Genomic DNA, 576,716 nt, shown 5'->3' with positions numbered 1-576,716 from the left:
GTTGTCCTATTATGTTTGCAGGTTCCTGAAACTTCTCCCTGGCAGGAGAAATGGGGATGATAAAATAGGATTCTGGCTCCAGCCAGATTGAGTCACGTGAAGGCATGGGTCACAGGAGGAGGGACTTAAGTCTACAAACAGGAGCCAAAGTAGACACAACCAATAGCAATGAAACATCTTAGAGGCAAAAGACTGCTAATAGATTTTTCAACCTTGTGCCAGGTGGCTGAACATTCTCTGCTAAACCTATGATGAAAATTAAGGCTAAGATCCCAGCAACAGAGAGGGGTAAGGGGTGAGAGTGCTAAAACATTATAGTGAGAAGGCAATATAGGAAATAAGAATAGTTCGTTTATTCTGGCAGGTGGTCCATTCCTCATGCTTCTTCTGTGTGTAGATTAGTCAGTTTCCAGGGATGTTGTCCTTGGGGTTGCCTCAGAATGAAGCTCACTTATTTCAGATGGTCAACTTGCATGGTGCAGCTGGATTGGGAATAATTTTCAGTCATGAGAAGCTGGTTTCACTCTGCTGTGGTGAGTCCAGGGGACCAGCTCAAGCCACCCTCACTGCAGTAGGGTTGGATAAAATAAGAGCAAACAGACCCCTCCAAAGGGGCTTTAGGAATTGGATGTTCTATTCTTTTACCCAAATAGCATCTCCTGGTTTAAAGGGATGGGCATTTGTGATCAGGTTTACAGGTAGCCATTCCCTAACCCAATGGTGTATAGTGGTCAGGGTCGAGCAAAGAACCTGCATCCGCTTCCTCAGAGTAATGTTGCCCAATTCCTTTAGATCTCCTTGTATATCACTTACAATCAGAGAAGGTTGTCCATAAAGAATTTAATAAGGGGAGGATCCTATCTCACTAGTAGGGCTAGACCTATTGTTTTTTTATACCAGGAATTTAACCCAGGGGTAATTAATCACTGAGCCACATCCCCAGCTCTTTTTTGTATTTTTTATTAAGAGACTGGGTCTCACTGAGTTGCTTAGGGCCTCACCAAATTGCTGAGGCTGGCTTTGAACTTGATATCCTCCTGCCTCAGCTTCCCGAGCTGCTGGGATTACAGGCACGCGCCACCACACCTGGCTAGACCTAATTCTTTTTAATTTTTTTTTGTACCTTTTTATTTTATTTACATGGTGCTGAGGATCAAACTCAGGGCCTCACACAAGTGCTCTAACACTGAGCCCTAGCCCCAGCCCCAGCTCCTAGACCTAATTCTTAACAAAGCAAATGGCAACACCTGGTCCCAGTGTAGGTGGGTTTACTGGCACAGTTTGCTTTATTGTAACTTCAGAGTTTGGTTCATTTGCTCCACCTTCCTGGAGTTCTGGGGATGGTATGCAGTGTATAACTTCTAGGTGATCTTCAACCCCTTTGCCACCAATTGTACCACCTCAGCCATGAGCCCTGGCCCATTATCCAATCCCATGTTGATTGGGATTCCAGAGGAATGATTTCCATTAGAAGAGATTGGGTTACTTCATGTACCTTTTCTATGTGAGTAGAGAAGGCCTCTACCCAGCCTGAGAAAGTAAATAACAACAACAACAAAAAATTAGTAAATATTTATGCCCCAGACCCAGGGGAGCTCAGTGAAGTCCACAACTATATTTTCAAATGAAGCCCCTCCAACACTTTGTACCCCAGGGGAGGCCTTAAGTCCCTGACACGGGTTACTCCAGGCAATTGTTTGCACACTGTTTGGGATATGCTGGAGAGCAGGGGAATATAGAAATGGTGGTGCAATGTGGTTTTGAGAGCCCTCCGGCCATTGTGGGTTTCTTGGTGGAAATGCTTAATGGAGGCTGGGGTTAAGGCCTCAGGAATTTCTTTTTGGCCATTTTCAAATCTTCACTGTCTGCCTAGGTGTTAACTCTCACTTTCAGTTTTAAACCAGATGCTCTTCTGTTGTAAATGGGGTCCCGTCCTGCCAGTGGTGTAGGGAATAGGGCAGGTGTCAGGGATGCTAGATCTCTTGTCCCCTTGGAGGCCACAAACTTTGCTTCTTGGTCTTCTTTATGATTTCCCCCAAATGACTGTGGTGTTCCCCTTTGATGTCCTCAACACTGCATGACTCCACCGTTTTAGGAGCCCATAAAGCATCTAAGAGTTCAGGATTTCTTTGCCATACGTTATGTCTTTCCCTCCTGAGTTCATTAGGCCCTTTTCTTTATATAGAGCCCTGTGCACATGGAGGGTGGTGAAGGCATATTTAGGGTCCAAATATATTGTCACATATCCCTGCTGCCAGTTGAAGGACTTGGTCAGCAAAATGAGTTCTGCTTTTTGTGCTGAGTTGTTGTTGTTTTTTTTTTTCTCTCTTTCTTTCTTTCTTTTTTTTTTTTTTTCCAGAAGTTTTGTTTTGATGGTGGAATTTAGGGTCACCATGGATAACCCAGCAAGGTCTTCATCTCCCTCTTCCATAAAACTGCTACATCAGTGAAGTACTCAGCATTGGAATCTTTGAGAAGCTGGTCTGTTAAGCCTGGTTGGCTGGAAAATACCTCATCTGTGATTTTGATGAAGTCATGATCTGGTGGACCTGGCCCAATAGGCAGTAGGGTCATAGGGTTTAAGGTCTGCACTATTTCCAAGTAGATGCATGGATTTTCATATAGCATTCCCTGACACCTGACCATCCAGTTATTAGTCAGCCAATTTTGCCCCTTTTACTCCATTAATGTAAGCACTCAGTGTGGCACTCAGACCATTAATTATTGTCCCAGAATCAGTTTATCAGTCTCTGATGCTAACAGGGCCATAGTCAGAAGAGCTTGTAAATAGAGTGGCCAAACTTGGGTGACAGAGTCAAGTTGTTTAGAGGGGTATATCACTGGATGACACTATGACTCCAACATTCAGGTCAGGACCTTGACTACAATGCCAGTATGCTGGTGTCCATATAAGAAGAAAGGCTTGAACTGGTCTGGGAGTCCCAAGGTGGGTGCCTTGGTGAGGGCTAGCTTGATTTTCTCAAAGGCCTTTTGTTGGGCTTATTCCCATAACGAAGGTTCTTATTCTTCCTTTTTGGCTTTATACAGGGGTTTTTGCCAAGATAGAGAAATTGGGAACAGATTCTACAGAAACCTGCAGCTCCAAGGAACTCCCGAACCTGATATCAGGTTGACAAAACAAGAATTGAGCAGATGGTCTGTTTTCTCTCTAGGCCAAATTGACATGGTCCTTGAGATAGGTGAAAACTGAGGTATTTGACTATTTATTTCTTGACAGATTTGGGCATTTTTACTTGAAACCTTGTAGCCAGCTTCCCATAGAAGGGTGAGGAGTTGTCATGTCCCTTTCAAACAATCCTCTTGCATCTCTCTGGCCAGCAGAAGGTTGTCCACATATTGGAGCAGTGTACAGCTATGTTTGTCTGCTGGGAATGCTTTTAAATCAGAGGCCAATGCAGTGCCCCAAATGGCTGGGTAATATTTAAATCCTTGAGGCAGTCTGGTTTATGTCAGATTCTTTCTCATGCCTTCATTCTCAGGATATTCTCACTGGAAGACAAAGATTGGTTGAGTTTGAGGGGACAGGAGGATACAGAAGAAGACTTTCTTAAAGTCCAGACATGTAAGAAAGGCAACTTTAGTGGGAATGAGTCCTAGAAGAGTACAAGGGTTAGAAATAACTGGATGTAGGGTAATGGTGGCCTAGTTTATTGTAGGTCCTGAACTGGCTGATAATCATCTGGTCCCAGCTTTTGGATTTGCAGGAGATATGTGTTCCAGGATGACTAGCAGGGTTTGGAGGATTCCATACTTCAAAAATCTCTCCAGGTGCCCCTGGATCCCAATTTGTGCCTTGCAATGAATGAAATGTTATTTTTGGTGAGCAGGCTCAACCTCTGGCTTTAGTTTTGCTATTATTAGGGGTATGGTTTGGGCCAGTCTAGTACCATTGTCTTCAGCCCATACCTAAGAACCTTGAAAAGAAGCTCAGGTCCCTGTTATGGTCTTTCTGTGAGACTGTAGTGGCTCCACTTTTCTCCTTGGGGAACCTTGAGAGTCAGGATTTTTGCTTCTGGGTTTCCTAGGGTAAGGGCAATTTGGCTGTGAGAGCTGAAAGTTATCTGGGCCTGGAGTTTTCTCCATGGATCCTGACCCATTAAAGCCACAGGGCAGTCAGGGAGGTATAGAAATTTGTGAACAACTTAATGGCTGCCTAAATTGTATCATAAAGGCAGTAAAAAGGCATGATGAACTACAAGGTTGGCTAACTCTGGCTTCCACAATAGTGGCTTGTCTCTGTGAGAGGGCCCCACAGGTTGAGTCACCATGGAATGTTCTGCCCCAGTATTGACCATGAAGTCCATGGGCCAGCCAGCCTCCCACCCCCACACACATGGTCATTTGGACTGCAGACTCCTAGGGGCTTAGCAAAATGGAGCCTGGTCAGTTCTAGCCTTCATCATAGCTTCCCATGATGACCAATTCAACATAATCATCCTCAGGGGCTTCATAAGGTTGATGTAGTGATTGGTACCATACTTAAATCACTTGGCCTCTCTCTTTTCATCCATAGACTGGGCCATAATCCTCTGACTACTGGGGATACTCATTCTTCTAGTGACTTTCTTGATGGCAACAGCAATCACACACATGAGAAGGAGAAAAAGGGAAAGGAGTGAGAAACCATTTTGTCCATCTCTGGCAACTTTCCTTCAGAGGCAAGTCTTAGCATTGGCAAGTCAGTATAAACCCCTGGCTTAGACCAGGCTCATAGAAATTGCACTGAGCCTGGCACTGTCCTAAGCTGTATGTTGATCTCCATGAACCTGCTGATCAGGACTCTGCACTCACTTCAGGCTCAGCCCATCTTGTCTCATTCAGTCACCATTCACTCCCATTCAAAATGGCATCTCCAACCTGCCACCAAGTACCTTAGAGTTACAGTTTCATCTCATGCAATGAAGACTACTTGGGCAACTTTGGTAGGTGATCAGTCTCCCTTTCTGTTACTTATGGGCAGGGTGACCTCTTCAACCTGGGTTTCTACCTGTCTGAGAGGCTGTGTTCCCTGAGCTGGTAACCAGGCCCCACCAGATTCCTTTACGCTCCTGAGGTTTTTGCCCTGGGTGGGCTAATCCCCAGTCAATCAATCAATCTACTGGCACCAGGCAATATCACCTCTCCTGGCATCCCAGGGCTAGCACCCCAGTGACAAGGAAGGTGAGATCACCATCTCTGAATCCTGGACATGAGCCCCACAAAAACATTGTGGGGGCCTGGGGTTGTGGCTCAGCGGTAGAGCGCCCACCTCAAATCTGTGACACCCTGGGTTCCTGGGTTCAATCCTCAGCACCACATAAAAATAAATAAACAAAATAAAGATATTGTGCCCATGTGTAACTAAAAAAAATATTAAAAAAAACATTGTGGGGTTCTTGCACAGATAGGACACTGGGGCATTCGATAGAAAACAGCATTTATTAGTGCCAGCGCTGGCCCAGAAGATTTATATCCAAAGCTGAACCCTGAGCACAGCATGGCATTGCCTTATATACCTTATGTTAGTCCCCCCATTACATGTTAGTTACTTTGTTTTCCCTATATGGGTCACACACATTCCGATTAATATTCTATATTATATAGAATTACAACAGAGTTGCAATGGTGTCGTGTATGTGTTATGGCAGAGTTGTGCATATGCACTGAGTGTGCCCCACAGCCTTCTCTTTGTTCTGGGAGTGGGTGTGCACCTCACTACTGCATGTGTTACTTCACTTTCTGTTCTTGGAGAGCACTGACCACAGAGCTACTTCCAAGCACGTGTGTGATTCCTTGTGGCACTGCAGTATTTCTAACAGTAACTTCCTGGGAAGCAGAGCACAAATAGCAGCTGTGGATTTTTGCTGAGAAACTTACAAAAAGGCTCTTTTTAAAGTAGGACCTATGTGACCTGGAGTCCCTAGGAATTCAGGACATATGTGACTTGGAGTACCTGGTCTCTCCAAAGAAGAAAAAGTGTCTGATCAATATTATGATTGACTAAAATGTGCATGAATACCTCGTGGACACTGAGTGCCTTACCCAGGATTGGGCAGGGTGCTGACCTCCTTTATGTGGCTCCTGTAGAGCCACATAAACCCCTAGACAATAGCCTCATGGGCACCTCTTTCTTGGGACTCTTCTCTCTTTGGAGCTCTGCTTTCTATTACTCTAATAAATCATGTTACTTCACTCTCACTCCTGTGTCCATGGATTCATTCTTCAAATTAATGAGATAACCCACCCTACATCTGTGATCCATGTTATAGCTCTAGTACAGCTTTAGGAAAATGTTGCAGAACAAAGCCTACACACAGACATGGAGGTTGAAGTGAACATGGAGGTTGTTGGACACTAGTTCTTTGTGACCCCACAGGAAGAATTTTCATCAAGTAGCACACAGTCACAGGCAGGAGTTTATTGGACGACAAAAGGAGACTCTCAAAGGAGAAAGGGAAACACTGGGTCCTCTCAGAGAGGACAGGGATGACACTCCTCTGCCCCTTGTCCTCCAGTTTTATTGGAGATCTTAGGGTAGTTTCCAGAGAGTCCTGCCCACGTCCGTTTCTTGACTTTTGACTGAGAGCAGAATTGTATCAAGTCCTCCATTCTCATGGTCTTACCCTACGCAGGGTAGATTTTACAATTATTATGACTTTCTAAGTATCCAAAGACAATTCTGAGTCACTTTGGCCCATACTAACCAGTTCACATTTTACGGTTGGGGGGTTTGCTTCTAATTATTCGGTGTCCCTGAATCTTGGAATCTGGTCTGTTTAAAGGTCACAAAAGTTCCCCCTTCAGTGTACTTTGTCTTTTTCTCATCAGTAGGAAGGAATCTTTGGGACTGCATTTTTCTTGCAGATAACGGGTCGTTTAATGAAAAACCTAGCATATCCTATTGCCTTAAGCCAGGACAGGGCCAGAGTGGCCTACAGTAAATTCCATTTTAAAAGAAAGCTGTGGGAGTCAGTACAGTAGGCCCAGTCCATATAATTATCCCTTAAACCTCATGTTCCCATAGACTACCTATCAGAAAGCACCTAGGTTACAATGCTCACTGCTAGAAATATTTGGGTCAAATTTGTAGGAAAATAGGTTTTTTTCAAAGCCAATTTTGAAGGAAGATAGAATAAACTTATTGTTTCAAAAGTTCTAAAAGATCTCTGAAGGTGAGCAAAACTTTTAAAGGATAAGAAGTAGCAAGTGAGATAAAGAACAAGAAAGGTACCTATGTAGATTCAGCTAGCCTGTGGTAGACAGGCCCAGGGAAGGGGTTATCTTCACTATGAGCCTCCTTGGCCCCTGTCAGGTGGAGGGTGGCTGTCCCTCAGCTTCCATTCTTAGTACAAGGCAGTTGCTCTTAATTTCAGAGCCCCCCCTCCCCCCCCCCGCATTTCAATCTGTTTCACAATAATGACTTGTCTGAAGTTTATAGGAAGCAAATCACCTTTAGCTTGCAGGACTTTGACTAATCCCTGTAGAAGAAGGTGGCAGTGAGACAAATTAGAGTCCCAAATGGGAATTGATGCTGTCATGTCTTAATTTTTAGTGATGCTAAATCAAGAGGTTGCAGAAAATTTGGAAATGTTAATTTGGAGGGTTGGAACCTGAAATTAGCACGACTAGGTAGGTAGGAGAAGAGAGAATTTAATAAGGTCTTCTAAAATGTGCGAGATGGCATAATATAGTCCAGTATACAGTTGAATAATGAAAGTAAAAAATCATGAACAGGAATAGAATCTGAGAACCCACAGAATGTGTTCCAGTTTTCTGTGGCACCAGACAGTCTTTATACTGTTACCTCCTTCTCTGATGAGAGATAAAGTCTCCTCAAATGGGGACTGATTATTTACATGAATGCAGCATAAAAGTCACTAGATTGAAGTTTACTTTGATGGAATTATTATGAGAAATTCAAATTTTTAATATCCTCTTAAGACTAGGAAATCAAAGACCTCACCCATCAGACTTCACCTGTAATACCTACACATTTGGCTGAATTTCTCACTCCTCGGGGTGCTATAAATTTTAAAGTTTCTTTCACCTGTCAGCAAGCGCCTTTTTAATTCTCCTGTAAGTCTGGGAATTCTGTAAGTTGGTTATCAGGCTGGTATTTCTAATAAAGCTTTGGGAATATTAGCTCTATAAAGTCAAGCTTAATTCCATAAAGCTGCCTTCTCATGCCTCATTCTATGCAACTCAGCCAAAATCTTGGTCATATAACTTGGTTGTGGTGGGAGAGTAAAATGCCCCCCCCCCCCAAATGTTTCTTTGACTGACTTTGAGTTAGTTGGTTATTCAGAGAATCTACAGACCTCTACAGATATGGGAATGACTCTGTAAAACTGTCCACTGTAAAAAGAATTCAACATCTAGTTAAGTAAATAACAAATACCAATGGCAGTTTTTCTTCTCTGATTTTTCTTTCCCCTTTTTGCCTAGGAGGAATATTTACACAGGAAAAAGAGATTGGAGTCAGACACAGGAAGGACCAGGAGTTTATATCCTGGGAGACTTGATATGCATAACAAGACAACCCTTGTTTCCTGTGCACACCCTCTCCCCAATTTTCCAGAGCCTGTTCTACTACCCTTTGCTTCAGAAGCCCAAGCCTCTATTCCATTATAAGGGTCAACTATGTTGTCCTTCTTTGAGTCTAATACTACTATGCATGTAACAAAATTTGTGTGTTCTTTTTCTATTTTATGTTCATTGTCAGTTTATTTCATAAACCAAAATTATCAGAAATTTTAGAAGGAAAATTTTCTTTCAGAAGCAAAGACACGAATTCAAAAATTATGGTATTTGCCAGTAAATGGTTGGAGTTGGAGAATATCATACTAAGCAAAATAAGTCAATCCCACACAGCCAAAGGCTGAATGTTTTCTCTACTATGTGGATACTAATTCACAATAAGGCAGCCGGGCACTAGAGAGGAATAGTGTTACCATAGATTAGGTAGAGGGAAGTGATGGGAGAGGAGGGGAGGGGATGTGGGGATAGGAAAGATAGTAGAATGAAGCATACATTATAACTGTATGTATATATGTAACTGCATGACCAATATAATTCTGCAACATGTATACTCAGAAAAATGAGAAATTGTATCCCATCTAAAGTATGATATATCAAAGTGCATAAATGCATTCTATTGTCATGTATAACAAATTAAAACAAATAAAAAATTAAAAAAGAATTGCCTACATCACTATTTTTTTTCTGATTGTGTCCTACTACAATAAAGAGAATTTTTTATTGAATCTATTTAAGTAACTATCTTGCCCATAAAATAAGAATTCTCAATACGTTTCTAAATTCTAGAGAGATCAGGCATCAAGAACTGAAACAACTGTTTCATTCTCATTAATAAAAGTATAATCTACTAAAATTTGCTTGAAATACAAACAGTGTAGGAGAAAAGAGCAATGAGTTCCTTATATCTAGTGATACTAGTGGTGTATCCTGTTGGATTGCAGATTCTTGGAGACCTAAACAAAGACTTGAACAAGACACACAGAATGTAGATTTATAGAAAGTGAAAGTTAACACTCAGTAGAGCAGGAGGGGCCTGAGTGTGAGAGAGTGGCCAAGGCCAGGATGATGTCTGGATGAGTCTTGTCTTTTATGCTGACTTGTGCCTCATTTCCATCCCTGCAGACCTGGTTTGCCCTATTTGTTCCCATTGGTTACTTAATTTTTGCCCAATTAGAATATGGAACTTAAAGCAGTAGTTGCTATGGTAATGGGACATACAGAACTTGTGGCAGCAGTTGCTACGGTGATAAGCCCTCCATGGTGGGAGTTGTCATAGTAATGGGATTTATTGTAAACAGGAACATGATGACTCATCTCCCCATCTTATACTCCAGTCTGCATTTTTCTTGTGCCCTGCCTCTGCCATCTTGACACCCCTAAACTCTTACCTCATTTCCCCCTGAGAGACATGGTACAAAAATTCTTTTTGGGTGGATGAAGGCTGGAGGTCTCCTCTTCTGTAGTTGCTTCAGCCTGGATAGACTCTGTCATTCCTGCTTAACTGGGGATCACGAAACTCTTGCTCAATCCGATGAAGAGGAGAGAACAGGGGACTTGTTTTCATTTGTGGGATCAGTTTAAAACTCTGCTATAGCCCCAGTTAGAGTTTGATAGCCTCTAGACAAGAAGAGATACACTTTGTTAGTAGTTTTAAAAGGTAGCATCTGGACAACAAAGCCAGAAGGAGCATCCAATGGTGTCCTGCCAAGGGTAGAAACCATGACAACCAATCCACATTTTAACCATGATCCCAGACAGCCCTGATCGATGGAAAGTTTGCTGCTAAATCCTGGAGGCATGATCTGTTCATTTCTTTGATGAATATCCAACTCTCCCAGGGTTTTCCATAAAGATGACATTTTGCTTCCGGGAAGAGACACAGTCTCCTCTTTTCAGTGGTTAATAGATCTAATCCTCTGTGGTTTTGGAGAGTGACTGATGCTAATTAATCTATTTGGTTGTGAAGGGTAATTATGTCTTTCACTATTAATTATTTTCTCTGGACTATAAGACAAACTCTGAAAATAGGAGAGGGACAGTTTTACAGAGTCATTCCTACATCTGTATCTAGAGATTGTCTGAATAACCAACTCAAAGTAAGCCAAAGAAACATTTGGGGTGGGGTATTTTACTCTCCCACCATAACCAAGTTATATAACCAAGATTTTGGCTGAATTGTCACTATTTGAGAATAGTCCTTCTAACTCTGTGCTCACCCTAGTGGTTATTTCCAATACCACACCATGAGAGGAATTGTTTATTCCATTCAGCTTTAATGGTGCTCTTAAAAATGTGATTTTGCAGGTCAATATTATGCTCAAATTGACTGAGGACAAACTTGTGACTCTATTAGAGTCCTTTTGTGAGAATTATTATTAGGCACTCCCACTCAAGAACCCTTTCTTTACAACTTTCTGGTTTTACTTACTTTTGGGAGGACTGACACAAGTGTACATCTCGAGTAACATTAAAAGAACCATTGTTTTTTCCTTTTAAATATACATATATGGTTATGCTTTGCTTATACTTTATTGCCAGGTTTTAAGGCCAAGTTGGTTGAAAATAGACATTTTTTTTTGTCTACTATTAATATCAGCTGAGATTCCTCAGTGGTCACTCTTGGGAACCTGTGAGAAGCCTCTTTGCTTCTCTACACTTCCTCTACCAGTTGTGCCATCCACCTGTAAGGATAAGGGTCCTGATGACCACACCTGGCTTCCCTTGGGAACACCAGGGATAGCACCCTCTCCAATGACTGTTCTCCTTGTGGAATTTACACTGGTCAACTTCCTGTTTTGTAGGGTCCTCATACCCCGCCCCCACCGCACACCAGCCACACACACCTAATCAGGAGTTGGATGACTCACTGGAGTTGTAAAGCCCTTAGATGGCTCTTGTGTTCCATGGATACTGGTTGACCTTAGAGAGAAAGGCTCAAATTATTTGTTGCTTTATTCTTGACCCTTTTACTTTGTTGACTTTGGTCTCCAAGTTTTGGTTTTAAACATCTAGCAGGCCAGTTCCACCAGTCTCAAAGTGGGAGTAATGGTTCTTAACTTTAATGAGTATGATTTTACAGTCACCCCTTCCATTTAATTGGACTCAATGTTAGTTCTGGGAGTTGGCATTATATTCTATCTGTCTTGGAGGTGATGGTTTATTATCTCAAATTAGCTCATCTATTTTGTGAGAAGTAGTATTTCTGCTAAATATTAGCAGGCGACAGATATACATGAAATTGACAAAAGCAAAATCATATTTTGTTTATATAATAGCTTTGAACAACAAAATGTTTATAATAATACTAATGTATCCTATGTATTTATTTAGCCTCTATAAAAGACCCATAGGTTTATAAACTCAATGACATATGAAACTATTTGCAAACTTTACTTTCTTTAAAAACTTTATAATTTACCCAAGAGTTTACTTAATTTATTATGCCCCTTTATTTTGAGATCACAGTAATCTTTATAACAAAATCTATATTTTGAATATAACTTTGGATGAGCTTAATTGTAGTCTACTTTGGAACCATCTTAATATGGAGCAGGTGAGAGATAGAGCCTCATCTCAGGTGAGGCTGGCCTTTTGACAAATATTAATTTGTGTCTTACTTTGAAGCAGACTTTTACCTCTTTTAAAAATATCATTCTATGGGCTGGGAATTTAGCTCAGTTGTTAGAATGCTTGCTTCTCATGCACAAAGCCCTGAGTTCAATCTCTAGCACCACACACACACACACACACACACACACACACTATATCCAGCACCACACACACACATACTATACACACACACACACACACACACACACACACACACACACACATATCATTCTACCAAGTTCTCATACATTTCTTTCTGAATATATGTGACTATTAGTTAATACAACATAATTAATGTATAAATTAATACATCAATCCAAAATAAGAATCAAATGGAAAGGCTAAGAGAGCTTATAATTTGCTTTTAGTGGAAAAGAAGGCAAAATATTTTCATATTCCACATTATCAATCTTTAAACACATCAGGCTTTCAATATTATCATCACAAAATACATGTAAATTCCTATCCCAGTGTGAAGAGTTACATAAGAGATTTTACAAACATGTTATTTTATAGAATTTAAAGAGCCACAACAGGGGCTGGGATTGTGGCTCAGTGGTAAAACGCTGCTCACCTAGCACGGGAGGAACCCGGGTTCTACTCTCCGCACTAAATAAAAATGAAGGCATTGTGTTGTGTCCATCTACACCTAAAAAATAAATATTAAAAAAAATAAAGAACCACAACAAAAGTTCAGCTTTCATTTCTTGCATATTTTGTTTTCAGAGTTGTTTCTCTTTACTCGTACTATTTCTCACTGATATATATATATATATATATATATATATATATATATATATATATATATATATAAGCTTTACAGAAGAAATGAAAAGGCAGGCAGTTTTGGAATGTCTGCTGTATACTGGCATTTTGTAGCAGTTCAATACTTGTCATGAATATACCATCCCATTATTTCCAAAGACATGTGCCTCTTTATACTAATAAAGTTTTTTTTTCAAGATGGTATAAAGAGCAGAATTAAATATCTGTAGTTCTTTTTTCTTAAATATTAGAATTCTAAAGTACATAAATTTAAACTTATGTTTAATTATAAATGTGTTTGTAATTTCTTACTTAGAACTGACTTAGATTTTTAATGAATATATATTACTTAACATCACCATAAGGTTGTAAATCACCAAAAAAGATTTTGGAAGGTATTTTTAGGCAGACATATTATAAAATGTAATTATTACTGAGATTGTTGGTCAGAACAATGACTCAATTTGATTAAATTCAAATATGTGTTCTTTTTTTGCCCAGAAGTGTAATTTAACCAATAATGTCAATAACAAATATCTAAGGGCTTATTATGCAGCAGATATGTTCTCAGGGCTTTAAATAAGTTAATTAATTTAATCCTCTCAGCTACTCCATCTTTTTTTTTTTTCTAATCTTTGGGCTGCTAGGAACAGTAATAGCCACTAGCCTCCAACTGTTAAACACAACAGTAATGCCAGATTGACACACCTGCAAAATATAGTTTTAAAGCAAACACATGATGAACTGATGTTCTATGAAGGCTTCAAACTAGAAAGCATGTTTTAAATATCAGTAGTCCCTCAAGTGCCTAGCAGAATCCTATGTGTGATAGAAACAGGGCTTGTTTAATGCTGAAGGATTGGTTTGGAGCAGGTAGTTGGGAAGGCTGCTCTGAAAACTGCTGTTGCAGCCTCAGGAGTTTCCATGGAGTGCAGCCCACAGAAGTTTAGTAATTAGAATAGATAAACTATGGTTAAGTAGCCTTTCAAAGAATCACAAAAGATAGTAAATCCAAGGTCCATCATGACTTGAGCCAGGAGCAAAGACTGCAGATCTAGGGTTTCGTTCAAGTCTAACACTGTGATATCTGTATGTTTCTGTCACCTGTTTCCTTGGGATTTTCACCTTTTATGTCGAATGTGTGGATTGGGGTGTGTTTTTTTATAATCGACTGTTCTTATTGAATGAGTTGTTTATATATTGTTTTAAACAAAAGAATAAAACATTTTTAGTTCCTTCAGGAAGCATTGCCTTAATTCAACCCTGTGTAACTGGGATTTATAATTTATATAAGTTGTATAATCTTAAACATTTAGTAGATATGGTATTAACTTATTCAATTAATAAACCCAGATAGAATAAACATATTTAATATGCTAACATTTTTAAACCAACAATATGAAAAATTTTATTTCCCCAAATTACATGAACTTTAAAGGCATTTGAATTAGTTTCTATAGTTTTAATAGTTTTAAGAATATTTTATTCATATAAGTGCTTATTTTTCTCAAAGTAAATTAAAATAGAACTACTTAGAGGGATTTCCTAAATTAATTTCTCAATTCCATCATCTGAAGGTAGGAAAAATCACACATACATAACATTGTACATACTTAGATAAATATATAGAGGGCTGAAAACAGATTTCATTCTAAAATTTCATATGAGTTTAGCATAAACACAGTAATACAAAACTTGTCAGCTTATATAAAAGTTAGTTTTAATCCTCACTCCACTTTAAATTTTTATCTGAATTGTATTTGTAGCAGATAAAACAAGTTAAAATTATCTGATTTAATAGGAGTGTAAAAGGTTCTCTTTCTTTTTTTTTAAACCAACATTAGTGGAAGAGACTTTTCAGATTTTCAGAAGTCATTATGGTTTAGATATGAGGTATCCTCCCAAAGCTCACATGTGAGACAATGCAAGAACGTTTAGAGGTTAAACGATTATGAGGGCCTCAGCCTAATCAGTGCCTTAATTCTTTGATAGGAATTAACTGAGTGGCAACTGTGGACAGGTAGGGTGTGGCTGAGGCGATGGGGGTGTGCCCTTGGGGTTTATATTTTGTCTGTGGTGAGGGAAGCTGTTGCTCTCTCTCTTTTTGTTACGATGTCCTAAACTGCTTTTCTGAACCACACTCTTCCACCATGATGTCCTGCCTTGCCTCAGGCCCTGAGGAATGGTCTGAGACCTTGAAACCATCAGTGACAAATAAACTTTTCCTCCTCTAAATTGTTCTTGTCATATTTTTGATCATAGCAAAGAAAAATCTGACTAAACCACATGCCCTGATATGTAATCTTATGGAGACTGAGAGCCGAGGAGGCACTGTTACAGGTCTGGGGCCTTCTGGGAAGCGGAGACAGCGTGAGGGCCCTCCTTCAAGCCCTGACTCTTATGATCAGGTTGGAAAGATTTCAGACATGTTGATCAGAGTAACAGGCAATGAGTTTGTTAGAAGGGATAGGAAAGAGGAAAGGAGATAACTTGGAGAGAGAGTGGATCCTTTCAGAAAGGAGAGAGACACCTTGCTTCTCCTGTACTCCAGTTTTATTGGGAATCCCAGAGAAGTTTCCAGAAAGTCCTGCCCAAGTCCATCTCTTGACTTGTGACTGACAGCAAAATGACATCAGATTTTCAAGTACCCACTGTCATGACAACTCTAGGTCACTTTGACACATGCTGACTGGTTCTAATTCTTATAGATTTTATGATTAGGAGGAATTATTCTTATTTCCATGAGTCCCAGGATCTGGTCTGTAAAAAGGGTCACAAATGTCTCTCCCTTTAGAGTAACTTGGGTTTCTCTTATGTACATTATTTTGGGCCTGCAGTTCTCCTGGCAGATAATAGAAGGTCCTTGCTTAGCATCTGGATGGCCATTTTAAGTTATAGCCACCATTTTGGGGAAAAAAGTTTTGCTTTCCTGCCCAAGGGCATTTCTGAGAAAGGCTCACCACTCTCTCATACCAACCCAACCCCTAGCTGCCTGCATTACTTGGCTCTGATTCCTGAGTCTTCCCCATAAAAGGTCTGGAACCCAAGCCTCTTTTGCCTCTCTTGCCTCTCTCTCCTGTGAAAGATGGCCTTTATATGTCAGCTCTGACAAATAAACTCTCATTTGTATCTCTGCCTGTTCTCTGTCTTTCTTGTCAAGCTTACCCATCTCGTTCCTTACTTTCCCTTCATTTTGGTGCGGAAACCCAGATCAGGTTCCCCGGTGTGCCTGCTCCCCTTTTTGAGGGTCATTGAGCATCCCTGGGCCCCCATCTGAATTCCATCATGGGAGAAGACCCTCCATCCTGCCAAATGCCCTCTCTGCATCCACAACTGGATATTTCAGGTAAGACCCCTATCTCCAGTTCACCTAAATGATCTACAGGTCCCGGGAAATGACTGTTGAACATCCAGCATTCCCAGGGTTACTGAATGGTCTGGGGCACTCCCAGCCACAGCTTGTACAGCTACAGCTATTCCCTGTGACCAAGTCTATAGATAGTCTTTTATTTGGGTCCTGGGTTTTGAGCTTTCTCTCACCCTGGACCTATACCCCCCCCCCCCAACTTATCTGCCCCCCCCCCAACTTATCTGCTTGTGCAATCAGATCTGGCCTCAGTATCCTTTGGATAATGACTCTAAATGGCTGCTTACAATCACTCTAGATCCCAATATTATCAGGGATCTTTTCAACTATTCTGAGCATTCAGGAAAATTGAAAGAGAGATCATAGGTTCAGGCCTTCTCCTCTCTCTAAGCCCTCTCTCTGCAACTCTTGCTCTCCTGCACAAGTCCTCTTAGCTCTTACCCCCACTACCCAGCGGATGTGTCCCTGCCATACCACAATGCTCTTTCTAATGAAGCCTCCACAGCAATTGTCCCCTCAGGCCCTCCATCTTCTGTCTTCCTGCCACATGCTCATGGGCTGCAGCTGCCCAACCCACATCTCTGTGTCCTCTACATGAGGTGGCTGGGGTAGATGGTGTAATCTGGGTTCATGTGCCTTTATCTTTGTCAGATCTTTCACAGATAGAAAAGTGGCTTGGGTCCTATACTTCAAGTCCCACCACATATATCAAAGGGTTTTAATATCTGACTCAATCAATCATATGATTTGACCTTCCATGATGTCCATATGACCTTGTCTAACACCCTCTGCCTGAGGAACACAGGTGAGTTTGGGAACAAGCTAGAAATTATACTGATGAGGTACATCAAGGCTTCCCCTACACATCTGATTGGCAATGTAGCAGTCCCTGATCAGGACCCCAATTGGGATTATAATTCACGTAGAGGAGTAACTAGTAGAAACCAATTCATTACTTACCTCATGGGAGGACTTAGAAAGGCAGTCCATGAGGCTATCAATTATGAAAGGCTCCAGAAAATCTTTCAAGATAAGAATGAAAACCCTTCAGCATTTTTAGAACACCTGACCAAGGCTTTATTACAATATACTAATCTGGACCCTGAGATTCCAGATGGGAGACTACTACTATCTACTTTTTCTCACAGAGTTTCCCTGATATTAAGGGAAAACTAAGGTGCCTCAAGAGGGGGCCCCTAATTCCTCAAGCTGAGGTTCTGGAGGTGCCCTTTAAGATATTTAACAAGAGAGATGAGAAGTCCTGGAAGCAGAAATATCAGATGTTTCCTCAAGCTATCCGACCAGCCTCAGCATCTGTCCTTGGTTCCACTGGCCCACGGAAGTGTCCTTTGGGTCTGCTCAGACCCTGTTTTAAATGTGGTCAGATAGGTCACTTGACTTGTACATGTCCCAAGCCTTGTAAGCCCCTGGGTCCTTGTCCTAAATGCCATCAGGAGGGACACTGGGCTGTTGACTGTCCCCAAGCCCATAATGAACTCCAGATATCTGGCCCTTCTGGTTCCCCTTTCCAACTCTTAGGACTGGCTTCAGAGGACTTACAAGGACCAGGTCCCCATCACCCAGTCACTACCATCACTCTACGGGAACCCAGGTAACTCTGCGTATTTAAGGTAGGCCTATCTCCTTCCTCCTAGATATTGGGGCTACATATTCAGTCCTCAAGGAGTTCTTGGGGGGAGTGTTTATTACTCATTCTATGACCTCTATTGTTGGGGTAGAGGGAAAACCTTACCAACCCTTATAGACACCTAGTCTTGTTTGTGCTTTTGGCTCTCTAATTTTTACCCACTCCTTTTTGGTCATTCTACAGTGCCCTGTTTCCCTTATGGGAAGGGATGTTCTCACAAAGTTGGTGGCTACACTTTTCTTCTTTCCTCATATACGCTCCATCCAGACTTGCCTGCCGCTCCCATGATCCTCACCCTTACCTTTAGGACCATCCCCTATTCCATCTGCCAGTGCCTTCCCATTACTCCCTTCCAAGGTGGACCCTACTGTCTGGAATGTTTCAAGTCCTTCTATTGCCTCACACCACAAGCCTGCCGCGTCCGGCCACAGGAGCCAAGCCCGGCGAGGGACGGCGGGGTTAAGAAGTACACAGGACACCAAGGTTCTTCATCCAGGAGTCACCCTTTATTACTAACATCATCTCCTTTTATACCCCAAGCAGCAGAAGTGGAAAGTTACCCAAAAGAGGGAGGGAGAGGGGAGAAATTCGGTTGTCACATCTGCCATTGTTAGATACTGAAACTTCCCTTATCAGGAAGTCCACCAGAGCAGAAAAGGTCAAGACGTTCCCGTGGAGCACACATGTCTCAGGCGGATAAACAGGAAAACCGCAAGTCTGTGTCACGACCCTGTGAGCTGGCCACTTTGACATGCAGGACAAGGAACTGGGGGCTGGGCCCCAGGGGCCAGGGAAGGCCTGCTACCAGCATAAGCCCATTCCCATTTGTCTCAATACCCCCCTCCATTTTCTTGCCCAATCACAATATCTGCTCTCCCTCATTGCTGCTGCTGTCCCTCTCTTTGTACAGAGCAGCCTTGATCATGTTCTCCCATCAGCTTTGTTCTCCCCTCCAGGGATTTGAGCTGCTTTGGGATCCTAGCCTGATTGCCCAGGATAATTACCACACACCTTCATCCATCCATCTAGCACTCTTCTTCTTCATCCACACACTGGCCTCATTAGGGTAAGTGTCTTCACCCTTTCCCTCCTTTCCTCCCTATAAGTCTATTCTCTAGAGACGGCAGTGACAAGTCTCCTTTCTAGAGACAAAAGTTAACTTAGATCTTGGCCCAGCACCTTCTTATCCCTTCCTATGGACCTTCCTATCCCTTCCCCTTGATGAGTTCACTCTTGGGTCTTGGTTCTCAACTCCTCAGCAGAGCTCATGAAAGCCCTGGCCAGGCACCAAGACAAAGCCAGGGACTAGGGAAGTAGCGGATGATGACTCCCTTCTCTCTGTCCCAGAAAGGCTTCATCCCTGGGACCAGTGAATTGTGTGGTCTTTTAATGTCTGTCCCCTTTCTCACTCTGGTTTGCCTTAGAGCTGGGGACACCTGCCTCTAGCCACTCCAGCACTCCAGCTCACCATGGGAAACTTGCAATCTAGAATCCCATCTGTCTCACCTCTTGGCTGCCTCCTCTCCCACTTAGCTCCACTCTGTTTGGCACCTGATCTAAAGGCCCATTGACTAATTCAACTTTCCATTCAGTCATGGCCCTTCTATGACTTGTACAATGGCCACCTAATGGTATCTTTGATCCCAATATTTTATGGAATCTTCATAACTTTTGCGAGTACTCAGGAAAATGGAAGGAAATCCCTTATGTGCAAGCTTTCCTCCTTTCTTCACTCTAAGCCTTCCCCTTGCTCCCCTTGCTCCCCTTCCCAGCTTCTACTTGCCTCTAAAGCTCTGGATTCCTCCAGAGACCTTACTTCTAGACAAACAAGGGACTCAGAAACCTTTTCCTTCTTCTATTGGCATAGTGCATGGTAAAACAATAGGCAGCAATCTCCCTGGCCAAGGCCACGCTGAAGCTAACATTGAAATACAAAGGACAGACACAGCAGCTTGATAAAAGGTCTAATACTTAAAAAAGTCTTAAAAAGTTAAATCTTTTTCCTTGGATATAACACAGAAGAAAACTTTCTCTCTCCATCTCTCTGGTCTCACATGCCCATTTCACCTTTACGTGGCTGAAAAGCAGGGATTTGCTCTAGGGGTCCTAGGACACATGCTGGGGCCAACCTTTGCCCCTGTGGCTTATCTACTAAAGTGTCTTTACCCTACTGTTTGGGGATGGGCCCCTTGACTATCAACATTGGCCACAGCCTCTCTACTCATTAATGAGTCAAAGAAACTCACCTTTGATGCCCCATTCATCATCCTGGCTCCCCATCACCTAAAGGAACTCCTCACCTATAAGGGCTTACTTTCTTACCCCCTCCCCATCACCTTTTATCTCTATGGGGTTTCTCTGGTGTAAGATCCCAGTCTTATTTTCCACATGTCTTCCACTTCTTCTCCTTTTACCCATACATGCATTGAAACTTGGAGGAGCTTCTTTCACATCCTTCCCACATACAAAAAAGTCCCTTTGCTCCAGATAACATACACAAGGTTCTTAGGTGGCCCCTCCTTCTTTAAGGAGGGAGTTCGTTGTGCAGGGAATGCTATAGTCTCTCTGAGAACCTCTGTTATGGAAGCAGCTCCCCTCTCCAATATCAGCAGGCTGAACTTGTTACCCTCACCAGAGCCTTCACTTTGGCAAAGAGAGCCTCCCTCAATGTCTACTATCCCTTGAATTACATTTAGATTGGAGTAAACCCCTTCCCTTAGCTCTTCTTAGGTTACGAGCCCTCCCAAATAAGCCACTCAACATCTCCCCTTTTGAGCTTCTATATGGAAGCCTATCTCCCTGCTCGGGTCGCCACCCTCTGATTCTCCACTACCCCTTGCTCCTGATCTTTTCTGGCCCCTTTTTGCATACATTAGGAACCTTCTTTGGAAATACAGTAATGTTATTCTGGCAAAGCCTCGTTCTGCCTCTTCCTCTTCTCCCACTCTGTTTCCTGGTGACCTGATACCTTTTAAACCCCATCCCCACCCCCCACAATAGGCCTCCCATTCTCCTCTCCACTCTCCACAAAATGGACTGGACCCTATCAGGTCATTCTATTTTATTATTTTTTAGTTGTAAATGGATATTTCATTTTATTTATTTATTTATATGTGGTGAGGATCAAACCCAGGGTCTCACACATGCCAGGCAAGTGCTCTACCACTGAGCCACAACTCCAGCCACTCCCTTTCCCCTCCCTCCCCAATTGGGTCATTTTTACCACTCTTTCAGTGGCCCACCTTGAGGGTATCCATATTGGGTTCATAACTCCTAGTGACACCCATAGGCCCTCTCAAGCTGTGTTACTCCAAGGCCAGAACCTCCAATCTTCCTTTGGTCTCTGAGGACCATGAGTACACTGCAGAACCATGAGTACCATCCTTCCTTTTTAAAAAAATTTATTTTTATTTTTGACCTCCTCCCTCATTCTGCACTCACCTCCCAGGGGTACTACTACTAGGGATTATCATTTCAAGGAGACTTACAGCAACTTGCTCAAACCATACTAACCATACAGTCCCAGCTTGATTCTTGAGCTGCTGTGGTTCTGCAGAATCAAATGGGCCTTAATATTCTTGTGGCCAAAAAAGTCGGACTTTGTACCTACAGGAGGAATATTATTTTTATGTCAATCAATCTGATATAGTAAAGGACAAGATAAAACAACTCCAACAGGACCTTGAACTTTGGAAACAACAGCTCTCCTCTGCTGAAGGAATACCAGTCTCTCACCAAAATCAGGCCTCTGGGTAACATTCCAGCACCACTCAACCTCTCTCATCATTCCTGTAATTCAAACTCCATGCTTTCCCAGCAGGAATAGTTATAGAAGATTGACCTTCCTGTTCCCTAAGGGGCCCAATAAAAAACAAGAAAAGGGGGGGTGGATTTAAAGTTCTTGCTTAGCATCTGGATGGCTATCTTAAGCAACAGCAGCCATTTTAAGGAAAAAAGTTTCCCTTTGCTGCCCAAGGGCATTTCTGAGAGAGACTCACCACTTCCTCCAACACAACCCTGAACCACTGTGTTAGGAACCACCTGGCTCAGATTCCTGATCCTCCCCCATAAAAGTCCCAGAACTCAAGCCTGTTTTGCCTCTCTCTCCTATAGAGAGATGGCCTTTATTTGTCAGCTCTGACAAATAAACTCTAGTGTGTGTCTCTCTGCCGGGTCTCTGTCTTTCATTTCTCGCTGACCTGTCTCTTGTTTCTCATTTTCCCTTCAGATAACAGGTAGTTTACTGAGGAATGTGGCATATCCTGTCCACTTAAGCCAGGAAGGGCTGCAGGTAAATTTTGCTTTTGGAAAATAAACCCTATGCGGGTCAGCACAGTGAGCCCATTTTATAGAATTAACTTTGTGTTCCCACCACTCACATTTGTCTGTCCACTATGATCATCAGCAACCCATCTGGGTGTCTCCAAGTCCACCTAATTTGATAAAATATCCTTCTGTTTCAATTTAAGTCTTCATAGGCTGCTTTTTGGGGTCTCTGGTAACTTGAAATCCCCTGATTGGGTGGAGCCTAAAGCTTGAGCAACTACAAGGAGTTGGGCATTGTTATGGTAAAGGAAAGATCTAAGGAGAGCCAGTCTGGACCTTTTGGACCATTTTCTCAAAGAAACCATTGAAGATATAAATTATTCTCAGTAAATTTATGCTAGTGAGAAAGGAAATGGTCAGAGTAAGCAGCATGGCGATGAAGCATGAGAAGAGGGCAGGGTATTAATTCCTTCATAGCCAGGGAAAAATTTGGGAATGGAGTTCTGGGTGGTAGAATATTTACATCCCAGCACCTAGGGAGGCTGAGACAGTAGGATCATGTGTTCAAAGCCAGCCTCAGCAACAACGAGGCACTAAACAACTCTAAATAAAATGCATAATAGGGCTAGATTGATAAAAATGTGGCTCAGTGACTGAATGGTCCTGAGTTCATTTCCCAGTCTGCCCCCCCACCCCCAAAAAAAGAAGGATAGAAAAAGAAATTACGATTGCAAGTTTTCTTGGAACAGATGGTAGAGAAAATTAGGTGCACCAATATCAATTTAAAAAAGAATTCCACAAATACCTGCATCGTGTACAACCTGAAAAATGAAAAGGTGTGCTCCATTTGTGTACAATGAATCAAAATGCATTCTTCTGTTATATATACCTAATTAGAACAAATATAATAAATAAATGAAAAAGAAAAAAAAAAAAGAATTCCAAGTCCTAGTCTTCCACTTACATTTCAGTGGTGAGTTCTGGGGATTGTTTGAATATACCAAATAGTAGAGATCACAGTTTAAAGTTTGACTATACCAGTGATCACAGAAGGGAAAAAACGGACCTCTGGAGGGTGCTGAGATCTAGAACAATCATTCTTTCTTTATTTTTTCTTATGTACCAGACAGTTCTTTTTCCAATGTCCCAGCTTTTTAACATATTTATAAGTATTCTGAGATGAACAGGGGAGGCTCTGTGATTGCTAAGAAGGATGGGCAGATTCATGTTTTCATTTTTGTAAAGACTTGAACTGTAAGACAAAGACCAGTGTATTAATTCATTAATTAATTTGGGTTACTGGATATTGAACTTGGGGCATTGACCTGCAGGATAAACATGTACTCTGCTAATGAGCTACACTTCCAACCTGGACCTATTTATTTTTTCTTTCTTTCTTTCTTTCTTTCTTTCTTTCTTTCTTTCTTTCTTTCTTTCTTTCTTTCTTTCTTTCTCTCTCTCTCTCTCTCTCTCTCTCTCTCTCTCTCTCTCTCTCTCTCCTGAAAGCTATTTCAAAGAATTGGGTGGCAGCCTAAATAATAACATTAAGGGGATGGCATACTCATCTAGGTACATTATTTTAGTATCATTTCATTATAGCAAGGGCAATATTTCCATATAAGGCAAAGATCTTATTTTCTAGAGCCTTTGGGTTTAGGACTGTGTTCCTTTAGATTATTTGTATAAAGCATTCCACAAAATCTTTAGGATATTCTTCTTTCAGAGTTAACTGTTCCACTTTAGCCCAATTAATCTTTTTTAAAGTTAATTTATTTTATCAGGTATATATAACAGTAGAATGCATTTTGGTTCATTGTACACAATTGTAGCACAACTTTTCTCTGGCTGTATACAATGTCATGTCTCACAATATGCTCAGACACACATAGGCCTAGGGTAATGCTGTCAAGCTCCTTCTGCCATCTTTCCTGCCCCCATGCACCCTCCCCTCCACTCACTCACCTTTTCCCAAAGTTCCTCCATTTTCCCCATGTCCCCCATTATGTATCAGCATCCACTTATCAGAGCAAACATCTGGCCTTTGGTATTTTGGGGATTGGCTTACTTCGCTTAACATGATATTCTCCAACTCCTTCCATTTACCTGCAAATGCCACAATTCTATTCTCTTTTAATGCTGAGTAATATTCCATTGTGTCTATATACCACAGGGAAGATTTCTATAGTAGCCCCTGAAGGTCCTGAATTTTGGACTCCTACTGGTCATGTCCTAATTATGTGTAGGAGGGCAAAGGATAGGGTCTGCCTGTTTCCTTAGTGAGGAGGATTTTCTCCAGGGGAGTTTTTGGGGGACATTTTTGGCTGGCTATGATATTTTGTGTGCTATCCTCCAATCTGGTCTTCTCATAGGTTCTGTTGTTCAATTCCAATTCACAATTTACAAATGTAAAGGAATTTCATTTAGGATCTTAGGAATTGTGGTTTGGGAAATGTGTTTAGTATCTCTGCATCAGTGTTCTGGGGAAGAAAAGAAAAGTGAGAATGAATGTTGGAAAGGAGAATATATGACCAAGAGGATATAAAGGAATGTGTGCACAGAATGGAAGTTCCACAAGTCCAGTTTGTAACCTCTTGCTGTGCACCTTAAGGCTCTGAGCATAATGTAAATGTCCAGTCATTCAGGTTTTTCCAGATGCCTGAGGCTGAGGGTTTGATGTGACCACAGTCACATTCTCAGTATCAGCTGGAATCCTGCCCAAGTCTTTTTCCAAAATGGCCTCCTGACTCCATTTTATAATCTTCCTGTTGCTTTAACTGTAAGTTTTAATTTATTTTCACACTACTAATAAGACATTTGTTTAGAATGAGAGTTCTCTAAAAAAAAAAAAATCCTTTAAAATATAAAAGATTTTCCAAAGGAAAGAATCCGTTATTCATTCATTTGTGATTTAGTGTCTCCAAGGGTGTCTACCTTTTCCACATGTGACTCAAACCTGTAAGCCTCTTGTGCTTTAGCAATGGGCTCAAGGTGCACCCCCAAAGAGGGTGCAGAAGATGCAGCCTGCACACCAAAATAACCCTAAAAGATAGCCAGAAAGAGGGAATTCAGTTGCCACAGACAGTTTAAATAAAGTTTTTTTTCCTCCACAAAATTAGGTGTTTTTAGCATATGCAAAAGAAGCCAACTTTCCCATTTCATGTTGCCTGTTAACTATGAGAGCTCTATGCTTTAGTCATTTGTATATCACTTCATAACTGTAGTGGTTTCTCCTGTTGTATTGACTGATACAGTACCCTGATTACAAGGTTATTTTGTACTTGTCTTAATACCTTGAGTATAATAAAAACTGCTTAAAAATAAAAGTACCATGTGATGTTTTGATGTACACGTATCTTGTATAATGATGATTACTGTAATCAAGCTAATTAATATATCCACCCACGTGTGTGTGTGTGTGTGTGTGTGTGTGTGTGTATCTGTGTGTGTGGTGAGAACACTTAGGAGCAGCACATTCTAAGCATACAACAGAGTGTTACTCACTGTAGGGCTTGGCTGTAGGTTATATGTCCAGAATGTACTCATCCTGCATCACTGAAACTTGTACTCTTTGGGTAACAGCTCCTGTTTTCCTAAACCCCAAGCTCCTGGCAACCACCATCCTGGTCTCTGCTTCCAGAGAGCAATTGGCTTTGATCCCACACTTAATTAAGGTCATATAGCACGACCTTCTACATTTGTTTATTTCACTTAGAACATTGTCTCCTAAGCTCATTAGGGTTTCAAATGACAAGATTTCCTGCATTTTGAAGGCTGAATAATGTTCTGGGTGTAAAATGATTGACATGTTTTTTTTTTTAATTAATTTTTAAATATTTATTGTTTAGTTTTCGGCGGGCACAACATCTTTATTTTTTATTTGTATGTGGTGCTGAGGATCGAACCCAGAGCCCTGCACGCATGCCAGGCGAGCGTGCTACAACTTGAGCCACATCCCCAGCCCTACTCTATTTTTGTCTTGACTTTTCAGCAGCATTTGACAATCAGTGCACTTGAATTTTTTTCCCCACTCTGGTATTTCATGATATCCCAGTTTCCAGTCCTTCTTGATCTTCTGTCCTGTGTTTCACCTTGAAAAAGTGTTCTGGACTTGGTCTGGGTCCTAGTCTTTATTTGCATATTCTCCCTAAATAATTACATTCAGTTTCAAATCTTTAAAAAAAAGCCACCTATTTGCTGTGACTACTGAATGTGTGTTTCTAGGCTCGACTTTTTCCTAGAACACAACACTTTTTAATTTTTTTTTGGCCGTGTTGGGGATCAACCCCTGGGTCTTGTGCATGCTAGTAAGTGATCTACACTGAGAAACACCCCCAGCCCTTTACAGCTTTTTCTTTTTTTTTCTTTTTAATTGGAGACAGGGTCTTGGTGAGTTGGCCTCAAACCTTCATCCTCTTGCCTCAGTTTGATGAATAACTGGGAACACAAGTGGGTGCCATCATGCCCAGCAGAATATGACATTTCTACATCTCAAACTTATCATGTCAGCCCATCCAATGTCACAAAAGAAATTTTGGATTTTCATCTCTCAGATCAGCTCAGTCAATGTACCACCATCCAAAAAAAAAAAAAAAAGAAAAGAAAAAAAATTAGGAGCTCTGTCTTATCTACCACATTCAATCCATCATCAATTTTATATTCCCAAAACACACATACCTGTAGCACATATTGTTTTGTGCTACCCAGGGCCCACTTGAGGACCTGAGTGGCTGGGAGTCCAACCGAACAGCCTCTGACCTTGCTGGAAATTGCCTTGAGTTGAAAAGAGCCTCACTCAAGGTCATACCCCCTTCCTGGGGGCAAGCAGCCCACATACAGTGACTGGGAAATGCTAACGTGTACAGGATGTAACCCTCACCACAAAGCAGGACAATTCTGAAAGGCTCCTCAGCTTCTGTGGCTGCCTGTGGGATCAGCCGAGGCCTGAGGCCCTCCCTGAGATTCCCTTTCTGTCTCTCTTATTTTCTCCGGTTCCCTATCTCAGGTGTTGGTCCTGAGAGCCCTGCATAATAAACATTCTGCACCAGTGTTAATTTCCTATCTTCCTATCATTGTGACAAAATACCTGAGATAATCAACTTAAAGAAGGAAAGATTGGCTTGTGGTTTCAGAGGTTTTATTCCATGGTTACTTAGCATGATGGCACTGTTCACCTAATGGAGTCTGGAAAAAGGAGGGACCTAGGGAAGCAGAGGGGTCCCAGATTCTCCGTTAAGGACATGCCCTCAATGATGTAACTTTTGTTCTTTAGGTTCCTAAACGATTAATATTTTGGTGATATTGGAGATTGAATTCAGGGCCTCACACATGCCAGACAAGTGTTCTACCACTGAGCGATATTCACAGCACTTTCTTTCCTTATTTATTTATTTATTTTTAATTTTTTTATGTTTTGTTTTTAGGTGGACACAATATTTTTATTTTACATTTATGTGGTGCTGAGGATTGAACCCAGTGCCTCACACGTTCTAGGCAACTACACTACCACTGAGTCATAACCCCAGCCCCTCCTCTTTATTTTTTAAATCTTTCAGTACTGGGAATTGAGTCCGGGGTGCTTTACCACTGAGCTCCATCCCTAGCCCTTTTTATTTTTCTTTTTTTTAATTGTATTTTTTTATTGATTATTTAAAGCATTACATAGCTCATGATATATCATCTTTCATACATTTGACTCAAATTGTGTTTTGAACTCCCATTTTCACCCCAAATACAGATTGCAGAATCACATCTGTTACATATTCACATTTTTACATAATGCCATATTAGTGACTGTTGTATTCTGCTACCTTTCCTATCCCCTACTATCCCCCCTCCCCTCCCCTCCCCTCCCATCTTCCCTTTCTACCTCCCCTGCTGTTGTTCAATTCTCTCCCTTTTTTTCCCTCCCCCTTGCCCCTCATAACCTCTTATAATTCTATGTATCATTGAAGGTCTCCTACTATTTCCATGTGCTTTCCCTTCTCTCTCCGTTTCTCTCCCCCCATTCGTCTTTGTTTACTGTAGTCTTTTCCTCATGTTCTTCCTTCCTGTTCTGTTCTTAGTTGTTCTCTTTATATCGAAGCAGACATTTGGCATTTGTTTTTTAGGGCTTGGCTAGCTTCGCTTAGCATGATCTGCTCTAATGCCATCCATTTCCCTCCAAATTCTATGATTTTGTCATTTCTTAGTGCTGCATAATACTCCATTGTGTATAGATGCCACATTTTTTTTATCCATTCATCTATTGAGGGGCATCTAGATTGGTTCCACAGTCTAGCTATTGTGAATTGTGCCACTATAATCATTGATGCAGCCGTATCCCTATAGAGCGCTTTTTTAAGGTCCTCAGGGAATAGTCCGAGAAGTGCGATAGCTGGGTCAAATGGTGGATCCATTCCCAGCTTTCCCAGGAATCTCCATACTGCTTTCCAAATTGGCCTTACCATTTTGCAGCCCCACCAGCAGTGTACAAGTGTACCCTTTTCTCCACATCCCCGCCAACACTTATTGTTGTTTGACTTCATAATGGCTGCCAATCTTACTGGAGTGAGATGGTATCTTAGGGTGGTTTTGATTTGCATTTCTCTGATTGCTAGAGATGGTGAGCATTTTTTCATGTACTTGTTGATTGATTGTATGTCCTCCTCTGAGAAGTGTCTGTTCAGGTCCTTGGCCCATTTGTTAATTGGGTTATTTGTTATCTTATTGTTTAATTTTTTGAGTTCTTTGTACATTCTGGATATTAGGGCTCTATCGGAGGTGTGGGGGGTAAAAATTTGTTCCCAGGATGTAGGCTCTCTATTTACCTCTTTTATTGTTTCTCTTGCTGAGAAAAAACTTTTTAGTTTGTAAGTCCCATTTGTTTATTCTTCTTGTTAACTCTTGTGCTATGGGTGTCCTATTAAGGAATTTGGAGCCCGACCCCACAATATGTAGATCGTAGCCAACTTTTTCTATCAGACGCAGTGTCTCTGATTTGATATCTAGCTCCCTGATCCATTTGGAGTTAATTTTTATGCATGGCGAGAGAAAGGGATTCAATTTCATTTTGTTGCATATGGATTTCCAATTTTCCCAGCACCATTTGTTGAAGATGCTATCCTTCCTCCATTGCATGCTTTTAGCCCCTTTATCAAATATAAGATAGTTGTAACTTTGTGGATTAGTCTCTGTGTCTTCTATTCTGTACCATTGGTCCACCTGCCTGTTTTGGTACCAGTACCATGCTGTTTTTGTTACTATTGCTTTGTAGTACAGTTTGACCTCTGGTATCGCTATACCTCCAGATTCACACTTCCTGCTTAGAATTGCTTTTGCTATTCTGGGTCTTTTGTTTTTCCATATGAATTTCATGATTGCTTTGTCTATTTCTACAAGAAATGCCATTGGGATTTTGATTGGCATCGCATTAAACCTGTAGAGAACTTTGGGTAATATCGCCATTTTGATCATGTTAGTTCTGCCTATCCATGAACAGGGTACATTTTTCCATCTTCTGAGATCTTCTTCTATCTTTCTCTTTAGGGTTCTGTAGTTTTCATTGTATAAATATTTCACCTCTTTTGTTAGGTTGATTCCCAAGTATCTTATTTTCTTTGAGGCTATTGTGAATGGAGTGGTTTTCCTTATTTCCATTTCAGAGGTTTTGTTGCTGATATACAGGAATGCCTTTGATTTATGCGTGTTGATTTTATAACCTGCCACTTTGCTGAATTCATTTATTAACTCTAGCAGCTTCTTTGTAGACTCTTTTTGGTCTGTTAAGTATATTATCATGATTGACATGTTTTTGTATGTGGACATAATCTTGGAAACACCAGTGAAGAAAATTAGTGAGATTTTTTTTTCAGAAGTGATTTATGAAACAACATTATTTTTATTTATTTTAGTATCAGGGGTTGAACTCAGGGTTGGTTACCATTGAGCCATGTCTCAGCCCTTTTTGTTTATTTATTTGTTTTTTTTTTTTTAATTTTGAGACAGGATCTTGCTAAGTTGTTTAGGGCCTTGCTAAATTGCTGAGGCTGGCTTTGAATTTGCAGTCTTCCTGCTTCAACCTCCAGAGCTCTGCAAAGCAGTATAGAAATTCTTCAGAAGACTTGGAATGGAATTATCATTTGACCTAGTTATCCCACTCCTTGGCATATATCCAAAGGACTTAAAATCAGCATATCATAGTGATGCAGCCACATCAATATTTATAGAGCTCAATTCACAATATCTAAGCTTTGTGATATTGTGGTGCCCTTTAGCAGATGAATGGATTAAAAAATGAGGTATATATACACAAAGAAATATTACTCAGCCATAAAGAAAGAAATTATGACATTTACTGGTAAATGGATGGAACTGGAGACTATCATACTAAATAAAATAGACCAATTCCTCAAAAAAACAAAGGTTGAACGTTCTTTGATATGTAGATGCTAATGCATGATAAGGGCGTGGGGAAACAATAGAAGATCATTGGATAAGACAAAGGAGAATGAAGGGAAGGGAAAAGGGATGAGAAAAGGAAAGACTGTAGAATGAACCAGATGTAACTTTCCTATGTTCACATATTCAGGGGTTAGTTCCAAGCAGCAGAGAGCACAAAATATTCCAATTGTTAACTGGTCATAGGAATTCTTCTGGTTTTTCCTTCGTGATTATTTTAAATTTCTACAACAGGTGCTTCTATCAACTCAGTGACAGTGCCATCATCGCTTTTAAACCTGATCACCCTGTAGGTGAATGGGTTACACCTTCAAGTTGCAGATGCACAAAGTAGACTGAGGACAATGATGAAAACTGCAGGTACTGACCCAAACGTCCTGAGAGGTCAACTGACAGTCACTGCTCATTTGTGAATAAGAGCTTTCATGCACTACAGATCCATGCTATGCATCCTGCCAACTCTACAATGGAGGAGTCAAGGTTTCTAGCACCTATGATGCTGGGCAACCTCTGTACAAGACAGGCAGAGTTGGGTGCTACTGTATGTTACAGGCAGAACAGCACGGATCATCAGGCTGAGCAGCACAATCCATGTGCCTCAGTGTTTCTGCACAGAGGTGGTCCACCATTGTTATATTGTTAACAGAGTTCTCTATAATAGGGTAGCCCCACTTATCAGCAAGGTCTCTGCCTTCACTGGAGGACACTTCTTTCTCACTCTCTAAGTTCATTTTGTTCACAGTCAAGACTGCCAATATAGCTCCACTCAAATGATTTGGTCCCGAATGGGCCTGATGTCTTGGAGGTCTTACTGGTTGACCATGCTGTCCAGGAGGACGAAGCCCTTGGTGTATTTGATGTACAGGTCCCCCAGGGATGTGAACTGCTGGGTGCTAGCAGTGTTCAGAATCTGCAGCACCAACGGCGAGGAATCCATCTTAATCTCCTTGTGGTAGAAGTCCTCAATGTTGGGGTCCTATTTCTGGATGAAAATATTGATCCTCACAAACTGCCAGAGGGCAGATTTGCCGACCCCCCAGGAGCTGAGCACCACAACTATTTTCGTTAATAAAGAAAATAATTTTCTTTAACCTCCCTCTGTGTTGTCTCTTTATGAAATCTGGAGTTCACTGTTGGAAGCAGTATATAAATTATGTTTTTTTTGAGTCAACATAAGGCAGGGAGGAACTCCTGAGAAAGCCCAGATCACACTGAAGCGCTGCCTGAGCTACAGCCCCAGGCTCTTGCTACTCTAGTATTCCTTAAAGAAACTTGTTCTTAAAACTAGGAAAGGATATAGGCATGTGTTGGCTAAGGCTGTTAAATAGAAGCAATGGAGTCTGTTATGCTAATAGTATAAGTGTTAAGACTGTTCTTCTGACTCTTGGTCAAGATGGCAGCATGAAGGGAGTGAGCTACCCCGTGCCGCACACAGCCATGCCTGCAGCGTGTGTTGCTGCTTCTTAAAAGAAAAAGTAGAGATCATTAAAGGAGATCTGTCGACAAAGACTAAGCACTGTGTCAAGAAAGGGGCCTAGGTGGAGTGAGGCCGTCATGACTCCAGTGCGAGCGTAAGGCTGCGGTCCCCGAGCCGCCCGGCTCTCTCGGCCCCTTTCCCCCCCCTCCACCTTTCTGCCTCGCTTCTCTCCCGCCGTCTCTCCTCCTGCGCTCGCTCTCTGAATCTCGATCTTAATTTTTTCGCCCGCCCTGCCAGCTCTCTCGCGTGCCCAGTCACCCGGCCGGCGTGGGCCCCGTGGCCCCGCCTCCCCTCCCCCAGCCCGCACCCCCTCCCCGGGCATCCTGAGGGCCGCAGCTGGGCCGCCGCTGCCAACGCTTCCTGCGGAGCTCCTTAGAGCAGACTCTTCACTGCGCGAGTGAGCCGCCAAGCAGCCAAACAAAATGGAACAGCTGATAAGATGAGTGACAATTTAAAATCTAAGGGATCCAACATGGCGGAGGGCGCAGAGAGATCAAGTCTCTGACCCCTTCAGCTGCGTGGGCATAGGGAGACGTAAACTGTCTAAATGCGGTTTGCTCAGGATCACTAGGCATCAGCACTAACGATCCCGCTGAAATAACTGGTCAGCCCTTCTGAACCTACAGAGGTAAAAGCCAACCAAGCCTTCATAGGCAGTGGCCACAGGATTGAAACGGAGCTTGGGAGAGACAGTCAGGACCAACCCGTTGCATTGGTCACCCGGCAAAAGGAACGAACGGTCACCATTTGCATGGGATACCACCATGGCAGAGGAGATAACTTCACGGGCGGAGGAGATAACTTCATTGAAACCAGCAGCTACAGGTGTGTAATCTCCTAGCCATCCCTCTCCACACAGCGGGGAAACCTTAAGGGCCCCTCCCAGCTCTCCCGTGAGCGTGATAGCCAGAACGAGGGAATCAGGAGTGGCGTGGGACTAGCGGCGCGGAACTCCCGGCTACCACTCTCACCAGTGCTGACAACTGAGGTCCCTTGCACCAGCTACCAGGGGAGTGGCTACCAGAGGGCAAGCAAATTCGCTGGGGGTTCTCAGCCCCAAGCTCTACAAACTTAGGGTCTGAGGGAGGCAAACAGGGAGAGTGAGCCCAGGTGTTCATGAAAACAGGGCTCCCAGGAGCACCAGACCTGGCGTGTAGCCAGTATTGTGGTGAGTGTCACAGGTGAGCGGGGCCTGGCTTGAGGAAATACAAGAGAAGGCCCTAGACACTCAGGATTGGAGACCCACACAGTCTGGGAGGAATAGCTGCTGCACAGTGACAGGTTCCCACCTATTGAGAAGAGAAGCTTGGCCCAGTGGGCACAGCACCACTTACTGGAAGAGAAGTTAATCGAGCTCTATGACTGCATTTATTATTATAATTATTGTCTTTTTCTTTAATTTTCATTTTTTTGTTGTTGTTCTTTAACTTTTTTTAAATGTTTTCAATTTTTTTACATTTCTTAAATTTTATTATTATTATTATTATTTCTTTAAAAACTTTAATTTACATTTTTATCATTTTTTTTGGTTTTAAATTTTTTCTTCTTTCTTTATTTTCTATTTTTTTCTTTTGTCTTGTCATTTCTTTTCAATTTTCTTATTCCCCCTTCCTTGAATTCTACCTGCCTACTCTCATTCTCTTTAGTGACTTCTTCCCTTCCCTTCTAATATCTTTCCTGCCAAGCATCAAATAAATTTATAAGAGTAAACAGTAACTCAGCAGTCAAACAGAACAAGAAGTAACATGAACAGCATAAAAAAGCAAGGAAGAAAAGGAGTACAAACAATGAAGGACAGCCTATATATTCAGGAGGACCTGGAGTCATCAGAAAAATGGTCATATAAAGACCTCAAGGAATACCTTAGACATATGGAAAGGAACCTTAAAGAGGATATGAGACAGCAAATTCAAATAGTGAAAGAACACATTGAAAATGAATTACATAAACAGATAAAAGAAGAAGTTAAGCATCTTTATCAGGAGATAGAGATTATAAAAAATATCAAACAATAATTCTAGAAATGAAGGAATCGATAAACCAAATTAAAAACTCAATTGAGAGTATCACTAACAGAGTGGAGCAAGTAGAAGCCAGAACATCAGATAATGAAGACAAAATATATCACCTTGAAAAGAGTCTAGCCAACTCAGAAAGGCTGGTAAAAAATCACGAGAAAAACATCCAAGAGATATGGGATAACATAAAAAAACCAAACTTATGAGTCATTGGAATAGAGGAAGGTACAGAGATTCAAACCAAGGGAATGAGTAACCTGCTGAATGAAATAATTACAGAAAACTTTCCAGAAATAAAAAAGAAAATAGATATACAAATTGTAGATGCATACAGGACACCGAGCACACAAAATCACAGTAGACCAACGCCAAGACACATTGTTATGAAGATATCCAATATACAGAACAAAGAGAAAATATTAAAAGCTACAAGAGAAAGGAGGCAGATTACATTCAGGGGTAAACCAATAAGGTTAACAACGGATTTTTCATAAAAGACGCTGAAAGCCAGAAGATCCTGGAACAACGTATTTCAAACAATGAAAGACAATGGATGCCAACCAAGAATTCTGTATCCAGCAAAATTAAGCTTCAGGTATGACAACGAAATAAAAATCTTTCATGATAAACAAAAGTTAAAAGAATTTGCAGCCAGAAAACCAGCATTGCAAAGCGTCTTGAGCAAAACACTACACGAGGAAGAAATGAAAAACAACAACCAAAACCATCAGTGGGAAGTGCCTCGGTAAAGACAGAGGACGGGGGGAAAGCTAATCATGGAGAAACAAACTAAATTAGAAAAAAAGATAAATAATCAAACATGGCTGGCAGTACAAACCATATATCAATATTAACTCTAAACGTTAATGGCTTAAACTCTCCAATAAAGCGACATAGGCTGGTAACATGGATTAAAAAAACAAATCCAACAATATGTTGCCTCCAGGAGACATATCTGATTGGAAAAGACATACACAGGCTCAAGGTGAAAGGTTGGGAAAAAATACACCACGCACACGGTCCTTGTAAGCAAGCAGGGGTGGCCATCCTCATATCGAATAAAATCGACTTCAAGACTAAGTTAATCAAAAGGGATAAGGAAGGACATTATATACTGTTAAAAGGAACCATTCACCAACAAGACATAACAATTATCAATATTTATGCACCAAATAATGGTGCTGCGACATTCATAAAACAAACTCTCCTCAAGTTCAAGAATCAAATAGACCACAACACAATAATTATGGGTGACTTCAACACACCTCTCTCACCATTGGACAGATCCTCCAAACAAAAGTTGAATAAAGAAACTATTGACCTCAATATCACAATCAATAACCTAGACTTAACTGACATATATAGAATATATCAACCTTCATCAAGTGGATATACTTTTTTCTCAGCAGCACATGGATCTTTCTCAACAATAGACCATATATTATGCCATAGGGCAACCCTCAGTAAATATAAAGGGGTGGAGATAATACCATGCATTTTATCTGATCATAATGGAATGAAACTGGAAATCAATGATAAAAGAAGGAAGGAAAAATCCTACATCACATGGAAAATGAACAATATGTTACTGAATGATCAATGGGTTACAGAAGACATAAAGGAGGAAATCAAAAAATTCTTAGAGATAAATGAAAATACAGACACAACATATCAGAATCTATGGGACACAATGAAAGCAGTTTTAAGAGGGAAATTCATCACCTGGAGGTCATTCCTCAAAAAAAGGAAAAACCAACAAATAAATGAGCTCACACTTCATCTCAAAGCCCTAGAAAAGGAAGAGCAAAACAACAGCAAATGTAGCAGAAGGCAAGAAATAATTAAAATCAGAGTGGAAATCAAGGAAATTGAAACAATAGAAACTATTGAAAAAATTAACAAAACTAAAAGTTGGTTCTTTGAAAAAATAAATAAGATCGACAGACCCTTAGCCATGCTAACGAAGAGAAGAGAGAGAACTCAAATGACTAACATACAGGATGAAAAAGGCAATATCACAACAGATGCTACAGAAATACAGAAGACAATTAGAAATTATTTTGAAAACCTATATTCCAATAAAATAGAAGATAGTGAAGACATGGATAAATTTCTTAGGTCATATGATTTGCCCAGACTGAGTCAGGAGGATACACAATTTAAACAGACCAATATCAATGGATGAAATAGAAGAAGCCATCAAAAGACTACCAACCAAGAAAAGCCCAGGACCGGATGGGTATACAGCGGAGTTTTACAAAACCTTTAAAGAAGAATTAATACCAATACTTTTCAAGTTATTTCAGGAAATAGAAAAAGAGGGAGCTCTTCCAAATTCATTCTATAAGGCCAACATCACCCTGATTCCAAAACCAGACAAAGACACCTCAAAGAAAGAAAACTACAGACCAATATCTCTAATGAACCTAGATGCAAAAATCCTCAATAAAATTCTGGCGAATCGGATACAAAGGCACATCAAAAAAATTGTGCACCATGATCAAGTAGGATTCATCCCTGGGAAGCAAGGCTGGTTCAATATACGGAAATCAATAAATGTTATTCACCACATCAATAGACTTAAAGATAAGAACCATATGATCATCTCGATAGATGCAGAGAAAGCATTTGACAAAGTACAGCAGCCCTTTATGTTCAAAACGTTAGAAAAACTAGGGATAACAGGAACTTACCTCGACATTGTAAAAGCTATCTATGCTAAGCCTCAGGCTAGCATCATTCTGAATGGACAAAAGTTGAAGGCATTCCCTCTAAAATCTGGAACAAGACAGGGATGCCCCCTATCACCACTTCTATTCAATATAGTTCTCGAAACACTGGCCAGAGCAATTAGACAGACGAAAGAAATTAAAGGCATAAAAATAGGAAAAGAAGAACTTAAATTATCACTATTTGCAGATGACATGATTCTATACCTAGAAGACCCAAAAGGGTCTACAAAGAAACTACTAGAACTAATAAATGAATTCAGCAAAGTGGCAGGATATAAAATCAACACGCATAAATCAAAGGCATTTCTGTATATCAGCGACAAAACTTCTGAAACGGAAATGAGGAGCCTACATCCTAGGAACAAATTTTACTCCTCACACTTCAGATAGAGCCCTAATATCCAGAGTATACAAAGAACTCAAAAAATTAGACAATAAGATAACAAATAACCCAATCAACAAATGGGCCAAGGACATGAACAGACACTTCTCAGAGGAGGACATACAATCAATCAACAAGTACATGAAAAAATGCTCACAATCTCTAGCAGTCAGGGAAATGCAAATCAAAACCACCCTAAGATACCATCTCACTCCAGTAAGATTGGCAGCCATTATGAAGTCAAACAACAAGTGCTGGCGAGGATTTGGGCAAAAGGGTACACTTGTACATTGCTGGTGGGACTGCAAACTGGTGCGGCCAATTTGGAAAGCAGTATGGAGATTCCTGGGAAAGCTGGGAATGGAACCACCAGTTGACCCTGCTATCGCCCTTCTGGGACTATTCCCTGAAGACCTTAAAATAGCGTACTACAGGGATACTGCCACATCAATGTTCATAGCAGCACAATTCACAATAGCTAGACTGTGGAACCAACCCAGATGCCCTTCAATGGATGAACGGATTAAAAAATGTGGCATCTATACACCATGGAGTATTACACAGCACTAAAAAATGACAAAATCATCGAATTCGCAGGGAAATGGATGGCACTAGAGCAGATTATGCTTAGTGAAGCTAGCCAATCCCTAGAAAACAAATACCAAATGTCTTCTTTGATATAATGAGAGCAACTAAGAACAGAGCAGGGAGGAAGAGAAGGAAGAAAAGATTAACATTAAACAGAGACATGAGGTGGGAGGGAAAGGGAGAGAAAAGGGAAATTGCATGGAAATGGAGGGAGACCCTCAGTGTTATACAAAATTACATATAAGAGGTTGTGAGGGGAATGGGATAATAATCAAGGAGGGAAATGAATTACAGTAGATGGGGTAGAGAGAGAAGATGGGAGGGGAGGGGAGAAGGGATAGTAGAGGATAGGAAAGGTAGCAGAATACAACAGTTACTAATAGGGCATTATGTAAAATTGTGGATGTGTAACCCATATGATTCTGCAATCTGTATTTGGGGTAAAAATGGGAGTTCATAACCCACTTGAATCTAATGTATTAAATATGATATGTCAAGAGCTTTGCAATGTTTTGAACAACCAATAAAAAAAGAAAAAAAGAAAAAAAGACTGTTCTTCTTTGTTTTCATGATTATGCATATTTAAAGCACTGTATATTACTTGTCCTGTCTCAAGAAAATTTAGAACATGTAAACTAAACCAACTTCCACATTTCAAGTTGTTAACTATGAGAGCTTTATACTTTAGAAATTTATCACTTCATACTGTAGTGCTTTCTCCTTTTGTATTGACTGAGGTAGTAGCCTGATTACAAGGTTTTACAAGTTTTTATTCCATAAATGTTACTTAATACCTTGAGTGTGATAAAAACTGCTTAAGAAAAAAAGCTAAAAGTATCAGGTATGTTTTGATGTACATATATCTTGCACAATGATTACTGTAATCAACCTATCAAGTAATCAAGTATCAGTGATTGAACCCAGAGGTGGTTACCACTGAGCCACATTCCCTAATCCTTTTTGTTTGTTTATTTATTCATATTTTGAGAGAGGGTTTGGATAAGTTGTTTAGGGCCTTGATAAATTGCTAAGGCTGGCATTGACCTTGCAATCCTCTTGCTTCAGTGTCCTGAGCGATGATATTAGGGGCATATGCCACCATGCCTGGCTGAAACAACACTCTTAATTATCACAGGGATAAATATTTGAGGACAATCTTTGGGGAGGTTGTGACTTACCTGAGGCATTGGGGTGAGCCTGCAATCTGTGCCTAAAAACACCATGAGCTGATAGAGTTGTAGATGGACATGACCCTGGACCTACAAGTCTGGGAATCTAAATGTTTCATAGAAGTAGCAGCCATGAACTAACAATAAATTCACACAGCTAAAACCAAATCCCTTTTAAAATAGATATACCTAGAAATAAAAATGTTGGTTATAAAACTCTAAAATCAAGTGACCAAAATATGAATATTAAAACACAAATAATTTTGTGACTAAAATATTTTAGAACAAACGAAATCATTTCATGAGTGGAGTTCTGATAAGTAAAATCAATGATTCAGAGACCATGTAAATTTTGATATGTCTTTGTAAAACTGTAAATATTCTAATTGGTTCTGGAAAAGAATTCTTAGATAAAGGGAATGACAACACATTCTGGACAGTGGCTGCAGTTGTTGCATTCCAAGAGAGGCTTCATATGCAGAAACTCTAATGAGGTGCAGGACCACAATACAGATGAACAAGTGCAATGGAGGTAATGACAAGAGACTCCTCATACTGAATGGTAAAATGCAGAGCCAAGAACTACAGGAAGGAAGGTGTTATTTTAGCAAACATTGCAGAGAAACATCAGAGTGAAGCTCTGTTAGGATCGAAGAGCTTCACTGAATTCTGATGCTCATAAAAAACTAAAACGAAACAAAACAAAACAAATTTTATTTGAAAACCACGCACAGATGATTCCAGTTGCAATGGAGTTGTGGAGGGGAAACAGGAAGAAGCACAGAGTGACGGCAGCTCAGAACCCAGCAGCTCTCAGTGCTGGTGACACCTAGTGAGTGTGCAAGGCAGTTTTCAAAAACGAGGTCAAAGGCATCAAGGAAAATGCTACAGAGAATGCAGAGGAATGAGAGGGACTGAGAAATGAGTGGTCAGGAACTCAGGAGAGAACTAGCAAATAGAAAAAACCCAGGAAGGACTGTTGCTTACACAAGCAGTGGAAAGTGAAAGAGGGGAACAGTTTCACACCCCATTAAGCTGGGGATGGAAAAAGACTTGAGAAATGTCACAAAATCAAGGTTAGCTGAAGAAGAGCTGATATATGTGTAAAAGTAAAAGCACAGCAAAGTCACAAAGCAAATATTAAAATGAGCATTCATTTCTTTGAAATAAAATTATAAACCTCTGGAATGAGTTCTTCAAGAAAATATTGAGCCCTGACTTAGAATGTCTCATAGGACCGGGATTTTCTTGTGAAATCTTGGACTTTGAAGAAAAGAAAAATGCTTTGGGAATCTGGATTAGGAGAGCAAATGCCATGCAAGAGAATAAAGTGTAGTCTCTCCTCAGCATTTTAGAGACAAACATTGTGGTGGAGACAAACAGAGCATCATGTGTAGGACCCTCAAGGACAGAAATGGTGAGCCAGGAGTTGACACCAGTCAGGCTGGCTGTTGCCAATATAGGATCAGGACCCAGGTCTACGTGGAAGACCTCAGGTCCTGAGATTTCTTTCAGAAAAAGAAATGGACTGCAGACAGTAAAGTTCCTAGGGAAAGATGGTCTGCCCTAAATTGTTGGTTACTGTGATCATTTAAAGCAAAAGTATAGGCCTAGGAGAAAGTGAGTGTCATGCTGGTGGGCACCAGGGTGACTGCTTCTCAATCTGGCAAGGTCTCCCTTTGCTTGTGATGTTTTTCTATGATGTGTTTTATTTTACCGAAAAACTTTTAAAATGTAACTGGTCACAGTGACTATCATTCACTATAAAAACATCCCAAACGAACTCATCTCTATACTTTTTGTTGTTGTTGTTGTTGTTCTGGGGATCACCCAAAGGGTGTTAACACACCGAGCCACATCTCAGTCAGGGCAGATTTGCTGACCCCTCAGGGACCCAGCACCACCATGATTTTCATTCACCTTCTTCTGTGTTCTCTTTGTGGGATCTGGAGTCCACTGTTGGAAGCTGTGTATAAATTATGGGTTGTTTGAGCCAACTGAAGGCAGGGAGGAACTCCTGAGTGAGAAAGCCCAGATCACACTGAAGCCCTGCCTGAGCTACAGCCCCAGGCTCTTGCTGTTCTAATATTCCTTAAAAGAAATTGTCCTTAAAACTAGGAAAGGAAATAGGCATGTGTTGGCTAAGGCTGTTAAACAGAAGCAATGGAGTCTGTTATGCTAATAGTGTAAGTGTTAAGACTGCTCTTCTTTGTTTTCATGATTATGCATATTTAGAGCACAGTGTATTACTTGTCCTGTTTCAAGAAAATTGAGCACATGTAAAAGAAACCAACTTCCCCATTTCAAGTTGTCTGTTAACTATGAGAGCTGTATACTTTAGTCATTTGTGTATCACTTCATACTGTAATGGTTTCTCCTTTTGTATTACAAGGTGATTTTGATTACAAGGTTATTTTTGTATTTATCTTTATACCTTGAGGGTAATAAAAACTGCTTAAGAAAAAAAAAGTGAGATGTCTTCAAAGACCCACTGATCCATGATGCCAGATGCCTGACACCAAGATAGGAATTATCAGAAACATGAAATCAATGAAATAAAAGAGGATTTGCATTTAGACAGGTGACAACTGTCAACTTTTGGTAAGAATATTCAGGTCTCCCACCTGATGGTTTCCCAGCTTTAGCCACAGACCCAACACTTTATGTTCTTGGCTGGTGGAAAGCCAATGAGAAGGCTCTGACTTCCAATGTCAAGCTCTCAGGACAAAACACAGAAACAATGGCTATCCTTGGGAAGAACTGATCCAAATCCCAAAGTCACAGTGCCTAAAGAATTAGCTCTAACCAAAATATTTATCCTATAAATTTAGTTTTTAAAAATAAGATAATGTGATTCTTTCACTGCTCTTGCTTGAAAAGATCCTAACCAGAGATCTTGGCGTCAGACTGATAAGAAAACTTTTTTTCTTTGGGTTGGTCAGAGGTTTTAAGATCTCAGCTGCCATCTCTGGAGAAGCAGGGAGACCTGATGAACTCATTCTCATTGTCAGCCATGTTGGGAGAAAACCTTTCCTCATCCACTTCGATTTAACTTGTTGGAGATCTACAAATTAAGTGATAATAGACAGAAGAAAAGCTTATTGCACATGTGTCATTATTCAGTAATGCGTAACTCACTGTAGAACCAGAGTTGAAAGATTGTATACCAACCTAACAAAAATGGGGGTGGTTTTGGGCTTCATTGGGAAAATATAGACAATTTTATTAATCTTTTTGATTGCTAATGAACAACTGAATTTATACCTCTCATTGATAAAGGTCAGTTTTTCTAACAGAAGATTTTTTTTTTTTTTTTTTTTTTTTTTTTACAATGGGATGGGGTGTCAATGGAAGCTGTATTTTTGGAAAGCTCTGCTTAAGTTTGTGTATGCATTCTTGTATGTATGTATTTATTTTTGTGGTGTTGAGGAATGGACCCAGGGTATTCTGTAAAGTGCTTTATCCCTAAGCTACCCCATGCTGAAGTCCTCTGCTTAAGTTTAGATAATATTTCTTTATGGATGTTTATTGTTTACATGTTTTCAGTTTGGAGTAACTTTCATATCACTTTGGTGGATCTTTAATCCCTTTATCTGATATACAATAGGAAGATTAAAATCCCCCTTTCTTTCTCCAGCCACATTGTATTTGTTATTATTTTTATTATTTGATATTTGTGTTATTTAGTTCTTTTTCTGATCAACATTACAACTTTGTATGGTGTGCTTTGATCATTAATTCTTGTTTCAGCAACTTTATACACAGTCTCTTAACTGCTCACTCTTTGTGATTAAGATATCAATATTCTTATCCTTCCCTATCCTCATTTCCACCCCCAAAGTGTTATTTGAACTTAATTCTACCATCTTTAGGTTCTTCATGTTAACTTCTGTCCTGATTCCACAAAGTTGATGCTAAAATTTCAAAGCCAATAATGCCACTACATTTTGGGTCAAGTGATAACTTTCCTTTGAATCTCTAGGAGGGAGATGTGATCCCATCCACAGATCCCATTGTCATTTAAAGGAGAATGTTCCTACTGCAAGATCAATTTTTTCTCATACTTTACTGTTGCCTTAAATTATGCCAAAATTCATTTCCCTTCTTATTTGTATTTATATTTAGATGGTTCTTCCTAAAATTTCTAACATTTTTCTTTTTTGATGTTATCTTCTAAGTTTTTTCTAAGTTCATGGTAATATATTATTTCATTGAATGCCCATCCCCCTTCCTTTTTTTTCTGGAGAACTTCCAGAGCTTTTTCAGAAATGATACATAAGGCATAAGCCTTCTGAGTCCTTGCACATCTTGAGTCACTTTTATTATCTCTTCATAATTGGTCACTTCTTTCTTGGTTGGTAGCACTTTAGAATTAGAATTATTCCCATTAGAAATTGGAAGGCACTGTTGCGTTATCTTCTGGCCCCCAGATTTGCTGATGAACAATCTGATATTCTTCTTTGTAGGTTATTGCTCTTTCCTCAGCTGAAGTCCCCAGAATGTCTTCTTTATGATTGATGTTCTATCATTTCACAGGAAGGGTCTTGGTCTTTTGTTCATTAAAATATGCCCTCAGTAAGTCCTTTCATCTGACGAATTCTTTTCTTCATCTGGATATTTTATTTCTGATGATTTTAAAAATACTTTCTTGGATTCTTCTCTGTACTCTATTTTTTGAACATTTATTGGATGGATTGCGATTTTTGTTTCTCTTCATTCTTATTTTTAAGAACTTTTCCTTTCATGTTTTAGGAATTTTCTTCTACGTTGGTGTCTGGCACTTGTGTTGATTCTTCTCACTATCATTAGTTGTGCTCTAAATCTCTAAATCTCTTATTATATTTTAATTGTAATGACATGTTTCTGTTGTTTGGGAGATATTAAATACTTTTTTAAATAGGCTACCTTTATGAATAGGATGCTTTAAAAGTTTTTATCCATTCCGTGAGTTATTTCTGTGTTTTTTTTTCTGATTCTTTCTTTATTGTAACATTTCTGATTTATTTCTTCGTATCCCCGGTGACCTCTGCTGGTCTGTGGTCTGTTCATATTTAAGGTAGAAGGGGTGTGTAGCCTGGTGGGCTTCCTTTAGGGCTGCATGAGAAGGCTGGTTTTGGTGAGTTCTCTTCTTCCAGAAGGTCTCATCTGGAACTTCATATGGGATCAAGCAAGTTTTTTTTTTTTTTTCAATACTGGGGATTGAACCCAAGGCCTCACTCATGCTAGGCAAATGCTCTAACACTGAACTACATCCCCAGCCCTTTATTAAAATTCTTGTTTTGAGACAGAGTATCATGAAGTCGCACAAACTGGCCTTCGACTCAGGTAAACATTTTTAACTGGCAGGTTTTATAAAACTGAGTGCTAGGCACGTGAGCTAACACAGGAAGGGCTTCTCCCTTCATGTTTGAATGAAGAAACCCTCATTCTGGGTCACCAATGTCCAAACTAAAAACTAACATCCCTTCATATTTTTATGGCTCATCCAGAGAAGATCTGGATAATGCAGAATTGGCAAATTCAGAAGCATCAATTTTTTAGAGATGCGACTTGGGATACAATCACACCAGACAAAGCAAAAAAAAACAAAAAAACAAAAAAACAAAAAAACAAAACCCCTAAACCCCAAATCCTCAAAATAATACATAATTGTTTGAACTATGTATTGCATATTTAAATTTCACCCTCAAGATACACAAAATAAGATTTTAGAAAAGGACATAATTGTAACAGGAATAAACAATTACTATATATATTTAATAAACACAACAATGATGTATATTTGGATATTTTTCTGTTTCTTTGAATTGATTGCAGCTTTTAGGATCTTTTTGTTTCCTTTATGTAGTAGTAAAACTGAATACAATCAAAATAACATTCACTGACTTACAGCCCACGTTTTACTGGTTCCTGGTCTTAGGCTAATGTGATCACATGAACTATATAACCTATCAACAAAGCATTTGACCATGTAATAGTAAGGATTTCACTTTCTAGAAATAGCAGGTTTTAAACTTGTACAAATTAGTTTCCTGGTCTCCAAAACTGTCCATTTACTTTTTATCCACAGGGTTGTTTTGGTAGAATAACTCTTTGTCAATCACATCTTTTGCATCTATGACTTTATGTTCTTGGTTATCCATGGATAAAATGCCCATAAATGTTAGCAATAAAAACCAGTGGGTGTCATTATAGGTTAAATCTCTCTTTCTCAGAGAAAATGGTTTTAAAGTACAGAAGTAATTTGAGCTTGTGAAATCAAAACTGGATTCCCAATGTGCTACACTTTCAGTAAAGAAATGAGAATTCCTATTTAATTTGGCTGCTATTTCCTGGTAACAACTTTTTTTTTGAGTTCCAAAATAATCTTTTTTTTTTCTCCTAATACTTGGCTTTCTATCATGATCTTCACACAATACTGAGGCATTTAGGTATAGTCAGCTTCTCTCTTTTAAAGGATCCTTAGGATCTCCACAGATCATCAAAATGTTTTGGAGAAAACAGCATTTAAGTCTATGTTTACTACTGCCTTTTTCTCCATTCTCATCCTTAAGAAATTTTTCTTGTCTACATTTAGAAAATATATTCTCTGACAGGCTGATATTGTAACATGTTTCATTTGGCCTGCAATGAGAACAACTATCTTGTAAGCAAAAAGATGTCTCTGTTTTTACAACATGAAAAGATTCATTATGTGCCTCTTTACATTTTGGAGAAATTGAAAAATAATCAACAACAACAAAAAAACTACATACAGGCTCAATATGACAGGTAGGCAAATCACACCTTTTTCCAAAGTATTATGTCCAAAGTATGGGGGGGGGTACATTTAACAGGTTTTCTTTGGTAAGAAATTTCTATACTAAGAATTGGCCAAAATTTACATTTGTACAATTTTCTAAATATGCAGATAGATGACCAAAGTCTAATTTATTTTGGACAGTTTATTGATCCAGATGATTTGAAAGTGCATTATTTAAATACCTAAGAGATAAGGGGAATATTGTGTGTGTGTTGCTGCTATTTAGTGCTTCACTTGACATTGTGGAGGGCAGGATGACAGCTGAGATCTAACACGAGTGCTATAGTAAGGGATCTACACACGATTGGTAAAAAAATTTCTCTTTTGTTCAACCATTGGGCATTTTAATTGCATCTTCTGAATCAGGAACTGTAACTTCACTGCTTTATTCAACCTTGTAGAGCAATCAGGGGGCAGATACACTACTTTTTCTAGACACTGAGGTGGCTGATGCAGGAGGCTTTCAAGTTTGAAGCCTGTCTGGGCAACTTAGTGAGAACTTGTTTCAAAACAAAATAAAGAGGGCTGGAGATATAGCTTTGTGGTAGAGCCCAGCTGGATTCAATGCCCAGTACTACAAAAAGAAAAAAACCATCACTTAGCAGTCATGACTTCCAAATGAGCATTGGTGTCTTTGGGAACACAAAAACTTTTGAATGATTTAGAAGTTTTTTTTTTTTTTTTGTCTCATCCCAGACTTTTGAGATTCAGTGTCTATATGTGCTTTTATATCTACTTCCCTAATATTTCAGCCTCAAATTCTTTTTGGCATTTTTACTGTACGCTGTGTTTTGCTTATTTACCTTCCTAATCCAGGTGGATATATCCTTCTACTGTTATTAAAATAATACAGTTTTGTTGCTTTCTTGTTTGGTGATTTCTGGGGAATGCTGTACTAGCATTGTAATCTTTCTTGTTTTGATGACATGAACTTTTAAGTAACATGGTCAAAATACACACAATGTATTAATTCAATTAGCATTATTTAAATACCAAATAAAATAGTTACCCCACAGGCAAAGTAAAAATTACAATGCACTAAAGTCACGGCGCTCAGAGTGAAGCAGCATTTATTGTTGTGGCCATACATTGAGGATTATCAACATCAGTAGGCGGATGAGTGGATAGTGACAGCATCTGTAGAATGGCAAATGATCTTGGCCATGTCTATTTGACACTTAAAATAGTGTTGCTTTCAGCTCCTATGTTTTGGGGCTGATATACGAGTCTAGTACTTTTCTTCCAGTCTTCCAAGTCATGGTGGAAAAGCAAGATTTTCACATTTAAAAGGGATTTCCATGGACATGGAGCTCTAGCAGTGCTAAAAGTAAAACTGTCCTGGGCAAAATAACAGTTGTTTCCTCAGAAAGACCTATGGCCTATGCTCTGTGGTGGGTAGGAATAGGAACCCAGTTATCTCCTATACAGACTTGAAGTTAATCCTCAGCTCTCAGTTCCATTTCTCAGATTTACTCTTTGTTAGTTGACCTTGCCTGAAAATTCTCCTTCTTCTTCTTTTTTTTTGTGGTACTGGGGATTAGAACCCAGGGCCTTGTGCATGCAACTTGCCTGCAAATTCTCTAGGACTCTGCCAAACAGAGAGAGAGAATCTTACTGTCCATGCATGATTTAGGTCAGTGGTTTTTTTAGTGTCTTGGTTTTTGGATCCTTCCCACTCTTAAAAAGCTTTTATTTTTCCCCAGTTACATCTATCAATATTGACTATATTAGAAATTAAAACTGAGAATTTATAAAAATATTTATTATACATTTATTTTAAAATAGCAGTAATAAACTAATTATATATTAAGCGATTTTTCCCCATAAAAAATTAACTATAAAAAACTACATTTTCCCTAACAAAACAATTAATTTAGCAAGAAGAGTAATATTGCTTTACATTTTGCAAATCTCTTTAGAGTCTCGGTTAATAAAATATAACCGAATTATCTCATATATTTCTGCATTCAATCTTCTGTTGGAGTCTACAGAAAAAATTTGGCTTCACATAGACATATAGCTGAAAAAGGGAGTAATATTTCAATAGACTTTTTAAATAATTGTGGCTATTCTTCTGTCCCCAAACTTAAAAGTCAAAAAAAAAATAAAATTAGCAATTTTATTGTTTCAACAAGTAGCAACTGTTATAAGATTCTTATGTGAATTTGATTTTCATGCATAAGAGTTAATAATAGAATAGCTACTAGTAATGTCTGGTACCATTGCCTAGATTCATGTAAGGCATCAGAAGTTTACACAACTTGCTTTTGTACCAAGTGCAATGTCCACAAAGTTAAAAAGATTGATGACATCTTAGAAATTTTAAGATAATGACATGAAGGACCTTTGAAATGATCTGGTGGACTTCCAGAGTTCCATAGCCCACATTTTATTGTTTAGATGTGGTATCCCCCAAAAGCTCACATGTGAGACAATGAAAGAACGTTTAGAGGAGAAATATTTGGGTTATAGCCCTAACCTAATCAGTGCATTAAACCCTGATGGGATTAATTGGGTTGTGACTGGAGGCAGGTGGGATGTGGCTGGAGGAACTTGTTCACTGGCTATGCGGTATATATTTTTTATCTGGAGAGTGAGGTGTCTCTCTCTGTCTCTGTTCCTGATCATCATGTGAGCCGATTCCCTCTGCCACTCTTCTGCTGTGATGTTCACCCTCACCTGGAGCCCAGAGGCATGGTGCCAGACTTCTATGGACTGAAACATAAACTGTTCCTTCTCTATAATTGTGCTGGTTGGGTCCTTTAGTCATAGCAGTGGAAAGTTGACTAAGACAGAAATTGGTATAAGAAGTGGGGTTGTGGTGTGACTAACCTGACCATGTGGCTCAGAAGCTTTTTGAGTTTTTGGATTTGGTAGGAGGAATTTTGAGATGTGTAGCATTGCAAGCTGGAAGTGCTTTTTGTAAGTGGAGCCTAATCACCAATTCTGGTGGGACCTCAGAAGACCAGAATGCCAATAAAACTGTGAACAGTGAAGACAGGACTCAAGAGGAAAAGGAGGACACTATAGGGATCTGGAGTAGAGGCCATTGTGTTATGTTCTGAGAATTTGTCTGTATTTTGTCTGTGTCCTGAGACTTTCTGTGCAGTTGATTTTAAAGGTGATTGACTTCTAAATCTGGAAAAAGAAATGTCTAGGCAGCATAGCATTCAGGCAGTGGCATGGACATTGCTGGTAGATTTTAGTCAAATTTCTTGTGATAATCAGGAATAGAAAGCAGAGCAGTAAGATTTAAAAACTTGGACTTGAAAGGTGGGAATAAAACTGGGGTTAAGGATTTTGAGGTTGTTAAAGATATTAACAGCATAAGGAATTGCTAAAGATTGCCCAGAGACATTAAGAAAAATGACTTGAAGGCATCTCAGGAATTGGCAAGACCATACCCATATCAGACTCAAGGAAGTAAAAGTAAAATTTCTCTTGAGAAGAGACCAGTGGAGCACCCCTCTTGCACGAGGGATGTGGGGATAGGAAATATTTTCAATGTGCTTAGCCACTGAAGTACTTGGAGGATGATGCAGCCAGGGTCCCTGGAGGGGACTTTGGCTACTGCTTGAGGTGGCAGCAGACCTTGGTGTCAACCATGTGCTGGTTCTGCAAGAATGCAGGATCCTGCAGTTAGGGAGTCATGGAATGTTCCACCAAGATTTCAAAAGAAGGGAGGCTAAGCAAAGTGCATCAGGGTAGTAGTTCCTGCAGGCAGCCCCTGAGAGGGCAAAGGATGGAGATGTGAGGAGGAAGCCAAAGCTGCAGTGGAGACCCCAGAGATTAAGAAATGCCAGAAACGTGGGACATCATCCTAGGAAAGCTACAGGAATTGAGCAGAGACAAGCCAACAGAAAGGCCACTTGGGCTGCAATCAACAATCCCATAAGGGTAGAGCTACATAAGACCTTTGAAGAGAGTATCACGATGCCATGTACTCCTGATGCTGGCCATGGAGCTTCAGGACTTATTTGCCCAGCTGGATTTCAGTCTTGCTTAAGTCTTTCTATGCCACTAATTTTGTGAATGGAAATGTTTACTCTGTAGCATAATATATTTGATACTTGTAAACTGCTTTTACTTTTACAAGAACTCATAATGCAAGATTTCCTTTAGCCTCAGAGAAGACTTTGGACTTGAACTTTGAGCAATCTCAGAACTCTTGGGAATGTATTTTGCATTGTCATCTAGATGAGTGTGAGCTTTTGGGGGCCAGGGGCAGAATGTTATGTTTTGGATATGAGGTATCCCTCAAAAGCTCAGGTGTGAGACAATGCAAGAAGGTTCAGAGAAGAAATGGTTGGGTTACAAGAGCCTTAATCCCACCAATAAATTAATCACCTGATGGGATTAGTTGAGTGGTAACTGAAGGAAGGTGGCATGTGGCTGGAGGAGGTGGTGCACTGGGGCCATGGATTTGGAGTATATATTTGTAAATGATAGGTGGGGTCACTCTCTGTTTCTTGATCATCATGTGAGCTGTTTCCCTCTGCCACATTCTTCTGTCATGATGTCCAGCCTCACCTCGAGCCCTGAGAAGTGGAGCCTGCTGTCTATGGATTGAGATCTCTGAAACCATAAGCCTCTAAATAAACTTTTCCTCCCCTAAAATTGTTCTGGTCAGGTCTTTTAGTCACAGAAGCGAAAAAGCTGACTAAAATACCACACTTTGAGAACTATTCATCTAGGTCATGTCTTTCTTGGGTATTTTATCCATCAACTAACTCCATCCACTTTGTTTCAGAGATAATTTTGAATTCCCTTTTTGGTATTGGTATATTTCATTTTATATATCCAATTCTGAATTACAGGGGTGTCCCACTACATTTAGAGAAAGTGATAGAGTCTTTGTTATGTTGAAACATAAGCTTTCACATCTCTTTTTCAAGTTTTTTTCCTGAGAAACATAAAAATCACAAGTAAAAGCATCCACTAAGCTGAAATATATTGTTTTGCAAACATGCTCGCTCCTAAACAGAATGTTTTAAAAGCTTAACACTAGGAAGTTATCTATTCTTATTTTCATGGATCCCATTCTCAGACAGAATTGGTTCTCATTTGTAGGACCTGGTATGGGGTGGTACCTGCCTCAAAAGCTACTATGATTGTCAGTATATCCACTGGTGAAAGAGTTTATCTTTTTTTGATATTGTGCAAAAAGGGTTAACTCAGCAGGTATGGGGTGCTCAAACTCTGCACTTCACAAAGAAAGGGCTAGCCCTTGACCATTCCAGGGAGTTCACCTGTAAGTCCTTGGGATGTCCTAGTGATGAAGATGTCTCTATTTACCTGGAGTCCTGAGCCATGCCAGTGAGCTTACGCTATCAGTGACATCACTGGTGGAGAACATTGGTTGCCACAGTATCTGTTTGACCTCTGTAGTAGCTGGATACTGAGAAACTATGGTAAGTCCTATGGTTAGGACTCCTTGCCTTTGTGACTCCTTGCCTTTAGTGATCCTCACTAAAAGTCCTGGACATCAAAGTTCAGGTGAGCTTTCTATATTTGACCATACTTCATGATGTTGTCACATATCATTGGTGGAAGAATGACAGACCCAGGGAAAAAGGTCATCTAGGATGGGGAGGGGACTTTAGAATTCTTCTTCTTAAACTCTGGTTTGATTTGCCTTTTATCCTTGTTGATCATACTCTGTATTTAATTCCTGTTATAAACTATCACCTGTGTATGATAGATTTTTTGAGTTTTGTGAATCATGGAGAATCACTGAATCACTGAACCGGGTCTTAGGAACCCCCCAAGAGCATACCTTTCTGCCTACTCTTTCACACGTTATCCTGAAGAGAGCAGTTAGGCACAGATAGGTGGTTAATATCGCCAGAGTACAATATAAGGCACTATATTTGCATGTGTGCTCAAGGACTACATAAGACCGATCCACAGGGCTAGATGGCTTAACAAACAGAATACTCTAGCTCAGGTATTTTTATGCAAGGGTGGAGGGGCTAGAGGTATATAAAAACACACAGGATAAAAAAGTTTAAGTTGGATTTGTAAATAGGATCAATTATTAGCAAATGCTTGACTCAATATCCCTTTCTTTCTTTCTTTTTTTATTCTTGCTTGGTTTCTTTGTTGTATGGCTGGCTGTCTATCAAAACAGAAAAATACCTGATATTATTTACACTTTGATGGAAACTCATTCACACCAACTAGTTCTGTCTTCTAGGTATTTGCTCATAACAGACTTTTATCTGTAGCTGAGATCTGAGAATGCTCTGTCTCCAGTTCTAGCCACATCTGGAAATAACAAGATAATATTTTTAGGAAGGTGGAGATAAGATATTCTCTCACTGCTGGCAATGCTGGTTGGGCAGAGTTGGGTTAGAAGGAACAGTAGGATATCAGGCCATTTTCTTTCCTTCTCCATTCCCTAGTTTTAGTTCATCTTATGCTATCAATGACATCACTGGTGGGGAACATTGGTTGCCTAGAATTCTCCTTGCAAAAGAATGTCCTTTGACCTTCATTTTCTCTCCTTGTGTGTGACCACAACCTTGGGGAAGGCTATCCATAGCACTTGCCATCTCCTTGGGCATGTAGCTTGTGGATAGTGAGCTGGAGGCAGCCAACTAGAGGACTGTGTGGGCACATGTGTGTGTTTATGCACATGCATGTGTGCATGTATGCATGAATGCCTATGTGTATGTGTGTATGCAGGTGTAAGCATTTGAGCTTGTATGTGTATGTGTGTATGTGTGTGTGTCTGCATGCTTATATGCATGTGTGAGTACATGTGTGTGCTGTATATGTGTGGATATTTGTGTGTGCATGTTTATGTGTGTGTATGGGTGTATTGATGTTGATGGCAGTACATTATAAAATGATTTTCAGTGACAACTAGAGGCTTAAATAGAGCACCTATGAATTTACAATTCAAGATTATAAGTATTTAATTATATGGAATATGCAGGAAAAAGTGTCCACATTGATGTCACTTATAAATACTATAGAACTAGCAAGAAAACAAAACTAAAATTTGGTTTTTCTGGGGTAAGAACATTATTAATAGAGGTCATTTATGAGAATGATTGAATGCTCTAGCTCATTTACCATTCAATATCATAACAACAATATATATCAGTCAGCATGTCACTTTCTTGCTTACGTTTTACTTGATCAATACACTTTCCATGTATACTCCCTTTTCATTATTTTATCCTTTGATACATTGGTCGTCTACATACTACTCAAAGTAAGTGGAAAGGAATATATCCTGGGAAGACTTGATTGAAGGGATGTGCCATTTTGGTGCTGCTGTGGTTTTTGCCTTTCAGATAGATTGCACATTCCACATTCATTCCGTGAATGCTTGCTATGTGCTGTTCCCTTCTGAGAGAAGTCAGGGAAGGCAGGAGAGAGATGAGGCAAGTATTTAAAGCTCTTGCTGGAGGAAAGCACTTTCAGATGGTGAGAAAGTGGATGCCTGCACCTCCCCACAAGGGAAGCCAAGCAAGCAGTCAGGCGTGGCTGTTAAAGCCAGCTGCAGAGGCTCACAGGGCCAAGCGCAGAAACGCCTGCAGACCCTCCTGGCCTTGCTTTTGTAAGGCAGTTCAGCCCTACCTTGGCTATACCTGCATTTCACTCTGCTCTTTGTTTTATATTAAAAGAAAAAAAATGAAATTTTCTTTTGTTAAAAAAATTCTCTAGGAAACTTTTTAGAGACATTAAGGCAGACTTTATTAAAGAGGGGCCAAGGCGATATAGAGACAAATGAAATGGAGTCTTGCATTGGAAAAGATTGGATTCAACTTTCACTTCAACAAGGTGAATTAGGGATTTATAGCCAAGGAGCAGGGTGAAGGTCTGTGGGTGGAAAACTGCTGTAGAGAAACATTAGGAACAGGGCTGTCTGGCAAAATTGAATTAATAAGATTTTCATTGAAGACAGGTCAAAGTGGTAAAATATTGAAGGTGGTAAGGATCCAAAGGTGCGGGATTTTCACTTAGCAGGATTCTTTCTCAAATGACATTTAACAAGAAGAGAGGGAAGCCCAAGGTCAGTTCTAGTCAAGAAGAGGACTCAAGGGAGCCTGACCAAAGTTTTGGTCAAAGGAGTGAGCCTTTGTCATCTTAAGCATCCTCTATATGTGTCCTCTTCTCATACTTCAGGGAAGCTTCTGGACCCAACCCTACTATTTTAGGATCCCAAATCTACGCTGGTCCCTGGAGGTGGCCGGCCTATGATGCTGGTGCTTTGGAGAGAACATTGTTTGCCAGCCTTCTTAGGTCTGATATTAACTGTATTTTGACCTTGTTTTAACAGAATACTCCCTTGGAGTGACTAATTATGAAAATTAGTATCCTTAGATTCTGTACCTTTCCCCAGAATGCAGTTGATTAAATGTCCTATTTAAAACCTCCTTTTATATGGGCAAAAAAAAAAAAAAAAGAAAAAAGAAAAGGAAACTAATCTTGGTGGGAATAGGCCTCATTAAGGCACCAACCTCTTAGAAGGGCCTCCCTATTTCAGGCTTTAGCATCCTACCCAAATTTATGAACCAGGTCTACCTGGGCCTGCTTAGACCTAACTGGGAACTCTCAATTTCTTGAGACTTTTGACATAACTACAGAGTAGATTGGAATAAAGATTTGGAGAAATAAGACCACATTTTAAATACCAATGGTTCCATTATTTTCTACCTGTATGAACCTGAACAATTTGCGTAATACATTGTATCTTGGTGGTTGCAACTTGACATAGTGCATTAGTTTTCTAGGAGGCTATAACTAAGGGCCAAAACCTGGGTAGGTTAACACAACTGAAATGCATTCTCTCACAGTTGTGGATGCTCAACGTCTGAAATCAAGTCAGCAGGGCCATGCTCCCTTTGAAGGTTCCAGGGAGCAATGCTTCTTTGCCTCTTCTTGTTCCTGGTTGTTGCCAGTCATCCTTGATATTTTTTACTTGTAGGTGCATCATTCCAGTTCATGGTCATCATATCTATTTGTGTCTTCACATTGTCTTCTCTCTGTTTGAATCTGTCTCAGACTCCATATTTCTCCCCTTTATAAGTACCTGACTCATATAGGGTTAGGGTCAACCCTAATTGGAACAAGAGTTTGAGATGGAACTAGATTCTCTGCTTCTGCTGGCAGGTGGGCTCTTCATAAGCTAAAGGCCTCTGTAACCCAGAAATAAGAGAAATAACAAAGCCCAGTGAGCCTGTTGTGGTGTTAGCAGCAAATCAAGGCAGGGGATGCCTGCTGGGTCAGTTCTTAAGGTTGCATCCAGCAAAGCCGAATTATTTACCACTATGATTGAGTGGTGTGTTGCAGCTCCAAATGGCAGGCTATGCCCTGTAGTGTCACAGCAGACCCCAGAATACTCCCTTGGAATGACTAATTATGAAAATTAGTATCCTTAGATTTTGTACCTTTCCGCAGAATGCAGTTGGTCAAATGTCCTATTTAAAACCTCCTTTTATATGGGCAAAATAATGGAAACTAATCCTGGTGGGAATGGGCCTCATTAAGGCACCAATCTCTTAGGAGGGCCTCCCTATTTCAGGCTTCAGCATCCCACCCAAATTTATGAACCAGGTCTACCTGGGCCCGCTTAGATCCAACTGGGAACCATCACTTTCTTGAGACTTTTGACATAACTACAGGGTAGATTAGAATAAAGATTTGGAGAAATAAGACCACATTTCAAATAGAAATGGTTCCATTTATTTTCTACCTGTATGAATAATATTGAAGGTGGTAAGAATTCAAAGGTGGGGGACTTTCACTTAGCAGGATTCTTTTCCAAACATTTTACAAGAACAGAGACGGAAGCCCAAGGTCAGTTCTAGTCATTATTTTCTACCTTCCTTCTCCTGTGTTTCTCTTCCTCAGACCTGTGCTATCATGGTACGCTTCTGGTGGTTTAAGCTCATGCTTGTGGTTCATGCTCCAGTCTTACTGACTGCTGCTTTGCCATTCTGAGACAAGGGCACAGCTTCGCATTGGCTTCATTTTAACATGATGGCCTCATTAAAGACCCTATTTCCCAGTAATGTCACCTTCTGAGGCACTTGGGGTTAAGAAGTCCATGTATCTTTTTGAGGGATTATATTTGTCTTACAGGTTACTATCTATCCCATCACATAAAATCCATCAAAAAGAGATGTTATGATGATGATCACAGAAAGTGTGATTTGAAGTGATTGAATCTGCAACCCTCACTTATTCACTCATGAGTTCAGACATATCTTAGGAGCTTTGATTATGGTTAGGCACCAAGGACTCAGCCTTCCTGTTTGTTTCCACTTGGCTCCTGCTTTGGTCCAGGTGCACACCCAGTTCTTAGTAATGACTCTCTCTTTCTTCTATAGTATCAGTCCAGCTTCTGGTCACAAGTCCTCTTGTGACCAGAACCAATGCAGACATTCTTCCTGTCTAACACCCAAGATTTTACCCATCACCGTGGTTCTGCACTTTGTTCATATCAAGGGAGTGCTTTAGACAGGAGCTGATGAAATCCTTAGCTAGAAATGGCCATGAGAACTTTCCCCAAGTTGTTAAGAGTTTGAGTTGTTTCTCTTCCTTCTCCTCTTATTTCTCCTCCTCCTCTGGCTCCTATTACTTCTTCTTCTTTAGCCTCATCTCCTGCTCTTCTGGCTCTGACCCGAAGCTTTCAACATTCCACATCAACCCACTAATACTAATCCTGGACAGCTTTTCAGGTGATTTAAGAACTGAAGGGAGGAGCTACAGATACAGCCATCTGTTGTAAGTGCCCACTTTCCTCAGTTAGGAGTATTCCTCGTAAAGTAAGTGAGGTGGTTGAGGCAGGAGTGGAGGCAATGTGTCTTGGGTATTTTTCTTGCAGATGCTCTTCTAACAAGATGTGCAGCTGCTGGTGAGACTACTTCTTCAGGAAGGACCCTCCAAAATTGAAAAGACAGGTATATTCTTGCTAAGCTGCTACTCATGTCTGTCTGTCTGTCTTTCTTTCTTCCTTCCTTCCTTCCTTCCTTCCTTTCTCTCTCTCTCTCTCTCTCTCTCTCTCTCTCTCTCTCTCTCTCTCTCTCTCGGCTTACTTTATCTTACCAGAGGACTTCTATTAAGAATCCATACACTTTGATTTAAGTGGTGATTCCCTTTTGTTGCTTGCATATTAGAATCACCTGGAGGTGTAGGTTAATGATCTCTAGAGGGGTAAAGATTTGCTCCCCAGATGTAGGCTCTCTATTCACCTCACAGATTTTTCTTTTAATGAGAAGAAACTTTTAGTTTGGGTCCATCCCATTTATTGATTCTTGATTTTAATTCTTGTGCCACAGGAGTTTTATCAAGGAAGTTGGGGCCTAATCCCATATGATGGAGATTAGGGCCTACTTTTCCTTCTGTTAGAAGCAGCGTCTCTAGTTGTATTCTGAAGTCCTTGATCCATTTTGAGTTGAGTTTTGTGCATGGTGAGAGGTAGGGATTTAATTTCATTTTGTTGCATATGGATTTCTAGTTTTCCCAGCACCATTTGTTGAAGAGGCTATTTTTTTCCTCCAATGCATATTCTTGGCACTTTGTCTAATAAAAGATAATTGTAGTTTTGTGGGTTAGTCTCTGTGCCCTCTATTCTGTACCATTGGTTTACCATGGTGCCAATACCATGCTGTTTTTGTTACTATTGCTCTGTAGTATAGTTTAAGGTCTGGTTTGGTGATGCTACCTGCTTCACTCTTCCTGCTAAGGATTGCTTTTGCTGTTCTGGGTCTCTTATTTTTCCAGATGAATTCCATGATTGCTTTTTCTATTTCTATGAGGAATGCCATTGGAATTTTGGACGGAATTGTATTAAATCTGTATAGTGCTTTCGGAAGTAAGGTCATTTTGATAATATTAATTCTGCCTATCCAAGAGCAAGATAGATCTTTCCATCTTCTAAGGTCTTCTTTGATTTCTTTCTTTAGGGTTCTGTAATTTTCATTATATAGATCTTTCACCTCTTTTGTTAAGTTGTTTCCCAAGTATTTTATTTATTTATTTTTTTGAGGCTATTGAGAATGGGGTAGTTTTCCTCATTTCCCAGAACAATTCACAATAACTAAATTGTGAAACCAACCTAGATGCCCTTTAATAGATGAATGGATAAAAAAATGTGGCATATATACACAATGGAATATTACTCAGCAATAAAAAAATATAAAATCATGGCATTTTCAGGTAAATGAATGGAGTTAGAGAAGATAATTTTAAGTGAAATTAGCCAATCCCAAAAAACCAAAAGCCGAATGTTTTCTTTGATATAAGGAAGCTGATTCATAGTCGGATAGGGAGGGGGAACATGGGAGAAATGGATGAACTCTAGATAGGGCAGAGGGGTGGGAGTGGAAGGGAGAGGGTATGGGGTAATTAATGATGGTGGAATGTGATAGACATTATTATCCAAGTATGAGAACACAAATTGGTGTGAGTATACTATGTATACAACCGGAGATATGAAAAATTGAGCTCTATATATGTAATAAGAGTTGTAATGCATTCTGCTGTTAGATATAAATTTAAAAAGATACACATTTAAAAAAAGATCTCTGGATACCCAACAGATTGTTGACAAATATCAAATACAATTCAATCAAGACAGGAAATCTTTTTAAATAAATGGTTCTAGGACACTTGGAATTCACTGCAAAGAAATGAAGGTAGACACAGACCTCATGCCTTTCACAAAAATTAATTCAAAATAGATCAAAGTCATAAATAAAAATCACAAAATTATAAAATTCCCAGAAGATACCATAGGAGAAAATCCATTCAACCTTGGACTTGGTGATGACTTTTAGATACAGTACCAAAAGCACAATCCATTAAAGAAAAAAAAAAATGGATACACTAATGTATCCTTTTTATTTTAAGTATATTTTAGATATACTTAAAATTAAAAAAGAAAACTTTTGTTCTGCAAAAGGAACTATTCAGAGAATAGATAATATGCCAGATAGAGAAAATATTTGCAAATCACATGTGTGATAAAAGGCCAGTATCCACGATATACAAAGGACTCTTTAAACTCAACAAGATTAAAACAAACAGACCAACTAAAAAATGAGCGTAAGATCTGAACAATTCACTAGAGAATGGCAATAATAGTGACAAATAATGGCAAAGGATAATAATGGCAATAAAAATGGCAAATATGCATAAAAATGCTCAACATTATATGTCATTAGGGAGTTGTAAATTAAGATCATAATGAAATACTGCTATACATACTAGAATGGCAAAAGTCCAAAACACAAATAATGCCAAATACTGTCAGGGATATGGAGCAAGAGGAAATTTTATTGATTACTCTGGGAATAAAAAATGGTACAGTTATTTTGGAAGACAGTCTGACAGTGTCTTATGAAACTAAACATATTCTTAAGCTATAATCCAGAACTCATGTTCCTTGCTCCATGGTATTTACCCAAATGAGCTGACATTGCCAAAACTTGAAGGAACTACCATATTTCATCACATAGTCATCAAAGTTTTATGACTTTTTTTCTTTATTTTTTTTTCAAAAAGTGAGATAGGACCATTATGTGAAGCTTTCAAAAGAAACTGTGCCAGTATTACTAAAAATCATTTATTACTAACCTGTCTTCTGTTAAAATTAGGATGCATAGAATACCTGTGAATATACATTAATGTGATGATGACAATTGTGCAGTGAAATATGGTGAGGTGTCTTTCAGTGGCTGGATAAACAAATTTTCTTATATCCACATGGAATGTCATTCACTGATAAAAATAAATGAGCTACCAACCCATGAAAAGACAGGATTTTTAAGTGCATATTTCTTTATTTTTAAATTTTTTTTTAGTTGTTGCTGAACATTTATTTATTTATATGCAGTTCTGAGAATAGAATCCAGTGCCTTACACATGCTAGGCAAGAACTCTTCCACTGAGAAGAACACTGAGCCACAACCCCAAGTGCAAATTTCTAAGGGGGGAAAAACAATCAGAAAAAAAGCTACATGTTATATAATTCTAACTATATGACATTCTGAAAAAGGAAAACTTATGGAGAAGGATAAAGAAATAGGTGGAGCACAGAGGAGTTTTAGGGCAATGAAATTATCCTATAGGATCTGAAATGATGAATACATATCATGCATTTGTTCAAACCCATAGATCTATGGAATTAGTTAATAATAACATATCAATATTGGTGCATCAATGGTAAAACATGTTACCTCACAAAATATGTTAATAATAGAAAAACAAGGAGAATTAAGATATAAAGACAACATAGAAATGCAAAGTGCAGAATGGTACAGAATACCCTTTCAGTTTATATATAAAGATGTATTACTTCCTATCTGCTTCAAAATGATCTCTAAAAGTAGCTTTCTAGAAGAGAAGCAGGTGACTGAGGCCAGGGATTGGACAAAGTTTGATTATATTATTTTTGTGTCTATTTCTAATTCTATACCATAAACATGTATTACCTATTAAAACACATTAAAAAAAAAAACAATCCAGTCCTCAGGAAAAACACCAGATTGATGATATACATCTCTATGGGGGTGGAGGTCCAGGTAGTAATATTTTCTAAAGCCTTCCAGCTATTTCAGTGGAGACCACTGCTTTAGAGAAATATTCAAATATTGGGCTTCATAGATTTTACACCAAAGTCAGCATCAGAAGGACTAAACTTTATGGGCGAGCAGAAAAAGTAGGTGTGTCGATCTCAGCTCATCTCTGGTTTGTAGTAGTCTGGAGACCCCTTTTCCCAGGAATGCCAACCACAAACCCCTCCCATTAATCTGTCCAAACCCACAGAATATACAACTCAAAGTAAACCCTAATGCAAACTGTGAACTTCAGTTAATAGCAATATTAGTACATAAATTGTAACCATGTATCTCACTAATGCAAGATGTTAGTAACAGGAAAACCATTAAAAACATTTATCAGAGTAATTCTAAAATCAATCCGTTTCCCTGCAGCTAGTATATTAATTTTGGAGAATTCTGAGTCTCTCTGGCTGCAGTTGTCCCATGTTCAGCTCTTTGAGTTTTGTCATCTGTATCTCCGATTTCAATTTCTCCTTTGGCAAGTGCCTAGGATTATAGGTTCCAGCCTTGAAGTGCTGGCAATGAAAATAACACAGCATGACTATTAAGAATAATACTCAGACGGCCTAGAATTTGAGTTCTGGCCACTGCTTACCAGCTTGTTTTGAAAGACTGTCTTTTCCTATGCTTAAGTTGGTAACACCAGAATACTTCTTTGGCAGCATAATAAAAATCAGTAAGAGTTCAAGGGTAGAGTGGGCAATGATCACACTTTGGTTTGGATAAGTGGTCCCCAAAGACCTATGTGTTGAAGGCTTGGTCCTCAGCCTTCTGGGCTACCTGAAAGTAGTGAAAGCTTTAAGGGGTGGGGACTAATTGGAAGAATTTTGGTCACTGGAACTAAGCTGTTGCCAGCTGCCATCAGGTGAACAGGCCTCCCCCACCACCTGCTCTCACCATGATGCACTGTGTCATCACAAGCCCAAAGCAACAGGGACAAATGACCATGGTCTGAAACTTTGTCTGAAACTGTGAGCCAAAATAAATCTTTCCTCCTTATCAGTTGATTACTTCAGGTATTTTATCATATGAAAGAAAGCTGATGAATACAAATTCCTTTTATCATAATCTGATAATGTGTGTGATTAACTTAAAAATTTGCTTTTAAGTAGAAATAATTTAAACTATAACCCTGTGGGACAGGCCCCTGTCACATGCTAAAGGCAAAAAGATAAGATAAATTCCAACCTTTCCTTCCCTCAATGCCCTTCTAGTTAATTAAGTCTCATGGGAAGAGCCAACACAATGTTAGCCAAAGTAAATGTTGTAGTTTGGATCTGAAATGCTTCTCAAAGTGTCATGAAGGCTTGGTCTGCAATACAGCCATGTTCCGAGCCATGTTCAGAGAGGAGGCTTTTGAGAAGTCACTGGATCATAAGGTCCTTGTCTTCATCAATGGATTCATGCTTCGAGGGATTCTTTGCTGAATGGAATGAATCCATTCTATTACTGGGAGGCAATGGAAATTCTGAGAGATGGGGTGTAGTTTAAAGGAGTTGCATACCGTTGGGGACTCCATCTTTTTCCCGGATCATTCTTTTCTCTGTTTCTCTCCTACCTGCCCTGAGGTGAGCTGTTTTACTTTGCCATGCCCTTCCTCCATGATGTGCGGCCTTACCAGAGGCCCAGAAGACATGGAGCCAGCTGATCACAGACTGAAACCTCTGAAACTTTGAGCCCAAATAAACCTTTCCTTCTTTAAATTGTTTTTCTCAGGTATTTTGTCACACCAACAAAAAGTTGACAGTATAGTTAACATTTGAAAAACTTAAGGAATTTTAAGTATTTTGTCTCAGAAAAATTTTGGATAGGTATGAAAAGGGATGTGCCTGTCATCTGCTTCTTTTTCAAGAATTTTGCATCCTTTCTTCTTTACTTTCCCCCGTCCTCTCTCTTCTTTTTCTTCTTTTCTTTACACAAGTGTTTAGTTGTTGGTCTGCCATTCCCTCCCCAGAAGGATGAGGGGAATTGATTTGAAATCTGTTACGCATTCTGTGTACATCTTGTCCCAGACTACTGTGTTGAGAATGCCTGTGCTATTTAATGTAATCTCATTCATCATTGTTGGGAGTGAGAGTGTACTAAGTATATGAAGCAAAATAACAGGCAAATCTATTTAACACAGTTATTATTGTGGCATCCTGGCCTTAGGAAACCCAACTGAAGAAATGCTTGCAGAGCTGCCACCATGTTCCTGGCTCTAACATACAACAATGAGGTAATTGGTCTCTGCTTTCAAGGAACTGATGGTTCAGCAGAGTATGATGGCTGTAAACACCTGCAGTGTGAGGTAATGTAGTGTCACAGCCTTGTCACCTCTGTGATATGACATCACATCCCTTCAGACCTGGAACCCTAACCACATGGACTAGGGAGACATAGACATAAGAGCAGCTGCTCATATCCATGCCTGCTCAGCACATCAGTGGATTCACTTAGAGAATATTCTAGTGTTTTACAGTATTTCTGCCTCTTGGGTAAAGAAAGTACAGTTGAGAATGTCTACAGATTTGTACAATTCATTTTCACATGAGAGGTAGAGGGCATGGGATTGGTCTCCACTGATGAATGTCTATAATAGAAAACATTTAACGATAAATTCTATTTTTTTAATTTTTCAGATACATGTTCAGTAATCACTGTTGTCTGAGGAAAGAGTGAAAATGATGACTTTGGTCCTGGTCTTAGAGAACATTTAGTGCATAGGAAATATTGTTATCTATTGTTCAACAGCTCAGCAATCCATTTTACCTTTGTTGTCTGTTTATTAACAGTTGCAAAGTTTAACTTCAGTTCAGGATAGGGCCTAATGCATATTTGAGATCAGTCAAGTTGGCACTAATTTGTTTCGACTGTAGGTGGTTTGAAACCTGGGTTCATCTTGCCAACAACACCATCCCAATTTCTTGACTTAAGTATCTTCCTCAGGGGGAAAAAAAGGGAATTGTCAACTTCTGCAGAGTCAGACACCTGAACTTCTTGATGCCCCAGGGGCTATGAGTGGATTACAAGACACATGTTATTTTCATTAGTAAAATTCTACTAAAGCATTGTTTCAGGGGAAATGCTTGGAGTAAGAAGATGTTTGTGCAGGATTTGGTACAATGATGTTTTTCTGAAACTTCTGCAGCCAAAAATCACTTTGGACCACCCCCAAGGCCTGAAGAATTCCTCATCCTCTCCCCTCATCCCTCAAACTAGGACTAATGTTCAGGTTTCTCTGTGGGAGCTCCGGAATTGGAGCAGAGCCTCTAGGAAGCCTAGTCTCCATGCTCAAGAAGTTTGATGAGCTCCAAACATCCAACTGAATGGTAAGTTTAACATTTGGAAGGAAGGTTTCTGTTCAGTTCTTTGTTTTGTATTTTTATGACAGAACAGAAAATGTCAACTATTTTGAAGGAAAGCCATGGCTCTGGGGGAATAATACTTAGGGGAAAACAAATCTTCCTGTTTTAACACTGCCTCCTCCCTAAAATACATTTACCTCATCCAAATTGACCTCATATTTTCTGTTGTTTCACCAAAGTCTATCAGTCAGATGAGAAAAACTGGCCCAATGAAAGAAATTTTTAAACAGTGTCTGGGAATTGGTTACTTTCCCCTTTTATTTTTGTTCTAAAGGCCCACAGAAGAATGGACAGTTCTAAAATTTTTTTCCCATTATTTGGATGTTGATGTCTTCTTTGTTTCTTGGCCTTCGTTCACCATCCCCTCCCCTTACACTGAAATTAACTCTCTGAAGTGGAAATCATTCAAGTTTGATAGGAATTAAATACTTTCTGTAGCAAACAAGCAAAACAAAAACAAATCTTCCAAATTTCTGTTATCATATCTGACCCATGTAACCATAATAGAAGATGAATGAAACTCTAGCATCAGAGAAGAACGAAAGAGACATGTGTCTTGTGATTTGCCTGGAATTGAGTTGATTTGTGCTTATTACTTCAGCATTCAGATCACTTTAGCATTTGTTTTAGATTCTTCATTTTTAAGGAAGAAACTATTATTAATAATTCCATTAAAGTAAGTCTAGATGACATCAGTAGGACTTCTTGGTGCTTCCAAATGTTTCCATGGCTTTTTTTTTTTTTGTGGGGAGGGGGAGTATGTGAGGTACATCTGCAGTGATTTAATCTGAAAGATGACAGCAAACAGTCAACTCTTTCCCAACCTTTGTAGAGAAAAAGACTCCAACCTATTTCTATCAGAGTTTGCAAAAAAGCTCACTTGGTGAACTCCTTAGGTTTCAAATGGTGACAGGAAACATCTGCCAGTGTTGCACATACGGGGCTATCATCAGCCTCTTCCACTGAAACTTGTGCCCTGACCGCAATACAGAGGGTCCCCATGTCACCAGTTTGTAGAAAAACATGAAAAATGATGGGTTAACTATATATGAAATATATGTGGGAAAGAGACGCTGAGCAGCCCTGCCATACCATGTCCAATAAGTAGTATGGATACTCTACTTACAACAGTTTTGACATTAATTTTATGGCCTAATTTATCACTAGTTATTCACGTTTTTGCAGTGCCTCTTATTTGGCTCTAAACCCATTTTCAATAATGACCTAAGACAACAAAGACAATTTAGAAATACAAAATTTCTGTTTCTTAAGAAAGTCAATGATGGACATACATTATGTACAAATGTTTGTTGACATTTTCTGCTCACCATGAGAGCTACAAAAGCATCAGTGATCATCCACAAATCTCAAATCTGAAAAAGAAGTATCCAATATTTGGGCTGCAGGAAAGCACTTCTTAACATGTATGAGATCCTGGATTTAATCCCCAGCATCAAAAATAAAATAGAAACAAAAACAAAAAAATAAGAGGGCTGAGGTCGTAGCTCCATGGTAGAGTGCTTGCTTAGCACATGTGAGGCCCTAGGTTTGGACCTCAGCACCAAATATAAATAAAATAAAGGTATCCTGTCCATCTGCAACTAAAAATATTTTTTAAAACCAAGAAGTATCCATATCTACTTTCAAAGTTACTACAGTAGTTGTTTTTAAGACCATACGGGGCTGCAGAAAGTATGCTTTAAAAAATATTCTGAGACATTTGACTTTCATTTATATTAAGCTATTTATGTATATCATCTATTTCTTCTAAATTAATTTCACTCACTTTCAATTCCAAGTTTTTCTCGGCACGTAGCAAAACATGAAGTCATAGCCGCTGATGTGTGGGCTCCATTAGCAGAAGTACTCAGCCTGCAGTTAAGTGAAGCCAGTTTTATAAAGTGTCATCAGATGCTCCGAGTAGAAAAGTCAGTTAATTCCAATAACAGTTTGATTCTTTATCCAATTCATGACATCAAAGAAAAGCTTTTGGAAGTCTTCTCAAAGGCAAAAATCTGGATATTGTTGTGAATTCTGTCGTAAATGTGCTCACCAAGTTCAATATTGAAGATAAAATCATTCTTATTTTTAGTGAAAATATAAACAAAATCTGGTGTTGTGATAAAATGAATGCTTTTACTTAAAAAAAGTATGGAGTGGTAATATATTTGGAAATAGTGCACTGAAAATTCATAATTGAGTCTAAACAAGCTCCAATACTCTACAATGAAAATAGAGATAATAGGTGTCACAATTTACATTTTCAGAGTTACACAGAATAACGAAATTATGAAATTGTTTCAATGAAATTGATCCCAAAGTTAAAGAATAGTTTCACATGGATATCTGTCCTTTTTTGTTGTAGTTGGACTTTAGAAATGTTTGAGCTATTTATTTATTTATTTTTGATACTGGTGATTGAACGCAGGGGCACTTTATCATCTATATCCCCAGTCTCCTTTCTATTTTTTATTTTGAGACAGGGTCTTGGTAAGTGGCTTGAGATTGGCCTAGAATTTATGATCCTCCTGCCTTGGTGAACCAAATTCTGGGTTGATTTTCAGTATTTTGGAAACATGGCCTCAATTTTAATTTACATAATGTGTTCAAAATTTTATGAAACTATCCCATAAACAGAACACCAAGAACCTTTATATTTTGAAACTTTTAGACAATTGCAATGTTTCAATTATTGAAAACAAAGTTGGCAAAGAGGAAAACATTAAAGTTTATCCCTATCAAAGCAGAACATATTAAGCAATGAGTCTAATATTTCAATATTCTATGATCTCAGTTTGGCTCAAATTTTTCAAATTTTGGCTGAACTTTAGTTTTTTTTTTTTTTTTGTTCACTGTGACCAAAGGGCTTTACAAGAACAATGTAGAGGAGAAAAAGTTTATTTTGGTTCATGATTTCAGAGATATCAGTTCATGGTGAACCAACTTCATAGCTCTGGGCCTGAGGTAAGGCAGAACATCATTGTGGGCACTCACAGTGGAGGAAAGCAGCTCAAGACATGGCAACAGGAATGAGAGAACATGCTATGCTCACTAGGGATAAAATATTTACCCCAAAGTCACACCTATAGTGACTTACCTCCTCCAGCCACATCCTACTTGCCTACATTTACCATCCAGTTAATCCATACCAGTGGATTAATCTAGTAGATTAAGAGGTTATAGCTCTTATAATGTAGTAATATTACTTCTGGAAATTCTTGCTATTTTTCATGCATCAGACCTAGGGGAAACTTCATATCTAAATCATAACAGGAAGCTCGTATTTTTAATTGAAAAATACATATTCAGGTCTAGAATAGAATAAGATTGAAAAGATCTATGACATTGTACAAATAAATATACCCAAATGTTCAAAACAATCAAGTAATTTATAGGGTGTTTTGCCTTAAAATATTTATCAAAGAATGGAGGCAAAAATGTATACAAAAATACCAGTGTTGAATTATTTCTATATTTCAGTATGAAAAACTAATCAGAATTGAAGTTATTATAGCAGAATTTGCCCTTAGCACATTTTCTCAAATAAAAATACTATGCTTTTCAGAGAAGAGACAATTGTGTAATCTATTTTATATTCTTAACCATAAAATGCAATTTTGTGAAAGAATTAAAAACAAGATCATTTAAAAAAATGATCAGGGAAACATCAGGGATGCAGTATTTGAGAGAGATACAATTTGCAAACCAAGTGCATGGATATGTACAAAGGATAATAATTCTACTTATGTGATTTTTCAATGTTCAGATAATCAATGTCAATAAGCTTTTTATCTCAACATGTAAATTTCCATTATTTAAATATTTTAGGGATGGTTTTAGTCTTGAAATATTTTGAAAAAAAGAAGTTTGCAATAGAAATATTTTATTTTTGAGATCACTTTTGAAAATTATTTTATCTTCAAATAGAAATATTTTATAAGTCCACCAATATATCAAAGCCATTATTTAATCCATAAATACATATTAAAATACATATAATTTTAACTGCATTTAGTACCCTATCTTACTCTCAAGTGTTTTAGTTTGGATGATAACTGTTCACCCTAAATGTGAAATCTTAAGAGGCTAGGCCACTCAGTAAAACTGGTTTCAGCAAATCCAACTCTCATTAGAAAAAAAAAAAAAAAAAAAACTTACTGGAAAGAGCAACAGTGCTGTGAAGTGAATTCTTTCATTTGTTCATGCATGCATTCATTCAATACCTGTTTACTGAGTGAGCACCTCCTGAAGCACTAGGTGGTAGAGACTGAGATAAATATGGATCTTGCATTGCAAAATGGTATACAGGAATGGCCTCCTTATGGAACTGGTGTTTAAACTGATGGTTGAAAAATTGCTAGAGCATAGGATGAGGGAAAAGGTGGAGTGGGATGAGGTTGGAGAGGTAGGCAGAAGGGGTTGAAATACCTGTAGGTCACAGGTAGGATCTGGACCTGGCCCACCAGTCAGACAAAATAATTAATGGGTTTTAAACAGAAAAATCGACTTTAGTTGATTTATTTTTTAAAATAGAGATCACTTTTCAAGATGGAGAATTAAGTGAAGAAGATCAGAGTGAACACTCTAAAGACCAAAAGACTAGGGAGGAAGATGAAAAGGAGGTTCTCCAGGTAAGGAATGATGAGGACTAGCCTTGTTAGTAATGGAGATAGAGTGAATGAATTCATGCTATTTAGATGTCAGAAGAGAGGATTTGGGGTTGAAGTGGACAGAGTGAGGTAGGAAGGGGAACAAAGGTATCAGGGTATCAAGGATGACTCTCATGTTGTTGATCTGAGCAATGATATTTGGATACTGTTTATCTCCAGGTAGAACAGATTTGGGGGCAAAAAGAAGACAAGCTTGTTTGGGGGTATGCTATGCTAATGGTCAACTGCCCAGATGCAAATGTCCAGCAAACTTTGTGCATGCCATCTGGAGTTCAGGAGAACAGTTTGAGTTGGAGACTATTCTAGTCTAGTTTTTTGAGCCGTTGTTGCAGAACATATGGCAAAATGAGATAAACAAGGAGTGGGAATAGCAGAATGAACAATGGAAAGTTTTGGTGTGGTGGTAAGGTTTGGGGACAAAAAGTGTAGCTTGAGATGACAATAGAGAATAAAAGACTAAAAGGGATTTATAGAGGGGACATGATGGATGAAAACAGAGATATGGGGTTCAGTATTAGGAACTGAGAATTTCCTGAGTATGTTAGTATGTTAGATACTCAGGTCTCTTACAATTCAGTTTTTTTCTAAAAGTGGGCTGTCATGTGGGGTTTGGGGGATTCTTTTTCCTCATGAAAGGTTCATGGCAATGGTCTGTAGGCAGTTACAAGTCTGTATGAAAAAGCATGAAGTTTGGAGAAGTGATACTGGTGACTGGTGGTGACTAGGGTGGCAATATGTGGCAATGGGGACAGAGAGAATCCTGCTACCTGCAATGGCATTTGTAGATACAATGACACTGTGGTTTGGTTAATTTCAGCCGACAGACATTTTCATCTGCCCGGTCCTTCTCCACTATTTGCCATGATGTCCCCTCACTGAGAGCAGGCTGGACTCAATGACACTCTTTCCAGATGGGAAGGAAGGATGGAAGCCTCTGAGCTCTTGACTGTTGCTGGGAAATGGAGGTGCAGTGGTTCCATAGCAAGATTAATGTGTGGTCTGGGATGGTGATCCCTGCTATTGAACTCTTTTCAGCTTACAAATGGTTCCTAGCTATTTTGTACACTATACTCTACATAAGTAGAATGAATAATTGACTCATCTCGGTGTTAAGTGCTTGTAGTATTGTGGTACTAATGTCCACATGTTCAATATTTTAAAACAAATTCTGCCATTTACTGGTGATCAGGATACATGAAGAAGTGATACAGAAACATTCAACTCCCCAGTCTTATTAACTCCATGCCACATTTGTTCTCTTATTCATTTTTGTTCAGATATAGCTTCATTACTTGAGCAAATGGTTAGAGGTTTCCTTATGAGGATTGTCTTGACTATAGTAAAAGACCAGGAGTATCTTGAAACATAGGGTAGTTTCAAACTGAGGAGTATCAGGGGCTTCAGGATAGAAACTCTCTTGCTGTGGGTGGGGATTTTATAGTACAGTACAGCACAGCTAATGCCCCTGGTAGAGGAGGGGCAGATGGGTGACCCTGTTTCTTGGGATGTGAAAAAGTCTCCACTTCACCAAGATCCATGTAAAATGCTCCTCTGGAATCTAAATCACTACATTTACCCACATGAGCTGGGAAAAGCCCTAAACATTCATTTAAGCCTTTTAAGGGTATACTAAACCCAGTTTCAGAGCAATCCAGGAAAGTTTCTGCGTTTGATCAGGGAGAGCAGATACAAGTCAGATGAAACTTAGAATGTGTACATTATGACAGATAAGATATAAAAGAAAATGCTTTTTAAAAAAAATAGCTTGCCATCTATGCCAAACTGATATATTCTTGGCATTGGGGAGGATAATGATTGTTGGTTCAGCTGGGTTAGGAAGACAAGGGTTAATTTTATCTCTTCTTGGAGTTTGTTTGAATGGAGAGCAGACAGCATGCCACCCAACACTCTTGATTTCCAGGTGAGCTGTGGAAAACTGAGAGAGGCAAATCGACTCTCCCAAGGTCCTCCAGTAAAAGAACCGGGATCATATCATAACATGTTGGCACCAAGACCAGTGCCATGTCACTGGGCCATACAGTGTCTCCATTGCAGCATTCTTTTTTTTTTTTAATTTAATTTTTTTTTATTGGCATTCTTTTCTTTAGTTCCAAGAATGCAACTGATGTGGGAGGAGAGGTCGCTCTTGATTCAGGTGTGCCTGGATCCCAGAGCCTCTCGCCTTTGTCTCTGAGAGAGGAAGTGGTACTTGAATGGAAGAAGGCAGCCCTCTTTGAAGCCAAGTCTCTTCTTGGCTCCTGGGTCTCCCTACTCTTTTGATTCTCTAAGTCCCTCTTGTCCTTATTCACTGGTTGTTTTCTGATCTTACTACTAAGTTCCTGATTTGCCCCACACAGCCCTATGTTCTACTCTCTTGGATGGTCTCATACTTTCCATGTCCATCAATCACTTATACCTTAATGATGTCCAAACTCATAGTTCAAGTTAAAACTTCTTCTCTGGGCTTCAGAAGCCCATAGAGCATCCAAGTATATTCTCTCCCAGTATGTGGTTGACAGATCTATATTCACAACACTTAATTTTTTGTAATCTCTCATTGATTCTGAAATACAGGAGAGCCAAGGCACACAAGGCCCTCCATGACTAAGCATCAGTCTAGTTCTCTGATGTTATTTCTTTACAATCTGTGCTTTTCACTGTACACCACACAACCACCAAATGGTCATGTTCCCTTCCGTTTTTGTGTCCACACATGTGTTACAACTTATAGTTCTCATCTCTTTTCTGTGCTGACCTGTAAAGATGCAAAAGACCCTGCTATTCATAATACTTAAGCAAAAAAAGATTCTCACAGGAAAGGGGATATTCTTTGGTGTGAAACGTTCTTGTGTATTGTTCCTATGGAGTCGGATGTACCAGAATCTTGGTGGGAAAGGATGTAGAGTTTGAGAAAGCCCTGTAGTCACCTTGCTTGTCACCCCCTCCCTCAAAAGGGATTTTTCTCATTCACTGAAAACAGCTATTTAAGACAGACATGACCCCCACCCTTTCCCCCTGTGAAACAGAGGCATTCATTGTCCCCAGTGAATTTCCGCTCCTTTAGACAAAATGATCTCTCTCTGTCACCACTGAGACAGAATTCGTTCTGAAGCCTGAAGGTTTCCCCTGCTTAATTGATGAGAAACTAATAAAGCATGCCCTGTTCCTCAGAGTACAGCCTTCTTAATGGCAGGATCCTCATATCGCTTTTGCACACATATTAAATTGCAGTCCAGAAGCCAAATCTACTACTTTTTGCAAACTTAATGGAAAGTTGGGGAGGCAGGCAGCAGCAATGGGTAAATGATGAACAAGAGCCACTGTGTGCCTGGAGTTATTAGATTTTCTCTGAGGCAGTCACAGAAAAATGCTCCTAAACCTTATCTTAGAATAATAGATTTTTGAATCAGATGGGACCTAAAGGTTATCAGAATTTAAAAGTAATCTGCACCCAGGGTAGAAATTCCATCTGAAGTGACCCTGAAAAATGGTCATATTTAGCTATTTTTTTCTTTTTGTGGTCCTGGGGATTAAATCCAAGGATGCTCTGCCTCTAAGCTATATTCTCAGACTTTTTATTTTTTACTTTAAGACACAGTCTCACTGAGTTGACCAGACTGGCTTTGAACTTGTGATCCTCCTGTCTTAGCCTCCCAAGAGGCTGGGATTACAGATATGTGCCACCACTCTTGACAAGTCTTCATAAAATACACTCCCAGAGATGAGAAGCTCACCACAGCACGAGGCAGCCATTCTTTGTTAGAAAACAGAAAGCTTATGTTAGCAAGTACTCACTTGATAGTTGACTAAAATAGGATCTACTCCTAGAATACATTTCTGGATGGGGCCCAAAGTAAATTTTCTCCATATTCATTTCTTGTGGATATACATAGATAGAGCTACATAATTCAAATTGAAAGACTCCTGGAAATGGAGGGACTGTTAATCCAGTGTCCATAATAACCTGGATTTATGTGTAAAGTACCAACCTTGGGCATTCTGTTTCACGGCCAGACAGAAATGTGTTGTGGACTCCAGTGGCTTTGCAGCATGAGGACATCTAGAGAGGTAGTGACACCAATCTCAAATAATGTAGAATGTTGATTGAAATAGATGGAGAATAGATGAAAAGTAACTTCTTCAATGGATTTCTTCTATAAACTGCCATAGCATTTACCTTAATTAAATTAATTTATTATTGTGGTACATATTATTCATTAATTCGTATTGTGTAGATGGATTTTCAGATGTTTTTGGAAAATTCTGAGATCTGATCAGGCATCTGGCTTCTACATATTAAAAACAGATTACTGTGGTTTTTTATTTTTTCCTTCTTTGACCTGAAAATTGAGTCTCTTGACATGGAATACTTATTTGTTTTGTAGGACTATGTTTTTATACTTTTCTTCCTTTTAATAAGTGTCTTAGTTTAGGCTGCTTGTTATAGATGAGGCATCCCCAGAAAGTTCATGTGTGAGACAATGCAAGAATGTTCAGAGGTGAAATGATTATGAGAGCTGTAACCTAATGAGTGGACTAATCCATTTGATGGATTAACAATCTGAATGGATTAATGAGAAAGAGTGTGGCTGGAGGAAGCAGGTCACTGCATGGGTGCCCCTGCACTAAAGCTCTCTCTGTTTCCTGGCAGTCATAAGATGGGCAGCTTTCTGCCACCATATTCTGCTGCCATGATATTGTGCCTCACCTTGAGCAGGGAGTGATACAGTTGGGTGACCATGGACTGAACATTGAAACTAAGCCAAGAAAACTTATCTTCCTCTAAATTGTTCTTGTTGGATATTTTGGTCACAGACACAGAGCTGACTAAAACACTGCTATAATAGAATATCATAAACTGGAGATGTTTAAACAACAAAAATAATTTATAACAGTTCTAGAGGCCAGGATGTCCAAGACCAAGGTTCCAGCAGATCCTGTGCTGGTGAGGCTCTCTTCCTAGTTGCAGATGTCTGTCTTCTTGAATCCTTACATGGAAGAGAAAACAAAGGGAGGAGCAAACTTTCCCCTGTTTTTTCTTCTGGGGGACCAGTCCCATTTATAAGGGCTCTAGTCACTGGTCTATCCCAGAGGTCTTACCTTCTAATGCCATCCTAGAACAGGTTAAGATTTTAACATAGGAATTTTAGAGGCATAAAAATATTCAATACACAATGTTGCCAAGTCTCTCCTTTTCTTTTGCTATTGTCTCCTCTCTATCCATGCAACCTTCTGGTATTGAGAAAGCCACCAGGCTGGGCAAAATCAATCAGGGTTGCAACAAAGAAGAGTCGCAAGACTTCCTTCCTGGAACTTGGATGGTTCTATGGGAAGGTAGGCTGACATGATAATTAGACCTCAGGCACAAGAATTATAAAATTTGGGTTATAACTAAATGCTGCCATTTCTTGTGTGAACTTGGTCATACTGTTTCTCTTCAAGCTTTAGGCTCTTTTGTAAAACAGGGAAAATAATAGTACATATCTCATAGAAGTGGTATGAGTATTAACTGGGGTGATGTATGTGAAAATCAGAGCATAAATCCCAGTGGCTTGGGAAGCTGAGGCAAGAAGATCATGGGTTCAAAGCCAGCCTCAGTAATTTAGTGAGGCTCTAAACAACTGAGCAAGACCTTGTTTCTAAATAAAATACAAAAAAAAAAAAAAAAAAACCCTGGGGATGTGGCTTAGTAGTTAAGTGCCCCTGGGTTCAATGCCTGGTTAAAAAAAAATGCATAGCTTATACTCACAAATCTTGAGTGAAATCTTAATTTTCTTCTCCATTTTCTTCTTCTTCATCTTCTCCTTCATCATCATTATCCTCTTTTTCATCACTCTCATTGTTATTATTAACATCTTCTATATTCATGAATTGATACTTAGGCTGTATTCATGGCAAGCCACTGGCATGGGATCAATTGGAGCAACTAGAGTCTTCTGGAGTCCTCACTTGGTGGAGACTATTCTTTGGGTTCCTTGAAGCTATAATGAGTAGAAGAGTGAGTAGTTTAGATAATAACTAATTAAAGAGGCCTGAAGCTCAAGACTAGATCTCATTTATAAAGCATTGCCCATCATCAACAAGGCCAGAGTTTTGCAAACTTTCTCTGAAAAGGGATAGATGATAAATATTTTTATGGGCCTCTTTTGCAAGCCCTATACTGTCTGTCACAACTACTCAATTCTGTTAGAGAGCAAAACCAGCAGTAGACAATGCAGGAATGAATGTTCCTGTATAATTTTATGTATGGATATAAAATTTTAAATTTCATATATATTTTTTTCATTATAAAATATTCTTTTCCTTTTTTTTCCTTAGGCATTCAAAATTTTCAGCCAATAAAAATAGAAAAACAACTCTTGCTCATGGGGCATATAAAATGATGCAGCTGGTTGGATTTGGCCCACAAGCCAATTGGTCAACTATGGCAACTTAGCACAACTGCTTTCTGCATCTCAAACCTCTAGTGACTTCCTTTTATTGTTCAGGGAGCTTTTGATGTTCTCCAGGAGTGATGTGCTACAGAAGGGAGGAATATTGGTTCTTGCCTTCGTGCTTCTTCAGGAAAGGCTCTTGGCTCAACAGCAAGCACAGAGTGAGCCAGGTCCAACCAGTGCAGTCAGGTGTGTGGAAGTTTCTCTTAGGTTCAGAATGGAAGGAAGAATGTAACCTGACGTCAAATAAGAGGGCATGATGAACTTCAACTGTTTTTCCACAACAGATCTGATACATCCTATTTTGCCTTTCAGCAAAGATGCCCTGAGGAATGCCCTTCTAAAATTACAGCTTGTTACTGAAAGAAAAGGCTTTAAAATGGAGGGTGAGTGAAGAGGGAAAGGAATATTGAGCAGATCTTTGGAGCCATGTAGGCAATTTGATAAGGGATTTTCTAGAGACACACTGCTTAATCTTTTCTACTTGCTTCTTTTCACAGTCTACCAAGAAAGTTTTCCTATCCTGAAAACTTATAGAAGTGAGTTGGAAGCATAGACCTCCTAGACTGCTGGGGCTGCCAGTCGTGCATGCAAAAGATCTGAGGCCAGCCAGCAAGCTGCCTGATGGACTGGAAATGAAGCCAGGTTCTTCCTATGGAGTCTATGTTTTCTTTAAGGGAGGAAATTTCCCTGGCTTCGTCAGCAAGCTGCTGTCGTTCACTGTGGCCAATTCTTGACAGATATGAGCTCAAATGAAGTTTTTCAGCAAAAGAAAATGAAACAGAAAATGAGTTTCAATCATAGCTTATAATACATCCAAAGTTGGTTTGTGCCTTGATATTTTGCCGGAATCTGTTATTTGACTTTGATTGAGACTTTAGAGAGTAGAATAGCTCCATACTGACTTCGGTGTCATTTCTGCTCTCTCTGGATTTGTGTGCAATCAATGATTGTGTGATTGTCTAGGTTAACAAGATATTTAATGTTATTCAGATGCACATGGAATATGCTATGAATTTTTTATTCATATGTGAACATTCACTTTCATAAAAAAGAAAGCATTCAAGATGTAACCTGGAATGAAAAATCTCTTAATGTGTTTATATGTTGAAATTCTATCAACCAAATGCTGAGAGAATTATTTGTTAATGCTGTTCATTTGATACAAACACTATCAAGTACTTTCAAACTTTTGAACAAGCAGGGAAATGGATTGATGGCTATACAAATTTAAGTACTATAGATTAGCTGGATAACATTATGAAGGATTCTTATACATGTTTTGAGGCAGAAAATGCTTATAAACATTTAAATAGTAATACCGCAAAGCAGGATAGTGAAGAGAATATCACATTATACTACAATGTTTATATAATTGATTCATGTTATAACCTTCAAAGCATTTAGAAATCTTAAAACACTTTTTAATTTTTTTGTCATTTAATTACTTTTAGATCATGAAATCTTTTAAGACTAAATACTGTTTGGAATTCTTTCACATTTTGTGAAAAACATTTCAGAGAAGATTGTCATCTTTATAAACACAAAACTTCATGAGATGAAAAACTCTAAAGTCATGTTCTATGATTGCCACAATAGATCTTATTTGATCCAAACATAATAAAAAGTTCTAAAAGTATGTAGAAAAGAATAAAGTGCGACAGCAAAAAGAGATGCTCACAAAAATCTTGCTTCTTTCTTAACTAGTCTTGATTGAAAGTGAACATCAATTAAGCAGCTGCTAAAACATTTAATGATAAAAATGTAATATTTAAAAAATAATATTCCAAATCTCATAAATTCATTATCTGAGAATACTATTTTGACTTTAGTCGTAAGTTGATTTTTTAACACCTGGCCATTTGGTATTGGGCCAAAATACTTGTGGTTTCATTTATGGACTTCAATATTCTCTTCTGTATTTCAGAGGCTGAAAGCCTGAAAACTGTATTTCTAAGACACCCACTGATGGAAAGATGAGAATGTAAAAGAAGGAGAGATTCTGCTTGTTAGATTTTGCTCTTAGCTATCATTACTAATGAGAACATGGGGCGCATGGCCTCTTGATTCTGAAAGCAATAACAGCAACTGGGAGCTGCTGCAACCGTCCACAGTGATGGCAGGAGGTGATCACAGGCTGCAGAAGTGTCCGCAATGAGTCTTGCAGTGTCTGTGCAGAGAGGGTTGGTGGGTGTGGGGCGGGAAAGCAGGGCTGGTTTTTTAATTTCATATAGAAAATGAGTGGAAAATAAGGTTGTAAATTAAGATGGGCTAGACATTAGAGATCCTGTAAACTGTTCCAAAATGTTGGTGTTTCCGCTGTGATGGAGATATTTGTTAGGTCTATGTGGAGGGCCACCTATTATAGATAGCATCTTCACTCGACCTTGAGCCAAGAAGGTCTCGATGTGGCATTGCTCTGTGATTCCTCCCACTTTGCAGCATGCAGAGATCCCTGCCTACCCTAGGCTGGGGAGTCTGCTTTCTTTTTTTATGTAAATTTTTAAAATTTATATATGACAGCAGAATGCATTACAATTCTTATTACATCTATAGAGCACAATTTTTCATATCTCTGGTTGTATACATAGTGTATTCACACCAATTCGTGTCTTCATTCCTGTACTTTGGATAGTAATGATCATCACATTTCACCATCATTAATTACCCTATGCCCCTCCTTCCTCTCCAATCCCTCTGCCCTATCTAAAGTTCATCTATTCCTCCCATGCTCCAGCTCCCTATCCCACTATTGCAGGTAAATGGGTGGAGTTAGAGAAGATAATGCTAAGTGAAGTTAGCCAATCCCAAAAAACCTAATGCCCATGTTTTCTTTGATATAAGGAGGAAGTCTGCTTTCTTATAGCTCTGGACTTGGGCATAACCCATTAGGCTTGGACAACCTACCTCCTACCTTATTTGCCAAAAGAACATTCCATCGAAATCTTTTTGAAGCCTTTTTTTTAATATAAATAAAGAAAACGTGGGTTCTCATTTCTTCTCGGGGCTCTCATTCCTTCCAGTGTAGAAGAAGCAGGACCCCTAAGGTTGCAGAGTGGTCCCGCCCTTGCTTTTCAAAATTATTTCTGTGTTGTGTGATTTTTTGCGATATTTCTCAGTCATCACATTTCACACAAAGGAAACCTAAATTTCATAGCCTGTGTGGAATGCGGGAGAGAAGTATAGGAATCAAGAAGAATAAGAATAGAAGGATTTAGCTGGGTTTTTTTTTTGTTGTTGTTGTTGTTGTTGTTAGATCCAAAACTATTTGACCATCCAGTGGGGTAATTCTTTCCTCCTATGTGACATATTTTTTCACCTTTATTTTTCTTATTCATAGAGAGAAGACAAAATGTTATAAAAGAGGTCACATTCCTAGCATTCCTAGAAAGAACAGATAAGTCTATTTTGAGCTCTTGTTAGAGAACTTGGAAGCACAACTATGAATGCCCCTATTATTGATCTTAACATTTTTATACATTTTAAAAAGCATTATTTAATTTATGCTTCAAGTAGACCAATGAGGTATGTTTAATTGTTATCCTGATTTTATAAATGAAGGAATGAACGATCATTCTGCTAGATGATTTTCTCAGACAAGTTAAGGGAGTGCCAGTATTCAATCTTGGATTATCTGACTTCTGGTTTCTATTTTCTCACTAATTTAGTTTTCTCATGAGGAAGGTGTACTTTTCCTTCTCTAAAGTTTAACATAGATTACTTTCTCTGTCAAGTCTGTTTTGCTACTAAGATTTCACAGATTCATAAATATACATGTTGAAACCAGACATAGGACACTGCTCTTTCTTTGTTTCTTTTTTTTAAATTGGTTCTTTTTAGTCATACATGACATTAGAGTCCATTTTGTTATAATTATACAAGCATGGAATGTATCTTATTCTAATTAGGATCCCAATCTTGTGGATATACACAATGTTGAGATTCACTGTGGTGTCTGTATAAATCTACATAGGAAAGTTATGTCCGATTCATTCCACTGTCTTTCATTTTTCTCTTTCCTCCCTTCCCTTCAGTCCTCTCTGTTCCCTTTCTCTACTCATAGTGGGTTAGCTTCCATATATCGGAGAAAACAGATGACCTTTGGTGGTTTGGGATTGGCTTATTTCATTTTGCATGATAATCTTCAGATCTGTCTACTTAGATAATGCCATAAAGTCATTCTTCATTATGATTGAGTAATATCCCATTGTGTGTATATGCCATATTTTCTTTATTCATTTATCTGTTGAAGGACACCTAGGTTGGCTCCATAGCTTAGCTCTAGTGAATTGTGCTGCTGTAAACATTGATGTGGCTGTGTCACTATAGTATGCTGACTTTAAATCCTGTGTACATACACCGAGGAGTGGGATAACTGGGTCAAATTGTTCCATTTCTAGGTTTTTGAGAAATTTTTGTACTGCTTTCCAGAGTGGTCGCACCAATTTTTAGTCCCCCACCTACAATGAGTGTATCCTTTTCCTCACATCCTTGCCAACATTTATTGTTACTTGTATTCTTGATAATTGCCATTCTGGCTGGAGTGTGCTTAGACCAGAATTCCTGAACCCACTAGAAGAAAATGTAGGCCCAAAACTCCATCATGTCAGCTTAGCAATGGACTCCCTCAAATAAGATCCTAAAGCACAGAATTAAAATAAAAGCATCAATAAGTTGGGTGGCATCAAACTAAAATGCTTCTTCACAATAAACAATCAAGAGCCCGAAGAGTGAGCCTACAGAATGGGAGAAAATCTTTGCCACCTATACCTCAGATAAAGCATTCATCTCTAGGACATAGAAAGAGCACAAAAGACTTAATATCAAAAAAACAAATAATCCATTCAATAAATGGGCAAAGGAACTACACAGACACTTCTTAAAAGAAGAAATGTGTATAGTCAAAAAATAAATGAAAAAAATGTTCAACATCTCTAGCAACTAGAGAAATGCAAACCAAAACTACACTGAAATTTCATTCTCACTCCTCTGTTTCTTTTTGTTTTTCTTTCTTCTTCCTCTTCCCCCGCCCCTCCTCCTTTCCCTCCTCCTCCTCCTCCTCTTCCTACTCCTCCTTCTGGTACTGGCAATTTAAAGCAGGAGCAGTTTATTGATTTTTCTTTCTTTCTTTTTTTTTTTTTTCAAGACAGGATCTTGCTATGGTGCTTAGGGCCTTGCTAAGTTGTTAAGGCTGGCCTCAAACTTGCAATCCTCCTAGCTCTGTCTCCCAAGTAGCTGGGATTACAGGTATGCATTTCTGCACCTGGCTAGTTATTGATTTTTATTCATTAAAATATTTCTTCAAATTAGTTAATTTTAAATAAACATATTAGGGAATATATATATATATATATATATATATATATATATATATATATATGTTTCTGCATATCTAAAAGGTCTTTCACATGTGCAAAACAAAAGGGCTATTTAAAAATTCTTTGCACATAGACTTCTCCCTCAGAAGCTGATACGTGGTTGTACTGTTTTCTGGCATTTATTTTGTTGAGAAATACAAAGTGAACTGGATATTGTTTAATTTTTATATCATTTTTAAAAGTTTATGTTTTTTTCTGGATGGAAGTTTTAAGTGCTATTTTTTAAAACTTTTTGCATAAAGCTAGAAAATGTCTGTCTGCATATTAATGTCTTTTCACTAATCTCTGTTGTGGAGACTTTTTTTTTTTTTAAAGCTGTAGACGAAGACAATACCTTTATTTTGTTTATTTATTTTTACATGGTGCTGAGGATCAAACCCAGTGCCTCACACGTGCAAGGTAAGAGTTCTATTGCTGAGCTACAACCCCGGTCCCTGTCATGTAGACTTCCCTCTGCATGGACATTATGTTTGTCTAGGTTTACTAAAGAACAGTCTGAGACCAAGAGAATACGTTCAGGCTTCATAATCCCAGGAAGGCAAAGTTGAGAGTAAGGCAAAAAGGTGGGCAAATATGGTGTGTGAGTTACTGAGCTGGCCGTAGATTCATAAAATATGTAACTGATTCATCAATTGTGAATATCTCTTCTAGAGAGGTGCTACGGAAGCCCTGTACCTTAGAACTATCCTTCTGGGCAGAAAGAGAGGAACTTGCCTGTTGATCCTTAAAGACTCTTGTCTTTCATAGCTCAATGTTCCCCCTAGTTGGGTGTTTGCTTTCCATCATTTCCAGATTCTGATATTTTGCCTCTTTCAAAAGGCACTGGAAGAACACATTCTGTGCTCTCAAGCAAGGTGCTGGAGATCAGAAAGGAGGGTCAAAACTTTTAGGGTCTATGGGACTTGGGCTGGCTAAGAGCAGCCCTGGCTTCAAGCACAATGGGTCTGATGCCACACTCACCATGAGGGGCCCCTTCAAGGCAAGAGTGGTGTCAGGAGATAAGACCCCAAAGTAAAGGCCCCCATTCAACAAGTGGCCAAAGGACTGAGGGGCCATTGGCACCAAACAGAGGAGAGCATAGACCAGATTGAACATAATTATAAACCATATTTACTTTGGGTTCAAAATTTTTTCTTTACTTTTTATTTACAATCTTAATTAATTTTTTTCTTAGTCCTTTTTGTTTAGAACTTGGGGGCATTCTTTAAATTTGCTTGAATAACTATTTAATTGCTTCCCCAATGGTATTTCTCTTTTTTACTGCCTATGAAGACATCTTAACTCTAATATAGCATTTTTAGTCTCTTTGAAATCTTCATTTCTTCTAGAAAATCCTGTCACTTTTTTGGGTCACAATCTGTTTTCCCCTAAATTAATTTTCTAAAGTCTTTTTTTTTTACTTAGTTCTAATAGTAAACAATTTTTGAAGTAGTTTTTTAATCTAAATTTTTATTTTCATTTTTTTTTCATCTCAGCATTCCCATCCCATAGATTTTCTTTTTTTTTAAATTTTATTGTTGGTTGTTCAAAACATTACATAGTTCTTAATATACCATATTTCACAGATTGATTCAAGTGGGTTATGAACTCCCATTTTTACCCCGTATACAGATTGCTGTGTCACATCAGTTACATTTCCATTGATTTACAAATTGCCTTTCTAGTGACTGATGTATTCTGCTGTCTATCCCATTCTCCACTATCCCCCCTCCCCTCCCCTCCCCTTCTCTCTCTCCACCCCCTCTACTATAAATCGTTTCTTCCACTTATATAATTTTCCTCCTACCCCTCCTTTCCTCTTATATGTAATTGTGTATAACCCTGAGGCTCACCTTCCAATTCCATGCAATTTCCCTTCTCTCTCCCTTTCCCTCCCGCCTATCATCCCTGTTTAATGTTAATCTTCTTCTCAAGCTCTACCCTGTCCTTGGTTACTCCCCTTATATCAAAGAAGACATTTGGCATTTGTTTTTTAAGGCTTGGCTAGCTTCGCTTAGCATAATCTGCTCTAATGCCATCCATTTCCCTCCAAATTCTATGATTTTGTCATTTCTTATTGCAGAGTAATACTCCATTGTGTATAAATGCCACATTTTTTAAATCCATTCATCTATTGAAGGGCTTCTAGGTTGGTTCCACAATCTTGCTATCGTGAATTGTGCTGCTATGAACATCGATGTAGCAGTGTCCCTGTAGCATGCTCTTGTTAGGTCTTTAGGGAATAGACTGAGAAGGGGAATAGCTGGGTCAAATGGTGGTTCCATTCCCAGCTTTCCAAGAAATCTCCATACTGCTTTCCAAATTGGCTGCACCATTTTGCAGTCCCACCAACAATGGACAAGTGTACCCATTTCCCTGCATCCTCACCAGCACTTGTTGTTGTTGGACTTCTTAATGGCTGCCAATCTTACTGGAGTGAGATGGTATCTTAGGGTGGTTTTGATTTGCATTTCTCTGACTGCTAGCGATGTTGAGCATTTTTTCATGTACTTGTTGATTGATTGTATGTCCTCCTCTGAGAAGTGTCTGTTCAGGTCCTTGGCCCATTTGTTGATTGAGTTATTTGTTATCTTATTATCTAATTTTTTGAGTTCTTTGTATACTCTGGATATTAGGGCTCTATCTGAAGTGTGTGGAGTAAAGATTTGTTCCCAGGATGTAGGCTCCCTGTTTATCTCTCTTATTGTTTCTTTTGTTAAGAGAAAACATTTTAGTTTGAGTAAGTCCCATTTGTTGATTCTAGTTGTTAACTCTTGCGCTATGGGTGTCCTATTGAGGAATTTGGAGCCAGACCCCACAGTATGTAGATCATAGCCGACTTTTTCTTCTATCAGACACCGGGTCTCTGATTTAATATCGAGCTCCTTGATCCATTTTGAGTTAACTTTTGTGCATGGCGAGAGAAAGGGATTCAGTTTCATTTTGATGCAAATGGATTTCCAGTTTTCCCAGCACCATTTGTTGAAGATGCTATCCTTCCTCCATTGCATGCTTTTAGCCCCTTTATCAAATATAAGATAGTTGTAGATTTGTGGATTGGTTACTGTGTCTTCTATTCTGTACCATTGGTCCACTCGCCTGTTTTGGTACCAGTACCATGCTGTTTTTGTTACTATTGCTCTGTAGTATAGTTTGAAGTCTGGTATCGCTATACCGCCTGATTCACACTTCCTGCTTAGTATTGTTTTTGCTATTCTGGGTCTTTTATTGTTCCATATGAATTTCCTGATTGTTTTATCCATTTCTACAAGAAATGCTGTTGGGATTTTGATTGGGATAGCATTGAACTTATAGAGAACTTTTGGTAATATCGCCATTTTGATGATGTTAGTTCTGCCTATCCATGAACAGGGTATATTTTTCCATCTTCTGAGGTCTTCTTCTATATCTCTCTTTAGGGTTCTGTAGTTTTCATTGTATAGGCCTTTCACCTCTTTTGTTAGGTTGATTCCCAAGTATTTTATTCTTTTGGGGGATATTGTGAATGGAGTAGTTGTCCTCATTTCCGCTTCAGAGGATTTGTCGCTGATATACAGGAATGCATTTGATTTATGTGTGTTGATTTTATATCCTGCCACTTTGCTGAATTCATTTATTAACTCTAATAGTTTCTTCGTAGACCCTTTTGGGTCTGTTAGGTATAGAATCATATCGTCTGCAAATAGTGATAATTTAAGTTCTTCTTTTCCTATTTTTATGCCTTTAATTTCTTTCGTCTGTCTAATTGCTCTGGCCAGTGTTTCGAGGACTATGTTGAACAGAAGTGGTGAGAGAGGGCATCCCTGTCTTGTACCAGATCTTAGAGGGAATGCCTTCAATTTTTCTCCATTCAGAATGATGCTGGCCTGTGGCTTATCATAGATTGCTTTTACAATGTTGAGGTATGATCCTGTTATCCCTAATTTTTCTAGAGTTTTGAACATAAAGGGATGCTGTACTTTGTCAAATGCTTTTTCTGCATCTATCGAGATGATCATATGGTTCTTATTTTTAAGTCTATTGATGTGGTGAATAACATTTATTGATTTCCATATATTGAACCAGCCTTGCATCCCAGGGATGAATCCTACTTGATCATGTTGTATAATTTTTCTGATATGATTTTGAATCCGATTCGCCAGAATTTTATTGAGGATTTTTGCATCTAGGTTCATTAGAAATATTGGTCTGTAGTTTTCTTTCTTTGAAGTGTCTCTGTCTGGTTTAGGTATCTGGGTGATGTTGGCCTCGTAGAATGTCTTTGGAAGTTCTCCCTCTTTTTCTATTTCCTGAAATAGCTTGAAAAGTATTGGTGTTAGTTCCTCTTTAAAGGTTTTGTAAAACTCTGCTGTATACCCGTCCGGTCCTGGGCTTTTCTTAGTTGGTAGTCTTTTGATGGTTTCTTCTATTTCCTCTATTGTTATTGGTCTGTTTAGGCTGTCTATATCTTCCTGACTCAATCTGGGCAGATCATATGACTTAAGAAATTTATCGATGCCTTCACTATCTTCTATTTTATTGGAGTATAAGGATTCAAAGTAATTTCTGATTATCTTCTGTATTTCTGAAGTGTCTGTTGTGATATTGCCTTTTTCATCCCGTATGCTAGTAATTTGGGTTCTCTCTCTTCTTCTCTTCGTTAGCATGGCTAAGGGTCTGTCGATCTTATTTATTTTTTCAAAGAACCAACTTTTGGTTTTGTCAATTTTTTCAATTGTTTCTTTTGTCTCGATTTCATTAATTTCAGCTCTGATTTTAATTATTTCTTGCCTTCTACTTCTTTTGCTGTTGTTTTGCTCTTCTTTTTCTAGGATTTTGAGATGATATATGAGATCGTTTATTTGTTGGTTTTTTCTTTTTTTAAGGAATGCGCTCCAAGCAATGAATTTTCCTCTTAAAACTGCTTTCAATGTGTCCCATAGATTCCGATATGTTGTGTCTGTGATTTCATTTAACTCTAAGAAGTTTTTAATTTCCTCCTTAATGTCTTCTATAACCCATTGCTCATTCAGTAACCTATTGTTCATTCTCCAAGTGATGCATGATTTTTCCTTCCTTCTCTTATCGTTGATTTTCAGTTTCATTCCATTATGATCAGATAAGATGCATGGTATTATTTCTACTCCTTTATATTGTCTAAGAGTTGCCCTGTGACATAATAAAAGATCTATTTTTGTGAAGGATCCATGTGCTGCTGAGAAAAAAGTGTAACTACTTGATGTTGGGTGGTATATTCTATATATGTCAATTAAGTCTAGGTTGTTAATTGTGTTGTTGAGTTCTATACTTTCCTTATTTAACTTTTGTTTGGAAGATCTGTCCAGTGGTGAGAGAGGTGTATTGAAGTCTCCCATGATTATTGTATGGTGGTCTATTAGACTCTTGTACTTGAGAAGAGTTTGCTTGATGAACGTAGCTGCACCATTGTTTGGGGCATATATATTTATGATTGTTATGTCTTGTTGGTGTATGGTTCCCTTGAGCAGTATGCAGTATCCCTCTTCATCCTTTTTGATTAACTTTGGCTTGAAATCTATTTTGTTTGATATGAGTATGGACACTCCTGCTTGTTTCCGCAGTCCATATGAGTGGAATGATTTTTCCCAGCCTTTCACCTTCAGTCTATGTGTATCTTTTCCTATCAAATGCGTCTCCTGTAGGCAGCATATTGTTGGGTCTTGTTTTGTGATCCATTCGACTAGCCTGTGTCTCTTAATTGGTGAGTTTAAGCCATTAACATTTAGGGTTATTATTGAGATTTGGTTTGTTCCTCCAGTCATATTTGTTTATTTATGTTACTAAACCTGATCAGTTTTCCTCTTTGATTACTTTCTCCCCTTTACTGTCCTACCTCCCACTGATGGTTTTCAATGTTATTTTCAGTTTCCTCTTCCTGTAATGTTTTGCCAAGGATTTTTTGAAGAGATGGTTTTCTAGCTGCGAATTCTTTTAACTTTTGTTTATCGTGAAAGGTTTTAATTTGATCTTCCATCCTGAAGCTTAATTTCGCCGGATACACGATTCTTGGTTGGAACCCATTTCCTTTCAGTGTTTGAGAAATGTTATTCCAGGATCTTCTAGCTTTCAGAGTCTGTGTTGAGAGATCAGCTGTTATCCTGATTGGTTTGCCCCTAAATGTAATCTGTTTCCTTTCTCTTGTAGCTTTTAAAATTCTCTCCTTATTCTGTATGTTGGGCATCTTCATTATAATGTGTCTAGGTGTGGATCTCTTATGATTTTGCACTTTCGGCGTCCTGTAGGCTTCTAGGATATGGGATTCTGTTTCATTCTTCACGTCTGGGAAGTTTTCTCATATTATTTCATTGAATAGATTGTTTATTCCTTTGGTTTGGAGCTCTGTGCCTTCCTGTATCCCAATGACTCTTAAGTTTGGTCTTTTAATGTTATCCCATAATTCTTGAATGTTCTGTTCATGGTTTCTTAGCAGTCTTGCTGAGCTGTCTATGTTCTTTTCAAGTTGAAATACTTTGTCTTCATTGTCTGATGTTCTATCTTCTAAGTGATCAATTCTGCTGGTAGTATTGTCAATTGAGGTTTTAAGTTGGTTTATTGCTTCCTGCATTTCTAGGATTTCTATTTGTTTGTTTTTTATTACTTCTAACTCCCTGTGAAATTGATCTTTTACTTCCTGGATTTGTTTCTGTAGTTCCTTGTCAATGTGATCTTTCATTGTCTGATTTTGCTGTCTCATGTCTTCTTTGAGACTCCAGATCATCTGAAGCATGTATATCCTGAACTCTTTATCTGACATTCCATCTGTTGCAGCTATTACCTCTTCTAGAGTTGAGTTGACCTGCATTGCTTGTGGTTCTTTCTTTCCTTGTCTTTTCATAATGCTTGCATTTCTTTCTGCTTGGTGAAACTGTTGTGTTTTTGAAATTTTCCCCCTATTTATTTATATTGCTCTTGTATAGTTGGGGTACCTCTCTTGTAGGGCGGGTAGTGGCTGTGCTCCTCCTCTAATTAGAGTGATCTATCTACCACGCTGGTTGGTCGTAGGTCTACACACCCTGCGGGCACGGGTGGCTGCTCTACTCTGCCCCCACTCCAATTGTGGTGACGTTCCTACCACGTCCTCGGATTGTTGGTCCTGATCCGGATTTGGGCGGCAGCTCTGCTCCACCCCTACTCCAATTGATGTGACGTGTCTACCACGTTGGTCGGCCTCTAAGCCTGTTCTGCCGGTGGGTCTCAGATCTGCCTACCTTGCGGGCTTGGGCGGCAGTTCTGGTCAGCCCCCACTCCCAGTGGGGGTACCTAACTGCCTCTCCAACGGGTCGCTGGGCCTTTTCCGGACACTGGCGGCGGCTCTGTTCAACCCCCACTCCAACCAGTGTGACGTGACTGCCTCGATGCTACTTGTCCACCACGCTGGCAGGCTGCCGAGCCTGTCCTGCCAGTGGGACGCAGGTCTGCTTACCTTGCAGGATCAGACAGCGGCCCTTCACGGCCTCCACTCCAAGTGGGGTGACTTGGCTACCCTGCCGTCCGGTCGCTGGTCCTGTTCCAGGCGTGGGCGGCTACTCTCCTCGGCCCCAGCTGTAGTTGGGGTGTCCTGATACCACATCAGCGGGTCCCTTAGCCTGCTCTGGGCGCAGGTGGCAGCTCCACTCTGCCCCCCAGGCCCCCGCAGCACCCAGCAGGACCCGGACCAAGAAGCAGTCCCTATAGGATCCCCAACCCTGAGTCAGAGCAGCTTCGGGAGCCGGGAGTCAGGATCCGGCCTCTCCGGTCCCCGCCACATTCTGCTAGGAGCAGGCTCCACAGAGCAACCGCCGCGGGTTCTCCAACTCCAGATCAAAGCAGCCCCGGGAGCCCAAGCCTGGCCGCACCAGACTCTCCCTGCTTGGTGCCCAAGCCTGGGCGCACCAGACTCTCCCTGCTCCGTGCACACTCTGCTGGGAGCAGAGTCAAAGACGCAGTTCCCGCTGGCTCCGAAGCCCCGGGCCAAAACTGTTCCGGGAGTCAGAGTCCCACTGCCCCTCATCGCAAGTTTCACTTGTAGCTGGCCTCAGCTCGCGGTCCCCGCAGGTTCCCCGGCCCTGGGCTCAAGCAGCTACGGGAACCAGAACCCAGCCACTCCGATCCCTGCCACACTCTGCTAGGAGGAGGCTCCACAGAGGTACCCCAGCCTCAGGCCCAGGCAGCCCCGGGAGCCCGAGCCTGGCCGCTCCAACCTCTCCCAGCTCGGTGTATGCTCCGCCAGGGGCAGGGTCAAGGACGCAGTCCCCGCGGGCTCCCTAGCCCCGGGCCAAAACTGTTCCGGGAGTCCGAGCCACGCCACCCCTCAGCGCACAATCCACTTGTAACTGGCCTCAGCCCTGAGTCCCCGAAGGATCCCCCGCCCTGGGCCAAAGCAACCCGGGGAGCTAGAATCTGGCCGCTCAAAGCCCGGCGCCCGCCTTGCCAGGGGTGAGGCCTGAAGAGTATTCTCCTCAGAGTTTCCAATCCCAAGCCTGAGCGATCTGTCTGCGAGACGCAGGCAAATACCAGCCTGGAATCACCTGTTCCGTAGTTGAATGAGCTGAGATCAGCAGAAAACAGGGATGATTGCATCAGCTCTCCAAGATGGAGGCTGCTGTCCTCCTCCGTTTTCCGACCGGTGTCGGGAATCGAACTGGACCGGTTCTCTCCTCTGTCTCAAAACCGGAACTCAGCACTCAGCACGGCCAGTGCGCCGCTGGCAGGAGCCTCCAGAATCCGCTTCACTGTAATCCCACTCTGGTACCTCCGCTAACTAACTAGCGCGCGCCCCAGACTCCATCCGCGGGGCGGTCCGCAGACCAGGTACTGCTACCCTCCGTGCGGAGAAATCGCCCGCGACCAAGCCCCTGCAGCCGAATCCCGCGCGCTGGAAATCTGTCCTCTAGATTCTGGAGCACCTCAATTTCACTGGAAATTCCCACCAAGGTAGCCTTCAGCCGTTTCACCTCGTCTTTCTCCCGTACAGTGACGCGGCGCACTGGGGTGCTGCTCTCCCATCGCCGCCATCTTCTGGTCCCCCATAGATTTTCTTTTTAATTTTTTTTTGTGGTGCTGGGGATTGAACCCAGGGCCTTGTGCATGCAAAGTAAGCACCCTACCAACTGAGCTATATCCCCAGCCTATATTTTTTATTAGAGCAGTATAATTTTACTTAGTATTTGGTTCATTTTGACAAGATCACACATGCAAGGCAATTTGCATTTTCCAACCCCTCTTCTTCCCCTCTTCCCTCCCCCAATTCTTCCTCTACTAAACTTCTTTTCTTCTACATATACATAAAAGTGAAATTCCCTGTGGTATCTTTATATATGAATATAGAAAAGTTTGTTGAATCCATTCCACTTTTCTTCCCCTTCCCCTTCCTTCCTCCTTCATTCTCTTTCTCCTTCTTTGGCTCTTCTGGTCTTCCTTATATCTTTATATAATCTCCTCCAACTGCCTTCTGTTCCTTATTTTGCTCTGGCTTCCACATATGAGAGAAAACATCTAATCCTTGATTTTCTGAGTCTGGCTATAATGATCAATGTTGGTGAATAAGGTACCTTCTTACACTGTTGATGCAAATTAGTAAACCACTCTGGAAGGCAGTATGGAGATTCCTCAAAATCTAGGATTGGAACCACCAATTGACTCAGCTATCTTGCTCCTCAGTATATATCCAAGAATATTTAAACATTGACATACTGCAGTGATGCAGCCACATCATTGATTATAGCAGCACAATTCACAAGTCAAATTACAGAATGAACCCAGATGCCTGTTAATAGATGAATGGATTAAGGAAATGTGGATATATATGTACATGTTTTAGTCATCTTTTTCACCGCTGTGACTAAAGGATCTGACCAGAACATTTATAAATGAGGAAAAGTTTATTTGAGGGCTCACATTTTCAGAGGTCTCAATCCATAGACAGTAGGTTCCATTCCTTGGGGCTCAAGGTGAGGCAGAACATCATGGCAGAAGAGTGTGGCAGAGGGAAGCAGCTCACATGTGATCAGGAAGCAGAAATACTCCACTTGTCAGATAGAAATATATACCCCAAAGACACTCCTCCAATGCCTCAGCTCCTCCAGCCACACTCCACCTGCCTTCAGTTACCACCCAATTAATCTCACCAGGTGATTAATTTACGGAGTGGGTTAAGGCTGTCACCACCCAACTATTTCCCCTCTGAACTCTGGCATTGTCTCACACATGAGCTTTTAGGGGACACCTCACATCCAAATCAGAACAACACACAATGGAGTCCATACATTGATGGTGATTTTTTTATCTTCTTCACTCCAACAAGAGTCAATCCATCCCGATAAGGTTTGTGAATTGTCTTTGGGCCCATTTTATGTCTCTACTATTTTCTGGTTAAACTGTATCTGGGACAACAAATTTCAGTGTTTGCAGGCTTTCCTGAACTGCTGCTTATCTAGACCGATGTAGAATTTCTCCGATTTCTCTGTCCCAGCTGTCACAAAAGCTCCCTGTCTCCCTCATACACAGTTCCTCAAGATGCATGATTAGAAGCATTCCTTAAGTTTCCATCTTCTCCTTTAGTGCTTTACTAGAGCCCATCTCCCCAAGACACCATTCTCAAGTCTCTTCTTCCTCCTGACATGTTTTCTGTATGCTCTAGTCCTTAGTCAGATAGAGAGAGATAAAGGATTCATCCTAAATGTAGGTGCAATAAATAGCTAGGTACCTGGTATTCTTGTGTTTTCTTAGCCAGGGGCCCGAAAACAGGATAGATATGAGGACTCTAACTACCTTCTTTGAAGAGAATAGGATGACCTGGTTTTTGTCAGCATAGTATGGGAAGGGTATTTTTCAGTGACGTTTCATTTGCTTTATAGTAAATGGAAATTTCTACCATGTTCTGGAAATGGATTAACTGTCAGTTCTAGTTTTCATCTTTTTCTATGTTTCTGTGGGCATTTTGGGAAGACATTGTGAGAGGCTGTGTCAGAGGCTGTGGCTCCAGGGCACTTTCAGGTGGATTTCCTTTGAGTCTACCACGAACTCCAGCCAACACCCCCATATCCATGCCCACTCTTACTTAGATTAGATATCTTCTCACCATCGATAAACCCTTTACTCCTGGTTCCTACACAGGTACATTGCCTCAGTCTGGCTGGGCACAAAATCACGAGCCACTCACAGCCTTGTAGATTCAAACAGCAATTCTTTATTCCCAAACTCATACCGGCATTCTACAAGCACCTTCTGGGCAAAACCCACACTTCCACTGGGCTCTGCATCCCAAAATACTCTCTGAATCCCGCAAGAACTCAAGGGGAACTCAAGGAGCCGGAGGGGCGCCTGAGACAGCAGGATACGCCCTATTCCCAGCAGGGTCCACCTTAAACCTGGAACTGCCCTAAACCCAAGGAGCGCCCTAAACCCTGATCTGCCCTAAACCGGATCTGCCCTGGTCCTTGAGCAAGGTCACCTTTCATGCCATGTCACTGCAAATAACCTGGGTCATGCCATGCATCATTCTTACTTAGCTATGGCTCTCAGCAGTACATACATTTTTTAGTTGACTTTTTATCACTGTGACCAAATACCTGACAAGGAAAAGTTTATTTTGGATCATGTTTTCAGAGGTCCAGTTCATGACTGACTCCATAGCTCTGGGACCCAGGTAAGGCAGGACATCATGGCAGAAAGGGCATAGTGGAGGAAAGCAGCTCAGCACACAACAACAAGAAAGCAGGAGAGAGCTCTGCTCATGAGGGACAAAATATAAACCCCAGAGGCAGACCCCAGTGACCCACCTCCTCCAGCCACACCTGACCTATCTACAGTTACTACCCAGTTAATCCATATTAATAGATTAATGCACTGATTAGGTTAAGGCTCTCATAATCCAATCATTTTACCTCTAAACTTTTTTACATTGTCTTATACATGAGCTTGTGGGGAACACCTGATATCTAAACCATAACATACCTCTTCTTCCTGTGCTGTCCCAAATTCAGATCATACTGCAAGTTTCCCTTTTTGTGTGAAGCTCCCCTGACCACAACAGGCTCAGTTGCCCTCTCTTAAATTCCTAGGCTTCTTGGATTTGTACTGTGCATCTTACCAGGTAGTGATGAAGGTTCTAGTCCTGTGAGGGGGGTTGGATTTCTTCCACTATACTATAGACTTTTCCAGGGAAGAGGTTGTGTCTTATTTATCCTACGGTTTTCTTACAGTTCTAGACATGTAGAAGATGAGATCTTATTGTGAAAGTTGCTTATGGGTACTATCTAGAAGCCATCTTGATGCTCACATTTGCTCCAAAACATTCAACATTGCCATGTCAATGATTCTTTGGGGGTAAAGGGAGAGCAAATCATCTGTAGGACAAGTTCCATTGCCTATGAATGGATCAATGCATATGAACTCTTCACTGGAAAACATGTAGCATCGTAATGTGCAGATCAATGTTGTGATTGAGAGCATAGATTCTGGCAATAGGTGATGGGGGTGGAAGCATGTATCTGATATTACCTATCTGTATGATCTTTCTGTGTTTATTTTCTTATTTGCATAGGGGACACATACAATAAATGCTCCATAATGTTTTATAAGGATTGAATAATTTTTGCCATTTATTTGTGAGTATTTAGCAGTGCTGATGAATGATTTGTATTATGTAAGCTTGCTTTTTGTCTTTCAAAAAACACTCATATTTGGATGTTTTCTTCCTACTGCCAAGGGTCTCTAAGAAAACACATAAACTTCCTCCTCTCCCCTCAATGACATGACCATCTTTACCTAGGACTTGCCCCTCCAGGGATTCTCCAGGGATTCTGTCAGTAGGAAGCCTATCCACATTTCATTCAGAGTTCTTTAGATATTTCCTTTAGGCATTCTGACACATGGAACAGGCATAGTGCACCATGGCAAGACTTGGTGGAGGGCTCTCAGGCAATATTTTGTTAGGTAACATCTTTTATTTTTCCACTTGGCAAGAATTCCCCAGGGGGTTAGCCTGCTGTGGGATGGGTTCTGGGCCAAGCCTAGGAGACCTCAGAGACCTCTGACTTTGCTGTGCATGTGGGTTATGGTTTTGGTCTCCCACATCCCCCTTTGCATACATCTGGGAGCAACACCTTCCCTCTAATGTGGATCATTTCTAGAAGGTAGGCAGACATGGCATTAAATTGGATAACATAACCTCTTCATTATTTCTCTGTTAGTTCTTCCAGTTATTTTGGGTAGAAAACCTTAGTCTGATGCTGCCAACATTTCTCTAGCCCTGGCTAATTTTCCTTCTGAAAAATGGAAGAGAAGGCCTGAGGTTTGGCTCATTAGGCAGGTAACTGTATGTAGCTAGCAAATAATAACTTTAGTTCATTTTCATTATGTATACCTTTAAGGGTTATATCCTAATTATGATGAGAGATCCGCAAATAGCTTTCTATTTCTGGAATAAATATGTTGCCTCTAAATTATGATACATATTTATATATGTTAAACACAACTACATCTAAACACATTAATATATAATGCATATGTGTTAAAAAGGGGTCCAGTAGAAAAAGAATATCCAGCGAGTGATAATGCATAGGCAGGCAAAGATGGCAAAACCCCATGAAGGAGTGCTCAAATAACCATTTGGGAAACAATGAGAGGTAGAAGGAACTTTGGAAATGATCTTGGTTTTGTTCTTAATTAACAGTGTGATCTTAGCACATTATTCAATGGACTCTTCCAATGGGAGCTAATGGTATTTCTCTTTCAAAGTTATTGTGAAACTTAAATGGTTTGTTCTACGTTGCAACAACATGGAAATCTTAGTGTTCTCTTCCCTACTTTCCACTTGACCCTGATTCTACGGTGTATACTTCTTTTCTGCCAGTGGTGACCTCTACTCTCTGCTGCTTCCCTCCCTAAGAAGAATCTAGTAAAGTCTTATGTCTAATCAACAGTAAATTATCAGATGTCTTTAAGAAACTTCCTGAGAAAGAATCTCTACTGAGCACAAGGATAAGAGAATCATTCCTGCTCCACAGTCCTGGGTCTGGGTATCTTATCCCTGTTTCCAGTCCAGTTTAAAACTATGAGGTCAGCAGCATATTTCTTCCAGGTTTCAGAGTGATAAGGGGGTCACACTGGCCAAAATATCTACCTGCTGACATTGTTAACATGCAGTTTGGGGAGCTAATTTACTCAGATTAGAGTTGACTGGTTTAGAGTTTAGTCTTGCAGGAGTGTAGGGAGTATTATTGTAAGGAGGCATCCTTATAGACAAAGAAAAATAAGGATGAAGTGACACATCTCTGTGTCCTAGGACAGAAGGAACTGATGACTTCTCATCTCCTCCTTACCTTCCTGATGCAGCTGGTACATGCTCAAATACTCAAAGGGGAGATGGAACTTTTGGTAGGATAGCAGAAAGGTTCTGCGTCTTTCTTGGTTGGAAACTTTGATTCCTGGTTCTCAGTTTCCATCTATCTCTCTCTCCTTTCATCTTTTTTGGGTAAGAATACCTACCACCAAAGAGCATCTTCTCTGGAATTATGAAGCTCAGTGTAGAATGTATGAGCTGGTCTTATTTCCATGATGGTTACAAAATACCTGAGATCATCAACTTATAAAGAGGAAAGATATTTTTTTGGCTTTCAGTTTCAGAGGCTTCAGACTAAGGCCCCATTGCTTTGGACCTGTGGTGGCACATTTCATTATGGTGGAAGTGTGTGGCTGGGAAGCTCTGTTCACCTCATGGTGGCTGGGCAGTAAAGAGAGAGATGAAGGGACTCGGGTCCCCATTATACCTTTTAAGGGCATGCTCCCCAATGACCTGACTTCCTTCTACAAGAATCCACCTCTTAAAGCTTCCATTACCTCCAGTGGTGCCACAGACTGGAGGTGAAAGCCTTCAATACCCGAGCCTTTGGGAGATACATATCCAAACCACAGCCACTTATAAGAGAGAGAAACTGCCTGTCAAATACCTCTTCTGTATTCAAGGGGGAAATGTTAAGAGTATCTCCATGAGTTCTTCTCATTTATCTGACACAACTTTTTCAGGCAGTGGGGACTACCAGTGAGGTTTCAGAATAGAACCTGTGTTGAGGGGTCAAGAGTTGAATTTTACCGATTCATTAATTCACTTACACAGTCACTTTCAAATCAGTCCTCCTATAATGCAGAAGGTATGGTGCTTCATATGGTCCCCTTTGCTAGAGTGAATGCCTGAGGTAGAACTTGTAGCTCCTGAGGTTTTCATGATAGAAGCAAATGCTATCTTGGACTCTTTCCAATGGAATCAGAAAACAAAGAGACTTTTTCTCAGGTTTGGTGTTGACACTCTGCCTCCTGGCAAAGCTCTTGTGACAGTTCAAGCTCACCATGAATGTTACAGTTTATTGGCACTCATGCTTATTTGGAGCACTTGGCATGTGTTGTCATGTGGAGTCTCATATTTTCCATTGCTATTCTTGCTCTTCCATAGTCGTGAAAGTTCCCCAAAGAGAAATGAATTGGCATTTATTGGGTAATTCCAGGTTCCATGCTTTATTCATTAATCTGTATCAGGTAGTTTAATTCATATTCTGAGTCAGAGGTGTGTTTTCTATATTTTTCAGCTGAGAAAATAAAGGCTTTAAGGAATTGTGTTTTCTGAGATCACATTGACATGGACCAAGCCTAGTGGAACAAAGCACCAAGCATGGAATTTTACATACAGAAGAGCTTATTAAAAAAAACCATTGATAGATTTGCCTCTAAAAACAATCCGAAATAAGTTAACTTTTGGATGGGTTGTGGCCACATGGCTGCACACATGTGAGTTTTCTCCCTTTACTTCTAAGTTCAAATCCTCCTTTTCTTTCTTCCTGAGGAAGATGGTAGTTTGGTACAATACTGAGATTACTTGCATCAACATTTCTTTTTCTTTTTTTTTTGAGAAAGGGTCTTGCCAAATTGCTGAGATTTGTCTCAAACTTGTGATCCTCCTGCTGCAGCCTCCCAAGTTGCTGAGATTGTAGGTATGAGCCACCATACAGAAGAGGAAGTAGTATTCTTTGGGGAAACTTTCTAAGGAAGTATAATACTACTCACCTATACATAATGGCACTACTCTCTTCAGGAAGCTCCTACAGATCAGTTATTGGGGACAATTGCCTGTCCATCTGGGCAAATAGTGCACTTGCTGTCTGAGACCATTCAGGCTACATAACAGAATATCATAGATTGGGTGATTTACAAAAAAACAGAGCTTTATTTCTCACAGTTCTGAAAGCTGAAAGTCCAAGATTCAAGTGGTGGTAGATTTAGTGTACGAGGAAGACCTGCTTCTTGGTATTTATATGATACCTTCTGACCATAACCTCCTTGGTGAAGGGTCAAAGCAGCTCTCTCCTGTGTCTTCATGAGGGAGCCATCCTTATAACCTGATCACCTCCCAAGAGCTCCACCTCCTAACACCATCACATTGATAATTAGGTTTATGTTTTAGTTTTTTTAGTTGTAGATGGACACAATACCTTTATTTTATTTATTTATTTTTATGTGGTGCTGAGGATCAAACCCAGGGCCTCACACATACTAGGCAAGTGCTCTACCACTGAGTCATAAAGACAGCCCGATAATTAGGTTTTAACATATGAATTTCAGGGAGACACAAACACATTCAGAACAAAGCACATATCAAATACTTCAGGAGTCTTCATTTGTTATTTTATCCAAAACCTTAATCATTTCCCTGCTAGTGACATTCCAGGAATTAAACATTTCCCCAACTTTTAGATGTTTTTTTTTTTTTTTAAATCTTCAAAGGCATAATAATTTTGGATTGGCTGTGGGGAATACTAGGTTCTGGTACAAACCTTAAGATACTCAAAATGCTGGTGATGACTCCATTTGACTTCATATTCATCAGTTAGGCAAAGGCCACATAGCTTCTTTGTGTCTACCTTTGTAGGTAACAAGGGACTGTGGAGTATAGAACAAGTCAAAGCCATGGATTCTAATTTCTTGGAGTTGAAATATCATATAAGCATTTGTACTCTCAAGGTTGCAATGATGTGGAAATATACTTCATGAATATAGATTCCCATGTATGGAAATTTTAAAGTAGTTGCTAATGTTATTTTTATTATTATATTAGATTTGCATTATTATATTTAGCTTTAGAAACCAAAAATCCTGAATGAACTCTCTTAAATACAGAAAATGTATTCCAATGGATCTGGGTGAGTCAGGTGCCAGGTGTGATATCGGGGCCAGATGCTGCTTCTCAGCAATGCTCTTGGCTCATCTGTCTTCATTGTGTTGGATCATCCTCAGGCTGGGGCATGGTGGCTGGGGCATTTCCAGGTCTTGCTTCTAAACATGACAAAAAGGGGTATTGCTTCCTTCATCTCATTCTTGGGAGTGAGAGATTCCTTCTCAGGGGTGCTCCGGCATACTTTTCATTATGTATTGTTGGCAAAAGTTAAAGTGTGTGTCTTGTATTCAGCCAATCACTAGCAAGAGGATGGAATCAATAAGAATTGGTTTAAACCAGTTGGACTATCCTTGGGAACAGAATCTCTTTCCCCTGAATTACAAGAACATATACTTAATTCAAATAGCAAGAAAACAAAGAGAAATAGATACTGGGTGGGTAACTAATAGTATACAGTCAATATATATTATTCAATCCCTTGGTATCCATAAAACCCCTTACCCAGGGATACCAAAATCCAAGGATGCTCAAGTCCCTTTCATAAAATGAGGTAGTATTAGCATAGAATATACACACATCCTCCAATGTGCTGGGGGGTTTTTTGTTTCTTTTTTTGGTACCAAGGATTGAACCCAGGGTACTTAACCACTGAGCCACATCCCCAACCCTTTTTATTTTTTATTTTTAGACAAGTCTTGCTAAGTTGCTTAGGGCCTTGCTAAGTTGCTGAGTTTGGCCTTGAACTTGTGACCTTCCTGCTTCAGCATCTACATTTGTTTGAATCTGTAGATGCAGAACCCGTAAATAAGAAGGGCTGACTGTATATAGCATACAACACTATATGTATAACACATGGCTATATTGTTATCTGTAAACTGCCTAGGACGATAGCAGAGAAGAGGGTTAATTAAAAGCATCAAGGATATTGAATATGGACATAGTTCCCAGAGGAAATATACCTATGACAATAATAATAATCTGTTAAATTGGATGGTTCCAGAGCTCAAAGATGCTTGGTGGCCCCAGGGACATGTAGAGAGGACAAGGTCGAGGTTTCCGACTGTCACTTTGCATATCAGTTCATAAATAAATGATGGATACAATCCTCAAGCAGCACTCTGAGGCTGAGTGCCGTTTTGACCTTCCTTCTGAGAATTCCATCAAAAGCCACACTAGCTGTTCATTTGTCTCATAGCCTAGAAAAACAAGAACCAGAGAAGAGGCTACAACCTTTTCCAATTCCCATTTTATATTCTCAAGTAAATAAAAATGGGGGCTAGAAGAGATAATAAAATATTTTTAAAGAGGCCAAACAGCTGCCTTTTTTCTCAGTTTGGTCCCCAAATGGCAGAGTACAAAACAGTCTATTGCCTGAGGAAACTACTATAAACCTATTTTAGAGTGTTGTGATTCAAAAGGTGCTCTGAGGTACTTATGAGATACTCCCAAATGATGTTTAAGTCCACAGTGAAGTTAGTGATTTCTTCATTCCCTCACCTCTTTTTTTTTTCCATTGCCAAAGCCTAGAATAATAATTCCTCATTCAGGTGGTTACTAATCTTACTAGAATGGATGATATGATGGGATCTATATGTTTGTCTCTAAATTATGTAAAAATTGTTCATATTTTTATGGCATTTTATACTCTTAAATGAACCTTTTGCAGGTTGGGGTTGTGGCTCAGTGGTAGAGCACTCGCCTTGCACATGTGAGGTGCTAGGTTCAATCCTTAGCACCACGTAAAAATAAATAGATAAAATAAAGGTATTGTGTCTAACTACAACTAAAAAAAAAATTTTAAAAAAGAAACTTTTGTTTCATAAGAGTTTTATAAGGCTATCTGAGGTAAGATAACTATCCCATAGCTGTGCACCACTGCACATGCCTGTAAACCCAGTTACTCATGAGGCTGAAGCAGGTGGATTGCAAGTTCAAGACCAGCCTCAGCAATTGAGCAAGGTCCAAAGCAATTTAACAAGACCCTGTTTCAAGATAAAAAATGAAAAGGGCTGGAGATGTGGCTCTGTGGCAAAACACCCCTGGGTTCAATCCTTAATACCATAAAAAAAGAAAAGAAAACCATTCCAGCTTTCTCTATGAACCACATATATAAAGGTTAGTGAGTTCCTTGTGCTCGATAGCACAGCAGTGAATTCAGGGAGGTAAGTGGCTTCTCAGGGACATGTAACTGGATGGTTGTCAGGGAAAAACAGAGCTGAGTCTAACCTCTGCCCTCGATCTTGATACACTACCCCCCTACAGGGAGCATGTCTCATTTGACCCCCACTGTAAGGAGAATGTGTCCTCCCAGTTTTAATGATGAAGAGGATGATTATTTGGGAGCTGAGGAACAGGAGAGGCTAAGAAAAAGGATATAGAGTTAAAAATTTTTGTGAGTTCTTTGGACCCTCTAAATGGTCTGAGAACAGAAGTTTTCCCTTAACTATCTCTAGGTTAGGGGATGGCTGAATCTAACCATTTTACATAGCTTCTAGTTTGTTTTTTTTTTTTTTAACCATTTGCCACATTTTTATAAGTGGTGCCAAGTTAAGAAATTCCAGTAAGTTTTAAAGGTGTAAAAAGGAGTCTTTAAGAGTGAGTCAAACACTGGGCACCGTGGCGCATGCCTTTAATCCCAGGGGCTAGGGAGGCTGAGACAGGAGGATTGCAAGTTCAAAGCCAGCCTCAGCAAAAGTGAGGTGCTAAGCAACTCCGTGAGACCCTAAATAAATACAAAATAAAATACAATAGGGCTGAGGATGTGGTTTAGTGGACACCCTGAGTTCAATCCCTGGTAATAAAAAAAAAAAAGAGACAAAGGAAATTTGTTTCCTCAAGTGCCGAGTTTGTGGCTCTCTGCAAGAGAATACTAATATACAAAAAATATCTCTTGTATTATCACTATTAATGAACAATCTGAAATTGAAATAAATACAACTATTTAATTTACTAATGCATCAAAAAAATAAGAGAAATAAATTTACAAAAGAAATGTTAATACTTTGACAATGAAAACTACATGACATCCTTGGGAAAATAAAAAAAGAAAGACATCCTGTTTGTCAATTGCAAAACTTAATATTGCTAAAGTGGCAAAAACTCTTAAAATGTCAGGGAAAAACAGAGCTGAGTCTATAGAATTGACACAATGCCTTTAAAAAATATCAGCTGACTTTTTAATGGAAATTGACATGTAATCCTCAGTTTTATATGAATACACAAAGAACCTAGACTATCTAAAAATATTTTTGAAAAATAAGAACAAAATTGGAGGACTCATACTTCCAAATTTCTAACTTAATGGAAAATGACAGTAATCAATAGTGCTGCCCTTGCATAAAGACAGACATGGATAAGTAGAAAATAATTGAGATTCCAGAAATAAACTCATATATTGATAGTAAATTGATTTTTGGCAAGTATGCCAAGGTAATTCAATGGGGGATGAAGAGTGATTTTATCAAAAAGACATCTGGCTATCCACATGCAAAAAAAAAGAATTTAGACCCCTTACTTAAGCCATATACAAAAGTTAACCCAAATGCACAGTAGAACTAAATCTAAGAGCTAAAACTGTAAAATGTGTAGAAGAAAATATATGAGCAAATCCTTTTTTTTTTGAGATAGAGTCTCACTATGTTGCTCAGGCTGGGCTTGAACTTGCCATCCTCCAGTCTTAGCCTCCCAAGTAGCTGGCATTACAGGCATGCAACACTGTGCCTGGAGCAAATCTTGATTGGCTTGAAGGCACTTGTTTCTTAGATATGATACTAAAAACCCAAACAAACAAGATAAATTTGATTTTATCAAAATTAAAAACTTTTGTTCTTTAAAGGACACATTCAAGACAACCCACAAAAAAAGAGAATATATTTGAAAATCATATATCTTGTAAGTGGCTAGTATCCAGAATATATAAAAAACACAACAATAAAAAGAAAAATATCCCAATTAAAAATTGGCAAAGGATCTGAATAGATATTTCTCTAAAAAAAAAAAAAGAATAGCTAATGAACACATAAAAAGATGCTCCACTTCATTAGTCATTATGGAGAGGCTAATCAAAACCATAGTTAGATACCATTTCACACCCACTAGGATGGCTATAACCAAAAAGACAACAATAACACGTTAGTGAGAACATGGAAAAATTGGGACCCTTGTGTATTTCTGTAGGAATATAAAATTACGTAGCCACTTTGGAAAACAGCTGGGCATTTCCTCAATTAGTTAAATAAAGACTTACCATATGGAGCAATAATTCCCCTTCTAAGAATATCCTCAAGAGAATTGAAAACAAGCATTCACACAAAAACTTGTCCACATGTGTCCATATCAGCATTATTAGCTAAAAAGAGGAAGCAATCCAAATGTCCATCAACTGATGAGTAAATAAACAAAATGTGTTATGCAGACAATGGAATATTGTATTCAAACACATTCAAAAGGAATGAAGTACTAATAAATGCTACAAAATGGATGAACCTTTGCATCATTACTTATGTAAGAGAAGCAAGACTTAAAATACATTAACATGATATAATTTTATTTATATTAAATTCCAGAATAGGAAAACATCCTTGATTATGACACTTTGTAAATATATTAAACCATTGGATAGTACCCTTCAAAGTGTGACTTTCACAGTATGTGAATAATGTATCAATATAGATATTAATTAAAATTATCATGAAAACACTATGTATCAGAATTTATAAAATATAATTAAAGTTGTGATCAGAGGCATATTCATCAACTTAGATATTTGTATCTATACAGATGGAATGAATAAATTAAATAGATGAAATTTGTAGCTCAAAAAGCTAGAGAACAAACAGCAAAGTAAATTAAAAGTAAATGGAAAAAAGAAATCATAAAAACAAAGCAAACAGTAATGAGATAGAAAATGGGAAAAGAAAATTGTAGAAAAAATAAATTAAAACTATGTCTTTGAATAGAACAATAAAACATATAACACACGAGTTAACCTAAAAAAGGGAGAGGATGCATTAATATTCAAATAAGAAACAAATAAGAGAAAAATAATCATTGAGAATGGAGGAAGTTTAAAAATATTATAAGGGACTAATTCACTACTTTATGCTAATAGGTTTTACAATGTAGATGTAATGGAAAATTCCCGAGGAAAACTCAACTTCCCCAAACCAATTTCAATAGAGATACAATGTTAAAATGGACTAAATTTCATAAAAAAAATAAAAAATAAAAAATTGTTGGGCATGGTGGTGCACACATATAACCCCAGAGGCTTGGGAGGCTGAGGCAGGAGGATTACAAATTCAAAGTGAGCCTCAGCAATTTAGCTAGGCCCTAAGCAACTTTAGGAAATCCTCTCTCAAAATAAAATATAAAAAAAGCTGTGGATGTGGCTCAGTGGTAAAGCACCTGTGGGTTCAATCCCCAATACCAAAAACAAACCAACCAAAACCAACCCAATAAAACAACATCAAGAACTACTTCATAAAAAAAAAAAATCACCAAGCCCAGACAATTTCAAAGGTGATTGCCTTTAGAGACCAGTTTTAACATTATATCTTTTTTTTTTCCCCAGAGCTTAAAAAGGATTACTTTCAAATTGTTTTTGTGAAGCCATACAATATCACTACTAAATGTATTAAAGATATTACAAAAGGAGGAAACTGTAGACCAATCCCAAAATGAATAGATAGGCAAAAATCCAGAATTCAATACCATGTTAAGGAAAAAATACATCATAACCAGATGGCAGTTATTTTATGAATGCAAAGATGGTTCAATATTTAGAACTGTCTTTATATAATTCACATATTAATTAACATAGGAAAATAATGTTCATGTATGTCCATGGATGGGTATAGGCCTTTGTATTAGTCAGCTTTCTCTTGCTGGGACAAAGTACTTGAGGTAAACAATTTACATAAGGAGGAAGTTTTATTTTGGTTGACAGTTTCAGAGGTTTCAGTTCACAGTTGGTTGCCCTGTTGCTTTTTGGGCCTGTGGAAAGGCAGTACATCATGGCAGGGAGTACATGGTGGAACCAAGCTGCTAACCTTATGGTAGCAGTAAGTAGAGAGAGAGGAAGGTCCAGGCTCCCAATGTCCCCTTCAAGAGTGCACCCCCAGTGACTTCACTTCCTCCCACTGGAACCATCTCAAAGGTTTTACCACCTTGAAACAACACTATAGGCTGGTGGCCAAGCCTTTAGCATAATGGGCTTTGGGGGAAATATTTAAAATCTGAATGATAATACCCTTCAATAAAATCCCAAAGTGCTTCCTTATAAAAATTTATTGTACCTTATTGTTCCTCAAAAGACTTAGAAAAGCAGGAGAGATATTCTGAGTCAGTTTGCCTGCAAATTTTTTACATTAAGGCAAAGATCAAAAACATGTTTAACCACTAGCAATCAAGCCACAGGCCTTAGTTCATGTTTCCTCAACTGTACAAAAGAGCTATTCTCATGAAAAATGTCTAAATAAATTATATTCTGTTCTATTGCTTGGGTAAAAATAAATATATTTGTGTCCAACTGAAAGATAATTGTCATTAAAATAATTTCAAGTGAGCTTGAAGAAAATAATGTGAAAAGCTCTTGCTTGAACATACGTTATGAAACGTTTTTTTCTTAAACTTTGTCATGGTACATTATACCCATTTTCACTTGTATTCCACTGTATACAGTAGAAAATAGTCTTTATTTTTATGTTTGACCTGTTAGTCTTTATTCTTACATTTAATTTCTTACTGCCCAATGAACATGTTTTATGGGGAGAAAACTATTTGAAGCCAGTTGTGTCATGCCTTGCACAATTGTGGTGAAATCTAGAAAAGATTGTGTGTCATCCTTCTGTTTTTTCTTGAACAGAGGGCAAAGAGGGCACTGGGCATTTCTCATGAACTTTCTAGTAAACATAAGATACTTATTCTGTTTTTTTTTTAATAAAGTAAAACAAATATTACTCTTCTATATCCCTTCTGCCTATACTTAGTAATTAATTTTATGAAAAATTCTAATGAAATGTAAATTGTTTCAGCAAAATTCTGCTTTTCTTTTCATCTGTTTGTGTAAAACTGTTAATAATGAGTCCATCACTAATATCCAGTGTAAAGTTTAACACAGTTTGATAGTAAATAATGTGAAATTTTTCAAGTAAAAAAAAGACATTATAAAAAGGAAATTGATGGACACTTGTTTAACACAAGTATATGTGTGTGTGTGTTTGTACATTTATATTATTTGTACACATACATACATATTCCTGAACCTTAAGTAGCATCTTACTATGATAAAACATCAGAGGCTTTTCCACTGAGGTCAGGAACAACCGAAGAATATAAGCATCTCCACTGCTATATAGTATGTACTAAAAATATTTGCCAAGTGAGAGGCAATAATGGAGATTGTCAAATTGTACTACATGAAAAAATCCTGGCAAAATGTGCCATAACTAAAGATAAATTGGGAGAAAATATTTGCAACACATTTTAAAGAAACCAAACTACTCACACTAAGAATTCTTAGAAATCGAACGGGATAAAAGATCCTAAACCTTTTGAAAAAATGAGTCCAATAATGAAGATAATTCACAGAAAAACATATAGAAGTGACTCCTAAACTTATAAAGGTACATAATTTCACTTTAAAAAAGAAGAATGTAAATTAGAACCACATGGATAGAACATTTCTCATGGTTCTGAAAAAAATTCAAAAGTTTCACAGACTATTGATAGCAAGGCTGTGGAGAAACAGGTGTCATATACAGAGCTGGTGCGCATGCGGAAGGGGAGAGCGTCTGGGGATGGGAAATTAGGAGGCAGGAAATAGAAGAGCCTGCATCTAACCCTTGGGCAGCAATCTCACTTCTAGGACTTCTCTCTGGGAAAAAAAAAAAAATCTTCACTCTTTTTAAACTTAAAAGAATATACACAGGAAGTTATTTATTGGTGGCATTTGTCATGATAAAATATTGGAAACAAACTAAATGCTGATCTATAGGAGACTGAATCAACGTTAGTATATCCATGTAATGAGTGGGGTGGGGGGCTGTTGCCTTGGTAGTGCAAAGGAGAAAGATTGCTCTGAATTGACAATAAGTCATTTTCAGAATATATTGTTAACAGAAAAAGGCAAAATGTGGAAGTTATATATATTTAATAAGCATTTATGCAAAAAAGGGAACTCAAAACGTGTGTGTGTTTACATATTTATTTTTGCAAGGAAGAAACAGGAAGGATAAATTTGATCCTTATACAAGAGTGAATTTAAGTGAAGAATATGCTGGTTTTCATTTTTCTGTTTTTCATTTTTGCTTTGCAGGTTTGAAATTTTTAAGAAGTAATGTTGACAACGAAAAGAACAAAATCGCAATAGAACCCAGGCCTAAGGCGGGGACGGGGACGGGGACGGGGATATGTCAGGGGAGAGGAGTTGTCCTCAAGTTTTGCCTTGCTGATTGATGAGAGCAGTGTTGGGTAGACTATTTGTGTGGGTTTAAGGAGAAGGTATTTTTAAAATTAATCACCAGAGGGTCTGCCACCATCCCTGGCTTCTCTGTCCCTCCAGCCTCCCTCTTTCTCTCTCTGGTTTCGTCCAACAAAAATATTTATTGAGCATCTTCCATGTTTCAGGTTCCATGTTAAGCCCCAGAGTTCACAGATGCGAAAGACACAATCCCTGCCTTTAAGGGGATCATAATCTTGGGAGAAAACTGACAAGAAACAAGAGATGTATAATTCTCTCTGGTTGGGCTGTGAGAGATATAATTAAGAGTGTTTCCAGAGAGGAAGCAGGATCCTATGTCCCTCCATTCAGCTTTACCAGGGTGGTCTTTGGGCCATCCCCTGATCCCTTGCATCGTGGGAGGAATGTAATTCACTACCTGAGACGCAAGAGGGTACTCAAGTCAGGCTGGTGAGCAGGAATGTCCAGAAGACCCTACACCTGACCTGACAGGGTGTCTGTCTCTCATTGTGTTGAAGTCTCTTTGAGAACACCTCTCCCGTGGCCTCTTTGGACTTGTGAGGCTCTCTCTGCCACTGCCATGGTGCTGGCCCTTCCTCAACTGCTCAGAGTTGGGGATCTGAATTGCCTGTGGGGCCTCCCTGGCCAATCAAAACTGGGGCCTGGAGGTGATTGATGGCAGTGTGTAGCAAAGAGCCTTCCACCACCTTCTGGGGATGCCACCTCCTATGTCTATTAGCCATGGAGAGGAAGAACCCAGGAGCAAGCAGAGATGAAACCCTAACCGGCCTGCTGCTTCCCCCTTTCAGTTGAATATGAAAAGAAACTTCCCCTTCCTTTCTGCTGGTCTGCAGTTTCTTTCTCAAGAGGAACAGTCTAGGGCAGAGGGAAACAGCCTGGCCCGTGCTTTGCAAACCAAAATACACTGCTATTTCTACTGGAGAGCCCCTTGGTGTTACAAACTGATAGAAAGTCAAATGAGAGTGGATTCCTGCTGATAATCATTTTGAGAAACTTTTAGCTGTGTTTTTAACTCTAAGCTTTGGCTCAAAACATCCTTTGGTTTTCAGTCAGTCTTCCCAGTGGATGTTTTTTTTTTTTTTTCTTGGACAGGTAACTGCAACGCCAGATTATTCCACGCAGTGGCAGACTTTGCCTGGAAAATGAGCTCTTTAGTTACTGCCCACTCCCTGCTCAGAGGCGGAGTTTCTCAGAATTACATTCCTTCACAAATGTAATTTATATTGATTGCTTTTGTTAATGCATCAGAGAGAATGTATGCTCATGACACATTCTTGGTGATGTTTATTGCCTTTTCTATTTAGAAAAAGAAACTAAAACAAATAAGGCTTTCACTGTTTCAATGGTCCCTTATTATGATGGATCAATCAAAATAATGTTAGAATGGGGGGAGGAGGATGTGGAAGGGAGAGATAGGAGAAACAGTTGGACAGATAGCAATAATTGAAGAGCCTTCCACACAATTGTTTCTCTCACTGTGACACAGTTAGTATTTCATTATTGTCTTGTTTTAAGCAATTCAGAAAGTTGGGAATGGCTTTTCTGTCATTGCTTTTTGTTGGTAAAGTGTTGCTCAGTAGTCAGTGTGGCCCTCCCCAAGTTCACACAATTAGAGCTTCTACTGTGGTCAAGTCTCGTTGATGTTTTCACTAGTCTGCTGGCTGGTTCTTTTCCAGTTTCTGATAACTGTTGTTAGCTATGCTTTTTATAAAACAAACAAGCAAACACACACACACACACACACACACACACACTTACCACATTTCATATTTGAGAAGAAATGAGGAAGTAAGGAGATGCTGGGACTCCCTTCTTCTCACCTTTTACTTTCAGCCTAAAATGTATTAGAAACTGCAAAGAAATAAGACACAAATTTGAAAACTGTTATTATCACCATTAAGACATTTTTTTTTGTTGGCACATACTGTATGCCAGATACTTTTCTAACATTTGGTGCTTTAGTTTTTGAAATTATAAGTCCATTTATTTTATTTTGATGATCTGGATTTGAAATCTTATGCAAAGGCAATGGGTTTGCAAATAACAGACAACTAAACCATAAAATGAGAGCTTCCTTATAGATGCTTGTTCCCCACTCTCATATTCTTGGTCCCTAGCATCTGATCACCTGGTCACAACCTAAAGTTGGCTGGCAGGAGCCGAGCAGGAGTGGTTCTATTCCTGGAACTTTGAGCTATGTGACTCAGAGGTACTCTGAGACCAGAGGCAGATATCACCTGAGTGACTCATGGTCAATTATGCAAAGAGGGAAAGATGCAGCTCAGAGTGGAAACTTGTCTGGGAGCCTGTAGCAGGGGCAGGGAGACCTGCAGCTCTCCACAGGCAGAAGGTATCCACCAGAGTTGGGGGTTTGGACTCTGGGCTGGACACAAGCCAGTGGCTCACGGCCCACTTAAAAATCAAGCAGCCCTGCCAAATATTGCTTCTCATAGTCTTTCCCTAGAAAGAATTTCTGCAGAATAAAACTAGTAAATGCCACCTTTTCTCAAACAGTTCTGCCTAAAGATTCAAAAGTACTTCTTTGGATTATAGATATGTTGCTGATAAAAGTTCAACCCTGGAGAACTAATAAGGAGCATTTTAGAGTTGGGGGATGTATGATACTATAGTATCAAGTTTTTCTGGCCCCTAAAACCACCTGGTAGTAGGGCTAAAAAAAAAAATTGACCACTGCAGGCCTAGTGGCCTTGGCTGCTCCTACCTGGGGAGTTGACTCTGGCTGGAGAAAAATATATGCTACACAGACTGGTCCCACCTGACTTTTATGACCTCTGAACTTCAATGGGCCTTAGGCAATCAGGTTATCCATGGCTAGTGAAGTCACTTTTCCATTTCCCTACACATCTAAGAAATTTTCCTCTCTTCTCACATGATCAAACTTCTCTCCCATCCTATTTCACCAAGACTATTGAAGTAGCTGGAAGAGAAATTCCTAAGACTCTGAACCCCACATCAGCCCTTCAGGGCCTCCTGCCTGTTGCCACATATGAGTTATCCATGCGCCTGTGTACACTATCTATGTACACATTTCTCACCATCCAGATTTGGGGCTCCAGAAATCCTCCTTCTTTCTCATAAATTTCTTGTTCTTTTTTTTTTTTGGGATTATTCCAATTGGCACATAAACATGATTATTTCTCTCATTTTAAAAAAAGTCAACAGAAACAAAATTTCTCTTGAGCTCACTTATTCCATAGTTTCCTCTCCAAAGTGGAATTCTTTTTTCAACACTTTCCCTTGGACCTTCTCCAGTCAATCTAATTTGCCTCTACAATTCTACTGAGATGGCTCTTATTATGGTCCCTTTGGCCGCCATGTTTTAAAATCCAATGGTCTAGTCTCAGGTCTCAATTTGTGTGACCATCAGCACCCTTCGGCAAAGCTGGTCACTCCTTCTTCTTGGTAGTTGTACTTTTTTTTCCCAGTTAGTTTCTAGGAGACCCCACTCTTTGGCTTCTTCTATTCCTCATTCATATCTCACTGTCCCTTGTTGCTTCTGCAACACACTCAGCCACTGTTGAGTGATCTTATGAGTGCACTGAATTTAATTACCATGAAAATGTCAACTACTTCCACCTTCTGTTTCCAGACCCCAGATCTCTCTGCTAAACTCCACACTCAGGTACCCACCTGCTTTTCAATGTTCCCCTTTGGCAGCCAATAGACCTGCAAACTCCAAGTTTACTAAACAACTGCCATTTTCCTATTTCCTGCTTGCTCTACTGAAGGCCTTTTCTATCTCTTTATGCAGCTCCATCCTTCCAGTGGCTCAGGATACCAATCAAAGTCATCACGATGCCTCCCAGTCTCTAATCTATCAATCTAATAGGGAATTCTGTTGACCATACCTTCAAATGTATCCAGAGCCCACAACGTCTTGGCATCTGCACTGAAACCAGCCAGGCCCAGGCCATCCTCATTATTCACCCTTGCCCCCTCCAGATCCAAATCTTCTGATGGCCCTATGGTAAAAGGACAAGGTCTGAATAATAGCATACAGGCCCTGTAGGAAAATCTGGCGGTATGTTACATCTCCCCCATTGTGTCCCTCCTGGAACTCACCTCCCTCTGCCCACACTGGCCAGCTGGCTCTTCTTCAAAGTTAAGGGCCTTTGTTCTTTTTCGCCCTCTACTTGGAACACTTTTCCTTTCTCAGATGTCTTCCTAGTTGACTCCTTCTTACCTTCCAAAAATATTTGCTCAGTCCCTACCTTTCCTTGGCTCCCTAATCACCTTGTCAGTGCTGGCCCTGAACCCCAACCTCTTTTGCACCCTCCATCTCCCATATCCTACTTCCCTTTTTTTTTTAAGTATAGCACTTATCACTATTCATGTATGGATTTATCTGTTATGTGTATGGCTTCCTTTCCTCTCCCCACCAGAACAAAGCTCTTCAAGACAAGCATTTTTTGTCTGCTTTATCCAGCAATGCCATCCAGGTGTCCTACAGGAGTCATTAATAACTACTTTTGCTGAGTGAATACGGTTTAGTCAACTTTGTATTACTGTAATAAGACATCTGAAATGATCAACTTAGAAGGAGGAAAGGTTAATTTGGGGTCACAGTTTTGGAGGATTCAGTCCCTGGGTAAATGGCTCTGTTGCTTATCATATAAGCACTTGTATGTGAGGTAATGCTTCATGGCAGAGGTGCAAGGGGAAGTAAAGTCACTCACCTCTGGTGGCCAGCAAGTAAAGAGAGGGAGGAGGAGAACAAGGCGCACAGTCCCCTTCCACGGCATCCCCCAATGACCTAAAACCTCCCAATAGGCACCATCTCTCAAATGTCCCACTACCTTTTAAAAGTGCCTTGCTGGGAACCACACTTTTAACACATGGGCCTTTGGGGAACATTCGAGATCCAAACTATAGTAGGAGGAATACAAGTTGATTGGCTCACGATCAGCTTCATCCCTTCTGGGAGGTAGACAGCCACATACAGTCTCCTGTCTATCTTATATCCTTTCTTCATCAACCTGCTCCTTGTTGTCAGGATGGGGTCTTGCTGGTGACGGATGTCCAGGAGTGCTTCTTACTGGATGAGGGACTGGGCCTGACTGGGCCTGACTGAGCCTGGCTGCCCATTGGCCCTCAGCAGTTGTTTGGGTTGGCTTAGGGGGATAGTGCAGACCCACAGGTCTAGTGGATGGTGGAAATCTATAAACAATAACTGATTCCAAGTGCAGGAGTATTCAGGGACAACAGGAACATAGGGAGAGAGCTGGAGTTCTGATACCAGCTCAGGACTGTGTTTACAAGTGACATGGAGGTGCTGGAGGTCTATTCTGTGAGGGTATCAGGGATGTGAGGCACTGAGCCAGTGACCTTCAGTGCCTCTACCTCCCATGGGTAGTGGTCTACCCCTTGTCCATTCCACACTGGCCTTGTCCTCATTACCAGCTCATTGTGCCTCAGACTAGGTTGACTGCACAATTAAGAACTTCTGGGAGTCTTAAGCAGCAGTCTGGCTCAGTGGCCCTTGTGGTAGAATGGTGAGGATTCATTCATTTGTAGGAGTCAGTTCTACTTGAACGTGTAAATAGCAGCTGTTACTGTATGTTTAAGCCTCTAGATATTTACTCAGTAACTTCAAAAACGTGAGCCTTGACCAGAGTCCTGAAGTGCAAATGAGTTTGGAAAAAGCTTATTGCTGCTAACAGAGTCCAGTGATAGGAAGGGGTAGGGGAAATTAGGAAGCCTAAATTTCCCCTAATCTGTCATTGATTCATCTAATGACTTTGGATAAGTCACCTTCTTTTTTTAGTTCTCAAGGTTTTCAATCTTTTTTTTTAGCAGAATTTTTTAAAAAATAATATTTCATGTGGAAGCCAAATTTGTGTGGAGGGTTGGGTTGGTGTGGAGCCTACCTATTAAGAAACTCCTGTTCATGTCGGAACTTTTGGGGCCTCTCCTTCCTGCTCCTAAGGCTTTGCATAATACAGGGAGAGACCCCTAGAGCAAATGTGTGAGTTTGAGCTGCTGTTGGGATTCTTGGAGCAGCAGTTATGAATGTGGAGTAGGTCTGTAGGAGTGCGGAGAGGGATACAGGAGCTGGAATGGCAGAAGTTCTGAGAGAGCTGATCCTGCATTCTCAGGGAGGCACTCCCACCAGGAGAGCAGCTGTTCCCCTGTTCACATGGCATGTATCTGCCTGGGCTCTCAGCTTAGGACTTCCACCTTGAGGGATCTCTTTCAGCCACCCTGTTCTTCAGATCTCCCTTGGAAGGAGCCGCTGCCCTGTGCCAGTCATTTGCCAGATGGTTTTCAAATCTTTTATTTAGGATTGCTTGATAGCCCAGTTGGTGATGTCAAGATGGATATGACACATCTGTCCTGAGGCACTAGGAGTCCCTGGGAGAATGCCGGAGCCGGACGAATTGTGTGCATGTCTAAGTCCTCTGATGTCCATCTGGGCAAAGTCCACTTTGGTCCAGGGGAGGGTGCCACTCCCTCTGTGGGGGGTGGGGGGAACCAGAAAGATCTCAGATAAAAAGTCTTCTGAGCTGGGAAAGAGAAACAGGTGAGTCCTAATGAACCAGGCAAAGAGTTGGAGGAGAAGGATGGGAGCTGGGAAGAGACCCTGGGCAGAAGGAATTGTGGGTGCAGAGGCATGGCATGCTGAAAGAGCACAGGACTATTTTAGAATAAGTCTGTCTCTGGATGGGGACACATCCATGTCAGTCCAAATTCCCATGTTCCTCCTGGGAGCTGATGCTGCAGCTGGAAAGGACCCTACTATGTAAGCCCTGGATTTAACTCTGGTGAATGGCCAGACAACCTCCATGCAGTGAAAAATGATGTCAACTCATTATTGCCAGGCACGGTGGCGCATGCCTGTAATCCCAGTGGCTTGGGAGGCAGAAACAGGAGGATCGTGAGTTCAAAGCCAGTCGCAGCAAAAGTGAGGTGCTAAACAACTCAGTGAGACCCTGTCTCTAAATAAAATACAAAATAGGACTGGGGATGTGTGTTAGTGGTTGAGTACTCTGAGTTCAATACTCGATACCAAAAAAAAAAAAAAAAAAAAAAATTGAACTGTCTTCACAATGTTCCTGGAATAAGTAATCACATCAGACTTAATCCAAATATTTTGTTTTGGGGCTATATGTGTATTTCTAATGAAACAACTGGTTGACATGATCAAAGCAGAGCTTCAAAGAGATTCTTTTAATGTGCAGTTGGCCCATGGTCCCTGAAGGAAAAGGAAGGGAAAGAGACTGTGGAAGATTCTTAGAGAAATTTGAGAGTAAAAGCAGTTACTTTAGTTCAGCAATTTCTCTCTTTTTATGAGAAACAAATGCCATGGGTAATAATCAGGATCCAGTTAGAAGGTAGCCCTTCCTAAGAGAGGGGGCCTTCCTCACACTGTCGCTGGGCTTGTGCTCACCTCCTTGAATGAATCTTCAGGTGTCTCCTGACCTGTCCCTGGGAAGGGCAGAAGGCTGTCAGATTCTTATTTCTGCAAAACAAACTGATCAACATATATAGCTCAAATGGCACAATAACCCCCCACTCATCCTAACTGCATTTCTGCCACCTAACACAGGGGAGTCTTTCTCCTTCCCCCTCTTACCTATTCCTTCCCCAGTGCTACTTTCACTGGTGTTTCTACTTCATCTCTCTGCCTTATGGGAACCTGCCTGGTGAGTCGATGGTCTGCTCAATTCATAGGAATATTTGTGCCCAAGACTGTGTACCACAACCTCTGGAGCTCTCTTCAGAATTCCTCCCCACAAGTTCTCTTTGGGGATGCTTTAAAGCCCGATGTTTCCCTCTCACCCATAGTATACACATACACGTATATATTATAACATATACATATATAATATATATGTTATATACACATACACACAAACTATATAATTGTGTTAGGGTTCTCTAGAGGAACAGAAATATATATAACTATATATATATAATATAATAATATATTTTATATATATAATATATATATAAAAGGGGGTTATTAGATTGGCTTACATGTCAGAGGCTGGAAAGCCCCACATGGCCCTGGCAGGCTGGAGAGCTGGGGAAGCCAGTGGTTGCTCAGTTCAAGAAGGTGAAGACCAGTTCAAAGCTGATGGCCTGCTAGCTTCCTGGAGAGTGGCTCCTATGAGTTTGTGTTCAAAGCCTAAAGAATCAAGAGTGTCAAATCTGCGAGAGATGGCAAGGGTGAAAAACCACATTCTCTCAGGAGGAACTGAACTTCCTCCTTCATGCCCTTTTAGTTCCATCCAGGCCCCCAGCCTACTGGACAGTGTTGTCCACATTCAGGGTGGGTCTTCCCCTCTCAGTTTGCTGACACATGCCAATCATCTCTGAAAACACCTCTACAGACACACCCAGGATTATGATTTTCCAATTTTCTAGGAGTCTTTCCATCTAGTCAGATTGGCAATCAAGATTAGCCATCATGAGCACTAATCCATCCGGCTGAAACAACTGGTCAGCCCTTCTCATCCTATGGAGGTAAATGCCTACTGAGCCTTCATAGGTAGTGGCCACAGGTTTGAAACGGGGCTTGGGAGAGACAGTAAGGACCCACCCGTTGCATTGGTCGCCCGGCAAAGGGAAACGAACTGTCGCCATTTGCAAAAGATACCACCATGGCAGAGAACTGACGTCATCAGACTGCGGTGGAGGAGATAACTTCATTGAAACCTGCGGCTACAGGTGTGTAATTCCCTAGCCTTCCCTCTCCACACATCGGGGAAACCTTAAGGGCCCCTCCCAGCTCTCCTGTAAGGGCCCCTCCCAGCTCTCCCATGAGCACAATAGCCAGACCAAGGGAATCAGAGGTGACGCGGGACCCGCTGCGCGGAACTACCGCTCCCACCAGTGCTGACAGCTGAGGTCTCTTGCACCAGCTACCGGGGGCGTGGCTACCGGAGGGCAAGTAAAATTCGCTGAGGATTCTCAGCCCCAAGCTCCACAAACTTAGGGTCTGAGGGAATGGCAAACTGGAAGAGTGTGCCCAGTCGTTCATGAAAACAGGGCTTCCGGGAGCAGCAGACCTGGCGTGTAGCCAGTATTGTGGTGGCACCCGTGAGAGGGGCCTGGCTAGAGGAAAAGTGGGAAGTGACTAGACACAAGAGGAGGCCCTAGGCACTCAGGATTGGAGACTCGCCCAGTCTGGGAGGAGCTGCTGCACAGTGATTGGTTCCCGCGTATTGACAGGAGAAACTTGGCCTGGTGGGCACAGCGCCACTTACTGGAAGAGAAGTTAATCAAAATCTAAGACTGCATTTATTAGGTTTTTTTTTTCTTTTCTCTTTTTTTTTATTTTATTGTTGGTTGTTCAAAACATTACATAGTTCTTAATATACCATATTTCACAGATTGATTCAAGTGGGTTATGAACTCCCATTTTTACCCCGTATACAGATTGCTGTGTCACATCAGTTACATTTCCATTGATTTACAAATTGCTTTCTAGTGACTAATGTATTCTGCTGTCTATCCCATTTTCCACTATCCCCCCTCCCCTCCCCTTCCCTCCCCTCCCCTTCTCTCTCTCCACCCCCTCTACTATAAATCGTTTCTTCCACTTATATAATTTTCTCCTACCCCTCCTTTCCTCTTATATGAAATTGTGTATAACCCTGAGGCTCACCTTCCAATTCCATGCAATTTCCCTTCTCTCTCCCTTTCCCTCCCGCCAATCATCCCTGTTTAACGTTAATCTTCTTCTCAAGCTCTTCGTCTCTACCCTGTCCTTGGTTACTCCCCTTATATCAAAGAAGACATTTGGCATTTGTTTTTTAAGGATTGGCTAGCTTCGCTTAGCATAATCTGCTCTAAAGCCATCCATTTCCCTCCAAATTCTATGATTTTGCCATTTCTTATTGCAGAGTAATACTCCATTGTGTATAAATGCCACATTTTTTAATCCATTCATCTATTGAAGGGCTTCTAGGTTGGTTCCACAATCTTGCTATCGTGAATTGTGCTGCTATGAACATCGATGTAGCAGTGTCCCTGTAGCATGCTTTTGTTAGGTCTTTAGGTAATAGACGGAGAAGGGGAATAGCTGGGTCAAATGGTGGTTCCATTCCCAGCTTTCCAAGAAATCTCCATACTGCTTTCCAAATTGGCTGCACCAATTTGCAGTCCCACCAACAATGAACAAGTGTACCCATTTCCCCGCATCCTCGCCAGCACTTGTTGTTGTTGGACTTCACAATGGCTGCCAATCTTACTGGAGTGAGATGGTATCTTAGGGTGGTTTTGATATGCATTTCTCTGACTGCTAGCTATGGTGAGCATTTTTTCAGGTACTTGTTAATTGATTATATGTCCTCCTCTGAGAAGTGTCTGTTCAGGTCCTTGGCCCATTTGTTGATTGGGTTATTTGTTATCTTATTATCTAATTTTTTGAGTTCTTTGAATACTCTGGATATTAGGGCTCTATCTGAAGTGTGTGGAGTAAAGATTTGTTCCCAGGATGTAGGCTCCCTGTTTATCTCTCTTATTGTTTCTTTTGTTGAGAGAAAACTTTTTAGTTTGAGTAAGTCCCATTTGTTGATTCTAGTTGTTAACTCTTGCGCTATGGGTGTCCTATTGAGGAATTTGGAGCCCGATCCCACAGTATGTAGAACATAGCCGACTTTTTCTTCTATCAGACGCCTTGTCTCTGATTTAATATCGAGCTCCTTGATCCATTTTGAGTTAACTTTTGTGCATGGCGAGAGAAAGGGATTCAGTTTCATTTTGATGCAAATGGATTTCCAGTTTTCCCAGCACCATTTGTTGAAGATGCTATCCTTCCTCCATTGCATGCTTTTAGCCCCTTTATCAAATATAAGATAGTTGTAGTTTTGTGGATTGGTTACTGTGTCCTCTATTCTGTACCATTGGTCCACTCGCCTGTTTTGGTACCAATACCATGCTGTTTTTGTTACTATTGCTCTGTAGTATAGTTTGAAGTCTGGTATCGCTATACCACCTGATTCACACTTCCTGCTTAGCATTGTTTTTGCTATTCTGGGTCTTTTATTATTCCATATGAATTTCATGATTGTTTTATCTATTTCTACAAGAAATGCTGTTGGGATTTTGATTGGGATAGCATTGAACTTATAGAGAACATTTGGTAATATCGCCATTTTGATGATGTTAGTTCTGCCTATCCATGAACAGGGTATATTTTTCCATCTTCTGGGGTCTTCTTCTATATCTCTCTTTAGGGTTCTGTAGTTTTCATTGTATAGGTCTTTAACCTCTTTTGTTAGGTTGATTCCCAAGTATTTTATTTTTTGGGGGGATATTGTGAATGGAGTAGTTGTCCTCATTTCCGTTTCAGAGGATTTGTCGCTGATATACAGGAATGCATTTGATTTATGCGTGTTGATTTTATATCCTGCCACTTTGCTGAATTCATTTATTAGTTCTAGTAGTTCCTTTGAAGACCCTTTTGGGTCTTCTAGGTATAGAATCATGTCATCTGCAAATAGTGATAATTTAAGTTCTTCTTTTCCTATTTTTATGCCTTTAATTTCTTTCGTCTGTCTAATTGCTCTGGCCAGTGTTTCGAGGACTATGTTGAACAGAAGTGGTGAGAGAGGGCATCCTTGTCTTGTACCAGATCTTAGAGGGAATGCCTTCAATTTTTCTCCATTCAGAATGATGCTGGCCTGTGGCTTATCATAGATTGCTTTTACAATGTTGAGGTATGATCCTGTTATCCCTAATTTTTCTAGAGTTTTGAACATAAAGGGATGCTGTACTTTGTCGAATGCTTTTTCTGCATCTATCGAGATGATCATATGGTTCTTATTTTTAAGTCTATTGATGTGGTGAATAACATTTGTTGATTTCCGTATATTGAACCAGCCTTGCATCCCAGGGATGAATCCTACTTGATCATGGTGCACAATTTTTTTGATATGATTTTGAATCCGATTCGCCAGAATTTTATTGAGGATTTTTGCATCTAGGTTCATTAGAGATATTGGTCTGTAGTTTTCTTTCTTTGAAGTGTCTCTGTCTGGTTTAGGCATCAGGGTGATGTTGGCCTCGTAGAATTTCTTTGGAAGTTCTCCCTCTTTTTCTATTTCCTGAAATAGCTTGAAAAGTATTGGTGTTAGTTCCTCTTTAATGGTTTTGTAAAACTCTGCTGTATACCCGTCCGGTCCTGGGCTTTTCTTAGTTGGTAGTCTTTTGATGGTTTCTTCTATTTCCTCTATTGTTATTGGTCTGTTAGGCTGTCTATATCTTCCTGACTCAATCTGGGCAGATCATATGACTTAAGAAATTTATCGATGCCTTCACTATCTTCTATTTTATTGGAGTATAAGGATTCAAAGTAATTTCTGATTATCTTCTGTATTTCTGAAGTGTCTGTTGTGATATTGCCTTTTTCATCCCGTATGCTAGTAATTCGGGTTCTCTCTCTTCTTCTCTTCGTTAGCATGGCTAAGGGTCTGTCGATTTTATTTATTTTTTCAAAGAACCAACTTTTGGTTTTGTCAATTTTTTCAATTGTTTCTTTTGTTTCGATTTCATTAATTTCAGCTCTGATGTTAATTATTTCTTGCCTTCTACTTCTTTTGCTGTTGTTTTGCTCTTCTTTTTCTAGGATTTTGAGATGATATATGAGATCATTTATTTGTTGTTTTTTTCTTTTTTTAAGGAATGCGCTCTAAGCAATGAATTTTCCTCTTAAAACTGCTTTCAATGTGTCCCATAGATTCCGATATGTTGGGTCTGTGATTTCATTTAACTCTAAGAAGTTTTTAATTTCCTCCTTAATGTCTTCTATAACCCATTGATCATTCAGTAACCTATTGTTCATTCTCCAAGTGATGCATGATTTTTCCTTCCCTCTTTTATCGTTGATTTTCAGTTTCATTCCATTATGATCAGATAAGATGCATGGTATTATTTCTACTCCTTTATATTGTCTAAGAGTTGCCCTGTGACATAATATATGATCTATTTTTGAGAAGGATCCATGTGCTGCTGAGAAAAAAGTGTAACTACTTGATGTTGGGTGGTATATTCTATATATGTCAATTAAGTCTAGGTTGTTAATTGTGTTGTTGAGTTCTATACTTTCCTTATTTAACTTTTGTTTGGAAGATCTGTCCAGTGGTGAGAGAGGTGTGTTGAAGTCTCCCATGCTTATTGTATGGTGGTCTATTAGACTCTTGTACTTGAGAAGAGTTTGCTTGATGAACGTAGCTGCACCATTGTTTGGGGCATATATATTTATGATTGTTATGTCTTGTTGGTGTATGGTTCCCTTGAGCAGTATGCAGTATCCCTCTTCATCCTTTTTGATTAACTTTGGCTTGAAATCTATTTTGTTTGATATGAGTATGGACACTCCTGCTTGTTTCCGCAGTCCATATGAGTGGAATGATTTTTCCCAGCCTTTCACCTTTAGTCTATGTATATCTTTTCCTATCAAATGCGTCTCCTGTAGGCAGCATATTGTTGGGTCTTGTTTTGTGATCCATTCGACTAGCCTGTGTCTCTTAATTGGTGAGTTTAAGCCATTAACATTTAGGGTTATTATTGAGATTTGGTTTGTTCCTCCAGTCATATTTGTTTATTTATGTTACTAAACCTGATTAGTTTTCCTCTTTGGTTACTTTCCCCCCTTTACTGTCCTATCTCCCACTGATGGTTTTCAATGTTGTATTCGATTTCCTCTTCCTGTAATGTTTTGCCAAGGATTTTTTGAAGAGATGGTTTTCTAGCTGTGAATTCTTTTAACTTTTGTTTATCATGAAAGGTTTTAATTTCATCTTCCATCCTGAAGCTTAATTTCGCCGGATACACAATTCTTGGTTGGGACCCATTTTCTTTCAGTGTTTGAAAAATGTTATTCCAGGATCTTCTAGCTTTCAGAGTCTGTGTTGAGAGATCAGCTGTTATCCTGATTGGTTTGCCCCTAAATGTAATCTGTTTCCTTTCTCTTGTAGCTTTTAAAATTCTCTCCTTATTCTGTATGTTGGGCATCTTCATTATAATGTGTCTAGGTGTGGATCTCTTATGATTTTGCACTTTCGGCGTCCTGTAGGCTTCTAGGATATGGGATTCTGTTTCATTCTTCACGTCTGGGAAGGTTTTTCATATTATTTCATTGAATAGATTGTTTATTCCTTTGGTTTGGAGCTCTGTGCCTTCCTGTATCCCAATGACTCTTAAGTTTGGTCTTTTAATGTTATCCCATAATTCTTGAATGTTCTGTTCATGGTTTCTTAGCAGTCTTGCTGAGCTGTCTATGTTCTTTTCAAGTTGAAATACTTTGTCTTCATTGTCTGATGTTCTATCTTCTAAGTGATCAATTCTGCTGGTAGTATTGTCAATTGAGGTTTTAAGTTGGTTTATTGCTTCCTGCATTTCTAGGATTTCTATTTGTTTGTTTTTTATTACTTCTAACTCCCTGTGAAATTGATCTTTTACTTCCTGGATTTGTTTCTGTAGTTCCTTGTCAATGTGATCTTTCATTGTCTGATTTTGCTGTCTCATGTCTTCCTTGAGACTCCAGATCATCTGAGCATGTATATCCTGAACTCTTTATCTGACATTCCATCTGTTGCAGCTATTACTGCTTCTAGAGTTGAGTTGACCTGCATTGCTTGTGGTCCTTTCTTTCCTTGTCTTTTCATATGCTTGCGTTTTTTTCTGCTTGGTGAAACTGTTGTGTTTTTGAAATTTTCCCCATATTTATTTATATTGCTCTTGTATAGTTGGGAGATCTCTCTTGTAGGGCGGGTAGTGGCTGTGCTCCTCCTCTAATTAGGGTGATCTATCTACCACGCTGGTTGGTCGTAGGTTTACCCACCCTGCGGGCGTGAGTGGCTGCTCTACTCTGCCCCCACTCCAGTTGTGGTGACGTACCTACCACGTCCTCGGATCATTGGTCCTGATCCGGATGTGGGTGGCAGCTCTGCTCCACCCCTACTCCAATTGGTGTGACGTGTCTACCATGCTGGTCGGCCTCTAAGCCTGTTCCGCCGGTGGGTCTCAGATCTGCCTACCTTGCGGGCTTGGGCGGCAGTTCTGCTCAGCCCCCACTCCCAGTTGGGGTACCTAACTGCCTCTCCAACGTGTTGCTGGGCCTTTTCCGGACACTGGCGGCGGCTCTGTTCAACCCCCACTCCAACCAGTGTGACGTGACTGCCTCGATGCTACTTGTCCACCACACTGGCAGGCTGCCGAGCCTGTCCTGCCAGTGGGACACAGGTCTGCCTACCTTGCATGATCAGACGGCGGCTCTTCACCGCCTCCACTCCAAATGGAGTGACTTGGCTACCCTGCCGTCGGGTCGCTGGTCCTGTTCTAGGCGTGGGCGGCTACTCTCCTCGGCCCCAGCTGCAGTTGGGGTGTCATGATACCACACCGGTGGGTCCCTTAGCCTGCTCTGGGCGCAGGTGGCAGCTCCACTCTGCCCCCCAGGGCCCCACAGCACCCAGCATGACCCGGACCAAGAAGCAGTACCTGTAGGATCCCCAACCCTGGGCCAAAGAAGCTTCAGGAGCCAGGAGCCGGCCTCTCCGATCCCAGCCACGTTCTGCTAGGAGCAGGCTCCACAGAGCAACCGCCATGGGTTCCCCAACCCCAGGCCACAGCAGCCCGGGAGCCCAAGCCTGGCTGCACCAGACTCTCCCTGCTCGGTGCACGCTCCGCTAGGAGCAGAGTCAAAGACACAGTTCCCGCGGGCTCCCCAGCCCTGGGCCAAAACTGTTCCGGGAGTCAGAGCCCCACTGCCCCTCGGCGCACGTTTCACTTGTAGCTGGCCTCAGCTCGCGGTCCCCGCAGGTTCCCCAGCCCTGGGCTCAAGCAGCTACGGGAGCCAGAACCCAGCCTCTCCGATCCCTGCCACACTCTGCTAGGAGCAGGCTCCACAGAGGTACCCCAGCCTCAGGCCCAAGCAGCCCCGAGGGCCCGAGCCTGGCAGCTCCAACCTCTCCCAGCTCAGTGTATGCTCCGTCAGGGGCAGGGTCAAAGACGCCGTCGCCGTGGGCTCCCCAGCCCCGGGCCAAAACTGTTCTGTGTGTCAGAGCCACGCCGCCCCTCAGCGCACAATCCACTTGTAACTGGCCTCAGCCCGGAGTCCCCGAAGGATCCCCTGCCCTGGGCCAAAGCAACCCGGGGAGCTAGAATTTGGCTGCTCAAAGTCTGGCGCCCGCCTTGCCAGGGGCAAGCCCCGAAGAGTATTCTCCTCAGGTTCTCCAGTCCCGAGCCTGAGCGATCTGTCTGCGAGACGCAGGCAAATACCAGCCTGGAATCACCTGTTCCGTAGTTGAATGAGCTGAGATCAGTAGAAAACAGGGATGATTGCATCAGCTCTCCAAGATGGCAGCTGCTGTCCTCCTCTGTGTTCCGACCGGTGTCGGGAATCGAACTGGACCAGTTCTCTCCTCTGTCTCAAAGCCGGAACTCAGCACTAAGCGCGGCCAGTGCGCCGCTGGCAGGAGCCTCCAGAATCCGCTTCGCTGTAATCCCGCTCTGGTACCTCGCCGCTAACTAACTAGCGCGCGCCCTAGACTCCATCCGCGGGGCCGTCCGCCGACCAGGTACTGCTACCCTCCGTGCGGAGAAATCGCCCGCGACTGAGCCCCCGCAGCCGAATCCCACTGGCTGGAAACCTGTCCTCTAGATTCTGGAGCACCTCAATTTCACTGGAAATTCCCAACAAGGTAGCCTTCAGCCGTTTCACCTCGTCTTTCTCCCACACAGTGACGCGGCGCACTGGGGTGCTGCACTCCCATCGCCGTCATCTTCCCCCCGCTCTCTTTTTTTTTTTGATTTGGCTTTTTCTTTCATTTTCATTTTTCTTTCTTGTTTTTTTTTACAATTTTTTTTAATTTTTTTTCTTCTAATTTTAATTTTAATTTTTTTTATTATTTAAATTTTTTTTTCTTTTTTTATTTCCTATTTTTTTCTTCTTTTGTCTTTTCATTTCTTTTCAATTATCTTATCCCCCCTTCCTTGAATTCTACCTGCTTACTCTCATTCTCTTTAGTGACTTCTTCCCTTCCCTTCTAATACCTTTTCTCCCAAGCATCGAATAAATTTATAGGAGTAAACAGTAACTCAGCAGTCAAACAGAACAAGAAGTAACATGAGCAGCTTCAAAAAGCAAGGAAGAAAAGGAGAAGAAACAATGCAGGACAGCCTAAATATTCAGGAGGACCTAGAGTCATCAGAAAAATGGACATATAAAGAACTCAAGGAACACCTTAGACAGATGGAATGGAACCTTAAAGAGGATACAAGACAGCAAATTCAAGCAGCAAAAGAACACATTGAGAATGAATTACATAAACAGATAAAGGAAGAAGTTAAGCATCTTTATCAGGAGATAGAGATTATAAAAAATAATCAAACAATAATTCTAGAAATGAAGGAAACGATAAACCAAATTAAAAACTCAATCGAGAGTATCACTAACAGAGTGGAGCAAGTAGAAGCCAGAACGTCAGATAATGAAGACAAAATATATCATCTTGAAAAGAGTCTAGCCAACTCAGAAAGGCTGGTAAAAAATCATGAGAAAAACATCCAAGAGATTTGGGATAACTTAAAAAAAACCAAAATTACGAGTCATTGGGATAGAAGAAAGTACAGAGATTCAAACCCAGGGAATGAGTAACCTGCTGAATGAAATAATTACAGAAAACTTTCCAGAAATAAAAAAGGAAACAGATATACCAATTGAAGATGCATACAGGACACCAAGCACACAAAATCACACTAGACCAACACCAAGACACATTGTTATGAAGATATCCAATATACAGAACAAAGAGAAAATATTAAAAGCTACAAGAGAAAGGAGACAGATTACATTCAGGGGTAAACCAATAAGGTTAACACGGATTTTTCATCACGGACACTGAAAGCAAGAAGGTCATGGAACAATGTATTTCAAACTCTGAAAGACAATGGATGCCAACCAAGAATTCTGTATCCAGCAAAATTAAGCTTCAAGTATGACAACAAAATAAAAATCTTTCATGATAAACAAAAGTTAAAAGAATTTGCAGCCACAAAACCAGCATTGCAAAGCATTTCGAGCAAAACACTACACGAGGAAGAAATGAAAAACAATAACCAAAACCATCAGTAGGAAGTGCCTCGGTAAAGACAGAGGGTGAGGGGAAATATAATCATGGAGAAACAAACTAAATTTTTTAACAAAAGGATAAATAATCAAACATGGATGGAAGTACAAACCATATATCAATAGTAACTCTGAATGTTAATGGCTTAAACTCTCCAATAAAGCGACATAGGCTGGTATCATGGATTAAAAAAACAAATCCAACAATATGCTGCCTCCAGGAGACACATCTGATTGGCAAAGACATACACAGGCTGAAGGTGAAAGGATGGGAAAAAATATACCATGCACACGGTCCTCGTAAGCAAGCAGGGGTGGTCATCCTCATATCGAATAAAATCGACTTCAAGACTAAGTTAATCAAAAGGGATAAAGAGGACATTATATACTGTTAAAAGGAACCATTCACCAATAAGACATAACAATTATCAATATTTATGTACCAAATAATGGTGCTGCGACATTCATAAATCAAATTCTCCTCAAGTTCGAGAATCAAATAGACTACAACACAATAATTATGGGTGACTTCAACACACCTCTCTCACCATTGGACAGATCCTCCAAACAAAAGTTGAATAAAGAAACTATAGAACTCAATATCACAATCAATAACCTAGACTTAACTGACATATATAGAATATATCAACCATCATCAAATGGATATACTTTTTTCTCAGCAGCACATGTATCCTTCTCAAAAATAGACCATATATTATGCCATAGGGCAACCCTCAGTAAATATAAAGTGGTTGAGATAATACCTTGCATTTTATCTGATCATAATGGAATGAAACTGGAAATCAATGATAAAAGAAGGAAGGAAATATCCTACATCACATGGAAAATGAACAATATGTTACTGAATGATCAATGGGTTACAGAAGACATAAAGGAGGAAATCAAAAAATTCTTAGAGATAAATGAAAATACAGACCCAACATATCGGAATCTATGGGACACAATGAAAGCAGTTTTAAGAGGGAAATTCATTGCCTGGTGGTCATTCCTCAAAAAAAGAAAAAAAAAAAAACAACCAAAAAATGAGCTCACACTTCATCTCAAAGCCCTAGAAAAGGAAGAGCAAAACAATAGCAAAAGTAGCAGAAGGCAAGAAATAATTAAAATCAGAGCGGAAATCAATGAAATTGAAACAAAAGAAACTATTGAAAAAATTAACAAAACTAAAAGTTGGTTCTTTGAAAAAATAAATAAGATCGACAGACCTTTAGCCAATGCTAAGGAAGAGAAGAAGAGAGAGAACTCAAATTACTAACATATGGGATGAAAAAGGCAATATCACAACAGATGCTACAGAAATACAGAAGACAATTAGGAATTATTTTGAAAACCTATATTCCAATAAAATAGAAGATAGTGAAGACATGGATAAATTTCTTAAGTCATATGATTTGCCCAGACTGAGTCAGGAGGATACACACAATTTGAACAGACCAATATCAATGGATGAAATTGAAGAAGCCATCAAAAGACTACCAACCAAGAAAAGCCCAGGACCGGATGGGTATACAGTGGAGTTTTACAAAACCTTTAAAGAAGAATTAATACCAATACTTTTCAAGTTATTTCAGGAAATAGAAAAAGAGGGAGCTCTTCCAAATTCATTCTATGAGGCCAACATCACCCTGATTTTGAAATCAGACAAAGACACCTCAAAGAAAGAAAACTACAGACCAATATCTCTAATGAACCTAGATGCAAAAATCCTCAATAAAATTCTGGCAAATCGAATACAAAAACACATCAAAAAAATTGTGCACCATGATCAAGTAGGATTCATCCCTGGGATGCAAGGATGGTTCAATATACGGAAATCAATAAATGTTATTCACCACATCAATAGACTTAAAGATAAGAACCATATGATCATCTCGATAGATGCAGAAAAAGCATTTGACAAAGTACAGCATCCCTTTATGTTCAAAACATTAGAAAAACTAGGGAGAACAGGAACTTACCTTGACATTGTAAAAGCTATCTATGCTAAGCCTCAGGCTAGCATCCTTCTGAATGGACAAAAGTTAAAGGCATTCCCTCTAAAATCTGGAACAAGACAGGGATGCCCCCTATCACCACTTCTATTCAATATAGTTCTCGAAACACTGGCCAGAACAATTAGACCGATGAAAGAAATTAAAGGCATAAAAATAGGAAAAGAAGAACTTAAATTATCACTATTTGCAGTTGACATGATTCTATACCTAGAAGACCCAAAAGGGTCTTCAAAGAAACTACTAGAACTAATAAATGAATTCAGCAAAGTGGCAGGATATAAAATCAACACGCATAAATCAAAGGCATTTCTGTATATCAGCGACAAAACTTCTGAAACGGAAATGAGGAAAAACACTCCATTCACAATATCCTAAAAAAAATAAAATAGTTGGGAATCAACCTAACAAAAGAGGTGAAAGATTTATACAATGAAAACTACAGAACCCTAAAGAGAGAAGTAGAAGAAGATCTTAGAAGATGGAAAATTATACCCTGTTCATGGATAGGCAGAACTAACATTATCAATATGGCGATATTACCCAAAATTCTCTATAGATTTAATGCAATGCCAATCAAAATCCCAATGGCATTTCTTGTAGAAATAGATAAAGCAATCATGAAATTCATATGGAAAAATAAATGACCCAGAATAGCAAAAGCAATTCTAAACAGGAAGTGTGAATCAGGCGGTATAGCAATACCAGATTTCAAACTATATTACAGAGCAATAGTGACAAAAACAGCATGGTACTATACCAAAACAGGCGGGTGGACCAATGGTATAGAATAGAGGACACAGAGACTAATCCACAAAGCTACAACTATCTTATATTTGATAAAGGGGCTAAAAGCATGCAATGGAGGAAGGATAGCATCTTCAACAAATGGTGTTGGGAAAACTGGAAATCCATATGCAACAAAATGAAACTGAATCCCTTTCTCTCGCCATGCACAAAAGTTAACTCAAAATGGATCAAGGAGCTTGATATCAAATCAGAGACTCTCCGTCTGATAGAAGAAATATTTGGCTCCGATCCACATATTGTGGGGTCGGGCTCCAAATTCCTTAATAGGACACCCATAGCACAACAGTTAATAACAAGAATCAACAAATGGGACTTACTTAAACTAAAAAGTTTTTTCTCAGCAAGAGAAACAATAAGAGAGGTAAATAGGGAGCCTACATCCTGGGAACAAATTTTTACTCCTCACACTTCAGATAGAGCCCTAATAGCCAGAGTATACAAAGAATTCAAAAAATTGGACAATAAGATAACAAATAACCCAATCAACAAATGGGCCAAGGACCTGAACAGACACTTCTCAGCGGAGGATATACAATCAATCAACAAGTACATGAAAAAATGCTCACCATCGCTAGCAGTCAGAGAAATGCAAATCAAAACCACCCTAATATACCATCTCACTCCAGTAAGATTGGCAGCCATTGTGAAGTCCAACAACAACAAGTGCTGGCTAGGATGTGGAGAAAAGGGTATACTTGTACATTGCTGGTGGGACTGCAAATTGGTGCGGCCAATTTGGAAAGCAGTTTGGAGATTCCTGGGAAAGCTGGGAATGGAATCACCATTTGACCCTGCTATTGCCCTTCTCGGACTATTCCCTGAAGACCTTAAAAGAGCATGCTACAGGGATACTGCCACATCGATGTTCATAGCAGCACAATTCACAATAGCTAGACTGTGGAACCAACCCAGATGCCCCTCAATAGATGAATGGATAAAAAAAATGTGGCATCTATACACAATGGAGTACCATGCAGCAATAAAAAATGACAAAATCATAGAATTTGCAGGGAAATGGATGGCACTAGAGCAGATTATGCTTAGTGAAGCTAGCCAATCCCTAAAAAACAAATACCAAATGTCTTCTTTGATATAATGAGAGCAACTATGAACAGAGTAGGGAGGAAGAGCAGGAAGAAAAGATTAACATTAAACAGAGACATGAGATGGGAGGGAAAGGGAGAGAAAGGGAAATTGCATGGAAATGAAGGGAGACCCTCATTGCTATACAAAATTACAAATAAGAGGTTGTGAGGGGAATGGAAAAATAAACAAGGAGATAAATGAATTACAGTAGATGGGGTGGAGAGAGAAGATGGGAGGGGAGGGGAGGGGGGATAGTAGAGGATAGAAAAGGTAGCAGAATACAACAATTACTAATAGGGCATTATGTAAAATTGTGGATGTGTAACCGACGTGATTCTGCAATCTGCATTTGGGGTAAAATTGGGGGTTCATAACCCACTTCAATCTAATGTATGAAATATGATATGTCAAGAGCTTTGTAATGTTGTGAACAACCAATAAAAAAAAAGATTAGCCATCACAATATTTAATTTCTTTCTCAACAGTTCTACTCTAGTTCTACTTTTAAGTCTTTGGGGAAATTGGCTGGTTGTTAATTACAAATCATAAATACATTTCATGATCCTGGGAACAGAGATTTCCACCACTCCTGTTTGCCACAGGACACTTGAAGAGGGGGGCAGGACAGTGGACAGCGAACAGCAGATTTGAGTGGGGGCCAGAGAACAATCATATTTTTCTTTCCTTAGTTCTGAGCATAGTGCCTGGCACATGGTGGGTGCTCAGTGGCCATTTGGCAAATGGATGAACCAATGATTTTTTTTTTGACAATTTAAATCCCTGTGCTGATCAAACAAGATAAAGGTTTAACAAAATTCCTGTCTCAGGGAAGTGAAGTACCCAGTATTGCATCAAAGCATGTGGTGGCCTCTGAAAGGAGGCCCTTGTGGTCATGCAAGTGCCCTTCTGCTCAGGCCTGGGTAGCAGTGGGAACAATGGGAGTGACTCATAAAGGAAAGGGAGGAATTCTCCCACGTAAACAGAGAGGGGAGGAGCTTCCCAAGAACCCATTTCCGTTGCTTTGTCCTTCACCATCATCTGTCTGGTCTGTATATAAAACCAGCAGAGGGAAGGGCCATACTCTTCATTTCCAAGGGTTGGGGACATAAGGCCCTTACTCGTCCTTTGCCTGGGACTTACCCTGAAAAAGGCACTGCCTACAGGTTGAGGAGGGAAACAAGGAGGGTCAGCTATGCCTGCAGAGTGCATACTCAAATCCTTGGGCGGGCAAGCTTTTTCTGTGAAGGTTCAGGTTGTAAACACTTCAAGGTTCGGGGGCCTTATTGCAGCTACTTGGTTCAGCTGTTTCTGTGCAAAAGCAACTGTGGGGACAATCTGTGAATGTACAGTGGTAGGTGTGTTCTAATAAAATGATCTTTGTAAAGTATGCAGTGAACTGGATTTGGCCTATGGGCTGTACTTTGCTGACCCCTTCTCTAAATTCATGGCTCTGACTTGACAACCTGATTTTGATCTCTGTGCTCCTGACCTTGTTTTCTATCTGCTGAATCCCACAGATCCTGACTTCAACCAGCCCCAGTCACGGTCTTCTGCTTGGGTTGGACTTTAGCTGAGTGACCCTGCCATACACACACATACCGAGGCAGGGAAGAGGGACCAGGGGAAGTGGCTGAGAGCAATGTCAGGGGAGATAGAACTGCTCAAGAGAAAACTGCAAGTTCAGATCTCTGGGGTTGATCAGGGATGCTTCTGCAGCCAGCTGGTTTTCTGAATTGAGTTGGGAATGCTGTTTAGGGTCTTCCTGGCACAAAGCCAACTTTAGATGCTTGATTTCTCCTGAGAGAAATTTGAAGGTTTCTGGTCTAACCTGGTTTATGTTTCTTTGGAAGTCTAGGGCAAGAGACCTTTTAATTTCATCTCCACATTACCTAAAGTCACTGGCAATCACCAGCAAAGTATCTGTTGCTCTGTCCTCCCAGAGTGGGGCCCCTCTCCCTGCCTCCCACGTGACTTCCTGGTATCACACTTTCTTCTCTCTCTCTCAGCCTACTGGAGTTGGGTGGGGCCCTTAGGGTCACTGGAACTAATTTTATTGTTTTTTACTGACATGGAAACAGCAACTCAGAGAGAGAGAAACAAATTACTCAACACCATGCAGCTAGTGAGTAGCAGAGCTTGATGTGGACCCAAGTCTCCTGATTAACGCCTGAACTTGGCCTCACAGGCATTTCCCCACCTGGTTCCCTTCTGGGTGCCTCGCTGCTGAATCTCTCAACTCCTTCCCATTTTAACTCCAAGGGAAAAAAGAAATTGGACACATGCAAAAGACACCCACATGAAATCTCTTCTCACGCCAGTTCCCTGTGGTCCAATTTCTGTCCACCATTGTCCTGACCCATCCCCTTCCTGCCCAGGAGGTTACCTGAGTTCAAGTGACCAAAGACAACTTGCTAACAACTTGAGAAGGAGAGTTCAATTAGGAAAAGCCACCATTCCCATGCCACTGGCATCAGGAATCCTACAGTCTCCTCACTCCACCCTCTGTGAGCCGAAAAGCACAGAGCCTCATCATCTGTATTCACTCCATAAAATACGCACTCCATAGTGGGAGATTATGGCTCTTTTTCCTTTATTTTTTTAAAAAAGGAAAACATGAAATAAAAACAAGAGGACCGAGGAGATCTAATTAAGACTCCATAAAACTGGGGATGGTATCTCCATTATCTGGCTGGAGTAAGATTGCTGTTTTCTTTCTACCCTGTCACTGATATAAATGAGTTTTTAATTCCTCCTTTTGTGAAGAACAGGTTATCAGGCTTCTATTCATTAAGTGACTTCAGGGTCCTGCAGCAGAGCTTAATGGTAGTTTAAATTAGCAGCCTCTGCCTCTGGCAGCATCAACGGGTCAGGAATAGGGAGTCCTGGGGAAGGTAATAAATTTACCATGCACCTATTATTTCCGTATTTGGGTGCTGAGGGACACAGAGGTATATGAATGACCTTGGAGCTACTTGAAGGACATGCTCATCAATCCCTCCTCACTGTCTGCAGGATAAATTTCAGACAGCTTTCCATGAATTAAAGAATCTCTGCAGTTTCCCTCTTATATCTTAACTGGTGCTTTCGTTTCATGTCCGTTCCCAGCACATGCACACTGTGACCTCAGTGGATCTCTGGGTATCTCCTGCTGTCTCGCGTTTCCAGCATTTGCTCTTACTATGCCCCATGGAAATGCCTCTCTCTCCTTACTGCATCTACCCAGTACTTTTAAAACCTCACCTTCTCTAATAGGACATTTCTGACTCTTGTGACATAACCATCAGACTTGTCTCTTATAATTGTCATTGACTTTGTAAACACCATGGATAAAATGCCATTGTATACCCTTGTTTGTCCTGCCTGGACCCTGTGGCCAGGGTCTTCTTTATAATCACTGGGCTTTGATAGGCATTTGACTCATAAACATTCATGCTTGTCCAAGAGGACAGGAAGGAACTAGAAGAAGGGATAGAGTGGGAGTTCATGTGGAAGAGGCCTTTTGATATTCAATACATCTCGGGGCCTGGGCATTTGGCTCAGAAATGAGATAATATTCTGACATAGCCATTTAAAAAAAAATTTTAAAAATCTGTTCTAATCAGTTACACATGATAGCAGAATGCATTTTGAGTCATTGCACATAAATGGAGTACAACTTTTCATTTCTTTGGTTGTGTATGATGCAGAGTTGCACCACATGTGCAGTCACACATGTACCTAGGGTAATGATATTCATCTCATTCCACCATCTTTCCTACCCCTAGGCCCCCTCCCTTTCCCTTTCTCCTGTTTGCCCAAAGTTCCGCCATTCTCCCCATGCCCCTCCCCCCACATTATGGGTCAGCATCCACTTATAAGAGAGAACATTTGGCCTTTGGTTTTGGGGGATTGGCATACTTTTCCTAGCATGATATTCTCCAACCCCATCCATTTACCTGCAAATGCCATAATTTTATTCTCTTTTAATGCTGAGTAATATTTCATTGTGTGTATATACCACAGTTTCTTAATCCAGAAGAAATAAAATCAAGAATCAATAAATGGGATTGATTCAAACTACTTGGTAAAAAAACAAAACAAAACAAAAAAAAAAAAACAATCCATGAGGTGAATAGAGAGCCTACATTTTGGGAGCAAATTTTTGCCACACACGTCAGATAGAACACTAATCTCCAGGATATATAAAGAACTCAAAAAACTTAACACCAAACAAACAAACAAATAAACAACCCAATCAATAAATGGGCTAAGGAGCTGAACAGACACTTCTCAGAAGAAGATATACAATCGATCAACAAATTTATAAAACAATGTTCAACATCTCTAGTAATTAGATAAATGCAAATCAAAACTACTCTGAGATTTCATCTCATTCCAGTCAGAATGGCAGTTATCAAGAATACAAACAACAATAAATGTTGGCGAGGATGTGGGGGAAAAGGCACACTCATACATTGCTGGTGGGACTGTGAATTGGTGCGGCCAATCTGGAAAGCAGTATGGAGATTCCTTAGAAAACTTGGAACGGAAACACCATTTGATCCAGCTAGCCCACTATTTGGTCTATATCCTAAAGACTTATAAAACATCATATTACAGTAATGAAGCCACATCAATGTTTATAGCAGCACAATTCACAATTGCTAAACTGTGAAAACAACCTAGATGCCCTTCAATAAATGACACAGCCATTTATCCATGCAACCAACATTGACCATTGAATTTGAGCTCTGCTGTTTTCTCTGCAGTTTCTCGATCAACCATTGGACTTCATCTCCCACACATTGTGTCTTACCACCACTGCTATTTGTTGGATTACCAAGTTCAGGGCACACAGATACCTCTTCAGGACCACTTTAAAACTGAAGTTTAAAAATGCAATCAGATTCTTCACATTTCCTTATCTAACAGTCATAGAGATCCAGAGACCCTTAGGTGTCCTTGGTCTATGTATTCCAGGTGAAGATCTCTTTCATATTCAGTAATGGAGTACAGATGCAGAGCGCTCTTTCATATTATTACCATTATTTTCCTCAGCCAGGTAAATGTTCATTGTAAGTCAGGTTTCTTAGAAGCAGATTAAGGATTTGTATGCAAATAATTTGCTAAGAAAATGCACCTCGGGGCTGGGGATGTGGCTCAAGCGGTAGCGCGCTCGCCTGGCATGCGTGCGGCCCGGGTTCGATCCTCAGCACCACATACCAACAAAGATGTTGTGTCCGCCGAGAACTAAAAAATAAATATTAAAAATTCTCTCTCTCTCTCTCTCTCTCTCTCTCTCTCTCTCTCTCTCTCTCCTCTCTCACTCTCTCTTTAAAAAAAAAAAAAGAAAAGAAAAGAAAATGCACCTCAAGAGAAACTGGGGAGGGGAGGACAGAGTTAGATAAGAATGGGGAGGGCCGGTGTTTTCCTGGACTCAGACAAGGGGTTTCATACCCAAATTGCTTGTTGGCTAAGGGAGGGGGGAGGTAAACTCTAAGGCACTTCAGTTCTCTGGGTCCAAGGACAAACTGTTTCAGAAATTCAAGGGCAATCCTGAGTAGCAGTAGGCTGTTGGAGCCAGGAACACAGATGCAGAGGTGTGCACTTGTAGACATTGAAGGGACACAGGTGCATGGGAGAGGACTCTCAGCAGAGTTCTACAGTGTGCACTCCAAGTTGGCATCACTGAAGACCTAGAGAGCCCAGCCCTGCTAGCCCACATATGGGGAAAAACAAGGTCAGGGGAAGAGAAGTGACTCCTTCAAGACTGCACAGCTTGTAAGTAGCAGAGCTGGGACTTGCCGGCAACCCTATGCACCTTGGTCCAGACTTCTTTCTGACATACAGCCATCTGTTACTCATGGGACAAAAGCAAACCATATTCACTTGGACAAAACTCAATATATTGGTTCTAAATTTATTAGCCATTATTTTCAAAGTAATAATGATGTAAAGAGAATACTCTTTAAAAAGTATTTACAGATCTCCACTAAAATTGTAAAGTCCTCTAGTGTCTGCAAGGTCAGATATGTGTTTTATAAGATATGGAAACAGCTAAAAAACTGAACACATTTTGAATTCCAGTTCCCTATCTCTCTCTACCTCACTATCCTCTGTCATCTAACTCTAGGCCATTGGATCATTCAAGCAGGTGACCAATGGGATGAAATGGGAAGAAAATCCAGATCCCATCTTAAACACAGTCCCTGAGATCAAACTGGGAATTGAACTCAGGGTACTCAACCACTGAGTCACATCCCCAGCCCAACTTTGTATTTTTTTTTTTTTTTGTAAAGTATCTGGAGGTCTTTTTTTTTTTTTTTTTTTTTTATTGGTTGTTCACAACATTAGTGACTCTGCCAACTTTGTATTTTTATTTAGAGACAGGGTTGCACTAAATTGCTTATTGCCTAGATAAGTTAGTGAGGCTGGCTTTGAACTTGCAAGCCTCCTGTCTCAGCCACCCAAGCTGCTGGAATTACAGGTGTGCACCACTGAGTCCGGCTTACTTGCATATTTTAAAGCAAAACCTTCATGAAAGTACCATGTGGGGCTTGTAGATTTGGCATCATCAAGAGTGAACTGTTCGGCTGATTGTCAAGAAACGGGTCTCATGTTTGGAAATTTATCGTACATGTCATCTACATAAACTCGAAACTCCTTTCTCCAAGTCCTGCCAAATTTTGAACACCAGCAAAACACTCCTTCTCCATTGTTCTCAATTCTTTTGTAAAGTTTCTCAAGCCAATTACCCAGCTTCTGCAATCTTCCCACACAACTCAGGGAGGGCTTTTCAGAGGATAGAGAATGGGAGTTAGCACAAAGAGCTGTACTGGACTCCACACTGCAACCGCATCTTTCTGCATCATTCATAAACAGTAAAACTTAAAATGCAAAAGGCAGTTGGAGTGTTATTCCCCGCAAGCATTGACAGTGCTACATTCCTGCTAATAGCATTTCAAAAATTAGGGGGTTTTTTTGCCATTGAAATTCTTCTGAGCACTATTAGCAAGTAATATGGAAAAGCAATATAGACATTTGACAAAGAACAATTAGAATTTACAGCTCCTGTGAGTGAGGAGGATCCCTGCAAGCTGGCAGAAGGCAAGGTAGAAGGCAGATTGGTTGAGAAAGTGCACAAAGAACAATTCCTATCCTTCAGTGTAAAATGAAGCTGTGTTGTCTGGGGGTGAGGGTAGAGTGGAGGAGCCTGTGTAATAGAGTGTAACTGAAACCCTAACAAAAGAAACTAGTGACTGGCAGGACCAAGTAAACCTTCTTGGAGAGAATTTCATTCCCTGTGCAGCCAGAAAGTGCTGTCCTGCGCGGGGTGCCAGGCAATGATCCTACCAAGGATAATATCCATCAGGACTAGGGATTTATTTGATAGAGGTGCTCTGAAGGGATTGCTGAGTTTTCAGGCAGTGGCACTTGGATTTCTTTGAAGTGAAATCGAATGTGTGTCACATTGAGGTTTGCTCTCAATCCACTCACAGGCTTAAGATGCCTTGGACATGTGGCTTGAGACCCAGGACTTGACAGTCTTGCCTTTGCTGAAGCACAAGCGAGGCCTGCTGTTGAGATCACTTCAGGGAGAGAGCATCCCATTAGGAAAGTTGATAACTTAGACTTCATCTTACTTTAAACTTAAGTGAGAGTTACGGAATTCTTACTAGTGCAAAGTGTGTAGTGTTCCTAGTTTGCTGAGTGTAAAAGGAGAATGTGGTTCAGGTCACCCTGGAATCATGTTATAGGTTAATTTGAGGGGATTTTCTGTGTTTTAATAGTTATGGCTGTATTACAAAGCAAAATTCTGCAATTAAATTGTAGAATTTACCGGGGGCCTTGTGGGAATAGCCAAGGGAGGTGGCAAAATTGTCTGTAATCTTTAGGAATGTTTAGTTTCTGGCTCTAAGCAGGAGAAAGAATTAGGTCACCTCTTAAAACAACCCAGCCTTTAGATATGATGCTGTGAAGTTCATATTTTACATCACATGTGTGAAAAACCTCCCTCCCAGCTTCTGAACCTATTTTCTCATCTGTCAATGGGAATAATAACAGAACCTCCCTCATTGGGTTGTTTTCGATGCTCAGTGTTAGACAGGATGGTGCATGTGAAGGTAGAGAGCCTTATACGCAGTAGGTGTCCACTACTGTTAACTATTATTATTCTTATTTCTAAAGGTAAGGTCACCTGACTTGGAATTGAGAAATAAACATAAGAAAGAAAAAAATAATATAAGAAACCCTCACTGTTCCTATTCACATAATAGAATTAGAACTCCTGCTTGGCTTACTTTACAGAGTTGCTTTGAGAATAAAAATGAGATTAATGTGTGTGAAAACACAGATAATTAGGTGCGATGCACACCTATAAAATCAGCGTAAAACCTCTTTCAACATCCTCTCATCTACCTACAGAGTCACACAAACACATGGCCCTTTTCCTTTTCAATTTCTTGTATGAGACTTAAGGAACCCTCCCTGTTTCTACTATCTGAACCTTCTACACCTCCATTTTTGTAAACAGAAGACAATTGGTGCTTTTACCAAGAGAAACTGGTGAGGAGAGGGAGGGAGTGGTGCTCCTGAGTGAGAAGACCATGGCCTTTGTGTGTGGGGGGCTGTGTGTCTTTGTTCCTGAACCCACTCAGGCTGCCATGTCCTGTGTCCCTCTAGGTCCTGAAGGGCTCGGGCATTTTTAGAAAATAAAAACAGCCAAATTTCTCATCAAATGACTATGAAAACCTCCGCTCTAGAAACTCAAGGAGACTTTTGGATCACTGTGTCTCTAGGACTTAGGGCCAGCCTGGGGAGGGCCATATTCAGAGGGGCTTATGCATATATTACCCTCAAGAACCATTTGGACACTTTTCCAAAGAGACTGTCCCTAAGGGAGGACCTTAGCTGTCCTGGCAGTTCCTGGGGGTTCAGGTGTGAGCAGTGGGGCCTCAGTAACCCCTGGTTCCTCACACTGCCCACTCTGCATAGAGGATGGGGCCAATTTGACAAGCCCCTGGCCTGGAATAGTCTTCCACCTGGCAGGGGCATGCCTTCCTGCCTGGGTCTACATCTCCCAAACCAGCCCTTTCTCATGGGTCAGACTCTCACCAGCCTTCAAGAGTCTGGAAGAACTCGATAAACCTAAGGATTCTTGTCTGGCCCCAGATGGATTAGAATTAGTCTCTGCTGACACCACCATATTCCTCCAGCCCCAGGGGTAGAAATGCTAGCCCCCAAACTATAGAGGCATTCTAAAGGATGGATCATTCAGTAAACTAATTAATCAGGAGTATAAGACATCTATTGTCAATTAAGTCCCTTTGGATTGTAAGCTATAGAGGTGGACTCCCACTAGTTGGTGGGAGGAGGAGAGGTTTATAAGAAATTTCTGATGACTGAAAACTGCTGTGTCCACATAATCTCCTGTTTCATAGTAAGAGCAGAAGCAGGATACTGCTTCTCAGCGAAGGACATTTCCCAGTCCCATCCTTACCTCTAGGTGTGACTCTATGTACAAGTTACTGCTAATGAATGAAAAATTTCACGTGCTGCTTCAAGGCCTGTCTTAGAACTACAGGTTCACTTCTTCACCTTTTCTTCTCCTTCCTTCTGGCTGCAAGATAGCTTTCACTGGAGTAAATTTACAAAGCATACAGTGTTGGAGGGCAGAACTGCCCACAACCAGGACCAGGGCCCATCAATGACTGCATGGAGCAGATTCTCCATGAACTGTTACTTTTCAAGAAATGAACTTCTACTTTGTTTGAGCCATTGCATTTGGAGTGCTTTCTCTCTCTCTCTCTCTCTCTCTCTCTCTCTCTCTCTCTCTCTCTCTCTGTCTCTTTCTTTCTTTCTTTCTTTCTTTCTTTCTTTCTTTCTTTCTTTCTTTCTTTTTAGCAGGTTAACACATCACCTTAACAAATTCAGGAGCGTGAACTGAAAGAACTGCTGAATATCAGCTTTGGGAAGACAGGCATGGGGCAGCTTTTTACATTTCAAAAAGTGGGATTTGCAGGTCTTCCCTCTCACACACTACCATTAAGCAGAGTCATTGTTGCTATTTGTCACAATTATGTCCTTTTTATTAAACATAATTTTAAAAAAAATTATTATTATTTTTTTTAGTTGTTGGACCTTTATTTTATTTTATATGCAATCCTGAGAATCGAACCCAGTGCCTCACAAATCCTAGGCAAGCACTCTACCACTGTGCCCCAACCCCAGCCCACAATTGTGAATTTCAAATCCTCATGAGATGATCCAAGCTCCAAGTCTGGGCCATTGTGTACCCCGAGATCAATAAGGTATGGCAGAGAGTTAAGGAGTTCTTGAAAATGGGAACACTGAAGTCCCACACATCTTCATAGCAGTCTTTCCTGGAAAGAGGGCCAATGAGAAGCTGTTGCTTTGACCACATGTGTGCCAGAATCAGATGAGACAATGAACACAGAGGAGGATCAGGATTTGGGTGTGGAGGCAAGTAATAGACCATTGCAACATGAAGAGGTGAGGGCTAGGGCTGAGTTCTTCATGGGTTGCGATGTGAGGTCAAAGGAGGGGCAACTAACATCAATTTGAGGAAAGGGCTTAGGAAATTTGTATTATGTTGATAGCAGGTTTACTATTGTAGAAGGAATCAGATTGAATTGAGTTAAAATACCAGCATCATTGAGTGACCTGGAGCAAGTTATTCAAATTACTTAACCATCCGGAACACCATCCTCATTTGTAAAACTGAGATGATCATGGTACAACCTATGGGATAGGATACAGCTTTAGGCATCCTGGGGACAAGATGGGGAGTTTGGACAGAAGAAGGAAGAGGAAGTGATAGTGTTCTAGTAGGGTTCCCTTGGACCTCAATTATCAATGCCTATTCCCATCCTATCAGAATACCATTTGTTATGGTTATTTTTATGTGTCAAATTCTGTAGTCCATAGTACCTAGTTATTCAATGAAGTACTAATCTAGAAGTTATTTTGAAGGTAATTTGACAGATGGAATTACCATCTACAAATCCGTTGACTTTAGGTAAAGGACATCCTCATAATATGAGCAGACCTCATCCTTTAAAAGCAAAAAGAAGTTTGCTGAAGACAGAAGAAATTCTGCCACAAGACGGCAGCACCAACTCCCCCTGAGCGTTTCCAGATGCTCCAGCCCCCACAATCGCATGTGCCAATTCCTTGACTATATCTGGTTCTTTCCCTCTAAATATAGATAAGACCTCTTTCTCCCTTTCACTCTGTATATAAATAGACACATAGCTACCTTTTTCTTTACATATATATATATATATATATATATATATATATATATATATATATATAATGTGCATACACATGTTCTCATATCCATACATGACACATACCTCTATTACATATGTATGAATGTGTGTGTGTGTGCGTGTGTGTGTGTATGTGTATCTCCTGCTGTTTCTATTTCTCTAGAGAACACAAGCATACTGGCTAATAGAGAACAGAACACTGACTAATCTGCCATCTCTCCCTCCTTTTCTCCAGCTACATGTGTGCCAGACCCTATGAAAATTTTGACAGCTTTTCATTGAAAAGTGGACAGTGGTGGAGAATCAGAGGTCATGCCAGGGGTGCTCTTGCTCCTCCCCACTGTAGACCTGTGGGTGAGGCCCTCAACCAGGCATTTAGCCCTAGGCTGTCAAGTTACAATTTTTAAACTTTTGCTCCCTATTTATTATTATTCCCCCCTGCCTGTCTTCTTTAAGTGCAGAAGATTTATTTAATTGAGGTTCTTGTCTCGGGTCGTCTTACCATTTTTTTTCTGCAAGGCTATTTTCTAGCTGCTTTGCGTTATTATTTCTTCCCATTTCCTTTTTTTTTTCCTTTCCTTAGGAGACCTTTCCAAGGCATTTCATATGCATTCTTTCATTTTGGTTTGTGGTATTGTAGAATATGTGTCAAATATATAATATGCAAGTATTTCAATGTGTGTAGATGGAATTTTTAAGAATTCAGCATTATGTTTATAACATCCCATGTTGGTCTGTGTATTTCTGGTTGGTAGCTGCTAGCTGTTTCAGAGTATGATGTCATGTACATCTAGTGCATTTATTCTATTCCTTTTCCCTGTGAATGGATATATAGATTGCTTCTAGCTTCCCCTGTCCTGTGGTCAATACCACAATTAAACAGTCTCATATGAATCCCTTTGGGAAGATCCTTCCCTTGATGCATATCCAGGAACAAAGTTGTTGGTCATACAGTAGCTGAATGCTCCATCCAACTCCTTGGGGAGCGATCCCCAGAATGGCTGCACCTGTAGACACCTCACCAGCACTGCTTAAGGGGCTCATATCCTTACATCTCCAAAACTCACTGGCATCACCCAGCTTTCTAATTTTTTTCAGAGCTGACAGATGTTAAGTGGTAAAGCACTGTTTAATTTGCTTCTTGCTAAGTACTGGTCAATCAGAGCATCTCTTCATGTGCTGTTTGTGCATTTGAAATTTCTTGTCTGTGAACCGCCTGATCACAGTTATTGATCACTTTCTTTTGGACTTCTTTTTATTTTTTGATTCTTTTTGACTTGTTGGAGCTCCTTGAAGATTCCCAGTACTAGCCGCTTGTTAGTTTTAGACATTTTAAATATATTCTTCCATTCTGCTATTTGCCAATTAATTTTCATTGCAAAAAACCCACTTTCTTTTGTTGTTATCAAATTCATAATATTTTTTTGTGTGTGGTTTGTGCTTCATGGATTTTAAGAAGTTCTTATCTAGTCCTAGGTCATGAAATATTTTATTTGGCTGTCACCAATTTTTTTTTATTGGTTGTTCACAACATTACAAAGCGCTTGACATATCATATTTCATACATTAGAATCAAGTGGGTTATGAACTCCCATTTTTACCCCAAATACAGATTGCAGAATCACATCGGTTACACATCACATTTTTACATACTGCCACATTAGTGACTGTTGTATTCTGCTACCTTTCCTATCCTCTACTATCCCCCCTCCCCTCCCCTCCCATCTTCTCTCTCTACCCCATCTACTGTAATTCATTTCCCTCCATGTTTGTTATCCCATTCCCCTCATAACCTCTTATATGTAATTTTGTATAACAATGAGGGTCTCCCTCCATTTCCATGTGATTTCCCTTTTTCTCTCCCTTTCCCTTCCACCTCATGTCTCTGTTTAATGTTAATCTTTTCTTCCTGCCCTTCCTCCCTGCTCTGTTCATAGTTGCTCTCATTATATCAAAGAAGACATTTGGTATTTGTTTTTTAGGGATTGGCTAGCTTCACTAAGCATAATCTGCTCTAGTGCCATCCATTTCCCTGCAAATTCCGTGATTTTGTCATTTTTTAGTGCTGCGTAATACTCCATGGTGTATAAATGCCACATTTTTTAATCCATTCATCTATGAAGGGCATCTGGGTTGATTCCACAGTCTGGCAATTGTGAATTGTGCTGCTATGAACATCGATGTGGCAGTATCCCTGTAGTGCGCTCTTTAAGGTCTTCAGGAAATAGTCCGAGAAGGGCAATAGCTGGGTCAAATGGTGGTTCCATTCCCAGCTTTCCCAGGAATCTCCATACTGCTTTCCAAATTGGCCGCACCCATTTGCAGTCCCACCAGCAGTGTACAAGAGTACCCTTTTCCCCACATCCTCACCAGCACTCATTGTTGTTTGACTTCATCATGGCTGCCAATCTTACTGGGGTGAGGTGGTATCTTAGGGTGGTTTTGATTTGCATTTCCTTGACTGCTAGAGATGGTGAGCATTTTTTCATGTACTTGTTGATTGATTGTATGTCCTCCTCTGTGAAGTGTTTGTTCATGTCCTTGGCCCATTTGTTGATTGGGTTATTTGTTTTCTTATTGTCTAATTTTTTGAGTTCTTTGTATACTCTGGATATTAGGGCTCTATCTGAAGTGTGAGGAGTAAAAATTTGTTCCCAGGATGTAGGCTCCCTATTTACCTCTCTTATTGTTTCTCTTGCTGAGAAAAAACTTTTCAGTTTAAGAAAGTCCCATTTGTCGATTCTTGTTATTTACTCTTGTGCTATGGGTGTCCTATTAAGGAATTTTGAGCCCGACCCCACATTATGTAGATTGGAGCCAACTTTTTCTTCTATCAGACAGAGAGTCTCTGATTTGATATCTAGCTCCTTGATCCACATTGAGTTGACTTTTGTGCATGGCAAGAGGAGGGGATTCAGTTTCATTTTGTTGCATATGGACTTCCAGTTTTCCCAACACCATTTGTTGAAGATGCTATCCTTTCTCCATTGCATGTTTTTAGCTCCTTTATCAAATATAAGATAGTTGTAGCTTTGTGGATTAGTCTCTGTGTCCTCTATTCTATACCATTGATCCATCCGCCTGTTCTGGTACCAGTACCATGCTGTTTTTATTACTATTGCTCTGTAGTATAGTTTGAAATCTGGTATCGCTATACCACCTGATTCACACTTCCTGCTTAGAATTGTATTTGCTATTCTGGGTCTTTTATTTTTCCATATGAATTTCACGATTGCTTTCTCTATTTCTACAAGAAATGCCATTGGGATTTTGATTGGCATCGCATTAAACCTGTAGAGAACTTTGGGTAATATCGCCATTTTGATGATGTTAGTTCTGCCTATCCATGAACAAGGTATATTTTTCTATCTTCTAAGATCCTCTTCTATTTCTCTCTTTAGGGTTCTGTAGTTTTCATTGTATAGGTCTTTCACCTCTTTTGTTAGGTTGATTCCCAAGTATTTTATTTTTTTTTAGGATATTGTGAATGGAGTGTTTTTCCTCATTTCTGTTTCAGAAGTTTTGTCGCTGATATACAGAAATGCCTTTGATTTATGTGTGTTGATTTTATATCCTGCCATTTTGCTGAATTCATTTATTAATTCTAGTAGTTTTTTTGTAGACCCTTTTGGGTCTTCTAGATATAGAATCATGTCATCCGCAAATAGTGATAATTTAAGTTCTTCTTTTCCTATTTTTATGCCTTTAATTTCTTTCGTCTAATTGCTCTGGCCAGTGTTTCGAGAACTTTATTGAATAGAAGTGGTGATAGGGGGCATCCCTGTCTTGTTCCAGATTTTAGAGGGAATGCCTTTAACTTTTGTCCATTCAGAATGCTGCTAGCCTGAGGCTTAGCATAGATAGCTTTTACAATGTCGAGGTAAGTTCCTGTTATCCCTAGTTTTTCTAATGTTTTGAACATAAAGGGATGCTGTACTTTGTCGAATGCTTTTTCTGCGTCTATTGAGATGATCATATGGTTCTTATCTTTAAGTCTATTGATGTGGTGAATAACATTTATTGATTTCCGTATATTGAACCAGCCTTGCATCCCAGGGATGAATCCTACTTGATCATGGTGCACAATTTTTTTGATGTGCCTTTGTATCCAATTCGCCAGAATTTTATTGAGGATTTTTGCATCTAGGTTCATTAGAGATATTGGTCTGTAGTTTTCTTTCTTTGAAGTATCTTTGTCTGGTTTCAGAATCAGGGTGATGTTGGCCTCATAGAATGAATTTGGAAGAGCTCCCTCTTTTTCTATTTCCTGAAATAACTTGAAAAGTATTGGTATTAATTCTTCTTTAAAGGTTTTGTAAAACTCCGCTGTATACCCATCCGGTCCTGGGCTTTTCTTGGTTGGTAGTCTTTTGATGGCCTCTTCAATTTCATCCATTGATATTGGTCTGTTCAAATTGTGTGTATCCTCCTGACTCAGTCTGGGCAAATCATATGACTTAAGAAATTTATCGATGCCTTCACTATCTTCTATTTTATTGGAATATAGGTTTTCTTTTTTTTTTCTTTTTTTTATTGATTATTTAAAGCATTACATAGCTCATGATATACCATCTTTCATACATTTGACTCAAATTGTGTTTTGAACTCCCATTTTCACCCCAAATACAGATTGCAGAATCACATCTGTTACATATTCACATTTTTACATAATGCCATATTAGTGACTGCTGTATTCTGCTACCTTTCCTATCCCCTAGTATCCCCCTTCCCCTCCCCTCCCCTCCCATCTTCCCTCTCTACCGCCCCTGCTGTTGTTCAATTCTCTCCCTTTTTTTCCTTTCCCCTTGCCCCTCATAACCTCTTATAATTCTATGTATCATTGAAGGTCTCCTACTATTTCCATGTGCTTTCCCTTCTGTCTCCGTTTCTCTCCCCCCATTCGTCTTTGTTTACTGTAGTCTTTTCCTCATGTTCTTCCTTCCTGTTCTGTTCTTAGTTGTTCTCTTTATAACAAAGCAGACATTTGGCATTTGTTTTTTAGGGCTTGGCTAGCTTCGCTTAGCATAATCTGCTCTAATGCCATCCATTTCCCTGCAAATTCTATGATTTTGTCATTTCTTAGTGCTGCATAATACTCCATTGTGTATAGATGCCACATTTTTTTTATCCATTCATCTATTGAGGGGCATCTAGATTGGTTCCACAGTCTAGCTATTGTGAATTGTGCCACTATAATCATTGATGCAGCCGTATCCCTATAGAGCGCTTTTTTAAGTTCCTCAGGGAATAGTCCGAGAAGTGCGATAGCTGGGTCAAATGGTGGATCCATTCCCAGCTTTCCCAGGAATCTCCATACTGCTTTCCAAATTGGCCTCACCATTTTGCAGCCCCACCAGCAGTGTACAAGTGTACCCTTTTCCCCACATCCCCGCCAACACTTATTGTTGTTTGACTTCATAATGGCTGCCAATCTTACTGGAGTGAGATGGTATCCTAGGGTGGTTTTGATTTGCATTTCTCTGATTGCTAGAGATGGTGAGCATTTTTTCATGTACTTGTTGATTGATTGTATGTCCTCCTCTGAGAAGTGTCTGTTCAGGTCCTTGGCCCATTTGTTAATTGGGTTATTTGTTATCTTACTGTTTAATTTTTTGAGTTCTTTGTACATTCTGGATATTAGGGCTCTATCGGGGGTGTGGGGGGTAAAAATTTGTTCCCAGGATGTAGGCTCTCTATTTACCTCTTTTATTGTTTCTCTTGCTGAGAAAAAACTTTTTAGTTTAAGTAAGTCCCATTTGTTTATTCTTGTTGTTAACTCTTGGGCTATGGGTGTCCTATTAAGGAATTTGGAGCCCGACCCCACAATATGTAGATCGTAGCCAACTTTTTCTTCTATCAGACGCAGTGTCTCTGATTTGATATCTAGCTCCCTGATCCATTTGGAGTTAATTTTTGTGGATGGCGAGAGAAAGGGATTCAATTTCATTTTGTTGCATATGGATTTCCAATTTTCCCAGCACCATTTGTTGAAGATGCTATCCTTCCTCCATTGCATACTTTTAGCCCCTTTATCAAATATAAGATAGTTGTAACTTTGTGGATTAGTCTCTGTGTCTTCTATTCTGTACCATTGGTCCACCTGCCTGTTTTGGTACCAGTACCATGCTGTTTGTGTTACTATTGCTTTGTAGTACAGTTTGACCTCTGGTATCGCTATACCTCCAGATTCACACTTCCTGCTTAGAATTGCTTTTGCTATTCTGGGTCTTTTGTTTTTCCATATGAATTTCATGATTGCTTTGTCTATTTCTACAAGAAATGCCGTTGGGATTTTGATTGGCATCGCATTAAACCTGTAGAGAACTTTGGGTAATATCGCCATTTTGATGATGTTAGTTCTGCCTATCCATGAACAGGGTACATTTTTCCATCTTCTGAGATCTTCTTCTATCTCTCTCTTTAGGGTTCTGTAGTTTTCATTGTATAAATCTTTCACCTCTTTTGTTAGGTTGATTCCCAAGTATCTTATTTTCTTTGAGGCTATTGTGAATGGAGTGGTTTTCCTTATTTCCATTTCAGAGGTTTTGTTGCTGATATACAGGAATGCCTTTGATTTATGCGTGTTGATTTTATAACCTGCCACTTTGCTGAATTCATTTATTAACTCTAGCAGCTTCTTTGTAGACTCTTTTGGGTCTGTTAAGTATATTATCATGTCATCTGCAAATAGCGATAGTTCAATTTCTTCTTTTCCTATTTTTATGCCTTTAATTTCTTTTGTCTGTCTAATTGCTCTGGCTAGTACTTCGAGAACTAAATTGAATAGAAGTGGTGATAGAGGGCATCCCTGTCTTGTTCCAGATTTTAGAGGAAATGCCTTCAGTTTTTCTCCTTTTAGTATGATGCTAGCCTGAGGTTTAGCATATATAGCTTTTACAATGTTGAGGTAAGTTCCTGTTATCCCTAGTTTTTCTAATGTTTTGAACATAAAGGGATGCTGTACTTTGTCAAATGCTTTTTCTGCATCCATCGAGATGATCATGTGGTTTTTGTCTTTCAGTCTATTGATGTGGTGAATAGCATTTATTGATTTCCGTATATTGAACCATCCTTGCATCCCAGGAATGAATCCTACTTGATCATGGTGCACAAGTTTTCTGATATGTTTTCGTATTCGATTCGCCAGAATTTTATTGAGAATTTTTGCATCCAAGTTCATTAGAGATATTGGTCTGTAGTTTTCTTTCTTTGAAGTATCTTTGTCTGGTTTTGGGATCAAAGTGATGTTGGCCTCATAGAATGAATTTGGAAGAGCTCCTTCTTTTTCTATTTCTTGAAATAGCTTGAAATGTATTGGTATTAATTCTTCTTTGAAGGTTTTGTAGAACTCCGCTGTATACCCATCCGGTCCTGGTCTTTTCTTGGTTGGTAGTCTTTTGATGGCTTCTTCTATTTCTTCTTTTGTTATTGGTCTGTTTAAATTGTGTGTGTCTTCCTGTGTCAATCTGGGCAAATCATATGCCTTAAGAAATTTATTGATATCTTCATTATCTTCTATTTTATTGGAATATAGGGTTTCAAAATACTTTCTAATTATCTTCTGTATTTCTGTAGTGTCTGTTGTGATATTGCCTTTTTCATCCCGTATGTTAGTAATTTGAGCTCTCTCTCTTCTTCTTTTCGTTAGCATGGCTAAGGGCTTGTCTATCTTATTTATTTTTTCAAAGAACCAACTTTTAGTTTTATCAATTTTTTCAATGGTTTCTTTTGTTTCAATTTCATTGATTTCTGCTCTAATTTTAATTATTTCTTGTCTTCTACTACATTTGCTGTTGTTTTGCTCTTCCTTTTCTAGGTTTTTGAGGTGTTGCGTGAGTTCATTTATTTGTTGGTTTTTTCTTTTTTTGAGGTAAGAACTCCAAGAAATGAATTTCCCTCTTAAAACTGCTTTCATTGTGTCCCATAGATTCCGGTATGTTGTGTCTGTGTTATCATTTGATTCTAAGAATTTTTTCATCTCCTCCTTTATGTCTTCTATAACCCATTGATCATTCAATAACATATTGTTCATTTTCCATGTGATGTAGGATTTTTCCTTCCTTCTTTTATCATTTATTTCCAATTTCATTCCATTATGATCAGATATGGTGCATGGTATTATCTCCACACCTTTATATTTACTAAGAGTTGCCTTATGGCATAATATATGGTCTATCTTTGAGTAGGATCCATGTGCTGCTGAGAAGAACGTGTATCCACTTGATGATGGTTGATATATTCTATATATGTCAGTTAAGTCTAGGTTATTGATTGTGCTGTTGAGTTCTATAGTTTCTTTATTCAGCTTTTGTCTAGAGGATCTGTCTAATGGCGAGAGCGGTGTGTTGAAGTCACCCATAATTATCGTGTTGTGGTCTATTTGACTCTTGAACTTGAAGAGAGTTTGTTTTATGAACGTTGCAGCTCCATTGTTTGGTGCATACAAATTGATGATTGTTATGTCTTGTTGGTGTATGGTTCCTTTTAACAGTATATAGTGACCTTCTTTATCCTTCTTGATTAACTTAGGTTTGAAGTTGATTTTATTCGATATGAGTATGGCCACTCCTGCTTGCTTCCAAGGGCCATGTGAGTGGTATGATTTTTCCCAACCTTTTACCTTCATCCTGTGTATGTCTTTTCCTATCATATGAGTCTCCTGAAGGCAGCATATTGTTGGATTTTTTTTTTGATCCAGGTTACTAGGCTATGTCTCTTGATTGGTGAGTTTAGGCCATTAACATTTAAGGTTACAATTGAGATATGATTTGTACTTCCAGTCATGCTTCTTTATTTATTTATTTTAGTTTGGCTAGTTTTGCTTTTTGGTTATTTCCCCCCCCCCCTTTACTGAGATACCTCCTGCTGTTAGTTTTGGGCACTATTTTTCAATTCCTCTTCTTGTGGTGTTTTGTTCAAAATGCTTTGCAGAGCTGGTTTTCTTGCTGCAAATTCTTTTAGCTTTCGTTTTTCGTGAAAGATTTTAATTTCATTGTCAAATTTGAAGCTCAATTTTGCTGGATATAGTATTCTTGGTTGGAATCCATTATTTTTCAGCATTTGAAATACATTATTCCAGGATCTTCTCTCTTTCAAAGTTTGTGATGAGAAATCGGTCGTTAACCTAATTGGTTTACCCCTGAATGTAATCTGCCTCTTTTCTCGCATAGCTTTTAGTATTCTCTCCTTGTTCTGTACGTTGGCTATCTTCATAATTATATGTCTTGGAGTTGGTCTATTATGGTTTTGAATGTTTGGGGTCCTGTAGGCTTCCAGGATTTGGCATTCCATTCCATCTTTCATCTCTGGGAAGTTTTCTAGAATTATTTCATTTAATATGCTGTCCATTCCTTTGGTTTGAATCTCTGTGCCTTCTTCTATCCCTATGACTCTCATATTTGGTTTTTTTTATGACATCCCATATCTCTTGAATAGATTGCTCGTGGAATTTAAGCATCTTTTCTCTGTTGACTATATTCTTTTCAAGTTGATAAACCTTGTCTTCATTATCTGATGTTCTGACTTCTACTTGATCAAGTCTATTTGTTTTTTTTATTGATTATTTAAAGCATAACATAGCTCATGATATATCATCTTTCATACATTTGACTCAAATTGTGTTTTGAACTCCCATTTTCATCCCAAATACAGATTGCAGAATCACATCTGTTACATATTCACATTTTTACATAATGCCATATTAGTGACTGTTGTATTCTGCTACCTTTCCTATCCCCTAGTATCCCCCCTCCCCTCCCCTCTCCTCCCATCTTCCCTTTCTACCTCCCCTGCTGTTGTTCAATTCTCTCCCTTTTTTTCCTTTCCCCTTGCCCCTCATAACCTCTTATAATTTTATGTATCATTGAAGGTCTCCTACCATTTCCATGTGCTTTCCCTTCTCTCCCCGTTTCTCTCCCCCCATTCGTCTTTGTTTACTGTAGTCTTTTCCTCATGTTCTTCCTTCCTGTTCTGTTCTTAGTTGTTCTCATTATATCAAAGCAGACATTTGGCATTTGTTTTTTAGGGCTTGGCTAGCTTCACTTAGCATAATCTGTTCTAATGCCATCCATTTCCCTGCAAATTCTATGATTTTGTCATTTCTTAGTGCTGCATAATACTCCATTGTGTATATATGCCACATTTTTTTAATCCATTCATCTATTGAGGGGCATCTAGGTTGGTTCCACAGTCTAGCTATTGTGAATTGTGCTATCACCCTTCTCGGACTATTCCCTGAGGACCTTAAAAGAGCGCTCTATAGGGATACGGCTGCATCAATGATTATGGCGGCACAATTCACGATCAAGTCTATTTGTAATATTCTCGTTTGAGTTTTTAATTTGGTTTATAGTTTCCTGCAATTCTAGGATTATTGTTTGATTTTTTTTAAGATCTCTATCTCCTGGTAGAGCTCGTTCTTTGCCATTTGAATTTGTTTGTTTAATTCATTTTCAAAATATACTTTTATTTCTTGGACTTGCTGTCTCATGTCTTCTCTAATATTCCTTTCCATTCAAGTTAGGTATGCCTTGAGTTCTTTCCCTATCCCTGTTTCTGATGTTTCTATGTCCTCCTGTAGAATTGAGTTGTCTTGCATTGTTTGTAATCCTTTTTTCCCTTGTTTTCTCATGTTGTCCACGTTACTTTCCAGCTCTTTTTGATTGTCGTGTTTCTGCTCTCTTCTATAGATTTGTTTTGTTTCTGTATTACTCTGATGTCTCTCCTTTGTGTTGTTAAACTATGCCTGCTAACGTGGATTCCGCTGGGAAGGAATTCCGACGTCCGAGCTCCAGTGACGACACTACTCTGCTATGACAGGCCCCAGTCTCCTTGCCGGGGTGCCCTAATGGGGGGGTGTGACTGGACTGTCTCTGTTTGGTTTCAGCTCCCGGTCATGGCAGGCGGGCAGTCTCCAGCCACCCAGTATCAGAGGCCGCGGGCAGGTGATCAGTAGCCAGCGGGTGGGCGTTCTCCTACCGCCCAGTTACGCGGGCAGTGGGTGAACTGTCGCCGGCGGGCCTGCAGTTTACAGCTGCCCAGTCGCAAGGGCCTTGCCTCTAGTCTCCTAGTTTCTCCTGCTAGTCTTGGTTTCTCCTGTTTTGTTGTTGCAATCTGTTGGAGAGTGGCGGTGGATACTTCAGCTCTCCAAGATGGTGGCCGCTGGTTGCCTTAGTGGAGTGTCCCTTGTGGGGGATGGGGCTGTACCGCTTCCTTCCCCCTCTGCAATCCCGAACTCAGCCCGGGGTCAGTGCGGGCTTGTCTGGTGGGATACCACCATGTGGCAGCCACTTATCTCTTGCTTACCAGCTGATCCCTTCTCTACAGCGCCACGCCTTCTGTAGCCGCGGGGCAGGCCGTGAGAATCAGACAGCCTGGATCCCCAGGGTCACACTGTTGGCTTTTGGGATCCCTGGCACTCTGTGGTTTTGATTTTTTCTGCTTGCCCCTCCCCCAGCGCTGGCTAGACAGGTTTTGTTTTGGCTGCTGATGGGAGGGGGGTTTGAAGGTCAGGTTCCTCTAGTTCTCCTTTAGTCTTTATGCAAGCTCACTGTGATACTCCCTTCCCCTGAAAGTCTAGGAGAGATTGTATGCGAAATCCCCCTATGTATGGGGGCTGAACTGAGTGACACACACCTGTTTTCTTGTTGCAATCTGTCTGAGAGTGGCGGTGGATACTTCAGCTCTCCAAGATGGTGGCCGCTGGTTGCCTTAGTGGAATATAGGTTTTCAAAATAATTTCTAATTGTCTTCTGTATTTCTGTAGCATCTGTTGTGATATTGCCTTTTTCATCCCGTATGTTAGTAATTTGAGTTCTCTCTCTTTTTCTCTTCGTTAGCATTGGCTAAAGGTCTGTCTATCTTATTTATTTTTTTGAAGAACCAACTTTTAGTTTTGTTAATTTTTTCAATAGTTTCTTTTGTTTCAATCTCATTGATTTCCGCTCTGATTTTAATTATTTCTTGCCTTCTGCTACCTTTGCTGTTGTTTTGCTCTTCCTTTTCTAGGGCTTTGAGATGAAGTGTGAGCTCATTTATTTGTTGTTTTTTTTCTTTTTTTGAGGAATGACCACCAGGCAATGAATTTTCCTCTTAAAACTGCTTTCATTGTGTCCCATAGATTCCGATATGTTGGGTCTGTATTTTCATTTATCTCTAAGAATTTTTTGATTTCCTCCTTTATGTCTTCTGTAAACCATTGATCATTCAGTAACATATTGTTCATTTTCCATGTGATGTAGGATTTTTCATTCCTTCTTTTATCATTGATTTCCAGTTTCATTCCATTATGATCAGATAAAATGCATGGTATTATCTCCACCCCTTTATATTTACTGAGGGTTGCCCTATGGCATAATATATGGTCTAATTTTGAGAAGGATCCATGTGCTGCTGAGAAAAAAGTATATCCATTTGATGATGGTTGATATATTCTATATATGTCAGTTAAGTCTAGGTTATTGATTGTGATATTGAGTTCTATAGTTTCTTTATTCAACTTTTGTTTGGAGGATCTGTCCAATGGTGAGAGAGGTGTGTTGAAGTCACCCATGATTATTGTGTTGTGGTCTATTTGATTCTTGAACTTGCAGAGAATTTGTTTTATGAACGTCGCAGCACCATTATTTGGTGCATAAATATTGATAATTGTTATGTCTTGTTGGTGAATGCTTCCTTTTAACAGTATATAATGTCCTTTTTATCCCTTTTGATTAACTTAGTCTTGAAGTCGATTTTATTCGATATGAGGATGACCACCCCTGCTTGCTTACGAGGACCGTGTGCATGGTATATTTTTTCCCATCCTTTCACCTTCAGCCTGTGTATGTCTTTTCCAATCAGATGTGTCTCCTGGAGGCAGCATATTGTTGGATTTGTTTTTTTAATCCATGTTACCAGCCTATGTCGCTTTATTGGAGAGTTTAAGCCATTAACATTCAGAGTTACTATTGATATATGGTTTGTACTTCCATCCATGTTTGATTATTTATCCTTTTTTAAAAAAATTTAGTTTGTTTCTCCATGATTATCTTTCCCCTCGCCCTCTGTCTTTACCGAGGCACTTCCTACTGATGGTTTTGGTTATTGTTTTTCATTTCTTCCTCGTGTTGTGTTTTGCTCGAAATGCTTTGCAATGCTGGTTTTCTGGCTGCAAATTCTTTTAACTTTTGTTTATCATGAAAGATTTTTATTTCGTTGTCATACCTGAAGCTTAATTTTGCTGGATACAGAATTCTTGGTTGGCATCCATTGTCTTTCAGTGTTTGAAATACATTGTTCCATGACCTTCTTGCTTTCAGTGTCTGTGATGAAAAATCCGTTGTTAACCTTATTGGTTTACCCCTGAATGTAATCTGTCTCCTTTCTCTTGTAGCTTTTAATATTTTCTCTTTGTTCTGTATATTGGATATCTTCATAACAATGTGTCTTGGCGTTGGTCTACTGTGATTTTGTGTGCTCGGTGTCCTGTATGCATCTACAATTTGTATATCTGTTTCCTTTTTTATTTCTGGAAAGTTTTCTGTAATTATTTCATTCAGCAAGTTACTCATTCCCTTGGCATGAATCTCTGTGCCTTCCTCTATCCCGATGACTCGTAAGTTTGTTTTTTTTAAGTTATCCCAAATCTCTTGGATGTTTTTCTCGTGATTTTTTACCCGTCTATCTGAGTTGGCTAGACTCTTTTCAAGATGATATATTTTGTCTTCATTATCTGACGTTCTTGCTTCTACTTGCTCCACTCTGTTAGTGATACTCTCGATTGAGTTTTTAATTTGGTTTATCGTTTCCTTCATTTCTAGAATTAGTGTTTGATTTTTTTTTATATTCTCTATCTCCTGATAAAGATGCTTAACTTCTTCTTTTATCTGTTTATGTAATTCATTTTCAATGTGATCTTTAAGGCTCCTTTCCATCTGTCTAATGTGTTCCTTGAGTTCTTTATATGGCCATTTTTCTGATGACTCCAGGTCTTCCTGAATATTTAGGCTGTCCTTCATTGTTTGTACTCTTTTTCTTCCTTGCTTGTTTATGCTCATGATACTTCTTGTTCTGTTTGACTGCTGAGTTACTGTTTACTCTTATAAATTTATTTGATGCTTGGGAGGAGAGGTATTAGAAGGGAAGGGAAGAAGTCACCAAAGAGAGTGAGTGTAGGCAGGTAGAATTCAAGAAAGGGGGAATAAGAAAATTGAAAAGAAATGAAAAGACAAAAGAAAAAAGTGAAAAGAAAGAAAGAAAAAACGAAAAAATAAAAATTTAAAACCAAAAAAAATTATAATGATAATAAACAAATGGAAATTAAAGTTCAAAAAAATAATAGTAATAATAATAGAATAAAAAGAATTAAAAAAATTGAAACCTTTAATAAGAAAGTTGAAGAACAACAACAACATCAACAACAAAAAGTGAAAATAAAATTTAAAAAAATACCAATAATAATCATTAAAAAAATAATAAATGCAGTCATAGAGCTCAATTAACTTCTCTTCCAGTAGGTGGGAACTGAGCCAGGCTTCTCTTCTTGATGGGTGGGAACCAATCACTGTGCCTCAGCTCTTCTTCCCAGACTGTGTGGGTCTCCAATCCTGAGTGCCTAGGGCCTTCTCTTGTGGTTCCTCAAGCTAGTCCCCGCTCACCTGTGATGCTCGCCACAATACTGGCTACACACCGGGTCTGCTGCTTCTGGGATCCCTGTTTCCATGGATGCCTGGGCACACCCTTTCTGTTTGCCTCCCTCAGACCCTAAGTTTGTAGGGCTTGGGGCTGAGGACCCCCAGCGAATTTGTTTGCCCTCAGGTAGCAACTCCCCTGGTAGCTGGTGCAAGGGACCTCTGTTGTCAGCAGAGGGATACCCTGGGTCTGACTATTGTGCTCAGTTGGCTTTTACCTCTGTGAGTTCAGGTGGGCCGACTAGTTATTTCAGCGGGATCATTAGTGCTTAGTCACGAGAAGCAGGCGAACCAGAACTACAATGCAGCCCAATCCGGACTCGGTGTGTTCTGAGAGGGGCAGACTGTTCGCCCGGGATCCCCTTCAGCTCAACAGTGCCTAGTGGTCCTGAGTGAACAGTATTTTGACAGTTTACTTCTCCCTATGCTCGTGCAGCTGAAGGGGTTAGAGACTTGATCTCTCCGCGTCCGCCGCCATGTTGAATAACTTAGATTTTAAATTGTCACTTATCTTATCAGCTGTTCCATTTAACTTGGCAGCTCACTCGCGCGGTGAAGAGTCTGCTCTATGGTGCTCCGCGGGAAGCGGCGGCGGCGGCGGCGCGGTGGCGGCCCAGCTGTGGCCTTCGGGACCCCCGGGGAGGGGGTGCAGGCTGGGGGAGGGGAGGCAGCGCCTCGGGGCCCGTGCGGGCCGGGTACTGGACATGCGGGAGAGCGGGCAGGGTGGGGGAAAGAAATTGAGATCTAGATTTAGGGACTGAGCGTGGGAGGAGAGACGGCAGGGGATAAGCAAAGCGGAAAGGCGGAGAGGAGAAGGGGAAGGGCCCGAGGGAGCCGGGCAACTCGGGGGCTGCAGCCTTACTGCTTGCGCTGAAGTCATGATGGACTCACTCCACCTTGGCTGGAGTCGTGGCGGATTCACTCCACCTAGGCCCCTTTCTTGACACGGTGCTGAGTCTTTGTCGACAGATCTCCTTTAATGATCTTTACTTCATCTTTTAAGACTCGGCAACATACGCTGCGGGCGCGGCGGCGCGGAGCACGAAGCGGCTTACTCACTTCCCGCCGCCATCTTCCCCCGCCAGCTTCATTTTCTGCTGTCACCAATTTTATATTGTAGTTTTGTCTTCACATTTAGATATTTAATCCATCTGTAGTACCTTGAGATGCTGGAGTACCTGAGGATCTAGTTCTATTTTTCCTTAACCCAGTGAGTGAATTTCTCTGACATTCAAAACCCATACATCTGACAAAGTGTTAGTATGAAAAATATATAAGGAACTCAAACAACTCAATAACAAGAAAATTAGCACCCCAATTAAAGTATAGGTGAAGGATTTGAATAGATATTCTCAAAAGCACATTTACAAATGGCCAAGAGGCATATGAAAAAATGCTCAATGACTCTAATCATCAGAGAAATGCAAATTAAAATCATAATAAAATGTTACTTCATACCTGTTAGAATGTCTGTTATCAAAAAGATGAAAAATAAGTACTGGTGGGAAGGTGGAGAAAAGGGAGCCCTTGCATATCATTGGTACAAATGTAAATTATGGGATATTATGGAGATTCCTAAAAAAATTAAAAATAGAACTACCATATGATCCAGCAATCCTGCCACTGGGTATATAAGCAAAGGAAGGAAAATCAATATTTATTTATTTATTTTATTTATTTACTTTTGCTCTCGGGGATTGAACTTGGGGCTTGTAACCTTGGGCCATATCCCCAGCTCTTTTTATTATTTTTTGAGACAGAGTCTTGCTTGCTAAGTTGCTTATGGCCTTGCTAACTTGCTGATGCTGGCTTTGAACTTGTGATCCTCCTGCCTCAGCCTCCTGAGTCGCTGGGATAACAGGCATCCACCACCGTGCCTGGCAGAAATCAATATTTTGAAGAGGCATTCACTTAATGTTTATTGTAGCAATAATTACAATAGCCAAGATATGGGATCAACCTAAGTGTCTACCAATGGATGAATGGGTAAAGCAAATGTGGTATTTACACATTTTGATTTACAGTGGGATTACCTCCCGATAAACTCTTCTAAGTCGATAATACCTTCAGTTGAAAAATGCATTTAACACACACAACCTGCCACATCACAGCTTTCCAACACAGTATAGTCTACAAAATAGGATTTTTTACTCTCCTGATTGAGTGGCTGATTTGGGAGCTGTGACTGGATGCTGCTGCCAGCATTACAAAACAGTATTGTATGGAATATTGATATCACGGGAAAAGATCAAAGTTCAAAATTCAAAGTATAGTTTCTACTGAATGCATATCACTTTCACACCTTCATAAATTCAAAAACCTGTTAAGTTGAACCACTGTAAGTCAGGAACTGTCTGTATACACAATGGAATACTTTTTTGGTCTCTTTTTAAAAAAGAAAGAAATCTTGTCATTTGAGATGTCATGGAGAAACCAGGAGGTATGTTAAGCATAGTCAGCCAGGCACTGAAAGGTGAATGTCACATGATCTCACTTAACTGTGCAATAGGAAAAGTTGAACTCATAGAAGTAGAAAGTAGAACAGTGGTCACTAGAGTCTGGTGGGGAATGGTGGTTAAGAAAATGCTGGTTAAAGGGTACAAAGTTGCAGTTCAAGAAATCTGTTTTACAACGTGGGAACTACAGTTTATGTCAATGTGTTGTGTTTTTAAAAATTGCTTAGAGAAGTGTTCTCACCACAAGAAATGATAAGTATGTGAGATAATATATGTTAATTAGCTCTTTTAGCCATTCTACAATGTATACATACTTCAAAACATCATGTGCATATAATAAATGTATACAAGTCATATTTGCTAATTAAAAATAAAATTGTAATTAACAGTTATAAGCTTCCCATATGTTGACAAAACATTTCTTTCATAAAAGAACTATTTTATAAGATAGGAAAAAAAGAGAGACATTATTTTAAAGGTTTAAAATCTCTTTTACTAGAAGAAAGCTAGAGCCTCATATCTTCTTATATATTTAATCTATTGTGAATTGTTATTTTGGTTGAAGTATGTGAAGAAAATATGTCCTCACTTGGATATATTGTTGGAAAAGTAGTAGTAGTTTAATAGTCTTTTCAGATAATTGTGGATATTGTTCTTTGATATTATACCAGTTTGACGAATGGCAATTTCTTAAAGGTTAGTAGCTGTATGGAATCTGAAACCATATCAATGACCTTTTCATACTCTGTTACATTAAAATTTATTAGTTTATCTTGCACTTTGAGAGGATCTTTTACTCATGCATGATTTTGTAACATGAATGGTCATTTAGATACCAGTTTACTGAGTTTCACAGGTATTAAAAACATTGGCATATTTTGTTATAAGATATCAAAGGTCATATTCATTAATATCACTACTGATCTCATCAGAAAAGTCTATATGTAGGGGGAAGTTTTTCAAAGTTTCATTTTTTAGCTTGAAATGTTAAGTGTTATCATTGGCAATAAATAGTAACAAATAATATCAGTTTCCCCAAAGGTGACTTCATTCATTTTGAGAGAATGCCTCCAATCAAATATTCAAGTCTGAATAATGACGATTTTTTGGGAGGTACTATTTGTTTTACATAAACATGGTATTATGCAAAAAGGGGTTAGTCCACCTCACAACTGTAACATTTGCACGAGGGCTGTAGTGTTTTAGGGATAAATCTAATTTTATCATATACGATACTTAAAGAATCCTTATCAAAGAATGCCTTTTACTGCTTCAAGGACATTCTTTGGTAATACTGATAATTCTTGTATATTAAATTTTACTGAGAGTACAGGATAGTGAATATATGGTATAATGTTAACAGTGAAAAAAAGGAAATTATGTTTAAATATCATAATGAAAATAGTTTTGACATTGTGGAATCCCTGAAAGGGCCTCAGGGACCCCGAAGAGTTTGTAGGATACACATTGAACACCACTGTTCTACATACCTAGAATAGAATTGCTAGTTTTTGGTATTCAGGGCTTCAGATTTCCTAGAAAATGTCAAAATCTTTTCCAAATAATTGTAATGATTTCCACTCCTACCATAGATATAAATGTTTTCTCATTACATTTTCACTGACACTTAATAGGTGCAGGTTCTATATTATGGTAGGTGCACATCAACACCTCACTGTGGTTTTAATTTGCATTGTCCTGCTAGCTTATTTTCATATCTTTTTATCTATTTTTCTCTGCAATTATGTATTGAAGTATTTTGTGCATTTTTTCTCATTTCTTTGCTTTTTGTTGTTGTTCCCAGGCACTCTTTTCATAATATATATTTTTTCTTTCTAGAATGCTTTCCCTCTAATTTCTTCTTTTTATCCTGTTGTCTATTACCCTTCTCTAGAAATTATACATTTTTGAAAATTTGTTTCCAGTAACTTCTTATGTCTTGCAATTTCTGAGGCCACTGTCTTGCTGGGCAGTTCACATTTTTTATCCTTCTCTCAGATACTGCTGCAATGAGCTCTGGTTTCAAAAATGACTGACAGGTCTCCAGAGAAGGGAGGGAATAATGGACTCTGGATCTTAAACATTTCCCACTAAGATTTTGCTCCAGGCTTTTGTTTTCTCCAAGGCCTGAGTTCATTGCATAGACTATCTTAATAGATGGGGAATAGAGAGAAAGAAACGATTTTGATGGAGAGGATAGGAAAGAAGAGATTTCCTGTGATTGCGGGAGGGGGAGGGTTGGAGGACCTGTAGTGGTGGAAACCTGCAGTTCTGACTGTGACAGCTCTCTGGAGGTGGCCACATCCCAGAGGGTATAGGGATCTTCAGCCTCAAGCAAGTTTCTCATGCCTAAGGACAGTGGGAGAGGAAGACTCCAATCCACAAGGTCTACAGTAGGTGTGGACAATGTAGATTCCAGCACACTCCCTGACTAAGTGGGAATTGGTAGCCCTTTTACTGTTTCCTGGCATTTTGTAAATCTGAGCTCTCTGAAGCAATTCTGGGGATGGGGTAGGGGTAAAATAGAGTGACTTTCTTGCTACCCTGGCGGGCTTTAAAGAGGGATTTAAAAGCAGATTAAAGAGAATAAAGAAATTGGTATTTCTGGCACACAAGTTTGGGGCCTGATATTTATGCCTGCTAAAATAATAACTTTGGTTTTATTTCTTATGAATGAACAAGGCTGGCCTTATAATACTGAGAACACTCACTTTTTTATCTGGCCCTGAGTTCAAATTTCCAAACTTCCTACATTGACATTAAATAATAACAGGTCCACAACCACTAAAAAGGTAGATGTGTGTAGGGGTCAAATGTTAAGACCTGTGTTTTATTTGCTCTGCTTCTCCTGGGTGTTTGGTGAGTAGTGAAGTTCCATTCTGTCTTCTTTCAATCCCTGTCATGCAAAGCTGTTGCCAGCATTGAAGATAATGTTTGCAATGTGCCCAACATAATGTCAGGGATCAGTTCATGGTAGGCTCTACTGTGACAGTTATTAGGAGTTATGGTTTAGATATGAGATGTCCCCTAAAAGCTCGTGTATCAATGCAGGAATATTCAGAGGTGAAATGATTGGATTGATTGTGAGAGTTATAATCAGTCCATTTCTCTCTCTCTCTGCTTCCTGGTTGCCATGAATGAACAACCTCCTCCACCATGGCCTTCTACCATGATGTTCTGCCTCATCTGCCCAGAACTATGGAATTGGCCCACCATGGACTGAACTTCTGAAATTGTGAAACTAAAATAAACTTTTCCTTGTTGAATAATAAACAACAAGAAGTTGTTCTTGTTTTGGTCAAAGCAATGCAAAGCTGACTAACATACTAGGGGAGGTGATTCTGGGATTTATTCTGAAAGGTTAAGTAGAAGTTGACCAAATAATGGTGAAAAGAAGTGTTTTAGACAAGGATCATGAGGGAGCATAGCACCTACAGAGGAGGACAGCTTACTCCATGTAGACAGACTATACAGTGTTAGAAGATGTTCATGAGGGGTGCTTCTGGAAATGATTAGGTCTTATATGAAAGGGTTTTTAAATGGGAAATCATGTGTTTGGCAAATGAATTACAAGGGAGAGAGATTGGAGCTATGGACACAGTGAGGGGTTGTTCTAATAATACAGCCTCACCTACTTACCAGTGCAACATTGCACACGACAATCTTTGAATGCTCCTTGAACTTTTGGATCTGTGCTTTAGTTCTTGGCTTCTTTAAGATATGCCCAGGGATGTCACTTTAGTAATTATAACAATTAGTTATAATTGCACAGACAGCATTCAATGAAAGAGAGTCCATTAGACTCCATGACTGGAAATTCAAAGAAAGAAGGCTGGCGTGTATTATAAAGCCAAAAGAATGGTTCATGTACACAGTATCCCCATGGACTGTGGAACCCAAGGCCATACCAATGACATTGAAGGAAACAAGTTACTCTCTGTTTCTCTCTTAAGTAGGTGACTGTAGGGTAAATGAAGCATTATTGACTCGGGGAGCAACCATCTAATCACAGGAATCTTGCTCAAGATAAATCTATTACTTTGTTCAGAAAATAACCTATAAAATACTTCAGGGAAAAACATAGCTAAAGCAGGACTCAGCTGCCTAAATCTACTATTTACTTACCTTAGCAACTTCTTGTGATTTTTCTGTGGATTTCTCACCCTATCCTCCCTTTAAAAAAATTGAAACATAGCAGTTGCACTTATTATTGAGTTCAAGTGATATTTCCATATGTACATATTTGTGTACAGGCCAAATCCAACCACTTTTTGTCCACCCCCCACTTTCCAGTATTCATTAATCACTATTCTACTTTGAGGCCAATTGTTGTTGCTGTTTTTAGTTTCCACATATGAGAGAGAACCTATGGTACTTGTCTGTTTCTGGCTTATTTCACTTAACATAATGTCCTCCAGTTCCATCCATTTCATTCTTCTGTGTGTCTGAATAGTATTCCATTGTGTGTGTGTGTGTGTGTGTGTGTGTGTGTGTATCACATTTCCTTTATCCATTTATCTATTGATGAGCACCTAGGTCGATCCTATAATGCTACGATAAACATGGACAGTTATCTCTTTGATAAGCTGATTTCATTTCCTTTGGATATATACCCAGAATTGAGACTGCAGCATTGTATGTACAGATCTATATTTAGGTTTAAAAGAATCTTCCATTACTGTTTTCTAAAGTGGCTATACTAATGTACACACCCACCAACAGTGTATAAAAGTCCCATTTTCTCTACATCCTGGGGTGAGATGGTTTCTCATTGTAGCTTTGAGTTACTTTCCCTGAACGCTAATGATATTGAGCAGCGTTTCATGCATTCGTTGACCATTGTATTTCCTCTTTTGAGAAGTGTCGATGCTAGTCATTTGTTCATTTTAAATTAGATGACTTTACTTTTTATTAAATGTTTTTTTTTAATTCTTAGGTATTTTGTATATCAATCCTTTTTCAGATGAATAGCTAGAAAATATTTTCTTCCACTCTGTAGGTCTTCTCTTCACTCTATTGATTGTTTCCTTGGCTGTTCTAGTGTGATATAATCCCATTTGTCAATTTTTTGCTTTGTTTCCTGTGCTAAAGCTCCTGTTTGCCACCTTGCTTCTAGCCTCTGATTTTTTGTTCTCTTCTTCTTTACGGCTATCCCCAGAATCTAGAATATTCCTGACGCATCTTTGACACTGAATTATTTGTTGAATGAATGAGCAGCCTCAGTGAAAGGTCTACACTCTCTGCTGCAGGCTTATCCCTCGGTGTGTTCCCCGTTCACCTTGTTTTTCTCTCTTTCTTCTGTACCTCATTCCCGCTTTCAATTGGCTACCTCCCACAGCTTACAAAGGGACTCAAATCTCCCTCGTGTAAAAATAGAAACACTCTCCTCTGACCCTCTCGCTAATATTCTGATTACCTTGTCTCATTTTCCATTTATTTCTCAAACTCAAATCACCTCTGCCTCTCTGCTCCACAGGAAGAAGCCTCCCCAAGGTCATGAGTGACTACTACCTACTCCACTGCTTGCTTTTTATGCATTACCTTAACTTTTGTAGAAGGGTTGCTTTCTTCTCAAAGCCTTTCTCTTGAGAGAGGAAACAACCTTTAGTGATTTTTATCCTAATTTTTAGTGCCTTATTCTAGCCCCATCACCAATTTCTTCTGTCTTCTCCCAAAACTTTGGGACTCCTTTGGTCTCCATTCCTTTGCTTCTGGAGGGACTAACTATGACCCACATGATGATAATGTAGAAGTGTTCATCACCAGCATCATTTATCTTCCAAACTACAAATCAGCCCTTATCTAGTCATCGCCATCAGATGCTTCCCGGGACACTCAGAGATGTGATCGATCCAACCCCAGAATCCCAACTTTTGGTGATTCTATTTTCTGAGACTACCTGGGTACCAACGACTGTACCAGTTGGAATCTGGTACATTTTTTTGAAGTGAATTTAATGTAGAAAATTGGATAAAGGGCACTAGAATACTGAAAAAGCAGAGTAAGCACTCAGACAACTAGGAGAAGCAGCTCTCCCCATCAAGGCAGAAGGGTTGGTGTTGAGGAGCGTTGGGCGGAGCTGACGCTCAGACCAGGAAGAGGGCACACCCCTTCTAGTGCTGAAACCTTAGGGAGAGTGAGGCAGAAACCACAGAGCAGAGACTCATGGCTGAGGAGGTGCACAGCCTGGAGTTTGCTGCTGTGTCTGGGGGGTACTTGACACTCATTCTAGGAGGTGGAAATTATCATTACTGTGTGACCAGAATAAAGATCCTTTCTCACTGAGGAGACAAGATTGGCCTGTCCCTCCTCCAGCCCCTCTGTCTCCATCTGGTGGCCCCTGATGGTAGAACAGGGACTTATTCAGAATCCAGGAGGACGAATTTGGAGCCGAGTTGAAGATTAGCATCCCCATCATTCACTTCCAAGCTGGTTCCTTTTACTCTGCATCTTGTCTTATGTCTGATTTATCTGCTCATGCTCCAAGCCAGAAAGTGGACTCACCAGGAACTGTGCCTTCTCTTCTATCCTTCTGCCAATCTATTTATCATCTAAGTTATATTTTGAAGTTGTGCTTTGCTTTCTGTCTCGAATGCATCAACACAATATTTGATCATTGTCATCATCACACAAAGCAAGCACTGCAATTGCCCTTTACCTGGTATCTTGGACTTTTTTTTTTTCAGATATACATGACAGTAGAGTATATTTTGACATATTACACATACATAGAGTATAACTTACTCTAATTAGGATTCAACTCTTGTGGTTGTAGGTGATGTGGAGTTTCACAGGTAGTAGATTCATATATGACAAGGGAAAATTATTTCCTATTCATTCTACTAACTTTCCTATTCCCCTCCCCTCTCCTTTCTCTTCATTCCCCTTTGTCTAACCATGAACTACTGAGCCCACCCCCATAACTGTGTGTCATCATCTGCATATCAGAAAGAACATTTAGCCTTCAGTTTGCTGAGATTGGCTTATTTCACTTAACATGATATTCTCCAGTTCCATCCATTTACCAGCGAATGCCATAATTTAATTCTTCTTTATGGCTGAGTAATATTCCATTGTGTATGTATACCACATTTTTTTTTATCCATTCATCTGTTGAAGGGCATCTAGGTTGGCTCCATAGCTTGGCTATTATGGATTGAGCTGCTATAAATATTGATATGGCTATATTGGACCTTTTGTTGTTTTCATTCTTTTCAAGCTATCCACAGACCTTAGCCAAAGTGATCTTTTGAACTTGGTGATATCGCTCCCTGATAATGTAGCACACCCATTTATGATTCTTCTTTGTGACCTGATAAGGTGCAAGCACACAGGATGACAATCTGAGTTTTTCATCACTGTGTCTCTCTCTTCAGTCTCTTCATTGCCTGCTTGAACCCCACACCTCAGCCATGTAGAACTACAAATGGTTCCACAGATTTGTTTTCTTCCCACCATCCCCATCTGTAAATTGTGTCCCTCTCTGAAATACCTCTCTGCCATCCTGGTAAACTCCTCTGTGCTCTCACACCCAGCTGCCACTGCTTTTTCTGAGAAACCATCCCCGATCCCTCCAGGTTAATCATTCATTCCTTACATTAGTTACCATTGAATTTTGAGTCTGGCTCCAGATAGGATTTGGGATTAGATTTAGCAGCAAGTGACAGGAAATCTAAAAGGACAGTAGCATAAACCATGTCAGTGTGAATCTCCATACGTGTCACATACATGAGTTAGCAGTTCCAGTCCAGTTCCAGGACTGCTCTGAGCCAGGGAGCTCGGGGCTCTACCCTGATGGGTCACTTCCCTCAATGCATAGCTTCCATATGGGCCATGATATGGGCCTGCTGGGTTCCCAACTCAGCCAGCAGGATGGAGAAGTGGGAGGTCAAGGGCACACCTCCTCAGACCAGGGCCACAAACCTGTGGGATCAGAGTCGTATTACTTTCCTAGGGCTGCCGTGGTGCATTACCCCAGGTGGTGGCTTCTAACAACAGAAACTCATTCTCTCGTGCCTTTCTAGTCTTGATGACTATTCTTGGTGTTCCCTGGCTTGTCAATTCCTCACTCCAGTCTCCGCTTCTGTCTTTATATGGTTTCCCTCTGTGTGTCTTCACATGGCCTTTTTCAGGACACTAGTCATTGGATTTAAGGGCCATTCTAGTCCATTATGACTTCATCTTAACAAATGATACCTGCAAAGACACTATTTCCTAATAATGCCATATTCTGAGGTTCTAGGTAGACATTTTTTTTTGGGGGGGGAGTACTATTCAATCCTACACCTGTGTTTTACCTCTTCTATGTGCAACGTGAGACAGTGTCAGGCACAGAGTAGAAGCCTAATTTTTTTTTTCAGAATTGGATACAACTGATTTCTGGCTTCCAGTGTGTTTGACTTCAGTTCTCTTCAGTTAATATTCACAGATTTCCTTTTTTCTTCAGACTGGCTAATCATTTTGTGACATTTTTCCCATGAAAAATTACAATTGCATCAGTGTGGGATGACTTCCTGGTGATATTCATATTCATTTTGGATTTTTTTTTCAAAATAAGACATGGTCATTGTTTAAAAGTGAAATAATACTCTGCAAATTAGAAAAAGTTATAACAAAATGTAGTCACTGTTTCCCAGTTCTGCTCTGCAGATGCTATGCTTCTGAACTCCTCCAGCAAGGTCTCGTGGTGTTTAGCTCTGGGTTTCCAAGCATACTGTGCACATTGCCATTCCTTGGATCATCAGTTTTAGACATTGTGCCTGACTTGTCAGTGCCACAGCCAGTCCTGTGGCCTTACCCTTCAGTTCACTGTCAATATCTGCATTTCTTTGCCCAAGGACTTTTCTCAAAGTCTGTTCTACCAGTGAATAGAGTTGTCCAGAAGGGCTGGGAATAAGGCTTTTAAATTTTTTTTTCTTTTCCTTAATTCTGCTCTCAGTCTGCTTCTTGGGGAAACCCAAGCTAAGACATTCATTATTAATTCCCTGCCACAGAAATTCATTCATTACTTTATACAATCAATATTTATTAAGGATCGTCTATGTGACAAGAAATGCTCTGTAAGTTTATATTACTTATGGTTAGAAAATATTATGAGTCAAAATAAAGCAGAATAGGGTGATAGTCCTGTAGGTTGGGGGCACAGGTGTAGTTAAGTGTAACTCTTTTTTTTTTTCCAGGCTTCTATGAAAATTTATCTACCTATCTATTTATTTTTTAAATATTGATTTTATTTTTTAAATACATGACAACAGAATGCATTTCAATTCTTATTTCACATATAGAGCACAATTTTTCATATCTCTGTATGTAAAGTATGTTCACACCAGTCATGTCTTCATACATGTACTTTGGATAATGATGTCCATCACCTTCCACCATCATTGCTAACCCCTGTCCCCTCCCTTCCCCTCCCACCCCTCTGCCCTATCTAAAGTTCGTCTATTTCTCCCGTGCTCCCCCTCCCTACCCCACTATGAGTCAGTCACCTTATATCAGAGAAAACTTTCGGCATTTGTCTTTTTGGGATTGGCTAACTTCACTTAGCATTATCTTCCCCAACTCCATCCGTTTACCTGCAAATGCCATGATTTTATTCTCTTTTATTGCTGAGTAAAATTCCATTGTGTATATATGCCACATTTAAGTGTGACTCTTAAGTAGAGACTTGAGTGAGATAGGGGAGCAGAACTTGCTCTGTCTGAGAAGGGAGTTCTGGGCAGAGGTAACTGTAGTCTAGAGGTGAAGAGGGTGAGGCATTAGCATTCTGATGCCAACTACCTACTGGTGTAACCTTCTCAATCACAGCACACATTTAGGATAAATTGATAGTTGGTTATTACATTATTAGTCTCATGAAAATATTGTTTAATTCAAAGCCACCCAGTGTAGCACGGTTATATTTTTGCTTTTGTACCAAAAAAAAAAATTGTTTTACTTTTCCTAGAGTTAGAATTTTTTTCACTTGCTTAATTTATTATTGAGCAGGATTTAACCAGAGAAGCAGAACCACTAGGGTCTTTTGTTTTCATTTACTTTATTTTTGTTTTTAGTTCTATTTTTTTTCTTGAATATTTTCCTCCTGAAACTGTCTGGTATTTTTTACTCCCTTCTCTCTTAGGATTTTACTTCACTTTTCCTTCCATTTATTCTGGTTTCCTCTTCCTAGTCCTACTTTCCTTTCCTTTTCCCCCTTATTTTTGTGTATGCCTGTATGTATATGTGTCTGTGTGTATTGTGTGTATGTGTATGCATAAGTGCATGAATGCATGTATATATGATATATAAATGTGTATATATTTGTGTGTATATGTATAATTCATGCACGTTTGTGCCTCTGCATAATGTATGTGTGTATGACTAAGTATATATGCATATGAATGTGTGTATGTATCTGTGTATTAACTATGCATGCACAGTACATATTCATTATGTCTATAATGTCTCTCTGTATGTGTGTATTCTGCATGTGTATGCACATATGTGTGTCAGTATGTGTGTAATTACATGCATGTATATATGTATGCATGGAAGTATATATTTATTGCTAAAGCTCATCTTCTAATAGTTCCTAGGAATGAGGGCATGAGAAATATATCATTGTGTTCTTCTGTATCTTAAAACATCTTGCTCTACCCTCAAATTTTCTTGATGGATAATCTCAATACTTAATTTTAGATTGACAGTCAATTTTTCCCCCCTCAGAACTTTGGAAGCATTGTTTTACTGCCTTCTAACTTCTGGTGGTGGTGTTGAGAAATCCAGTGTATTCACATCCCTAGTGGATTTCATGTAACTTTTTTCTCCCTCTCTCTTTCTTCCTCTTCTTCCTCCTTCCTTCTTTCATTTTTACCCTCATATTGTAAAATTTTATAATTAGGACTCCTGGCTATAGACAATTTTTTATACATTGCGTTGATTATTAAGTGGACCTTTTTAATCTGCCTATTGGGATTATCCTAGTTTATTTCTTTGTTAATATCTTGCTATTTTTCTCAGTTCTTCTCTCTTCATGTCACCTCTATTAGTTAAGCATTGGATTTCCTGCATTTGTTATTGAATTTTTCTATCTGCCAATCAGTAGCTCATGTCTTTTTCTTCTTCTTCTTCTCTTTCTTCTCTCTTCTCCTTCTCCATTCCTGGAATATTTCTTTTTTTATTGAATCTTCTATAGATTTCAATTTTTTTATGTTTTATTTTGATAATTCTGTTTTATTTTCTTTTTAGAGAGCTTTCTTATTCTCTAATTCCTCCAGTTTGGTATTCGTATTCTGTTCTCGTTTCCTGGATGTTATTTGCATTTCCTATCTAAAGATATTGACATTCTTTAGAAATTTTCTTCTGTTTTCCATATTGTCTCTATTTCCTGATTTAAAAAATTATATATTTTGCTTTGATGTTGGTGGTAGATTCTTTCCTTAATATCTATTGCTACATTGCTCTCTGTGCATATTTTGGGGTGAGGACTTAATTGCTGGTCTGAAGCTATCTGATGGTGACAGGGCACCGACTGACTCCCAGCTTGGCTCCTGGGGAGTGGGGCTGCAAGTTGGATTTTTCAAAGACATCCTCAAATCTATCTATATCCATCTCTTAGACACATGTTGGTTAATATAGAATCCTGCTTTCCTGAGGGAAGATTTCCCTCCTTCCAGCCTTGAAGGAGTAGCAGGAAGTGAGGAGGGATGAAGCTTTCTTTTTCTGCATGTAAACACCATTTATTTCCTTTCTTCAGCTCCCTTGTGGTTGCCAACACACCCTAAGTGTCCTTTTCTGAAGTCCATCCTGCATGATGAGGAGGGGCCATTCCTTGGCTGTGCAGGGATGGGGAAGGGGTTTGAGAGCCTGACTCTTTCTTATAAGGCTTTTAGACAGTCCCACTCACAGTCGTTCCTTTTGCTCACCTTCCCCAGAATCCATCACCTTCCTCCCCAGGACCCCCAGTGTTCTTCAGGGGAACAGGTAGGCTGCTCAGTTTCCTCTGTCCTGCCAATGACAGACCATTTCCCACCCCAGTCTGAAATCTAGCATTTTGTCAGTATTTTTCTTCTGCTGTAGATTCTCCTTCTCATCTTTGTGGATTGACTCCTGTTTCATTTTTATTACTTTACATTACTGCTTCAGAGTGGAGAGTACATAAATTCTTATGCTCATTGCACATATTTAACTGAAGATTCTGCCAGGCTGACCTGCACTGACCATCAGTGGCCTCTACAAGTTAATGCCCTTCAGCTTACCCTTCTGTAGAAAGTATGCAGGGATGCTAGTGATAGCAGGAACAAGGAAATTTTTAAGACATCAGCTCTGGACTGAAATCCTGCATTTCAATGTTTGCTCTACAACTTATTAGCTGTATGTCCTTGGAGGAGTTACACACTCTTTGTGCTTTAGTTTCCTCATGTGCAAAATGGAGATTATAATAAATTTTACCCTAGAGGTAAATATGATCATATTTGCAAACAACTTCACTGTTTTGAGCTCAGAATAAGTGCTCAATAAATTGGAACAATTATTATTGTTAATATAGTTATTATATTTATTTCCCAGTGATAAGGATATCTTTACAAGTATTACCATTATTACATTTGAGATTAGGCCCAGTAAGAAACAATGTATAATAAAAAAAAGAGTCCCCAATGATTTCACATAACCACATAGGTTATTTATTAAGCATCCACTACATACACAGTGTTATGCTAAGCTCTGTGGGGGAACACTGAAATATTAAGATGCAGACTCTATCTTTAGAGAGATATACTACAGCCAGAAATACTATTAAAGAAGAGCTGAATACTAAACCATGGAGTGAAATAAAGACTGGAAAGAGAAAGATGTAAGGGCTAGGTTAGGGAAAACATGGCTAAATGGAAATGTGGAATCTGGGTCTGAGTTTGGAGGAAGAAGCAGTCACACATGACTGGAGGATGCAGAGGCAGCAGGAGCCCACCCCGGAGGGAAGTAGAAGACTTGTGATTGCAGAGCCCTGTGGGAGGAAGGGCGAGATGCAGGGAAAGAGGCTACACCAAAGAGCAGCAAGTAAAGGTGGAAGAAAGTATGAGGGAAGAGCTTAGAAAGTGAAACGCAGAAAGCTGGCAGTCTGCATAACAGGGAGACTCTGGCTCTCCAACCAGGAGACCGGCACAATGAGTTTGGTACAGGGGCTACCTGGTGCTTTTTCTCCAGTTTCCATCTGTGCTAAGGAGGATGAGATCTCAAAGACGACAAAGCTTCCGAACTTGCCTAAGAAGCTGAGTGATGGGACGGATAAAAAATTGATGTGAGTCATAAATATAAATATTGTAGGAGTGAATGTACCGGGTACACTAAAGACGAAGTGCAAGGAGTTTTTCCCACTGTCTCAGAAGAAAGGGAGCTCCTGCTGGGGAGATGGTGGCTCTGTGGTGCCACTCCATGGTTTAGGAATGGTGCTCCTAAATTCCAGGTGGACACTGTCCACTTGGTGGTGCTGGGCGAGCTCCACCTCTAGCCCCAGGTTGTGGCTCTGTCTTGCCTTCAGCTGCAGGGATGGGAAATACAGGTTTGGCGTGTGCTGGGCTCACTGAGCCTTTGGTGACACTAGATCTTTTCCCCTTTCCTTCTGTCAGCTCCACAGGCTCTTCCTCAGGGACCCTCTCTATACAAAGACTTTTGTTCTGTGCTTTGGGATGATGTCAGAATTCCCTGTGAGCCTGTGGAGTTCCCCTGGAGGAATGCTCTGAGCAGTTGTTTTCTTTCCTTGTTTGATCCACCTGCACCTCAGAGAACTGGAGCAGCAATCTGTCTCCACGACCAGGCAGCAATGAGATTGCTTTCAAATACCTGAGGACTAACTTCCTTCCAAGAGGGAAACCAGAGCTAGAGTCTGAGCATTAGAGATTCTGTGAGGAGCACACTGTCTGCAGCTCAAGCGGTTTCTCATCTGCCTGCCTCTGGTACTTTATTTCTGAACCACCTAAGATTTAGCTATTTGGAAGTGAGGTATCCAGGGTGAGGGAAATGGTTAAAACAGGGGAGAGACTGAGAAAGTTCCCTCCTGGTGATGTGCTGAAAAATGACAGCCAGGTCTTCGGGGTACGGGGTGGGAGGTGGGGTGAGGGGAACCTTGATTTGTGAAGTTGTTGATTTCTGTGGTGCCAACAGTTCCTCTGTGGCTGCTAAGTGGCTGGCAGAATTTCTAGAAATTTAACAAAAGACTCACATAAGCTGTTAGGAGCTTCTCTAACTTTACTGGTCTAGTTGCTTCTGAAAGTTTAGAAACTTGAGTGGTGAACATGCCTTTTACTCTCAACCACAGTGAGTTTCACATCTCTCTGTGCCTTGTGTGGCTGAGAGCCTGGATTATGTTGGCTGCAGGTCACCAACACAGAAATTGCAAACTGGAAAGTAATGTGACATACCAGAGTTTCCGTGGGCTCCCTGCCTGCTGTGTGGCACGACTACCTAATATCATGGCACAGTCAGATGCAAGAAGGGAGAGACAGGGAGAAAACCACTGCAGTCAGCTTAGAAACAAAGGGGAGGAGGTCACCTTGCAGGTGACTGACTGACTTCTACTTGTACCAGGGATAGACTGCAGCTCTTCTCGACGGCTGGGAGGTTTCTGATTTCACCTGAGGATGCCTGCAGAGGCATACGGTGATGTTGGCTATCATCATGGCAGGGGAAACCTGTGCTGTACATTGTCACTGGTTAGTCTCCACAATAGTCCTAGGTATTAAGCATGATCTTTATTTTTCCTTTAAATAGAAGGAAACTTAGGCTTGAAAGACATTACATGTCAATGCTGCATAGTTGGTAAGAGCTAGACCTTGAACTTGAAGTCGATTCTGACACAGATCTAGTCCTTTCTGGAACTCTGGGTAATCAGGTAAAGTGAACATGTCCTTTTCCATGTCTTATTTCTGGTTGTGTATGACTAGGGCTATGAGATGACTCCAGGAGCCAGACTGCTGTGATCAGTTTGCCCAACGCCCATTTCTATTTCCAGACCCACTGCAGACAGCAGCTGTTTGGAAATCCAGGTAGGGTGGACTTCAAGGATGGAAGAAACTCAGGCAATGCCACATTTTGCTATGAAAATAAATTCAATTCTGTCAAAGATGGAGGAGATCAACTATGTGAGAAAGGAAACCATCCTAAGGAGCAATTTGTTTCTGCAGTGCTGATAAAAGCAGAGGGTCCCTTGGCTTCCACCAGGGACATAGGGGGTTGTGTAGAATGGTGTCAGGAAGACACTGATGCACAGAGGAGTAATACAAGGTAAGTTACAATCAAGTGAGCTATCTGACATCCATCACCAAGTCCTGTTGCAATGGTAGAAGACATAATGACTGGTAAAAACGAAGGGACCCAACAGAAGATACTATGGCATGTCAGGATCTTTCCCACAATACTTGGAAGTTGAAAATTTTAAGTAGCCAGAAAGGATTGCGTAGATAGAAGGCTCTTTTCTGTGCCCTGGAAAACACAGCTTCATCAAGATTTTCTTGCTTGATTGAAACGTCCCTTAAGAGCTCTCTGCTGTATTTGTTCTGTGACTCCCAGACATAATCTGGTACCTCCTTTTCTTTGTAACATCCCTCCCCTTTGCTGCATCACAGTGTTTCACTCATTTCCCATCTCTTGTGTCTTTGATCAGCTACTGCTCTCTTTGGAATGGCCACTCACCACCCACTCAGTGCTTGCTTCTGACTCTCTCTCTACATAGTACTTGCTGGAAGGATCTTTCCTCCCCCTGCACTCTGTTAGCAATTTTTCTGCATTTTTTTATTGTATGTCTCATCTGCATTGTATTTATGTGCATGAAATCTTCTCAATTGTGTGACCTATGTTTAAGTTATCACTGGACCTACCATGGCATCCTCCTGTGCCTTGTGGATACATAAATACTCAGAAGACATTTGCTGAGCAAAATTTTTAATTTTATTTTGGGGTTGAACCTACTTACCAAAAATTAAACCTGGGTAATGACTTGAATGGGTCATCCATCTGGGCAAGCCTTTCTCAATGCAAGGATTTTCTTTCATTGCTTTGTGAATTTAATGATTATGCATTCATCCTTACGTTTGCATTCATTCTTAGATGAACCAATACAATGTTATGTATTAGTCTGCAAAATGGAGACCCAGACAGACCCTAGACTTTGGTAAGCCCACCACATAAACACACAGACAAGGCGCAGCCTAAAACAATAATGCCTGTAGCTAACCTTCTGAACTGCAATCTTCCCCAGAGCTTTTGCACTAAATGCAAGCACCACAATTTGATGGGGAAAGTCTGTGATAATGTGTTCAATGCTACACTTCAAAATGATTAAGTGCAGAGTCTAGCTAGGCAGGGGATCCCAGACATATAAATGTGGCTTTGCATCAAATATCAGGTACCTTTTCTCAGTCTTGCTATAATATTTGCTCTGTTGGCTTCAATTTCCACTCTGCTCAGGAATAGAGAGAGTGAGGGATGAACAGGCAAAGTTTCAAAGGAGAGTATCTGCCATTTAAGGAGAAATGCAGTCTGTCCCCCTGCAAAGAGGTGCATCAACTCATTGCTCAAAAGAGTGATGGGAGAAATTTAGGAAAGAGAGAAGCAAATTACCCCACCTCCTTCTTGGAAACTGTGGCAACACCAGAACATCTCCATCAACAAGCCTGGCAGGGCCTCCAGCTTTGATTGCTGAGTCTGCTCCAGCCTCTAACCCACACAGCCCAGGGGCCCAGCGCACGATGTTAGCATCTTGAAGACTGGCTGATCTTTGCAGTGCTTGGAAAGGAGGGACTCAGTCTGTATCTTCCCTTGCTTGAACTTGAATTTGAACCTCTAGGTTTAAAGGTGGTCTCAGGATGGGAAAGGAAGCTGTTGGTGCTCTGTTTCCCTTCAATCCACCCCAAAGTTCCCCTGCAGCTTTGGTAGACACGTCTTCTATGTGCTGATAACTTCCATATTCATTTCTCATTGGTGCAGAGCAGATTACCAAGGATGCAGCAATTTAAATAAATCCATGTTAATTGTATCCTAGTTGCTGTGTATCGATCAGTTTCTATGGTACACTGCTTAGTGGGGTCTTCTGTTTAGGATCACAGACTGAAGTCACAGTGTTAACTGGGATTGTGATCTTATCTGAGGCTTGTGGTCTTCCAAATTTTCTGGTTGTTGACAGATGCCAGTTTCCTGCTGTAAGACTGAGGTCCTCATATTCTTGCTGGTGGTTGGCTGCACTTAGGACCTTGAATGTGGTCTTTCTGCATCACGCCTATAGAAGGGCATCTGTTATTGCTACTTTGAAGGGCTCATCTGATTAGGATGACACCACCCAGAATAATCTCTTTTTGATAAACTCTAAGTCAACTGATTAGGAACCTTAATTACATCTATAAGGTCTCTTTAATCACATAGTAATATATATTTTTCAAAATTATATCCTATCACATTCACAGTCTAGGCCATACTCAAGGGACAGTATTTACACTAAGAAGTGGTGATCTTGGATGCTATCTTAGAATTCTGATTACCAGAATTTCTTACCTTAAACTTGAGGTATCTGCTTGAAGGACGTATGGGATCACATACTGATTGCAGACTTTAATATTAGAAGTTTAATGCCACTGGGGCACTCTCACCCAATGAGGGAAGGAATTGGTGCATAACTTCCTGGTCCTTTCCTGAGACACTTAAGGTGTTTTACTCTGTCTAACAAAGGGTGCTTAGAAGTATTGGATTTGAGTTCCTAAAGCAGGAACCTACCCATTAAGGTCTTTTATTAGCTTTTCTCCCTCACCTCTTAAGTTCTCCCTTCCACACCACACTTCCTAGGATCACTTCCTAAATACTACATGCACCCAAATCATTACCTCAGGATCTGCTATTGGAGAATCCCATATCAAGTTGATCTTGAACTTCATTCCATGGATCCATTTTGCCTTTCTAACAGCAACCTTGCTAAAACATTTTCATTCTCTTCAGCCTCAGATACTTTACCCCATCCTGGCCCTCTTGGGAAAATGACCCAACCTGTTGACCAAACCCAGAAGATGGAGGCAACTTCCACATCCCTGCTTCTCCCTTATTTTCTTCCTTACCCATTACTTGTATTTCCTTTTCCTGGTGTGCAGACAGAAGAGGGCTCCTTTCTCAGACAAGTTTTAGATTCCATCCCTTTTGTCTTCTGTAGGATCTTCTCCTGGTTGCCTTTCAAACTATTAGCTCTTCTTCTTACTAGCAATACAAAGGCTCAGGTCTTCTCTAAAGTAGTTCTTTATTTAAATTTTTTTTTATCAGTGTATAATACATACTAATAAATAATAGTGTGGTTCATTTTACCATAGACATTATTGTGGATTGGATGTGAGGTAGTCCACAAAAAGCTCATGTGTGAGACAATATAAGAAGGTTTAGAGGAGAAATGATTGGGTTATGAGAGCCTTAGTACAATCAATGAATCAATCACCTAATGGGATTAGTTGAATGGTAATTGAAGGCAGGTGAAGTGTGGCTGGAGGAGGTGGGGAATTGGGGCCATGGCTTTGGGGTATAGATTTATATTTGGCAAGTGGAGATTCTCTCTGCTTTCTGATCATCATGTGAGCTACTTCCTTCTGCCACATGCCCTGAGAAATGGAGCCTGCTGTCTATGGATTTAAGATCTCTGAAACTGTGAGCCCCCAAATAAACTTTTCCTCCCCTACAATTGTGTTGGTCAGTTCTTTTAGTCACAGCAGCAAAAAAGCTGACCAAGACAGAGATACATGCATATATAATGCAATTTGTTCCATTTCAATCCCCAGTACTTCCCCTTTCCTTCTCCCTGATCTGCTTCTTCTACTCTGTTGGTGTTTTCTTCATTAACTGTTTTTAAATTGGTGCATTATAGATATACATAGAAGTGGAATTTATTGTGATATATATTCATGCATGCACATAGTATAATTTGGTCAATTTCATTCAGTTCCTCCTTTTCCATCCCTCCTTTCTCCCCCTCAACCCCCTTCTTCTATCCCCCCAATCTTCCTTCTATTTTCATCAGATTCCCCATTTTATAAAATTCCTTATATCTCCCCAGATTTCATATGTGAGAGAAAACATTTGACCTTTGACTTCTGAGTCTGGCTTATTTCACTTAGCGTAACATTCTGCAGTTCAATCACTAACCAGCAAAGGAAAGTTTCATTTTTTATGGCTGAGTAAAACTCCATCATGTATATAAGCTACATTTTCTTTATCAGCATTCATATATTGGTGGGCACCTGGGCTAGTACCCTAACTCTATTATGAATTGAGCTGCTAAAAATATTGGTATGCATGTATCACTATAGTATACTGATTTTACTTCTTTTGGATAAATACCAAGGAGTGGGATAGCTGGGTCATATTGTGGTTCTATTCCTATTCCTAGTCTTCTGAGGAGTCTCTGTGCTGCTTTCCAAAGTGGTTGCACTAATTTGAGCAATGTTTGAGTGCACTTTTTCTCCACATCCTTGCTGGCATTTATTATTACTTGTATTTTTGGTAATTTCCATTCTAAATGGAGTGAGATAATAAGAGAGTGAGGAGGGGAGAGAGACAGAGAGAGAGAGAGCACAAAATCACAAAATTAAGATATGAAAAAAGAGATATCACCACAAGTATTTCTGAAATTCAGAGGATTATATTATATATAATATATAATATATATTATATTAGGAGCTATTTTGAAAACTTACATTTAGAAGATATTGATGATTTTTAGACCCATATGACCTACTAGATGGAAGAGATATAGAAAGAAAGCAATGTTGTTGAGCAACAACATTGAAGGACTGGATGAATTCTCAGCTGAGTTCTACCAAATCTTTAAAGATGAATTAATGTCATTTTTTCTCAACTTATTCCATGAAATAGAAAGGGAAGGAACACTCTCAAATTCATTCTATGAAGCCAATATCACCCTGATATCAAAGCCAGGCAAAGACACATCATGGAAAGAAAACTACAGCCAATATCCCTGATGAACATAGATGAAAAATCCTTAATAAAATATTAACAACCCACATTTAAAGACACATTAAGAAGATTATATACTAGGATTAAGTTGGTTTCATCGCAGGGATATAAAGTTGTTAAACATCCACAAATCAAAAAAAAAAAAATGTAAGTCATCACAGGAATAGAATTAAGGACAAAAATCACATGATCATCTCAATAGATGCAGAGAAATCTCCAATTAAATCAAGTACCCATTCATGTTAAAAACAATGAAGAAACCAGGGATAAAAGGAACTTACTTCAACATCCTAAAGGCTATATATGACAATCCCAAAGCCAACATCATATTGAATAGAGAAAAATGGAAAGTATTTCCTCTAAAATTTAGAACAAGACAAGGATGCCCAATTTTACCACTCCTATTTAATATAGTTCTTGAAACTCTAACCAGAGCAACCAGGCAAGAGAAGAAAATTAAAGGGATTCAAGTAGGAAAATAAGAGGTAAAATTATCTCTGTTTGCTGATGACATGATCCTTATTTGTATAAGACCCAAAAATCTCTACCAGAAGACTTCTACAACTGATAAACCAATTCAGCAAAGTGGCAGGACACAAGATTAGCATACGAAAATCAATGGATTTCCTATACTCTAATAAAGAAATCTACTTACAAAGAAACAAGTAAAAATATTCCACTTACAATAGTGTTTTAAAAAAGGCTTGGAAAATAAATCTATCCAAGAAAGTGAAAGACCTTTATAATGAAAATTACAAAACACTGAAGAAAGAAATTTAAGAGGACCTCAGAAGATGGAAAGACCTCCCATTTCTTTGAAGAAATTCTTTCTTTTGTTCAGCAACACCTAAACCACTTTCCCATAAAGTGAGGTCAGCATACTACCCATTTTCAGCATACTTCGAGTTCCACTGATGCCATAACCATGGACTTCCCAAGTCCACATGGGTTTGCTTCTGTCTCCCTACCCCACCTCCTTGGTGGGCACCAATGAAACTGGATTGCAATCTCCGTGGCCTCTCAATTTGGTTGTCCTTCTTTCTGCTGTCTATATAGGATTTAAAATTTCTGTTTCTTATTGAAACTCTCTCCTCTTGCTTTTTATTAAAGTTCTTTCTTTCTTTCTTTCTTTCTTTCTTTCTTTCTTTCTTTCTTTCTTTCTTTCTTTCTTTCTTCTGACAACTCTTTAACTCCCTTGTCTTCCTCTTTATTTTTGTTTTAAATATTTTTTAGTTGTAGTTAGACACAATACCTTTATTTTATTTATTTATTTTTAATGTGGTGCTGAGGATTGAACCCAGGGACTCCTCACATGCTAGGCGAGTACTCTACCGCTGAGCCACAACCCCAGCCCATCTTCGTCTTTCTTCTTCATCCCCAGTGCTGACATTCCCAAAGTCTCTCCTTCTCCTCCCTGCTCTCCTCGAGTCCCTGAGAGTCATGCCATTATAATAATCTACTTGGCCCTCTGCTCCCACTTTCCTGGGCTTTGCATAATTGAAACTGCTTTGTGCTCTCCTTCCACCTTCAGACTCAATTCTTTCCTGCATTAGAAATGATTTAATTAGTGTGAATCCATAATTTGAGAAATGTGGCATCCAGGCAAACCCCGGCTGTCAACAAACTTTGATGTTTCCTTCATCTGAGATGAGATTGCAGTTTGTCCATGTGACCAGCCCTCCACCCTATCCCTCCAGGACCAGTGGCAGCAGTAAGGTCTGACCTCTAGAACATAGCTGCCAGCCCAGGCTGGGGGCTTTTGACCAATCATTTTATTGCATCCTTAGGTTGGTCATGTTCAGTAAAAACTATTTCCCCCACATTTTACAAATGAGCGAACAATGGCCTAGAAGTATTTCCAGCCCCCTCAGCCTTCTCTTTTTGTTCCTTACATCACCTTACTTCTATCCCTCTGCCCCATTTCCAATTCTTCTCCTCAGTTGCATCCTATTTCTCCATTGCCTGGCACACAGATGTGCCACAGGTTTCCAGATAGTTCAAAACTAGGCTCCTGATCTGCCTGCTCCAGTGGGCTCCGCCCTGTTTGACCCATCCTCCATGCGGACACTGCAGTCTTTCTTAGTACCCTCTTGTGCCTCTGCACTCTGATGGTGTGGCCAGCTGCCTTCCCAGCAGCCCTGGGCCCAGCCTGTCCTCATCGCCCTCCCAGCCCCACTGTCTCTGCTCACTATGTGGTCCCTGCAGAAACCTGAGTGCGTCAGACACCTCACTCTACCATGAACACATCGTGCACTTCTGTGCCTTTGAATTTTTCACAAGCTTTTCTCTCTACAGAAAATGCTCTGCCTCTGCTCACCCCATCCCCCAGATTCCTTTTAACTCCTCAAATTCCAGCATCTTTGCTTCCTCTTTGGATAGTCTTCCTTTGTGCTTCCCCACTTCCACCATGTTCCCCCTGTTCGCCCAGCACTTCTGAATGCATATGTTATTCCTACCCTGTTGTGAGCTTCTTGCAAGTGGTGACTCTGCCTTACCCACTGTTTAATCTCCGTGCTCAGCAAAATGCCACGGTAATGTTAGAGATGCTTGCGTAAAATTCATTCAGAGTTTGTTCACAGAGATTATTTTATTTGATCTCAACAATAAGACTGGAGAAAAGGAGGGTTCTAAATGATAGAAGGGACATGAATACAGGAAAAAAAAAAAAGACAGTGTGCCCCACCAGGGAAAGCTAGGACAATTGTCCTGTATCAGTTTGCTTAGTCAGTTGTAACAAAGCACTATAGTTTGGGTTTAAACAATAGAAATTTATCTTCTCATGGACCTGGTGGAATTTTTCCTGTGTATGTCTGTGTCCTAATCTTTTATAAGGAGCCAAGTTGTGTTTGATTAGATAAACTCATTTTCATTAAAATCACTCTTCTTTAGATTTCATCTCCAGATAAAATTTTGTTCCAAGGTACGGGGGGGGGGGGGTTAGGACTTTAATATATGAATTTTAGAGATGACAAGAATCATCCTAAAATGTTTCCATTTGGCAGAAGTGGAAGTCATGGAGGTCCAGTGGGTGACCAGGCCACTTCTGTGAGCTTTCATCCGGGTGGAGCCCTCACCATTCCCACCACTTTGCTTTTATAATAGGCCCAAGGGGACCCAGAAAGGGATGTGGCCTTAGTCATCACCATCCCTCCAGCCTCCTCAGAAGGCCCAAGACTACCCACCCAGTTATGCCCAGGTCCCTCTCTGACTGCCCTTGCTTGGGTGAATATCCTGCCCTCCTCTAAAGATCTTCTAAGTGAAACTCCTCCCTCCAATGTGCTCTTCACCTTGCCAGGGATGCGGCCCTTCCCCTTCCTGATCACCCTGTTGAGCCTCCCTCCTCCATTTTGTTCTTACGAGTCTCCTCTAGTTCCCTAAAGGTTTGCCATGTGTGGTCTTGTCATTCCAGGGACACTGCCAGCTCCATAGAAGCAGTCACCAGATCTCACAGTTTTTATTCCTCATAGACCTTGACTCAGAGCTGGGCCCACTGAGATCCTCAATGAATACAGAAATGAACCGGAAAGCAGAAAGGCCTCTATTCCTAGACTTACTCTACAGAATTAAGGGGAAAAAGCATACTCAACTTGGGGATTAAGTCCTCAATCTTTTCCTCCTGCCCTTCTCAGAATTCCTCCCTCTCTCCTGTCCTACAGGACTGAGAGTGTGTGGGGATGGTTTCAGGCACAGCTCAGAAGGGGCTCTCCCCCTCTGCCATTTCTCCGGCTTACCCACCTTCTTTTGCCACCCCTCTTCTCTCTGTACCCACCTCATATACGTAGCTTCATGAGTGGTGTACACCCTGTCTCTCTCCCCTGTTCTTCCTAGTCACATGGTAGCTCTTTCCAGGGCAGGGCCATGGTGACAGGGATTCCATAAAGACCAGGAGTCTTTTTCTTTTTTATTGATTTTTTTAAAAAGTAAATGACAGGTGTCTTGCCTCTTTGAAAGCAAGATTCTCTGTCCTAAACAGGCTGTGGCATTACCTAACTTTGCCCCAATTCTTTGCCATGTCATATGCCAATTTTTGTGCTATTGGTTGCCATCTAATGCCTCAGATGCCATTTCATAAAAGATGCCATTTCATAAAACCCTTGTCCAGAGGAGTGCCTTGAAAAACGCATCTCTGGGAAAACAAGTTAGGAGGACATCCTTGCTCTGTTTTCCTCTTGAGAAGTCATAATTGAAACACATATATTAAAGACACCGAGAAAGCCCACAACAGAGAAATCTGTTTACTTTCCTTAATTCAGTCTCCTCTGTTTCTGATGGTATTCCACGCTTTCCCTTCAAATCCCTCCTCCTCCACAGCACAAATTTGAGTACCCTGGGGAATCATCTGGGACTCATGGGTGACTAGCAGGGCAACAAGTAGAATGCGGCTAAGTGAGGAGAGGGGAAATATCAGAAGGGACTCTGTGACACCATCCACAGCAACTGTGGCCACAGTACTGCATGGCAGGGCCCAGGCTAGGGTTCCTTGGAGTGTGGAATGCTGAGACCTGGGGAGGAGTGGTCCTGGCAGTGCAGCAACAGCTGGGCTGCGGGTGGCATCTGCTGTCCTCCCTGCCCTTCTCCTGTCTCCCCATCTCTCTCACCCCACACACAGCCCTCTCCACCAAGTAGAGGCCTGAAATCTTACAGCTCAGCTCAGAGCTGAGCTCAATGCAATCAAAGAAACAAGAGCCCCCCAGGGCAGCACTGAGGGTGACGTAGAATGCAGTGGGCCACAGACAGGAAGCCGGGGCTTTGGTATTCTGTCAGAAATGCTGTCGGGACCCATATCAATAGATTGATATTCTTCTGATGAAATTTCCTCCCGTGGCCTCAAGGAAGAGCCCAGGAGGTGGAGAAAAGCAAACAGCTTGAGTCCTCAGCTGCTGGCAGACTACCTGTCCCCCCCCCCCCCGCCCCCATATGCACAGTGTGTCGGCTGTGGCTCTTGGGAGAGAATGGGGGAAAGCCTGGGTTCCACTAGGAGAGGGCACAAGGCTCCCTGCATGCTGCCCTCTTGCCTCCCAGCCCCCATCCTGGTGGGCAGCCAGAGGGGACAGTGTGGCCAGCCGTTGGGGTGGTCTTGGTGCAGATCTCAATCAGGGAAACCCTGCTGGCTCTCCACCTGCAGCCGCAGCAGCACTGTTGTCATGGGAGGCCAGGTATCCTTTGCTCCCCCGTGGGACTGCAGTGCTGGCAAAGCAGGGATCGCATTGCCGAGGTGGAAAAGGTCATCAGGAATCCAGCTGAGTTGCAATTAGGGAGATAGATTTCCTGCTCTTTCCTTTATCTCATAATTAATACAGAAGCCCTGAACAGTGTGCATGGTGAGCAGGTCCAAAGGAGACACAGAGAAGCCACTGTGGGAAGCCCAGGCTCCTTTGAATTCCTTGCTAGTCCTCTCAGGTAGGTGCTTTGGAATTTGTGCCAGCTGCAGACATTTCAGTTGCTTGATTACGGGAGACAGAAGAGGCAGGGTGCATGGCACAAATAAAACCTTAAACAATCAGTGTCTCTCTCCCCTGCCTGTTGCACCTGCTTCTGACTTTCCCCACAGCGGCCCCTGATAGTTAGTTGTCTGTTTCCCAAGGGCAGGAGAAGGGAGACCCGTGACAAAGAAATGCCTTATTGCTGTGAACATGAGACATGTGAAGACCCAGTAGAAGACTGGATCCCAGGCAAAAGGACATAGTGGAAACTAATGTTGGCTTCAGAGCCTGATAGGTTAGGTTCAAATCTTAGGTCTACCATGTACCAGTTTTTAGCAGGTTATTAACTACTATGAATTTTTGTTTTTTAAACTGTAAAATTGGATGCTGATACTTGCACTCATTGAACAAATAACATGAATATATTTAAATGCATACCAAGGTGTATTCTACGTGCCAGAATTAAAGCAGTGAACGAGACACAAAATCTCTTCTTAGGATGTTTACATGCTAATGCAGGAGGATGGAAAACTCAACAAATAAATATACAGTCGGTCTTGTGTATCCATGGGTTCTGCAGTATAGCAACTATTTACATAGTATTTACATTGTACTAGGTATTACAAGTACTTCAGAGATACTTTAAAACACATGGGAGGATGTGCATAGGTTATATGCAAATACTATGCCATTCTACATAAGGGACTTGAACAACCATAAATTTTAGTGTCTGTAGGAAGTCCTGGAACAAGTATCTTGCAGATTTGTGGGGAAACTGCACAATACGTCAGGAAATAGTAATACTATGAAAAATTAAGCCAGGATAAGTGGATAGGGAGTGGCAGTGCATGAGTGTGTGGGTGAGCCAGGCATGGTGGCACAGGCTTGTAATCTCAGTGGCTGAGGATAATCTGAGAGGCTGAGGCAGGGGGGTTGCAAATTTGAGGGCAGCCTCAATAACTAAGTAAAGCCCTCAGAAACTTGGAGAGACCCTGTCTCAAAAATAAAATATTAAAAAGGCTGGAGATGTGATTTAGTAGTTAAGTGCACCTGGGTTCAATCTTAGTAACCCCCCCCCCCAAAAAAAAAAAAATGTGTGTGTGTGGGTTTATTTTTTTCTTAAAGGATGTTCAAGGATGGAATATTCCATAGGTGACAGAAAAGGAGATCTCATATAGAGATTTGAAAACAGGCAAGAGCAAGTTCAAAGGTATGCGGGGGGGGGGGGGGGAGGGGGGAGCGTCCGGCACCGGAGGGGGGGCAGTGCCTGAAAGTTCAACTAAACACAATGGTACTCTTTGTGATGGGCTGAGGAATTATGTCGTCTCAAAAGTTATGTTGAAGTCAAAATTTTCAAGGTGATTGTAGGAGGTGGGACCTTGGGGGGTGATTAAGAATGGGATTAATACCCATATGAAACAGATCCCAGAGAGATCCCTATCCCCTTCTGCCATTCGAGATTACAGTGGACAGCTGGCTATGGCCTTAGGAAGGGGACCCTCTCCGAGTACTGAACCAGCATAGGCCTTAATATTGGACTTCCCAGCATCTAGAACTATGAGGAATACATTTCTGTTACTTATAAGCCATCCAGTCTATGCAATTCTGATGCAGCAGCCCAAACACATTAAGATACTCAGTGTGTCTAGATTGGTGAGAATGAAGGGAAAGTGGAGGAGAAGAAGGTAAAAAGATTATGTGTCTGCATGAGTGTGTGTTTAGGGATGGTCAGATCATGTGGGCATCAAAGAGAGGAGGAAAACCATCGGAGGCTTTCATCAGAGAATGACATGGCCTGACCTGCATTTCAGAAGGATTACCTTGACTTCTGGGTAGAAAATAGACTTTAAGATGCTGGAGGAGAAGTACAAAGACCTGTTGGGAAGTCTTCTGGTAAGAGATGGTGATAGCTTGGATTAAGGCAGTGGTATCCTGGTAAGAAGTAGTCAGGACCTGTAGGATTTGCTGATGGATGGGTGTGGTCTATGAATACTGAGGCACAAAGAATGCCTTTAAAACCTGTCCTTAGCAACCAGCAAAATGGAGCTGCCAGGGACTAAAATAGAGAACATGGTGGGAGGAGGGAGTTTTGGTTGTGACAGGGGCTGAAATCAATAAAGAGTGTGGCTTCAGATGCACTACGTAGCAGCTGTCTACTGGATGCACACACAGAATGTTTAGCAGTCAGTTGGATGTGAGAGCCTGGGGCCCCCAGGGAGAGGCTGAGGCTAGGAGACAAAGTTAGGACTCATCAGCTAGCAGACAACTTTTTAAATCTTGGGACAGCATGAGATCCTCAAGGAGAGAGTGAGGTTAGAGAAGATAAAAAATCTGTAGGATAAAATATCTATCTCATGACTGTTTAAGAAAAGCCAGTGTCTTTGAGAAGTTGGTAGAGTAATCCCAGAGTAGGATGATAACCGGGAGGGTCAGCAGGGCCGGGTGTGGCTTCCACTCCTTACCAGTTCCCGGTGTGACCTCAGGCAGGTTATTTAAAGCCTTGAGGAGAACGGACCCTGCCATTGAGGTGAGAATACTTACCACAGTACCCACGTGACATTTCTGCCATTTGTTTTTCTGGCTTCTAAAACATCTGGAGCCTATCTTCATGTATGGAGTGAATAGTAGTTAAATAAGTATTAGGTATTGTATGGAGTGAATATTAACTTTAGGTAAACATGTTTTGTTGTTGTGCTACAAGTGTGCAGCATGTTAGGTATAGATAATATTAACTTTAGGTAAACATGTTTTGATGTTGTGCTACAAGTGCGCAGTGTGTTAGGTATAGATAAGATAGTGATGAGTGCGAAGTGTGTTAGGTATGGATAAGGTAGTGAAAAACAAATGATGTAAGGGAAAAACCCCAATAAGATGTAAACAAATTAGGTAATGGTTTAAGCTTAGTATAAATATAAGGCACAGAGGACAGGCAGCACCTCTCAGGTCAGGCACTGACACCAGCCGCCTGATTGGTCCGTCCGGTCTCTGCTCCGCTGCTGCTGTGTGAGGACTGCTGTGAGAATAAACGAAGCATTGGAAAGACATCTCCGTGAGTCGGTGTGGTGTGTTCGTGTCGCCGGGGATTCTGGTCCGGGTAGGACACGGCCGGGGACCCGCCTGCGGTTGACCTCCGAGACCAAGGCCGGCTCCAGCTTCGGGAGCTGCTTGCGACACTTCATAATTGGTGTAAGCTAATAATTCTCTTGCTTTTCCTCTGAGTGTCTAGCCTGGTAATGTTGTCCACGTTTGTTACCGGAGTATATTGGGAGAAGTGCCAGTCCCAGGTCCCACACCCTATCTATTCCATAGGCACTGTGAAACCTATGATCTCATCGAACCACCAGAAGAGCAATTTCTTGAACCATATTCATTTATTCCCTTACATAATTACCTTCATTGGATTGCATTTAAGAATCATGCCCTTGGCTTTAATTAAACATCCTTGAAATAGTCATGGGAAGTTCGCTGCTACATTAGCAGAACTATTGTTGTAGGCACCATTCTGTACCAGTCTCAAAAAGCCTTTTTCAAGTGTGTTTTGTGGAGCACAAGTCTGCAGAATATGAGTTAAAATTTCATTATGGCGAAATACTATTAAGTTTGGGGAAAAAATGTCTTTCCTGAAGATTGTCTGAGGCTTTACCAACAACAACAACAACAAATTATTGCGAATCCCTAGAAAAGGAATAAACTTCGCAGATTTCTCACTCCATTTCATTGGCTAAAAAATCTTACTTGGGTTCCATCTCTTGGGGTTAGTCTTCTATGTACCCAGCAGAAGAGTCATGCTCAGGCTTCATGCTCAGTCGGACCAGCACCATGGGTTGGGGAATGGCCAGACACAGAGAGGAGGGGTATGCGGGCCTTAACAGAGCCAGGGCTGTGGGGCTCATCAGGGCAGGGTGGTTGTTGAGTACTTGAATTCTTTCTGTATCAGATATTAATTTCAAACACATCATTCAGGACCTTCCATCAAAAACATACAAAGTTAAAATCTTAATAAATAATGTAGTACTAAGAAAAGAAGATGGTAGTAGGTTTGCTAAATTAACGCTTTGTGGTAGCAGTGGGAGTCATGCCAATTGTTATGGGAGCTTGTGACCTAGGACAGGTACTGAGTTGCCCTTTCTTCTCCCCCATAGGAAGAATCTCCTCCTTTCACTTCCAAATGCATATGCCCTATCAATCCCCAAATTTCAGTCTCTGAGGCTCTAAGAAAGTCCTGTAGAAACAGTTTGCTTATCTCTTCACTGGGCCTATTGACCAGTATAGGTGTGTGTGTGTGCAGACTGCTTGCCTTCTTATTGATGCAAGGTTAATTATTTAGAAGCTAATGGTTTTACCTTAAAGTGGAAATTGAAATATGTTTTGCTAAAGCTTCCAAAGTGGGGAGGAAGAAGGGAAGAAGATGGTAGGTCAATGGGTAAATACGATTGACTGATGATCTGGGTTTCACCTTATTCTTAAAGCTACATCTCTCGCCAGGCAGTCATAGCTCAAGAACACTTAAGAGAACCAAAGGGGTCTGCCTAAGTTAGTCCGAGGGGTTTTTAGATGGGCATATGTTCATGTGGTGAGATAAGGGAATGCTTAACCAGTTCTGTAGCTCTAAATATTTACCAGACTATGTATAATTTTACCACTAGAGCTAAACTCTTTTGACCCTTAAAGATTTTTCTGTATTTGGGAGCCTTTGGAAGTGAAAATACCTAGAACAACTCATTCTCTCCTATCAGATGACACTGTAATTTGAGAACAGAAATGAGGGTGATGGGAATGGGGAAAATGTATTCTGAGGGTTCACACTAAGTGGCTATTTAAGAAAATCCTTCAGGACCATGTTATCTTTGGGGGTGGGAGATTAAGCATCTTTGGTAAAGTTCGTACATATCTATTTCTCATCTTTGGTGGACTTGAGAAAATAGGTATCATGAGATTAGCTGCTGAATCATGGCCTTAGCCCCACAACCTTAGGGACAGGAAGACATAGAGGAAAGTGCTTGGATTCTGGCAGAGCCCCTCTCTCCAGTTCATGCCCCAGAGGAAGGTTTAATCTGTATCTTCAGAGGGGACAGGAGAGGTAGTTCTCTAGACAGGTGGCTGAAGGCAGATGAGATAGAAAGATTATTGATTCCCTGCACTGATAGAGCAAGCTATAGGGAGTATAAAACATAGGGGCATCTTCTGCCCTCTTCTCTCCAGAGGCAGAACCCTGTATTGGTGAGAGTTCTCAATCTATAAGATTATCTATCTATGTATCTTCTATCTATCTATCTATCTGTCTATCTATCTATCTATCTATCTATCCATCTATCTATCTCCTATTTATCATCTCTCTATCATGGGAATTGACTAGCATAATTATGGACCATAGGAAGTCTCACAGTCTGCTCTCTGCAAGCTAGAGAACCAGGAAAACCAGTGATAGAATTCAGCATGAGTCCAAAGGCCTGAGAACAGTGAAACCTCTGGTATAAGTCCCAGTCTGACTCTGAAGGCCTGAGTACCAGGTGGTGATGGTATACACAGTTGTCACTGGTGTAAGTCCTGGAATCAAAGGCCTGAAAACCAGAAATTCCAGTGCTCCAAGAAGAAGAGAGATGTCCCAATTCATCAAGAGAGAAAATTTGCCTTTCTTCTACATTTTGTTCAGTGGATCCCTCAAGGAAATGGCTACTTCAGGAGATTAAATCTTCTTGACTGTTTCATATGCAAATATCTTCTGTAAACACTCTCCATACATACATCTAGAAATAATGTTTTTACCAGCTATCTGGGCATGCCTTAGCTCAGTCAAGTTAGTCTTTACACTCAGACAAGGAGAACTGCTGGGAATCCTTTCGTGTGTGTGGGGGGTCTTGTTAGCTCCTTGAGTGGGAAGCAGACAAGAGTATTAGGACTCTCTGATGAAGTGGAGCTTAGAGCGGTGACCTCCTGTCTCTCGAAACACAAGCCTCCTTTGTGAGCGACCGTGTTCACCTTCCATGGCAGTGTTCTCTCGGCACAGGGAGAGTTATGTGGGACACAGTGGGAGAACCCAGAGTGAGAGGCAAGCAGGTGGCCAGGCTGCTAGCCAAACGTTATGGCCCTGGCAAGGGAAGAAGCCACTGTGGGCTGACTTAGAACCTGGGAGAGGATGGTCAGTTGTGGGAGTGGAAACTGCACAGGGCTGTCCTGCTGTGGATGAGTAGTGGGCAGGTTCTGCCCTGAAAGTAGCAGGGCAGTAAGGCACAGCCCCTTTCAACAGTTCTTTGGAGGCTCTTTCTGGGGGAAACAAATAAGTGTGTGAAGAGAGATTCTGTAGTTTAGATGTGGAAAATCCCCCTTGTGTTAAAGGGTTGGTTCCCAAGCCTTGGCACTATGGGGAGGTTATAGAACCTTTAAGCGGTGGGGCCAACTGGGAAGTCTTAGGACATTGGGAGTGTGCCCTTGAGTGGATAGTGGGACTCAGCCTTGTTATCTTCCCTTCCTGGCTGCCATGAGAGGAGCCACTTCCTCTGTCACCTGCTCTTCCCATGATGTGCTCCCTTACTGCAGGCCTCAAAGCAACCGGGCCAACCAACCACATGCTGGAACTTCCAACATTGTGAGCCAAAGTAAACCTTTGCACTTTTAAAGTTGATTGTTTGAAGTATTTTCGTACAGTATCACAAAGCTAACAGGGTATGAATGGAGTTAGTGGAAATGCTAGATATTTACAGAGTACATTCAGAGTCGTACAGAGTTGTCCTACTCTGAGTGCTGAGACAGGCCTAAGTGACAGTCATTGGAGAATAGGTGGGTCTGCAAGTCCTCCTGAGGTTGATGAGTCTGTGGAGGAGTCACCATCAAAACACCTGAGGGAAGTAGATGGAGGGGCCTGAGACATGGGGGTTCACTGAGGCTTCTCACCACAGCAGGGATCAACCAGCTGCAGGTGGGCCCAGGAGAGAAATCAAGTACCCTGTCTTCCCACACCCTGCTTCACTATCTCTCTTTTTGGTAAGAACCACAAAACTTCACTCACTTAGTAACTTCTCACAAATCAGACAGGTACTGAGTAGAAAAGAAAAGGGACCTGGACAAGAATATAGAGGAGGAAGGGTGCAAACTTTTACCCTTTGTCCAAGCTGTCCCTAAAGCAGCGGACATTGGCTTTACATTGTCCAAGGGGTGAGCTATGTGACCCTATACAACCCAGGAATCTGAAATATTTAGAAGCACTATGTTTGTTTGAGGACAGAGCAGAACCTATTTTGAATGGGAGTTGAATTATTCAGGAAAGTGAGAGCTCTCTATTGTCCAGGAAAACACAACAGAGAGAGGCCAACTTTTCTTAAGGTAATGAAGCCCCAGGGAGTCGGCCTGAGGGATTTGCCAACTCAGCTCTGTCATTTGCTCTGTTGGGCAGGTGACTCAAGGTTCTTCCCAGAGCTTTGAGGTGCTTCCCTGCCCCAACCCTGAAAATACTTGTAATTAAAATTCAACAACCACAGCCAGGTTCTGTGGAGCACGCCTGTAGTCCCATACCTTGGGAGGTTGAGACAGGAGGATCACAAGTTCAAAGATAGCCTTAGCAATGATGAGGTGCTAAGCAACTCAGTGAGACCCTATCTCTAAATAAAATACAAAACAGGGCTGGGGTGGCTCAGTGGTCGAGTCTCCTGAGTTCAATCCCTGGTTGCCCACACCCCCTGCCCCCGGCCCAAATGCAACAACCACCTATTTCTTCCTACAGATGTATGTCTGATCAGCCCAGGGTTTGGTTTGAGGAAGGTGCCTATTGCAAACATTCTTTTCAACTGCCTTCAGAGTCTGGTACTATGAGTTCTGTGAATTTCAGGTGGTTTTTGTTCCAACAGAGCTCATCATTATCTTCACACCTAAACAAATGTGTACACAGGTATATTGGTTGGATCTTTCTCTTTCTCGGGCAAGTGTGGTTTTCAGTAGCATCAGGCTGGGGAGACACATTTCATTATTTGGAGAGTCCTGTAGGGACAGCTGTCACACAGCATTACTCCAGCTGCCCAAGGCCAGCACAGAACAATGCGATCTGAACGGTCCATCTAACACGAGTGACAATAGGGATCGGTTGAGAATCCTGCCACATTTTCTATGACTCCTAAGGAAAGACCTTCTAAAAAGATGAGCTCAAGTAGGAGTTGGGTTATTGTGGTTGAAATGTGGTGTGATTCATTCATTCCTTCAATGTGCATCGATCCTACTATGTGCCAGGCCTATAAGGAAGGAGAAAAATGTCTTCAGAGGGTCTGCGGTTGTGTGGCTAGAGCAGCTGTATAAAATATTTTAAAATATCATGAAAATGCTAGAAATAATTACTTTGTTTCTTAATTCAGTCTTTTATTTGTTTGTTGGTTGGTTTGTTTATTTATTTTCCTTTTTAAGAAATGGGATCTCACTATGTTGCCCTGGCTGCCTGGACTCCTGGGCTTAAGCCTTCCTCCTGCCTCAGCCTCCTGGGTAGCTGAGACAATAGGTGCATGTCCTGCCTGGCCTCATCCATTTATATTCACTCATTCTTCACCAGAAACAACAACAAAGGGTTTAACCTGTCTTAAGTACTAGATGCCCCAAACCTGGTCCACTGATCATCACGTGGAAAAATTGTTTACCAATGGAAATGGACCACAGGGCAAGATAGTGCTAGGGCACCTGAGAAAAGGGGATTCCCATCTCTGAGATCAAGTTCACAACAAGTAGCCATGTACTTTATGTTTATCCCTGCAGGGACTGCCTCATCTTTTTGGACAGAACTTCTCCCTCTCCAGAGTGTGAAGATAGCTGCCCTTCCTTCCCCTTCTGTGTCTCAGGGTCACTCAGAGGGTATCTCCGCCATCTGTAGGGCTGTCTGCTGCATGCTGGTCTTTCAGCTTTACTCCTGGGAGGATAGAGCTGCAGCTGTGCCTCTGTAGCAACTTGGCCTGATTCAGTCACTGACTGAAGGTAGGGAGAAGGTCAAGTTCCGGAGAAGTTGCACATTGCAGAGTTCTTTAGTCTTAAAGTTCCAGTCCTGGTTCCTAATGAGTTTCTAAATCCAGATACTTGATGATACCTATGGAACTATGGTGATTACATCGAGTAGGTATTACCTCCAGTCCCCTGGCCAGATTCTGGCGGAGATAAACATTTGATAAATATCAAGAAACAGCCATGTTTGGTGTGAAAAGACTCTGCCTCATCACAAGCAGAACTGCACTAAGTGCTGAAATGGTCTGGTGCAACCTCCGTGGGCTTCTGAACACAAGCATCCTCAAATATAATGATAGAGAAATGGGGACTAGATGTGGTGGAAACTCATGGTGGAACAGAACCTTATGTCCAATAAATGCAGAAAGATGTTTAACCACTCTGGCCATCAAGGAAATGCAAAATGTAAATCTGTATTTTGTTTGCTTATCCAATTGATAGAAAGTTTAAAAAAATGCCCCGGAGAAAAGGATGTTCTCATCCATTGTTGCTGGAGAGAATATAAATTGGTGCACACTTTTTGTAGACTAATTTGTCAATTTGTGTAAGAACAATCTTAAAATGTTCATACACTTTGAGTCAGTAATTTTAGTTTTAGGGCTTTATCCTAAGGCAATAATCAAATTTATGTACAAGATTTATGTTCAAGAATATTCATCTCAGCCATTAGTGTAATAGAAAAAAATATTAGAAACTACCTAAAAGTCCCACAACAGGAGGCTGGATAAATAATTAATGGTATAAATGAAGAATGGAAAACAGTTCATTCCTGAAAAATGATTTTTTTTCAAAGAATATTTGATGATAGGAAGACATAGTGAAAAAACAGGGCACAAAATGCTAGATGGAGTATTTCAATTTTGTTAAAATTTTTATAATACAAATACAGAAAAAAAGTTATTAAAAAGCAGCAGGAATGTGATTATGGGAGCATTTTCCCCCTTATATTTTTATTATTTGGTGTTTACAACAGTGAATCTCTTCTCCTCTCTGAGTTCCAGTTTACTCTTCTGTTAAAGGGGCCTCATGATGCCTGCATACATGATGTTGGGCAGAACAGTCCCAATATTTGTAAAGTAACTTGTGCAGAGAACAACACATTATAATATTCAATGAATGATTTATAATATCATTACTCACAGTTACCAACGAAGCACAGCTCATCCAGATATTGGCTGATAACAATTATTAAAGTTGTCCCACACCTGTCTTAGTCCATTTTGGTGTTGCTATAACAAAGTTCCTGAGTTAGGTCCTTTATAAAGGAAGGAGGTTTAATGTACCTCACTGTTTTGGAAAGTCTAAGGTTGGGCGGCTCCATCTAGTTGGCCTTTTGTGAGGGCCTTCTGGCTGTATCATATGATGACGAAAGGCACCATGTGGCAGGAGTGCAAGAGAGTGAGGTGGCAAGATGAGAGATTCAGAAAGAGAGTGGGGAGGGCCGCACTCAATCTTTTATAACAACTTGCTCTTGCAGGACCTACCCTCCTGTGAGACACAATCCATTTCAAGAGACAGCATTAATTTACTCATAACAGTGGAAACTCTATGACCTAACTACCTTGAAGTCAGCCCCACTTCCAAGTTCCACCATTTTGACACACCACCACACTGGGAACTGAGTTTCTAGCACATGAAATTTTGGGGGACAAATTGCATTTTAAAACCATAATAAATCCCACCTGGCTTTATTTTAAGATAACAAAAGGAATGACTGAAAAAAGTTCTCTTTACTGAAGTTCTAATATTAATTTTATGTTCTTCCTCACAAGGATTGAGAAACAGCTTTCTGTTACTGTGACAGAATATCTGAGGAAAACAACTTAAGAGAGTAAATGTTTATGTTGGCTTATGGTTTCAAAGGTTTCAGTTCATGGTTGCAGGTTCCATTGCTTTTATGCCTCTGGGGAGGCAGAAACATTATAGTGGAAGGGTGTGGTTGAGGAAAGCTGCTTGTCTCCTGGAAGCCAGGAAACAGAAGGAAAGTGAAACAAGTTCCTAAGGGCCTCTTAGAACTCACTCCCTTCAACTAGGTTCCCCTTCCTAAAGTTCCCACCGCCTCCCAGTATTGCCACCAACTGGGAACCAAGCCTTTAACACATGAAACTTTGAGGGACAAAACTATAAAACCCACCTTTTTGTGTGTCTAGAGCAATCATCTCCATTTTTGCCATTTTAGAATTTTTCTCATTCAAAATCCAGGTTCTGTATATCTCCAGTACCTTATCACTCTATTTCTTTTGTGTCAGGATGATGAAAGTGTTACAATTACTAATTGCAGAGACTTCTAGTCCCCACAGCTGCAGTAGCTCAAAGTTCTGTTTTAAGTAGAGTCACCTTCAATGATATTGAAACACCGTCTTTCTCTTAATCCTCGCTGCAAAATGCCTGTTGCTTTCCTCTCTAGGAGGAAGTTTTTCAGCTCTCTTCTTTCTCTCTTATGTCTCTCTGTGTCTGCTCTGGTGCCCAAGTTCTCTTGAGGCTGAGATTTATATTCTGAACACTTAGATAGGAAAAAATGAATTCCAGATGAGGTCAGAGTTAAAAGGATACTCTTCATATAAAAATAAGAAACAAGCAAAATACATGTCCTTTGAGACACTATTAACTACCCTCTCGGGTTAACATAGCCTAGAGATGTGTTAGTTAACTAATTCTCACCTATTAACTATGAAGGCTAAGCTAATGGGATCATTTTAGAGCTCTGAATTTGTGCCCAGAACAGCTGGTAAGGCTGAGAGAACTGGCACTCTGCCTTGTACATGTATGAAGGCATCTTCTTTCCAAAGTGACACATTCCCAGCCCATCCAGCTCATTTAGAGGGGAAAAAAAATTATTTTCACCTGCCAAAGTGATTAGAAAAATGTGGAGGCTGCAGAGGAAGAAAACTATAGTGGGAGTCATTTTACTATTTATCGATATGCGAATATGAGCTCCTGATTTTACAAGGCATGCTGTCTTTTAAAAATGTCGTGCCACTAATATAATGAAACAGCTAATGGGCAAGGTGGCTCATTCAGGGCCTCTGGCACTGACCATCCCAAGATGAGATAGCTCTGGTTCTACTACCTACCTCATTTACCCCTCATGGAAAGGAAACAAGAGGAGGCAGAGAGGGGTGTGAATATCATGGTTGGGGATGCCGATCCCCTCTTTACTCCTGTGTCAGTCCAGATTCAGGTGGGAGTAGGAAGCTCTGGGTTTCTGCACACAAGAATTTGTGGGCATGTGTGCAAGTTGGGGATGCTTCCTCACTTCATACCCCCAGGATGTTCTGAAACTGAAGCTCCAAGCTGGTCCTCTGGGTTCCAAGTTGTGGCCCTTTCACTGAAAGATGAGGTGTTCTTCTGACCCCACTCATTCTTTTCAGAAAGGGGATGATTCGTCAACTCCTGCCATACAGAGATGCTGTGTAGTCTCATGGAGGTAAGGGATATGGGCAGCTTTATGAATCGGTGGTATCCACAAGCAGCATTGTTATGCTTTGGCACCAAACTCTGTTCTTCTTAATTTATTTGAGGGAAAAATAAAATAAAAAAAAAACAACAACAAAAATCCTTCTTCTTAATGCCATCTGCTCAGGAGGTGTGCACTTTCAATAGTGATTACAGGGCTCTTATTTAATGGAGTTATTTTTTTCCTGTTAATTATTTATTCTCAACATAGGGAATTTGGAAAATAGCAAAAATATAAAAAGAAAATAAATCCCCCCCATATTCTAGTCATACAGAGGTAAATACTGACAATATATTTTTTTTGTGTGTGTGTGTGAGTTTGCTCTTTTAGCTAGCTAGATAACCAGGAAAATGAAACACACATACACAACCTTATTGAGCCAAGGCGGTTCCCTTTCTGTCCCATAGGGTGTGTCTGTAACTACCCACTGGGAAACTCGAAAGGGTGGGTTTCTTTAGTTGAATGGGTTGTTTTCCAGAAAATAGTTCTTGCTATACAGAATTCAAGACAAAGAGGTTACTATTTTTTTGAGGGGAGGGGGTCCTGAAGATCAGGCCTATGTCTTCACCGAGTGCTAAGGGCATGCTCTACCATTGAACTACACCCCAAGCCCAAGATGAACATTTTCTGCCAATGAATACAAACCAGTTTCCATTTTCCCAAACCCAAGTACATGAGACCCAATGAAAGTTAATGCCATTCTTTACTAAAAGAGTTTAGGTGGTTGGCCCTAAACTCTTTAATTAAGGAGTATTGTGCCCTGATTAAACTATTTTACTCTCCTTGAATCAACCAACATTATCTAAACATATTTTCCTTTTCTTTCTTTCTTTTTTTTCCTTTGGTGATAAAGGGTATGCTGTTTTCTGAACGTTTTTCTTACTCTCTCACTTTCCAAACTCATTTTCTCTGACCTTTCCCCTTCCCTGCAAAATAACTCAGTCATTCCTCAAGTCCTCTCTTGTGTCCTTACAAGTTTAAGCTGTCTATTAAGCAATATATGATTCTTCCACTTATTGCTGATCGAGAGGCTGGAATAGCCCAAGCCCAGGGTACCCTCCCACAGGAGGTAGGAGAGATTATAGTTCCATGGGTTGGGAAATAGGGTGCCTGGATGTGGTGCTGGGAGAGAAACCCAATCCAGGTGGTAGTTAATTTTCTTTTATGGTATCAGAAATAAAAACTAGCTTGTCACCATGAAAAATATTTTTCTCTCTAGGACAACTCTGACTTTCAGTTTAATAGAAGTTTAATCCCTTTCATTTCCATCTCATGACTCAGGCCTTTATTAGACCACACATTCTTCTCCCTGCATGCAATGCATTGAAAAAACACCCATCTTTCTCTGGAAATGGAGAACTCCTTAGTTTTTCTCTGATAACAAAATTTCCCTTGACTCTGGGGCAGAGGTGAGCAAGGTTCTGATGGCAAAAAGATGTAGAAAAATGAAGTTCCTTCTGCCATAAGTGTGGCAATGTCTGCAAGTTGCCGATGGAGGACTCTTAGCATCTTTGCCCTCCTCCTGCAAATTCTTCCTTTAGGTTTTGAGGGCAAGACTGGGGCAAGAGGCAGAGAGGAAGACTAGTGGCAAGTGATTGACAATTTGTGCAAGAATTTTGAAAAGCATGGGAATAGTTACTTTGGTAAAAAGAAATGGACAGAATACAGAAGGGCCTTTAAAAAAACAATTCTGTGATTTATAAATCTTCTTCAAAGATGTAAGTAAAAACACATGAGTTATTTTATAATTACTTTTTGGCTGCTAGACTCTGCAGCCAAAAAAACTTGTTTATTTAACTTTATATCATATATTTGTGTCATTTTAATGGATATATCAGGTGCCATAATTTATTTACCCAATTCTCTACTTTTGGACAGTTAATTTTCAATTATTTTGTTGTCGATAAATATTTCTATTGGGAGTGCTTTGGTCTATAAGTCTGATGATGTCGTTTTTTTTTTTTTTCAGTTAGGTAATTGATCATTGCTGCTTTAACAATCTAAAATCTCAGTGGTTTAGCATGTCTAGGGTTTATTTGTGGTTTGATTTACTGCCTGGTGTTGGGGGGTGGGGGCTGTTCTTTGCAGGCATCAGAGACCCAGGCTCCTTTCTCTACTGTGACTCCACTCTTCTTAGGTCCTCTGTTAACCTTTCCCTGGGTTTTCAGATCTAGAGAGGGAAAAAGAGAGCATGAGAGCCCACACCTGCTCCTGGCTACTCCTGCCTGTGGGCAGCACACATTCTTCTGCACACATGCCATTGGCAAGAACTAGTCACATGGCTCCACCCAGCTAAGAGGGGGCTGTGGACCAGAGTTGTCTAGCACATGTAAAGTGGGAAGGGACAATGCTTATCCATTCATAATTAGTCAAAGTGCGACCAATTTTCTCTCAGTTCTTCAGAATATGAAGGGTTACATCCCTAAAACTACTTGTCAATCCCAGATAATTACCATTTTATATTTTCTTTTGCTTATTAAATTTAAATCCTTCTACAACCTCTTTCCAGCCTCTTCCCTTGTTAGCCCTGTTGTCTTCTCTGGTGGAATGCAGGCTGAATAGAGAGGAGATAGTCTGGGAGAAGAAGCTCTCACACATTGTGTTGCCAGCTTCACAACCCGTCCTGTATCTCTAATGTTGACTTGTTTTTCCAAGGACAGTGTGTAGCTAGAGTGGACTCCATGGGTCCTTTGAGGTTTATGATTCTAAGACTGCAGGATAATTCCCTGCCCTTGTGAAATGTTCCTAAATATCATGGCTTCAGATGGGGAGGGACTGTGTGGAGGGGGACCACAGTGTCATATGAAATGCATTGACATTTCAAACACACTGACTGCTCTAGCCCTCTGGTAATGGCTTTAGTAACTTCACCACTGATCCTGAGATTAAACATCAGGGTTGTTAAATGCTAATTGAGTTGAAAACCTTCCTCCAGATGCTTTAAAAGTTTCAGGCAATAAAGGGCTCCTGGTTGGGTACTGGGGACAGCTTGGTAAGCTTCCTCTGTCCGCCCTCGCTACCATCCATCTCCCTCTTCTGGACAGGGTGCGATTGTATACACAGACTTTTTTCTTTTTAAGTAGAATGTCCATTCCTGTGGGTGTTGAATCGATGCTTTGGAGTGAGCTGTTTGTCTTCAAAAGTGGGGCCATTGTTTGTCATGAAGCTTGCAGATTCTAGCATGAGCCCTGAGGTCCATTCCTGGAATTTTTCAGGTATATCATGCAGCAATACTGCAGTCTGAAGTTTTCCTGCAGGGAAATTCAAGGAATTTTCTCCAGGACTGATATAATTCTCTTCTTGAGACCCAGAAGAAAGATCCTCTGTGAAGGTCTCATTTCCATAGTCCCCTATCTTATTCTCTATTTTCTTTATTCTTCCTTCCTCCATCTCCATTTTCAGGACCTGTGAATCAGACCTAAAGGTGAGACTTTCGGAGAACAATTGTACTTTATCATTGTTCTGGAAGTAGATAAGTCCTCATTAAACAGGTGAGGGGGCAGAGAGTGAGGCATTGGTGGAGTACAAAAACTGTTTCTCTCCCAGTCCAACACCCTCATCACCCTATAGCACCACTGCCTCCTTTTCTCTGAAGAAGGTTTGTGCTATCTTTGAAAATAAAAAGCTGAGCATTGAGAGAATCTCAGTTGAGAGAGCAGATGGCAGTAACACTTCTGCCATCCTTCATGAGCCCCTGCTGTATGGGTGCATTGCACCAGATCCATTCTTGTGACACCCTGAAATTCCACCAAACACCTGCATCTGCACTTCCTGTAAGAAATGAACAACAGGATGCCTATCACTTATTGAAAACCGTTGTTGTGAAGGGGACCTAGCTATATAGTGATACTAGACAGCATTTGTCGAGCTCTTACTTTAGCCAGTGTGTGTGTGTGTGTGTGTGTGTGTGTGTGTGTGTGTGTGTGTGTTTTCACTTTTTAACCCTTCCAGGAACACCGTGGGGGTTAGAACTTACTGTTATGCCCATTTTACTGCAGTGGCAACTGAGATTCAGAGTGGTTCACTAACAAAAGTTTATACTGTTAATCCCTACATAAATATATATCATATAATATATAATGTATAATATCATATAATATGTAATGTATCATATTACATATGATACATTACACCTGACACATAGCATATGTATTGTATATTTTAAAAAATATTTATAAAAATCTTTCAAGGTAGTTGTTGTCACTGGTGTTTTATGGTTAAGCAAGCAGAAGCTACAACAGCCTGAGAAATTTATACAATGCCACTGAGTCACTACTCACAAGTTATTGAGCAGGATTTGACTCAGGGACCCTTTTCTTTTTTGGGGGAAAAAAAGAAAAGGTCTATGCTTTTTCCATTTCCATGGTCTCAAACATATTATTTTGTTAAAGTGACCCAAGCAGGTCACTAAGCATATGATAAGACACATGATAAGATACAATTTGTTATTGGAAGTTATCAAAGGCAGCATCCACAAAAAGGGCTGGGGAGTTAGGTAATAGACCTACTGGCTAATAACATTCTGAAAACTGAATCATTGTTCAGAAGTCTTCCTTTGGGGCTGGGGATGTGGCTCAAGTGGAAGCGTGCTCGCCTGGCATGCGTGCGGCCCGGGTTCGATCCTCAGCACCACATACAAACAAAGATGATGTGTCTGCCGAAAAAAAAAAAAACCACTAAAATATAAATATTAAAAATTCTCTCTCTCTCTCTCTCTCTCTCTCTCTCTCTCTCTTAAAAAAAAAAGTCTCCCTGGTGAGGGATGGGCCTGGTGCCTTGCAGAAAAACAGAACAAAGAATTGACTCTTCCTCAAACCACTTAAGTTAGCAGGAAGTGGGACATTTCTTTCCTGAACACTGCATTGCCTTAAAATGCCTTATACCTATAGTTTAGACATAAATGTTATGTTTTAAATTTTAGCTTGGAATAGTTTGAATCAGAAAAGACACTTTCAGAAAACCACAAATGCTACAAATTGAGATGTATATAAATCCAAACCTTTTTTCTTTCTTTCTTCCTTTTTTTTTTTAATGAAAAAAAAGGGATACATAGAGAGTCTGTTCATATCATAAACTTGGCTTTAACAGAAAGGTTGATAAGGGAACCATTTTGTTTAAATGAAGAAGAAGCTTCAAGCAATAGTTAGCAGCTGGTAATCCCTAATTTGTGGGCTAATGTTGAAGCAAGTTAATAAAATGACCTTAGAGAAATATCAAAGTAATGTTTTACAGAATTCTGGAGCTAGAGGCACCTTGGAGAGCATCTAGTCCAATGATCACATTAAGAAAATGCAGGAACTAAGGCTGGCAGAGGAGGGATGACTTCCCCAACAGTTGCAAAGATTCAGTTGTTAGGCATAAAATCCACTGAAATACTATTTTTTTTATATATAGTTGTGTGGATGAGAAGCAGAAAAGTTGAGAAAGATTGTTTTTCTAGTCTTGGCTATTTCTCCCTAATACTGTTTTGCATTCTAAATCTTGTTTTCTCCCTCTATTGAGCTTTTATAAACAATGAGTTCTCATTAAGAAATTAATACAGTCCAGAACTTTAAGCAATATTTTGTTTAATTTTAAACAATACATGCACCTAAAACAAAATAAAAGAGTTGTAACAGGTATATTTAGAAAACCATCTAGCTCCCACTGCTGCCTCCTGGAGGGGCCCCTCACTGGTAACAGATTCGGAGTGTTCTTCCAGAACATCTCATGCATGCACAAGCACCTAGACAGATATGTACTCCTCTTTTCCTTTCCATTTCTACACAGCTGTTAGTACAATCTTCACACTGTTCTTCATCTTGCTTTTATTAGTACCTTGGGGACTGCTGACATAACAGGTCCTATCTAGTGGCCTCTTTCCTTTTAAATGGCTATGTACTATTGCATTGTCTTGAAGTTCTATAATTTATTTAACACATTTGGGTCAAGTCCTCTTTTTTGCCATTTCAAACAATGTTGTGATGAATATCTTTGTACATACATCATTTCACACACGTGGGAATATCACTGTAGTGTAAATTCCTGGAAACAAAATTACAAGGACCAAGGGAATGCATCTTACATTGTGGTTGATATTGCCAACTTTCTATAACACAAGCAAGGAATGGAATGCCTATTTCCCCCACAGTATGGCTAACACATCGTGTCTCACTAAGTTGCTTAGGGCCTTGCTCAGTTCATGAGGCTGAACTTGGGATCCTCCTGCCTCAGCCTTTTAAGTGGCTGGGATTACAGGAGTGCATCCATATTATATATTTTTCTTTCTTTTGCTCATTTTCCCACTAATTACTGGTCTAAATATTATTGACTTATAAGAAAACTTTATATGGCAGAAAACTAGTTAGATTATCATCAAATATTAGCAGATGTATAGATTATTGCAAATATTGTCTCCATTTTGTTACTTGTCCTTGTTTTTTTAAAAAAATATTTATTTATTCATTGTAGTTTTAGGTGGACACAATATCTTCATCTTAGTTTTATGTGATGCTGAGGATCGAACCCAGTGCTTCACGCATGCTGGGCAAGTACTTTACCACTGAGCCACAACCACAGCCCCTTGTTTTTTTTTTTTTTTTTTTTTTTTTAATCCTAGCGACTATGCAGAATTTATTTATTTATTTTTTTAGGGTGCAATCAGATATTTGGATATTTCTCTTTATTTGCTTTTGGGTTGTACTAGCATTTCTCTATTAAAGACTATAGTACAAAATATCCTTATAATATACTCCATGTACTTTTAATATTCCCTTTACTGGACTTAAATTTTCGATGCATCTAAAGTTTATTTTATGTAAAATATGAACTAAAGAGTATAGCTTTATTTTTTTTCAGACAGTTATTCAGCTCTTCCAATACCATGTATGAAATAATCAAAGTTTTCCCCACTTATTTGAAATACTACCTTTATTACATGAATTTTTTTTTTAAAGAGAGAGTGAGAGAGAGAGAGAATTTTTAATATTTATTTTTTAGTTCTCGGCGGACACAACATCTTTGTTGGTATGTGGTGCTGAGGTTCGAACCCGGGCCGCACGCATACCAGGCGAGCGCGCTACCGCTTGAGCCACATCCCCAGCCCTATTACATGAATTTGAATGTCCTTCTGTCCTGTTCATTGGAAACTTTCATTATGTCTGTGAATTCAAAAAACAGCACAATTTGAATTCTCATACTTTGCAATGTATTTTAATAGCTGATGAGGCTCTAATTAAAAAAAAAAAATTCCTGGCCACTCTTGACTTGTTTGTTTTTTATTATGAATCACAGAATCAGTGTGTCTGTTTTTTCCTCTCCCTCTCAAAATATTGTAGGTTGCATTATTTTATAGATTGCCTTAGGGAAAATTGATGTCTTTATGATGTTGCATATTTTTGTTCAAGAACATGGTATTTTATTCATTAATATTGTTTTTTAATCTTCCTCAATTGCATTTTATATTTTTCATCACATAATGCCATGTGTTTCTTTAATGTCTCTTCCTAAGTATATTAGTTTATTGTTACTATTATTTCATTATATAGTCCAACGACTTTTTATTTGTGTAAAATTATGTAACTTGGTATGTTAATTATATGACAAACTGTCTTTATCAATTCTTATTTGTACTCCCTAAACTTTGTTATTTTACATTTTCAAATATATAGTAAAATCAAATGCAGACAATAACACTTGTACTTCTTTTCACTGAAAACACATACTTCTTTTTTCTTTCATATAATTATATAGCCAGCATCCCCAAAACAACATTTAATAAAAATGGTTATAGTAGACATAGTAGCTTTTTTCTGACTTTGTCAGGATTTCTTGTTGTATTTCTATATTACACTCAATACTAGTTTCTTTGGTGTTCACTATATGTGAATATACATAAATATAAACATACAAATTTTATTGATTATTAAGTTTATGTTATTCCTATTTCTTTTAAAATTTTTTTAAAAATCAAGAATCAATGTTTGAAGGTTGTGAAGCAGAGGATACCAAATTTTGGTTAGACATGGAATAAGTTTCAGAGGTCTGTTGCACAACCTGGTGATTATGATTAATGACAATACATAATGTATTTGAAAAACCACTGAGAGAAGATTGTGTGTGTTCTTACCACAAAGAGATATGTGAGGTAATGTATGTACTAATTAGCTGAAATATAGAAATCCCTCAATGCAGACTTATTTCAAAATATCATGTATTTGAGGTTATATTCTCTTTAGTTTCTTAATTTAAATAATTGTGCATCTCTTTTTTACTTCATTGAGTTAGCTATTTATTAATTTCAGTCTTTGCATTTGACAAAGAACCATTTAACTCATGTTAATCCTTCCATTTTTAGAGTTCTAGTTTATTAATTTTTGATTTTATTTTAATTAAAGTTTGTTTTGGTTTACTTCAGGTACATATTGGTTATATCTAATATATTTGCATAAATGTTATTTAATTTTTTTTTCCTTTTGTTAACTGGGGATTGAACCCAGGGGTGCTTAACCACTAAGCCATATCTCCATCCCTTTATTCCCTCTTTAATTTTTAATTTTTAATTTTGAGACAGAGTCTCATTAAGTTGCTTACAGCCTCAATAAATTGCTGAGGCTGGCTTTGAACTTGTGATTCTCCTGCCTTAGCCTCCTAAACTGCTGGAATTACAGGCCTGTGCCTCTGAACTCAGTTTTCATTCTTGTTAATTGTTAATCAAAGTACTTGGGTGAGCATAGAGGTGCAGGCCTGTAATCCCAGTGACTTGGAAAGCTGAGATGGGAAGATCACAAGTTCACGTCCAGCCTCAGCAATTTAGCAAGGCCCTAAGCAGCTTAGTAAGACTCTGTCTCAAAAAAAGTAACAAATGAAAAGAGCTGCAGATGTAGCTCAGTAGTAAATCATCCCTGTGTTAAATCCCTGGTACTGGACAAACAATTAAGTGATTCCTTTTATTAATTCATTCTTAAGAAATTTTCTTCAAAGCACTGCTTAAGTTTTATCCAGTAGCTTCTGTTAAGTAGTGCTTAGGACTATCAATGCTAGATACATGTACCTGTAATGCCATAGTTAATATCATGATTAAAAGAACAAAGATTTAGACTCATAAATTTATTTGGAAGAATATTATATCAAATATTTAGGGGAGGAAATCAGGTCAAATTAAAATAAGTTGGGTAAGTGTTTTAAAAAGTACCACATTGTATGTATTGTTTGATTTTTTCAACACATTGTTTCTGAACACCGTCTTTTGAACTAATAGCTATGCTTAAAAGGATTGATGTAACCTTTTACCACAAGTTATTCCTAAAAAAAGAAAAAAGAAAATCACTGTTATCTTTGGCCTCCAAAAGTCCTTTCAACAGCAATTTTAAGAGGAGCTGACTATTTTAACATTCATAAGGAAGAAACCATAGTTTACTTTGTGGCAATGTATTTCAACTGAGCATTTACCTGATAGGCATTAAATAGTTTGGCAAATGTTTGAAGATACATTAATAAGAAGTAGTGCATTGTTCTCATGTATTGTTATTCAAGTTCAAAATACATTTATAGAGAACAGTTACATATCCAGCCCTGTGCTAATTCATCTACATTAGCTCATATGGTAATACTCCTAACAATGGCTAAGATAGGTGTTGACTGGCCTTCTAAATTTGTGGAAGTTGAACCTCAAAGGAGTTAATGTCCTTCTTCTAGGTAAAAAGGGACATAGATGAGAATCAATACCAGAGCCACTGACGCCTACTCCGGCTCTTGCTAAATGAAAAGAATGCACTGAATATTGGCCCATTACGTCTATCCTGCTTTTGAATTGACAATTAGGTCAGACTTACCGAAGTGCCATTCTTTCTGTATGTATTTAATCAAGCACCTACTTTCTACATACCTCTCTTCCCACTGAGCTCTCCCAGTGCGGCAGGTGCTCTGCCTCTGCAGTGGGTCTGCTCACTTGACAAGAGGGCAGGTGATAGGGCTTAGAGCAGCAGAGCACCCCAGGAATCAGGAAAAAGTCACTTGAGAAACATCTAACCTAGGATTCTGGAGGGTTCTCCAAACACTGAAGATGTAGTTGGAGGTTACGAAAGGCAGTGGTAGCAGGCAGTGGGAGAGATGGTGAATGGTTCAGGATATCGACAATTGTACATATAATGGGGGTTTTGTTTTACTATGTTATACTTTAATATTTTGTAATTGAAAACTAGTGGACTTAATGGCAACGCTGCTGAGAAGGAAAGACAGAGGCAAAATTAAAGGAAAGGAAAGGAAGGTAGTTTCCAGAAGCCACAAACATTTACTATTAGGGAATATGAGATATTGGGGTATTATCCCATTCACTCTACTTCTTCATCCCTAGGGAGAATAATCCTCAAACTATTCTAATAAGATAAAATACCACTGCTATGGGTGTAATTATGTCTTCTCACCACCCACAATTTCATATATTGATGCCCTAACCCCCGATGTGACTGTATTGGAAGACAGGGATGTAACTAAGGTTAATCGAGGTCATAGGATAAACTACATCCTGATTCTATAGAACTAATGTCCTCATATGTAGAGATATCAGTGATCCTACTCTCACTCCACCAACTGAGGACACCATGAGAAAACCAATATCTGCAAGCTAGGAAAAGCATGAACCTGACATGGACAGACCTTGATCTGGGACTTCCAGTCTCCAGAACTGTGGGAACACATTTCCTTTGCTTAGGGTACTCCATTTGCAGTATATTGTGGTGGCAGTTTGAGCTGACTGATGCAAACACTTCATATTTTAGAATAGTTTCATAAAACTAATCAGAACAAAAAATTAAAATATAATAACAATAATAACAACCAGTTCATAGATTATATAAATCACATGAATAAATAATCCTAAAAAAATTAGAATAGTTTCCTAAAATTAGAATTACTCACTAATCCCTCCTAAGCACCAGTGGCCTTGGATGTGACCAGCTATAAACAAAGGAAAGGTGAGCAATGAGGTGAGGAGGTCTTTCAGAGAGTCTCACTAAATCAGTAAGCAAGCTCTTTATTAATCTCATGTACCCATTGTTCAGAGTGCAGTTTTAGTCAGTGTTAAGGAACCTCTGGAAATTTAATGAAGATATTTGACAAGATAGATTAAAAGATAAATTGAGGATAGCTTTGTGTGGAGTTGTATGTGTGCATACAGACTTACAAAGATGTGATGGTTAGGAGACATTAGCCATCTTTAAATGTGATGTCAAGAAAGAAAATCCTTCCTACACACATATCATCCTGAAAACACAAGGTCATAAGTAGGCCAAAGGTTTAGGGCCATAATAAAATTCATTCATTCATTCATTCATCCATCCATCCATTTAGGACTCCCCAAATATTTATGAAGCCCTAGTGTGTGCCAGGCCTTGGGCTCTGGTTAGGTCAGGAAGCTGATCATTTAGATTCTCTAACTTACATCATCTTTACCTCTTAAATAGCAAACCTTTTGGTTGATCTTCTTGTGTTTTTGATTATCTTGGGTTGTATTGGCCAGAGCTCTTTGATAAAATCTTGTTTATGGTGCCCCTTAAGATCTTCACTATCAAGGTGAGGGGCCCAGCAGTAGTCTCCAAAAAGATTCACCTCTGCTTCATAACCTCAGGAAATATTTTTGTAACCAGTCAGGATGGAGAATCCCAGCTGGGTCTCTCTGTGCCACTGATTATAAGGTTTATTAAAACTTCCCTTTATGACTCTGTAACATTTGTGCCAATCAGGTATTCCACTGTGCTCATTACAAGGGTAGAAGGACCATATTTTCTTACACAAATGCTGCTCTCATTGGAGCTGAGAGGGAAGAATCATGAAAGGAATACCAGTTCATAGATGCTATAAATCATAAAAGCCCAACAGTGCCTTGAAAATTGGAGAAAAGATTAAAGGCCACCCCCCAATAATGGCAGTGGCATTGCTATAAATACATTGGCAGATCTGTCCTTTTCCAGCTCTTCAGTGTCTTGGGCTATGGAGACTGTCTTAAGGCGCTTGTGTCAATTTCAAAGCTTTCCTCTGGAAGCTTAAGCCCTTCTTAACAGTTCTTTAATAGCTGGAAAGCGGAGTTGGATTCCGAAACTCCATCACTCAGACATTTTGTAAAACTGATGTTAAGAAGATTTAAGCCAAAATGTTGGCACCGCCATTCTTTTCTTCTTCATCTGCCACCCTGCTTGATTCTCTAGCCCCCTCAGACACTCATGTCACAATCCAGAATGGGACTGATCTGAATGAATCTCAGCACCGTGGAGTCATTTGTTGAGATTACCTGAGAATAATCTCCCAACTCAACTCTTGAGAAAAATCGATAAAAAGCTCAATAAAACCATTATGCTATGACTTGATGTCACTCTGCCCTCATAAACACCTTTTAGCTTAAAATCTTTAAAAAACTACTTGCGGTTCTGTATTTTCCTCCCTAACCAATCTGGACAAATAAGTGAGATTTTATTCCCTCTATTTAGTTAGATTTTTCCTTTTCCTCCAACTGGCTCACTAATCAGCATATTTGACTTACAAGAGAAAGATGTTAATTTGGGGAATATTTATCATGAAGGTCTAATATTGTGAACCGAAAAGGAAAGCCAGAGTCATAAAAAAGGGAAGCGATGAGAGAAAGGGACATGAGGAAAAGGAAGGTGGGATCATCAGAGATCAACTGCTAGATGTAGAGGAAAGAGGAAACCCAATGGGGAGTCTTCAGGAAGACTCTCCTTTCAACTATTCCAATAAGAAAGGAGGGTCTTCTTGTTGCCTGAGATCACTACAAAAACTGACACTGTCCTTCAGTGTAGGATCCAGGATGTTTCTTCATAGAAGCAGCACCAAACCAACACTCCCCACTAACGTCGCCCCCCCCCCCAACCCTGTCTCTATGGGAATTGCTAATAATGGGTCATTCCCTACCCTTCACATATGTGAAGAGACCTAGTTCAAATAAATCCTGTTTTTCTTACGATCATAAAATGAAGTTCGAAGAGAAAGTGTCTGGCTCTTTAATAAAGTAGGTGTTAAAATAGAAGCCTCTGTCACTAAGCAGGAGGGAGGTTTTGTTAGTGGGGAGAGGGTGGCTAAGGAGCATCTGATGGGATCTTATCAGCTCTCTTTTAGGAAGAGCAGTTCAGAGCCTTTGGCAAAGACAGAGGATCAAAGACTCAGAGCTCTACCAGCAAGGAAAGGGCCTTTGTGGGGAAAAGTCAAGGGAAACTGGAGTTCTGGAGTTGTTATGGAGGAAACCCCACCTTGAAAATCACATGCCCAGAAGAGATGACCCAGGTACTGAGTCGTGGTCCTTGCATGAATCTGAGCCAGGGGAAGTAAGTGTCCTCTAAAGGCAAACCCAGCTAACCATTTAGATAATCAAAGCATGTGATGATCATGTGTAGTTAATTTCTACTTAGGTTTTTTTTTTTTTAGCTAGCTTTTGAAATACACAGATTATTGAGGTAGCTTCTAAGACAAAATCCTTGGGGGATGTTATTCTTGAGAGCTCTTTTCTAGACACTTGATGCTGCCTTAAAAGAGAGTATACTTAAGCATAATCTCATCTTTCCTTAATAATTTCAGAGTATCACTGTAACATCTACTATTTGCTCCTGTTGCATTATAATGTAATTTATTGGTTGCACCACAGTGATGGGAAAGATGCACAGTTAATTACAAACCTGAAGACACTCACTATTAGCCAATCCTGAGTATAGTAGAGTGCAGAGGATTATATAAAAGGGTTGGTTATCTTTTTCCATCAATCACATTTAAACTTAACAGCGACTGCTCAGAGGAGCACTTAGGAACTCTTCCTCCTTTACCTTCCTCTTCAATTCATCTCTCACCTCCCTCCAGCTTTTCTACCTCTGGTCTCCCTACAGGACCCTCTCATTCTGTTTTTTGTTGTTGTTAATTTTTTTAAAAATTGTTCTTTTTAGATATACATGACAGTAGAGTATATTTTGACATAATAGTATAACTTATTCTAATTAGGATCCCTTTCTTGTGGTTGTACATGATGTAGAGTTACACTGGTCATGGATTCATATATGAACGTAGAAAAGTGATGTCTGATTTATTCTACTGTCCCATCCTCCTTCCCTTCCCTTCATTCTCCTTTGTCTAATCCACTGAACTTCTATTCCCTCCCTGCTTATTGTGTGTTAGCATCTGCATATCAGAGAGAATATTCAGCTTTTGGTTTTTCTCTTATCCTTTCAAAGGGGGCAAATATACTAGCTCTGAAACACTAAGATAGAAAGGACTTTCTGCAAATACATCTTCTAGACAGATCAATGTTTCTTTGCTTATATTTATCACTTTCCTAGGTAACTTAAACACAGTCTTTTGCTGAAAAACAAATCTCTAAGGCCCTGCTAAGACTCCTTCCCTGCTGGAGAAAGATTGAGGGAGTAGAAAGGAGGGAAAATTCGGTGCTGCCACCATTGTGATGTTTCCGGGCTTCCTGATGCTGAGATATTTGTGTATGGATAACCAAAGATGCAAAGATGGGTCACTTCATTCTCCCCTAAACATCCTGAACAGGCCAGGGCGACCTGATATCCTTCCTTTTGTGAAAGTAGTCCATTGCCTTTGGCCATGAAGGAAGTAGATCCTTCTCCTTTGTCCTGAGCTTTTCATTTCTGTTGTTTCTAAATGTGTGTCCAACATGGTGCTGGCTGCTGTCAGCATTGTTGATTGGGGGGTAATGTGGGTTATTATGAAAAAAATAATGAAAATTCAAACAGGAATATAATTAATTTTAACTTGAGTGGGTAAAATTAAAATGGCCTGGCAGACAGAAATGGTGAGAAAGGAAGAGGTGTGGGTTGAGCCTTGAAGAATGAGTGTAATTGCACTAGGAGAAGATGGAGGTGGGGCAAGCAAAACCTGGGGAAGCCATGGGAAAGTCAGGCAGTTGGACAGTATGTGACCATGGGAGGACTGTAATGGATGGGAGCAGAGGAGATGAGAGTGGAATGAAGTTGGGTAGTTGGGATGGGGTCCGATTTCAGCTATCTCTGGAAGTCAGATAGAAGGGCAGTGTAGAGGTATTAACCTTGTGCTGCTCAAACCTCATGCTCCACAAATTTGGGGCATCTTCCTGAAAAGTTAGTATTACAAAAATATTTGGGGCAAATTATTTTTTAAGTCATGCCCTAAAACAAACATTCATGTAGTTTATAGTTTGCATGATTCGAGTAATAAAATATGTATATCTGAAGAAATTTGGGCTGAAATTTGACACCTTCACACACCCAGATCCTTTTTTCCAGCCTGGTGTGTACTGATGGAAGAATTTGCCTATTCATTAGGCAACAAGAAGTGAGGCCTCATTGCCCTAAGCTGTAGCCCTTTGAGTGGAGCATCTTTCTGGTGCTCTGAGTATCTTTAGGTATCACTCTGAAAGCTGATCTGACATCTGGTCTAATAGATCCAGATGGTTATGCATCACATTTATATTGGCCCATGCCAAGACATTATTGCTTTATCACTAGGCTTAATATCCCATGATAGGGCATTTGTGTAGTCCTTTGTAGGTTGATTTGCCATCATTCTCTTAATAGCCTTAGAAATAGTATTATCACCTGTTTTTATAAATGCAATGACATGTGGCAGGCGTTGTAAATATGTTTGATGAGTTCTTTAAAGAAAGTGTCTCTGTTAGAACATGGGTCCTGGCTGGCAGGAGTTCCAACAGCCACAATCATGTGTGCAGCCCTTTGTCTTGGAAGAGTGCTTCATGTCACACGTGATCTGCCAGCCTCACGGAAGGCATGCTGACCTTCTTAATTCAATTCTCCAACTCCTGTCAATTGGTGCATTGCTGGACAATATTTCATGACAGCTTTCAGCTCTGTATTTCTTATGAAGAATTTAACTGAAGCAAAACAGAATTTAGATGGGCAATTTAGCCTTGCAAATCTCTTTCTGTCTCTCAGTCTCTGTCTTTCTCTTTCAGGTTATTTACAATGCTGGCTCACTAATAAACACAATCATGATTTGAATGAACAGAATCACATGTTTTTATTTAACAGAGTGTTTTATATAATAAAATATTCCTTACAGTCTTGAAACTTCATGAAGCCCTGTCTATCTCACACCAACTTCCTGGAAGACTCATTAGTAATTAATGAAATCATTAAGAATGGTCCATGGTGACTGACACCCTCCTGGCAGCCGAGTCTCCTCTTACACTTTGTTGAAATGCTATTGGCTCCATAGGTTTGATTCGGGGGAATGGGTTGGGGAGGTGGAGAGGGAGGGAGTTTGATTACATAAAGTTTTACAACAACCCTCAGTGAGAAGGGAAAGCTGTGAGTATATTCCTCCAAGTTTCTTTACTTAGGAAACTGCTGGGAGAAGTTTTCTGAAAATTCTTTCATATATCCAATGCTAATAAGAAGATTTTTTAAAAAAGAAATGCTGCTAATGTCGTGGTTCTACTTAAATGATATTGGGTGGCTCAAGTCAATAAGCAAAGATGTAGTGTTGAAAATCACCCTCTTTTTTTTTCTCCCGTTTTCACACATTTCTTTCTTTCTTGGCATTGCCTAGATTTATTCTCCTCTTCTCCCTTTTAGGAACAGAATTTGGTATAAATAAATGATAACTGAGAAAATGGTATAAGCTGACGAGTAAATGCCAGTTTCTCTAGTCTCCTACCGTAGGATAGGAGATAACTTGTTATAACAAGTAGTTACCCACAAGAAAGATGGTGGTTTTGATGGATGTTATTCAATTTGAATTTAATAATAAAAAACACTTCATTTTGTTTCTTTAATTATGTCACTAAAAAAGGAACGAGAACCCCCCAAATCCTTTCAGACTACTAGTGCACTCAAACTGTTAACTCAAAATAGGCTACTTTGTCAGAGTACTGCCCACAAAATGGAATTCTGTACATTTCATAGCCCAATGAATTTAAATTGTATGGAGCTAATATTTAATACAAATGCAAGTACCAGTGGAATCTGCATACTTAATATGCATCCTCTAACTCTCAGAATTAAACAGTTGATCTATGGGACACAAAGGGATCATCCTTCTCTCAAAGAGAATATTTTATGACCAGGCAGTTAAAAAGGCACTGACATAAACAACTGTTTGCAACTCTCTCTCTCTTTCCTCTCTCTCTCTCTCTCTCTTTCTCTTTCCTCTCTCTCATCTTCAAAAAGAAAAAGGTACACATAAGGACATGCTGTTTCAGACAAAGCATTTTAGAAAATCATTTGATATGTTTTCCTTTTTCTTTAGGGACAACCAAACCTTTGATAGTTGCTCAAGGGCGTTTCTATAATTTATTTATTTATTTATTTTGGCATGAGGGAGGGCCAGTATGAACAAAACTCCTCTTGGAATTGGAAATAATACTACTTACATTATAGAAATGTAATTTATGATTTTTATGCCATGACTAAATGGACCAATTTTTCTGGGACTATGTCAATTTTCAATGTTTCATTTAAATTTAAATTGTTAAAATTCTATCATTGTACATTTGTAGGAAGTTTACCTAGATAAAGTAGTAAGGTACATTCCTTGTCCTAGTTTTTGATTCCTAATATACTGTCACTCTCTGTCAGGCCGTGATTTAGAAAGACACTTTGGAAGTAACAATGTTTGAGGTGAGACCTCTCAAGAAAAGCATGTATCCCCATTCTTTCCTTTCCTTCAAACGCCTGAGGGAGAAGAAAGACATGGAGTGAAGAGTTGCCTCATTTTCCTGAGAGAAAACAGTGGTGCTGAGAGCCTGGTGTGACTTCCGTACCTGCAGCATTTCTTAGTGTTCAGTGTTGAATCTCTGGCTCCCAGACTCGAGGGTGGACCCCCTCCCCACTCCACCCAGTTGGGTGAGCATCATAGTGAGATCATGATTCCATGAAGCTCAGAGTTGTGCACACTTTATGTTTTGAATTACGTTTTATCAGTCAGCCTGCTTATTGAGAGCTAGGTGCTGTCTGTGGAGTTATAAAGATATACACGATACTATCTCTGTCCTTCCAGAGCTTGAAATGTACTTAGACAAGCCAGGAACTTGATTTTCTATTTTTGTGGTGCCAGGGGATGAACTCTAGGGCCTCATACATTCTAGTCAAGGGCTTTGCCACTGAGCTACACCTTCAGCCCCAGAACTTGATTACCTAACAGCTTTATTTCAAAGACCCTTTCTAAATTATTATTTTTTTCTCTTAAGTTCAGCTGCTAAATAATGTCCTTTCTATGTAGTGAACAAATATATTTAAAGGGGGGAGATCAAAACGTGGGCTTTATGGTTCTCTGATGAATAAGGAAAAGCTGTTTCCACTGATTGGTAGGTTGGTTCTCCACTCTTTTCTTGCTTTGACTGATAATGTGAGTTTAAGCAATTAACTGAAGCCAAATCAGAATAAGCAAAACCAAGAGTCCCAGCAGAATGATTAGATCAAGGATGCCTGACCCTTGGACATTTCCGTGAGGACAGTGAAAAACTCCAGACTTTTATAGACTTTAAGAACAGCTCTTTGGAGATTCTTTGAATAGGGTGCAAAGGGAAATTGCCTCCTTATGTTGGGGTGTTGAGTGGACTTGCAGGGAAAGAACTGACAGGTAAACTCTAGTTTAAGTACATAATATGTTCCCCCAAACGATCTAAAATGACCTTCACATGCCCTCCAGGATGTAAAAATATCACTATATTCCTTCAGCCCTCAACCTTGCTCTGCTTTCCAAAGCTCGACTGACACCAGCAGAAACCCCAGGGTTATAATTCTCTCTGCCCTCAGGAACATTTACCAGTAAGGGGGAAAATAAGGCCAGAAAATTGTTGCTATGAGCTCTGTTTTGTGGAAGTTAAAATGCTAGAGCGAGAATCTGATTGCTTGATAGCTCCATCTCTCTCCCTCCCTCTCTGTCTCTCTCCCCCTCTCTCTCTCCCCAATCCACCCCCCTTCTCCGTTCTCTCTCTCCCCCAACCCCCACCTTTTCCTACTCTCCTCCCATCCCTCCAGGGGACTCCCAGTTCTGCCCCCACACCGGGCCGGAGAGAGCCTTACAGGTTGTCAATGAAACATGGAATTATTTCCTTTGATGGCTTAGATAATAGTAGGAGCCAAAGCAATGAGTGAGGTCGGCTGAGACCAATGCAGTCCTGCCCGGGACTGGAGAGCCAATCGCAAGAGCAGAGGGCGGGGCGTCGGTACCAGCAGATAATTGCTAAGTGCATCGCTAGCACAGTTGGTCCGAGCTGCTGAAAGGTCTGGCCGCAGAGACAGGAACGCGTAATCCTCAGCGTGCTCCATCCCGACAGCATCCTTCCACCGCTCGGCAGGGCAGCAAGCCTCTAGGCAGCAGCCCCTCTGCTCCGCGGAAAAGGTACCTCTGCCTGCGTCCCGGGGGGTGCCGCTCCTGCATGTCCGTTCTCAGTGGCTTGCAGTTTAGCAGAGGCGCAGGGATTGCAGAAAGAAAAGTTTAGGGGAGGAAATGTGACAAAGGTAGGAATCCACTGTCTTTTGTTGGGAGGAAAACAAGCTGACAATTTGGAAAACTTCTGCGCTGTCAAGAACTGGGCTTGTTTACTACTCTTAATTAGCTGCACTCAGATCTGTGGGAATCGGTCTGATCTTGGGCTAGGGGGCCTACAGGGTTCAGGTGTAGACTCCGGTTCTCTGGGTGAAGGAAGCTAGACCCCAGGATGTGCAGTTTTCTGACCCCCCCCCCCACCACCACGGACGATTCTGTGACATATCATTGGAAGGATGGTTCTGAAAAATGTGATTGGCTGGTTGGGTGTTCTGCCATAGGGTCTGCCCCGTCTACATTACCTTGACCTGCCTTCCCCAAACTATTGTGACCTTCAAGTCCAGTCTTTTCTCAAACTTCTGTCTCCTTCTCACTTCTGCCCCTTGCCCACTCCGTCTCCATTCATTTTATTCCATGAGAAGATACATTTCCTGGGGTCTGGGGACCTGTCTTGTTTGACCTGGTGAGCATCTGCGTATCACACAACTTGGTGAGAAACCAACACAATCTTTGTCAGAGGAGGAGAATCACTTCATTGATTAGCTCCTGGAAACTCTGACAGACTTTCCAGGTTTGGTGTGTCCCCCCAAAATGGGGATGGAGCTAAATTTTATCCCATGCATGGCTTACACCCTTACCAGAGAAGTGTCCATCCTTGAGCATCCTGACAGCTCTGTGAGCTGAGGCTGGTGGGAGGGACAAGTGGTTCAGGGCTGCCTCTTTATAGGTGCGCAGGTTGTTTAGGTACGCAGGTGCAGAAAGATGGTGCTGAAGTCACCATCCATCCTGCTGCTAATAACTGCTCTTCGAGTAGAAAAGCTCACCATGGCAGGTAGCTGGTTCAGTCCAACATCATCTCTGAGCATTCTACATTGTAGGACCATAAGGGCCTCCCTTGCTCTGAGACCTACTTTGGGTCCTGTGGAAAACTCTTTTTCTCCAGCTTCTGCCAGTGGGAGATGTTAGGAAAGTGAACCTTTAGGAAGTGGTGTCCCTGTGAGGGAGAAGGTGATGCACTTGGATTTGAACTTCTTTCCTGCCTTTGCTCACACAGCTCCTGTTTTCATGCCGCACAGTACTTTACCAGGTATGTCCTCCATCATACCTGATGTGTACTCTGAAGTGGACAGCCTCTGGTTAATATTACAAGTCCGCAAGCCTTTGAAGGGGAGGGTTCAGTTGAATTTTCTTCCTTTGATTTCTGTCGTGGACCTAAAGTTGGGGAGCCCTGGAAAGAGAATGTTCTGGGGTGGGGGACTCTCAAGCAACACTTCTCCCTTATGATACCCGTCTAGCCGAGGTGCAAATGACGGTATCAGGTATCAGTTCTCTAGCTTCACAAATCACTTTCACCTTTTAAATTCTTATTTTCTTTCATCACCTGCACACAACAGGTTCTCCTCCGCCTTTCTTAGGCAGCTATTCTGGGTGGGAACTGTTAGTATGCAAGCTCTACTCACAATGGTTTGAAAAAATAGCTGTCTGACTTTTTGTTGTGGGTCAGGATGCAGTCAGCTTTCTCTTCTGCACATGCTGTCTGACAGTAAACAAAACCAACTTGCAGCCCTGCACAGTGTTATTCCTTTGTGTTCTGGGGACCTGGAGTGGAAACTAACATTTGGTCAAGGACTTCATCCTCTGTGGTCTTTCTAGGGCATGCGACCCCCAGGGAGCCCAGAAGAGGCAACACTAGCCCACGGTGGTCTTGATGGCAGACCCCTTGGTTTTCATGAAGACAGTAATAAATTAGAAAATGCTTTTGAGTTTGAGGGGTGTCTAGGACCAGGAAGCAGGAGCAGAACCGGTGACCCCTTCAACTGATGCTGATCTGCTGGATTTCTACAGTGATAGAGAACATTAAAAGTAAGGCATTTAAAACAGCTTCTGAGCGGTGACTCATGCACAGAGGAAAAAGGCTGGGCTGGGGGGAGGGAGCAGAGGGAGCTTTGAAAAGTACAAGTGGGACACGCTGGAGCACTTGCTTTTTCTCCCTCTCCTCCTCCTCATTCCTTTTCCTTATATTTCCCCATTTGGAACAGAGATCATTAAAATAACAACTTACGCTAAAAACACACACACACACACATATATATATAGGAGCTGAAGAATAACTGACAAAACATAAAACACCATCATCGCCATTTCACCTTGGGTGGGTTGGGGTGTGAAAAACCAGGATCCTGTGTCTCTGCTGTGATCCAGTTTGGAGAATTTAATTGCTGGTGTCAGGCTGATTAACTCCTTGTGAAGCTGAGTGCCTGTCTGTGTATGAAGGGACCGAATGATGTTCAGGAAATTAAATTTGTTACTTCTCATTTTATCAAACATGATAGCTTTAGCCAGGACCCTGTATATAAGCACCATTCAGAAATCTAGCATTTTTTTTTTTTTCCTTTCCCCAACTAGCCCAACTGGGATTTCTCTCATTTGACCACTGTGGTGTAGGTAGAGAGGTTGCATCTCCTGCTTTTCCAAGCCCAGTGCAATTTACCTGGCAAGTAAAAGTCTGATCTACTTTCCCGACCTTCTATCTTCATCATCCTCTCTGTCATGTCTTTTTGTCCTACACACATCAATAAATAACCTCTTTGCCAACCTGATTTGCTCTTGTCATTTTGTGCCAATTTTGCTGTTAAAGAAAACTGTCCCCTGAATAATATGGAAAACATATTGTAATTTTTATCAGAAAAGTGCCTTTTTGTCTTCTCTTTTAAAATCTAATTTTGTGGTTTTGGGTAAATCAAATAAGCACATTGATTGGGTTAGGTGTTTTGGTAAATGCTGTCACAGTGTTTCCTTTTTCTCTTGTGGATGTCTGACTCCCCCAGTGATCCTCAGGGAGGGTGTGTCTGGAGGTTTGAAGCAGTCTGGAACATCCCTGAAAGTTGATGAGATTGGAGCACAATGTGCTCCTACTTATTCAAAGTGGGAAAAAGGCTGTTTTGAAATCTAGGCTCTGCAATGTATTCAACACACTCTGTTATTGTCCCCCTCTATTCTTCACTTAGGAAAATTTTATGGGCAGAGTTTTAAGCAAATAGCTCATCTGACTCATGCTTCCTTATACTCACGTGCCCCTCCCTTCCTCTGCCCCTTCCTTTCACCTTGATGCAGGTATCTGAATAATTGTATTCATTCTTACACCTCTCGCTCCTCCTTCCCTCTGGTTCTTCTTTCCTGTCATGTAAGGGCACCATCAGGTTGAGATTTGCTTTTAGGTGCCCTGCTCACCTTACTTGGGAAAAGAGTTCAGCAGAATACTTTAGGAATTGTGGAATATTCATGGGATCTAGCCCTGTGGGAGCAATGAGATAATCCTTTCACCAAGTTCTGTTCTACTGCAGACCTTGCAAGAGCACCTGGGGCCTTGCAGGTGACCTGTGTGAGGCAGACAGGGCAGATATATCAAAGCCTGGGGGATTCCTACCAGCACAAGGCTCTGCTGCTCCACCCTCCTGAGGCCTATGTCCTCCCACAGCCCCACACCCAGCCCCGACTGACCTTGGAAACATTAGCAAGCAGCTCCACTGGTCTGTCATTCTCCCAGGTTCTTTGTTCTCTGTTTTCTTGTCACCCTTAAATCTATCAATAGTTGGAAAAGATTAAATCCACTCATTCATACTAAGGTGTGAACAGTGAAACGTATTGCCAATTAGAGAGGTATTTGAAATCTTTTAAATATTTAATTTTTTTTACAATTTTTTGATGCTGGGGATTAAAACAAGGGCCCACTCATGCTGAGCAGGTGTTCTACCACTGAGCTACACCCCAAGTCCAGTATTTGAATTTTTCATGGAAATCAAAGATGTGCGTAGTAGAAATTCAGACATCTGCTAGTGGGACTGGGAGGATGGTTTGGATAGACAGCACACTGGGAGACCGTGGCTCTTTGCTTTTCAATTAAAGGTAGTTCTGCTTTTACCCGCATTGAAGACACACTGTGGCCACTCAGGGCTTTGTGGCAGTATTTGATGTCTCGTGCCTGGAGCCTGATCCCTGAGACTTGACCTTGGACACTGAATTTACTTACCTTTTTTGACCTTCAGTTTCCCTCTATGGATAAAGCCAGGGGCTTAGACTATGTTCTCATTGTACTCTGACCTTCTCTCTCAATCTTGCTACAGAGCCCTACAGCTCTCTGTGGATGCCATAGCTTTAGAAAGATGTGGAGCTTGCAGAGCTACCTTCAGTGTGGGCCACAGTGACCGGCAATGCTTTCAGAGTTAGAATCCATGAAGGCAGGTCGGAAGGAATGGTGTATGTTATGCCAGAAGAAAAACAGGCTGAGGGGTGATGTCATAACTGATTTTGGTTTAGGAGGGGATGTTATATGGAGGATGGCGACCAGCTGTTCTCCATCTCCAGTAAGGATTGAACGAGAGAAAATAGACAGAAATTGCAGCAGATGGACTTAGATTAGGTATGAGGAAGAATTTTCCATCAGCAAGAGTATTTAAAAAGGGAAGGTTGTGGAGCCTCTGTGATGATCTTTAGGAAGTGGATAAGCTGGAGGTTTTAGCTGGAGGAGTCAAAGGTACATGAGGAGGCCAGGGCTGCACAGTCTAGGGATCCATGCCCTCTCCCAAAGAGCTTTTCTCCAAAACCTTGCCCTTGCTCTGGGCCTATTGAAGTTGCTGAAAATCAAAGCCGCCCCCCCCCCCCCCCCCCCCCCGTGAGTAAGAAGGGAATACAGCCAACCTGTGCTTCTCCCACTCCCAGGTATGGAAACTCCTCAGTCTTGCTGCCATTGTGATGAGCAGATCCTGTCTATTGCTCTATTGCTCGGGGGAGGTCCCATCAAATCTAATCATTAATTTCCAGATGTGGCAAGTAAGGCCCAGAGAAGAGGCTTTGAAATTGCCACACAGTGATCTGGTGGCCAAACCAGGACCAGAATCAAGGTTCTCCATCTCCCAAGTCAGTGTTATTTGCTTCATAGCTCATTTCCTTTTTGCTTCCAAATTGAATAAACCATTTGCTTTTTTTGGGCTCCTAATTTCTTTCTAACCAAATGGCAGAGATAGGGACACCTGCAGTTAAGCAGTATTTATTGAGTGCCCATTGCTAACGCTGAGTATTCTAAATTCTCTGATATTTCCAGCAAACTCTTCAGTCTCCAATCAGTGGTTGGGAGGGGGCTGCTGAGCCATAAAATATATTTAATCTGTATCTTTAAGCATTGAATAGATGAAATGAGAGAGGCCCATGGCATGGGCTATGCCCTGGTTAAGACACTTCACCTATTACCCTTAATAAAAAGAATTAATGATGAGGGGAGGGTAGAGGGACAGTCCAGGAAAAGGTATATCCTGCAGCTCCTTGAGGTGGGCTATGGAATGCCTCACAGTCTGACTCTGGGAGGGATCTGGGAGGAAACTTACACCCCTCAGAATGAGGCTTCACCTCCCTGTGGGCTAAGCTACACAGAAAGAAAGAAGAATTTTGATATGAGCACCACAAAATAAATCTGGAATTAGCATGCATGTAGTTGCTGAGCTAGGGCAGCATGGGGTGGGCAGCAAGTGCCTAGCAGGGCAGGCATCGCCCTTTGATACCCACAGCCTGCTGGCATCTCTTTACACTAAGAAAGGCATCTGGGGCCTTTGAGCTGAGCACTGAGGTAGGCATGAGGGGGTCTTCCATAAAGAAGACATGGCAACACCCTCATCCTTAGGAGCAGCAGGGCAGGGTGTCTGTCCAGAGAATGACCAAGATGGAAAATGTGGCAGATCCAAAAGGATAAAAGGTCCATTGAACACTAAGTGCTGGGCTGACTGGCCAGCCTGCCTGGCTGCCCAGAATATGAGATGGGCTGGAAGAAAAGAGAGAGGTTAAGAAGATGGAGGGGAAGGAGGAGGGATGGCAAGAAAAGGCAAGAAACCATGGGATGTAAAGGCTGGCTGCAGAAGGTCAAGTAGCCCACCATCCATGGAGAGCACCTTCAGTAACACATCAGATAGGCAGGTCAGGGCACCAGTTCAGGGTGCTTCCACCATATGTCCTTCAGAATGATGTTCAGTTGAGTTCACACTTGTGTCCTCAATTTTGATGCCACGTACAATACTCAAACACAATAAGCAGTATTAATGGAATAGAGATGTGACCTGGATGCAGGGTTCAGGGTGAGTGCCCTTATTTGGGGTGGTCAGAGGAGGCCTCCTGGAGAAAGAAATGCCTGAGCAGAAATGATTGGGGCAACAGGAGGTGGGTAGGGTGGGGCAGGAAAGAGAGGAGTCATGTTTGCAAGACTCAGAAGCACGAGACCAGATGATGTATCAGTAATACTTGCGTTGCTGAATCTGGATGTATGACATGTTCAGGGATAAGGGTTAGGTGGGGGTGCTTGCTGTAGGTTTTGGGGTGGGGTATATATTTGTATGCAGCTGGCCAAATCAAGGTGTGGAAAACATTTAGGCAGAAAATGACATGGTCACCTTTGCATTTGGGAACAACAATCTGAGTTGTTTCTAAATGAAGAGCAGGGGTGAGGTTTGGGGGGAGCACAAAGGGAGCGCCCCGCTGGACAGAGAGGCCTGTTCAGAAGTAATTTACTGCTGTGCAGATGAGAAATGATGAGGGCCTGAAGGAAGACCACAGCAACAGGGAGGAAAAAGGGGCAGCATCAAAGGGCGAGACTCTGACTTCTTAAGTTACACTAGATCAGGCAAAAATAAAGAGGAATTATTCATCCTTGGGAGGAGAAGCTGACAGGTGACAAAGGAAGGTCACAATGTTATATAAGAGAGCAGCATGCCCAATGAAGATGGGATGAGAGGAAATGGGATTAAACTACAGGAAAAGGATATAAGAGAGACATTTGAATTAATGCTTTAATGGAAGGGATTGTTAAACAGGGGGACAGGGTCATCAAAGGAGCTGGTGAAGTAATTTTCTTTTTCTGCCGTCTTAAAAAAGTCAGTCTTTCCTCTGATTAAAAAAAAAAAAATGAAAAAAAAAGGTGGCAAAGAATGTGAATAGGTAGTCCAAACACATATACAAGAAATAAGTGGCCAGAACATTATGTAAAAGTGTCCAGCCTCGCTTCTAGCTAACATGTAAAATTAAAACCAAGATATCATTATCCACCCAGCCAAAATGAAAAATGATAATATCCTACCCAGAGTTGTTAAGAGTGTTGTTGGGAGTGGACGTTTTTAGACTTAGCTGGTGGGAAGATAATTTGCAAACATGGGAGACGTGTCTCAAAAAATATATCCTTTGAACCAGTAAGCAATTCTTCTTCTAGGAATTTATCCTAAGGAAATAATCAGAGATGTGCAAAACAGTTCTAATCAAGGGTACTCCTTTCAGCATTATTCATTATAACAAAACATTGCAAGGGGGGGAGGATTAATTAAATCTAATATGGTTCATCCATAAAATGGAAATCAAGGAAGCTATTAAAATTACATTGAATAATATATAAGACTATGGGAACATGCTAATAATATATATTAAGTAAAGATTTAAAAGTAAATAGAGTGTAATTGCAATTAAAGTAAAAGGTATATGAATTCCTGAAAAAAAAATGGAATGGAATACAACATATCAAAATCTTAACAGTGGCCACCACTGGGATTTGAGGAAACACATGATTTTTAATTCTTTTATACATTTTTTTCATCCTCCAGATTTCCTACAGGAAACATGTTATTTTGCAAATCAGAAAGCATGCTTTTAAATCAGCCATTCCAAGTACAAATGTTCAAGTGGTGACTATATGTGACAATGTGTTAGGTTTTGATGTTTTTCAGTAAAGTGAGTATGTCTGGCCCTATGTCCGGAGTCCATTTGGTGAGATGAGAAAAATTTGCTCATGAAATCCGGCAAGTTCTGCCCTGCATCATCAGAGAATGCTAGACATCTGCATCTCTGAACAGAGAATGGTCACTATGGCCTGGGGTATCCTCATTCCTTCCTCCCCTCCCCAGCCACACACCCCTCCCACAAGCCCTCTCACTTACCATGGTCAGTCTGATCTTAGCATTTCAAGTGGTGTGTTTCCATGCTCATTTCACAGACAGAGAAGCTGAGGCTCAGAGAGACCGTGACTTGAACAAGTCACGAAGCTAGAGAGTGGCATTGCTAGGTAGAAAACCAAGGATCATTGGTACCAGATGCCCTGCTCTTTGCATAGTTGGCTGTTCTGTGGGCCTCCATGTGCCCCTGGGGTGGGGAGAGCTTACAGATTTCCACAGGAAGACATGGAGCCATTCTGTCTTTCTCATTAAGACCGAATCAATGTGCTGACAGCTATCACATTTAGAGCAGGGGTTTGGGCGCTGAGGGCTCTCCAGAGGCCACCCAATGGCTCTGGCTCCTCCTGACTGTCTCATTTGTGACTGCTTTTCTGGAATGTGTGTTGCTTCCCTCTGTGGTTTCCTTCATTGCATAAACTCCGGGTATCCTGAGACAGCCTTCCCAGGCTGGAAGTCACAGCTGGCTGGCTCCATGATGTGTGCTGGGGCCACATGGGGGTTCTGGGGCACCTTACTGCAGCAGGGCAGGTGTTGGCTCTGATGGGTGCACCCTCGGGGCTTTCACAGGCTTAAATGGGAAAAGTGGACAGCCTGCTGGAAGGTGGTGCAGGATGAGGAGGGGTGTGATGATTTGCACAGATGATCTGTCGCTCTATTTATTTTAATAATAACTCAAATTTGTTTAGTACTTTATTTTCACAAGCTTCAGAGGTGGGTGGGAAAAGGGTTGCTATCCCCATTTTGCAGAGGAGGAAGTTGCTACCAGAAAGGCAAAAGGTACTCGTCTTAGTTTGAAAGGGCAGTAGGTACAAGCGCCAGGTATGGAAAGAGCTGGATTTTCTGCCTGCAGATGTCACTCCACCTCATAATCAGCAAGGATCTCGCTGGCCCCTGTGTTCTAGATGAAGGAGGGCAGTGGAATAGTGCCTTGTATGGCTTTGGCCACTACTTGGGAATTAACAGCAGCACATTTGTGATGCCTGAATCCTACAACTGGAGGCTGAGAGAGTGAATGTCAGTGAGGGTGACAGTAGTCTCAGAAAGCTCATAGAGGCAGAGGGTCCTGAGTCCTGAGCACTGAAGAGTGAGCATTATCAGAGTGAGTGGAGGTCTGGAGCGAAGAGCACTGGACATCTTTGGCAGCTGAGGTGCTGAGGGATGCCATCAGGGTGATGGTGAGAGGTGTCGTGAGCGTCCCATCATTCCAGGCTTCACTCCATTCTCAGAAATTCCTTCTTTTCAATAGACTCAGGAGAATGTGGCTATGAGAGGAGTGAAGTGGGGAGAGACCAGAGGCAGGGGAGATGGACCTGTGGGTTCCTTTCGGCTGTCTCTTTGCATTTCTGTTGAAAATGCAGTTGCCCTGCAGAAGTCCAGGAAACAGCAAGGAAATGGTTGCGATTCAGCCAGCCCTCCTTTCCCTGTCTGGATTTCCCAAAATGTGGGGCAAGGAAGGAAAATCTATGAGACAATAGTAGAAAGGGAAAAACTAATGGGAATAGAGTGGACAGTAAGTGGGGGACCCCAAAGGGAGGGTTAGACATGAGAGAAATCCACAGAACATGGAAAACCCGACATGTCACCTCTTTTAAAGATATATGTTGTAGTTTCTAAGTGCGATAATACACAAATAAAAAAGAAAGAAAAAGAGCCCCAGGTTGCCCTTTGATTTTAGGTTTTTAAACATTTGGTCATGGCTCTCAGGAAACTGAGACATAGAGTGGGTAACTGGCGGATTCATAGCCCCTGTTGTGCATCCCCAGCCAGCTTCCTGTCCTAAGTCTGTGACCAGATTCCAATCTTGGTGACTACGGGGCCCTGGAAGGACGTGGGAATGAGGTAGGACCAGGGGCATTGCTCCATCTGCCTCCAGAGGGGCTGTTTTTTTGTTCTGCCTCACCTGATCACCAGGAGGCTCTGCTGAGCTTATGATCCCTTTGTCACCCGACACTGGTTTGCCTCAATCCATTCCCAGGGACAGGTCAGCAAGGGAGATCATGGGTTCCAGGGCCATGTGAATCTTGGGATGTGGCCCTATTCTCTGATTTCTTCTTAATGCAAACAGCGTGCTTCCCTTCCACATCCTTCAGTTTCCTTAATAGGAGACACAAGCTTCTGACAGTTTATGAATTCATTTATTCACTGCTAGAAATTGAGAATCAGTAGGCATGCTTCCAAGGCTTGAGAATCCAGCATTGGGCAAAACTGACCCAGGTCCCATTCTCTCTGATCTTAGATTCTATTGGGGGAGACAGGTGGCAAACACATAAGAAAGCATGTCAGAGGGCCTATTCATGCAATGGACAAAAATGAAGCTGAGCAGAGAGATAGAAATTGTGCATGGGGAATCGTGTGTCCCGAAGGGCCTTGCTTAGGAATAACACTGCAGTAGAGACTTGAAGGCTATGGAGGGTGGTCCATAGGGATATTTGGGGAACCAGTGGTCCAGGTCAGGAAAGGCCCTAAAGCTGGAGACACTGTGTTTTCTTAAATCCCTGGAAAATTTAGAGGCACAGAGTAATAGTGTATGATGTGGAAGAATTCCTCTGGCTGACACATTGAGAGCACACTGGAGGAGGGTCACATGCAGACAAGACCAGCCAGGAGATGAGGATCCTGCTGCGGGAGGCGGGAGGGTGGGGGCTTAAATTAAAGTGCAGAGGGTGGCTGTCAAATTCTGTATATGTTTTGAAGGGGGAGCTGAAAGGATTTGCTGATGGGTAAATGCTGGCTTGGAGAGAAAGAGTTCAAGGATGTTTGGTGTGAGATGGTAAAGACTGTAGAAGGAGCAAATGGGTGTGTGGTGGGGAGGAACAGGAAATGAGGAGTTTGTTTTTGGAGGTGTAAAACAACTAAGTTAAATGTCCACTGGACAGTGGAGCTATGCGTCTGGAGTTCAGAGAAGATGTCAAGGCTAGAGAAGAACTTTGGGGTCACTGATACATCAAAGATAAAGTCATGAAGTCAAATGAAATTACTCCCTAGAGCGAGTATAGGCACAGAGGAGTTAGAAAGGCAGAGTCCTGAGATATGCATTATTTATAGATTTAGGAGAGGGGTTGGCAAACCTTTTCTTAAAGAGCCAGATAATAAATATTTTAGATTTTGAAGGCCATATGGTGTTTGCTGCAGCTGCTCAACTTTGCTATTGTAGCACAAAAGCAGCCAGAGATAATATCCAAAAGAATGAGCATGGCTGTGTTCCAATAAAACTTTATTCACAAACCAGGCAAGTGGGAGATAGATGCCCCTGGCCCAACTCAGAAGGACAGAAACAGAGACATGACGAAAGACTATTCTGACTCCTGAAATCAAAATTAAAATGTTTCTTCCAATGCTATCTCTTGAGCTTTTCATAGAAAGTGGGGCTCCATAAATTCTGGAGAGTTATGACTGAATTAATAAGGCCAAGATGAGGTTGTGAATGGAGAGTCCTCAAAAAAAAAAAAAAAGTCTGGTAGATTCCTGCAGACCTGGAGCTGCCTATTAAGAGGGCTTTTGTATTATTGCATTCTAAAGAAATGAAATATGGGGCTGGAGATGTAACTCAGTGGTACAGCACTTGTCTAGGATGTGGGAGTCCTGGGTTCCATCCCCAATACTGCAGGAAAAAAAAGCCAGTAATTATTGTCTTCAGAAATCACACAGGTGGGAGAACCACAGAGCCCACTGGTGGCCTGGAGTGTCTGGGGAGTTCAAGGGGAGCCTCTGTACTTTTTTCTCTCCCTACCCTCATAAAGCCCTTTTTTAAAAAAATTGGAATTTGAAAGAAAATATTTTTTCTATTTATATTAGTGGGGAGTGAGGTGAAGATCACCTTTACTAAACTTAAGAAATTGTCCTGAAGAGAGAAGGGAATTACCCAAGGTAAGGGTGAAACTCAAGAGGTGAAGCTGGGTCCTCTTCTCTCTTTCTTGCTGATTTTTAGAAGGAGAGGTCAAGAAGAGGTTTTGGTTCTACATTTCAGGCAATCGGAAGAGGGAAATGCTGGTATGACCTGTGAAGAAGTTCTATGTCTCTTTGTTTTATGTCCATAGGGAAAGAAAAAGGAAAACAGTGGGAACAAGTGGGATCGGAGGGAAGGGAGATGACTTGGGGCTTTAGGAAGAGCATGTCACTGTGCTGTCGCTGAGGGAGGAACCGCAGCTGCCCCTGAGTGGTGGGTTCCTCAGGGAGCTTCTAAAGAGGGCCAAGTGATCTGCTTAAGTCAATGTACGTCAGTACAGCTCCAGAGGAGGGGTGGCTGGGACCCATGATTGATGCTGGGTTTAAGTTTTTTGGAGAGAGATCTCTTCTTGGATTTCAAGGGGTCTAACACATTGTGCACACTTTTCAGTTGAGATTGTCACAGGAGTGATAAAGGCAATGAGGAGGACTGATCAAGGTGGAAGACTTCCTCATCTTTTCTCCAAATCTTATTCCTGTGGGGTCTTTTTGAGATAAAATGCAGAATGGGGAAGCACAGAGAGGCGGGTACCCAGAGTTTATTTAATCCAAGGTCATGCCACAGACATGGCTCAAATAGTCAGGTGGCTTCTCCAAACCCTAGTTTCCCCAGCTCAAAAATACCTGGTAGTGGCTGAATGAAAGGTTTGTTTTAGAGGTTAAATTGGGTGTTAGGTGCAAAGTATTTAGCATAGGGTAAGTCAAAAAAATGATGGGGTGATGGGAAGTGGTTTCTGTGCCGTTCTGCTCGTGGAGATCCTGGAATGTTAGTAAAAAAAAAAAAAAAAAAAAAAAAAAAAGACTGAAATACCTGTTTTCATGATTCAAAGCTCAAGCTGGTCAAGGTTTTTGCATTCTTTGGAAGAAAGACACCAGAGAGGAACAAAGTAGAGCTGCCAAATAGTGTAGCACCTTCAAAAAATAAATCCTGGGGAGGAAACTCTGAAAGCTGCGAGAACCGTAATATTGAGAGAGATTTAAAGGGAACCAGGAATCCCTGCAATGCTTAGAACAGCAGGAACATAGATTTTTCATACTAATCAAATGATTTGTGGGAAAATCCTATCCATCTCCCTAACCTGAGCTGAATCAAGCAAATGATCGGCTGTGAGTTGCAGAGTGAGCTCTGAAACAGGCGCAAGACTGGTTTATGATCCTGCGGAACTTTTCTGCGGCAGGATTTCCTGGGCAAGCAGGTGACTTCAAAGCAAAGAAATGCCCTCAGTCCTGGCCTCCCTTTGGCTCTCAGTGCAGGGCTCTGACCAGGACCAGAGGAGGGCTTCCAGGGCTCTCATCCTTTGAGATGATTCCACCTCTGGGGGTGAGAAGGGGCCCATTTCCTCAGGCTTCCCAGGAGTGGTTGTGATGGACAGTGGCTGGCCTGGTGATGCACTTAATCGTTATGTTGCCATAGAGCTGTCTGGTCATGAGCAGTTCCCATCTGTGTTTGAAGAGAGCACACTGACTTCCAGTTCTACCTTCTACAAGGAAAGGGATGGATGTTCCCGTAGAACAGGTCCTTGCAGGAACTGTGTTTTCAAACTGGCATGTTATTGGATCCCATGTAGCTGTTACTAAGGATCACTTTTTTTGACTTAACTGATATTTCTAAATCAAGGTTTCTATAGATTCCAGGATACATTTAGTATTCTCAGGAAAGATTAGGTGAAGCTCTTTTAAATTCTTTTCTACAGATAGAGAAGCCACTGTGGGGTCATACTTATCCCTTGTGGGGAGATCTGTGGTTGTTGGGTTGAACTGAGCCAAAGAGGAGAGTCAGGGGTGATGTCTGGATATTGGTACTGATTAGAGTGTCAAACTATTCCAAATGCTAAGCGGGTGCCACTGCCTACACCTGTAATCCAGCAACTCAGGAAGCGAGGCAGAAGGATCACAAGTTCAAGCCCAGCCTAGGGTACTTAGTGAGACTCTTGTCAAAATAGAAATTAAAAGAGTTGGGGATGTGACTCAGTGGTTAAGGGCATCTGGGTTCTCTCTCTACCCCAAAACAAAAACTAAAATATTCCAAATGCTGAGGGTTGTTTTTCTACGCAGATACATAAATTAACTGTAACTGAGAGAAATACAGTGACATAAAATCTAGAAAAATGGTTGCTTTCATGAGTATAGTACCAGAGTTGGATGGAGTCAGGCTTGGAGTCCTGGCCCTGAAGGTTAGTTGTTTGACCTTGGACAAGTCACTTTACTGGCTTCAGTTCTTCCTCTGCAGAGTGAGGATGAGAGGGGGCAGCCTCACGGGGATGCTGTGTGGTGGTGAAGTGAGGTAATTCTAGTCAAGCACTTATCACCGACTACTATTCCAATAATAACAATAATAAAGACGCTAATTAAAATGGAAATGAGATGCTATTTTTCTAGCTATAAAATTATTGAAGGTTAAAAATGACATTGCTTGGTGTCACAGAGATACAGAATGCTATACTGCCTTATTCGTGGAATTGGTGCAATCTTTCTGGGAAGCATGACTTTCGAGGATTTCTGTAACTTTTGATTTACTTCTAGGATACTGTTCTAAGGAAATAATCAGACATATGTGTGCACAATATCATTCACTTGTCTTCCTGAAAAACTGGATTCAACCTCCCCCCACGGTAGGAAATAACTAGTTAAATAAATTATGGTACATCCATACAATGGAGTGGTAGGCCTCTGTATAAATTTATTTGAAGAATGTTAATGGCATGAGACAATGCTCATAAAGCTGTAAGTGACATATCTTCTAAACTGACTAATGGAATATGTATGTGTGCAAAAAACGTGAACAAAATACACCAAAATGCAAATAGAGTTTTCTTTGGATGGTGAGAGCAGGATGTTTTTTGCTTTCTTTTAATTTTTTTTCTTGCAGCTTTCAAATATTTTATGGGCAGCCTTTATTGATTTTTATAACACAAAATAATAAAAATTATAGAAAGGAAATGAGATCCAGTAACCCCTGAGTGGATTATGTTCTTGCCCTGTTTAGGAAAGTGACTGTTCTTTTTTTGTCGATCAGGCCTGGCATGGATTCCCTGCAAGACTGGCTTTGTGTGGACTCACCTCTTACCCCTCTGTGACCCATATGGAAGAAACAGATGTTTTGGGAATAGACTCAAACAATTTGAACTGAAGAGATAGAAATGGGTGTGTTGTGGAGACAGCACTGAGCCCCTTGCTCTCTGCCTTGAAATCCATTTGCTTCCAGCAGCCCCAGACAGGATAGACTCCCAGCATGTTAGTCACTAACAAAGCCACAGCAGACTGGGAACCGCTGCTCCCTCTTCTTTAGTTGTCACTGGGAAGCCAGGAAGAGGTTTTGTAAAACAAAAAAGCAGGCCTGCTTACGTGATGCTAATAGAACATGGGGGCTGGAGATACAGGATAAAGTAGGAAAACACTTAGCAAAGAAGATGGGCCAGAGATGGGTGTCTCCCAGGAAACAGGCCTCCTCAGCCAGCTTGCATCACTGATGTGTCCTTCATGACCTGTGTGAGAGGGAATGGCCCAGGAAGTCAATGCTTGTAAATTCTATAGTGTGTACCTTAGTGTACCAATGGAAGTGGCTATCCCACAGAGAAATTTTATTTTATTTTATTTTATTTATTGCAACACATTTCTTTTGAGGATGTATAGCCTGTCTGGTCTTAGGCTATGTGTTGGACATCCCTGTTGAATAAGACAAAGGCCTTGGTCTTTGCGTAGTAGTTTACTCTTCAAAGTTGAACAACTTAGTTCTGATGAGTCTGTTTTTGAAATCTGGATTTTTTAAAAAAGATATTGGTTTTTCTGAAAGTAGGGCACACTCGCTTTAGGTCTGCAAAATATTGTAGAAAATAGTAAATTTTTTTCTTTCTTTTTAGTGTAGATGTCCCAAGAGTTTTATAAGTTTAAATATTTTTCTTTAATTCATTCTTACAATATCTCTGTGAGACGGGACAAGGAGGAGGCACTATCTGCCTTCACATGAGGATTTGGGGAGCAGCTTGGCCCTGTCAAAATGCTCCAGTTTTAAGGAGACCCCACTCTTTCCATTGACCACTGATTGGCCATGGTCCACAAGGAAACCCTTCACCTAGGAGCTCTTGTGTGTTTTCTGCCATCTAACAAACTCTTCATTCACTTTAGAACTTGCTTTAAACTTGAAAATACAATGGCTATTGTATTATTCTTTCATTATACTGGGTGCCAGAATGAGGTTCCCAGAGAGTCTCTAAGGCACAGGATTATGTTTAGCAAATGTAAATTGCAACTTTTGTAAAGATGCAGCTTTGCACTGTGGAATATGTTGTGACTTGGGCTCTTCCTTTCTGCTTTGGAATGCACCCAGATGTTTTGCCTCTTTTAAAGCTCTGACATGACCGTGGCCAGCTCTATAAATAGCACCCCACATCAGCTATCATGCTGGCATGATGCTTTTTTTTTTCTTTCCTGCCACCCACTGAAAGTCTTGGGAGAAAATTCTCTCGCTCTCTCTCCTGCAGTTCCCCCGCCCCCACTTCCCGTTTCTCTCTCTCTCCCTCTGTTTCTTTGTCTGTCTCTCTCCACACATACTATACACACATACACACACACACATTTATAGTTATATGTCCAAACATAAGTAAAATTCTTGAATGTACTTCAATCTATCTGTGTTTTTGTTTGTTTTGATTTTTTTCTTCCTTTTTTCTTTTTGGAAGTGGGTAAAAAGAAGTGAAAGAGCTTTCAACAACAAGAGAAAACAAAATGACTTTCCTAAGAGTCTACTCTGTCCAGGCACAATGCTAAATTAAATTAGTCCCCATCACCATGACTCATAGTCCACTAAGAGAGAAGCTTCATTAGCAGCTAATCATGCTAGGCTTCCTGGGATAAAGTAACTTTTGTGAGTTCCTGGGGTTTCTCCCGTTTTTTAACCTGGAGGATCTTCAATGGCTGTGTCAGTTGCCAAGACACTGGTGACGCAGCCCCAGGCTGGGCAATTGACTAAAGGAACAGGAAGTCACTGTCTCAGCTTTGAAGACTAGGAGTCCAAGATGAAGGTGTCTGCAGGACTGTGGGTGGCCTTCTTTTGTGTCTTCATATCATATTCCCTCTGTGTCTTTATCACAGTGTCCCAATTTCCCTTTTTTATAAGGACAATAATCATAATGGATTACAGCCTACCTGACCCAAAGATCCATCTCATTTTAATATGATGCTTCTGTTAAGAACTGATCTCCAAATAAGGTCACATTCCAGCATCCTTAGGGTTAGGGCTTCAACCTATGGATTCCAAGAGGACACAATTCAATCTAGAACCATCTGTTAGGTAATACTTCTAGCTTTGGGAATAACTTTTCTTAAACCATCCAGATTGCCAAATTAGTAACATTTATCTCCCTCTCCCCTCACTAAGGAATGAGTTTCCAGGATCCACATTACTGTCCAATTTACTTCTGCTTACCTCACCCCCTCACTGTAGCCAAACTCATGCTGCCTTCTATGGACCAAATGGGGAACAGTCAGTCGACACCCTTGGTCTGGGACTCACAGACATAACCTTTTTTCCTACTCATTTATCTCTGCCTGCCTGTAATAGAGAACTTCCCCCATTCATCAACTTTCCCCATGTGTAAGGCACTGGGTTTGATCCTCAGCACCATTAAAAATAAACAGATAAAATAAAGGCATTCTGTCCATCTACAACTACAAAAAAATGATTGTGTTTTAAGGTAGGCATGCTTAGCTGCTCTGGGAAGGGTACAGAGGAACACAGTCCCAATGTCAAGTGGAACTTTGGCCATTTTCACCTTGGGGTCAGAGGGAGAGAACACATGGGAAAAAAATGCTGTGTAGCTTAGGGGGCCAGTCTCCCCTGAGGTGTCAGCCACTGCTGTGAACTGTGTGGTAAGATTTCACGTGGGTGTATCCTTCTAACTGCAAAGTAGGAAACTATTACAGTGAATTCAGATATTCACTCCCACTCTGGGGATCTGCCAAGTATGCATTTTATCCATTAGTTAGCAAACCAATGAAAATATTTTATTCAATATTTACCAAGTACCCACCTCCCCACCTATCTTTAGGTGAGACAAGAATTTAACTCTTGCTCTCCCAGAGGATTCTTTTCTTCAGAAGAATCCCCAGCTGTGTTGGTATCAGCAGCTGGAAGTGCTGGATGTGGTCACTTGGGATGCTGCACTGGACCAGCTCAGGTCTGCCCCTGGAAGAGCACCTGGACAAAGACCTTCAAAGGGATACTTTGTGATGCTCAGATTGTGCTGAAGTTACAAAAGAGCTCCGTGGTATTGATTGGCTTGGCCCACAAGTAGCATATCATGTGGATAAGGAGGCAGAATACATGTTAATGACCTGGGAGCAAAGAAGGACTCCATGAGGTGCAGAGGGTGCATTCTTTCTTTTTTTAAATCTTTTTTGGTTTTGGTATTGAAGAATGAACTCAGGGACACTTAACCATTAAGTGACAATTTCAGCCTTTTTTATTTCCTATTTTGAGACAGGGTCTCGTTAAGTTGCTTAGGTCCTCTCTAAGTTGCTGATGCTGGCTTTGAACTTGCAATCCTCCTGCCTCAGCCTCATGAACCACTGGCATTATAGGTGTCACCACGCCCTGTGGCAGTGAGCATTCTGAGAAAGGGTGGTCCATGGGTGGGTAGGCTGAAGGTTGCAACTGCAAGAAGGATTTAAGCTAAGGTTTTAGTCTTCATCAAGGAAGAGATGGGAAGGAGTAAGGGCCCAGGAAGGAGATATGAGGATCCTAGGCCTCTAGGGCCTGAGTATGGAAAATGGTCTTAGCCTCTTGGCCAACATTCTAAAAAGGTCTAACCACAAACAGTCCCAGTTTGTGTTTTTTTAGAACAGAAGTGCCTGAACGGAAGCCAGTACCTCCAACTCATCATACTGCATCAGCCACTGCCATCCAAGTCCTTTCCTTGTCCCTTGAGGCTTCAGCTCTAATCTATTTACCTAACCCAGTTCTTCACTACCCACCTGCCTATCATCCATACTGTGCCTAATAGAGCCACCCTACTCTTCTTTGCCACACCTTTATTGTCCCAAGAGATACTGTTACCCTCCTTTTGAATGCCCTTCCCTAATAGTCCATGTTCACACCCTACCCATCCTTCAGGGTTTGGTTCACTTGTTATGTCCTCTGTGCATCCATTGCTGATCTTCTCTTCCTTCCTGTCCCTGACTATAAGAATGTCCCTTGTCATTTATATGAACCTCTATTACTTGTTCTTACTAGTAAAAGGTCAAACGCCTACTATGTACCAGGTACTATTGTCTGTGCTTTTGATAAACCAATAAACAAATCAAAGACTTCTGCTCTCACTGTTTAGCTGGGCAAAACAGATTGTGCATAATAGAAATAACACACCAGTAAGTTGCATAAAAAGTTAGAAAGTAAGAACTATTATGGCAGAAAGAAAAAAAAAAAAGAGCCAAAGAATGAGTCTGGGAATGCTGAGATAAGGGAATGGCATTGGATTTTCATTTTAAATAGGGTGGTCTTTAAACTGGCCTCCTGAAGAGCGTGATGTGTATGCTAAGGCCTGAGATGGAAGTGTGGCCCCTGTGTTGCAGGAGCAAGGAAGCCAGAATTGTTATGGGAGAGTGAAAAGTGGGCAGGGGGGAGAAGAAGTGGGAAACAGTAAAAGAAGTGATGAGAGGGAATAATCACATAGAGGCTTTAGGCCATCTTTAAGGACCCAGATAGACGCCAAGCCATTGTAGGATTTTGAGAGCAAGAGTAACATGTTATGATTTCTTTTAAAAGAATTGCTCTGGGTGCTGTGTTTTGAATAGATTGAACAAGGAAGGCAGGAAGCAGGAGACCAGTCAAGAGGCCTCTGCAGTAGTCTAGGTGGGTGAAGTTGGGAGAAGGCAGTCAGATTCTCCATGTACTATGACTTTTACTGTTAATGAATAGATTATGATATATAGAGGAAGGAAGGAATTGAGAATAACTGCGGGGGTTTTGGACTGAACCACTGGAAAGCTGGAGTTGCCAGAGATGGTGATGGACGCCTCTGAGCAGGGCAGCTGGCAGATGAAGAGTTTTGAACTGGTGCCCACTGGACTGGAAACTACGTAGGAATAGGTTTGCCATGTGATTCATCTTTGCTGCCTCCTTAGGGACTCAGGAATTATAACTGATGGATGCACCAGGCTGTTATGGTTACAGAGAATCCCTGCTATGGGAGGATGTCAATTAATTTCCTGATGGTTTAGGTCAAGTCTCTATGTCTTGCTGATTCTCCAGCTGGAGATTTTTGCTTCTTTGACACCATCCAGAGGGTCAGTGACAGGTTGCCAATGGAGCAGGGTTGATTTGATGAGGATTGGATCTGAAGTGGGATAATCCCATGAGCCTCCAGAACCCTCGATGTGGGCACAGAATATTTTGATGGCAAAATCTTTTTCTGATCTTTTCCTCCCAGTCGTTATCACACCTAACGGAGATGATTAATTGGTGTTAATTGGTATGACAACAGAGTGTGAGTACTGTTAAAAATTAAATTTTCCTTTTGGAATTTGGGGAGAATGAAGTGGGGGTTACGAGGACGAGGAGAAGGGTACATCTGGCTTTACATATGACCTCTGATTTCAGAGGTTTCTGGTCATATTGCTGCTTTGGTTGGAGAGATTTGGCTGAAAACATACCCAGGCTGAGGCGGGGGCAACTTACTTGAAATATTCCCAGTGGGGTTATACCAGTCATGAGAATTGGTTGACATTATACCTGCTTATGTCTATGTCTATGTCACTCCACAGGAACTTAAGGAATATTTGCTTAGTGCCTGCTATTATGTCAGGCACAGGAGAATTCACCAATGCCTGAAAACCCCATTCCTATCTTTAGCATTTTGTCTGTTGCAAGAGGAAGGTGCATGAACAATAATGGGTAGAATTGGGCTCTAGAAAAGGAAGAGGTGAGTTACCCAGCTAGACCTGGAGGAGCTTTCTAGAGGAGATGGTGGTTGAGTTGTGGGGAAGAGGATGTGGGGTGTGGTTCCTGCAGATAAAAGGGGAAGGGGTTCCTGGGAGATGGGAATACATAGTGGAAGGTGAATCCTTGCAGGCCGGGCCTTGTCATGAAGAACCCGGTAGACCTTAACAAGGAATTTGATCTTCATCCAATATGTACCAGATAGATATTAAAGCCTTTAAAGAGAAACAATGATATATTGGTCCCTAGGATTTGAAAGGTGGAATCTGAAGTCATAGACACTAAAGTTTTTTGTTTGTTTTTTTTTTTTTTTTTTGCTGTAGTCCAGGCAAAGGTGATAATACCCCAGATTAGTATGTTAATGTTATGGGCCAATTAGAAAGGCATGCTGCCTTTTTCCACCTGGCTTCTTTTGATTGTTAAAACTACACTATCGTCATAACGATAATTTACTCAGAGTGAGGTAATTTTCTCACTCAATCTTCTCATCCACTCTGTGGGTTGGGACTGTTATGGGCACATTCTATGCATGACGGGTATTAAAGCATAGTTTTGATTAAGCAGCCCAAGATCTCACATAACCAGAGTACTGATTTTGTGGTTCATGCCCTTATCTACACCATCCCATGATTATCGCCTCCCAGAGAGGCAAGACCATCCTGATGCATGGAGAAAAGGACTGAAGGGAGAAAAGTGTCTTTGGGAAGTATGGAAGAGGGCAGGGTCTGGAATGGGGAGTCTCACCTATGGGGAAATGGGAACATGCTGCTGACAGGCCCAAGTCTTCCCTCAGGGGTGGAAGTACCTACCCTGCAGAGTAGTTGAGAAGATTAAGTGAAGAAAGTGCCCACTGATAATAGATTCCACCTGGGGTGGAGATGGATGAGTTCCTGAAGGGAACAACCTTCAATTTGAGAAAATACGGGTCAAATCCCATGCGGTCTTTTTCTTCCCCTGATGTGAGAAGGGAATAGTAGGTTGTGGTGATTTCAAAACTCTCTTGCAAGCCTGGCTCACTCTGATCCTATCAAGCTTCCTTACTCCTTCTCACTAGCATTGCACAGGGCTATGTTTTAGATAAATGACCACATAAGGTCCATGTATTGAAGGCTTGTTTACCAGATTATGGCACCATAAGGTGGTGGAGCCTTGAAGAAATAAAGCCCCGTGGGAGGAAGTTAGGTTCCTATGGGTGTGCCTGCTCAGCCCCTTCTTCTTCTTTTCACTTCCTGATGCCATGAAGTGACAGCTTCCTCTGTCACAGGTTCCCACTGTGATGTGCTGCCTCACCATAGGCCCAAACAACAAGATAGTCAACCTCTCATTCTGTGAGCCAAAATAAACCTTTTGTATTTTTAGGTTGATTTATCTTAGGTGCTTTATCATAGTGATGGACAACTGACTAATACAGAGGTGAAAGTCGGGTTGTCAGAGTGGAATTTACATCACCCCAAACAACAAAAGTTGAAAACAGTAAGGAGGACTGATGGTCTCATAAAGACCACATTCCTTAATTCCCAATAAAGTAGAACTGTTTTGAGACTTTCTAGGATTCGTCATTGGAGCAACCTTGTCTGCCTGGGTGCTGTATATTCGTGTCTTTCAAAGGCTGCAGGGCAGGGGCAGGCTCTCTCTATGTGGGTCTTCCTCTGTGGCTAGACCACTAGGCTTTCTCATTAGATGCTGGGAGTCTGCAGAGACAACTTTGGAGGGAGATAACTTTTGTCTAGGAAGGCTACAAGGATTTCTCTATAAAAAGAGAGTGGCCCTTTAGGGACCTTTGTACCATTCTGGGATCTGTCACTCCCCAGAGCAAAAGTGAGGGGTGGACATTTTTCTACTAAGTCAGGGGATCTATGCTCTGAGTTAGGCCATTGGGAAAGTCTGGTGTTGATTTGGAAACATTTCCACAGCAACGGGGAAAGGTCATAGCAACAGCTTTCAGTGATTCATTTGCATCTTGGATAATGTTTTAAAATAGCTTTATTTCAGAGAGCCATTAAATCCTGATAAGTGGGCATTTTTGTAGACAGAAAAACAAATAAGGAGCGACATTAACATTATCTTTTCTGAGCACATGTGCCGGTGCATCCAAGGAAGGCTGATTTGGGGCTTGGGTTGCCAGTCAGGTGACGCTGGGGGTTTCTCAGATGGGCCGAAGGCAACCCATCTCTCAAAGCTGCAGCTGCCCCCTTTGTTCCTCTGAAGGATTCTTCATCTAAATCTCTTTGTCACCTTGCATGGAGGATTTTTTTTAACCTCTTGGGGCTTCAGAGACAGAGGCTTATTGGTACTGACAAGCCCTGATTATTTAAAATCCTGGAGGCCACAATTTCTACTGTGCCGGTCCACAGAGAGTTCAGCTGGCTGGCCCCTGCTGATTGCTCTAGTGGTCTGTGCTTTGTTAAGAGCTGCGAGCCCCCTTTTAATCCTCAGACAGCTACCCCCAACTAAAAACTCATGAAATCCCCTTAATTCCTCCCCTACCCTTCACTCCAAGCAGCACCAACCCTCTCCCCAAATTTAAATCTGACAATTGTCTTATAATTTTAAGCACCCCAAATGTTACAGACATCAGGTGTTATCCAAGGGGACATGGAGTGAGGGATTGCAGGAGGTGCTACATGGTCACAACCATTCCTGACCCACCTTGCTGCTCTCTGCCCCCCCAGCCCTATGACCACTCCTCACACAGCTCACTATGGCGGAGGGACAGATACCCACCTTCCTGGGAGCAGAGCTTTGAAGGTATGTTGGAGGCAGATACCAGGTTGTTTACTCTTCGTCTCCAGGGTGGGGGGACCTGGGGACTGGGAGGCAAGAAGGGAGGGGGAATCACTGTTACCTAGCAACAGCCACATTCTGTGACACGACTTGTGTCTGAAGGAAAGATGTTTCCACTGGCACCTGGAGAGCCTCTCTGTGCCTCTTCCCCAGCTGCTGAGCTTTTGGTGGCTCTTTGGGTTGCCCCGTTGAGATCCCCCCTGTGGGATGCCTCTGCTGCATTGCATAGAGGTTTCCCTGCTGAATGTGCGTGTGCACATATGTATGTGACTGTGCATGCGTGAGGGTGAGGGAGGTGAGAGGGAGTGGAGACGCAGCAGGAGCAGCTTCACCATCCATATGTGATTTAAGAGGTCTTGGAAGTTGCCTGCTACATACACATAGAAACTTCTCCCCTGAGGCTGGTGGCTTGCAACAACCAGAACTCCTGAACTTGCCAAAGTTGGCCTCGATTTCAAATATTCTATTCTGTTTTGAAATCATGTCACACATATATTATTTTCTCCCCTGAAAGTCCAGAATTTGAGATGAATTTCTTTTACATTAGGCTTTCATCTGAACTGAAAATCCAATATATATAGGAGGGGTAACTCAAAAGTCCTTATTATCATTTTAGAGTCATCAGGAGGTAGTTTATTAAATCTTGTCCAGAGAAGACATTTTTATGGAGGCAGAAAGAGCACAAGACAATGGAGTCCTGCAATGGAAGGGGCAGCCCTGCATGGCAGAACAAGATAATTGCTAAGAGCAAGACAGTGCTGTTGCTGAGGATGGTTTAGTCCACACATTAGCAATGCCACTGGCTTCTGGGGGTGTTCTCATTTATCCATGGGCAGACTGAATCCCCTATTGCTGATGTTATCCTTCATTGCCCCTCATCCTGCCTGGGAATGTTTTCCCCATCCTCATGCCATTATTTTCTTGCCTCCACTCCTCTTCAACTTCTCTGCAGCTCAGTGGAGGTTTTGAGGATGCCCTGAATATTGTGACTTAATGCTTATGATAATTCTGGAGAAAGATGGGGTCTTTTCTCTGGAGCATCTAGCTCCCCATAATTGAGTCCATTTTCTCTCCAGCCCATGGGAAATGAGAGTAGGCGGGAAGAAAAGAGACAAGAGGCACTTTGGTTCTCCATGAAGAGAAGGGGGAAGTGGAATAATAAAAAGTGAGAGGGACTTTTTAGAAGTTTGGACCTTCATAGAAGAGGGTGGAGTAAGCATTTCAAAAGTTCTTTCTTTCTTTCTTTCTTTCTTTTTTGGTACTGGGGATTGAACCCAGGGTTGCTTAACCACTGAGCCACATCTCAGCCCTTTTTTATTTTTTATTTTGTGACAGAGTCTTACTAAGTTGCTGAGGCTGACCTTGAATTTTCAATGCTTCTGCCTCTTGAGCTGCTGGGATTACAGGTGTGCAACATGGCAGCACCTGGCTCAAGTTCTTTCTCTTTTTCATCCTCTTTATCTGCAATATAATACCTTGAATCAAATGTTATAGCTACTAGTGTGAAATAGGAATACTTTCCTGGTGTCTCCTTGGTACGGGAAGACACACGTCCCATTTTTAAAACTTTTTCCAATTAGTTATACATAACAGTAGAACACATTTACATAACAGTAGAACACATTTTGAAACATCATACATAAATGGAGTATAAATTCTCATTATTCTGTTCGTACATGATGTAGACTCACACTGGTCGTGTAGTCATATATGCATATAGGGTAATAATGTCCAACTCATTCTACAGTCTTTCCCACTCCCACACCCCGACTCCTTTCACTCCCCTCTCACTAGACCAAAGTACCTCCTCACTTATTGTGAATTAGCATCCACATATCAGAGAAAACATTTGGCCTTTGGTTTTTTGGCATTGGCTTATTTCGCTTAGCATGATATTCTCCAGTTCTATCCATTTATTGACAAATGCCATAATTTCATTCTTATTAAAGGATGATTAATATTCCATTGTGTATCTATACTGCATTTTCTTTATCCATTACATCTGTTGAAGTGCACTTGGGTCTGTTCTGTAGTTTAGCTAGTGTGAGTTGAGCTGTTATAAACATCGATGAGGATATGTCACTGTAGTATGCTGACTTTAATTGTGACCTTTGTGTATAAACTGTGGAGTGGAATAGCTGGGTCAAATGGCATTTCCACTCCATGTTTTTTTTTTTTTTAATTATTATTAGTTTTTAGTTGTAGTTGGACACAATACCTTTATTTTATTGATTATTTTATGTGTTGCTGAGGATCGAACTCAGGGCCTTGCATGTGCTAGGCGAGTGCTCTACCACTGAGCCACAACCCCAGCCCCCCCGACTCCATGTTTTTTGAGGAATCTCCATGCTGCTTTTCATATGGTTGCACCAATTTGCAGCTCCACCAGCAAACATACAAATGTACCTTTTCCCCCCATCCATGCCAACATTTATTGTTGCTTGCATTCTTAATAACTGCTATTCTGACTGGAATGAGATGAAATCTAAGAGTAGTTTTAATTTACATTTCTCTAATCGCTAGAGATTTTGAACATTGTTTCATATATTTGTTGATTGAAAATAATCACATAAGTTCCATTTTTTTCCCTTTATGAATGGATAGTGGTGTCATAATCACTTCCTTTTAGTAACCCTTTTCCCTTGGGAGTGGAGAATGTCTCCTGGGAACTCTCTCATTCATCAGCCAATCTCCTCGGGTGGTCAATGGAAAAGTCAAGGGTCTTGCTTATAAATAGGGTGAGGGAAAGGTGACATACATGGCCTCTGGACCACTGTACAAAATGGCAGGTAGCTTTGGAAGGTGGCAGCTCCTTCCCAAAGAGAAGTGGTTCTTAAGACTGTGACTGGTCTCAGCCTGCTTTCCTTAGCCTGGGAAGGAAATCTTTTAATTTGCTAGACTACAATCCAGGCCTATGTATGTCACAAAGTTCTAAGATCCACAGTTGTAAAAGCAGTGTTATGTAATCAGCCTTTTCATTCATTACTCATCAATTCTTTTATTTATTTTTTTTCCCCTAGCATCCATTTTCTACCAGGTATCTGAGGGATAAATAAACACAGAAATTTTCTGTGGCCCTATGAATCCATTCTCAGTTTGGAGGACACATGGCATATAATGTAAGAAGAGTACAGAGGACTTTAGTAACATCATAGAGATATAAATGAAATAAAATACTAAGGAAGAATGATCTTCCCTTTCAGAATTAACCAGACTTCTCAGTATGTTGGGCGTGAAGGGAGGGAAACATGGCTTCACTCCACCCTCTGGGGTTCTTTGGCGGGGTTATGAATTAAACTGACCTATGACAGATGAACAGGAGATAAGCCATGTTAATTATGTACATATGCACAGGAGTCTTACACAAATGAGACTTGAAGAAGGGCAAGATGATCGGAGCTTATATAAGTGTCCAGAGCTACAGACCTAGGGCTTCCTGGGGTGGGGTGGTGGCCACAAAAGTTAGGAAAGGTGAGGGAAAGAAGTAGCTGGTGAGTGGAGATTGATTAAAAAGTCTCTCAGGTAATAAAAGATGCCTGAAGTAGCCCTCTTCCTAATCCAGATATTTTAGTAAGGTAGCTTTTCTTTGGAGACATAAATCTCTTTTACAAAAGCATAGCTCTTCAGAGCTACTCCAGTGCCTGCAGTTTTTCAGAAAAAAAAAAAAGTGTGCCAGAGAAGTACATTTTGGGGTGGCACATTCTGTCTCTTATTGTCATATTTCAGTGTGGTATGTCTTGAGCCCCAACATGTGGCACTTTGAAAAATCTTCAAGGAGGCCTATGAGAAGGTTAGGGAATAGGCTTGAGAAAGGGCTGAAGGGCCTGCTGGGAGCAGAGCAGGTGGAGGGCACCCTGCCAATGCCAAGCGTGTGCAGCAGAGTGGTTGTGCATTCATCTTCAGTTTGCCTAAGACAAGACTGTCAGTCGTAGTTGAATTTTTGATGATTTGCCACATGTTCGTCATTGTACAAGGAATTTTCTGCACATAACTTACTCATCTTTCTTATTTTTGATGGTGATGTGTCCGTTATTGTCCCAGGCACCAAGGTGAGACTGATAAAAGCTGAGTTGTTTAGTCAAATTCAGATATAGTAAGTGGCAAGTTGGAGCCTTAAATCCAGGTATGTCTGGCTATCAAAGCCCAACGCTGTTTCTTTTTCATAGGCAAAATAAAAACAAAACCCAAACAAAATAACCTCCCCGCAAACATATCAGTATAAGGGAAGTAGACACCTATCAAATAGTATCACTGGAGAGCTTCCATATGGACACTCGGTAACATATGAGTCCAGTGCTGTTATACAGACTGAAGGTATTGAAAAGTTTCATAAGAGGACTTGGATTTCTCAGTGGAGGTGAAAGTTGGGCTGCATCTTATAGAAGCATGGCTAGTGCTTGAGAGGCAAGAGGTTGGGCTTCCTGTTAAAGGGAATGACAGGAACATAAAGAATGAGAGGTGAGAAAAAGCATGCTCATGTTGTCACAGGTGAGGTGTGATGAGTACTGCAAAAGAGGTAGCCAGGCAGAGCCCAGCCCATCTCTGCAGAACTGGAGATCAGGAAGCACTGCTTCAGTTTGGTGAATGGCTAATTCTGCAGGTTTTCTAATAGGGCAGCTGCCTAAGTGTGATGGAGTCTAAAGATCAAGTCCTGGCACTGGTGTGCAGTATGGATTGGACAAACAGAGCCTGAAGTCTGCTTTTAGTGGCAGCATAGACAATGGAGAGGAATAAACAGGTATTTCCCAAAAGCTTGTGAAGAATTCAGTCTTAGATCTCATGGGCAAGTTTTAGGGACCAGAGGGGTTTGTGATGAACTTCTGGTGATTTTGAAAAGGAGGCAAAGAGGGTGGAGGGGTACAAATCATGCAGGAAGGATCTGGCAGTCACTGGAAAGACTTGGCTTTAATTTAGATAAAAATGAGAAGTCACCTGTAATCCCAGTGGTTTGGGAGGCTAAGGCAGGAGGATCAAGAGTTTAAAGCCAGCCTCCCCAAAAGTGAGGTGCAAAGCAACTCAGTGAGAGTCTGTCTCTAAATAAAAATACAAAATATGGATGAGGATGTGGCTCAGTGATTGAGTGGCCCTGAGTTCAATCCCTGGTATCCACCCACTGCCAAAAAAATAAAAAATAAAAATAAATAAAAATAAATAAATGATGTCAGTGGGAAGGCCTGAGCACAGAAGTCACATGATCTAATTTGTAAACACAGCAGCATCCCTTTAGATGCTCATATGAGAACAAACTGAAGGGGGTCAGAAGAGGACATGATGTCCAAGGAGAAAGCTGTCATAATAATATGGGTAGAGGCAATGGTGTCTTCTAACAACAGTGGTGGCTGCAGTGTTTTTGAAGTGATAGTAGAAGAAGAGAAGAGTTAGGGCGATTTGTTAGAACATCTAATCTGAAACCACAAATACATAATCTGTGAGTAATCATTAAGTTTACTGTGCCCTGAGGGTGCTGCCTAAATGCAGCACAGGTGGACAAAATATAATGTTATTTTTCCAATGTGTGCCATATGGACATATATAAATAGGTTCATATGTGACTCATATGTGTATGTGTGCGTGCATGGGTATGCGTGCGCATGTGTGTTTTTGTATGCTAATCCACATAGTGCCTTTCCGGTCAGATACCTACAACCACAACATCAAATCCACTAATTGAGGCCATTATATCTGGACTCTCCAGGCACTCGCCAGCAACTTATACACCAAAGAGAAGAAAAAAAAAACCCTTTGCATTTTGGTTGCACATTTGCAGGTGTTGACCTCCTCTTAATTATTCATCAACTTCCTTTCCTAACCCCCTTCTTTCTGGAACTCGTGAGAGAGAGAGAGAGAGAGAGAGAGAGAGAGAGAGAGAGAGAGAGAGAGAGAGAGAGAACAGCCAGATGTGAGCCCAGTCTCATCAGTAATCTATAAAACACCAAGCACACCCCACTCATCTCTCATGCTTTATGAAAAGTTAAAATTAAATCAGGGCAGCGTTATTAAGCTAAGTGATTTTTGCTGGGTTCAGATGAATTCCTGTGTGTGCCACATTGTTGGGTGGAAATGTGCCTGGGGTGCCAGCGGGCTCAGAATGCACATCCACCAGCTATTAGTGGAAATGGATTTGCTCAGAATGGGGCACTTGAGGTTTCTAGTCCTGGGACTGTGCATGGTAGGCAGAACCCTTGTACCCGTAGCCCTGGATGCTCTGATGCCCACCAACCATTAAAAAGCAGGAAGGCAAGACTAAAGCTAAGCAGCTCAGACAAAATCCTGGTGTAGTAATAGACTAAAATTCAAGAGGGAGAACTATAAAGGATCACCTTCTTTTGGGTGCCCCTGAAAAGTCAGGGTTAACAGTGCTATATTTTGGGACATGCTGAGAATCAAAATTGTTGATCCATACTTTCATCCATGAGACTCTGAGAAGCAGGGATCTGGTTAGCAGCTGAGATTTTCTTGTACCCATTTGCTTGCTTCAAGGCTCTCCTGTTTTCTGAGCAGCTGGAAAGTGTGTTGGTTTAACATTGTAGGGTCTAAAAAGTTGTAGGGACAATCAGAAACATGTTTAGCAAATGGGTAGAAATAAGGGATGTCTCTTAGGGCCCAGGTGTTCCCTCACTCTACCTGATTGGGGACGTGAAAAAAGAGGATGGAGTCAAAAGACAGGTGCATCCTAGCTCTGTAAACTGAGGTTGGAGGTGACAAACTTTCTGAGTTCCAGTTTTGTCCTGAGTCCCAGGAAAATAATAAAGGAAAGTCACAATCTCTCCTAGAAATGTCCTTGGGGAGAGTATTTAAACATGTATTTAAATCACCCCGCTGGGTGTTCAGCATGGAAAAGATGCTGGACCATACTAGGCATACCAGGGTTACTCTGGGGGGCTGAATTTGTGTCCTGCCTGGAGGCCTTTCTGCCACCAATCATTCCCTGTCACTCAACACCCGCCCCCTCCTAACCCCCTAGTTCTACATGTACTGCAGTAGGGATGAAGGTGAAATCATTGGAAAAAATATTATTTTTTTTGAAGGGGATATTTTCTAAGGAATATCAGACTTGGCTTGTACATGCACATTGGAGCCTGCATTCATGACTTCTTTTTGCCATGGACTTTGTACCTCAAAACATTGTGTAAAACTTAGAAGTGGGAGAAAATGGCATTTGTCACTCTTGCTACCACTCGTTGAGGATGTGTGATCTCAGCAAAAGGTTGATTTTTTTGATTTTTTTTTCAGCCCTTGCTTTTGCTGAGCGCTATCTATGCAAAAAGAGAGAGAGAGAGAGAGAGAGAGAGAGAGAGAGAGAGAGAGAGAGAGCGCGCGAGAGAGATAGACATTTTAAAAGGGAACTTTGAATGAAAATTTGCCAATATGATTTAATTTCATATTTTCCCCTGACCCTGTTCAGAATTCATTCAGTAAAATTCTGTGCTTTGCACAATGTCGCTCTTTTATTTAAAGACCCAACATCCTAAATAGAGAAAGAATTTCAATAAGCATTTCAATAAAAGTGTTCAAGATTTTATATTTTTATGAACCCCATACCTCATAAATGTTGGAATTTCATATCCAAATCAGCTTCAGTGCATTTTCAATTTTTGATATGTTGTGACACAAAGTTCAGTTTTTGAGAAATATTATTTGCTAGACTTTTTTACAGTCATCTCCTAACATGCTGGATAGAGGCTCCGTCTTTATAATTATAAAAATTTCAGTCCTTTGGGTAAGTCATGACCACAACTATAATCACAGAGACAAAGAATTTAAAATTGAGACATTCTACCACCTGTATTACCTGGGGTCATGATGACATCGCCAGCACACAGCTGCCACAAACTGAGGTGGGTCCCCAGGTAAGCGTGACTCTTGACCTCTTTTATCTCTGCCAGCATGGTGCCTTAGCCATCAGAATCACCCTTGCCCACCTATATGGAGAGGATCTTGGATGCACTAGCCTGGTCATCCATCCCAGGGCCACCTTGTCTGGCACTCTAGCATTAGATGTCCATTTTCTCAATTTCTCTGCAGTCTGTTTTGAAATAGAAACTCTCATTTTTTGCAAAGCTTTTGCAAAGCTCAGAGACAAATGTATGGGCATATATCCAGTGTAGTAAGGGGAGAAGGGTGAACTCTCAAAGGAAAGAGGAATTCCAACCTGGATCATTCATGCTGACTTTCTCCTCATTGGCAGATGGGCAAAGGCTTTTCTTTCTGCTTCAGTGTGATATGGCCAGATTTCCTGGGCTTGGGACAATAGAAAACTGGTTTATGTTCATCTCTGCAAAAGTCAAATGCATCCATTGTTTTGGAAGGGAATTAAGAAAGTTATTTATTCAAGGAATTCCTTTCCATGCACTGCATGATCATTAACTGAATCATGTTCTATAGATTGGACATTGTGCAAGGCACAAGTTACAAAATGAGTGAAATACAAAGATATATCCCTGTTTTCTAGGACTTTATGATCAAATTGACAATGTAATCATATTTTTTTAAAGAGAGAGTGAGAGTGAGAGAGAGAGAGAGAGAGAGAGAGAGAGAGAGAATTTTTAATATTTATTTTTTAGTTCTTGGCGGACACAACATCTTTGTTTTTTGTATGTGGTGCTGAGGATCGAACCCGGGCCGCACGCATGCCAGGCGAGCGCGCTACCACTTGAGCCACATCCCCAGCCCCATGTAATCATATTTGATAATTATTTTATTTAGGTAAGTTTTATAATAAAAATACAAGTGGAGGGAAATAATCTTATATAAATACTAGATCATGAGAATTGGTGATGGATAGCTTTACTTTGATTTCTGACAAGAATTAATGATTTTCACAAGGTCTTCTATAATTGGTGTCTTGGGAAAGTATATTATACTGATTGATTGGGGGGAGTTTCATATATTTCTCTATTTCAATGACTGCCATTTTATGAATTTTCCTCAAATCTATATTTCCTGTCTAAATCTTGTTCTATACATTTTTTGCTCAGTTAACTGTTAGGTATTTCTATCACTTCTTTTTGGGTTGTTCTCTGCCATAGTGATAGTAATTGCCAGGGTATGGCTCTTGACTCATTTTTTAGCAAGGGATGCCCAAAGCATGCAGATTCTACTTTGTACTGATTTCTGTGTTTTTTCCACTTTCTCCAAACTCTCTTCCAATTTCAGAGCCGCCCACAATAATCTTTTTCATGGTTTCATACCTATACTCCTAGTCAACTTTCCAATTTTCAGTCTTTTTAAAATTCCTTTTTTCAAATTAACACATATTAATTGTACATATTAATGGGTTGAGTGTGATACTTCCATACATGCATGAAGTGTACACTGATCAAATCCTACCTCCCCTTTTCTATCTTTCTCATTCTCCACACTGTTCTCAATCTCTAATAATCACTATTTTACTTTCAGGTAGATATTTTTTTTTAAGCTTCTACACATGAGAGAGAACACATAGTATTTGTCTTTCTGTGTCTGGCTTATTTCACTTAACATAATGTCCTCCAATTCCATCCATTTTGCTACAAATGAAAGTATTTTATTCTTCTTTATGGTTGAATAATACCTGTGTGTGTGTGTGTGTGTGTGTGTGTGTGTGTGTGTGTGTGTACAAATGAGATCATTTCTTCATCTTTCTGGGCATATGGTCTGATTTCATGTCTTAGTTATTGTAAACACTGCTGCAATAAACATGGGTGTGCGGGTTTCTCTTTGGTTTGCTGATTTCATTTCCTCTGGAGATGTGCTCAGAAATCGCACTTCCAGTCGTAATTTTTTCTAAACAGTTTCCACACTGTAGAAAGAGCGATATAAACCAAATCATCTCACTTCCCTCCTAAAGGTTTTCAGAGGTCCACACTGTTCTCCAGAATTCTCCCACACTCTTCCAAGATGCTTACATGGTGCTGTCTTTTTCCTTTCCTGCTTTCTTTTCCAGACTCAGCTCTTGCTGCTATCTTGGCCCCCTGATGATCTCTCTTCACCTGAATGACTTCCTGTTCCTTGATTGCATCCTCTGCTTCTAATCCTCAATCTCTCTTTGCACAGTCTATTCTCTTAGCCTGAAACAGTCTTCTCAGGCATAAGTCACCCAGTGCATACATACTGAGCACTAAGCAAGTGCTGGGTACTAGACTAACTGTTGGTAAGCAAACTAGTGTCCCTTCCCTTATAGAGTCTTAGTTGAGGGTGAGTATACACTCCGAATATGTGAATACAAATGGGAATAAGTAAGGGAAAATACAGGGGTGACAAGAGAGTATCTGAAGGACCTAATGTAGATATGGAGGGGTCGTCAAGGAGGGTTTCCTTGAGGAATTGATGTTGAACCTGCAACCTGCTCTTCATTCCGATCTTTCTCCCATAGTGTCTTCCAGGAAGTTTCTCTTGCCTTTCTAGCTTTTGGTTCAAATGGTCTCCTTGCGGCTCACATAGAACCAGGTAATTCCCCTATCAGATTATTTGCCCTATTACATTGCAGCTATCTTTCCATCTGCAGACTTCTCTTTTGAAGCACACAAGTAGTTGCTCATAAATATCTCTTGACAGCTTTGGGTAATACTGGAAACCCTTCCTAGCAAAGGGAGACACACTGCAGTATATAGTCTGCCATTTCTGCCCAAACTCTTCATGAAATGAAAAGATTTGGGAGTTATTATCCTAATTCCAAAGATGTGAGCCCACATTTCTAAGGCAGTGCTACTACTCTGAATCTGAGGCTCTTCAGAGAGACTCGTGTGGCCCTGGAAGCAAGTAGGAAGAAGTTGTTGCCATTGTGAAATGTAACAATGTCCTAATGCCAAAGAATACGTATACTTTGAAGAACCTAAAGTGATATTAGCTATTGTAATAAAGTGAAAATATGTCTGTTCTAATTGATAAATTAATTATACATATAAATTCTGGAGGAAAAAGTGCAACAATGACCCTGGTCATTGAGGGATAACTTGCCTTGCTTCAGGCTGTACTGAAACTGTGCCAATGGCCGTGATTTTTTTTTTTTTTTTTTGGTTTGGAACACCTTCATGAAAAAGGTTTTTATAGCAGGTGTCACACACTTCCAAAGACTGGTGTGTGTGTGTGTGTGTGTGTGAGTATATGTGCGCGCACACGCGCGTATACTGTTATACATATTTCCAGATGTGTAAACTGAGGCTGAAAAGATCTGTGACTTACTCCAGGCACAGGTCTCAGACTTGGGGTTAGTCTTTGATCGATTTCTACACACAAAAGTCTTTTCTGTGATAAAGTTCATAGAAGTTTATGATTATTTCTCAGTAAATAGAGTTAACAGCCTCTTCCTTCAGACTAACCTCAACATCTTTCTTGGTATTTTATTTTTTGGTGCTGAGGGTTGTTGAGGGTCTTGTACATGCTAAGCCCATGCTGAACTCCATCTGCATTTTAAAGTGGTTTGAGTAGTGAGACTGGAAAGTCAATCTGGAAGAGCTTGTATGACATCACCACAGGGATCACCACACGGCTGTGGTCCCTCCTATTCTGGTCCTTCATTTAATCCTCATGACTAAACTGGGCTTCTCATAGTTACAAGGCTTGGTTTTATACCAGGGTAATTTATGTCCTCCACCAGGTTGCAATTGGTGCATCTCTCATGTATAGGTGCAGCTTTTGCTTTGACATCTGATGTAACTCATTTAAACCCGTAGTAGAGTCATTGTATCTTATCTTGAGCTTCTATTCTTTTTTTAAAAAATCATTTATTTATTTATTCTAATTAGGTATATATGACAGCAGGATACATTTTTTAAAAATATTTTTTGTAGTTGTAGCTGGACAGAATACCTTTATTTTATTTGAGCTTCTATTCTTAATCAGGGTTGTTTTACTTCTATTAAAAGCACGTTTGTAGTTCTTGTCTGACAATAAACTCAGAATCTTTAAGGTGTGGGTCTATATGTGCCTGTGCATGTTCTGACATGGATTGTGAGGGATTGAAGACTTGGGTATGAGTGTACTGCTTGTGGTAGGGCAGGAAGTGGAGAGGTAAAGAAACCCGTATTGTCTTTCTTTCTGTGGATTTGTGTCACCTGAGTAAGCCTCTTTATCCTTTGATGTGGGGAGCTTCCCTGCTGTGTGAGAGAACCACCTGGAAGTTTCTAAGGCAAGAGAAAAGCAGAGAGGTCATGAAGGCAGTCATGTGACTTTATGGGTATTTTGCATAAATCTAATTTCTCTGGGGAAAACACAATCCTTCTGAAGTTGCTGAGGTCAGGACCAGTAAGGCGGGCTCCAGCAGCCCTGGCCCAGCTGGGGAGGAAACAGCATTTACGTCGCGTTTATTCTCTCCTCAAGGATAATTTCAAAGGCTTTCTCTGGGCCTTTGGAGTCTCCCCAGTTTAGTTAGGAGCAAGTGAAGTACATTTTAATGATGAGAAGATGATAAGACATGCTTTGCCATTGATCATAAATGAGGCTGTCCTGAAGGGCCCCTATTGATTCCCAGGGCAGGTGAATGGCAGGGACCTGTGTATAATGAGTCCAGACAGATGTCCTATGTTTAATCATGTTGACAAGAAGGCCAAGGGGCAGGAAGATGAACATGGAGGAGAAGCAGAGAGGAGGAGAATCAAGAAGGGAATTCTGATGTGAGGAGTTGGCTAGTACCTTGGAGACTGAGACAAGTCTTTATTGATGGACTAGATAATATGGGCTGAGGGGTGTGGGAAACCCTTCTCATACCATCTCTTGATACTGGCCTTCCACAGAGCCTAAACTCCTCCAATTAGTTCTGGCATGTCTATGGGTCATGGCATTCAATCTCTTAAAGAATTACAGAGCTGGAGGTAGCACTTTCACCTGTCAGCATTCATTATGCATCTACATTTGCTTATTAAACCTGTCAATCTTAAGATCCAGAGGGAAGAGAAGAAATTACCTCCCAATCTCAGTTGCAAGGCAGCACCCACTTACTGATAATCTGCTTTGCACAAGAACTTGCACTTAAGGAGACTCCAGGGAGCTAATGATCTAATTGGAGGCCAAAGACACAAACAAGTATTACAAAGTACAAAGACTCAGTTTCAGAAGAAATGAAAAATGAGTTACTCCATCTCTTCATCCATTTCTCTGTGTTATTACTGACCAATTTCTTCTTATTTGTCTAGTTAAATTCTTGAGTCACTTGTGACTTGCCTTTCCCTTGATTTCCTTAGATGAAAAAATTATGGAAACATATTTTGAGGCATGCAGTGAAATACATAGATCTGAAGCACAGAGTTAAATGAGTTATGATAAATGTTACATTAGGAAACCTGCATCCAGATAAATATACATCTTCTTAATACTTCTAACAGGTGGCCTGTACCCTTTCCTGTCAATAACTCTTTCCAAGAGGCAACTGTTCCAATTTCTCTTTGAAGAGTAGTCTTGCCTGGTCTTCAATGTTATATACACGGGGTAGGTAGTATGCATCTTCTGTGTTTGGCTTCTTTTGCTTCACATGGTATCATCTAAGATCATTCCTTCTATTAGTAGTTCATTCCTTCTAATTGCTAATGTTTTTATTGCCCCATTGCATAAATATGCCAAAATGTGGTTATTCATATTCCTGTTGATGAGCATATGTGATATTTCTATTTTTTTTTTCTTTTTAACATCATTGCTATGTTTATTACTACATGGTTCTTTTTTGGGGGGACATGTGTCTTTATTTCCTTCAGTAAATATCTAGGAGTGAAATAGTTGAGTCATGATAGACATATGTTTAATGTTAATTAAACACTATTATACATATTAAATAAAATTATCATACAGTTTTCATCCATTTCTCTTCATCCATTTCTCTGTGTTATTACTGACCAATTTCTTCTTATTTGTCTAGTTAAATTCTTGAGTCATTTGTGACTTGCCTTTCCCTTGATTTCCTTTTGTACTATTTGTAGAGGAGATGTACTATTTTTCATTCCCATCAGCAATGCATGAGAGTTCAAGAGATTCTACCTTTTCCTCCCCAACTGTTAGTATTGTCAGCCTTTTTAACTACAATTATTGTAGTAGATTTATAGTTGAATCTCATTGTGGTTCTTCGTGCAAAATTAACCATCAGATCCCAGTGAATCCTTTCTTGATGTTTTCTCTTGGATCCGCTCCTCCTCATTTTCTATAGTTTTGCAGTCATAACCCAGTTTTGATTAATTCATCTGAACCAGGCCATGGTCTTTTCAGGAAACCAGGCTACCAGGACTGACTGGATAGCTTCCTCATTCCCTTGGTCCTTTGCTGCTGAAAACTAGTAATAGCTAACACCAATATAAGGATTTTCCCAATTTTTAATTATTTATGATTAAAGAAACTAAAAAAAATATGTTCTTTCTTTAGAGCAGAGCTCATCTGTCTGATGGGAAATGGAACCCAGCTCACTCACCACTCCAATTTGCCCCCTGCCCTTCCAGTTGCAGTCCTTGAAGTTCTTCTGTGAAACTCCTAGTGCTTTGAGGAGCATATGTTGAAAACCACCTACTGACCAGACCCTCCCTGACTGGGTACCTGTCCACATCAGGAGTAACAGCTCCCACATCTCTCTCATCTTTCCTTCCAGTTCCATATTAATGATAAATTCTCCTGAACACAAAATCTATTCCAAGCCTTAGGTTCTGCTCATGCTGTCCTTGTCCTTGGGAAGGGCATCTTTGCTCATCTCCTAGTGTCCGCCTGGGAAATATGGTGTCCTTTAGGCCAAGATGCTGAAGCATCTGTCCTTCATAAAGTCTTCAGGGTTGGTATCTCACTACCACCATCTTTGTATACACCCTTGCTGGTTCTACCTTTTATATACCCTTGCTGCAATACTTGTAATCATCTTCGTTTTCACTGTGTCCTGCAGTCTGTCATTCAATTTCCTTTATATTATGGCCTCAACCTACTTTACTTACATTAGCTCCACTAATCTGCATGCTTCACCTTGTTCTCCTGCCACAGTGTTACACACACTACACTATCCAAGGGACTCTCTCCACATCTCTGTCCAGAATGTCCTCCCTCACCTAGAATACCCTCTTCCCTTTTTTTAATCCAATCTTTTCCAACTTACATTGGAACCCGAATTCTGCCTCCTCTGTGAAACCACTTGCTCTTTCTCTTCTGAATCACACTTAGTGTCTCTAAATTCCTTTGAAACTCATGCCCTTGCTAAAATCCCACCTCTAAGAAGCTTGCCATCTATGTAGAGAGTTAAGACAAATACAAATGAAGAGATCGGTGACAACATGATTTGGGCCCCATTGTCCATCCCGTCTCCATGTCCCACTTGGCCTGTGCAGACAGAGATTTACTGGCTCCTATATCACTCCATGCATGGGGACTTGCAGAAAGGACAACTGTGGTGGAGTGGGGTGAGGGTTCTCCTTGAGAATTGGTTCTATCAGGGTCCACTGGCTATCTGCTGGAGGCCTATGGGTTCCCCACCCCTACTGAGCCTGTGGACTTTTGGGGGGAGGGAAAGTTTTCATCTCTGCTAGAGTTATCTTGGGCCCTCTGCTTGGAATCATCTGAGCCTAACAACAGAGAGCCTGAGGGGTTTTGAGTCATTTGGCATCGGAGCCAAAAGCAGCCAGCAGAAAAGCCTATAACCACCTCTGATGGGCTCCAGTGGGCTCCATTAGGATTCAGGACATCCTGGCTCCGCAGGGTAAAATACCACAGCTTGTCAGAAAAATAATACAGGCTCAAACGGCTTGTGGTCTGGACAAACCATTTACAAAGAGCCCAAGTTAAGTGGGCAGGTGGCCAAGTTTTGAAGTTTAGTGTCATTTGAAATGAACACAAACAGCGGGGGATGGCAGAAAACCGTGAATGCCAATGTGTTCAAATTAGCTGTGGGAGTTTCAGATAGAGTTGGTGTATAGTAGTCATCGGGCATGAACTTCATCTCCAAAATGTCCTACCTGTCCTTGGATTTTGATCTTCTGTCGAATCAACTTTACATATTTAGGTGCAGTGTGTGTGTGTGTATGTATGTGTGCATATGCATGGGTATGTGTTAATGAATAGCCCTTCTTTTAAGGAAAATTAGCCTTTTAAAAGAATCATTTACCCTTCAATTATTAATAATTGGCCTTTAAAAATTTTAACTCCTTAAGAAATAACTAGTCCTTTAATATTTAACCCTGTAGAGCATCCTACACTGTTTCCTCTCCTTCTTTCTTTCTCTCTCTTACCCAAATGTATGAATTGTCCACCTCGGGTGTGTAGCCAGGGCCTTTCACCTGGCCCTTCTGTCCTGCTTGAACTTTCAGAATCATTTGCACATACTTTTGACATCCCTTTTCCCTATCTGTTCTGAACCCTCTGAAGTCTTCAGAGTCCTCATGAGGAGGAAGTACCTGGGAGTGAGGTGAGAGGAGAAATCTAGAGGCCTGAGCTAATTCTGCCAGAGGACTGACCTTCTCGATTCCCTGCCTTCCTAGTTCACCTGACTCCCTGAGGACCACAGTCTGCATTCTCTCACCACTTTGAATTCTCATTGTAGTCTCCTCTGTTATCACTGATGTGTGCCCTTATATTATTCAGAGTTATTTTTTGGCATCTGTTATCTACATGACTATATAGGGCAGGAACTTTTTCTTTTGTGCTGTTCGAGCTTCATCATTCATAGGAATTTAGAATTGTGTTTACATATGGTTGGTGTTCAATATGTGTTTGCATTTTAGAGTATATTACCGGTAAATCATTCAAAACAGTGGTTCACACAGTGTGACCTGCAGACCGCTGAGGTTTCCTAAGACCCTTACAAGGGGTCTCTGAGGTCAAATTCGTTTTCATAATAGTGTTAAAATGCTATTTGACTTTTCCAATATGTTCACATTTTCCTTGATGAGGAAAAAGCAAGGATGGTTAAAATTGTTGGTATTTTAAACCAAATCAAGTCAGTGTTACCAGGCTGGTTAAAAACTAAAAGCTAACTTCCTCTGAAAATGCATCTTCCACTTTCAATTAAGAATGTCTTTACTGGGCTGGGAATGTAGCTCACTGGTAGAGTCCTTGCCTAGAAAACACAAGAACCCCCTGGGTTCCATACACAGCACTGAGAGAGAAAGAGATGGAGAGAGATGGAGAGACAGAGAGAGAGAGAGAGAGAGAGAGAGAGAGAGAAGAGAAGAGAAGAGAAGAGGAGAGGAGAGGAGAGGAGAGGAGAGGAGAGGAGAGGAGAGGAGAGGAGAGGAGAAGGGGGGAGGGGAGGGGAAGGGAGAGGGTGGGGGAGAGAGAGAGATTTCCTTGCTAAAGTTGCAGAAATTATTGCTTTGTATGTCAACCCTTCAGTAAATACATGTCTTTTTAATATTCTGAGTGGCAAATTGGAGGCACACATAAAGGACTTTGACTTCATACCAAATTACAAAATATATTTTCAGAAAATGTACTTGTGCAGTTGTTGAGTTGTGAAGTAACCTAGGACTTTTCTCATGGGACACCATTTTTACTTGTAGATAAACTATGGCTACTCAGACTTACAAAGTCGGGAGATATTTTTTAAAAGTCAAGGAAATGAGCCTCCCATTTAAAGGAACACAGTTGACTGCTGTATATGTATGTATGTATATATATATATGTATATATATATATACATATATATTACTTAATATATTATATTAATATCTATATATCTATATGTATCTATTTCAGCATTCAAGCAAAAATTAGAATTTTAGAAAATCTGTATCCACCAGTTTTCCCACCAGTAATGAATGTACTTTTTAAATATAAAAATGTGTCAACATTTAGAAGATCTATATGACTCAGTGAACAGTTTCCTACATGATCAGTATATAATGGTACAAAATTGTGTATAGGTAAAAAATCCATTCAAAGTGCAAGATGGGCCAACAAAAATTAATTTATCAGAGTGTAGTAAGTTTGCTAGTATGGTTTCAGATAGCATGTAACAGCTAACTTTTAAGAAGAAATCTATTTAAATTTTGGTTTTGTAGAAAAGAAAAAATATTCATAATTATCTGATAAACCTATTAAATATTCTCTTTTCCAACTATTTTTCTATGTGGGGATGGATTTTCTTCATTTACTTCAACTAAAACATGACAGCTCAACAGATTGAATGAGGACATAAATATGAAAATCCAGCTATTGTTTACTAAGCCAGGCAGAGAAGAGACTTATAAATCTAAAAAAAAAAAGTCATTCTTCTTACTATTTAAAAAATATACTCTTAAAAATAAAGCTTTTATTTTAAGATAGTTTGCATTTAAAGAAAAGTCGCAAACGTAGTACAATATAGGAATCACCGTTTTCCCTAAGTGTCTTATATGACAATGACATGTTTTTCAAACCTAAGACACCAGCGTTAGCACACAACTATTAACTGATTTCACCAGTTTTATACTAATGTCACCACTGTCTTTGTTCTATTCTAGGGTACCAAATTATATTTAGAATGTATCTCATTTTTGTGTAAATGTATTATAAATATTAAGGTGCAGTGATTTATAATTGCTATTTTCAATAGTTTAAAAAATTCTTAGTTTTAATTTTGAGCACAGTAAATTCAGATAGTTGGGACATATATTAACAAAATCTTTTTGGGAATCTAAACAATTTTTAAGTGTGTTAAAGGGTCCTGAATACAAAAAAAGTTTGAGAACTGCTGACCTAGAATATTCTATGAGAAGAGAATATTTGTATTTGCAAACTTCTAGGCTGTAAAGATAGCTATAAGGTGAGGTTTTACATAATGTCTCTGGAGAATTTTATTCCCTCCTCCTCCTTCAATGTGATCTATAAATATACACAAGTGTGCACAACTAAACTCACTGAGAAAGAACTTGGGCATTGGTGATGGCACTACATTTAGCAGGTGAATTTCATCAGCCCACAGATGTTTATTGGGGACCTAGTCTGTACCTGACAGCATTCCTGGCACCAGAGATACAGTTCCCTGTAAAACAGACAGAGCGTCTGCCCCTGAAGATTTAGATTCTTTGGGGGAGAAATTAGACAACAAATACATAAGCAAATTACATAAGTTTATGTATTGATGTGGGCTCTGGGGAAGAGCTAATAGGTGAGAGAGCCTTGTGGGCAGAGAGGGGTGGATGGTGCCTGTGTGGGGCTTGGTTGAAGGAGCATTCCAAGGATGAGGTTGGTGCTCTGGGGATGAGAGTGCAGCTAGAAGATGGAGATCGAGGAGGGAGCAGGGGAAGGTGTGCTTGGAGAGGCAGACAGAGAACAGGTAGTGTAGGGCTCCTGGGCCAAGCCAGGGGTCTGCTGTGTATGCTTAAGCTTAGGAAGTTTTTCCAAACTTTAAAGAGGTGAGGGATAGGATCTCATTGACAATTAAATTCACCTGGCTACATGAGAATGGATTGATTTTAAGGTGGCAAGATGAGGCAGGGGGAACAGTGAGGTACTTTGTAGTAGTTCACATGAAAGCAGGTGACAGTTTAGGCTCCTGGTGTTCTGCTGACACCTATAAGATCCTAATAGAGTCAGGGTCTACACTGGATGTAGAAGCAACAATCCAGGAGGGTTCCTAGGTTTCTGTTCTGAGCAGTTAGGTGAATGGTTGGACCAGTTAACTGCAGGGAAACCTGCAGGGTCAGTGAACTTGAGAATGTCAGTAGTTCTGCTTGGGTTCCCAACAGATTTGAGCCCCATCAATTGTCCAGGAACAAAAATTTAATGGAGCAGATACTGGGCAAGCACCTACTCTGTGCAAGAAGCTGATCTAGATGTTGAATGAGATTCCTGTAACCAAGACGCATATAATGAAAAATCATGTTTATCCTTCTCTACTGTCATGGTGCTGACAGAGAAGGCAGTGAATAATGCCATCTGGGAGAATTATCTTCTCTGCCCACACTGTTTTGGGGCTCTGTTGAGGGGGGCCCAGGTATAGGAAAACATCAAACAATCAGGGTAGTTGTGTGTTCTTAGGGGACAGGTGGTATAATTCCATAACCATTTTGCAAGATTTGGGAACCCAAGAGACATAAAAATAACATCTTTTATCTTTTTCTCTTGGGAAGCTTAGAGCATTTTATCTTACTCCTCCTTCCTGTATCTGTGGGAGAGATGTGGGTGGAGAAATGTCATTACTTATAAATATATTACAAGTAAATAATGAAAGTACTCAGGAAAAGCAGAAGGGAAGACTGTTCCTTGTGGAGTGACTGGCCATGTTTGTTTGGTTTAAAGATGATGAAAACAGGACTGGGGGGTGTAGCTTAGTACTACAATGCTTGCCCAGCACGAGGGAGGTGCTGGTTCCACCCTTAGCATTGCAAGCAAGCAAACAAAACAAAATTGAGGATGAGTAAAAGCAGAGCAGTTATGAGTTAGAGTGGCCTAGGGCCAGGAGTGGCCATTGCAGATCAGGGATGAGGCTGACAGGCTTCACTTCTTCCTCCCACACACCTCCCACCCCTACCTTATTTGTACTTAGATTTGCAGACTTGGCTGCTTCTAGACAGCTGTGCAGTCCTGACCTGGCCACTGTGATGCCAGCATGGGGTAGTGCCACCAGCCTGACAGCAGCTTGTCAGGATCCCTGCATGACTTGCCATCTGCCAGGAACAGAGCACAGTGACCTGCAGAAGACCTCTGAGGTCTCCTTGATGGTGCGGAGTCTGCAGTCCCTTCCGAAGCAGGTTCTTTGAGGTGGATTGGAATAATATAGTTCCCGACTTCATTTTTTTTATGAGACCAGAAATCATAATGAAGGGATTTGTGAATTGAGGAAGGAGATGGATGAATACAGTAGACCCCTCTCCCTCACCAAGATGTAATAGCATTGGTAGGAATAAAGGTAATAGTAATTACCATTTATTTAATCCTTACTCCACACCAGTAACTCCTGGGCAATTTATATTATATTTTCTTCTCACAACAATGTTGTGATGTGGTCATTATTCTCTCTATTTTACAGATGAGTCACCTGAGACTCAGAGATTAAATGACTTCCCTAAAGTTATATAACTAGCAAATGAAAAAAAAATCAACATTCACACCTTGATGTGTGTGTCCCCAAAGCCAGGGCATTTTCCTACCCTATTTTATACTGCTGCCTGACTCATGCCAGCTTACGTCTCATTTTTCTCCAAAAGGAGCACATCCTTCCAAACAATGGAAAATAATCAGTCTTATTTGGTGATGATACTGGGGGGTGGATGACTTTATTTAAATATTTTCTGGGAATACCTAGTATGTCTGACAGATCTTCCCTGGACACAAGTCAGAGAGTAGAAAGTATGACATCCAGATAGAGAAGAGGGGACATGTTACTATTAGGGCTGCATTCTTCTTTGTGGCCCATTGTTGCTTTGGGACAGATTTTTTTTTTAAAGAGTTATTTTCTACCACCTGAAATTCTTTCTCCTGGTTTCTCTAGTCCTTTGGATTTCATTTTCTTCTATTAGGATTACTAGCTTGTACCCAGAAGAGCTAATGGCACAAGCAGGTAGACAGAGAGGAAACTAAATCCAGAGTTCCAGTGGAGTTCCTCTCATCATTTTCAAAATTATCCACTACTGGAATGATGCCTGGTCCCCGTGGGTCTGAGACAAAGACTGAGGCTTAAAATTAGAGGCCGCATCATTCTGAAACGATTTCACATAATCCACGGGTATGTGAGCACTACTCTCTGGAGGCAGAGGAGGGCTGACCTCAGTTTTCCTGTCAGAGCCCTGCAGGCATGGCTTGAATGAAGCACGTTCAGCCCACATTCAGTGCATGGGCTGGAGTTGCCACACAGGAATTCAGAGAAAACTCCTCCGACAGAGGTCACTTCTGCAGGTGTCTTCCTGTCCCTCACAGCCCAGGTAGAGGGAACACATCAGATAAGGGGAGGGCATTTCACTTACACTTGCTAATGAGGAGAGACCCTTGGGAAGGCTTGTCCATGGCCTGAGGCCTTCAGGAGCATCTTGTATGCTGGAGAGGAAGGTGTGGAAATTTCCCTCTAACACCCTTTACCCTTCCATGTCCTCCTCTTCCCTGTCCTTCCTCAGTGTTCCTTGCTTTAACTGGAGAGACCAAAGTGCTTTGGGAACCAGCCAAGCTTGCTATTTCTGCAGTCTTAGGAGGCAGGGAGGGCAAAACATGCCAGCTACTGACGGACAGCCTACACTCTGTTGCAGATAGAGGGGAATCTTCATGTAAAACACATTAACTGTCATAACAACTTAGTATGACAAGTAGAGCACGTATCCCATTTTACAGATGGAGAGACTGAAACAGAGAGGCTGTTTTCTCCAAGGGGAGTTCATTGTCCCCACTTCTTTGTCACAGGACTTGGAAGGACACTTCGTCTTTAAAGGACAAATAGAACCGCCAGAACTTAACACTTTCAGTTTTTCCTGTAAAACCAAGATCTGCCTGGACCTCTTCTGTCCTGGAATAGTTGAGAGCACAGTGCCAGGTCTCCCTGGGAGGTCATCGTCCAACAGAGCTCTTTGGGTGAGTGATGCCAAATCTCCACCCTCCCTCTGTGCCGCCCCTACATATGCATTTCTTGATTCAGTCAACAAGGCTGGTTTGGCTCCTTAATGGTTTTCGCCATTTATCAAAGGAAATGAAAAACAAACAGTACAGAAATTTTAATTATTCTGCATCAAGGAGGTGATCAAACATCCAGACTTTAATTATGGAATCCAGAGCCAGGCAGCTCAGAGGTGCCTCCAGGAGCTGAGTGGTGGCTGCCACCTGGCTCAGGGTGTCCTCACCCTCAGTGGAGCAGGGTTCCACTGTCCCTATGTACCAGTTCCAGGACCTGTGTTCTCCTTGCATGTTCCAGGATACATGGAAAGAGGGGAAAGCTGTGTCTTTCTCCAGGGCTGGTGTTGAGTTGAGGAAGCAATGGTGGAATGGATGGGGTGGGGGGGAGAAATACATAAAAAAGGTATAAGAAAAGAAAAACATTAAGTGTTAGTTTGGGAGTTCCATTTGGAGCAACCTCATATGTAATTACTAGCTGACTGGTCTGCAGACTATTTAGTGAAATGTTGACAGATCTGGCTGCTCTTTCTCCTAATGCCTCAGGAAGGCTATTGTGGAGTTGGTCTTCATGGGGTTTGAAAGAGGCTCAAGTCCAAACCCCTGAATTCCAGGATTCACAGACCGGGAAAAGTCTTGCTTCCTCCCTGCTTGGAGCCCATCTGTTAGTTGGCTGGTCCTTCTCTTGACATCTTGCTGTCTTTTTGGGCTGGTCCTAATTGATGCTTGGCTCTATGTTTGTTAAATACATTTTTACCCTCAATGCCTCCTCCAACTGTAGTTGTTTTTCTCCCTCCTCCTTCTCCTCCTCCTCCTCCTCCTCCTCCTCTTCCTCTTCTTCCTCTTCTTCCTCCTCCTCCTCCTCCTCTTCCTCTTCTTCTTCTTTTTAAACTAGCAGGTGCATTTAGCTTGTGAGGTTGAAACATTTCATAACAGGCTCTTTGTGATTCATTGGGACAGTGAACACAGGTCTTCACCATGTACTCCCAGCGGTCTCCTGGGGTTCTCACTGTGTTAGGACTATCTTGCCTGAACATAAGCAACTGTCTTGCCTGCAGTCAAATTACAGGACACCGCTGTATTTTTTTTAGAAGGCTGCCACAACCTGCCAGTTGATAGACCATTTCATCAACTGCACTGAAGCCTACATTATCTTTCAGAAGCAGAAAAGCCATCAATTGGCATGCAGAGTCTGAGGGAGACCAGATACCTGAGGGCAGTGTATTTTTAATTGCCTGGAGATGCCCATTAATAACTTTTAACTTTTTGTCCTATTCTGTGGACAATCAACAAGGTGTCAAATCTCAATATGAGAATATTTTCTCTGGAGAAGCAAAGCTGTGGGAAATGATAATGAAGATGCTTAGAATTTTCTTTTTAGAGTTGTTTAGACATATTGATATGAGAACACACCCAGGGCATGGACACACTTCTTTCAGGAGAAAATCCAAGTCCCATGGAAATAGAGGAACTAAGCTAATTGAAACGTGAGGCCGTAAGGATTTTCAATGCCTGATTTATTGGTGATTGATATTCTGCTTGGAGGCTCACTGGGCCCCTGCAGTCATGTTAACCCAGACTGAATCTCCCAAGAGACAGAGGACCGAGTGTCTGCTTTCATCTCAGTGATGTTTGAGTGTGTATAGCCTTTGGCACTGAGGTCACCTTCCTTCCTGGAAGAACCGTGTGGTTGCCACCCACATCAATACTATGGGTGCCCTAGTCCTTACCCTGACTCTGCCATAGACTGTGACATTTGGCAGGTCACTTCATTTTCCTAGGCCTCCGTTTCTTCATCTGTTTAATGTGACATAAGAGAACCAAAACATATATACATGTACATAGGTATAAATACATAAATATACACATATAAAACCCACAAACAACATATATGGAGATATGTATATGTACATATATTGTACATAACTGGGCATGGTGGTGCTTGTGTATAATCCAAGCTACTTGGGAGGCTGAGGCAGGAGGGTGACAAGTTCAAGGCTAGCCTAGGCAATTTAGTGAGAACTTGTCTAAAAACAAAAACAAAAATAAAAACAAACAAAAAGGGATGGGGATGTAACTTGTTCAGAATGCCCCAGTTTCAATCCCCTGTAGCACAAAATAAATTCCAAACATATACTTTACATATATAGGGAGATTTATTTCAGTAATTGGCTTTTGAGATTATGGAGTCCAAGAGAAGGCCTACAATCTTCCCTTTTCACACTGGAGAACAGGAAGGTAGTGGTGTCATTCAGTTTAAATCTAAAGGCCTGAAAATTTAAAGTGCCAGCATGCCAGGGTAGGAGAAGATAGATGTCCCAGTTCCAGGAGAAAAAAAAAGAAATTCACCCTTTCTCTGCTTTTTTTATTCTATTACATCCCACCCACATTGGTGATTAGAAGATCTGTTGTACTCAGTTTACAAATACAAATGCTAATCTCTTCTGGAAACACTAAAAATAATGTTTGACCAGCTATCTGGGTATCCCTTAAACCAGTTAATTTGACACATAAAATTAATCATCACACACAATAAACTGTTACTTCATTTAGCTCCTTTAACCCTCTTCTATCATTCTTCAGTTTTTAGGTCTGCTGATGGAATCCTTGGGCACTTTTCAGAGTCCCCCAGACAAGGCTAATGAAGATGTTCAGAATCGATTGGTTGGACTTTTGCTAAATTGTTCCATTTCTAACTATATGAGTTCAGGTTTTCCGGATGTACTCTGTACTCAGCTTGCAAACTGTAAGGGAAAGAAGAAAGGTTCAAACCATAAAAACTAGTGCATTGCTCTGCTGGATTTATTTATTTTCTCATCATGCCCTAAATTGTCCAACCAACCAAAAATCAAAGTTAGTCTCAAACCCATTTAGCCAGTCTTCATTTCTCTGACAGTTCTTGGGGTGGTCTCCATGTGAGCCTCTCATGTTGCCAGGATGTGTTGATGACTTACAGACACAAATTTCCCAGCAAATAGACAAGGAGCAGTCTCTGGTGTGACACTTGAGTACCTAGAGCCATCCATCACCTGTTGAATAAATAATGCCCTTCTATGGAATAACAATTGTGGGTGATGATGGCTGGGAGCATGTCAAGGACTTGGAGATAAGGGCCTGAAATATTTAGAGCTTGCAGCTGCTGCTTGGAAAAGATCAGAGGAGAGATTAGTTCAGCAGGTAGAGGGAGAGTGCATCTCCTTGGTAAGCCTTTTGCTCCCTGGAAAAGCAAGATCTCACTGTCTCCAGTACCTTCCTAGTACTGTTCTATTTCCCAGCATACAAATTCCACCTTGAAGTGAGCTGGACACAGGGTCCAGGAGATATCACCTCTGATCCAGCCAGCACTTGGTCAATTGTGCATTGGGACCTCAGTCAAGGAGTCTGGTCCTGAGCAGTAACTGGAGGGTCACAAAACATGAACTGGGATAAAATAAAGGGCCTGGTTTGCATTTAGAATCAAGGTCCTAGCAATGACCCATGTTGGAACTATTCAACTTAATGCAGAAGGGAGACAGAGAAAGAAACTTAAAGTGTTTCCTGGTCTTGTCTCTGCCCAGGGCTTGAATTTTGGGTCTACACATACTTTGGAGGAGGTTTATAATATTCTGTAGGACTGTGGTTGATTGAAGATCAGCCAAGGACTAGTCAGAGTGGTACTCCATAATTATTATCTTCTTCTTGCACAGATTTAAAGTGGAATTAAGTGATTATAAGTGTCTAATTGCTATGGAATCCCTTTATGACACTGGCAGGTGAAGACTGCTTTTAAAGACTGCTTTTGTCTGACCCCAAAATCAGGTGCAGCAACTCCAACCAGCTCTGAGACTAGGCTGGGCAGGCTGCAGCTGCAACTGACTTTGACTTTCATGACTGGGTGATCTGGGATTTTGTCAGAATTGTAAATTATAGAAAGAAGATAGCTTAATTTTTTTTTGTACCAGAGATTGAACTCAGGGGCACTCAACCACTGAGCCACATCCCCAGCCCTATTTTCTACTTTATTTAGAGACAGGGTGTCACTGAGTTGCTTAGTGCCTCACTGTTGCTGAGGCTGGCCTTGAACTCATGATCTTCCTGCCTCAGCCTCCCAAGCTGCTGGGATTATAGGCATGCGCCACTGTGCCTGGCAACTTACATGTTTTAATAAGGATTAGAAGACCCTTAAACCAAATGCTGAAACAACAATTTGACTTTAAAACTCTGGAAAAACTGTTGGAGACACTGGGGTTTGAATCCCTGACCTATTTATGCTAGTCACATGGGCCTTACCCTGACATTTCTTTGGCCATGTCACATAGACCTCCATGGCTACAAGAACTACTTTTCAGGATAGTTGTGAGGATTGAATAAAATCATTATGTGGAACTCTAGAAAGTGGCATAAAATGGTTGGTTGGTGTATTAGTGTCATACCTGGGTTACTTTGGCCTAACATCAATAAATTCTCTGAAAGGTTTGGAAGTGAGTTGTCCAAAATCGAGGTGATGACAGGGCCGAGATTTCTCTGAAAGCTGTTAGGAAAGGATCCTTCCTTGTCTCTTACAGCTAGCTCTTCCTGCTGGCTGGCAGTCCTCAGCATTCCTTGGCTAATTGATTCATCACTCCTGTCATGGCCTCTGTCATCACTTGGCTTTCTCCCCCATGTATTAGTGCTCACATTTCCCTTTCCTTATGAGGGTATCCACAAGGACCCTATTTCCATTACATTTACAAATTTTAGGAGGTAGGATTCAACTTGATGTTTTCTTTTCTTCTCTTTTTTTTTTATTTTTAGAAAACACAATTAACTTTTAAGAGTTGGTAAAAATGTCAACCATGAAGATGAGCATCTAGTAGCATCTTCCCAGGACCACAGGTGTGGTCTAAATGGTGGGTGTGGTTAAGCTAAGGCCATGGAGTAGTGTATCTCAGAGCAGAAGTACTCTTGGTGGGAAGAGTTGGTGAGATCACTCCATGTCCCAGATGTTGCTGCCGCTGCTACCCATCAGAGAATCCATTTGCTTCTTTCCCTTAATGATACATCCAGTTCCAGCTAAGACCCAGTAAGACCCTCTCGTGGTAGGGGAAGGAAGACCTTACACTGACCTCTCCTCCAATCCTGCTCCTGGTCACAGAGACATCCTTTTCTAACTAGACCAGACCCCTTACTTTGACTCTGGGCACTGGCATGTGTCTGTATGCAGGTGAATTCTGCTGGGCTCTCCCAGGGAAGGCCCTGCATCAGAGAGCCCAGAGATATGCCCTCTTGTGCCTTTGGAGTTATTCTCTTTAGGACTGCCTTCTGGGCTCTTTTTTAAACATTTTTCAGGACAAAACTCAAAGAATAGAAAATATTATTAGGCATAGTTGACCTGACCAGTGCATTTTATTTTTCCTTTTATTATTTTTATTAGGTTTTATTTTATTTTTATTTTTATCATTTATTATTCTCCAGCTAAAGTGTTTAGAATGGTGCCAGATACTGGCTACAGAGAGGAGAGAGAGAGTTCCTGCCTCTAAGGAACTCACAGTTAATAAGTGAAGCAGGAACTGACTACACCCTTACAAGATATAAGTGTACACACAGAGCTAGGCACCTAGAAAAGGGTCCTGACCCAGCCTTCGGGAGATTAGAGGAAAAACTCCCCTGGGAAAGGCTCCCTAACCTGTGGATTGCTGAGTAACCAAGACAGAAACACAGTCTCATGTTTTAGAAGACTTGGAGGAGAGAGAGAGAGAGAAGGGCACATCTTTAGGGTCGGCAGTGCAACCCCGCAGAATGCATTTCCATTCAGTAGGAGTTAGCAGTAGTTCAGCATTCAAACTGGTCCTTACCAGAAACTGTAAGAGCCCTCAAAGTCCCAGGGGAAAGTCAATCAGCAAGTGGGGCCAGCTCCTCTCTTGCTGTATTCACTGAAAAACACATTATACTGTACTAAGTTTCACTGTAGGGTCCAGCTGACTGTGGATCAAATGACATCTCTCAGGGACACCTCTTCCTTTAGGACAAGATAACCTGTGAGGTTGCTCTTTTGGCCTCCTGACACCAGCTTCCAGGAGGGTTCTATTATGTACAGTTTCTATTTCATGGGGATCCATAGAAAATTAGCCAAGGAACTCCCCCGGGTGCCAGGTGGCTTGAAATATCTCATTAGGAATAGTTGTGTGGGAAGAAACAATATTTTTAGCAGTGGGTAGGAAGTGTTACTGAAATATGACTTATTTGACATTATGGAACTTAGAAGCATCAGTTGGAGTCAGATGGTATGATAGTAACTGTAACTCCACTGGGGACTCAGATCAAAAGAATGGGAATTAGGATTCAGTGCTGGCATATTCTTCTCTCCCTCCTCTCTCTTTTGCATGTTATTAAATAGTACAGAACCTGTCTCAGGATACAGCATCACCCCAAACAATTCTTTACCTCGTATTGAATAAATGCTACTCCAAGAACAAGTGTGTGAACTCCTGGAGGAGTTCTGGGGCTTGGGAATTGATCTCGTCTCTGGCTAAAGGGTTTAGCATATTGTTAATTTCTAATATGATGGGGTCTGCTGTGGGAATGCCATGTGAAGTCCGTTCCATAAGAAGGGAGGCAAGAAGTCATACCACAGTTGGGCTTTCCAGGAAATGGATTCTGCAGAGTGTGATGAGCGTTCTTGGAGGGATGCAAGTCACAGCTCATTGAATTGAGAGAATGGCCTCCTATGTTTGGTTGGTGAGGAACAGGGATTACTGCTTACAATAAGAATTCATTGCTTGTGCTCTGTTTTAGATGGAATCAGTACGTAAATTTACTTCCTCCTCTCAAGCTGACATCTTCGCATGTCAGAGGTACCTGGGCTTTACTCTTCCAGACAAATACCACACACCCCAGCCCAGATGCTCCTCCTGCTCTCAGCCCCTCCCCAGCTTCTCTGGATCTGATCTGGAAGATGGTCTTCGGTAGGCATCTCTGTATCACTGTCCTCTACTGGTCAGAGTTCCATGGGTCTTATTTTCCCAAAGCTAAAAATGTTACACTCTGTTTCTCTAAGCCCCAAATGATCCCTAAAACGCAAGGAGTAAATATTTTGGACTAGGCAGTAAGTTGTAAGGAAGGAATGTTGTTTTAAGAGTTAGGTCTTCCTATTTTCCCTTTTACCTACAGGGAGAATGTGGATAAGTCCCATCCTCCTCGGAGTGTTTTTTTTTTCTTTTTTTTCTGCACACTGTGTGAATGTAAAAGGATTAGGCTGGACAAATCCGAAGGCCCTGTCTGGTGTTGTGATGTTTTTAATTTCTGTCTCTGTTGTGGGATGTGACCTCATTCTCTCTCCACTCTGTTCCGCTCCAACTTGCCAGGGTCTCCTTTTCTTTTGCCCTGCTTCACCTTTCATTCCTTCTTCCCCTGCCAACCCACATGTTCTCCGTTTCCTTGCCAGCTCTTCCATGACGCTGGTCTTTTCTTCCTCAGAGAAGCTCCACCTTCCCTCCTAGCAAGTGCAGACAGGGCAAGAGGCCAGCAGGATTGGCAGCTTTGACTGAAGATCAGTCTGGCATTGGTAGATGGGCAGGATGGGTTGGGGGTGCTGGCTATTCCCTGTCCAGGAGGAGGCCAGTGTAGAACCAGAGCACAATGACGGGGAGGATGAACAGGGGCAGGGGAAGGGCATTGCCTAGCCCATATCTATGTGCCCATTCTTTCCCCCCAACCTAAAACCTGCACAGCCAGATGATAATCCACATGAATACAATCTCATTTCCTGGAAACATTTCCCCACCACGGCCCACCTCCGCTGAAAAGCAGAGAATAATTGACTTGGGGAAAGAACTTGAAAGTGTAACTACATTAAGAACAGGATGGTGAGACGCGTGCCTCCTCCCCAACATCAGGGCTGTTGCCAGACGGCCGAGCTGTCACTTCTGGCTGGGTGACAAGACCCGGATACTCTGATGTGAGGCACTTGCTCATTACCTGGCATCCCGGTGGTCACGACCATCTGCTTCATTTGCCCCCTCACAAGATGGCAAAGCAGATTTCACAAGACACCAGCACCATCATGCCAGGGGCTGAGTAGGACCAATCTGTTCAAAACAAGAGAGAAAGAGAGCAGCCTTCCTGGAAGGTACCATGGGTACCTAGAAACTTACTCCTAGTCAATTCACCATTATGCAGGTCTGTCCTAAAATAACGCCTCCATCTATTTTCATAAATTATTTCATTTTAGACCCCATAACTTATACTGTGTTCAAATGAAGAGTAGATTGCTTCTGCCTGAATAAACAGTTTCTGTGAGGTCTGGGCTGTTTAGTGCTATTTCCCAGAGCACAGAGTTAAAGAGGCAAGTGTAGGAGTCTAATCTCTGGAGTTGAAGACCCTTGAAAGTCTCTGGCTTTCTCCAACTCCCCCATAAAGCACATAAGAGGTTTAACTAGGTAAAAAGTGCACTTCTGTGTAATTTTCTCCAGTCATGTCAAGCTACTTATATTCAAATTGAGTTAGTTAAGATAATGCTTGGTAAAATATGGAATCAGAGTGGCTTGGTATTGAGTTTATTTCTCAGTCATAGAAAGTTAGTGGACACCAAGAGTGGGGACATAGGACTCTCCTCCATGTTCAGGGATTGAGATTTTCAGAGAGTATGACAGCTTCAACATTTTGGCTTCCAAGTTTGACTAGTTTCAGTGGTGTCCAGCCTGCAGAAGGGAGAGAGCAGTCAAGATCATGCAGCAGATTTTAAGGGCTAGGCCTGTATTCTATTGGCCAAAAGCCAGTTATATGCAACACCAACTGCTAGGGAGGTTGAGACATCCAGTCTACTCTTTTGTGATAGGGGGAAAGAAAATAAATTAACAAAACCCAGTATCCTGCATTTCTGAGATAGAGAGGGTGAAGGATTCATTTCTCGAAAATCATCTCTCGTGATTGGTACCTGTGTGGTGTGAAGGTCAGCTTTTCGTCTCTGTGACCAGAATACCTGGCAAGAACAACTTAGAGGAGGAGAAGTTTATTTTGGACCCAAGGTTTCAAAGGCTCAGGTCCATGGTGGGCTGACTCTATTATTCTGAACCCGAGGAGAAGCAGAACTTTACAGCAGAAGGGCATGGTGAGAGAAAGCTGCTCAGCGTGTAGCATTCAGGAGAGAGAGAGAGAGAGAGAGAGAGAGAGAGAGAGAGAGAGAGAGAGAGAGAGAGAGAGAGAGAGAAGGTGGAGAGAAAAGAGAGATGTACTAGGATCAAACTATAAACTCCAAAGGCCCTCAGTGACCTTCATCCAGCCACACCGTACCTGCCTACAGTTACCATCCAGTATAGTAGTCTTTTCAAATTAATCCATCAAATGGATTAGTCCACTGATTAGGCCACAGCTCTCATAATCCAATCATTTCATCTCTGAACATTCCTGCATTGTCACATACATGAGCTCTTAGGGGATACTTCCTGTTCAAACCATGACAAACAGTGTCTCTCTGTCATCTATCAATCAATCATCTCTCATCATTTACCATCTTTAATAACACAGTGAGCAGCAACTTACTTCTAGACATGGGGTTCTCTCTCATCCTTCTGCTTTCCCCACCCGAGATAGTCATCACCCTGAATTCTGTCCTTACAGTTTGACAGTTTTACAGTTGTATTTTATCTGTTTCCCCAAGATGTATATATTTTTTATTGTAATTGTTCTGACTTTATAACAAAGACTTATATACATGCTATTTGCACTTGCTTTTCTCACGTGAATATTAGTTTTCTGTGATCAGTCACACTCCGGTGTGTTGTTGTGCTTCATTCATGTTGTGACTTTACCTCAATTTATTCATTCACTCTCCTGTAGCTGTGGATGCAGGCTGATTGCAGGTTTTTCTATTTGAATAATGCTACCATTATCTTCCTTTACATGCCTCATGTTGTGCATGAACAAGAGTTTTTTTTTTTTTTTTCATGCCTGCAACTAGGAATGTGGTTGCTGGGTTGTTCATTTTGGTAAGATTATGGTTCACTTTTAACTTATTGTCCTCTCAAAAATTTATAAAAGATCTTGTGTCCAGACCTTCCCCAACACTTAAATAGCCAGAAATTCTAATTGTCACTAATCTCCTCATTGCTGACTAATAAGCATAATATGTATACAATAAACTTCGCAGTCTTATTATTCCATGGTAGCTGAAGTCCTTCATTACTTTTGCCACTTCTTGCTGTACCCCCAAGCAGGAAGTGTCACAAGATCTCAAACCAAATGAGGTTCAGGTTGAAGGATTTCAGGGAAACAAAAACTTGCAAACAATCATTTTTCAATTCATTAATAGGTAGTCCCTTCCCTTACACTTGCAATGTTTTGATTCCTGAATCTTGCACTTTGGCCACTCCAGGATGCCACTCCAAGTTTTCTGATTTTAGGAAGGTCAGTAGACAAATTAGAACCCAGCAGTTTGGATTCTCTGGAGAAGCCATGTCAAATTAGTGTGTGGTAATAAAGAAGGGAACTGGAAATGTCTGCTGGTTGACTGACAGCCCATGCAACAGCCTCAGAGTGTAGATTCAAATAAAACTAATAGTTTTCCCTGCAGCAGCTTGGTCTGTCTTTTCTGTGCCTCCCTCTGCATTGGACACAGGTGTAGAACTGTGCCTACCCAAGCCCTGGATGTGATAGCTGCATTTAAATCTGCCCTCAATCTGTCTGGTTCAGTAGGGGCAGTCTTGTGAAGATAAATCATGTAAACAAGTTACAGTAATGGAATACTTATTTATAAACTGCATTTTTGAAGGCTTGCATCCACTGTTAAAAAGAAGATTGTATGGTCTTTCAGCTTGTTAGGAAGCTCTACCTATCTTGAGCATACACTTGCTCTATTCAGGTGGCTAATGCATTGCAAAGTGAGGAATCCACGTTAGTTTTCTGCTTCTGACTGGGGGAGAGTGGGAGCCTATTCCGTAAACTGTGAGTGGCTTTTCCGCCTGGGTGCACAGCCCTTTTAGTTTGATGAAATGAGAGACAGAAAACATAAGAAGCATGTTTTACTCCCTCATATTTTTTCCTTCCCTCCCTTCTTTCTCTTTGTGGGTTAGTGATTTTTTGTTGTTGTTGTTGTTGTTGTTGTTGTTGTTTTGTTTTGTTTTGTTTTTCTCTGCCTCTGGCTTTCTTCCTGTAATGTGGGCTCTGTTTTGCTCTGACTCCAAGTGGTAACCCAATTGAAAATTCAAGCTCTCCATCCCCCACCTTCATTCCCTCCCTGAAACTGCAGAAAGAGATAGCTAGTGCTTCTTCTCCACTGTGATTGGCGAAGGTGCTTGAGTTTATCCAGTAGTGTCCTATAGATGCGAAGGGTGCTTTCCCTGAGACAGCAGCCCGTCACTCTGCCTAGACCCAAACAGCTGGGTGCTGTCAGGCTTGTTACTGTCAGACCCCTCAGGATCTCCCCAAAGCTGATGCTGAAAAGACTTTTAGGAAATTCAGATGGAATGTTTTTCATCTTTTGGATTTTCTGCTAGCCCTGCTTGCCTTTGGGACTTGCATCCCCAGTCTTACTTATAGGGGAAGGCAAAGATCCAGTATTGGAATCTTAGCCAGGACCTAGGGAGCAAGAAGAGATTCTGGAATGATGTGACTGACTTTTATGGGAGTGCCAAAGCCACGTGTTCCAGTTGGTGTGAATATTTTATTTATGTGAAGGAGAGGGGAAGCCTGTTCGTGTTTATGTAGAACGGAGTTTACTGGATCCCAGTATATGAACCTCCTCCATGAGATCAGGACTTTGTAAGTTTATTAACAGCTGTACATCCCATGCTCAGATCAGCACCAGGCACATAGTAATCACTTGATAAAAATCCATTTAATGAATAAAGCAGGAATCAAAGTGAGGATGTGTAATTTCTTAGGCAGAGGCCTTTTGGTGAGTGCTATTGAATATCAGAGGAATCTATACAGAATTACATAGAAAGTCTGAAGCCTTGGGCTGGGCTGGTCAGTACCATCTCTATTCATGCCATCTGGGATCTATGATTCAGAGTTGCTCATTCAGACAAAGGACAAGAGACCAGAGAGTGGAGAGGTGGCAAGGAACCAGGCACATATGTATGCCCAAAGAGGTTGGCCCAGAGTATCCTCCTGTGAGCTGGCGCTATGTTTGCTGCCCTCCTTTCCAGATGCCACCAGGCCAGCCTGTGCCATATGTGAGCAAGACTGACAGATATGATTCCCCTACCCTGGGGCTGAGGGTGATGTGTGTGTGCCCAGCAGTGGCAAATGTTTCTGAGTCAGGAATCACAGGCCTGGTTTTACAAGTGAAAAAAATGGTGCCATTAAAAGGCAATTATTCAAGTGGTGTGAGTCAGCTCTGCAGCTCCTGGCAATGCCAAGCAAGGGAAGGGAGTGGTGTGGGGAGTGTCTTTCTCTCTTTCTCTTTAAACAAAGCTCAGGCTAGAAAGCAGAGCTTGCACCTGCATCTGGATGATGTATGGTGAGGGGCCTGCACTGCCAAATTCCTTCATCTGAGCAACTTCAGGAATAGGGGAGGCAGAACCAGACCAGAATAAAGGCTCCCATCCCGAGAAATGGAAACAAATAGGTTCTTTAAGCTGGTCATGTACTTACCCCTCACTCTGCTTTCAGCCACTGCATGGAGGATTCCCCTGTTTGTTGACCTGTGTGTGTGCTGGTATCCACAGCACTGAGATCAGGGTCCAGACATCCTTATGTGTACTTGCCCCCTTTCTCTGGCCTGATTTTAAAGAAGACCAATATGCTTTCATTTCTTGAGTACTTTTCATAGTTATTTTTTTCCTGCTTGGTCTGCTGCCATGGCAACCAGCTTGTTTTACCCACCTTTACTTGGAGGGAGTTGTGAAGGGGCCTGAGCAGGTCCTGTTTCCGGCCCATCTACTCAGGCGGTTGGGCATGAGTGGAGGCTGTAGGTGGGCAGTGCAGAGATGTATTCTGAAGCCACCTGTTTGCCTCCCAAATCTTCCTCTTTTTGTTGTGTGGGAGCAAGGAAGAATTTTTGTTCTGAGCAAGGAAGAATTTTTTACTTGCCTTGAAAAGATAGTGGCAGGAACCCAAAAGGGGAAAGGAGCAAAAATTAGGCCATAATCATGAAAGCACTAAAAGATGCTCCAGGGTTCAGGGAATAAAAAGCTCAAAAGGAAGACAAAGGAGCAGACTAAGGCTTATTTGTTAGGTGCTAAAGATGGACCAGCCCTCTTTCTATGTTTATCTCCTTTCCAAGCAGTTTTATCCTCTCCAGTAAATCAAAGTGGAAATTATTTCAAAAGCCTTTTGGATATTAATAATTTTAAGATATGGCTAAATTTAAAGAGCAGTGAAATGCTTCACATCTATTTCTCATTTATAATCGGGGTAGTTCATTTAAATTAGTGGTATTTTTAGTCTACCTTTTTTTAAATTTTATTGTTGGTTGTTCAAAACATTACATAGTTCTTGATATATCATATTTCACACTTTGTCTACCTTTTTATGTGTCAATGATGAGGAGGGTTCTGGGACAACTGTTTGGTGTTGGGCATGTGGTATGTAGTGGAAGGTCCCAGATGGGACAAGAGGCGAGCTGGCCTGATCAGGGAGTGCAGAGACTTCTTGGAGTGTTGGCCCATGTGGAAGGGTAGCAGTAAGTATCTAATATGAGAGTGGTCACCTTGCAGAAGTCCAATCTTTATGGAAATGCAAGCAGAAGCAGAATGTTTAGGAAGATGTTGGTGGGTTCCAGCTTGGTTCAGTCACACACAGAGAGGGTAATCTGGGCACTGAGATCAGAAGCCAAGGGTTCACCTGGAGAGACAGGCTTTTCTGGCCCCAGCCTATTCTATGTAGGATGTCTACTCTTGACTTTCATTTTAAGTAGTTTTTAGTGTCCCTAGATGGAGGTAGTAGAAAACAGACTGATGGCCTGCCTGTCACTGAGAAAGGCAGCCCAGGGCAGAGGTTAAACTTGTGTGCATACAACTCAGCCCTGGCTTTAAAAACTGACAACCACATAGAAGTTGAATGACCTTTGGGCAAATAACTCGGCTCTTACACCTTAGTCTTGTCATGTAGAGAATGAGATTGGTGTTTCTATACACTTCATTGAGGGAATTAAACCAGGTGATGTATATAATAAGGCCCTTAACACAGAGACTGGCTCAGGCAGCACTTAACAAAAGTCTTCATGCCTTGCAGGTCAGGAATTTTTGCTTCTGAGCCCATCTTGAGAGGATACACAAACCTGATACTGAAGAGCTCACATTGTCACAATGAGTGGTAGTTGGGAAATTCAGAAAACCTGTTCTAATGGCAAAAGGAACTCTGGTTGAGGATAACATGAGTTTTAAATCCTATCCCTAAAGGGATAATGAGGGGAGAGAATGGGTGGAAGGCAGGTTATTAGAGCTCCTGGATGAACTTCCAAGTGAAAAAATGTTGTCCCAGCCTATGACAAAGGCCCACTCAGCAGGGTCCCTAAGCCAGGGTCTTCTCCCCACTAGGGACAGGGATAGTGGAGATTCTACTCGGGAAGCATGAGTGACTGTGTGCTCACATTGCTATAATGCATGGGCCTCTGTCAAACTTGGATGACATGTGCTTCTCCTGTGTGCCCTTGGGGTGCAGGTCTCAGGGATATGAGCACTAATGGCGGGGGGTAGAGGGTGGGACAAAGGTTTTTGTCAAACTCTGCTCATATAAGCACCTTCTGAAAACAAAAATAGATTTTAAGCATTTTATGAAGTGCTGGGTCTTCACAGGCACAAGGCATGCGTATCAGCTGGCAGGAGGCATTGCCAGCTGCATTTCAGTGGAAACAGGCCGCTTCTGAGGATTACATTGTTAATACAAAAGACTATAATAGCAATAAAAGCTATGATTTCAGTACACAGGCTCTGTTATCTTCTCTCTTAGCCTCCAATATGGTTCTATTTATTTCTCTTCTTAAATATTTACAGCATCCTTCTGAAAATAAGAATGATAAAGTGAAATTAATAATATTACTAATAATGGTGGAATGGTTGTAATATTGGCTTCTTGAGTATCTGCCATATGCCACCGTCTGTTTGATGCTTCACGCACATCACGTCTAATCCTCACAATGACCTTGTGAGGACTTTTAACCCATTTCACAAACCAGGGAACCAAAACTCAGAGAGGGAATGGGATTTGCCGAACCACCTAGTTGGTAAGCAACCAGACCTGGATGGGAATTAATGTGTTTGTCCTCTGAAGAGCCCGGCATGGGTTTTGAGATTCTCTGGTTCAAAGTTATTTTCACACCAGAAATGGAAAAGAATGAAGAACATTACTCTTTTCGATCAAGCCCCAGGTTTCTCTTGAGGAGCTAAGAGGAAAGTGATAACCCTGAAAAAGGCCATGGGTTATGTATTAGAATCATTTCGGATCTGGCTCTTTTCCCCTAGTCTCTCCTTCCTCCATATTGGTCTTGTGATTTTTTTCATTCTCTCTCCCCCTTAGGTTGTATTTTATCCCAAACTAGCTCTCCCACTGCCCTTCTTGTATGGCTTCTTATGCTTACTGGTAGTAAGATTTTTTTTTTCTGTGCCATTTCCCTCCCTTCTAATCTTACCTACCCTCAAATCTTCAACTCTTCTACAACAGACAGGAAGAGTCCTTAATAATCCCTTCCTTCTCCAATTTTCTAGCACTTTTCACCTGTTAAATTACACTAGCTATTATGGTTTAGATGTGGTGTCCCCCAAAAGCTCACTTGTGAGACAATGCAAGAAGGTTTGGAGGAGAAATGATTGGGTTATAGTCTTAATCTAATCAGTGAATTAATCCCTGGTGGGACTAACTGCGTGGTATTGGAGGCAGGTGGGGTGTAGCTGGAGGAAATGGTTCATGGGGTGGGAGTATGGGGTATGTTTTTTGTACCTGGAGAGTGAAGTCTCTATTTTCTTATCATCATGTGAGCTGCTTCCCTCCACCACACTATTCTGCCATGATGTTCTGCCTCACCTCAAGCCCCCCAAAACAGAGCCTGCTGTCTATGGATTGAGACCTCCGAAACCATGAGCCCTTAAACATAATCTGTTCCTCCTCTACAGTTGTTCTGTTTGGGTCCTTTAGTCACAGCAATGGAAAGCTCACGAAAACACTGTATCTTAGGGGTGTGTGTGTGTGTGTGTGTGTGTGTGTGTGTGTGTGTGATTTACAAGCCCATGAAAAGTTGGAGTCCAGCTGTGCCTTCTATTATCCCTGTACCTTAATCACAATAGATTCTTAGTAACCATTATGGAATAAATAGTTCTCATCCTCTATATTTCCTTTATTTATTGTATCTAGGTGCACATTTGACTTTTACACTGTCACTGCTACTCACATAAATGGATCTATTGAAGTATAAACCCCTGGGACAGAAAAAGAGAATCTGATCAGACTCTAATATAGTCTCCACTCTGTTCTAGACCTCCTAACTAAATTACAGGTGGCACTGTCCTCTGTGAATTCTGAAGAGCACCATAGGGGTTACTCAAGTCCTCCACAGTTGCTTTTTTTTGTGTGTGGTGCTGGGGATTGAATTTAGGGCCTTGTACATGCAAGACAAGCACTCTGCCAACTGAGGTATATCCCCAGCCCATCCACGGTTGCTTTCGAATGCACTTTTGGAATGTTCTGGAGTTGGACAACAATGAGGAAGCATTTTTTGCATATCAAGTTCAGACTCAAGAAATTAGACTCCTTCCTTTTGCCACTCTTGTCTCCATGTGCATGTCCCAAGACCTTATGGCATTACACAGTAAGCATGTTCCCAAGGTGAAGGTTACCACACATTGGTCGTGATGGAACAGTGTAGACTGACCAGCTGCTGGTGAAGACATAGACTCGTCAGGACCACAGACAGAAGCACTGTGTGTTTTGCTTTCCTTTTTCTTACCAGTTTTCCTATGCTGAAGACCAGAGAGGTTGAGAATCCTATTCCAAACAAACCACAGGAGGGGAGCCAGTGGCAACCTTCCCTGGAGAACTCCAGGCTTTGAGTCATAAATCGGACTCTGGTTTTCTAAAACGACCTACATGCAGAGAGTTCTCTTCCTTGAGGAAGGTCTCACGCACAAACCAGGCTGACACTTGTCCACTAATTGCCTCCCACTAGAATTCAACTTACTCAAGTATTTCATTCATGTCTCAGGTTTCAGAAGGGCCTTTATTGCCTTTTTTTATTACATATAGACTTGTTCAAATCAATATTCTTTTATAAAACTGTGGAAAAAGCCATGATATTTTTCTCTGCCTTTGAATTTTTTTTTTTTTAGTATACACATTTTATATTCTGCCTTTAAAGCTATTTCTGCAGCACAGCTGCTTTACCGAGACACAGACTCCTACGGGCCTCACTCGGCCCATTGCGTACCTTGAATATCCTTTCACAGTGTTTGATTTCTGCAGTTGGTTGTATAATGAGGAAGGAGTGTACAGGGAGTTTGGAGATTCCTATTAACCAGGTCACCCATGAATTTATCTTCGTGCTCCTCTTTATTACAAATAGCAGGGAACATGATCATATTTAAACACAACCACTTATAGAAACTTGGTTTTAAAAATACACCTTACTAAGTTTTCTTTTCCCATTTGACATTTCAAAATGTTGTACTATATTTTCCCATCATCAAAACTCCTCTTCTCCATTTTCATTCTGGTATGTGAATAGAGACCATAACAAATGGCAATTGATGTTTCGCCGGTCATTTGGATCTGTGCTCTTCTGCCCCCGGTAGTCCCTCTCTGGAGTCTTCTAGATACTGCTTTTGAAGATGAGCCATGGACAAATAGAGACCAAGATGATGAAACAGAGCAGGACTTGGGAATAGATAGAAACTTGAGAGAAGATATCTCATGAAAAAGGGAGAATAGAATCATTCTGTGATGAATCTAAGATGAATTCATGAAAGCTACAGTGGGAAATATTTTGACTCAACCTAAGAAAAAACTAACAGCTAGAACTTCCAGCCTCTCTGGAACAGGTTGCCTTGTGAGGGAGTAGTGACCCTCAGGCATGGCAGGTGCTGGACTCTAGGCCAGCTGAGCCATCTGCCAACAATGATGCTTCCAGAAATAACAGGCCCACATTAGCTGTGAGACTCAGTGGTTCTAAGTATCTGGCATGATTATTGGTTGCTCTGAGTATTGAAAAAAACAGAAGTACTTACTATTGTCTTTCAGGAGCAGAAACTAAATTTTTTTGACTTTTGGAAAACAAAAGCCCTCTGCATGGAACATTATAATGAAGTCATAGAAAGAAAGAGAGTTTTCAGTTGTTGAGGAAAACAGCCTTTTATTGCAGATAGATACTGAACTTACATGGCTTAGCTATTTAGAGGGTTTTAAAAATCACTTTAACTGGACCACAGTTCTTCATTGGGTTGCATTGCTTAGGTCTTCGTCGATATTTTACCAACATTATGATTGTCATTAAAAATGTGATAATGATTTCTTACAAATGCAGAGAACTTTAGAATTTATATAGTGCTTTCTTACATATTTCTGTCTTTGATCTTCACTGCAATTTCTAAGGAGGCATGGAAACTATTATTATATTGATTTTTGGGTTGGAAAACTGAGGCATGGACAGTTGAGTGACTCACGAAACATCACCTTGTAGCATTAGACCTGGAATGAAGTTGATGTATGGAAAGTGGAATCATGCAAGAGAGGCAGTGTTTCCTCCCATTCCAGTAGCCAGCAATGCAATCTTGGACAGTCCTATAGGTGTGACAAAGCACTGGAATGAGAATGCCAGTGTGCATGCCACATTACTGCTGTCTAGGGTTCTCTTGCCTCTCTATACAAGATGCTGTCTGGCACAGACCTTATTTTTTGCCTGGCAGATAGGAGGTGAAATGAGGTGGAGTTTGTGGCCACTCTGATGCACTGGTGTATGTTTCTGTGTGGTAATATGACCCTTCACTGCTATAAGACAGTTCTGACAGATCACTTTCACAAGCATGGGATCCTTGGCTGCATTTTGATTGTAATTGGAGGATATGTTTATTTACCCATGTGGGTTCAGTTGTGGTATGGATTACTAGTAAAGGTGGCTTTGATAGCATTCAACATCCCTAAATGTGTAAGTCAGCATAAATCAGTCTCCTAATGTAACAAGGTACGAAGCTGCAAGGAAAGGTATAGTTAGTCTGTAATTTTTAATTTCATAAATGCAGTTATTGAACTCAAAATTAAATATTGTGTTACTTATAAAGGTGTTGACTAAGAAACAAAGTGTTTCTCAACTAAAAAGCAAGAAGTGTGCATTGTAGAAATGTTTAAAATAAAGACAATTTCAAAAGCATTTTCATCTATAATCTCTGAAATATAACTAATATTAAAATTTTGTTAGAACTTCTTAGAATGTTTTTCATGCACCTATATTTAAAAACAAATTCAGCATAATGCTGTTCACACTTATTGTAAATCTTTTTTGTTATTTATGATAAACCTTTTTCTATATTAGTTAATATTATCTTAAAGAGGGATTTAACTTGAATTTGGATTTGGGAGTCATATCTTGTTTTAGTGTGTGGATATAACAAAATTCCTTTGAGCTATTTCCTGTTGTTGCTTATGTTGGATGATTTATAATATTTTCTTAATATACCTCACATATATAAATACCCTCTCACATAAATCCTTGACTAAGCATTAAATACATTTCCAGTGTGTTTGAACAGGAAAACTAAAACTAGATTATTATTTTTTAAGGTACCAGCAACCCTATTGGGAATTTATGAAACGAGTATAAACTGTACTCTTATTATAGTTCTTCCATAAGATAATTTCAAGGTGTGGAGAAACCCATACTACACATGTAGAATGTCCTGCATAAACATCAAAGCAGTGAACTCACTTTTCTTCTCTTTTCTATTGATTTCCTTTAGCCTGATGAAGTCCTCCGATATCGATCAGGATTTATTTACAGACAGTTACTGCAAGGTGTGCAGTGCACAACTGATATCCGAATCTCAGCGCGTGGCCCATTACGAGGTAAGGACAGCTTTACCCACTCAGGCCTCAGAGTCATATTCCCTTCTGCACTTGAGGTGGATTTTCAGAACCACAGCGTGTGAGCCTATAAGGTCAGGCTGTGGTGGACCAAACTTGTCTATATGGGGTGGGGAGTAAGGGGTTAGGGACATCATTCTCAGACCATAGCTGCTTTCTTGATTGATTGATTTCCTTCTCTCTCTCTCTCTCTCTTTCATGGTCATATCATCTCCTAGAGATTCTGTGGGCTTTCTCTACTTGTTTTATCTGTCATTGCTCATCCTTGATGTTCTGTCCAGGGATATGCAGCAGGGTGCATTAGTTCCAGCTCCTCTTTCCACTAGTGACCCTGAAGATAAGCTCAAAGGCTTTTGTTAATCACTAGAGGGAAGCAGGGCAGAGGAAGGTGTTAGTGGGAGTGAAGCCCACTTCATGCCCTCAAATTTCTTCCACTTGGTAACTAATGTCCTAAATATGTGGCTCAAAATGAAGACATCTCCTGCAGGTTTATAACAAAGTTGGAAAGCCCAGATACTCTTAAAAGGCATAATACAGGGGCTTTGGCTCTTTAGGATGGCTGCTTTTTGATCCTTTATTGGGAAAAGAAGAGAGATTGTTTGTGTCTCAGGCAGGAATGAGGTACTATGGGTGGAGAATCTGGGGGGTCTCAGGATGCTGAGCGCTGCAGGGTGTATTCTGTCTTTCAGAGTCCATATACAATGGGAACGTGAGTTTTCAAGTGTAACAGCTTGTAAGTAATTTTAGATTGGAGGGCAATTTTCTTTTTGTGTGATGATTCTGTCAAATGCTGGTTGTCACTGTCATTCACAAGACTCCTATGGATCTCAGATTCTTCTGTGTACCATGAAAACAACAATAACACACACACACACACACACACACACACACACATAAACACAGAGAGAGAAAGATAATAACTGTGCTTTCTCCTCAGGGTTTTGTGGTGACTAAATGAGACCTATTGAAATAGAAATTTTTAGAAGGTGGAAAGTGTTCTAAATATGCAAATTATGTTATTAGCCATTATTAACTCCTTTGCAGAACCATTTTGATGAAGCCAAATAAAACTTGCTCTTTGGAGAAAACTTTTAAAGTCAGCATGAACAAACATTAATACAGTTTCCCTCAGTGTCCACGGGAGATTGTTTTACAGGGCCCCCTGTGGATACCAGAACCTGCCAAAGCTCAAGTTCCTTATATAAAATAGTGTAATACTTGCAATAAAATGTATACATTGGCTCCTGTATGCTTCTTTAAGTAATCACTAGATTGATTCCAGTACTTCATAAAATACCTGTATATCTCATTGTTTGTATGGATTTAACATTGTTTCATCTTGTAGCAAATTCAAATTTTGCTTTTTGGAAATTCCTGGCTTCCCCCACCCCCAAGTTCTTTTGACCTGTGATTAGTTGAATCTATTCAATATATTCGGAAACAACAGGTCCAGAGGGCTGACTATATTCTTTGGTCTAGAGGGAAGCGAGTATTGGAAGAAGTAAATGTGAACTTAATTATCTAAGAGGGAATCAGTCCATCTATTTTGAAATTAAGAAGTTTCTAATTTTGGTGGATATTGCTTTATAAACACATAAGGTTTTATTAAATATGAAATCCCTAGTTGAAAATTGGGGGAATTCATCCCTGCTCTGAAAATATATACACCTCTATTAGTCCTTTTCTAGGCGTTTCATGTTTGTTTTTAATCATCTTTCTAGATTTAAGCAATCACTTAAGGACAAAATTCTTAAGGACCTAAATTCCTAAGGGCCAAAACAAATTCTTAATTCCTAAGGACCAAAACAAAGTTTTATTCATTTACTCTTTTGTAATTCCTAATGAAATAGTGCTTGCACATTATAGGTGTTCAGTTAGCATTTGTAGAGTGAATGGCTGTGTTACAAAAATATACTAATGGTATTTTCCAGTACTTGGTTGTTATATGAACTAGAATAGTAATGTCAGAATACTGAAAGCAATGACAAACATTTCTAAAGAAAAAAAATATCTTATTTGCTCAATTAAGATTTTAGTTATTTGATTTCAAATTTTCAAGATACATTCTGTATCCTTGTAGCATAATCCAATAATTTAGAGAATGTGTTAGTATTTGTTGAATGTACCATAGATGGAATAAAGAATTTATTTTCTTTATGGAAATTACAACGGATCTGCAATTAATACATCATCCAGCAACATTAAATGGATTCCCCTTAAATGTAGCAAGAACTCTGAGTGATGCTTCCTTTCCCATTTCCCAGCAGAGGTGGGGCTCTTCCTTCCCTAAGAAATAGCTTGCTTGTGTGTTCTTGCTGCAAAGGTTGTGGAAACAGCACAGTCAGGACTGAGGAGACTTATGCCTGACCCATGTCTTCTAGTTCAGTTGGGACACTTCCCTCAGTGTCACTTCCTCATCTCTAAGAGAATGACTTATAATTTTATGCTACCAGATGCAATCAGATTCTCCCTAAGACCATTTGAAAACTGATATTTGGATTCTGTCTTCCTTCTGCACCCATCCTTTGCTGAAATTGCATATAAAGTGAGTCTCTATTCACATTAAAATCCCACTCAATTCACTGAGAATGTTGTCACACTTACTCTCAGTGCCCTAGGACTGATTTATTGTTTCAGCCTGACTTCACTCTCCAGTTCAACTTGATCATACTCTCAGTTTCCCTAGGGGGCAAATTAGTGAGAATCCACTGTGAATTTTCTGAATGTCCAACAATATTAGTGTTAGTGATTGTGGGGGATTCTGAACCTATATGAGAAATAGTCTCTGTCCTTAATAAGTCCATCAACTTCATTAAGAGGAAAAAAATGCAGATGTGACACAAATACCTGTGTGAATACTGTATACGTGATCTGTAGAATTCTGCAGCCTGCTTCTGTGGAGCTGCTGATTTCATTTGATACAAACAAAGTGTTAATTCTTTTGGCCTTTTGGCTTCCTGATGTATGCTTCATCATGCAGCTAACTTTTTAGATCTTTGCATATTCCAAGTCCCAAAGAGTGAGTTATCACGAAGAGATAGTATGGTCAAGAAAGACTTGTTGGGGACTGTCATGATTTATCTAGGCTTCAATAAATGGGTTAGTTTAGGGATTGCTGGAACGAGAAACCTCTGGTCTCCAAGGAGTATTGAAGAGGCTCACCTGGAAAGTGTGTTAGGGAAGGGGCAGGCGGCAGCATGTATAGAACGGAGTGGTTAGTGTTTGAAGAAAAGGGGAGTTTGGACTCTTGTTAGCCTCTTTAGCATCTGGGAGCGTAAAACTATAAGTCAGCATTTCTAAATGACAATCAGCTGGTGGTGGTCAAGGTGTGTTGTTGAGGAAAAGAATAGCTTTTGATACAACTTTAGCCATGAAACTACTGTGCTAGTACTCCAAAGTAGGAGAAAAAATCAAATGGGTTAATGCCTAATAGCTGCATGCCCTATTTAACAGGCTGAATCTTCATACAAGAGGACAGAAAAGCCTAATATATTTCTAATTGATCGAACCCTTCCATGCTATACTTTAAAAATATCTCTCTCTCTCTCTTTCTCTCTTTTTTTTTCTTCGCATATGAAGTCCCGATGTGAAAAAATCCTGGAAAATATAAGGACATTATTATTTTTCTTACTTGCTAAGCATTAATAGCATGCTAATGTTTCAGTGGAAAATATAATTAGATGTTGTCCCTGCTTACTGGATGAATAGTCTGGAATCAATAGAACGAGTAGACACAGACACAGAAGGAAAGAGAAAGCTTTCAAATGAGAGTGCCTGAATGTTTTGGAGATTGGAAATAGTTTCCTGGGGAGGCCACTTGAGTACTTTGCTGTAGATTCAAGTGGCTAAAGAACAATTTCCTGTGAAGGGAAAGAGCTGCTTGCATGAGTGAAGGGGTGGCTTCCTGGCATGAGGAATGAAAAGAAATCATATGCAGCAGATCATATGAATAATGAAGAGAAATCATACAGGGCAGATCATAAGAAATGGAACCAAAAGGACAGAGAGACTGTCTATATATCATATGCTAATATATGATATAAAGAGTTAGTGTGTGTATAATGCAGACATATGCATATGTGTGTGTATGTGTGTGTATATATATGCAGGTATATACATATGTGTGTGTATATATACATACTATATATATATACACACTCTTTCTCTCTCTCTCTCTCTCTCTCTCTCTCTATATATATATATATATATATATATATATATATATATATATATAATGAGTATGTATGTGTTAGTAAAGCCTAGGGGAGGAAATAGATGAACAAATCTGAAAGGAGAGTGAGATGGAATTCTTGTTGGATAGATCCCATAATTTCATATAATACCAGCCATAAGTATGGCAGCTCCTATTTCTTGTCCATTCCTGTGTTCTCTAATACCCCTATGTTGACATGTCACATATCTAATTAATTACTCCTTGCAAATTTGGTGCCTTAGATATCCTGGTGCATCCAAACAAGATTGTAAGTTTCCTGAGACAGGCAGAAGTCATGTATTGAGCATTTATTCTCATAGTGCCTCACCCAGAATTTTGCTCCCTGGCACTTATAGGTCAATAAACAGGCAGTGTGAGGAGAGGTGCTTGGAGGAGGGAATAGTGTGGTCTCAGAGTCTGCACCATAAGAAGCATTGTAATGTATTCTAATTCCATCTCTATTCAGGATCTGGGCTGCAAGGTGGTGGTTTTGCTTTTGCAGTTATGGGAAAGACAATTCTGCAACCCCTTGGGAAACACTTTATCTAACTCTTGATGCAATGTCAGTCCTGGAGAACAGAGTCTATTAGCCCATCTGGGAATTGTAGACTCCGCTATTGTTTTTTCACCAGTGCAGTAGCAGTCACATTGGACCTACAGAGACATGTTGAAACAGATTGTTCCTGTTTCAGCTATTCTGATTGCCTTCCAACAGAACTTTGGCTGTCTCTAGCTTCTATTTAATCCAGGGAACAGCCAAAAGGACACTTTCTAGCTTCTGTAGGTCCATTCAGAGATGAGATGTAGGTGTTGTGTGGGCAGCAGTGACAATGAGGTGAAAGTCCCTAACATGTGCAATGGAAGTTTCATGACTTCAAGAAATGACTAATGCCTTTATTTCCTTCTCTCACATTCTCTCCCATCTTCTTCTCAACTTTGCTTAATCTTTTGTCTCATTGCCTGAATAAGCATACAAGTTGAACAACCACTTTCTGATGCATTAAGTGTTGTGAGCCTTATATCAAGATGCGCTTCTGTAGCTTATCGGTCCTGCTAGGCACTACACTAACTGGACTGTAGTACAATTAGGACTCACTGGGTCCACATCTACCCTAAGGTTTTCAGCTAAGGTGCTCCTTCAGATGCATTGCTAACTAGGTGAAAACAATGCCAGTTATTCATAGCAGAATTCCTGGGGAGATGTCTTCTTTTCACTGTACCTTGGGAATCATTGTTTCAGTCTCTTCAAATCTGTTGACATGCCTATTTACTCCTAGATATTGTTAGTATAATTGTTGGTGCATTTACTAGACTAAAATAAATGTTGTTCTCTTTAAAAGTTTCAAATAATGTCAACCTATCTATCTCTGACTGATTGCTAGTCTATACCTCTGTTTCTTTGACTATTTCATTGAGGACTCTATCAAAATTTATAAGTATTTTTATATTTTTATTTTGTTTTATTCCAGCAACTCCAGCATGGTCATCTTACCTTTCATTAGTGACAGTTAGTCAAAATGGTTCACTAGAACACAAAATGAGTTACAAGTGGAGAAGCTCTAATGAAGGAGGGCTGAAGAACACACACATTGGCATACCACAGTTGCTCATTGGAATATGTAGTGTGCTCTACAGCATACTCTCTCACTTGCCAAGCATACATGATATGACAGCTATAACCTCATCAGTGAATTACTCCACTTTGTGGATTAATAATTTGAATGGATAAATGGTCGCAGTAGTCAGGTGGAGTGTGGCTGGAGAAAGTAGGTCCTGGGGAGCATGACCTTGGAGACTGTATCTTGTCCCTGACTTCTCATTTTCTTTCTCTGCTTTCTGGTTGCCATAATCTGAGCAGCTTTCTTCCACAATACCCTTCTGCCAAGATGTTTGCCTTACTTCAGGCCCAGAGCAATGGAATCAGTCAACTGCCAACTGAGCTCCCTGAAACTGTGAGCCCCAAATAAACATTTTCTCCTCTAGGTTGCTCCTGTTAGGTATTTTGGTCATTTCAATAAAAATCTGACTAACATAAGATCATAATATCTTTATGATTCTCTCAATAATATGTGAAGCTTATGACTTATTTTCTTTCAGAAAACTCCTTTTGTCAGTAACCATACAATCCTCTCCTAGAAACAATTTCAAGTCTATGTATTTAATGCTTCCTAACCTTGAAGTTATGTTAAAAAAATTTTTAAGATGGAAAGTCCACACCCTTAATCTTACTAAGATCCTGAGTCACAATGTTCAACTGAAAAGTCTTACTAGGTCCCCAACACTTAATGTCTTCTAAAATGCCATTTATCACTGTTTGGTGTCTAGAAACAATTGTCAAATGACTTTTCCAACTCTCTAAGTCCAGAATTTTTGGATTAACTCTGTCCTGTCTGCTAATGAGTCAATTACACTCTCTCTTTTTTTTCTATGAAAAAATCTGAACAAATACCAATGATAAGTAATTAGTAACAAATGACATACATTCAAGTATTTTACTCTTCTTCCTTTACTGGTTCTTCTAGAACTATCTCCACCTCCTACAATAGAAGTATATGCTCAAGTGGCAGGTAGTGTTTTTTACAAGGTTCGTGAGCAGTAAGTAGTTTTGCCAATATTTTGCCACTGTACTGTATAACCTAGATCTGCAATATCTGTTCTCTTCCCATTTACCATTCATCTACTAAGCTGATGTCATACATTTATGCTTTTTTTTGTGCTAAGCATCTCAGCTCTTAGATATAAAACCTTATTTCTTGCTTATATTATAGCCCATTGTATGTCAGTAGAGGAAGATTCTGTGCCACAAAATTATTTAGAACTCAAGGAGCCACCATCTTTGCTTCTGACATTGCCCTGAGTATCTGAATTCAGCTGACATCTAATGGACTGATGGGGAGTGTGGAGTGGTGCACAGGACTTTTTAGGGGGCAGGACTGGTAGTGGTAGTACCATATCTACCCACATTTCACTGACCAGAACTCAGTCCAGTGTTTTCTAATGGTAAGAGAGGCTGGGAAATAAGGATTCTCTGGGTGATCAGGAGAAAGTCGAAACTGGTTTGGTGAACACACAGCATTGTCTGTGTGAGATGTTGCAGGGGTCCTAGGGATTAGGATCTGCCTTGGGGATGCTGGGGTGAAGAGTGGGGTTGGAGAAAAAGAAAAGAGATTAAAGGCTGTGACTCTCAACAGGAGTGGTTTTGGCAAACAAATAAACTAGAAATTGAGTGTCTGGGGGCTGCCATTTAGTTGATGCCCATTTCATTAGCGTGCCAAGTGGGAAACAGAAGCAAATGTCATGCTGTTTGTATGAAAGACAAAGAAATATCCTGTTATCAAATTAGGATTTTTTCCTGCATTTCCCTTGAATTAATTAAACACAAGAGATTTTTCAGTTGTGACTTGGAGCCTGTGGGCTGAGCGGTATGCCTGAGTAGTGCGATTCCTCCTTGTTCCCACTTTGCCAGACTCAGCAGTCTCCCTAGCTTTGAGCTCTGTGGCTTTCCAGTGGTGTTCATACCACACCATACCAATCACTGTTCTGGGGTGTATGACAGCCACCTCTCCAATTGCATGCTGTGTTTGAGGGCACCTTGGGTGGGTTCTTAATGACTTCTTTAGGTGGATGTTTGAGAGAAATGTTAAAAGCTGTCCTTCTTCTTATTGGCTGGCTTATTATAAATACATAACTCTGTGCTCATGTTTCACATTTTGCTTTTGACATCAAATTCATGGCCAATCTAGCAACTAGACAGAAATCTTGTTCTCATTTTATTTCTAGATATTTTTTTCTTTCCCTTATTTTATTTTTATAACCACATCTCTCAATTATTTATCCTTTTGTATTAGATTCAGGTATATTTTAATGTGTTTCAAAGTCTTTGAGGAAAAGAGTAAATAAAATTGAATTAAAAGGATGTAGAATGTGAAAAATCTCCCATTTCTTCCTGTTTGTTAATTACTCAGGTTTTCTCAGATGAAATCAGTGTCACCAGTTTTCTATGAAATATTCTATGCATTTGGATGCAACTTAATTTTTCCTTTCATGTGTCTTCTACAAATGGAGACGTGCCATATTCTTTTTAAAAAAATGTTATAATGTGTTTTAATTGCAGCACATATTTTCATTATATGGTCATATGATAATAATATCATAACTTATTGACTGATAACTCCTTGGTAGACTTGATAAAAGTCTTGTTTAATGAACTGCATATCAGTTGCTTCTCAGATTTCAGCCCATACAAATTGGTTATTGTCATTGATAACTTTTCTCCTGATTTTTCATCCTAAGCATTCATTCAGAAACATATGCATTTCTGATCTCTAAGTAACCAAGCCATCTGGGATTGTTATTTTTTTCAAAAAAGATATTAGCAGGATTTTCTGCTAATAATGCCTTATGGCCTAAGTAGGTGGGGTTGAGTGTTGATCTAAACCCTGTATCTTTGCTTAAATTTCTTCTGATGCTCAGAGGTGTTGAAACAGTGTGCTCTTCTTATTTTCTCTGATTTCAGAATTTAATTAATTTTCTTAGTAGAAGATGGTTTAATTCTGAGTAGAATTTTTTCTAACTTTGAATTGCATCACTTTATCTCAAGATCTTGTAAATGTGTGAATGCACCTGGTCAGGCAGTACTTGGTCAAGGTCCTTCCTTCTGTACCTGTTGCCCTGCCCTCTCTACCCATTACCCTCACTTTTCTTTGGCCTTTCAGACAGTCTTTACTACCCCTGGCTAGCTGTTGGAAAGGCTCTTGCATCTTTTTGAAAGATTGTAGGTTTTACCAAGGAAACAGAAAAATAGAACAAAACTTTTCTGTGCCACAATATTCCTCCTTTGAGACTTTAAAGGATCTGTTCTAACCTTGGAGTTATAACATTTGCCCCCTGACTTGGGATGTCTTCCTGGCTTCTGGCCCCAAAACTCCTACCCATTCACGCTTTTCAGTATTTCCATGGAGCTATGGACACATGTCAACAATTCTGTCTTTTGTAAACTCAGCTTCTCCCAGATCTGCCCAAACAATGCCTCTTCTCTTACTGACCAATTTGGCCCTATACTCAGCTCCCATCTTCAGCTCCAGGAAACCATTCAGGATGCTGTCACTTGCTTTAAGACTCAAAGTAACACTTTCTTCTTTTTCCACTTTATGGAAAGCTCCATGCTTCCTTTGGACTCACCTGCTGAATTCCCTATTTACTACCTGTAGAAATCTCAGTTGTCCTCAGAGCAGGCCGAGCAGGCCTCAGTTATAAAGAGAACCTTTGGCACACTCAAGGTCAGAAGGCCTGTGCTCTGAGTGTAGTCTTAGCTAAATCCCCTAAGCCTTCCTGATTTTAGATCCTTCACCTGTAACCTGGGAAAGCTAGGGGTCTTCTTTCTTTTTATCCCCTCTCCTCCTGCCCATCCCCTCTCTGCATTCCCATGGATAGCCATTTTATTAGATTTTTTTTTTAGTTGTACACAATACCTTTATTTTGTTTATTTATTTTTATGTGGTGCTGAGGATTGAACCCAGGGCCTCGAATGTGTTAGGTAACACTCTACCGCTGAGCCATAACCCCAGCCCATTTTATTAGATTTGATATGTCTTTTATTTGCACATTGTCTTTAATATGTGCAAATAGCTTTGGAGGCATGGAATTTTTTTAAACATAATCTTAAAATTTTAGACCAGTTTTAGATTTATAGAAAAGTTGCAAACTAAGCATGGAAATTTCTGTATATCCTTGACCCAGTTTCTCCTCATGTTAACATCTTACATTATTATGGTAAATTTGTCAGCTAATGAGGCATTATTGATGGATTATTATTACATAACATGCATTCTGAAATATTAAGTCCAAACTTTATTCTGATTTCCTTAGTTTTTCCCCACTGTCATTTTTCTGTCTCAGGATCTCATGTAGGCTTTCACATTACACTTGACTATTTGTCTCCTTAAGCTCATCTAGACCAGGACAATTTCTCAGACCTTGATGATTTCTGATGATCTTGACAATTTTGAGAATTAGTGGTTCAGGTGTATAGTCAAATGACCCTTGACTGTGATTTGTTTGGAGTTTTTCTCATGATTAGATTGGATTATTGCTTTGGGGAGAGAAGAACACAGAGATACAGTGCCCTTCTTACCACATCATATTAAGGGTACCAGCTATCAACATACTTATTATTGCTGATGTTGATCTTAATACCCTGGCTGAGGGGGTGTTTGTCAGATTTCTCTTTTGTACCATTACTCTTTTCCTCCCTTTCCATAGTATACTCTTTGGAAGGATACCATGATGCTCAGTGTAAGCACATATTTTTAATGTACACAAATGGCATTTGATGTGAGATTCATTCTTCCTATTTCATCATCAGAGCATTTCTAAGAACCATCCCTATTCCTACACATACATCCAATGTTATGCTTCTAATTGCTGCATGACACTCCAGATTGAGCACTTATTAAATTTTGATTTCTCCTATTATTTTAGGGATGCATACCTAGATTGCTTCCATGCCTCAATAACACAAACAGCGCTGTGACTAACATCCTGAACAGGTTCCCTAGAGAACCTGTGTGAGGATTTACTTGAAAAGGATACAACAGAGAGTGGAAGTTCTGTGTCATCAGGGATACTGTTTTTTTAGTTTGACTAACTAAGCCTTGCTCTCTGTCCTACTAAAGATACTTGAAATCAACAATTTAGCTTTCTGATTTTCTCCTAATGTAGTTGATATTTGATATCTTGCTATTTTAGATTTCATTTCTCTAATATAAAGTTCAAACATCCTTTTGTATACTTATTAGCACATATGTCATCTTTTTTGTGTGTGTGATTTCTACTCATATCTTTTTGGTAAGTTTTCTATTGGTGTTTTTTCTTTTTTCTTTTTGATTTTTTCATGTATTCCTTGTGGGATTTAGACATTTTGTAAATATATTCTCCCATTTGTCATTTTCCTGTGTATCTGTTTATAGTGAGAGTCCTTTGTTAATTTTAAGCTTCTAGATTCATATGTGATAAATTTAATAAGCTCTTTGCCTTACAGCTTACAAAGTCTTTTCCATTAATAGATCACAAAAATATTTCATATACTCTGTTTGACTATTTTGACACTCTGCTTTTGCATTGTTATCTCTACCTGTATTTGGAGCCTGAATTTCCGTATTTGATAAGGTAGGAATCTGCTCTCATTTTCTTTCATATAGTGAATCTCTTTTCTTACCACCATCAAAAATTCATTATTTCCCTATTATTTGTGGTTTCATCTTTGGCATATGTTATTTTTTCACATGTGCATGAGTCCAAATTTAAACCTTTCTGTTTTATTCCTTGCTTCTGTTAATCTTGATCTGATCCAGTCCATACTGTATTTCATTATTACACCCTAGTATTATGTCTTGATATCTAAGAGGAAAGAATCATATATCTTTTTTCTTCTGTTGACTTATTAGTGTGATGTATATTTTTTGGTGCATATAAATTCTTGAATAAGTTCACAAATCTTTAAGCTGAAATCTTTAAGTTTTATCAAGTTCAAGAATTAAGTTTAAATGAATTGATACCTTTATAGTGTTAAGTCATCTTGAAGCAGCAACATCTATCCTTGTATTCAATTTTAAAGAAATGTGTACATTAACATTCCAGAGAATGGTGACTTAATAAGCATATAAACCAGGAGAACACATATCATCATTGTTTAATTTGATTCTTAATGATATCTTTATTCTCTTCTACTCTTTTTTTCAAAATTTAATCATTATGCTTCAAGTAAAGTGTAATCATGTTGAGGAAAGGGTCATGTCTTTAATTTCTTTTCTTTCATCAGCTGTGTCGCAACAAAGAGAAGCCTTTGTAAATCCCAGATTTTTTTTTTTTAAATTAATTGACTTGTAGGAGAAACATCCTAATGGAAGCTAATTTTTCTGGCCTTATTTTTTTTCCCCTTCACATTTCTTTCTTCTCCCTTCTTGCTGATTTGCCTGCTCCTTCCACCTCCTTCTTTTTTTGTCTCCCCTAGGTGAAGACTCCTAATGTGACTGTGTAACTAGTAGCTCACACCTACCTCCGCTGATCAAGTGAGGCTCAGCACTTTTATTTTTATTTTTATTTTTTGCAGTGTGGTGCATTTGCTCTGGGGTCGAGCAATGTAACTTAAAACTCAGTTGTGTCAATAAGTCAAGGTGAATTTTTAGCTTTATATGACTGCATTCCCAACTGTTAGAAAGATGTTAGCATTTATTGCCAAGCTGTCTTTTAAATATCCTGTAATAAAAATTCAAAATATGCTGCCTTTTTTCCCCCTGTTTCACCCATAAGCAGCATTTTCATTACCATATTTTCTTTGCAATATGCTATAATAATCTTTATTGAAAATTTCATTGTTGCGGGTGTTCCCATACTAGTCTCCTTTGGTCTAGAGAAGAAATAAGCTTTATTCTTTCAAAAGAAAGACAAGTGTTGTAGTGTATCCTGTTTATTTTGCTGGTGGCAAGTCTAACTCCTGCCTGGTTAGCTATTATTGCCTTACGTCTCCTTTTCAATCTGTATTGTTAGGATGATCCAGAGACATAATTTGACTTTTACCCTACCCAAATCTGTATAATAATAAACTTTATGATAATGAGGGTTTCCTGCATTAAAGGATATTTTAATTTGATTTTATCACTATGCAAGAATTAGTCATCAGTTTTCTCTAACAGTATGTGTAGTGGGAAGACAAGACCATGCTTGAAAGAAATCATTGTAAAAGTCTAATGCTGAATTCACTGAAGGCACTAAGAAGTGTGGTACTCTGTGTTTCTAGTACTTTAAGAAGCCAAGGGTTTTTGTAATGCCTGGCATGCTGGAGATAAGCAATCCTGGTGATAGTATTGGTGGACTAATCAATATTCTGATCCTGTCAAGGAGGAAAAAAAGTTTTGAAGTTAATCTGATGTCACTGGGTCTCTATGGAATTTCATTTTTTTTTTCATGAAATGCTTTCTGAGCAAAGGGATATGAAATCATGTTTATTGCACTAGCACTTTAAAAGCCACATACAGAAGGACACATTGATTAGGGAGAGTTTTTATATTTAGGTCAACCAAGGAGCATAGGCTCCTAAGAGCTGGGTCACTCAAAGCTATTTCTGAGCAGTTTTTTTCTTCTGAGTTAGGAGCTTGGTGATGAACAGCTCTGATGTGTCTCTGCATTTTTTCTCTCAACATATTTTTCGAACATCTACATTGTGTAATAGCACCATAATCGATACCATTTTCCTACTCTACAGGGATCCGTAGGTGAAAAAGACAAAAATCCTACATTCATTTCTGGTTGGGAGTTTTGACAGCAGCAGAAATGACAACCATACAAATGAGTAGTGTGCATGTAGCGTGAGAGAGGCACAGGTATGTGTTATCGGTCCCAGAGAGAGACAATGACTTGTTGAGAAAGAAAATGCAATTTGACTTGTTCTCTATTTAATAAAATGTGAAAATAATCTAAAGCTTTGTGTCTTTTCTGTCGATTAAATTTGTATATGCAGTATCTTTAATACTTAAAAGGGGAAATGCAATTGCTTCACACACAGAACAAAGCCCATCTTATGGCAGCACATTTCTGAGAATTAAGGCTGCTCAAATTCAGACTTAGGAAGCCTTGCTTTTCTGTTGTTTTGACATTTGTCATTTGTGAGATCATGAGGAACTTGGTATCCATGTCATTAAGAAATAAAGCCATTTTGAATGCCCTGGATTATAGAAAAAGAAAGAAACAAAACAAAATTCTGATAGCGATGATTTTTGTGTTTGCTACCATGCAGGTTTGGAAGTTTGAAACTCCAGGTGCTCCAGTGTACATTCATACACTGGGTGCTGGGCAGTCCAGATGCAAAGCATTTAGAATAGTGTTGCTTGAACCTGGGTGCATGAACACAATCTTGAGAGTTTGCACATTCCTTTAGACTTTTAATTTTTTGTTTTTACTGAACTAATTTAATGCATATATTTTGCTAGATATAAGGATAAATTGTTCCCATTCGAACAATATTTTTAGAAAGCTGGAGATTATTAACTTTTTTTCCTCTGATGAGGTTCTTCAGATTCTTGAGAATTTTGTTCATGTGAACACTTTGAGAATTTCTTCTTTTACTTAATGTTTGAAAAATATTGGTTTAAACTATGCACATTATAGCATACCTGAGCCACCTCTCAATCACCTCTTTTTGGTCTTAATATTTTAAAATTGCTTTTGTGTAAATAATTTCCAGAGTTATTCAACCAACAATTTAGTTTATCAAGATAATCATTAGAGTGATTGATTTATTGATTGATGTATCCATTTTCAAGATACATTGATATTGATTTTTTATAGACTGTATTTTTTGAGCAATTTTAGTTCACAGCAAAATTGTATGAAAGGTACAGAAATTTCTTATGTAGTTCCTATTCCCACCTATGTGTAGCCACCCCATTAGTTGCATTCCCATTTGTTAAAATTAATAAACCTACATTCTCACATGATCGATATCTAAAGTCCATAGTTTATGTTATTTAGGCTTCACTTCACTGTAGTGAGTGTTATGTATTATGTGGGTTTGGAAAGTTATAATGATGTGTGTCCAGCATTATAGTGTCATCTGGGGTAATCTCACTTCCCTACAAATCCTCTGTGCTTTGCTAATTTATTCCTTGATCCCTTCTGCCTCTTGTTTTTTAACTTTTTTTAAATTTTTTTATTTTTTTTTATTGTTGGTCGTTCAAAACATTACATAGTTCTTAATATATCATATTTCACAGTTTGATTCAAGTGGGTTATGAACTCCCATTTTTACCCGTATACAGATTGCTGTATCACATCAGTTACACTTCCACTGATTTACATATTGCCATTCTAGTGACTGATGTATTCTGCTGTCTATCCTATTCTCTACGATCCCCCTTCCCTTCCCCTCCCCTCCCCTCCCCTTTTCTCTCTCTACCCCCTCTACTGTAAATCATTTCTTCCACTTGTATTATTTTTCTCTTTTTTTTTAATTTTTTATTGATTATTTAAAGCATTACATAGCTCATGATATATCATCTTTCATACATTAGACTCAAATTGTGTTTTGAACTCCCATTTTCACCCCAAATATAGATTGCAGAATCACATCTGTTACATATTCACATTTTTACATAATGCCATATTAGTGTCTGTTGTATTCTGCTACCTTTCCTAACCCCTACTATCCCCCCTCCCCTCCCCTCCCCTCCCATCTGTATTATTTTTCTCTTACCCCTCCTTTCCTCTTATATGTAATTTTGTATAACCCTGAGGATCACCTTCCATTTCCATGCGATTTCCCTTCTCACTCCCTTTCCCTCCCACCTCTCATCCCTGTTTAATGTTAATCTTCTTCTCAAGCTCTTCGTCCCTACCCTGACCTTGGTTACTCCCCTTATATCAAAGCAGTCATTTGGCATTTGTTTTTTAAGGATTGGCTAGCTTCACTTAGCATAATCTGCTCTAATGCCATCCATTTCCCTCCAAATTCTATGATTTTGTCATTTTTTAAAGCAGAGTAATACTCCATTGTGTATAAATGCCACATTTTTTTTATCCATTCATCTATTGAAGGGCATCTAGGTTGGTTCCACAATCTTGCTATCGTGAATTGTGCTGCTATGAACATCGATGTAGCAGTGTCCCTGTAGCATGCTCTTATTAGGTCTTGAAATCGAAACAAAAGAAACAACTGAAAAAATTGACAAAACTAAAAGTTGGTTCTTTGAAAAAATAAATAAAATCGACAGACCCTTAGCCATGCTAACGAAGAGAAGAAGAGAGAGAACCCAAATTACTAGCATACGGGATGAAAAAGGCAATATCACAACAGACACTTCAGAAATACAGAAGATAATCAGAAATTATTTTGAATCCTTATACTCCAATAAAATAGAAGATAGTGAAGGCATCGATAAATTTCTTAAGTCATATGATCTGCCCAGATTGAGTCAGGAAGATATAGACAACCTAAACAGACCAATAACAATAGAGGAAATAGAAGAAACCATCAAAAGACTACCAACTAAGAAAAGCCCAGGACCGGATGGGTATACAGCAGAGTTTTACAAAACCTTTAAAGAGGAACTAACACCAATACTTTTCAAGCTATTTCAGGAAATAGAAAAAGAGGGAGAACCTCTAAATACATTCTACGAGGCCAACATCACCCTGATGCCTAAACCAGACAGAGACACTTCAAAGAAAGAAAACTACAGACCAATATCTCTAATGAACCTAGATGCAAAAATCCTCAATAAAATTCTGGCAAATCGGATTCAAAAACATATCAAAAAAATTATACACCATTATCAAGTAGGATTCATCCCTGGGATGCAAGGCTGGTTCAATATACGGAAATCAATAAATGTTATTCACCACATCAATAGACTTAAAAATAAGAACCATATGATCATCTCGATAGATGCAGAAAAAGCATTCGACAAAGTACAGCATCCCTTTTTGTTCAAAACTCTAGAAAAATTAGGGATAACAGGATCATACCTCAACATTGTAAAAGCAATCTATGATAAGCCACAGGCCAGCATCATTCTGAATGGAGAAAAATTGAAGGCATTCCCTCTAAGATCTGGAACAAGACAGGGATGCCCTCTCTCACCACTTCTGTTCAACATAGTCCTTAACTTTTTTTTTTTTAAAAAACTGTCTCCTGAGTTTTGCCTGTTTTAGCATGCCAGATGCCTTTCTGGGTTGACTTCTTACATTTAATAATACGTATTTAAGGTTTACCTTAGGTCTTTTCATGACTTGATATCTCATTTCTTTTTTATCATTGAACAGTGTTCCATCGTTTGGGTATTACCACAGTTTATCCATTGACCTACTGAAAGGCATCTTAGTGGCTTCTAAATTTTGGCAAAAATGAATACAGCTTTGATAAACATCTGCATACAGGCTTTTGTGTGGAAATAAGTTTTCTGCTCCTTTGGCTAAATATCAAGGTGACCAGTGGCTGGATCATATGGGAAGAGTATATTCATTTTGTAAGAAACCACCAAATTGCCTTCCAAAGTGGTTCTGCCATTTTCCATTCCCACCAACAATGAATGAGAGTTTCCTTGCTTCACTTCCTCACTAGCTTTTGGTGTTGTCAATGTTCTGTGTTTTTGCTGTTTTACACTATAGGTGTCTAGTGATCTAACTGTTATTTTAATTTGTATTTCCCTGATGATATGTGCCTTTGTCCATTTAGTACTACTACAACTGAACTTCAAAAAAAAATGGGTAACTTATAAGAAATAGAGATTTATTTCTTATTAGTTCTAGAGGGAGAGAAATCCAAGACCAAGGGACTATGTCTGGTGAAGGACTTTTTACTTTGCTCTTACACAGTAAGAGAAAGTTAGAGTGGGTTGAACTTGATTTTATAACAAACCCACTCTTGTGATAACAAACCAATCCCTGTGATAATGACATTAATCCATTTATGAGGCCAGAGCCTCATGACCTAATCACTTCTTAGACGTTCTATCTGTCAGCACTGTTGCATTGACTAAGTTTCTAACACATGAACTTTAGGGTTTTACATTCAGATCATGCTGCTATGATTTGACGTGGAATGTCTTTTCATATGCTTATTTGCCATCTGTATTCCGTCTTTGGAGAGACATCTTCCAGGTCTTGGGACCATTTTTTAATCAGGTTGTTTTAATTCTTATTGTTGAGTTTCTAGAGATCTTTGTATAATTTGGAAAAGAGTTCTTTACCTGATAAGGTTTATTCATATATTTTCTTCCAGCCTGTGGCTTGTCTTTTCATGACAATTTCTACTATGGAACAGAAACTTTTAATTTGAATAAATTCCAGCTTATTTTATTTTGCTTTTTCTTTCATAGACCATAGCTATGGTGTTGCAACTAAAAAGTCATCACCAAAGTCATCTGAATTTTTTGTTATCTTCTAGGCACTGCATATTTAGTATTTAAATTTAGCTCTATGATTCATTTTAAGTCAATTTTTGGGAAGGGTTAAGGTAAATTCTGTATCTGGGTTCTTTCTTTCCTTTTCTTTTGTTTGTTTTTGCTTGTTGATGTCCACTTGTTCCATTTTTTGAAAAGATTGTCTGATTGTCTTTTCTCCATTATATTGCCTTTGCTTGGTTGTTAAAGATCAGTCAACTCTGTTTATATGGGTCGATTTTAGGCTCTCTATTCTGTTCCACTGATCTATTTGCCTATTCTTTCACCAATATCACACAGTTTTGATTACTGTAGCTTTGTAGTTTATCTTAAAGTCAGGTAATGTCAGCCTTCTGACTTTGTTCTTCTCTTTGAATATTGAGTTGGCTATTTGGGGTCTTTTCCTTTTCCATATAAACTTTAGAATTAGTTTGTTTATACATACTTCAAAATAACTTGCTTGGATTTTGATCGGGATTGCATTGAATCTATAGATTAAGTTAGGGAGAACTGACATCTTGACAATATTGAGCCTTCTCATCAATTAAAATAGGGACATTTCTCCATTTATTTAGTTCTTTGATTTCATTCATTAGAGTTTTATAGTTCTTCTTATATAGATTTTACACATCTTTTGTTAGATTTACACCTAAGCATTTTGGGGATGCTAATATAAGTGGTATTTTGTGTTCAAATCCTGTTTGTTCATGGTATACAAAAAAGCAGTTCACTTTCATGTGTTAATCTTTTATCCCATAACCCTGTTTTAATTGCCTATGAGCTCCAGGAGTATTTTTTGACAGTTCTTTTGGAATTTTCTATATACACTATCATGTCATTTGTGATCAAAGACACTTTTATTTCTTCATTCTCAATCTATATATTTTGTAGTTCCTTTTCTTGGCAGGCTTCCAGTACAATGTTGAAAGAAGAGATGGGAGGGGACATCTTGCCTTGTTTCAGACCATAGCAGGAAAGCATTGAGTTTCTCATAGTTAATCATGATGTTAACTATAGGTTTTTCTTGGTAGTTATTTTTTATTAAGTTTAGAAAGTTCCACTCTATTCCTAGTTTAACTGAGAGGTTTTGTCGTGAATGAGGTGTTGAATTTTGTCTAGAGATTCTTATTTCTCTATGTGGGATTGTTCTTCAGTTGTGTGTTAATGTAATAGAAAACAATTGATTTGAAAGTTGAACTAGCCTTTCATATCTGGGATAAATTCCACCTGGTCATGGTATATAACTTTTTTTATTTTTAAACATTATTGGATTCAATTTGCTAGTTATTTTGGCTGGTGATTTTTGTGTCTATGCTCATGAGACATTGTTCTATGAATTTCTTTTCTTGTAATTCTTTGGCTTGTTTTGGAATTAGGATAATACTGTCCTCATAAAATGAATTAGAAGTATCTGCTGGAAGAGTTCATAGAGAATTGGTATAATTCTTCCTAAGGTGTTTGGTTAAAGTTGCTAATGAAACAAAACTGGGTTTGGTGCTTTATGTTTTGGAATAAAATTATTAATTCAATAATTGTCTAAGTGAGTAATTTCTTTAATAGACAAAAGCCTATTCACATTGTCTACGTTGTCTATTTCTTCTTGTGTGACTTTTGTCAGATTGTATCTTTCAAGGAGTTGGTACATTTCATCTAGGTCATAAAATTTGTAGACACAGTTCTTCATACTTCCTGGGTTTGCAACATACATTTAAACCAAATCCAAGTTCACTTTCAAATAACCCTGTGCTGCTTCATGGGTAGTGTGTGTGTGTCCTCTGATAACAAAATTGTCCTAATTTCTCCCACCCTTCCCTTGTACCTTCTTGTCATTCATATATACAGAATCAAATAAGCTATTGCTATTATCAATATGTACAAACTGTTATCTCTTAGAACAATTAGAAAAATAAAACTTTAAATTTATCTTCTTCATATTCTTGATTTTGTGTACATTTGGGTTTCTGGCCTTTATCATTTTTCTTTAAATTTTGTTTCTTATAGTTTCACATTTTTGAATAGCCGCTGTCTCTTGTGTATGTGATTCACAAACCCTTCAGAGAGTCCTAAGAGCTCTCAGAAGAAAGCTTTATTGGTGAAAGAGGACAAATCTGTAAATTTGGAGTAAAGAAAAAAACAGTTCTTTGCTTCTCTGTTTTTCTGTCGAGTCTGTATTTTGGGAGGAGGGTTATAGAGAATGAAAGATCAGAAACACTGTTTCTTATATCTAAACATCATTTGACATTTTAAATGTAGTATCTGTATAACTATCTAGATAGAAACAGATGAAGAGATAACCTAGATTAGATGCTAAAAGTAAGGTGAGCTAGTAACATGTCCCACTCACCATCCACTGAGGTGATTGTCCTGAAAACCCTTGAGCTACATCCTAAGGCCTTTTTTTGTATTTTATTTAGAGACAGGATCTCACTGAGTTGCTTAGGGCCTCACCACTGCTGAGGCTGGCTTTGAACTCATGATCATCCTGCCGTAGGCTCAGGAGTCGGTAAGATTACAGGCATGTGCCACCGCACCCGGCATAAAAACCTGGAGTGGAAAAGTTGGGGTGAAGAAAAGTCTGTTTGCTGCGACCAGTGCCTAAAGTTTTGCCATTATTTTGCACACTGATAAAACACTGCCTTGGCCTGGGTTGAAGCCCTGGGAAGTAATGTTGAGAAATAGCAGGAGGAGCGGCAAAGGTAAGGGAAGATTAATCTCAGTTGAGTGCTGCTCTGGGAAAGCAGGGAAGAATTATCTACTTTGTCAGGGAAGTTTTCCTCTGTCAGAGCCACCAGGAGTTGGAAGTGATTGGGACTATCAGGAGTGCGGACAGGGAGTTCTGCAGCTCTAAAGTGGGGTGGATTTATGCAGCACATGGAAACTCAAGGCAGCTTTTCAAGGTAGAATCAGTCAGACAGTAGAGATGTTTATTGGTTTCTAAGTGTTTTTTTTTTTTTTTCCGCCCTACTTTTCATAAAAAAATAAGATGTCTTGCCCACTGAGGATTGTCATACGTTAACAGCCTGGTATTAGGACCTTGTAACAGAGCCAGGCGGGTTGGCAAGAACACTTTCCACTGTGGGGGTTGATAAATATTTGCCAGGGAAGAGGGAAGAGAACATTGGAAAGTTCTTCCTGAGACATGTGTGAGTCATTAACTTACAGATCAAGTCTCGGAGCACATCTGCCCTGGTTCATGGTTGTATTCAAGTTCTTGGAAGATTTTCACAGACCAGGGAGAAAAAGTAAAGAGCTTAAAGCAGAAATTTCCACGCAGGATTTTTGGGGTATGTTGTGCCATTTTGCTTCCTCTGCTGTGAGGCTAGGCTGTGCTGTACCTAGGAAGCAGTCAGGATTCTGGAGAAGAGTGGAAGGCCTGGCCCCCTGTCCCTGGCCCCCTTAGGAACTTGCCTCAGAGTGACCAGCACACTGGTCATCCTGGCCTGTTTCCCAGCTTGCTCTTTGGAGAGTTTCACCTGGAATTCAGGGTCCTGCCCCATGTTCCAAAGCTGTTTGATCTAGTATATGCTCCAAGAAATCAGCCTCACACTCTGTAACTAAGGAGAGTGTGACTCGTCTGGTGACTCCCTGTCTGACGGGCTTCTCTGCTAAAATCTTATCTGTGGCAACATCTGCATGTCCTAAGGACATTGCCGATCTTAATCTTTATATGAATCATATAATTTTATCCTTTTTAAAAATTTTATTGATTTAGCCAGGCACTGTGGCACACGCCTGTAATCCTAGCAGCTCGGGAGGCAGGCAGATCAAGAGTTCAAAGCCAGCATGAGCAATTTAGTGAGGCGCTAAGCAATTCAGTGAGACCCTGTCTCTAAATAAAATACAAAATAGGGCAGAGGATGTGGCTCAGTGGTTGAGTGACCCTGAATTCAACGCTTGGTACACAAAATTTTTTTTAAAAAATTATTTATTTAATGTTTAAGTGCTGTGGATGGAACCCAGGGCCTCACATATACTAGGCAAGTGCTCTACCACTGAGCTACATACTCAGGCCCATTTCATTCTTTTGATAACCCTGCAAATGGTAGATACTCTGATTTTGTACTTTTCTTTTGAGGAAATTGGGGTGTAGAGAACTTATACTACTTTTTTTTTGTCCAGCTGCAATATCTGAACCCTGTTAATTGGGAGGTTCCTCAAATAATACTCCTCTTTTCTTCTATCCCCCGGCCCCCCTCCCCCAACTTCTCTGTCTGAGGAGAAGACAGGTGATAATTCCATTGAGTTCAGTTGTGTTCAATTAAATAGTGATTGTGGTCTTAGACTCTTAAAAAAAAGAAAAGTTGGGGTGAAGAAAAGTCTGTTTGCTGCTACCAGTGCCTAAAGTTTTGTTCAATTAAATAGTGATTGTGGTCTTAGACTCTGCCAGGATGGCTGGGTGGCTGCATCCTCAAGGGTAGGAACTAATATATCCACAACTGTTACCCAAACCAGAGGGACTCAAGTGCTATGGAGGAGTTACACTGACTGCCTCACCAGGGGCTGGTGCTGGTTTTGTAGTCATAGGGCAGCAGCCTGTGGAGTATGGTGAGTAGGGAGACATGAGTGGACCTCTGAAAAATGGTGTTTTCCATAGACAAGGGGAAAGAAAATTGACAGTAGATAGTACAAAAGCTCACATTTCAGGGTGTATGAAGTCACCTGTAGACTTTCAGAGGGAAGGAAGTGAGGCTGGGAAGCAGGTCAGGCCCATGTACCTGTCTGTGGCCTCTGAAGGTAAAGATCAGGCTCAGGGGCTGACTGTAGGTGTGGGGCTTTGTGCTGAGGGATTTCTGCCTGGGGGGTTGGAAGGTTCTCTGAGCACCATCTTCGACTTCAGGCAACCTCTCTGACACCCAAAGGAAGAGAGAAAACAAAGTGACCCTTGCCTAAAACGAGAAAGAATTCTAGATTGGATTTGATGCAGAAGCAAAAAGGCAATTCTGTGAAAAATGCTTCAGGCTTGCAGATCTAGACACCTTTGCCTCTCCCATGTCCATAGCAACTGTTGGGGCGGCGCCGGGTGGGAAGGAGATACCCTTCTAATTAGTGCATTTAAGGTAGAACTGTAGGTCTGCAGTTTTGAAAGTTTTTTTTCCTTCTTCTTCTAAATACCACTGTGACAGTGATAAAAGGGTGGGTGAAATGCCAGAGTTCTGGCAAGCAGACCATCACTTTTCGACTTGCTGACTTAAGCACTTGTTCTTTCCCTTCCTCGAGTGCTTTCTCCTCCCATGCTAAACAGTACAAAAAGAAACATCCTGAGACGGAATATCAATGATCTTTGTTTCATTTTTCATACTGACCTGAATAAACCTACAGTGACCATTTACCTGGGGGGAAAAGGGTGGTGATGGGGTAGAGAAGGTCATGACTTGAGGTGGGGTTAATGTTGGGACAGGACCAACAGCAGTAGGGTCTGTCATGATTAGACAGACATAAGGTAAGTTTAGAGCTGAAATTATTGGGTTAGGAAAACCTTAATATAATCAGTGCATTAATCCACTGATACGGGTTTACTGCGTGGTAACTATAGGCAGGTAGGTGTGGTTGGAGGAAGTAGGTCACTGGGGGTGTGTCTATGAGGTTTATATTCTGTCTCTGTTGAGCAGAGCGCTCTCTGCTTTCTGATTGTCATGTCCTGAGCTGTTTTTCTTCTCCACACCCATCCACCATGGTGTTCTGCCCTACCTCATGTTCAAAACAATAGAGGCAGCCGTCTATAGATGGAGACTTCTGAAACTACGCATGCCAAATAAACTTTCCCTCAAAATTATGGCATTTGCAAGTAAATGGTTGGAGTTGGAGAATATCATGCTAAGCAAAGTAAGCCAATCTCCAAAACCAAAGGCTGAATGTTTTGTCTGATAAGTGGATGCTAATCCATAATTGGGGGGGGGCATGGGATGAGTAGAGGAACTTTGGATGGGGCAAAGGGGGGAGATGCATGGGAGTAGGAAATATGTTGAAATGAGATGGACATCATTACCCTAGGTACTTGTATGATTGCACAACTGGTGTGACCCTACTTTGGGTACAACCAAAATTGTGCTACATTTGTATATAATGAATCAAAGAACATTCTGCTGTCATGTATAACTGATTAGAACAAACAAATAAATTAAAATAAAAATTTTAAAAATTGTTTTTGTCAGAAGTGCATACCTGTAATCCCAGCCGCTTAGGAGGCTGAGGCAGGAGGATCATGAGTTCAAAGCCAGCCTCAGCCTCAGTGAGGCCCTAAGCAACTCAGTGAGACCCTGTCTCTAAATAAAATACAAAAAATAGGGCTGGGGATGTGGCTTGGTGGTTGAATGCCCTGAATTCATTCCCCAGTACTGCCCACCCCCCAAAAAATAAATTATTGTCACGATTTTGGTCATAGCAATGCAAAATCTGACTAACACAGTGTCTGATGTCTCTCCACGGTGCATCTTGCTTCTTGGAGCCTGCTGTTAGTGTATGTACTCTGGTACAGATGCACTCAGTCTGTTGACACCCAGACTCATAAGGCAGTTTAAACATGAAATGGAAGCTCCCTGATTTCTTTATAGCTTCTCTTGCCCTTGACAGGCAGTCAAAGGGGGAGCCTGAAATTGTTCTGGTAGAAAGAAATCACAATATAAACTTCCCTATCTCTTCACACATCAAAGTTGGCTACTTAAGACTGAGTGAAAAGACAGAGGGAGTATTGGGGGTACACAAAGAAAAAGAAATTGCAGAAAATTTTAAAAAAAGCATGCTAATATATTTTTAAAGAACTTTTTTGTTTTTCAGGTTTATTTTATAATAGAAGGAGACCAAAATCCATCTAGGCAATCTTGTCTAAACTGTACGATATTTGTGATAGTGAATGGAATCTAAAATTCTGTGCTAGATGTTTGAGAATGTCATAGGTTTGCATTTTGTAGAACAGAAAATGTTTATTGTAAAGTATGAGGAAGTTTTTATATGCAACATGAATGCAGCAGATTGTATCAAATAAATCTGGGGAGAAAGTTTATATCCCAAGCCCCAGAGTCTCAGACCTTTAAATCAATACTCCACTCCACTGATGAGGACAGTTTCCCAATTGATGTATCAGTGTAGCCAGTCAAAACATAAAAGGAGCCCCCAGGGAGGAAGCAGGTGTGACACTAAATTCTCTTCTCAGTTTAGGGATGGCCTGGGCTCTGAATCGAATTTCTGTAACTGTAAATTCTACAGTTAACTATGTTGGCTAGAAATTGCTCTAAAAAGCAGTCTTACGGTCTAGTGATCATGGTATTTCATGAGGATACCTTGCAGTCTTTAATTCTTGCCCTTGAATGCCTGATGGGCAGACTTGGTGAGTTTGTGTCTTCAGGAGTCAGTTGCAAAGGCCCTCTTTGCAGGAGCACATTGTGGCTTTCAAATCATTGGCCATGATTGCTCATGGAGTTTGTCACCAGGTCTGCTGGAGTGATGGAAACAAGGCTGCTATCATGGGTAAAGGTCAGTGCTTTCAAGGCCAGGACTAAGTTCAGAGTAGTTCTGAATAGACAAGGGACTGGAGATAGTGACCATTATGGTAGGACCACAAAATAAAATACTGATGAGTTTTTATTGAACGGAGGAGGAAACAGAGTCCCAGTGAGGACTTCTGAGCTATGCTGTGGGTTTCTAACCTGAGGCAAAGAATTTTTGCACCTGTTCTCCTCCCTCTTCTGAGCTTCTGGGGCTATCTGCTCCTTCTCTGTTGTCAGGAGTCTGAGGTTCCATTTGCTATTATTACCCATCTATAGGTTCTTATCCTCACATAGTACAATGGCACAAAATCTCAGTGATGACAACTGGCTTACTGGCCATCTGAGTATGGAGCTGAGATAGAGACACAAAGAAGAGAAAATGGAGTTATTGGGGAGATATATGTCTGGGCTGGGAACACTGAATCCATCAAGGAAGAGAGAGTTGCAAGGGCAAGAGACCAGTGTGTTATAGCATCAGTGAGCCAAGATCTGTACCATGTCACAACATGGTTTCTTGCTCCAAAAAATAATTTCTTGCTATGGCTGTGTTCTTTCTTCTCTTCTTCTTTATTTGTCTCTCTCCCCTCCCTAGGCTCCAAGAAACTCCCCAGGAATAAGCTTGGTGTAGACACATGCGATTTTTTTTTTTTTTTTTTTTTTGTCGCAGAGGTTGAACCCAGGGACACTTAACCAGAGCCACATCCCCAGACCTTTTTTTTTTTTTTTTTAAATAGCTTATTTATTTAAAGACAGGTCTTGCTGAGTTACTTAGGACCCACTAAGTTGATGAGACTGGCTTTAAACTTGCAATCCTCCTGGTTCAACCTCCTGAGCTGCTGGGGTTATAGGCATGCGCCATAATGCCCAGTGAAGCAGCATGACTATTGATTACCCTATAAATAATACCTGAGATCTTTTGACTAGAAAAACACTTCATGAGATGCTATAAAGTGGGTCTTTCCTTTCCAGGTGCCCAAATTCCAGTTAATAATGGAGATGGATAGTACTACATTGTTGTTGTTTGACAGTGCATTGAGTAAAAGCATTGCATTGCTGGAACACTTGATGTCTAAGTTGGGTCAGGTCCCAATGCTCAAAATGCCACAAGAGTCTCTTCACCTATCTCCCATCCATGCCAATGAGTGCAGTTCTGCCCTGAATGTATCTCAACTTGCTGATAAAGCTAGTAAGGCTCATTTTCCTGTACTGTACCATGATATGTGCCAACACTAAGGATCAATGGATTTTATTAAATTATAGTTGGGTTTTAGTCCAAATGTTTCCATTAAAGGTTTTAAAAAGAAGCCTTTGAATCTCTCATGAATCAGCTGCAGGATAATTCTAATTCTAGGGGAACTTCTCTTTAGTGGAAGTGGGCACTCTGCTTAACTGAGTAAGAGTACAGAGGAGGAGGAAAAAATAAACATGTTTAGCTGGGCATAGTGGCACAAGCCTGAAATCCCAGCAACTCAGAGGTGGAGGCAAGAGGATCACAAGTTCAAAGCCAGCCTCAGCAATTTAGTGAAGCCCCAAACAACTTAGACCCTGTCTCTAAATAAAAATATAAAAAGGGCTGGGGATGTGGCTGATTGGTTAAGTGCCCCTGGGTTGATTCCCTGGTACCAATAAACAAACAAACAAACATGTTTTGCTTTCCACAGATGAAAGCATACAATTGTCCTTGAAGAGGGTACAGATCTGGGGAAGAAAACACATAAATCTATGCTTCTACCAAGATAGCAACAAGAGGGGCAAGTTTGTGACCCTTTTTCTAAAGAAGGTGACAAGAGCGATCCAGATCTATTATAATTACAGATGTCATGTATCCCTCCACCTTGAGAACCCTCAAGGCTAGAAAAATGACGTAGATAAAAAGGAGTGACTCTAGTCCTCAGACCACCAGGTCTTAAAACATTGGGGACTCTGCTTGTCATGAGCGGTTCATTTTACTTGTAAATGTTTTAAGTGTTAGACTTTTAGGCATGGTTTTGGAGATGAGATTAAAGGTCACCAAGGGCTTTAGAAACACCCCAAATGGAAAATTTGGTATGCTTGAAAAGAAGCAGCAAATTCACTAAAGGATTTCAAGGCTATTGTTAAGTCATGCTATTAGGAAAGAAAGGTCAGCCTTAGGCCGATTGGAAAATTGATGGAGCCTGTCTCAGGGACATACCTGTGCTCCTGGAGGGCCCTGTGTGGATGCCAGAGACTGCACCCCTTCCACATACATAGCCTTCTGTACTTTCTCCCTCACAGCTCTTGCCTGTCCTTCTGTCTTTCCACCTGGCAATAAAAGGCTAGGTGCTTTCACCATGCTAGCAGATTCACATGGTTCAATATAACAGGCTCTCAGTGTGTAGCACAAATTCAGAATGGTAAAAAATTCAAAGGAAAACATAGGTGTTTATTATAGGTAGAGTAATACAAAGAATGCTTTATGCTTCAGGGCATAAAACTAGACTTGTTTGCTCTATAACGAGTCCCAGACTGAACTTTTTCTTTAATCTGAGAAGAGGCCGACTGCACACCTTAGATGGCTTCTTCGCAGTGAGGCCCCCACCTTGGCCTGGAGGCATGGCTTCTCAGCAGTGCAGTGAACAATAAACTATCTTTTCAGTTTGGAAAATTATATCTTGATTTGCCGGCCTCATTGCACCTAACTGTTCTACATATACACTGTATTTTAGAGTACACACAATGAAAATGGTCTTGCCTGACTTAGCCAAAGGTCAGAGGGCAACAAAATTGATTGAGGAAGTTCAGAAAGATCACCATTTGAGGACTGAGAATTACAGTACATGGGGTTAGGAAAATGGCTTTGGTGGGGTGAAATACATTCAACACATACCTTATCTTTCCTAATAAAGTGTCATGAATTGGTATTCCTTTAATACAGGATCTGAACGTTTTTCATGTTATTTTACTAGTAATCACTAGAGAACAATTAGGGTAAATATGTCATTTTTTGCCTGATATGGGAGTCATTTTTCTTAATATCTTTAATAAAGTATAATTGACATAAGAGTATATACTGAATATTTTAAAAATTCACATTTTGGTCAGGTCTGGTACATGTATACACCTGGGAAACATCACTAAAATTAAGGTAGGGAGTATACCTTTTCATCACAAAAGTATTCCTTTTCCCTTTGCACTTCGTCCTTCCTGACTCTCTTCACTCTCAACTTCCTCTGGTAGCAATTGGTCTGCTTCGTTACTATATATTTGTTTACATGTTTTGAAAATGTATACACATGGAATTACAGAGTATATAGTCTTTTTTTCTGATTTCTTTCACTTCAGATTCATACATATTTGTGCCAGTCAGTTTTCTGTCACTATGATGAAATACTTGAGATAATTTACTTATAAGGAGAAAAGATTTATTATGGCTCACAGGTTTGGAGCAAGATTGGTCCCCATGGGCCTATGGCAAAGCAGCATAGCATGGCAGGAGTACATGGTGGGGCAAAATTTCTCACCTCCTAAATGGGAAGTAAAAGAGCAAGAGGGAAGGGCTGTGGTCCATTATCCTCTTTGAAGTCACACCTCTAATGACTTAAGGACCTCCTCCTAGACTCCACCTTTTAAAAGTTTTATCACCTCCCAATAGTGCCCTCTTTGAGATGAAGCCTTTAACACATAGGTCTTTGAGAGAGATTTAAAATCCAAACTACAGCAATAATATATATTATGCTTATTATATATTATTACTATAGCAATTATATATATATATATATCTTATTCTTTTTAATGATGAGAAAGTATTCTATTGTATGGATATATTACAAAGTATTTGTCCATTCATCTTTGATGGACCTGTTTGTGTTTTCCAATTTTCTTTGAGAAATAAAGCTATTCTGAACTTTATGTAGAAGTCTCTGAGGGGACATATGCTTCATTTCTATTGGAAAAATTCCTAGGCGTGGAATGATCAAATTACATGATAGGATATATGCTCTGAATTGTTCCCCATGCAAGTACATTTCAGTTCCTTAGAATGTGGCTGTGTTTGGAGATGGGGCCTTTGAAGAGGTAATTTAAGTTAAAATGAGGCTATTAGGGTGGGTCTCATGCAACATAATTGGTCTTTTTAAAAGAGGAGATTAGCATATAGATACACACAGAAGGAAGACCTTGGTAGGACCATTTTCAAGTCCAGGAAAAGGGTCTCAGAGGAAACCAAACCTGCAGACACCTTGATCTTGGATTTCTAGCCACATGAACTATGAGACAATTCATTTCTGTTGGCCATCCAGTCAGTGGTGTTTCTTATGACAGAATTAAAAAATTAATTTAGTAGCGATGTGTTTAACTTTTTAATAAATTGCAAAACTGTTATTAACCTATATACATGTATGACTACACTACTGGAGTGACTTTGCACCATGCACAGCCAGAGAACTGAGAAGTTGTGCTCCATTTGTATACAATGTTGCAAAATGCATTCTACTGTCATGCATAACTAATTAGAACAAATAGAAAAAAAAAGAAATTGCAAAACTGGTTTCCAAAGTTTTTGTACCATTTTTACAGTCTTAACAGCAATCAATGAAAGTTTTAGCTGCCCCAAACTCTTGTCAATTCTTTTATGGCCAATTATTGTAGTTTTAATATTTTAATAAGTATATAATGAGATCTCTTTGTGGTTTTAATAAGCATTTTCTTAACAACAAATGACGCTGAGCATCTTCCCCTGTGCGTCTTCAACATTTAGAGGTATTAAATTTGGTGGTATATAAATCTGTGGATTTTCTTTAAAAAATCAGGTATTTATAATTGAAATTTGGCAATTCTTTATCTATTAGCATGAAAATACTCTATCACATGTGATATGCAAAATATTCTCTCAGGTAGTGGCTTATTTTTAATCCTCTTAGTCATGTCTTTTAGATAGCAGAAATTCTTAATTTTAACCAAATCCAAATAGTGGATTTGTTTTTAAATGGATTATGTATGTTGTGTCATATCCATAAAATCTGCCTAACCCATGGCTTTGAAAATTTTATTCTTTTTTTTTCCCAGACTTTTTATTATCTTAGGTTTCACAATTAGGTCTATGATTCATTTTGAGTAACTTTTAAAATATGGGTTCAGTACCATTGATTGAAAACATATTCTTTATCCACTGAATTACCTTTGGCAAAAATCACTTGACTGTATAAATGTGAGTCTATTTGTGGCCATTGTTCTGTTTTGTTCATCTGTTTTTTTATATTGATTCCAATATCATACTCTATTGATTACTGTAGCTTTATAATAAGTATTGAAATAGGTAGTGTAAGTCCTTTTACCTTGTTTTTGGTTTCAAAGTTTTTCTGGTTTTTCTAAGTCCTCTGTAAACTCATATGCATTTTAGAATCAACTTGTCAATTTCTACAAATAAAAGGTGGTAGAGATCTTGATTGAAATTGCCCTCTACCTATAAGTAATATGTATAAGAATTGATAGTTGAACAATGATGAATTTTGTAATTCATGAATGTGGTTTATCTTTTCAGTTATTTGGATCTTCTTTAATTTGTCTCAGCAATGTTTTCATTTTTGGTGTATAGGTCTGATACTTTATCATAGTTATCCCAAAGTATTTCATATTGTTCATGCTCTTATAAATGTCATTAAAAATAAATTTCTGATTGTTGCCATCCAATTACACTGAAATATTGCTAACTCACTATAGATCTAGAAATTTTTAAAATACTTTCTAGGATATTTTCCACTCATGCAAGCCTAGTGTTTGTGAATAAAAGCAGTTTTTTCTCTTTATTCCACGAAAATAAGTGAACTACCCAAATGAGAGGAAGCAAAGCACATGTATTTAGAGTGTCCTATAGCAAGGAAGTCAACCACCATCACTTGTGCTTGGCGGAGACTCACAGGCAATCAGAAGTGTGGGAAAGCTTTTCAGTAGATAAAAGGGAGAAGGTTTTTTTTTTTTTCTTTTTAGCAGCATCATTTTTATTGGTGCATTATAATTATACATAATAGTAGGTTTCATTGTTACATATTCATACATGCACATAATAAAACAATACTTATTTGGTCAATTTTATTTCCTAGTATTTCCCCTTTCCCAAATCTAAGTATGCGCTGTCTGGAGGCTGTTGGCATGGGGAAGTTGTTGGTGGATTAAGTAGAAGTGAGGCATCTATGTGATTGATTTGGGGGGATATTTGGCTTTTTCCAATTGATCCCAATTGAGAAATGAGGACAATATGAATCATGTTCTGGTGGTTTGGGGTTGACTGCTACAAGTATTGTTTGGCTTCTTTGTTTGGTATAGATAGTAGTTTGCCTATCTGGACTGGTTACTACACATCAGGTTGATTTCTTGGACTAGATGCTGCAGGTTATTGGTCAGAGTTCTGTTTTTAATATATGGTCTGACCATTGTCCATCTGTTTATTAATTTTTTTGCTTTACACTTTGAATACACTTTATTTCTTTTTCCTGCCTTGTTGCATTGGTTAGAACCTTCTGTAGAACATTACATAGAAGAGGTGAGAGTGGATACCCTTATGTGTTTGGGGCATTTAATCCAGGGAAATCATTCAATTTTTCACCATTAAGTGTTAGCTCTGTTTGTTTGTTCTATAGATGCCTTTTATCAAGTTCAGGATTTTACTTCTACTCATACTTTTGATGAAAAGTTATTTTAAAAAAACGAGGAATTTATGTTGGATTTTCTCAGATGCATTTTTTTACATCAATGTTGATATGAATTCATTTCTTTCCTTCCCCATTTCATGCTAGCTGTTTTTCTGTAGAGAATTTCATTGATTGATTTAAAAATTACCATGTATTCCCAGAATAAATCCCATTATGTCATGATTTTTAGACATTGTTACATTTGATTGACTAAAAATTTGTTAAGAATTCTTACATGTATATTTATAAAGAGTTTCACTTCATGGTTTTCTTTCTCATGGCATCTCTTTTTTATTAGAATAATGCTGGTATTAAAATGATTTGAAAAAAATGTTCCTCCCCTTCCATCTTCTTTAAGAGTCTGTATGATGCATACTGTTTCTTAAATGTTTGGTAGAATTTCCAAGTGAAACTACCCATGTGTGATGTTCCTTTTATAGAAAGATTGTTTTAACTACAAATTCAATTCCCTTAATAGATACACTAGTTGGGTTATTTGTTTATTCTCCAATGAGTGGTAGTTTTTTTTTCCCCAAGTAATTGGTTCATCTTATCTAAATTGTAGAATTAATTGGCAGGAAGCTATTTATAAAATTGTAATCTGTAATGTTGTTATTTCTCTCATTGGTGATTTGTGTCTTCTCTATTTTTTTCCAGTCAGTTAGACCAGAGATTTTTACCAATTTTACTGATCTTCTCAAAGAACTGGTTTTTGCTTTCATTATGTTCTTTATCATTCCTCTGTTCTTTTTACTTTCTTGATTTCCACTCTGATACTTACTTTTTTTCTTCTACTCTGATTAGGATTAATTTAGACTTCTTTTTCTATTTTTTGAAGGTAGAAACAGATTTGAGATTGATTTGAGATTTTTCTTCTTTCCTACTCTAAGCACTCAGTACTAAAAATGTACGGTGTATTGTCAAAATCTCTATAGGGTAAGCACAGACAGTTAAAATTGATAGAAATTAGAAATTTTATGCTCTACCTTTATATTTTGTAGTTATGGAAATATATATTAGTATCTTAAAATTAATTCATGTGACTCCAATGATGCTTTATTAAACATTTCTTTTGAAATCAGTTTGAGGATGTTATATGTATTTGTACTCAGACTAATATTCTGTACTGTTTTCTTTGTAACTGATTTCAAAATTACATTCTATCTACTCATTATTGGACCTAAAAAAGCCTTTGTGCAATGCAATCCTAATTTTCTTCTGTTACCACAGCCTGTGTTTGTGTATATGTATCTCGGAGGTCACAACCCAAGGGGAGTGCTATTAAAAGCCAAAAGAAGATGTTAGAATGAGTTGCCATGAATTCTGGCTAATAAGTCAAAGGTATAAGAACTGAATGAGGAGGGCAAATGAATGGGTGTTCATGTAAGGAATGTTGAGATTTAAAAAAAAAAAAAAACCTAGAAAGTCCATTTTGGCTATTCTTTCTTTTGGTGGCACTAACTCAACCCAAATAATCCCCAGTCCAGATGACTTATGCTGGTGTTTTTCAGTTTATACCTGCACATACTATGCATCAAGGCTTTGGAGAATAAATGATTGCATGACATGAAATTCTATGTACTATTACTTGCTGTAGTTCATGGCTATAGAATTGCTCTCATAGCTAACATATGTATGGCAGGATTTTTTTCTTTTTTGTAGAGTTACTTTAGTAAAAAGAAGCCAAGAATATTAAAAGGCTCCAACAATTGTTAATTTCCTCTCTTACTTTGGCCCAATTTCATAAATTCACTCTCAGCTGAGAGAAATAAGATTAGAAATACCAGGGATTGGATTGAAATATGACTTAAAATCAACATATCACCCCTTCTTGAAGTCCAGAAGAAAGGACTGTGTAGAGAAGAACAGATGGTTGTGTTTAAGGCACTAATTTCTGCTGGATTCCTAATTCAGCAAAGAAGAAAGGAACCAGCAGCCGCAGCCTCCCCTTGGCTGCTGTGTTTTGTCATGTAAGTCAGAAACAACTGCAGTGGGCTGTCGAGGAGCTGAAGACAGCTAAACCCTCTATCTTTTTTTTTTTCTTAAATAATAGTCATAATTTTTCCACCCTTATTCATCAGTTTTCAAAAATTTAGTGCATTTATATGGAATAGCAAATCAGTCAGCAGGTGAAAAGAAGTGGGACAGGCTCACTTGAAATCTAGTTAAGAGCAGGTGGCAGGAGGGGAAGGGCTGTGCATGGTGCTGCATAATCATGTGATGCCCATTGAGGGTTGGAGGAAGATGTTATTATTTTCCTTGGATGAGAAAATGTCCAGCCTGAATATATGATTATACTGGTTAAACATTTCTCAGGAGTCTTGGGCTAACTTTACATGTGCATATTTATCTGTGGGCTGACTTTTGAGAAGAGACTGAATCAAAATTAGATTGTTCAGAATGATGAGGGTAAGGGAGAAATTATAGAATACTGACCATGTTTTTGAGAAAAACAAGTGGAAGTGAGTTTGACAGACAGCTCTGTTTCCTTTGCTTTAATATCAGTCTCAACACAGTAAGACTCATTGATATATTATGTGTGATCAATTGAATTGAAATCAAAAGGTGTTTTTTTGGACACCTACAGTGTATTCTGCCTTATTTGGATATAGGTGATTGACTCAAACATTGTTTTTGTTACAAAGGGGGCTGTGTTTAGAGGCAACATGCGATCAACTGGGGGGTTATTAGGCTGTAAGACTGTATTTGATGAATTGCTTAAATAAAAATAATAAAGGGACTAGAATGAGACTTATGAGGAGCTAGATCAGAATGAAGTCAGTGTTCTGGACCTACTAGAGAAGTTTTTGTTGTGAGGAATAAGTTTTGGAATCAACATCAAAGGGTTGGTACAGTCAAGCAGGTAAATGAGAGGCACACACGTATCTCTGGAATTGGGGCAAGAATTAACAAACAAAAAGAGACAGGGATATGTATTCTGTCACCTTCGGATGTTGAGGGGAAACTATCCTGTGGTACAGCATTGTAGTTAAGACATTGCCTCTTAATGCAGAAAATCTGGGTGCAAATTCTTGCTCTATACAATCTCCTTGTTGTGCAGTCTTGTAAATTAAGTATTAGTCTCAGATGCAGAGGATTAAATTAACCATACTCAAAGTTCATGACACATTCTCAAAACTGGTCTAAACAAATATCCTTGTTACTTACTGATGCACTTTTATCACTGTATTCTGGCAAGAACTTGACCTTGGATAAGGAAGCTCTTCCTAGGTGAGGGATCCCTACAGGGTTAACAGTTGAAGATTGTTTAATGACAGTACTCCCAGTAGCAGGACAACAGATTCTCCCTTGAAGGGGAATTGGCCTGTGCATCTTTGTTTCTATCAAGATGACTGAATTCTCTATGCATTCCAAAAGTCTCTCTATTGATTGTCAATTTTTCTAGATATATTTGAATTATTTGCAAACAATGAGTTGAATTTTTTTTTCTTTATAGAGTTATTGATAAATTCTAGCACTGTTCAGCAGCAATGGGGATGGTGGTCCAATTCTTGTTTCTTTTCTTAAAAAGAATGCAATAAAAATTTCTCAGCTAAGTGTAATGATTGTTGTAGATTTTCAAAACAATCTGTAAGGACAGAAGAATATTTTTCTCTTTTTCTAGTTTACTAAATTAATATATATATATATATATATATATATATAAAATAGGTGCTAGGTTTTTATCAATACATTTTTCTGTATTGGTTGAGATATGACTTTTTTTCTTCCTTCAGTCTATCAATATGGTGAATAACAATTATTTAATGTTGTGTAATGTTTGTATTTCTTAGATATTCTGTCAATCTCAATGATCTGAGCCTCTACACCTTTTGTTGGTGATGGTAGTTGTGATGGTGGTAGCCCCTATTGCTAATCTTTTTGCAATAGATTGATTGGATATTTCATTTACATGAAATCACATGACATGTGGTCTTTCGTGTTTAGCTTCTATCACATAGAATAATGTTTTAAAGTTTTATCCTTGTTGTAATGTGTATCAAAATGTCATTTTTTTATGACTGAATGATATTCTCGCAGGATATACTGCATTTTGTTTATTCAATCACCAGTTGGTGGACATATGGATTGTTTCCACATTTTGGCTATTAGGAATAATGTCACTATAAACAAGCATGTACAAGTGTTTGTGTGGACATATGCTTTTAAGTTCTCATGAGTGTCTATCTGGAATAGAATTTTTGGGTCATATGGTACTCTATCTTTTTCTGCAATTGCCAGACTGTTTTCAAAGTGGCTTTACTATTTTACACTCTCACCAGGAATGCATGAGATCTCAATTTCTCCACATTTGAGTACACTTACTATTGTCTATCTTTTTGATAGCTATCTTGTTGTGTGTGAAGTGATATCCCATTGGGACTTCTCTTTGCATTATCACGAGCATGTTCTCATGAACTTATTGACCATTTGTGCATCTTTTATGGAGAACCAACATCCCACTGCAACCCCCACCACATCTACAACTTGCTCCTTGGCTGCAAATTCCTACTTGTTCTGGAATCAAACCCATTCTATCTTGAAGTATCTCTTTCCCTTCTACAATAGTGTTTTTTGAATAAAATCCATAGTCAGTGTTTTAACACCTGATTGGCTCTGGTTTTCTTTAATGAAGTCCTTTGCTCATTATTTTAATTGAGATACTTGTCTTTTTATTTTTATGTTGTCCAAGTTTTTAATATGTTTTGGATTAAAATAGTCCTTCAACAGACATATAATTTGCAAATATTTTCTCCCATTCTATTGGTTGTCTTTTTACTTTCTTGTTAGCATCCTTAAGCATAAAATTTTAAGGTTTTATTAAACCCAGTTTGTCTTTTTTTTTTTTTTCTTGTCACATGTGCTTTTGGTGCCACATCTAAGAAGTGATCTAAGATTACAAACATTTACTTGTATATTTTCTACAAAGGGATTTGTAGTTTTAACTAGTTACTACATCAATGTCTGCTAAGAGCCACAGCAAAGTAATATGATGCATGGCACTTTTGGTTGTAAGGTGAAGCCAGCTAGCCATTGAGATGATATGATTATGTTAAGATTTGCATTCATATGGATATTGGACTCCTGCTGTCCACCTTGGCCTGCTAGGGACTCCTGGAGAATTCCCATTGGTTGGGGAAGTACAGTAGGAGGGAATTCCGGGGCAGGAAGTTCTTCTGGGGTTCCGGTAGAACACCACCTCGTGGGTGGACCGGCTTCTTTCCGGACGTGTATGGGGTATTGGCGACATTTTCAAAAATAAAGTTTTGTTCCTGCTTGAGTGGCTCGTGATTCTGTGCCCAGCCAGACTGCGGCAATGTCCATAATAAATTTTGAGTTAATGTTTGTGTATGAAATGAGATAGGAATACAACTTTATTCTTTGCTTATGGATCATTCAGTTAACACATCACCATTTGTTAAAATTGTCTGGGCACTCTTGTCAAAAATCAATTAACTCTAAATGTAAGGCTCTATTTATAGATTCTCCATTTTGTTCCATTGATCTATCCTTGTCTTGATTATCATAGTTTTGTTGCAAGTTTTGAATTGGGAAATATGAGCTTCCCTATTATGTTCTTTTCAGATTGTTTTGGCTAATAAGAGTCCATCTGGTTTTTACAATCAGCTTATCCCAAGTATTTTTTTCTACCTTTTTAATGCTATTATAAATGTAATTGTTTTGTTAATTTCCTTTTTGGGTTGTTCATTGTTAGCAATTTGAAATGCAACTGACTTTTGAATATTAATCTTGGATTTAGAAAGCTGGATAAACTTATTTATTAATTATAATTTTAATAGGTTCATTAGTGTCATACCATCCGAAAATAGAGATAGTTTTGTTTCTTTCACTGTATTGATAGTAAAATGTTGAATAGAAGTGGTGAAAAGGGACATTCTCCTTATCTTAGGAGAAAATCTTCTGACCTTTCACCATTAAAAATGCTTTAGGATGCCTGGGGATGTAGCTCAGTAGAGGAGTGCTTGCTTAGCATTTACAAGGACCTGAGTTCAGTTCTCCGCACCATATGTGTATTCAAAATGCTATTAGGAAAAAAAAAAATTCTGTTAGGATTTTCCCCTGATGCCTTTATTAGATGGAAGAACTTTACTTATCTTGCTAGTTCTTGAGTGGTTTTCTCATCAGAGGGTGTCAGATTTTGTTTAGAGCTGTTTTTGACAATATTTAGATGATCATGGAATTTTTATCTTTCATTGTATTGATGTGGTATATTACATTGATGGATTTTCATCTGTTAAACCCATAAACCTCACTTGGTCATGATTTTTAAAAATTTTCTATGATTTCATGTTGTTTCATATTGGTAATAGCTCTTTGACCCTTAAAATATAATTATCTTCCTTCTTTAAAAATTTTGGTTCATATGTTCATTGTTTTTGCTCTACTTGGTTTTGTGCCTGCTGCCTGTGAGAATGCTGGTGTCCCAGATGAAGACAGTGTCCAAAAGGCTATTAGATTTAGGTGGGGATATGATCACTTCTCTTTGGAAGTATTGAGGGGAAATGTTCTGAGGGCTGTTAGGAAGAGGCAAATGGAAGTGTGGGGCGTGGGAAAGAGAAAATCCTCAGAAATGAAAACTGGCAGTCTCCGAGAGTTTGAGAGCTGGAGGGTGTTAAGTGGCGCCTCTCCCAAAACCTGGCACTTTCAAGCTCTGTGCTTTCCACCTTCCCTTTGCAGGTCTCTGGGAGCCTGGCCTCGACACTAGTTCTTCCTGATTTTGCCTCTTGCACTGAAGTGCCATCCAGCTGAAGCTGGGAGATAACTCTCCGTCTATTTTCTTTCCCTGCCAATCCAGGCTTGGCAGCCATAGAAAGAAGAGAAGATGGGAGGATTAGAAAGGGTGAAAAGTCAAGCCACGCTTTATAAAAATCCACTTTGCTAGGAACTGCAAGGGAGCTGGTGACAACCTAATTTCCAGGTCTCCACCCTAGTAAATGTCATTGTGAGATTTGAAACCTGCCTTTTTGAAAACTCCCTATGATGCTGAATCATGTGCTACAGGGACCAAACTTAAGGAAGAATGGGAAGGAAGGAACTTCACAGGCATGATCTGCCTGAGGGCCCAGTGATGAAGTGGGACCTGAAAAATCTCTGCAGGTGTCTCCCCCATCCTCCCCAAGAGAGTGTGCTTGCACTCACTCCCTGGAAGTACACACTCTGCCTGTGTTTCTCTCTTGTCCCTCTAGTTGAGGTACAAGAGTGACATAGAGACTCTGAGTACATTTTGGGGAGTGGGATATTGTTTGAGTAAAAACATCTTCTGCTCAACCACCACCTGTCTAGAGAAGATGGATTATTTCAGAAATTCCCTATCTTTCTTTAATCATTCCATCAGTTGAGAGCAACCTGCAAACAGACTAAAATCTGGGACTTGAGTAGGCAAATAGATAAATTGAAAAGCAGGTGGCAATTGAGCTGCTGGTGATAGCAGAGTTGCAGCTGTCAGTGTGTGCAGGTTTCCCCTTAAGGTCTGTAAAATAGTATTAAAACAAACATCGCTAGAAAAATAAAACATGCTTCTGAATACTTAACTCTGCTTGGGGATGCTATAGAGTGCTCCTCAAAAGAAAAAAAAAAGCAATTTGTTTCCCCATCATTAGGTGAAACAAAGCTACTAACCTAATTTTCTAGTTGGCATCATTGCTAAACCCTATAGTATTGGTGAGAGGTGATCGCCACCCCTGACACATTTCAGCTAGGTAATTTTATATGCAAAAACCTAGCTAAAATCTATATGTGGTATAGGGCTTATGGGGTTGGGCAGGACAAAGGGGAGAGATGGATATGCTAATTTGTATATGTTATTTTACACTGAATGAGAAATGTTCTTCATAAAATTTTCTGATCACTTTGTTTTGGATAAAAATGTTTTATATACCTGGAAGTATTTTTGAAATCAACTTGGATATAAAATCTTTGAAAATAACGTTGCACTTCAAGTATACCTAAGGAACTTCAAAACTATGATTTGCTGAGAGATGGAGAATCCTTTTGTTAAGCAAAATTTTTTTCTTTGCATACTGAGGATTGAACCCAGGGGTGTTTTACAACTGAACTATACCCAGACCTTTTTATTTTATTTTATTTTATTTTAGGCAGGGTCTTGCTTAGTTGCTAAGACTGACTTCAAACTTGAGATCTTCCTTTTTCAGCCTCTTGAGGCATGTGCCACCACACCTAGCTAAATATTTCCTTTTATCAGTTCACATTTAACAAAAAACAAACAAACAAACAAAAAACAATAACATTGCTTTGTTTATAGTAGGGCCCAGTTAAGTTATGTTCTGTAATCTGATTTACATGACTTCTTGAACAGTTGATGGGTATTATAGAGGAACTGCTCTATGCAGAAGGTTTAAAAATGCATTGTGGGGATAGATCAGGACTCTAAAAATAATAGGAGACTGAGGATTCAGTCTTAAGAACAGAGTTCAGTTTAGGAATAATTAAATACCAAGGATCATAAAATAATAGGGTAAAAAAGAATCTAATGTGAAAATGTTATGAAGAGAGGATCAAAGCATATTGGGGCAGCACAGGTGAGCCCAGGTGCTGCTGACCTCATTCTGGTTGCTGGGGTGATTATCCTACCTTGCCCAGCTCATCATGCATCTCACAAGAACAGAGACTTTATTATTCTGTTTTCTTTCTCAAACTAAATTTCACTTAAAACAAATAGGAGGTGATTGCACTAATGTTTGCCCATGGCAATGGTGGGGTTAATCTTGGAAGATATCACACAGTGGTATCTTTATAAAATGCTCAAGTTTTTCTTAGTCCAGCTGCGAACTTCATAGGAGAAACCAAGAGACCTTGGGAAATTATAGCCTAGGATTGGCTCATGTTGTTTAAGCTTTCACATTTCAGGAGGATTTGATAGCTTTGTTACTTCAAATCGCTCAGTCTTCTCTGACTTTAATCACTGATCTCATTGCCTTATTTTCCCCCCTCATCTCAAACATTAACTTCTTGACAAGGGGTTTATGGGGGAATAGGACTTTTAGTTATTTTTTTCCCAAAACAGAAAAAAAGGATGAGATGAGCCCATGTTCTTTTATTTCTCATGTGACTGCTTAAAATGCACAGACATCATGGAGACATATTTAGCTCTGTACTCACACCACAGAAAAACTCTTCCTCCACGCTTTGGTGGTAATTTAATTTTTTGAGTTGCAAGACTTTGATTTAAAATTGTAATGCATTGATGTAGTCACTTGTGTAGGCAGACAGCAATATAGATTTTGTACAAACATGTTTACAAAATCATGGTAATACTCCACCATGCATGTTTTTCTCCAACAAAAAATTATTTTTTCCTAATACACTCTTCATCTAGGATTTTCTCATTTTAAATGATCTTTTAAAAATATATGAGAAAAACAAAGTGATCTAATTCTAGAAACTTTGAGACTACTCTTTGTGCTTTGGAAAAATGGGCTGATTGCTGTGTGCAAGAAAGACTCCAAGAGAACATTTAGTTGAGAAAGATGACATATGTATTTGTCAGCTCCAGCTGCCAAAATGAGATACCACAAACTGGGGGCTTAGATAACGTTTATTTTCTTATGGTTCTGGAGGCTAGAAATACAAGGTCAAGTGCCACTGGCTTGTAGATGGCCGCTTTCTTGTCCTATCCTGATATGGCCTTTCTGCTGGGCACAAGGAAGAAGGTGGAGAGAGGGGTGGAGAGAGTGAGGAAAGAAAGGAGGTGGGGCAGGGTGAGATCTACTGTTTCTTTCCCTTTTTATTAAAACACCAGTCCTATTGGGCTTTTATGACCTTATTTAACCTTAATAACCTCCTTAAAGGACCTTTCTACAAATGCAGTCACACTGGAGATTAGGGCTTTGACATAGGAACTTGCAGGGACTCTATTGGGTCCATAACAGCACAACTATCAGAATGGTATGATCAAAAACTAAAAGACACATGACCCTTGGCCAAAGCAGCCAACATGTCTGAGGGCAAGTTAAGGGAGACTTCTCCAATCTAGTGTCTGTTCATTCTGGCTTCTTGGAAACAGTGGAGGAATTAACTTGGCCTTGTCCAAAATCTCTCTTCCTCCGCAGGCTAGATCCATATGTGCCACAGTGTCTGTAGCCGTGGATCCGCCACCTTGAATCTCCACTTTTGCACCAGTTGCAACAATTCCTTAATTTCTCCAGAGCTTTTGCTTCAAATATAGTCTACATCAGTTCACCTGCTGTGAGGTTTCCCTCCAAGGTGCACACGCTGCAAAGTGCCTGCAGGTGTTGTTGCTTAGAACTCCGGACTGCAGGCTCCCTCTCCCCTCTGACCTGCACTGCAGCAGTTTAGAAATGGAAACAGTAGGGTGATAGTCTTGGTTTCATTTTTAGAATGCCAGGAAATCTGCACAATGATGACTGGAAATGCACTTTTCTTCATGGAGGGTCTAGGGCTCTTTGGGGATTGCCCTATACTTTTATCCTGTGTTCAGTCACTCACTAGACAAATTCTTACTGAGCACTGGCTACGTGTCAGGCATTGCGATAGCTTATGGGGACACAGCAATGACCTAAACAGATATAATCCCTGTTCCTTGAGAATTTATAAATTGTGGAATGTGGGACATTTCTTTCTTTCTTTATTTCTTTTTTTTTTTTTTTTTTTTGGTCTGAGACTAACATTTCTCATCTCAAGGTAAGGCTATTAGGAGGAAGAATTTTTAGTGTTGGAATGAATCTCTAAGACTGATATTTTTCCCTTTTGATTACTGAAATGATCTGATCTTTTAAAAAGCTTGGAAAATTCAAAAAGACATATATATAATTAAAAATCACTCATAATATACATAGGCAATGTTAATCCTTTGGTATACTTAGACTTTTGCTGTTATTTATGTATACATACAGATAAGCGCACATGCACATACATTCTGTTAAAACAATTTTGTGTCCTTTATATTCTGACTTGGAATTGCATTTTTTTCTTAATAATATTACTTCAAAAAATTTATATTTTTCATGTCATTGAATAATATTCTGCCTCCTAATGGCTGCTTGGTAATCTATCATATAGATACATCATACTATGTATCCCTCTTGTTGCAAAGCCTCTAACTATTTTTCCATTTTCATTATTATAAATCAGTGGAAATGCATGTTTCTAATTGCTTCCTTGAAATAAATTCATAGATGCAGAATTGTTGGATCAAGTAAGTGCCTTTTGGATATATTTTGCAAAATTTCCATCTAGGAAGCTTGTGTCAATTTACATGCCTGTTAGCTCTGTACATGAGGAGTAGTTTTTCTGAATCTTCACTGATATGGATATGCATATTTTTATAAATCCTTGCCAATTTCATGGGTGTAAATTTATGTTTCTTTAATTAAAAATCGTAAGCATTTGATGAACTTCTTTGTAAGTGTCCTTTAGCTATTTGGGTGCCTCAAGTCTTATTTACAATTTTTTAAATTTTTATATTATTTTTTTCTATATAAGTTTGTCAGAGCATTAGATCTCAAAGGTATTCAAGCATTCTTTTACATGTTGCAAAGACCTTTCCTACTTTGTTTGGTGCCTCTTATATACATATATTACAGATTAAAAATATAGACTTTTTTTTTGGGGGGGGGTACTAGGGATTGAACTCAGGGGCACTAGACCACTGAGCAACATCCCCAGCTATTTTGTATTTTATTTAGAGACAGGATCTCACTGAGTTGCTTAGAGCCTTGCTTTTGCTGAGGCTGGCTTTGAACTCTCAATCCTCCTGCTTCAGCCTCCCTAGCTGCTGGGATTATAGTCAGACACCGCTGCACCAGCTTATATGGGGAACTTTTAATCCTTTTTCACTTGTTTGCTTATTCATTCTGCCATTAAAGCCACAGTATCTGTCTTCTGGTTTTTCTTGTATTAGTTCTAGTTTCATTTTCCCTCTACTTCTTTATTCTGTTCCTCTGCATTCTAAAAATTGTCTTGGTCTTGACTTCTATACAGATCTGCGGTGTTGATTCTGGTATTGAACTGCAGTCAACGACCTTCAGAATTAGACTATGATATTTTTAATTTCCTTATTGTGTGAACTTGGACAGTGGACAATCTCATCTCATCTCAATCAATCCTCTCATTTTTTAAAAGACCCTCATTAATCATCTCATTGTTTAGCTTTTACCTTCAATTCATGTTTTTCTGAATTAAATGATTGAAAAGAAATGCACCATTTGTAATTTACTTCTGTTTATTGTAGCAAATGTTTTGTGAAGTGGCTTTGTCAATCCTCTGAGGGTTTTTCAAAAATTATCATTGGATTGAGACTCTAGCTCAGTGGTGGAGCCCTTGCTTAGCATGTGCAAGGTCCTGGATTCTACCCCCAGCACTGCTATAATATAAATAAATAAATAAATAAACAAACAAACAAACAAACAAACAAATAAATAAATAAATAAATTCTCCTTTATATGGAGTGATGTTTTTAAATAGGTGCCACTCATTCCTGGCAGAATAGACATTTATTATGGCCTGCCTCATGTCCCTGCTTCATGTGGATTGGCCTTGCATGCTTTCATGGTTCATCTGATTCCTTTTTAGGGTCTTGAGGTGCAGTTTCAACTCCAGGACTGGATTACAGACAATTTCAGTAGTCCAGCACCCCTAGTAGGAGACCAGCAACCTGGGGCCTTGGGCAGTTCAGCAGAGCTGTTTTATCTTTCTCTGTGGGTGAAGCCTTCCTCCAGGGACTGGTTTTCTCTTCCTACTTTTCTCATTAGCCTATCTTTCCTACTAGGTACATGGTAGGATACACCCAGCATCCTTCTGGTGATAATAAGGGACGATGCATCACCAGGGTAAGATTCCCCCCTCACTAGAGGGAATCTAACACATGTATTTTTCTCTTTGGTTTGTCTGCATTTAACTGTGACTTCATAACACAGCTGTGCTGCAGCTTTTCCAGGGCTTGGTCCAGAGCCTTCAATAATGGAATCTTAAAGGGGATCTGCCAGGACATCCTCCCCTTCCATTCCATGAGAAGAAGCCCCTCTTTTCTCTACAGCCAGTCACTTTGTGGACATCCCAGGGAGTTAAACCCTTGGTACTTGTTGTCCTTTCCCTGATTGGCTCCTCTTTACCCTGAACGAGTAGAAATACCTCAAAGTGGTGGCCTGTGGAAATCACTCTTCTATAATTATCAGTCTGCTCCAGGTTTTCCCTTTTTCTTGAAGTCCTTGGCTTGTTTTAGCTGGTTTCTGGAAGAGGTATAATTAGATGCCTATAATGAAATAAGATGGTGGAAGACTTATCTAGGAAATCAGGAATGGATCCTAAAGCTTATTTGAGATAACACCTCTCCTGCCAGCCTCACAACTGTGATTTGAGGATGAAACGAGATGATAAATGTGAAAGGACTTTGAAGACTGCTTGAAGCATTATGCAAATATAAACTTGCTTTGTTATCTCTACATTTTATAATACCAGAAATCAGTAGCCTTGTTGGAAGCAAATTTGAGTTGCGAATTGTTTTTTGAGGAATGTGTGATAATGGAAGATGGTTATTTAGGTGAAGCACAAAGCCATTCTATTTTTATGTGTTTCGCCCCCTTCTTTCACAGAACTACATCTGAAATAGAGGTTTGTCTTGTTCTTTATCCCCCCAAAGAGAAGGCTGGCCTGAATTTCTACTTTAGACAATTCCTTTGAGTGCCAAGAGATTGTTTCAACAAAAGAAACTAATCTTCAAATAGGTCTGACCCTGTGCAATGCCTAGGATGGGGGCAAAGGCTTTAATTAAAATGGAAGAGTTGGTAATTTCTGGCCTATCTGGGCAGCTTAAAGTTGATGTGGTTTGAGTGAAAGTAATGACTTTTGCTTAAAATGCAAATATTAATGCAGGAAAGAGCCTGGGATCGACTCTCTGTGCAATTGGGAGAGAATGTTATTTCTTTTTCATGCTTCTTCCTTAAAGTAATGGTCCTTTTTCTTTCTTGAAACTTTGTAATTCATACATTTAACATGTGAGGTCCTTTTTCTCCTCAAATTTCTCTTTATGTGATAATTTGTTTATCTTTTTGAATTTTGGAAAGCAGTGCAAATTTTAAGTATTAATAAATCTTTGAAAAAGTAATAAGGATTTGTTATTTTTCTTGTCTGTGTGAATGACACAGAGCCAGTTTTGAATGCATGTCTTCCTCCAGCCTTTCTGGGTTTATTCTGGGAGAGCAGTGGCTTCCGTGTCCTGGTGTCTCTGTACATACACAGAAGCCAAAAGTGACCACATGGTGACAGCACAGATATTTACCGTGGCATTTGTAGGTACCAAACTGCAGTTTTAAAGGTTGAATTTGAATATATTGCCCTTGGGTTATGAAGGCTCATCTAATACTAACTATTGCAATGAGAAAAATATGTATTTTTTTTAATAAGCTATTAACAAGAGTAGATGGAAATGTCGTCAATTATGCCAGTACATATTAAAAACATTCCAGATCAGTGATGCTTTTTAGTAATTATAATAATTGTGAGAAAAAGTGTACTTAATGTGGAAAAAATCATGACTTGAGCATTGTAAAGGTATCATTATTATGCTTATATTACAGGCAAATTTGTTATAGAAATAAAATATGAAAACCATGCTCCCTCTAACCTAATAAATCTTTTTTCTTTTCCTTTTCCACTTCTTATTGATATATTTACAGTTATACATAATTATAATCATAATATATGCACAGTGTGAGTATAACATTTTAACATTTATTATGTAGAAAGTGTTTTTCCCCCATTTCTTTGCTTACCATAAGGACATTCTATGGTCACTTTAATAAGTCTGTTATTCCACACGCAGATGTCCCCCAAGTTTTTTTTTTTTTTTTCCTTCAGGTTTAGGTAATGCTACAGTGAACATCTTTGCTCCAATTTAAATTTAGGTTTCTTTTTTTTTTTTGGTAGGGAATATTTTGTTTGTTTTTTTTAGAATGAATTGAAAGTAGTGAGATTATTGTGCCAAATTTCAAGGAATTTCTGGTAGACAAGGGGTAGAGAAGAGCCAGTTGGAGGCAGACATTGGAAGTGACTTGGAGATTCTTCTAGGGAAAATGTGATGCCAAAAGAAGGGAGTAGACTCAATAGTAGTGCTGTAGGTTCATGTTGACAGCCCCAGGCTGGAGTGTGCTCAAGAACAATCTGATGGGAATTTCTTTCCCTTTGTCAATCAATACAATTTGGAAGCAGCTTTAGATTGGGATTAGTCTACCTGAGCAGGTGACTTCTAACTTTCAGCTCTGAGTGGTGGGCTAGCCATAGGATTTGTTCTTCTTGTTGGAAGTCAGGGTTGCCTTCTGCACAGAGAAGGCATTGCATTTGGCTCAGGCAACCTGGAGGAAGGAATGAGGGGGGAAAAGATGCCCAAGCAGAGGAGATACTCTAATGACTGTAGAGTCAGGAGGTATTTGCCAAAGCTCTGTCACTCTTCATCTATAACCTGAGGCAGTATTCCCAACTGTATAGTGATTAGACCTTCTTTCACCAACATCAGAGGTGGGGAGCTAAAGGAGTAAAACAGTCCCCAAGTGATGGAAATTGCTAATAAGCCTCACATCCCAACCTCTCTTATCACTAATGGCTTCACAGAAGAACATGCCATTTATTTGCCTTTTCTTTTCAGCTAATGGGCTTTTACGAGTTTTTTTAAAACTGGAATTAAATAACTCTGTGAATTTTGCCTTTGCTGGAAAGTCTTTTGAAAAGAAAGAGAATACTTTAGAAAAGCGAAAAATACCAGTCACAAAACAGGTTGCATTATTTCCCATTTTGCCATAATTTTATTCCCTAGAAATCCAGGGCTTTTAGTAGATTGATGATACAGGAACTGCAATGAGAGGTTTTTCAGTGATAACAAATGCAAAATTGAAAATCTACTTTGGCCACGTTTGAGCTCACACACTTACCACTTTATCTTTTCACCAATTACCATCTGTGTGCACTTTTTCACCACCCGAGGCTGTGTCCATATTCAGCATTTTTCAGGTTTTTTAAATATTTCTTTTCATTCTTTTGAATGCAGCAGCATTTCTAGTATTGCTTCAACCTCCAAAAAACCCAACAAAATGGTAGAAAACATACAAATTTTAATAATCAGCATGTTCTTTTTTTTAAAGCTAGTCTGTACTGTGTCAAACTCCAAACTTGCAGAAGATGAGAAATAATGTTGAATCCTCTGACATCCATCCACACAGATCTTATTTCTCTGTCCTATCAATTTTTTTTCAGGCAAAAAAGAAAGACTCCAAATAATCTGGATTACAACCTACTAGGAATGTTGAAATGGCCACAAGTGTTGACAACATATTTCAAATCACACTTTAGTACTTTTATACATCTCTAAAAACTTCTCATTCGATTAGCCCTTTTAAACCCATATAAAGGCATTAAAAGTGTCCAGGGACTGTTTAGAGAAGCCTTCTTGCTTAAAGCAGAATAAAGGAATTAAAAAAGTGATGAATGAGGAAAGCCAGGCACAAAGGATTTACAATGTATCCTGTAAACAAGATGCAACTTGCTGTGTGTTCTCTAAAAATCACTCTGCCTTTGTGGCTAATCCATAAAAGTAAACCATCATGCCAGAGATTGGATAGAACTCAAGTGTAAATAAAGGCAAAGTGGAACAAAGACCTTGAAAAGAAGAACATAAAGAAAAGGGAAAGGGGATTGGAATTAGCTAGAAATGGATTCAATGTTTGGAACTGATGTAGTCAAGAGTAAGAAATGATTAGCATAATGCAAATCACAATTTTCAGATATACTGTCTGATTTGGTTCTCATAGCAACCCTAAAAGTATTATTGTATTCATTTTGTACCTGGAAAAAGTCTCTTTGGATTATAAACACTTTCCAGTCAATGAATGGTCCAGCATTACACAGCTAGAGAGTGGTAGAGCTGAAACTGGGATTTTGAACTTCTGGAGTACTTTTTTATTGCTATTTCACTCTGCCATCCTGCCTCAGGAAGAATTTTCAAGTGAGAACTGCAGTGTTCTTCAAAATGATGAAAGGTGGACTCTCAGTTAAGCAAAGGAATAGAGGAAAGATGAAGCTGAGCAAGGATTAGTTTCTCCATGACAATCTTGGACCAGTTAGCACAGCCAGAAATCCACAATCCCATGAGTCCCTGAGAGGTGGGTGTTCACTGGTTCACCTGCTTCTTCTTGCTCCCAGGAATCTTGGGCTCTGATCAGTTCCCAGATATGCATACAATATCTTTTATTTGCTCATGATAGGCCTCAAAGGGTTATTCTTGATAGCTGGTTAATGAGATAAGACTCTGGTTTGGGAGAACCAGAAGAAAGGGCTTTTGGGGGTGGGGGCATTGCTGTGCCTATCAGGCACCCATGGAAGCCTCAGCCCTGATCCCTTAGGGTAGGACAGCTAGAGTGAGTGAGAAAATCCCCTTGCCTCTTTTCATTACAATTAATCCTTGTTATTTTTCCTCTGCTTACCTGTTTTACTTTTGAAGAAAATTAAATACATTATTCACTCGAGGCTAAACAATCTCAATGCTTTTACCTTTCTTCCTTAGTGTGTTTTTAGTTATCCTGAAATTATATTTGTTTTATGACTTCAGGCAAGTCACTTAATCTATCTGAAACTGTATCCTACATAACTCACAAGAGGATGCCTAAGTGTTCTCTGCTGAAAGTACCTCTTTGCATTTGTGGTCACTGGCTATGTTTCAAAGAATTTAAAATTCCTTCTCTTTTATAATATCTCTTTCTCCCTTTACTTGCCAGAGTCGAAAACATGCAAGCAAAGTCCGACTGTATTACATGCTTCACCCCAGGGACGGTGGGTGTCCTGCCAAGAGGCTCCGGTCAGAAAATGTGAGTATCTGGTACCACTTGATATCCTTAGATGATTTGTTATGTTTGCTAAGGACTTTGCAAGTATAGGAATTATAGTCATATCCAGATTAGTAGCAAAGCTAAGTAGAAATAGTTCTTATTAAATATTACACAAAATAATGCATATAAGCCAGTCTTGTTTGCTTGTTTTTGCTTTCCTATAAGGACTTGCCAACTTTGGAGGACTTTCTGATGACATTGCACTAAGTCCACAGAGAGGCAAAAGGTGCAGAGGTCCTGGGACAGACCAAGGCTTCGTGATGAGAGACAGGGCATTGAAGTTCAAAGTGTTGGGAAAACAAGACCTAAGGGGCAAACCTGTCAGAAATATTAGATGCTTGCTTTTTACATGTTTTGTTTTCCTCTACTGTGTAGAACAGAATGTCAGTTTGTTAATTTATAATGAAGACTGTACATATCTTGCAAATAAAATACTCAGGCTTTGACAAATGACAATTAGAAAGTTGCTTTGAGGGTATAAAGTCAGAGCAAAGGGTTTATTTCAGCAAGGCTAAGGCAAAGACTGATGAAATAAACATTCCTTCCTCCCAGGGGTTATTTTTCCTAATGAGTGGAATATTCATATGCACCAGCTGCAGAGGCCCTTCATGATAAACACTGTGGATTAAACACAAAAATTCCTTACTCTTTGAGTGTGGAGGAGGCTGCAGCCAAAGAACTGTTATCCCTTGCTATCAATTGCATTTGTGATCCTGTTTCATAGATGCACGTCCTCTTTTCCCATTAAGAATTAATATAGGATCATTGAAGAAAGTTTACAAAACATGGACTTGAGGATTTTTGAGAGGAGAAAATAAAATTTAAAAAAGAAGGAGAAGGAGAAGGAGAAGGAGAAGGAGAAGGAGAAGGAGAAGGAGAAGGAGAGAATTGTATATAACCAAAGGTCAGGAGATGAACATCAGGGCTGGTGTTTTTAACAAATTCCAAGCACGCCTGCCTCTCAGTGTCACAAAATGAGCTGTTCATACACAGACTCATCTGGAACACTGTGAAGCTGCTTTTAGCGTCAGGGTGAAATAGCATTTAGAGCTCACTGGAGGCAGTGATGTCGTGAAAACTCCTCAGCTGCTGAGTTAGGACTGAATCTCACTCCACTCTTAGCTTGGGCGCCTTGGGCAAATAATTGATCCTTGGAGCCTTTAGTTTCCTCAATCTGCCTATAATAATCATACTTTCCTCACTGGGCTTTTATGTCTTTAAATGAAATGGTAAATGTGAGGTGCACTATGCAATGAAGAAACAGGTAAATAAGACACAGAGTTGCCTTAAAGAAATTCATAGTCTAGGGAAGGAGATTAACATTGTATCAAAAGAAACTATGATCCCACAGTGTAAGTACTAATTAACAGTCTGCACAAAGAGCCATGGAGACAAAAGGCAAGTGAATAATCATGCTAAGCCTGTAGGGTGGGGATGTAGCACAGCAGTAAGCGCTTACCTATCACGTGCTAGGTCTTGAGTTCAATCCCCAACACTGCAATGCTGAAGAATTGACAGTTGCTGCCAACCTTGGGTGTGGATGGGTTTTACCAGATGGAGGAGGGCAGTAAGGATGAGGAGGAAGGTTACTGATTTCTCAGGTGTGTTTCTAAAAACAAACAAAAAACCACCAAACCAAACCAAACCAAACCAAACCAAAAAGCTTGATAAACTGCAAGAGAGTAGATACACCAGCTTTCCTGAAATCTCCGAATCCTGTCTCTGTGGTAGGATCATGCTTTCCATTAAAAGAGGATTTATTAGAAGGTAGAAAAAAATGAGTTTTTTCCTCTTCAAAGTTATCTGACAATCAGTGGCACCTGGATCCTTTCATTCAATAACTATTTAGTGTCTAATCATAATGTTCAGCAAATGATGCAATTCTGGGCTACTTGACAATATAGGTTCAGACACAGGTTATTTTCTGACCACTCACATTCTAATCTGAAATGTGTTGCTTATAGTTGAGCTTCCAGGAAGGACTCCAAATAGAAAGGAGTCACAGGGCCTCCACCTGGTATTTTATAGACTTGAGGACACTGTCTTTGCCACTATTGGCACATCTAGATTAATTGACCCCTTGGGCTTGGTTCCTGCCTATAACCCTGGACCTGTTTGTGGAAGAGGAGATGCTTAGATTTGGGAGTAAAGAAGCTTTCGTAAGTACTCCTTACCAAAGAGCCCTTTGAAAACTTTTCCCTTTGATGTATCCTGGGTTTTGAAAACTTTTATTTACCCATGATTTATTTATTAAATCATTTTCCTAACTTATTAATCATAGTATGAAAGCAAATCAGTTGACAGAAAAAGCAGTAAGATAATCTTTTTGAAAGATATGGTTGATGTTTTTGTTACACTGTTTACGTTTCCCAGGTGAATATATCATTTCTATTATGCATTTTGATATATTGGATACAGTTCAGGAACTGTTTCCAGTCCCTCTCCAGTGCTGTGAGGTTATGCATTGTAATTATTTGGACCAACTTTGTTTTGTACAGACTCATATTGAAGAATTGACATTCTGACTGTATAAATGGACCACGGCTAGACCATTTACAAATAGAACTCTGATTCCCGATCTGCCATAACCAGTCCAGGAAACCAACCCATTTGCTAGGGCAACCAGTGCAGGAAGGCAGCCTGCTCTAAGTCAGACCACCATCTCTAGTAATAAACCAGGATGCTAAGCAATAACCCCTGTGACAATAGGTTCCAAACAGATAGGATTTAATTAATGATGGCAACTTTAATTTTTGTCCCTGCTTCCAACGTAGGACCAACTGGAGAAAATCAAGTATGCACCCTTGAACAATAACACAGGATACCTTGCTTCTACTTACTCCTCCTGTAGCTTCCCCATGCTGACAGGGTCTGATCAGACCCTTCCTGAAGGTGTCCCTGTTTACTGCTACAAAGCTTTTCCACTCTCTTTGCCCTTGAGTCTCCTACAAATTCATGTGCTGGCAGCTGACATCTTCAACATAGGAAGCTCCAAAGAGATATCCTCTGCTTCTTCTCACTGGGTGGTCCTTGTTCAGTTCCACAGGGCTGCAAGATGAGACTAATAATAACATCCAACATACAGGTTTATCATAAGGCTCATCTAAAATCACTCACAGATTGCTGTGTCACATCAATACGGGGTAAAAATGGGAGTTCATAACCCACTTGAATCAATCTGTGAAATATGGTATATTAAGAACTATGTAATGTTTTGAACAACCAACAATAAAATAATTAAAAAAAATAAAATAAAATAAAATCACTCACATTGTTTAGTCCTTTGCTTTCATAGCACTTCACACGTGCATTTTATTGCTGTGCTCTTTTTACCAGCCCCAGGTTCTCCAAAGAATGCAAGAGTTTCTTCTGCTTGCTTTTCTATTCCTACTTATCCTCCTGCTTCCAGGAGCTGTGGCAGGTTTGCACCCCAGTGTGATTTCAATGAGAATAGCTTCCACATCTGCCCTGAATTCCCAACAAAGTGAGTGTTTTCTGAAAACAGAGAAAACTTGTTTCTGATTTTCTACAGGCTGACCATACCTGAGCCAGCCCACCCATCATTCATAGGCCTCTGGGAGTACCCAGGAACTCCAAATTTACTCAGAATGGAAGAGAGGTGGCTATTATTGTTCCCATGGTCTATTGGGCCAATTCCATTTCTACTTCAGATCCTTTGGCCATTTTTTTTTTTTTTTATTGTTGGTGTCATTTTCTTCTTCAAAATGAAAATAATTTACATCTCCTGTTTTGGCATTTCCAGTTTTTAAATGCTGCCTCCATTTAGAACCCTCATTTGGATCTTTAATTTTTTTTTCCCTGAAACTTTAGAGCAAGACAATTTCCCCTTGAGGCCCCAGAGTAAAATTAAATGTGAAATAAATTGTTATAGTTGATTGCCTTAGAGAAATTTTCAGTAATCCCCTGAGCGGTAGAGCTGAAAAGGACTTTAGAGATCATCTTGTCCCCTGCAATCCTCAGTTTTTCACCAATGACCCCTTTTAATAACTTCTTCTCTGTGGATCACAAATTTTGGGGAAAAAATTACCTGTTTGGTAAATAACACTTTCAAGTAAAAAGGTGATTTAGCTTTACATTTTTTTTTAAAATTCTGGTAAGACATAATTAACTGCCAATCAGAATTGCTAGTCACTATTGAGTAAATGGTGTTTCTACATGGAGTTAATATAATTCTCTTTAAAAGTGGAGAAACTTAACATTTTTTAGCATGATTAGGTATATTGCTCCTAATGTTTGTATGCTTTTCTTTAGATCTGAAACATTCAGCATAGTTTCTGGCTCCTAACCGTCTTAGATTCCAGGATGGGAAGAATCAGTCTCATTTAGACCCCTCTTATTATAAAAATAAAAATAAGGACCAAAGAAATACTTTGACTTGTTCAAATTGCTCAGCTCTGAGATTAGGAATCTGCTTCTTTAAGTTCTATTCCTAAATTTCCCCATATAGCTTGAAGTTACATCTTATCTTTGGGCATTGATGTGTTGCTAGGTCCAGAGCCAGGGAACACTGCTGTTCTGGGCAGAGTCAAAATAGGAACTGGCACTCCTTTGGCTTTTTCCATGTGCTTTACATGGTTAATCCTCATAGTTAATCCTCACAACTCCTGGATAAGGTAGGAACTGCCACTGTGCCCACTCTACAGAGAGACAAGCTGAAACAGAGATCAAGTAGTTTAAGTAGATTAGGTAGCTTTGGTCACACAGCTTGTAAGTGGCTGCAACAAGGCCAGGAAGATAAAACTAAACTAAAAGGAGAGACCAGAGTAGGAGAAAGGGACAGGGGTGGGGGAAGAAGGAAGAATTGGGATATGAAATTGACCAAATTGTATTATGAGTATGTATGAATATGTAACAAAAATGCATAATTCCACTATTATGCATAATTATTATGTACAAATAAAAATGAAAACAAGAAAAAAGAAAACAAAAGACAGTTTTCTCTGGGATCGCAACCAAACTCTACCATGTGATTCTATGAGACAGGTTGGAAGTGTCTGGTAAGAGCTGGGGGACATGGAAACCCTCCCCAACAGAAGTTAGGGTCTAGCAAGAAGTCAGTTGCATAAGCCATGTACCTTAATTCAGTGTGGTTGGTGCTCCCATAGGCATATACCTGGGCAAAGGGGAGGAGTCCCCAATCGCACTTGGTGTGATGAGGCAGGAAGATTTCTTGGAGAGAGAGTGACACTGAACTGATTCTTCTAGGAGGAATATGGCTGTGCCAGGTGAAGAAGGATGGAAAGAAGCTCTTCAGCATGAGCCATGCCTGTAAAGAAACAAGTCTAAAGTATCTGTAGAATTGTTATGGTGTGATTACGGGGTATCTCCCCCAAAGCTCATGTGTGAGACAATGACGGGATTTTCGGAGGTGAAATGATTAGATTACAAGAGAGTCTTAGCCTAATCAGTGGGTGGCAACTGTAGGTACCTATGGTGTGGCTGGAGGAGGTAGGCCATGGGGCGTGTGTCTGAGAGATTTACATTTTGTCCTTAATGAGCAGAGGCTCTGCTCACTGGTTGCCATGTCCTGAGCTGCTTTCCTCTGCCATGGTGTTTTTCCTCATCTTGGGCCAGAGCTATAGAATCGGCCAATGTGGATGGAACCTCTGAAACTGTGAGCCAAAATGAACTTTTCCTCCTCTACATTGTTCTCATGGGGTCTTTGCTCACAGTGACAAAAAATAAGCTGATTAGAACAAGATTATGAAGTGTTTATGGCCAGGTGTCTGTTTGTTAGGCATGCTGCAAAGGAAATGGCTTTAAACAGCAGACATTTATTCTCTCAGGCTTCTGGACCCCATCAGTCTGCACTATGGTGGAGACAGGGCTGTCCTTTGAACATGCTGAGTGTGAACCTGCTGCATTAGAGTGTCTCTATAACTTACGTTAACCCAGTATGATCTCTTCTTAGCCAATTACATTGCACAGACCCCATTTCCAAGTAAGATTCCCAGATCTTAGATGGATGTAAATTTGGGGGATTATTGTTCACCAGTCCAGTGACAGAAACAAAAATTGAGTTTGGAATGGTGGATGAGGGCTCCCACTTACACGCTGCCGTGCAATTTTCTGCATTGCCTGTCTCAGTTGTTAATGAGCTCAAATAAAATCTTGTTTCTGAAGAAGCAGGGTAAATTGTAATGTGTATGTAATGTGTGAACTTGGGGGATTTTGTTTTTCTTTTTTGTTGTTGGATTACTCATGATCTCTGATGCCGCCCACAATTAATCAATTAATCAGCCTGTTTCTATTGAGCATCTATAGAAGTACAGGGGTTTATACTGCAGAAGACAGAAAAAGTATGAAACATGGAGCTTATCAGATAGCTGGAGAGAAAAGACATACATAAAGCAATTTAAAAACAATTAAGGGCTAATTGTGTCATCCTGGTGTTAATGAAACAGGTGATCAGAGAAGTGATTGGTGGGAGCTGGAGTGTTGAACAATGGCTTTCCCAAAGTAGATCTTTGACAAAATCCTGGAAGACAGAGCAGGATTTGTATGAGTGCTGGGCTCTTGGTGAGGTCCCTGCTGTGCATAGCCTCCAGGGAAGAATGAGGAGGGCCTGGGGAGGCCTCCTTCAAAGTCCCCTTTATACTGACTTTTATTCCTTATTTATTTAGAATGGCCCTTTGAAGAAATACCAGTAAGGAGTTCTTTTATATTCAAAGTAAGGAATCAAACCCACAACCCAATTATAACATTAAAATTTGTTTAGTATTGGATCTGTTGTGGATAGCTATAGTTACATGCATTTGGTGAAGATACAAATGATTTTCATGGATACATTATGAAGTGTTATTTGAAATATGTCTCAAATTTCTCTTTACTGTCTTTAATTATGACAAATTGTTCCCTTCCTTCTTTCTTCCTTCTATCATTCTTTTACTAACTTCTGAACAAACAACTACTTGGGAAGCCAATTAAAGGTGGATAATTTAGGTAATAATATAAACCCCTCATCTTTTCAGTGTGCAGGGGATTGAGCCCAAGCCCTCGCATATGCCATGTCTGAGTTTTACCACTCAGGGCTGTACCTGCAGCCCCTAAATCTCACATTTTTAGGAAACCACATGCATTGTTGGATTCAGAATTTTAGCTGACTGTGTCAATTCCAGATTGTCCTGGCCACAGGGTCAGTGCTGAAGCCTGAAGTAGCTCTGTACAACTTACTCATGCTTAGGGGAAGAGAGAGAGGGAGAGAGACAGACAGACAGATACAGAGACACTGACTTTGTGAACAGTGTTTCCTTGACCATGAACCAAGTCAGCGTTGTTAGGAACAAGAGCTATTTAGATTTGCTCAGTGGAATCTTGGCTTTACAAACATTTCTCCTCCTCCTCCCCTTTATTCTTCTTTCCTGTGGCCCCAAGCCACTACTCAGCTCACCCACCACTGTGAGTAGGGTCTTGTGAAGCTGGGTTGGGAGCCTTGAGTGCCTTTGGGGAATGGAGGCAACTGTATTAGCCAGTAAGGTTAGAAAAAGTATCTGAAGGTGAACAGAAGCAAGAGCTGGCTGATTTATAGATATTTAAAAAATACGTGTCAAATAACTAAATATCTGGACTTGGGTAAGAATGGATTTTATAAGAAAGTTTATTGCAATTGACCACATAATCCAGGAGTATCTCAGAGTAAAGGCTCAGCTTTGTTCTGTAGGGAGAAGTACAGGGCTAGAAAGAAGTAAGAGGAAATAGGTTCTGGGATGGAGCAAAACATTTTCTAAGTGATAAATAAACTATCATTTTTCATCAGTGCATTATTGGGAGGAGCTGCTGGTGGTGTTGAGATGGGGGCTTCTATATTCTAATGCTAACATAGCTCTGGATGCTTGCTTCTGCTTAAGGGTGGGACAGAGTTCATGGGCCTTGGAGAAAGGTGGGGAGACTAACTACAGATTGGTCAAGTCAAGTTAGCACACATTTTGTCCAGGTTGATTTTTAGTGACCACAAATAGTTCAACTAATTATTTGTGAGACAAAGAATGGGAATTTGAGGGACTGTGTCTAGCCTAGGCCTAGATGAAAAAAGCAGTTATTCATGATCCTTATCTTAGTCTTATAGAGAAGGATGGGTTTTTGCAGTGATCCCTTTTCTTGAGGGATTTCTTGTTCTCCAGGAGTGCAGAGCACAGACAAAGCTCAACATTGTCACCTGGGTGGGACATAACCCAGGGATGACCTTGCTTGGACAGTTTTAGTAAAGAGAGAACAGCCCAGATGACTTCAAGACAGAAATTTATTTCTCACAGTTCTGGGGCATCTAAGATGAAGGTGCCAATTTGATTCTTGATGAGGTCTCTCTGCTTAGTTTACTGATGGACCCCTTATTTCTGTATCCTCACAGGGCAGTCTGGGTTGTGGGGGGAAGTTGAGATCTCTATCTTTTTCTAATGAGGACTCCAATCCTAATCAGGAGGGTTCTACCCTCAAAAATCTCTATGATTTTTCTAATGAGGACTCCAATCCTAATCAGGAGGGTTCTACCCTCAAGACCAAATTACCTCCCAAAGACCAGGCTCCAAATACCATCACATCAAAGACTAAGGCTTCAATATATGAACTTTGGAGGGACACAAACATTCAGTTCATATCAATGTAGACAGTGGGCTGGCTTTTATTAGATACCATCCCAAAGGCTAATTTAATATAATTATAATGACTGTGATAAGGTTCTAGAAAGTTCTTTTTCTACTGTCCAATAGATTATTAGAAGGCATTGCTGACTCTTTTCATTTTAGTCCACTGAATATGCAATATCTTTCTAGTGTTTTGTCTTGAACCAATATAGCCAGTTCTCTCTGTAACACTGAGTCTGTTTTCCTCCTTTGTCATAGAATCGTATAAGGGACTAATGACATTGAGATTCACCAAGCAATTTGTAAGGGTCCAGATCTTATTTTTTTCTCAAAACACATTTTTATTTGCTCCCTTCTAGAGGTCTTCAGGTGTTCAGCCTTTCTTCTTCTCACTATTTAGAAATTTTTTTAAAATTAGTGTGTATTTTTCATTGTCCATACAAATGGAAAATAAGGCCCCAGACAAAATTTTAAATCAGTCATTGTCATGTATTGAGAGTCTACATTCAGGGAAGAAAGGATGGAAGTCCCTAACTGAAAACTGGTGACCACCACATCACTGTCCCATCATCACAGTGAGTTTTGTTTTACTTATTTTTTGAAAGAGGTATTGATGATACACTTTTGAAAAGAGTCATGGTGACTAATGAAAAAAAATTATATATTGTCATTTTCTTGAGATGATTAACGCCTTTACTACTGACACAGAGTATTTTCTTACTATGGAGAGATTGATTTCATGATCAGAAGAGAAAGGAGATACAAAAAAATATCAGCTTCCCTACTCCGTCCCTCAGTCACTCAGAGGTAAAAAGTTATCCTCCTAGAGATACTTCATGTGTAAATAAGTAAATATATTCATTTCCTATATTTTACACATATTTTGGTATAATGTGTACACGGTTCTGCTTTTGCTTTTTTTTAACCTAATGAAGATACATATTGTGGAGATACTAAAACAAAGTAAAAGTGTGTGTGTGTGTATGTGTGTACACAGGCACACAATGGATCCTCTTTATTCACAGATCATGAAATTGCAAATGTTCCCACTTACTAAAAGTTGTTTGTAAGCCCCAACCAATACTTGCATATTTTTGTGGTCATTCACAGACATGCCTCTAGAAGTAAAGAATTCAAGTCATTCAACATGCATGTTCCCAGATGAAGTCAAACAAGATGATGCTCTGCCTTCTTGTATCAGTGCATACTGTAAACAAGTGTCCTTCTTGAAATCTATTTAGTGTATTTTTCACATTTCTTTGCCTTTTGATGATTTCACTATTTAAAATATTCCCAAGCACAGGGCTGAAAAGCTGTCCAATATTCCTAGGTGCTGGAAGCCTATGATATATCTTAGAGAGAAAATACCTGTGCTAAATAAGCATGAGTTATAGTTCCATTGGCCATTAGTTCAATGTTGAAGAATCAATAATAAATATTAAATAATGTGTTGTTAAGCAAAACATGCATAAAACAGGTTATGTATTAACTGATTAGTATAAATGTGATCAGAGGCTTGCAGGAATCTTGTGTTTCTCCTGGGAACAATGATTCGGTATTTGCTAATCTAATATTCACAGTGATTTCATAGTATCTAACTACCACAAATAGTGGGGAATCTTCTGTAAGAGTATCTTAACACATTTACATAAATGCATACATGTATATGTGTGGTTGAATCTATCTATTCAATAATATTCCATTGTATAGATAGCCCATAATTTATACAGTCTCTTCCTGATAGATATTTGGGGTTTTGTTATCACTTGCTAATAAAAAGAATGCCATGATGAATAAATATGCATGCCCTTTTCCCAATATATACACAAAAATAAATAGTAAATAAATATATGTAGTCATATATTTTCATATACATATATGTAAGTATATACACACACACTCATCTATCTATCTATCTATCTATCTATCTATCTATCTATCTATCTATCTATCTATCATCTATCCATCCCCTAGGTGTGGGTCTCCTAGAAGTGTAATTGCTAGGTCAAAACATATGTGTCTTTGTAATTTTGATAGCTACTACTCAACTGTCTTTGTAGAGACCACACTCATGTACACTGCCTGGAACTGCCAGTACCTACCATCTCTTGGAACACCTTTGTCCACAAGCCAGGCAGCAGCATGGTACACATGTGGCTTTTCTTCATGTTTTCTAAGACAAACTCACAGAGCCTTATTTCTGAGGTTGTGCTATACCCCAGGGACATGAGAGTAACTTTAAACAAATAGATATTTTCAGTTTCTTCTCCTCAAAGAACACTTATGTAAAGAAAAATGAAGTGGCACTGTGCAGAGGTCCCTGTAGGAGAAGCAGGGGTAAAAGATGTATGCGTATGGGTCCCACTCTTTGGGTCTCTTCAGTGCAATATAGAGCTTCTACAGTCTGGTTAGAGACAGACCTGCTGTTCCCATCAAGAAGACCTGAAGAACAACTGGAAAATCAATAGGCATGAATTAGTATTCATTCATGTACCCTCCAGTCTTTAGTCAGGAGTCAGAAATTAACCACTGGCCAAATTCAGCCACTTCCTGTTTTTGCAAAGTCTGCAAGCTAAGAATGGTTTTTACACTTCAAGTGTTCAGAAAAAAAATCTAAAAGGAGGATAACATACATTGTGACACATACAAATTACATGAATTTCAAATTTTAATGTCCATAAATAAAGTGTTATTGGAATACAGCCACCCTCATTCCTTTATGTTATATCTATAGCTGCTTTTTTGCCACAGTGGCACAGTTGAACGGTTGTGACAAAGACCATATGTCCCAAAAGCCTGAAATATTTACTCTTTGGCCTTTTACAGAAACTGATTGCTCATAACTATCTGAAGTGGATCAATCCTGGGGAGGAAAATGGGGTTGCCATTCCTCTAGGTGTGGGTCTCCTTACTCTCAGAGCACAGCAGACTTCAATGTGGCTTCACCAGCTATCCTTTTGCAGAATGTTAATTTTTAATTGGCCAGGAAGTTGAAGGTTTGGCCAAATGGGAAGCATCATTTCAACCCCTGATATAGCATCTGCATTGTTGCTACTTTGCTTTATTTTTCTATTGGTGCAGATAATTTGAAATCCATGATCAGGTTATGTGGTAAGAATTTGAAGCTTGAAACACTACAGATGCAATAAGGATAATTTGTGTCTTATGTCAGGGATATACCAAAGCTAATTTATGGCAACCAAGATTCCTGAATTTTCCAGGGTAGTCCTATTTAAATATTGTTTCTTGTTATTAAAAGTCATCTTTCCAAACTACACCCAAAAACAGAATGAAAAACTTTTGTCATATGGATACAAATATACAGATAATACAGTCATGCAAAATTGACATTTTGATCAATGTTGCACTGCATATACAATGGTGATCCCATAAGAATATAGCACTTAGTGATGTAGCCATTTTCATTTGTGTAAGTACATGATATGATGTTTGCACAGAGACCAAATAGTATCCCTGGTTTAAGCGATGCATGAATTTAAATGGGAAAAATATATATAGCAGCACTTTTCACTGATGCAAGAGTTCAGTCTCTGCTTTAGCTAAGCTTGATTTTCTAGGTGAGACTGATTCTTTAGCTTGGGATTCTAGTTTGAAACTCCTTTATGCTAACATACATAGTTATTATTTCTGTTTAGAATTTGACACAGAGGTGAGGAAAGAAGGATTCTCTGAAAAGACAGCTGTGAAAGTTATTTTTTAACCTGTAGAGATATTTTAATGGGTTTTTTGATATCTATAAAGTCTTGTGCCTGAATCTCCTTCCCCCATATCTGTAACTCCATTATTATTTTCTGGACATATTGTTGTATACATTCTCTTGTTAGCATGCTACTTATTAAGCCTTCTTTATATGTCAGGCCCTATAGAAAATACTTGATAAATGTTTCATTTGAAGTTCACAAATATTGTATGAGTAAAGATCTTTATTGCCCTTGTTTAAAAGGTATGAAGACTCAATCTCTTTTTGTTAACTTTTTTTAATATTTATTTTTTGGTTGTAACTGGACACAATATCTTTATTTTATTTATTTATTTTTACGTGGTGCTGAGGATTGAACCCAGGGCTTCCCATGTGCTAGGCGAGCGCTCTACCACTGAGTCACAATCCCAGCCCCAAGACTCAATCTTAACTCAAGTATTTTGTTCAAAATCACATACTCTATAAGCAATACTACCTAGATTCAAACTCAATACAGTTTGGCTTTAGAGCCTGACATCACTATTACTATGTATGTATCTTTACACATTTATTCTTTCATTTAAGAGATATTAATCAACTATATACCAAGAGTAGATACTATGTTAATTTCTGAGGAGTTAATGGTGGATGAAATAGATATAGTTACAGTTTATAGTATTTTCAGGAATAATGGAGAAAGTAGATATTAATTTAAAAAAATATACAAACATATCAATAAAGAAAAGTAATGAAAAACCTTGGGACAGAAAATCCACAAGGTCTTTGGGATAAGGAGAGACATTTATGAACAGATGATATTTAAATTGAATTTGGAAGATAACTAGTTCATAAATAAGTAAAGAAGTGAGGGGTGGGGAGGACAATTCCCGATAGAAGGAGCAGTCTAGGCCTGCTTCCTGCAGTTAGAGAAAGCATTGTATACTTAGCAGTGGAAAAAGAAAGCCAGTGTGGCTGGTGTTTGAGGTAGAAGTTGGCAGTGATATGAGATTCAGAGAATGGATTGATGGAAAGAAGAGTCAAGGTGAGCTGTCAAGTGTCAGGCTCACAATAGTCCACTGAGACAGTGTGTCCTTGGAGAAGAGTAACGGCAGCAGTGAAAAATGAGAAAGAAAGGGAATAATTAGGTAGGTAAAATTTGATGAATTGGATAATACGTGTGAAGGAGAAAGAGGTTTCTCAATGACTTTTAGGTTCAGAACTTGTTCAACTGGAAGGATGCTGCCCTGTCCTGCAGCCACAGTAGCTTTGATCTTCAAGGTCATAACTGCAGACAGCAGAAAGACCCAAGAAGCCAGGAGGAGGCAAGGAAAACCCTCTCTTCAGGTTGTTCCAGGCCGATCCAGACTCAGTGGGACTGAACTTTGATAACGGTACAGTGTGTCTCCAGCCAAGGGGATAGAAGGGACAGAGAGAAGGAACTAGGTGAACTTTTGTCCTTAGAGCTTTTTCTCAGTTGAGGCTTTCTACTTCTCTGATGGAGGGGGAACCAAGGCAGGGCAAATCTTGTCGGAGTTAGTGGGGGTCCCACAGAGGTACACTGTAGAGGCACACACTACAGGTGGACTTGTACCCAAAGCTTGGGAGTACTTATTGAGTGAGTTCTAACCAGACAGGTAGTGGGGAATGTAGGAGAATAGTACCAACAATCTGGGATCACAAATAAGGCCAAGAGGAAATTGTCTGGTGGCTTCTGAGAGGGATGTAGAAGTCAGCAGTGGTTTGCTAAGTGCTTTCTGCAGAGGACTGGAATTATGTGAAGGGTTATCGCAGCTTGGGAGTGGTACTGGAACCTCAGCCCCCATGAAGGTCCATTCTGTTCTTCTTTTGTTTCAAAGTAGAGATGCTCAGTGGGGCTGGGATTGTGGCTCAGTGGTAGAGCACTCGCCTGGCACCTGCAAGGCCCTGGGTTCGATTCTCAGCACCACATAAAAGTAAATAAATAAACTAGAGATATAAAAAAAAAGATAGAGATGCTGGAAAGGGTTAGTGTTAGACCTTATGAGAAAAAGGCCTTACCTTATTCATCCTTAGAATTTCATGCAGAGGGGGAGTCCCTACATGATTGCATATTGCCATAAGATATTGTACTAATTTTTTTCTTGAAAACAATTATAATTTAAAAAGTAATTTTACCTAAAAATATCATTTGTACAGAAAATATTACAGAGTAATAACTTTGAATCAGATTTTAGTTATGCACCTGTATAGGTACCTTTGTTAAAAAGAGTGTTTTGTGAAATTGTGTTTGTTCAGGAAAACCCGAGGGTGATGGACACTGTTCCCACAAGAACTTCATGTTCTTAATTTCATGTGGTTCACCTGTAAATAGGGAAGTTGGAGGAAAGGGAGGGGCAAGTGTTTGAAGGATGTACTCTTGGAACACAAGCTCTTCCTCCAGCAGTTGCTTCTGACCTGGGGGAACTCTATGCTCTGGCCCCATCTGCCCCTTCCATAACTGGTTCTCTCTATTGGTCAATGCTTTCCTCTCCTGCCTGCCACCAGGCTTGACCTTCAATGACCACAAACAGTGCAGGGTTAGATCTGCAGCTCCCTGAAGTACATGTCCTTCCCAAATCCAACCCATATTTCAGTCACGAGGGAAAAGGAACATGTTCCGAAGCACTTCTCTGGAGGAAGTTATGGCCTTCGTTGGGGTAAAGAGATGGATCTACCTATACAGAGTAAAAGTCACATTCCTTAGCATGGATCTTTGCCTTTGTGTGTGAAAAGTGCCCTTGAAAAATGAATCAAAATCTATTTTTATTTAGGGCAGTTTGAATAAAATAATTCTGGTGACAGCAGACTGGAAAATTGCTGTTTGTCACGCGGCAATTGCTCTCTTACTGCTGTTCTGAAATGTCACTTTTATATGCTAGCTTTTCTTTGGGGAGGGGGCAGGCTGGGGCACACAGGATTCTTTAGCCCCAGTTTGATGATTCACTTGTGTAAGGCAGCTAGCTGGCTTCTTCAGCCTTCTCCTTTCTGCTCTGTTTTCTTTTGTTTTGTTTTGTTTTAGGTGTTTGAATCTTAAACCTGTCTTTCCTGTCTCAATTTTCCCCCTGATGGATAGATTTCTTTGGTTAGTATGCTAGAATCCCACAAAATGTTAAGTTTATTTTTCTCTTAAATCTCACATCTTTCCCCAAAACTGCTTATCATTCACTTTTAAACACATTTCTTTCCTTCTCTGTCTGAATCCATTTATCTTTATCTTTTGCCCAGCTATAGGGAGGGGTTTGAGGGGATTTTACCTGTTTGCCTTTCTTTGTCCTACATAGCACAGTGAGTCTTTCCTTTCAGAAAGCTGTGTCATAAATCATGCTTGCTGTCTTCTCATTAGGTGACCCCATGTGACTATTCTATTTCTCTTTAGTAACCTCTGGGCATCCCTCACGCTCAGAATATTATTCTTGCAGAATGAGGAAGTCCATTTCCTTCACTACATTCTGGCTTGTGACTGTTTGGCTTTGTATAGGTTAATGCATTATATATGCCTGTGGGGCAGGTCTCTCTCTCTCTCTCTCTCTCTGTGTATTAAAACACATGTATATTGTATATACACACATACATATACATATATTCTCTCTATATACATATATATTATATATGTGTGTGTACATGTTTTTTTTCTTTTTTTTCTTAGAATCAGTCAGAGGTTGTGTACTAGAATACAAGATGTATTTATAACTTCATGTGACCTGGATTTGGTACAGGTAATGCCAAGACAATGATGAATGTTTCCTGATAAACATCCAGAAACTTTACAGAAAATACATTTTAAAAATATGAATCTTGTACTGAGTTCTACTAACTTGTGGTTAAGCATCTTTTTGGACTTGGATCCAGAAAACCTTTCTTGTACACCTGCCCTGTATCACAGACTGCACTGGGAACTCTGCATATGTTACCTTACATAATTTTTAGAAAATTGTATCATGTGACCATTCCTGTGCTGGTTTTATACATAAGATAAAGAAGGTTGGAAAGGCAGTAGAAGCAGAGATAGGATCATCAAAACTGAAGTCTGTCATTCTAGTACCTAGTACCTTTTTTCATCCTGCCACTTCCTGTGGCCACCTTTAATGTGTTGTGTTTCTTTATTTTGAAGAACAAAGACATCCACTCATTCCTGGCTCAGCCATTTCACATTTGATGACATGAGGAGTTCCAGGGTACTGTAGAATACTTTTTCATGGGCGTGGCTTATGAATTTTCCCACTACAGGTCTGTGGTGTGCTGGAGCAGATGTCACGGGGTCATCCTAATCATGTTCTTCTTTTTCCTTGCTGGGAGTTGATGGTCTTGCACACCTGTTTAAAATACGGTGAATACTGTAATGCCATCCAGCTCAGTGTCGTATGAGGGAAAGGACATTAGCCCTGGGGTGTAAGCTGGCTTCCAGTTCCTTCTAGCTGAGTGGATTCTGTCAAGTTCCTCCATATTTCTTAAGCTTAGTTTCCTCATCTGAAGATTATGAAGAACAGATATAGTAATGAAAACATAAAGTAGGGAATAAAGGTCTGGTCTGGTGAAACAGATGTGCTCAGCAGTTGCTACTGTCCCTCTTTTCTAATAGACTGGATGATGGGAAATCTCTTTCCTATCCTATTCTTGATAGGGAGAAAAGCAACAACAACAAAAGACTGATTCGGATGAGCTAGTGGGGAAATTCAGTGGTCTAGATTCCAGGACTAAATGCTATTCAGAGATACTTTTTTTTTTTTTTTCAGAAGTCATAAGTAATTGTCACGGAATTGAGAAACTGAAGGAAATATTACTGGGTTCAATGCCATTCTTGTTTTAAAGAACTTCAACTAATACAAAGAGTGAAAAATATGGTGTTGGCATTTACACATTGGAGCTTTGCTTGGAGGAACATGTACATCTTGTCATTACTTGGCTGTTATCCAGCCCTAATATTTAAGTCTAGCCAGAAGAGAGCTACGATATTTAGAGCAGCTCTGGATGAGTGTGCACAGCCCTCAGCCACGTGCTCAAGCAGTTGGTTGTATTCCCCTCCCTTCTGCTCAAGGGTAGCATTATTCAGTCTTGGCACAGTGACTTTAATAGATATTAAAAATGCGACTGTTTAAGCATGTGTCATTCTCGAAGCCCCATTGCAACTCTCTCTGGAAGCATATGTGACCGAACATGGTACAGGACCATTACCTGCTCTCAACAAGAACCATTCCTTTTGATCTGTGACACCATCTAGCAAAATGCTCTTGTAATCATGTATAATTCGTCTATTAGCTTTGTCTTGGTGCCAAGCATAGATAAAGGAAAAAATGCACGAAAAAGGAGATTATTGTTATTGTGAGTTCATGATGGAAAAACGCATTTCCCTTCAAAGTTATTAACTTGGTTTTACAGCTGACCTTTAAAGGAATGTCTATAACTTCAGCTACTCAAGAGCTCAGCAAATATTATCCTCCATATCATTTAAATAGTCATTATAGCTTTGGCTATAAGCACAGCATACGTATCATAAGACACAATGTTGGGTTTTTAAATTTTTTTTTTGTAAAGAAAAAAATCTTGTTTTGTTGGTGCATTGAGTGATGGTTGACCTTTTCTTATTAAATTTCCTCTTTGCATTTCAGCTGTACGTAATCCTAGAAGGTCACTGGCTGGCATTAGCAACCCCAGGAATGAATGGCTATGATGTCATATCCTAGAACTGACAAATTAGTTTGTTTGATCTCTCATTATACATTATATCCATTGTGGTAATGGACAACAGGAGAATGCAAGAATGAATTATGGGCTAAAATGTCTTGAACACCAAGATATAAGGATCAGTAGTATGTCTCTCCTTGCACCTGTCTTGTCATATAGACATTACATATTTATGGTTTTATTGTGTGTTGAGACATTCTCCCCTGGGCATCAATTCTTTGCTTTCCTGGCTAATGATGCAAGAAGAAGGGAAAAAGAAAGGGGAAAAACAGAGTGTTATCAAGGGAAAAGTAAATCTAAATCATAACAAGGAATATCTGAACCTGGAGGGGATTTTGTCTTCTTAATGGAGTTTTGTCAATGACAAATAAAACCAAAACCTGTAGACCTGTCTACGTTTCATTTGGGCTTTCAAGAAAGGCTGAGAAAGAAATCTTGGATGAGTCATTTAACTTTCTTAGATTGATTCTTTCTGTGGGCTAAATGATCACTTGTTCCATTCCAATTTTGTTAACGTCTGATTTAAATAGTCTCTGGAAACCAATACTGTGATTCACAAATAAAAGGACTTGGTAGATTGCTTATAATTTCAAGTGTTTTTTTCCTAATGTGATAATTATTCATCCATATAGTCTGTTACCAGAGTGTAGTGGCTATTCTAGAAACAGAGGAAAAGGTGAAAGTAACCAGACAGGGGACCAGCCTTTCATTGAAAATGTTGGCTCCAATAAGTGCTGTGGCGGAGTAGGCATGGTGCCTGGAGAGGGGAGCCTTATCTGGGAACTTAGGAGTGGTTTCCCCTAAGAGTGGTTCCTACTGGCATTTGAAGGGTACATAGGCATTAACTGGGCAAGGAGGTAAGGGAAGAACATTTTAGGCAGAGGCAACAGCATGTGGACGTTCTGGGAGGGATAGAAAGGCAGGGATGGCTAGGGCAAAACAAAGCCAGGTGTAGTGGCAGAAGAGACTACAGAGAGCAGTAAGTAGGAGGCAGACAAGTGAGGTTTTTAGGGGAAAGGTCATAATATAACTTAATTTACAAGCCTGGACACCTCTGAAAGTGAAAGGGCATTAATAATAATGAAACTGGAAGAATATGGATAGCCTGATATGTATGATTTAGGACCCTATTTAAAAGCTAGTTTAAAAAGTTTTTGTCTTAAACTTAAGTGCAATGATAAGACCATGGGAAAACTTTAAGCTAGTGGACTGAAATGAGCAAATTTGGCCTTTTAAAAGTGGTGTGTTGTAGGGTAGAGATGAGACTGGAGATGGTCCTCGGTGGGGAGTGAATGATTCTGTTCAGAGTCTATTCTAGAAGTCCAGGGCAGATACAACTGGAGTGTCAACCAGGGCAGAAGAAGTAGATATTAAGGGAACAAATGGAGAACTTGAAGTTGATATCTCCAGGGATTACATGAAAGGCCCCAATCTGTTTCTATTTTCTTAAATCCAAGCCCTTGGAAATTATTCTCCAACCTGATTTAGGGCTGGACTAGGTGGTTTGCTTTGTCCAGTGGAACAGTCGTCTGTGCACCCCAGGAGAGATGTGAAGAACATGTGTACTACTCTCAGACTCTTCTTGCTTCTGACCTCTGGCAACCAATTGGTGTTGGCCTACGGGGAGATGAGAGAACATGTGGAAAGAGGCCTGGGATTCCAGGTAGAGGCCATCATAAATCTCAGAACCACCATTACCAGCTAACCAGATAGATGACTGTAAACCCAGAGAGCAGCTGAGCCTGGCTCAGACCAGGAGAACCCCTGAATGGAGCCCAGTCCACATGCCCACCTTTTGTTTTAAAATCCTTAAGTTTTGGTTGCTTTTGTTATTTGGAGGTAGATACAGCAGCTGTTTGTTGGAAGCAAGCTGGAGAAGAGGACCTGGGTTGGTCTAAACTAGTGAGTTCAGATGTTGACTTTGAGGAGTGATCAGCACATTTAAAAAACAAAAAAACAAAGAGGTGATATCAAACAGGAGTGGACATTCCTGTCTAGGCCTGGGGCTCAGAGGAGTGATTAGGGTGGAAGATGTAAACTTGTGTGTTATGGGTGTGGCTAAGAGACTCTCTTTAGGAAGACAGTGTAAGGAAAGCAGGAAAAGGTTTCAAGAAACTCACTATGAGGCTGCAGAGGAGACCTGGAGCAAACAGGCAGAAAGTAGGAGAACAGTAGGAGTGTGCTGTCTAGGAGAGCCGAGAGAAGCTTAGCTGATTCCTAATTAATGATAGAGGATAAAATCAGCTATCAAACACAATTTTGGTGCATTTTACTACTACAAGTCCAATAAAATATATACCAAGTGGCCCATTTATGTTTACCCAAAAGGCGAGTCGAGTGACAAGCTGTATAAAATGCCAAATGTCCCTCTTATTTTCTTAACTTCTGGCATTGGTTTTAATGACCAGTGTAGAAACTGGCATAGGATAAACACGCCCTCTGGCTGGAAATGAGCACCATCCTACAGTAAGGGACATGCTGCTGCTGGCCCTCCTCCTTCTGCACCTTCTCAGAGTCGCCACACCTGTCTCTCAGACCTTCCCTTCACCTCACTTCTAGAATTTTGGCTGGGGAACAAATCTCCCTAGCTCATTTATACTAAGAAGCAAATGACTGATGACCTCTCTTGTTTTCATCAGAGCACTGAGAAACACCAAGGCATTGCTCTTTGTTCTGGAAAAGCCTGTTTTATACATGTGGGAATAATGTTACAACATGCCTCTTATTTGGATGGTGGATTATCTCCTTCCAGGTTTTTTTTATTTCCTTCTCCCTTTTCTTTCTTTCTTTCTTTGCTTTTTTTAAACACAAAGGGAACAGAACCTCTTATTCACAGAATCATAGACTTTTGGATGCTTTCAGTCTAGAAAAAAAAAAAAAACACATCTCCTTGGACTTATCTTTTGTTTCACCCCCCAAACCTTCTTCCCCTTCTGTGTTTTCTGTAATGATTTGATTAATAACACTAAACTTCTTTTGCTATCCAGGCCAAAAACGAATGAACCTGCCACATTCAGGTCCTGTATTTCTGCCCCATCTGACACTGTTCACCTCACCTCCATTCCTTCCCGCTGTTCCAGAAGATCAAGCCTTTATCAACTCCCACTTGTTATGGTGCCTCTGCCTTTTGACCCTTGTTCTAAGTCTGCTTTTTCTTCTATACAGCTTAGAAATCTTGCTGTCAGAATTGTTTTTCTTGTGTAAACTTCTGGTCTTGTTCATATCCTATTAGCCTCTGCTATGGTTTACATCTTGACTGTCTAAAGGCCCATGTGTTAATGGCTTGGTCCTCTGGTTGGCTTTATTGGGAAGTGGGGGACTTGTAGGAGGTGGTGACTTTTGGGAGATTCTTACTTCCTTGGGGCATGCCCTCCAAAGGGATTATGGGAACTCAGAACATTCTCAGTTCATCTTTGCTTCCTGACTGCTGAGGCATGTTTTCTCTGCCTTGTTCTTCCTACCAATGTCATTTGGCAACCCTCTAAGAGGCCCAAAGCAATGAATCTGCCAAATCTTGGATTAGAGCCTCCAAAACTGTGAATCAAAATAAACTTTTTCTCTTTTTGAATTAATTAGCTCAGGTATTTTGTTATAGAAACACAAAACTGACTAACATATGCACCTTTGATGGTACTTTTTTTTTTTTTTATAAAACTTAAATGTCTTGAGAGAACAGCCATGGTCTCTAAGGGCTGACAATCTGGGTTTTGCTTCATTATTATTTTTGTTTGAAATTAGAAGAAAATTGGAAGAAAATAAGGATGAAGACCTGCTGAAAGATTTTACCCTCCCTTCATTCTCAGTCAAATGGGGCATCTGTAGTTTTATGCCTCTGTGTGAAGATGCAGACATAAACCAGGGAGGGTGTTGCTGAATCGTTTAGTGGGAAGGAATACTTGTGAGTAACAGCTGAGTAGAACGAGGTTACTCTACTAAGGAGGGATGCTGGAAGTAGGGAGAGAGATCATCCCTGTGTATTCTTTTACTTAGGATAGTAATAGTGGCCCTGGGATGTCTTATCACATTTCTCTTTCCTTATTTGGACACTGAAGACCAGGGTGTTCCAAATATATATACATATATTTAGAGAGAGAGAGAGAGAGAGAGAGAGAGAATTTTTTTTTAATATTTATTTTTTAGTTTTCGGCAGACACAACATCTTTGTTTGTATGTGGTGCTGAGGATCAAACCCGGGCCGCATGCATGCCAGGCGAGCGTGCTACTGCTTGAGCCACATCCCCAGCCCTGTTCCTAATATTTATATGGAAATGTAAAGGGGAGGGAGGTTGATGTCCAAACCAACTGGGAACCCACAGACAGATAATGCTCCTTCATTTCCACCCCAACCTTGGGCAGGCTGGTTCTCCTATTTCTACTGGTTAGGATCAGACTCCTTGGATTAACCTCATTTAAGAACCCAAGAGGGTGGTAGCAACCTGTAAAATAGACCCTTATTCTTCCCAGAAGAAATCAGCATTTTAACTTGTAGTATTAGAAAATCGTAAGTCCCACACAGGGGATTTTCTCCAAAGACTCCCTTACCAGGTCTTATCACATCTGTTGTGGTTTGGGTATGAGGTCACCCCAAAAAGCTCAGATGTGAGACAATGCAAGAAGGTTCAAAGGCAAAATGATTGGATTGTGAGAGTCTTGACCCAATCAGTGAATTAATCCCTGGTGGGATTAATTGAGTGGTAACTAGAGGCAGGTGGGGTGTGGTGGGAAGAAGTGGTTAATTGGGGGCGTGACTTTGGGTATATGTTTGTATCTGGAGAGTGGGATTTCTGTTTCTGCTTCCTGAGGTGAGCTGCTTCCCTCTGTTATGCTCTCCCGCCATGATGTTCAGCCTCATCTTGAGCCCCGAGGAATGGAGCCAGCTATCTATGGGCTAAGACCTCTGAAACTGTGAGCCCTCAAATAAACTTTTCCTCCTTACAGTTGTTCTGGTCAAATCCTTTAGTCACAGCAGGGAAAAAGACAGGGCTGTTGTTTTAGTCAGCTATCTTGTTGGACTCAAGCAAGGAATTCACCCAGGTGAACCCCAACCATTCTAGATCAGATATTCCTCATTCCTAGAAGCATGTGCCACCAGCCTTCTGTTTTATTTCCTTTTTTTTTTTTTTAAGTCATTTGCTCTTCGGGAAATGAATTCCCATTCTTCCCTTCTTTATTTGGAGAATTCCATTCCTCATTCATGGACTAGCACGAACAGTACCTGCATCCTAAAGACTATCATGATCTGTGACCCCCCAGTGAGAGGTCTCTGTGTTCCTTCTCAAGGTTCTCTTCTGTGACCTATGAGTTGTGTTTCCTATAAGTGGAGGGGATCTCTTGCTCCTTGATGAGGTCTGGGAGGTAGGAATTATATTAGCCAGCATGGTCCTTCTACAGCACTCATTCTACAAGTCCTTCATATGGTAGGTTCTTAGTACCATGGGATGAAAGAATAAATGAGAGAATGACCCTGGGGCTTTAGCTAGACCTGCCAGCATAGAATATCACTTGTACAGCTGACCTTGTACAATGCTTATGACCTTTGGACAATGCTTAGTGCACGATCTTAATCAGGACAACCTCAAATCAGCTGTCTGAGGCCTCTCCTGACATTTGCACCATTGGGCAGTGATCAGAAAGGAAGCTCCTTGTTCAGCTGATGTCCCAAGCTGTGCTTTCAGGTGTGACTTGAAATTACCCAATTAAATGTATGTTTTAAAGTTCTGAGTTCTTGTTGGATAAAGAAAAATCTCACTTATTCAAAAGCTCCTTTCAAAGAAGTTGACCTTTGGCTGACACAGAAATCACATTGCTTTTCTCCAACAGGCATATCATTATTTTCTTTTCTAATTTTAAAATGGTCTATAATGATTATTATTTTATGTCTTTTTAAATTTATTTATTTTGAAAATTAAAATCTCATCTTTAAGAGACATCACTGTTACAGTACGGTATAGATTGATCCTTTCAGTCCTTTTTATGTTTATGAATTTGAAAATCTGTCTACACAATACTTGTATATAAGCAATATATACTAGTACATAAATTAAATATGAATATTCATACATAAACTATACATTATAGAAATGATATTTATAAACTATATATTTTCAGCAGAAGTAGGGTCATGCTGTCAATGCTCTAGTCCATTTTAATTCACTAAAATACTTTAGTCAAATTCCTATTTCAATACTTGTAGATATATATTTTTAATGCTTTGTTGAGTAGCTTTATATTGAATGGATACTCTATAATTTATGTAACCAATTTCTTATAATGAAAATTTGTCCTCAAAATTACACTGTATTTTGTCCACTTGTGGCGGGTATTTATATACTCATATAAGTTGAATTGGGGTGTGGTAATACATGCACATTTTATTGACTTTAAAAAACATTTTTCTAATTAGTAATATATTACAGTAGAATGCATTTTGACATATCAATACATAAATGAGTATAACTTCTCATTCTGAGAAGAATATATAGAATCACACTAGTTGTGTAATCATATATGCACATAGGGTAATAATGTTGTATAATTAGCCGAATTACCATCTGAAAGATGGTATGGATTTATATTCCCATGAGGAATGTATGAAAGTCTCCATTTTACCTCAACCACACAAATACTAGACATTATTAATTTTTTTCAACTTTGCCAATTAGGTAGGCAAAAATGCATTTTCCTTACTTATTTAATACAGTTGGTTATTAACAAGAAATAATACCATTTCATATGCTATGTTTCTTTTCTAAATCTTCATAGCCTTTTCCAGATTTTCTGTCCTGTTACTTATGTTTGATTATTAATTTTTACATTTTGTTCTTTGTGTTTTTTCCTCATTAGTGAAATTGTCCTCTAAGTTGGGAAGTGGTTTGTGTATGTATTGTATATACATATGTATTTATCAAAGGTCAGTATTGTGCAAATGAAGTTTCACTAAAGGAGATAGAGTTGACTGAAGCAGATTCTCCCAGAATGTATGTAAGAGTGAATTAGAGAGGAAATGGAATTGGGAGGAGCATCTTGAATCTGAGGTCCCTATAAATTAGCATATTTCTGCCTCAGATTTTCAGTTCTTCAACAATGGGTCCCTGAAGTTCTGTGGGCAGAATTCTAGAGGTCTGGGAGGTAGGAATTATATTAGCCAGCATGGTCCTTCTACAGCACTATATGAACTTGGGTGGGAATAAAAATCACATCTTTCTATGCACTAGTGTATTCAAAGATGGTCTTTCTTTCTTTTTTTTTCTATCTTCCTCCTCCTCCCCCTCCTCTTCCTCCTCCTCCTTCTATTTAGTGGTTTAAACTGATAGATTCACTTACAACATAAATGATTTCTAACGGAAATTTCTTACACTAGCCTGTTTTTTTGTTCTTATTAATAAAATAAAAATTTGTATTGCTTGTTGCAAAGTCTATGTGTTGTATCATTTCTTTACTTTTTTTTTCTTTTATTTTTAGTGGTACTGAGGATTGAACCCAAGGCTTCAAGTATTTTTTTTTTTAATTATAAATAAGACCTTAGCAACTTAGTGAGACCATGTCTCAAAATAAAATATAAAAGAGGTGGATATGTTGCTCAGTGGACAAGCACCCCTGGGTTCAATTATAGGTACAATCAATCAATCAATAAAACATAGGTATATGAATAGTTTTTGACACAAAGAAGAACTGATATTTTATGGATGCTGAAGATGTTTTGAACTATCACTACCTATGACATCCAACTAGATTTTTATTGTACAGAGATGTATATATGTTCTCCTACCTTTTTTATCACAACACATTAAATATTTTGATAGCTGCATTTCAAAATAATTGGTTTCTTTTGTGATCCTGTGCATTTTGCTTTCTGCACTTGAAAGCATTATTTTGAAAAGGGGTCTTGGGGTTTCATCAGACTGTTAAGAGCATCTGAGGCACTCAGGTGAAGAATTCCTCGGAATGAGGAGGTGCTAAAGCCTCTGTACATTTTTAACTTGCTCCTTGTTAAAATATTGGGGTTTCTTCCATGTCTCGATTCCCTTCACTGTGACCTTCCTCCTTAGTCCTATGCGCTCTGCTTCTTGAGATCTCTGTTTCATGTAATTGCTTTAAGACTTTTTCACAGATTCCTGGAAGCTTTCCAAATGCTATACCAAAGGTACTAGCATCCACTCACATTCCCCATTAAAAATATTTTATTATAACATTTGAAAGAATTATCATAATTTTATTTTTTAAATTCTTGGTTATGAGAAACTCATATAATTTACAACTGACTGCGATTTCTTGAAAACCATAGTGCTTACTCAGGGATTCTTGCAGAGTGGGGAAATCTAACATACAAATTGTTTTCTAAATGTAATGAAATTTTTATGAGCACTAAATTTAACAATTAATGAAATTGACATAATGATACGTTTTGGGTATGTTTTGTGTACATTTAATTAAACATTTAGAAATAGTAATTTTTGTAGGTTTCCTTTTATATTTTGGAGCCATTTTGATTAAAGTCTGTTTTGTAGGTTCTAGAAAGCATCTAGGGCTTAGGCACTGTCCCTGTATTGCCTAATGCAGTAAGTGTTCTCAGAGGCAGATTAACAGCCTTTATTTGTCTTTATTTATTTGATAAAGACAATATTTGTATCTACTTATTAAGTATAGTATAACAATTTGATATATACATATACAATGTGTAATGATCAAATCAGAATAATAAGCACTTCTATCTTCTCAAACATGAATCATCTCTATGTGTAGGAAATTTTCATATTGTTTTCTAGTTATTTTGAAATATAACATAAATTATCATAGACAGTTGTTACCCTACTGTTCCATGGAAATGCAGAAAGAATTCCTCCTGTGTTTTGATGTCCCTTAGCTAACTCTTTCTGCACCCCTTCCTTTCTTCCTTCCTAGTCTCTAGTGATCACCATTTCATGCCACTCTTTAGGAGAGAGCAACTTTTAGTTTCTACAAATGAATGCGAATATATGGTGTTTGTATTTCTATACCTCCCTTCATTTACATTTTCCTTATCCATTCACCTGCAGTAGGTGATTCCATAGTTTGGCTGCATAAACATGGGAGTATAGGTATCTTTTTGATATAATGATTCCATTTTCTTTGCATATGGAAGTGAGATAGTTGGATTGTAGGGTAGTTCTGCTTTTAGCTTTTAAAGGAATCTTCATTCAGTTTTTATATGGTTTTACTAATTTATGTTCCTGCCAATAGTGTCTAAGAATTCTCCTTTCAATACATTTTTGCTATCAGTTGTTATCATATACATTTATATTTATAAATCATAACCATTCTTATGGGTAAGATGACATTTCATTGTGGTTTTGATTTACATTTCCATGGTAATTGGTAATAATACACATTTATTTCATATGCTTGCTGACCATTTGAATGGCTTCTTTTGAGAAATGTCTATTCAGATCTTTAGCCTGTTTTTAAATTGGCTCTTTTGGGGTTTTATTGTTGTTGTTGCTAAGTGTTTTGAACAGCCTTTTATGTCCATTCTTTTCACAAAACACATCCTGTATCTGCTCCTCATAACTGAAAATATGGTTACCTCTTCCTATGGCCATGGGGCCCTCAGGAAGTGGAACACATTCCTCTTTCCTCCTCCCTGCATCCAATTTTCAACCTTTATGCAAAACTCTCCTGCCTCAAGTTTCTCTGCATCCACAGATACCATCTTCTAAGTCTCCATTTGCTGTAATTCATGGTCTTACTCTTTATGCTCTTGGATCTCAGAGTCAGTGGTCTCCTTGATGCCATCTGCTCACCACCTTGAACAAATTTCACATCTCTGGGGACAAGCTAAGCATCTTCTAACCTCAACATTTTGTGGCAAGGTCAAAACTTTGTTCAAGGTATATCTCCAGCTTCTCCAAGAAGCCATTTCTCAAGAAATATTTGCCACTTGAGAATGAATGAATGGTCTTTATTTTCATTCCAATTCAGCTCCATTTCCACAGTCCTACTCCTCTTTTATTTCCTGGCATTACACCTTTTCTGCAGTATTAAACTTCTACTCACGACTTTCTACTCATTTGGATCTCCAACTTGTAACTCCGGGGTTGCTTTTTCTTTACCTCATTCATGTCTCTAATCCCTTAAATGCTTTTCTTTTCAACCCACTCCTCAATAACTCCTTTGCTTTACCTTCCTCAGCCCTCTCCTAGACCACTATTTTGCCAGAACCTTCAATGTCTTAGCTGAAGTAGCAACAATGGTTGTCATATTAATAACTAACATTACTGAGGGCACTCAGTGTTAAATTTAATCCTATTATGTGGGTATTATTATTCTCTCCATTAAAAAATTAAACAGAGGGCAAGACAAATTAAATAACTTGCCTAATATAGTTTGAAAATTGTTGAGTGGATATTTTGTGTCATCTTCCACAATTTATATATACAAGAGGTGTCCAATCTATAATGATTTGACTTAGATTTTTTTTGTCTTTATGATGGTACAAAACTGATAACATTTAGTAGAAACTGTATTTTGAATTTTAATCTAGGCTAGCAATATGCAGTATGATACTATCTTGTAATGTGGGGCAACAGCAATGGTAGGCAGCCCCTAGGTCAAGTGGGGAAAAAAAACAATATTCTGTGTTTTTAAGCTGTGATGCTCAATAGATGTATTAAATACATTTTCAACTTAAAACATTTTTAATTTGTGATGCATTTATCAGTATGTAACTCCATTGTGAATCTAGGAATATCTCTCTATATAAACTCCTCCTCCTCTCAACTTCACTTCCTTGGACAAGTGTATGCTGACTTCTCATCTCTTCATCTTCTACCCACATGGCCATCTGGATCTCTTGAAATATTAGAGAGGTTACTAATGACCACTGCCAGTGGGACTTCTTAATTCTTTTTTTCTTTACCTGATATAAGAACATGACACCAATAATTATGCCTATGTTATTAATAAATAAATGTTGTTTCCTCTCTTGGATTCTATGACTCTTCTTTCTCCTCTTTGTTCTATTTCTGACTACTTCTTTTCATTCTCCATGCCTTCTGTTGTTGTCTATCTCTGAAATTCTTACTTGGAGGTTGTATCCTTGCCTCCCATCCCTTCTGTCTAAATGTTTTTTCTGCATTCGTTCATTTAGTGAAAAGAACTCACTTACCACCCTTTGTATTCACAGTCAGATCTCCCTTCTACGTCTATACAAATGCCTTAAGGATCTCTCCATGTGAAAGACCCACAGGCACTATTTATGTCCAATAAGAACTAAATCCATTTCCAGTCTTGGTAAATGAGCATGCTTGCTGGACCCAGGAGTCATTCTTGCTTTCATTGCCTATTTTCAGTTCACAGGCAAGTCCTATCTGTTGTGCCCGCCTAGCACAACCTCCAAGGACACATCCACCTCTCTAGGGTGTTCAGATCCTGTCCACTGCACTCATCTCTCACAGGCTGGCAGAGATTTGGCTAATTTGCAACACCTGTGGCTTTGTGATCTGTGCATTTCCTTACCTCTTATCACTCCCTGTTCTTGTGGAATGACTGCTTTTACTCCTCCATAACTTGCTATGTACTCGCACAATGCTTCCGCCAGTCTTTTGTGACTCCTTGTTTTCCTCTAACTTGATTTTTCAGTCCTCCTAGGCAACCATTGTGCCTTTTCCCTTTGTATTTCCTGTGGTCCTACTGTAGCTTTATCATAGTAGTTTTTCAATCAATATCCACAGTATGAGAATAATAGAGGGCTAAAACTTACAATTGAAAGATTCAAATATGGCAGTTCCAGAAAAACAGAGGTTCTAAGTCATATCCATTTGGAGGGAATGTGTTTATCATTTGACAGAAGCCAGTCCTATCATCACTGATATTGATCCTTGGTGGTGATATAACATAGTCAACAGGGCTTCCTGCCCCCCCCCTTTTCCCTGTGCATTTACACTGTGGGTCATTTGCAGTAGATTGGCAAAGTTAAAGGAGTTGTGATCCTTTTTTCTAGCCTTATATATATGTTTGGACTTGAACATTCAGCTAGCACAATAGATCCCCTTGTGACTTTCATTCTCTATGCTCCTGAAGCCTGTGGTGGGAGCTCAGGTGAGCTTAGTCAGCCTCTTCCCAATTTCACCTGGTGGGCTACAAGCCTGATCAGTTTCGAGGTAGACTTTTTATAGGGTTTCTGCTATGTATGCTTGCTTCACTATGTCTGCTGATATATTTACTTATCTATTCATGGCCCTAAATAATTCAGCTTGGATTCTCAGCATTTGAGGAGACTGAATTTAAGCGATCTAATTTTCAGTCTCATCTTGGCTATGAACTTGCATTGTACCCTGGGACACACAACTCAGACTCACCGTGCCTGTTTCTTTTTCTGTAAAAGAAATATACTTTCCCAGCTCCCTTCCAGGCATGCTATTCTGGGACTCTTGAGCATTGTGGCGGTTCCTATAGTTAAACATCCATATGCTTTTGTTCATAGTATCTTGATAGAGGGACATGGAGCTCACTGCTTTACAGAGGACTGTTGCATGCACTGAGCCTCATGCTCAGGAACTATGGGCTGTGTAAATGTCTGTTCTCTATGAAGAGAGTTTGAAAGAGTGGCTGTAACATAAAACATTTCCTCAGGCTTTCCAGTCATTGAATTCCTGAAACTATCTCTCAAGACTTTTTTTTTTTAAATCAAGGTTTTAACTCATATATTGTATTTTAGTATTCTTTTTTAAATCTGACACTATCTGAAAACAGAGAAGGATGTTTTTCAAATAATTGGCTATTATTCTTGTGAGCACCAAACATGAATATTGAACTATTTTGATGGAAATCCCTGTAAAATATATGGGACATTATTTTGCTCTCTATAAACCTAAAATATTGAGAATAATCTAAATTTCCTTTCTGACTGAGATTATCTCTTTTATTCCTTTATTCAACAAATATGTATTAAATGGCAAATATTTGCCAACTCCTGTATTAAACATTGGGTATTTAGTATTTTAATTTGCAGATTTATTAGCACCAAAGATTTCTTTTGTTAGCTCCAGGTATAAAACTTGACAGTTTTGCTGTTATATATTAAATTTGGAATTTTGAACAATGATAAGGTAGAGTTTCTGCCGACGGCATCAAATTTGGTAAGCAATTCAGATTGTCACATGCTCAGATAAAAGCTGAGTCAGCTATGTCTCAGGCTGGCCTTTTTAGTCATCTAGACATGGCCATTATCCCAAGAAAGAGAAATAGTTTATGTTCTTCAAACATCAAACTCAACAAGCTCTGTAATCTTTAGGTCAAAATAGTTACTGATTTTACTGTACAATCTGCAATAAAAAAATTGATCTAGAGCCCATATGTTATGCTTAGGAAATATCCTAAAAAAGCAATCAATATTTGTTGAAAAATTCAAACAAGAGCATTATTGCAAAAAATGTGATTTCTATGTTAATGTCAGTTAGCATATTAATTTGGACAGTTCATATTTCTTTTGGTGGCAGATTATCAAGGCTTGCCACTGTTAGAGTTGAATACAGCTCTATAGACTAGCTGTGCTCTGGAAAAGTTGCTGTATAGTCTAATGTGATTCCTACTTTCCCTTTCACTTCCATTATAAACTTGGAGATAGTTTTCATAGAGGACTGATAGATTAAACTTGCTGTTTCTCATAAGGTACATGTGACTACCATTATCTTTATGAGTAATAGGGGATTCCATCTCCTGCATCCACTTTCCTCTGGGACACTGGGCACTTTCTTCAAAGTGAACATTTTTTCCTTCATATATGGAATCATCCAAGTCTATATTCAAATCTTCCAGACTTATGAACTTTGATTCTGCTGAGTCTCATGAAGCTAGTTGTGGTTCATCTGCAGATACCAATAATATATTATGCATTTTCACATACTGGGTCCTAAAACTGTTGCCAGCTGGGCATGGTGGTGCAGGCCTGTAATCCCAGAGGCTCCAGAGGCTGAGGAAGGAAGATTGCAAATTTGAAGCCAGCCTCAGCAATTTAGCAAGGTCCTAAGAAACTTAGTGATAGATATCCTGGCTCAAAACAAAACAGAAACAAAAACAAATGAAAAGGGCTGGAGATGTGGCTCAGATGTTAAATACCCCTGGGTCCAATTCCTGGTAAGATAAAAAAAAAAAAAGCAATAAAACAACAACAACAAAACCCCAAACCAAAAAACTTTAATTCCTCTTAGGGACCATTGAAAATGAGGATGTTTTTGGTTGTTCAAATTGGATGCTATTGGCCTTTAGCTGGAATCTTAGATGTCTTGAAATGTGCAGGACAATTTTACAAGAATACTCCAGTATAAAAGGCCAAAATAGGTCTGTTGAGGAATAACAATTTCGCTTTGATGCTTATTGATCAAAATTGACTCAGAAAATGTTTACTGACTACCTACTGCATGCCAGACACCATTCTAGTCATTGAGGATGCAGTGACAGGCAAGATTCCCTGCTCTTGTGAAGCTTATGTTTGAGTGATTTGTGGACTAATACTACTTTTTGTTTGTTTTAGAGTTGGTTTAGTTTTTTTGTTTGTTTGTTGTAAGTGTGCAGTTGGAAAACAATTACACAAATGATCTTCTATACAAGGGAACTGGGGTCTGTCTTGAAGTATGAACTTGCCTTACGAAAAATCTTGTGTTTGAGAGTTACTTGAACTTATGCAGTCCAACTGCCTGTACATGTGAGGGATAATAAGGAAGAAAAACCCAGAAGACTGGGACGTAAAACACGTGTTGACTTCTGAATTTATGATTTAATGGTGGATTCCTAAAAAATGAACACCAGTAATGTTTTGTAAATTTGGCTCTTAATTTATAATTAAAAACATACCTGAAGCTCAGAATGTTTTAAATCTGAATATCCAGTATCCAGTACTTTTATTAAACATCAAATTATTAGCAATTATCATATCATCAACTTTTGATGATAATATTAATTCAGTAAGTGAGTTAACTGAACTAAAAATGAGGGATGTAGCAAAACTTTACAGTTCCTTAATTAGAGTTAAATCCATCCACTGTATAATAATAGTTCACCATTTCACTTGACCTGCCAACAAACACATTCTCTGGACACAAGAATCTTAACTTTAAATTCCTAAAGAGTGCTCTTAATTCACTAATTAATAATATATTCTTATCCCTAAATAAGAATATATTATTAATTATAATAATAATATATTATTATTATAATTAATAAGAGGAATGCTTTGTGAATGATCAAATCCACATTCTAATCGGAGCGATATTTGACTTCCTAAACAACCTTAGGTGTAACTACACACATGAATACAGATGGATTTTCATACAAGTCTGCAGTCCCTCCCTACTAAAGTATTGATGAGAAACTTACCAGAAACCTCATGGGGAATTGATTCTGAACTGATCTTGTCTGGATCTTCTTCTCTGACATTTCCATTGCTCTTCCCCAGAAGAGTCTGGATCATTCTGGAATGTCCTTTACTTGTTCTAGACCCTATCAATGAGAGGGCTTGGTTTTATCCTGTACTTCATCCTGGACTGGGCTCACAGTGCCACCATTCTGTACCTCTATCATACACCTTCATGTTCCCTAACAACAGTGACGGTGGGGCCATTGAAAAGCTTTTCTGGGAGGAAGAGCTCCTCCTTGGGGACCAAATCTAAAGTGCATTGTGTGTTTAGGCTGCACCATGGCATTCCTTGTGTATTATAAGTAAACCTTCCCTGAGCCACAGCGACTTGTGGTGTTACAGCTTAAAAGCTTATACACACAGGTGAGATCAGGTCACCATAAATTCTCTACCAAACGGTGGTGGTGCATTTTTATCTGATATTGATCTCCATCCTTTTTTTTTTTCTCCCTAGAAGATCCTCAGTGTTTCAAAAACAAGTGCTATTCTCATTCAATAAACATCAATCCTGTTCTTTCTCTTTGCAGAAAGCTTTGGACCTCCTCATTGCCTAACAAATCCATCAGGAATTTCTTATTCTAGCATTTATGGCTCTCCTTGATTTGGCTCCAGATGATCTCTACAATTCTTTTCTAAACCTCACTCTTACTCAAAGTCTACACCTGGGCAAGTTGATCCCTTTGCCATGTCCCACACATGCCTTATGATTTTCTGTCCTCATTCTTTGCTCACTCGTCTGTATGTGTCTGGTTAACTCACCTTTTCTGCTTGTAGTCCCTATCTGTTCAAATCCTATTCCTGTTGAGGCTCAGCTAGACTAACAATTTCTTTTTGAAGTTTTCCTTGAATTTCCTGCTTAAAAAAAAAGATGTTGTCTCTATCATTTTTATTGTTCATGGGTTAGCTGTTACCTCCTGGACGTAACTAATTGCTAACATGTACCTTCAGGGATATCAGCTTCTTTAGGGGAATGATCATATCTTAGTCAACCATAGTATCTTAGAGTAACCCTGAAATTCTATGGGAACTCTGAGAAGGCTCAGGAAGCATTTGTTGCATAAATGAATGACAATTGTTAAGTAAAAAAAATTCTTTATTAAAGCGAATAATTTCCTGCTCATTTAGATATGTACTAAGATTACCTTTCACAACTAATATTTCTCAAACTGGAGCCCACCTATTATAGTTGTCTGGAATTCATGTATATGTCATTCTTAATGAAATCTGAAAGCAGTGCCTAAGGCTTCACCAAGAGCAGCAATTCTCTTTTGCCTGTCCCTGAAATTGCCTTGACACAACCTGTAATAGGCTACGACTGCCCAACAGATCCAAAAGCTTCTGCATTTCAGCAACTTGTTAACAGGCCCCCAAACAACTCTAGTTAATTCTGTAGAATGCACAGGATTTGCTTTGAAGTGTATAAAATTATTAACACAAGTCCTGTGAATCAACATTATAACTAGGCATGCGTTGCAAATTAGATGCAGTTACCCTTTCTCTGCCTATGACTTTCTAAAATGTAGAACATAATAGAGTTTCAAGGCATTTTAAGCTCAAAATGGAATATACTAGAATTTTGAGGTTTCAAAGACAATGGCAACCTAATGACGGACAAAGGAATGAAAGTATTCTGCCCTCTTGAATCCCCTGTAATAATTTTCTCCCTGAAAAAATGGATTCAGGATTCAGGACCTTTATAAAAGAATGCCAATTTATTTCATCTACGTTATTTTTTGTTTGTTTGTTTTGTTTTTTGGTTAACAGCATGGAAAACATTTTGAGCCCATACCTGCCAGGTGTCCTTGGTTCCCAGTATCTGCATTCTTTCTTTTCCTGTAGCTAAGGACATTAGGGTATCCAGTCCTCAGGAACTTTTTTGGGAAGGGATAATGAAGGCCTTTCCAACAATTCTGGAAACCGGCCTCGTAATGCTTGCTTCAAAGTCATGCTGCCCATATGGACCTGTAGATACTTTGAAGCTCTAAAATTGTCCTTTCCCTTCTTAGTCCTGTGCTGGCAGTTAGCAGCCACTCTGAGGGCTGGGACTGTTCTCGCATGGCGTAAGAGTTCTGACATGAATCCTGGCTTCCTGCTGCCTGGCTGTACCAAAGCCAAATGCTTGTTTTCTGCTTGGACCTCTGTGGGTTGCAGGTCCCTCGATTGTTCCTATCCATTTTCTAGATCTTTCCAGTATCAAATGTGTGTCTGAGCTGGCTGTTTCTCATTTGCTAGACCCATTTCTATATCTAACTTTCCCATTATAGGTACTCTTACCAGGACCTTTTGTGTATTTTTCCCCCAGTTTGTTTTATTGGCAAAAAATATGCATAATATAGAATTCACCATCTTAATCATTCTGAAGTTTGTGTCTCACTGGTATTAAGTGTATTTACATTGTTCTGCAGTCGTCACCATCCATCTCCAGAACTCTTCATCTTATGAAACTGAAACTCTGTTCTCTCTTAAAAATATTTTTAGTTGTAGATGGACACAAAACTCTTATTTTATTAATTTTTATGTAGTGCTGGGGATTGAACCTAGTGCCTCCCATGAGCAAGGCAAGTGCTCTATCACTGAGCCACAACTGAAGCCCCTGAAACTCTGTTCTTATTAAACAATATCTCTATTCTAGCTTCTCCCAGCTTCTGGAAGCTATAATTCTACTTTGTGTCTCTAGGGTTTTGTCTACTTTTTTTCTACTAGTCTATTTGTACCTCATACAAGTGGAACATCCCGTCTTTGTCTTTTTTATGATTGACTTGTATGACTTATCAAACTGTCTATAATGTCCTCAAGGCTTTCCCATGTTGTAGCATGTGTATCAGAATTTCCTTTTGAAGACTAAATAATATTTCACATTATGTATCCGCTATATATTTGTACTATTCATGTATCAAGAGACACTTGGGTTACTTTCATATTTCAGTTAGTATGAATAAAGCTGCTATGTACACAAGCCCACAAATCTCTCTTAAATACCCTGCTTTCAATTCTTTTGTATATATACCTGGAAGTGGTATTTCTGGATCAAATGGTAATTCTGTTTTTAATTTTTTGAGGAACTGCCATACCATGCTGTTTTTTACAGTAGTTGTACTGATTTTACATTCCCACCAACAATGCATAAGGATTCTAATTTCTCTACATCTCCACAAACACTTGTTATTTTCCATTGTTTTCCTAGTAGCTATGCTAATAGATTTGTAGTTTTGACTTCCACTTCCCTAATGATGAGCAATGTTGAAAATTTAAAATTATTCTTATAGGTCTTTTGTATAACTTCTTTCCCTTATCAGATATATGATGGGTAAATATTTTCAACCATTCTATGGGTTGCCTTTTTACTCTCTTGGAAATGTATTTTGATGCATATTTTTAAAATATATTTTTAAGGGTGAGCATGGTGGTGCATGCCTATAATCCCAGTGTCTTGGGAGGGTGAGGCAAGAGGATGGCTAGTTCAAAGCCAGCCTCAGCAACAGTGAGGAACTAAGCAACTCAATGAGACCCTATTTCTAAATAAAAGACAAACTAGGGCTGAGGATGTGGACAAGAATAATAAATAAAATTCATCAAAAGTGGAAAGAGCATAGTAAGACTATTTCTGTTTGAGTTGTTCCTGAGTTCAATCCCTGGTACCCACCAGGTACCATAAATATTTTCACGAAGTTCAATATGTCTTTTTATTTTGTATGTATGGGTGTTTGTATGTGTATATGTCAGTTTGTGCTTTAGAGTCATATCAAGAAATCAATGTCACAATCAAAGTTGTGAAGATTTTGCCTTGAGTTTTCTTTTAAAATTTTTTTCTTGTCTTTTCTTTTTAAAAGACGAGAATTTTTTTCTTGTCTTTTCTTTTAAAAGACAAGAATTTTTTTCTTGTCTTTTCTTTTAAAATTATTTTTCTTGTTCCAGATATATGATTTGAAAATTTTATACTTGAAGAATTTTTTTGCATCAGTATTTATTTATAAGGGATATTGGTTTGCAGTTTCCTTTTCTTGCAGTGTCTGGCTTTGATATCTAAGTAATGCTAGCTGAAGCATTTTTAGCATTTTCCAGTTGGAAATGATCCCTCTTTTTGATTATTACTGTTAAATTTTAAGTTTGAGAGAGTTTGGTGTTAATTTGTTTTAAATGTTTAGTAGAATTCACCAGTGATTACATTATATCCAGGGCTTTTCTTAATTCAGAGATTTTTGATAACTGATTCACTCTCCCAAATATCCATAGTTGTATTTAGACAATATTAATTCTGCCTATCCAAGGACAAGGTAGATCTTTCCATCTTCTAAGGTCTTCTTTAATTTCTTTATTTAGCATTCTGTAGTTTTCATTGTAGAGGTTTTTCACTCTTTTGTTAAGTTGATTTCCAAGTATTTTATTTTTTTGAGGCTATTGAAAATGATGTAGTTTTCCTCATTTCCCTTTCAAAGGATTTATCACTGATATGCAGAAATGCCTTTGACTTATGGATTTTATATCCTGCTACTTTGCTGAATTCATTTATTAGTTCTAGAAGTTTTTTGGTGAAATTTTTTGGGTCTTCTAGTTATAGAATTATATCATCAGCAAATAGTGCTAATTTGAGTTCTTCTTTTCCTATCTGTGTCCCTTTAATTTCTTTCGTCTGTCTAATTGCTCTGGCCAGTGTTTCAAGAACTATGTTAAATAGAAGTGGTGAAAGAGGGCATCTCTGTCTTATTTCAATTTTTAGAGGGAATGCTTTTAATTTTGATTCATTTAGAATGATGTTGGACTGGGGTTTAGCATAGACAGCTTTTACGATGTTGAGATTTGTTTCTTTCATCCCTAGTTTTTCTAGTGCTTGGAACATGAAGGGGTACTGTATTTTTTCAATTTTTTTTGCATCTATTGGGATGATCATATGATTCTTATCTTTAAGTCTACTGATGTGATGAATTACATTTATTGATTACTGTATGTTGAACCAACCTTGCATCCCTGGAATGAACCCCACTTGATCATGGTTATCTTTTTGACATGTTTTGGTATTTGATTTGCCAGAAGTTTATTGAGAATTTTTGCATATATGTTTATTAGATATATTGGTCTGAAATTTCCTTTCTTTGATGTGTCTTTGCCTAGTTTTGGAATCAGGGTAATATTGGCCTCATAGAATGAGTTTGGAAGGGTTCCCTCTTTTTTTTATTTCATGAAATAATTTGAGGAGTATTGGTGTAAATTCTTCTTTAAAGGTCTTGTAGAACTCAGCTGTGTTTCCATCCAGTTCTGGGCTTTTCTTGGTTGGTAGGCTTCTGATGGCATCTTCTATTTCATTGTTTGAAATTGATCAGATTTTCTGTTTCTTTATAATTCAGTCTTGGTAGATTTTGTGTTTCTATACACTTTTCCTTTTCATCAATTCCAATTTGTTGGTGTACTGTTGATCATTGTACTCTCATAATTTTTTTATTTCTGTTGAATCTGTATTAATATCTCCACTTTTATTTATGACTCTAGTACTTTGAGTCTCTTGTCTCTCTTTTCCTTTAATTCATATAGGAAAGTTGGTCAAGTTTGTTGCTCTTTTCTGAGAATCATTTTTTTATGTCATTTATTTTTCTATTCTGTTTCTCTTTTCTATTTCATGTATCTTTGTTCTAATCTTTAGTATTCCTTCTGCTCCTGCTAGCTTTGGGCTTAGTTTGTTTGTTTTAGTTCCTTAAGTAGTAAAGGTAGGTTGTTGACTTGAGACCTTTCAGGGCTTTTTAAAATATAAGCACTTGTAGGTATAAGTTTTCTCATACCACTACTTTGGCTGCATCTCATAAGTTTTCGTATGTTTTTCATTTTCATTTACCTTCAAATATTTTCTAATGATTTACTTTTTGATTCACTGGTTATTTATTTTCCACAGTTTTGAGAAAGTTCTAGTTTTAATTTTGTTTTTGATTTATAATTTTATTCTGTTCTGGTGAGAAAAGATATTTCTTTTTTTAAAAAAAGTGTGCTGAGAATTTAGGTCCTAAAATATTGTCTATCCTGGAAAATGTCTCATATATATACTGTTATTTTTGAGTAGAATGTTCTGTATATAACTGATAGATATGTAAATTTGTTTTATTGTGTTGTTCTTTGTTTGGTTACAGTGTTCCATTATTGACAGTGGGGTTTTGAAGTCTCCAACTTTTATTATAAATTTGACTATTTCTCCTTAAGTTCTGTTAAATTTTGCTTCATATATTTTAATAGTCTGTTATTATACAGATATTTATAAATTGTTATATTTTCTATTTTATATTTTTAAATTAATTTATATTATCTTTGTTTATTATATCACTTTATATTTAAAGTGTGTTTTGCCTGATATTAGACTAGCCAATACTTTTCTGTTTTGGTTATGAGTTTCATTTTCTTATTTTTTCAATTTCAATCTATTTGTATCCACAATCTATTTGGGTCCACACTGAAGCTCTTTGAGACAACTTTATCAAAGGATTTTTAAAAAATCTATTTTGCCAGTCTGCCTTGATTCGATATTTTAATCCATTTACACTTAAGGTAATCACTAATAAGGAGGAGATTATTTCTGTCATTTTGCTATTTGTTTTCCAGATATCTTGTTTTGTGCCTCAGTTCCTGAATTATTATCTTCCTTGGTATTTAGTTGTTTTCATTTTTGTGCTGAAATATTTAAAATCATTTCTCATTTCCTATTGTATATATTCTATAGCTATTTTCATTGCTGCTACCATGGTGATTATATTTAACATCTTAAAATTATAGCACTAATTTGAATTTATACCATCTTAACTTCAATAACATACAAAACTGTGATACTTTAACAGCTCTGTCCTTACCCTTTTCCTTTGTTACTGAATTTTATCTTTATACATTGTGTGACTAGAAGCATCACCTTATAATCCTTTGGAATGCATTGTTCTCCTAAATATAGAAAACAAAAGTGCAACTACAATCATTGTAATAATACTAGCTTTTCTTATTGCCTGTGTTACCATTATTGAGATCTTTATTCCTTCTTATAGCTTCAAGTTAATGTCTGATTTAGCCCTTTCATTGTACCCTGCTGGATTTCCTGAAGCATTTCTTTATTTTATTTTCTTTCTTTTTCTTTTCTTTTCTTTTTTTTTTTTGTACCAGAGATTGAACCAAGGGACACTTGACCACCTGTCCACATCCCTATCCCATTTTTATACTTTTTTGGAGACAGAGTTTGTATTATATTTTATTAGAGACAGGATCTTGCTCAGAGCCTCAATAAGTAGCTGAGGCTGGGTTTGAACTTGCAATTCTCCTGCCTCAGCCTCGTGAGTCACTGGGATTACAGGCGTGCACCACCACACCTGGCTTCCTGGAACATTTCTTGCTGAGAAAGTCTAGTGCTAACAAACTTGCTCAGCTTTTGTTTATTTGAGATGTCTTAATTTTTCCCTCTGTTTTTTTTCAGGGCCAAGGACCAAACACAGGGCCTTGTGCATGCCAGGCAAGCACTCTGCCACTGAGCTAAATCCCCAACCCCAAATTTCCCCTCATTTTAAAAAGACAGGTATACTAGATGAAACACTCTTGGTTATCATTTTTTTCCCTATGCTTTGAATTCATCAGGTACAGTGTTCTGGTTTCTGAAGTTTCTCGCAATAAATTTACACATAAATTTGTTGAGGATTCCTTATATGTGATGAGTTATTTTTCTCTTGCTGCTTCCCAAGTTTTCTTTGTCCTTTGAAATTATGGTCATAATCACTTGATGGTCTTGATGTGAATGTCCTTGAGTTCACTTTATTTGGAGTTCATTAAGCTTCTTGGATATTTGTTTTCATATCTTTTTATTAAAGGTTTTCAGTCTTTATCTACTGAAGTGTTCAGTCAGTATTTTTTCAAATGTTCTGTCTCCTCTTTCCCCCTCTGATTGATCTAGAATTCCCACAATGCTTAGGTATTCTGCTGGATGATGTTCCATATAAACTTTAGGCTCTTTTCACTTTTCTTCTTTTTTCTTTCCATTCCTCAGATGTAATAATTTTCATTGTCCTATCTCAAATCCAATGACTGTGTGCTCAAATCCTTCTTTGAATACTCCTAGGGAAATCTTCTTTTCAGTTATTGTACTTTTCATCTACTGGTTTTCTTTAATATTTATTTAGGTTTTTCTACCTCTTTATTGAAATTTTCATTTTGTTTATACATTGTTTTTTGAAAGTTTTCATATATACCATTCTCTATGTATTGTGTGACTAGAAGCATCACCTAATAATTTTAGAACTGGTTTCACAGACAAACAGTAAAACAAGGAAACAGTAAAACCACAAGGTAGTTGTTTTAGTGTTTGTCCAGTAAATCTGTCAGCAGGTATTTTTTCAGGGACATTTTCTGTTGTTTGATTTGCTTTTCCTTTAAGTGGTCATACTGTTTTGTTCCTTTGTGTGCCTTTTGATTTGATTTTTGTTGTTCAAAACTGAGTATTTGAATCTAATAATATAGTGGTTCTGGAAATCGGGTTCTCCTCCTTCCCTAAGGTTTGCTGGTCTTTTTTATTTGTTTGTTCGTTTGTTTCTGAAATTCTTATAGACCGTCTCTGTGCCAAGGATCAATCTAAGTGTAAAGTCTTCTAGGGGGCCTCCTGAGCCTGTGATGGTCACTGGGCATGTATATTTTCTTATGTATGCTACTGCTTTTGAATGTCCTAGTTTTTGTCTGTATCCAAGGGAAAAGAAAAAAAAAAAAACAGGGAGAGGGAAAGGGAACCAACCCATAAGTTTCATAGAAGCCACTTCAGCCAAATGAAGAGGGGCTTGCAACAATGGGGAAGGAAGTTTAACAACAATGTCGTTACCTGTGATCAGACACAGCAACCACTGATTAGGCATAGATTTTTTATATATGGAGGAAAGGTCCTCTTCTAGTTGCCTGACTTCCACAAGTTATGTGCTTTTTTTTTCTCCTCCAGGAATATAGTTGCCTGTCATGGGCGACAGGTGGGGGATTAGTTTGTGTTACTCTGCTAAGAGCAGAAATTGACTGAAATGAACCTCAATTTATAGTCCAGCCCTTTCCCTGGAAGTTGCAAGCTTAAGTAGGTTTCTGAGTTCCAAAATAATTATGTCAGACAGATTCTGCCACTGAAATATTGTTCAGGTGGAAAGACAGATGAATGATGCTTCCTACTATGCCATCTTCTCAGAACCTTCTCTTTTTATAGCCATATTTGCATTCCCTTCTTGCAGGGGAAGATATTTCTCTGGGGTTTCACTTAGATACTTATGAGACCCTTACCATATCTGTGTCAATCAGAGCCCCTGTATACATATTGAGTTCCAAATTATTTCAGGGAACACCAGTTGGAAACACTTTTAAGAACACACATAGACAGAAATGTTTGAGTACTAATAAAATATTTTAGGAAGAACAAATTAAAGAGTAAGGCATGGTGAATTAAAAGTTAGGCAAATCAAAAAAGATCAGCATATGACACATTCAAAATTTATTTTTTATGAAGCAATCCTGATAGCTATGCTCATCTTTCTAAATAAGCTATATATTTATATCAATTCATCTTCAATCACAGTTTTGGTTTTCTGTATTTTAATTAGTTTCGGTATATCTTAAGGCATTAGTAAAAATAAATCAGGGAATGTGGTATATTTAATCTTTTAGCATTATTCCAGCAGAAAATAGTATTTTTTTTTTGAGGAGGGTGCTGAGCTCCAACCAGGGTCTTGCATATGCAACGGACACACTCTACCATTGAGCTATTCCTAGTCATAGACTACTGTATATTTGCAGTATGTTTTAAGGAACCAGCCCTTTAGGTCTGGGAAATATTTTACTTTGAACATATTCATGAATTCGTGAATATGAGCTTCCATTCATGGGTAAGTGTGATAAATGTTCAATTTACATTTCTATTATTATAGATTATCTTTTTTCTTTTTAGTTCATGTTAAAACATAATGTACTCACATCATGTGAAATTAAAGTTGAGCCTTCTGTGAATTGCAAGTCTGAAGATTTTAAACATAATTATGGTTATTCAAACATATTACTATTTATACATGGTCAATCATGTTCTAACGAATTGCAAATAATTTATTTTAAAGTATTGAACTTTCAAGAAAGAAATGTACAAAGAAAACTCTAATGTGCATTAGCTAAAAGTTCTTTGCTTCTCTGAATATTTGCTAATTGTTTAGTATTTAGTTAGTATATGTGAATAATGAATTAGAATATGTTTGTTTTCTCATTTAGTGTGATTAACAGTAAATGTTTAAATGGATGATAATTTTCAGACTGTTTTTCAAAACTTACTGCCATATAACACAAGTATTTCCAGCAGCTGTTACTTCTTCTAGTCTAAAGGTCTAAGCAATACAAAGGTTTCCTATTTGGGTACTAGAGATGACAGAGACCATTTAATGCCCTCCATAAGATTTATGCCCCACCTCCCATAGTACAAAATTGTCACTGCAAGAGTCTACCCAGTTAAGGACATCATTTCTAAGCTCTCCTTAAATTTAGGTGAATCATGAAATTAGTTCTTCTATTGATTAAAAAGAGAACAGATAAACAAATTGTGTAGTATCTTCATTCAGTGGAAGACTGTTTGGCAATAGTATGGAAGGATCCATGGATTTGTGTAACACATGAGTGTACTTCAAAACATTGTGTGGAGTAAAATAACCCGAATACTAAACAGGCCATATTGTACACAATTCCACCTATACAAAATCCAAGAATAAACAGAACTAATCTATCGTGATAGAAATCAGAAAATGGTTGCCAGGGAGAGAATAGGCATGGATTGGACAAAAGTATTGAGGAGTATCTGGATAATGGAAATGGTTGGCATCTTGTTTCAAATAGTGATTAAACAGGTGGAATAATTGTCAAAACTCATTTAATTCAGCAATTAGATCTGACTCTTCTCTCTCTTGCTCGCTCACTCTCACCCTTGCTTTCTCTCCCTCTCTCTCCCCACTCCCTTTTCTCTCTCTCTCTGAATTACGCCACTCCTTTAACTTATTATTATTAACCAGAAGCAATTTTCTGCCCCAGGAGACACTGGTGGAGACATTTTTGATAGTCACATTTCTAGCATTCAGTTGGTACAGGCCAGTAATGTTTCTAAACATCCCACAATATACAAGATAGTTCCTTATAGCAAAACATTGCTCTGAAATGCCAACGATATTCAGGTGGAGAAACCCTGCTTCACCTGGTTGCAAAGAACTCTCAGTCCCTAGAGAAGAATGGACCCACAAGTTGGAAAGATTGTAGCTACCAGCATTGGCTGTTATGTGAGCAAGAAGTAAATTTCTATTGTGTTGAGGCACTGAGATATTAGGGTTTGTTTGTTTCAGTGGTTAGTATCACTTTAACTAACATAAGAGACTTTAAAGTGTTGAAAATAAGAATAATATTTATTGCAGTGTCCTCCTCCCTAGAAGACATGAGTGAAATTTATTTTAACCATTAATATCAAGCAAAGCTGTGCTTTCTCTAAACCATTATTGTGATTTTATCTCATGGACATTGTCAGTTTTATAACTTAATGTTTTCCCTTTTTTCTTTTAAATCATAGAGTGCTCAGAACTCAATTTTTAGGTGGTTCTTATAAGCAGCTCTTCAGGAACACATGGTTTGCATTCTCTGCATACTCCCTTTACCCCAGTCTTCATCTTTTCCTATCCTTATTTTCCCCTTAGCACCAATGCATGGCTACTTATCTTCTCTTTTCTTATTTAGTTTAGTGTTTTTTTTAAAGCCTAGCCTGAATTCTTTGTGTAAAAATGCTGCTTATAAATAAAAAAGCATAAATAAAATATTTATTCAAATACCCAGTGTTCCTTTATTCAGGTTTTGAATTAATAATGATTTTTGCATCTCAGATGTTGACAGGATTTTCATCTTATCTTACCTTTTAAGGTTGAGAGAGATAAAATGATGTACCTAAGTTCATAGTGATAATTCATATAAGCATTTTACTTTAGAAACAAAGTGTTTATTGTATGTGTGAGCACTTACGTCTATTGTACTATACTTTACATACATAGTACAACTTGCTCATCCATTGGATACCTTGTGCTGCATGATTGTGGATTGTTCTTCTAGTGGTGAAATGGGATTCATGCCAATCTACAGCAGACCTTGTTGATGGCCTACCTGACAATCATCCTCTCTTCTTTTTTCTCCTGTCATAGTCCAAGTTTTGTTCAAGTGTCCACCCTTTTCAGCTAAGGTGTAAGTGTCAGGGGAGAAAGACATCTGCCCCAGGTCCACACCATTCTGGTTAGTGAGATACAGTACCCTGCCAAAGGTGGGCTTGGAGAATGGTTTTCTGAATCTTAAAAACAGACGAAGAGGAGATGATTGTTCTACTACTGCACAAGTCATATGTGCATAAGATGACTAGAAATGCCATCACAGGGCCATAAGGAAAGGTAGCCTGAAGCACAAATCTAACAGGCCAAGGCTGGCAGGCCAGAGAGACATAAAGAGCCAGGGTAGTTGTTAAACTCCCAAACCACTAACAAAAATAACCCTGTATCTAAATTACCTTTCCACTTACTATATGAGAAAATAAATTCCTAAAGCCAGTTGATATGGTGGATTTTTTCTTTGTTGTTATTTTTGTGGGGGCAGGTACTGGGGATTGGACTCAAGGGCACTAGACCACTGAGCCACATCCCAAGCCCTATTTTGTATTTTATTTAGAGATAAGGTCTCACTAAGTTGCTTAGTGCCTTGCTTTTGCTGAGGCTGGCTTTGAACTTGAGATCTTTCTGCCTCAGCCTCTCAAGCTACTGAAATTACAGATTGATATGGTGTTTTTACTTGCAGTTGTGAGTTTCCTTCCAAAATATCTTCCTCTACTTCTCTGACCTGCGGTGGCTTTAAATAAATACTGTTCTCTATTGTGGCTAGTTCATAAACTGGAGAAGGAAGGATTTCTCTTTAGTCATTGTATGCTCTAAGAAGCCAAGTCCACAAGGCCAAGCCCTGGGGGCTAGGGTTAACACCCCTTTTCCTTTAAGGCACTTAAAAGTATTTTAGACTTTACCACTCATGTTGCCACTGTAAGCAGGCACAGACACTGTATAAGTGAATGAGCATCACTGTGCTCCAATAAGACTTTGGTTACAAAGAGCAGGCAGTGGGCTGGGTTTGGGTTGTGGGCTGTAGTTTGCTGACCTCTCATCTAGAATATATTCTAGACGACTCTAATAATGGACACCAAGCAGCTACGAGGCCACTTGCCTGGATCCCTTTCTCTTCCACTTACATTATTTGCCCTCTGAAAAAAACCATTTTGCAATAAGATAGTAGAAAGGCTGAAATCCAGGAGAGAAAATTGAGAAACAAGAGATTTATATAATTGGCATTTTACTTAATCAGTTACTGAGGAACTGATGTCTGGCTACATTTTTTGGAAACCATTTGTTTACAAATGATGCCATTGAATGAATGAGAAAAATACATCTGGACCAGGTTTAATCTGGCCCATCTGTCTTTGACCAAATAAAAGGCAACATGATTAGCCTTCAGAATTTGCATAAAGGCAGGTACATCTGGGCAGTCTGTTCAAGAATGGTATTCTAGTTAGGGAAATAGGAAAGACTTTATTTCTGAAAGTGCTATTCTGTTGCATTTAGCCAGCATACTACGTGGGATAATAATGAATTCCATCAAAAGCAACATGGGGTGAGGGAAATCAGATAAAAGTGATCCAGGAAAGTATAAATGATGAGGATATGTTGAGGGAAAAGTGAAGATAGGAACAACAGAATGAGAATTGGTATAAGTGACAAAAAATTGTACAAGTATGTTCAATACTTATTTAGCACAGTGTTTATCAATTTTACTGTCTTTTATATCTTATTTGCTCTTAAATGCAACATTTGCTCTGAAAGTAGGTTGCAATGAAGTCATGGTTTTAAAGTAGTTCCTTAGTGTACATAAGCCCCAGTGTGAGAATATCCCAGTGGATCACTTGATTCCTCTGTGACAGCTGCTCAGGATCAGCCAAGTGTGTGCATCTTTGACTAAGCATTTTCCTTTCCAGCTACTGCTCTTTAAAGCCCATTTAGAGTAGAAGTGTGCATCATATTGTGTTACTACATGCTACCCTAACACACTCCTGTCCAGCACCTAATCGGATTCTAATTAATATAAACACACAAAACTGAAATAGAACAAAAGAAACTCTCATTTAAGAAGGCACCTCAAGAAAGCCATCACATTAATTTCATTTCTAATTATGTCCTCTCTTCCTTTTGGGGGAAGGAGTGAGCACAGCATCTACAGAGACCTGAATCCCTTCTGCTCTTCCATATCACTGCTTCCTAGGGCCTGATTGCCACTTTACAATTAATTGAAAAACCTATCCTTTGAAGTCGATGCCAGGTGACTTAGCAGGAATAAACACACTTACAGGTGTCTCAGGAAGCACAGCTATAATGCCTGGTAATTCTTAAATGACTTTGCTACTGATTGTGCCCCCTGTGGTTTGGCTCCTAACTCGGTAGGCATTCTATAGCAAAGTGGTTTGCTTGCAAGTCATTTAATGATGAAAAAGGGACTCATTATTCCAGAGTGATTAGTGGAAAATATAGACAGATTAAACAAGAAGCATAATCCTGACTTCTGCTTCTTTGGTTAATAATAGCAAAAAATTGTAGCATTGGGTACTTCAAGACTCATCCGAGGTCTTCAGTGTCTTTTAAGTCTGGTTCCTGCCTACATGTCTATTTCACTCCTCTCTCATGCACCCTGCTCTATACTTCTTCCTTTTCCAGATTGCACTATTTTCTTTTTCATCCCCACATTTTGCCTACTCTTGATCATGCCTACCCATCCTTCAAGACTCAATTTAAATATTTCTTTCTCTGTGATGATTCCCAGGTCTTTGAGGGTCAGTCATTCTCTCTTCTGAGCTTCCCCTTGTCTATTATAGGACATATCACAGTGTATTCAAATGGACTGATTCAAATGCTTGCCATTCTCTTCCTTTAAACCAAAGATCATGATGATCAAAGGCTTTAACGTACCTTTGTCTCCCTGTGCCTGGCATATATAGCTGATCAATAAATATCCTTGACTGTGAGACAAATGAAGAGCTAGATGTCATTGTCAAGCATTGTCCACAAAACAGGTCAGAACAAAATCAAACTTTTTTAGGAAGGCTGTCAGAACACATCATGTCCATGCAAGCCAAGAAGCTCCACATCTTACTAAAAGTGTAGAGAATGCTTTTCCATCTGGGCTTCATATGAGCTCTGGGCCCACCAAAGGCACCACATCTTGCTTCATGAATTATTTTGTCATCCTTTCCTTTCCATTCTGTTTGGATCATATTCCCCAGTGAAGTTCTAGAGTGGCCAACCTGACTTGTTTTCACATCGCTCTCATCCCAAGGTGGCTCTGCTGGGCAGAGATTTGAGAACAATAAGCACGTTGGGGAATGGCTTCTGTATAGGGAAATTAAAAAGCAAAGGGATGATAAAGCTCAGGGGATAGGAAAAAAAAAAAAACTAAGAAGGAGAGCTTACCTTGATCTCTGGGGAAGTCTTAATGGATGCAAGAAGAGGAATACTTACTGGAGGAGGACTTCAGAAGGAAGCTTTGCTCATGGACTTGGAGGAGTGAAACTAGAGTACATTTTAGGTGTGACATTCTCTGAATGTTCCAGATTTCAATTGACTTTTTTCTGCCACTGGGAGCACAGTCCTCATCACTAGCAGCATCTTTCTCCAACACAAGGAACAAAAATCTACCTCCAGACCTTCTCATTAGTCACCAAAGTTCAAATGTATTTTGTTTCAGTGATTCATTTATACATATATTACCTGGATTATGCAACCTTCCTACCCACTCCCCCATGGGGACAATATAAAATCTGATTGGATTTCCATTTGGTCTACTGATTCTCATTAGCCTGTAATGTACTTGAGGTAGAGAATTACCATAACCTTTTCATCTGACTTACCCAATCTTTGTAACATTATTTCTACGAGGTGGTCTTTGGTGTATTTTGGGCCCCCAATACAGATGTTAACTCTTCCTCTTTCTCTGCCATGACTGAGGAAGTTTCTGGGTCCTTGGTATCCAGAAAGCTTTGTGATTCAGTTTCTCACTTTTTAAATAGGTTACATCTCTGTTATTGCTTTAAGAAAAGATATTTCTATAGCTCCATCCTCTCCAGGTATGAAGATGTACTTCCTGGGGCAATTAGGTGAAGAAGAAATGGCATTGTCCCAGTGTGTGGGGGCTTCAGGCTCTCTGAAAAAAAAAAAAAAAAAAAACCTTTTCTCATATGTGGGCTATTTTTCCTTTGAGAGTTTTATGTTGGGGACTGTGAGAACAAATGTATGTGCATGTGTTTTGGTGTGTTTGTGGAGATGTGTGGATGTTCATAGGAAGCGATGCATAATCTCCCTCAGCATCTGATTCCACCTGTCAATCTTCTTCTGCACTTAGAGCACATCTTTCTGTAGGTGTTTTTAGCCTTCTACCTGTTCCCTTGGTGTTCTCCTCCAGCTTATGTGCAAGGAGGGTTGCTTTTTGGTATTATAAGTTTGACTTTTCCCCTTGGGATTACATCAGAGCTTTATTTTGTGCATCATAGAAAAAAGAGAAAGGTTATTAAATTTCTTAAGAATAATTTCAATGTCAATTTATCATATTTGATGCCAATGTAATCAAGGAAACATTTAGGCCTCCTTATTAAGAGATGCAGAGTCTACAAAAAAATCTTTCCAAGCATGACAAAGCAAGAGGTGGGGGAAGTGGCTTTGAGATATTTGTGACCCGATTATGTACTTATCTGGTTATAAATACAAATTCCCTGCCATTGAAGATGCTTCTAGATAATAGAGCTAATATACAGTCACATGATTTGGCTATAAGACAAAGAAGCAAACCTCTGCCCTCAGTGTCACCTTAGGGCTTAAAAATAGCTTTCTCAAGACATTTGCTACTCTGCCTCTAATTCTGTCTTTCCAGTCCCCTTTACCCTTACTCAGATTGTGCTATGGGGAGATGGGGACATTTCAGAGTCTGCTCAGTGATTCTGAAATTTTATCTGGCTTGTGACCTGGATGGCCTTCCCTGTCTTCCTTGTCCTGTAACTCAAGTGGACAATGTCAGCAGGGAGGAGGAGGATAACTCACGTCCTTCTGACCTCAGACTCATATTTGCATTTACCCAAAGCCATAGAAAAGCTTTCTAGATAATTAAACATAGATTTTATTAAGAAAAGCTGGAGACATGTACCCTGAATGGCCTTATAATCCCCATTCCATTCATATCAATAATAGTGCTGGTTAATATGATCAATGGTGACAACAATCACTGAATGAGATTGCTTTTTCTGGGAGGGGGAGAGATCATTAAATAATCCAAATAGGCTGATGTTTCCAAACAAATTACTGAGGCCAAATAGCGTGCCCAAGCAGTGGCTCAGTATGTTCAGATTTCAGCATTCATTATTGCTTTGGAATGAGGGAGATGCAAGTCCCTTGCTGATCTGGGTTTGTGGGAAGCAGAAGACTATACAGAGTTGTTACTGTTCCTATTGTGGAGGGCACACCAGAGCCACCTGCAGGTCTTCATGTCTGTACAGACTAGCCTTGGGAAAGGACAGATGCTCCTGACGGGCTTCTGGAGGAGTTTAGGTTTCATGTCTTCTGCCTCGTGCAAGAGCAGGCATATCAAGTCTTTGAGGACCTTCTCTGTGTGACTTGCTTTTGGTGGCTGTTGTATAGCTGCAATATTTCCTATGGTTTTCTCCACTGTGTTTTCATTAAAATCTTAATGCTCACAACAACTTCTTAGTTTAAAAATTTCAAAAAGGGAAAACATTAATTTCACATAGTGTATTTAAGGGGAGCTGCCAGGTATACTCATGGGTCTGACCCATTTCTCATCCCAGTGATCAATAATGTTAAAGTGCCTCCAACAATCAGACTCTATTATTTGTTTCTCCCACATTGAAGGATTCTTGGGATTCCAGGTTCATGACACAGTTGATACATAGGAAGTGTACTTCAGAGATTTATAGAAAGAATATCATCAGCTATGGGAACGTGAATACACAAGTGTGTGAGATGTAATTGCTTTCACCCAGAAAGCCATATTCTTGTCTTCCCAGATAACTCATGTATACAGCAGGCCTGGAAATGATGGTGTAGATGAGCTGTTCAAAAATTTCACATTCTTTCTAAAGTTTTTTTTTTCGGTGCCCCCCCCCCCAATTGGTATAAAGATAGGTGAGGAAATTCAGTGGAAATCTGAATGAGCAGGTGATTTTCACTATGGTTATTGTCAAGAGAATGGGTCATGATTCTCTCTTTTTTCCACCATTGTCTGGACCTCTCTATTATTATTATTATTATTATTATTATTATTATTATTATTATTATTATTTAGTAAACTGGAATTTTTTACTTAAAATTTTCAAAAATTTATTTTCACATACAATGTGTTGTTTTGATTCATATAGACATTTGGTATTAATTAGCCCAGGGTAATTAGCATATCAGTCACCTTAAACCCTTATCATTTCTTTGTGGTGTGTGCATTTCTCTCTTCTGACACCTGCACTCCCATGTTTATTGCAACAGTATTAGCAATAGCCAGTGGATATGGAATCAACATAAATATCCATCAGTGGACAAATGGATAAAGGAAATGTGGTCTATAAAAATAAATAACTGCATTTTTATAAAAATTTGTTATTCCAGCCATTTTGAGAGTGTTGTTACAAAGAATTTTCCCTAGAACAAACCAGCTTACATAAATTAATCTTCAGGACTAGGAATTAGTAAAACTTGGTTAAGTTGTTGATTTCATTTGGGGCCAAAATATTTTGATTTCTTCTTCGCTTACCTAGGAGGGTGTCAAAGTCTGGGGAAGGCCATCCTAACCAGCAGTAGCCACACTGCTGACTTAGACCAGCCTCTGCACAATGGATTGTTCTGTGTTTGGAGCAGAATGGCTGCCAGCTATGAAACGTGGGATGCTGTGTTAGTTAATTAACAGTTATTTATAAGTGGTATTCTATAGGAAGTTTTAATCCAGAAGTTGGCAGGAAGAACCAAAAAAGAACTACAAAACAAAATGTTAAATGCAGTGTAGTATCTGGTATGGGTCCTGGAATAGAAAAAGAACATTAGTGAAATAAAATGAAAACTAGTGAAATCTGAATAAATCTGGGGCTATAATAGTCATGTACCCATGTTCGTTTCTCAGTTTTGTTGAATGGATCATAGTCACGTAAGACGGTAACATTAGAGGAAGCTGAGTGAAGGGTATATGGGAGCTTTTTATACTAGCTTTGAAACTTTCCTACAAATTTATAGTTTTTCTAAAGCAAACAGTTTATTTAAGGAAATAATAAAAAGAAACATACCATCCAGGTCCACAGTTACCTTACTTTGGTAAAGTTGATTCCTGATGAGAGATTCTCTGAAGTTTAAACTCTGTGGAATTTTTTCTTCAAGAAATATACATTTTGCCAAATGTCTTATTTTACATATTTAATATTAGAGGATATTTCTTAGTTGAACTGATGTGGAAAAACTAATCAATAGGTGATTTGTTTTAACCTTTTGTACCATCTGTACCAGAGACCAAATACAAATTAAATGGTAAATGGGGATCTTCAGAATACACTTCATCTCGGCCCTTCAAATTGGGACTTAAGAGCCTTCAGTGTGTGCCAAGTTTAATAGCAAAAGGATGAGTCCACCCTACTGGGAAAAGATGGTATTACTGAGCAATCAAAGATAAAAATCACAGGATTATAAAAGTGTTACAACATGTCTCAGCTATTCTCCTTGTTGAAAGAACTTTTCATAGGAGGACAGTGTTTAATATCCAGAGAGATTAGCTTACCCCTGAAGCAATTTCATGATGACAGGTTGCTGCTGACGGAACAAGAAGCAAAAAGAGAGTTGCATGTGTTCTTCCAAGGCTGCTGGTAATGACCTAATCAAACCACCTCTCCCTTAAATAAAGGGAGAAAAAGGAAATGGCCTTGGCAGGGGTTTCATGGCATTCTTTAGCATAGGGCAGAATGGCCCATAGAACTTGGTCCCCAACTCAGTTCCTGACACAGCATGTGTGGCACAGGGCTCTGGGCATTTACGTTTCCAGCAAGTTCTCAGGTGCTTCTGTTCATCTTGAGGATCTAGTCTTTCTTTTTGGAGTATGCACAGTGAACCTATTTGAGATTTAAAAGTTTTGGCTTTGAAACTCTCCATTAATGTTATATATTTTCTGTAGGTCTGGTTTTTCTATCTTCCCACCTCCATGCTGTAGAGATAAAGATAGCAGTGGAAATTGGATTAGGAAATGTCATAATTCTGACTGACAGCTCTATACACAACAGAAAACTGAAAGAGGCCGTTGGGGTGGTAAAAACAGAAAGCCACAAGTATTTGTAATCTTGGACAGAAAACATCCATCTTGATGCCTTGGAGGTTTTTCTTCATGACTTTAGGTTCCAGGTGTTTCCAAGTTATGGCTTGTTGGGAAGTCTGCAGGGCACATAAATGGAGTCACACAGAAAACTGCTGGACAAGGGGACCTAGATCATTAAGGTGGGTTGCCAGGGCAGGGAGGTGGGGGAGACCCCCGTAGATCTGCCTCAGGCATTGCCAGGCTTCTTCACATAAAACTGGGAGGAAACCTTATCTAAAAAGCCATGATCTCTCACTTTTTACCTGTTGACTTTGCAAGATAGTAGGAAGAGGGATTTTTCAAAATTTGGCATGTTTTAAAATAAAAAAGTAACACACAGAGTATGGAACGTTTAGCAGTCCAAAAAAGAGGAAAGTAATTTTGTAGAATAATATATGCATCACCTTTTAATATTTAGAGATACATTGTTCAGTTTTTGTTTTCAGCTTGTTCTCTCCTCCACTCTCTCATGTACATATAAATAAATAAAATGCATGCATATAAATGCCAAAAAACATTTGTATGAGATAGTCTACAGATCTGGTTGTTGTTTCCTGTATTTGACTTCGCATCTCATTCAGAATAAGAGCTGATGTCCTTGCTATGACCTACAAGGTCCTGCTTGATATGCATCATTCCCCCATCATCTCTATGTCCTCATTCTTTTTCACTCTGGTCCAGCTTCATCTATCTTCCTGATAATCTGTAAACATATTGAATATCTCATTTATCCTTAACTTTGACAATACTAGATATGATTTTTCAAAAATATTCCCAGTTTTGTGAATGAAAAATGGTAACAAAAAAGTTGTTTCTTACATTAGTAGTAAGAGTGATAATTTTTCAAATTTTGTTGGATATTGACAATTGCTCTTATACAATTTTAGTTTATATTCTTTGCTTAATTTGGGGAGAAAGTTGACTATCTTTCTTTTAGTTCTTTGCAAGAATTCTTTATATAGGTTTGCACTTTAAAAATATGTATTATTAATATTGTTTGCCATTTCTTATAAATGTCTTCATGGTATTTTTGGTAAACAGAGCACTGTATTGTTTTCAGTGTGATATACGCATCTTCCTCTTTTGGTATGATGTTTAAAAGGCTTAATTTATCCTAAGATTGCATATGTGTATTTATTTATTCTAGGCATTTTATGGTTTTATTATTTTCCCCAAATTGTCATTGGATCTTCCAATTCCATTTATTGAATAATGTACTATCCTCACTGACTTGACTTTTTCTTTTATCACATATCAATTTGCGTGTGTTCTTTGGTTGCTTCTGTTCTCGTTTTGTTAACCTGTGACTTTTGCAACAGAAAGTTAAAAATTATTATCTTTTTGTTTTTCATATTAGAGGCTGCAACAGCTTCTCATTTTCTGTAATTTTCAAACTTATCTTAGATATTGAGTATCTGTTGTTTTCTCAAAGAAGAAATCCAGAGTCATTTTCTTTCAGCCTCCAGTGAGTTAACTTGCGACAACTCTGTAAATACATTTGAAAAGAAATTACTCCTGTTGATGTTCAATTGGCTAGTCCTCTAATCCCTTTCTTAGAACTATTATTAGATATGGCTTGATGGGAAGCAGCTCCTGGGCCAATTTCCATTTTTTTGGAAATTCTTCAACTCATAAAGCTCTGTTCCTCCGGGGGGCATCTTTTTCTACCCTTGCTGCCTGGCTTTCCAAAATTAGGAGAAAGTGTCTAGCATGAAAATTACAATTCCCAGGATGATGAGATAGTGGAACTTTTCCCATTTTTGCCCCTGTAGCATCTTTTTTTTATTATTAGTGATATGGGAAGCTAAATCCACAAGAATACAATGTATGAGCTATTTTCCTTACCTGTCTGATAACCAAGAATGGATGTTCAGAATGGATGCAGAAAGATGACGACAATATGTGTTTTGTCAGTGCAAGAAGGCACATGGTATGGGATAGCTTCTTATTTATTTTGTTGGTATAAATCTGAATGTGGAGGAAGGATAGTGGGAGATGTGTACAGTGTCTCAGAGGTCTCTCTTTTATGAGACAACCCAGATAGGTTTATAATAAAACAACAGCTAATTATACACAATGGTGGGATTCATTACATATTTATACAGGCATACAATATAACAATATAATTTGATCACTTTCATTCCCTAGCACCTCCCCTCCAACAATAGCTTATTCTTAACTATTGTTCTTTCTCTTGGTCAGGAATCATACTAAGTACTTTCTACATATAAACTCTCATAATTCTCACTTTTACCCATGAGGGAATCCTGTGCTTATTCTACTTTTATAGCTTATCTCAATTGAACTGCTTATGCCTTTCAGCAGGTAGAAATTCACTTTAACTTCTGGCATTACATGGTCTATCAAATTAATTTTTAGAGTGCATTTCATTCTTTTCTGTCTTTATTAATATTTTAGAGTTTTATATATAGGAAGATAGGTCTGCTAGCCAGGTGCATTTTATGCTGGAATTCATTTTTTTAAAATAAATTTTATTAGTAAATGAAACATATACAATTTTTAAAAAAGATGCACCACTTAATGAGTTCTAAGGTAAACACCTTTATAAACACATCCAGTTGGAGAAATAGACATTGTCCATTCCTGGACTCCAACTTGACCCTTTCTGTTCTACCAAAAGTAACCAATATTCTTCTTTCTTTTTCTGTGTAGTTTTACCACCAGTATACATTTCTCTAATAACCATAGTTTAGTGTTGTCCAATATTTCAAACTTCAATGTAATTTTTATGCATATTTTAGTCTGTAGATTCCATTCCCCAGAATTTACTGATGAAAGAACTAGGGACATTTAACTTGTAGAGTTTCTCAAGTGTAGGTTTTGCTGAGTGTGTTTTTGTGATCCCATTTATCATTCTCCTCTGTTCTTTCTGTTCCCTGAAAATTGGCAGATGGATCCAGAAACTTGATCATATTCCGGGTTGATTCATTTGGCAAGACTATGAATGTTGTTGAGTACTTTGAACAAGAGGCGTGTGATATCTGATTGTCTCTCTTTTTGTGATGTTAGCAGCTGTTGGTGCTCGATGCCTAGATCCATTAATTTGCTGGAGGTTGCAAAATTGTTTTATTCTATCATTTTTTTCATTGATTAATTGGCATAATTTTAGAACAAGCAGTTTTCCTCATTTACAACTCGGGAACTCTGTGCTATAGTTCTTTTAGGAAAGGCAGAGAAATGGCTTCATCTTTTCCTTTCATCGATTTTTCAATTAAAGTACTGGTTTTCTATCATTCTACACAGGTGACCAAATAGGTGTTCAGGAAAGATTTTTATGCACATTTAATGAGTTTTGATCAATTGCAATTACCATTCTTTTGAAGATCAAATTGTCTATTTTTTTTCCCAGTGGAAGCCCCTTCAAATTTGCCCCCATGTCCTTGTGTCATGAGTATAGCTGCCATTCATAGCTTTATTATTATTACCTACTATGGTGTGATGTTCCACTTTCATCTTTACACATCCTAGAATAAGCCATTTGCTCTTCCCGAAAATATATTTCTTTTCTTTGTAATGGTATTTCAGGTTTGCTAGGATTTCTGAATGCTAGGAATGTTGGATTAAGTTTGTAATGGGTTTAAGGCTCATTAGTGGCTCTAATTAAGAAATTAATACATATATAAATTTCTATATATGTGTGTATATATAATAAGTTCATACTGACATTTCTAATTCAAATAATTATAAAGCTTTATACCTACCTTTCTATACTTCATTAGTTTATTTTTTTCCACATCTAGTGTTTTGGTTTACAAAAGCATAGGAAATGGAATCATAATATCCCATAATTATTCATTTACTGAATTTAATATCATGTATATATCCTGTAAATGACAATATTACTGTTATACCACTAATCTAATTGAGATACTGTATCTTTTTTGCAGCATGTATTTGCCGCACGTATCTCTTTTTTCTCATGTTTTTCTTTCATCTACCTTCTATTTTTGGTTGATTTTTTTTTTTAAGGGAGCAAAGGTTTTTTGGCTCATGTTTCAGAATTTCACTCCATGGTCATTTGGCTCTATTGCTCTGGACTTGCGGTGAGGCAGAGCATCATGGCAGAAGGACATGGTGGATCAAAGCTGCTCACTTCTTCTCCATTTTTAAATAGCTATACTATATCCACATTGTTTTAGCAGAGCCATTAAATAATATATTTCTCCTACTACTTCTCACTTAATTTTACAAGTGAGTGTGCACACTCGCACACACAAACACACATTTTGTTAGTTCTTATATTGATGTCTTCCTCACTATTTGATTGACTCAGACTGATACTCTAGCAGACGCATCAGGGATAGATAGTTCATGAGATCAAGACCCCCTGAAGTCGTGTTATCACTTTGGACTCTTTTTAGTTCAATATCAGTTTTTATGGATATAAAAAAAGCCACACCTTTTTTTTTTTGGTTTGTGGTTTTGAGACTAAAATGTGTTATTCCATTAAAACATAAATAAACTCTTGCACTTAAAATGTCTGATAATAAACTAATTTTGTTTTGCTTAGAAGTAAGTTATTTTGAACTCTGGTATCACTATACCTCCAGATTCACATTTCCTTCTTAGAATTGCTTTTGCTATTCTGGGTCTTTTGTTTTTCCATATGAATTTCATGATTGCTACATCCTGGGAACAAATTTTTACCCCTCACACCTCAGATAGAGCCCTAATATCCAGAATGTACAAAGAACTCAAAAAATTAAACAATAAGATAGCAAATAACCCAATCAACAAATGGGCCAAGGACCTGAACAGACACTTCTCAGAGGAGGACATACAATCAATCAACAAGTACATGAAAAAATGCTCACCATCTCTAGCAATCAGAGAAATGCAAATCAAAACCACCCTAAGATACCATCTCACTCCAGTAAGATTGGCAGCCATTATGAAGTCAAACAACAATAAGTGTTGGCAGGGATGTGGGAAAAAGGGTACACTTGTACACTGCTGGTGGGACTGCAAAATGGTGAGGCCAATTTGGAAAGCAGTTATGGAGATTCCTGGGAAAGCTGGGAATGGATCCACCATTTGACCCAGCTATTGCCCTTCTCGGACTATTCCCTGAGGACCTTAAAAGAGTGCACTATAGGGATACGGCCACATCAATGATTATAGCGGCACAATTCACAATAGCTAGACTGTGGAACCAACCTAGATGCCCTTCAATAAATGAATGGATAAAAAAAAAATGTGGCATCTATACACAATGGAGTATTATGCAGCACTAAGAAATGACAAAATCATAGAATTTGCAGGGAAATGGATGGCATTAGAGCAGATTATGCTAAGTGAAGCTAGCCAAGCCCTAAAAAACAAATGCCAAATGTCTTCTTTGATATAAAGAGAGCAAGTAAGAACAGAACAGGAAGGAAGAGCATGAGGAAAAGACTACAGTAAACAAAGACAAATGGGGGGAGAGAAAGGGAGAGAGAAGGGAAAGCATATGGAAATGGTAGGAGACCTTCAATGATACACAAAATTATAAGAGGTTATGAGGGGCAAGGGGGAGGGGGGAAAAGGGGGGGGGAGAATTGAACAACAGCAGAGGAGGTAGAGAGGGAAGATGGGAGGGGAGGGGGGGGAGGGGGATAGTAGGAGATAGGAAAGGTAGCAGAATACAACAGTCACTAATATGCCATTATGTAATAATGTGAGTATGTAACAGTTGTGATTCTGCAATCTGTATTTGGGGTAAAAAATGGGAGTTCAAAACCCAATTGAGTCTAATGTATGAAAGATGATATATCATGAGCTCTGTAATGTTTTGAACAATCAATAAAAAAAAAGAAAGAAGTTATTTTATTAGAGGCTCACTTAGTTTAAAAAAAATCTGTAATCTTAATATTTTTTCATGTTGGTTGCTCTGGATTGACATTTGGAAGAATACAGTATATTCTTCCCATGTATTCTTCCCATGTTCTTTAATTTTAATGTTAAGAGAATTTTCTCAATTTATAATTTTCGGTACTTGTTTCTTTTCTCTGGTTTTGTTTTTCAAAATCTTCAGACATTTATATATTGTGTCATTTTTATGTTTCACCAGTTTGTCACTAGCTATTGAATCTCTTTGTAGCTTTTTATTTCCTTGACATTTTTAGATGTTTTCCTTAATTTTACCTTCTATTTCTCTTAGAAAATTATTCATGTTTATTGGTTTTATTTTTGTTCTAGTTTAGTCTTCAATTCTGAAGTGAATTGTTTATACATTTATTTTTGAACTTTTTCCACCTAATTTGTAAATTTTCTAGTTCTTATTTATATTGTTCTTTCATGCCCTGTATCATTTTCTTACAGTCTCTTAGTTTGTTCGAAATAGAAGGTTAGTGTTTTACTCTTTTTTAAAAGCATATGTTTTTGACATGCTTTCATGATTTGCAAGCATTATATTTTGTTCATTCCAAAAAGAAAGCTTTTTTATTAGAGATTTGATTTTGATATTTTTCTCTTGCTGTTGTTATGGGTTGAACTTTTAGAAGCAGGTAAGTTTCCAGGTTGTGTCTCTAACTTAATAGGACTTTCTTTCTTTTCATGTTTTTGTGTGTGTATGTGTGTGCGTGTGCATGTCTGTGTGATGTTTTTAAGATATGATGGTTTGTTTACTGAAGTTCATTATCTCCTTCTGCCGCTTCCATATTGAATGAACCCTCCATTGACCTATCCTCATCTACTTTGTTTCTACTTTTAGCAGTTTCTCCCAGTATGAAGCTTTGTACTGGAAGGAAATTCTGTTGGGCTATATTCAAAGCACACGGAGGCTAGACTGTACCTGTTCCTTAAAATCCTACCTAGATCTCTTTCCTCAATGTGATATTGGGATAGGATAATCCCTTCCAGGGTCAGCTGCTATTCTTTTGTAGGTCTGTCATGCTTTCCCATGAGCACTTATAGGTTCTTCTTGGTTCTTCTGCTCTGAGGTCTAAATAGTCCATCTTTCCTTCACTCTACTTTCCTGCACAGATGCTGATACCATGCAGATTGTGTGGTTTTTATTGATTTACTTTCATTCACTTATATTTTCAGATTCATGGGAATACCTTGACAGATTTTCTTATCATAAATATTGTCTGTGAGGGTTTTTTTTCACTAAAAATAATAGTGAAAAATAGTGACTTTTTATTTTTATTTGAGAGCTGAGAAATTAAAAATCTATGTCACTCTGCTAATATGTTCCAGTATTCTCATTTTATTTTGTATGTTTTTCGTCAATCAACAGTACTTATTGAATGCCTATAACAGGTCCTTTTATAGATAGTAGGGTTATAGCTATGAACAAAATGGAGTTTTACCCTCAAGGAGCATATATTGTAGTGGAATATGACCAATATTGAGCATGTAGACCAGTGAATGTGTGAGAAAAATTTAGTATAAGTAAATTCTATGAATAAAATAAAAAAAGTTAATAGGCATCCATTGTTTAGAGCATTTGATTTGGTGTGTGGTGTGTGTGTGTGTGTGTGTGTGTGTGTGTGTTTATGTATCCTGATTTCTTTTATATCATGAATATTCAGAAAGAGTGGGACTTATTCCCCATTTCACAGGAGAGAAATTGTTTGTTTAAATTTCATTATAGATGTCATCCCATTAATTTAAAGCCAAAACCTAAATAAGCATCCTTTGAATCAAAAACTTCTCTTTTTAAATTTAATATTGCTTTTTTTTCATACCACATTACACAAAAGACTTTGGTTTCTCTCACATTTCCATCCCTCCTCCCTTCCCTTCATTCCCCTTTGTCTAATCTAATGAACTTCTATTCTTCCCCACCCTACCTTCCCTCATTGTAGGTTAGCATCCACATACCAGATAGAGCATTTAGCCTTTGGATTTCTGAGATTGGATTATTTCACTTAGCATGATATTCTCCAGTTCTATTTATTTACCAGCAAATGCATAATTTTATTCTTATTTATGGCTAAGTAATATTCCATGGTGTATATATATACCACAGTTGCTTTATTTATTATCTATTGAAGAGCGCTAGGTTGATGCTATAGGTTGGCTATTGTGAATTGAGCTACTATAAACATTGATGTGGTTGTATCATTCTAGTATGCTGATTTGAAGTCCTTTGGGTATAAACCAAGGAGCGGGATAACTGGGTCAAATTGTGCTTCCATCCCAAGTTTTCTAAGGAATCTGATTTCCATAGTAGAATGAATCAGACATTACTTTCCTTTGCTCATATATAAATACATGAACAGTGTAACTCCACATTATGTACAAGTACAAGAATGGGATCCCCATTGGAATGGGTTATACTCCATATATGTATAATATGTCAAAATACACTCTACTTTCAGGTTTATCTAAAACCAATAAATAAAAAAAGACTTTGGTGGATGGTGTGATATATTTTCAAACCAAAGAATTAATCTTTAATTGCAGATGGTAAGATGTGTTTAATGGTGTTATGTTTGCAGGGCATACCTCAATGAATTCTGTGAATTTCGGCAGACTGTAACTGTTATGATAAAGAATTTATTTGTGGATAGTAGAGAGTCATTGAAAGCATTTGATGAGAAGACTGACATAAGATGCCAATACGCTACAACAGAAACAGTACCGCCTTGTATTAGACCAGACAAGGGGTACAAATCAGTTCCACCCTTTTCTAAAACTATGGCACATTGGAGAAGTTACTTATACTCTCGGAGGTTCATTTTTCTGATTTGTTGTCCACTGATTGTTTCATATATTTGTTTATTAATTTTTTTTTGTTTTCTGTCTTTTTTTGTAGTACTTTAGATGGAATGCAGGGTCATACATATGACATATGCTGGGCATGCGTGGGAGTGAGGGAAGGAGTACTGGGAAAGCTCTGATGAAGGAGATAACACTTGAGTGATCCCTGCATGTAGACAGACTGGAGGATTACTTCTTGGGGTGGACCGTGTGAATAAAGGCATATAGGGATCTACTCATGTCATTGGAGGATTGGGAGAGTCAAGTATCTATTAAGTCTTTCCTTCATACACTCATCATTCAACATCTTTTAAGCTACTGTGTGCCAGGCACTGTGCTGGGGCAGAGATAAAAACAGATAAGGAAGGAGTAGAGTGTAGTGGGGGAGACTTCTTCTCTCCATCCTGATCTGAAAATGAGGCCTACTGGACCATATCTTCACTAATCTCCAGCATCCAACAAGGACAAGCAGCCAGCAGATGAGGAACAAAAAATTTAGAATTGAGATTTTGAGCCACTTTCTTGGCATACTCCTTGATGTTCCTAACTTTGAAGAAATCAGTTTGCTTGGAGCATTTTATTCATGAAAAGCAGTGATGGGGAAAAAGACTAGGACAATATGTTGAGAGTTAAATTTCATCAGACTTTAACTGTCATGATAAGGAATTTATTTGTGGACAGTGGAAAGCCATTGAAAGCATTTTATGAGAAGACTGACTTAAGATGCCAGTACGCTATCACAGAAACAGTGCCACCTTGTATTAGACCAGACAAGGGGTTAAAAATCAGTTCCACCCTTTTCTAAAACTATGGCACATTGGGGAATTTACTTATACTCTCTGAGGTTCATTTTTCTGATCTGTTACCCAGTGACTGTTTCATATATTTGTTTATTCATTTTTTTGTTTGTTTGCTGGTCTTTTTTTTTGTGGTACTGGAGATTTAATGCAGGGTCACACATACGACATATGCTGAGCAAGAGATTTATCACTGAGCTGTACCTCTAGCTATTTATTAATTTAAAATTCAATTGATATCTATGGTTACTCACTGTGTTCTAGAGCTACACTGTCCAGTACAGTAGCCATGAACCACCTGGAGCCAGAAAACACTTGAAACCCATATAGTCTGAATTGAGAGTGATGTATGAAATATACTCCTTATCTGAAAGTCTGTGTGTGAGGAAAAAAACCATAAATTGTCTCATTAGTATTTTTTATATTGAGCACATGTTGAAATGAAGATTGTTTGGATGTATTGGGTTAAATAAAATGTGTTTTAGAACTAAATTCATAGTAGATTTTTGTAAAAAAAAATAAAATGGCCATTAGAAAATTTAAATATGACCTCATTTGTGGTTTGCACTTTATAGGACAGTTTTCTAGATACTGGACATTGAAAACAATGTTTTAGAAGTAGAAGATAATGAAAGGTAAATATATATATATATATATATATATATATATATATATATATAAATCACTTAATTTAAATTAATTTAGTTTATTCATTTTTTGCTTTTGTGAGGATGGGTATTGAACCCAGAGCATGGTACATGCTAGGCAAGTGCTCTACGACTGAGCTACATCCCCAGCTACCACAAAATTTTATAATATGAAATAAGAGCTTTGAAGAAAGTAAACGAGAGGCATTCAACAGAGAGGGACATAGGCTTGCACCAGCAAACGGGGGAGGCATATAAATTAGGGGAGAGAAAAAAATGGACAGTTTGAGGTTATAATTTGGAAGACAAAGGTGTGAGGATTTGCTAATGGATTGGATTTAGGGGATAGTGGTAAAGGAAGTGGGGATAAGTCCTGAGGATATATGAAGTTATGATAAAAAGTGGATATTACATAGTAGAGAAGACACCTAAAAAGTGTTAGGCACCTGGAGCTCTGAAAAGAAGGAAGCATGCTGACGCTGTGGAAGAGGATCATGGTGAAGTTTTCTCAGGGAATCTTCTAATTGTACAGCTGAACCGTACCTAGCCAGTCTTGAACTTATGTCTCAACATGAAGTATAACTTTCCATTTGGTAATTTTGGAAATTTTCAGAGCTTTTAGACATTTCCCACCTGCCTTTACACCGTCTTTGTACTCTCTGGTACATCTAGTCATTTGCTGCATTTTTATTAGCTAATCCTCTTGGTTAGTGGGGCTTATCTAGCATAAGTATTTGTCCTCTCAGGAATCCTGGCTAATTTCTCCCTTTTGGTGGTGTTGTAACTATGTGACCATCTGTTTAAATATTTCTTCACTGACTACAAAAACAAACAAATGCCTTCCAAATATCAAAGGGACACAGAGAACTCTTCATATCTCCTGAGCAGAAATCTTCTCTTTCTCTTTCCTTTATTGTCTAAAATGACCACTTTTACCAATGCTATGGATATTGAGGGTTTTCATCCACATAGTGGGTGGTTTCTATCCAAGTATCAGGGCATGTGTCTCTCCAGTTGTCAGACAAACACAAGGCTTCATGTCAACTTTAATGGGGACTCTGCAGAGGTAGGCACTGCATCATCTCCATGGGGGCTCTGAACACCACCCACCTTCCTAGACAGCAGAACACAGCCTTCTTAAATGGCCACAATCACAGGCCATTGCCACCACATTAATTTTAGTATTGGAAATGGACTTTTTGCCAATTTGCCTTTTCCTGAGACAGAGCAAAAATGTTGGTGAAAGCAAGAGAGAAATTATTTTATATAGAAAATAGACTGTTTTAGTCAGCTTTTGCATAACTGTGACAAAATTTCCTGACAAAAACCACTTGGAGAAGGAAAAGCTTATTTGTGGCTCACAGTTTCAGAGGTCTCAGTCCATGGATGGTTGACTCCATTGCTCTGGGAAGAAGGTGAGGCAGCACATCTTGGGGCAAAGAGTCAAGCAAAAGAAAACTGTTCCGCTCATCATGGGGTCAGGAAGCAGAGAAAGGGAGCGGGGAAGAAGCTACAGAAAAAAGAATGCATCCTTCTAGGTCATGCCCACATTGACCCACCTCCTCTAGATATTCCTCACCCGTCTACAGTTACCACTAGGTAAAGTGAGTCCATTCAAACTAGGATGGCCTGATTAGGTTACAGCTCTCATCTAACATTTTCACCTCCAAATATTCCTGAATGAACAGGTGCTTTTGGAGGACACCTTATATCTAAATCATAACACAGACTTAGCTGACCAAGTTAGAAAGGGTCAATGAATGGCCATTTAAAGTCACTCATTCCAGGACTATTTCATGTGTACTATTATATGTATCCAGACCTGGGGCAGACATTGGAGGTGTGGGAAAAATAATTCCTAAAGTTCTCTTATAATTGTTGCCATTGCGATGGTTCTGGAGTGACAATATTAGAAAGGAATGAAAAGAGAAAGAAAAGAAAGAAATTAAAATCAGAATTTATGGCAAGGTCGTTAAAGCGTGAGAGAGGTCACAAGGAAGATGAAGTTGGCAGGGAGAACAGCAAGACCTCAGTGGAATGGAACAGCATGCATGAAAGGGAACAGTGGAAGACCTCGTGGCTGAGGGTCCTGCATGAAGCATGGCTTCTAGGTATTGTGGTCCTAGTAAGTGGGAGAGTAGGAGGAGAGTGATTCTTTCCTGATTTCTGCCTCTCTCCAAAGTTTAATACCAGATCATAAGCAAAAACATATGTAACATCAGAAATAGTTGCATTTGTTAGATATTTCATATTACTATAGTGTATGGGCTGAGAGTTAAAAATATTTCTGCATCTAGAAGAGGATATCAGATGACTATTGCTTTTAGGTATAACTTAGGAGCAGCTGCATGCTCATTATAGCCACAGAATGTCTTTAGCCACAATGGAGACAGTGATCAGATTCTCTGCCAGTGCGCAGAGAAATTCCATATGCTATAAGGGAGTCTGCAGGAACACAATAATTTTCACTATACTTTTTGAATGGATTTGGTCTCCAAGCAGAAGTTGCCCAGAAAAGAAAAGAAAACGTATGTGTTGAATTTCAATTTTTTTAAAGGAGTTTGAAATAATTTATATGGATCCCTTGGACTTTTTATATGGAACAGATTCATTCAGATATAATTCATATGTCACAAAATTTACCTATTTAAAGTCTACAATCCCTGGTTTCAAGTATATCCATAGAGCTGTACAACTACCAGATGCATGATAACTTTAAGACTCTGCATCTATTAGCATTCTCTGTCATTTCCCCTGACCTTCCCTTCTTGCTTACCCTGCCTCACTTCCAGAAAATTGCTAATTTATTCTCTGCCTTTACACATTTTCCCATTCTGGAAATTTTAATTAAATGGAGTCTTACCATAAATGGCCTCTAGTGATAAAAGTTTTTATGTGGACATATATCTTACAGTCCTTGAAACATCTATATCTATGTCTGTCTATCTATCAAGTTTTGTTCTATAGACTGGCCACCAATGCTGGATTAACAAATACTTAACCAGTTGTCCTAGATAAAACACAGGTTAGGTTCTTTTGAGCCTCTGATTACAAAAGTTTTGTCAACTGATCAATGCATAATTTTGTTTTATATGTGTTTCTGTCTAAAGACACGTTGATTAATATATATTTCTTTATCAACAATTGGTTATATGTAGTATTTCTTTATAATGAAATACTGAGGAAAGTTTAACATTTATCTGACTCTAAACAATGTGACTCTAACTGTCTCTAAGCATCTCAACAGTGTTTTCCACTCTACTTTTGTCAGTAATTGACTTGGGGATTTACAACTGTAGAAACTTTTCTGTCTTTTCTATATCTTCATTACACAGATAGAAACTACTTTAATATTTTTTGGAGTGTTCCTACATACAGATCGGTGAATGTCTTTTTTCTATTTTGGATGGACATTATTACTGACGGATTTATATTGAACTCCATTGCCATCATCACTATGTTACAGCTCAATAAAGTTTAACACATTTGTTTTCTTCATAAGGACTATCACAAATTCTTGTGCTTTAGATCACTAGAAACCACTTCATTATGATCGCCAACAAAAAGCAAAAAAAAAAAATGCAAAAAACATTGCACTCAATAGTCTACAAAGAGAACACTTATTTTCAGTAGGAGAGTTGAATCAAGGAGTTGAGTGTCACCATTTTTGGCCTCAGATGGGGCTGTGCATCTCAAGTGACTAGCTGTTTTTCATGATTCACAAACATGAATCTGGAAATAATGAGGATTGCCTATACCTGAAAATGGGGTTGTTGGGTCCTGAGGGTGTTTAAGAACTGTCAGATGATTTTGCAAAGTGTTGGCACCATTTCACATTCTCACCAGTGGCTTATGGGGGTTCCTATTTCTCCATATCCTTGCCCACACTTCTTATTACCCATTTTTTTTTATTCTAGACACCCTACAGATTGTGAAGTGGTATTTTTTTGTGGTTTGATTGTGATTTACTGATGGCTAGTGATGTCAAATATCTTCACATGTTTACTATAGTCTCCCTTTATCTGGGGGCGATACATTCTAAGACCTTCAGTAGAAGTCTGAAACCAACCGATGGTACCAGCCCAATGTATACTGTTTTTTCTATATACATGCATAACTATAATAAAGCTTAATTCATAAATTAGGGATAGTACAATATTACCAAACACAAAATACAGAACAATTATAACAATATACCAATAAAAGTTAGTACTATATGAAATAAGATATTAAATATTGTGCATTCATTTTCACTTAAAGGAACTACTTTATGGCTTCTCTTTGGCATATCTAAATTGCTGGCATTACTATGATTGGACTTTGGGGCTCATATTAAGTAAAATAAGGGTTGCTTGAACCCTGGCACGATGATTCCATGACTGTTGATCTGATAACTGAGAAGGGTACCAAGTGACAATGAGTACTTGACATCTACAGGGTGGACATGTCCCTGGCCAGATGGACCAGTTCAGTAGGAAGTTTCATCATGCTAATAAGAATAGTACAAAATTTAAACCTCATTTTAAATTTATTTAAAATAAATTTTATTTATTTATTTGATTTATTTCTGTATTTTTCACTTAATATTTTAAGACTACAATTGACTGAACATAACTACAACTGTAGAAAATGAAAGAGCATGTAAGCTGGGAGAACTGTTAGACTGGCCATTCTTATATCTTCTTTGTAGGAATGTCTGTTCAGATCCTTTTTCCCTTTTAAATTTGAGTAATTCTTAATAACAACAGCTACTATTGTGTAGATCTCTTCTCTCTTCCCAAGTTCTGTGCTGTTCTTGTTATACATATCACAACTGCATAGGTTGCAGTTTTGCTCCCATCTACCTCGTTTGTGCTATTATTTTCAAGTATATTATATTTCTATATGAGGTGGGACCTTACTAAACAATTGTATGAGTACAATTTTGTACACATACTTTTAAAATAAAGAGAAGAAAACCACAAGAAGTATTCAATTATATATCTTCTACCATTAGATAATCAACTTTACTAGTGATTTGCTTTATTTATCTACACCAGTATGTTAGAGGGTTAACACTGTTTTCTTCTATCAGTTGCAAAGTTTCTGGTCAAATTCCTAGGTCTTTGATTCACTCTGAGTTGATTTTTGTGTGGGGTAAGATATAGGAATGTAGTTTTATTCTTCTCCATATGACTATCCATTTTTCAGAAACATCTTTTTAAAAGGCTATTTTTCTCCAACATGTTTTTGACACCTCTATTGAGTGTCAAATGACTATTTATACAGATTTATTTCTATGTCCTCTCTTTCATTCCAGTGGTCTTCAGGTCTGGATGTTAATATCATGCTGTTTTTGTTACTATAGCCCTATAGTATAATTTGAAATCAGATACTCTAACGCCTTCAGCATTACTTTTCTTGCTCAGTATTTCTTTGTCTATTCTCTGTTTTATTTTTCCATATGAATTTTAGGAATGCTTTTTCATAATCTGTGAAGAATGTGATTGGTGTATCAATGGGAATTGCATTAAATCTGTATATCGATTTTGGTAATATGGCCATTTTGACAATGTTAATTCTGTGTATCCAAGAACAAGGGAAGTCTTTCCATCATTTAAGGTCTTCAGTTTCTTTCTTCAATGATCTATAGGTTTCATTGTAGAGATCTGTCATCTTCATAGTTAGATTCATTCCAAAGTATTTTAGTTATTTATATCATTATGAATGGAATAATTTTCCTTAATTCTTTCTCTGCAGATTTCTTTTTGAAATATAGAAAAGCAATTGATTTTTGTATGTTAATTTTGTAACCTGCTACTTTGTTAAATTTATCAGATCAATAAGTCTTTTGGTAGAGTTTTTTATGTCTTCTACCTATAGGATCATGTCATCAGCAAAAAGAAATAACTGAATTTCTTCTTTTCCTCTTTGTGTTACTTTACTGTCCTTGCTTGATTTCTCTGGCTAGAGAACTATATTCAGTAGAACTGGTGTGTGTAGACAACCTTAACTTGTTCCTGATTTTAGAGACAGTGCTTTGAATTTTTCTCCATTAAGTATGATGTTGATGTTGGGTTTGTCATATACAGCATTTATAATGTTGAGGTAAGTTTCATCTATTCTTAGCTTTTCATCATTAGTTTTTTAATATTTATTTTTTAGTTGTAGTTGGACACAATACCTTTATTTTTTTTATTTTTATCTGGTGCTGAGGATCAAATCCAGGGCCTCCCATGTACTAGGTGAGCGCTCTACTGCTGAGCCACAACCCCAGCCCATCTCCAGCATTATTAATAGTTTTTGTCAAGCAATTTTTCTGCATTTATTGAGATAATCATGTAATTTTGTTCTTATTTCTATTTATGTGATTAATTACATTATTGATTGGCATACATTGAACCTGACTTGCATCCTGTGTTGAAACTACCTAGATTAGAGTGTTCAATCTTCTTTATGTGTTTTTGAGTGTGGTTTGCTAATGTTTCATTAAAGATTTTTCCATCTGTGTTCATCAGGGATATTGATCTGTAGTTTCCTTTCTTTCCTTTTTTTTTCTTTTTCCTTTTTTGGGATTGAACCCAGGGGGACTTAATCACTGGCAGATTTCCTGGCCATTTATCTATCTATCTATTTCTTTAATTAATTTTCTTCAGACAGGTTCTCACCAAGTTGCTCAGGGACTTGCTAAGTTGCTGAGGCTGCTTTGAACTTATCCTCCTGCCTCAGCCTCTTGAGCCACTGGGATTACAGGCAAGCACCACCATGAACAGCTGTAGTTCCTTTCTTTTTTTTTTTTTTTTTTGGTATGTCTTTGCCTGGTTTTGGTGTCAGGCTGACACCCCTTCATAGGATAAGTTAGGGAGTATTCTCTACGTTTCTTTTCATGGAAAAATTAGAGGAAGATTGACATTAATTCATCCTTAAAGATCTATTAAATCTCAGCTGACAATTTATATCCATCCGATTCTGGGTTTGTTTTTGTCTGTTTTTAGAAAGATTTTAATTGCTGCTACTTCAATTTCATGGCTTGAAATTTGTCTTTCTAGCTTTTTAATATCCTTTTGGTTTAATTTGGTCAACTCATATGCATCCAAAAATTTGTCAACATTTTTTTTTAACATTCAGGAAGTTTATTTATATATTTATTTTCTCTCAACACTTTAAATACTTCACTCCATTCCCTTCTTGCTTTTATGGGTTCCAAGAAGAAATTGGATTTCATATCTTTGCTTCTTTTTTGTTATTTTTTGGAAGTAATTCTATTTCTTTAACTTTTTTTAAATTAATTTTTTTTTAAAATTTATATATGACAGCAGAATGCATTACAATTCATATTACTATCTTCTATATCTTCTAAACTTTTGGTGATACTTCCAACTGAATCTTTTATTTGATTTATTGAATCTATTTTCTGGGATATCTGTTTGGTTCTTTGTAAGAATCTCTATTTTCTTGTTGAAATGTTCTTAGTTCATTCAATTGAATTGTGTAGAGCACAATTTTTTATATCTCTGTTTGTATACAAAGTATATGCAGACCAATTCATGCCTTCATACATGTACTTTGGATAATGATGCCATCACATTCCACCATCATTTCTAATCCAATGCCCCCTCCTTTCCCCTCACACCCCTCTGCTCTATCTAGAGTTCATCTATTCCCCCATGCTCCCTCTCCATACCCCACTATGAATCAGCCAACTTATGTCAGAGAAAACATTTGGCATTTGTTTTTTTGTTAACCCAATCAATAAGTGGGCCAAGGACCTGAACAAATATTTCTCAGAAGATAATATACAATCAATCAACAAAAATGTTCATTGTTGCTAGCAATTAGAGAAACACAAATCAAAACTACTCTCTCTCCAGTCAGAATGGCAGCTATTATGAATACAAACAATAAGTGCTGGCGAGGATGAGGGGAGAAAGGTACACTCATACACTGCTGGTCGGACTGCAAATTGATTTAGCCAATATGGAAAGCATATGGAGATTCCTTGGAAATCTAGGAATGAAACCACCATTTGACCCAGCTATCCCTCTCCTTGGTCTATACCCAAAGGACTTTAAAAAAAGCACACTACAGGGACACAGCCCCATCAATGTTTATATCAATTCACAATAGCTAAACTGTGGAACCAACCTAGATGCCCTTCAGTAGATGAATGGATTAACAAATGTGGCATTTATACAAAATGAAATATTACTCAGCAATAAAAGAGAATAAAATCGTCACATTTGCAGGTAAATGGATGGAGATGGAGGAGATAATGTTAAGTGGAGTTAGCCAATTCCAAAAAAACCAAATGCCAAATGTTTTGTCAATGACTTCTAAATTTTCCGGTTTATTGAAATATAACTCTATAAAATAGTTTCTAATGACTGTCTGGATTTCAGAGGTATCTGATGTGATATCTCTTTTTCATATCTAATTTCATTGACTTGATCTTCTTTCTTTTGATTAGTTTGTCTAAGAGTTTATTAATTTTTTTAATCTTTTCAATGAACTGATATTTTGTCTCTGATTTTTTGTAATTTTTATTCTTGATTTCATTAGTTTTGGCTCTCATCTTAATTATTTCCTGACTTATACTGATTTTGGAATTAGTTTGTCCTTTCTTTTCTAGGGTCTTGATATATAACATTAGATTATTTATTTGGGACATTTTTGTTTTGTTTTTATGTAGGCATCTAGTGATATAATGTCTTTCTTTTAGAACTGCTTTCATATTTTCCTAGAGATTCTAATATGTTTTATCTATTTTTATTTGTTTATAAAAATGTTATTTCTCCCTGATTTATACTATGACCCATTACTCACTCAATAGTCTGTTATTCAATATCCCCTTGTTGAAATGGTGTGTTCTTCTCTTGTTATTGATTTCTAATTTCATTTCATATGATCTAATAGGATATAAAAAATTAACTCTATTTTTTGCATTTAACTATTTCTTGCATTCTGTTCTAAAATAGGTTCTCTTTTAGAGAAAGTTTCATGTGTAGCCAAGAAGGAATTGAATTTAATTGTTGGTGAATGAAGTATTCCATATGTGTGTGTTAGTTCCATAATATTTTTAGTTCTGATAGGTCTTTACTTACTTTACATCTGGATGGTCTATATATTGTTGAGGGAGGTATGTTGAAATTATATAATATTATTGTATTGAAGTTTATTTTGAGTCTTTTGATTAAATAGGGTGCATTTTATGTATGGATGTTATTTTAGTCAGCTTTTCGCTGCTGTGACTTAAAGGCCAATCAGAACAATTTTAGAGGAGAAAAAGTTAATTTGAGGGCTCACAGTTGCAGATGTCTCAGCCTATAGACAGCTGCTCCATTCCTCAGGGCTCAAGGTGAGGCAGAACATCATGGCTGCAAAGAGTGGCAGAGTGAAGTAGCTCACATAATAATCAGAATGCAGAGAGACTCCACTCTCCAGGTACAAAATATATATGCCAGAGCCATGCTGCCAATGACCGACCTCCTCCAGCCATACTCTACCCACCTTCAGTTACCACCCAGTTAATCCTGTCAAGGGATTAATCCACTGATTGGGTTAAGGCTTTCAAAACACAATCATTTCTCTTCTAAACCTTCTTATATTCTGTCACACATGAGATTTTGGGGTTGTATCACATCCAAACCATAACATATGGGCACCAACATTTGCTGTATAAATGTAACAATCCTTATATCTTATTATTAGATGATTCTCTTATCCTGTAAAAAGTGACATTCTTTTCTGATTAATTTGGACTGGAAGTCTGCTTTTTCATATATGAGAGTAGCTACTCCTACTAGCTTTTGTTCTCCACTTGCATATCTTTTTTCCATCCTTTTACTTAGTGCCTGTGGATATCTTTGCATGTAGGGAGAGTCAAGACAATTTTTATATACTGCCATTTTGATTTATTTTAATGTATAATTCAGATTTGATTTTTCTTTAATTGAATATAATTATAATTGGATTAATTCATGTGCCAGCTCTGATTTATTTTTCACTTCTTCTAAATGTAGTATTTCATTAAGTATGTTTTGTAGTGCTTACTAAGTAGATATGAATTCCTTTAGTTTCTTCTTCTTATGTAAAGTTCTCATTTTTATCTTAAATTCTGAAGGATAAATTTTCTGGATATAGTTATCTTGGTTGGCAAGCATTATCTTTTAAGACTTGGTATATATTATCCTAAGCACTCCTACCATTTGGGGTCTGGGCAGAAAGATAACAGAAAGTCTAATTGACTTCTAAATGTAACCTACTGTTTTTTTTTTTTCTAATGCCTTTAAAAACTATGTCCTTGTTCCGTATATTAGTCATTTTACTTTTAATGTGTCTTAGAGGGGATCTTTTAAATTATTGTCTATTTGGAGTTCTAAATCTTGTATTTGGATTTTCATTTCATTCCTATGCTTTAAATTTTTTTTGAAATCATTTTATTTAAGATATTCTTCATTCATTTAGTTTTAGTCTCAGTGCCTTATTATATGCCAATGACTCTTATATGTGGTCTCTTAATATTCTACAATTTTGAATATTCGAGTCATGGTCTTTTATTTATTTTGGATTATTATTTTTGGCTTTGAGACCTGAAAAAAAATCTGTCTTCAATGTCTTCTTAACTTTTGGTGATACTTCCAACTGAATCTTTTATGTGATTTATTGAATCTATTTTCTGGGATATCTGTTTGGTTTCTTTTTAGAATCTTTAGCTCCTTATTGAAATGTTCTTTTACTTCTTGCATTTTCTCTCTTAGTTCATTCAATAAATCTTTTAAATGATTGAACATTTCAACTATCAACTTTCTATATTCTTTAACATTTTCTTCACCGTGGTGCCAATGGGATCAGTTGTTTAAATGTTGTGGGCTCTATGAGCTGGCTTGTTTCCTTGGTTTTCATAGTGTTTGCATTTCTGCCCATCTGCCAAATGATAATGTCTTCTACTTTTAGGGTGAAAATTTAAGTATTGATACTTCCACTTAGTGTGTATCCACTGCTATGCCCACTATATAGCCCTATTTTGAGAGAAGATAGTAAATCATATTATCTGCAATCACTTCAGAGAAAAGTCATGCAACAATAAAACTTAGGGGGGAATTTATTGGAAATATTTTCCAAAATTACCCTAATGCACATATAAAATTATAGGAATGTTCTTGAATAGGTTGAGGAAGTAATTATTAAAAATATAAAATTATTATTAAACTACATGGAGGTTAAAAAGGGAAAAGAGAAAATATGGGACAAAAACAACAACAACAAAAAGAAACAAGAGAAAAATAATACAAGCTATGATAAGATAAAAGGAAAAAAAATGGAGAAACTCAAGGCAGCAACAGTTATAGTAGAGCAAAAAGGAAAACTAAGAGGAACAAGTATAAATCGGAGCTAGGAAAACAAAAATAGAATGATTGTAGTTAATGCTTTAAAACATTAGAATAAATACTATCAATTGAGTTGAAGACTTCAATATTAAATAAGGAGGGAATATTTATCAATTCAATTAAAAATAATATCTGTAAGATCAAAACTTAAGTTACAGCCATTTATGATATTCCCCAGTGAGCTATTTGAGGTAGGGAGACTTCTTATTGAGTCTTCCTTATTCGGATTTTGTCAGGATTTGAGATCTTTAGAGAATTCCTACCAGTCCTTGGTTTTACCTTTAAGTTTCCCTGAGTATGGAGGAAGTGATCACACCATCTTACCTTTTATACAATTCTAGGATACCCATTCCCAGGTATCTGCTAGTTTTCTGGTGGATTAGAGGAGACTTGAAGTCAGGTTTCTCTTGTTAGGGGGTTTGTACTTGTGTGTCTTCCTGAAGAATAATTTTGTGTATCCAGCATTGTCAAATTACTGTGATCTCTCCTTTTTGTATTTCAGAATGTGTATATGTGTATATATACCCTGTGCGTATTCTAGAAGGGTGTGACAGTCTGTGATCTGGTTGAAGTGGTGCTTGGTGGCCTATGGGAGGTGTAGGGCTGCTGTCCCTTCTGGAATTAACAGATTCCAGGTTGGTGTGGTTGTATCTGTGCTCACTGGGTAGTGGTTGGTGTCTGTGGGATACTTCTCTGTGAGCACCTTTGTTGGGTATACTGTATTGCATATGTGTGAGATTATCCTGTGGCTGCTTGGCATTATCCTCAGGAAATTTCTTCTATTGGTCTGTATGCCTGAAGGAGAACTGAGATAACTGGCAACTCTGGGACTCACAGCTGTGGATCATCCAAGAAATGATGGGGCACAGGGCTCTGGTCCTGATTGCTATGATTTTTTTAATCAGTCAGTGATAGTCAATCTAGAGGCCAAAGTCTGTGTGTTTGGAGGGTCCTTCATCTTCTGGCTATTTTTGTTGGTTGCAGAGACATAGGTCTTTCACTGTCTGCTGTGGTACCTGAGTACCTGTTCCCCTCTGTCAAGGCTTGTTTGTGGAAGTGTAAGAGCTTGGAATTGCCTGCAACTGGGGGACCTGTAAATAAAGATTATCTGTGGGCAATCCATGGCACATAAACCTCCACTATAGCTGCTGCCGATTACCAGGATTTACCTATATACTCATGAGTAAGGTAAGAAGTCAGTTGGTTTGTCTTCACCTGAACTCCTCCAGAGACTATGGGGAGTCTCTGGGTTGGGGCTAGCACTACTTGGACATGATTTGCTTTCAGTCAGCTCACCCTACTTCCCTTGTTCAAGGTAATGAGAAGGGATTATTGTAACCTTCTGTTAGCAGTCATTCCTATAAGTTCCTTCTAGATGGGTTATTGAGACAACCCATTTCAGAGGCTTTCCCTATGGTTTTCTTTGTTACTATCTGTAGATGGGAAGAAGCTGTATTGATTTAATTTTTCTAGGGAGGCAGGCCAACTGTGAATTCTATAAAATGTCTTCCCTGCCTGGCATGGCTTTCTGCCAACAAATTTGGACTGAATTGTGTGATCTTCTTCACTGTCTCTGTTGTTCCTGTCAAGTTTTAATGTGGTTTGCCTTTCCAAATGTTGTTAAGGAAGTAAACTTGTGGGCTTTTCTCTTCCTCTCTCTTTATTATCTCTTACCCCAATCCTGCTTGAGGTTTGGGGTCAAGGAAATATTTTATTATTTCCAGCTCTTGTAACCAAATTTTAGATCCCTCCAAGTCTCAAGCGTCCGATATTGAATTTTAGGCTGTTTGCTCTGTCACCCATCTCTCTGGTCAGCTGTTCTTTCACTTCTTCATTTCTTGGCTATGGAGGAGAGGAGTGGACAGTTGCTGCCTAGATCCATTCTTCCACCTTCAATGTCTCCATCTCCAATTTTTAATAGTGATTTGATTTCTTATTCAGTTCAGTTCCATAATTACCCGTGATCACTCTGCCTAGGTCAGTGTGATATCCTTGATAAGCATCACTGTGGGAAAGAACCTTGCAGATGTACTAATTTTCTTTGTTCTTGGAGACATGTAAGGAACTTTGGGATTACAGATTTACAAAGTGTGATGCTCTTCGATGCATCATTTAACATCATAGTATGTCTCAATTATAAGTACATTAATTGGGCTCCTTATAATTCATGCTGCCACGGAGAAGATCATCAATGTGCAAATTGGTTCTTTTAAAAGACTAATGACAGTCAGGTATGGTGGCACATGCCTGTAATCCCAGGAACTCAGGAGGCTGAGGTAGGAGGATCACAAGTTCAATGCTAACCTCAGAAACTTAGTGAGACCCTGGCACTTCTGGCTTCGGTGGTATCCAGGGTCCTCCCTAGGAATTCTCCCAGCGTCTGCAGCTGATAGAAACAGAAGCTGTGGCACCCTGATATTATCACAAAAACTTGGAATACAACCTCCAATTCAATCCCCAGCACTTCTATCCTGCCCACACCCTGCTCTCCTCCCACTCTTCAACCGTTTATAGTTTACTTTTTTTTAAAATTAGTTTCTTATGGATACATCCAGTGCCTAGACCCACTCTGCTACATCTATGCATGCACATACAAATGTTTTGTTAGATTCATTCCACTGCTTTTCCCTTTTCCCTCCTTTTCTTCCTTCTTCTCAATCCCCTTCATGTAATCTACCAATCTTTTCTCTTTTGATGAAATTACCTTTCCCTTATTTCCCCCTTTTCTCTCTGTTTCTTTGTTATTTTTTATCCGCCCTCCATTTTGGATTAGCTTCTGCATATCAGGGAAAATAGTCAACATTTGACTTTTTGGGACTAGCTTATTCTACTTTACAGGATAGTCTCAGTTCCATCCATTTATCAGCAAATGCCATAATAGCATTTTTATTTATGGTTGAGTAATACTCCATTTTCAATATATACACATTATGTATACACACTTTCTTTATTCATTCATCTATTGAAGGACACCATGTTGGTTCCATAGTTTCATAGCTATTGTGAATTGTGTTGCTGTAAACATTGATGTGGCTGCATCACTCTAGTATACTGATTTTAAAACTTTGGATATATACAGAGTAGTGGAATAGCTGGGTCATATATTTGTCCCATTCCTAGTTTCTTTGAGGAATCTTTATACTGCTTTCCAGAGTGATTGCACTAATTTGCATACCCACCAACTAAATATGAGAATACTTCCTCCCCCATGTCCTCCCCAGGATTTATTGTTATTTCTATTCTTGATAATTGCCATTCTTGCTGGAGTAAGATGAAATCTCAATGCAGTTTTCATTTGTGGGGTTTTAGTTGGCTATTTTGCTGCTGCAACTAAAAGATCTGACCAGAATGTTTTAGGGGAGGAAAAGTTTGTTTGAGGACTCACAGTTTCCGAAGTCTTAGTCCATAGAAAGATGGCTCTATTCCTCAGGGTTTGAGGTGAGGCAGAACATCATGGTGGAAGAGTGTGGTAGAGGGAGCCCCTTACATGGAGATCGGGAAGCAGAGAAAAAGACTCCATTCACCAGATACAAATATATATACCCCAAGCCATGGTCCAATTCCCGCCTCCTCTAGCCACATCCAACTACTTCAGTTACCACTCAATTAATCCCTATCAGGGGATTAATTCACTGATTGGGTTCAGACTCTCACAACCCAGTAATTTTTCCTCTGAACCTTCTCGCATTGTTTCACAAAGGAGCTTTTGAAGGACATCTCACATCCAAACCATAACAATTTGCATTTCCCTAGTTGCTAGAGATGATCATTTTTTCATATATTTCTTGACCATTTGTATTTCTTCTTTTGAGAAGTATATAATTGGGTTATTTGTTTTTTTGTTTTGTTTTGTTGGTGATAATTTTTTTTTGAGTTCTTTGTATATTCTGGATACTAATGCCCTGAGGAGCAGGTGGCAAAGATCTTCTTCCATTCTCTAAGCTCTCTATTTACACTTATTTGTTTCTATTGCTAGGTAGAAACTGTTAAGTTTGATGCCATCCTGCTTGTGTTTTTTTTTTTTGTTTGTTTGTTTGTTTTACTGGATTTCTTGTGCTTTAATAGTCTTGTTAAAGAATCAGTTCCTCTGCTGACATGTTGGACAGTTGGACCTATACTTTCCTCTAACAGCTGTATGGTTTCTGGTATACTTCCTGGGTCTTTACTCCATTTTGAGTTGTATTTTGTGCAGGGTGAGAGATAGGGGTTAGATTTTATTCTTCTACATATGGATTTCAATTTGCCAGCACCATTTGTTTAAAAAGCTGTCATTTCTTCAACATGTTTTTGGCACCTTTTTCCAGTATCAGATAACTATATTTATGTGGGTTTGTCTCTATAAATTCTAGTCTATTCCATAGTTCCTTATGCCAGTTTCAGTGCAAGTACTATGCTGCGACTGTTACTATAGCTCTGTAATATAATTTGAGGTGCAGTATTGAGATGCCACTTGCTTCACTTTTCTTGTTAAGGATAGCTTTAGATATATTGGGTTTCTTATTTTCCCAAATGAATTCCAGAGCTTCATTTTTTAGTTTTTTTGTTCTTAGTTCATTAGAATTTTGATGGGGGTTGTGTTGAATCTGTATAGCACTTTTGGTAGTATGGCCATTTTATCAATATTAATTCTGCCTCTTCAAGAACATGGGAGGTCTTTCTATCTTCTAAGGTGTCCTTTGATTTCTTTCTTTAGTGTTCTACAGTTTTCATTGAAGAGGTCCTCCACCTTTTTTGTTAGATTGATTCCCATTTTTTGAGGCTGTTGCAGATGTGATGATTTTCCTAATTTCTTTATGCAAGTTTACTTTAGTCATTTGAATACAATCAGAAATTATTTGAAGTTTTTGATGTGCAAAGATTCTACTTTGATGTCTTTTGAACCCTCTTTATTTTCTCCCTTGGTATGGATTGAACTTCCCTGTATTTGTGTTTGCTTATTTGTTTTTATTTTTGTTTCATTATGGTTTGTTTTGTGTGTTTGTTTTTTGCATCTTGGGTAAATTTTGCTGTTGAAACGTGGATATTTTTGGTAATATCTTGTAGCAATGCTAGATGCTGATCCCTCTCCTGGGATTGTTTTTTTGCTAGTGTTTGCCTATTTATTTGCCCAGTGTGTTGGCTAGACTTTTTTTTAGTAACATCTGTTTGTAAATGTGCAGCCACTACTGTCACTGCTCAAAGGCACAGACTTAAAAATGTGCCATCACTCTGGGATGACAGTGGTATTTGCAGGGCTCTTTTGACTGTTTCTTTCTCTGATCTTCTTTTTTAAGCTATCTGCCTCTCCTGGAATTACCTAGCTTTTAGGGTCTTTTAAGTGTTTTTAGTTGTTTATTTTCTCACCTCTCTCTGGTAGATCATTGCCACATGGTTTGGCTAGTTGCTGTACTGGGTTATCAGATTTCTTTTAATTGATTATCCCTAGAATTTCCATTGTCTTTTAAAGTACCCTTAGACCTAAAGTTCTCTACACACTATTTCAAATAGGTCCTTTGAAAGCAGTTTATGAATCATCTCTTCTTATGGACTCTGCATTTCCTCCTCTGTTCTCATGGAAAGAACTGTGAACCACTGCTCCAGAGAGGGGGACAGAATAGTGATCTGCTTCTCTGTCTGACAGTCTTTCTTATTAGCTGGGAAGGGATGTTAGTCTCTGGTCTTCTCAGGTTGTCAGCCCTACAAATGAGTTGAGGCAAATGCAATCAGGACCTCTATGTTCATAGGATATTATGCCTGGTATAGAGCTTCAGTCCTATGAGTGCATTGAGGAAGGGTGTGCTTTATGTCTCAGTCACATTGCCAGAAATTTAGCTTCTGCAGCTGGAAGCCATGAGGGATAAAGCTGGTAGCTTACCTTTCCTTGTATCCTGTCATTGGGTGCTGATGGGAGAGGGTGACATGTGTGTGTGTGTGTGTGTGTGTGTGTGTGTGTGTGTGTGTGTGTGAGAGAGAGAGAGAGAGAGAGAGAGAGAGAGAGAGAGACAGACAGACAGACAGACATGGGAGAGGGTGACCTGTGTGTGTGTGGGGGGGGAGAGACAGAGAGAGAGAGAGACAGAGAGACAGAGAGACAGAGAGACATGGGAGAGGGTGACCTGTGTGTGTGTGTGTGTGTGTGTGTGTGTGTGTGTGTGTGTGGAGAGAGAGAGAGAGAGAGAGAGAGAGAGAGAGAGAGAGAGAGAGAGAGAGAGATTCCATCATGCTGATTAGGTGATTGATGCAGGAGAGAGAGGGTTGTAGCCAAAGTACCTAACCCTCTTCTTGAGATTTAGTAAATTTTCTTCAATGAACATCTCTTAATGTGCTACTTGCTTTTAAGACAATTTCTAGAGGTATTAGATAATTTTTAAAAAAATATTTTTTAGCAGTTATGATTGTTTTCCTAGAAACAAGTTTCACAAAACTCCTCACTCCACCCTTTTGAAAGTAATTGTCCCTCTCAGATTTGTTTACATAAAGTTAGAGCCAATTGTAGGAATCAAGAAGAAAAAAATAACCTTATTTTAAAAAAGGATTAGATTCATAACTTGCCAGACTCAGCTAGGGTTTTACACCCTCAATGAATTCTATTGAAAACTTCTTAACTTTTCAAAATTCTTTGACTAAGTAGCCTTAGGATATTTCACAAACTTTCCCCCCTTTTCTTTTAGCATTGTGCACACTGCATTTAAATTTTTTTTTTGCCTCCAGTTCAAAACCCTTATTTTAAGATAATCTTAGCTTCCCTCTTCATTTACATGATAGCTTGGGGCCATTCTCAAGTTTTAAACCAGAAATTTAAAATGTATTTCTTGAGGTCAGTTCATCAAAATTTATGGTGTTTCCACCCTGGGCCATATATCAACTTTGTTCTGGGCGCAGTGAGAGACTAGTAAAGATGATATGATATGAAGAGCCATTAAATTGGGATTTAGATAGCTAAGAAAACACAATTATATTCTTGCACCTTGTAGGTGTGTGATTAATATTGAGATTCTTTTGGGGTAGTTGTATCTCCATCAGAGTCATTAAAGCAGTAGAAGTTGGTGGCATTTACAATTGCATCATGTGAGTTACACTGGACCCCTCAATAAATTCCCATACAGCCTGTCTTTTACTGCCTAATTTCTCAGGACATCACAGCCCCTTTGTTATGTTATTTATACTTTCTTGGTCTCTTCTCTATAGTGATGTCATAACCATATTTCATTGCACTACCATTGGTTCTCCTCTTACATTAGTCTTTGATTTTTCTATATGTGAGATGAATACCATTTCCTAGGAGAGCAGAAATGAAATCTAGGACGGTGTATTCAAAATACCATCATGAAACTAACATACACAGTAGGAATCTGTATGCCTACTTGAACCCTCAGGTTAGTTCATGAATTGTTGAAACCTCTGATTCTTTTCTTGGCCATCTTCTTCACACTCCTGAAAAATTTCTGGTTTGCAACTAGACCTCCTTGCAGGACTTGTCTCTTCTTTTAACTTTTATATCATGTAGATTATTAACTCCACAATCCAATCCTCCCCTCTATTCATTCCATTGGAAGGTCTCTGTGTGTGGTAGGTTCTGGGTCTTCTCGATTACTGAAATCATTTCCTTGACTTAAGGGAATTTTGAAGTCTCATGAAAGGGAAAAATATGAAAACAAACAAATGTAATAATTTAGTGTTACACTTAAATTAAAAAAAATATGTAGAATGCCCAGAGGATTCAAAGACTGATTTTCATCTCTGCAAGGCAGTAGAAAAAGTCAGAAGAAACTTTATGATAAAGAAGTGACAATTAATCTAAGCTATGCATATACATTATTGTGAGACTGGATTGGACAAGAATTGAAGAGGAAAGGCATGCTGGGTACAGTGAAGATCCACACAAACAGACTCGGTTTCCATTGTTGGTCTTTTACCTTCCTTTGTGAAGAGTCAAAAAAGAAACTATATTTTCCTCAATTATTATATTCTCCCATATTTTCTGTCTGCCCTCTTCAATTCTCCTGGTGCCAACCTCTTTGATAACAATGAGTAGAATAACATGCAGCTAGAACAGCATCTAGCACACTTACTAGGCCCTTAAAAATAAGTTGAATGCATGAATGATAAATCCGTAGATCATTATCCAGTTTAAGAGCAGTTTTTTACTCTGGAAACTAGTGCCGAGTATCCTTGGTATAATGACACCAGCCACTGTGTCTGGGCTTCTAGCTTTTCTTTTAAAAATTCTTATGTTAAAACCCTAGAGAGAAAGGCCAGGCTTGACTGAAACTTTCACTGGAAGCAACAAAAGAGATGTACAGATTCTTAAGAGGTAAATTGTGAACTAAAATTTGGCCTATGATTTTATTGTGCTTAATTTTTATTTTATTTAATTGATTTTTTTAAAAAATACATGACAGTGGAATGCATTACAATTCTTATTATACATATAGTGCACAATATCTCATATATTTGTATATAAAGTATGTTCCTACCAATTCATGTCTTTATATATGTACTTTTTTTTGTATTATATAAAGTAGGTTGACACCCAATTCGTGTTTTCATACATGAACTTTGGATAATGATGTCCATCATATTGTGCTTAATTTTAAAAAATTACATTCTTCGATCTATATCATTCATAAGTAGGTGAACATAGAATAGTTCAAGTATCCACATTCACCTCGACAATCTTTCTGTTTTTAAAAAAATAGAGGATATTACTTACTCCTACTTCAACAAACAGTGAAAAAGTACCAGATTTGGTCCTTCATTTCCTCTCAACTATCAACTTCTCATTTAATGAGTTAGAATCTTCCAGTCATTCTGTGATGTGCCTTCCCCTGGTTTATCCCTTTAATAGTATTCTGTGCCATTTCCTAGGCTTGGCGGAAGAGGTGGGTGAGAGACCAGAAATTCTGCAGCTCCGTTCCCCGCTCCCACCCTCTGCTTTACTCTGCCTGGTCCATTTGGTCTCCAGTAGTGTACCACACAAAGGTGTACAAGTGATTATTCCCTAGGTCAAAACTCAAATCACCTTTGCTGTAAACCCTCCACCAGGAATGCCCCTAGCAGGCACAGCCTTAGTGCCTACCAGGAGAGGACCTTTTGGGAAAGCTCTTCCTGTCTTCATGGGATCCACTACTTCTCACTGACCACCTGCTCCTGAGCCAACATATTTAGCCCAGTGTTGTTCCCTTTATGCCCAACTCTCAACTGCAGGTCTCCTGGGACACACACGGCTGTCCTCCCAGGGACCAAAAGCTAATTATCAGAAATATTACAGACTAACACCTTAAGGAGGAAGGAGTTAATTTTCTAACTACCACATAATTTGCAAGGCAAGGCTCTCTCAGTCAGTCTGGGCATCCTATTAGTATGCAAAAAAAAAAAAAATATATATATATATAATTCTCTTCCTCCCTGCTGTCCCCACCTTTTTCCTCCTCCCCATCCAATTTTAAATTACATTCTCTAAGCATTCTGGGAATCAGAGAGGGGGCTATTGTGGGCTTATACTCATCTCTGGCTCTTTAACAATGAGATGCTTTGCTATTTCGGTTCCATTAAGAAATAGATTAACTCCTTATCTAAGAGTCCGCTTTACCCTCAATTTCCAACTAGGTGGGAGGGGAGGCAATGGATTAATCTTCCCCTCACATAAGTATAGGTAATTGACGACCTGGGTGCTCAATGGTCAGGTCACATGGTCTGACAAATGATATATTTTTTTTTCTGAGTCATGATTCATTTTCATTAAGTCTTACAAAAGTATGAAAATCAAACTGGATTTAAGCATTTTGTGCAGCATGTAACGAATCACCTTTCTTAAAGAAAAGGAAAAAAAATTACACAAATTCTGTCTAGAAAATTCAGCCAGCACGGTCATCGTGGCTTTCTGATCTATACTCGAGTTAATTATGAAAAATGTTCAAGTACTTAAAGAAATCTTAAAAAGAAAAATCTTGAACATCTCAGCCATGTATCCTGGTGAGGCTAAAATTGGGCAAAGGCAGAGCTGAATGCCAAATGATAATTTCTGCTAAATAATTCAGGCCATGTGAACTCTGATATTTTACTTACTTTAATGAGTATAATGGGTGCAATTAGAGACTGCTTTTCCTCATGGTGCCAGACACAATGTGCTTTTGCCTAATTGTGGGCTCCATCCTCCACCCTGTTTTTCCAGGTAACTCACACCTGCAAAGTTTTCCTGTAATCCCAGCATCTGGCTTTAGTAGTCACAAAATAAATGTATTTCGAAATCATAAGTTTTAATGATAATTATCATGGAGAACGAAAGAAGCTTCAGACTAAAAAGTAGATTTATTCCATAAGGTAGTCTGTGATCAATCTCATTTGCAGGAAAAAGAGATGGTGGAATGTGGGTTTCTTCTGACATTGTTCTTTTTCTCCTCCCCACACAGGGAAGTGATGCTGATATGGTGGATAAGAATAAGTGCTGCACACTGTGTAACATGTCTTTTACCTCAGCAGTGGTGGCTGACTCCCATTATCAAGGCAAAATCCACGCCAAGAGGTTAAAACTATTGCTAGGAGAGAAAACACCATTGAAGACTACAGGTATGTGTTTGGACAACCATTCTGGGGAGACACTGATGACCAAGCACCACATCGGTGATGTGAATCATGTTCCCTCTTTAGAGGCAGCTGCCACCTTCAGGGTCCTAATGGTAGATGCCATTCAAAACCCAAAATGATAGGTGGATGGCCCCAACAGACCTTGTCCTAAGACCATTTAAGGTGCTCATTCTACCAACCTGGTTCCTTCAGATTGGTTATTTGGCCACTCACATCTACCAAAAAGCTGCTTATATTCTGCAAGATATACTATATAATATATAAAATTTTGTAGCTATTTTCTTCAGTCTGCAGTCAGCATGGATAATACATGGTGTATAGTGTATAATAAGTAGAACCCCTACCAATAGCTGTATGAAGAATATAATGCTGTTTTTACTTTATGGGGAAAGTGGTAGAGAGGAAAACCAGTCTCTTTAAAACCACTTTAGTTTGCAGAGAACTGAATCTTTGTATGGCATTCCAATATCTTGGTAGGAGATCCTGTGACTCAAGCCTATTAGCTTTCACAAATAAAAGCTTAAATATTGGTAATACATTACTTGATCTCATTGCTTCACTAAAAACAATTTCTTCAGAGGTCTATCAAATTATGGAGCTAAAATATTGTTATAAATTAATAAACTTAGACTCTTTGAACAAGATTTATGTTGTGATGAAAATGTTACTAGACTGGGTTATAATCCCAAGAAGTTGGGAGTATTTTTCATGGTGTCGACTCTTTCAATGCAATTAAAATTCAGCAGTGCATTTTATCTTGCTGTCTAATGAATCGTGCATAAATCGTGGGTGTAATTATTTTTTAAATGGTATTTTGGAAATTGGAGAGAGTCTAAAACAATGCTGGGCTTTTATCTTCACCAGTGTTTTTCTTAAGAAAATGTCTTCTTTTACCAAGAGAATAGCAAAGGAACCTTTCTCAATATTTTTCTACTTAGTTTAACTAAAGAACATTGTTTTCATAGAGGTGGCTGTGACATTCAGGAATAGGATGGGGTTGTAAAACACGTGAAATCTGGAGACAAGCTCAGCTTGTTTTGGAATACGCTGTGTGGTTTGGCATTTGATGAGCAGCCACTCAGTTGAAACTCCTGATTCTTGCTCTCTGAAAGGTTGGATATTCACCTTGTAACCTACTCCTCATGAAATTTCTTAAAATAGACATCTCAAAGAAACACTTGCTGGAAAATTTTTACCTGTTTTCCATGAAAAAGTAACTATCTCATTTGTTCTCTCTGCCTAAGCAGAGTACTGCTGTTAAATTTAATTCTGGAGGTAGCCATGGAAGAAGAGAGGCTGTATCTTTGTTTATCACATTGATTAGCAAAAGGGAGAGTTATTATTTCTGTAAAAAAATATCTCAAGCAAAAATAGCTCATTGTGAATTTACATACATCCTCAAGACAACTAAGCACAAGATTGTTTCCCCTGAATTCAAATACCCTTAGAGCTGGTACATATAAATCAGGGGTAATTTATTAATTGCCATAGTGGGTGCCGAAGAAAAAAGCAGGAACATTTCAAGGACAGCCTTAACTTAATGGTTTAGTCCTAGCTGTCCATGGTGCTGACCTAGTCCTCACTGTTGCAAAAATCAGGGTCTGATTAGGCAAGAGGGGAATGGGGCAGGGAGTGGGTATGTAGTATCAACATCTTATAACTTGGGTCGGGGGAAAAAGACTATTTGTCATGTTCTGGAATCTCTCTTTCTCATCTAGCTCACATCCCCTTTTTCAGTATGTCCTCTCATTTATTCCCCTCTGAAGCTGCTTTGAGCAGAAAGAATTATGGAAAATAGCAACCTCAGATAGAATTGGAGATACTTGGAAGCAATACTGATCCCTAGGCTTGGGTTGGTGTCAACCCACCTGCTAACAGGGAGTCAAGAAAGCCATTCATTCTGCTAGAGGGCAGTCAGCCATTAGAAACAAGGGTAAACAGAGGCAGACATTGGGAGGTATGGCACAGGTTAAAGCCATGAGGACTAATAGGAGTGTAGAACCTAAGAATTGAGTGTATGAGTACAGAGAACATGCTTACTGGCATGAAGGAAGTCTGGGAGGTGGTAGCAGGAACTTGGATGCTGTCCTAGAGTCCTGAGAAAAGGAAAAAGTGAAGGCTATAAAGAATATAGCAGAATATCATCACTTAAGAGAAAGGCATTGTGCTGAAAACCAGGTATAGGGAACAAATCAGAAACCTGGGTCCCAGATGTGGCAAGATTGAAATGTGATATCAAGCATAAATTCAGTTATTACAAGTATAGAACAAGGACTAAGAGGCACCAGAAAAGAATATCCAAGCTATGGGCTCCTTGAGCTGCCAAGTGTAGCTCATTTAACTCCTTGGATGGAGTAAATATTGCCTTATTTCCTTTTTTGGTGCAGTCAAACCCAGCAACAGCCACTGAAGGATGTCATACTTCAGTCTTTGGCTGCCCTGTGCACATCTAGGAAATGCTCTGCCTAATCAAGTAGGTTGGTTTGAAATTGCCTCTGTAATAGAGACATAGGGTGAAAAATAACATAAAACCCAGCTCAATCAAGATTCCAGTAAGAAGTCAGTCCCTTGCTCAGGATGCTGCTTAAGCTGCTTTTCCATGGATGACAGGCTCTGGAACTATAGTGATTTCTGGATAGGAATCATTGAAGCACAACTTAGTGTTTCTTCTAACTACTCCATCTGATGAAGTGAGCCACTGGGACCTGTGAATCACTACCTTTACTCCACCTCAAGCTGGACTAGCACATTGACCACGTGTCAACTGAATGTCCTGCAGGATCAATTGGAATTTGAGTTGCCTCTCAGGATGGGTGCATATTTACTAATATTTCTGAAATGTTTGGCAGGGCCACTGATACACAAACCTGTTTCAGTTCTTCTTGGCTAGTGTTTCAGAATCTCCAACCTATTTCATGTTTTCCTGGATCCTGTAGTGAAGATGAAAGCACTAGACCTAACATGAGCTCCCAGGGGCAACTGACCTCATGGTGGAGATCCTGCCCCAGACAAGCAGTGAGGCTGAGGATGCTGTAGTCTTATTATGTGCAGTAGAAATTAGGGAAGCCACTCTGTGAGATGGATCTAGGGGAGACTCAGAGGATAGAGGCCAAAACAAGTATGTATTAGTTTTCTGACACTATAACAAATAAGTAAGATAATCAACCTGTAAATAGAAAAGGTTTATTTTGGCTCACAGTTCTGGAAATTCCAGTCCGTGACCAGGCAGACACAGTGTGTTTAGACCTTTAATGGTGGGAGGTGGGGAACAGAACATCATGGCAGCAATAGAGTAGAACTACTCTTCTCATCCTTGGGAAGCAAAAGAGAGGAAGAGAAAGGAACTGGAGTCCCACTCTGCCCTTCAAGGGCTCACATCCAGTGGTCCAAAGACTTCTCCCTAAACCTCACTTTAAAAAAGTCCCACCACCTTCCTAGTGGCATGGGCTGAGAATCAACAATTTAACACATGGGTCTTTGGGGGATATTGAAGATCCAAACTTCAAAAGAACAATATGAAAATTCTCTTATTAGAGGAAGAATAAAGGAAACAGCCTGTTTAGCATGGAAGAGATCATTTGGGGCAAGTGTTTGGAGAGTTGTCATAAGAAGAGAGATAATCAGTGTGTGTGTGTGTGTGTGTGTGTGTGTGTGTGTGTGTGTGAATATGTTTGTACACATACATGTGTGCTTAGATGCAACAGATGTAACTAGTGAGTTGGTAATATGAAGATGGGTTGGTAAAATAAATTCAGGGAATTAGATAAGAGCTTAAAATAGAGTAGAGTTTACTAATGTTGATATGCTTCTATTGGGAGGTGTTGCTGCACAGGCTGGCTGGCCACTCAGCAGGGCATTTTCAGCTAGGACTCTAGCATCAGTCAGTGTCTAGCATAGATGACATTTAAAGTCCTTCAAGACTGGGATTCTCAGCCAGATATTATCTATAAGCCAGACTCACTGACACAATATAGCAGATGAGAATACTGGCCTGGGAGTCAGGAAATGTGAACTCAGGCCCAGCTCTACCCATATTAGTTGTGTACTCCTTGGTAGGTCCATTATCCTTTTCAATTTCTGTTTCCTTATATGTCATTTCCTTTTAATGCTTTGTATGTGTCTCAGAGGCTCCCATATATAGTTGACATGAGGGAGTGGCCTCCCTCCGTTCTTCTATCAGAGCATCTGATTTCCTGTTAAAATGTTTGGGTTTGCTCACATCCTACCTTGACTATACCACAGGGGAAGATAGGAATCTAGTGCTACATGGCAGAGATGGGAAATGGGTGGTATACAAATAGAAATGGGCAGGAAACCAGATGTGAGTAGAGGGTAAGTTGGAGGGTAGGAGAAATGGGCCAAGCCTCCAAGAGGCAGGACATGAGGCTATGCATTGTGCCTGGGGCTTTGTTCAAGGGCCAAGGAAGAAGCCATTAAATATGTTGGCCTGGTTTGGATGTCCAGGGTGTGGACTAGCTGATGCCAGAGATTCAAGGGGGAGGAGCCATAGTCAGTGCAGAGTCTGTGGGGTTGGTGAAAAAGATGAGTCATGACATTGGAAGAACAAAGTAAGAAAAGGGTGAGAGTAAATCTGGAGTCTGGGGAGGCAAGCTGAGTTGGGAATACAGAGGGTATCAAGTGTGGAAGATGGGAGTGGGACAGGGCAAACACAGAGCTGGGCTATTCTTCCAAACCTATTTTTTTAAGTGGCCGCAGTTGCCCTAGTCTCATGTGATGTTGAGCAGCTCTTGCACCAAGCTCCATAAATGCTCATGGCTTCATGATTGATGCTTCTAGGAGTGGCTGCAAGAAGGAGTCATATCTGGCTCTGGATGGAGCTCCTCGCTGATTGCAGCATCAACCAGCTCTGGTCCCACAAGATTTTCTGGTCAAAGATAGTACATGCTGCATTCAGCCTGGGACCTTGTATTGGCAACTGACCCACCCAGCATGCTAGAATAGAAAATTCCCACTCTAAAGGATAGATTCAGCTGCTCTATGAAAGTTGAATTTTTTTTAATCTAGTGCCTGCCTTCAGAGAGTTCATACTTTAGAGATTCCATTTCATAATGTTCTTAGTCTAGTTTCTCCCAGCAAACACCCTGTTTCCTATAAGGAATGAAAAAGGTGAATAAGATGATCCTTGCCACCAGTGTCCTGGGAATATAAAGTTGAATAAGATGTCCCTCCCCTCCCCATGTAATAGAAGGGGACTTATGCATCCAATGATTATAAATACTGAACCAGGAAGATCTATAAATACAATAGGATAGTGAGGATGGGCAACATAATTGCAGTTGGAGAGTTTGGATTAGAATTTATGAAGGGGCCAATTTAAATAAGACCTTAACAAATGGGAGATTTGTTGGGACGTCTCCTTTTCTAAGTAATTTTATATCTAGATATAATAGGTATAGTAATCCTTTATCTAGATCAGGGTTTCCAACCCTAGTAACATAGACTGGACACTTTGTTGGGTAGAATGGGAGGCTGCTCTGTGCATTATAGGGTGTTTAGCAGTATCCCTAGCCTCTACCCAGTAGATGTCAGAAGCACACCTCCAATTATGACAATAAATATATCTCTAGACATTGACAAATATTTCTTGGTGGAAAATTTGGCACCAGTTGAGAACAATTGATCTAGATGAAGGGTTAATAAACTTTGGCCTGAGGACCACACTTGGTCTGCTGCCTGTTTTTTACAGTTTGCAAGACAATAAAGGTTTTTAAGCAATCAAATAAAAATAAGAATATTTGGTGACATGGGCATTGGAAGTGAAATTCAAATTTCAGTATGTATAAAGTCTTATTGAAAGATTTCCACGCTCATTTCTGAACACAATACTATGGCGGCTTTTGTGTGTCTGGCAAAGTTGAATGACTATGACAGGTGGAATAAAGACCACAAGATGTGAAACATTTGCTATAGATCCTTTACATAAAGCGTTTGCTGATGCCAGATCTAAATAATGAAATGGTGTGGAGTGAGATGGTTGAGGAGAGAGTGGTGGCAATAAAAGTCTGTGTATCAAAGTAGAAGCAGCCTCCAGGCCACACATGATCAAGAAGCTTGGACTATCAAGTAGTGAATAAGATGTGAAAGAGGAATGTCCCCTGGGGAAAGAACAGAGAATGAGGGGATGCCAGCGGCTTCCCCTTGTAAGGAGGAAGGAAGTTCTGCTGAGATGCTACAAAAGCTCAGTGATAGCAAATCCACTAAGTCTAAAATTCAGATATTCCTGACAACTGAAAAGATAAAATCATAACCAGATTTTGCCAAAACCTCTATTATGCTTATACCTCCTGACTTTTAAATCTTATTTAAAATCTAAGGTCCAATTTGTTTAGTGTCCTGGGGCTGCTGCAAAAGATTACCCAAGAATTTCAAATAAACTGATAAACAAGATGCTTAAAATAACATAAATTCACTCTGTCATAGGTTTGAAGGCTGGAAGTCTGAAATCAAGGTATGCACAGGGCTGTGCTCCATCTGTAGTCTTGGGGAGAGATCCTTCCTTGACTCCTCCTGCCTTCTGGTGGCTCCTTGGCATCCCTAGGGGTTTTAGCTGTGTCACTCCATTTTCTGCTGTCAGGAATTATCACATAGTCTTCTTCACCGAGTCTGTGTCCTCTCCTTTTAGAAAGATACCAGGAACTTCATTTGGGTCTCACTCCAATCCAATAGGATCCATCCTAGTTTAACTAATGACATCTGTAGAGACTCAATTCCAAATAAGCTCACACTCTTAGATTCTGAGAAGACATGAAATTGGGGCTGGGGGAGGGGCAGGCAGTATTTAATCCAGTACACAAGTCAATTCCACTTAATTGATGGCAGCTGACACGATCATAGGCCCTTGATATTACATTTGATGACTATGACCCCCCAATTTTTATAATAAACTCATAAGCAAGATAATTAGAATAAGAATGAAACTTAATATTCACTCAAAATCTGGAAGAAAATATTTTTTGAAGAGAATATGATTGAGGAAATCTGAAGCATAGAAAAAATATCTATTATGTATTCCCTATGTTCTACCATTAATCACAGTGAAAATTTAAGGTTATGCATAACCAGGATGATTGGGTATCCTTATAGGACTAATAAGAAAATCCACTTGTGTTTGTGGCAAGACATTACTTATCTGAAACCCATTTGCTTCCTACCCCATACATTCACCTGATTTTGAGTAGATGCAATGTGTATTACTTTAAGAACAGACTACAAGATGGAAGAGGACTGTTCAACCTACATTAGACTTTGTAAGAACAAGAAATAAGCCTTTATGGTGGTACTGTGGGGTTGTATGTTATTATTACAGAAAAGCCTAATCTATCCTGGTTGATACATTGTCCCTTAAAGTTCCTGTTTCACCTGTAAGCTTTTATTAAATACATCTATCATTCATAGCAAAAATGGATGTTGTGCACAATCATTTATATAATCCCCAGACATCATTAGCTTGACAAGTAATGGCATTAAAGTTAGCAATAACCTATCTTTAATTTGTGACCCTTCCATGTTTGAAGTTGCTGTAGCTATATATCTGTTTTAACAAAGCTAGAAGATATATGAAGAGCTGTCCTGAGGGGTGCAGGGACCCTGGTATTATCTCTTCCATTCATGGCTGCACTTCTTGGCACAGAGTAGGCATTTAATACATATTTGTTAGATGAATTAAAAATTAGAAGCATAAACAAGCATTTAAATGTCTATGGCTTTTTTTTTCAACTGAATAACCTTGGTTATTTAAATTTCATAGTCAAAGATAGTGATTTTCCAATATGGCACAAAGTACCCTGTTTGTCCACTTGTTTGATTTGACCATTATCCTCTTATGGTAAAATAGGTGTCATACAGAATAATGTGGAGCACAAACATAGCCTCTTAAATCAGATCCAGCTTTAAAATCTGATTATACCCATGTGACCTTGCACAAGTTGTTTTCAATTTCTTATTGGTAAGGTTATAGAAATACACTATAATAAAAAGGTATATAATGCTTATATATGTGTGTAATGCTTAATCTAATGCCTATCACACAATTAGTATAGAATGAATATATTATCATATGTAAATATGGGTGTATATACACATATACACTGTCAATCTTCATTATTTGAGGATTTTATGTTTGTAAATTTACCTGCTCACTGAAATAGAAGTCTGTAACTTCCAAAGCAATACTCACAGCACTTTTGCAGTCATACTCACATATGTACAAAATTGTGAAAAACTAGTCATACCCTTGAGCACAGTCCCAACTGAGGCTGAACAAGGCAACTCTCTGCCTTTTTATTTCTGCTGTCATGTTGTAAATGAGTGTCCTTTTTGCAGTCTGTGTAGTGCCATGATTTTTTGCAATGTTTATGATTTTGTTGGTAATTTTAAATGTCAAAGTCACCCGCAAGGGTTGTGCTGAAGTGCTATCTAGTGTCACTGAATGCAAGAAAGCTGTGGTATACCTTATGCCTAAAAGACATGTAATAGTTGAGCATCTTTTAGGCATAAGTTATATAGTGCCACTACCATGAGTTCAATGTTAATGAATTGACCATTCATATTAAGCAAAGTACCTTTAAAGAGAAACACACATGAAACAAGATTATAAATTGATGAATTGATCAAAATGTTGTGACCACAGCCTCCTAGGAACCTATCCCTGTGTTTGCCCTGTTAGCTGTTATTCACTATTCACAAATCCAGCATTTCTAGCAACTTTACAGAACATAAATACAAAGAATAATGAGAATTGGCTGTGTATAGCAAAAATTATATTAATTGCTTTAAAAATTAAGCTTCAAAAATTTTCTGTTCATGACTCAGTAATGAAATTAAAATACATGATATTTTAAATATCCTGGTGCTAAAACTATATGCACTTGAGTGTATCATATCTAGCTTAATAATAAAACCAATAACCCAAACTGATAATTGTAAAGATATTGCATCAGAAACATCATGCTTTTGTTTCATTTAAATCTTCATAAAAAGCATGAAGGATGAAATATTATTATATCCATTTTACTGATGAAGAAATGAGACCCTGTGGAGTAAGTAACTTTCCTGATGATGCACAGTAAAATACATAATTGGAAATCAATATCAGGACCTATGATTGCTGATTCCAGGACTTTTCTTTGATCTCTTGTTATAAATGATGTTTCAGGTAGTTTTTGCTCACTTCTAACAGAGTAATTCAAACTCCAATGCTCTCACCCAGATGATTGGGAGCAAGAAAGCAGCAAAAACAGGTATTTATAATTTTTAAATCAAATATTTTTGATTGGTAGGGATTATGAACAATTTGGGAACCGGAACAAATACGCAATGATCTTCTCCATTCTCCTTGTGTTGTGCGTAAGTGTGTTTACCACATATTCCTCCTCGGAAACCTTGTTGGTTATCTTTTTCTTTATTTATTTCCTGTTGAAAAGGAGAGAGACAGAGCTTCAGAACTTTTCCATAAATTTCCATGCCAGACACAGACTTGCTTATTGAGTTCTCTGTTGAATGAATAAAGATCAGGGTATTCTAGATCTATTTGAAAGTTACATAAATTCAAATTTTGAATAATGTATGCACTCCAGGTTCAATCAGCACCTCCTATTTGCATATAAGAACATAACCATAGCACTTCTATCATCAGAATCAGGTTATTTGGTTTGCCTGGTGTAATCTGTCTAGATACTTGTTTTAATAGATGCAAACAATAGTTTGTCAAACAGGCAACTGTTCATTGCAGTGCATTTTTTCTTAAATTAGGAAAGCTGGTAGGTTCTGAGGTATCATCTCTAGATCAATGCATTACTTCTAAGGATGGCATTGGCCTTTTTGTACTTATAAATACAAGAAATAGATGTGTAGAATTGCAGACCTGGAAGCAGCTTAACGATCTTCATTTCAACCATCTTATTTTCCCTCAGAAGGAACTGATGCTCAGAGGGGTGAAATCATTTGCCCAAGGTGATGCAATTGCTTAATGGCAATCACATTTCTCTTCCCTTGCAGTAACTTTTTCATGGTGTTACTTGGGCTGGAGAAATTCTGCCTGATGTGTCCATTGTCTACTCTATAGTGAATAGGGCTTGTGTGGATTGGCATGTAAGATGGGCTGAATTCTTTTGGTCATGACTTTTGTGCACTGGGTCATAGGGAGCTTAGAACAAAGATTAAATCAAGACTTCTGTGTTCTTGTTTTATGTTTTGTGATTAATGAAATGAAATCAATGACCAGATAGGATTTAGAATGTTACCAGTGAGTCTACTGCCTAGGTAATCTTCACAAATCCTTTTAGGTACTATTAAGTCACTTTCTTTCTTGGGGATCTCACATTGGTATATGACATTGATGGTTTCAGCAGCATGTAGAATGCGGTTTTACTTGTATTCCAAAAGGTATTCTTTAACACAATTTTATGAGGGAATATAATAGAACAGCCATCAATTTCTTGTGTTATTCTGACACTGTCAACAGGAGACAAGGTTAAGACTTGGAAGTCACACAAAATACATTTCTATTCAGAGGAAACTGGGAGTGAGTTTCTGGTAAGAAATCATAAATCATCTAGTAAAAATAAGAACCATAAAAGTGTTGTATCTATGAAATTGAGAAGACACTCAGAAGGAAGCATTATACCTGAAATAATTGGTAGTAAATGTCCCAAACTGTATTCTCACCCTTTAACTATATCTATATATTTTATCTATCAGCTTCAAAATTCTTAATACTAAGTTTGGTTTCATAATCAGATAATATTCATTGCTGGTTACTACACGGGTCTTGAGTGCAATAAATATCACATTTCTTTATATTTTAAAAATGAATTGAAATTGTCCTCTGATCATAAAAGTCACTGAGAAAGCCAACCCCATTCCTTTACTGGGATTCTCTCTCCCTTTTTAGAGCCACACAGGAATTAAGGGTGTGTGGGTATCCTCAAGGAGGTCCCTTTGCCTTGCGGCTCTGGCTACCTTGTGATCACCAATAATGCCATTGTGTACTGGGCCTCTGCAGGCTGATGTTCAAGCTTTGAGTCTTCCTCAGAAGTGGGTCTCACTCACCTGATTTCCTATGAAGACTGATATGGTCCAGTCCTTGCAGATCAGTGATTTCCACAGATGTTGTCATACCTTCTGCAACAAGCTAGCTTATGGGAAAATAGACCAAGGCCCCATTGAAAGCATTCCTGGGGAGGTACTACCACCTGAGACACACTGTTTTCATGCTGTCTGAATCTCTATCCATACTTGCAATCCTATTTTTTCCTGGTCCTGAAGAAGCCAATTGCTTTTCTGACATCAGGCATCACCCCTCCCCCCCACATACCCCACTGTTTGACATTCAGATCCCTCTGCCTTTCAAACAACCCAGAGCAAATGCATCTGTTCACTCTCTCCTGGGGACAGGGAAGACCAGACCTCAGGCTTAGCTATCATTTAGCAATGCAATGGAAGAACACCTCTCATTTTTATGAAGTGAGTCTACAAAAAAAATGACAATTCATTTCTCAACAGGCTACACTGCTACATAAATTGTCATGCAACAGACACCTCCCAAGTTTACTTAACTGAAACCAGGAAGATGAAATTTCATGCTCTTTTTTACTCAAATGTCAGCCTTTAAAGAAGTTGCTTCTCTGGTGGAGGATTTCCTGCTAAGTGATTTTCAATTGTCTGTTGAGCACACAGGAGTTGCTGGCTCTAAATGAAAATTTACCTATTTTTCAAGAGTGGTTTTGGCCACCTTGAAGGACTATGAATTACAAAGTAGAGATTAAAGGGACCCAACTAAGCCTCTGCAATCCCTTTTGGAGGCAATAAATCTTATTGTTAGTGATAGGAGCTAAGATGGGATCTGGAAATGCTAAGCACAGTTCTCAAACCTGGGAAGATAGGAGGTCTTGGGAAGCCCAGTGCTCTGTCATTTGAAGGAGTGGTTGCTAATCTATTGCCACCTGTTGAGATCACTTAACTGAGAAGCAGGAGACTGGGGTTAACAGGCTACACATGAAATCTCCCTAAGAGTAGATCTTGATTAGCACAAACTAATTATTAGCATCTTCATGTTGCTTTTCAGCCAGTAGGGCAGATGAAATCTGCATGCCTAGAAGTTTCATTTGCAGATAGTAAAACTGACATATTTAGAGAGCTGATGAGTGGGGAAGGCAAGAATTAATTCTGGAATATAAAGGAATATTTTACTCATTGATTCTTCTTAAAACAAATGAAGGTTTTTAATTTTTTTCAAAGAGAAAGATGTTTATGTATTTGAGGAATCCTGATTGTAATATTCAAGCATTTTGCTCTCTCTTTCTCTCTTTTTTTATACTGGGAAATGAACAGGGGGTGGAGTGGGGGCTCTACCACTGAATTACATCCCCTGCCCTTATTTGGTTCTAATTTGAGATGGGGTCTTGCTAAGGTTCTCATGTTGGCCTCAAACTTGCCATCCTTCTGCCCCAACCTCCTGAGTTGCTGAATTACACACATGCATCACTGCACCCAGCTTCCCCAATAATTTTTTCTATATGAATGTTTATATTTCATCCAGACACTGTAGAATGATATTTATTTAGAAATTCATAGAATCTTGAGTTACCATTTTATCTGACTTTGCTTCAGTAAGATTCCATTTCATTCTAAGTCTTACTGTCTAGCATTAGTAGCATTTAAATGCCCTTATCCTCCCTCCTGTGGGTATAAATAATGCTGAATAATCCCAGTCTCCCTCAGTTACCCATCTTGCAGGCAGTCAGCATGCCCAAACATCAGGGATCCTTACGCTTCCTCTCTTCCGAAGGCCTCCTATTCCAGCCTCACCCTAACTCCCCCTTTTTGGTAGTTTTGGAAAACAGCTGTATATCAAGCCAAATTCCATCATCTTCTGTGAGTCTCAAGTATTATCAAGTTGTACTTTAGCTGCTCTTCTTTTAGCTAAGTAATTCTGAATCCTTTAACCTTTACTCACATGCCTTTCCTCCTTAAGCCATCTCTCTGGCTCTCTATACCTCCTATTATTCTACAAGACATCCTATAAGACTTTGAAAGAGTCTAAGATTTCTGTACTGATGACAAATGACCAGCTAAATGGAAACCTCACTACCAGTATACCAGCTTTTATGACTTACTTTTTTACCAACCCCCGCACACCAACCCCAGAATTTCCTATCTTTGCTAGTTCAGCCTCTGTTTCAGGATGGATGGATGACAGTGTGGGACTGTGGAAAGGACATGGAGGAGGAATTAGGAGATGTGGGTTCTGGTCTTAATATTCGCAGTGCCTAGGATGATTACAAACCAACTTTTATCAGTACTTTGAATACTCACAAAAAGGATATGAGATTGGACCACTGATCATATTTTATTTAAAAAAAAAAATCTCAGTGGAAAGTAACCTCATCTAGAGTTGTGCTTTGAATCTAGTTTGATTTTGTTTCCAAACCCATATTATATTCTCTGTGTCTATTGGTCTCATGATTGTTTTGAGGAACCACATAGACTTCTGTAGAATTCATGCCTCTTAATACTATAGTTTTGTGAGATTTAGATGAATATGTCCATTTGAAGATTTCAAGCTCTGTGAGGGCCAGGGTGGGTTGATGCAGAACACAGTTCCAGAACATATTGTTGAATGAATGAAACATCACAACTCAAATGCTTGGTAATGTCAAGGTGAAAGTGAGCCCATTCCAGATGCTGGTCCTCTGAGGGGATGGTTCCCAGCTGAAGCTACATAGGAGAAGCAACTGCAAAATTTTAAAATCTATCATTGCTTGCCCTGTCCCAAATGATTCACAGTTAATTAGCATGAGGTGAGACAGAAGTCATCAGTGTTTAAACCTCTCCAGCTGATTCTAATCCTGAACCAGGATTGAGAACTACTGAGTCCTCACCTAAAGCTTTCCAAATTTAGTTCACTTATGAGTCACCGAGGCTCTTATAAAATGCAAATTCTCATCCAGTGGTTGGGATGGGGCTGAGATTGGCATCCTTGATAAACTGGCAGGTGATGTGATGTTCTTAGTCACACATAGGTAGCAGATTTTAAGCGGCTTCACTCTCACTGGCTGTTAATGGCACTCTTGTCCTAAAAATTCTTCAAAAGAAATCATCCCTATTCTCTCTCATGCACTCACTTTTGTCTGTGTCTGCATGGCAACAATGAAGTGTGTAATGTGTGACCAAGCCATAGTTAAATTAATGATTATGGGTGATACACCTGAATAATTTAGGTGCCGTGTAGGCTTCTGTTCCCCCAGGGACCGAATTAACCTAATGATTTTCCAACATTCATCTGCAGAGTCTGATCTAGCCTGAAACCTACTTCCTTATTTGCAATTATCCTTTGCTCACCAACCTTATTGTTCAATTTGAGAAGCAGTGTTATGAGGCTCTGAGCTTAAAATTTTTAAGGGCTTGAGAACTTTCTTGCTTTAGCATTTAAGACTCTGGATTTTCTTGATCCAAGTGTTGGGAGGGACCTGTTACAATGGGGGAAAGAAAGCAGCTCAATTCATCTCACAATCTGACCTCTGGAATTTTTGGAGTTGTTTTGAGGTTTCATGGAGCTGACTCAGAATAGCATCAAACCTTCACTTTTATCACTATTCAAGTGGCAGTTATGTACTTAATCTTTAGATTAACTCCAGATAGATATATGCAAAATATGTGCATAGTCAATTTTCAAAGCTTTAAATACAATACACAGCTGATTTTCATAACTTGCAAACAAAGGGTTATTAAGGCCAGTGTTCCTTTTAGGGGTATATGTTTAATGAAATGCAATGTTGAGGTTAAATAGAAAAAACCAGGAAATGTATTGGGGGAGGGATGTTGGCAAGGGTGGAGAAAGAGTAGGTGTACATGTGCATGAACTACTCAGAGAACTATGCCAGAAGGAACTTCCCTCAACTAATTCCAAGACTTCTGCTTCCTTCCCAGCTCAGGCCAAAAGGCTACCCTCTCACTCCCTTTCTTTCTTCAAACTTAGCTCATAATTTATCTCTGCTACACTTCTGGCACTGATCACTTTTTTCATCTTTGAGTCCTCTATAAATATTCATAGGCAATAAGAAATGATCCAGGAAGCTGACTCTCTAGTTGAATAGCTAATGCTGCTGGATAAGTAAATTGTTCCCAATCCTGAACACAGGGTACACATTAGGTGAAATAGGAATGCTGGCAGAATTAAAAGAACTGAATCTCCTCTGAGCACCAGGTGTCAGTTCTCTGTCTTGCGGCTCTTACCATAGTACCTGCAATCTAGTGATGCCTCCAGTGTAGTTCTCAAGGGAAAGATGGCAGTTTTAGGGAGTGGGTGTTGGGATGAGCCAACCAGTTCCTATCACTGTCACTCTGCCCACATGGGATACTGTCTCTTACCATGTTAAATATGGGGCCTGAGGTTTAGGAGGAAAGGTTAATAGCATTTCCAGCTAATTAGAAGGTTGTTGATTCTTGCCCAAGCAATTAGAAAAATATATACAATTTATCCACAAATTAATTAATTTAATTAATTTAATTAAATTAATTAATTTAATCCACAAATTCACCTTTTTAAATTACCCGTGGTCAACTATGGTCCCCAAATACTAAATATTAAATAGAAATTTCCAGAATTAAAGAATGTGTCAGTTTTAAATTGTGCATCATTCTGAGTGGGATAATGAAATTTCATATCATATCATCCTGCCCAGCTCAGTGTATACATAATCCCTTGGTTCAGTGTGTACATACTGTATATATTACCTGCCTGTTAGTTACTTAGTAAATGGTTCTCTGATTGAATATTTTAGTATCATAGTGCTTATGTTCATGTAAGCCTTATTTTACTCAATAATGACCAATGTGCAAGGTAGTGATGCTGACAATTTATATACATCAGAGAAATGCCTTTAATAATGAAAGAAAGAAAAACAACTTTGTGTGATAAATTTACTGCAATCTACAGTAGGAGTGAAGAGATAAAAGCATAACATGTACAAGTTTGGTACTATCCAAAGTTTAAGACATCCTCTGAGGATTATGGACTACAATCCTCATGAAGAATTGTGTCATAATTTTTAGTGTTCTCAAAATATTACTGAGGTCTAGTGTCTCCATATTTTTTTCACTCTGCCCTTAGGTCAAAAGAAATACTTAAGTTTATGAATAGTTAGGTTCTAACAACTTAGTGTGTCCTAGTAACTCAATAGCCATCTGAAAACATAGTATATAAAAATTGAGAGAACTTGATATTTTATATTCAAATGACCACACTGATTAGTGATGTTACCACATAACTTCTCATAACTGAGAGTCAAATTGGACATCAATACCTTGATTTTCTATTCCTCTTTGTTTAGTTGAATTGACTGGAAGTAGTGTCCAAATATCCAGGTTCCCAGAAATATGAAATGTTTGAAAGGTTTGTAGCGTTTGATGTTGAAATTGTGAGTTAGTCATTCCTGAAGCATTCAACAGACATTTCTACGTCTTTAGAATTTTAAAATACATTACAGAATTTTTATGAGTTCATCGCATAATTCCAGGCTACCTCTGACTAAAGTTTAGGAACTATGACCATAACCAGAGGTTTTGCCATTGAACTTAGAGGGAGTGCATAAGTGGATAGTATTTGAAGACCAAATGTCATGGATGCATCCTATCCATAGAGAAACAGCTGTTTTTTAGATCAGTCTGAACAGACAGAATGTGATCACTGATTCCAATATCAATCCTTACATCAAACAACAGAATGTCCTAAACTAAGGCCATGATTGCTTCTCTCACATGTAAGTTACTTTAGAGAGTACATTGCTCCCCTTAGTCAATAAGAAGTTGTTTAACATATACTGTGTCCAGGCCCAGTTCTGGATACCTGAGATAGAACAGTGAACAAAACAAGTAATACTCCTCCGGGCTTCCATTCTAGTCTCCTGCCTTTCGTGCATGAAAGAATGGAGAATCTCACAGCATTTGGGTTCGTTTGTCAAAAAAACATGAGAAAATTATAAAAGGACTTGTATCTCCTCTAAAGTCCTATGTATTGGCTTATTTCCAAAGATCAGAATTCTGCAGAAAACAGGCATTTCTAAAATATTTAGAGGCTAATCAGTGACTGAAACTAGAGGGAATTATTCTATATTAATGAAAATCAATGATCTATGAATACTATCTTAATGAAGACTGATGATATATGAACGTGGGGAGGGTGAGGAAGCAATTCCAGTTAATAGACTGATTATACTAAGAATGTTGATACACAATTGAATTAGAATGATGGTTCTGTTAAGCCATCCTCATCTTTGTTTATTCTCAGGAAATGTAAAATGGCATGTACTTTGAAACATTAGATTTATTATAATGCTCTTTAAATTCCTTCATGGTACAGAAGAAATAATGTGTGGATTTTTCTGTCTTGAAGAGCAGAATTCACTTCCAACCCCCATCTTATGAAAAGGAAAAGAGGTACTTCATTTAATCTAAACAATTAATGCTGTGTTTTTGATCTGCTAAAACAATAAGAAACCCATTTTCTCTTGATCTTTTGGAGAAACCAGAGAGACTGATACATTTATATTATATTCTGGCTGAACAAATTTTCTTCCATCCCATTTCCCAGAAAAAATCAACAATAAATTAATAAATAAATCACTGCAAATGTAATCTTCTGGGATTTAATTTAATACCCAGTTCTGGCATCGCAAGTCCCCTAAGCAGTGTTTTTCAAACTTTGCACTAAAGCAAGTTAGCATGAAATGTGGCCTATATATAAATTGTAAAATAAAAATGTTTTCCTTCTGCATCAAGGAGTATATATATGTATGAATATAAAACAAATCACTCATAATTCACAACAGAAACAACCATGGCTAAGATTTTGATTTATAGCTTAAGTTTTTATATATGGTTTGATGTGGTATGTGCACCACATTTACTATAATAAGTAATTTGGTTTACATCCTATATATAAACCACATCTTTAAGTTGGTATTCTATCTTGAATATTTCCCCATGTCACTAGTATTTTTCTAAAACATGTTTATGGTTTTTTTTCCTATTGCTTCATGGTATTTCAGAGCATAGATGCTCACAGTTTTTTTAATTAAAAAATACTTTTTATTTAGTTGTTAATAGGCTTTTACATTATTTATTTATATGTGGAGCTGAAAATTGAACCCAATGTCTCACACAGGCCAGGCAAGTACTCTACCACTGAGCCACAGACCCAGCTCCCCACAGTTTTTTTTAATGCAACACTTATGATGAATCTAACTTGTTTTATTTAATCATATAAGAATTTATGAAAACTGCCAAAGACTTAGCTATCATAAGATATTTATTAAAACATAACAATTCCCCAAATTGATATTAACTAAGAATTTCTGTTCCTTTCCTTCTTTTACTCATTACATGTACCTTTGAGCATCTACTACCTACACAGGAGGCAATAGTTTTTTGTATCTGTAAGATGCAAAAGAAATCTAAGAATGAACGCTGACTTTGCACAGTTGGCATTGAGTTGAGGCACTTACCTGCCAAAGAGACTGGACTGTCTGGAGACTGAGCTGCAGATCTGCCTGATAACTGCCTCCTCAGCTAGGTACTGAATGATCCAGTGAAATTTAGCTCTTGGCAGTGTTTGCAAAAAAAACAGTGATATGTGCTGAATAACTTCTACTATCATTAATTACTTTTAGGATAAGAAAAAGAAAAGGAAAGAAAAAAAAGAGTTTATTCTAAGAACTAGAAATCAGGCTTTTTTTTTTTTTAAAGCACATTTCCAAATATCCACACCATCACCACCACCCGCCCCCAGCCCCAAGAATAAGTGTTGAAGCCTAGGAAATGTGTTTGGACTTTACAGTTAATCTGTTTATTTGGCCTATTGCTCCCTAGGCATCACTGGAAACTAGTTGACATGAAATACTGTGTTTGTCTTAAGAGTCGGGAGATCTGGTCTTTGCCATTTCCTCTGCTGCTTATTAATCCAGGGGTTATGAGCTCAATGATTCACCCCCTGAGCTTCAAGCTGTTGCACTGGTCAAACAGGAGATTAGGGCAACTAGATAAGCAAATACATAGAACAGATGAAATTAACTGCACAATAGCACACAACTGGAGAGAATCAGTATTATGAATAAGAATGCCTTAAGTGAAAAAAACCCCACAGACTTTGAGTAAATAACTGGCTTTTTATTTCTATGTCAGGAGCTCCGAGGTGGGCACAGTGGCATACCCCCTGTAATCCCAGCTGCTTAGGAGGCTGAGGCCAAAGGATCATGAGTTCAAAATCAGCTTCAGCAACTGAGTGAGGCCCAAAGCAACTCAGCAAGATCCTGTCTCTAAATAAAATATACAAAAAAGAGCTAAAGATGTGGCTCAGTGGTTAAGTGCCTCTGGGTACCAAATACCAACTACAAATAAACAAACAACTCCCAAATTCCTTTTGTGAATGGACTAAATTTTGTTTTTATTATTCTAAATCCTAGAAATCATTAAGAATGAACAAAAGAGTAGACAAGGAGGGAGAAAGAAAATAAGGAGCATGCATTATAGGAGAGTGAGAAAGAGAAAGAAGAGGGAGGAAGAGATAAAGAAAGGGAGACTGAGAGAGAGATTAAAAGTGAGGATAGGGGCAGACAGAAGAAAATTGGGAAAGAGAGGGATAGAGAGAGAGAGAGGGGAGAGAAGAGAGTGGGAAAAGTGTGAGGGAGCTCAGCATAGGAGCTGTGCCTGTGAGGTTGCAGAGCACCCTGGGGCCATGGTCAGAAAGAAGACAGGCGAGACCCTCTGCTCCCCTCTTTCTCTACTATGGACACCCAGTTGGTGATCTGAAAAAGATTTGAGATCTAGTAGTGGATCCTATCTACTTGATTGAAACACCCACTCTAGATTCCTGAACATCTATTCCCAAAGCATTCAAAATTTCTATTTCCCTTGTGCAATGTTAAATCAGGTTTGTCCCCAGCAAGCACCTCATTCCCCCGTTTGCCCAGAACATTTCCCTGTTTCTGTCCTTGGAGCTCCATGTCCTAGGAACCTCTCGGTCCTGGGAAATCTGTGATGGCTGGTACTAGACCACAAGCTATAGTGAGGGTTTCAATGCCAGGATAAATGATCCAGAGTAAACAGCTTCCAGTCTGAAAGTGAAGTATTCAGAATGATGTGTATAATTGGTTCCCTCTGAAACTCATGGCAATAGGCCACCCCCAGAAAGTGCAAAGAAGTTTGAGAGAATAGTGAGTTTCAAGATATCTAGCCGAGATGGGCGTGGTGGCACATGTCTATAATCCGAATTACTTGGAAGGCTGAGGCAGGAGGATTGCTATAGTTCGAGGTTAGCCTGGGCAACATGACAAGACCCCATCTTAAACAAATGACAACAACAACAAAAAAAGCATGTCTAATTAAATCCAAAAGAAGGAGGGAGACTGGAGTAAGTGCCCACAAATTGACATATTGCCCTCTCATAATTTAGCTTTCACCCTACTTATTTTCTTGTATGTATATAGACTGGCAAATCACCCAACTTTCCTATACCTTGATGTTACAATTTAAAAGAAAAAAGGAAAACTTTTGTTATCATCTCCCTTTCTCATTTATTATGAGGTGGGCCTTCCTTCCTTCAACAAAAGGCATTGGATGAAGGCCATGCCCCTGTCACCTTTCAGAGTGAGGCAGTATCTGGTGGCAACACCCACAGGGTGCTCAGGAAACCCTTTTATCCATAAATCAGCCATGGGTCTCTTGCCAGAAAAAACAAAACAAAACATGGGACAAGGATGCATATTATTTTAGACTATTATTCAATATAGTTAGATTATCTAACAGTCCACAAATAGCTTTTGATAACCTGCTATCTGAAAACTGTGTATGAGGCAGGGGAAAGTATATTGAAATGTCTTTCACGATCATGTGGTTCTTAGAAGTTTTATTTTGTATTGTTTTATTGTTCTCACATAGAGTAGAAGGGGTTGAGAAGCATCCTGTAGCACAGGTGAGAAACTGTAGAAGAATGATGGCCCTGAATCCAGGTCTTGCTGTCATGGGAGCAGCCAAAGGTTGATGGTATGACAGCTCAGTGTGTTCTTGAGTTTCTTCAAGGTGACAAAAATCAGAACTGTTATCTAACTTTATCAGTATTCATTTTGATATTAGCTATCTTGGCAAACTTTTTAGATTTTGAAAAATGAAAAAAATTGTAATTTCCAAAGAAGCAAATAATTGTTATTCCTCTGTGTCTCATGGATAAAGATGTGACCTTTTTTTTTCTATTGCCTATGGAAAAACTAGCTCCATTGCCACTTTATTTTATAGTAATTTTCAAAGAAAACATGGCAATATTTATATGGCTGTTCTCAGTATCAGCTGTGACTTGGGAGGAGTGTAGCTTTAAAAACATCTTAGTGCTTGGCTCTCCCTCTAGACTCAAATCTGATTGGTCTGAGGTACAGCCTGGGCATAGAGATTTTAAAGTTGGGTAAGTCTAATGTTGAAAACTACTGATTTTAGGGCAAGGGCACTTTAGTGCATGCCTGTAATCCCAGCAGTTTAGGAGGCCGAGGCAGGAGGATCACAAGTTGAAAGCCAGCCTCAGTAACTTAGTGAGGCCTAAGCAACTCAGCGAGATCCTGTCTCTAAATTAAATGTACAAAAAAGGGCTAGTGGGGCTGGAGTTGTGGCTCAGTGGTAGAGTACTCACCTAGCATACATAAGGCACTGGGTTCAATCCTCAGCCTCACATAAAAATGAAATAAAGATATTGTTTCCACCTAAAACTAAAAAATAAATATTAAAAAAAAGAGGGCTGGGGATGTGGCTCAGTTATTAAGTACCCCTGGGTTCAATACCTGTACCAAAAAAAAAAAAAAAAAAAAAAAAAGAAAAATGGAGACAGAGAGAAAAAAAAAACCACTGTTTTTGATTAATTGACTATTGGATTAATATTTTATAAAAGATAGATAAAATCAATATTCAGTTTAATTTTTTTACAATTGGAATGAAAATATGAAGTATGAAATAAAAATAAAAATTAAACACATATTAACCAAAAATGTGTTTATTAAAAGGATATTTTTTAAGCCAAATATAATCTTTACCCCATTTGTACTAATTTCATTAGCCAAAGATTATGAGAGTTATGAGCCATGTACACACATGGATTTATCATTAAAACCTGGAAACTGCACTCCTCCCATGCAATTTCCATATTTGGCATTGAGTCAAAACCACAAAAGGGAGAGAGCTTCTAAAATGTGTTCCATTCTCATTTTGTGAGTTAGCAGCAAAGACTATTAGCTTTAAAAGGCTTGGTGATCCTAAAATTTAACCTTGTGGAAACGAGGGACATCACAGGTTGGCTGAAGGTCATGTAGCTCAGTGATGCTGAAGCCCAAGTCAACCCTGATTTCTGACTTTGATGCAAGGCTATTCCTACCCCCTGTCTTTGCCTTTATAAGTATTTGGAAAATATAAACTGGGTTGAGATTGGAGTAGACAGTTAGAAAATGAAACAAAAGAAATATTTAAATCTTAGACTTTATCTGATAATATACTAGAATTATTCAGAAATAGACACTACAATACAAAAGTAGCCTCACTCTACTTTCCTATTTGCTAGATAAGGTTATCTTATTTGATGACTGTTCTGCTGTGCATCACTCCTGCCAGGCTGCGGTATATCAGGTATTAATTGAGAAAAATAAAAAATTGATGAAGTGACTGAGTGTTTTTTAGGGTCCAGTTTAGACAAAAATAGGTTATGCTTCAAGAGTCAGGATTCATTATAAAAAGCAATATGCAGCTATAAATGCTCAGAAATTGATAAAGATGCAGGAAATTTTGAGGCAAGACCAAATTTTCTTGAAAGAATGGATAGTTCTTTCATATCCAGGTGAACCATAGATTTGTAGCCTTTATTAGATTTCCCAAGTCATAGAAGAATGACCCTTGGTGGGATGTATGGCACACAGTTAAGATTTATTTCTATATAGTTATATATAATCAAATCTAGCTATGAGGCATTTAAGAAGCATATTGTTTATCAGAGTACCTTTAGAAATAACACTGTTAAATTTAACCTAACTAAAACTACCTGATCTGATAAATTCTCTGGATAAGAGGAAAAAAGGCTTCCTGATATGTTGTCATGGTGTGGATATTCTTTGAATTAAAATGTCATTAGGCAAGTATGTATTTCCATATCCGTTATTTTATCTAAAATCTAAAAGTCCACACAGAAGTTAATTTGAAAGCTTGGGGAGTTGATTAATTGGTTTCTTAACTCGTCATTGATGTCCCAGGTTTCTGCTTTTCCTTGGAACAATGACCCTTATGTTCATAGTTTTGTCAACTACATTTCCCATCTTGGAGACAAGGAACACACAGAAGGTGCTGCTAAATTGCATATGAGTAATGAGCCATGGGAGAATTTAAATATTGTTTTTGTTTTGAAAATATTTGGATCAGAATATTTTTCCAAGATGAATTGTAATCCCGTGTTTACAAAAAGAAAAAGATGACAGATAGTTTCAGGGGAAAAATATCTCTTTACTTATTTAATTTAAAGAGTCCTTGGGGGCATTGAAAGGAACATTGGCCATGGAAATTAAGCATTTGGTTTTGAGTCTCCTCTTTATTATAACTAGATATCTCATCTTTAGAAAGTCACTTGGCATCTCTGAAGTCAATCATCTGAGAAACAGGACAATAACCTGAGGCATAGTCATTGTAGGGATGGTAGCAACTTATATGTTGTAATGCATGCCAAAGTTATTTTTACTTTCCATTAGTAAACTCCTTCAATTTTTTTCTAGTCCAGAAATAACTGTAAGTTCACAATGGAAATGTATTAATAGCTGGGACTGTGCGATCTCAAAATAGTGATATGTGATATATGCCTTTCAGTTTGGACAAGCAACATCTGCTGTATATTGTTTTTTTTTTTCTTTTAGAAAAAGAAAAAAATAACCACTGTACTTTCAACATCAACTTTAGCAGGTATAGGTTGAGAACTTATCCTAATAAACAGAAATAACTGACAAAATTAACATGATTTTCTCAATTGGTACAATTCAAGTCACTGAAAGTTGTGTGTGTATCACTTAGGAAAATCCATTATTTTTAGCACACAAATGTCAATTCATCCATTCAAAATCGTTCAAGTCATGATTGTGCAATGTTTAAGTATTGGCTTCATTTTGACTTAAAGATCACTTCTTTACCTTTAAGAGTTTATTTTTACAACCTCTTTTTCCCCTAAGAGATGACCTCTTGAGCTATCACATTTCAGCATAAAAATATACAAATTCAGTCAATTAAGAATTTTCATTTGTATAACAACTCAAAAGTGAAGGTTGACAAAGAAAATTTTCCTGCTCTCAGTAAACTCTCTTGGATTTTAAAATTCTGGAGTGAATATGAGACTCTTTAATCTTTGGGCAGTGAGTAAAGGTGCACTCAGAGATGGACTAACCTGGCCCATGCTTCTCTGGTTGTTGTCTTTCCAGCAACACCCCTGAGCTCACTCAAGCCCCCACGGGTGGAAGCTGCTCCGGTGGTTGCATCTCCCTATCAAAGAAGAGATTCAGACAGATACTGTGGGCTCTGTGCGGCCTGGTTTAATAACCCTCTGATGGCCCAGCAGCATTATGATGGCAAGAAACACAAAAAGAATGCAGCAAGGGTTGCTTTACTAGAACAACTTGGGACCACCCTGGATATGGGGGAACTAAGAGGTAAGAGCAACTTTTCTAGCTTCTGCCAGAAACCTGAGCTTTCCAAGAAAGGATTGTGTTTTCACAAATTGAGATCATTGTTCTTACTGCTTTAAGAACAATGTAAGGAGAACATGAAGGTCACCGAAAAGAGACAGAAGAAAAAGAAAATGAGTAGCAAACTAGATTTAGCCCAAACTTTGTAATCTCCTTTGTTTCAGTGTTTCTTTCCATATTTTGATTGACCTTCAGATCAAAGGCACCCATCCATGAATCAGACTTTTTTTTCCTTCTGCTTTATTCCTAACCCATTTTATCCTGTTGTCCCAGATGAGGAACATCTGTAAAAACTTAAATATAGTACATACTATATAATATAAATAGGTGCTATATCATAATTTATAATACTATGAATATAATTATAATATACAGTGATATTATAATCATAATGTAATAGTTATAATATTAATATAATAATATATAAGATCTAGATTATGATTTCCCACCTATTTTAGTATACCTGTGTCAATTTCATTAAAATATGCACAGAATTGAAAACTTAGGATTTAATGGGTTAACTATGTTCTCTAGTGAATGCTTTTGCAGATGAGCAGTATGAGAGAAGATGCTAAAAAGGCCAAAAAGCATTCTCTTATTTTAAACTTGTATGCTTTTATGAATTCAAACCAAACAATGGTGCTGTGTGGCACTATATAGCTATTTCCTCCTTGCTTTACCACAGCCTCTAACAGGTGTTTGAGGGCTACTGGAAACCACAACTCACTTGCAGTTTATGTGAGGAGTTTCAGAAGGTTGTGAGCAGACTTGGAAACTTCCTGTGGATGCCCTAGGAAACCACAACCAATTTATGGGACTTCATGGACTATTTCCACATCAGCTACCATTAAAGCTTTCTTTGATCACCTGAACATTTTTGATCAGCTTGGTGTTGGCAGTGCAGAAGCAGAACAAAACTAACTGCATACTACATTTTAAAATGTGTTTTCCCAGAAAAAAATAATTCTGCAAAAAAATCCTGTTGATCCCATACCTCAGATTTGGTCTTTAAAATATCAGATATTGCTTTATTTTCTTGCCAGAGCACCATCATTTATAACAGCTGTTATGACAAAATTTACAAATTGATTTCGAGAATATAACCTGCATTTAAATTGGATTCTGCCTGTGAAATCTATTGTTCTTATTTCATCTGGATCAGGAACTCTAAGAGGAATAATTATTATAAGAATTGAAATGTCTGATCCTTAACTAAATAAGTGGGATACAAGATCTTGCTACCTGAACTGAGAGGAAGGACAGGTCAATTACAAATATATTGCTTGAGAAAGACTACCAAAGAAAAGGACTTCAGCTGAAACTGAAAGAGTAGGTGTAGTTTTAACAGGCAAGAAGGCATGCCACCTGAGTAGAATCATAAATGTATGGGCAATTGGGAAGGAAGCATAAGCCATAGGCAGTTAATAAATACATTATCCTTAAAGAATCCTTTATTACTATATAGATTTGAGATTAGGGGTCTGTGAGTGCACCTGTAGAATTTAGTTAAAGACATTTTTCCCAAGATAAATGATTAAAATAATAACTAAGAGTAAACTTTAAAAGTAATTTTTGTGTTTGCATTCTAGTATAGAAAAATGATTGGGGTTTAATATTTCACTATGTCAGATAATCTCATTGTGGAGGTTTTGAGTTGTGGCATTTTAGCTTTTTGTTGGGGATTTCTTATTTTTCAGTCTATGTCTTGTTAAAAAATATAAGACAAGTCTCTCTATAGCTGAAGGCCTACCCCCAACTCAGCTGTTACTGGCAGATAACAAGTTGGCTCAGTGACTCCTTCACGGCAGAGCACTGAAGGAGAAAAATAGGGCTTTATTTATGTTTTGTGCCAGATATTATGACTTGAAGAATTATTCCTAGAGCACATTCTTCCTGTCTATTTTGAATTATCTATGCTGCATCTTTTATGTACCACCACATCTTAATGACTTGGGCATCTGAATTCTGTAACATTTGAGCAGCTTGTCTTTCATACAGAAGACAATAAGGCTGCTCTTTGACTTGATAACTCAATGTGACTATGACTCAGTAGCACATGAAATGTGATTAGCATTGAACGCAATGTCCTTGAATCCAACCCTTTTTACCCACCAAGGGTGACATTCTGATACATATTTATTCAAGTATTAAATGTTGCAAAAGCTTGAGGAATGAAGCAACTATGGCAACCCAGCACTTCTGAAAACACACACACATACCTGCACACTTATTTCTAGAATGATTCTAAAGCATTAGAATCATTTGTCATTAATAAAGGCAAAAATGTTAATCAGTAAAGACAGGTATATCCAGAACCTTCAAAAAAAAAATGTCATCAGGCAGCCAGAGCATGATATGTCAGAGTGGTGGCAGGCTAGACGTTTTCTTTCTTTCTCCCCTAGCACATCTCATGGTTTTAAACACTATTATTTACTTATTTATGCTGTTTTTCTGTCTTCCTCCCTGCTCTCCAAGTAGATTGCCAGCAACTTGAAGAAGACATCTATGTTTATGTTGTTCATTGATATCAGTGTTCAAAACACCTCCAACAGTGCCAGACTCCTAGTAGGTGTTCAATAATTGGAAAAAAAAAAAAAAGAAAATAGAGAAACCAAAAATGAAAAAAAATAGTTAATAAAACTGACTTAAAATTCTATAGCTCTAACACGACAATCATTTTTACTTCTAAATGATCCTAATTGAATATTTTATAATAAATTTTTATGGATCTGTTTTATAAATGCTTTAATACAATAAAAATGTTAAGTGATATAGTTTTATGAGTTTTGACAATGCAAATATTGGTGGGACTGACATCCATATTAAGATATGTAATTTTTATATCATGGGAAAGATTCAATGTTACCTTTTCCAATCAACCCCAATCCTCTGATCCAGGGGATCACTTTCTGATTTTTTTTTTTACAAACAATTAGTTTGTTCTGAAATTTCATATAAATGGAATCAAGAAGCATATATTTTTGTATATGTTTCTAGCTACTTTTGCATATTGTTTAGGGCAAAGTATTTGTATTACTGAGTAGTATTTTACTAACAGGAATCCCACAATTTATCCATTCACCTCTTGATGACTTTTGGATTGTTTTGGTGCTAGTTTGAATACAGCTTCCATGAATATTTATGTTCAACTCTTTCATTTCTATTTTGGTCAACACATGTTTCACTTCTCTTGGTAAATATGTAGGAGTAGAATTTATGGATCCTGAGTTGTATATTTTTAACCATAAGAAACTCTACTCAAATCCAAAGTAACTGTGTTTGTTTGCATTCCCAAAAATAACATATAAGAATTCTTAAGCCTCACTAACATTTTCTTCTGTCCTTTGTTTTTGCATTTGATTTTATTTTTAGTTAGTTTAAAAAGGTGGTTTTAGTTTGCCTTTCATTAGTCATTAATAATGTCAAAAACTTTTTTCACATGTTTATTGATCATTTCTGTGTCTTCCTTTGTATGTCTTTTGTATATATTTTAAAAATTTGGTTGTTGATCTTTGTATTAATGAGTATTAGGAAACATGTCCTTAAGTACATATATCCTTTGTGAATATTTTCTCCTAATTTGACACTCATTTTCATAATTAAATCTTTTGATGAGTAAACAATTGGAAAGCAGGTAAGTCTAATTAATTTGTTTCTGTATTTTATAATAATTTATATATATATATATATATATATATATATATATATATATATCCATTATGCAAGACAATTTTGTGTGTTTTCTTCCACAAGTGTCATAGTTTTAACTATGTCAATTTTTGTGTGTGGTGTGAAGTAGGGTATTGAAACTCATTTTGCTTCTGTTCATTTGCACTATTGTTAGAGAAAATTTGTTGAAAATATTTACTTTTATTCATTGAATTGCTTTGAATCACTTATTTAAAATCTATTGATAGTGTACGAGTCTATTTCTGGAAAACTTATTTGTCTCCATGGCTCTTTGTCTTGTATACCACTGCCACACTGCACTGATTATTTTGGTACTACCAGAGTCTTGAAATGAGGTAGTGCATGTTCATTTTGTTGGGATCGTTTGAAATCCTTTTCATCTTTGTATACATTTTAGAATCAACTTGTCAAATCTCTCTACAAAAAAAGCTGGTTGGAATATTAAATGGGATTTAATTCAATTTATAGGTCAATTTGGGGGAAAATAAAATTTTTCAAAATGTTGATTTTTTTTTTAGTCCAGGGGCATCCTATATTTATATATTTTTTATTCTTTAAGTTGTTTTATTCTTTAAGTTTTATAGTTTTCAGTGCAAATGTTTTTCATATCATTTAATGAATTTGTCCTCAAGTATTTTATATTTTTTATCTTTAGTGTAATTAGAGTTTTTGAAATTTCATTTTCGTGTATTTGTTAATGAAACAAACTGGATTCCTGTGATTTACACCTTTCTATGTATTATTTGTATGTAAATTAATATTTTAAATAATTTGCACATTTTTTGGATATAATTTTAAATAATTTGCACATTTAAATAATTTGCACATTATGTAGTCTTGGAAACTCTTTAGAACCATGTTATTCTTTTTCTTTTTTTGCTTCAAGTAGTAGATCAAATTTTAAAAAGGAAATTATTCTTATAAACTAACAAAGAATTATAAATGCTATTGCCCTAAACAGTTATTAAAATGAATAACTTGGTATTGACTCAATTTTATTATTATTTGTTCCAGAAAACAGTTTCTGTGTCTACTTCTTAATTTTAATTTAATAATAAAAATATTTCTTCTCTTCCTGAATATGTAATATCATGTAGAATACAAAGGGAGTTATTGAATTATGAAATTATACAATTCAATGGTCAGAAAATACTTATAAGGTTTTCTTTGTAGTTCAAAAACTTCCTGCCAGCATAAAACATAGATAGGAGGCAGTTTCTTATTTAGAAACAGGGGTTTAAAGTTATAAAATTATGGCTAGTTGCAGATAGAATATTCATTTTACAGACCTTTATAATTTATTCTTTTAAAAGATTTAGAATGGAAAATGCACAGTTATTTCATTGTTTCAGGGGAAACGAGACTCTTCTGTTGTAATTCTCATCTGAAGACACAGAGCAAAAGAACTCATTTGAAAATTTAATAATGCTTCCAAGAATCACAAGATGAATAGTGCTGGAAAAAAACATTAAGTATCATTGAATTCTATTCTTATTTTATAGAGCAGATTTTGAGGCTCAGAGAGATGAAGTGACAGCTTTTTTCTGAGTCAGGAGTAGACTCAGATTCCTGATTGCAGTGTGCCAATTGACAGTGACTCATCATTGGTTAACTACAACTCTGAACAATTAACTCTTGTTTAGAAACAGTTACGGGGACTTACTATTTTTAAATGTTTTTAAAACTCGTTCTGAACTCAGATATAGAATGGGCACAGTCAATCCTCAGTTTTCTGGAAATGGATTGTTTGCAAAATGCATTATGCGTATCTTCAATAGAGCAGTTTACCCACATGCATGAGTCCATATCAGATGGAGTGAATATAGAAGTGCAAAGCAATCATATTCACTCTTTGTGGGGGCCTGAGTTTGATGGAGAAGCCTGGGTTTACTCTGTGAAGAGCAATCATACTCCTGGAGAGGCCACTGAGATTCACAGCTCCCTCAGCAAGGCATTTGCTGCCTGTATTAGGAATAGGGATTAATTTCAAGGGAATACAAGCAGCTTATCTAAGACTTCAAATCATAAAAGTAGTGTGTGATTCAGAGGAGCAGATTTACCTCGAAATTAGCAGAACATAAGAGTGAGAGATTTCCACTTTTGAATTATTTCTGCTGCAAGCTTTCAGGTTAGATAGTAAGTTGGCTACCTCATATATTGTCCCACTTAGTCTTGGCTTGGCCTTTGCCCACTCATCAGCAGTGGACAGCTCAATCTTTAATGCTGTGACACTCCTCTGCTTTCAGTTACCCACAGATCTACTCCAAGCCCAATGAAAAAAGGCATCTTAGATAAAAATAACAAAAATTTTCAAAGGTGACCAGAACAACCATTTCCTCAAAACTTAAGTGACTTAATACAACAAAAAATAGATATTTATTGTGTCTCCCAGTTTCCATGGAGAGACTTGAGAGTAACTGGCTGAGTGATTCTGGCTTGAGGATTCTCATAAGATTGCCGCAGAGTTATCAGTTAGGGCTCCTGTCATCTGCAGGCTTGAATTGACCTGTAAGATATGCTTTTAAGGATGGCTTATTCTGTTCTGGAAAACAGGCTAGTGATTGCTGGGTATTGGGCTGGAGGGAGAGGACAAGACAACAATGGAGCAGCAAGAGGGAAATTGTACCTTGATCATGGTAGGAATACTTGGCTTTATGCCTTCATCGAAATTTGTATAACTACATATTAGGGAAAGAGTGGCATGTGAATTTAAAAAGCTGAGTAAATGAAGAAAGGAAAGGTGTTTTACTCGTATGACTGGCTTGTTGGTAGGAAGCCTTCATTTTTCTCCTCAGGAGCCTCTCTCAGGAGTTTTGAGTATGTTCATGCTGTGGCGGAAGGTGTCCCACAGAGCAAGCTCTCCGGAGCATCCAGTGGAACCTGTCTTTTTTAATGATGCTTGAAGGTCACGGAGCATCTCTTCCACTCCCTTCTTAGTTAGAACTGAGTCACTAAGTTCTGCTGTATTCAAGAAGTAGAGGGGGAGATTTAAACTAAGCCTCTTTTAAAAAGAAAAGTCTATTAGAAAGCATGGAGACACTTAAAATCATTATGATCAGTCAGAAGGCAGGTGGTCAACTGACCTGTGTGCAAGCACTATGCTCTCACATCCTTGTGGACTTTGGAGTGAAAGCATCTCATCAACAAGGGGAATTCACATTTATAATAAACACATGGAGTCAAGAGGTTTGTTATTTCAGCTAAAATCCAACAGAGATTTTTCTGCTCATTCTCATGAGAACCAAACCAACAGAAAATATTCCCAATTTCTCTGAGATCCTTTGCCCAAGATCTGGGCCTGCCAAGTGGATATTAGGCCTGGAATTGGTAGAAAGAAGGTGTATTTCCCATCTGAATGTCTATTTCTCCATTCATTCTACTCATATTTACTGAACTCCTACCATATGCCAAGCACAATGTGCTGAAGATGCTAATAGTGAACCAGAGGAGAAGATGAGAGGAAATAAACATTTTTAGCCTGAGATAGTGCTAAAGGGAAAGAAGTAAGAGTGATAGGATAAATAATAAGATGAGAGGTAGGTTTCCTTAAATAGGATAGTTAGTGACAGCCTTTCAGAAATAATGAGAAGTTGAACTGCAATTTGAAGGGCGGGAAGAATCCGGAAAGGAAGTAGAGGGACCAGCTCCTTCACAGGGCCCTGTGTGGGGAAAGGATTAGGTGTGTTTGAGAGTTGATGACAAGCAGAATATCTGGAGCTAATGAGAGACATAAAAACTGAAGTTGGGGATTGATTGATTGGTTTGCATTTTGTAGGTTCTAACGGGCCATTGTAAGAATTTATGATTTTCTTCCATGTGCACAGAGGTGTTTGCTTATCAGTTTACTTGTGAACGTAAATGCTCTATAATTTTATCTTTAAGAGATGGGTTCATTTTTATTCTAGGTCAACTGCTCTTTATTCTGTCCAAGATCGGTCCCTGCTTGTGTCCTTTCAGTGAATACAACTGTTACCTTCTTTCTTTGCATAAGGCCACATTTGCCAAACCATTAGTAGATTTGCATGATAGTAAACATTTCTGGCAAGAGGTACAGAATTCATTCATTTGTGGTTGGCAGGGCTAATGCAAAGACTTGAACTTCCTTTGGTATTGGAGGATGAGAAGAATTGATGCAGGTTTTTTTGTTTTGTTTTGTTTTTAAATACTGTTGGCAGTGGGCAATTGAGCAATTGGGTAGAGAACAGAAATTTCCTGGTAATCCTGGAGTTGAGGAGGAAAACTGGTTTAGGAACAGCATCTTGGCTCCTGCAGAACAGCAACAGTTTTAAAAGAGAATGCACTGGGTGTACTCAGGGACAGTTTATTAACAGAAAATGTAATGGACCTGATAAGTATCTAACTCAAGTTTTCATTTCCAAAATGGGGCACTCTTTTTACTGATTAAGAATTTTTATCTCACTGGGCAAGAGCCATAGTGCTGAAAGAAGAGGAACTTTCAGAATTGGAGATTCAGAGGCATCAGGAAAGCTTTGAAGGACTATTGGAAGGTATGCCAGTCAGGTGGCTGAGCAGGAAGGATGGGATTGGCAGGAAGCAGACAGGGTCTGTGCAAAGGCATGGCAGCAGGGAAGAACATGGCCCTGTGAGGGACCTTGTGGTATGGCTGGAGCCTACAGCTGTGTTTGGGAAAAACAGGAGGAGAGGCTAGAGAAATAAGGATTAAGGTCGTGATGGGAGTAAAATCCTTCTACTTACAACTGAAGGCAACGGTGAGTGATCTAAAGATTTTTGGCAGGAAAATCACATGCTGATATTTGTATTTTTGAAATAAGTCTCTGTAGAGAACCATGGGGGTGCAGAGTTAGAAGGCAGATATAGACGGGAGGCAGAGAGTTGTGAAGGCTATTGTTTTAATGACCATTTCCAGTGAGAAATTAGACCAGCCTGAACTAAATAAAGCAGCAGCAGTGAGGAAACCAATAAAGAGAACAACATGAGAAATAAGTTGAATGTCGCTGTAGTTTGGATCTGCAATGTTCGCCAAAGGCCTTTGCTTGTTAAGCCTTATTTCCCAGCTTGGTGCTATTAAAAGGTGGTGGAAATCTTTAGGAGGTGAGGTCTAATGGGAGGTCTTCAGTCTTTGAGTGCCTGGCCTTGAAGGCGGTTGTGGACTCCATCCCCTTTTTGCTTGCTGGCCTTCATATAAATGGTTGTGCTCTGTCATGTGCTCACACCATAATGCACCACCCTAGGCTCAAAGCAATTGGGCCACCCAGACATGGACTGATGAGCCAAAATAAACCTTTTCTCCTTATAAATTGATTATCTCATATATTTAATATACTTGTTATAGTAACAGAAAGCTGATAAATACAAATGTAAATTCAACAAGATTTGGTAGAAAATTGGCCAGTGATTTACTCAACCCGTCCTGCCACATCCTGGATACCCTCAGAGCCTTCTTCTGGAGTGTGAATCCTAGTGTTGGGCATCTTTTAACTCAATATTAACTCTATTTAACTCAATATTATTTTTGTCTAAAGTTTCTTGAGGGGAGAGCACATGTCTTACTCTACATCACCAAAGTATTCAAAATAATATACTGTTGGTAGAAGTTCTTTTTAGTCTCTCCCCACTACCCAACTGAAAGACCATAGTCCACCTTACTTAATTTCTCTGATGCAGTCAGAATCATGAGTCTCAAGCAGATGATTATTCATTACTCAGTGCTATATGCTTGACAAAAAAAATACTGTATCAATAAAGGTGCACTTTTATTACTTTTAATCAGTTACAAGAAAAGCATTAATTTCTTCCTTATACTAATATCTTCAATCCCTGAAAGCTGTATTTTAACTAGTTAAGAATCAGCAGAAAATAAGACCTTTAAATAGATGCGATAATTATAGAACACAATTCTAAATTGAATGGTAGGGGAAGAGGTGCCAGAAAAAAAATACTCAGCTTATATTACACCTGGTTATTTTTGCATTATTATTTTTAATGTGTTTTGACACCTCAGCTGTTGCATGTAGACTCGCTCTGATCTTCAGAGCCCACATTTTGGGTTAGATAATTAAACTGCTTAAATGGCTCATGTTCCTGTCATATTCTTGGGATGGAAATGAGATAGGGAAATGGTATTATACAAAAGAGATAATTTCTCTCATTCATTCATTCATTCGTTCGTTCACTCATTCATTCAAACATTCTAAGTTCCTATTATATAAAAGTTTCTGATGTTATAGGGGACTATTAAATTTTGTGTGACTCATCCTCTAACCTAAATGGATTTAAAGTCTGGGGTGAAAGATGAGAAGATTGTATTTATTGAAGAAAATATAACACAAAATTTGAAAAAAAAAAAGGGAACTTAGGAGCCTTCCAAACACAATGTTTTTGGGAACAAGAATAGGAAAAAAAAATTACTTCCAATTGGGACATGTTTCCCATGATAAGATTTCTTGGAGCAGTGGTCATCATGACGAAGGGCATGGAAAGGCAGGGAAGGAATAGTTAGAAATCAAGACAGTTGAGGTGGGAGAATCCATGAAGTACGTGGGTAAGGTAGATTAGAACCAAAGTGTAACTAGCCTTTCAAGTCAGGCAAAGCTCAACTTTGTCTGACGGCCACTGACAATTTTTTGAATAGGGAGATGATTGGCCTCATCTGTGCTTTAGGACTATTACTTGGCAGTAATGGATTGGAGTGGGGAGATTCCAAAGGCCAGGAAACCAGATAGAATCAATGCATAAACCTGTTGAGGCCTAGAGGGGACTGAAGTAGAGTAGCGGAGGAGGGATGATATATTGCTCTGTGCACAATTTAGCATGTTCTCCCCCTTAGCTAACTGAAAATGAGCCAGAGCATTAGAATTCTCAATGACACCTTAGCAAGGCCTTGGGAACACTAATAGGAAAAATATAAATTTAATGAATAATATGAGTAATAACTTAAATTTCTGTTCAATCTCAAATCCAACAAGAAATCTAGCTGATGAACATTCACAGTAGTCTATTTACATCCTGTAGGGCAATTCTTTCTTCAGCTGGGACAGGTTTTTGCCTATTATTGTTATTAATGATGCTAATAAATGGAACGCTGTCTAAGAAAGCTTGGTGAACTCTTCATCATCACTGACTAGGTTCCAAAAAAGAAGAGCTTGGATTTTTAAATGGAATCATTTATGCACAGCTATCTCCATGTATGCATCATGTCCAAACCCATTAAATAGGGAATTGGAAGCTACTTGGTTTTCTGATTTCAGAGGGAGGACTACATTGGAAATAGTCATTAATTTGATAGAGGGAATCACTGTCTTCTGCTGTGAGATGTTGACTAAGTAAAGGACAAAATCAAAAACAGAACACATCCACCCAAATCCAAGCCATTCCACTGTTCTTTAGTTGCCAATTTTCCCTACACTGACAAAGGGACCATGCTGTGTGAAGCTGTTAAACAATTTATTGTTGTTACAAGGTCCTTCTTAGGTGTTGACTGAAGGTCTCTATTGTTTGGTTTAAGCTCAAGAACTAAAATAGTATTTTGCAGGAGCTCAGCACAGTGTTTTCTAGTATCCATTATTCTGGCACCTAAGTAGCTGTGGGCTTTATTGGTGGCAAGCATTCTTTTGACAAAATAAGGACACTTTCAAAAAGATGCAAAAATCAGGGAAAACTGGTGTTTTAACAAATGGGAAAGTATTTTGTTTGTTTCTAAAATTATACTACTCTTGATAGGGCAGAGGGGTGGGAGAGGAAGGGTGGGGGCAGGGGGTTAGCAATGTATGTACAAAGACATGAATTGGTGTGAATAAACTTTGTATACAAGCAGAGATATGAAAAATTGTGCTCTATATGTGTAATAAGAATTGTAATGCATTCTGCTGTCATATATAAATAAAAATAAATTCTTTCTTTTTTTAAAAAATAAATGAGATTATAACTAATACCATGCAAGAAATTAATCTTAAGTATTTTTATGTTAAAGCTACTACAGAAGGAACTAATTTTCTTTGGTAGATGTGATTCTAAAATGTTGATTGTGAGCTGAGATTTAGAGCACAAAAACCAAGTGTCAGATTTATTTAAATTAGAACATATCTATTAATATAATTGTTTACTGTATTATCTTGACCTATATTCAAAGATTACCTACCATGTAGCAGGTATTGTGATAAACTCTGGAAAAAAATGATGACATCATCCTGGTATATAAAGAAGGTTATTCTCTCTTCCTTCAAGATGTCTATAGCATTGTGATTTCTATGGAATATCTAATCCTATACATGCTTTTCCATAATGGAGTCACTTGAAACAGACATCTTCATGTATTAATCCACTGGCCATTCAAAAAATAGGTCTCTATTGCTTAGTTTGCTAATAATTACAATGTTTGTTTGTTTGTTTATTACTCTAATTGGTCATACATGACAGTAGAATGCACTTTGATATATCATATATACATGAAGTATAATTTCTTATTCTTCTGGTTGTACATGATGTATAATCCCACTGGACATATAGTTATATATGTACATAGTGCAATAATGTCTGATTCATTCTGCTATCCTTCCTACCTCCAACAACTCCTCTCTTCAGTTTTCGACACCATGCTCAGTGTAGGGGATGCAATAATGAATGTCATGGTCTTTGCCTTCAGGAAACTTCTAAACTAGTAGGTTAAAAAAAGGCATTTTGGCCTTATTTAAAGGATGTTTCCAAATATCCAAATGATTTTTATGTCTTTATTGTAAGCTATGGGAACATTTCTCCTAAGATTTGGGAAAATCCACTTTAATTTAAAAAATACACAGCAATCCAACTAAGGATTTCTTTAGAGATATGGAGGCTGCTGGTGTGCTGCCAATATAGATATTATTTACCAAAACAGATTATGGTTTTTTTAATTTGGAAGGTAAGTATGATCCCTACATTATCTAAATGGTTTTTAGACCTGAATCATGAACAAAAATATGCAATAACTTGAATTTGGAGTCTATTTTTATAAAGTATGGCAGATAATGATAAACACATACTGAAATAGCTAATGGACCAGTCAAGTGGTAGCATAGCTTTTCACAGCTACCAGCTGGCAAACTATTAAATGAGTTGAAATGAGTTATCATGTATTGCTGTTTTATAAATAAAATTCTTGATTTCTTTTGCAGTTATATGTGAAAGAAAGACATCTATCTCTCAGCATAAACCCTTCTTAGGGTAGCTATGTTTTCAAAAGTCCTGCTGAAGCATTTAGGTTCCATGTAGTGAACTTAGACTCACAAACTCTAAGTTTCAGTCCTGTCTCTGTCGCTGAGTAGCTGTGAGATCTTAATAAGCTACCTCTTCTTTCTGGGTTTCAGTTTCCTCTCTGTAAAATGAAGATGTTGGGATAATACCTTCTAGCATAGCATCATTTTCTATCTAGTTTACTCTGGAACACAGCAAAGTTATTTACTGTGAGTCCATGTGCTTGGGTTGTGGATAGTTGTTCATCCAGAATATGATTTAGGCTGCCCAAGCCCAGTTTTAGTGAACTAACTCTACCTTAGGTTCATAAGAAAAAATTTTATTTTGTCCCCTCACTCTTATTTTTGACCATTCATGGGTTTCTGTAGTCCATGGGCAATGTATGTATGAATATATGTATGTGATCATAGAAAAATCTTTTATTACTATTTGGCTTGAGTCTGGATAAACTATGTCAACTTGCTGCCCAATCCAACAGACACAAGGAACTCTAAAGTCAACTTACTCCCCTCATGCCTGAGATTGGACCTTGTTTCCCAAGGATTAGTGTACACTTGATCCTTTACTCCTGGCCTCATCTCCCTTTTGTTCCATAACAGGCCCCCCCCCCCTTAATTTTAAGTGTATATCTATAAGTTTCCTATTTTCAGCCCTCAGACATAAAAATTCTTTAGTGGAGTCAGTGGTCATTGTTTCTGCAATGCATGTACATGCATATGTGGACCCATTTGTACCCATTTGTGTTTCCTGGTCTTATATGTTATTCCTAATTGTCACTCATTTTCTCCAATGAGTGACAATTAGGAATAACACAGTGATTACCATGTGAATGGAATTTATCCTTGCTTAAATCCAATCATGAGGATTGATTTCTACTAATAGTGGAATAACCCCTATCAGAAAATATACAAAATCATCTACTTGAAGGCAAGGCACAACAACCAAAAACAGGCCAAAACTGGAGAGAAGTGAACACCTGTGAAATAAAATTGAGCATTTCCCAATTTTTATGACTTTTTCCCTCAGGATTAACCCCTGTCAGATCAATCTGACTGACTGAAACTCAGGTAAGAACCAAGAGAAAGAACAGAGGAGAGACTTTGGGAGGACTCATTTCTCTGAAAAGTGAAAGGAAACTTCAAGAGAGGAGAAAGTCAGTCACGGGAGAAAGCTCAATGTGTTATATTCACTCTGCCCATCCCTGTCCCTGACATCTAAATAATATATCCATAAGACCAACTCCAAACAGCCCATCTCAGCCTAAATAAACTGAGAAGAAATTTGAGCTTCTGTCTACTCCACCCCACTGCACATATGGCAGGAGAAAGAGGTTAGAGTTTGAGTTCAGCTGAGTTTATTGCCTGCCTAAAAAAGGAACATAACACAATCCAGAGTTAATACTATGTATCATTCATAATGCTCTTAATCTGCATACATATGAAGAATTAAGAAAATATGATCCATACTCAAAGAGAGTAAGGAACAAATGGAGACTAATACTGAAAATGATTCCCAAAAGTAGATTTTGGAATTACTCTCAAGGATGTAAAGGGAAATATACTCATGAGTTATGAAATAGAAAATTAATCAGAGTTTGGGGATGTAGCCTAGTGTTAGAGATCTTCTTATAATGTACAAGGTTCTGGGTTCCTTCCCCAGCACCATACCACACACACACACACACCACGCACACACACACACACACAAACACACACACACACAAACACACACACATACACACCACTGAGTCTGCAATAGAAACTAAAAGAACAAAGTGCTTATTTTAGGGTCTTAAAAATAAAATATTTAAAATTCAAAATTCCATGGAAGGATTTATAACAAGAACTAACTAGATTCGACACAAAAAAGTAGTCAGTGAACTTGAAAATTATAACAATAGAAATTGCCAAATCCTAAGAACAAATAGAAAAAATGTTCTAAAAAATCCAAACAGTAGTGTGTGGAAAAATGTCAAAAAGTCTATTATATGTTAAAACAAGACAAATTTACACATTTGAGAAGTTCATGAATCTTAAGTAGAATAAATATGAAGAAAATAATACCTGTAATTATCAGGTACATTATAGTCCAAATGCTGAAGACCAGAGAAAGAGAGGATATGTTGAAAGCAGCCAGAGAAAAATAACACATTATAGTGAGTATAGCAACAATATGATTTATAGCCAATTTCTCATGAAGTAAAAACTAAATAAATTCAGAAGTCAATGGAACTTTTCAAAGTGCCGAAAGGAAGGAAGACGGTAAGAAAAACAAAAACAAAGAAACCAAGCAAACTTGTCAACCAGTGAAAATATTCTTCATGAATAAAGGTGTAATCAAGATATTTCATATAAACAAAAACAAATGAATTTGCTGCCAGCAGATTTGTACTACTAGAAAGTGCTGAAAGAAGTTTTTCAGGCTATCCAGAAATACCAGATGGAAAATCAGATCTTCGAGAAGGTATGAAAATCATCAGAAATGATAAACATGTGTACAGGTATCATAGGTTTCTTTTTGATTACTTTAAAATTTATATGATTTTTATGCTTCTTCTTTTTTTAAAAAAAGGAAAGATAATTCACACACCATAAAATTTATCATTTCAAAGGATACAGTTCAGTGAATTTAATATATTCCCAAAGTTATGCAATCATGAACACAATCATTTTTAGAATGCTTTATCATCACAACAAAGCTCTGTACCATTAGCAGTCATTCCCTGTTCCCCCCTCCACCAGAGTCCCTGGAACACACTAGACTCTTATCAGATACATGATTTGTAATTTTTTGTGTAAATTCTGTCTCCATGGATTTGTCTGTTCTGGATATTTCATATAAATAAAACTATGGCTAAGTGCAGTGGTGCATGCCTGTAATCCCAGCAGCTGGGGAAGCTGAGCAGGAGGATTATGAGTTCAAAGCCAGCCTTAGCAAAAGTGAGGCACTATGCAACTGAATGAGACCCTGTCTCTAAATAAAATATAAAATAGGGCTAGGAATGTGGCTTAGTAGTCAAGTTCCCCTGAATTTAAAACCAAGTATTCCCCCCCAAAATCCCTAAAATAGATAAATAAATGAATAAATAAAGCTGTGTAATATGTTCCTTGAGTCCTGTTATTTCATGTAGTGTGATATGTTTAAGTTTCAACCATGTTGAAGCATATATTGGCACATCATTCACTTTTATTACTGAATGATATTCCATTGAATAGATATAACTTTTGCTTATTCTTCAGTTGATGGGTATTTGAGTTGTTGCCTCATTTTGACTATTATTAATAATGATGTTTTTCAATATTTGAGTAAAATTTTTTTGCATGAACATGTCACCAGTTCTTTTGGGTTACGTATTTCTAAGAGTAGAAATGATGGTATGGCATAGTAACTGTATGTATATGTAAGTGATATGGTAGCTATATGTATAACTGTAGAACTGTTTTCAAAAGTGATGCATCATTTTAAAATCCCACAAGTAGTGGGTGAGTATCCCAGTTTCTATGTTTCCTTTCTAACACTTATTATCTTCTTGATTACAAATATCTGAATGTATAAAGTGGTATCTCATTGTGGTTTTGATTTGCTTTTTTCTGATGGCTAATGATAGTAAGCATCTTTTCATGTGTTTATTGAACATTTGCATGGCTTCTTGGTGAAATACCTATTCATATCCTTTGATGAGGTTTAAATAGAGTTATTTATCATTTTTATTGTTGGATTGTAAGAGTTCTTGATGAAGTATGGATAGTAAACTCTCAGACTAGTTTTAATTTTTCCCATTCTATGGGTTTTGTTTTCAATTCATTAATAGTTTCTACCTTTCAAAATACAAAGATTTTAAATTATGATTTATCTATATTTTCATGTTTATTATTTGTGTTTGCATTTTTCATAATCAGGCAACTTTTATGATTTATTTTATATATACGTACATTTTATCATATCTAAGAAAACATTGCTTAATATAATTGTCATAAAGTTTTGTAGCAAATATTTTTCTAAAAGTTTTATAGTTTTAAATCTTACATTTAGTATTTGATTCATTTTGAATTGAGTTTTGTATGTAATTTGAGTAAAGAGTCCAATTTAATTCTTTTGAATGTAACTATTCAGTTATACCATAACATTCATTGAAAAGACTATTTCCTTATTGAATTTTCTTGGCATCTTTGCTGAAAATCAATTTACCATAAATGTATGGTTTTATTTCTGGACTATCAATTGTATTCCATTGATCTCTTTGTTTATCTTTATGCCAGTACCATATGATCCTGGTTACTATAGCATGTGGCTAATTTTTGAAATCAGAAGTGTCAGTCCTCCAATTTTGTCCTACATTTTCAAGATCACTTTGGCTATTCTGGATTCCTTCTATTTCCATGTAACTTTTAGCATCACTTTTCTACTTTATCAAAAGAAAAAAAGACAATTAGGATCTGATAAGTATTAGGTAAAGTATATATATCACTTTGATAAATATTTCTATCAACAATATCAAGTCTTTTAATTCATAAATATAAGATGGCATTTCAACAATTTGGATTTTCTATATTTTTTTGATAATATTTTTAGGTTTTAGTGTACAAGTCTTGTAATATGTTAAGCTTATTTTTAATACACTATTCTTTTTATACAGTTTCAAATGGAAATACTTTCTTAATTTTAATTTTGGATTATTTATTGTAAATGTATAGAAATGTTTGATTTGATTTTATCAACAATATCATGAAACCTAGCAGAACATATTTCCTAGCTCTAAGAAATTGTGTGTCTGTGAGTGTTCTTTGTGATTGTCTATATACCAAGTCATGTTATATGCAAATAGAGTTTTATCAATATGATGCTTTTTATTAAATGCTTTTTTCTAGTATCTTTGGCTAGAAATAGCAGTACAACGTTGATGAGAAGTGGCAAAAGTAGACATACATGATTTATTCCTGATTTTAGAAAACAAATGCTTTCAGTTGTATACCATTAAGTATGATGTTAGTTGTGGGTTCATTATCAAGTTGAAAAATTTCTATTTATCATGGAAGGGTTTTGGTATTTGCCATACCTCTTCTTTATCTGTAGAGATAATCAGGCAACTTTTTATCATTTATTTTCTATATACATACATTGATTACATGCAAATTACAAACACTGATTTTCATACGTTGAATCAACCTTGCATTCCTGGTATTCTAGTTTCATAGTGTAGAACCCTTTTTATATCTCTGGATTCAGTTTGCTGGCATTTCGTTAAGGAATTTTAAAGGATATTGTAGTTTTCTTCTCATGGGATGACTCTCTCTTATTTTGGCCTCAGTAATATAGGTGAGTTTGAGATATGTAGGTAATTAAGAAAAAAAGATATGACCACAGGTAACAGTAGCACACCTGAAAGTTGCTGAGTGGATGCTTTGATACCTTTATATGCCGGGGAAGTCCTTCATAGCATGAGACCATCCAGAGGCTCAGTGGGGACTATTGATCTGAAGAGGAGAAAGTCCAGGGAACTCCTGAGGAAAGGAAGGGTCAGAGAGTGAGCTCAAGTGTATAGTGATGCTACTCAATAGGATGGCTGGGAGACTTCTTGGTCAGGGATTTCTGAAGGTAGCAGTGACAGGGGTTTATCACAACTACAGGATTTATTCTAATCTTTGTCTATTTGATGCTGAGTGCAGCTTCATGAGGTATTCCCAGCAAGCTGACACGACTGAGCAAAAAAAAATCTGCTTATTTAGGCTCCATTTCAAAGAATTGCTTGTGTAAAAATTTGAACTTGATTCTGGAAGGCTTTGACTTAGCAGATCTCAGCCTGCTGTGAAGAAGGAGACAACCTTGCACCAATATGCAGGGACCATCTTGGCCTCACTTATATAACTGAGGTTTATAGAGTGAATTGGAAGTGCCTCTTTCTTTTTCTGTTTCTAGGAAGGATTTGTCAATGATTGGTGTTAATTTTTAAAATAGTAGAATTCACCAACAAAGTCATCTGGTCTTAGACATTTCTCTAGGTGGACATTTTTATTCTTTTTACTAATTCAATGTCTTGTTATACGTCTATTCCTATATTTTTCAAAAATCAGTTTTTTTGGTATGAATTTATCTATTTTAGCTTGGTTGTCTTATTTGTTGGCATATAGTTATCCATAGTGTTCATTTCTAATTCTTTATATTTCTGGAAGGTCATTAGTGATGCCTCTCTTTTACTACTGATTTCAGCAATTTTTGAGTTACTGTCTTTTTCTTGTTCAATATAGCTGAAGTTTTATCAATTTTGTTGATCTTTTCAGAGATGATTTTGTTTATGTTTTTTATTGTCTTTCTATACTCTGTTTCATTTATTTCCAACCCGATGTTTACTGTTTTCTCCCTTCTGCTTTCTTTGGGTTTATTTTGATCTTCTTTATCTAGTTTCTAGGATGAAAGTGTGGGTTATTGATTTGAGATATTTTTTTCAGTGATTGTGTGTATAGCTATACTTTTTTCTCCAAGTACTGCTTTTGTTACATTTCATAAATTTTCATTGTATTCACCTAAATTTATTCTCCATTGTGCTTTTAGATGTCTTCTTTGTCCCATTTACCGTTTCAGTTTTATTTCCACAGATCTATGAATTTCTCAATTCTTTCCATTATTAATTTTAATTACATTTTATTGTAAACATACAGTCTACATGCATTGTCACTCAAATGTGCTTTGCTCTCCTCTCATGAATAAATCTCTGCTCAGTGTTGGAACTCATACTGCCAAAGATGAAGCATTCTAATCAGACATCAATCAGACATTTCCTTCAAGCTCCTTTATCTTAAGGTGCTCCATGCCTCCAAATACCGGACTAAAGAGAGATTTCCCTCAATCAACAGTATAGCTGAATGTCAAGTTTCCTTCCTAATCACACTTTCTTACCCATTTGTACAAGTATTTTTCCAAATGAAGACTCCTACTCAACGGACATAAATCTCCTCCTTGTTCTATTTGACTCTATACATTCTTATCTCTGATCCATCAAAGCTTCTTTAAACACAGTTTCATTATGTTATAGTTCTTGAAACTTTCCCTCCTCACATACCGTTTGCTTGGGAAACTTAGGTTATTTTCTTTTTAAGAGAGAGAGAGAGAATTTTAATATTTATTTTTAAAATTTTCGGTGGACACAACATCTTTGTTGGTATGTGGTGCTGAGGATCGAACCTGAGCCGCATGCATGCCAGGCGAGCGCAATATCGCTTGAGCCACATCCCCAGCCCAAAAAACTTAGGTTCTTAACGTAGTAACTCATGGCTTCCATTTCTATCTCAATTGATATTTACTTTTTAAAATGTGCATTTTATTTTTTTAGAATAGATTAACAGAAAAATTGTAAAGATAGTACAAAGTATTTTGATATACTTTGCCCCATCTTCTCCTATTATAAACATTTTACATTTGTTTATTAATTCTTCACAAATTGTTCAGTCAAAAATTTTACATAAGTATCATCTGAAGTCCACATTTTATCTAGATATTATTGATTTTTATCTATTCTTTTTTTCCTGTGTCAGAATTCCATTTAAAATATTATATTTACCTTTAATGTCTCCTTAGACTTCTCTTGGATGTGATAGTTTCAACTTTTTTTTGTTTTTGATAATCTTAATAGTTTTGATCATACTGTTTAGATATTTTGAAGATTGCTCCTCAATTAGAGTTTTTTGACACTTTCCTTATTAGATTGGACGACCATGGTGGTTAAATGTCATTGTTATTACATCATATTAAGTGTAGGCACTATCAGTGTGACTGTTGATGTTGACCTTGACCATCTGGCTTACATAATCTTGGACAATCACAGTTACCTGAACTCTTTGGAAGAAAGTCATTATGCACAGCCCACACTCAAGGAGTGGGGAGTTATCTTCCAGCGCCTCTAGGGTGGTGCATTTACATTACTTATTTGGAATTCTTCTGCAGGGAGGATTTGGCTATTCTCCCTGTTTATTTATTCAATCATTTATTTATAGCAGCATGGGTACGTGAACATATTCGTTTTAGGATTATAATCCAATTCAACACTACTTGTTTTCTTGTTCGAATTCTTCTAGGTTCTGTTATTGGGAACTCTTAGTTGGTTGCTGTGTCCCTTTGATATACCATCCTCACTGTCACAAGAGAGGGGAAGTAAGTGAAGTTATTTCATTTTTGCATTTTTTTACTTTCTGGTATGATAAGATGCTCAAGTCTCATCTTGTAAATTTCCTGCCTGAGTCCTAGAATCAGCTATTTCTGGAAGGAATCCTAGTTTCATTATTTTTCCCCTCCTTCTTCTGGGATAATAATATTAGAAACCAAGATTTGGGCACTAGTTACTTGCTTACTTGAGTGATTCCCTCTCTTATTTCATCTAGTCAAATTCTTTTCCTTTGAGGCCTTTTCCTCATCTTTTTACATTCAATCTGTGCCTTTAAATTCATCATTCCTCTACTAGGAGAGTCTCCTAAATGGTCTCTCTCTTAATCTAATTCCCACTTGGCAATCAGAGAGATTTTTAAAATACAAATCTCATTATGCCATTACCCTGGTTAAAAAATCTTCATAAGCTCAAGATTGCCTTCCGGAGAAAGATTAAGCTTAATATCGTTGGAATGTTTTTTGGAATCTGGTTCCTATTCTCTTCTCCAACTGCACCTCTAAAACCTCTCAAACTCGGTTTGCATTCTATCCTTAGTAAAATGGTTTTAGTTCTTGGAAGCCTTTGCATAGTTTTATTCCTGGAAGACTGCCCTAATCCTTTTTTCCCCCTTTGCCAACACACACACACACACACACACACACACACACACACACTTCACTAGATAGAATTTTACTCAGATTTTAGACCTTAGATTCTTAGATGAGCATCTTTTTTTTTTAATTTTTTATTGATTATTTAAAGCATTACATAGCTCATGATATATCATTAGATGAGCATCTTCCGGGAAACTTTTTCCAGAATTCTTTCCTACTGGGCTCCCTTCCTATACCACCTGCCAGATCTTACTCTGTGGTTTACAGTTGCAACACTGTCATAATGGTGAGCAACCACCTTCCATTAGAACTGGGAGCACTGATGGCAATGACCTTGAACATTTGCTTCATCACTGTATTCTTAACACTTTAGCACAAATTATGGCCTTTGACATATACTTCAGAAGTGTTTGTTTAGTGAATCAATAAGTGACCCGTTGGATATTCCACTTCATACAATTCTAAGGATATGGTGGTCATGGACATATTTCTAAAGGAATATCATTTGCCACATGTGTGTGACACATCTCTTCCATGACAGGAAGAAGTAAACAGTTAAGGTAAACCATCCATTGTTATTCATAACATGGCAGAAAAACTTATTGACCTTCTTTGTTCTTTATTTCCAAAATGAAAGCAAAAGAGAGAGTACAGACTTTGGGCTGTTTGGGATCATTCTATTCTAGTGTGTGGGCATGCCCTTGGTGACACTTACTGGGAAACCAGCCATGGAGCAATGGACAAGAATTCTAAAGCTGCCAAAAAAATTTATACCTGCACCTGGGAGCTCAGAATAGAGCATGGTCTCGAAGGTATTTCCAAAACAATTTCAAAACTTCTATACTTCCACTCTTGTTAATTATGGACTCACCAAGATTCTAACACAAGAACAAATAGATAAGACCTGACATTGTTCATCTATAATCTTTTTTACTTGGAGAAAACTTTAATATCTTTTAAATATCTTCCCTAGGGAAACTGGGACAGTCACTTTGCTCTTATGAAAAATGATTGCATGTGAAGCTTCCAGAACTGCTAGAATGGAAATGATTTCTGCTCCTTCTGAACATATGCACACCAATAGTCCTCCTCTAAATCTCATAGCATATTATAAACATTCCTAGTATCTTAGCCCAGATATCTCTTGGATGGGAAATAGAATATTAATAGACTTCTCTAGCAAATAGTTTTTTAGGTAGGAGTCTTAAGATACCACAATTTTGCCATTTTTTTCTTTTGAAGAAACAACATGCTTGTGTGTCAGGTTTGGAAAGAAAATCTTTTACCATGATATTAAATAGAGTTTAACTAGATATGTTTGTCTTTTAAAAAAATCCCTGTTTAGTGAAGAAATTAGGAGAGCTGAATACAGTAGTCATCTCTTACCTACGGGATGAATGCATTTTAAGACCGTCAAGACCTCTAAGGGATGCTTGAAACTATGGATAATATAAAGCCCTATGAGTGCTGTTTTTTTCTATATGCATAGATATCAATTTAATGCCTTTATATCTTAAGTAAGCACTTGTCATGCATTGTGGCTGTAACTTTACACTTTGAGTGAAACTGCAAAACTAGCACAAAATTTCCTTTTGCTTTTTTACAATTTTGTTGATAAGACATCATTCTTACTATTGATCCTAGCAACCTCAGCATACGATTTTCTTCATTCATTATTAATTTAATTAATTTAATTTTTCTCTTTTAAAGGAAACACTTAACAACTTCTCTTTGCCAGCCTCACTAATCTTGTGGTTTGAGGGCCATTAATAAGTAAAACAAGGGTCACTTAAACACAGGTATGGAGATATCATGATGGTTGATCTGATAACTGAGATGACTCAGATGTGATTAAGAGGCAGGTAGCATATGCAACCTATGCAACTGCCACTGGATAATGTGAGATTGTAGCATGGTACTTAGAAGGGAAGGCAATTGAAAATGTATGAATTATTTATTTGTGCAAGTTTCCTTTTAATACTTAAAAATTTTAATTTAGTATTTTGGGGCCATGATTGACCATAGGCAACTGAAACTGTAGAAATCAAATCTGTAGATCAGAAGAGAACACTGTACACTAAAGTATTTGACTTCTCTAACCACCTGTGAGCTATGTTGACTCTATTTGTAATGTCTCTCTTAGATACACTGAATAGGAATACTAACAGCTTCTTTATTCTTACTTTTTGTTCTTAATAGCCCATTATAATTATTTTAAATACCCTCTATTATTTCATGTCCATCCATTAAAATAATATTTCCAGTGGTGCATATATGAGCTTTTTTATGACCTTCAGGCTTATAAGATATATTATAAGGTGTCCAGTTAAAATTGCTTTTTTTAATGTTCATATGTTTTTATGGTCACTCAACTTTTATTTAATATATCAAGTTTAATGTATAGAATTGAAATTCTTATTAATAAATCTATCAGTCTTTTCCCTGATAATTGTATTTGCTTCTTACTTAAGTTTATTATGAGGTATAAAGTAATAGCATGATTTTTTAATTCAATGAGGAATAAGCAAATCAAGCCAGTTAACATACCCATTATCTCAAATAGTTAACTTTTTTCATGGTAAGAGCATTTGAAATTTACTTTCTTAGAAATTTTGAAATACTACTAGTTGTATTCACCATGCTGTACAACAGAACTAAAAACCGTTTATTCTGTTTAAGATTTTATAGCCTTTAAGCATAATCTCCCCATTTCTCCTAAACTTCATCCTCTATCACCAGTATTCTAATCCTTTCTTCTGAGAGTTTGGTTGTTATAGATTCTACATATACTTGGGAACACACAGTATCATCCTTCTGAGCCTGGAGTATTTTACTTAGAATAATATCCTACAATTTCATCCATGTTGCCACAAATGACAGAATCTCCTTCTTTTCAAGGCTGAATAGTATTCTGTCATGTATATATGCTACATTTTCTTTACCCACTCATCTGGTGGTGACATTAAATTGTTGCCAAAACTTGCCTATTGTGAATAGTGCTTCAGTGAATATGGATATCAGCATCCTTTTGACAAACATTTCATATCTTTTGGGTAAACACACAGAAATGAGATAGTAGGATTATATGGTAATTGATTTTTAGTGTTTTGAGGAAGCTCCACATAGTTTTTTGTAAAGGTTGTGCTAATTTACATCCCCCCAAACAATGCACAAATACTCCTTTTCCTCTGTGTCCTTGCCATCCCTTGTTATTTTTTATCTTTTTGATAATAGCTATTCTCACAGGTTTGTGATTTTAATTTGGATTTCCCTAATGATTAGACATGTTTAGCATTTTTTTCATACACTTATTGGCAATTTGTATGTCTTCTTTTGAAAAATAACTACTAAGGTCCTTTGACAATTTTAAATACTTTTGTTTATTTGTTTTGTTTCTCTGCTATAGAGTTAATTGAGATCCTTATATATTTAGATATCAAATATTAAATGTATGGATTACAAATATTTTCTCTCAATGCATAAGTTATTTCTGCACCCTAATTTTCTTGCAAAAGTATACAAGAAGTACACAATGTTTAGTACATATGGATACTAAAAGAATAATTTGTTGCTTTATTCAAAATTCAAAAGCAATTATATCCTTTGACTTACATGTTCTAGAAGTCTATTATATAGTTTAGTGCCGACAGGTAACAATATATATATATTGTAAATTTAAACATTTGCTAAGAATGTATATCTTATGTTTCTTATCACAATCAAAATAATACTAATAAATAAAGGGAGGAGGGAAGACTTTTGAAGGTGATGGATTGATTTATTACATAGATTTTGTGATAATTTTATGGGTATTCATATTTCTCTAAATTCATCAGGTTGTATATATTAGTCTCAGGTTTTTTTAATGACACTTATAGCTCAATAAAGTGGGTTGTAATTAAAAAGAATAAGTACACAAAACATTGATTTTTTTAAGTAATTCATTTCTTCACAAATAATTGAGACATTAAAAGTATGTGAAATTTTGAGCTTTTCTCCCATTTCTGTTCTTCTAGTAAGATTTGAAAAGTTACCTAACCAAAACAAATGTAAAGTGTTTTTTCTTCACATAAGTTTTATTACTTTTCCATTATATGGTGACATCAAAGCCTCAATCATCTTCTCTGTTCTTTTGAAGAATTGTTATTTTTGTTTATTACTAACCTTTACCACATTTTTCTCCTCATAGATTATTTTATGTGCTACAGTGACACAGATCTTTAGTGATATTGGAAATATTTAACATATATATACACAGAATAACTTTTAATGTGATTGAACTTACAATAGTCACTCTTAACTATTTAGAAATTTTGATTAATAAAGTCAAAGAACTCTCACACATATCATGTGTAGTTAGTTGCTGGCATAGTGAGATATGCTTTCTAGAACTATCAAAATAAGCCTCCAATATATCTTAAAAATTACTTGGCAAATCAAAGTTAGATATCAAAACAATGTTTTTGTTGTTGTTGTTTGTTTGGGGCTCATTAGCAGGCACTGATTGTTCTGTATTTGTGATAAGAACCATACAAAGAAGAAAAGCAACTTAGAATAATGATGTTGCCTTCCTGTGCAATCAAGATGAAGCTGTTGCCGGATCACTTCATAACTGAATCTTATAAATATCACTAGATACACTCATGTGCTGGAATCTGTGGCATCACCCCCTTAACCTTCACCTCCTCTGTAAAGAGGATCAAGGTTGAGATAGGAGTAAGGGAAAGAGAGAAGGTATGGGCAGGGAGCATTTGTGTTAGGCTAATCCCCTGACCCTTTTAACTACTTTTTCATGCTGTGTTCTGTCTAGGCCTCTCTACTGTGTAATAAGGTATAACCGAGTATATAGAGAGAATATGTGTGTGTGTGTGTGTGTGTGTGTGTGTGTGTGTGTGTGTGTATAGAACAAAAGGACTTATTTTGTTAGGTGGTGGGGAGGCATATCTTAAGCTGTCTGTGAGGGATAGAACCAAACAGGCAGGAATTCAGATACAGGCTCTGGGTAATTCATCATTTTGTACGTGTATATCCTTTCTTGACATCTCTTACTCACTTTCCTTTCTGTGCTCCTTAACATTCCACAGAAAAAAAACTTTCTGGAAAAAATCCAACTTCACCTTGGTTGACTACAAGAAAAGTGGGATTTTTGTCTTTCCATTCCATCTCAGTGAGAGTGTTAGGAGAAACCCCATGGTCAAAAATAGTAGTTATTTCAGAGTTCAAGAACTGCTGCCAAGCTGGGTCCCTAGATAGGCTTAGGGACTCAGAACCTCCCAGGGTACTTAGTCTCAGGCAGTCCTTGTCATGTAAACTGTCTCCACTGCCATTCATAATCCCATGGGAACATTTAATAGAGTACAATATTTAAGTTGCAAATTTTCACAACTAAATCAAAGAGTCTAGTGATTGATAATCAATAAGGATAAGAGAATAGTTAAGCTGAATACAGCTAATGTTTCTTCATGTTCCTGTCTGTGGCCCGAGTCCCTACAACTCCCCAGTTCTGCTTAGCCTAAGAAGTCAGAGCTCTCAGCACCTAGCCATACACCAAGGAGAAGGATGGCTGAAGGGGACACCCTACAGTGAGCCAGCATGGAGTGCACTGTGGAAGTGGAGTGAGGTCACTGTGACTAAGAGTATTTTTTCCACTACGAAGAGAATAACTTAACTGATCATAACTGTGTATCAACCAAACTTATAAAAGCTTTTCTGTTGCACTTGATATTTTGCACATGCTATTCATTTTCCCTTTTTATTTCTCTACTTTATGCATTTACTCAGTGGTTCTCTATTTAAAAGAAATCCAAACAGTGGATAAAACCATCACTGAGCCTCTTGGGTATGTTCTGTTTTCTTTAAAGCACTAGAAGATTTTTTTTTCTGGGGATTTCACACAGGCACAGCTTTGACAAACACAAAATTGAGAAGTGGGCGAAGTGTATCTTTAATACTTCCTCTTGTTTTTTTCTGATGCCTCTTTTACTCTCAAAGAGGCTCCCCTACTTTCCCGGTTCCTGTGCCCCACTTCATTCCTCATAACACATATTCTCAGATTCAGATAAGTAGTTACTTTCTTTAGAAAGGCCTCAAGGGATTTGCTCTCCTAACAGACATGGCTTTTAACCCTTATATCAGTTGTGCAAGGAAAGACAGAAACTTTGTCCCTATTGACTCACCAACGTGTCCCCTGTCCCCATCCACCTTTCGCTCCAGCCTCTGCTAACTCCCATTCTACTCTCTATGTCTATGGATTTTTAGATTTCACATTAAGTCACACCATGAAATATTTGTCATTCCGTACCTGAATTATTTTCCTTAGTGAAATATCTTCTATATTCATCCATGTGGTTGCAAAATAACATATTTTTCTTCCTTTGTGCGTATCTTCCATTGTGGATCTTTTCATTAAAGTCTTCCTGACACTTCTCTAATTATTACACCATGGTATGTTCTGTTTTACTCACTGGCCTTGTAGGTCTTGGTACATGGTATTATGGTGAATCCAGAAATGACCCCTTTACCTGAAAGTCACATCAGAGCTTTTATTAGATGTTCCTTTTGTATTTGTGGTGCTAGGGATTAAACCCAAGTTCCCCCTCATGCAAGGCAAGTGCTCTATCACCTACAATTGCAGCAAACTGCCCACCTAGTAGTTAGTATTTATTAGCAATTTATTAATTTTAGAAATTTAAATTAAATTAATTTTAATGAATACCTACAAATTGTGTGGTACCAGGTGATATTTCCATACATGTATACATTGTATGATATTTAAATCAGATTAAACACATCTATCTCTCTAACATTTATCATTCTTGATGGTGGAAATATTTAAAACTCTTCCTAGGCCTGGGGTTGTGGTTCAGTGGTAGAGCACTTGCCTAGCATATGTGAGGCACTGGGTTTGATTCTCAGCACCACATATAAATAAATGAATAAAAGTCCATTCACATCTAAAACAATTTAAAAAATCTTTTTACTAGCTTTTTGAAATGTACGATACATAATTGTTATCTTTATCCACCTTACTGTATAATAGCATATCACAACATCTTCTTAACTGTAACTTAGTACTCGTTTGTATGAGAGGTAGATCAATGCGTACCACTAAACAATTATTTTAACATGACATCGAAAGGATTTATATTTCTAACACTGAATTTTAGTAATTCTCTGATCATGTCACCTTTATTTCTCTCAGGGAATTCAGGAGGGGAGGGTGCAGAGGTAGGAATTACCTTGGTTGATTCAGAGACTTGACTTTAGAAATCATCCATTTAGAGGGGACTGCAGCCTCTTCAAATCTGAGTCAGTCTCACCATCATTAATTCTGATGTGGTGCTCAGCAATTCCCATGATAACTGTTGACTTTTATTGTCTCTCTAAAATTGGTTCCATTCTGAGAATAATCTGAAAATAATTTCATGTTATTTTATTTCCATCATATTCCTGTAGCATTCCCTTTGACCTCTTCTCCAACACTTGCAATTTGGCTGAGAAATGTAATTTTGAGACAGAGCAGACATTTGAGAATTTCTGTGCTTTCACATGGGACTTGCAAAGGGATTTTAAAAATTTATTTCAGTTTTTTATACATAAGACTCAGACTATCTTCTTCTTTTGGAAACTTTTGAAGGTGATTATGTTTTTTTAGGAACTACACATACTCATCTTAGCTAAAGAAGTAATTCATTTTAAAGGATCCCTAGTTCTGCATTCTGTAGCTCTCAGATCAGAAAAAGGTACTGTGCCTCCCTCTGGAGGGAGGTGTTTGTTAAAAAGATGAAAAGTTTTCATTTAAAAATTTGGCAATTGTGTTTCATGAATTCAGTGAAATCAAAATTGATCCTAGGGCTCTCATCTCTCAGAAAAGATTCCTCAATGCCCACAAATGTCCTGTTATATTCTTACCTGATTGTTTCAGACGCAAACTTTTTCCAGGGTTGGTCCTTTGTCAGTGGTTTCCAGTTGTCACTCACAACTGCACTATTTAATTAAGAGCTCCTCTAAGCTATGTCACTTGAGACTGTCCTCCTCATTTTGTTTTTGTTTTTTCCTTTTACAGTCCCCACAGCTTTAACAGGCACACAGTATTATCCTCCATTTCTAAATTGTAATTCATTTTCTTGAAAGAATAATAGAAAGCAGCTGAATAAATGTGAAGCATTTAAAGCTGACTTTTGAACACCAAAGAAACCCCCTTGTAAGGTAATTTTGATGGTGTTTGTCAGAATGAATTGCACTCTGCCTTAAAAAAGTAATGGATACGCACAGGACTTGAGGCAACAGTTTGGCTTTATGTCAGAGATGCTGGCTTTTCCAAAACTGAAAGATTTTATGAACCAGACTTCAACCCCTGATGCTTAGTGGAGTCAGTTTTTCAATTACAATCATTTCAATGAGTGCAAGCGTGGTTCTGAAAAAGAACAGGCAGGCAAAATGTGTGTGTGTGTGTGTGTGTGTGTGTGTGTGTGTGTGTTGGGGTTGTGGTGTCCTCTAAAGAAAAAGCAGTGACAAGTAACACATGAGGTGTCTTAGGAAGCAATGGAGGATCATGAGGGGAAAGGTAAGGTGGCAGAGAGTAAGATAGAAGGAAGCAGTGGTCCCATTTCCCTTGGTCATCCTGACCACTTATGTTCAGGTCCCTGGTAGAAACAATGGCCAAGATTTAATGAAAATTATTCCCCAAGCCATTTTTTTTTTTTTTGGTGTTGGTTCCTTAGTTCAGTGGGCCTCTCAGAAATCTCCCAAATGGAAATGCTTTGTACAGTTTTGGAGAGAAAATCTGGGAACACCATCTGTTGTCGATGGGATTTTTTGGAATTCAGTTATCTGTTTTTGTAGTTGAATAGTTTACTCATGGATCCCCAGGGAAATTGTTGCCCTTGCCCTTTGAGAAGATTCCCCAACCATCTGACACAGAATAGAGACACAGGCTAGACTCCAGGAATATAACTCTGAACCCCAGGAAAACATACAAATTGGTATTCTGTAAATGATGTGCAAGGTGCTAAAGGGCTCTGGGTAATGGTCTCATCAAAGTCTGCAGAAAGCTATTCTGAAAAATAAATCACATGTCAATATATTTTCTATTAATGTATGGAATGCTCCCTTCTTTAGGAGCTTCTACACATGAGTGAATTATATGAGATGATTGATGCCTGAGTTTGTTTTGGGAAATGGTCAGGAGGTATTCTGACTTGCTATAAGGTAATTGGGCTTAAGTTCACTGCACTTGATAATTCCTCAAGAAAGGACTCCTTTATCCACAAATGGTACACCTTCCTTGCCCAAGTCCTCACATGTAGAATTATAAGTTTAGGAGACTCAATCAAGAGGTAATTACATATGCAGAACATCTCCATGGTGCATAATATTACTGTCTTGGCTTTTTTTAACTTCTAGGTGAAATTAAAGATGTAGAAACTACCTTTCTCTAGGGTGAGTGTTATAAGTAATATTTCTGAGCTGTGAAAAATAGTCTCTCAGAAGTGAGAGCCAATACCAACTATTTCTCTGTGGCTATTTTAAATTGGGAAAACTTGGGTAATAAAAGTCACAGATTCATTTGTACTGTGCTTAGATGCATAAAAGAACACAATTACCTTTTTTGGATATATATATATATATATATATATATATATATATATATATATATACATACATACATATTCATGAACTTCTACTTGATGGTGGGCCAAAAAGAAATTAACTTTATTTAACCCGTGGTGTTTCTAGCTTAATTGTATCTGGTCTATTGAAACAATTCCTTTAGATAATGTCCATCTATAAGATACTTGCTTATACCTCTTCTTTTACCCCTGATCACAGCTACTTTTTTTCTTTAGAAGATAATGTTTTAGCCTTGTTACTTCTGAGTTATTGCTACCTTCCCATCCACCTCTTCAAGGGAACATTTAAATGTTTGTGGACAGTAGTGGCTTCTGTAAGCCCATGGTCAAGGCTGTGCATGGAGCCTCCTGGCGCTCCTGGCTTATGTAGACATCTGTAGCTCTTGTAGATGCTACAGACTTTGAGACTCTGACTGCGAGTCTCATTTATCATTAGGTGAGCTATCCTGCAGCTATTCCTATAATATCATTCTTAGCCATCCCCCAGGGACACTCATAGCCAGACTCAGACATTTTTCAGCCCCCTCTAGGCACCAGGGACATGAAGGAAGCTCAGGAAAGCTAAATCCCACGACTTTGTAGCCTGTTCATGGCATGCCTCTAGTTATGTGTGTGTGTGTGTGTGTGTGTGTGTGTGTGTGTGTGTGTTTGTAATTTTATTTAGTTGTAGATAGACCCAATACCTTTATTTTATTTATTTATTTTTATGTGGTGCTGAGGATCGAACCCAATGCCTCACACATGCGAGATGAGCACTCTACTACTGAGCCACAACCCCAGCCCCCTCTAGTCATGTTGACATGGTGGCATTCTAGAGTGATTTGGGATAGCTCAAGATGAACACGGAGATAGAGAGCCCTTTTCTGTCACTCTTAAGACACTTCTGCTCAATTATGTATCTGCTTTTTGCTCACTAACTGCCTGCTTCTCCAGGCCCTCCTGTTTGAATATTTATTTGTGCTACTTCATTTCTTCTCTCTGTCTTCCACAGCATGTTTCACTGATGAAGCCTGCACTCTCAGAGGCAGAAGGGGTATTTCTTCCCCTGGAAGAATTCAGTGAATTGAAAGTTGTCATAATCTCGGGGTAGGGGTGCCAGCATATTCTCAGGTTCAGAAGCTCTTTAAGGAGAAGCTCCTTATCTTTTCATTCAGCATCTTTGAACAACTTGCAGTGGTCAGAATGATGCTATGCACACTCAAGGAAATACAGATATGTAGAACTCAGGTCTTACTCTGTACTTACTCTTTAGAATACCCAAAGACTTACAATATGAAAATATGATATAAATATACTTTAGGGGTTGAGTACAAGTGGACCTCACAATGCTTATGTGTGATTCCTGGATCCTATGCTATTTGATTGTGTGAGCTTAGTTGAAGCTCAGTTTCTTCATCTATAAAGCAGAACTAATAGCAGCTATCTTATACATAGGATGTGGATGAAGTTGAGCAAGGCTAATTCACTGAAAGGTGTCAATTCTAAGTCTGGTGGGGTATATGTTCCCAGTAAATGTGAGCTATTACTTTGTTATTTCAATTATGAACATTGCTGCAAAACACAGGACAGGCATTTTTAACAGGTACCATATACTTCTGTTTGATGAAGGAACAAAAACTTCATGTAGAAAGTGGAATTTGGTCCAGGCAAGAGGGAATTTTGATAAGTATATTTGCAAATTGGACATTGCAGGGTTAGGAATCAGTGTGAGGAATGGGGAAACTTTTCCTACGGAGCAGCAACTTGAAAATAAGGGTTGAAAATGAGTTTTGTCTAAGGGGAAGGAGAGAGAACTAAGATTGAAAAAGAAGAGTGGCAAACTTCTCAAGTAAGTGTTATAATATACCTACACATGATCTTTCATAGAAACAGCATGGACTTGTATGGAGTTTATGCATGTAACTATATTGTAAGTAGTAGCGATGCTATGTAGTTTGGGCTTGTGGTGGCATGTTTTCTAGAGTACCTTATTTTCCTTCTAAGTTTTGAAGAATACGGATATAATGGTGACATCCTCCTACTTCATTTATGCCACTCCCCAATTTACAACTCTTTAGTACAAATTAGTCCTCATGTTCTTTTGAGTCGCATACCATCTAGCTTCCAATCTTTGGATATTCTTGTCACCTGCTGCAGCTATTCCTCTTTTCCATTCAAAGTCTCATGCCTAGACCACAGCTTTCCTCACTTCAAACAGTTTCTTTGTCCAAAATCTCTGTGCTCCATGTGATCCTGTAGAATAAAGCATTAGGGTCTCAGGTGTCTTATCCCCACCATTTATTAGCTGTTTGACGTTGGGTGATTTATTTAGCCTCTTTGAGCCTAGAATAATAGACAAAAACTTACTATATATTTCCTAAGGTTATTATGAAGCATAAATGAAGTGTGTATATTAAATGTTTAGTAAAATACTTGTTGTACAATAAGTCTTCCAAAAATGTTACTATCAGTGTTAACAACTTTTAGTTTTTGATGTATGTGTTACTATCATATCAATTCTTTCCTGTCTTTGTTTCATTTCTTATTTATTCTGTACCTCAACATATTCTTCTATTTTCAACACCTTTGTGTTAGTGTCCTGGGGCCCCTTGCCATCTTGAGTATTAGACCCTACCCTCACAGACTATCATGGAACTAGCCAGTGGTCTTTATATCTGTTCCTACATCAGTATGTTTAGATCCCAGTGGAGAAAGTCACCTAAAGCTTTGGCTGTGATAAATTAACAAAATCTTTATTTAGGCCTTAGCTATGTGTATCTCTGTATAACATTTTCCCCCTATTTCTTATGAACAAACAATTTAAGGTTATTTGAAGTCCTTTCTTAACCTTCCCTCTCTCAGCAGTGGCTCCCTTCTACTTCAGGGACAAAAGTCAGACCTTCAGGCTTTTCTCTGCTGCATCTAAGGACTTAGCTTAACCTCCTCCCTTCTCCCTTCAAAGCATTCTCTAAGAAGTAGGGCTGTTTCAGCCAGATGAGGTTGTGCTCTCCCATAGTTCCAGCAACTCAGGAGGCTGAGGCAGGTGCATCATGTATCTGAGCCCCTTCTGGGCAACTTAGCAAGACCCTGTCTCAAACAAAATATAGAAAAGTTGGGATATAGCCAAGGGGAAGAGAGTCCTTGGATTCAATCCCAAATATCACCCCCCTAACCCTGCAAGAAAGAAAATAAATAGTACTCTCTCAATTATAAAGCCTGTGATTTATTAAACACAGAGAATATTTACTGTTATATAACCACCACCACCCCCCAAAAAAAAACACATTCTCTAAAACAAGAGGAAATAATTCAAATATGAAAAAAAAAATCTAGAAAGTATTTAAATAAGATGTGTTTAAGATATTTCAATTATACATAGTTGAAACATTTTAAGTGGTAGAAAATTAAATAATAAGTAATTCAAGTATACTGAACTATAATATTGTTAATATAATATTGAAGACTGATTTTAGCAGTATATTTGTTTTTCTGATCTATGTAGACAGTATAATATTGGCTATTCTATGTGTGTGTATAAACACAAATGCACATGTTCACACACATGCCTATATACATGTATATGTGTGTGTGTGTGTGTGTATATATATATATATATATATATATATATATATATTTGTATGTCTTTTATTTAAGCATTAAATTCTAATGCCTGAATAGGCTACAATATATCTGGCTCTAAAATGTTTTAGTTATGTAATGTGATGATACATTCTGAATATGTTTAATGTCCTTGAAAATCTCAGCCACTCTAATAGAATGTTCCAAAGCGATTTTCTTGCAGTGAATGCAAATCTCAGATTTTCAGGGACTACCCAAATTTCAAATATCCTGACCCCATTAGTTGTTTGAACATTGATTGGTGCAATAATCATTTGTTGAATATCTGCTAGACCAGGCAAATCTTAGTGAGGGAAGGGAGGTGCAAAGGCAGATAATGACAAAGCAATTTTACAAACATAATTATTTGGGAGGAATGAAGAATGAGCAAATAATTCAGAGTGGGGTTATCAGGAGAACCTTCACAACATCACGTGTCCTACATTTAGGTTGGGACATTATTTCTCTAAATGTGTAATCCCATAGCTCCTCATTCTATCCTCCTTTTATCCAAATTCTAAATTCAATGAACTGTAGCCTTTCCTATACAGAAAGCTGCAGTATAAAAGACTCTCTATAGCCTACCTCACACCATCTCTGGACTTTCTTTATCCCCCAGTTGAATCCTAATTGGTGCCACATTAGCAATCTGCAGTTTTTCTCTCTCTTAGCTCTGAAAAGATTGGCACCTTCCTTCAGTCACAGAGGACTGAATTCATACCACTAGATAAAGATCTGGCCTGTTTTCTCAAACAATGTGCTGGATACAAGGTAAATTGCAAATAGCTCCTATTCCAACCAGCTTTGCCGAGTCTCCAGACATCCTGTCTGTACACAAGGTGGCAGGTAGGATGAGACTAGATGGTTCATAGGTGGGAGAAGGAAAGGTCCAGAACCCAGCAGTCTCCTTCACTCTTGGAGACTTGTCTTGGTCCTAGGCACAGATGTATGTATATATTTAGAGATTCTTTTTCCTATTTTCTTATTTGAGGATAAAGTGTAAACTCTCCTCTAAATTCTTCTCTTTCTAGAAAGCAGCTACAGGAATTTTTACTTCTTCAGTGTCCTCATCTTATTTAGGTAACTCACATTTAATTTTGTATTGGTTTCTGAGATACCACATTTAACCTGGTTTCTTCCTGGATAAGATGTGCCTTCTAAAGCTCCTTGGCTGGCTTCTTAAAGTATCCTGGGACTTTATCTTTAGTCATCTCCTCTTTTCCGTTTATAGAATCTCCTAGATGCATTTACCTGGCTCTATGGCTTCAAATGCCATCCTTATGCTGATCACCTGGAGATTTATTCGTCTATCTTGACCTCACCCCTAAATTCTAGACTGATGTATCCACCTGCTTGTTTTACTTCTGCACTTGGCATCTACTAAGTATTTCAACCTTGGCATTTCTCAAGCAGAACCAAGAATTTCCTCATCCCTTTCCCATTTTTCCTAAGCTTAGCATGCTTGAGCATACAGGAAATGAAGAACCACCAGTCACAGCAAGTGTCTACTGCTAAAATCAGATAGCTCAGCACTACAGTTGTTTGGAGCAGGTAAAGATTTTGTTTTTTCTGTGGAGTAGGAAATGGTTATTATTTCATCTTAGGACCTCTGTGATACAGGGATCCCTGTATTTTTTTTTTTTTAAGAGAGAGTGAGAGAGGAGAGAGAGAGAGAGAGAGAGAGAGAGAGAGAGAGAGAGAGAGAGAGAGAGAGAGAGAGAATGAGAGAATTTTTAATATTTATTTTTTAGTTCTCGGCGGACACAACATCTTCGTTGGTATGTGGTGCTGAGGATCGAACCCGGGCCGCACGCATGCCAGGCGAGCGTGCTACCGCTTGAGCCACATCCCCAGCCCAATCCCTGTGTTTTTAAAGATAGCTTCGTATCTCATGCCCTTGCCTAATGGAGTTTCAACCAACAAGAATGCCTCTACTTTCCAGTTGCTGGAATTAGATGTAGTCCCTTGTGTCCATCATGATCCCTGGTAGTCAAAGAACAACTAGTGGAGATAACCACGTCTATCAGTGAGACTAGGCAAGGTCAAGCTGAGGCAAAATTGCTAAGTTTATCTTCTCAGCTTCTTGGCTCCTTTTTTGAGTCATGTGAATGTTAGAAAAAATGAATATAGCTAATATAGTTATATTAGGCATTTGCTTATATTTTCTCATGCATTCTTCCATGTTAATCCTCCTACCCACCCTGCAAGGAACATAATTAGTCTTGTTTTTCTGATTTAAAGAGAAAGGCTTAAGTAGTTACTCTATTTGTCTATAGGAGGCTCCAGAACCTGCTTTATTCCCACCATGTCACATTGCTCTAGTGCCTGCCATGAAGACAAGTGCACAGAGGACCATGCTGAATTATGGCTGGCTTCTATTATTATCCAATAACTTTTCTTCTGTCCTTATAGCATCCATTGCTGCCATCTTCTTGTCATCATTATGCTTAGTGGTCAGCAACATCCTTGTTAGTCCCTCAGGTAGACAGAAATCAACTGATATGGTTTGGGGTTTGAAGGGCCATTCATTAAAGGCTTGGTTCCCAAGGTGGCACTATTGGGAGAGGATGTGGAACCTTGGAGAGATGGGGCCTAGCAGAAGATGTTTAGGTCATTGGGGTTGTTCCCTTGCAGAAGATATTAGGACCTCAGACCTTCTTGTTCTCTTTTGCTTCCTTGCTGATGAGGGAAGAAGTTTTGCTCTGCTGTGTATTCCCACCACAGTGTCCTGTCTTACCACAGGTCCAAAGCAATGGGCCTGGAAACTCCCAAATGGTAAGCTGAAGTAAAACTCTTTTCTTTATAAGTTTATTATCTCAAGTATTTTGTTATAGTCAAGGGAAAATGAGTACCACACTTCCCTAAGGTCTGGGGTGCTATTTTATTCATTATGGGATGTAGAATAATTATTACAGAATCTAACATGTATAAATAAGGCAATAAATGTTTGTCAAAGGAAGCATTAACACTGTGTAATCTTTTTGAATCAAAATAGTTAAGTTGGCTTTAAATCTACCTTTTAGTAAATGAGGCATGTTAGGGTTTGCATGTGAGGTGTCTCCCAAAAGCTCATGTGTGAGACAGTAAGAGAAGGTTCAGAGGAGAAATGATTGGGTTTCCAGAGTCTTAACCCAATCAGTGAGTTAATCCCCTGATAAGGGAGTGGTAACTGAAGTGGTAGGGTGTGGCTGGAGGTGGGAATTGGGGCGTGGCTTGGGTGTATATTTGGATGTGGGGAGTGGGCTCACTCTCTCTGCTTTCCGATCTCCATATGAGCTGCTTCCCTCTGCCATACTCTTCCACCATGATGTTCAGCCTCGCCTTGAACCCGAAGGAATGCAGTCAGCCTTCTGTAGACTAAGACCTCTGAAACCGTGAGCCTTCAAATAAACCTTTCTTCCCTAAAATTATCCTGGTCAGATCTTTTCGTCACAGCAGTGAAAAAAATGACTGAAACAAGGCCCAAAGCCAAGAGGAAAGAACTGTGCAATTTTACCCAATTGGTGGCATTTTTAGAATAAACTTGTTCTTGACCCAGTGATCTTTCTTCTCCATAACTCTGCATCACCCATGCCAGGCTCTTGAAAATGTAGAACCTCATCCCCAGAAAGTCCTCTCCTTCAGTGGTTGAGAAGACAGGTATTTAGAGTAAGGGTCCTTCCCAGTGTCATGAGACCCAAGCACAATTGTTTCCCTTCATTATTTCACCCTGAATGATGGATATAAACTCTCTTGTTCCTTAGTGTTCCATATTTTAAATTATAAGCCCCAGTAATTGGTTGCTGAAAAGAATTACCAGATCATTTATCAATTATAGATGCACCTGAATGTTTTGTTGTGTTTTTCAAGTATTGCTAATGTGTAGTCTAAGCATGTTAAACAGTTAGAACTGACTACTACTACTATGGTTATGATATTTATTTTGGTAAATGGGAGTAGAGTTTCTACTTTTAAAAACTAAATGAAAGATTCAATATTTATTGCATCTTTTTAATAAATTCCCAAACTCTATGACTCTGTAGGCTCTGACATGCCTGAGAAAGAAAATACTTGATTGAGCTTTTTCAAAATATGATTTCACCTGCCTTGAACAATTCATAGATGGTGTCAAAGGATCATTACAATAATTAAATCTTAGACCCTGAGTGATCTTAGAGACCTGATTCAAGTTATTTATTTTACAGAGAGGGAAATCCAAAGAGAAAAGTGTAATATTTTCTTGATCACCAACCCCATTTCCCAATGACCTTCAAAGGCAAGGCCTCCACTTACAGATTGTGGTACTAAACCTGCCTGAGGCAGGGTCTAAGGAGTCAAAGCTATTAGCTTAATGATGTTAAATCAGTATTGTTGGTTGTTCCCTAGACTCTAACTTTGGTATGTGAAATTCTCAGCCCTGTTTGCTACCACATTTTTATCTCTCTCTCTGCTTTTACCTTCCCTTATTATCTGCTCCAATTTCTGGACTCCTGAATCTTTGCAGATTATCAGCTGCTCAGACTGATCATTTTAGATTCACTTTGGAGTGCCACCTAGTGGTCCTATTGTGTCCTGCTTCTACCATTTTTTTCCTTCAGATTTGAGTCTTAGTTTGGGATTATCTCCAGTCTCTTATGTCCGTAGTTATCTCTCAATGAACTAAGTTTTAGCATCACATGAGTATTTCGATATCTTAGCATTTCCTCATAGGATGGCTCTCTGTGGAAGGGGGTCCTAGTGTGTGCTGGCCTGTCTCACGTGCACAAATTGTGTGCCTAGCACATAATCACATTCCTGGTAAGACTAGAGCCACAAGGACAGTGTTCAGTCTCCTGATCTTTGCATCATCTATCCTTATTACACTAGGAGGATACAGACCAGACATGGTGGATGTCACTTCTCTAATAAAATCAATTCAGGCCTCAATTTTGTGGAATAGAACATTGCTAATATTAGAATAGAAATACTTTTGTCAATACTTTACTAGAAGTCTTCTTGGAAATGAATGTGCAGCAGGGGACATATAATCAAATGCCTCAGCTGAAAAACAAATGTGCAGCACAGGCTCATAAGGAACTTGAACCACAGGCTCGCCTGAGAATACCACCAAAGATATCAACAGATCTTCCAAAACATTTTTGTGCTAGTTTCACAGACAGATTGTATTAAGGACTGTAATTGAAAATTTATACACTACCAGGGCCATTTGTTGAGGAACAACTTGAGTAGAAGCAGCAGCAGGAAGTCGAGTTGCCAGATCAGGAACTTTGTAAGATTCTTTTAAACAAGAGATGGGAGTGGAGAATTATTTGCTGGAGAGTTTGAGCTCTAATAATATACAATAGGCTTTACACTGATAGCATTTCAAAATTTGAAAATTTTCTCTCTGCCTTTTGAACCAAGGCTTCTCTGTTAAATGCTTTGTCCTCAGGTGATGCTATTGGGAGACAGTGGAGCCTCTTGAGGAGATGAACCCTGTTTGGAGGTCTTTATGTATTTAGGTATGTACACTTGAACAAGATTTGGGACCCTGATCTCTTTCTCTTTCTTTTGCTTCCTGGCCATAGGGTGAGCAGTTTTGCTCTTCCACGTATACCCACCATGATGTACCACTACAGAGCCAAAGAAATGGGACCAACCAGTCATGGACTGAAAACTTCAAAACTGTGAACCATAGTTAATAGATAAGTTAATTATCTCAGGTATTTGGTTATAGTGATGGAATCCCGACTAACACATTGAGTTATAAAAGAAATGCTCTTTTACAGAAGAATTAAAGTAAAAGCCCTCAAGATCCTCTAGCTCTGGGCAAGATATACCTCCCTGGATTCTAGTCCTGTGTCCTGAACTCTGCCATGCTCTGGGATAGGAAGGAGGAAGGAGTCCCCTAACATGTTTCCCATATCACTCCTTGCTTCAGCATTGACTTTCTTATTACTCTCAATATCCGGACTTTTATTTTTTATTTTACAGTTTGCCTCTGTTATGATTCTTCAGATTGCAGAGTGGCAGGGTTGAAATTATTACAAAAATAAACTAAGAGTCACGTGCTCTAGCAATTTTTAGCCTACTGCATTCCTAAATAAGCCAAGGCACTTTATATCTAGAGATCACCAGAAATCTTAGACAGCAAGTGAGAAAAATCTAGATTTGTATTTCATGCCAAACACTCTCCAAACACTAGGGTTTTGTTTGGCTGGTCGCCGAACATTTTTCAGGCTGAATGTTTCTACTCCATTTTGAGAGTGATTCATTCAAAGAAACTAGGCTGAAGTATCTTGGGCCACTGGTAATGAGCTGTGCTTTGAATCTGAAAAAGACATTATTGACCCACAGTTAAAAGGCACACTCTTCAGCTGTTTAATAGAACATGATGTCTATCAATCCTCTCTTTCTATTCAGACCTTACTTCTCTCTCAGGGGAGCATCGAAAGGCCCAATTCATCTGCAGTGTCTGTGTTATTCAGCTTTCCATTTTTGTAACACAATACCTGAGATAATCAATTGAGGGAGAGGAAGGTTTACTTTGGCTCACAGTTTTGGAGGTTTCATTTCATGATCAGATGGACCCATTATTTGGGGGTTTGGCATGAGGCAGCACATCATAGCAGGATGACATACAGGGGTGAGGTTTGTTCTCCCCATGGCTGGAAGGAAAGAGTGGGAAAGGAAGGGGCTAGTGTTCTAATATCCTTAATATTCAAGGACACACCCCATTGACCTAAAGACCTCCCCGTAGACCCTACCTATCAAATGTTCCACCATTTTCCAATAGCACCACCAACTGGAAACCAAGATTTCAACCCATAGGCTTTTGGGGGGACATTTCAGATTCAAACTCTAGCAGTGCCTCTGATTGAAATGCCATCAGTACATAGTCGATGCTAAGATATGCAAGGTGAGAGAAAATTGTTGATTGGCATGAGCTCTCCATTTAACATTGCTGCCTTGGTCCTTGCTCCTGCTCAGTTCTCCTTTCTCACTTCCTGTTACCTAGCGTCTGAGGAAAGGCTTCTGTCACTGCTCGTCTCCCTGCTTGCCAGCAGTGCAATGCCAAGCCCTTTCTTGCTGTCCACATGGATGCAGCAGCATCCACATCATAGTCTACCTGTATCCCATGAAGTTCCAAGTTTTTAATTCCCCAAATATTTCAGTGACAGATGCATTAAAATAGATTGATATTCATAATAATAATCTGCAATTTATATATCCTTTATTATCAGTGAAAGCAAAAATATAGGTAGTCCTCTACATAGGGCACTGGATCTATATGGTACTTTGTGTGTGTATATATGTGTATATATATATATATATATATATATATATATATATATATATATATGCCATCATATAAATAGGACATTGAACACTCACTTACAAAGAAGTGCCTTCATGACCTATTCAACAATGATCTTTGGTAGAAGGGAGCAAAACACATTAAACAAAGAATTACATTACATTTTTGACAGTATGTTGTCCATTTCTCATGATGGCTTGTTTTGACATCATTGTTCATGCAGGACACTGCACATTATCGTGCAATCAGCATACCCTGTTCCAGGATCCTATTTATAGAACAGTTATTTTCCACTATTGATGATTTGAAACACAGTGAATTCCTCAAAATAAAATGGCAACCTAGTTCTAGAAAATGCTTTCATAATACATTTCTTATGTTACATATCAGTTATCTATAGAATATTTTGTTCACTTGAATGTTTAGTAGAAATATCTTTTTTTTTGTGTAGATGGACACAATATTTTTATTTTTTATGTGGTACTAAGAATTGAACCCAGTGCCTCATCTGTGCTAGGCAAGCATTCTACCACCGAGTCACAACCCGAGCCCATAGTAGAAGTATCTTTTGCAGCAAAGTTTATTCCATTTTTACAACGAATTTAAAATTATTTTTAAAATCTGTAATCGTTCACCTATTACTTTTCTTGTAAAAAACAGACCTCTAAAAATATAATAATTGCTTCAGAGTTATCATAAGCAGTATACTTGTTGCCAATTTAAGTTTTTGTAGGTGTTCTACATCTGGGGTGATGAATAATGGGGGTTAAAGACAAGTCTAAGGACTCCTGCCTGACCCCAGCCCAGTCCCAACACCGGCATATCACAGGGACTGAGACTGACAGGTGTGCTCAACCTGTGCATACGAATCTAAAGAAGTTGTACTGTATTATTTTCCTTAAACCTCTCCCCCGAAGCATCTTTTTAAGGTAAAAAGGCTGCCACATCCCTTTGAGGCTGATTCCAATATGTCTTCTTCCTACACTCTTTGGTACACATTGACTATACCAACTGTGGTCACCAGTTTTTGTCTGAGGTCTTTCTCTGTTCACAGCATCCACTCTGCTGTTCTTATGGTCGACGGACAGTATCAGAGAATAAAATGGCTTGACCTTCCCTCAATATCCTCCTACTAGTGACTGACTGGGGGTGGGTATCACAACCCTGGCTCTCTTCCCTCCCAGGTGGGATTGCTCTATGATGCTATGTACCTTACACTCATTCCAGGAGTCCTGAGTAGGATTCAGCCTTATTCATAGAACTAATTTACTGGACAAGAAACCCTATTGATCACTTGTCCTTGTCTTTCTAGTCTCCCCTCTCCCTTCTTAGTGTTTCTTGGAATTGTCTGTTTCTCAAACTAATCACTTCTGGCAAAACCCAGACCAACACACCATTACAGTACCAAGTCTGGACATGAGACAGGATCCTGTGTTTTCAGGCAAATATAGGTTTGTCCTGAATGATTCAGACCCTTGCTTCTCTTAGACTTTCCATCTGACCTCTGACAGTACTCATTCCTTATGTCTTTTTCTACCTACAGGGGGAAAAAAGTAATATGCAAAATTAAAAATAACCACCTAGTTTCAACTCTTATTAAATAAAATGAGTATCAAAAGATGATTAAAACCCTTGTACTAAGTAGTACTTGCTTTTCTGTCAAGGCAAATGGCATCCTCTTAAAAGATATTTAGACCTTGTTTTCATTTTTTTTTATATCTGGAGCATCAACTGGACATTATGAAATATATCTGGTGTCAAGGAGTATTATTTATACTTGTTTTTCCCCAGACCCTGTGACAGAATTGTTTGTGAGCATTTAGTCTCTTGGAGCTGTGATGTAGAAGATAAATACCAGGGGCTCCCGTGGGACTCTCGGTTACAAGTAAAAACATTGCCTCCTGCTGCCTTCGTCCTGAAAACCTCAGGACAGAGGCTGTTTCCCTCTTGTTACAATTGGACTGATAATTTTCAAACCCCTCTAAGTACTGAATCTGAAAAGTCCTATTAACGTGACATTATTCCTAATATTTGTCAAGCTTGCTAAAACATGCATATTGACAGCAGAACACCAGGACCTCGGATGTGCAGAAAGCAAGTGAGTTCCATTCTGAGCATTCAGCCAGCTTCCATCAGACCTTCTCAAGGTTGAGTGGGGTAGAATCCTGGAGACTGTTCTGGTGGTCTGGTCTGTGCAGTGTGCGTTCTTGTGTTACTTCTAATCTCACAGCAGTCGTCTGTGGCATAGCTATATGTAGAAGGCGAACTTCCTTTAGAAAAGCCAAAGCATTTGGCTGATGGTGGGCCTCCCCTGGGTGGAGGGCAGATTCCATGCAGCTTGTATCTGTGGGCACGGTTTATAGTACAGCGTCTTGCCCTTATTGAGAGAATCCTTTGTTATATCCATGTGTGTGTGTGTGTGTGTGTGTGTGTGTGTGTGTGTGTATGTATGTGTGTTTCCCCCCTCTGAAATATGCTGTGAACTTTGGTGCCGGATGATGCTTGCATTTTTAAGCATTCTGCATTCCATATGCTCCACTGTTCACTTAACTAGAGCACTGTGGGCATTGAGGGTGTTCTTGGTTATTTCCTGAAAGACCATTCAACAGATCATCATGTTCCATTTCATTTTACCTCTCTATACATTTTGTAAGTCCTAAAATCCAAAGCATGCTGTCCATTTGTGTAGTGATGCAGAATTCCATAATGTTTAGAATGTTCTTTTAGAATCTGCCTCTGCTACTAAAATTGTAACCATTTTCTGAATAATATTTAGGTTGAACTGTTAGAATAGGCAAACATTCCAAGTTTGTTGTGCAGTAGATTCACCCTGTCCTAAAGAAACCTGCCAAGACCCTGGCCTTGGGGCTCTGACTCATGAGCCTGGAATGGGCCTCTGGGAGATGATTTCTAAGAAACTTCATGAGTACATCAGATATTACAGCCTATACTCTTAATGTACTTCTGTTGTCTTCCCCTAAAATCTAGTATAAGAAAAAGCCAAGAGGGAAACTGTGTTTGTTAACTCCTATTTAAAATGTATTTGTGAGTGTATGTGTGTGTGTGTGTGTGTGTGTGTGTGTGTGTGTGAAAGAGAGAGAGAGAGAGAGAGAGAGAGAGAGAGAGAGAGAGAGAGAAATATAAAAGATGCAATTCTTTAATTTTTAAAGAACCTTGTGTTAATGGCATCATGAGATCATGACAAATTGTTCATAAAACTAGAGCCAAGTGCACAGCTCAGTGGTAGAACACTTGCTTAGCATGCATGGGGTAATCTCCAGCACTACACAAATTAATTAATTAAAATAAAAAAATAATAAAATGGCCCAAACTCAAGGTCTAGTAATAGTTGAGATTTTTTCATTAATAAATTAATTTAAGTTGTTATTCACTTGTGAGTCTTTTATGTTTCCCTTTTTATTCTGGATACCAGAAAATCTAGAGCCAAAGATTGTAAAATGACTGCAGTTTTCCTCCAATAAGGTTTTCAGCTACAAATATTTCTTTTCCTTTTCCTTTAGTACTTGATCTAGAAATGGGGAAATGAGCCAAGGGTTCTTAATGTAAAGAGTCTTCTATTTAAAGTTGCATCAAATCCTCTTTAGAAGTATACTTAGTCCTGGATTCCCTAGACAACAGAGCTTGGGGCAAGGATTTAAATGCAGACGTTTTGTTTGCAAGATGCAAACCCAGGGCAGTAAAAGTGAGGGAAAAAAGCAGAGAGAGATGCAAAGAAGGATGCGAAGTAATAAGAAGTGATACATTATATCACATGGTGGCTGCTGCTTCATGGTGTGTTACAAAAAGACACAGACGGTTACCCTGGCAGGGCTGTCACTCAGTATCTGTGATACTCCTGGGCTGTCATATTAAAGAAACTTGCTTTAAAGCAACATATACAAGGAAGGAACAAATGGGGGATATCTTTGTCCAGATACATCCAATCTCTGATCCTCTTTGGATCCAAATTGGCCTCATAGAAAGCTTACAGACCCATACTTCCAAGTTGGATCATCCAGACTCTTTGGAGGCTGGCTGGGATGCTCTATCCCACACTCTGCAGTGTAGTGTTTTGTTAATGCTCAGAAGCATCAAATGAAGCCAGAAACATGGTGTATGCAGCTGGTGTAGCACTCTCAGGGCAAGTGTCCCACCAGCCTCTGGCTTGACATAAAGTTCAGAAAACTGGCCAGGTAAGGGATTCAAGAAGATGGATAAATTTTCATTGGATACACATGTAGATAGAAAGGAGGGAGAAGGTACTGGGTGAGAAGAAGTTAGAAAGTATTAAAAATCCAAACCTGAATCAAGTAATGAAGTGTTGGAAAGAGGGTAAAGCTTATTTCACCCATTTAAATTATCAGGTGAAGAATTTTAGCTTAGAGAATTATTGCATAGTAATACTACTAACTAAAACATGAGGAATATGGTTATAGAAAAATGGAAGAGGGTATTAAGTGGGATGAGGTACTGAAGACACTTTTGGACATACCGAGTTTGAGGTCAACCAGATTATGTAAGTAGGACATTGGATATGTGAATCTGAAGTTTAGAGGGAAGCCAGAACCAGCTCTACAGATTTCAGATCATAAACACAAAGGCTGCATCTGGTGTCCAGGAATGGGTAAGATCATTCATAAGAGAAAAGAAAACAAGATGGAAACCTGAGGAATACAAATTTATGAAAAATAGATAGTGTGCGTTCTTGGAAAGAGGATGGCAATAAAGAAAACTCAATAACACATGCCAAGGATATGAATTACAAATATTCTGTGGTTGTCACTAGTAACTTATTTGTGTTAGAACCTGTATTTTCTGTCCACTATATGTGTTGACACATGATTGGTCCTTGATTCAATAATGTGACCCCAGAGTAATTGTTGTCATACAGCATCCTCACATTCATGAGAGATGGAAAAAGAGAAATACTATGAATAATTATTAAATATCTATAATACATCATGAACTGTACTGGGTACTTTCCATCTATTACCTACTTTCTTTCTCTGCAACAACCCCATTAAGTGACTACCATTATCTTCACTCTTGCAAAGCAGGAAAATGAGTCTCAGTGTTTTATGATGTAACTGATAGTGCTGGATTTGGAGTCTCAGGTTTGTCTGATCCCAAAGCACATGTCCCCATATGCTGGACCACTTCTAATTATACACAATGGAATTTTACTCAGCAATAAAAGAGAATTAAATCATGCCATCTGCAGGTAAATGGATGGCGTTGAAGAAGATAATGCCAAGTGAAGTTAGTTAATCCCCCAAAAACAAATGCCGAATGTTTTCTCTGATATAAGGAGGCTGACTCATACTGGGGTAGGGAGGGGGAGCATGGGAGGAATAGATGAATCCTAGATAGGGAAGAGGGGTGGGAGGGAAAGGAAAGGGGTAGGGGATTAGCAAGGACGGTGGAATGTAATAGACATTATTATCCAAAGTACATGTATGAAGACATAAATTGGTGTCAACATACTTTATATACAACTAGAGATATGAAAAATTGTGCTGTGTATGTATAATAAGAATTGTAATCCATTCTGCTGTCATTTCTTTTTTAAAAAAATCAATTAAAAATGCAGTTATAGAGAGTCTGGTTAGACGAGCTGGGGGTCCAGGTCAAGGAAGGGAAACCCTTCATCCAGGGAGGCTGGAGAAGCCTCAGTGTCTCCAGGAAACCTCAGGCCCATCACCTCTAGAGACCTGAGTTGTTTTCAGAAGTCTGGTCATTAAAAAAAACTTCTTTCTGAAAAATTGGCTTTCTAGATGTACAGGATAAGTTCCAGACCCTACTAATACTTGCAGTTCAGTGGTACACTCAAGCTTCTTGTCTGTAAAACTAAACTAAATGATAGTAAAATTTTATTTTTTACCTCTCTTGAGAAACCATTTTGAACATTCAAAATTTTTACTTTGTAACATTAGGGATCTCCCTTCCCCGTGCTGAGACTAAGAATCCCTATACAAACGTTTTCTCCAGAAGGAAATACTACATTGATATAGTGTACAACAGAATAATGTTTCTCTAAATGTGATTACATGCACCAGACAATAAATTGAAATGTGAATTTCAGAGATCAGATGTATCCCACAGATAATATGTAAAATTTCCGGACAGACACGATTAACGATGACACATTGATGTAGTTTAAATGGACCACAACCTAAATAATGCTGTAGTGACATGCTGGGCCTGTATTTTTGCTTTGAATAGATTTTCAACATTTGAATAGAATATTTATGCTCTTATGCTAAAATAAAAGAGCACAGTCAAATAAACTATTACATGGTCCATTAAAACTACTTTCAAGTGACTCTCTACAGTAAAAAATTCCACAACTTTTACATTTGCAGAAGGAACTTTTCAATTAAGTAAGGACCTCTGTTCTCAGGAACTCAAAGAAAAGTGCAAATGCTACTTTTGGTGTCTTTGAAAATAATAATTGTATATTTGTTATGTAGTGATAAGGAGAAATGTCCACAGCAGGTATCATGCCCTTGATCTAAGACAAGCCAAAAACGCACAAGGGTTTTTAAGAGTAGGAATAGGAGAAAGTTTAGCACTACCCTGGGTTGCACACAGCCTGCTTTTTATATTCACTATCTATATTCCCTCCTTTTTGCTGTTTATAGAACATGTGAATTTAAATCAGATATGTCCAAAGATTAAAATTTACATGCAGCATCATCTATTATTTACAGAATCAAGGAAAACATGGCAAATGTATGGTCATCAAATGCTTATATCTGTGTGAAATCCAGGACTTTCACAAAGCAGAAAAGATAACAAAATTAAATTGTATTCACATCATTTATGAATGAAATTGTTCCTGCTTTCATCCAAGTGACTCAGATGACACATTTTCCCATAAGTTGTTCAACTGGCAATCAAACGTCACAGACAGATGCATTGAAAAAAAAATGTATATGATTTGGCTGATTATCCAAGTGGGGAAGATACCTTTGGATATCCCCTCATAGGATGAAATACTGACTCTGCCTAGCTCCCTCATACAACCAATTTTTGCTTTGTAATGTTCTATCTACCTAAGGCATGTTAAGCTTACAAAGGCTCATTCATTTGATCTAGGATCAAAGATAAATATACACTCAAGTGTTCTTTGTGCAAGCAAAATAAATTTTTTTTTGGTTTTCTTTAAATGTGTTCATTTGTACTTCAATGAATACTTTCTCTATTTCTTGAAATTATTGTATAAAATGGAAGCTTCCCAAGTTCTAGATTCAATGATCAGTGGGTATTTATTTGTGGATTCCTTCTAGTTTTGCTTATAAATATTAGAATTATTGAAATATATTTTTATTTGTTTTGATCCTTTAAACAATCTAAGATCTTTTACAATTGAAATGCATTAATTATCTTCTAAAACTAAAAAAAGTCAGAGATGCTGGTTGGAATGGTTAACTATGTCAGGCTAGAGTAAACAAGTTAAGAGTGATGGATCTAGTGCCATGTGTAACCTTGGTGCAGAAAATTCTGTGATCTTCCTCAATGAATTGGGGCTCTATGGACATAGTTGGAACTTGGAATATCTTCTTAAGTGTAATCCAGTGAACTCATAAGGCTTGAAACTAGGAGGAAGGCAAGATCCAAATCTGCAAGTAAGAAGGAGCGATAGACCAAAGGATTACAAATCACTTATCTATCATAGAATCAAGAAAGTCGGGGTAGGTAAGAAGAAAATTGAGAAAAACACAGGGGGAAAAAGCTCATCTTGGTGTTTTTTCATAGTGAGGCATATTTATATGTGATTTAACCTGATGGTTAGGTCAGACTGATATGTATTCATGTAGGTTTTAAAAGTAAATTCTTACTGAAAGGCAGAATGTGGTGAGCAACACTTGGATGGTATTCATCATATTGCTGTTCAGTAAAATACCCAGTCTATTAGTCCATCTCAGGGATCCTTGAGGTAGGAGTGTACCAATGTATGGATGGAGCATGATTTGGAAGGTTTAGGGGCAATGAAGGCACTCTTATTAAGTATGGATTGATGCTGATCTGAGAACTGATTTTCATTCATCTTTGAAGAGACAAGTACATACTCAAATTGAGCATAAGCATTTAGAATGATTTAACTGTTAACTTTATAGAGTAATTTTAAGTCTGTTGAATCTGATCATAAAACTTTGGGCTTATGTTTTACTGATTTTGTTTTTATTTCCCTACTAATTTAATTTTTATTGAATTTTGCCAAGTATGGCATGCAACATACTGAAAATTAAGTCAATAAAAAAGGGGGAAAATCTGGCTCTTTACCATGGATACCTTGAGAAGCTTGCTAGAACATTATTCATAAAATACTATTGTGATGGTTGTTAGTACCCTGGACTGCAGGCTTTCATTAAAGTTAAAAGGAAAGAAAGAAAAAAAAATAGAAAAAGCTGACTTCCTCGTCAAAACCACAGAAATGCAATCTTGACTTTCCCTTAACCTGCAGAATCTTAAACTTTTCAATGAGGAATCATCAGATCTTCAGGGTTTCTAAGGGGACATCAGCTGAACATTGCCTTTTGTGTACTCAATTCCACTAAATTGTTTTCTTTGAATAACTAAAAACATCCAACCAATAAGGGATACTGAAAATGGGACCCGTTTTCAAGTCTCACCTTCTTAGGACTCAAGAGATGAACGGAGCAGCTGGATGGGCTCTGGTACAACTGGGATGGAAAGGGATGGCAGGGGACATGAGGAAATAAACACCTCTCTAGGACAAGTTCCAAGTCAAGGAACTGGCCTCTGGACTTGGGGAGGTGATAGCATTTGAGATTCTAAGCCTTTGGCATCCTTCAAAACCCAGTTGTCAAGACTAAAGCACCACTAAAAGATCAGGCGATAATGAAGTAGTATTTACTGCTCAGTGCTGGAGTGCGTGATTAGAACTCCCTCACCTTTTCTGCTTGAGGCAGGATGCCAGTCAAAGACTGACAAGAGTGAGGCTAAACTTGCCGTTGAGAGTAGCTGGGTTCACCCCGATAGGAAGACTCTGTGCGCTGGGACCTATCCTTCACAGAGTGGTATGAATGCTTTAGTTGATCCATTTTATCTTGGGAAGAATGTAGAGGTTAGCTTGGCTCAGGCAAGAAAGGAAGTCAGAATAATGGAGCATCTGAATGTAAATGTGCCTTCCTTACCTGTTGACTTTAGTCCTAAGTGGAATGTCAGGTATGGTGAAGTTTCAGATTGTGGTATCTGGCTTATGAAAGTAAGGCCAAAATGAACTTTCTCTGACACCTGCATCCTCTTGAACTTTCTCTGACACCTGCATACACATGTTTTTAATTAAATAGCCATTTTGTGAGCAGGTGTGGCCTAGATAAAAAATATAAATTTTTTGAGATGCTCTTGTTGCCTTGAGGCAGCCTTTAGTTTAAACGGGAGATGTAAACTTAAGAAAAAATGAACTTGTACTACTTTGAAGAGATCAGGACCAAGAGAAATTGTAAACTCACATTAGTGCAGATGATCACTATTGAAAGGACAGAGGGGATGCCTCAGACACTGATCATTGTAAGGAAGCACAGTCAGAAGAAGGGGCTGGTTCTGGGAGTGAAGTCTCTAGTGGACTGAATGATGGGGAACCCACCTGCTCTCCCGCCAGATTCTCCTTGTGCAGCATATACTGGAGCAAGCACCTCCTTCCATCTGCCTTTCAGAGGTCTTCAGCCCAGCCTCCCACCTGCTCCTAAGCAAAGCCCGTGGAAGGAAAGCCACATATAGGAAACCACAGGGCCACACACTTAGGCAGTCTTTTGCATATTCCAGCTCTTAGGTTCAAAGGAAGAGGACGTTTCCCAATGATAGGATGTCAACACATGAGATGTTCCCCTGTTTTCACCAAACAGAAGAAAATCTTAACTTTGTCTTCCTGCATCTTGCCTTTATTTTATTTTCATTTAGTTATATAATAGGTGAAATTATCTATAAATATATAATATTCATGTATAGTTTTACTTTAATGTCTTATAAAGTACAATTGAATATACTTTTATGAAGAAGATTCCTTAAATAACAGGAAGCTCCTTCTTTAGTAAAATTTTCCACTTTTACCTAGGGAATCTAGCTCTTGAAAGTTGGTGTATATCTGTACATGTATGTATACATGTGTTTTCTAGGTGTGTCTGTATGTATGCACACATGGGTATGTGTTGATCTGTATATGTATGTGTGTGTCAATGTGTGTTTGTATATGTGTGATTTTTACAATTATAGTCTTATTAGTTAACCTTAATTATAGAGCTAAATTGAATACCTACTATATACCAAACCATATATTAGAAATACATGAATAAATTAGACAGTCATTGTTCTCTAGAAGTTTATTACCAAGTAGTGCAAGAGGGCAGAGTGTTAGATAATTAAAATGCAATGGATAAAAAGGAGAGAAAAGGAAGAAAAAATTACAATTAGAGAATCTAGGATGCTTTTTCATAAATATTTCAGAATAGAAGTCAATGTCAAACATTTGTAGGAGTTCAGAAAATTTCAAATTTTTAATTTTTAATGGCTTTGTGCCTATTTAGCTTATTAAATTATTTTTGGTCAACCTCAACTCCCCAGCAAATTGTAACTATTATTAAATATTAATCATCTGTATTAGCTAATCAGGAAAGCCCCTTTAACAGTCCAAATACCTGTTGATAATTATACTTAGAAACTGTTGGCTGGGGCATTCAGAAAGCACTTTTTAGCTGTTGGGATTTTGTATCTCTGAGTAGTAGAACTAATATTCTATTTATATCCCCATACATGTTCACATGGAATTTCATAATAAATTCATTGTGTTCTTTAAAATATACATTGTGTATTACTGTCATGTTCAAAATAAGCATATCATTCACTTATTGGTATATGAAAACAAAACTGTTGAAAGTGTTCTTTATTTTTTTCCAAACTTATATAATCTAATATTATAAAACTCAAGGAGTTTAAAAAATACTCACACTTTTCACTCCTTTAAATGTTTCTTTTCAAGGGGAACGATTAGAATTGGGGATTATAGTTACTCCAGAAACTCCTTTCTTCACTTGCAAGTATTGGTTTTAAATTGCCTTGAATATTTAAAACAATAGCCCAGTGAATTTTCCTACCCAAGTAACAACACAACAAAAACAACAAAAAGACTATTTGGCTGTTTCTCTAAAAATTAAGCAGTTTTTCAGAGTTCATTTTATCTGTGCTAACTTTTACTGTTTTTTTTTCTTTTTTCCATTTTATTAGTTCATCCATGTGCCCATGCAAATGTAACTAGAATGTGTCAAGCACTCCTCTGGGCTTGGGACCAAAAGAGTTAACAAAAGAAAAAGAAAATCTGCCTTACTGAATTGAAGATTCTAGTGCAGCATTTCAGAAAAAAAAATTAAAAAGTAAAATTTATGATATGTTACATTTTGCTGAGCTCTATGGAGAAAGATAAGAAAAAAATGAAGGAGGACTAAGAAGGTTTGCAGTTTAGCTGGAAGAGTTGAGAAGGTGAGACTTGAAGGAAGACTGAAGCGCCTGAGGTCACTGAGCAAAGCAGCAGCAGGTGCAAGGCCCTGGACAGGAGCGTGTAAGGGGAGAGTGGAGGGAGATGTGGCAGAGTCAAGGGGGCAACCGGGCGGTGTGAACACTCACAGGCCACTGTGATGACTTTGGCTCTCAGATAGGAAACCACTGGGCTGAAACGTTAACTAGATCACTGACTGCTGTGCTGAGAATTATCAAAAGGAGAACAAGCATAAAGCAGGGAGACTGATGTGAAGGCCAATTACAATCATTCAAATGTGAAATTTTGGGAGCTTTAACATGGGCTAGTAGCAAAAGAGGCCTTCAAAATAGATTCTGGATCTATTTTCATCTGAAATTCTACTTTGAGGTGTATATGTCAGAAAATAAAAGTGGGGACTCAGATAGATATTTGTATACGCATGTTCATAGCATCATTATTCACAGTGTCCAAAAGGGGCAAACATCCCAGTGTCCATCAGTGGATGAATGTATAAACCATATGTGGGAAGGGAAGGGAATCCTGAGACAAGCTACAATATGAATGAACCTTGAGAACAATATGCCAAGTGAAATATATCAGTCCCACACACAAATGAAGACTATATGATTCCTATTACATGAGGACCTAGAGTAGTCAATTTCATAGAAGCAAGGTGTGCAATGGTTGTTGCCATGGGTTGTTGAGGGGAGTTCAGAAATGGGAAGATACGGTAAGGAGTACAGAATTTCAGCTTTACCAGATGAAAACAATTCTGTGAGTGGATGCTGGTGATGGTTTGCGCAACAAAATGTACTGGATGCCACTGAACTAAATTCTTAAAAATAGTGAAGATGACGAATTTTATGTTATGTATGTTCTACCACAATTAAAACAAGGTTTTAAAAGTACAAGAATAGATTCTGAGTTTATTTTCAAGACTCAGAACAGAATGTGCTGCTCAGTGGCACAGGGTTGTAAAAGGTCACAAGGATGATGGTATAACTTGAGTCTCTGCAAACCAGACTGAACACCAAGGACTATGGTGCAGTAGTTGTGAGAAAAGGAAGAGCTTTTGGTTTTAGACATTTCATGGTTAAGGTTCTGATGCTTTTCTTTTTTCCTTGAGAGTGAGGGAATAGTCTAATATCGTGTTTGGTTATATATGCCTTGTGGGCTACCCTGTAGGTTTGAGCCACTGTAATTTCCAATCTGAATTATTGCAATTGGCTTCCACACCAGAATCCCTGTTTCTGCTCTTATCTCACCACTCCTTTTAGACAATTCCCAGCACAGTTGTCAGAGTGATCCTGTTAATAATTCTGCCTAATGGCTCATAAGCTGATCAAAAGCCAAAGTCATCTGGTGGCCTGCAAGTCCTCCCGTTATCTAGACCTCTCTGTATACTTACAGTCAATTCTCCTTATTTGAGGTAACTTATATTAAGTCCTTTCCCCTTTCTATATGGCTAGAATTAACCAGAATTTACCAGATCACTGCTCACAGGAGAAATAGGTCCATCTTTCCATGCATTCTCATATATGTATAGATTATAATCTTAGATCCTAAAACCCTCTCATTCTAGTAGTGTCTGTTGTCTTTATTTTGCAAAAGAGAAAACTAGATTCAGAAGTATTAAATGACTTGCCTAAGGTTGCCACATTGACAGATATAGTCCCTAAGATTCAAACCCCAGCCAACTTTCTTGCACTATACTCTACTGCCCCCTACTCTCTGAATCCTCTGAGTTTCTGCAAGAAGGGTGAAAACAGAGGCAGGGTTGCCTTGCTCAGCCTTGGTGAGGAGCATCTCTCAGGCTGCTGTACCTGCATCTGTGCATGGCCACAAGAGTAGTTTGAGTATTGATATGGGATATAATATACAATTACATATATAAAAATGTTTCTATTTGGGCACATCAGATTTGAAGGGAAGTCAGTTTGAACAGTAGAAAAGAAATCACTACTCTCACCAAAGCCATTGCCTGTTCAGTGTTCATAGTGACCCAAGAGAACAAATGGCATTGTTAACAGAGGCTGTTGATAGAAGGGGGAAAATTTCAAAACAACAACAACAAAAACCAGTCCTTCAGATGGATCCTAGAGTGTTCTCTGTAAGAATGAAAAGATGCAATTACACTACCTTCACTATCCCCTCTGCTTTTCCCTTTTTATCTAATTTATGAACTTAGCTAATTACCTATGCAGTAGCCTCAATCACTCAATTTAAGAACAAAGCAGGCAAAATATATTGAGATCCTCTGTCAATAGATTTCTTAGAAGCAGTTAATGTAATGTCCCTTCTTCTATGTTTAAAAAAGAATAGAGATAATTTTCAATTCAATTCAATGCCAAGCAAATATATAGGATGATTAGTATATAAGGAAGCATTTGACCTGTCAAAAGATGTGTAGGAACAGCGTCTGTAGAGAAGGCAGCCTGCCAGAATAATTTGAATATGCCTGAGGATGCTAAAAAATGAGAGTTCTTTCTAGAATATTAAATTATTATGAAATATTACATTCATGAGTTAGGTCTTTATATTAGTCCAAAGCATAGGATCCTCATGATTAACAATATCCATTTGTCTGTATTTATTGAGCTATTTGTTTTTTTTTCCTAAGTTACTTGCTTATGCAAACTCTCTTATTATCAGCATCCCCCACCATTGGGTATTAATAGGTTAATTTTCTAAACTTTCTACAATGTTTTGTTTTTGAAATACGGATAGTTTGTCTCATGTATAATTTGTGAATTCCATTATTCTCTGGGACATTGCAGATCAAGTAAGATCAGGTGTTTCTATAGAGAGGTTAGGGCACTGGGATAATTGTATTAAATTGTGAGGTCGCCTGTCAAATGTCCAAGAAAAAAGTCACTTATGAAAAGCACAAGGGGCCATCAGGTGTCCTGGTATCAGTGTCGGCCTGGCCCAGGGGAAAGGCAGAGCAGGCAGTGATCTGGCTGTGATGATTTGAGAGCCACTCTCGCCGAGCTCTTGCTAACAGAACTGGTCAAGCCTAAAATTCTACCTTTAAAGGTATTTTCTTCTTTTACATCTTTAAATTTCAAATAGCCCTATCAATAGACCGGTTCTGCCGGGAAGCAGGACTTAACGTGGAATTGGCTGGCTGGCTGGTGAAAGTGAGATAAAGACCTGGCTATCAGACATATGTCTGCAAGCAGGGGAGACAGATTAGTGAAAACGCTGTGAGGATGGCACAGATTATGTTTGTGTACCTACAGCCAGCTTGGATATGAGCAACAGAGGGAAAGAGTATAATCTGATTTATTAGACCTGAGTGATTATAAGCACATAGTGGCAATCAAGACTTTTTTGCTGTTCACATCTCAACTTTGTTCTTGTTGGACTAGGTTTCTTGCAAGTCACCCTGCAATTCCAGAGCACATATAGCTTCAAATTCAGAGTTGGTGAAGATACTCTAGGACTGCAGCAGAGTTGACAATCACTGTGTCCTCAAAAGAGGCAGCTGAAAGATGTTTTGACAGCTGTGGACCTATCACTACTACTTATTCTTAACAAAGGAAGTCATAGGAGCCAAGAATTCCACTCCCCCTACCCCCACCTCCAGAAGAAATAGAGCCTGGAAGAGTCACACTGTGGAGTGGAGAGCAGAGAAGAGGCATGCTCATAGACTTATTTATTCTGTCCTGCACACCACTTTGCTCTTTACCAACCCCGGAGAGTAACAATCAACTAATTGAGCCTTACTCTAACCTATTATTTAACTTGATGCCCTAATCCACAATTTCATGTTAGGCATCTTGTCCACTTCATGCATAAAGCAATCTGTAATCAAAAACTGTGTTCTAGAGAAAATAAATTCTATGGAAATACTATACACAAGAGATTGCCTTGTAATGTGATTGCTTGCTATATGCTTTGAGATCTATGGTGTTGCCATGGGATGCAGAGGAAAAAGCACATTTCACGTTCTATAAATTTCCATTTATATCACATAAAAACCCAGACCAAGAAGGTATTTCCCACATTCGTTGTTATTTAATATATAGTTAAAAATCACTTGAGTACAATCCTAATGGATAGATTGCTTCAGAGAAAGTGTATTTATTTTTGTTTTCTAGCCATTCAATTTCGATTACAAAAACAAAGGCAAAACAGTTCAATTTCTTGTTTTTTTCCCTCGTATATTGCAAGCAGAAATTATATTAATAAGAATCATCTTGAAGACTACATTTCTCAATGTATAAAAATGTATCATCTGTGCTTTGCCACATAGAATACATCTAAATCTTCTTCTGATGTAGTAGCTCTTTAAATATTTAGGAAAAACTACTCTGTCCTTTCTGAATTTTTCACAGTAGGGTGATAATTTTCTAGCCCTTTCTTGGGTCAGGCTTCCAACATGGCTAAAATTGTCTTTTAATTACTGAGAATGAATTTATTCCCCATCTTTAGATTTTGTTTGTTTGGAAACAGCTTTTAGAGATGAAAGCCATTTGCTTCCTGATTCTATTTTCAAAGCTTTGCACATATACTATTTAAATAGAGAAAGAATTGTTTTAGAAAAATGTGTGTTCTTTGTTTAATTGACTGTTTGGTACCCTGCAGTCTAAGCCTGCAGGCAGTGGGTTGAATTCAGAAGACTACACATTTAAACATTCTGTACATTGGAATGAATATGGTTTGGAGTAATAGACTAATACAGGCTCCTTAACTTGGACTGTGGCAAACACTGATCTTAGTGAGGTTTTCTAGATTAAACCCACAGAGAAGAGCCATTTCCACAGTGTCATGTCTGAGACTGGATGTGTCAGCATTCCTCATGCTGTCCTTATGAGGGGTCACAGGGCTGACTGCTATGATTCCCCAGCTCCACTCCACAGAGGTGTCCCTTACTTGGAGCACCTTCAGTTTGTTCTGGGAATTTGATGGGGAACTGACAGGTGTTCCAGACTTCTAACTCCCATTTCAATCACTAAAGCTATACTCTATTTTACATGGTTGTGTTAAAGTAAGTTTTTTTTCAAAAACAGAATTCTTTTACTTCCCTTTACTTACTCTCATTTTTCTTATAAAGGTCCTAGTTATTGAGGTCACTAGCTTTGAAATGAGAAATAAGTCAGTTCAGATCTGTTTTTTTTTTTCCACTTAACTATTTCTATGACTTTAGTGTCTTAGAACTATAGTTTTCTCATTGGTAAAGCAAGCTAGTATTGTTCATAAGGTGTTTTTGAGGATTACATATGATAATAACAATCTCTTTGTGCTTTTAGAAAAGCTTTATTCTCTCATCTTCCTTTGATACTCTAGATTCTGTGTCAGTGAGTGTCCTTTGAGAAGCATAACCACTGTGTTTGACACAGAGCAAGAAATTTATTCTCATGGATAGACCTTAGGCCATCATGAGACTGGTGAGGCAGTGGATTGTTTCTTCTATATGTGCCTTGGGCCAGACATCAGGATGGAGGAATGGACCTCACGTGAGGTACAGGAGAGCAAAGACACATGGGCTCAGTGAGGGGAAACTGCAACCTGCCAGAACAAACAGGAAGCTGTGAGTGTCTTAGTGCTTGTAGTCTCAGTAATGGGGGACCCACAGGGTTGGCTAAGTTCCTGCACCAGGTTCCTCTACCCACATCTGACCCAGGATTCAGCACTATGGAAGGTAGAGATCCAGCAGGAGCTAGAGATGCATGGAGGCCTGGCTCCTGACTTGGGCATCACTGTGAAACCACAGATCCATGGTGGTCTGAAGTCAGGTTGCTCCTTCACTCTAATGCACTCTCTTCTTTTTCCCTATACAATCTCTACAGATGATCTAACTATTGTTCAGCTTTAAATATGGCCTATATGTTACTTACTCTGGTTTACCTGTGTATCCCTTGTCCTGACCTTTCTGTTGACATGGTAGAGCTAGAATGGCACCCCACCCTACCACCCACAGCCTCCACTCATAGATGATGGCAACTCATCCCTACCATCTGTGCAACTCCTCAAGGAATAGGTAGAATTCACTAAGAAGGAATTTAGGGACAGAAAAATAATATATAGTAATCAAATAAAAGGGTAGAAAAAATGAAGATTTGTTTTAGCAGAAGCACCTGTGGAAAAGATTTAGGAGAATTGCCTGATAGCAGGTTTGACATGATTTTAGATTACAGTGCATCAGGACTGTAACAGACACAAACAGACACATTCCCACAGCTTTAAATGTGTTGATAGGTACAAGGCCAGTGACTCTCTTTCTCTACACTGATAAGCATGAAATAGGGATTTTCAACCTTCAGTTTGAGGGGTTGAAGTTTAAGAAAGTCATCATCAAACCAGAAAAGTTCCAAAAGGTAATGATAGAGACAACATGGGGAATGTGCACACATACATAATGAACACTATACAAGTGTCAGTGGACTTTCAGCCTGGTTAAACTTAGAGGACATGATCACTGCCTTCAAGAATTTCATGTATTTGACAAAAGGAGAATAAACTTGTGCCGGGGACCTGTGCAAAGCTCAAGTCAGGCTGGTGGGTAGAATTCAGCTGTGTTAAAGAAACAGCCTTCCACTGCAAGGAATTTCATGCCACTAATGATGTCAGAGCACATACAACATCAATTCTGCTTGTCTACCATATAGCAAACACATACACCCCATGGGATTTTGGACAAGACCCACAGTTTCCCCAAAACATGCAGCTTTCAACAATATAGATTTCTAAGTTCCAGTCTAAATTTACTGACTCACAATCATCTGGGGTGAAATGTAGTTTGTGTTTTCGACAACTCCCACTTGATTCTCACTTATAAGTAGGCAGGTGTGAGGATACTGGCTGAGGATCCCCAATGAGCCATCCATACTTTGGTGATTCTATTCCTAGGCACCTGTCGCAGGAGGCAATCTGCATCATGGTTGGGACATGAATTCCTCTGAGCCACAAGGCATAGGTCCAAAACAGCTCTGTTTCGCACTAGCTCTGTTATTTTCAGCAAACGTCTGTCCCGCAATATCCTCTTCTGTTAAATCAGGATAGCAATAGAATCTGCAACTATTGTTAGGATGTTGCAAAGAGTAAGCCAATAAATGGGTAAATGAATAAATGAAATTCAACAGTGCTTATATGTGGCATACATAATATAACTAAGCTGTTGCTTTATATGCTATAGGATAGTAAATGCACGTACAAGACAGTTTGATTAATGGATATTTAAGAAAGGGGGAAAAAGAAATAATTCAAAACATTTTTTACTTTTATATTATTAATCATCCTTCAATATAGTTCCAGTTTTAGAAAACATCATAATACAGCACATATGTTAATATTTCTTTGAGGGTTGCAAGATTATGAAAACATCAGTATGACTATGAAGTTTATATTCCAGTAAGGAAAAAAAAATAGAAACTGGACAGAGTGAATGAGAGCAGAAAATGGCTTAAATGAACTTTCTAATTTGCTGAGGTTTCTGTATAAAACTCCAGCCATCTAATCTTGGCTAAACTAATACATCTTGTAATTACCATCTTTAACCAAAATATAAAACATATTCACTACTTTAAAAAAATGATATTTTGTCCCTCTCCTATCAATTCCCTCAAAGGCAGAATGTCCTCAAAGGCAACATTCTTCTGAATTCTGTTACCACAGAATAACTTTGCTCTCTTGAACTTTATTTAAGTGGAATCATACAATATTTGATTTTTTTTTGTATCAGACTGCTTTACTTCTTCACCTGTTTTTGAGATTGTTTTGTGTTGTTGCATTAGTCAGTATATCTTTTTAAAAATTCTAGGTATTATTCCATTGTATGAATACTTAATAGTTTGTCTATGTATTCTTGCATTGATGGACATTTGAAGTTTTGGCCATTATAAACAAAGGTACTATAAACATTCTGGTACAAGTTTCAAAGATATCCATGCATAAACACAAAGTTTTTGTTCTTCTTGTGCAAATGTCTAGAAGAATTTCTATAGGGTTAGATATGTATTAAATTTCATAAGAGACTATGGAATGAGTTTCCAAAGCAGTTGTGCCATTTTGCAATCTCATTGAGAATACATGAAATTCCAGTTGTTTCACATGGTAATTTACTATTTTATTTAATGTTTATAGTGTGAGTAGTATTTAATTGTTCTTTTAATTTGCATATCCCTGGTGACCAATGATGTGGAATACCTTTTCATGAGTTTATTGATCATTTTTATATCTTTCTTTATGGCATCTCTGATCAAGTATTTTGCTCTTTAAAAAATTGGGTTATTTGTCTTTTGATTATTGATCTGTAGGAGTTAATTCTATATTCTGGATGCAAGTCCTATATTAGACACATGTATTGCAAAGTACTTTTTCCCAGGCTGTAGCTGATCTCTCTATTTTATTAATGATGTCTTTTTATAAGCAGAAGTATTTTATTTTTATAAAATTCAATTTACTGTTTTTTATGTTCAACGCATTTTGTTTCCTGAGAAATATATGCCTATTCCAAATTCATGAAGATAACCTTTTATATTTTTCTAGAAGCTGTCTAATTTTGTTCTTGATATTTAAGTGTACAGTTTTTATTTTAATTAATTATGTATTGGGAGGTACAGGGTTGTATTGATTTTTTGTGATTGTTTCATACATTTTCCTAGTTGTTCTATTGTTGAAGGTATCTTTCCTTCCCCCTTGGATTGTCTTGACATCTTTATTGAAGATGAGTTGACCTTGATGTGTACATGTAGTTGTGGACTCTATCCTATTCCTTGGTTATAATATGTCCATCCTGTAATCATGAAGTGCTGTCATGATCACCTTAGATCTATTGCAAATCTTGGAATCTCAAGCATGAGTTCTCAAACTATTTTTATTTTTCAAATTGTTTCAGACATTTTAGGACTTTCGATTTTTACATACATTTTAGAAACTATGTGTTTATTTTTACAAAGAGCCTCGTGGAATTTAAACATATTTTTGATGAGTCCATAGGAGAACTGATGTCTTTGCAATATTGTTTCTTTTGGTTAATGAATATGGTGTATATATCTCTGTATATATTTAGGTTCCTATTAATTTCTTTTAAAGATGCCTGTAGTTTTCAGTCTTACACATATTTTATTAAATTTAGTCCTAAGGTTTTAAATGATTTTTGATACTATTAAAATGGCATTAGAAAACCATTTCCAATTGATTGCAGTTATTTAAAAAATACAATTCAATCTATTTTTCAATTGGCCTTGTGTGTGATGACCTGAATGAATTCACTCTACTCAATAGTATCATCTACGATTAAAGACCATTTTACTTCTTTGTTTCCAATCTGCATGCCTATTATTTCCTTTTCTTTTCTGATTGCACTGCCAAGAATCTCCAGAGTAATGTTGAATAGAGATGATAAGAGTGACATTCTTGGGCTGGGTATATAGTGTAGTAGTAGAGCAAATGCATGCAGGAAGCTCTGGTTTTGATACCCAGTGCTGAAAAACAAATAAACAACAGTGACATTCTTGGCTTTTCTCCTTATCATAGGAAAGTGTCTATCATGTTACCATTTGATACAGTATTAGTTTTTCATAGATAGTCTTCATTACATAATGTTCTCTTCTACTTTGCTAAAAAATTTAATCATGAATGGATGCAGAAACTTAACTGCTGTTTTCTGCATCTATTGATCTTTCTTCCTCCCCTATTTCCCAAGAGTTTATATAAAATTGGTATTATGTAATTCCTTAATATTTAATAGAATTCTCTAGTGAAACCCTCTGGGTTTAGAACATTCTTTGTAGAAAAGTTTTGACAACAAATTGACTTTTGTTAATAAATGGCTGTCCTGATTTTCCATTACATCTTATGTTCCTGTAAGCTGGATTTTAAAAGACATTTGCCCAACACATTGATTTATTTAATATAAAATTATTCATTATATTTTTTCACTATCCTTCAAAAATGTCTGTAGAATCTATGTTGATATTTAGTCATTTATTTTGGTAATTCGTGTTTTCTTTTTAAACCTCCACCAGACTTACTAAGGGGTAATACTTGTATTAATCTTTCCTAAGAAGCAGATTTAATTTTGATAATTTTTTTCTGTAGTTTCTTTTCTATTTCATTGATTTCTGCTCTTTGTTATTTCATTCATTTTTCTTGATTTGGGTTTAATTGGCTTGTCTCATTCTAGTTTCACAGGATTGAAGCTTTTTAGATTTTGTCCCTCTCCTATCAATTCTTGAAGGCAGAATGTTGTTTTTCTTTTTTTTCTAAAGTAAAACTATGAAATTCTCTCTAAAAACTGCCCTAACCTTAACATTTTCATATATAGTGTTTCTTTATCAATCAGTTCAAGATATTTTCTCATTTCCCTTTGGATTGTAATGATCATGAATTATAATAAGAGTTTAAGGTCTTTCAAAAAATCTTTTTCTTTTTTTCTAGCATAATTGAATTATCATTTAAGAACTACCTCTACAAAATGTAAATATTTGAAATTTACTAAGACTTTTTAATGGCTCAGCATATGCTTAATCTGCATTTCTCTACTTTCTATATACATTTGAAAAGATCATATTTCCAGTTATTGGATGAAGTGTTTTACAAATATTAATTTTATAAATATCAAGGTGACTATACTTTTGTTCTGATTTCTTTAAGCTTTACTGAGTATTCCCCTCTTTTTTGAGCAGTCACTGAGATAGGCAGGTTAGCATCTATTATTTATTCCTTTAGTTCTGTCAATTTTGGCCTCAGCTACTATTAACTTGGTTACTAGCTAAACTATACTTAGCGTTATGCTCTCCAGATGAAATTCACCTCTTATCATTATAAAACAACCTTTCCATCTCTGATAGAATATCTTGTCATGAAGACTGTTTTGTCTAATATTAAAGAAACTTTATTTTGGATTTAGTATATATTTGGGACTTGCTTTTTTATCCAGTCTGACAATTTCAGCATTTTGAGAGCTTAGTTAATTTACATGTAATTTCATTATTAACCTGGTTGAATTCAGTTTTATCATTTTGCTGTTTGTTTTCTGTTTGTTCCATCTGTTGACTACTTTTTATTTCTCTTTCCCTACCTTCTTTTGTGTTAATTATTTCTTATTATTCTATTTTATTTTCTTTGGCTGCTTTTTCTGTTTTTCACTTTGTATTTGTTTAGTGGTTGTTCTAAGGGATCACATTGAATGATCACTATCCTTAAATTATCACTATTCAGAGTGGATATTATATATAATCTGATGTGAGACATACTGATCTTTCTAGAGTATTGTTCCACTCCATTTTTTGCTTTGTTCTTATGTATTTTATATGTATATACATCATAATAATATACAGTACAGTGTTATGAGATTTTTATTTTAAGTTGTTTTTAGTCTTCAAATAAATTGAGAAGAATTTTAAGAGAGCTATCCACATATTAATCATTTCCAATGTTCTTAATTTTTCAACCTAAAGAACTCTATGTACCATTTCTGTAATACAGTTTTGTTGGCAAACTGTACTCTTAATTGCTTTTCTTTTAATTTTTTCCCCCACCACCTTTTATCCCTTGATAGATTCAAGCTCATTTCTACTTCTGGGACTTCTGTTGGACCCAGGTCTTCACCTCAAAGGCCATTCATTATCCTCTGGTTTCATTTCATACTTCAGAGAACCCTGTGAACCAAACAAGGAAATCACTGCTCTTCCCACTTCTGTTCCTCTAATCCTCCTCTTTACTTTCTGTGCAATGCTTTCACAACCTTTAATTGTGTTTTCCATCAGTTTACTTGTGTCTGGTTTTTCTCCCTGATTAACTCCATAAGCAAATGTGCTGTGTCTTATTCTTTCCTATATTCTTGGCATTCAGCAAAATACCTGGCACTGTAATACAGGCTCGATCATGTTTCTCTAATGCAGAGTGGATGCAGTTGGAGCCATAGGGACATCTAGCTTTGCTAGACTTGAAAAGACGCATTCTGCTAAACTCTCCAGGACCATCTGTTTTATAAACACCGTGCTAGGAAATATAAATACAAGTGTGATGCATCTTCAAAAAGCTTTTCCAGATCTTCTGAGTTAGAAGCAATCCCCTCCTCTTGTTCCCATTATGTCTAAGACCAAACTCCCTGTTGTTCTTTTGATGGTCTATCTGCACATTTTACTTGTGTACATGTCTTCTCTATCTAGCTGCACTGTCCATCAGCTCTTGGAAGGCAGGGACAATATTTTCAATCCATTAGTCAATAGCTGAAATAACCTTTAGGCTTGCAAGGGCTTTAGGATATTCCTAATATGGTATTGTGAAAATGAATTGAATAAGAAAGTTAGCATTTTGGGTTTAATAATAAGATTCTCTAGTTCTCAAAAGAAAAAAAGAATTGTATAATCCCACAGTAATTACAATTTCAACTGAACAAGGACACTGTGTCTTGTGTGGGGGAGGTTTCCTCTGCTCCTCCTTTACCTTTGTTCTTGTGTATATGCACTGCCTTTCCAGTTTACGATCCCTGTAGTTTGCATTGCAATAAAGTGCCAAATATTTCCTGCCCACGCCTCTGTATGGCTGCAGAGCATGAGAACTGTTATGGAAAGCAACAGATTAGAATATTTTTTAGATTTGTTGGTGTTCTTAAAAATGCCCATTTTTAAACATAAATATTTATGCCTATTGCCAAGCTGAACCTCCGTTTGTTATGAGGAGACCTTTGATTAGTCTGTAGTCTGAAGAGGATTCATATAAATGATAGTTACCGTTTATTATGACAAGACTGATGTTGAACTCTGGAGGGAGTAATGCCTGAAGCTGGTTTTCATATTTTGATTCTATGCATAAAAGAGCAGAATGGATCAGCCCCGGATAAGCTTTCAGACAACTTCCACATTGGTTGTGATAACTTACAGCCTCTGGGTTTGGGGACTGTGATAATCTTTCTGAATCATGCTTGCCTGTGAAATGGAAAGCCAATGTAAGTAGCGCTCGTTATTTATTTTTTATTTTTATCTTTTGGTACTGGAGATAGGACCCAGGGGCACTTTGCCACTGAGCTACATCCCTACCCTTTTTTTATTTTTCATTTTAAGAGAGGGCTTCACTTAGTTGCTTAGGGCCTTGCTAAGTTTCTGAAGCTGTGTAACAAATTTGCAGTCCTCTTGCCTCAGCCTCCTAAGTCATTGGAATTACAGGCCTGAACCATTGTACCTGGCTCAGAGCTCTTCTTTATACAATAGCGTTTCTTTTTCTTTGAAGACCCAGTACTGTTGTGATGGATTCATGTTTCCCAAAGGAGTACAAGTATGTGGGGGGAGTTCTTTTTGAGAACATGGTAGGGATGAGGATTATATACATTTCCAGGGTCCATCCAAAACTTATAGAATCGGCATGTCTACAAGTTTTGCCTGGGAATCTGAAGGTTAGCATTATCACTGGAGGATGTATCTGCACTCAACTGAGAGTCATTTCTCTAGCAAGTAAAGATTCGACAGTTGTCTATTATGTTTCTGAGCTTGGAAGCCATGCCCAAGAAGTTTTGCGTTCCTTAGACTTTCCAGAGAAGATCCTGGATATTTGTAGTTTTGTTGCTTTATCCTTTTTTTCTTCCATAATTAAATTGACTCTCTTTTTTTTAAGTGCTATGGATTAAACCTAGGGCCTTGTACATGTTAGACAAGCACTCTGCCACTTAGCTTCATCTCCAACCCCTTTAAATTGGCTCTTAATGGAACAATTAGATAAGTCAGCTTGTGATTGAAATGAACAGTCCTCAAACTAACCAACCCAGCTTACACAGGACATTGCACATAGATTTCCCTGAAATGTGCATCAGAACATAAAAGTGTGAAGAACCCCAGAAAGCTCTGTTCTTTGTTCAATTGTAGACATAAAAGCAAGTCTGATGACTGCTACTTTCAGTAAGCAGGACCTGTTGGATGTGATGTCATCAGAAGGGAACTTCATTTTTATCCTCCTCTGACCATTCAAATTGTGTTTGCAGGGTTCGTTTTTGTTTTTTGTGGGTTTTTTTTGAAAATGGTAATTTAATCATTTTTTCTTCTAAATATATTGACTAGAACTATCTTGTGAGGAGGAGCTCTGCCTTCACTTCTTTTTAAAAAAATATATATTTAAAGTTTCTTCTGATTTGTTACACATGATGGCAGAATGCAGTTCATTTCATATTACACATATAGAGCATAATTTTTCAAGACACTGATTATACACAGAGTATTTTCACACATTTGTGTCTTATACATATACTTAGGGTAATGATGTCTAACTCATCCCACCATCATTCCTACCTCTTGCCCCCTCCTTTCCCCTCCCTCTCCTTTACCCTATATAAAGTTCCTCCATTCCTCCCATGCTCCCAACAAAATCACCATTATGTGTCTGCATCCTCATATCAAAGAAAACATTCAGCTTTTGTTTTTTAGAGATTGGCTTGCTTCACTTAGCATTATGTTCTCCAACTTCATACATTTATCTGCAAATGCCATGATTTTATTTTCTTTTATTGCTGAGTAATGTTCCATTGTGTATATATACCAGAGTTTCCCTATCCATTCATCTTCTTTTTTTTTTTAATTTTTTATTGATTATTTAAAGCATTACTTCTAGATTGGTTCCATAGTTTAGCTATTGTGAATTGTGCTGCTATAAACATTGATGTTGCTGTGTCCCTGTAGTATGCTGTTTTTAAGTCCTTTGGGTATAGACTAAGGAGAGGGATAGCTGGTTCAAATGGTGGTTCCTTTCCCAGGTTTCCAAGGAATCTCCATATTGCTTTCCAGATTGGCTGTACCAATTTGCAGTCCCTCCAGCAATATATGACTGTGCCTTTTTCCCCACATCTTTGCCAACACTTATTGTTGTTTGTATTCTTAATAGCTGCTATTCTGACTGAAGTGACATGAAATCTTAGAGTAGTTTTGAATTGAATTTCTCTAATTGCTAGGGATGTTGAACATTTTTTCATATGTTGATTGATTGTATATCCTAGACCTGTAGACCAATGGTGCAGAATAGAGGACACAGAGTCTAACCCATATAACTTCAGTTATCTTATATAAGACAAAGGCACCAAAATCGTACATTGGTAAAACTGGCAATTCACATGTAACAAAATGAAATTAAACCTCTGTCTCTCACCATGCACAAAACTCAACTCAAAGTGGATCAAGGACCTAGGAATTAAACCAGAGACCTTGCACCTAATGGAAGAAAAAGTAGGCCCAAATCTCCATCATGTTGGTTTAGGTACCAACTTTCTTAATAAAACTACTGTAGCACAAGAATTAAAACCAAGGATCAATAAATGGGATGGATTCAAACGACAAAGCTTTTTCTCAGCCAACGAAACAATCAATGAGGTGAGCAGAGAGCCTACAGAATGGGTTCATTTTTTCCTACCCTTTGTAATAAAATTAGGACATGTCATGAACTTCCACTTTCATGTCATAGAGAGTCCTTTGCTCCTCATTGATAGTTATTAATATATTCAAGATAGAGCAATATTTTTAAAATATCCCCAAAAGTTTTAGAAGCCAGGTATCCCCCTCTTCCAGCTCTGTACTTAGGGCTGCCTGCTTGCTGTCAGAAAGAAAATATGCTAGGTTTTTTCTCTTTTTCTCTGCCTGGAGTTTTGCTTGTCTTCTATTACTTCACTGTTTTTTTCCTCTTCAGTAGATTTCCTCTCGTTTCTCTAGGGCTGAGAGATGCAGGGTTAAGAATTCAAAAGACGGGGCTGGGGATGTGGCTCAAGCGGTAGCGCGCTCGCCTCGCATGCGTGCGGCCCGGGTTCGATCCTCAGCACCACATACCAAGAATTCAAAAGACATGGCAAATGAAAGCTAGCTTGATGGCTTCTATACAAAGCTAGCTTAGATGCTCTTTGAATGGAAGGGACTGCAAACTGATTCTTCTCTTGGGCTTTATCAGGGACTCACCATTACTTAATATCAGCTAAATATCTCATCTGAGGCCACATTAAGTACCTAGATGAACACTTTCTATGGAGGTCTCTTTGCCCTCAACTCCTATAACTCAGTAATACCCTCTTGTGTATTATCTAAGACATTACTAAATCAGCTGCTCTTATGTATAGTCTACTCATAGTCTGTAGAAAATACTAATTTGGTCTGACAAGCTCTGATAAGACAGGCCACATCCAGTCCTGCCACCTCTTGTACTTTTCCATCAGAGTTGATAATGAGTCACAGTCACTAGTACTTTGGGTCTTGCCAGTGCAGATTCCAGTTCATAGCTTCCAAGTGCAAGAAGATACTCTTCAAGCTCACTAGGTAACATTATTAAGACATCTCCGATAGGCTTGAAGTGGGGGAGAAATACACAGTGCTCTCCTGTGGAGAAGGGAAGATGGAACTTCTAGTACAATATAGCTCCCTCTTCCGAAAGACTCTTCTGATTTCTTCTTCACTCCCTTGTAGACCAGCATTGAGTGGTCACTTTGTGGTGTGACACTGGTTCTTGCCCACTTGCCTTGAATGTCCCAACTGCCCTGGGGTCTCTTCTTTCACTTTGGTAATGGGGGTGCACTTGCTATCTGTCTCAAGACTTCAAGGCAAGTTGTCAAATCCCTGAGACATAAGGGATTCCATTTTGATATCTATCCAAAATCATAATCATAACTAACTTATATTGATCATATGTTACATACCAGGCTCTCCCTCCCATACACGTTTAATATGTCACTCAGTCCAACATTAAAAGGAAACAGAAGTTTACAGAAGTCAAATAAGTTGCATAAAGTGATCCAGGTAACAAGTTGCAAAGATCTTTCAACCATTATGCAATATTTTCTGAGGGAAATAGGGAATAGCTTTGCCTCTTAGAAAAAAAATACTATGCATTAATTAGAAAGAAACACTGCAGTTGTTTAATTAGTCTTTGGTTTTACAATAGGAAAACCAGAATTTTATGGCAAAATCAATATTAATAACTCTTACTTGCTAAACATTTTATTCTCTTAGTTCTTACTACAGCATTGTGAAGTAGTTGGGCTTGTCTTCAACTTGTAGATGAGGAAATTGAGGCTAGGAAAAAGTTATGTTACTTTCTGTGGGTTGCACAACCGGGGATATTTGAGCTATGATATAATCCAAAGTTTCAGATCATGACCAACTTTTCTTTTCTCTATACTCTGAAGGGACATACTAGCAGAAGGAAAGTGTTCCAGTGTGGGTCTCTGAGCTGTGGCAGATGTTTAAAGTTATTTAGTAAAAGCTGTTTGTAACACAAGTTTGTCTCAAGATGAGTCAATACTACAAAATAGTTATGAAATTTGCTGAACTCCTTGAAAGCAAAAAGTTATCTTCTTCATCTTGGAATCCCTAGTGCCTGGCCCATAGTTGATACTGTTATTAATGAAGTAAACTGTCTTTTAAACTCTCTATTGGAAAGGCATACTTCGTGTGAAACAGATTGATGTTTTATCCTTCTCCTGGGTATTTCCATCTTGTATGATGGAAGGGAAAACTAAATGAATGATGTCTAAAATTTTATTTCCTATTCTTCCAATGGAAGAAAGGTAGAAAAGGAATGGGAAAGACAATTTTGTTGTTGTTTATTTGTTTTTTTGATGTTTCAAATTTTACTTCAGAAATGACAACCAACTATCAGTATGACTTAGGGGGAAAAAACAGAATGCTTTTTTGAATTATAGAATGTCTAGAAACACTTTGCTTCAATTCACAGAACCAAGTCTCCATAATTTCAGTCATCTCAAAATGAGGTAGGCTGCTTCTAATATATCCAGACTCACACTTCTACTAAGGGATCGGCTGGCTGGGATCCAGAAGGAGGGATGGAAGTGTAGTGGGTGGTATGAACTAGCAAGTCCTCTGTCCTTGAACTTTTCAATGTTCTAGAATTCATTCAGGTGGTTGATCCAGATGGAGCTAACCAGGTCTGTCTGTTGTCCACAGGTCTGAGGCGCAATTACAGATGTACCATCTGCAGTGTCTCCCTAAATTCAATAGAACAGTATCATGCCCACCTGAAAGGATCTAAACACCAGACCAAGTAGGTACTTTCATACTTTCACTTTTTTATCCTTTTCTAAGGAAGTTTTTACAAGATGACTAAAGGCTAAACATGTTATTTACTTCAAGATAAGCAGATAAGTTCCCTTGATGTTTGTGCTACTTAAGTTTACAAAATCTCCTTGTATTACTTGAAGAATGACTTCTTCTCCCCCAACACCATTTTTTGGCACAAATAATGGCCATTTCATTTTTTTCATTTTTTTTTCAAAAATAACTCAGTACCTTTTATGATCTTGAGAAAACTTTTAGATCTATACTAAATGGTTTAAGTAAAAGATGTTACCTTTGTTTGTAGGATGTGCCAAACTTTGGTGTCATGAAGTCAAATTCTATTAATGTCTTCTATCACTTTCCATCTCTGGATGAACCATTGTTGATTGTTTTAGAAAAGACAGATCCCCTGGCATATTAACTCATTTATATACATAGCTATTTCCAATTAAATGGAAGCTCATTTTGTTTTTTCCCAGGAAAAGGCTGACCATGTATCATTTCAACTACATTAATACTATGCATTCTTTTAGAAGCCACTAACATTATGAGCATACGGGCATTTTTAAAGCAGCTGCTAGGGCTGTTAATAAAATGCTAATAAAATAAGAAAAGCAAAGACTGTTTCAAAAAGATGTAATTTTCCTGAATATAATTGTTTTCATTTCTCTAATATTCTTAAATAGATTCATTTAACGGATTTGAATGTGTCAAGACCTCATGAATAATGCATGATTCCATCCAACAAACATTTATTGAGTGCCCACTATGTGTCAGATCCTGAAGCTGTGCGCTGGGGGAGAAAGAATGAATAGACCTAATCCTTCCTCTGTGGAGCCCCCTCCCAGGCTGGAGTAACAGCCCAGTAAACACACAGATTGCTCTTGAGTACCATGTGTGCACCCAGAGCTTCAAGGACAGGGGAGGAAGCAGCTCAGGCAAGTTTTACAGGGACATTAGTGCACAGGCTGAGCACATGAGAATGAGGTCATGGTTTGATTTTGTGCACCATTTTATCCCTGGTATCTAGTGTGGATACATATTAGGGAATTCACGAGTATTTTTAATGAAATGAGTTTGTGATTTCAAAAAATGCATAACAATTTCCAGGCAATAATATGAGAAGGAAAATTCCATGCAAGTACCTTATTTTGTGAAGATGCTGTAAAAATGTAGGTCATAGGGGGTCTGGCTTAAAGTAAGCCAGTGTGAAACTCTGAATTTAAGCCAGAGTTAGTTTCTGACTTTCACTTTGCTCCTCAGTATAGTGTTGTCTTATGAGTCAAAGCCAATTTCATGGCTTGCCTTACTCTGATCCATCCCACAGGTCTTTTATCAAGGTCCTTTTTTTTTTTTTAAAAGATAATTTATTATGATTTGATATGTTTGGTCTTTTATAACTGTAGAATACCTAGAATACTTGTGTTTATTACTTCTATTGATTGTTTCATACTTCCCCCTCCAATAATATGTTTTCATCATCTCTGTAATTATTAATGTATAAGAGAACCACATAGATACTAATTAATGCATTCTAATGTACAGATTGACACACAAATACTTGCAAGAGTAAATTATAATCTTTGGAGGGCATGGATTCATTGTTCTTAATAAGTAGAAAAAGGTACACTGTACTGACCTTACATTGCATGAGTCATGCAAAAAAACAGTGCAAATAGTATTACCAGCTGCAGGAAGTTCTCTCTCTCTCTACACCTCTACATTTAAAACTCCATGTCGTGGAATCTGTGCTGGGCATTTTCACATTTATAATCTCATTTTGTCCCTGAAACTACCTTTGAAATAAATTTTGACCCAATATCTTACACGGGAAGACTAAGGCTCAGAGAGATGTAGTAACTTACCAAACATCACCTTGACAGCCAATGGCAGAGGCAGGACTAATCCCCACAGGGTGTGACTTTTGCCTCTACTTCTTTCATGTCACTCCATTTCCATGAACCTAGGCACAGGGCAGAGAAGTGCCAATGGAGAGTACTGTGATGGGATTTGAAAAGAGGACATCACTTCCCTGAAGTGACTCAATATATACGTGTAGCTTCAGAAGGACACATCTCCCCCTGTGCTGCCTTCTCCCCTGCAGACAAGATTGTTCAATTCCAACTCAAAAACACACAGCAGCCCTCCCCCTGAAGACTGAACCAAGGGAACTGTGAAAAAAGTAATCTGAGTAGTCCTATCCTCCACATGTGTTTCCATTTGTACTTGTACTTAATTCAGATATCATGTGCATGCATGTAAGTGTGTGTAAGAGAAAACAGGGGAGAGAGCAAGCTCAGGGGTGTGTGTGTGCACGCGCACATGTATGTAAGTGCCTGTTAAGTCTTTTACCTATTTATCAAAAGTTGAGTTTTCCTTTTCTTCATGATGCTAGAGATGAAACCCAGGGACTCACACACGTTACCTCTACCACCAAACTATACTCCCACATCTTATTTTTTCTTAATAAGTTGTAGAAGGTTTTAATTTTAATAAAGTCCAATCTGTCAATCTGTTCTTTTATGGTTTCAGTTATTTCAGTGCTATTTAAGAATTTTCTGCTTGTCTCATGGTCAGTAAGATAACCTGCAATTAATGTTCAAAATGATATGTTTTTTTCCTTACAACAAACAGATCAGGTCTTTGATCCATCTGATGTTAATTTTAGGAATAACATGACAGAGAGGTAAAATTTCGGATTTTTTTCCCAATGATCCAGTAGCACTTATTGAAATGAGCCTGGAATGTGTGTATGAGTGTCTTTGCCTCTCTATTCTGTATTCTTTTGGTGTCAATTTGTCTTTCTTTATCTTAATATCACATTACTTATTTTCTGTAAATTTATAAGTCTTAATATCTCATAGTTCTGATCTTCTAATTTTGTTTTCTTATTCAAAACTGTCTTTACATTTCTTGACTCTTCGTGTTTCCATATAAATTTTAGAATCAGTTGTCAACTTCTGAAAAAACCTTAATACTGTCCAGTCTTCTAATCCATAATTATGGTATATTCCAGCTTTGATTTATGTCTTCTTTAATTCTTTCAGTAATGGTTTGTAGATTTCTTTGCAGAGGTTATGCATCCCTTTATTTAGATTTATTCCTAATGACATTTTGGAATGAGAGGATAAATAAAATCACTTATAAATTTTATTTTAAAGATATTTTCTAGTATAATAACAAGAAGTTTAGCAACCCCATATCAATGCCTGTAGTAGATTTACTTATTAATTTTATCTGTAAATATTTTTATACAAAAGCCATATCATTTGCAAATAATGACAATTTATTTCTTCCTTTAACATTTTACTTATTTATCTCATTGCATTGTATAGGGTCTTTGACACAATGTTGAGAAAGTGGTAATACTACCCATTTTTGTCTCATCCTTGATCTCAGGATTTTCAGATAGCTTCAACAAAATAAAAGTAAGAAACTTATGCTTTATTAAAAATTAACTAACATTTGTATTTTGAATAGATGCGGAATTACATGCTTTTACTTTATTGACATGATCATATAGTTTTTCTTATTTTATAATATATTGAATTATGTTCAGTGATTTCCAAATGTCAAACCAACTTTGCATTAAAATATCATTTGTCTTGGTGCATGAATGTTTTACATATACTTCTGGAATAAATTTTCTAGTACTTGTAAAGGATTTTTTTTTAATGTATGTGTTTATAAGACAGATTACACCATGGTGTTTCTTTTTTGTAATGTCCTTAGTATCAAAATTATGCCGATTTTATGAAGTTGAGGGGTTTTCCTTCTATTTTTAATTCTTGAATAAGTTTGTGATAGACCCATGTTATTTCTTCCTTAAATTTTAGGAAGAATTCATTGATGAAGCCATCTGGTCCTAAAAATTTATATTTTGGGAATATTTGTATTAGAAGTTTAATTTCTTTAATAGACTACTATTCATTTTCTATATTTTTTTCTGTATTAGTTTTAATACATTGTTTTTGAATGGGTTTTTCTGGTTTTTCTACATTTTAAAAATGTTTTGGTATAAAGTTGTTCGTGATATTCTCCAATTCTATTTTTCCTGTTGGGATATTTTTTATTCTTGACATTGTTTATGTGTTTTCTTGACCAGTTTTGTTGAAAGTTTATCAATCTTTATTAGTTTTTTAAAAAATCAAAATTTGGAATTTGTTGATTTCCTCTATGTATAGTAATTATCTGCAGTTTAAGAAATTATTTTCTTCTTTCTAAACCTTTTGGGTTTAATTTGCATCTTCCCCTAGGCATCTTAATATGAAAGCATAGATTAAACAAAGGGGAATGAAAGGAAGAGAAGGGGGATGGGAATAGGAAAGACACTAGGATGAACTGGACATAATTGGAATGAGAGGATAAATAAGTGTTTCTTTTCTTCTAGTGTATGCATTTAAATCTGTACATATTTGTCAATATGTTGCAGTAGCTGTGTCCCACAAGTTATATTCTATACCCCAGCTATTTTGCATGCAGTCTTTCATTATTATTAATTTCAATACATTAATAGTTTATATTGTGATTTCTTCTTATATTCATGGATGTTTGGAAGTATTTTGCTTAAAATCCATCCAATATTTGGGATTTTTTTGTTGATTTCTTAACAATTAATTTGTATCTATATTACACAATGGTCAGAGAATGTACTTTAAATGACTTCAATCCTTTGAAATTTGTGAGCATGTGCTTGGTGGGGCAGGTGTATGGTCAGTGTTTGCAATAGTCCATGTTCTTCTTGAAAGAATAGGCCTTCTGTAGTAATTATGTATACTAACTTTTAAATTAATCAGGTCATGTTTCTTAATCTAGTTCAAGTCTTTTATGTCCTTATTTATTTATTATTTTTTGTCTTCTTATTCTACCTGTCAGAAAAATAATTTCAGAGGCATATCACTGGATATTTACAAATTTAGGGTTTTTATTTATTCTTCTTAAATTGGCCCTTTCTAATTCATCTTTTGTCACTGTGGAATGTTCTTTGTCCCAAGTAACACTCCTTAAAGTACATTCTTTCAGATACTAGCATACGTAAACATCAGTTAAACTAATTCTTAAACACTTTCAAGTAACTCAAGTATTTTTTACCTTTAAATTTAAGAACATCCATATTTAATTTGTTCTCAGTTGGAGGGTTATACTGATACCAATTACATAGCTAGAAAAGAAAGTCAACCAAAAGTATTTAACCTATTTAGATGTCAATAGTGTTCTAGGTTCTTTCATTTATATGTTTAGTAAAAATATCTAAACAATTATTGGTATAATTAAAGATTTTTAAGTTATGCAGTGTAAAAAGCACTGAATTGTGAGCTGGAAGATTTATTTCTAATGCAACTTCACCTTTGCACTGAGTGCCCTTGAACCCTGACGAATCTCTCCTTCACTCTCTTTTTCTCTCATGACAAGTGATTATGAGAACATGATGAAGGTGTACCCTCTTTTCTTTCATATACATATATATGTGTGTGTGTGTATATGTGTGTGTGTGTGTGTATTCTTTGTAGATATACATGACCGTAGAGTATTTTGATAAATTATACATACATGAAGTAAAACTTCCCATTCTGTGGTTGTTCATGATGTGGAGTTATACTGCTCATGTATACACATATGAACATATGAAAGTTATGTTCAGTTCATCTTAGTGTCTTTCCTATTCCCATCCCCCTTCTCTTCCTTTCATTTCCCCTTTGTCTAATCCAATGAACTTCTATTTTCCCCTGCCTTTGTTGTGTGTTAGCATCTACTTATCAGGGAGAACATTCAACCTTTGATTTTTTGGGATAACTAGCATACTAGTCTCCAGGTTCATCCGTTTACTAGCAAATGCCATAATTTACTTGTTTATTTATTTTAAATTTAATTGATTTTATTTTTTTAATACATGACAGCAGAATGCATTACAATTCTTATTACACATATAGAGCACAGTTTTTCATATCTTTGTATATAAAGTACGTTCACACCAATTTATATCTTTATACATGTACTTTGTTTTTTTTTGCATTATAATTTTTTACACATATATACCACAATTTTTCATATCTCTGTATATAAAGTAGGTTGACACCTGATTTGTGTCTTCATACATGTATTTTGGATAATGATGTCCGTCATATTCCACCATTCTTGCTAATCCCCTGGCTCCTCCCTTTCCCTCCCACCCCTCTTCCCTATCTAGAATTCATCTATTCCTCCCATGTTCCCTCTCCCTACCCCACCATGAGTCAGCCTGCTTATATCAGAGAAAACATTGGGCATTTGTTTTTTTGGGGGGGATTGACTAACTTCACTTAGCATTAGCAAATGCCATAATTTAATTCCTCTCTACAAATGAGTAATTGAAAAGGACACCCACTTTTTATGCCCATGCTCATGACCGAGACTCCCCCTAGTGATCCTGAATTCTGCCGTGAAATTCTTCTTCAAGTAGGTTCCCAGAGAGCCTTTATCATGCTATATGGAAGCTGGCACCTGGTGGATTAAATGATGTCTCTCCAAAATTCATGTTCATCCACAACCTCCAGTGACTTTGTGTGTAAATAAGGTCTTTATAGGTGACATTTAAGACTCTAGAGAGGAAGTCATCCTGGTGAGTCCTAAAGCCAAAGCCTGGTATCTTTATAAAGGAAAGAAAAGTGAGCTTTGGATACACAGAGAAAGTATACAGATGGGATCAGACATTGGGGTTATGTTTCCAGCAGCCAAGAACACCCGGGGACAGCAGGATGTGGAAAAGTAAAGATGAATTCTTCCCTGGGCCTTTAGAGGGAGTGTGACTCTGCTGATACCTTGATTTCAGATCTTGATTTGTCCTCTCTGTAAGATAACACATTTTTGTTATTTTAAGCCACTCAGTTTATGACGCTTTATAATGGCAGGCCTAGGTAGCCAATGTAGTGGCATCTACTTGCCTTGTTCTACAAATGACCCTTCTGTCACATTGTACTAGACATTTTACATTTTCACATTTTACTCAGTGTGATGGCAGTGATGATGGTGATGATGTAACTGTTCATAACTGGGATAGAACTTGGGTGTCTGGAGTATAGCAGCCAATTAAAATGTGTTATAGTATCCCTATAGTTGACCCATCTCAATTTTATAAGTTTGAAAATCGAGTCTTGGAGATGTCAATGATTTACCTAAAGTTCTAAAAATAATTGGTTGGCAGAGCCAAGAACAGAAGTCACGTTATCTGCCCATCATTAATATTACTATTATAATACTACCATGTTGTTCTTTTCTAGAAGTAGTAACACAGACATAGTTTTTTTCTTTTTTGCAAATATCATAAACAAAACAATGGCAGTCAGATTTTTCTCCATTGTTAAATTATAAGAGAAATATTAACTATATAATGAGATTAAAGATTTAGAAAGGCAAATGCTCCCACTGACATATAAAGCAATTGCCTATTATTAGATTTTTCAGGGCTTCCAGGGATCTAGTATGTCAATTAGTACAAATGATTAAAACAAAATTTAAAAGCACATGAGTGTATACCATAGATTAATGAACAATTTCCCCTAATGTACTTAAATTTGAGCTGAGGGAACACTCTAGGCCTCAGGACATTATATTACCTAGAAGCAAAGGATATAAAAGTTGTCATCACTTTCTTTGATACTTCAGTTGAAAATGAGGCACGAGTGTCTCAGAGAATAAATCAAACCAACCACAAATTAGTAGTAATCTCTAGATTCACTTCTTCCTTTGAGTCTTAAGAATTCTGAAATGATAGCTCTTTCTTTTTCTGTAGTTTCCCCAACTGGTGTGAATTCTTATAGTGAAGGCCTGGTTTTATTCATTTCCCCCTTAAATTAATTTCATTTATTTGTGAAGTGCTTGAATGGATGTTCAGACTAATTTTCAGACATGGGGTATATTTTCTTTAAATACTTTGGAATTCAGTATCACACTGAGGATAGCAGTAAGTTATCTGAGAGGTATACAATAACAAATAAAACAGTTTGGTAAAATATGACAACCATAAAGAATTTTCTATACTTAATTTAAGAAAATAAGCTTAAAAATCCAAGAAGTTCTCCTTGTAAACAAGAAAACACAGTGAATCATACATGTACTTCTCCAAATGCTAAAAACAGAGATATTATTTATGAAATTTTCAAGCATTTCGATCACCAAAGGGCTTAGGGCTTTGCCATTGTGCAATTTATAATTTTTTTCTGAAAAATAAAATAAATATATTTAATTAGTAAAATTTTGAGAGATACAGGCCCTAAGGAAATATTAAAAATAGAGCTATCATTTCCCAGAGAGAGAGAGAGTAAATTGTAAACTGCTTGAAAAGCTCAAAATGAAAAGTAAAATCCAGAACTCAAGGCTCATTCTTTGCTTGTCCTACTTTGTGATTCTGACTGTACAAAACAGCTTTTCTCCCAGCACCTGTGGCTTGTGGAATGTCAGTAAGTCTTTCTAGTCAAGGCCCATCTAGGGGGTGTTAAGTTAGGTGTTTGCTACTGTAACAGAGAACAGCCTGGAGCAAGGCCTGTGTATCAAAGAGTGTTTTTTACCTAGCCCTGTCTTCAATAGACACAACATGGCACTTCACTTTTGTCACAGGCCTTCCCTTTATGAGGGTGGCCTCACCTAAAATACAGTCCCACTGGAATTGACAGTAGGCTGCAGAGAGAATTCCAGACAGCTAGGAAAAAAACTGTATATCTCCCTACATATGGCAATGACACACGCACAATTTTAGCAGCTCTATTTTTCCTAAATCTCAGTTGCATGCTTTTTCTATATATGCCACACCTAGGGATACATTATAATTACAGTATGTGCCTAGATTAGGCTTTTGCTGGCTTGAAAGAAAACTAGCAGAGTACTTTTACTTTCTCATATTTCTTCTAGAATTATTGATAACATGTAGTATTCTTCAGCTCACTCATTTCCTCCTCCCTTCCTCCTGACAGGACAAAAATCATTATTTTGTCTTCCTGGAAATGAGCCTGAGTCATGCCTACTCCATGCTTCTGAGCTGATGATTTAATGAATCAGATTAAATCTGAACACCATGGAATATCTCTTATTCTTTGTGATGATAAATCCTATAGTCAGTTATCCAGAATCAATTACCGAGGGTGCAAGGCCATTACCTAACTTGGTTTGGAGAAACGCATTTGCATCAAGAAAGAAAAGAAGCAGGGGAGTGGTGGAGCCCAACAGGACTGGCCTGGCAGGCAGAAGCTGGAGTCCTAGTGTCCTCCCTGCCACTCATATCCTGTGTAGCTTTGAGCAACTTTCAATTAAGTTTAAATAAACCTATTGAGATGGAACTTAAATACAGGAAAATGCATATATTTCAGTTATGCTGTTTGATGCCTGTGAGTTGTAACATTCTCCAATTTTATTACTTAAAGGCTTAGTTTCTTTAACTTTTTAATATTTTTCAGCTTGCTAAAGATAGGCTGAAAAATATTAAAAAATTAAAGAAACTATTTTGTCTTCCCATAAAATAAAATATAAGACAAGGAAGCATTTCACCTAATTATGAGTAAGGGGGTGAAGTTCATTGTACAGGGAGGAAATAGATGAAGAAACTCATTTTAACTTCATTCCATGTTATTATTTAGTGAGGATTCACAGTAGCACCTCTGATGGCTTCTTAGATGAACAGGGGCAGGTAAGATTTTGAAATCAAGAGAACTTGAAAGGCTACTTTGGCCCCTCACCTGAGCATCCTGGACTGGTGGACTTTTGTGCATTCTGAGTCTTCTATAAGTTTTCATAACCCCTTCTGATACATTTCATCAAAATATGTGCAATTATTATGTGCCAATCAAAACACTTAAAAAAAAACATTTAAGAGATGGAAATGTTAGTTACAGGTATTTGACCATCATCTGCTGTATATAGGTATCAAATTATCACACTGTAGTTCAAAAATTTTTGTAAATCAGATAAAAATAAATAGTAATAAAAAGTAGAATATGTCTACTTAGAAACTTTAGCTATATTGACTTTTACAAAAGGTTTAATAGAATTGAATATGGTCAGCATTTGTTTCAACTCTTAGAAGTTACCGTGAAACATGGAATATCAGTAAATTTAAATAAATGAAGGTCAACACTTTAGTTGGATTTCATTGTGTAAGTAGAGAGGAGACAAGATGGAATTGGAAGCAAATCTGTAGTTGGGTTCCTGAATTCAGATCTCAGTGACCTCATTTTGGGGAGGAAGAAAGGATTAAGTGGACCCATTTTGGTTGGTATTTTAATGGCATGAAGAGGGTGGGGCATAAATGATTGGACAAATTAGCCTTTCAACCCATTTATTCTATTTCATAACCAAAATCTATTGAGTACCAACTCTTTATGGACAGTAAAACAGGACATGGGGGCAAGAAACAAAGATGATTTTTGGCTCTAAACAAGTTTATGATCTAAACAAGTAAGGGGTTAGAACAAGTAATTAAGTGATTACAAACAAAGGCTCCATGAGATAGGCTAAGTAGAAGAGGCACAAAATACTGTGGCATTCAGATTATTTGGGGACCATCAGAAAAAGGTGGCCCTGGAGTGAGTGCAGGGAAAAGTCTTTGGAGGAGACCTGCTGGGTTCCATCCTGGTTCTACCATCTTCTAATAGTGTGACCTGGAGCCTGTTAACCAAATGTTTCTTGAGGCTTATTTCTATATCTATGAAATGTAACATCATAAAAATATGTACTCCTGGGGCTAGTGGCACACGCCTATAATCCTGGCAGTTTAGGAGGCTCAGACAGGAGGATTGCAGTTTAAGTTTAAAGCCACCCTCAGCAACATAGCAAGCCTCTAGGCAACTTAGTGAGACTCTGTCTCAAAGTAAAAAAATAAAAAATGGACTGGGGATGTGACTTATTGGTTAAGCACCCCTGGGTTCAATCCCTAGAGCCAAAAACCAAAACCAAAACAAAACAAAAAACAAAAATATTAACAACTGACCATAGTAAGGATTAAGCTTTAAGAACCAATCAAACAACAATCATAAAAATGACTGCTTTGGCAATATTTGGCATGAAGAAGTGTTAATTATTATGCTGCATAATTAAATATTTGAAATGGGCTTGAGGAATGGGAAGATGAGTGTTGAGGAACTCCCATTACTTCTATCTCAAAATTGTGATGTTGTGAAGAATTTCTCATTAAGTATTCTTCTACGTAAGTATTGCTTTCAAGTATTTTTTAAAATTCTTAAGTATTCACCTACTCTACTTTCTTGGCCACATGCAAGGCTTCTGGATTCTCACAAACAAATTCTGGCCTGCTTCCAGGGTAGAATTTTGACTGGTCAAAATTACATAAAGAGTAGGACATAAAGGATAATCTGTGACAGAATTCCAATTCTTACTCTCCGTTTCTTGTGATCTTACTCTTCACTTTGTACAACAGTTTAACATTTGAAGTTCAATCCTGCACTATCAGAAGGGTCATTTTCTGAACATTCTCCATGTGTGGCTTTTATATCCTGAATCCTCAGTAAGTTTCCTACTTTATCAGCTCTTTGATTATCGGTTTCATTTTTCAGTCATTTGCAATTAGTACATTGTTCTCCAGAGACCATGAAAAGAAAGGAAAGAAATGGAGCTACATTTCTGATTGAGTGTCTTAAAACTTTTCCTGGTAGCCTTTGAGACTTCTAGGTTGAGTTTCTTTACCATTCTGATTACATGAGGCTCATTTTCCCCCCGTTTGCATTTTTTATTTCATCATTAAAAAATAAATCATCTTTCTACTCAGGAATTTTTGTTACTGCTCATATTAGAAATTCTAGCTACTTTGAACATTAACTGATTAAATCCAGCTGGATGATAGCATCTGATAAATGCTAGATTTCCCAGAATTGAAGAGGTTTTATTTAAAAACAACAACAACAAAAAGATCTCTCTATATGAGAGATACACCTCTTTAAGTGTTAACCACTATTATTTGTTATAACTTAAAGATCAGCATTTTGATGATTTTATTTCTTCTTTGATTTACTATTATCTAGACCATATGTATAAATTTATATAAACATGATTATACATATATAAATATAAATGCATATATATGTATATGTGTGTATATGTGTAGACACATATATATGTATATGTATATCATCTTCATTAGTCCTTAACAGCAAATAGGAAATGTGAATTTTTTTCTATAGCTTTTAGAAGTACAGAAAAATTTTAGTCCATTTCATACTGAGTAGTCAAATACAAATCAAAATCTATAAAGTTCACTTTCAGAAATGTTGGTGATATTTCAAGCCCTAGGACACAATTAGTTCAAAGTTCCATCCACAGCCTCTGGTGCTATTGTACTCTCCAGAGATATTTCTGTCTTTTCTCTTCCTTATATAAGCGCCCTTCCTTCTAAAGACACCCAACAGGATAACATGTGCGCTTTACTTTTTGATTTCTAAAACCATCACCACTGAACTTATTTCTGTTCTAACAAAAAGATCTTATAAATACCTTATATAGATGAGTTTCAGCCCTCTGATTTTATTTCCTTGATAATGAATAAAGTCCAAATAATGGATATGGTTTTCTGACATCTCTCCAGCACTAAATAATGTAAATGTACTAGACAGTTCAGATTTTCATGGGCAGATAGCTTACTAAATTAGAATCTAGTTGTCCTTGAGCATCTATATCAGAGTGGACACTTCAAGTCTCTGTGTAGGTGGGTGTAGCTGGGTGTTTTAACATTTCTCATTTAAAATCCAGCTTTTTGGTCAGCATAATTCTATTCAAGGCAACTGAGCTGGGGGAGTTTCAGATTTTTTGGTAACTTCCATACCAGAAGTTTTGGAAGCCAATCACATAGATTTCTATTTCTTAATCTTGGAACCAGATGTCATAATTTTGGTATTTCATATCATGTGAGAGTATAGAAAGTAAAAATGTGATTCCCATGAGAATGTCAATGTAATGACCACCATCAGTTGTTTCCCTTCTAAGAAGGGGGTCAGACTCTCATTCCAGCATGCCAGGAAAACATCAACCCAAGTAAAAGATTTGTCAATGCTTTTCATTATATGTGTGCATTGGAAAAGCAAATTTCATTTCAAACTTAACTCAGTAGTAAGTAACCAACTTACTTCTCCATTCCCATGAAAGGATGTAACAGGTTGTCATACTGACAACCCTCTGGCACATTTATGATAACTCTGTAGTGAATTTAGAGAGCTCATTTCTATAAACAGAATTTGGTCCACTTATGACCTGGAGATTTTCTTTTTTTTTTTAATGGATCCCAATTTTTTTTATTATTCACGTGATTTTAATGGTTTAATTTAAATTGGGTAAACAGCTGTTGAGGGTCGTTTTAATATGTGTACAAATAAGCAGGTTAACAGATCTGTTTGTTTACTTTCACCTTTCCTTTTCATTATATTTAATAATTCTGTTCAGGATAATGTAAATTGTTCAAAAAATTGTTTTCTTAGTACCTGTTGGAATGTTACATAATTTTTTTTTAGCATCATTGTCAGAATTCCTATCTTCATCCCAGTGCCGGTGAAGACAAAGATGAAACCAAACTACAGTTTCTTCGATAGTTATCACAACAAACTGTATAAACTGATGCATCAATGAATAATAACTCAACAAGTAATGCTCAATCACTGAGTCGATTTATTTTGGGAGGAAATGGACATATTGATTGATTCCTCTGCTTTGAACTGCTTGCAGATCTTGCCTGGACTATGTATCACTTGTATGCATTGTGATCTATCTGTTGATACAGCGAATTATGGTAGTGCTGGCGTATCTTTGCTGATGTGTCACCAGTGATACAATTTTTCCTAAGGAGCCGTCATTTGGCTTGGTGTCATGGCATTTCTGTATCCTCCTCCCTTCTACTAGTGATGGTCTAATTTTGGGGGCCAACAGAGGTGATGACCTGGAGATTTTCAATAGGAAATCCCGTCGTAGCAAAAGACCACCAGACCATTCACTGATTGGGTCAATAACTTAGCAAATATTTTTGAAGTGACCCAGCACCTGGTAGGTAGTAAGCTACTTAGTAGAAAATGAAATCATTAAGTTGCATTCCCTGTCCCTAAAGTGCACAAGTAATTTTTCTTAATGTTAAAACACACAAAAAAATTATGATGTCAGAAAGGGTCCTTCAAAATGCAGAAGAGGGTGATGATGGCTCCTCACAGGGATGAAAATCTGTTGCTGAGCTGTCTGAGCAGTGGCTGGGGAAGTGGATCTGGGTGACTGAGCACCAACGTGGAGTCGCTGTACCTTCAACCATGATGCAAATAGAAATGCAGATCCTAGACCAAGCACCTAATGCTCCAAGAATCTGAGTTAGGAAGCAGGAAAAGAAAGCAGGCTCAGGATGGGGAAGGGATATCATAAATGAACAGGATATTGACACCAGGGCAGCAATAGCTGCTTTGTTGTAAGAGAGGTTAGAGAAGCTTTGACTTCAAAGTTCTTACCCAAAGGAAATTACTTTCTTCACTCATAAATTTGTATTTTCTGGGTCTTCTTTGAAAATCTCTCATTACTTATGTATGAGGATTAAATCCTGTAACACCTGATAGGAACTATCTCATTGCTATTAAGTAAAGGAAGAAACCAGCAATGAAGATTACATTAAGAATAAATGGCATTTGTGATCAAAGTATGATGATTAGAGACATTTATCTGTCCAACTTCTGTTGAAAATCACTTTAATTATTCTTTCTCCCTTCATGCTTATAACACTTTGTCTGGTGTCATTTAAGGAATTGATAGTAAATGATTACCTTCTATAAGATGGTGTATGGATAAAAGTAAGATCGAATGTTGGATTTTCTTAGCAAGAACTGCTTTCTTGTTCTACACTAGATTTTTTTTTTACTGTGTGCAGGTGGTTTGTCTTTTAACCTTGAAGTAAAATTATTCCTGTATCTTTTGATTAAAATATCTCATCCTGTGCTCACGATGGATGTTCAATAATTAATATCTTTCTTGTCTCAGCTATTTAATTAAGGTGAAGACCAACATACAATTTGAATGACTAAAGTCAATGAATATCATGAATATCATCCCAATATGTTCTCTGCTAATTGTGAATAATTTCTCCATTCCCATGAAAAGATGTAACAGGTTGTCACACTGAGCCTACTTTAGGATAATTTTGGGAAATTGCTTTCTTCTTTCAAAGTGATACTCTTTTCCTATACACACCTGCTAGGTAATTGTCAGGTTTTTTTTTTTCCCCCTCCACAGAGAAAAAAAACACATCATTTTGTCTCCTTTTCCAGAGAAGTCCCAGGCAAGGATCACTGGACAGTGAGATGTGTAAATGACAAATATCAGAATCTTATCTTTGAGAAGTTAAGATGTTAGGGCCTGATATAGAAATATAAATGGTGTCACTGAGTAGGTTAGAGGAGACAGAGACTGGCAAGGACAGACTGGGCCTGTTTGGGTTGAGGGCCAAGCATGCCTACAGATAAAGCACTTGCTTCAGTGGACTCTGCATTTATAAAAATGTGAGAAATTCAAAACTTAAAATGTTAATATGATCTTCCAGATCGTATTTCTATATAGTTTTGTTCACCCTGATTTCTTCAGCTTCTTTAGCTCCTTGTGCAAAATATTTTAAGTATTCTGGAATACTGTAGCTGTGCTGACACATTAGCTACCCATTTGAACCTTTTGGAGGAGAGACAGGGAATAAGAAGTTTCATTATTATCATTTTTAGTCAGAGATGTATGTCATTTTAAATAGCACATGTGTGGCCTGTGGGAGTCAGAGGGAGCCTGGGATGAGAAAGAAGAGAGGACCCCTTTTCTCTTGGCCACCAGATACTTATGTAGGGGAGCTGACCATGGGGAGTAAAGGTAGAACTTGGAAGGGGCTAAGAAGCCCTTCTGCTGCTTCCCTCTCTATCTTCCATATCCCTAGTTGCTAGAATACTTTTTAGAGTCAAGGGATAACTATTTTTAAGTTCAGAACCAATGTAGTCTAATAAATCATGTCTTTATTCTCTATCCTTAAATATATTGGTGTGAAAAGAGAGTTGGAGGTGGGAGAAATACATTCTCAGGTCATGCAGAATCATGCATGTGGAATAATTTCACAAGACACCTCTAACTCAAATTCTAAAGTCCAATTTAGAGCTTTTCTTTTTCTTATGTATTTTTCACTTTAAAATCGTTTCTCCTACTAGTAGTGCTCAAAGAAGATGAATTGCCTCTGTTACCTTTAGATTTAGACTTTAGATGTAGTTGTGATTTCTTGGCATGTTCCGCCTTTGCTAGAGACTTAATACTTTGAGAACAATTCAATTCAATTCTGTGTCTATGTAAGTGTTAGATATTACAAGAATATAGCACCAGCTAAGAGTGTGACTCAGGCTTTCCAGAAGCCTATAGTCTAATTGAAGGACCAAGTTAACAGATAAAATAATTATAAGACATTTAAAGCCTAATACATGAGAGTGATTTTATATAATAGTCAAGGAATTGAAATAGGGGAGAGATTAATACAGGTATGTATAGTGAGAGAAAGATGCTAGGATAAGATTAACCTGAGTTGGGGAACAAGTATGAATTTGTTTGTGGGGAGAGTGAGCTTAAAAATTTTAGCCTGGGAGCATCTAAAAGGAGATGCCAAGGGGAATTTAGGTTTATAGGGTCTGGAGTTTAGAACATAGATGGGAGCCAGTGATAAAGATTTGGGAATCATCAATCCAAGGAGATACTCAGGTGGATGATAGGGGAATGAATGAGGAGATCATTTAGCAAGAATGTGTAGGATGAGAACACAAGAAATAAAAAGTTATATTCAGATTCACATGTACCTACACACATGCATGGGATGGGGTAGTCAGTGCCTTTCTTCTTAATGATGCATGTCATATTTTTCTTCTAAGTAGGAAAACAGGATAGATCAGTGTTCCAGAAGTCAAGGAAGAAAAACATTTCAAGAAGGAGGGTGAAAATATAAATGATTCTTGCCAGGAAGGGTTAAGCAGAGAAAAGACTGAAAAACAAACAAACCAATCAAACCAAACCAAACCAAATAGATGGTTGGTGAATTAGGACATGGTTGTTCATTTTTGCCAGGGAAGTTTAGCTGACATTTTGAGACCATGATGATCATCACAGCTGGGGTGGGAAGGAAGGGAGGGAATCCCTTACCAGTATTTTCTCTGTGTGAGGAAGGGTGACCAGAAACCCCAGAGATGATAACAGTGAAAAGGGTGGGTGACAGGTAGCTAGATGTGATGCAAAGAGGAAGGGGCTGCGCAGGAGGACTCAAATAGTCAGACCCTCTGAAAACAAATAGCACATGGAATTCCATAAAAACAAAGTTCTTTTTTTGGATGTGGACATATACTGTGAAAAGTGCTACCCTCTGCAATTCCTCCTTGGTCCCTTCTAATCTCTCCAATTCTGAGGAATCATCAATGATCATTGCTGATAGAGTAACTGAGAGGATACTCAAAGGGCCTGCTTGTCCCCAGCTTGGAGATTAAAAAAAAAAGTACAGATAGATACTGGCAAGAACTTTGTAAGTTAAGTTTTAAACTTCCTGCTTTCCAAGTTATGGTACTTTATCCAAATAGGAATGTTCTAGATGTAGTTGGAAGACAAAACTGATGTGCAGATACAAGACAGGTCTTAAAATGGAGATTTGGGAGTTCTCTAAAGAGATCAGAATTGAAGCAGGGAGAGTAGGTACAGAGAGAAAGGGACAGAGAGAAAGAGTAGCACTAGGTAGGCATTGCATGAGCCAGAGTTCAATCAGAGAAGAAAAGCCTGTCCATCTACCTATGCCTGACTCTCTTTTTCTCTCTTATGTAGGTGCATGCACACACACGCGTGCACACACGGATTTCTAATAGGAATTTGACCTTAAGCAATTGTGGGAGATAACTAGGATCTCTCTTAAGACTATTGTCTTTGTATCCGATGATGCTGGAGCTTGAAGGCTATAGGATATGCTATTGGAAGAGGTGTATAAAGCAGAGAAGAGCGAGGGCAAGCTAGATCTCATGAACAGGAGCTAGCATCTCTGGGGATGGACTGAACACATTAGTTCTCATCACCTTCGGCCTTAGGGAAGTGACGGTTCTGCAGGAGGACTTGGTGCTTATTGTGTGTATGCTGTAAGTATAGACCCTCTGAGAGTAAAGACACAAAACCAACAATATCCAGAAAAGGAAATCTTAAGAAACAGGCAGCCTAGCCACTTGCATACACTATAATACCAACACAGTATGCTACTAATGGTGCTTGAAAGACCAAAGAATTAAGTCTTCTTGTCCCTCACTGAAAAGAACAGGGGTGGGTACAGTGGTGGGAGCTTCTGGTTCCAGCTACTTGGGTGGCTGAGACAAGAGGATCACTTGAGTCCAGGAGTTGTCTCTAAAACAAATACATAAACGAAGATACAAAATAAACAAATCAAAGATACAGTGACTGGAGATGTTTTGTATTTTCTCAAAAGTGAATTTATTTTTTCTTTCAGTCATGAATGACATTCTGAATCTCTTGGTTTTTGGTACATACAAAAACTTACAAATGAAAGACCAACTCCTGTTTAAATGGAATGGTGTACCCTTGATGAAAATATTACAACATCACATGTGTAGATAGTTAATATCCTCCTAGAGTGAATTATGCCCGGGATACTAAGGAATTAAAAATCTAACCTGGAGAATGCATGGTTTTATCTGCATACTGAGATTACTTTGAAGTGAAAAATGCAATGATCTGTTTTCTCAAAAAGAGCATTGATGAGTGAAAAAGGAGAGGTTTTCTGCTGTTGCTATGGCATGGGGAATTATGCAGAGCTTTCATTGAAAATGGACCCTCTGTCATGGGAAGGAGTATTATTTATATAATTTGTTCTGGATAAGCAGTTGTGATAAAATGTCCAATTTCCCTTGGTAAAATTGTCTATTTTACTTTCAATATGTATATTTAAAGTTTGACAGGATTATGAAAGATCATTCTACAGAAAATAGCCTAGTCACTCTGTGAAGGGAAACTGGTTAGGTGACACACATGTCAACAATATCAGGAAGCCATCTACTGCAGTTGGCATGAGGCAGGAGTTAGTTGGAGAGTGAGACAGAACTCAGGAACAGAAAGGTACAAAACTGACAACTGACATCAAGTTTTTTTCTCCAGCTTCAATAAATCTTCTGAAGTTTCTGCCTGGGAAAGATGATCACATAAGTTTGGTGTCAAAGGGGCTATAGAGTCAATTTCCGGGTTGTTTATTCTTTTCTATTAATGCTCTTTGGAAGATATCTGATATAATTGTGTGTGTGTGTGTGTGTGTGTGTGCGCGCGCGCGCGCATGCACGCTTGTACCTTCCAATCTACATCTACAACTCATATTAGTGTAGATATCCAGCAAGCATTTCAATCTAAACATGGTAAAAAGAGAATATCTGATTTCCCTCCACCAACCTCCATCTCCTTAGACCCCAACCTTCCCTTTTCTCTAAATAATATCACCATTTATCCAGTTGCTTAAGGTAAAAGTCTAGATTTTAACCTTGGTTCCTGTCTTGCATTTCCACTTCTACTGTCAGCCAGTCCTGTGATTCAACCTCTACAAATCTCAGATCTGTCCCCTGTTCTACATTTCCACTGCCAGCCCCTTATTCTAAGCCACTTGTCTATTTTTAACAGATTTTCCACAACATATTCCTGACTGGTTCCTGTGGGCACTGGTCTTTTTATGTTCCATTCCTCACCCAGCACTCAGAGCATTTAAAAATATAATCCAGATTATTTTCTACGATACATAAATCTGCTGAAGATTTTCTTGCCACTGTACTCATAAGAGTATCTAAATTCTTTCTTTTTAATTTAATTTTATTTATTTTATTTTATTTATTTATATGTGGTGCTGAGAATCGAACCCAGTGCCTCACACATGCTAGGAAAGCGCTCTACCACTGAGCCCCACAATCCCAGCCAAAAGAGTATCTAAATTCTTTTGTGGCCCCAGGGTCTGTGTGATCTGAAATCTACTTTACTCTCCTATTTTGGTTCAGACCAACCTCCATCCCACCCATCCCAACATTCCCTGGGCATCTGGCCTATCTTCTTTCCAGTTTTCTGGCATATATTTTCCTACCTGAGATAGAATTTCCTGCAGTAGGCAAAATCTCTTCCTAAAGTGCTCTCCTCTCCCCAATCCCATTATTACATGTCTGGCTTCTTCTTGTCAACCAGATCTCAGTTTCAATGTTATCCACTATTCTCTGTCACATAATCCCACTTTACATCTCTACCTAGCATTTAACTCTCCCCATGATATTTCTGTCATCTATCATTTATCTCTCCTTTTATATATATGAGGATTCTCAAATCCATATTTCCACCTAAATCAAATCCTTATATTTTACAAATACAATAAAAATTCCATTAGGGCATGGCTTTTGTGGGTCTTGTTCACTGTTGTGTCTCAGGTGCATAGATGGGAACAGCAAGCACACAAAAGGCAGGCACTGCCTTCTAGTATTGGAGACATTTGGAGACAGGTAATGCAGAGCAAGAGAGAAAAGAAAGTGCTATGGGAACACAAAAAAGGAGCATCCAGCCTGGACTGTGAGAAACCTTGCTTGAAGAGTGGTACTCAAGTTGCGGAAGAATGAGCAGATGTGTAGGAAAGTGAAAAGGCTGGCCCAAGACTATTAGTTAAGGCTGATTTATATTTTTAGAAGTGACACTGCATGATGTCTTCAGGGAACTCCAAGTCTTTAAAATACTGCTAGAAAAGAGGCTGGAATGCAGAAGGAGGAGAGAGATCGGCCTGAGATGTCAGCAGTAGGAAGGAACTAGAGTAGGAAATACTAAATGTCATTTGAAAAAGTAGTTATCATACAGGGGTGGAGTCACATCGAGGTCACTGTAGTGCAGTAGACTGAAAAGTTGGTTTTAAGAAGAAAAGGTCAAGAAACAAAAGTGAGTAAGACATTAATAAGGTAGTTCAGTCAGGAGATGAGGTAGGTTGTGAACTGTGAACCACGAGGCAGGTTGTGGGACTGGGCAGAGTAAGGGACACGAGTCATGTAAGACATTAACAACCCTGTGAAATGGAGAAAGGAATGAAAACAAGTTGTGTAGCTCCAGATTTCACACTTGAGAATTAGATGGATGATGGTGGTGGTATAGCTTAAATGAAGGAGGAAAAACTAATACCAAAGAAAGAGTAAAGTCATGGGTCCAATTTTATTCATGTTAAGTTTGAGAACTCTGTGCATCATTAGGAAATATTTTTTAGTACAAAGGTAGGGCAACATTTGCTGTAAGAATTGGAGGGGGGCTAGGTTTGGTGGTGCATGCCTGTAATCCCAGTAGCTCAGGAGGCTAAGGCAGTAGGATTGTGAGTTCAAAGCCAGCCTCAGCAAACTAGTAAGGCCCCAAGCAGCTTAATGAGACCCTGTCTCAAAATAAAATATATAAAGGGCTAGGGATGTGGCTCAGTGATTAAGTGCCTCTTAGTTCAGTCCCTGATTAAAAATAAAAAGAATTGGAGGGTGCATGAAGTTGATTAATGTAGAAATATAGATTTGAGAATCCTGGTATAGTGGCAGTTAAACCCAAAGCGAGTACTAGTGAATCAAAAGAGGATGTAGAATAAGAAGAGAGGCAAGCAAGACTGAAACCCTAAAAAATAACAGAATTCAAATATGACATGAAGAAGATCAAAAAGGAATTTTTTATTCAAGTGGAAAATTTGTGTGGCTAGTATCTCAGAAGATTGGGCAGATTTTTAAGAGAGAGGGAATCATATACTGGAGATAAATCTGGTAAGATAAAGTCTGAATATCATCTTCACGGACTACAGTGGGCTATTTTATAAGGCAGTTTGTGGAGTGGTCTGATTGGAGACAGATTGTCAAGGTACATTGAAGGATAAATAGACTGGGAGACCACCTGCCTGCCAAAAGGAGGAGGAACACACAGTGGGATGGGGAATGGGGAGGAGGGAGGGAGGATGGAGACCATGAGCTACAGAGGATCAGCCTTACCAGTGAAGAAGGAGACATTTGCCAAAAGTGGAGGGAAGAGACAAGAGACAGCAGAGCTTTGGTGAAGAATGTGGGCTCTGACATCACCACCACCAGTTGTCACCACAGCTCCTTAGTTGTGTGACATTGGAAAAGCAACTTAATCTCTTGGAGTGTCAGCTTCTTTGTCTGCTAAGTAGGGATCTCAGGCCTACCTCATGGGGTGATGAGGACTAAGTAAGATTATTCCCATAAATCTGAGGTCAGTGTTTATCCTTGGAAATCTCTTAACAAATATTAGCTGATACTTTTTTTGTTGTTTTTGTTGTAAATCATGATGATGTGAAGAATATCTGAGACTGTGGTGATCAACAAGATGAGAAAATGCTATTGGTGACCTAAATGAGGTAAATAAGCAAGTGGCCTGAGGCAGAAGGACATTTCCCCAAAGATTTTGTTTGCTTTCAATATACTTATTATTATTTAACACTTTCAGGTATATTCTTTTCACTATTATATTTTCAGCACCTAGATTACTTTATTGAGTTAATTTTTGTTTCTCTAAAGAGAAACAGTGATGGGTTTGTTTTAAAAGACAATGTTGGGTTCATCATTATCAAAACTAGAAGCAAAAGTTGGCAGTAATTTTGAAGATGATGGTTTGACTGAAGTTGTAGTTCCTTGCCTCTTACACAAATACAAATTCCTTTAAGTGAAAAAAAGTCCTTAGGGATAACCCTATCTTATATCACATCCCATTGTGTCTATAAAAACCAAAAAGGGACAAAATACTAAGACTGAACTTTAGTGGTCTCTCTCCATATATACCTATATTTTATTTTCATAGAATCGATAGTGCTGGTATCCTTAAGGAACACAAGTAGCCATTGGAAATGCTCTTCTTAATTTCTTTTAGCCTTAAGAGTTGTCATCTAAAACTGTTATTAACAAGGACTCTGTCATTGGATGTGATAACTGAATGAAATGAGGTTTATAAAGTACTTAGTGTACTTCTTGGCACATAATGAATAATTAGTGTTTATTTCTATCCTTTCCTTCATTAGCTAACACTCTTTGGCTTGGGAAGAGATTCATGTGGAGATACAATGTAGAGGGAATCGTGTTAGATTGAAATTCAGGGGCCATGAATTCTCATACTGTCCATGTCCCTCATTATCTATGAAACCTCAGGCAATTCAGTTACTGTCATCTATGAAATGCAGAGTAATAATTTTCCTTCTGCAGTGAAATTATTGTTAAAGATAAAATGACATCAGGCATGAATGCCATACACATGCAAAATGCCATTATTTTGGTTGTAAAATATATATTCTTATTCTGTGCGGAGAGTCACCATGACTTTAAATACTTTCTTAAGCCTTTTCAGTTCCCAAAACTGATGGCACAAGAAACTCATCAGCTACCCTAAGGCACAACATGTCACCTTTTACTTCTAAAACACCAGAATTTTCAAGTGTCCTCTTTATTAGCCATCTAGAGCTGTGGAAAAAATTACACCAAAACTAAAATAGCTTAAAGCAACAAACCTTTACTATCTCACAGTTTCTGTGAATCACAAATGATGTCTAGTTGTGGTCTGGGGATGTAGTCAGCTTACAAGCTGGACTGGAGCTGAAGGATCTGCATCCAAAACATCACCCTCACGTGGCTATTGGCAGGAGGCTTCTGTTCCTTACCAAGGGCCATTGGTGGTCTTTCCTCATGATAAGGCAGCCAGTCTCTTCCAAAGTAAGAAATGCAGGAGAAAGAGCAAGGAGACACGCACAGTTCCTTTGCTGACAAGTGCCATTGATTCTATTTTCATCTACTTGTCTGAATCAAGCTATGTTCTGCCACACAATAAAGGGGATAGGAGGAGAATAGTCTCCTCCCCTTGAAGGGAAGCGTGTGAAAGAATTTGATGTGATTTTTTTTTAATACTAACACACTTCTCTATAGTCAAAATCAAAGAGTGGTCACCTGTGGTCCCCTTGGTCATCAGCAGAGTTTGTGGCTGCCTGTGTCGGCAGCATGATTAATACAGGAAGACTCATCTTTCTTCTGTAGGGCCATTTTCACCTATTTTCTCAAGTTCTCCCAATAAATTTTATTTATGTGTATTTATAAATTTTAATATTCTGTCTCCTTTAAAATATAATGTCTCTGGCAAGAGTGGACACAATGTCTGCTACAGGTAGGAATTTAGTAACTATTAATTGAATTTATGAAAGTATCTCTGATGGAAATGATTTAAGTGCTTTCCAGAAAACATGTTTTAGTATGAGGAATAGGGAGACAATGGAGGGAGGGGACTAAGTGGGAAGAGGAGGGAGAGTTAGTCATGCAGATCATGATTTGCTACTGTCTGCTTCACAGGTGGACTAAAATCTCTGAAAAGTGGCAGCAGCACCTTGATTAGTGGCGAGATCACCAAAGGATGGGGAGTACATTGGGGAAATTTCTTCTCAGAGCCTGAAAGAGAATAGCTCTCTACTCAAAACTGGAGTTGGGAGTGCTACCCAAACAGCAAATGGGTTCTGCAAGAGTAAGAAGGTTATTATGAGAAACCTTTCCAAGTAGATTTTAATTTGGATAAATACCAAGTTGTCATTCATCTCAGACATTTAAAATGCATTAGGTGCCATTACAGCCCTGGCTGCAGATTCAGCCAGCGTTTATTGAGCAGCAATTGAGAGATCATTCTTATGGCCTGCACATTTATGATCTCATTCAATCCTCACAAACACCGTATGAGAAGTTTTAATATCATTTCCCTTTTATAGGAAATTAGTGCTCTGGGAGGTTAAGTTCATTGTTCAAAGTCGCACAGCAAGCAAAGAAAAAAAAACTGGGATTTTGAATCCAAGTTTTTAAACTCTATCATATACTACATCTTTCCCATTTTTCTGAAAATGGGAAATTGCAAATGCATATGCATCACAGATGCATCATCTTAAAATGTTGGTATCTCCCTAGTTGAAAAACTGGTATAGGTAAGCTATCAGTCTTTCTCATTCCATAAAGTAACTTGCTGTTGACAACACAGTTTACTATAGTAACATTTAAAATGGGAGCCATGATTTCCTTTGAGTCCCCTTTGCAAATTCAGATCTGTTCTACTTAGGATGTGGTTGTATGTTCCTTACCAGAAACTGCTCACCTTTCTTGAATATTGATGCATTTTCTACTGCATAAAACTTAACCACAGAACCAAATAACAATCAAACACAAAAATTATCGAATTCTGAATACTTGATTTATAATACATAATTTATAATTATGCCTTAAAAGTTCCAATGAGACAGTTTGGTATCTTTCTCACAGTCCTTTCATTAACCAGCCAGAAGTTTCTATTTTCCATTCTTCCTTTAAGGAAAGAAAGTGCTTTTTCTTTCCCTCTGGAGTTTCTTTAATTTCAGTCTTTGGCCATAGGCTTTTGTGCCATTCATTCATGTTTCCATTCAGTCAGTGAATGGTCATTCACTCATTCAGTAAACATTGGTTGACTCTTTCAACATATTTTTGCTGAGTATTTACTATATGCTAAGTGTTTTCCTAGTTGCTGATGAACCATTTTTGGTGGTGGGCCAGTCACTGTGCTCAGTTCTGTGGATGCAGAGATGCTGTATAAGACACCGTCACTGTGATAAGCAAATGCAGTATGACAGGAAGTGTAATGACACTTCATGTAGGCTACAGTGGAGACTTGAAAATTTGCATCCCTCATATTTATAGTCCTGTTGTATAGTTATCATATATATACTATGCTGTTGTTACATATGATGTATTATTTTACTTTGCAGTCATAAGTTACCTTGTAGAGGAGTAATGTGCCAACTAAAGGGTAGGCTTTTAGAGATTGTCCAGTTAGTCTGTGACTGGGTTAGGGAAAAATATCTGTGAAAGAAAATGTAGAAGGATATGGAAGAAACTGGGAGAGCTGTCAGATTGCAAGTCTAGCCCTGAGTGAAGGAAAAAAAGAAGAAAGGTTGTGTGGGATCAGCTCAGACAACTGTGTGATCTTAGACAGTGGGGTCATTGGGTGATGGAGCCAAAGTTTCTTCATATGAATCTTGTCTTCCAGGAAAGGGCCCGCCTTAACATCCCTGCTTTACTTGATCAATGGTCTAGAAGCATCCTGGGAGAAGCAGTCACAACTCAGAAGTTGGGACCCTTCATCCACTCTGCTCCATAGAGGTTCAGGTCTGACAGGCACATTCTTTGGGCTACCAAAGTCTCAATAGGCCAGTTCTGCAGGCTGAAAGGGAAAATTAACAAATGATCTACTTAAACCAGTTTGGTGCATTGTGAGAGAACTGCAGGCTCATTGTGTCTGGAGTATAAGGGGCATTTGGGTAGGAAAGCAAGATGGCAAAAGGGGAGGGTATTAGGAAACAATACCAAAGAGATGCAACTAAATCAGACTTTAATATGCAAATCTAGTGAATTTAAGCACTGAGAGGAAATTGAGGAGTTCTAAGTAGGAAAGAGACTTAATCAGGTTTCTTTTTTCCCTTCCAAATCAATCAGCAGATCAATTAGAAGATATGACAAGAAACAGAGAAGAATTAGAATAGTGTGTTTGCTGAACAAGAGCATTAAACGTCAAAATGCACATGTTCAGAAAGGTAATTGAAAAGCAGAAATGACATCACATTATTAGTGATGCCAGGTGAGGAGTCCCTGATTCCCAGGTCTCTGGCTTGGGTTCTAGACAGCAGACATTCCCTAAGCTAAGCATTGCATAAAGAGACACAAATTTGGAGAAAAAATAAGTTTTGGACAGTGGCATTGCACAGTTTTACCCAACATTCAGCAGATAGCTCAGTGCTTGAGATGCAGACAAGGGTACTATGATCCTGCCTTTCTCTGGTGGTATTTTTAATCATCCCAAAAGAGTCAGCTAGTAACCTCAAATCTCATAAATGGAGAGTATAAGCAACTTACTTCTCTTGCAGTTCTGTATCTTTTTTGGCCTTTATCTAGTTAGCAGAAGCATCCCTCCACCATGAATAAAAATAAAGAAAGAAAATATAATGACTGCAACATCATGAGAGTCCAAAAAAAGTTTGTCACCAAACAGACAAAGTGCTCCCTGCCTTTGTCTTTCCATGTGTCTTTTGGGGAAAATTCTTTCTTGCCCTCTCTAAACATATGTGAGAAGTGAACTGCTCAAGCCTGTCAAAGTATCCTTATCTCTAGGCTGATGATGGATGGTAAAGCATTATCTGAAGTCCTTGACCCAGACAAGCAGAAGTCACTCACAGAAACCATCAGATTCTCTATCAAACAGCATGCTTTGGTTTTAAAACTTCATTTCTATTATTTAAGTTCCCTAATTCTAATTCAGGCAACATAGAAATTCTCAGTCAAAATTTTATGTGTAAATCATACAGTCTTTCCTGATATGGTGGCACACACCTGTAATCCCAGTGGTTTGGGAGGCTGAGGCAAGAGGATCCTGAGTTCAAAGCCAGCCTCAGCAAAAGCAAGGCACTAAGCAACTCAGTGAGATCCGGTCTCTAAATAAAATACAAAATAGGAAATAAGGCTGGGGATGTGGCTCAGTGGTTGAGTGCCCCTGAGTTTAATCCCTGGTACAAAAAAAAAATATATATATATATATATATCACAGGTCTTGGTAGAAAGGGGAAGGAAAAGGAAATAGTGTTAGTTGTGCTTCTCTGAAGAATGTGAAGAGGAGTTCAAATGAGCATTTTGAAATCACCTACCTGTGTGAAGAGATGCCTTGTATGCTTCACATCATTTTTCCTCTTCCCCCTTTTCTTTCTCTTCCTTCTTCATCATCCTCTTCCTTTAATGCACTAAATCCTTAATGATCAAGCCACTTATTGGTTCCAAATGAATTAAAACCTTTCCATCTTGGTCAGCTTTCAAGTCTAAGCCTGTACAATGGCCAAAAGGGTCCTCCACACACTTAGACATTCCTCCCTCTAGGTATCACATTGCCCACCAACCAGCTTCTTGTTCTCTCCCAGGCTCCAGCCACACGGACTCCTTGTTATCTCTTGGAGACCCCGTCAGCAAGCTCTGCCTCAATGCTGTGCACTTCTGATAAGTCAGACTGCTTCTACCCTGACAACCACAGGCCAATGGCAATCTCCACGCCAGGCCTTCCTGGGCCACCCTATTTCAATTTGCAACTCCTAATCCCATGTGCTCCTCACCCCCTGCTCTGCTTTATTTATCTTTAAAGTCCTTATCTTCTGATGTATCATACAATTTTCTTATTTTTATTCATCATCAGTCTGTTCATACAAAAATATGAGACATGGGTTTCTGTCATTTGGATTTCCTGCTGTGTCCCCAGAATATTACAATCGTGCCTGGCTCTAAATATGTGTAAGGGGCAGATATTAATATCTCCATTCACAGGTGAGAGGTCAGGGCTGAGAAAACATAAGCAAATTTCCCAAGTCACATGATTAGAAAATGGAAAGGTTCAAAGTCCTCTCTGGATCTGTCTGGCCCCATCATGCTAGGATTTCTTCTATTTTCATATAGCCAGTTAAATGCTTTCATGTAGTCAGCAGGGGGGTTCCTTGCAGGGAGTTGCTGCTTTCTAGACTCTGAATTTTATGTCATGGAGTCAGACTGTGAGGGACTTGTGGGGAAAGCCAAGAAGAGAAAGAAATAACATCAACAAAAGAGCAGCGGGGGCTCCTATGCCAACCCCTAGTGGCAGACAAGATCACTGAAAACCTTCTGGATGCCCAGGCTGAGTCGCACACAGACAAACTGTGGGAAAACCAGTGACACACACAAGCCAGCCAAAGGTTCCATTTAGATTGCACACACAGATGTCTAATTGGAGTTTGCGGTTTATTAACATAAGCTGCTTAGCCATTCCGAAATGGGAGCTAATCAAAATATTGCAAATGATGCACCTTGAAAAATGTCAGTCTTTATCATGATTACACTTCCATATTTTCCCCATTTGTTATGTGTGTGTTAAATCCTTTTAAAAATTATCCTCTACTGAGACCAGCCTCTGGTGGCAGGATGTTTGTGAGTCTGTGCTCAGAGGATCTGGCAGGAGCAGTATTGAGCCATATTTCCATGCAGCTTTATGTGCTGCACCTAACCTACATTTCTGTAGCAATCGTTTAGGAACAGAGCGATTTCCTGGCAATTGCAAATCACACAGAGCCTTGGAGAGCCCTGCTCTCTTTCCTTTCTTTGCCAGTCACCAGGGAGTAAAGGTCATCAGAGGGAAGCAGATAATTATGCTGTCTCAGGAATCGGTGTTTTTCTCTGTGGACTCCTGGAATGTAATTCATTTCTTTAGTCTTTCTTCTTGAGTATTAACAAAGTCAACAAAAAAGGATTTTCATCCCCACTAGGACTTCCCAGCACTGAATGAGAAGCAGTCAGCATGAATTTTAATCGGACTGTCTGTTTTTCAGTCCTTCATTTTCCATAATCAATTTCTTTTGTGTATTAACTGAAAAGTGAATACGCAGAGTTTGAGAATTGATGGAACCTGATACTTAGAATCCCACTCGATCACATTCAGAAATGAGCTCAGATGTGCTTCTCCATAGAGCCCAAATTTATGTAAGAGGTACACTGGAAGATAATTTTTTTCCCTTGTTAAAGTGATTCATTCCATGGTTTCTTTAAATAGGTCAGCTAGTGCTGTAAATTGATTTCCACAAAATGGAGTCAATTTTTCTTTTTTTTCTAGGGCTGATCATGTATAGTATAGGTAACATACATGTAGATTTTTTTTTCCTTGTATTGCCTTTTCCCTTACCTGTGCCTGTGTTCCTGTTGCTACCCTACCCCACTTACCTTTGTGAGGTTGCAAAGGAGGTCATTTTGCAAGGCCCATGTCCACCTGGGTGAATCAGTACATTGTTCTGTGATCAGAACAGCTCTGAAGAGATGGTATTTGAATAGTCTTCTTTTTTTACCAGACTTTAGTTAGGAGGTATCAGCATTTCCGGGGACTTGTGGGGTCAGGGCAAACTTTTCCTTGCACATGCCCCTCCTTCTTGGTACACTTCATGATCACACTCCTCCTCCTATTCAGTGCCTGTCTTAATTGCTGGAGCTGCCATAACAAACACCTTCAAGCTGAGTGGCATTAATGACAGGAATTTATTGTCTCACATTTCAGGCTAGAAAGCCAAGATGCTCAAGGTGACAAAAGGGTTTTGTGCCCTTGAAGGTGCTAGGGCAGGACCTGCTCCAGCACTGTCTCTTAGCTTCTGGTAGCTGCTTGGCTTGTGCCAGCAGAGCTCCAGTCTTCACGTGGCATTCTCTAAGGACAACAGTCATGTTGGATTAGAGGCCAACTCTTCCAGGATGACCTCTTCTTAACTCATTGTATCTACAACAACTCTATCTCCAAAAAAGGTCACATTCTGAGGTAATGGGGCTAGGACATCAACAAATGAATTTAGGAAGGGGCACAATTCAACCTATAACACTATTTGTTGTCTATTGTTGCTTACCCCAAAACTTAGTGACTTGAAAGAACATTTATTATCTCATGGTTCCTGTGATTTAAGAATCCAGGAATAACTTAACATGGCTACCCACTCTTGAATTTCTCATAAGACTTCAACCATGGCTATAGCCTTCTTAAGTCTCAATTAGGGACAGAATTGCTTCCAAACTCACTCAAATGATTTCTGTAGGATTTGGTTCCTGGTAAGTTGTTGGAACAACTGGTAAACTACTGGCAAGAGACATCTCTGGGCATGGGAAACTCACAACAAATAGCAACAAGCAGCCATCAGGGCAAATGAGAGAGAGAGAGAGAGAGAGAGAGAGAGAGAGAGAAAGGATGTGCACACCATATACACATCACAGAGAGAGAGAGAGAGAGAGAGAGAGAGAGAGAGAGAGAGAGTGAGAGAAAGGATGTGCACACCATATACACATCACAGTCCAAGTGTTGGAAACACTCCAAAGGACAGCATTACACCAGGACATGGAATCCAGGATTCAGAGACCTTAGAAGTCATTTCAGAAGGTAAACCTGCCTTGGTTGGCGGGAGTCAGCCATCCTTCCTCAAAAAAGCTGGTGAAACTCCCCAGTAGTTTATTGTCTGACTCCCAACAGTAGAATTTCAGGAGTTGACTGACCTCTTTTCCTTTCATGTCGTCTCTGCTTTTATCAGTCTAAAATGGCAGTGTTTCTGCTGATGCCATTGTCTCAAATACTTTGTGGGATCTTTGGAATCTTATTTGGGTTTACTTTACCAGAAAAGAAGTCATATCCATATATCACTCCAGGAAAAGCCCTTCGGAACCTTTGGGGTCCTACTGAGAAGGCTGAGAGACAATTTCATTTCACCCTTAATTTCTTTATGAGCCCTTTTGTGGGATAGAATGACATTGTGGTTCTTTGACCTTTCTCAGTCTTACTGAGGGTTATGTAATATTAACCTGCTCTTTCTATCTAGACCACATTTTCCTGACAGTTTAGTAGTCCCCTCTAATCTATGGACCCTATGTTCCAAGATCCCTACTAGAGGCCTGAAACCCTAAATATCCTATGTTTTCTTTTATGATAGGGTTTAATGTATAAATTAGGCACACTAACAGATTAATAACAATAGCTAATAAGATAGAACAATTATAGCAATTTTATATAATAAAACTTACGTAAATGTGGTCCCTCACTTTCTCCCAAAATATCTTATTCTACTATAGTCACAGTTTTCCTTGTTATGATGAGGTGACATGAGTGACATAGGCATTGTGATGTAAAGTTAGGCTACTTTGTAAGAATTACATGAATAAAAGCACTGCAGTACTGCAACAGCTGATCTGATGTGTAAGACAGTTGTTAAGTGACCATTGGGAGGGTACAGTATAAACCTTGGAAATGCAAGACAGGAATGAATAATGTCCCTGATAGGATTGATGGAATGGTGCAGGATTTCATCATTATGCTTACCAGATTTAAACTTATGAATTATTAATTTCTCAAATTTTCCATTTAATATTTTCAGACCATGTTTGACTATAGGTAACTGAAATTGTAGAAAGTAGAAGTCTGGATAAAATACACTAGGAAGCCAATTCTTAAATTTTATAATTTTTCTTCTTTCTGGAAGGGTTGAGAATTTTCCAAGTGATCAATCTTGGTTCCCTTTTGCTTAACAGTTCTTCCTTTAAAGCATCATTCTTAAAACTTACTATAATCAGCATGAAAAAAATCAGATAACACCTGTCACACTTTGAAAATCTCGTCAGCTCACTAAGCTCATTAGTACTGGTCAGGGCAGAGTTGCAAAGCAGAAAATTTATTCAAGCAACCCCTCCCACAATATCTGAACCTTCTCTGTGATGCCTCTCTGTTCTTCTGTGCCCTGCCCACTCCACCACTGGTTTCATTGATTTTTACAGTTCCCATCTGCCTAGGCCAAAGTGTCCAGCACCTCCAATCTGACAAATGTCTTGTTCTCAATAGCTCAAATATATTGATTCCTTGGAAACTTGGAAGTCCATGATGACAGGGATTCTTCATGTAAAAAAATCATGGATAATGTTTTATTTGGCTAATGTGTTATCTCATTATCTTATCTTAATTAAAGTTATATATTTATATTTAAGGAGTATTAAATTCATATGATAATACAAAGTTAAAATTCTAGATTTCTATCTGGATATCTTTATTTATCACTAATTTTCCCACTAACAAAGGATTTTCATTAACTCCTTTATACTTCACAAATGTCCTATGCAGTAGATGTCTAATCCCCAATTTAGAAGTTAGAGGACTGAGGCTCAGAGAGGTGAAGGAATTTGCTATGGATTACAGGACTCAGGTAGTATCCAGTGACACCCCACAGCAGTGTACCTCACTCTGCATCATGGGGCAATTGGGAGGATACCTTTATGAGGAGTGGGAGATCATGGTGGGTTTTTAGTATGATGATTCCTACTCGTGGATGAGTTGTTCCCACATCATTTAGTTAGTCTTATGCAGATACCATTGATATTGCTGTCCTCTGTAATACGAACTTTGTTTTACTTTGATCCACACCTGGATGCCCTGGAGATTGTCGCACTGACCGCAGCCACTAAGAGCCTTTCCGTGCTCATACGTTGGTTTTCTCTAGCCTCTTCTTTGGCCTATCAGCACATTTATAAGAGAATTTGGCTGTGTTGGCAAAATGCGCTGACAGCTTTCAGTAGTGAATATGGACATCTGCTGAAAGGTTTGGCTGTGTTTGTAGTGGGTGCTGGTTAGCACATAAACTCTGAGCCTGAAGGAAAAAAAGAAAAGAAAGCTGGTTATAGAATTCTCTCTTTCTGCAGATTTGGCATTTTGAAGTTTGTTGTTATTTAGATGAGACTCACAAAAAACTGCTAATCTTAGAATGGAATGACAAACAAAGTTGAATCTATTTCTAGTGTAGTCCTTTGGGCAGACCATAGGATTTTAGCATGTTGTAGGTGAAGAAGATCTAGAGAATGGGTTTGTCCTTTTATTCATTGAATAGATGAGGAATCAGGCTCAGGAGATGAAATGACACTTGAATTGTATCCATTCTGGGGCAAATCCTGGCATAGATTTTAACTTAATGATCTTTGTATATTCATTCATTGCATCACATAATGTTTGGGGGGGTTGATAATAATATAATTGTTGTCAAATAATTTCTTGTTAAAACTGCATTATACATTATTACTATTTTAACTACTAGCCTGCCAGCTAGAGTCTATCTCAACCTCTCAGGGGCCTACATGTGAGTAGACTATCATGTCTCCTCCATCACCCTCCCGCCACCTTCATCTCTGTTGTAGCTTGGAACCTCCCTCTGCAGGGAGGGCTGCACCCCATTCCTTTGTAGGTCCCATCCTTCTCAGATATATACCTCACAAAGTATGTGGGTTGTTTTATTCCAGTCTTCACCACTTTCCGTTCCTCTGGCCTCCCCACCTACCACACCAACACAAGCTTTTACCAACTCAGGCCTTCACCCATTCTGCCTGAGGCTCCAGGTTTGGGCAGCAGCCTTTCACTTCCAGAGTTGCTGACCTGAGCATATTAACAGTTGATTGACATTGGCCTTCAGGTTTTTAAACAACATGTACCCCAGGCAGTCTGCTTGTGAGCTTGAAGGGGAGGAAGACAGGATATCAAGAGTTCTGACATTTTCTCTTCATCTGCTGCCTAGGCTGATAGGTACTAAAATGTTCAAGATAGAGGTATAGATTCTTTGAACACAGTAGTGGTCCATCTCTCTAAAAAATTATCCTTCATGTTTCTTCCTTTTGTTTTCTGCTTGGGAGAAAATTAATGGACTTTACATAGCTATAGAATTATTAAAACTATGAACTATGATTTACCCTTAAAATATATCTGAAATCAGATACTTTTGATGATTCTGGACCAACATTGTCCAAAAAAAAAATGTTTTGTGATCATGGAAATGTTCTATAACTACTCTATATAATAAAGAACAACTAGACACCTGTGGCTGTTAATACTAGAAATGTGACTAGTGCCAGCAGGGAAATGAATTTGTATCTGTGTCAAATTTAAATTCTTTGTATTTAAACAGCCACATGTGGCCATTGGATACATAGTGGGAAGTATAGCCTAGATCATTTCAGCTCCCTTTTATTGGAGAGGTTAGTATGATATACTTATCAATATTAGTCTACCTCCAACCTCCACCATCTTTATGCCACTTTCCATTGTTTCTATCATGATCCTTTACTTCTCCTGAAATAGGTAGAACCAGAACTGCTCTTGTTTTCTGGAAAGCATCACTTTTTGTCATCTCTCTCTCTCTCTCTCTCTCTCTCTCTCTCTTTTTCTCTTTCTTGCTTTCTCTTCCTCTCTCTTTCTTTCTCTTTTTCTTTCTCTTTTTCTCTTCCTCGTTCTTTCTCTTCCTCTCTCTATTTCTCTTTCTCTCTCTGTCTCACTGTCTGTCTCTCTGTGCCAATTATGCAAGACTCATTAATCAACTTAGCCTAAAACTGAGATCAATGTAGAATGTGAAAATAAATAAAAGGCAACATTTGTTTTTTCACTCTATGTACCAGCTATATAATACTTCTATATATTAACTCACTTCTTATATTAGCTCTTCTGTCACTGCAGCCCTGTGAAATCTATGCATATGATATAATAATATCTATTTTATGGATCAGGAAACTAAGGCAGAGGACACAGGTTAGTATTTGCTAGAAGTGGGATTTGAGGTCAAACATTTGATGGTAAAACTTACTCTCTGACAACACTGCAATGCCTCTTCTCTGCAGAGAAATTCCTGGGATACCACTTTGAACCCTCTCAGTGGTTGCCTTATAAGAATTGGGCTCTGTAAATTAAAAAGCAAACAGATAAGTTTTCTATTGCAGTAATGTAACAGTCCTGATGCTAATGAATCAGTGTTAGTACAGATCCTACAAGTTAAGGGCTCAGCCTTCAAGGAGACCACCCACACTTCAGATATCAGCTACAAGCTCTGAGAGCTCTGAGCTCACCTGTCCTTCTGACAAACTGCCTACAATTTTGGGAGTTTCCACTACTACTTTAAGCTCAATAATTCACTGGAAAGAATCACAGATTTCAGGAAAAAGCTACACTTTTCATTATAACTTTATTATAATGGAGACAAATCAGCCAAATGAGGAAGTGTGGAGAACAAGGTCTTAGAGAGACGCCAGCATGGAGCTTCTGTGCTTTGTCTTTATGGAATTAGGGCACACTGCCCTCCCAACACTCTGATGTATTCACTGACCAGGGAGCTCCACTGAATTCTGGGGTCCAGAGTTTTCACTGTGGTTTCATTATTTATGTAAGATTGCTTGACTCTTTGGCTATGTGATCTTATCTCCAGCCCTTCTCTTAGCTGGTATCATATGGCCTCATCCCCCAGCTCATGGTTGATCTTAACAGCATAGCTAGCCTCCTCCTGAAACTCCGGATTCATCAGGAGTCATTTCATTAGCATAAATACCACTTCTACCATGAATAGCAAAGATAATTCTGTAATTCGAGAAATTCCAATGGTTAAAGACCTCCATCTCAGAGTCTGAGATAAAAGCTGGGCAAACTCTTCATTATACATACAGAAAATTTTCTTTCAAATGATTAAGAGGAAGGTTAAGGACATAAGCATGTCTCATTTTTTAGTGGTTCTTGGACACATTCAAATACATTATTTCATTTTATCCTAATGACCCTCCTATGAGGAAAATATCATTGATGTATTTGTTTTATAGACGGGTAAAAGAGGTTTAATGATGACATTATATAGGAACATCCAAATAGTGGATGTTGGATGTTGGATGTTAATAATTGACGAGGAGTTTAGATCTGTTAATTACAAGTGTTTGGCATATATAAGAATAGTCAAAGGGCTAATAATAGAGGTAGGGATGCTCTAAATACTCATTTGTCTTATTTGAAAATGCAGAATAGGAATGGGCTTTCCCAGGATAGGATAGTAAAGGAGAAATGTGAAGATTTGGAAGTTAGTCTTCTTCCTAATTTGGCAACTGACTCCTTTCCTGATTTTCATGTGTTTATTTAGGAAAAGGTTATGTATCATTTGTAGTGCTTGTTATAAGCATTGAAACTACAGAAAGAAAGAGACACAGTTCCCAGGCTTATTTGATGGGAGCAAAGACCATAAACAACGTATTGTAATATGAGATGGTTAATGAAATAATGAAGGAAAGCACTTAGGACAGGCACCCAACTAGGAAAAAAGGGTGGTGGATAAGTGCAGCACAGAAAGTTTGGACGAGAGAATGCAGAAACTGAAGCTTAGAAATAAATAGGAATTAACCAAGCTTCCTGTTCCATAGGTGAATGGAAAGGGGAACTGGGCTCTTTGGACTTCAGTCTAGGAGACTAATGCATACTAATGATGCCTCCAAGGCTAGCACTCTGCAGGTTCCTGTTCTGTTTGCATTTGCCTACTGTGGCTAAAGTCTGCAAAGGAGGCATGGAGTCACCCCAGAACAGTGGATTGGGGCATGAAGCTGCAGACCTCAGGAATAGCAAGAATATATATGTCTTAGGGGCTCCTTCAAGTTTTTTTCATCTGTGAAATGATGATGTCGGGCTTTCTTAGCAATCCCTGGGGTCCCTTCTGGCTCTAACATTTCATTATTTTGAGGTTTTATGAAAAATGTTTTGCAGAGCAAATGAATAGTGTAAACAAGATTATAAAAAGAATATTTGCCTTCTTAAGGGACTAAACTCTTCTGAAGTACATCAGGAGCATTCATTTGCATATAAACAACGCAAATTCTATATAAGCAGAGGAGGCTTATTTTCTTAGGTGTTTTGGTAAGTTAATTACAAATCGTTCTTATCAATTTTGCTAGTCTATGTCTATTAAGAAGTAAGCTGCATTCATTTTAAATACCCTGTACTTTTGAACGTTCATCATTTCTGTCTATAATACCTGACTTTTCTCTGAATTAGCCCAATTATCTTCAAGTATATCTTTATCCTTTAGGTTATAGTATAAAGGATTTGTTTGTTCAAGAACTTAGATAGATTCATCTTGTGCTTATTAGAAATCAGAGATGTCAGCTGATCCCACCCCACCTTCAGTTTATCTTGAACTGACATAGGACTACATGTTAAGGGTGAAAGCCAGGCCTTCACTTTAAACTCACAATGCCTTATGTTCTTTCTGCATCTTTCTCCCCTTATGCATTTGAATGTGTCTTCCTCATACCCTGCCCCTGTATCAATTAGACTACATAGAATTACACTAAAAACAAACACTTTGCCAAAACTTATTTGTTTCGACAACTATTTAAGATTTGTGTATCATTCAGAGAGAGCACCATACACAATACAACACCACCTGCCTGGATTCTCTCTCTCTCTCTCTCTCTCTCTCTCTCTCTCTCTCTCTCTCTCTCTCTCTCTCTCTCATTCCCTGCTCTCACCATCTTTTTCTGTTCTTTTTGTTCCCCAAACCCTTCATTCTCCTGACATGCAACCTTCTTGGAAACAAAGAACATTAGACCCCTTGTCTTTAACCCAGAAATTTAGTGATCACTTCCTGCAGCTTTTGGCTATTGAGGTTTTGTTCTCCATTCCCAAGTGTCTACTGAAAATATCCCAAGTACATTTTGTGGTGTCAGGGTGAATTCAGAAAAGGATATGTGGAAGAGGCATGCTTCCACAGAGAATGAGAGGATGTGGGCAAGGGAAGGGAGCAGAGGTGGGTTTCCAGGCAGAAAGAACAGTCTGTGCACACTGAAGCAGTACAGGAGAACATGGCAGGTTTAGGAACCTCAAGTAATTCTCTGGAGTCATGGAGATGTAGGGTAATCCTGAAAGGTTCACTTACAATAGATGGCACTAGAGATAAAGGCAGCAATCACATCATCAATGACCTTTGTGTATCATGCAAAGATATTTTATTTTCTCCAGGAGGTGTTGGGCTGCCGGCATAGCACTGAATCTCTAGTATGATGGTTGCAAAGGTGCCAGATAAAAGTCTAGTACAAATGTCAAGAGCCTGGAATAAGGAATGGGTCACTGGATGCAGAGGAAATAGCATATTCAAGAGTCAAAGCAGAAGTCAAAAGATTTGTGATTGATTGGTTATAGACCAAATAAGAAAAAGAAACCAGTCTAGGCAAAATCTAAATTTCTGCCTTGAAGATAGGGAACACAGAGGTAGGAGGCGGGGTACAGAATAGAAAGTAGAAGATATAATTTCATTTGGTTTATCATTGGTACTATTTTGGTAAATTGAGCAAAGGTGTTAAGTTCTTGGTGTCATTCACTTTCAAGTGACAGATTGAATAATGTCAAAGTCATGACTGTTTAGCAACATGGTTGTGAAAAATGTCTGTGACTCCTCTGCATCTAACAAATTTATCCTTATCATTTCATTTGAGCCATAGACATGGTGGTTTTTGGTTTGTTTGTGACTGTGAACTTACTATCTGGCTATCAGAAGCTAGACTTTCTAATAACTGAGAGTGCTCTGCTTTATTTTTTAATTGATTTATTGGACAATTTCAATTTAGTGTGTGACAAATAAATCATTAAACTTCTCTCTAGCTACTCCCTGTGAACACATGGTGGTCAAACCTCTTTTTCTGTACTTCTTCACCTTGATAATGTCTCAGGAAGATTGTATATATTTCCTGGCATTTTTGAGAGTGAGATCACTTTCAGTGGTTTAACCTGTCTGCATAAAGACTTCTGTCTGATACCCAGCTCAGAGCATCACCCCTCTTCTAGGTCATTGTAAGTCAGGATGTAGAAAAGAGAGGATAGTGGAAAGAAGAGGAGTTTTTGGTACTTAACTGGTTCTGCAGGTGTGATTCTCATCTGACTTGTTCTGCAGGCCATCACATCCCTGTATGGCTAGAGCTCCAGTGGGGTCTGGAGTTCACAGAAATTAGATGCAGCTCCACAATTCCCTGACATGGAAACTTCTATTTTGGTGGATTGTCGGTATCCATTCTTAATGGCTCTAATTTTTTTCTAATTACATTCCATGATACTAATAAAGTCTCTCTTAACATCTAGTTACTTTTTTTTTGGTAAAGATGCAAAAATGAAACATAGGTCACGTGGGCATAATGTTTGTTGTTATATAGAAAATTCGGCGGATGGACTATGTGACTGGAGTACATAGGATGCAGCTGAAATTGTTCCTTCCAATCAAATCAGATTTAAGACTTAGAGAACAAAGATTGCCTCTCACTGCAAATAGAAACAATATAACAATTTTTTCTCATGCTTTTCTTCAATTTTCTATTTAAAGAAATTTCTGAGAATACATGAATTATGCAGTTTATCTCTCAGATGAAAAAGAATTTTCCTCTTAGATTGCATGGCTGCATATTTATTAATAGCTATAAAATTTTCCTTGTTCTTTTGTTTCAAATGGAATGCTGACTAAAATCTGAAGGATCCATTCCAGCAATGATAACAGTAATGCATGAATAATTATAAAAGCTATATGGAATTGAAAGGCATTTTAATTTGTCATTACTTCTATGTGTTCAGAAAGGATCCAAATAATTATGCTCACTATAAAAAGGAAACCCAATGATATTTTCACTCATTATGGGATTAAGTTCTTAATATACCACTTTTACTATAAGTTGAAAAAAAAAAGAACCTCTCATCTAGTCTCATCTAATGATGTAATCATGACTGAAGACAGCTCAGCTGAGGATTCGTTTGGTCTTTTTACTGTGACACAGAGGTGCTATGCTTCAAGCTCATTTTAATTTGAGACGTGTTCATCTTTGCAGTTTATAAAAATGAAATTATACTTGTTTGCTCAGTGTGAACTTCCAACCTTTATGTCACATTAATTCATGAAGATGAGAATGACTGTAGAATTTCCTTAGGTCATGACCGGATGGTGGTGGAAACTGAATGTGAGATTTTTCAAACAGAATTTTTCTCTTTATAGCAACTATTACAAAATGGCTGTGCTTACCTGGATCATTCCAAGGCAAAATTTCAAAGCTATTTTTTTTTAAATGCTTATAGTCTTCATTTTCTTTTGGTCTGCATTCTACCAACAACATTCAAATTCTTATTCAGATCCTAGAATATTCTATGACAGCACTTTTCTTGGAAAATGAGATTTCAAGATATGCTGTATGTTTCTAGGTGTGTCAATAGACTTTTCCTTGGTAGCTTTTGAACTTTGACTTATCAGATTTCTATTAAGGCATTGGATCTTAGTGATGAGGGACACGAAAGTCTACAAAAGGGTTCTAACCCACTCTAGCACTTGCACCATACTCTTCCCTAAAATATGGCCTTAAGGCTCACAGTCAGCTACTAGAAGACACTATTTTGACAGCCTTGTTTCAGTCAGAACACATTAATACCATGAGCGAAATCCCCTGTACTTTAATGTCAAACAAAGCTCTGTTGCCCCCTAATTTTGATTTTATTTTTCAGGATTCAGATTCTGTCTCTAACAACTGTATGATTATATGCTATTGACTTAGCTAATTTAAGCCTTAGTCTTCTCACCTTCAAAAAGAGGAAGTGGCACTCACCTTAAAGGAGTTGTGGGGATTAAATCATGATATAGAATAAATATGAAATGACTGACACATAGTAGGTATGTAATAAATGGTAGCATCTTCTAAACATAAAGAAAGAAAAGTAATTAAAATCCTTCAAAATCAATACTTTTTTGAGAAAAAAGCCAGAAACATTTTTTCCCTATTAACAGAAAATTCTGAATGAATGGAGAAGGAAGCCAATGTTACTTTGAAATATAAGTGTTAACAACATTGTTCTCTGCTCTGAACAATTTGTTACATTGTTATATCTGAAAAGTAAAGATGAATATATGCAGCATGCCATAAGTAAAAATAAATTTATTATTTTTATGTTTGGAACATTTGGAATGAATTTAGTGTCTGGATTGGCCATGTAGAGGTATAAGTTTTCTTCTACATACATGGAGATAGCATTGGTAATTAAGTTATTTACACACAAGGTTATTTAACACCTAAAAGATTCACTGTATAAATTCAGCTTTATCGACATTTGATGGTTGAAATAATGTGGAGGTGGAGGTGGGTGGAGGCAGGCAGAGAGAAGAGTGGGGCATTGGAATATGAATATGAAAGAAGGTGAGACTGTGTTCCTTTCTGTCTTATAGCCTGAAGAATAAGTAGTGAAAACATCAATCAAGAAATTTTTAAAATGCCAGCATTTCTCTGCTGTGGAGAATCGCTTATCAACCATTAGAGGAGGATCCCTTCTTGAACAATGAACATTTCTTATGAGGATTCACAGATTAACATATGACTAATCTTGATTTTGGAAAGTGAATGAGATTTTTTTCTTTCCTTTTTTTTTTAAGTTTTGTGGTAAGTCATGATATTTGGCTTGATTTTTTTAAAATAATTCTTTCCTGATAACATATTTAGCACATGTTCTAAATTATAATCCTATAATCCTATAGTTAGAGCATTAATCAAACTTACAAAGAGTGAAAAAGTTTAATTTCCAATTTATTCTAGATTTCCTCAGAGTATAAATATTCTATGAAATCCTTGATGATTGTGATGTAAATCACTTCTATCCAGAAATAAACATTTTTTGTCATCATGTTGAACATAATCGGTGGCAACATGCACAAATCTGAACAAATCATTATTAGTAGAAGATATATAATGGACAAATACCAGTCCTTCACCTTCAAACACGTGAGCCACGCTTGCCATCTGAATGAGAGCAAGGAGGATGAATAAAGGAAGAATCTTTAGCCTTTTCTTCTGATCACTCCAAGGATGGTTTCTCAAGGTGAAGCCAAGTCTTCTGCAAGCTGCCAAATAGTAGCTTAGGAAAAGAATTAGTTTGCTTGCATGATGATCCTCTTAGGCAAAAATGACTTCACAGCAGTTGACCTTGGTAAAATCTTTTACTGAAGGCATCCAAAAAAATCATGTACCCCAGAATGAGATGGAAATTTGCATTTCTTATGAAGCTGGCCTGAATGGTGGGCATTAATTTGGGGTACTGATGATCTGAAATGAAGTGAAGAAATCCTGATGAAACAGCAGCCTTGGGTAGGACAAGGTCCCCTATTTCTTCTGTTTCTCATCAAAGTCCTGTTGCTGAGCCAAGAGTCCATCACTTTGGGAAGAACACCACTGGATAGAATGACTGGAAAAATCATCCCTCTATGATGGGGAACATCTCTGAGTGCAAATCCTAAAGTTCTTTCTCCAGGTTTCATTCCCCATGGTGACCAGAAGTGGTGTCTTGCAGGCTGGCTACAAGCCAGGACATTGAGTTTCTATTCAGGATGCTATCAGGCTCCAGCTGGAATCTGGCTGGGGCTGACCTTTGCACCTTGTGACCACAGGTGGTTGATCTCCAGGTGGGCATCCTTTGTTTTCTTCGGAGAGCCAAGGTGGTTATAACTCAGTGAGCAATAAATGAAATGACACAGAAATGCACAGTGTTGTTATTAATGTGCCTGTTTTCCTGTGTTTGGAATTTGGCACTCTTCCCTTGAGGAGGGTTCACTCAGGAGGGACCAGGGCTGCCAGTTTCTGTGTCTGCAGAGAGAAGCAGCCACAACAGCCACATGTGGCCCTGAGGGAAGGAAGGAGGGTTTGATGGGAGGATATCTATTTTGCTGTTTTGGAAAGAAGCACACAAAACAGAGGTATAAACCTCTGGTTATGGCTTTTTTTGAATGTGTAAAATAAAGCTTTATTTGTCAATTCTGCTGTAAAATAAGCATTGTCTGAGTTAAAAAAAAAAAAAATCTTTGTTTCTGTTTGTGTTTAGTGACTGAGCTCATGCCCTGAAGTGTGTTTATTTTTCTAATAACCTAATATAGAAAAGCCTATGAACACAGATTTCTTTTGCTATACAGAAAAGCTATGCCAAACTCTTTATAGATAAGCTTTCAGCTATAATAATCAGATTCTTTCAGAGTTGCTCATCTAAATACCATTGTTCTTTGGCAACCTGCCAAGTGAAAGTGACTACCCTGCCAGAAGTTTTGTCTGTTTGATTGTTCCCTAGTTTCTTTCTTTCTTTTTTTTCTCATGCAGATGAGGAAAATTATCTTTCCAGTGTACCATGTATATTCAGTTTTATGCTGGAAGGGCACATAAGTGTTGTTTATATTTTGGGAACTCTTGAATAGAAACATCTCTACTTGGGAAGCTACCTGTTTCTTGTTCTTTGTTTTGGTATGGCTACATGTGTTCAATTAAGTCATAATTCACTTTCTAATTTTGTTATGAGTAGGGGAGAATGTGATGTCAGGTAAATGTTTCCAAATGGCTAATTAATTCCCACGGAGAGGGAAGAGACTTGTGCAAACCTGGCTATGTCCCTGTCTTATGGTCCCATCAGCCCTGGAGTTTCTCTGATAGACATGTGATTATAGCACATGAGAACTTGAGTCAAAGGATTTTCTGTAAAATATCAATTCAAGTGAACTCAAGAAACTCATCTAGTTAGAAAAGAGAAACTATCTAAACTATCAGTAAGTGAAGTACTTTTGTTATTCCAGAATCCTTGGAGTAATATTAATTAAACTAAATAGTCCATTTAAAGTTTTCCTGCTATAAGAGAAAAATGATTTAAAATTACAACATACACACACAAACCCAATGTCCCCCTTATATTAGCGAGTAATGATTTATATTTAAAAGAACAGTGTTAAGTCATTGAAATGGTCCATCTTCGTGTGTGTGTGTGTGTGTGTGTGTGTGTGTGTGTGTGTGTGTTTTATCATTTTGTTTGTTTCTTTTGGTGGTCCTGGGGATAGAACCCAGGGCCATGGCATGCTAGGTAAATGTTCTACCACTGAGCTACATGTCCAGCCCATCTCTCAAAGAGATAAATCATTCTTTACAGTTCTGGTCATGCAATTCAAATTCACTTGACAAAAAGGTCTTCCTCTGCAGTGCATTGAAAAAGCTTCAGGCTAGCACCTGTGCCATGGCCACAAATGCCATGGTAGTGAAACCCAAATTAATGAGCTTTCTTTATATACAGTCTCCACAGCCCAGTGAACTAATAAATATGGTCATAAAGCAATCTGCTAAGTAGCGAGGACTACAGTGATTCCTTCTGCTGATAAAAGTCATAAAACTCTCCTCTGCTCTTGCTGGACTACAAAGACCAATAGAATTTGTGTTCCATTGGCCTCTTAGATGACATCCAAACATAAATTAGCTTGCCAAGAATTTTCACACCTTTCTGCTGAAGTGAGTTTATTGGACCAACCAGGCCAAAAGACAAAAATATAAAATACATGCAAAATGTGAATGCTCCTGTAGGGAAATTTGAGCTCTGGTGGTAATGGGGTTGAGGCAGTGGGGGTGTTCACATTTCTTGCAGATTTGATTTTTGAGTGAGGTGCTTCTGACAGATTAGTGTGAATACTGAATATTAGAACCCCAATAAGAAAACAACCTTTCTAAACTGCCAGGGAATAAACTTAACACTCTCCACATTCCATCCAAACTAAATATCTATTGTTTGTTTGATCAATTTGTCCAAGGAATTGATTTTTTTTCTTTTGTGACCAGAATAAGAAGGGTCTGATCAACATTTTATTGTGGGGACAGATTTTTTTTTCTTTTTCTGGTTCTTAACTAATTTGTTCATACTAAAGGCATGCTAAACTACCTCATAGGTTTATTGTGTGGATTAGCTAATTAATAATAAACAACAAATGCATCAAATGTAAATCTCTATGTAAATGCTGCCTTAATTTGTTTCCAGAGTGAGATATGCTGTCAAATCAACTGACTGAATATTTTATCGTCATATTCATGTTTATACATTTGGCTTGGAATTTAATATGCAAAAACAAAATGAAATCCTGAAATTTCCAGCATAGACTGAGGGCATCAAACCCAAGACTGGATAATACAAACCTAGTGAAACAAACAGACAAACAAAACACCTGGAAGCACTATAAAATGTTTAAAAAAATCTCAGCAGGGGAGAATTAGCATTGATTTTAAAGAATAGATGGAATAATTCCATATTATAATAGTTAAAAGGTTCAAGTTTTTCAGTGATTTATATTTTTAAAAGTGGGTTTAAGGTTGGTACCATAACCCTTAATTCCTTCACATGCTAAATAAAAGATTAGGGAAAGACAAAATAGCACATATTTCTGAATAATTGCAAGAGAGGCTGTGCAGGTGAAAATCTGCCTGTGATTGTATCATCCAGAGAAACCATTAACATTTTTTAAAAAAAATATATTTTTAACCATATAACCTAAAGAGGAAAGAAATGGAATTAATATCTTATGGTTACTTAGTAGCACTCTCTGAAGGCTGTGTGGTAACTAGTTAAAAAAATAATTTTACTGCTGGCTCTACTTTGCTGCCATTTCAGCCTGTATGATTAATTATTCCTTAATCACTATTATGAGTAGCAGTTTTATTTGCTAATTTCAAATGCCTCAACTCAATTAGTAATACATTCTGACCTTTAAAAACCGCATTCTATAATCTTCAAATTATGAGTGAAGAAAAAAAAATCTAATTTTACTTCTACCAACCCTCCAACTACCATTAGCAGGTTACATTGCTTCTTAAGAACAGTTCAACTACTGTCATGTGTCAGACTTTTAAATCAGTGGGGGTTGTTTCAAGTCCAAGTCCAAGTTCCCATGAGGTCACAAGGATCAGAAAGGGCTAAGGATGATTCCAGTGGAGAGAATTGAGGTTAATGTACAATGCAGCACATTTGGCTGATAAGTCTTATTTATTTATGTTTACTTAAAGAAAAAGGTGAAATCACAACATGCAATTAATGAATTCCCTTATTGCTTCCAACTCTCTTTTGAGATTTCTCTACAAATTTCTACTTGAGTTATTGCTCTTCATGTAATTAAATGCAATTTAAGGCTTCCTCTGTGTTGTCAAGTCAATGGTCAAAGATTCTATTTTGAGATGGATCTTTTAATGTGTATTCCCTTATTTCTTGAAATTAATTTCATTATTGGTGGACTGCTAACCAGGAATTAGTGTTATTGTTGATTGCCCAAAGAGTTGCCATGTCCAAAGTGTTGACTCCAAAGAGTCAACCCCACCTCCCATGAATCTACTATTTTGCCTATGAATAGTCACCAAAAAACTAATAATGGGAGGATGTGGTTAGCTTCCCTAATATTAGTTCCAAAGAAATTATCAACACTACATATGTATTAGCAATGTAGTAGGAATAGTTTTCTACTTTGTCAAAAACATAATTTCTTTGGATTTGAGAATAATGGAAAGAAGGACAATCATTGTTTAAGGAAGGGAATCTACATCAATATGGACTCTTCCTAGACAAAGCTGCCAGCACCCTACGGACAGCATAATCTGAGGAGAAAAGATAGACCCTCACTCCCAGGTATCTATGGTGGTTGACATTAGATGCATCAATATGGACTAAGTTTTTCCTCTTTCCTGAGAATTAATTCTCATTACTTGTTAGCTCCATTTTCATGATGATTGACATTAAAAACTGCATTTTCAGAAGTTTGTGAAGTTTTGTCATTTTGACCTTTTTTCTAACCTCTTTTGCTTAACTATAGCATCCTGCTATTTTTTAAAAAAAGTAACTGGTGACAAGAAAATAAATTCAATATGTGGAGAATATGTGGCATTTTGGAGACTTTTTTAAAAGCCAGGAAATTTCCACTTTTGACTGGATATATTTTTATAATATTTACTCTGCATTATCTCCTACTTTGCCAATTAATTTAAGGCCAATTACAAGCCCATTTCCTACCTCTTTATATAAGCTCCCATTTCTCAGTGTCCTTTAGGTATAGAGAGTTTAATTGTGATGAAAGTTAATCAAGTATCCTTGCAAGCTATCCATGGGGGTCTGTGATCAAATGATGTCTCATCTTGGGACTTTCATCAACCATTTGCTTCTTTGATAGTGTCCAGGTATAAATGAATTGAATAAGAGATTTTTTTTCTTTTCCCTGACACTCACTGGTTCAAAACCTGCTTGGCTTCCCATATGCATGGTAAGTCTTTCTCTGTGTGAACTTGGCCTCAGTTCTTGTACATGTTTATATAGTAACACATGTCTTAGTTACTTTAGGGCCTCTTCTCTGTCAATATAATACAAGAAAGAGTGTGGTCTGTACTTTTAGGACATTTCTGATATTATCTGACTTTTTTGTTGGAATTTAAAGAGAACAAAACATTTTTCCTCTGCAGTTATCTTCTTTAGCTAAAGTTCATCTGAGGATAGGGATGGGAACTCCTGAGAGTAAAAACAAAACAAAACAAAACAAAACCAAAGTGATTTCTCGTTCTGTCAACTCCAGTAATACAAATTACAACAAATAATAAAGGGATCATATGTGTTTATCTTTTGTGTATAAGTTTAGCAATGACTTACTGAATATAAAGTTCCTGACAAAACTATGCTGTTGTGGAAATGTGATATAGATTCAGAAAATCCTGGATTTAAAATATGATTCTGCCATTTATTTTCTTTTGGATCTTGTGCAAGTTATGTAATTCTTCTGAACTGTGGTTACTCAGTATTTAATGTGAATCTCATCCAGTTTCTTCTTATACAGTGATGTTCAACAAACCCTGGGTATTTCTTCTTCCCTCTTCTTGACCATCCAACTAGCTAATCATCATTCAATGTCACATGGAGCTGGCCAATGAAGATCTGGAAGAGATTTAAAACCATCTTGTCTGTATTCCTCATTTTGATCATTCTCATTTTTAAAAATATGTGATGAAATAGCCTTAAATGGGAGAGGGCCACTGGTAGTATAACACCTATAACGAGTAGCTTCCCTGTAGAGCAGAAGCCAGAGCATTTCAGGTGCTATCCCTGTGACTCCCACCCCCACCAGACTCATGCATCCTGCTAGAACCCCTTCCTCTCCTTTAGCTTGATGCTGCTCTACCTGTCAGTTGGGCTTTTAATCAGAACAAGAACTTCACATTTGCATGTGGCTAAAGGCCAGCCATTCTGTTATTGGGTCTTGGAGCAGCTAGTTAGAAGACTCATGATCAGTTTTGCTGTAGCACAGAAGGATTGGATATGCAGCTCCTCCAAGTGTTCTCACAGGTAGAGCAGAGTTCAGCATATCTGTTCATATAATATTTGTACAGAGTATATATGCAAACAAATAAGAATCTATTACAACATGACCTTTTATTTTTATACTTTTTTTGTGTTCTTTGTAAGATGCAAAATGAATAGCACAGCTGTGGATTATTCCCCTTTGTTCCTTTGTCTTATGATAAGAGCCATTTAACTGAAAAACATGATGCTGAATTTATGACTGCCAGTCTGTGTGAGCAGTAATAAATGTCAGATAGACATTGCTGAGTCATAAACATGGTGAGTTTGAGCCTATCCCACTCCATAAATCAGCTTACTATACATGAGCCCCCTATTCCAGGAAGTTGGCTCACTACAAATGGGCATGAAGATCTAAGACACCAGCTTGCCAAATATGTCTGCCCCTTGACACTCTAGGTTTTCTTTATTGTCCCCAATTAACATTTTCTATGTTTTTGGTCAGATATCTGCCTTAGAATTCAAAGAATTCTCCACTTTACAGATGCCAGAGAAGCAGGCATGGGTTGGTTGTAGCCAGGATCCTCAACGCAGAGGATGGACACTGAATCCCTGTGGGGTTGGAGCATGCTTATTTCTGCTCAGTCCTATTGGGGACTCAACAGGTTCAGGAGGTCCCTAAGCCATAGACAACCTGGGCTGCCCATGAGCAAGGTGGAAGAATATATTGTTATGCTTTCACCTAGAGCCTGGTGTACTGGAGCTATTCAGATGGATAGATATTCAAATACCTGACTGTAGTCTCCCAGTACATTCCTCAACATGATTCCCTTAGACAGACTGCTCTGCCCTGAACTCTGCTCCTTAGTCCTCATTCCTAGAACCCAGAACCTAAATGGAAGTCATCTTTATTTTCCTAGCTCCTTCAGTGGTGGCTTGCCCTACTGATTCCTTTCCTTCAGGCAGTAGGTTCTGGTTTCCTGATTAGTTTCTCTGTGGCAGCAGTATCTAGCTCCCAACATTTGTCCTACTGAGGGTTTTCTTATCATCTGTGGAAGATGGGACTTTGATAATCCAAGAGGTGGAGAGGAAGAAAGGTGGCATGCATGTGTACATCCATACACTGTTAAAATAGTTCAGTTTCACTGCTTCAAGAATCTGAAGAGATTTTTCACAAGTAATAATCATGATTGCAATTTGAAATTCTGTTTATGAACTAGGCTCATCAAAGTGTTGTAACAATAAGGGGTGGAAATTTAAGAGACTGAAGGTTTAACAATGTTCTGACAGTAGTGAAAATGAGACTTTTATAAAGCAAGTAACTTTTCTTTCTTCAAGCCCTATTTTTGTGGGTAAAGAGGGGCAAGAAAGGGATGGAGTCAATGGTCCCAGCTACTATATAAAATTTAAAGTTAAAAGAATATTAAAGAGTGACTTTGCATTTTTTCTTGTCACACACTCTAATGAAGTAGTATCTCCTACTTTAAGATTATTTCAGTGTTCGGGAATGTGAATTAAAGCAACCCAGAAGAATGAATATGAACAGATCTCAGGAGGGTAACACGATACCACCTGCATCATTAAGTAGTGTTTGCAATGACTTTGCCCAGAATATTATAATATCATAAACTCCCTAAGGCATTCAGAGAATTTCCAATCATCCAGAGAGTTTCTATTACCCCACCTCCTCAGCTGCAATGGGGTGATGTTCTTTTGGTACCATTTCCACTCACCTCTCATATGGTCCTTGACTCATTCACTCTTCATTTTTGTGACTCTGCAATTGTCCAATAGGTCCCTGGTTTAAGCTGACTTGACAAAGGCAACTTAATTTTATTACCAAATATGCTCAACCATGAAAACAAAGAACCTCAAATCTGAAATCAAATCAATGTGTGCTCAAGGGCAGCAGAAGGGAAGCTCTCATCTGAGCTATGGTGATAGATTGTATTCCGTAGTCTAGGTGTCATCAAAAACACAGATGTGTATCTGTCATCAATCCTTAACAAGACTCATTACATTACCTTCTGCCTCCGTGTGTGAAGCCCAAAGAGAATGCTCTGTTTCTACCTACTAGCCCTGGAGCCAGAAAGAAATAGCACCTGCCAGAGTCCTTACAGAAGAAATGAGGCAGCATTGTTTAGTCCATTTGCAGGCATGCCTGAAAGTATCTGTTTGAGAAACAGAAGAGGCTGGGGTAGCCAGTTCTGACATCAGAAGCTGAAGGTGAGAGTCGGGCAAAGAGAACATCAGCCTTTTATTTGTCGGGGCAGAGAGCCTTGCATGGTTTGTGCTCCCTCCAATCGATCAATTCGAATCAGACTCACTACTGAGAGACTTGAAATCGCTGTCTGCTATGGTGGAGGACGCCCACTTGGTGCTGGATAGCACAAAGGGAACAATGGAGATAAGGCTTTGGAACACGGCATACTGCAGAAAAGAATTGCCTGGGTAATAACACCAACCCCACGTCAGATGAATGCTCACTGCAGGGAAAAAAAACTCTCTTGTGTAATAATGGTTGTTAGGATGGAGAATGTAAATAACGAGGAGAGTTTAAATTGAATATTTGACAACACTGAAATCCTGTGAGCGTTGCATTGAATTTTTATGTTTAAAACAGCTTTATTTAAAAAGAAGGACTGCAAAAGTTTTAAAAAAAAGTTCTTTGTATCACTTAGTAGGGGAATTATTTCCTCTGTTCCTCACAGCTGGACATGACAGATATTGTCTTCTGCATGGGGGAAAAAAAGTCCCTTGGAAGAGGGTGTTTTAGGAGATTACTTAAGCCAATTTGCTTCTAAAATGACAAGATTGGCAAACTGCCAATTATCACGTTGGCATATCAAACGATAATAATGTTCCCTAGGAATATTAAGGCACTATATTAGTTCTATTTCCTGGGCAAGAGAGAGTAGGAAAGGAGGAGAGGACTGGATTCTGCAAAACTGTTTTGGCTATACAATTGCTCTCCATAGTTGGGGGAAAGGGTAGGAGAAGAGAGGAATGAAAAAGTAGAATTCAGGGCTTTAGAAAGAGGGAAAAGTATGAGTTTTTAGAAAATTTTTTTAGCAACTTGATACTAACCTAAAGATGATAAGTTAAAGACTAAAATTTCTCATGTTACCCAGTCTGGGATCAGGCAGTATGCATGATCCTCCAATGTCTATAAAGAGCTCAGACACCAGAGTTCTGCTTTTAGTTATGCCACTAGCTCTGAGGCTCTGGAAAAGGCTTTCTCCGAACCTCACTTTTCCTGTCTATCATGTGTAGGAATGATGTGAGATAATCTATAAGATCTACCCCATCTTCCTACCTATTCTCCAAATGAGTCTGATGAAAAATCATCAGATTGAGCTTCACCCTTTTTGAGAGTGATAACTCAATTCAGTGGATTCTAACTTTCTCAAGTGTATACCATTTTTCAGAACAGGGCCTTTTAGAAAAGGATATATGGAGGGAAACTGTTAGCTACTGGCCTTAGCTGGTCTGCAATGGAAACCTATCAAGCAGACTTGGGATGATGAGATTTGCCAAATCTTGGGTATTTTCCAGGTGAGAAACCCATGAACCTCAATATCATATATCAACAGGGACATGGCAGCAGCTCTGTCTGGGTAGCCATGAAGGAGACTGACCAAATGGCAAGGGCTCAGCACAGAAAGAATTGAATGAAGAGCCACTGAGCAATTTTTAAATGAACTTGCAAACTCAGGTTTGATTCAGAAAAGTGTCCCTATCCAGTGGGACATGGTCTGGACACAGATATATGAAAAAGACCAAGTGGCAAGTTAAAAGATGCCAGTTGGAGGCTGGGAAGAAAGGGACTAGAATCTGACCATCTAAGTAAAACACACATTGAGAATTGGTCTGAATAATTGGTGAATTCTCTTGGGCTTAACAGCACTTCAGTTGGTATCTGAGGAAGGGCAACAGAAAGGGACCCAGACTGTGTGAATCTGGAGCAGGCAGCAGGGATTGGATGACTGCAAAGTGCTGGCCTCAGACTGAGCAGGTGCTGAGCAAGGTTGAGAGCCAAGAGAGGACACAGACACAGGGACAATGCAGAGTTGGAAGCCAGAAAACAGAATGGAGAACATGACCTCATTGACATCTTCAGGAGGGAGAGCCACATAGACAAAGCAATTCCCACAAAGACTAGGGACCAGTTCCTTAAAAAAGCTGTGCCAAATGATGATGCTCAAACTTTCTTTGGGGTTTCTCCATGTGTTTCAAAGAGTTTTTTCCCCTGGGACTTTAGAGGAACTCTTACCAACAACTGCCCAAGATGGGATCAATGGCAGATTTCTGTTCCAGTCTGTTATTACCAGAGGGGACAGGTTAGCTGAAAGGTGGGAATTATATGGGGACCATAGGGGCTGCCTCTGGGCATCAAGCTGCCCATGAGCAAAGATCTGACAAAGGATTCCCTTAGGGAATTAGGGAAACAGAGACGGCAGCCCTGAGGGACGGGTGGGTGAAAGGCCAGCTGACAGTCCCTTCTGTCACCTCTCAACAACCAACCATGGGCCTATTTTTGTGAACACTAACAGGTCTTTTTCAGAGTATTTCAGGAGCTAAAAATACAGTACAGAAACATCTTCACAGGTTAAGGAGAAAGCTGTGTTTGTCACAAGCGTTAAGTTCTAATTAGAAACCTATTTGCTAATCACATAATTGGTATTTGAATTTATGTACACAGAAAAAAAAATGTAGCCTCTTATTGTGCCGAGGGACAAATAGAACTGTGTAAGAGTAATGTGAAGCTCTCAAACACATAAATGAAGGGCTGTCTATTTGATTAAAGGCCTGCTTTTCACCAAAAATAACTTGTCATGTCAATTTCTTCTGTAGTTTGTGAAATATCCTAGGCCATTTCAAGTATTTTAAGGTTCTCATCAGCTTTTCCTTCTGGAAAACTAACTCCCCTCCCCAACAAAATCTGAAGAAATACACAAAATCAAATTACTCTATGAGGTGGAACAATAAATTAGTTCCTCACACATTTGCAGAAAGCTGTAGATCATACACATAGTCTTTCACTGACCAAAGTCTGTTAAACATAGTTAACTTTGGTAAAAGGAAATTAGTTAGACCTCATTAATTCTCCCCTAAAAGTAAGCATAAATGATTTCTATAAGAGGCTGAAGGCAGACAACTATTTTGTTTTTTTGTTTTGTTTTGTTTTTTGTTTACCATTCATTTGTTGTTTGGGTAATTTTCTTGGAAATGTGAGGGCCCTGATACATGCAATACTGATGATGGATGGTGAGATGTAATAAACAAAGTCATAACGTACATGTGTCTATTGAATTTGGACAATCTCTTAAAAATGAATCAAGGAGCTGGGCACTGTGACACATGCCTATTATTCTAGTGACTGGGTAAGCTGAGGTAGGAGGATCACAGTTTCAAAGCCAGCCTCAGCAAGTTAGAGAGGCCATAAGCAACTTGTGAGACTCTGTCTCAAAATAAAATAAAAAAAAAAAAGGATTCAGTCTGTGGCTCAGTCATTGAGTGCCTCTGGGTTAATTAAAAAGAGAAAGAAAATGAATCAGACAATGAAAGGTTACTAGTGGACATGTCTAATCTAACTGTCTGCAGCATTCTTCTCTAAGGATGAGGCCTACTCCTTTTGATTCTGATGTTCTTGGTGTATCCTGTTCTACAGATGAGTAAAATGAGGCAAAGAAAAGTTAGATAATTTTCCAAAGTCCTGGCCAATGAGCAACAGAATGAGGGTCAGAATCTGAGCTGAGGTCACTCTGTAAATATGGTACTTGATGCTTCCTAAACAGCTGGGAAGGCAAAAGTCTTGAGCCACAGCTTATGTCCCTCTTTGATCTAGTCAAGCCTTGAGAATGTTTTATGTGTCCCAAATGTTTTGAGACTTGGGAACCAAGCCCCAAAGAGAAACTAGAAGAATAGACAGGGTTTCAAAATGTTTGTAATCCCTAGGACAGCTTAGTGTGTAGCCTAAGATATGTACCCAACAAAAGATCACCCTTTATGGGTTTGATAACTGTGAAGAATTCTCCTTGCTCACCTTCATGTGATATCCAGGATTTTTTTCTAGAGTAGAATAGTGGGTACATACCCTAAATATACCGACAATTCAAGAAGTATGGCACGGGAACTATTCTGTTCACACTGGCCTGAAAGCAGTGGTCTCCCATGAGCCCCCAGACTGTTGCTTCTGAAGCACTTAATCATTTACACTGAACCATCCCATGCCTCCCACCTGCCTCTTGGGTTAAGTGGAGGCCAGTACTCCATTTGGTCCATCACTTCTTCACAACACTTCCTGGTTATTACTGCTGTACAGTATGTTTTGCAGTTTGCACAATTTTCTCTGTCCTCCAGAGTCATTAAAATAGTCTAATAGTTCATTTCAATGAGCTCCTGCAGTATTAGTCATGTAATAAAAAACATCTAATTTTAATTTTCCATAAATTAACTTTATTTCTTTTTCCATCCTAATCCAATATCTCTTGCAGGTGCTTTCAGTGACCTCTTACAGTGCTCATTGGACCTGTTGAGCTTAATGGTATTTATAAAACACTTCAACTCTAAGTCCAGACTTAACCAATCAACTGAACAAAGATAATGAACAGGTTAGATTACATGAAAATAAAACCAGATCTTTTGGTGTCAACCATAATTGATGCTGTTGCTCTGACATCCTACTTATTATTCTGAATAATATTATTTTAGTTAGTAATCAATAAGCTCTAGGAGCTGAGTTATATGGAGTAAAACATTGACTTTAAGCTGTTTCTTAGCTGTTTAGAGTGTACAAAACTGTCCCAAATAGTCCTATCTGGGGCCAGGGTCCTACCAGCAGATAGTTATATATTTAGTCCTTTGACCTGCTTGAATGCCCTTGATAATTTTTTCTGATGAGCAGAATTGGACCAACAAGAGAGTAGGAGACTGGAATAACAATTTCCTTCCAGTTCTCCCCCTTCTCCAACTAAACACTCTTCCTGTAGGCACATGCTGATACCTAACTTCCTGCCACCCTTCCACCAATTATATCTAGGGCCTCTTACATTCATCCCTATAGGGAAAAACGAAGTGAAACCTAGAAATTCAAAGTGTTGCTGCCAGCGAACCCTTGAACCTAGGAGGACCAAATTTGGGGAGCAAGTGTGGACTGATGAAAATATCAGTTCTGCCCAGTATCAACGAAATCTGCAGAAAAAACCTGGGCAGAGATTCCAGTTGATTCATACTTTCCTATTCTAATGATTCTGGAGGAAAGAGAAAATTATGCAAACTGCAAAACATACTGTACAGCAGCAATAACCAGGAAGTGTTGCGAAGAAGTAATGGACCAAATGGAGTACTGGCCTCCACTTAACCCAAGAGGCAGGTAGGAGGCATGGGATGGTTCAGTGTAAATGATTAAGTGCTTCAGAAGCAATAATCTGGGGGCTCATGGGAGGCCACTGCTTTCAGGCCAGTGTGAACAGAATAGTTCCCCTGCCATCCCAAGAATCTCTGTTACTTTTGCCACCACAGAATCTAGAGGAAGGGAGGAAATTCTCCCCACCAGTCCTGCGAATGAAGGCTGCTTTGGGCTTTATTCCTGCTAATTCTTTGGTTTTGGACAGAATTCAAATAATGACAAAGGCTCTACCCATTCTTTTTTCTCATCTGTCATTTGCATTTCCAAAGCTTCCACCTGCATATTGTCATCTATGATTGAATGCTTGATTTCTTCACCTATGATTTAGGAATAATGACACCTACTTTAAAATACAATTGTGAGGATTCCCTAAGGCAATATTTTTTAAAAAACGTGCTTAGTAATGTATTCTTACCTAAAGTCTTTCAAAACTGGTGCATAAGTATCACAGCTGTTATATATTTATTATGGGTGATGTTTATAACATGAAGATAACTTCTTTATCTTGGTTAATACTTTATAACTTATTCTCTACTTCTAAGATTATCCATTTATTTTTTCAAAAATTTCAATTTATTCATCTCCCCCCTAACTTTTAACTTCCCGAGTCATTTTATTTTGACTATTTTTTATTTGTTCCTTTTAATTACACATGGCAGTAGAATCTATTTTGACATATTTGTAAAAAATGGAGTATATCTTATTCTAATTAGGAACCCAGTCTTGTGGATGTACTTGATGTGGAGATTCTTTGTGGTGTATTCATATATGTACACAGGAAAGCCATGTTAGATTCATTCCACTTTCTTATTTCTATCTGCCTCCTTTCCCTTCATTTCCCTTTGTCTAATCATCTATCTAAACCCCTAACTCCTATTCTTCCCTCCCTGCCTTGTTTTGTGTTAGCATCAACATGTCAGAGAGAACATTTGACCTTTGGTTTTGATGGGGACTGGCTTATTTCATTTAGCACAATAGTCTCCAGATTCTTTATTTACTGTCAAATGTCATAAAGTCATTCTTCTTTATAGCTGAGTGATCTTCCAGCTATAATCATATTTTCTTTATCTTTTCATCTGTTGAAGGGCATTTAGGCTGTTTCCTTAGCTCAGCTATTGTAAATTGAGCTACTACAGACATTCATGTGGCTGTATCACTGTAGTACCCTGATTTTAAGTCCTTCGGGTATATGCCCAGGAGTGGGATAACTGGTTCAAATGATGTTTCCATTCATAGTTTCTTGAAGAATGTCCATACTGCTTTCCAGAGTGGTTGTACCAATTTGCAGTCCCACCTGCAATATATGAGTGTACATTGTCCACACATCCTTGCCAACACTTATTGTTACTTGTCATTCTGACTGGAGTGAGGTGAAATCTCAGTGTAGTTTGAATTTGCATTTCTCTTGTAAGAGCATGTTACTGGGTTTGGTTGTGTGTTTTTGTTTTAATCCTCTTTAAGGCTCTTTGCCATTTAGAATCAAACTATTCCATACTGTGGCTTTGCAACATTGTTTAATCTGAGGTCATTTACTTTGTGTTTTCTAATTTCATATTCTCTGTTCTATGCATCTGTCTTTTCCTCTAGTAATTTTTTTGGGGGGTATTGGGGATTGAATGCAGGGGCAGTCAACTGCTGAGCCATATCCCCAGCACTATTTTGTGTTTTATTTAAAGACAGGGACTCACTGAGTTGCTTAGTGCCTTGCTTTTGCAGAGGCTGGCTTTGAACTCACCATCCTCCTGCCTTAGCCTCCTGAGCCGATGGGATTATGCATCCACTGCTACACCTGTCTCCTCTAGTAATTTTTAATTTAAATATAATTTAAAAATTTTAATATTTACCTTTAAGTTTTTCCAATAATATATTCAATACTATATATTTTATAAAAATATTTTAAAGCAAAATAAATAAGCAGCACTTAATTTCCTTTAATGTGAATTTAAGAAATCAGCCTGATTTAGGTCAAAGTTGTTTCAGCCTCTTAGTGCTCTCCAAGAATAACCTACTGTGAATCTTGTTCATTTGTATTCTGAGAGCTAATGTAGAGAAGAAATGTAAATCCAATCTGAATTTTTATTAACAGTAGTTCAAAAACATAGTTTTTGTTTTTGTTTGTTTTTTCATGTCACAAGAAGTTGAGAAGTAGGCAGTTCAGGGATAGTACAGATGTTCAAGGGTATTTTCAGGAATCTAGATTCTGGCTGTCTTTATCTTTTAATGTGTTCCTGCCCTGATGTTTGATCTATGGATGCAAAGATCAACAAGACACACTTCTTGTTCTCAAAGGATGGCCATCTTTTCTTGACATTCCTCCCCCAGATACGAGTTGGAGGCTCTATGTAACCTCTCTGAACCTAGGCTGGCTTTGACTACCAAAATACAGCAGACATGATACAAAGATAGCTCTGGGACTTACATATTGGCAGTTTCCAGTTCCTTTCTTTGACAGAACCCTGGTCTACAAATAAGTTTGATCACTCTGCTGCAGAAACTATAGAGACTAAAGCTACATGGGAGAAGAGGGAACTGTGGAACTCTCTTTCCAGCCATCCTCAAAAAGGCAGAGATGTGAGGGCAATTGTCAGACCTTGCTAATCCAGACCAGCCACCAGCTGTATATCATCAAGTAACCTAGTGGATACCACATGGAGCTAAGGATTCTCTTGGCAAGCCCCACTTGTATTCCTGATCCATTACATTGTGAGGTAAAATAAAATGGCTATTTTAAATCACTGTTTTGGGATAATTTGCTACCCAGAAATAGACGGTCAAGAGAGATGCATATATAAACAGTTATAAAAACAACAATGAAAGTGCTTTAGTAGTTTTAGGGGAGAATAAATTTTGGTGGTAAATTAAGTAATTGTAATAATACATATCCCTTTCTAACCAACTAGCAATAAACTTAAATCTAAATTATGTATGTTTTTTTTTTCCAGTTCATCAATTTCTCTATTATCAAATCTACCTCTGTAGTGCCAAGTGGCAGACACTTAATTCAACTCAGCCTAATCAAAAAGAAATTCTACTGGGCTTCAGGAGTGAGAAGTAGAAATTCTAAGGTAGCATCCAGGAGATGAAACAGCACATTCTCCCCACTTTCCTATTGTTTTCCTCCCTGATTGCTTCACATAGCAGTCTTTCTATATGGAGAGAAGAAGAGAAGCTGACTGTGAATAGCCTCAGATGAGGGAGAAATTCTTCCCCATGTCCTGTTTTCATAACAGCCTTGACAGCTCCTGTGGTCTGAGGTTGAAGAGGTAGGAACTATGGGATGAAGTTGAATGGGAGAAATCATGGAAACAGTTTAAAGCAATGCTTAGAGATTATCATTATTGCCAGGAGTTATTTATACCTGGGCTCAAAATTTCTGAAGAAGTGCCAGAAAAGAGAGACTTAAAAATATACAAAATTCGATGTGGTGCTATGCACTGTTACTTGGAAAATGCCCTTTTTTAGGGCATATTAAAATTATTATTAAGTTCCAATAAGTCCAAAGCACAGTACAGACTCCATGCAAGATTAAAATGAAGAGTTTGACCTTAGGAATTTCCTGATCTAGTTTTATAATGGTAGATAAAAGTTTAGCCATTTTAACGGTCATAAAAGATATAAATATGAAAAATGATAGCCTAGTTTGGACCAATTTCTGAATATTGTTAAAAATATAGTTTTATGAAGGGTTCAAAATGTAATTACCTTGAATGATCCATGAACGACAGGCTGGAGAGGCAATGCTGTTCATATTTTAACTAAGGGAAAAAAAATGATCTTATTGATGGATTGAATATTGAAAAACAAGTCAACATTCTTTCAAGCAATTAGTATTGTAGTTTCTGTAATTAAATTTCAATTTAAAGTATCTTTATCATTTTAGAAACGATTTTATTCTCTACTCCCAGTAAAAATCTGCAGATGAGTGAGAGGCCTGACTGAATGTGCTCATGCATGCTGGCTATCAAGCGTGGGCATTGAGGCAGCTCACAGATATATTAGCATTTGTTATGCGGTCATATGTCATCCACTTTTCCTTTGGGTTTTAGGGAAGAGAGATAGGTTTGTCTGAAAACTCTTGGAGTTCTTAATTAATGCCTGAAATGCACAACTTTTATTAAGATCTATTTGTTCTCAGCATCTTATCACTCAACTTTAATACATTTCACTGTGCAATGGGTCTGTCTTTATATTTATATGTTTTCTCTGATTACATATGTGATTATTGCTTCTGTTCATCTTAACTTTACTTGTTTGTATATCTTTGCCTTTTTTGTACAGTCAAGGGAAGTTTTGAAAACTTGTCCTCCAGATAACCTCTTTGATTTTCTTTTTTTTACTGTATTGATTGTGTTTTGGGGAACTCATAATGTAGATTGCAGTTCCATGATTGCATTTCAATTGTCTATAATCTTTGCTCATTTCACCTAACAACTTTTTTTTAACCTCTTCCTGATTATCAGCAACCTATATATCCATCTCAATTTCTTCTCTCAAACTGAATCTTTCAACTTTCCTCTTGATAGAGTGTTCCTATTCTTGAGTATTATTGAGAATTTAAGCAACAGCTTTGAAAATATATTTTTATTTCCTGCACTAGATGATGAAAAATATCTGCTTGCTGTCTTATGTCTCAAAATATATTCTTGGGTCCAATGCTTATTTTCTTTTTATTGCCACTCATCTTTAAATGAGACAAAAGCCATTAAGGTCTATCGTTTCCACTCAAAAAGACTGGAATTGTCTAGCTCCCCTGTCTTTATCTATTTGAATTTGCCTGTCAGATCTAATGCAAAAGGACAAAACAAAGTTATGAATTTATTAAACTTACTTTACTGTAGCCAAATTTCCAATGCTTAGCATTCACTTGTCTAATACTTTTCCTTTAGGTCTACCCTGTTCAGTAGAATAGCCACCATTCACACGTGGCCATAAGTTAATTAAAATTACATAAACTTAAAAATTGGTATCCTCATTGGCACTAGCTGAATTTCAAGTGTTCAGTAGCCACTGGCTGCAGATATGGACTATTTCCATCACTGAAGAATGATGTAGAAGAATCCCATGTTAGAGACCAGCAGAGGTAACTTAGCAATACCGTCTCAAATTAAAAAATAAAAAGGGCTTGGGATATAACTCAGTGGTAGAGTACCCCTGAGTTCAATCCTCAATACTGCAATCAATCAATCAATCAATCAAGTACTTATAATATGTCTAATAGTTTATTCAAGAAAGAAAAACAATAGTAGACGTAGTATTGCATATCAAAGACGTATAGAGTTAAAAACAAAATGGATATTCTTTGTTCAAGCCCTGTGCTCACTCTAATTTGTGTGATGTGGTCTAGATCATATGACACAGGAGCCCCAGTCCAGAGGGTTTTTCATGCTTGGAACTTGAGGACAGGTGAGGAAGTTAGAGATGGAGACAAGGTGAAATTAATTAACTAGCCCACTGTCTACTTACACTTATCTCTCCCGTGTTTTGTATAGAACATCAGCACATAGTCAATATACCTGATCCATTGTCCTGCAGAGTTTCTGCTGCACAAGTTGGCCTGTTTCTGATGTTTATAATGAGTGTCTGATATTTTTGTAATTGTAAGCATTAGGACTGTCTCCTTTCCTGTTTTGTTTCAATAGGAAAAATTGTGGTCTCTTGTCCAGTGGAAGAAGCATAAAGGACAAAAATTTATATTGGTGAGAAAAAGGTTGAGTATAAGCTGATTTGAACAGGAGGGGCCTATAAGGGAAACCCCTCATTTAACCCCAAACTCAGGGGAGTTCAGACAAATCCTCCTGTCATTGTGACTCTTCATCTCAGCTCTTACATCATGGCCAAACTTTCTTTTTCTATAAAGGGTCAGATAGTAAATCTACTAGTCTTTGTAGTCTATATCATCTCTTTTGCAACTATTCAGCTCTAACTTTGAGGCACAAAAGGAGTCATATTCTATACATAAATAAGTGATCATGGCTGTGCTAAATACAACTTATAAACACTGAAATCTGGGTTTCATGTACTTTTTTACCTATCATTCATTTAACATTATTCTTCTGTTAATTCTTTCCAGTCTTTTTAAAATGTAAAAGGATTTTATAGCTTGCAGGTTGAAAACAACAACAAAAAAGTCATTGGACTAGATTTAACCACAAGCTATAGTTGAATGCCACCCTTCTCTTCAATTGTAGACCACAGTATGAATGTGAAGATAATTTCAATGAGACAGCAGGAGCCTCAGGCAAACTATGCAAAGTAGATGTGTCAGTCAGCTTCACAATAATATAATGAAATACCTGAACAACTGATCTATAAAGAGGAAAAGTTTGTTTTGACTTACAATTCAGGAGGTATCAGTCGAAGACCTGGTGGCCCCACTGCTTTGGGTCACTGACACATCTTGATGGGAGTACATGAGAGACAAACAAATGACATCGGAATCTAGGAAGCAAAGCATGAGATGAAGGTCCCATAACCACACTTGGGGGAATGCCCCCAGTGACCTAAGGACCTGCCATAAGACATCACCTCCTAAAGGTCCACTATACTTCTTAATAGTGTCACATTGGGGACCAAGCTTTCACATATGGCCTTTGGGGGACACTATCTGTATTCAAATCATAGCATTTGTTAAAATTTTTCGCCAGCCCCTTTCACCTTCCTCTAGGATGGGGTTCATGTGCTCCCTCTGTCCTCTGGCTTTCTCCCTTTATTTGGGTTTTCAGGGAACTCACGCAGGCTCTTAGTCTGCCAGGACACCCACACTGATGCATCTCACAGGTCTGTCTTCCCTGTCCCTAGTGGCCCTCTCCGTCCCACTGCTGAGGGTTCAGGGATGGAGTGGTAGTAATTGGAAATAATGGAGAAATTAATCTATTTTGAAAATGTCACATGGTCAGATATAAAAGTCTCCATTTGGGTAAATGTTTTCTTTAAAATACAAAGATGTAATTTTTGTATTGGTGTACTGAGTTGAAAATAATGAATGCATTCCCCAATTTTTTTTTTGCCTACTCCTACCCCTTCCATAGTCTCTTATTTTTGTAGGTAGTAGGTACCAGGGATTGAACTCAGGGGCACTTGACCACTGAGCCACATCCCCGGACCTATTTTGTATTTTGTTTAGAGACAGAGTCTCACTGAGTTGCTTAGCACCTCGCCATTGCTGAGGCTGGCTTTGAACTGAGATCCTCCTTTTCGGCCTCCTGAGCTGCTGGGATTACAAGTGTGTGCCACCGCGCCTGGCCCATAGTCTCTTCTATTTTCTCATGAAGTAGCTCAAAAAGAGAGGGTTTCATTGCTGACATTAAATTTCAGAATAGTTGCCAACCCCATCCCTGGCATCTCCAGTTTGGGCCCCATGGCTTTCTAAAATGCCTAGACGTATGCCTCTTTGTTCTCATCAGACTGGCACAACTCAGGGGCCTGTGGATCTTTTCTCATCCCTATTGAGGGACTTCTGAGAGGCAGAGTATTCCTGAGGGTCATTTCCTTATCCTTCCTGAGTCCAGCCACTCCAGAGACCTGGAACTCGCTCTGTTGGCTGCTGTGATTAGGAACGCCAGCTGCCAATTTAGCCTGGCAGGGACAGGGGATGGCTACAGCAATAGCCCCACAAAGCTATAAAGTTCCAGCAGAGCCCGAGGGGCCTCCTGCAGCAGGGAGCCCTGCCAGGACCAGCTCCCCAGAAAAGCCTTGCTTGAGGTCTTTCACTCATTAAGTGCTTAGGCTCTGCAGCCCTGTGGGACGCTTGCCTGCAAATCATGTCTTTTCCTTGCCTTCCCTCAAAGCAAGTTCTGCCTTCAGAACTCAAAGTCTGCGGAAACAATAAAAACACCAAGAGCTTCTGTTCTGGTTCCAGCTTTACTACTAAATAATGTGCCAGTGTCACTTAACCTCTCTGATTCTAGGCAGTTAATAAAATGAGGAACTGGATTAGAGCAGTGATTTTCTGTATGAGACAGAAAAGCAGGAGTGGGGAACCCATCCAAAAGCACCAGAATCTCTCAAAGATCAGATTCTAAGTAGCCCCCAGTGTATCAGAATTAGGGTAGGGCATAGGCAGGATGTGAACTTTGAGAAATTTTGGCCGAGCATTTAGAAAAGGAAACCCAGCTGCAGGAGGAAATTACTAAGCTAAATCCTCACTAAAGACCTCTTTGTGCTCTGACATCCTATGATTTTGTGGAAAGAATAGAGTTAACAGTATCATCATTCTGCCCCTACTTAATAATCCATGGTGGATGAATTTAGTTCAGAGCAATGTAACACTGCAAAAATAATTTATGTTGATTTTTTTTCAAAAATAAATTTGTAAGTAGTTGGTTCCCTTGCAGCCTCTATCTTTGAGATGACATTGTAAGAGGTGGCCCCTCTCTGGGTTGAAATAGTTGCAGGTGCACCTCATGAAAGGGAGCAAGTTGGCATCAGGCAGGTTTATCCTAGGTAGGAGTTGCACAGCATACAAACAGACCTTGAATTTGGACAAGGCCAGTCCAGATGGGGCAAGCTGTTGGCCAGGGTAAGTCTGGCCTCAGACAGTGCGGAACATATGTCTCTGTGGTATTTGGATTGGATTCTTCAGCTTCTTGACCCCATGCCTTCACTTATGGGATATTCTAAGATCTTCTCCTGATTTTCTAACAAGGTCAAGATGTTCTTCCAACAGCCTTTTATACCTTCTGTTTGGGAACACCTGTCATATTAGTTAGTTGCTTGTTGAATTGTCTGTTTTCTGC

The 576,716-nt window shown here is 38.8% G+C and overlaps 1 protein-coding gene across 1 annotated transcript; it reads left to right on the top strand.

Moving 5' to 3' along the window:
- Positions 1–213,285: 213,285 nt before the first annotated feature.
- On the top strand, positions 213,286–512,062 carry ZMAT4 (zinc finger matrin-type 4; the record flags this gene model as incomplete). The annotated part of the gene is made up of 6 exons (XM_081269115.1): positions 213,286–213,398; positions 279,476–279,581; positions 329,640–329,729; positions 415,494–415,650; positions 440,169–440,396; positions 511,962–512,062. Exons 2-6 carry the CDS (start codon positions 279,480–279,482, stop codon positions 512,060–512,062), a joined length of 678 nt encoding a protein of 225 aa, XP_081125241.1. The 5' UTR covers positions 213,286–213,398; positions 279,476–279,479.
- Between the last annotated feature and the right edge of the window lie 64,654 nt (positions 512,063–576,716).

The sequence above is a fragment of the Spermophilus citellus genome (assembly GCF_964194105.1).
Source record: "Spermophilus citellus genome assembly, chromosome: 16".
Taxonomy (NCBI): Eukaryota; Metazoa; Chordata; class Mammalia; order Rodentia; family Sciuridae; genus Spermophilus; species Spermophilus citellus.
This window is presented reverse-complemented; position numbering and strand designations above follow the sequence as displayed.